Source organism: Sphaerodactylus townsendi, linkage group LG01 (genome assembly GCF_021028975.2).
Source record: "Sphaerodactylus townsendi isolate TG3544 linkage group LG01, MPM_Stown_v2.3, whole genome shotgun sequence".
Lineage (NCBI taxonomy): Eukaryota > Metazoa > Chordata > Lepidosauria > Squamata > Sphaerodactylidae > Sphaerodactylus > Sphaerodactylus townsendi.
In genome coordinates this window covers 22,167,279-22,578,595 of record NC_059425.1, presented here as the reverse complement: position 1 = coordinate 22,578,595, position 411,317 = coordinate 22,167,279, and the positions used below count along the sequence as shown (strand labels likewise).

The following is a 411,317-nucleotide window of genomic DNA, read 5'->3' as shown; positions in this document are numbered from 1 at the left end:
CTAAGCTGATTTGTTCCTCCGGATCTGAGAAAACACTTCTGCTGAAGCGACAGGAGTGTAATATCGCTCAAGTTCAAACCACAACTATGCCATGGCTAAGAACTTGCTGTTCTCCTTCCGCCAAAACATGGCATCCATTACAATTGCACGTATTGTGTAGAAAGAAAAATGTGTACCATGGTTTTATTTCCTGTTTTAGCTACGTTGCTGGATTTCCCCTGTGCTTCTTTTGTCATGCGATTGGGTTAGTGAAAGGTGGCCCAGAAAATGAATTTGTAGTAAAACAGTCCATTATGCATTTGATAAAGTGTGTAATATTAGCAACATAACTTTTTATCCTTGTTGTAAGAACACCACAAACAGACACATCTCAGGTCGATTAGGAAATATCTATTTACACACAAAAAAAATATCTGGAAGACCCGGGATAAAATTAGACTGTGCAAAGAAATAGCAAAACATACATTTCCAGCTTTTCATTCCAGTGGCCATAATTCTTCCTGAAGGCTTCATGAAATAGCAGGAACTGGCAGCTAACCCAAAAAGAAGATTATGGGAACACAGTCAAACTGTTTCTGGGAATTTGGGTGGGGGCAGTGATAGGATTCAGCCGGTTCGCACCACTTCGGCAGAACTGGTTGTTAAAATGGTGTTTGTAAACAACCAGTTGTTAAATTATTTGAATTCCACCACCAGAACCGGTTATTAAATTATTTGAAACCTACCACTGAGCTGGGGTCAGGGGCTAAGTTATCTCTAGGAAGGTTGCCAAACTCCAGGTAGCGATCTTGCTATTACAACTGATATCTAAGCAACAGAGATCAATTCACCTGGAGAAAACAGCTGCTTTGGAAGGTGAGTGCTATGGCATTGACATTCCACCTTCCCTAAACTCTGCCTTTTTCAGGCTCCACCCCCAAATCTCCAGGTATTTTCCAAACCAGAGCTGATAACTCTACCTCCAGGTCCCACCTGGAACTTGGCAACCCTACAAAGAGATTCCTTTGGGAAAGAGGGCATTACCAATAGGACAGGAATGCTTTTTATGTCTGGAATGCAAGAGTGCTTTTGATCCCAAGTATTTAAGGGCCAGGAATGTAATGGTTCCTAAATTAGTAAGCTTGATCTCAGTGAAATCAAGGGCAAGGGGTTTTTTTGGGGGGAGGGGTCTCAAACATATTAGGTGATGGGGCTACCTGGCTTCAAGGCACAGCTGTTCCAGTTCTTTCAACCCCACCTTTTCTTCACATGTGATGGAGTGCATAGGTTGTGTGTGTGTGGTTGCTCCGTTGTCAGATGTAACACGACCAAACATGAGTTGTAGCCGGTTCTCCTCATTTTCTGCAAGCGATGTCCGAATGGAATCAGGACAATGGTGTACAAGGAGAAGGAATTCAGCCTCCCCCTTCCCCCCATTAGCATGAAATAGGAATTCCAGGAGGCCTCACTCTGTTCTTGACCCCCACAAGTACTGTCTGCATTGTGATGTCATTTTTTGGATAAAGCTGAGAGCGACGTCTGGTTAGGATGGTCTCACAAGGCCTGGAAACTGGCAGGAGATGGGAGTGGCAGGTACTTAATGCAGCAGAAGTGATTGTCCCCACCATATGATGACATCAGTTTTGGCACGACCCAGAAGTGCAGGCATCTCAATGGGGCATAGGAATGCCAGCCTCCAGGTGGGACCTGGTGACCCCTCAGGATTCCAGCTCCTCTCCAGACTACAGAGACCAGTTCTCCTAGAGCAGGGGTCAATTGGCCATGCTGGCAGGGGCTGATGGGAATTGTAGTCCATGAACATCTGGAGAGCCGTCGGTTGCAGACCCCTGTCCTAGAGGAAATGGATGCTTGGGAGGGTGGACTGCATGGAATTATACCCCATTGATTTCCCTGTCCTCCAAAGCTCTGTTCCCAAATTCCCAGGAGTTTCCCAACCTGGATCTGGCAGGTGGGTTCCCAGATGCCCACTAATGGCGGGCAATCTCCCACTTCCTGCCGATGCCCGCAACACTCAGGATGTAAAAAGCACAGAACTTATGCCACTTCTGCACAGGGGTATAAAATGTGCTGCTGCCACCATAGCAGACTGCAGTCTGCAAGGGAGCAGCCGGAAACAGCACCCACGCACTCCGCCCCCAGACCGTTCACTGCTGCTCACTCCTTCACCCAGGCCCCTTTCCCTCTATCATATCTGTATAACAGAAGAGACAACAGAAATTGTGCCTGGCCCCACTGTGGCTCAGGAAAAAAACCCTCCCCCTTCCTTTCCCCCCCCCCCTCTAAGGGCATTTCCCCACTCTCCATCAGAGACATCCCCCCCTATGCTGCGCGCTAGGTGTCCTAACTATCGACCCCGCAAGCAAGCATCAAAAGGCGCTTGTTTACAAGAGCTGCCTAGGGATGCCAGTGGCATGCTGAGGGGGGGGGCGCGAGAGCGGCAGCGTCAGGGTGGCTGCGGTGTCGCCACCCCTGTCGTGGGGAGTGCCGGGGGACCCCGCGCTACTTGAGGAGAGTAGCGCGGGGCTTAAGGTAAGTGGGGAAAGGCCCTAAGTCACAGTGTGGTTCAGCTTGGGAGCAGAAGAAAGCCTGAAGTAAGAGAGATGCGGATCTTAGTGATGGCATTTTGAAGGCAGATGCCTGCCCCCTAATGGCAGCTGGAGGTAAAACAGCTACTTGGACTCTCCATCCACAGCGATCCCTGCAGCTCACCCTTTGAGCCCAATCAAATGAGGTTCTTCTTGGTTCCGGTCTGAAGGGGAATGCCTCAGGAGGCTCACGCGCCACACTCAGAAAAACAAGCATGATGTCAGCTGGACATTCTCATTTAAATCGGGGGCTTCCTGCAGTCTGTGGATGGGGGAACGTTCCTGAGTAGAAATGCTTAGGTACCCCTAGTCTAAAATAGTTAACATCTGTGCCTGTAGCAGCCACAGGACTCTGGTTGGCCATGCCTCAAGGGAAATGCCTCCTCTGAGGGCCACAGGTTCAATCCCTGACAGGGACACTTAAAACATTTCAGTTGACAGGAAGCCCTTTCGTTGCCTCAGACCTTGGATAGCGCTTACCAGCCAGACTAGGCCATACTTTTTTTAAAAAAAAATTATTGTATCATTTGAATTTTACAGTTTATAGTAATTTCCTTCTTCATACATTTTCAAACGATACTTTCCCCCCCTTTTCTCCCTCCCCCATTACTTCTTCTTCATAGTTTTGTCACACAAACAGCAGTAAGTTCATTCTCTGTTGCCTCTTCTCCCATATTTCTTCATTGACTCGAGCTCCTTTCATCCAGTTCATGTATATTATCCATCTCTTCAAAATTTCATTCTGTTTATCTTGCCACGTCTTATTTTTGGATAATATATCGAAAATATCAAGTGTCACTTGTTCCCAGATATATTCTAACCATTTCTGAAGTGTCCATTTTTTCTTTTCTTTCCAGCTCAAGGCTATTGTTGCATGGGCTGCTTTAATCATTATTTTATACATATAGCTATATTGTTTATCCACCCTTCTGTCTTCCATTACACCCATGAACATTAAGTCATTATTTAAATCAATATTTATCTTCACCAGTTTCTCAATATATAACAATACAATTGTCCAAAATTTTTTTACTTCTGCACATTTTATCCACATATGGCTATAATATCCCTCTTGGTCTCCACAGTGTCAGCATTTAGAACTAAGTCCTTTTATCATAGACTAGGCAATACTAAGCTACATGGACTGATGTTTTAGCTTCATAGAGGGAAGTTTCTTATATCCAAATAGCCTCAGATAGTGTTCTAAGCTCTGGGGTGGCCCTAAGCATTACCTCTACAAACCCATGCTCTTGACCAAACGTAGGTATGTATTTAAATAAATACTTAATTGGCAGAGTTACAGAAGCAGCATGTAACAGAGCCAGAGATACTTTGAGTTGCTTTATATAAAAGTCTACCAACTTAAAGAGTATGGTTACTTGGAATAAAAACAAATAAATGCTGTACTGCTCTGTTACTTATTTACAGTACCAAGTGTACGCTTAAGACTACATCTCGCTCTATTCTCTGCTGTCTCACATGCTGTCATCTGCTCAAACAAACAAAACAAATTAACTTTGTAACTTCTGGAGTATGTGCTCACTAACATGTAAGCAAAGGCTACCTGACTGACCAGTAGCTAATCAACAGGTCAGCTCATTACAATATCACCTCAGCATCCTGTTTACACACAAACAGATGTTAACCCTTTCATAACTGGTTGTGACACAGACATTTGCAAATACTGACACCAAAGCTATACAATGGAAGAATTAAGAGAGAAACAGCAACTTGGCAGAAGGCATGGTTTTTGGCCCTTTGTGCAGCTCTCCTTCTCCTACCCCTCCTTAGCAGTTTTGCCTTCAGCCTGGCTTATGTCCAGTTCTGAAAGTAGGATGTGCATGTGAAAATATGGCTGGAGTTGGGAATTTGGGAAGAGTAAGTGGGCAAGGAAGTATTTCTGCCGCGGTCTCCTCTTGCAAGCCAATGTTCCCTTGCCAGTGGTGATGCAGCCATTGCCTCACAGAGAAAAAAACCCCACAAGAGCAGGGATCTTTTATTTTCTTTGCAACACTGAGTTCTGGGTTCAAGCTCCGCCATGTAGTAGCGTGCTAGCATGCCAAGCAGCAGCAGAGCATTTTGCCCAGAGACTTTATATACTTTGGAGTGGCTCTTCTGCATTCCTAACCATCATGGGAAGGTGTTCTGGTTGTGCGATCCTGAGTGTTTCGAACGCCCTCTGCTGGCAACATAGAGTAACCATTGTCCACTCTGTGGAATACGTAACATCAGTTGTGCATATTTTGATCACCCTTAAGAACATAAGAACAAGCCAGCTGAATCAGACCAGAGTCCATCTAGTCCAGCTCTCTGCTACTCGCAGTGGCCCACCAGGTGCCTTTGGGAGCTCCCATGCAGGATGTGAAAGCAATGGCCTTCTGCGGCTGTTGCTCCTGATCACCTGGTCTGTTAAGGCATTTGCAATCTCAGATCAAAGAGGATCAAGATTGGTAGCCATAAATCAACTTCTCCTCCATAAATCTGTCCAAGCCCCTTTTAAAGCTATCCAGGTTAGTGGCCATCACCACCTCCTGTGGCAGCATATTCCAAACACCAATCACACGTTGCGTGAAGAAGTGTTTCCTTTTATTAGTCCTAATTCTTCCCCCCAGCATTTTCAATGAATGCCCGCTGGTTCTAGTATTGTGAGAAAGAGAGAAAATTTTCTCTCTGTCAACATTTTCTACCCCATGCATAATTTTATAGACTTCAATCATATCCCCCCTCAGCCGTCTCCTCTCCAAACTAAAGAGTCCCAAACGCTGCAGCCTCTCCTCATAGGGAAGGTGCTCCAGTCCCTCAATCATCCTCGTTGCCCTTCTCTGCACTTTTTCTATCTCTTCAATATCCTTTTTGAGATGCGGCGACCAGAACTGGACACAGTACTCCAAGTGCGGTCGCACCACTGCTTTATATAAGGGCATGACAATCTTTAACCCTTAAACTAGACGTGAAAAAGCTGTTATGTCACCACTTATCCATTATTGATTACTGGGTGGGGGTGTCGATAGGATGTAAGCTTCCTTCTAGGGAATTCCATCTCATGAACCAGCTGTGACTATTGTCCTTTTAATTGACAGTACAATCTATAATCACTTGCAAAACAGACTCATCTGTGATAAAAAATAAACTGGAGTCCTGTGGCTCCTTAAAACTTGATGAATTTTTACTCTAACATGAATTGGTTCTGGCATTCATTTGATAGTCTTCAAGGTGTCACAAGATTCATGTTTATTTTTTTCTGCAAGAAGTTTAAGGACAATTTTAATATTATAAAGGTCTACATGTCCACCAATATAGCACACATACTCACGCCACTTCCTTTTGATCAGATAGGCACCGGGAGTTCTATGCTTGGAACTTAATTCCCAGGTGTGCATCGCCCCAATTCAAATCTGAACCACAGCACAGGTAGCTAGCTACTCAAGTATTGGCAACTGATTGGAATTGTAGGGAATATGGGAACATGTACAGTCGATGTTGCGGCAATGCTACAATATCACTTCCAGTGCAAACTCAGCGTGACATCAGTGCATAAGTGTGACACTCTAGGATTCCACCCAATTCTATGTATTTACTGTTGGTTTTACCATAGATTAATGGATTCCTAGACCATTGTGCTGAGATCACTTCTGGGATCATGCCTGAAGATGTCACCACAACACCTATTTCCCTCACCACTCTGTAGAACAGTGGTGAATACCTGGGATTCTGGCAGGAAATTTCCTCATAGGCCATGCTATCACATGGGGAGAGAGGGCTTAAACCTCTACCTATTTTCCCAACCCAAAATAGGGATGCTAGGCTTCCTGCTACAGTGTGAGACTTCCAGTATCCTTGAAAATGGAGCTAACACTGCTGTACTGATATCATTTCCAGTAGAAACCAGAAGTGACATAGTGAACACTCTAGAATTTACAAAAACTCTATAGTAATACCACACAGTTGTAAATTCTACACTATCTAAAGACATCACTGACTTATGGAATGGTATAGTATAGTATAACCTGACCGTCAGATCTCAGAAGCTAAACTGGATTGATATGTGGAAGGGAGACCTCTAAGGAAGACTCTGCAAAGGAAGGCAATGGAAAACCACTGCTGCTTAATCACTCACCTTGAAAACACCACCAGGGGCGACTATGGTTGTTTCTGCACAGTCCAAATATCCCAGGTTGAGCAAGGGAAATATCCCAGTTTGGACAAGAAGTTCGCACGATTCCCAGTCTTACAGTGGATTTGTCCCATGATATTTCCCTCATACTGGGATTTTTAAAAATCACCAAACTGGCGATTCTTTTCAAAAATCCTACAGTGAACCCACTACCGTGCAAACACCACGGGAGCAAAAACAGTTTATTTTTCCCGCCCAGCTGCCTGATCTCCCCATCCCGCTGCCTGCCCCTCTGATCTCCCCACCTGACGTCATGTCAGTTTTCAACTCTGCTGAGTCGCCGACTGTTGCAGCCTGCCCTTCCCGAAACATTCCCCCAAGCACATTTTCTGTTCATGGTATCGATTGAGAGCCATTTCACCTCGGTCAATCAGGAGTGGAGTCCCCAAATATCCTGTACTGGTTGCTTGGAGTGTATAGCTAGGGAGATGTGCATTTTGGGGCGAATATTAGTGGGTGCGTCACCGGAGGGGGGGTGGAGTCTCTTGTTTTCCACAAAAATATGAGAATGTGAGTGGGAATGTGATGTGATGCTGTGCCCGCATTGTTTTTTGCTGGCACTTGCCGTATTGAGGCCTGTGCTGGGCCCTATTCAGAACTGGAAAGGGGGTGTTCATTTCCTCCCACTCACAGTGGGTTGACCAATCAGAAGCGCAGCCTTTTTCTGGGGGTGGCAACGGCCCAAAACGGACCTTGGGCAGGAAACGGCCAGTTTGAGTTAAGGAGGGGTCGGCAGCAACAGCCGGTGTGCTTTTGAGCGATTGGTGTGCACGAACAACAATGGCTGGAACAAGTGACGATGCTGTTGTTGGGGTCTACAGCGGGAGCTCTGCCAAGGGATCAGGGAGAGGTGTCACCTCAATAGGTTCAGATCTTCGGGCTCACAAAACATGCTCTTACCTGAAAACTGCAGAACAGATATAAAGGCAGATGCCAGCAATTCCAAAGGCAGGGCGGAGACGTTCATTCAAGCTGCCTCCCAAAAACAACAGCCAATCAAAATGCGGGTCACCGGGGACGTTTGCACATGCGCGGGTACGCTTGCAGTGTAAATACAAAAGACCCAGGCTTGTGAGGAACAAACAGGAGTATTTCCTCCCGATCTTCACTCGATTCCTTCACAGAAATGGGCAGCCATGCGAAGGGAGAAACTGGGATAAAATAGACCTGGATTGAAAGATACTGATTGTAACCTGGTATAATTGTGCCATGCGGAAATGGCCTACAAGTCGGCTGCAACTTGACAGCACTTTACACACACACGCTTGAAACCTGGCAATCCTACCCTAAAATGACCCTGGTGATCCACCAAAATGACCCTGGTGATCCACCATTTGCCCTGTTAACGAGGCAAATAGTTTCCAAAAATTGGGGAATGGCAACTCCAGAGCACATTCAGATCAGAATAGCAATGTGTATGGGGAATTAAGCCCTCCCTCCATGAACTCTGGGTTCCTAATTTAGACTCCCATACATCTGGGAATTACGTTCTGAGCACATAACTCTCAGGGTACCTCTGACTTGAAGAACTGCGGAGGATTCGCAAGGGACATGAGGGGTTTATAATGTGCCAATCAGCCCTAACATGGCTACTCCTGTGGAATTAATACCATGATTTATTCTAGAGTCAGAAAAAATACTCACCAGCACGGCAGAGTAGCTAAGCAAATGAGCTGTGATCAGAGAGGCTATTTGTTCAAAATTAACCTCAACCATGAACTTGCTAGGTGACCTCAGGCACAGTAAGCCGTGCTTCCTCAGCTAACTCCCCAACATGAATAATAACAAGTGTCCTACCTTACTAGGGCAGTTGTTACTGACTCCTGTGAATCATGAACATAAACATGCCAATTAGGTATGATTAGTCCCTCACGGCCTACTGAACATTGATAACTGCCTTTGACACGATTCCCCAAAAGCTGTGCAGTGTCATTCTAGGTCTTCACAACTCTATGGTTAAAGCCTTTTGTATTGTGGACGTTAGAAATGGTTCTGTTTTGGACCAGAAATGTAAGGAAGGAATTTGTAAGGATTGTACCCTTTTGGGCTTGGCTGCGAACCAGCAAAGCTCCATCGGCTGCTTTTATGGGGACTGAAGAAGGCCTGGGGCTTTTTAAAATAGTTGACAGGTGGGAATTCCGCAGTGGCGTAGTGGCTAAGAGCAGTGGCTAAGAGCAGGTGCACTCTGATCTGGAGGAACCGGGTTTGATTCCCAGCTCTGCCGCTTGAGTTGTGGAGGCTTATCTGGGGAATTCAGATTAGCCTGTACACTCCCACACACACCAGCTGGGTGACCTTGGGCTAGTCACAGCTCTAAGAAGCTCTCTCAGCCCCACCCACCTCACAGGGTGTTTGTTGTGAGGGGGGAAGGGAAAGAAAATTGTAAGGCCCTTTGGGTCTCCTACAGGAGAGAAAGGGGGGATATAAATCCAAACAACAACAACTCCTCCTCCTCCTCCTCCTCCTCCTCTTCTTCTTCTTCTTCTTCTTCTTCTTCTTCTTCTTCTTCTTCTTCTTCTTCTAGAATTACCAGAACTCCGTGTGGAATCTGGAGATATCCTGGAATTACAATTCATCTGCATACTATAGAGATTAATTCCCCTGAAAATGGGTTCTTTGGTTATCCCCACCCACCCCACCCCCGTAACAATCCCTGCCCTCCTCAGGGTGCATCCCCCAAATGTTCAGATATTTCTAACCTAGAATTAGCAACCCTATTAAATCCTCTAGCAACTCTGTAAACAAACATTGCATTTGGGCTACAATTTATACTCCAAGCCAAATTCCAGTGCATCATCGGGGAGATAGAAAGAGTCCTCCCACAAAGCTATTTTTGCTTGTGGTACTAGAAATCATTGTGTTTGAACCTAAAATACTGGACAACGACTATAAACATAGAATCTTGTGGGTTTTCCAGTCCTGGAACACAGCCGTACAACCCGTAAAACCTACAACATCCTACTGATTCTGGCCATAAAACCTTAGACTATATAAACATACATGGATTTTAAAGAAAATTAAAAAACTCCTAACAATAGTATTTCCTAACTTTTTTTTTCCATGTGATTTTTTCCTACCTACAAATATATCTCTGTCAGTGGTGAGGTACCGTAAATATTCTCCAGGTTGTCAAGAAGGACTGTATCTCTCCGGGGTAATTAAAAATGGTTTCCTTGGTAAGTGTTTTCTTGAGGATTTATGGGATGTTTTTCTAATACCATTATATCAGTTTGCGGTGGAGAAACCCTATGATAAAATGCATGGATTTCTATAGTCGTTTTTTCCAAGGTGCTTTTTTTGTTTACAGAAAGCAAACTGAGAGTAGTATGTGGCTATACTTTGGAGATATTGTTTACTACTGGGTAAGTTATGACGTCCTAAAAGAAAAACGTTCTAGAGTTTAGAGTTTTTGCATTCTGGCAAAAAAGGACAAGTAGAACAAATGCTTTTGGGGAAAGGTCAGGATGACTGATGTACAATATAATCAGTTACCAGAAGTATACGTACACAGATCACACCCATTCCTGGTCTCAAGCTGCAATAAAAGATGCAAGAAGAGATTCTTTCTCAGATCAGTTAACAAATCTACGATGCTTCCTCTGTTCAGAAGTGTTATGTAAGTTAAATGGTTGGCTGCTGAGATTGCAACTTTTCCCATCAGCCTCTGCTCCTCTGCTTTTAACAGCCGCTTCATCTGCAGAAATTCAATAGATGAGGATACCAATCTCTAGGCCAAGAGAACCATTACCTGCTGCTTTCTGCAGATCAGTTTACTATTAAAGGCACAGGAACGGGCCACGCTGGTCCGTTTGGCAACCTTCTTTACCCGCTAGCTGGAGCGTAATCTCATTGACTCATTCAAGAACAAAGAGTGAGTCAGAGACTTAACAAGGAAGAGGACCCACAGTTCTTGAATCCCAGGTCAGTGATTTCACGCCCAAGGAAACACTTGGGGTTGTTCACGTACCACACTCCGCAAGTCACAAGATGATGCCTGCAGTCACCCACCCCATGGCTGGATTCACTGGCCAACATGAGTAGTTCACAGGTGTTCCCCCATTATTAAGCCGGCATGCCACATGAATAGGTCATTCAGACCACAGACTGGAGAAGTGCTTTACACATTGCAGGTATTAATTTTCCTGAAAGCCCAAGAACTCCAAAAAACAACAGGGCCTTCCAGGAAGTGCTGGGCAAGATTGCTAACAACTGGCCCAGCTCTCGTGTGTGAGTCTGCAAGAGACAGATTTCAACAAGGAAATGCATCTTTTAAAATAAGGTCAACCTGACCGAGATTTGGGAGATCCGTGTTGGATAAGCAAGCTTGTGTGTGCACATTGCTTGATGGATTTGGGAGCAAGGGCATAAAGCAATTGCACACTGGACCTGCATGCACACAACTCCCTCTGTGCACTGTGAAAACAACTGCATGTTAATGCCAGCATGGTGTAATGGCTAAGAGCAGGTGGATTCCAATCTGGAGAACTGGGTTTGATTCCCCACTCCTCCACCTGTGGAGGCTTATCTGGGGAACTTGATGTGTTTCTGCAATCCTACACTCTTGTTGGGTTACCTTGAGCTAGTCATAGCTAATTCAGAACTCTCTCAGCCCCACCTACCTCACAAGGTGTCTGTTGTAGGGAGAGGAAGGGAAAGGAACTTGTAAGGAGTATCCTTACAGGAGAGGAAGATGGGGTGTAAATCCAAACTCTTCTTCTTCACAAGTTATAATCCAAGGACAGTAATCACGCGTGGGGCAAACATTACAGTAGAATTCATTCATTTATTATAAGAGAATCACATACATGATACAGGCCACAGTGTCCTCTCTTCACAAACATCAGTTCTTAAGCAAAACCATTTATAACTCTGTAACCTCCGTAGTATCCTGATTAGTAAATAAATGTTCTTTTCCACACATGACACTTATCCCATTTTGAGCGTATTTTCGATCACATCGTTCACCTCCATGTTTGCCCACACTCCCCACCTCAAAACGTTTTCTGGTGGCTGTAATTTTTTTCCAGTTTTTCCACACATGGACTGCAGTGATGCTACATAGCTTTGCTGATTCGATGGTCCATAAAAATTTAGAACATAAGAACATAAGAACAAGCCAGCTGGATCAGACAAGAGTCCATCTAGTCCAGCTCTCTGCTACTCGCAGTGGCCCACCAGGTGCCTTTGGGAGCTCACATGCAAGATGTGAAAGCAATGGCCTTCTGCGGCTGTTGCTCCCGATCACCTGGTCTGTTAAGGCATTTGCAATCTCAGATCAAAGAGGATCAAGATTGATAGCCATAAATCTACTTCTCCTCCATAAATCTGTCCAAGCCCCTTTTAAAGCTATCCAGGTTAGTGGCCATCACCACCTCCTGTGGCAGCATATTCCATACACCAATCACACGTTGCATGAAGAAGTGTTTCCTTTTATTAGTCCTAATTCTTCCCCCCAGCATTTTCAACGAATGCCCCCTGGTTCTAGTATTGTGAGAAAGAGAGAACATTTGTCTGCAGGGGGAAAGGAAAAATTTGTCTGCGGGGGGAAAGGAAATGCATGAAAATGGGGAAATTTAAGAGAATAGTGAGGTTAAAAACAACAAAAATGGCAAAACAAGGGCCAAAGGGGAGGTTTGGTTACCTCAAAGGGGTGTGGAAAATTGCCCGCCATTTTGGCAGGAAAGAATGTTTCAGTATGATCACACTGTGAAGGAAGCCAGCTTGGAAATGTTTCAAGTGAGAAACATTGCTGTAAAGGTGTTTTCAGAAACTACAGAGAAACAGGTGGCTGGAAACCAAACAGGATGGTGGTTGTGGGGGGGAGGGGGGGAACAGTGTGGAATTCCATAGAGGAAATGTTTCATTTGCAGGCTGGGAACAACGTAAATGGCTTGTGCGGGAAAGGCCTTCTATCTACCAATCTGGAGTGACTTTTTCCTTGGAAATTCTTTCGGTACCAAAGGATGCTCAGGTCACACAGACTTGACATGGCACCCCCATTGGAGGATGTTTGGCTTCTCTCCCCTGAAGTCTCCTCGACATATTTTCTTAGTGTGTGCCAACAGGACTCATATGGTGCTCTTTGACCAGAACAAGAGCAATAATTTCTGAATGCCAAATGTGACAATTATTTGGATTGCCAGTTCTGTATTTCTGGACTTTGTTGACTAATGAAGACAACATTTTGCTTCTTCAACTGTTAAACACCGGTGGATGAGAAAAGACCTACAAGAACACATTTCTAGGGTTCCTGGACACCTGGGAGGCCAAGCTGAAGGATAATAGCAGCACTATATCTGTTTTCATGAAATATCTTGCATGTGTTCTTCTGACTGTGAGGATGAATGAGAGGGAATCTTTGCCTGAGGGCCTGGGGTCGTTTGCTACATGTTGAATTCTGCTTTAAGGTACCTGCCGGATAAAGGAACCTCACCAATCTCTTTCCCAAGAGGAGTATACAACCTGAGAAGCCTTGTATTGAAATGAACTGTGGGGGGTGCTACACTTTCACAGCTGGGGGACTAGACCAGTAATAAGAGCATTTCATGATAACATGAGATCGCCAAAACTAGAAAAACAAAGGCAAATGTCAGGAGGGAGCTGTACTTTCGCGGCCTTTTCCTCCTGCTGAGAAAAAAACGAGAACATTCATGCAAAGGCACAGTTGCATATTACTGAATTCCTCAAACTGGTTGCTACTATTGCCCTCTAGTGGAACATGTCTAATAAGCAAAGGGATCTGGAAGTAGAAATGACTGTACACGGGAATTCCAGTATGATTACAGCACACGTATGACACACGTACTTTCCCTCTTTTTGAATCCATCTTTGGATTCTCTGACGCTGTCCCTGGGGCCAAGGAGCAGAAAGCGGGGAGGCTGACATATGACTGCACCTGGAACAGTGAAGGACCCACTCTAGTGGGGTGGGGGAGTGGAGGGCAAGAAGCACAGAAGTAATACTCTCATTGACAGCCGGCAGGAGTTTATGAATGAAGCTCAGGAAGTTTAATGAACATTCCAATTTTGGCTTGGAGGGTGTCTTGTGAAAAGCCTTAGCGCAGCTTCTTCGACCTCTTCTTCCCCTCCAAATCTCTGAGGGCGGAAAAGATGCATCTTGTCTCCGATGCACATTATTTCCATCATCAGCATCCTGCCTTTCTCCCCAGTGAGGACACAAAGCATTTGCATCATTCGTCTCCTCCATTTGATCTTCATAACACTGTGAGATACGTGAAGCTGTGCGTTTGCGATGGGCCCAAGGTGACCCAGCAAGTGGGGGTTGGCACCTGGGTCTCTGAGGAGCAGCAGTGGCGTAGCAGCACCTGAGGAGCAGCAGTGGCGTAGGAGGTTATCTAATCTGGAGGAACCGGGTTTGATTCTCCGCTCTGCCGCCTGAGCTGTGGAGGCTTATCTGGAGAATTCAGATTAGCCTGTACACTCCCACACACGCCAGCTGGGTGACCTTGGGCTAGTTACAGCTTCTTGGAGCTCTCTCAGCCCCACCTACCTCACAGGGTGTATGTTGTGAGGGGGGAAGGGCAAGGAGCTTGTAAGCCCCTTTGAGTCTCCTGCAGGAGAGAAAGGGGGGATATAAATCCAAACTCTTCTTCTTCTCTTCTTCTCAGATTCAGAGGCATATCTAGGGAAAATGGAGCCTGAGGCAAAATCTGAGTCCCCCCGCCCCTGGGTTCCATCTTCCCTAGATACCGAGGGTGAGGGGGAGAAGATCAAGCCATCTGCTAATCTCACAGAGGAACGTCAGATTGGCAACGGTGCCCAAGTCTACCGCCCAAAGCCAGCGAGGCGCCTAGGTCTACCGCCCAAACCCAGTGGCCAGGTCCACCACCTGGAACTGACGACAGCACCCAGATCTACTGCCCGGAGCCGGTGACAGCACCCAGCTCTACTGCCGGGACAGCAACGCGCCCAGGTCTACCACCCGGAGCTGGAGGGGTCAGCTTGGGCCTGGCACCCCACCACCACCACGTGATTAGATGGTGTACAGTACACCCAGGGACATGTGACACCATATGTCCCCATTGGCGGTATGCCCCTCCCCAGATCCCTAGGTCAGACTCTCACACCACTAAATCACAAGGGACCCTGCAGCTCCAGGGTGAAATTTGGGGAAAGGAGGGGTTTCAGAGGGCCGTAATACCATTGGCTCTGCCTTCCAAAGCAGCCATTTTCTCCAGGTGAACTAACCTCTGATGCCTGGAGAGAAGTTGTCATTCTGGGAGACCTCCAGCCTCCACCTGGAAGTTGGCAACTTTGTTCTTTGGTATTATGCGAGGGTTCCAATTTTCATATGTGACATGTTGAAAGGTACGCTACAGGAAGGAGTCCTTTGCTGGGGGTGTCAGAAACCATAAGAACATAAGAACATAAGAACAAGCCAGCTGGATCAGACCAGAGTCCATCTAGTCCAGCTCTCTGCTACTCGCAGTGGCCCACCAGGTGCCTTTGGGAGCTCAAATGCAGGATGTAAAAGCAATGGCCTTCTGCGGCTGTTGCTCCCGAGCACCTGGTCTGTTAAGGCATTTGCAATCTCAGATCAAAGAGGATCAAAGAGGATCAAAAAACCCTGGCACTGGCTCTTCACTGGGGAAAAATATTACATGGATCAACTGCACAACAGTCACTTGGCTGACACAAGATCACAAGAAAGAGAGAGGCATGTCGGCAGACTCCCTGGAGTCTTGTAGGCAATGTCCTTTGAACTGCTGTTGTCGAATGAATTCTGAAGGAGAAGGTGGAAAATAGGTGGGGGTGGAAAGAGGAAAAAGTACTCTGAGACACTGAGGAAAGAGTGTTGGTCAGAAGACCAAGTGGAACGAGAGGGAACGTCAGACATCTCAACCAGACGAAGCTGACCCATTCCGATGCAGTCGGGGCGGATCAACCACTTGCCACATTGGAGCCATTAGGAGAGGAACTCCTGGGGACAGCGCAAATGTGGAACACGCCTGGAAAGAGAATGGGAGAGCTTGTAAGGAAGAGAGGGGAGGAAATTGGAAGACGGTGGGCTGGCAGGATACACTGAGCAGTGGACAGACAATAATTTATAGGGAGGAGAGTACGGGGGTGGTAACTATAGCCAGGGGTGGCACTCCAGATGTTCATGGACTGCAATTCCCATCAGCCCCAGCCAGCATGGCCAATTGGAAAGGTTGACCACCCTGCATAGGCCCTTAGTTGAGGAAGATATGCATGCTCCCTTTTATAAGATGTTGGGCTTTCTGGGCCCAAGAGATAATTTGGCCAGGTGGCCTACACAGGTGACTGTGCCCTGTCTGAGGTATTCTAAAACCAGAAAAGAGCAACTCACATGAACACACGAAGCTGCCTTATACCCAGTGGTGGGATCCAAAAATTTTAGTAACAGGTTCCCATGGTGGTGGGATTCAAACAGTGGCATAGCACCAATGGGGCTGGGCGGGGCATGACGGGGGTGTGGCCAGGCATTCCAGGGGTGGGGCATTGTTAGGCGGGGCTGTGGCAAGGATGCAGCCGCTGCGCCAGTCCTTGGGCGGGAAACGAATGCAGGCTGCCACGCACGCCGGTGCACCTCCTGCTATACTGCTTCATGTTCTGCGCGCTACTGCTGAGGAGTGAAGGAGGGGCATAACTAAGGCAAAAATCACATGGCAAAAACACCAATTAGTAACCCTCTCTCAGCACACACAAATAATTAGTAACCTACTCTCGGGAACCTGTGAGAACCTGCTGGATACCACCTCTGCTTATACCGAATCTCATAGTCAGTATTGTCTACTACAACAGGCAGTGGTTGTCCAAGTTTCACATCACTTACTGCCTGGTCCTTCTAAATGAAGGTGTTGGGGATTGAGCTTGGGAACTTCTGCATCCAAAGCAGATGCTGTTCGCTGAGTCCCACCTCTCCCAATTCCAGGGTGGTGCCAAGAGAATCACAAACACTGAGCGGTAATAGTACCTGCGGAGATGGTAAGAATGACCGCGATCCAACCCAGAATGTAGGACCAAGAGAAACGCCAATCAGGATAGCGTTTTCCATAGAAATTCACTGTCACTCCTGTATAGACCGATACACCCAGCAAGGCAAAGAGACCTGAAGTGAGATGGGAAGCACAGAATAAAGAACCTTTGGCCACTTGCAGTATGGTGGACACACAAAAGAATCCGTTCCTCAGATCCGGTCCAATCATTCCCTTTGTTATGGATGTTTTGACATTCTGGAACTGAGCTCTCAAAAAATAATTCCTATGAACTAAGGCTGAAATGAACCCTTGGCGACTCTCATGGGCTCCAAAGTACAGTTCCCAATACCATATCAGCAAATGCCAGAAAATTTGCAAGGGAAGTGCCAGGGGAGGGCAGAGTTTGAGCAGGATGTGATGTCACATCTTGGCTGTGCTATAAACAACCACCCTCAGTCTTAATAGCCTTTACCACAGAGATAAAGGGAAATTCCTAGAGTACCACTTTGTGGCAGCCATTTTTGCTCTCATTCCTAATTCCTCAGGGGTAGGAAACGGGAGATTGGGGAAGGTAATACTCTATTCTAAGTGGGAAAATGGGAAGCCCTGAAGTCTAGACTGTGGCAGATTTTCCCATGAAAGCAGGTAAATCACATATTCTTGTTCTCCTCGTGGTGGTGGCAACATCTAGCGATATCTTCCATGAGGAAATGGACCATCCCATACCTGACAGCCAGAACTGAAATTTTCTGTCACCTCAGATACCATACCTTTTTGCACATTCATCTGCCAGAACAGAACACAGAGATTGTTTACTTCTCAGGAAGGCCCATAGGTCCCCTTCAAAAGATAAGGGTACCTCTTTCCTCTTACAATCCATAGAGAACAATCCAGCACGTTCCCTTCCCCGTCCCTGATCTCTCCTGCCAACCTGGCACTCTTACCTGCAATCAAAAGTGTGATTCCTGCTCCACGGGTCCGAGTGGACCGCAGGCTGCTGGAGAAGGCAGTCAGCCCCAAAATGATCCCAGCGAAGGAAGAGAGGATGGAGAGCAACATGAATGCCCGAGTGGCGTCCCAGAAGGCTGTGGGGGAAAGACAAGGCACAGATGAGAGGCATTGCGGAGAACGTGACTCTTGGTCGTGTTAGCCAGTCTCAGGACCAGGCCTGAGTTTTAGGCTTTTAGCCTCCTCATCAAAATCTCTGGAGGAAAGAGAATAACAATAAAACTTGTGATAAAGGGCTGGATCGAAGGCCCTGGACTATTTTCCTGCTTGGTGTAAAGGCTTTTGCTGTCAAACTTGTTCGCTAAAGCTCCTTCTCTGAGGCACCAGGCAAGTCAGCCTCCTCCCCTGATCCAATGGCACCATATTTACTCCACCAGCTGCTGCTATAGGTTGCCAAACTCCAGGTGGTGACTGGAGATCTCCCACTATTACTGTTGATCTCCAGGTGATAGAGACTAGTTCACCTGGAGAAAATGGCTGCCATGGAACATGGACTCTATGGCACTATGGCTGCCGTGGAACATGGACTCTATAGCACTATGGCTGCCATGGAACATGGACTCTATGGTACTATACCACAATGAAGGCCCTCCACTCCCCAAAACACCCTCCTCAGGGTCCACTCCCAAAATCTACAGGTATTTCTCTTTGAGGAATAGTGGGATAAAAATTTGACAGAGAGCTTGAAGCTCATAAACAGAATCATTTTCATCTTTAAAATGTAGTAAGCTGGGCCTGGATAGAGCCAAGCCTCTCTAAGCTACTAGGCCAGACTTGGTCTGCATTGCTACTATACTGTGTTCTGCATTCAGTTACTTCACCTGTGCTATAATTGTACTCCTTCACAACAGCCCGTAAAGGTAGGTTAATATTATCATCATCATCCATATTGTGGACAGAAGACCTGAGGCTTAGCTTGCTTGGACCCACTATAGAGATGTCAACCTCCAGATGGGACTTGGGGATCCCCTAGAATTACAGCTCATCTCCAGACTAGAGAGATCAGTCTCCCTGGAGACAGTGGATGCTTCAGAGGATGGACTGTAAGACATTGTAACCTGCTGAGGTCCCTGCCTCCTCAGGCTCCAACCCCAAATCTCCAAGAGTTTCCCAACCTAGAGCTGGCAACCATATCCCCCCTTCCCCCACCAGTTTCCAGGGGCTACCTGGCCATCCTACCATTACACCATCTTTCTCTACATCGCACCCCTCTTGATGGTATACATCTCTGGTTCCACCATAGTGACATCTGCTGAGGAATTCGATGGCCATCTCTGATGGGTTTTTGAGTCCGAACCTGGGGGTGCCTCTTACCAAGGGTGATGGTATGTGGGTGACATTTGCTTCCCACGCAGAACCGCCAGAGGCCTTGGTTGCTCATGCCGCCCGAGTAGCGATACTGCATCCAGAAATCTGTCGACGTGGCAACTATGAGGAGAATTAGGCCGGAGACTGCGCACAGCAGTCCACCTCCCATCAAGCTGAACATCCCTGGCCACTTGCTGGTCTGAAGCTCTGGAAGGGGCCCTTCTTCCTGCAAAAGGACCAGAGGAGAAGGATCTGCCTGGGGAGGGACCACAAAAAAGGGAGGGGTGTAAATTAGTACCATGGCTGCAAGGTTTGCCATTCTCCCAGTGGAGGCAAGGGAGGAATGTACCACCCAAGGTCCAGTTATCTGCTGCCTCTCAGGGGCAACCTCCGCCATAGAGTTTCCAGTGGTTCCTAGAGGAACCCTACATCACTTTCAGGTTTGCTCTAAGTAGAGCACAGGTGTCAAACTTGCGGCCCTCCAGATGTTATGGACTACAGTTCCCATCATCCCTTGCTAGCATCATGCTGGCAGGGGATGGTGGGAATTGTAGTCCATAACATCTGGAGGGCCACGAGTTTGACACCTATGATGTAGAGGGTGTTGCAACCCACATTTCCCACCCACAACGTTCCTGCTGATGAATCTCCCAACTTGTGGTTTTGCTGATGCAGGGCAAATTCTAAAAGAGATGATGAGATCATCCTGAATTCTGTCATTTGGTTAGAAATTATGTACATTTCCAGCTTTTGCTAGTTGTTTGATGGACAAAGATGTACGTATGTACTCGTCATATTCCTCATCATATTCAGCCCCGCTTCTCCAGGCTTCCCCAAGCATTGCCCTCACATTTTGAAGATCAGCACAGCCACAGAGGACTAGAAACTTGCTTTTTATTTTTAACAGCACCCAAGATCTTCAAGAAACTGGATTTTATTCCACATTAATAGCTTCCTGGTAAACCAGATGTGTTTCCGCACTCCTACATTCCTGCTGGGTGACGTTGGGCTAGTCACAGTTCTTCGGGGCTCTCTCAGCCCCACCAACCTGTCTGTTGTAGGGAGAGAAAGGGAAAGGAGCTTGTAGGCCACCTTGAGTCTCCTTACAGGAGAGAAAGGTGGGGTATAAATCCAAACTCTTCTTCTTCTTCCTCCACTACACTGTGTATAGAATGCAGACAGGCTTGATTAACACTGACTATAAAGGGACATTTGTTTCTCCCCTGGCAAAAAGTCCCCCAAAATTGCCCCATTAGATGGAATTTCAAAAAGTGGTAGGGTCAGCATCTGAATGCAAATATCCAGTAACAGTCTATGATGCTCATTCTCAAGTCATACAACAATCTAACAATCTAATTAAAGCTAACCTGGATAGCTTTAAAAGGGGCTTGGACAGATTTATGGAGGAGAAGTCGATTTATGGCTACCAATCTTGATCCTCTTTGATCTGAGATTGCAAATGCCTTAACAGACCAGGTGATCGGGAGCAACAGCCGCAGAAGGCCATTGCGTTCACATCCTACATGTGAGCTCCCAAAGGCACCTGGTGGGCCACTGCGAGTAGCAGAGAGCTGGACTAGATGGACTTTGGTCTGATCCAGCTGGCTTGTTCTTATGTTCTTATGTTCTTAATCACAGTAGAAATAAGTACATAAGCACTGTAATTCTCCCTACGCTTCAGGAACATCATTTCTGGGGAGATGAAAACTTTATCCGCCTGAATTCAAGGAATGGGGGAAATATAATATCCTCCCAGCCCAAGTGAGAAAAGGTGTGTGGAAAGAGCACACCCAACTGGAAGGCCTTTCCTGTATGCAGGAAGGCATATAACAAATAGGATTTCACTGTTTTCATTCATGCCCACCACTTTCTGTACAACGCCCCCCCCCTCCCCATCCCCCTCATCCATCGTTTTACATAAGACCGGACAAACATATGAATAAATATATAGAAAAAGAGTTTGGATTTATATCCCCCCTTTCTCTCCTATAGGAGACTCAAAGGGGTTTACAATCTCCTTTCCCTTCCCCCCTCACAACAAACACCCTGGGAGGTAGGTGGGGCTGAGAGAGCTCCGAAGAACTGTGACTAGCCCCAGGTCACCCAGCTGGCGTGTGTGGGAGTGCACAGGCTAATCTGAATTCTCCAGATAAGCCTCCACAGCTCAGGCAGCAGAGCTGGGAATCAAACCCGGTTCCTCCAGATTAGAATGCACCTGCTCATAACCACTATGCCACTGCTGCTCCTTTTCTCACTTGGGCTATGAGGATATTATATACAGATCTCCTCTCTCATCATACCTAGTTTAGACTCTCAGGGCCCAGAATCAAGACTGAAATGCACAAGAAGTTAAAGAGGTGAAGTGTAGCCAGTCAGGCTAGAGTTGTGGAGACCTGGGTTGAGATCTCCACTGTGCCAAGAAGTTCCATGAATGGCTCTGAGCCAGTCTGCCTAACCTACCTACAGGGTTGTTGTGAAAAAAATGGGAAGGGCACAATGTACATCATCCTGAACTCCTTGGGGGGGAAAGTAATCTGCAAAATTAACATCCAGACATGTGGACATCTGATGGCCCCCTCTGTCACTCAGATCCATTTTTAGCCCAGGATGAAGATAACAAACATCTGCCTTTCAGCACTGGAAACAACTCCTGGGGCTCATAATCTCTGGTCCAAATCAAGAAGAAGAGTTTGGATTTATATCCCCCCCTTTCTCTCCTGTAGGAGACTCAAAGGGGCTGACAATCTCCTCGCCCTTCCCCCCTCACAACAAACACTGTGAGGTAGGAGGGGCTCAGAGAGCTCAGAGAAGCTGTGACTAGCCCAAGGTCACCCAGCTGGCGTGTGTGGGAGTGCACAGGCTAATCTGAATTCCCCAGATAAGCCTATGCAGCTCAAGTGGCAGAGCAGGGAATCAAACCCGGTTCCTCCAGATTAGAATGCACCTGCTCTTAACCACTACGCTACTGTTAAGCTTACCTTCAGCGTTCAGTCTCCAGATGGTCCATCACTCAACAAGGAGACAGAAACCCCCCACCAGCAGTCCAGAAATTGTTGCCTGGGCTCACTCTCTTCCCCCTCTTCCCTGCTTGTGTTTCTCTTTCTCCCATTGAAGTGAACAAACATTCCGAGCTGAAAAGCAGGGATTTATATAGAGGCTCAGTCTCTCATGCTTTGTCTGACAGATGAGGAAGCATACAATGGCATGGAAACATCTCGCACCCACTGGCTGTCCTGGGCCGCACCTCCCATCTCCTGGTTTTGCTGATGCAGGAAGCAGCAGGGGGTTAAAGCCCTTTCTCTTGTGATGGGAATAAGCAAAGCAGATTGGTCCTGTGACCCTCTCCCCCGGCCATAACCCCACAGGGATCAGTGACTATTGTTTAGAGCAGCATTTCTCCAACCCCATATTGCTCCAGCACGGTTTTTGTTTGAAGTTACATTTAGAGGCTAAATCCCCTCTTGCATCCCATGAATCAGATCACTGGTCCATCGGGGTCACTACGGGCTACTCAGAGTGGCAGTGGCTCTTCGGAGGCCGGGCTTTTCAGTACCAGCACCTCACTTGTGGAATGGCCTTCTTTGAAACTAACCTGGCATCTACAACGCTTGACCAAAGAATTCAGCCAGACTTTTAATTAAGGGCTTGACAGTTTAACAACATTGTAATTGGAAATTCTCATTGTAAGCTGTCAATGGTTTGCTGGGATGATCTATGTTCTTGTGCTGAGCTGGAGTTTCTTTAAGGCTGGATTTTAATTAGTGTCATTATTTTTAAAAATTGTATTTTTATTTTATAAGCCATGTTGGGCAGGTTCCTGGAGAGGCACTACAGCATTTCCATAAATAACTAACTAATGAATTACCAAAAAAACAAGCAAATAAACCAAAACAAACCACGACTCCAATAAATAACTGCCAAATTTATTCAAGCGATGACATTTGGATTTCTTGGGCAAAAGTGCAAACAGTCCCACCCAAAACGTGGCGTCCAGTCGCTTTGCTTATGATGCTGCAACCACCCCAAGTAGCCACACACGGGTGCTTCTAGATGGGATCTGGGGTTGTCAGCCAAATGTCCCCTATGAAGAAGGGTCGCTTAGCAAGAGTTCTTGATGGGGACGGCGGCACCCAACCAAGTCATTCAATCTCTTCTCGCTCTCTTTTCAGTCCTCCAGGTTGCGGAATGCATTCTGCATTTCCTCACCAAGCTGGGCGTAATAAGCTTTGATCTTAGCCTCTCCGTCCTTTACTGGATCCTTGGTAAAGAAACGAAGGAAGATTTATGAGTAGCAGGCTCATCAAAGAAAGGTAAACTAGACAATGGATTGGTATTATAGCCCACTGAGGCCCCTGGGTGGCGGAGGCTTATCTGGTGACCAGATGTGTTTCTGCACTTCTACATTCCTGTTGGGTGACCTTGGGCTAGTCCCAGTTCTTCAGAACTCTGTCAGCCCCACCTACCTCACAAGGTGTCTGTTGTGGGGAGAGGAAGGGAAAGGAGCTTGTAAACCACCTTGAGTCTCCTTACAGGAGGGAAAGGTGGGGTATAAATCCAAACTCCTCCTCCTCCTCCTCCTCCTCCTCCTCCTCCTCCTCCTTCTTCTTCTTCTTCTTCTTCTTCTTCTTCTTCTTCTTCTTCTTCTTCTTCCCTCCCTAAATCCCACTCTCCCACACTCAAATCCTCCAGTTGGCAACCCTACCGCAGCCTCACCTTGAACTTCATGGAGCTCAGTTTGTACATGATGTCATTCAGGTTCTCACGGATTATGCCCCAAGTGATCTTGTTCTCGGACTGGGCTGTGGACTCCACGGCGTGGCGGGCCAGGTCGTAGAAGGCAATCATATTTTGGAGCATGCCTACCGTCTTATAGAAAGGACAAAATCTGGAATGGGATACAGTGGAGGAAAGGGGAGAGATCACACCTGAGTCTGAACAGCAAGAGCATCAAACACACACACACCTGTCAAGGACAGGAGAGCAGCTTGGAAAACACCTTCTCTCTGATCCATTGTCCAGCATATATAACCATGGATATTAAGTCGAAGCAATGACCTGGTTAGCCCAGATTAGCCTGATTTCATCAACTCTCAGGAGCTAAGCAGGGCTGACCCTGGCAAGTATTTGCATGGGAGACCTCCAAGAAATACCAGAATTGTGTTGCTGAGGCAGGCAGACCATCTCTGAACGACTCTTGCCCCAAGTCAGATGTGACTTGACAGCAAAAAACAACAACATTAAGTCAAAACCTGACCCTTTCTTTTGACCGGTGAAAGATTTCTTGGAAATGCTTGCTCAAATGCATGCATTTTCGTGGCTAGTGGGCCACACAGGATGGCATCCATCCAGACATAAGGTACCTCTTTAGGAGATAGGGTTGCCAGCTTTGAGCTGGGACCTAGGGATCCCCTAGATCCGTGGTGGCGAACCTATGGCACAATTGGCCATGCTGGCAGGGGCTGATGGGAATTGCAGTCCATGAACATCTGGAGTGCCGTAGGTTTGCCACCACTGCCCTAGATTATAGCTCATCCTTGGAGTACAGAGATCAGTTTCTCTGGAGAAAGCGGCTGCTTTGGATGGCAAAATTATGGTCAGTGGTGCTGTCCTGGCCCCTTTGGAACATTAAACCATTATCCAGTGAGGATATCTCCGGCTCTGAGAACAAGCAAAACGGGCAGCACTTCTGATCAGTGCCCTGAGGGGGTGTGATTCTGCAGGCTGCTCTAAATGGAGAAGGCTGTGGGACGGCCAGTGGATGCGATGGTCTGCTGAGTGCAAAGGGGAACATGCAGTGTGGGCAGCTGCAATGCTTCTTGGGGCCTTGAGAAGAACCATCCAAACCAGGGGTCTGCAACCTGCAGCTCTCCAGATGTTCATGGACTACAATTCCCATCAGCCCCTGCTAGCATGGCCAACTGGATTCCAAACAGAGATTCTAAGTGGAAGTAGGAAAATCTGACAAACTGGACAGGCAGTGTGAAAACCTGCTCATTTCAGCTGGGGTAGCTTATGTCTCTGTTGCCTGTGGTACTGCACTCCACGGAGGTCCCTGTCCTCCCTAAGCTCCACCCCCTTCCCCCAAATCTCCAGGAGTTTCCACCCTGGGTCTGTCAACCCAACCCCCTCCACTCCTTGCTGGGGACCAGGGAGGACCTGGCAACCCTATTATGAGGAGACGGAAAGCAGCAGTTTCGCAGTTGGAAGGCAGAGCCACAAAAGGAGACAGAAGTCTCTGGTTTGTCCCTGACTACAGAGGAGGAACCACAGATGTCAACAGGCCATCTCCCTGCTGGATCTGAGCCATCTTACTAAACATTTCACTTATTCACTGAGGTATCTGACTGAATTTAATTGGAGAAGTTTTCTGTTAAAGGTCTGTTCCATTTCCTCCATAGATAATGACCTTTTTTTTTGCCTGAGGTTCTACTGCCTAACATTCTGTAGCAGGAAGGCCATCAAGTTTCATACACTTCTTAAGCTCAGTTTTAAAGGTATGCCAGTGGTTAAACTTGTCCGCCAGGCTCCTGTGTTACCCACGCAATGTAAGATGAATACCGTGTTTCACAACACTATAGAGAATGCCTGCAGGCTGAAACGAAGTCTGGACCAGCCTCTGACCTGTCATAGGAAGAGTAGCCGTTCTGCTGAAGAAAGTCATCCTTGATCAGTTTGGCCACCTCGAGGGTGATCTTGTCAGCTTCAGCAAGAGAGGCCTGGGTGTTAAAAAGAAGGCAGAACCAGAAGAAAAGGGAGCAGGGGGAAGGAGAAAACCATCAGGGATCTGTAACATGCACTGATCTGACCTTGCAGGCCACACACTTGATATCCAGTGTCATTCACTTAATAATTTCTGTTCATGTCTGCTGTCTCTTTCGGTGGCCTATTATGCATGGAACCCACTCAAGAACTTTGTCTCCTCAAGAGGGCTTGTAGTGCTTCCTTTCTCACATTTCTCTGTTTACACATGAGGAGGCACTCACTCCTGCCATGGAGGTTTTCTAAAGAGAACTCTCCAGGGCCTGGTTCCCTTAACTCCATCCCAGGTTTCCGAGCTCATAACTCCTATCAGTTTCGTCAGCATGGCCAATTGGCCATGCTGGTAGGGGCTGATGGGAATTGTAGTTCCTGAACATCTGGAGAGCCGCAGGTTCCCTACCCCTGCCTTAACTCCTCCCATCAAGTAATCCTTAAAGGCACAGATCTCATAACACCCAATATTCAAGATTGCTGATTTAGCCCTTTAAACTGCACTTATATCAATATCACTATTCCAAAAATAATCCCCCCACCCCAAATGGAAGAGGCAAAACAATTCCCTGGACAACAGGCTGCTAAAGAAGGGGACCATGTGTAGAGCTGATATCCCCCCCTCCCCTCCCCTCCACACACACACACTTTCTGCTGCTGCTACTACCGCCGCCGCCAAAGAAGAGGCTTGTTATTTCCAAGCACTCTCTGTTATTATTGTATCAATATATATAAATATGAGAATTAGAGGTCGGTGTGTTTTGACTGAGTGAGTGAGTTTCTTTTCTATGGCTCGAAGCAGCCAGCAACGTAGAAGGGGTGTGTGAGAGGAAAGGCGTGAATGGCAGTGTGAGGGAGTGGGAAGGCTGGTTGCAGGCGGAGGAAAGATGTCCAAGGCAAAGTTGTGCTCACTCTGGCAGCAAAGCAAATTAAAATCGTGCTAGAAGTGAACTTGCTTGCCACGGAGAGAATGGAAAGTGAAAGCGGGGCTTGAGGAAATACATCCATACAAGAAATATTGCCGCAACTAACATCCACCCCATTGCACAGCAGACACCATGCGCATAATTGGCCAGTATTGCAGGTAAAGGGATTTTCAAGTATTTAGATTTCAGAATGGAAAGAACAAGGGTCTGCAAGGGAACCAAAGAGCATCCCTCAAGTCTCACCCTGAGCCATGTGCTCCTTCCCCATAACTTCTCTCACCCCCAGTGCCCCTTTTCTGCTTCCCTTTCCCTCACCTTCCCAACCAGCTGGACAATCTCGGCCAAGTCTTCCTCCTCCTGCAGGATCTCTTTGGCTTTGGTGCGCAAGGCAACAAACTCAGGATAATGCCGTTCATAGTGTTCATCCAACGCCCGCATGTACTTGCTGTAGCTGATGAGCCAGTTCACAGACGGGAAGTGCTTCCGTTGGGCAAGTTTCTTGTCCAGGCCCCAGAAGACCTGGATTGGGGACCACAAAAAAAGTGAGAGGTTGGCTTGACCATGCAAGGCAATGCGCAACGGAAGAATTGGCAGTGATAATGGAGTCTTACCTGGACAATCCCCAGTGTTGCTGAGGTCACTGGGTCAGAGAAGTCACCGCCAGGAGGGGACACCCTAAGAGCACATGGAAAAAAGCAGAAGATCAGCCAAATCTCAGCTGAAGATCTGTCACCAGTGTATACCCAGATTACAAATAAGGCTGTCATAAACTGAGGCCCCGTCCGTACATGCAGAACGATGCACTTTCAATCCACTTTCACAATTTTTTGCAAATAGATTTCACTATTCTGCACAGTAAAATCCAGCTGCAAAGTGCATTGAAAGTGGGTTGAAAGTGCATGATTCTGCACATGCGGAATGAGCCTGAGAACTATCAAGGAACATACTGTCTCAGCGGCTCTCCGTTCTCAGGCGCCTTTCACATTACCTCCTACTTTGGCCTTCTAACTGGAGATGCCACGAATTGCAATTGGGACCTTCTGCAGCACAGGGAGATGCTCTATCACCGAGCCACTAATCAAAAATGCACACGCCTCTCAGAAGTCTGAAATGAATGCATGGGTAACATTTTGCATATCTTCACCTGAAGCTGGCCCATCCACCTGTGACCAGCAGCAGATCTCGAAGGCATAGAGCAGATCTCCACGATGGTGGCCTTTTCCTTGCCTTTAAAATAAGGTTCGCCAGGGATTCAACTTGGGATGAAGTCTTCTGAGCAAAATGTACACTCTCCCACTAAGCTATGGCCTCTACCTTTCTTTGCTTAGAGATGCCTGGCATGGAACACGGGACCTCCTGCATGCAAAGCCTGGCCTCATTCAGCAAGATGCAGTCTCACCTCAACAATAAACAGCAGCATCCTGGGGCACTTTAAAGGCTAACGTAAACTTTTGTTTCAGTTCAACATTTATGTTTGTTGGCTACACCCTGCTTCGTCAAATATAATGCAGAAGGTCCCATGTACAATCCCTAGCATGTCCAGTTAAAAGGATCAGGTAATAAATGAAATGAAAGACCTCCACTACGCAGAGTCAGAAGGCCACAACTGCTCGGGCAAGCGCATTTTATATTTTTCTGCCCGCCTCCGCGGCGCCTCTTCTTCTCCTTCTCATTCTTACTAGTTAGTGTTCTTTGAGTTAGGTTGCCAGTTTCAAGGCCTGTTCTCTGTAAAAACGACCTGATGGGAACTATACTTCCTAGGAGACCTTGTGAGCCCCAAGGTCTCCTGGGAACTGTAGTTCCTCAGGGCGTTTTTACTGCGAACAGGCCTTTTGCAGCCTGAAAAAGTTCTCAAAAAGGAAAGGAACTAAGGTAAGGGGGGAAAGGGGGGTGCCGCGGAGGGGGGAGGGGGAAAGGGGGAGGGACCTAAGGGCGATTTTCCACGCCCCCAGGTGTGCGCCCGGTGCATGGCGCACCCCCTTTCCCTTGTAGCTTCGCCACTGCTGCTACAGCCATGAAATACAGGAAGAGCTTTGAGAACTGTAATTATATCCAATTTAAGATTAACCAAGAAACATACAGAGACCATTCACAACAGCAAACATTGGCGGTTTCCCTCGTTTTGCTAAGCTAAGTAACACTAGAAATAGGTGTGGTGTCCCAGACTTTAACAAGACGCTTAAAACCTGTAAAGACTGAAAGGAATCCCAGGTCTCAGAACACAGGGAGATGCTCACTTTCAAGTGCTACAAAGGACCATGTGCAGAATTTCACACACATTCTCCTTTCACATCTGATGAAAGTCATGTGCATTTTGTACTTGGGAATTGATAGCGGCATATGAATCAACCTCTGACCCCATTCACCTGCTTCTTATCCATTATTTCAAAACAAAACAAAAGATCCCCAGCTTTCAGGAGCCATCTAAAGAAGAGTTTCCTTTCTTTAGGCAAAGGGACGGCTCAGATTATAAGAAGATTGCTCCTCTAAATGTGGTGGGGTGGGGTGGGGTGGGGTGGGGTGGGAGGCAAGAGAGTGCCTGACTTCCCTGTAATCTTAAAATGCATGAAATAATTATTCAGTGGATACCAGCTCAAAGTATATGGTTGTTTCCAATCCAATTCAGCAGCAGTGGTTCAGAGCAGGTGTACGCTAATCTGGAGGAACCGGGTTTGATTCCCCACTCTGCCGCTTGAGCTGTGGAGGTTTATATGGGGGATTCAGATTAGCCTGTGCACTCCAACACACACCTTGGGCTAGTCACAGCTCTACGGAGCTCTATCTCAGCCCCACCTACCTCACAGAGTTTCTGTTGTGAGGGGGGAAGGGAAAGGAGTTTGTAAGCCCCTTTGAGACTCCTTACAGGAGAGAAAGGGGGGAGGATATAAATCCAACTCTTCTTCTTCTTCATCTAAGGTTGTTTCCTGGATTTTATCTAGAAAGGCAACCATATGAAATTGGCTTGTGCACACTAGGCTGCAAGCATTTAGCCCCTCTTTGAATGTCACTCCCCTGCAAGGACATCCAATGATGCCAGATATAGTCCAGGAAGACCTGGAGGTAAGGTGTGCTCCTGCCCCAATCTCCACCGTGCCAAAGAAAGCATTTTCTGCAGAGATATCCTTTCATCTGGCCCAAGAGCTTTTTTTTTTTTTTTTTTAAAGTCAGGTTCTCTTTACTTCATAGAAACCTACCTGTCATCTTCATCCAACTTTTTTTTTTGATTGAGATGTTGAAACAGACCCATGTAATCAATTACTTGCATAATAGCCAGACGGTTAATCTGCTGAAAGATCTTTGCTGGCTTAGCACCTTCGCTGGAATCGCTTTGATTCCCATGCTCCCTCTTTTTTCCCAGTCAGACGACAGAGAGAGATGAGAACAGGAGCAGACAAGGAAACTTACGCTCCAACAATGCTGACGCTCCCCTCCCGCTCGGGGCTGCCTAAGCACTTGACACGCCCAGCTCGCTCATAGAAAGATGCCAAACGGGCACCTAGATAGGCTGGGTAGCCGCTGTCTGAAATCAAAATGGAACAATGTTTGTGTCAGGAATTTCAGGGAGGCCAGTCAGAAAAGCTTTCTCTGGACTAAAACTTTGGCCCATAATGCATGGAGTGTTTTCCTCAGGGTTCTCTGCTCCACAGTGGGGCCTCCTCGCATTTCGCTGTTTACACACGAGGAGGCACACTACTGCCTGCTGTGCAGCTTGCCTGCCCTCACTTCCAGGTCGCTTTTTGTGGGAAACTTACTGTCAGTGTAGCAAACAGTCTGGGAGGGAAGGCAGCCTGGTATAGCCAGGTCTGATCAAATCTAAGTTGGGTTGATGCTTGGAAGGGAGACCACTAAGGAACACTTGCAAAGGAAGACCATGGCAGACTGCCTTGGTTTCTCACATGCCTTGAAAACCCCTTGGTGAGCTTGCCGTAAGTTGGCTATGACGTAAGAACATAAGAACATAAGAACTAACCTGCTGGATCAGACCAGAGTCCATCTAGTCCAGCACTCTGCTACTCGCTTTGGCCCACCAGGTGCCTTTGGGAGCTCACATGCAGGAGGTGAAAGCAATGGCTTTCTGCTGCTGCTGCTCCTGAGCACCTGGTCTGCTAAGGCATTTGCAATCTCAGATCAAGGAGGATCAAGATTGGTAGCCATAGATCGACTTCTCCTCCATAAATCTGTTCAAGCCCTTTTTAAAGCTATCCAGGTTAGTGGCCATCACCACCTCCTGTGGCAGCACATTCCAAACACCAATCACATGTTGCATGAAGAAGTGTTTCCTTTTATTAGTCCTAATTCTTCCCCCCAGCGTTTTCAATGAATGCCCCCTGGTTCTAGCATTGTGAGAAAGAGAGAAAAATTTCTCTGTCAACATTTTCTACTCCATGCATAATTTTATAGACTTCAATCATATCCCCCCTCAGATGTCTCCTCTCCAAACTAAAGAGTCCCAAACGCTGCAGCCTCTCCTCATAAGGAAGGTGCTCCAATCCTTCAATCATCCTCGTTGCCCTTCTCTGCACTTTTTCTATCTCTTCGATATCCTTTTGAGATGTGGCAACCAGAACTGAACACAGTACTCCAAGTGCGGTCGCACCACGGCTTTATATAAGGGCATGACAATCCTTGCAGTTTTATTCTCAATTCCTTTCCTAATGATCCCCAGCATAGAGTTTGCCTTTTTCACAGCTGCCATGCATTGAGTTGACATTCCCTTGGAACTATCAACTAAGACTTGGAAGCACTTTAGACACACATATACCCACATACAGCATAAAGTCTGGGGTGGACTGGCCCTTTAACTTCCTGGAAATGTCCCTCATGGGGCATTGCCAGAATCATCTCTTTGTACACTGCTAACAGTTGGTCTGATTCAAGTGATTTGGGACCTCCGTGCATGGACCCCACTGGCGGTGGCACAGGAAGAGGTGATCCTGCCATCATTTACCCTGCCATCATTACCGCCACTGGCCAGGTGTGAACCAAATGGCCTCTATGGCTCTGCCAAGCCCAAGCTAGTTCCTGTGCCATTTCAAGCCACCCCTACATACAATCAGCTAAAAGCCTTCAGTTGAGAAATGGAATGTTATAACACCTTAGATCTGTCATGAACTGAAAAAAGATGGTATAGAAGTGTTTTAATTAACAAGGGGGTCAATGACATAGGTATAGATTTTTTATGGGTGGGTTTGGTGCCCCCAGTAGTCATTAGGAGGGGTGTGGCTTGGGGAGGCATGGTCACACCCCCAGGGGCAGGTGGGGGCATGGCCCTGCCTCCTGAGCCCAGCCCCCCAGGCTCAGTGCTTATAAAATCAGCTCTCTGAGGCTGGGGACAGCAGTCTCTTCTGGCCTCCCTGGAGGTTGGGGGCAGCAGGGGGGCGGAACCCTGTCTCCAGGCGGGGGCCAGCGGGGGTCCGGGCACCATTTACCCCCGGTATGCCTCTGCTTTCAAGCATGCCGGACATGTAAGGGGGGGGGTTTAAACCCGTGAACCCACCTTATCTATGTCCTTGCTGGGGGTTATGCTTCAGCTTACATAAATCCTCTGGTTTTTCAGGCTCAGGGGGATAAAGACTTGTACAATAAAGATGTTTTATAATTATTAATGTGCCATCAAGACGCAACAAAGTTATGGTGACCCCTCGGGGGGGTTTCAAGACAAAGGATGAACAAGTGTGATCTACCATTGCGTTCTTCTTTATGGCAACCCTGGTCTTCCTTGATAGTCTCACCTCCCAAGAACTAACCATGGTCAACTCTATGGTGCTTAAAACTTCTGACAAGCTCGGGCTAGTCTAAGATATTCAGGTTGCTGAAGGTGTTTACCGGCAGGCATTTCAGCTAAACGCCCAGAGATTTCGCGAAGTGCCTCGGCCCAGCGGGAGGTGGAATCAGCCATCATGCTGACATGATATCCCATGTCACGGAAGTACTCCGAGAGGGTGATTCCTGCAGGGGGGCGCGGGAGGACAGAGCTGAGAACAACGAAGGAAGATACATTGCAAGAGAACGTTTAAAGAGGAAACTACTTGAAGATGAGAATCAAGCTGTATTGGGAAGAAAGAAACCCACTGCTATTGTGTTGCCCAATTCTACCAAGGGGGAAACCTTCTTCTTACCTCCAACATAAGAAAGTAAAACCCTTTCTAGATCAGACTACCAGATTTGTTTGTCACGTCTTACCCTTCCTCTGTCTAGCAGCGTTCGGGGAGCTGTTCAGCATCCCATCTTCGGTAGTAACCAAAACAAATGCTTTCTAAAGGGCATGTCATCATTTTCCATTAAAATGCTAACAGCAAGAAAAGAGAAGCTATTTTGAGGAACAAAACTGAGTGGAGGAAAGCTCCTCTGGTTTAGGTTTCCCAAACCTGGCTTGCATTTTATGGGCAGAAAAAGAGGCATGATCTTCACCTGGAGCCCATTACTGCTTAGGACTGGACAAGGAAAGAGCAGCTGCACCTGTGTATATGGAGGCCTCTCTGGCAGCCACAGGCATGTTGGATGTATTGGCGACAAGCGAGGTACGTTTCATGATGGTCTCCGTCTTGCCGTCCACTTCCATAGTCAGCTGGGAGAGAGGAGAAAGCCAGGTGCTTGGAGAAAAGAAGATACGGCAGAGGCAAAAAACAGACCATGGGAGGGAAATAGGTGAAAGTGGAGTACAGGGGCACACCGCCCAGGGAGACATATGTCCCTGGGCTGCAGCCAATTAGTCACGTGGGCCAATTAGTCAACCCCTCCATAAAAATACAATTTTGAATTTGATTCCTCCCCCCACCCCCTCTTCTCCTCAGGAAAAAACTTCTGCTTCTCTGGACAATTTTAAAGTGCAAAAAAAGTTGTTTGATCGTGGTGGGAGAGGGCAGCCGCCCGTACGGGGGAGGGGGCGGAAAACACAGATTTTGCATCGAGCTACATTTTCCCTATATACGCCTCTGGCGGAGTAAGAGACAGGGGAGAGAGCCATATATTCTTCAGAGTTCAGGCTGACAAACAGCTTTGACTCTTGAAAGCCTATGCCCTGGACATGTTGCTGATCGACAAGGTGCTCCTGGACTTGAATTGTGCTCATGGGCCAAAGCTGTGTGAGTTGTGCCTGTTCAAGCAGAATGGCAATTGAAAATACTGGGAGCACTGCAGTTAGTAAAAGCTCCTGATAGTACAACTGCTGAATTCCCAGTATGCATGGATGTAGTGTCTGGGGAAAAAAACAAATGAGAGTCTTGCCCCAGGGCCACCAAATTGGATTCTTGGCCAAGAAGGATCTCCCCCATCATAACCCACCATTTTACCAGTTACACTACAGTATCTCTCTTGATCCCAGCATCAAGTACTGACATTCCAGCCCAAGGACCTTGTTGAATTACTGCAGTTCGGAGTAGAAAGCACTAGGCTGGATGGACCAATGTTCTCGGTCAGTATCAACCCTCAAGACAAATGCGACGCTAGGTAGACATGTCTGTGTTGGCCTTAGGCAACGTGGAGACCCTTCACCCACTTCCCTGTGAAGAGTCGGGATCTCACCTCGGGGAAGTCCCTCAGAACCTCTGACATCTCGTTGCCCCGTTCCCCACAGCCCACGTAGATGATGACATCACTGTTGGAGTACTTGGACAATGACTGGGAAATGACTGTCTTGCCACAACCAAAGGCTCCAGGAATGGCTGTGGTTCCACCCTGAACACACCTGTGAGAAAATGGAGGAGAGGGATTCTGCATCTCTGCTATTCCGATGGGAATGAGAATCAGGAGGACACTTGGAGACGGCAGCCCCGGTTGCTGTTCCCCAGTTCTTGTTCTAGAACAGGGGTAGGGAACCTGCGGCTCTCCAGATGTTCAGGAACTACAATTCCCATCAGCCCCTACCAGCATGGCCAATTGGCCATGCTGACAGAGGCTGATGGGAATTGTAGTTCCTGAACATCTGGAGAGCCGCAGGTTCCCTACCCCTGTTCTAGAAGGTCATCAGTGTAACAAGGGAGTCCTCTCCCATTTGTCTACCTTTCATTCGAGTCAGGAAAGGATGGCTTACGGGAAGAGGGCATCCAGGACTCTCTGTCCAGTCAGCAGTGGGTGATTGGCTGGTAGTTTCTCTGCAACAGGCCGGATTTGCCTCACGGGCCAAACTTGCACCATTGTCAGTTTCTCTTTCTCGCCCTCAAAGTCCAGCTCCAACACCACATCCTTGGGAAGGGGTGGGAAAGGGGAAGAGACAAAGTTGGTGTGACATGGCGGTGAAGCAAATGAGTCCAGGAGGTTGGTGATCCATCCATCCATCCATCCATCCATCCATCCATCCATCCATCCATCCATCCATCCATCCATCCATCCATCCATCCATCCATCCATCCATCCATCCATCCATCCATCCATCCATCCATCCATCCATCCATCCATCCATCCATCCATCCATCCATCCATCCATCCATCCATCCATCCATCCATCCATCCATCCATCCATCCATCCATCCATCCATCCATCCATCCATCCATCCATCCATCCATCCATCCATCCATCCATCCATCCATCCATCCCTCCCTCCCTCCCTCCCTCCCTCCCTCCCTCCCTCCCTCCCTTCCTTTTATTTGGATTTATATCCTACACTCTCCCCGAAGGGCTTTAATTTGAACATTCATACCCTGCTTTCTTCCACCACTTTCATTTTTTAAAAAAACAACTTTATTTGGCTTTTTGAGCAAACCTGTTCACCCAGGTTTGCCCAATTACCCCCCCTTTTCTATATTTGACTCCAGTGTGCAGAATTAATGATCCTCCCGCAGAGGTTTCCAGTTCAGAATATGATGTATGATTCTGCCGTCCGCGGACAGAACACCCTACCGAGATATCGTAGCTTCCAGCTGGCGCAATGTGAGTCACCGTGCCCCGGCACCGGGGTGGCACCATAATCTTATGTTTGATGAGGGAGTTTTCTTGCACAGATCCATAAATATCCCCACCTGTTAAATGGCTGCCGACCTAAAGATGAGAAGAAGAGAGGGCAGGAATATTAAGAGCCGGAGTTTTTAGTCTTCGTGTCTGTGCTAATGTTATTATGTAAGCAAATCTAGGTCAAGTCAAATATTTACATAAAGCTTCATTGGACATGTTAAGTTCTGGTCTCAGAATTAGAGATTTTCAGTAATAGCACAGGTGATTTGATTCTGTGCAACAGGGAAAAAAAAGAGATGGCTCTTCAGGTGCTGAAACCTGGCTGCCACCAGCTCAGTTAGATTTGAGTCTCTTACCCGGATGTTTGAGCTCGGGACGAAGTCCCATTTGGGATCCCGGGACAAAGCTGAGATATTGATGCCCCGGGGGATGTAGATGCTCTTGGTGAGCTCTGTGATGTCCTTCAGGGGGCGCTGGATCCCGTCAAAGATGGACCCCATGATGCCAGGGCCAAGCTCCACTGACAGCGGCTTCCCGGTCCGTAGTACTGGATCCCCCACGCAGACCCCCGCTATAGTAAATGCTCAGGAAAAGCCTTTGATTGACAACAGAGGGGGGAGGGAGGGAAGTGAGGAGAGGCTACTCAGGAGGCTGCCTTACACTGAGTCAGACCCTCAGCCTATCAAGATCAGTAGTATTGTCGAAGGCTTTCATGGCCGGAATCACTGGGGTGCTGTGTGGTTTCCGGGCTGTATGGCCATGTTCTAGCAGCATTCTCTCCTGACGTTTCACCTGCATCTGTGGCTGGCATCTTCAGATGCCAGCCACAGATGCAGGTGAAACGTCAGGAGAGAATGCTGCTAGAACACGGCCATACAGCCCGGAAACCACGCAGCACCCAAAGATCAGTAGTGTTGGTAGCTTTCTGGTAGAGAACTTTCACATAATTCACTACCTGGTTCCAGAGAGGTGCCAGGAATTGAACCTGGGACCTTCTGTATCCAGCGCAAGTTGCTCTGCCATTGAGTTATGTCCAGGGGTGGGATTCAAACAATTTAACCGCCGGTTCCAGTGGTGGGATTCAAATAATTCAAGAACTGGTTGTTTACAAGCACCATTTTAACAACCGAAGTGGCGCGAACCGGCTGAATCTCACCACTGGTTACTTCCCATTCCCACATAAAAGGACTTCATATGTTGTGGTATTAGGAAGGAAGCCCTTCTTTTCTAGATAGAAAGTGTGGTTGACTGAACCAGTAGAGAAACCCAAAACAGATGCTCCAGTGCTTACACCTATCATGCATGCGCTTACGTGTTTGTTTTGTTTAAACTGTGCCTTTCTCCCCAATGGGGACCTAAAGTGGGACCTTGGCGAGTTCCGCAGGGCCTGTAAGACTGTGTTGTTCCAACGGGCCTTTGGAGTGCCCAGCCGCTGGTGGTGGTGCCCCCTCTTCGCTCCCTGTGTTGTTTTACATCAGGGTAACCCTCATATTGAGGGGCCCGCTGTCCTCCCTCTTTGGGGAAGGTTTTAAATGTGGATTTTCTGGACGCCTCTTATTTAATTATTTAACTGTTTAATTATTTAATTGTATTAATCGCTGTCTATATGGGGTTTTAGTGAGTTTTATTGATTAGTAGTAGTGTTTATCTGATACTGTATGGTTTTTTATATTGTACTAATCACTTCCAGAACCTTCGGGATGGGGTATGAAATTCTAAGGGAATAAATAAATAAATAAATGAATGAATGAATGAATGAATGAATGAATGAATGAATGAATGAATGAATGAATGAATGAATTACTTTGTTCCTTTCTCCTCCATTCTATCCTCACATGGGGGTAGGTTGGGCTGAGAGCTTGTGACTAGCCCAAGGTTACCCAGCAAGTTTCCGAGGCAGCATGGGGATTCTAACCTGGGTCTCTCAGATGCTAGTATCATATACTAACCACTACGCCATGCTGGCAAGAGAAGACCAAGAGAACACCTTAGGGTTGTCAACCTCCAGCTGGGGCCTGAAGATCCCCAGGAATTATAGCTGATTTCCAGATTACACAGATCAGTTTTCCTGGAGAAAACAGTTGCTTTGGAGAGTGGACTCTATGTGTTGGGATTTGCCAGTGTCTGTCACAATTCAGATATTAAGGGGTTAACTATGTGCATCCTAATTAGTTACTGAGGTCAGAGTTTCATGACCAGCTCATTGATCAAGCTATTGGTTAAGGCTATGTGTCTTTGTCTCACACACGAGGAGTCACACCCGAGGTATCTTCCTTGTTGAGATGACCTTAAGAGGTGAATCTCTGCCTTCCTACATAGGCACCACGTGGGCTCACATGGTCCTAGGCCAGTGATGGTGAACCTTTTTCAAGAGCGAGTGCCCAAATTGCAACCCCAAACCCACTTATATATCGCAAAGTGCCAACACGGCAATTTAACCTGAATACTGAGGTTTTAGTTTAGAAAAAACGGTTGGTTCCAAGGCATGTTTTACTCAGGAGTAAGCTTGATGGTAATCGGTGGCTTGGCTTTGAAGCAACTGAGCAACTCTTCCAATGGGTGAATCACGACCCTAGGAGGGTTTACTCAGAAGCAAGCCCCATTGCCAGCAACTGAGCTTACTCCCGGGTAAAGGATTGCGCTTTAGTTCTTTGCATGAAAATCAGTGGGGTTTAATAGCGCTTAACAGGGTTACCTACACTGCTTCCCCAAAACTAGGTCTTAGGTTTAATGCTAATAATCGAGGCCAGGCCAGCCTAGATGGGGGGGCACTCTGTTTGCGCTGGTCCACATAGAGGGCTCTGAGTGCCACCTCTGGCACCTGTGCCATAGGTTCGCCACCACTGTCCTAGGCAATGTAACCAACCCCACCCACCTCGCAGGGTGTTTGTTGTGAGGGGGGAAGGGAAAGGAGATTGTTGGTAAAATGTAGGGGAAAGGGTAGTATCTGGGCAGATAGGGAAGAAAACGAACAGCCAACACAGTTGAAGAAAGTCAGGAAGGATACAGGTTTCCTCGTACACTTGGACGGTGGCCAGATCACCCTCCAGACGGATTATCTCGCCTACCAGCTCAGCGTGGCCAACACGAACCAGCTCATACATGGCAGCCCCAGACATCTTACAGGCGATCACCACTGGCAGTGGGAGAGAATGACAGATCTTATGACAAGGAGCAGCAGTGGTGTAGTGGTTAAGAGCAGGTGCATTCTAATCTGGAGGAACCGGGTTTGATTCCCCGCTCTGCCACTTGAGCTGTGGAGGCTTATCTGGGGAATTCAGATTAGCCTGTGAACTCCCACACATGGCAGCTGGGTGACCTTGGGCTAGTCACAGCTCTAAGAAGCTCTCTCAGCCCCACCCACCTCACAGGGTGTTTGTTGTGAGGGGGGAAGGGCAAGGAGATTGTAAGCCCCTTTGAGTCTCCTTACAGGAGATAAAGGGGGATATAACTCCAACTCCAACTTCTCCTCTTCTTCTCCTTCTCCTTCTCCTTCTCCTTCTCCTTCTCCTTCTCCTTCTCCTCCTCCTCCTCCTTCTTCTTCAGTTAGTGCCAGCCAATGAATGGACTGGCCCTCCTGCCATCCTAGTTTACCCCACCTCATATTCATTAAATCCTCCAGCTCATGAACACACACACACACTCCCCTGAATTTTCCATGCACAAGAGAGCCAGGATCAACAGGGTGGATCCCCTTGTTGATGATAGGTAGTTTGTCTATGGGAGTAAAAATCCCATTACAGAGACTGGAAAGTAAATCCTTTTAAACAGCCAGATCCTGTTGGCTCTTGACAAAGCTTGGTGCAAAGTAGAAACCAGGGGTGGAGTGAGGGGGAACTGTGCCTGGGGCTGGAAATGAGCCCCTAGTCCAGCCTGCCAGGAATCCACCTCTGCAAAAGTGGGGAAAGGGACCTCTGCCCAAAGGGGCTGTATCTCATTGCAGTTAGGCCGTTTCATTGCGGTTAGGTCTGTCCCTGCCACCGCAAAGCTAGGCTGGGTGGGCATGTCCCACCCCTTGTGAAGCGAAGCTGGGTGGGCCCATCTTGTCCTTCACTGGCTTGTGGCAAAGCTGGGAAGGGCAGCTGTAGGCCAAAAGAGTGCACCACTCACCATGAAAAGCCCTCTTTCTCTGCACCAATCTTTGGGCTGTGGTGACCCTGAAGGGAAAATGCCTCTGGATTCTGGTAGCCCCAGGGGGGAGGCCACCCCCCATAAGAACATAAGAACATAAGAACTAGCCTGCTGGATCAGACCAGAGTCCATCTAGTCCAGCACTCTGCTACTCGCAGTGGCCCACCAGGTGCCTTTGGGAGCTCACACGCAGGATGTGAAAGCAATGGCCTTCTGCGGCTGCTGCTCCTGAGCACCTGGACTGTTAAGGCATTTGCAATCTGAGATCAAGGAGGATCAAGATTGGTAGCCATAGATGGACTTCTCCTCCATAAATCTGTCCAAGCCCTTTTTAAAGCTATCCAGGTTAGTGGCCATCACCACCTCCTGTGGCAGCATATTCCAAACATCAATCACACGTTGCATGAAGAAGTGTTTCCTTTTATTAGTCCTAATTCTTCCCCCCAGAGTATCAGCCCACCATGAGCTGTAATGGCTACTCCATCTCTGCTTTCCTACCTCTAGGGATTACTGTTGCCCAGAGGCGTAGCTAGGGAAAATAGAGCCCAGGACAAAAATCTGAGTTTTGCGCCCCCCACCCCATATGGGCGGCCACCCTCCCCCACCATGACCAAACAACATTTTTTGCATCAGGTCATCTCAAAGTCACCATCACATTATAGAACATGCCCCAACACACAAATCTGAACACACCCAGGGCTCCCTAGTTTAAACAACATTGAAAGTTATTCTATTTTTGAAGGGAGGGAAATCCATTCTGAAACAGCATCACTATTTATGTTGTTTACACTAGAGAGCCCAGATTCTCCTTTTAAATCCACCTTAAAGGGAGACTCTGGGCTCCCTAGTTTAAACAACATTGAAAGTGATGCTTTTTCAGGGTAGATTCCCCACCCAATCCCCAAACAGCATCATTTTCAATGTTGGTTGTTGTGGGTTTTCTGGGCTGCATGGCCGTGGTCTGGTAGATCTTGTTCCTAATGTTTCACCTGCATCTGTGGCTGGTATCTTCAGAGGTGTATCACAAAGAGAAGTCTGTTATACACTGTGTCCAGACTTCTCTTTTTTCAGTCATAAATTGTTCCCAAAATTGTTATAAAAACCGAAAACCTGAAACTGACCATAGCCCAATTCATGGACTGCGCCCTAGAACTCACCATAACACTAAGGCAGGTTCAAGACCCTGCTCTTATCTTAACCCTAACCCTAATCTATTATTTTTATTTAATGTATTCAGTCATAAATTGTTCCCAAAATTGTAACAAAAAATAAATTAAATAAAAATAATAGGTTAGGGCAGTGGTGGTGAACCTTTGGCACTCCAGATGTTACGGACTACAATTCCCATCAGCCCCTACAATTGGCCATGCTGGCAGGGGCTGATGGGAATTGTAGTCCATAACATCTGGAGTGCCAAAGGTTCGCCACCACGGGGTTAGGGTTAGGGTTAAGGCAGGGGCAGTCACATGTCATCAGCACAGCACAGATATCACAATGACTGTTTGACATGAAGCAAACCAGGGAGAAAGTACCATGCAGTGTGGCCCAAAGGCCCTTTCCGCACACGCATGGAAACACACCTCCACCATCATGAATTATGCCGGTGGAGGCTCTGGGACCGTTCGCACGCTATCGTGTAAGCAGCCCCGACTTTCCCCTCAGCCAAAGAGGTGGCTCCATACAGAGCTGCCTCCGGTTGCCCCCTTCCATTCACCATCCCGTCCAGCATCGCTCTGGAGGGTTACAGGGACCTGCCCACACTGCCCTCCGACCTCCAGGGTTAAAAGTGGCACCTTCACGCTGCTCTGGGGCGCACAGAACAGCACTGCTGCTGCCCAGGGATGGCGTTTTTGCCATTTCTTGGGCGCTCTATTTTGCCTGTGCAGAAAGGGTCTAAGACTGAGAAATAGTGCTGACAGGCCTCCCACTTTAAACAGGAAATCTCCTGGTCTGCCAACACAGTACCCACCTGGTCCAGAGACACCATGTACAAATCCCAGCAAACTCTCGTTCTCTGCATCCCCAATTTTGGGAAGTTTGGAAAATTCCATAGCTTCAGGAGGTACAATCACAGTGGAAGTAATATCTGCATCAAAAAGAAATATGAAACAAAAATAAAAGAGCAAATGAGAGGGGGAGCTATATCTAGTGTAGTGACTGGACTAGGATTTGGGAGACCCGAGTTCCAATCTCCACTCTACCAAAGAAGTTTGTTGGGTGGCCTTAGGCCAGTCATGCATTCTCAATCTAGCCTACCTCACAGGACTGCTGTGAGGAGAAAATGGAGATGAGAATTATGTAAGTTGCTCTTGGGAGACAGGTGGGTCATTAATGAAGTAAATAGATTAAAAAATTATAAATGCCCTGATTTAGTTGGAGGAAGGGTGGGGTAAAAATGTGTAGGAAGATAGATTGCCACAGAGGCAGCTGACCAATAAACTGCTTATCAGTTTGTAGAATTCAGCTTGTGGGTTGCAAAGGATAACTAGGCCTTTCACATTTTTCTGTCATATTTTTATCCAATTCATCCTCCAAGCACCTCAGAAGCAAACATGGTTTTTTGTCAGTCCGTTTATTCTCACAACTGTAAATGCCAATAAAGGCTTGTTGTTGTTGCAGAGGCGACTGTGGCCAAACAGCACCCGGAGACAGAACAAACTCCAGTTGGTGCCCCCAGCCCACACGCGTCCCTGCTGCTGGGCCAAGGGAGAGGCTCCATGCCTCGTCAGACTTCCGCCTCCCTCAGCCCCGCATGTCGTGGGCGGGGCCAAGGGAGGATGAAGCCTGACAAAGCACATAGCCTCTCCCTCAGCCCAGCAGCAGGTACACGTGGGGGTGGAGTCGAGGGAGGCGGAAGACTGATAAGGCACGGAGCCTCCTCAGACTTCATTCTGCCTGCCTTGGCTTCTGGGAGTAATGTGGGCAGGGCTGGAGGGAGGGGCTAAAGTCTGAGTAGGCTCCATGCTTCATCAAACTTCATCCTCCCTCGGCTCAACCCCACATGTCGTAGGCGGGGCCATGGGAGGTGGAAGTCTGACAAGGCACAGAGCTTCCTCAGACTTCATCCTCCCTGCCTCGGCCCTCGAGATGATGTGTGGGCGGGCTTTAGGGAGGGGCTGATGTTCGATGAGGAGGCACTGAGGCCTGTCAGGACTTATCCTCCTTGGCCCTTCAATGACATGGGGCCCGGGGGGCCAAGGGAGGGACAAAGACCAGGCTCCGCGGTCTTCATCAGACTTCCTCGGCTTCCCTTGGTTCCTCACCCACATCATCAAAAGATGATTGACATGGGCAGGGCTGGGGCGCCAAAAATCTGGATGAGGTCTCCATGTCTCATCAGATTTCCCACCTTCCCTCGGCCTTTGGACTCCTGGGTCAATGGAGGGGCCAATTTATCAGCCCGTCCCACGCGACCAGAATGAGCTATAGCTCGGGGAACATGGGGTACCCCATGTCCCTAGGCAGATACACCACTGTGTTGTATCTCAGAACTGCCCTATGAAACAGGTTAGACTAGGGGTCAGCAAACTTTTATAATTAAAGAGCTACTACATAAACGCTTACCCTGACAACAGCCCTGGCTTACCCAGATCTCAGAAGCTAAGCAAGGTCAGCCCTGGTTAGCATTTGGATGGGAGATCACCAAGGAACGTCAGGTTTGTTGTGCAGAGGCAGACAATGGTAAAACCACCCCCCCCGTCTGCCTCTACCATGGAAACCCCTACCAAGTCACTCATAAAGTCCCAGCTGGAATGAAGATAAGCTGCTTTCACCACCCACATCAACATTCAGAGCAAGAGACTAACGAAGAACCAGTATGAAAAAGTCCTTTTGTATAACTAAAAATATACAGCTTTACATCGTCATCATTATTATTACTTCAATTTAATAGGCCACCTCTCCCCTTTTGGGCTTAAGGCGACTTACAACATACTTTAAATACAATAAATAAGCATCTATACACATTAGAAACAATCAACATTAAAACACCATCCTTAAAACTTCCACAAATTCAACTATTTCAGTAGATTCAAATGGCAATTACTGCATCTTGGGGTGTGACACATCTAAATCCCAACTAGTGGGGGCAAAAAATGATAAACAGGAAGGGAGGGCAATACAGAGGAAAGGAGACAAGTGGAAAACGAAGGCAAGGGGAGGAGAGGGAAGGGAAGAGAAGAGGAGGAAGAGGCCAGCTGGTACCACAGTTGCCTCAACCATAAGCCAAGTGGAACAATTCTGTCTTACTGGCCCTATGGAATTAGAAGAGATCCCGCAGGGTCCTGGTCTCTCTAGACAGAGCGTTCCACCCTTCTGAGGCCAGGGCTGAGAAAGCCCTAGTCCTGGTCAAGGCTAATCACACTTCTCTGGGACCAGGGGCCACCAGTCAGTTGTTATTTCCTGATCTCAATGTTCACTGGGGAACATACCAGGCAAAATGGTCCCTAAGGAACGCAGACCCCAGACTGTTAAGGGCCTTGTACCTAAACTAAGTACAAGCACCTTGAACCTGATCTTGTGCTCTACCTGGAGCCAGTGCAGCTGGCAGAGCACTGGTTGGATGTGTGATCACCATGGTATTGTCCCAGTCAAGACCCTCGCTGCTGCATTCTGGACCAGCTGGAGTTTCCAGAACTGACCCAAGGGTAGCCCTTTGCAGAGCGCATTGCAGAAATCTAATCTGGAGGTGACTGTTGCGGGGATTACTGTGGCAAGATCAGACTTGGGAACAGCATGCAAATAAAACATTTTGAGGCAGGAAATGAAATGTTTGAGGCTAAGAGCCATGCAGAGCTCAATGGAAGAAATATTTTATTTCCTGCCTGAAAACGTTTTATTTGGCTTGTGCGGAAGAACCACAGGTGGCAGATACCTGGGAGGGCCCAAGGTCAGCCAGCAAGCTTCTGAGTGGGATTTGATCCTAGTTAAGTTGGTTGCTCTAACTGCTACTGCATGCTGGCTTTGAAAACAGATCATGTGTTGTAGTAGAGTCACACACACGCACAAGCACACACATTCCATAGACAGATTCACATTCTAAACTCTGAGTTACTTCATCTCAGGTGGACCGTACAGGATTCCTGTATCTTATGGTTGCCAGCCTTCTTTTTTTAGGGTTCATATCAGTGGTGGGATTCAAATAATTTAACAACCGGTTCCAGTGGTGGGATTCAAATAATTTAACAACTGGTTATTTACAAGCACCATTTTAACAACCGGTTCCGCCAAAGTGGTGCAAACCTGCTGAATCCCACCACTCGTTCATATACCTTCAAAGAGAGCCAGCGTAGTGGTTAAGATATTGGATTCAAACCTGGGAAACCCAGGTTAAAATCCCCACTTGTGCCATGGAAGCTGGCCTGGGTGACCTTGGGCCAGTCACACACTCTCAGCCTCTGACTCTGGCTAGTATTGGATGTGGGATCTCCAAGGAATACCAGGGTCTTGGAGGCAATGACAAACCACCTCACAAAGTCTCTTGCCTTGAAAACCCTAGTTCCAATGCATCAGCTGTGACTTGATGGCAAAAACAAAACACACACACACCTTTAAAAGTGCAAGCAAAGATGTTCCTGTCAGGGCATGGACATGAGGAAAACTTTATGGGTTGAATTTCTGCAGTTATTAAAGCCAGGAAAAAAAATATTGGCAATCGTCTTCCAAATGTGCACATATAACCTCTCCCTCCCCTCCTTCCTGCATGCCAAGCCCCGGCCTTACCCTTTGGAAGTGCAGCGCCTGAAAGTAGAAGAAAGACCTCCCTGCAAGCTGGTCTTCAGCTCAGTTTGTCCCTCTGTTTCTGCCCTGGAGAGTTTGGCAGACAGGCTTGGTAGGGTGATGACTCTGGAGGGGGGAAAGGTTGTCATACAGTGGCAGACAAAACAGGTACCGCTTAGTTAGTTTCTGCCCTGGAACTAGTTCCAGCCTGATGGTGCCACAGGGAACTCAGCAGAAGCTGGAGGTCATTGGAAAAGCAAAACTTGCAGAAGGTACAGCAAACAGCCCATCTATTTACTGTCAACAACTAGACCTCCTTGTGTTTTGGAGCAGAGAACCTGGTACCATAAACAGTTTGTTCAAAAGGCAGAAATTCTGCTTCTACAGCTTCACATTCTGCTCTCCCTATTAGGGATGATTTCTAATTTATAGACATGTTCTTTGACAGTAAATGTCCCTATTTTGTCTGAAAATTTTGTCTTTTAAAGATGCCTTGGTAAACGTTGCAAGGTCAACTCCTAGCATGAGTTGCTAGTCTTGTCATTCTTCAGGATTTGCCATCCTTCAGGGTTTAGTATTCTTCCCCACAGACTTAGAGGGGTCATCCCTGAGTACAGGATCTTCATTCAGGCACATAATATATACTTATATTTATATCTTTTCAGCCTACCTTTTGAACCACACATGGCACTATCTAGGACAGTGGTGGCGAACCTATGGCACGGGTGCCAGAGGTGGCACTCAGAGCCCTCTCTGTGGGCACGCGCACAGAGTTCATCATGTGGGAGGGGCGTGGAAAATCACCCCCCCACACACACACATCTAGGCTGGCCTGGGCATGATCCTTTACCTGCGAGTAAGCTCGGTTGCTGGCAATGGGGCTTGCTTCTGAGTAAACCCTCCTAGGATCGTGATTCACCCATTTGAAGCGTTGCATGGTTGCTTCACCAAGCTTACTCCTGAGTAACGCATGCCTTGGAGCCAATCATTTATTCTAAACTAAAACCTCAGTATTCAGGTTAAATTGCCGTGTTGGCACTTTGGGATATATAAGTGGGTTTTGGGTTGCAATTTGGGCACTCGGTCTCGAAAAGGTTCGCCATCATTGATCTAAGATATTAATCACTGAGCCTGAAAGGGAAAGGGTGGCCAGAAGCCCGGTAAATGAATGAATAAATAAAATGATAAAACAGGAAAATAGTGATGTTTCCTTTAAATCTTATTATATAATGGTGTTTAAACTGAGATTTTAAGATAACTAATTAAAACAGTGAACCAAAAACAAGTCAAAATTATCAGGTAAGGAAAATGTCTCCTAATGAATTTCCTCCAGTCACACTTCAAGTTCAAGACCTAAATCAGTGTCTAAAAGCAGTTCAGAGTATAAATTACTGCATTTATCAATCATCTATGAATTATTGCAAATTATAAATCAAATTATAAATTATAAATAAAATCTTGCCTGGTCTGTTTGGGGCCTATTTGCAGCTGACAAGAATTTTATCCTGTAGTAGGCCAACCAACAGAAGAGAAAGATGGAAAAATCTGCAAAGGAGATGCGTATAAGTCTATATTCATGGGTTTTTTTAAAAAAAAACCATTATAAAGTCTTTATTAAATTCTTCAGAAAAATACATACAACAAAAATCACACTTAACATAGTACAGATATTCCGACCGACACTGCATCTCTCTAATATATCTTGTATGCATATCTAATTCATATGGTGCCCCTCTCCGCTCCCTGTGCTGTTTTACATCAGGGTAACCCTCATATTGAGGGGCCCGCTGTTCTCCCTTTCTGGGGAAGGTTTTAAATGTGAGTTTTTCTGGACGCCTCTAATTCTTTAATTATTTAACTGTATTAACCACTGTTTATATGGAGTTTTAGTGAGTTTTTATTGATTATTAACTGGATGGAGCTATGTTATTTGTTTACTGTGTTTTGTATGATTTGCTCCTTTATCTGATACTGTATGAATTTTATGCTGTACACCGCCCAGAGCCCTTCGGGGATGGGGCGGTACAACAAACAAACAAACAAACAAACAAACAAACAAACAAACATAATAGAGAGGATTAAGGGGAAAAGAAAAAAGAAAAAAACCTAACACAATATTTTTTAAAAAGAGAAGAAAATTAATCAATGTCCACACTTCATTCTAAAACTTAAACCCAGCTGAGAATACATCTGAGCCATAAGTGTGAGGGACACATTCCCTCACACTTGTATATTCTCTGTTTTTAGAAGTTCTTTAGTAGTTGTAATGCCTGCCAAGGAGAACACATGCTTAAGGGCACTTTTTGCCCTAACATCAATGTTTCTATGTTTTAATTCTTCCCTCTCAGAAGTGGAAGGGACTCTGTACAAGCTCAGGGACACCATTTGTGGTGCAAGTTTTTACAAAGAGAACCAACCCCACCCGCTGCTTGCTATTATAACTTCCATCTGCCACCCCTCTTCAGTCTCTGGTATTGCCGTTTATTATTCCTCTGCCTGCTTCAAATGCATTCTGGACTCTGCATGATGCTACTATGCTGGCCATCATCCAGCCCTCCACCCATGGGTTATTTTTGTTCCTGTAGTGTAAACTTTACCACACTAGGCAAATGCTTTCTGGCAGGGCCGGCATTTGTAGCTGCAGAATCCGTTGTCAAGACACATCAGTGTGGTTGCTATGGGTTCCCGGTTGCCGAGTAACCAGGTTCTGCTGTGGTTTCCTCGGGTAAGGTAGGCCTCATTTAATGTTTTGTATTTTTATAACACAAAAATATCCACACCCTGTTCTGATTGAAGGCAGTATTTCCACAACACATTGGGGGGGGGGGGGGGGATGACAGCACTGCCTCCATGCAGGTTTGTAGATATGCAGTCAGTGCAGGCAGGCAGGCAGGCTGGCTGAGAGCCCAGCCTAGAATACATCACTCTTGCAGGGGAAATGACCCTTTAAAAACCAGAAATAGATAAATGAAAGCCTAAGATTCAGTGGCAGTGTAGTTCCAAATGTAAGATACTCAGGGAGGAGTTAAGGAGGAGAGGAAGGCCTGGCATGGGGGAATCCCAGAGGATGGGGGCTTGAGAGGCAACCTCCTGCTATCAACCTATGTTCCCCAGCATTGCTGGATAGGGTGGTGAAAGTAAAATGGGAGGGATAAAATGGCGTCCCACAGCTCCGCAACGTCACTTGAAACTGAATTACTAAAAATGATGTCACTGTGTTGTGGGATGCTCTACGCTACGGCATAGGTGTCAAACTCGCGGCCCTCCAGATGTTATGGACTACAGTTCCCATAATCCCCTGCCAGCATCATGCTGACACCTGTGCTCTACGGTTTTCCAGAAACTCTACTATTCCAGGAGAATCCTAGAGCAGCCTGTGAAATGGTGACGTCACTTCCAGTTACGCAGCCAGAAGTGGCATTGCAGTAATGTGGGATGCTGCATGGGTAACATTCATCTCCTCACTTCAGTCTCCCGAAAGTGTGGCCACCGTCAAGAACAGATGGTCTGATTGTGTTAGCACAGCTCTAAGGATTTATAATAAGCAATAGAATTATTTAAGGTTTTCGAATTAAGGTAAAATCATATAGGCCTCAAGCAAGCTCTCTGAAAAAGATTTTAGTTAAAGCTTAAAGTCATTGCACAGAATCATAAAAAAGTGTCTTTGTTAAGAGAAAGCATTCAGTGTTCCTGCATTCCAGAAAATGATACTTGTTGCACTAGCTGTAATACTCAGCTAACTTATGCTTGTATGCAAGTCAAATCTCATGAAAATAATATCTTCAAATAAAGCATATCTAAAAGCACAAACCTAGAAATTAGAAAATAGAAATAAAGCATTTAAACATTTCAGCTAAAGCATGCTGATATGTAATTTAAGCAAGTCTTCTTGAAGGCATTTTAGTATTAAGAATCATTGCTCAGAAATATAGCAAAGGCACTTTGCTTTCTAAACAGCCTCTATTGTTTCTTCCCACATTCCAAAGAAAAGATACTTTCACTTAGCAACTAGCTTAAGGTGACCAGATGGTCACCTTTGTAAACCGGGATGGGCGGGAAACGGGGCCGCCCCTGGGTCGGGGTCAGCAGGTGTGGTGCGGGGATGAGGCTTCCCATAGGGCCCCACTTAGTTGTGGGGTCCCTCAGGGGGCCTTGCTCTCCCCGCTTTTATTTAACATCTACATGTGACCCCTTGCTCAGCTGGTGCGGAGTTTGGGGCTGGTTTGTCACCAATATGCGGATGACACCCAGCTCATTCTGTTGATGGAGAGGGGGGCGGCCCTGTTTGGAGCACTGTTTGGAGTCGGTCGCTGGTTGGAGTCAGTCGCTGGTTGGTTGAGGCAGAGTAGGTTAAAACTTAATCCAACAAAGACGGAGGTCCTCTGGCTGGGCCGGGGGGAGAGACCGAGGGAATTCCAGCCACTGTTTTGGAGGGGGGGTTGGTTCCCCGATGTCCCTGGCTTGTAGCCTGGGGTCCGCCTGACCTCTTCATTATCAATGGAGGCCCAGGTACCCACGCAATTCGGTTGCATTTTTTCATCTTCGCCAGACACGGCTGGCTCCCCTATCTCTCCCAGTCCGACCTGGCCACTGTGATCCATGCGACGGTCACCTCGAGGTTGGATTACTGTAACCTCGCTTCCACGCAGGCCTTCCCTTGAGACTGATCCGAAGGCTGAAGCTGATCCAGAATGCGGCGTCCGTTGACTGATTATCTAGAGGGTAGGGAACCTGCGACTCCAGATGTTCAGGAACTACAATTCCCATCAGCCCCTACCTGCATGGCCAATTGGCCATGCTGACAGAGGCTGATGGGAAATGTAGTTCCTGAACATCTGGAGAGCCGCAGGTTCCCTACCCCTGATCTAGATCATATCACCCCTGTGCTATGCCGCCTGCACTGGCTCCCAGTGGAGTTCCGGATCGTTTTCAAGGTGTTGGTATTGACCTTTAAGGCCTTACGCGGCATGGGGCCCTCATACCTACGGGACCGCATCACCCCTTATATCCCACATAGGCCGCTGCGGTCAACTGCAGCAGAACTGCTGGTGATCCCTGGCCCTGCGACGATGTGGCTGGCCTCGACCCGGGCCAGGGCCTTTACGGCTCTGGCCCCTGCCTGGTGGAATGCTCTACCTCCAGCTGTCCGGGCCCTGCAGGACCTTGGTGAATTCCGCAGGGCCTGTAAGACGGAGCTATTCCACCGGGCTTTTGGAGGGGCTGGCTGCAGTTCTATTGCCCCCCACTGAAACCGGAACTAAGCTGCCTTTTCCATCCTGGTAGGGCCCTGATTCCATCCTGGGCCCTGCCTCTCCTCCCTTCTCCTTTGGCCTTTAGACCGGGCACCTGTGTGTGTGTTTTTACACAACCTTATTGTTTAATCTGTATTTCTTGTTTTAATTGCTGCTGAATTTTAGTGAGGTAGATTTTTATGTTATATTGATTTACTGTTCTGGAAACAGTTATGTTGTGAGCCGCCTCGAGCTCTTCGGGGATGAGGCGGCCTATAAATTAAATAAATAAATAAATAAATAAATAAATAAATAAATAAATAAATAAATAAATAAATAAATAAATAAATAAATAAATAAATAAAGCCGTGCTCCTAGGTACAAGTCAAGCCATGTGAGAAACTATATTCTTAAGAATGCTATTTAACAATGTATCGCCATAATTAACAATGATGAGAATATTGAAACGTCATGTATTGACAGGGTTTGGCTTTGCAACATTTATGGTGTATCAGCTGTTTCTACCTTATAAGATCTGTGACATTTGTATGATCGGCGCGGCTCCTTTGAGGCAGGCAGAGATGCTGCCAGATTTAATAAAATTAAATCATTAATTATACCCCATTGTGGTAGTAAGCTTTATTATACGGAACGGCCAGAGGCAGTGCCAACAATTGTAGTAGATATATTCAAATTCACTATGGTGGATTCCACACAGCAGGTGTATAATGGTTTGCAGTCGTTATAAAGGAACCCATTGTCCTTTTTCCCGTTTGCATGTGTTGGGTTGCTTTTGTGCTTTTGCACAGAGACGCTTCTCTTTTTAAAAATTCCCTGCAACACATGCTTGGCTGCGCAGGCATACAGGAATGGACCCCCACAGCCATGCTTATTGTCCCACAATTCGATCAGCTGCGCCTGCGCAGCTGCGAATGTGCAACACATACACACACAAAGAAAAAGGGACCTCCCTGCAATGGCTGGGCAATAAGGAATGTGTTGCTATAGATCTAAATGGCGGTCTTACTCGCTACCGCAGGGAGAAAACGTGCTTGGGAGACTTTGTACAATGTCAGGTGCTTAGAGAATCTGCCCCTAACGTGCTGGGCAACCTGCACAGAATGGTGAGTGGGCGGATTCTCCCTGACAGCGAATGGTGCAGTGAATGGGTGGAAGGGAGGGAGTGACTCCTGCCAGTTATGTCCGCATGCGAGCGCCTCCAACTCATGAATATGCAAAAGGATCTCTGGTTTAGCAATTTTCAAAAATCCTGGGGAGAGGGAAATGAAAACAGGCCAAACTCATTTTGGGAACGGGACCTGTGCAAAGTCCCACCTCCAAACCAGAGGGGGGATCCAGGAGGTTCTCACAGGTTCCCAAGAGTAGGTTACTAATTATTTGTGTGTGCCGAGAGGGGGTTACTAATTGGTGATTTTGCCACGTGATTTTTGCCTTAGTTACACCCCTCCTCTCAGCAGTAGCGTGCAGAACTTGAAGCAGTCTAGCAGGAGGTCACTGGCGTGTGTGGCAGCCTGCGCCTGCATGCATTTGTTTCCCGCCTAAGGACCGGCGCAGCAACTGCGTCCTTGCCACAGCCCCGACCAGGAATGCCCCGCCCCTGGAATGCCCGGCCACACCCCCGTCGTGCCACACCCAGCCCCATTGGCACTACGCCACAGTTTGAATCCCACCACCATGGGAACCTGTTACTAAAATTTTTGGATCCCACCACTGCTCCAAATGGTTTATATAACAGCCTGGAAAACCCACCACAACCGGTTTATATAACATCCTACACCCATTCAGTGGTGGGATTCAGCAGGTTCGCACCACTTCAGCAGAACCGGTTCCCACCACCAGAATCGGTTGTTAAGTTATTTGAATCCCACCACTGCACCCATTATATTTGGCCTGTGTGGAATCTACCTATATAATAATTCCTGAACAGCAATCAATACCAACAGTGGAACATCAAAGCTGCTTCATTCCGAGTCACACCCTTGGCCCATCAAGGGCAGTATTCTTCTCTGACTGTCAGCTGCTACACTCCAGGATCCTTTGTGTCATCTATTACCTGATCCATATAATGGAGATGCTGGGGATTGAACCTGCGACCTTCTTGCTCTACCACTGTTTGAACTGATGGTAGAGGGGAACTTGTCTTCTGTGCCTGTAACAACTGTATAGAGGTTTCTGAAAGATGCAGGCTGTCATGACCCTCTGCAGAAAATGGGGAGCAATGGTAGAAACCAAAAGTCCCTCTTCTACATAGTTATGAAGGGGAGAGGAGCTCTGTCTTCTATGTTTCATTAGACCAGTGATAGCGAACCTTTTTGAGACCGAGTGCCCGAATTGCAACCCAAAACACACTTATTTATCGCAAAGTGCCAATATGGCAATGTAACCTGAATATTGAGGTTTCAATTTAGAAAAAAATGTTGGCTCAGACGTGTGTGTTACTCGAGAGTAAGCTTGGTGGTAGTTGGTGGCTTTGCTTTGAAGCAACTGTGCAACTTCCAACTGGTGAATCGTGACCCTAGGAGGGTTTTCTTAGAAGCAAGCCCCATTGCCAGCAACTGAGCTTACTCCCAGGTAAAGGATCGCACTTTAGTTCTTCGCAGGAAAATCAGTGGGCTTTAACAGCGCTTAACAGGGTTACCTACACTGCTTCCCCAAAACTAGGTCTTAGGTTTAATGCTAATAATCGAGCCCAGCGGCCCAGGCCAGCCTAGATGTGGGGGGGAGGGTGACTCTGCATGTGCCCACAGAGAGGGCTCTGAGTGCCACCTCTGGCACCCGTGCCATAGGTTCGCCATCACTGCATTAGACTATTGTATTTCCCTCTTACAGGCTGAGGTTGAAAGGAAAGGAGAGCAGGGATGGTTGCTGCAGGGTTGCCAGTTCTGGGTTGGAAGATGTCTGGAGATTTGGGTGGGATTTGGGAAGGGAAGGGTCTCAGTGGGGTATGATACCATACAACTCACTCACCAAAATAGCCATATCCTCCAGGGAAAGTGATCTCTATAGTCTAGAGATCAGATGTAATTCCCCAGGACTCAGCTGGAGGTGCCAGCCATATGGCTGTTGTAGAAAGAGGACATTTTTGGGGACCTTAAATAGTCAGTTTGTGCCCACAGAGGCTGTTTATTAAGACAGAGGTAGGCCGACTTTCATTAGAACGCTGGGGAAATGTTGAGCAAAACGACAAATGGCAGGAGGGGAAGTGTTGGTATTTGGCAAGTGCCAGTCACACAATCCAGTATTGAAGGAGTTAATGTTGTGCATGCTAATTAGTCAGTGAGGTCAGAAGTCAGTTGACCAGGTAATTGACCCCTGTTGGTCAAGCAGACCGGCATGAGATACATGCAGGTTTGCATGTAGGCAGTAGGTATATATCCTTTGTTCTCTCTCTGCACATGCTCTCTAGTAGCTTATTAGCCGTGTGATAGCCAAGCAGAAGCTAGCTAATGGAGCTAGCCAGTTAGAAAAATATTTTCTTGTTTTGTATCCAAGTTTACCCTTCCCTTCTTTTATAGTTAGTAAACTTTATTTTACAGTAAGCAACTGCCTCTGCCTCTTCATTGCGCAAACTCTGCATTTATAAGAAGTGCGATATGATTATCACAACTAAGATTCACTTCAAAAAGGCTTTTCTGGATGTGATGGAATGGATTTGCAGTAGTCTCATCTGCTGCAAGGGTGGCACGAGAGATCGCAGTCTGCTAAACCCTCCAGCATTTCCTAGATGAAAGTACCCCCTGATTTTCATAGCAAGGTTCACTTTTCAAACCTTCTCCACCCCATTACCCAGCTATTACACCTTATGGAATGTTCTACGAGAAGATGCGGGGGTGGGGGATAAATGAAAGCAATTTGTAAAGCAGAGGGCGCTCAGGCCGTGGTCGTTGGTATGAGAACAGAAGTATTACAAACTGGCCTGGGCTTCATTTGTGAAACTAACAATGAAGGCTCGACATTTAACAAACAGCCCAATGAATCTTTCTAGTGAATTTGAAATCTTGCTCACACTTTTGTGAATGCCTTACCCTGAGAAAAGTAAGTATTTCTGCTTCTGTACTTTCTCCTTTGTTGGTCAATTTCAGTCCACTGTTTGCAATCTAACATGGTACCTCTGCCTCCTGCAGGTCAGATCTGGTATGACGGCTGCCAGCAGCAACTGGAAGTGGAATCCAGTTGCCTGCAGTAACCTCGTGGCGCGGGGTTTCCATTCATGCAATGTGGTGCAAGGAAAGCTCTTGATCTTTGGAGGACTGAAGTCACTAGACAGCCAGGAGTCACCCCTGGGAGATGTAGTGGCCTTTGACCCATCTCTCCAGACAGTTCAAACAATTGTTCCTGAATGCGGATACCACCGCAGTCACCATGAGGCTGTGGTCCTAGCTGATCGCTGGCTCTGCGTGGTGGGAGGCTGGGATGGCTCCCGAAGAGTGTCAGATGTGTGCGGCTTTGATGCTGAGCAGGCGCAGTGGGAACGCTGGACCGAGGGATCCTCCAACGACCCCCCTGTGGGGTTGAGCAGCCACACCTGTACCAAGCTGTCGGACCATGAGGTGCGAGTGGTGGGCCGTGAAGGCGGGCTGCGCACACAGAGGCGCTACTCCAGCATCTACACATTGCGCATGAACCCTGACACCAAGACCTACTCGTATGTAATGTGCTTATAAGCAGTTTATCCCGTTACTCGGTAAAACACATCCAAGGCTGCTTCTGACGTGAATTATAATAGTGTGAACAAAACCAATAAAATCGCCTCCCCAAGTTATAAACCTGCCGCTGGTGAGGGGAGGGGGGACATGGCAGCTGATGGGGCTTACACTGAGGAATCTTTGTATGTCACTCTACTTGCTAGATACAGGGAAGAAGCATCTCGCACATCTTCACGGGCTGGCCACTCTGCAATGCTACTACACGAGACCAGCTCTGGAGGAAAGAGCAGAGGCTACAAACTCGTGGTGTTTGGCGGACGCGACTCTGCTGACTTTGATGTGGCTGGACAGTGGGGGAAAGGGAAAATCCATGTGAGTGTATGTGTGTGTTCAAGGGGAGGGGGGTTCCTGGATAAATCTAGTGCTTAGATTTGGCTTGAATAGACAAATTCAGGTGCATATGGGGAACCGGAGGTGGTTCCCCCTTTAAGTTTTCCTTTTCCACTCCAAAGGAGTCTTGCCAGTTGCTTGCTGGCTGTAGCACTCTGAGGAGAAAAGAGCTACAGGGTAGCAGCCATTACCCCCGCAGTCTTGGCTGGAGGTGAGGGTGGAAGTTGTCTTGATGATAACAGTTGAATTTGGACCTTGAAATGAGAGAGCTAAAGCTACATTCCTGGCTGGTAGTATACCCTCAAACATAGGAAAAGACTTTCTCGCAAGATCTCTGTTCTCATGCCAACCATCACTATGCTTTCTGTTTGCCATATTCATTTATTCTCCAGTTAACATTTTTCACTGGAGCTGGGAAGGTTTGTTTAAAGAAATACTGTCATTGTTGCTGTACAAGACAGGATCTGTTTTCAAAACAGACCTTAGCAGTTGTGTAGTGTGCGTTGGCAGCCTGTGCGCTGCAGGGCATCTTCCTGCTCATGTGCATGCCTAGGAGCAGCAGTGGTGTAGTGGTTAAGAGCAGGTGCATTCTAATCTGGAGGAACCGGGTTTGATTCCCTGCTCTGCCACTTGAGCTGTGGAGGCTTATCTGGGGAATTCAGATTAGCCTGTGCATTCCCTCAGATGCCAGCTGGGTGACCTTGGGCTAGTCACAGTTCTTCTGAGCTCTCTCAGCCCCACCCACCTCACAGGGTGTTTGTTGTGGGGGGGGGGAGAGAAGGGAAAGAAGATTATAAGCCCCTTTGAGTCTCGTTACAGGAGAGAAAGGGGGGTTTAAATCCAAATTATTATTATTCTAGATGTCAGAAATGGTGAATCCACTCCACACTCCCAAGAGCCAGAGATTCTAGAGGAAGAAGAAGAGTTTGGATTTATACCAGTGGTGGGATTCAGCAGATTTACACCACTTTGGCAGAACTGGTTGTTTAAATGGTACTTGTAAACAACCAATTGTTAAATTATTTGAATCCCACCACTGATTTATACCCCAACTTTCTCTCCTGTTAGGAGACTCAAGGTGGCTTACAAGCTCCTTTCCCTTCCTCTCCCCGCAACAGACACCTTGTGAGGCAGGTGGGGCTGAGAGAGTTTTGAGGAACTGTGACTAGCCCAAGATCACCCAGCAGGAATGTAGGAGTGGGGAAACACATCTGGTTCACCAGATCAGCCTCTGCTACTCAGGTGGAGGAGTGGGGAATCAAACCCGGTTCTCCAGATTAGAATCCACTTGCTCTTAACCACTATGCCACACTGGCTCTAGCTGGGTCCTGAAGAATGACCAAGCTAGTAATGCATTCCACCCTGAAGAGAGAAACAAGGGCAAAAAGGACTGTCCCTTAACAAGGACAAATGCCAGAAGTCATGGACCGTCACTCATCAAGAGAAAGAGTTGGAGCATAAATAACAGTTCAAATGAATATGTGAAGTTTAGGTCCATGTGTTTTAGGTCCATGCCTGCCCCACGGCATCCCACTTAAAGACTTTCTCTAGCAACTCCTCCCATCCTGTTCCTTTCAGTGTGGTGCAGTGGTTAAGATGGCAGACTGTAGTCTGGAAAACCAGGTATGATTCCCCACTTCTCCACATGAGCAGCAGACTCTAATCTGGTGAACCAGGTTTGATTCTCCTCTCCTCCACATGAAGCCTGCTGGGTGACCTTGGGCCAGCCACAGTGGTCTCAGCCCCACCTATCTCACAAGGCGTCTGTTGTGGGGAGGGGGAGGGAAGGCGATTGTAAGCCACTCGGAAACTCCTTAAGGTAGAGAAAAGTAGGGTATAAAAACCAACTCTTCTTCTTAACCCATTTGGCTTCTCTTTCCACTACCACACCTGTTAGAGGCCTTTAGGGCTGTGAGTGAGTTTAGAATTAAAAGTATATGACAGTGGTGGCGAACCTATGGCACGGGTGCCAGAGGTGGCACTCAGAGCCCTCTCTGTGGGCACGCGCAAACAGAGTCCTCCCCCACACATCGAGGCTGGCCTGGGCTGCTGGGCTCGATTATTAGCATTAAACCTAAGACCTAGTTGTGGGAAAGCAGTGTAGGTAACCCTGTTAAGCACTGTTAAACCCCTCTGATTTTCATGCGAAGAACTAAAGCACGATCCTTTACCTGGGAGTAAGCTCGGTTGCTGGCAATGGGGCTTGCTTCTGAGTAAACCCTCCTAGGATCATGATTCACCCGTTTGAAGAGTTGCAAAGCAAAGCAAAGCCAATGACTACCACCAAGCTTACTCCCGAGTAACGCACGCCTTGAAGCCAACTGTTTTTTCTAAACTAAAACCTCAGTATTCAGGCTAAATTTCCGTGTTGGCACTTCGTGATAAATAAGTGGGTTTTGGGTTGCAATTTGGGCACTCGGTCTCGAAAACGTTCGCCACCACTGGTATATGATCATACAGACCTCTGAAGCTGCTTCCTCATAGGTTTCCCACCCCTTTTTCTTCCTCAGGTTGATTCGGTCCACGCTCCTGAGCTGACAGAACAGATTGGTCGCTTGGTCAGCACCGAAAAGGGAACCCGGCAGGCACCCAAAGGCTTGCGGCACCAGTCCTGCACTGTGGTGGGGCCTTTTGCCATCATCTTCGGAGGGGAGACCTTATCCAAAGGCAGGGATGCTGTTTGCAATGACCTCTATGTCCATGATACACGTAAGAGAGGGTTTGTTCTTTCAAAGCATCTCACACAAAGCTGTTTTACAGTCCAATCCAGAGTGAGTGAGAGAGAGAGAGTGTGTGTGTGAGAGAGAGAGAGAGAGTGTGTGTGAGAGTGAGAGAGTAAACGAAGCATGATCTGTAAACGGTGCGAGCTCGCACTGGCGTGTTTGCCAACCCTTCTGGCATAAGTGCCTGCCCCAGAGCCACACCTGCGTAACTGAGCAGGCCAGCGCAGCTGAGGGTGAGCTAGCGGAGTCCTTAGTTGGCTTCCACCACGTTTTCTGGCCAGGAATGCCCTTGGTGCAGGCCTTTGACTTATGCCACCCAAAAGGGTGGTGCAAGTCTATTTTTGCCAGTGGGGGCTTTTCAGGTGGCCAGGGATTCTCCACTTTTTTGCTGTCTTCCCACACTGCTTGGAAGGCCTCTGGTACAGCAGCAGTGCCATCCCCAGATTCTGCAGCCCCTAGATTGGGCTGTTATATACTGAAACAAACCATCGGTCCTTCTGGGTCGGTATTGTCTTCTCAGTCTCGTAGTGGCTGTCCAGGGTCTCATTCAGAGATCTTTTCCATCAGATAACTTCCTGATTCCTTTTTAACTGGAGATGCTGGGGACTGAACCAGGGATCTTCTGCTACAACAGAGGAGGCACATTCAGTGCCTGTGGCCACAGGGTGTCCCAAGTGCCTCTCATAATTCCCAAAAAGGTGATTGCAAAATCCCTGACAAGGAATGAATGCTGCTAATTTATTTTTCCCAGTAGGTACTTTTCTCACGGGTCTGTCACCACAGACGCTGTAGAAACATAGCAGATTCTGTAGCAGGCAGGCTCCGAACAGCATGGTCCAACGGGATGCGAGGCCTTCCCTCACACTCAACAACAGTCCATGTGCCTCCATATTGCGAACAGTTTCTCAGATTCCAGTTTCAAAAGAGATTCTCCACGCATCCCCAACTTAACAGCTGCCCATTGTTTTTAAGAGCCAAATGAGAATGACAGTCCCTCAAATAGACTGAGAGCCAGCGTGGTGTAGTGGTGAAGAGCAGACGGATTCTAATCTGGAGAACTGGGTTTGACTCCCCACCCCTCCACCTGAGTGGCGGATGCTTATCTGCTGAACCAGATGTTTCTGCACTCCTACATTCCTGCTGGGTGACCTTGGGCTAGTCACAGTTCTCTCCGATCTCTCTCAGCCACACTTGCCTCACAAGGTGTCTGTTGTGGGGAGAGGAAGGGAAAGGAGCTTGTAAGCCACCCTGAGTCTCCTTACAGGAGAGAAAGGTGAGGTATACATTCCCCCCAAATCCACCTCTGTGGGTTGCTTTCTGCATAGAGGCACAAACAACTGGATATGCCAACATAGTTTCGATCGCCCCTCCCCACACTTCTAGCGTCTTCACCCAGAAGTTGCTTTTAAAGCCAGCTAGGCAGGGAAATAAGAGTAGGAACGGTGGTACTCATTCATGAATCCCAAAGGTGCCACTGCACGCCAGCATGGTATATCAGTTAAGAGGGGCAGACTCTAGAAAACCAGATTGGATTCCCCACTCCTCCACATGAAGCCTACTTGGTGACTGCACAGGTGTCAAACTCATGGCCCTCCAGATGTTATGGACTACAGTTCCCATCATCCCCTGTCAGCATCATGCTGGCAGGGGATGATGGGAACTGTAGTCCACAACATCTGGAGGGCCACGAGTTTGACACCTATGCTTTAGGGCAATCAGTTTTCTCAAAATTCTCTCAGCCCTACCTATTTCACAAGGTGTCTATTGTGGGGAGGGGAAAGAGATTGTAAACCACTTTGAGACTCCTTAAGGTTGAGAAAAGCGGGGCATGAAAACCAACTCTTCCTTTTATTGTCTACACATCTAGGGTCTTCACCAGCAACCTGGTACCACTTCCCCAGTTCCAATCGAGCCCAGAAGAGAGTTGGCCATCGCACCTGCCTTTGGAATGACAAGCTCTACCTCGTTGGGGGTTTTGGGGCTGATGGCAGGACACCCTGCCCAGAGATCTGCACTTTAGAGATTTCTGCATGAAGACAAGGAGCTTCCTGTGGTGTTCAAACGAGCCTCCGGTATAGTCTGCCAAAGAGTTTCCCATCTCAGAGCAGGAAGGTTGCCCTTTTGTTTACTTGAAATAAAGGTTCCTGCCCCCAGCTTGTTGGTCAAACAAACTTCTCTGGTCTTTCCACATGGAACTGGGCTGATCCAACTGGATGACTGATTCTAGAAGAAAAATGCCCCAGCTTGGAGGGAAAAACTATTTCAAATTTAGAAATAAAGTTTCATCTAGATGAAGGCTGGCTCTCAGCCGCTTCATAAAATCTAGAAGTAATCCAAGTAGGAGACACATATGAACTGCCTCGATGGTGGAGCTTGGAGATGACAGAAAACTGCGTGCCCAGCTAACACACGCTCCACAACGAAAGAAGCTGAATTTTTCAACCTGTATTATATATGCTTGTTTGATTCTCAGGACACTTCCCCTTTAAAAGAAATGAACAGGCTTTAATCGATTAACCGTATGTGAACAACCTGAATGAAAAAAGAGCACCATTTCCTATTTCTAGGAAACATATCTGATAGCAAACGTCACAGAAGAAACATTCCATCCTGAGAGAAAAGGGAGAATGTCTCTAAAGTAGGCTTCATTAGTAAAGATCACCTTTAAAAAATGTACACTAACAGCCCAACCCAGATGACAGGGGAGAGTTCCAGGGCGGCTGGGGACGGCACGATGAAGGTGGCACCACGCCGCCTTCAAAGGGGTTTGGGGCAGCGGGGAAAGGAGGCAAAAAACGCAGGTCTCCTTCTGTGCCAAAAAGCCCCATTGCATAAAAACTTAGCCATTTTCTAGAGAAGTTGACTAAAGTCTGCTCCACTGCTTGGGAATGCCCCCAGCTGTGCTATCATGCTCTTGGACACCAGCATAACTCCTGGGTTTGGGTGCTGCGGAGCTGTGCAGCGCCCACATGCAGGCGTCTTTGCTCTCTCTGCCAGCATAGGTGCCCTCTATGCTGGCGTGGCGGGCAAACGTGCTGGCACAGGCTTCTGCGGCTCCCACAAGCTGTTTCACACAAACCCCCACACACACCTGGATTTTGGCCCTAAATGTACTGTCCAATTCACTGGCGACACCTTTTTTAAAAGTCTATCAAACTTTGGCCAACGACCAATCGTCAAAACCCTTATTTTGTTCAATTTCATGGAGAAATTTAAATCTCAAGGATTAAATCTCAATCAAACTATTTCACATGATTCCACCTTGATTTTAAAAGCCATGCTGCATAACTAGTCACGGCAAGTGACAAGGAACTGAATGACACAAGAAACTCTGTCATTCATATACAGCAATTCCCTTTGCCATAATATAGCCTAGAAACAATTTTTTGGTAATATAGCTGAGCTTTAGAGCACGGAAAAGCAAAGTTGCTCCAATTCTGTTCTCATGAAAAAAATGGCAACCTACACAAAGTCTTCCTTGCAGAGAACAAGCCAATCATCCCCCTAGCTTGGTGTTCACACCTTTTCCTGCCTCCCACAGAGGTTTCTCAGACCAGACATCCTTTGAATCCAGAGTTGCCATAGGTTCAACTTGGGACTTTTATGAATACAGGCCTTCTGCTCTACCACTGCATGGTCCAGGAGAGGAGGGGATCCGGTACCACTGCCCACTGTCACATGGGTCCAAAACAAGTGATGCACAAAAAAACCTGTTTATTTTAACAAAAATATTGTAAAGAGAGAACACCAAAATAATAATAATAATAATATTAGTTAAGCTTTTGAGATCAAGAACTGCAACTATGGGGCAGGAGGTGGAAAGTCCTTAGCGAGCAAGCCCCTCATCTCTCTAGGAGACCAAGACCCCAGCTGAGCTGGCTTTGGTGCCTGCCCCCTCAGCGTTTTCCTTGGAAGGAGCTTTCTGGTCATCCTCGCCCATTAAGCGGATATTGTGCTTTTCCCGGAATTCGTTCAACTCCCGGCCTTTCGTTTGCAGCTGCTGGCTCAGCGTCTCTATGATCTTGCTGATCTGTGGGGCCGAAGAAGAACAAGGAAGAAGAGTCAGGATGAGCACATGGGCAGGCTACAAGCTCTCTAAAGAAATGGCAGAGGGGGGCTCCCCGCTTCCCATGTCCTCCACCTACGAGAAACACCAGGGGCACCTCATACATTTCACTCCCAGGTAGCATGGCAGCCTTTAATTTTGCCAGATTTGAGCACTAAGCCTTGTGTGATTATTGATGATCCCATGGGGGGCAGACAGTGGCGTATCTGCCAGAGGAACATGGGGGGTCAATTGACCCAGGGCACCAACGTGGGGGTGCAAAATCACCCCCACACATCTCCCGCGGAGAGGCACCCCGCCCAGCACACCCCCCCTCGCCAGCCAGGACCGCCACCATCCTCCTCCAACAGCTGAAGGAGCTTGCCGCAGGCCTGCCAGGCACCCCTTGGCCTGGCCCCACCAGGCTGCCTAGGATTGCCGCCGCCCTCTTCCGCCTAACAACTTCCACCTAACAAGACTAACAACTTCTTAACCCAAGGCAGATCCAGGAAGTCTGAAACCTGCCCACTCGGAACAGAGAGATTACCTGCTCTTTGTTGCTTTCTAAGGCGGGAAGAACCTCCTTGACAGTGCGTTCCACTAACACTCCACCCACCATCCGGTAGCACTTCCGAGTAGGGTCAACTTCCCGGAGAGTTTCAATAACCAATCTGTGAGGAGGAAGACATGTGGACTGTCAGTGCATCCTGCAACAGCCTGTGATAAAGGCATCCCTCACGTGGCTAAAAGCCATGGCCGCCAGGAGCCCTCCAGGCTCAGTGGAAAGCATTTCTTAATGCCCTGAGGCCAAAAGAAGGTGGCATCACTCACAGCTTTTGTATTACACAGTAAAGGCTGAAAGTGGCACCTGAGACAACTGTTTGGGTCACTAGGAGTGTTTTGAGAAGTTACTGCAACCGAGGCCTAATCCACATTTTTATTTCTGGGATTTATGGCCTGCCTTTGCAAAATAAAATTTCAAACAAGATTTTTAAGAAATGTTAAAAACATCACCACTGTTTGTGACAAAGGGAGATCTGACTCTTGAAAACATACCCTGAAACTCTTCTTGGTCTGTAAGGTACTACTGGCCTTGAAACCTAACTATTAAAAACATCACTATCCAGAGACATGGTGAAATGAAAAAAATGTGAATTACTGGCAAAAGTCTATACCTTCCCTCCTCCTAGAGACTGATGTCCAAAAGCTAACAGCAAAAGAAAGGCTTTCCCCTTCTGCTGCAAAGAGATCCCTACCTACACAACCAGGCGAGGCATGTGAAAGCAGCAAGAGAACAGGTGCTGTTCTTTGCAGAGGTCAATCTGGCCTCTAAGCATGTTGATACTTGAAGAGTGACCTTTCTTGGTGACCTCTGACCACGTATCTATGTTAGAATCACAGAATCATAGAGTTGGAAGAGACCCCAAGGGCCATCAAGTCCAAACCCCTGCAACGCACTTTCAAAGCACTCCTATCAGATGGCCATCCAGCCTCTCTAAAAACCTCCAAGGAAGGAGACTTCACCACACCCCGAGGTAGTGCATTCCACTGTTGAACAGTTTTGTACAAGAGTCAGCATCCCCTGAGATACACAGGACCCAGTCTAACATGCAGCAGGATGAAATTGAAGCAAAGCCCTGAGGGAGGTGGAATAGAGAATATAATCTTAGACAATCGGTGCGGAGTTGTATTTTTGAAAGTCTGTAAATGACACGTCTCCCTGCTAAGAGAAATCTAGCAAGGCAGGAATCTGGGACACAATCCTTCTTCTGAATGTGCTGAAGGGTGGGGCTTGCTCCCGCACATCATCTCCTCTCCCACTGCAATACTACTGCCCACTCGACCACCTCACTACCACCACATTCTGATACACCAGAAGTTCAGTGTTCACAGGATTGCGACGATACAATGAACCATACAGCACAACTATACATTTAAAATCCCTGCCCAATGCATACTTGTGTTCATTCAGCTCCATCTCCAGCTCAGCTGCCTTGGAGGCCAGGCCCCGCTGTTCCTGACGCAAGCGGTTAAATCCAGCCACCACCTGAAGGGAGAAAATTATCAGATTTAGGCCACTGGATTGAAACACTCCCTTCCATCCTCATCAGCCACTCGATTTAATCATGCTAGAGCCATTTTTTGACATTGGTCTTGTCTATCCCTCTCGTTGTTCTCTTTCTACCACCAAACTTCTCGATCTCTGTGGGCTGGGCTTAATTTTACTAATATTGCTGACTGGCTTGCTTGACACTGGTGTGAGTCCTCATCAGTCAAAAAGAATAAGATTAGTGGGTCCTTGGAACAACTATTCACCCCCTGGTCCCTCGCAGATCCTTCAGAGTCCCCACAGAGTCGAAACACTGGGCATCTGACTGTTTCAAACACCGGCTGTATCCACACAGACATTTGTTTCCACCTCTGTAAACTGCTGCAGTTTTTGGACTGTTCACACAATGTCATCCTCTTTCCAAGCATTCCCCATCCTCAGCACTTTCTCTCTCAAAGGGCACTTCCACACATGCAGAATAATGCACTTTCAATCCACTTTCATAATTGGTTGTAAGTGGATTTTGCTATTCCGCACAGTAAAATCCAGCTGCAAAGTGCATTGAAAGTGAATTGAAAGTGCATTATTCTGCGTGTGTGAAAGTGCTCAAACTTGACTGGTATGTTCCGCAAAACACATTACCAAGCAATGTGAATGGGAAGTTGTGCATTTTCAAAACTCCTGGACACATGAGTGCCATTTTCCTTCCACTTGTGACCACCATTTTTCCTGCTGTGCCACCAAAGGGCACCAGGCAGTTACTATTTCACTACAGTGAAATAACATTATGATGACTTAGCGTCACAGTTGTTCTGAATTACTTTAATCTTTTTTTTAAATGAAAATGGGAATTCAGAGAAACTAGCTGCTTGTGGCAACAGACAGCTGTAATATAACTAATTTTTTTTTAAGTAGTATGGCCGGGGGCAGGGGAAATGCAGGGGAAATGGCAGCTGGTTATGAAAAGCACAAAGCCCTCATGTGGATGTTCCATCCAGGGAACAGAATTCTCACTGGGTGGCTGCAGCTCTTGCCAACCAAACAGTTAACAGATCACTTCAACTGCATCAAAATATTCCAAAAAATCAGAAAGGTGGCCAGTTCCTCTTATTGTTTCATTATGATCTAATCATGGAACTCAAACGTAAACCCAAAGCCTTTCAAATTTACTTCAAGGTGCTTTCACCCCAGTCTTCCTCATCTGCTTAAGACTTTATGTAGCCTCAGTTTTGCTACTGGACTTAATTTCACTGGACAGTTAGATCTAATTTAGTTGACATTTGAAGATGGTTGTAGAGGCCAGAGAACCTCATTACTTTTCCATAGCCTCAAAAAGCTTCAGTCGGTGACTGTTATTTACAAGTCATTTTGACTTACATGGGAAAAAAATCTAATCTTTGCCCATGCCCAGAGGCCCTCTTTTTTTGCATTCAAATTACCGCAATAAATAACTGGCAAAACGTGCAGACGAAATGTTAACTTGGCACACATCCAAAGATATTTTCACTTCAGTGCAACCTCATGCCTTCAAGAATAATCCAAAATGGATTCAGGTTTACATGACATCGTACACTCCGGCCCCACTCCTTTTCTCATATGGCGATCCCAAACAAGTCTTTCCACACCATTCGTACAGCCCTGCTGTCAAAGACACAACGATCGCGATCACATTAGACCCCGCACTTTGTACATGGCCAAGGGCACTCTCGTCGTCCCCTGATTTCACAGCTATAGGAGAGCTTGGGTGATACAGGACACATAGAGGGAGGGAGCGAGGCAGGACTTATGCCAAGCCCCGCATTCCGCTCAAGCCCCCGTCCCTCATGACTGCCCCACGCCGGCCACCCCGCTCGACTTCTTACTCTGCCTCGCCCCCCCTATCCAGCACCTGTTCGGCTGTCAGAGGCTTGGAGGCCCCGCCGGCCGCAGAGCCACCTCCTCCGCCCGAAGGAGCCGCCGGACCGCTTTTGCTCTTGCCGCTCTCCGCCATCTTCCCCCACCCCCCAGGCCAAGAGAGGAAGAAACAAACAGCGCGAGCCTAACTGCACTCCAACTTCCGGCGGTCGGCGACTTAAAAGACCCCACGTGACCGGAAGCCTTTTTTCTGCGTCCATCACTTCCTAACCGTTACCTCCGGCCTATCAATTTTTATATTTTATATGGATATTTATATAAATATTATATTCTTTTATATGTTGATTTAACATACATTTTATATAGTTGTGTTATTTTATATCCCTAGGCTAGACGGTTAATAGTGACATTATTAATTAAAAATATATTTACGAAGTTCTAATCCCCCTCCCCACATACACACATAAACTTCGTCCTGTCAAGGTTCCCATCAACTCATCTTTGTTAAGGGCGGCCAACAAAGAATTACACTGTGTTTGTTGCCTAGAGCGGCGAAATATGTAAAATAAAATTATCAGAAAGACACCAACGAAGCCGGTGTAGACGCTGACGATTTCCCCTCGCATTAAAATTTAAAGTCACCGTTTTTGTTGAGGGCATAGCGTCGTCCGTCCGACGGCCATCTTTGTCCCGGGCTTCGGTCGCCTTGCTTCGCCAATTTCCCTGACTCCCCATTTATTCTATAGCGCGCTGTCAGCCATCTTTGTTACGGGCGCTTGTGACTGGGAAGCGCCATCTTTGTTAGAGGCATTGATGGCCTTCCTACTCTGACCCTTGATCCTGGTCACCGCTGTCCTTTTTCTACTCATGTATGAGGGGGTGAGGGGCGAGAGCAGGGTCGGCTTGTGGGCATAGGGAGGGCTTTGCTCGGTTTGAATAAGATAGCGTTTGGGGTGGGGGGTGAAGCGCAGGAGGGGGAGGTTTGAGGATAAATTTCTGGTTGACAGGAGAGACTCAGCATGACGATGGGAGAAAGCAAAGCCTAATGTGGGGTCTTGGGAGGGGGGGCGCAATGATAAGAGAACCAGAGTTCTGTGGAATTCCTTGTTAGTGAATGCTGAATAGGCTACTGCTTTAGTTGCCCCCTTTAAATTATGTATTTGTTTCCCCCTTTGGCACAGCAGTCTGATGCACAGGGATGCAATCGGTAATGTTTCTCCCTAAATTACTCTGACTCCGTTCCCAGCATTTCCCTTTCCTGGAATACTTCGAGAAACTGGTGGCTTCAACAAAGGTCGAATTCCCACTACCGTCTTAGCCAGGTTTCAGAACACAAACTAGCCAGGTTTGAGGTTGTTTGTGTTCTGAAACCTGGCTAAGACGGTAGTGGGGATTCGACTGGGGAGGTCGTCCCTCAAACCTGGTTTGTTTGTGTTCTGAAACCTGGCTAAGACGATAGTGGGAATTCGACCAAAGTCACATTTGCTTGTGTCCCCTCACTGGATGGGTGAGGGACTAGATCAGGGGTGGGGGACCTTCTTTCTGCGAAGAGCCATTTGGATATTTATAACGTCATTCGTGGGCCATACAAAATTATCAACTTAAAATTAGTCTGCTATATTTGGTCAAATGTTTAATTAACTTCTTATTGCACAACCAGAGATTGGTGCATGATATGCCATAGATTTCATTGTCCATAGATCTGTTCCAACAGTTTAACTCTCCGTTACATTTGTTTCATGACACTGCAGATAAACACGAATTTTAGCTTTGGCTTTAATTGAACTGCACAGCCACTCAGTTGATTTATAACTTGGGTTTACTGAACAAGGCTATGCATTTGTGGTTCCCCCTCCCTGGTTCCTAAGTCAGTAAAATGCCTATTTACTATACTCTTCCATACCATTCCTAGGGATTATCACTTGAAAACATTAATTATGGCTATGAGACCGCTCAGCCGGTATTGTCTTGGCCACGGCACCTGTTACTTGGGGCTTGTTTTAGGAAAGAGTGGATCTTTAGAATTAGAAAATGTTCCATAGAAAAATTAAGTGCTGTAAAACTTTCCACTTTGCAACAGTTTCCACTCCACTCCACTCCAGTTTCCACTCCACAGCCCTGCTGTTTGCCCATGCAGTGTCTTGGATCCATTCGAGACCTCAGGCTGTTAGTCCCAGAAGACTTGAAAGATCATCAGACTTCTCATCTTGTCTTTTTTAGGCTGAGAAGAGCGATCCAGAAACCTGTGCAGACCTTTCTCGAGGGCTTCTTCCTTCCCAGGTGGTGGCAGCAATTTTGGCAGATTAAAAGTCGAACCCCAGGCCTCAAGTAATTAGCCATTGATAAGTTCTGGGCCTAGAGATGCAATAGCTATGAAGACTGATCAGTAGCTCAGCTTCCAGCCCTTCTGTCTGCAAAATGCTCCTGTAAGACTGAAAGTGATTTGTGAGTGTCAGATTAGGGTCCCTTCCGCGCATGTACTTTCAATGCACTTTGCAGTTGGATTTTACTGTGCGGAATAGCAAGATCAACTTGCAAACAATTGTGAAAGTGGATTGAAAGTGCATTATTCCGCATGTGTGGAAGGGGCCTAGGATTTGGGAGGCTTCAGGCTCAAATCCCCATTCTGTTGTGGAAACTAGCTAGGTGACTCTGGGCAAGTTACATGTAAAGATAAAATAGAGGAGAGGAGAATGCTTTGAAGTCTGTTGGGGTCCCCATTAGGGAAAAAGAGGAGGTGTGAATGAAGTAATTAAATAAGATCACTGTGTACCTATACCACATAACTAGTTTGTAAATAAATAAGATCACTGTGTACCTACACCACATAACTAGTTTGTAAGTAAATAAGATCACTGTGTACCTACACCACATAACTAGTTTGTACTTCAGATTAGACATTATTTTCTGGAAAAGGAGGTTTTTTTAAACAGCACAGCTGACTATTGTAAATAAATATAGTATTGTATTAAAAGTTTGTACGTTTGAAATATAGCTATTTTGAGATTATACAAAATCTTAGCCACCAATTAGGGGTGTGGGTTGGGGTCTTAGGAATGTATTTCTCACAACAACAGAAAATTGCTCCACTTGTAATAGATGGAAGATCAGTTTTTAGAAATCTGATTTAACCATTTTTTCTGGAGCAGTGCCCTTTGAACCACATGATTTATTAGTTAAAAAACACTGACAGTGACCTTCTCACTTTCTCAGACTCTCTGCTGCCCCCTGTGGATTCAAAGCCATGTCTGCTGATGCCAGACCCCTAAAGCCTCTCATTGCAGTCTGCCAGACGACCTCGATCCCCAACAAAGACCATAACATGGAATGCTGTTCACGCCTCATCCGGGAGGCAGCCCAGCGGGGCGCCTGCATTGTCTTCCTCCCTGAAGCCTTTGACTTCATTGGCAGCAACACAGAAGAGACCCTCAGCTTGGCTGAGCCCCTGGAAGGTGATCATGTCCAGCATTATGCTGGCCTAGCCAGGTAGGGCTCATGGGGTTCCCCACTGAGAAAAGAGCTGTGGAGGATCATATCTGTGCCATGTTCTATAAGTGCAGAAGTGGTGGGAAGGAAAGAAAGTGGCTGGATGAGGGCATGCAAGGTAGTCTGCTTAGAGTTTTGCCCAGTATCTTGCTGCTGATGGTTGGAGGGGCAGCTGCCACTCCTGGCAACAGACTGCTCTTTCTGTGGCCAGACTTGTAAAATACAGTTCGTTTTTTTTAATCTACTCTTCCTCCAAGGAGCATAAGGCATAGTTACAAACAACTCTGCAAGGTATGCTTGGCTCAGGGAGCATGAGTAGTCCAAGGTCCGCTGCCCAGTTTCACGGCAGTGTGAGAATTCAAACTTAGATCTTCCGGAGCAGCGTCCAGTATCCTAACTGCGTCTGTGCATTGGAATGAAATCAGGGAAAGCTGACCTCTGCTCCAGAGATATCCAGGTTCTGTATTCTAAAGGCTCCATGAGCCCAGAAGTGCATTTGTGCACACAGTCCCAAAACTTCTCTGGGAACATCTGAGATCTGGGGGAGGGGCTGTGGCTCAGCGGCAGAGCCCTTGCTTAGCATGCAGAAGGTCCTGGGTTCAATCCTCGGCATCTCCAGTTCAGGATCGGATAATAGCTGATGCGAGAGACCTCAGCCTGAGATCCTGGGGAGCTGCTGCCAGTCAAAGCAGACGAGACAGAACTTAATGGGCCGATGGTCTGATTCGCAATAAGGCAGCTTCATGTGACTTGAATTGAGTAGATATTCCTATCTGTCTTTAAGAGTACTATGGAGGCACGGCATTAACTGCCTTGCCCCAAGTCAGACCACAGGTCTGTCCAGCTCAATGGACTCTCTTCTGCCTGGGAATAATTCTGCACTTGTCAGGTGGAGCTTGGGGGCAGAGCCAACAGTATAAATCTGGAGCCAGTCAGCCCAGCTGCTCAGTTTGATGCTGGCCTTAGTGAGGCTTGGGTCAAGTTTTAAACTGCAAGATCAAAGCCTACAGTTTAAAGCTGGACCCAGATAAGCTGAGGCCAGCATCATATGGGCCTGCGCCACTCCCAAACTGAACATGGCGTTCAGGGGTAGGGGGTGGGGGGTCAGCGTTTAGCTCTGCCCCTGCCCTGCACTCCCATGAGGGCAGGGTGGCCCTGCAATGTAACCCCCCCCACATGACTTTGGGAAGTGGCATCTGGGGTTCTAGCCCCCTGCACTCCCCTTGTTATGCCACCGGCTGATGGGACTTGAAGAAGGGTGTTGCGTTCAGTGGCTTCCTTGGGCGCCATTCTCAGTTGAAAAGGGAAGATTTCCCCAGAAGCCCCCGTGACACAGATGAGGCTGAAAGATGTCAGAGGAACCACATTCCCCAGCTTCCCCATGGCCAGCTCACAGTCTCCTTCCTGCACTGTCACACAAAGGACCCATGCTCAACTGGTGTATCACAGGGCCCTTGGAAAGGCATCCCCCATTTCCAACCAAGGGAGAGTCTCGGGGGAAACAGTAAAGCATTTGCACCTTTCAAGGCTCTCCACTCCCCAGTTGGTCAGGGATTGATGCTCGAGCCTTCTGTGCCAGTAATCAAGTAGGCAGAGTGCCCTGGCAGCTGTCCAGCTGTGCCCATCTGAGAGTCCTTCAACAGGAGATATACACTTGGATCCAGACTAGTTTTTCTCAAGCATAAGGCTCTGGAAAGCTTCCAGGGGATCCCCCAGGAATTTCAGGGGGCTTTTTGGGCTGCAGGAGGAAAGGGGGAAAATACAATCTTGTAACACTTAGTGTGGGTTCAAGTTATACCTTTGGTTCATTTAAGTTGGTATTTTCTTCTCTGCTGACTGACATCAATCTCAGCTCAGGTACTTTTCGTGCCAGCCATTGGCCAATTACGCACAGTGTGCTTGCTGCATAATTAATGGAGGTGACTGTCGCAGCAAGATTTCTTGTACAGGCCTGTTTCCTCAAGCTCTGCTTTCACTTTCTATTCTCTCCACAGCAAGTGATACCACTTTTAGCACTACTTTTAATTCACTTTGCTGCCAGAAGGGGGAGATTTGCCAGTGGGCACAGCTTCGCCCCAGAGATTTTCCCTCTGCCCACGGCCAGCCTTCCCTCTCCCCCTCCCCTCCTCTTCCATGTTGCCGGCTACTTTAAGTCACAGAAAAGAAAAAAACAGAGAAATGCGAGGAGACCCCTTTGCAAACCCACTGTGCAAAGAAGATTCCTGATGGGCCACTGAGTCTCTTTTTACACTTTAAGGCCTGCAGTGAGACAGCACATGTTCCAATCATTTCTTCCCTACGGTTTCTTCTGTTTCTCATTCCCTCTGCCAGAGATTGTGGGGTCTGGTTGTCCCTCGGAGGTTTCCATGAGAGAGGCAGTGATTGGGAAAGCACACACCGAATCTACAATTGCCACCTCCTTCTGGATCCCAAAGGTGAGAAAGCTTCCTTGGTACTTGATCCTTTCTCCCCAAGTTGGTCCATGTTTCTTGAACGCTTGGGATCGGTGTTCCCTGTCCAGTCTTCCATGGCCTTTTTTGCAGTCTTCTCCCACTGCACATTCACAGCCTTCTGGTTTGTACCTAAGGAACGAGGCCTTGGGGAACTTGTTCAGTACTGGTGTTCGAGGAAAACCAGAGTAGGGCATAAGAATCCCTCCTTATAACCAGTCAGGCAAGGAGGCAGCCACAGCACTCAAAAGCTCCTTTATTCCACGGTGTGCATCTTTGTTTCACATTGCAGAACTAGCCAGGTTTTGTGGCAGTAAAAACAAGTCTTGTGACGCTTTAAGAGATTCACCAAATTGTATTGGTAGACAAGGAAGAAGTTCTGGCAGCCATTGATAAACTAAATGTTACCAAATCCCCTGGCCCAGATTGCATTCACCCAAGAGTTCTTAAAGAGCTCAAGCATGAAATTGCTGATCTTCTCACTTTAATTTGCAACTTATCCCTGGAATCAGGCTCCATCCCTGAAGACTGGAAGATGGCCAATGTCACACCAATCTTTAAGAAAGGATCTAGGGGGGACCCGGGAAATTACAGGCCAGTCAGTTTGACATCTGTTCCTGGTAAATTAGTAGAATCTATCATTAAAGATAAAATTATAAAACATGTAGAAGAAGCAAGACCTGCTGAGAAAGAGTCAGCATGGCGAAAACTTTTGCAGGAGGCAAAATCCTGTCTTACAAAACTTACTAGAGTTCTTTGAGGGTGTTAGCCAAACAGGCATGTGGACAGAGGGAGTGAACAGGTGGACATTGTCTCACTTGGATTTCCAAAAGGCTTTTGACAAAGTTCCTCACCGAGAGACTGTTGAGAAAACTCAGCAATGAAGGGAATAAGAGGGGAAGTCCTCCTGTATGGATTAAAAACTGGTTGAGAAACAGGAAACAAAGAGTGGGTGTAAATGGGAAGTTCTCACAATGGAGAGTATAGCCGAGTGAATTGTCCCCAAGGATCCACGTTTGGGACCAGTGCTCTTTAACCTATTCATAAATGACCTGGAAGTAAGGTGGTGGAGTAGCGTGGTGTGCCAAGTTTGCAGATGATACCAAATTGCTTATGTAGGGTGGTGAGAACCACAAAGGATTGCGAAGAGCTCCAGCGGACCTTGATAAATTAGGTGAAGTGGAGCTCAGGGAAATGGCCAAAATGCAGTTCAATGTAGCAAAATGTAAGAAGTGATGATGCACACAGGGGCAAAAATCCAAACTTCACATACACGCTACGAGAGGGGTCAGTGCTATCAGTCACAGACCAGGAAGGGATTTAAACGTCTTAGTTGATAGTTCCATGGGAATGTCAACTCAATGCATAAGCAGCTGTGAAAAAGGCAAGAGATCTATGCTGGGGATCATTAGGAAAGGAATTGTTAATAAAACTGCAATTATTGTCATGCCCTTATATAAAGCCGTGGTCGCGTGACCGCGCTTGGAGTACTGTGTCCAGTTCTGGTAAGCCCACATCGCTCAAAAAAGGATATTGAGGAGATAGAAAAAAAGTGCAGAGAAAGGGCTAACAAAGGATGATTGAGGGACTGGAGCACCTTCCTATGAGGGAGGAGAGGCTGCAGCGTTTGGGACTCTTTAGTTTGGAAGGGAGGCTGGCTAAGGGGGGATATGATTGAAGTCTATAAGAATTATGCATGGGGTAGAAAATGTTGACAGAGAGAAATTTTTCTCTCTTTCTCACAATACTAGAACCAGGGGGCATTCACTGAAAATGCTGGGGGGAAGAATTAGGACTAATAAAAGGAAACACTTCTTCACGCAACGTGTGATTGGTGTTTGGAATATGCTGCCACAGGAGGTGGTGATGGCCACTAACCTGGATAGCTTTAAAGGGGCTTGGACCAAAGATTTATGGAGGGAGAAGTCGATTTATGGCTACCAATCTTGATCCTCTTTGATCTGAGAGTTGCAAATGCCTTAACAGACCAGGTGATCGGGAGCAACAGCCGCAGAAGGCCATTGCGTTCACATCCTACATGTGAGCTCCCAAAGGCACCTGGTGGGCCACTGCGAGTAGCAGAGAGCTGGACTAGATGGACTTTGGTCTGAACCAGCTGGCTTGTTCTTATGTTCTTATGTATTTTAACCTGCTTTTCAGCCAGAATTTCTCCAAGGGTTTTTTTTAAAAAAAAAACCAGCACAATACAAGAGATATTAAAATTTCAGCACAACTGTTCCTAGAGAGGGGGGAATGCCCCTCTGAGCTGACTCCAGACATGATGGAAGGCAGTTTGGTTACTTCCTGCCCTTCCTCTGATGGTCTCAATATGCACTTGACTCTTGGAACCTTCTCTCCTGATATCTGGGTTAGGCATGAAGGTGCCATAGGGTTCTCTGTATATAGTAAATTTTGTGATTTATTCATTTATAGCCCACCTTTCTTTCCAAGGAGGGCCCAAACCAGTTTACGTTGTTCTCCTTGCCATTATTTTATTCTCACAACAACCCTGTGAAGTAGGTTAGGATGTGGCTGGACCAAGATCATCCAACAAGCTTCCGTGGCAAGAGAGGAGATTTGAACCTGGGTCTTCCAGATACTAGCCCAACACTCAAACCGCTGTGCCAAACTGGCTGATTGAAATGCTCACTATCTGCTGAAGGAAAGTGCTCCAGGTTTCTACTAGAGTCTTTGAACTTTCCCCTTCCATTTTCCCAGGAGATCTTTCTCCACAAAACCCTTGAGCAGATGGTTTTCTTTTGTCCAGAAGTACAGCAGCCATGAGCTTCCTTTCCCCACCTTTTTGATGGCACTATGCCTTTAGTATGACAATGCTTTATTTCATTGTGGTCCTTGGTCGGCATTAAGGGGGCATCTTTTACACCCCTAAAGCTTACCCGCCCACAACTTTACCACCTTGACATTTACCACTGATGGTTTTAGGAAACCTGGCAGCAGCCTATAGAAAGACTCACCTGTGCGATGTGGAGCTGGAGGGACGGGTGTCCATGAAGGAAAGTGCCTTCACCAATCCGGGTTTGGAGATTGTATCCCCTGTCAATACCCCAGCTGGAAAGGTATATGCAATATCCTGCCAACGTATTTGTTTTCCTTTGTGAAATCTTTGAGTTTGAGATGTAGAAACCATCTCTGCTGGAAGTCAATACACTTCAAAATGCATCCAGATTTTAAAGAATATATTCTTTATTCCAGAAATCTGTCCAGACTGAGTATTTAGGGAGAGTTCAGGAGCCCAAGTTGATAGACCTCCTGAACATGGGGACCAAGCTGATAGACCTCCTGAACATGGGGACTTCAGGAGCCCAAGCTGATAGACCTCCTGAACATGGGGACTTCAGGAGCCCAAGCTGATAGACCTCCTGAACATGGGGACCAAGCTGATAGACCTACTGAACATTGGGACCAAGCTGGTAGACCTCCTGAACATGGGGACCAAGCTGGTAGACCTCCTGAACATGGGGACCAAGCTGATAGACCTCCTGAACATGGGGACCAAGCTAATAGACCTCCTGGACATGGGGACTTTATGTATGACTTCATAACCAGATGTTGAGCACAGTGGGAGATCAGGGGCAGATTGCCTGCCCCACTAACCACCTTCTAGCTCAAGAAAAGAGTGGGACCTCCTGGCAGGAAGGTATCTTCGACTTGGTCTGTCAAGGCCAGTCTTGTCTACTCTGGCTGGCTAGCAGCTTTTCCAAGTGTTCAGGCGGAAGCCTTCCACTCCTGAGATCCTTTTCAGCTGGGGATGCCAGAGCCAACATCTGAGAACAAGCAAAGCCGATTTTCTACCACTCAGCCACGCCCCCTGTGATTCTGCTCAGAGCCAGAAGAATGGAGTTGAGGGTCATCATGTTTACCAGAATAAGGGTCAATGTGGCAGGCAAATCCATGGATTCTCCCCACCCCCATAGATATGATAGTATTGTCCCCTCAAGTGACCAAGGGACAGATGAGAATAATGAGGGGGTGTCAGATCTGAACTGGTAATTTATCAGCTTACAGCTTGGATATGTAGCCACTGCACTGTGTTAAAACCTCTCCCCCAAGATGACCCTACACTTGCTCTAAAATGACATTCATTCACAGATTTCTATCACTGACATTGGCATCCTAAGCAGATGTACATCTTTCTCTCTTCATCGAAGCAGGTGTAACTCTGCTTAGGATACCAGTGCCAGAGATGAAAACCACTCGCAGACTTTTCCACCTCGATCTAGGAATGGCCCAAGGCGGTTTGCAAAGTACGTTGCTGGAGAAGATCCAGACCGTCGGCGCAAGAAAGCGACATTTTTGTGCCAACCTCTGGTTCTCAGATTTGGGCCCAGCCCGGTGAATTAAATCCAGGAGCTCTATTCTCTCAGGGAGCCCAGCCAGCCTCCTACTTATCCTTCTTCCCTTTCAGGTTGGCCTGGCAATCTGTTACGACCTACGTTTCCCGGAAATGTCACTCGCTCTGGCCCAGGAAGGGGCGGAGATTCTGACCTATCCCTCCGCCTTCACAGTGACCACAGGCTCTGCCCACTGGGAGGTAAGAAGCTCTGGGGCCAAGGCAGGGGATTCTCTGACCCCCCCCCCCCATATCATATTTTGGGAAATACTTTAATCTGTAGTGGTGGGCAGGGGGGTTCCCCAGTTCCAACTGTTTGTTCTCCACAGGTGCTGCTGCGAGCTCGTGCCATTGAGACCCAATCCTACGTGGTAGCAGCTGCTCAGACAGGCAAGAACCACGAAAAACGCACCTCCTACGGCCATGCCATGATAGTAGACCCCTGGGGCAGTGTCATCGCCCAGTGCCAAGAGGGACCAGGGGTCTGCTACGCCGAGATTGACCTGGCTTACTTGCGCCGCATCCGGCAGGAGATACCCGTCTTCCACCACCGTCGGACTGACCTCTATGGCCGGGTAGCCCCTCTGAAGAGCCCTGTGACATCATGACTGGGCAGCGTGCCTGCTGCACCCAGAACTCCCAGCTGCTGTTGGACTGGCCTCCAGAATCAGGGGGTATTACTCACATAATCGTGAGGAAAGGAGCAGCCTGTTTTTTCCTGGACCTAATCGATTGGCACGGTTAATTTGCGCACTGCCAAAGAGCTGTGGTTCTTGTGGGAGTGGGTATAAAGTGGGACTGACAAACTGGGGACCCGTATATGCCAGATTTAAGAACGCTGCTGCTAGAAAACCAACTCCTGCCCACTCCTGCCGTCACTGGAAATATCATCTTGGTCACAGATTCCTTCTATGCCTCTGCACTTCAGCAGTTTCCAGTAGATCACCTTTCACCTAAATAAACCTTTATTGTCACTTAATACTCCGTCACGACCGTGATCCATCCCTTTGTCTCGATTTTTAGTCCCTGTTTATAATTGAGGTGGGGAGGGGCCGTGGCTCAGTGGTACAGCCTCTGCTTGGCCCAGGTTCGATCCCCGGCATCTCCAGTTAAAAGGATCAGGTAGAAGGTAGAGCCACTGCCAGCATGAGTAGACAAGGCTGGCCTCGGCGATCTGATTTAATTCAAGGCAGCTTCATGCATTCATGCGTGCTTTGAACTCAAGCCAGGTTGGAGGCAGAAGGCTGGAAGAAACTGCAGTTGTCATCCATAGGTATTGGGTAACTGGCACAAGACAACATTACAGTTCTGCCTCCAGGTAGCCGAATTCTGCCACCTATCTCTCTTTGCCCGATTGCTACTTAGCAAGTTGTAGGGGAGGGGGCGAGCATTGAAGCCCCTCCTCCACCCTCTGGAACTCACATTCAGCAACATGTGTTGGTGTTCGAGATTTTGCCAGGCAATGTGCCCGTTTTAAGACAACCAGTCCATAAGAAACCCGTCCCCTAACGAAAACAAAAAGCGTGCAAGAGATTCTTAAGCATCTTCGGCTTTTTCAGAGTTCCTGCACAATCAAGGTATATTATTTACCCAGAACTATTAAATGCACAAGGTGTTTTACAAGAGTTTGCAGTCTAAGAAGTAGCAGGCAGTAAGATGAGGGCAGTGGCAAAGCCACAAGGGGACAGGGGGCATCGTGCACCGGGCACACACCTGGGGGGCGCAAAAATCGCCCCCAGGCCACTCCCCCTTCCCCCTGCAGTGCCCCCCATGGCGCCCCCACCCCCCTTCCCATACTTACCTTAGTTCCCTTTTCAGAACTTTTTCAGGCTTCAAAAGTTCTCAGTAAAAACGGCCTGAGGAACTACAGTTCCCAGGAGACCTTGGGGCTCACAAGGTCTCCTGGGAAGTATAGTTCCCATCAGGCCTTTTGGCCATGCTGGCAGGGGCTGGTGGGAATTGTAGTCCATGAACATCTGGAGTGCCATAGGTTCGCCACCGCTGGCCTAAAGCCAGTCCACTCTCATCAGATCTTGGAAGCTAAGCCGTGTCAGCCCTGGTTGGTGGCTAGGGAACCACCAAGAGAAATCTAGGGTTGCCACGCAGAGGCAGGCAATGGCAAACCATCGCCAAATTCCTCTTGCCGTGAAAACCACACAAGCATGCCACATGTTGGCTGTGTTTGATGGCAAAAGAATCATCAAAAGAAACGTGGACTGGGAAGAACATCCGAAATGGAACGATCAGCGAAGCAGCACGGAGGAAAAGCCCATGACATGCAAAGGCAACAAGGCAAGAGGTTAGCAGAAAAGCAGACTGCGGAGCTGAGATCTCTGCTGGTTTGAATGGGGTTGAGCTTCCCTCCAGAAGCCAGGTTCACAGCTTGGGGGCGCTGCTGGACACAGGGGTCACCTTCTGAAGCCAATCGGCTGTAGCGTTTCAGGAAGCTTTTGCCCAGCTTCGGCTGGAGTGTTAGCTGTGCCTGTTCCTGGACTAGTGAGATCTAGCCACAGTGACACATACCTTAGTTACATCTAGCCTGGACTACTGCAATGTGCTCTACTTAGGACTGACCCTGAAGACTGTTCAGAAGCTGCAGGTAAGTGTAGCTTGCTGTGGCTACACTGCTGGTCAGAGGTAACTATTGGGAGCACATGGCTCTGACACTACAATTACTGGTCAGAGAAAAGTCTGTGTCCACTGCAACCTTTAACACCAGTGAAGTTTTATTGTGGGTATAAGCTTTCGTGTGCATGCAAGCTTATAATAAGACTCTTGTCCGTCTTGAAGAGACCACCGGACTCAAACTTCTTTCTGCTGCTTCAGTCCAACATGGCTATCCAACTGAATCTGCACTCTTCAGAGACCACAGTCCTGCTGACACCAAGGCAACAGCTCCCAGAAGTCAAGCAAGATGCAGACCACCAGCAATAAAAGGCAGAGTTGTTGTTTTTTTTTATTTTGAGAAAACAAAGCTACACTGGGATTATGACCAGTTATACTGGAAGTTCCTTTTTTTAAAAAAATACAGAAGCCATGGATTTTTTTCCCCCCCACAAAGTTGTGCCAGAATTGACAGGAGTAATTGTGTGTACGCGTGTGTGCCCGTGTGCACACGGGGGGCGCTTTTGCACACTTGGCTGAAATACCCTCGAGAACGCTAAGAGTCGCCAGGTGCTTCCACAAAGGTCACGATTTGACCCAAAGCCAGGAGGCGGCTGCCTCTTTGCTTTTTTTTTTTCCAGCTTGCTGGGAGAAAGGTGGTATGGGGCTAGGTGTATGCGGCCAGCAATGCAGTAACGCTTTCCCTGGATTTTACCAATCTGAGCGGCAGGGGCTGGGGTTGGCCTGGTTTGAATGCTTGCCACACAAATGCCTGGCCTGGCAAGGAGATGGGTAACCTGGAACCTTTGCCGTAAGTCCACTTTTTTAGCCTTAAAAAAATTAAAAAGATATGCCTGATAGGTTCACAGTAAACATGACCCAGAGGGGGGAGGGGAGTAGAATCACAAAGCACAAGAAACTAAAGTGCCCCTGTTCTTTTTTGCGTGCAAGGAGCTTTTCATGGGGGAAACAATTAAGTGCTTGATTCTCCCCCTGCAGGGGTGTGGTGTGGAAATGGTACTGTCCAGGGAAATGTGCCGTTTGCCCCCCCTTTACCATGTAAACTGGCCCTCAGTTGGAATCCCCATTCGGTGCCACGCTTAGGTGGAACTCGCCTACTCATTAACCAGGAAGTAGAAAACTACCCATTTGTACCAAATGGAAGAAGGCTTTGGTGGCACGGTGGGGAGAGGAGGGGGGGAAGAGACCCACAGAAGATCTTTGCCCAGTGACAGCACGTTTAGAACAGATGCTGGACATCCCAGCAACTCTCTCTCGAGTAGCCTCCCAAACAGAAGGTCGCTTCAGCTGTTTCCGGATTAATGTGATCCAGAAAAAAACCAACGCAAGAGACACACAGACGACAAACAGAAAGGAACGTTCCGAAACAAAGCTGATTTTAAAATCAAACATCCCACATCGAGATGGACTCAGATTCTCATTCTTGCTCCCTTCCCACCGCCACAACTTCACGTTATTTTTGTTAAGCGTTGGCATCCCCCTTCTCTGGGACTGGAGTCCGAAGCAATTCTCTCCCGAAACTAGCAGGAAAGGAGTCTCAGCGTACCAGCAGGAAGTGAGAAAGAGATAATATATTTGTATATTTTGGACAGGGAAGAGGTAAGCCCAACACATCAGCATTACCGAAACATAAAAGTGCCCTTTAGTTCTCCCAAAACGGTCTGTGCAGGGGACCCAATAGCTCCGTTGAGCTTTTACCACCCTGACGTGTCGGCCCTGCCCAGGACGCAGTCTGCCTTTATCTTTCCCCTCTCTCACCTCAGCACTCGGCTGAGGGGGCTTATCCTGAGGCTCTTCCCGCTCCTCCTGGGGGAAGCTCCAACAGCCTTTTAAAAAATTTCAGCGTGAAACATAAGCAGGATGGGAAGCGGCTGACGTGGTGCTCAGCAGCACCAACAGGATAGAAGTTGGGAAACGAAGAGCCACCTGTTTCCCCTTGTTTCCCCCCACAACCCCCACCCCAAACAGAACTTTTTGATTTGCTCCCAAAGCCCTTCAGAGAGAGCCAGGCCACTGCCCAATCCAGGCGTGGAAAGTGGCTGACGGGACTCTTCTGGGGGAAAGGGGGAGTGAAAGAGCACGGAGAAGACCGGATGATCCAGCTGCGGGGATTTTCAGACCGGGATTTCTTGCCTTCCTGCCTTTGGTCTGACAGGACCATTCGCAAATGGCACACACCCCTTCTTTCCCCTGTTCTCGTAAGCCCAGCTGCCTCTTGGAGGCAGGGGACAGCTGAGATGGTCCATGAGGTTCCGGAGGGGAGAGGAAGAAGATCCCAGGGAGCATTCCTTTCTCTGTCATCTTTGGAGGCAGATGCTCCCTCTGACCAAAAAGGGTCGAGGGAAAGGCACACACAGTGGATCAGAGAGGGGCCCGACAGATCTCCCCGCTCGGGACACCTGGTCAAAGGTAAGTGCTAGGTGCAGGGGGTGTGAAGGGAGAATACCTGGGGCCCTTTTCAATTTAGTTCAGCTAGCCAGGTTTGGAGGGACTGCAGGAGCACAACCCCAAATAAGCATCCTTGTCTCAAATATGGACATCCCTCTGCCAGTAGAGCCGATTTCAAAGATGACAAGACCCGAGATCGAAAGGTCTCTTCACCGTCTTGCACAACTGACCCTCATGCATTCCACGAATGAGCTACTTCCTTCCCAGAGACGACATCCCCCCAAACGCAACTGCATAATTGTTCATGAATCCAACCGGCAGAGCCCTCCGCCGTCTTAAACACAATGCTACACTGTGGAGAGGGGTGGACAGATTTGGTTTAAATTAAGAGCGTCTTTCCGGTTCCTGGACTCCCAAGACACCAAATTCCTCACCCTCTCTGCATCCCGCCCCCACCCCCCTCCCCGCAAACTCACAGCTTCGAAACAAAACACTGGCATGAGATGCTCCCCTGACAAGAACAGCTATGTTGGGGTTCAATTCTTTTTAAATATAAAGAGACGGGTTGTCTCGTTTTCTGGGTTAGGCTACACCCACTTAAATTTTTCTGGGCAATGGCTAAGTGCGCCGAAAGGGTTGGAGACAGACAATACTCCCCAAAAGAAAAAAAATAGTAGAAGTAGACAGCACAAGAGAGGACATGATAAGGAAGGACAACAGACTGGGGAGCTTCCAGGCAGCAGTCAGAAATGCTTTCCTGGGCTGTAGGTAATGGCCGCCTCCAAGAGAGGCCCGGGACCAACTTCTCAGAACGTTTCCTGCCTCCCGTTTTGGTTCCCAACCAGAGGGAGGGAGGAGATCAACTGTATCCATTTCCACATTGGCAGGTCTCAGAGTTGCTCAGGATCAGATTCCTTAATAGAATACCCCCCCCTTTTTTTTTAGGGAAAAAAACCCTCCGATTCCATTTCAAAGAAGAGGCAGATCAGAAAAAAAAGGGGAAGGCGGGTTCAAGGAGCCATCTGGAGCATCAAGTTCCTCAGGAGTTTCTGGCGGCCCACCTCATAATCCTCTTCGTCCACGTTGACCAGGAGCTTGATGGCCTCGTGGCCCACCGCTTGCTTGAGCGAGTCCGTGATAAAGACGCCTTTCAGGGCCTCCAGCAGCGAGCCGTTGATGTAGTCGCGCCAGAAGGCGTCGAGGTAAGTGAGCTCCGAGAACTTTATGTCACAGATGATCGAGCCCAGGTCCCGGGATTTCAAGATGGTGTTGGCCTGGCTAAAGCGCTCAAACTGCCGCTCGAGGGGGTCCTGCTTGTTGGAGAAGATGTTCCCCTCCAGGGCTGTCTCGTGCTGGCAGTACTCCGCTCGCACCCGGAGGCGGATGTCTGGAAAGGACACACCGGATGACAGGAGGCATGTTAAGGACATCACTGTTGCGGGAATCAGACCCAAACTTTATCGGGCCCAGTAGCCAAGTCAGATCATGAAGCCAACAGCCTCCCACTCTCATTGGTTAACTGGCTCCGCCCCCCGCCCCCCGGGGTACACTGTTCCTGAACAGGGCTCCATTTTGTTATCATGGCTACCATCCGTGACGGGACTGGGGGAAGGCTCTTGTCAATGTCCTTCCTGATTGACCTTTGGAACAGGGAGATGACCCAGGTAAGAGGCACAATCACACCTAGGCATCGCTTCTCAGGTCTAACAGTCCAGGCAGCCCCAGGTTGCCTGATAAGCTGCAGATGGTGACAAGACAGGAGCACCAGTGGAGAGGGCTCGGGACAGATAAGAGAAGGCACAGGTTAGAACTCACTTGAAAGCCTACTCAGATGGCAGCAAAGAAACAGTATTTCTCTACCAGCATCACATTTGCACAGGGTAGACCTGCAGAACTCTTGCAGGGTGGCCTATAGGGTTCTGGTGGAAGAGAAGAGGTGGTCTGTCGCAGTCCACCGGGATCCTTTTCCTAAGCATCCGTTCCAACTCGAACTCTACAGCAGCAGCAACAGGATCAGATGGTCCCAGGGTGCCAATTGGTCCAGTTGCATGGGATACCTTTCAGCTTATGCATGTGGACTCCTGGAAGTCTGAGACCAGCTACCTGCTTCTACAATCCTGGCTGCTTCTACAACCCTGCTGGTGGCTGGATAACAATGAAATGGTCAAGCTACAAAGATGACACAAAGGAGGGAGCAGAGTTCTGGGGGCTGAAAACCAAGAGAGGCCATTTCCTGGAGATTTCAGGAAAAGCTTCTTTGACCAGCCCACAAGGAAGAGAGTCTCCTTCGTGCGGATTCCAACAAGGCAGATGAAGCTCAGGCCTGGGGCCTGATGCAAGCAGCCAGCCCCATGTGGATGTTTGAGGCCTGACAGAAGTTTGAGGCAATGAGATCCCCTTTAGAACCACTGTAACTCCCAAATTTAAGGAGTCTGCCTTAGGTTACCATCAGCTAAGGTGCAGTCAGAAGGTGGGACAGAGGAACTGCATGTTTATGTTTTTCCTTTTAAATCCTTGCTGAATTTTTTCCCAGCTTTATTTTTATTAAGACTTATTAAATGACACAATAAGATACCAATATCCTAAAAACAAAAGGAAAGTCGCTTTACAAAAAAAAAGGGAGAAAACGTACACAAGGACTCCAGATTTCCTCTGTGCCGAATATAGTCTCGCTTCAATGTTTACGGCTTGCTCCCTACTTCCGGTCAAAATAAAAATTAACTCTTAATTGACATCATTTTTTAAAAATCACACTTTTTTCTCTTCTATTTTTCCCCTTGATCTTCTACTTGTCCACAGAAATTGTGAAGGTTCAATGTTATCAACTATGGTACACAGAGGAACTACAGGTTTATGCCTTTCTTTTGGATTCTTTGCTCCATCTGTTGCTGTGCTGGGAGCATGAAACTGAGTATTTCATTTTTAACAAAATGTTGTATAACTTTCAACGTTGGTAGCTGGTCTCCGGACCACACAGGCCTCCACTATTTGAACATGCTATTCAGAAAAGGGCACCAAGAAAAGGAGGCAGTCAAGAAGGAGAAGAAGAATCTGGATTTAAGGAGACTCAAGGTGGCTTACGAGCTCCTTTCCCTTCCTCTCCCCACAACAGACACCTTGTGAGGTGGGCGGGGCTGAGAGAGCTCCGAAGAACTGTGACTACCCCAAGGTCACTCAGCAGGAATGCAGGAGTGCGGAGACATATCTGGTTCACCAGATAAGCCTCTGCCACTCAGATGGAAGAGTGGAGAATCAAGCCTGGTTCTCCAGATTAGCATCCACCTGCTTTTAACCACCACACCACGCTGGCTACCCCCTAACAAGAGCACGAGTGCAGCAAAGCTGTCCCTGTGGTAACTGGTTGCTGGGCAGCAGGAGATGCAGCCTCCAAGCAAGGTCTTAAAGTGGCAACACAAGGAAGGGAGGATGAGAGGACCTGGTCCTCTCAGCACGTAATTCCTACAAAAGCCAGGTGGTGGCAGTGCGTGAACTGAAAGAGGGAGAGAAGAGTTTGATTGAGAAGAGATTTATACCCTGCTTTCCTCAACAGCAAGGAGTCCAAAAGCAGCTTCAAAACCCTTTCCCCTTCCTGTCCCCATAACAGAAATCTTGTGTGGTAGATGGGGCTGAAAGAGTTCAGAGACTGACTGGCCCAGGCTGCAGGCTTCATGTGGAGGAGAGGGGAACCAAACCCAGTTCTCCAGATTAGTGTCCACCCCTCTTAGCCACTACGTCACACTGGCTCCACCTCAGGGGGAGGATGGAACAGGGCTCGGAAGTCAGTAGAGCTGTTCTGTCACAGAAGGCAACAGGAAAATCTCCCGAAGGAAGGAATTCCATATTTTTTGCTGTTGTGACTGAAAAACCCCTTTCCCTCAGGTAGGAGGAGCATCCAAGCAATGCCGCTGAACATGAGACAGCGGTTGGTGGGGTGGGTTTGTATGGGAGTGAGGTGGTCATGGAACTATCCGCATTTGGAGTGGAAATATTGCCAACTTACCACACGTCTGTTTGTCTTTAGGGTCTGGTGTCACCGACTTCCTCCTTTTCCGCTGGCTACCCAGGAGCGCTCTTCCCCGGCCAGACCTCTTTGCACAAATCTGGGGACCTGAAGAGGAGCAGCAGACCAGCGGGTGCTGGGGAGGCACTGGAAAGCACAAGAGAGCAGGCCAACATGTTGTCAGTCCTTCACACAACGCCATCACAGTTGATCTCTCTGCAGAGTCCAGAGGGCTTTTCCTGGGGTTGGTCACATTTTAACCTCCTCTTCTTCCTCCAGGTCAATTCCTCTTCTAGCACACAAGCAGTAACTGTGCAGAGAACGGAGCGTTGTGGGGTCTCCGGGCTGTATGGCTGTGTTCCAGTAGCATTTTCTCCTGACGTTTCGCCTGCATCTGTGGCTGGCATCTTCAGAGGATCCTCGAAATGTCAGGGGAAAATGCTACTGCCACAAGACCATACAGTCCGGAAACCCCACAACATTCCAGTGATTCTGGCCACGAAAGCCTCCAACAATACATTGTGCCAAGAATGCTGTGCACGAAGAAGGCCCCGCCGCGTACACGGCAACTTCAGTGGAAAGGGCATCTCGGGCAGAAAAGGCCTCTCTCTGCCAAAGACCTTGGAGAACGGAGTGTGCTGAACTAGGTGGGCCAGCAGCCTAAGTGTAAAGCAGGCTCATAGGTAGGGACCATCTCTCAGTGGTCCGACACAAGCTTTTATGCAGAAAGCCTCAATGAGCAGATGTATAGACGTGTTCTTTGTACAGAACTTTAGAAGGCCCCCCAGATGTCTCCCCTGCCCCACCCCGAAACAAATGCAGCTGAAGAGTTCACTACTTCTTCCTCAGCCCATTAAGGTGGTCCGCCCCTTGTGCCAGGTGGATTTCAAAGACTTCCTATCAGCACATGGAGATTTTCCTACCTCGGCCACTGACAACTCTGCCAAAACCCTGCGCACTCTCTGGAATAGGGAAATGGCCCGGGCTGTTGACCCAGTCACCCCTGAGCACCCTCCCCACATACAGCCAAGAGGTCTCTGTAATTTATCAGAGAACTGACGGCACCAAAACAGGAGGGACGACAGCTGGAAATTCAGGCAGAAAATTCAGGCTGAGACTGCTCAAACATGGCACAGAGCCCATATTAGCGCCTGTTCCGTTGTAATGACGATGGCGAAAAGGCAATATTTCTCCACCACCGTTACGTCTGCATGTAATTGAGGTGTTTATACAATAGCCCCAGGGAACTGAATTCTGCCCACGCAACAGCCCGCTGTGATCAATTAGCTACTCTGCAGACAAAATGACCCAGATCCACTCTGGGTTAGATGTCGTGCACTCTGGGTTAGATGCATGTTCAGACAATGTACCTTTGGCATCGGTTTATGTGGATATCTTTCAGCTTGTGGAGCCCAAAATCCTTGGAGAGGTGAGGCCTATTACCTGTATTCTCAACCTTTGCCCTCCCTTTCCTGATAAAAGCAGCCAGAGGGAGTCTGGGGGAGTGAGTAGGGGGAGTGGTAAAGGCTTCCTTGAGGGCGGGGATTATACCGCCCATGCTCAAGGAGGATTGGACATCTGGGGGGGGGGGGGGAACCCTCCACAAGCCCTACTACGTTAGAGAATTTCCAGCCAGTCTTCATTCTTGAGCAAGGTGCTTGAATCAGTGGCTGCTTCTCAGCTCCAGGGCTCTTGAAAGAGACTGCTTTTCTGGCTTCAGGCCTTGATGTGGAACAGTGACGGTTTTGGATGCCTTGGCTGATGACCTCTACCATGAACTAGACAGGGAAAAGGTTAATACTTGAGTTCTGCTGGATCTTTCAGTAGCCTTCCATACTGTCAATCGCAGTATCATATTGAGTTGCCTCTTGGCATTAGGACTGGGGGCATGATGCTATGGTGGTTCGAATCTGGAGGGCCTGTCTCCAAGGGTGGTGGTGGAGGATTCCTACTACGTCCCTTGGCTATTCAGTCAGACCTGTGAGGTTGCGAAGGGTTCGATCTGATCTCCCATGCTATTTAACACCTACGTGAAGTCACTGGGAAAGGCCATCAGGAGGTTTGGGCCAGCTCTACATCTTTCCCACATAAGTCCGAGGATGCTCTGAACTGGTGCTTGGAGTCAGTAACGGGCTGGATGAGTGTGAACAAGCTGAAACCTATTCCAGACACAACAGAGGTTCGCTGGGTTAGCTGAAAGGCAGACCTGGGGCCTGAGATCTCTGCTGACTTGGATGGGGTTACATTTCCCTTGAAAAGCCAGGTTCACAGGTTTGGAGGGCTACTCAATACAGCAGTCACATTAGAAAACCAGGCGGCCGCAGTGGTTCGGAGTGCTTTTCCTCAACTTTGGTTGGTGCATCTGCTGCATTCACTCCCGATTCAATCAGATCTAGCCACAGTGATTTGTACCTTAGTTACATGTAGACTGGACTACTGCAATGCACTCAGCTTGGGGTTACCCTTGAAGAGTGTTCATAAACCACAGGTAGTGTTAGAATGCTGCAGCTAGATTGCTGAACAGGGTCAGCTATTGGGAGCATGTGACCCCAATTACGAAGGGGAATCCATTCCCAAGCCTGATTCAAAGTATTGATTTTGAGCACTTAGCCCCCTCACTTTCAATCTGCAGGAGGCAGCCAAAGTCAGTTTTATTTAGGATTGCATTTCATTAAAGCAGCCTTATATTGTGACTTTAAAATTTTGGTTTTTATGTTAATAGGTTGCTTTTTAATATATTTTATGTAGCCTGCAATCCGCCTTGAGCTCCATGAGGGAAAAAGGCTGCTAATAAATAAAATAAGTGTGAGCAGCTCTTGTTAAAAAAAAAGCCACTTGACAGGTTGCCTGTGGTAAGCAATGGCTTCCTCCAGATCAGGGGTCTGCAACCTGCGGCTCTCCAGATGTCCATTTGTAGTCCATGAACATCTGGAGAGCCGCAGGTTGCAGACCCCTGCTCCAGATCCAGAAACTATTTTTAAGCAGGGTGTTGTGAGTTTTCCGGGTTGTATGGCCGTGTTCCAGTAGCACTTTCTCCTGACGTTTCGCCTGCATCTGTGACTGGCATCTTCAGATCACATTTGAGGTAATCCTCTGAAGATGCCAACCACAGATGCAGGCGAAACGTCAGGAGAAAATGCTACTGGAACACGGCCATACAACCTGGAAAACCCACCATACCCTAGCGATTCCAGTCATGAAAGCCTTCGACAATATATTTTTAAGGAGATTCTTGATTTCTTTTAAAACTAGAAATGCCAAGACTGGATCCCATGGGGCAGAAAGGCCCACAGCAAGACCATCTAAAGACACAGGACAGCTCAGGGAAGCTGAGTGGGCAAAACCCAGACTTCCACTTGTGACGTCTCACCTGATTTGTGTTGGTGAGCAGGAGTATGTTCCACACTAGTCTGCGCACGTGGCGTCACATAGCGAATGGAAGTCTCTTCGAGGTACTTGTCTACGAGATCTGGACACACTGTGGAAGAGGAGGAGGTGAATGAGAATGTGAAGGGCTATCCACTACCAACAAGCAGAAAATATTTGGTATGCATATGGATCACCCTTGCCAGAGATCAATTCATGTCTGAAGTTGAGGATAGAGGATGAGAAGAATACCGGAAAGGTGTCCTTAAAACACATACACAGAGAGGATTTAAAAGTTCTGCATGCCAGACCACTTCAAAAATCTCTTTTGGAAGCTCCTGAAAGAACAGGGCCAGTTTCTCCTAATGAGAAATACAAACGGGAAACCATCTCCAAATGCCTTTTTTTAGTCACACCGAGGACAGTCTAAGTACACCCGGGCACCTTGGGTGGAAGCAGGTCTTTCAAGAAGTGCCTAATGCTGAAAGGAACCTGCCTTCTCCTTAGCATCACAAAACAATCCGGGGAGGGATTTTAACGGGAGGTCGTTGACTAACCACACTGGCTGACTAATTACATCAGGGAGTGGGCAGAAAGCAGCCAGGTACCACTGTGCCTAGATCCAGGTCCACTTGAGCCCTGTCCCTCCATCACTGGCTATTCTCCTGGCTCTAAGGCATAGGTGTCAAACTCACGCCCCTCCAGATGTTATGGACCACAGTTTCCATCATCCCCTAACAGCATCATGCTGGCAGGGGATGATGGGGTCCATAACATCCGGAGGGACGTGAGTTTGACACCTGTGCTCTAAGGAGACCTTATTAGAGGAAGCCAGGAGGCAGCCAGGTACCCATCTACCCTAGCCAGCTCACACATGGAATCCCCTCCCAACAGAACTTTTGGATTGAATGTCAGTGTCATTTGTCTGTCCATTAATAATTTTTGTGGGCTGCTTTGGAGCCAATTTTGGCAGAAAATTAGGATGAGCAGGTTTTCACTCATTAGCATTATTTATTTATAATTAAATTTATATCCCACCCTCCCCTGCAGGGCGGAAAACAGCCAGGAGTAAAACAACTATAACAATAATACAATAAAACAACCAGCAGTAATAACATCAGATAGCGAAAAACCCAGCCCCTTCCAAACCCACAGGAGGCCAAGATGGTAATATGGGGATCAAATACAGCAATCAGCCCGGCTGGCCAGATGAAAATGCCTGGTGGAATAGCTCCGTCTTGCAGGTCCTGCGGAAGAAGCCCTAGGGAGCTTCTTCCACCAGGTAGGAGCCAGGGCCGTAAAAGCCCTGGCCCTCATAGAGGCCAGCCGGATGTCTTTTGGGCCTGGGATCTCCAGCAGGTTTTCCTCCGAAGAATGGAGTGACCTGACAGGGCTGCATGAGGAAAGGCGGTCCCTCAGTAAGTACAGCCTTACTTTCCATTATTTTTTAAAAAAAGAATTAAAAGTCTACTAAGCATGCAAATTAAAAAAGGGAACTGGTTGTGGTGGGTTCTCTGGGCTGTGTGGCCGTGGTCTGGTAGATCTTGTTCCTAACGTTTCGCATGCATCTGAGGCTGGCACCTTGCTTCAAGTAAACATACATCTGAGTACCAGATACTGGAGGCAAGACCACATTGTGCCTGACTTATAAGCACGCCAGGTCCACACAGCGAAGGTATCCTTGTTCCTATCATTTTAATAAAATCAAAGGAGGGTCCAAGAACTCATCGCCAGCCCCGTGAAAGGCCGAGCGAGAGGAAACTTACCGGCCCTCCTCCTCTTCAAAGTGACGTAGGGCAACAAGTCGTGGCGGGTGATGATTCTCAGCAGCTGCAACACCTGGCGGAAGTTGGTCTCATCGCAGCGGCCCTGCCTCTCCAGTGCCAGCAGAAAGTCCCGGCCGCTGCGGATCATCCCCCGTTCGTAGTCGTCGATCACGTCCACGAAGAGGAACGACAGGACCCGCACGTCCCGGTGGGTCAGGTGGGTGCCCACAATGTCGAACATGCGGTGCAAGCTGTAGAGACCGTGCTCCCGGTCGCCCTCTTCCTCCGGCCAGGCTTGCTCCCGGTTCCGTTTCAAGGCGGCCATCTTGCGTGACTGCCGGGCCCAGGTTGGGCCACCCAGCTTCCTTGAGAATTGGGGCGGGAATGGCTCCTAGAACGGAGACACAGAAGAGAAGGTTTCATTGGTGTGCTATTGAAGTAACACCTTGGCAATGACATTTAAATTTTAAAAACATCCAACGGCATTTTGTTGGTTTATGGACAATGTAGAATCATATAGTTGGAAGAGACCCCAAAGGTCATCAAGTCCAACCCCCTGCAATGCAGGAACACACCATCACTCCTGTCAGATGGCCATCCAGGTTCTCTTTAAAAACCTCCAAAGAAGGAGACTCCACCACACTCCAAAGTAGTGCATTCCACTGTCGAACAGCCCTTACTGTCAGGAAGCTTTCCCTGATGTTTAGGTGGAATCTCTTTTCCTTCACCTTGAACCCATTGCTCCTGGTCCTAGTCTCTGGAGTAGCAGAAAACAAGCTTGCTCCCACACTAACATGACATCCCTACAAATATTTAAACACGGCTTTCATGTCACCTCTTAACTTTCTCTTCACCAAACTAAACATCCCCAGCTCCCTAAGTCTCCCCTCATAGGGCATGGATTCCAGACCTTTTACCATTTTGGTCACCCTCGTCTGGACCCGTTCCAGTCAATATCCTTCTTAAATTGTGGATACGTACATCTTCCAATAAAAATCAGCAGCAGGGGAAAACCGTTGCAATGAACAAACTGTACAGAACGCTTATAGCAATAGAACAAATCAACTGAAGGCACACCAATCGACTCCCCCAGCGACATGTCCCAGAGATGCAGACTCACAACTAAAACAAGACTCCTCCCAATCACCAGCCACCTCACCCCAGGGGGACCAGAGGAAGACCTTCAAGGAGGATCACAGAGAACTGAATGACCCATACAGGAGCAACACAGAACTTCAGATACTCAGATACCCAAACTGTTTAAGGCTTCATCAGAATTACGCAGCGGAGTCGCATATCAAGTGTTCAAAATGCTTCACATTCAACTTTTTTCCCCAGCCCTTCCACAGCCACTGAAAGATAGACCAGTACCGCCAACCACACAGTGCAGACAAGGGGCTGAGAATGGCTTGCCTAAGGCCACTTTGTCATGCAGGATTCAAACCAATGACTTCCCGATCTGTAACCTGGGCCAATCAACACATTTCTGTTTTTAAAGAATCCAATCCGAGTTCCCTGGGTATCCGTGCATGCGCAGGGGATAAAACTCTTCCTCTGCCATGCGGATCATCTGGGAAAATGGCTGGGATGGAGGTGGAAGTCCTTCCACCCCACACAGTGCTGTTTCCAGCCCATTTGGGGTCTCCTCTTTTTTCACTCCTTTTTTTGGGTAAAGGAGCTATTCCCTGTAGCTGCTGTATGGCCAAGGGGAACACAAGTTAGGTCTGGAAAACTCAGACCCAACCAGGGGTGCATCCATCTAAAATGGCTCCCCCACAACTGCATCCCACCCCGCTGCCACCAGGCAGGGCACAGTTGAAGGCCAGCGAGCGGAGCTCAGCCCCGTTCACAATCTCCACATTGAGGTTGCAATGTTCCCCAGCTCCACATGGAGGTCGGCACGGGGCCTTTCCCACATCGGACCTCCATGTGGACAGGGCGGAGCAAGCTGGGGAGCCCCGCCCCTATCTCCTTTTCTATGAAACCTATGCTTGGAGAAACTGAGAGAAGCCAGCTCTTTTATTAACCCTCCACAGAACATTTAACACTTTTCTTTTTCAGACAGGATGTGGCTGAAAATCTTGCTTCGTACTGCCAGGCTGACGTGGTTCCCTACTGGGACATGCGGGTATCGTAAATATATATGGTCCTGTTTCGATGCTCTATTAATGGTTGTCATTTGTATGTTGTCTTGAACTTTGGGGAAGGAAGCAGACTTTTGAAAAAAAACTGATGCAAATAAGCTACTTATTCAATCCTTGGTTTGTGGTCGTCTGCAAAGGTTCCCCACTTCCTTCTGAACATTCAGCCATGCATCACACCAGAGGCACCCCCTTTTCCTTTTTGGTGCCTGCTCTAGTTCCCATGGGCTGCTATAACAGGGAATGACATGAAATGGCCTTTTGGCAGCTGACAGTGAGTCACAGACCTCAGTTATCAGTTAGCTAACTGGAAGAGTGTTTCATTGTTTATTACGTGTGGATGCCCTCCAACAAGCTCAGGGAAGTCTGCATGCAATTACCCTGTTTCATTAGACCAAACTTGTGAGACAGGCTAGGCTAAGAGGCATTGTCTCACCTGATGTCACTGCAGAGCACCGAGTAAAGATTCGAACCCAGGTCTTTCTACCCCTTTATCCCCTGAAGATAACTGGAAAGCCTCTTTTTCTCAGCTTGCAAGCTATGAACAAAGACATGTCATTGGAAGTTTAAATTTGGTCGAGGACACTTTATTGGCTAGCGTGGATTTGAATTCCTCACTCCGGGAAGACTCTCCAGGAGGTGACTCCAATTCCAAACCCACGGCCCCACTGTTGCCAGAGGTTCTATAGACCACCTGCCAGAACAAAACCCCATTCCAAAAGGCTGTCAGATTTCTGCTGCATCTCCAAAAGGAACCCGGGCTGACTCGGGAGCCAGAACCAAAACCTAATCCTTTTCCTGTCTAACCCCTCCAAACCGAATGACAACAACCATACATTCTCGATCCACACGCACTGCTCTGATCCACTGAACGACTATGAATTAGACCTACGTTCTGAGAAGGTTCTTAATTGAAACACTGTTAGCACCTCAGTTGGAAAGTCACGGGCTGAAGAGCTAGAGGACCTTAATGGCTCAGAGTTAGGTGCGGCAAAAGCAATGAAAAATACCCCATCTTTACCGTTATTTGCTGGAGAAGTCTACTTGAAAAGCAAGAAAATCCCAGTCTTGGAAAATGGCTGCGTTTTTCTGTACCTTGTTATCCAAGACATCACACTGATTCTCCTGTATCTGTATTCAAAGGACTGGCCTTTGACAAGGGGGCTGAGGCTTGGCCTTCAAAGGCAGAAATAGAGAAGGAATGAGGGCATAACTGCCCTACAAGTCCACGTGTCGGACTATCATTCAGCTTTATTTACAATACTTCCCACCTTCCTGCCCTTACAAGGGCCCCCAAGGTGGCTAATAACATACATGATAAAATCACATTATGAAACAACTAACTATTCTCCCAAATGAACATTATTAAAACAATTTTTAAAAGTTAAAAACAGAACTAAAATATATACAAAGCAGTTTACAACGTACAGATCATAAAGGCATCGGTTAGGAAGGAGAGATTATTGAAGAAATGCCAAATGACCCCTAAAAAAGTATTTACGCACTGATGGAAGATGGCAACGGAAGGCGACAGACAAACTTCCCTGGGCAGAGAGACTAGGCTCCGGAAGATCCAGGTTCAAATCTCTGTGCTATTATGAAGTTTGCCTCATGACCTCTGGGCTAGTCACATGAACACTCAGCCTAACTCTACCTCACAGGGTTGCTGTGAGAATAAAATAGGGCAGAACTACATATGCCAACCTGAGTGCTTTGGTGGAAGGATGGGATTAAAACATACTAGACAGACATGTGCTACAAACATAGGCCCCTTCCACACATGCAGAATAATGCATTTTCAATCCACTTTCACAATTGTTTGCAAGTGGATTTTGCTATTCCGCACAGTAAAATCCAGCTGCAAAGTGCATTGAAAATGAATTGAAAGTGCATTATTCTGCACGCACGGAAGGTGCCAAAGAGCAGTTCTATACGCACTGTACTATCATGGTATCCCCTCTTGCAAACCTTAGGAATTACAGTTTTGTGCAAGTGATGAAAATTCTCTTAATAGACCCCCCCCCCCCCCCCCACGCCCGACCCCGAACTACAATCCCCTGGATTCCCTAGGAAGGAGTGAATGTTTCATCCATACACTGTTACATAGATAAAAAACCTGGGAAAGACAAAAGTAATCGACTGGATGAAACCATGGTCCATTTAGCCCAGCATACTGCTTCCCTGTTATTACTGTAAGTTACTTTAAACCATGAAGAAGGTGGGATATGTTTCAATAAATAAATGACAACAGTAGTCCCACCTCCTGCCAGCCTTCACAAAGCCCACTAGAATTTTCTGCCCACTTCACAGCCGTGCTGCCTTCATTCAAACCTCATGGCCAATGGTCACCAACAGGTACCTTCTCCTCCACAAACCCATTATGTCACTTTTTAAAGCCATTTTAAGCCAGTGGCCATTTTCACATCCTGCGACAGGGCATTCCTTAAGTTAATTATGCACTGTGTACAGAAGTATTTAAGTATTCCTGTCCTGAATTTACTGCCAGGATAGGGAGGAGGGGGGAAAAGAGGGGTATGCATGTCTTTTAGTTAAAACCAAGTCTCCTTCTTCAGATGGGGAGCCTAAAAAAGCCGAACTCGGCTTACCCCAAAAAATCTTCCCCCAAACGTATGTCAATGTCTCAGAAAGGAACCATCAGTGACAGCTGGTCATAAACAGACCTTTATGTTTAATCCACCAATTAAAAAGGTCCATCTGAAGTGGGATGTGCAGCAGTCTTGTTGTGAATGAGGAGATTCTCAGAGCCTCACCTAACCACGGGTGGCTCTTGCACGTGCCTGACCTAGACAGACCTTCTCAATGAACGGGGCGGTATCACGGCCAGAGATATTTATAGCTGGCAGGAACTCCTAAGCAGGGGCCGACAGAAGCTCTGCTCAAGAGAGTTTCAGGTCATACCCGGTTCAGTGTTAATCTCTTACCATAAAATGGCTGGGAGAAGCCTGTTCTCTATCTCACCTCTCTTTACAGAAGAGCCATCGCCCATCATGAACGAGAATAGCAACTAACACACTGTTTTCGTATAGCAGTGCAATACTGGATTATCCAAAGATGGGAGGGAGTGAGGGGTGGCATGCAAGGGAGGGAGGGGGAGGGCCCCGGCATCTGGACATGGCCCACCCACCCTAGCGGTGGGGGAGGGAGGAGTGCCATGCAAGGGAAGGGGGGAGGGGAGTGAGTAAGTGAGTGGTGGCGTGCAAGGGAGGGGACCCAGCATCTGGACATGGCCCACCCATCCTAGCAGAGGGAGGGGAGCAAGGGGTGGCATGCAAGGCAGGGAGAGGGGATTATCCAAAGTGGCGAACCTGACTGAAACTTTAGAGTTTACTTGTGCCTAATTGGTATTTTCTCATGGACAGTTGATTTGTTTTGGTTTCATGGTCCAAGAAGAGGAGGAAGCTAATATAATTGGACTACACAAACTGATGAGTTAAGGGCTAACACCCCCCAACCTCTCTGTTCTTAATGGTTTCTTGTATGTTTGTGTATTTAATTGTATGTTATGGGTAAGAGTTGTATGTTTGGTAATAAGTATTTGTTGTGCGTTAGAACTAGGCGTAAGTAAATAGTGGTAAACTGTTAGGTTTAGGGATATGTGGATGTTTAGAAATCACACTAGCACAATAAACACACTGTGCACTTTATGTTGAGGCTTGCGTATTAGCAGGATATATCTTTGTGTTTTGGAACATATCCGCTATGCACTATTGGATACCGGCTGAAAGTTAAAGCTCACCTGACTCGGGTCAGTTCCCTAGAAGAAAAATCTAAAATACGTGACTCGCTTACTAATAAGGATAAGGTCCATTGAGAAATTCCCCTTGTGCATGTTTTGGAGCAGCAGTGACATAGTGGTTAAGAGCAGGTGCACTCTAATCTGGAGACCTGGGTTTGATTCCCTGCCGCTTGAGCTGTGGAGGCTTATCTGGGGACCTAGATTAGCCTGTGCACTCCAACACACGCCAGATGGGTGAGCTTGGGCTAGTCACAGCTCTGCGGAGCTCTCTCAGCCCCACCCACCTCACAGGGTGTTTGTTGTGGGGGGGGAGGGAAAGGAGATTGTCAGCCCCTTTGAGAAAGGGGGGGGGGTATAAATCCAAACTCTTCTTCTTCTTCATTGGGAAGGGATGGGAAGTGACCTGAGAACATGCGTTCTTGCACAGTTCCTGGGAGCATCGTGCACAGCAGAACCTTCTAGAATGAGACTGCTTCCGACATGCTCAACACCTGGCTTGCTTCTCAACTCTAGTTCAGTGTCTGGGAGGCTGGAGTAAAATTCCAGACACAAGACTCCTGTCCATAAAATTGCCAGCCACCAGGACAAGACCCAGCACAGAAAGGTGCCCCCCTCCCCGCTGACCCCACTGTTGATACACCACTGCAAATGAGCAGAGACCTCACCTCTCCCCTTCCACATTCAGTGGAGGAAAGAGGGCTGGTGACAACTGCCTCGTAAGCTGAGCCAATATTTGAAGAGCCACGACCCTGCCAAGAGTCCACGTGGCTCGAATCCAGATTTATTCTTCTGCGACAACCACCACCAACTGGTCCTCATGATTATGGTCTCCAGAGTGAATCAGAATCTTCACTTCGCACATCTCAAAACAGTGAGGTGGGAAATCCACTTCGATTCCTGCTGACCTCAGCCCCAACTACAGAAGGCAATTTGACTGGGTCGTAGCACCATGAGCGATCCCATCCCCAGACTATTTGCTGGGGGCCACTCTCCTTTGCTCCTGAAGTAGTCTCTGAATCCTACCCTCCTTTACTTTCAGTGCCACTTCCTGATTCCGATCAGGATCCCAGATTAACCGCATCAACTGCCACAAGTTCTCTGCCTCAAGTCCCACAAGGTTATTGACTTTATTCACACCTTTCCTTCAGCTCAACCCATTACCTGTCGAGTCATGTCGTTGTTGGGGGACTCCTGAAGACTCCCCTCTCAAAACTCTGATACCAGAGTAGCCCAGAAGCATGCAACATGCTTGTGCATGTTTTGGAACAGGAAATTTAAAACCTGTATCTGAAGCTGCTACCTGGAAACCTCTGCAAGAAGGAAACAAGGACCACGAAAGAAGCTGGACTTTTCTCTGTGATACACCTCTGAAGATGCCAGCCACAGCTGCAGGCAAAACGTTAGGAACAAGATCTACCAGACCACGGCCACGCAACCAGGAAGACCCACCACAACCAGTTGAATCCGGCCGTGAAAGCTTTCAACAATACATTAAAACACATTAAACCGTATCAATCAACATTTAAAACCACAAATTTGTACTGCTTGTAAACTTAACCAAATGCATCCCTCAATAAAAATGTATTCAACTGCCTCTTAGAGATCAAATGTGTGTGTGAAAAAAGGAACAGCTATACATCCATGGGGAGCTTGTCCCATAACCACGGGGCTGCCACAGAAAAGGCTCTTCTCTCATATACCCACCAAATAACCTTCTTTGGCTGGTGTGGCAGTCAGGAGGGCCTCTTCCTGTGATATACATTCCTAGGAAGGAATGTATGGGACAAGACAATCCTGCAGCTGCCCCAATCCCAAGCCTCTAGAGGTCAAAACAACACTTTGAATTGGGCTCAGAAGTGGACTGGTAGCCAGTGTCATTGTTGCAACATCAGGGTCACAGGGTCCCAACAGCTGCCCCAAGCAAGAACTCTAACCACAGTGTCCTGCACTAGCTGCAGCTTCTGAACACTCTTCAATGTTAGCCACGAGTAGAGCACGTTGCAACAGTCCAGTCTAGACTAAGGAATGAATCACTGTGGCTGGATCTGACTGAACCCAGAAAAGATACACCAGTGCTTTTGAATGGTGGCCACTTCGTTCAGAGTTCTGCACAGAGAACTGCCAGATGCTGCCACTCAAGAGTTACGTGCCAAACATCACAACATTTGGAGGAAAAACTCAAGAAACCAAAGACTCATGTCTAGAAAAGAGGGCATTTCAAAAGTCCAAACCATGTCAGTCAAGAACAGAGACTTTTCACTCCCAGAGCAACCAAGAAATGGCAAGCTATAAACTGCAAATGAATGTGGGACTATTTACTTGATTAATTTAAAAAAGTTGTACCCTTGCAAGGGCCACTAAAGTGGCCAACGTTTTAAAAGACTCCCAATAAAGTTGCATTTTAAGAACACTGGAGTCAACCCACTCCCCAAACGCATATCGTTTAAACTAAAGCTAAACACTAAGAAGGCCCTCTCCCAGGTTATCCCCAAGGAAGGAAGGAAGGAGGGAGGGAGGGAGGGAGGGAGGGAGGGAGGGAGGGAGGGAGGGAGGGAGGGGAGGAGGGAGGGAGAGGAAGGGAAGGGAAAGGGAAGGAAGGAAGGAAGGAAGGAAGGAAGGAAGGAAGGAAGGAAGGAAGGAAGGAAGGAAGGAAGGAAGGAAGGAAGGAAGGGAAAAGAGGGGAAGGAAAGAAGGAAAGAGGAAGAAGGGAAGGAAGGAAGGAAGGAAGGAAGGAAGGAAGGAAGGAAGGAAGGAAGGAAGGAAGGAAGGAAGGAAGGAAGGAAGGAAGGAAGGAAGGAGCACCTGAAACAGGGCCTTCAAAGATCACCATAGAGGTCAGGCAGGTTTGCAAGGGAATAGGTGGTTCTTCAGGAATGTCAGTCCCAAACCATATAGAGCTTTGAAGGCCAAGTACCTTGAATTGTGCCTGGAAACTAATTGGGCGTGGTTAGAGATGGACCAAAACTGGAATGATATGATCTCTGTGGCCCACTTCAGTCAACATGCTGGCTACAGCGTTCAGTACCAACCTAAAGTTTCCCAACATTTCAAGGTCAGCCCCACATAGCGGAGGAGGAGGAGGAGTTTGGATTTATATCCCCCCTTTCTCTCCTGTAGGAGACTCAAAGGGGCTTACAATCTCCTTCCCCCTCTCCCCACAACGAACACCCTGTGAGGTGGGTGGGGCTGAGAAAGCTCCAAAGAACTGTGACTAACCCAGAGGTCTGCAACCTGCGTGTGTTGGGAGTGCACAGGCTAATCTGAATTCCCCAGATAAGCCTCCACAGCTCAAGAAGCAGAGCGGGGAATCAAACCTGGTTCCTCCAGATTAGAATACACCTGCTCTTAACCACTACGCCACTGCTGCTCCAAAACATGCACAAGGGGAATTTCTCAATGGACCACATCCATATTAGTAAACGAGTCACGTACTTTAGATTTTCCTTCTAGGGAACTGACCCGAGTCAGGTGAACTTTAACTTTCAGCCGGTATCCAATAGTGCATAGCGGATATGTTCCAAAACACAAAGATATAGAGCACACTGCAGTCGTCTAACACACTGGGTGTTACCAGGACATGCACCACAGAGACCAGGAAAAGCTGCAGCTGGCTAACCAGTCAAAGTTGGTAAAAGGCACTCCTGGCCATAGCTACTCCCTGCTTAGCCAGCTGTAGGCCTGGGTCCAAAAGCACCTGACTCTGGACCGGTTCCTTCAAAGGGAGTGCAACACCATTCAGAACAGGTGACACCTTAAATCCCAGGTTTGAACCTCTACCCACGGGTAGCATTTCTGCCTTGTCAGGATTCAGCTTTACTTTATTAGCTCACATCCACTTGGAACCTGCCTGCAGGCACCAGTTCAAGGTTTCTATGGCCGCCCTGGGATCATCTGGAGATCCATAGCTGACCACTGGAACCAACACGTCAGAGTCTGATAAATTAAATCAAACAGTGTGTGCATCCACCCATCTTGGACTCGTGCATGTGCTCTCTGATGTGAGAGCTCTGATTTTGGGATGAAAGGTACGCTTTTAAAAGCTTGCAGATATGTATCTCAAGAACACACTCCAGGGTTTCATTAAGTCAAATGTCACTGCAATTAAGTGGCCCAAGGCAAGCGGCCGTCTCTCTCCCTCAGCCACTCCATCTGCAACAGGGGATAACAATGTTCACCTGCCTTATACCTGCAGCCATACTGGCAATACATCAACACCAGCCCAGCTATCCAAAAGCTGTTTAGCTGGAGACATTAAGAGACTTAACTGTTTCACAAAGTACATACTCTGCCACTGAGCTCCAGCCTCTTACAAGCCTTCTGGCTGAGTTGACTGCAGCCCTTGGTGAACACTCATCCCAACCACACAGAAGCTAGGAAACCAACACATTTGCCAAAAGCCATCATGAGGCAACAGGCTCAACAACCACTTGCACAGCTCTCAGCCCCACTTCAAAAACAACCTCTAAGGACAGCATGTGAATTTGAGAGGCTCACACAAGAAGTCCCAAACATGAAGCAGGGCGTGGTGACAAGCTGTGCTCCAATCTCATGCATCCATCACAGTGTGCGCAAATAGGAAGAAGCAAACTCCGCGCTCTGTTTTACTGAGTTGACCAAAGTTTCCTATTCCTCTTACGAGGATAGCCAAGAACTGCTTTCAGGAAGGAGGTTATTTCCAGCCACGGATTCCTGGAGAGCACCAGGAACTAGGTCACGCTCTGCTCCAAAAGGGCAGGCTGGTCACCAAAGGGCAGCCAGCCGCAACCTTGCTCTCCTTATACTAATGAGCAACAGGAAGAACAAGGAAAGGGGGATGAATCATCAAGCACGTTATGGCAGAGTTTGACACAAAGCAGCGTACAACAACAATGGTAAAGCAAAGCAAAATGGTAAAACCAACCTTAGATCCTCTTGAACTTCCAAGTGTCCCTCTTGGCCAGGCTTAGATCCAATCTCGCACAGGCAGCAGCACCCAGAGGGCCAAATGTAAAGGTATAAAGTCTCTAGCCCACTTCGCTTTACTTTTTAGAATTAAAAAGAGCAAAAGAAAATGTTGGCAAGTGGGCTTGAAGGGCAGGGTTACTTCTCTTCAAAAGGAAGATTTTCAATGCACAATTCTAGAAAAATCCCAAACACTTCATCTCTCTTTTGTCTTAAAAAGAAATCTCACACAGGATGGCTGCAGAAGCTCCAAACTACCCATAATAAAATCTGGAAAAGCTGCAAAGGTTTTAAACCTCCTCTCTCTTTTTCCTTACCACCAGCAAGTGTGCCCTTATTGATACTCAAATACAGGAAACAGTCTCCCATGAGATTGCTTAATACCTCAATTATTTTTAGATGAAAATCCATAAAAGTCCAGTGGGAAAGTAATCACAAATATTTGAAGTGCAAACTTTTTAGCTTCCCCTTCGCTTGGGATTATTTTAAAAAATATTTGCAATTCATGTTTTTTGGGCTGTCCTTTATTTCCCAATATCTTTGTATAACATCGTTTTTATCCCCAGGATTGGTGAGTAGACTTTCCTCCCTTGCATTCCCCCAGAAACAAACTTTAAGCAAACTGATTGAATCCAAAGCAAACCAGACTTAGAACTTCCTTTTGGTTGAAAGTTATATACCTTTGTACATCCTTTTTATGCATTCAAAATGTTTAAACGAAAAGTCCAACAGGCATTCTATCCCCTTCAAAGTATGCACAAAACCCCCAAATGATTCTTATTCTGATATATGTCCCCTAAAATACATACCCTATTTTCTTCATCTCCCATTCCGTTGCAAGGAAAACTTAGGCTGCAATCTTATGTACACTTACCAGGGCGCAATCGCCACTAATAAAGTGGGATTCACTTCCGAGTAAGCATGCACATGAGTGGGATGTTAGGCTTGTTTATTTGAAACACCGAGAGGAACAGGCAGATTTCAAAAGGCGGCATTTTAAGGCCTGTAATTATCACCTATAGTGCCCTCGCAATGCCACCTCCACCTTCTCTTTTCCTGCCTTTGCCCTCCCTTCTGTCTAATAAGAAAAAATTCAAGACCAACAAGATTAATTATCACAAGCGTGGGGAAAACCACACAAACACAGAGTGCAGTGTTTCCTAGGGCTTGGCCCAGATTCTACAATCTGCCTGCTCAGCGCTTACAAGCCCTTCTACCCTAATGCTGTCCCCAAGGAGGGTCCAGGGCAATCAGCACCATCCATCCACCTACCCTCACTAGCGCCTACTCCTTTTCCAAACAGAGATCCTTCTGTTTGTCAGCCTCCCCTCCACAAAGCAAACAGAAGAGATGGGGGATAACTTTTAAAGTGAAGGTGGCTGTCTTTCCTCTCCCCCTCCAATGGTATCTCCTCTTCTGTTAACCTCACTTCCTTGGATGCTGGCCCAAGTGGATGGGAAAGTGACAGCAGTGACAAGGTAGGGGGGCTGCTTCTCCTTCCCCCTACTAGCTGCGAATTCTCTCTCTAGAGCCCCAAGAATCTCCTGAAGCAAGCTGAAGAGAAGATGGTTAACTTTTCGAGGGGTATCCCCCCCCCCCAGTTCAGAATTCTCTTCTGCGCCCTCCACCCCCTTCTTCAGGGAGGAGAGGGTGGCCTGGCCAAGCCGGGGGGTGGGTGGGTGGGTGGGCTGTCTCCTCCCTTTCCCTTAGCCGTCTGCCCCCCTTTCCTTCTACACGCCCTCCCCAAGACAGACCTCAAGCCCACCTCCCCGCCTTCCCCCTCCTGCTCAGGGCCGGGCTTTGCCGTCTAGGCCTGTCTCACTCTCTCCTGAGGGCCATCAGGGCAGCCATATTGGATCCATCAGCTTCGCTCGCCCCGGTTCTGACCGAGCCTCAGCCGCTGCTGGAGCGAGAGGAACATCCGGGCAACCGGCGCCTCCCTCCTACTAAGGCAGGGCTGCCCACATCCGGGCACCCGTCGACCCAGCAACCTACTTCCTTGACTTCCGTCCCTCCTTGCTCCCTTCCGGCTAGGTTGAAGCCGCCGATGTTGCCATCTTTGGTGTTGGCAAAACCAAAAACCAAGCAGAGCATATCAGTGAAGCCATATTTGTTGAGGGCAGGCCTGGCTGACTTCAGTGCTATTGGATATGATGGATATTAACCACCTTGGGCTAGAAGTGACAGAGGCGAGGAAATCAACAAATTCCAACTCTGCGGGCGTGGCTTAGGTTGAAAGGTAAGGTCCCTCCCATTTCCTTTTTCAGTAACCCCACTTCTTTATTTTTTTTCCAGTGTCACAGCTGTAAGCCTTAGAATCAGCAATGGGATCAAATGTTTCTGAGCATATGCAAAGTGCCAACTAAAGTATAACATATCATCGAAGGCTTTCACGGCCGGATTCAACTGGTTCTGGTGGGTTTTCCGGGCTGTGTGGCTAGGAACAAAATCCACCAGACCACGGCCACACAGCCTGGAAAACCCACCAGAACCAAAGTATAAGATACTTGAAGGATAGTAATCTCTTTGTTTTTGCATATTTACCATTCGATATGAGGCTTTCACATGCTCAAAGATCACCCATTACTTTGCTACAAACAAGTCCCAGATGAAAATAGGACATCTGTGTACTGTAACAATCTTATTTAGGTGAAGGAGCACTTCACAAATTACACATAGCTGAAGTGTGTATTTTGTCATTGTTTGCATTTATTCTGCAATAACCTGGCCTATACATAGGAGACAACAGGGTGCTAGTTTTAAAGTCACTGACATATTTGGAAAACATAATTGTCTGAATTATAGCTCTAGCAGTTCACCAACTGCTTGTACAACAGGAAGCACGGTACTTGCTTATTTACAAAATGTATATCTTGTCTTTTTGCTTTCACAAGAGCCATCAAGGCAGCTAACAACTAAAACACACATAAAATCACATTTGCAATCAACCCTCCAACGCACATCATTAAAACAAAAAGAGAGTATATGAAATGGATAGATTGTCAGTCTACGATTAAGAAGCCAAACTTCAGCCTCCACTCTGCCATGACTCTTATTGGGTGTCTCCAGGTTGGGAAATATTATTAATTAATTAATTGATTGATTAATTGATTGATTGATCTATTTATTTATTTATACTTGGAGATTTTGGGGGTGGGACATGAGGAGGGTAGGGTTTGGGGAACAACTTCTGTTGGGGTATAACGTCACAGAGACCACCTTCCCAAGCGGCCGTGTTGTCCAACAACATTAAGGCATGAAGTTTCTCCGCTGATTAACAGAAGCCGGAACTCTTATTCTCGTCTAAAGCTTCAGGTGGACGACTTTTGTACCTCGACCGGACGTTCAGAGCTTGATCCGGAAGAGAAGGCGCGGTAACTAGGAAGTGCAGCCGATTTCGCTCCTAGTTGTGCCGCGTCGCCATTTTCTCGGCGCCTCATCAAAAGCTCAGGGCAGATGCGATGGGTCCCTCAGAAACAGGCACCAGGAGCAGACCGAGAACTCCGAGGAGGCATGGAACCTCCCGCACTGACCCCAAACTCTAGTGGGGGTGGCACTGCCCCCGCGTCGTCCTCTTCCCGCCACCGCGAGCACAAGAAGCACAAGCACCGGAGCAGCGGCGAGAGTGGCCGGGGAGACAGACAGGCCAGCAAGCGCACCCGCAGCCAGGGCGAGCGCAGCAGACATGCCAGAGCAGTGAACAGACGATGTCGTCGTCTCAGGCAAGCCGCAGGGGTGCCACTTAATGGCAGCGCTTCGTGAGACCCGAAGGGACAGGCTCAGGGGGAGGCGAGTCAAGAGGGAGAAGCGCGACGAGGGATATGAAGCTGGTCAGAACTCAGGTAAGAGGCCCAAGGAAGGAAGGAAGGAGGAGGAGTTTGGATTCATACCCCACCTTTTTCATCCTGTCATGAGAACTCAAGGTGGCCAAGCAAACTCCTTGCCCTTCCTCCTGGCGTGAACTGACACCTGGTAGAGGCAGATGGGGCTGAGGGAGTTCAGGCATGACCCCTTGGAGGAATACAACCTGCTTTCCTCCTCCAGTCATTTGTGGACCTAAATCCCACTCGGCAGTGGCCATGCTGTGAGGCTGATGAGATTATAGAATCCTGACTGTCAGCTTCCTCATTCCCTAAGAACTCTCGGACTAGCCCAGGGTAACCCAACAGGAATGCAGGAGTGCAGAGGCACATCTGGTTCACCAGATAAGCCTCTGCCACTCAAATGGAGGAGTGGGGAATCAAACCCGGTTCTCCAGATTAGGATCCACCAGTTTTTAACCACTACACCACTCTGGCTCTGTCTCAGGAAAAAGATGGACCATTGTGGGTTTTCTGGACTGTGTGCCCTGAGTCTGGTGGTTTTCACTCCCAAGGTGTCACCACATCTAGGGGTGGTGCCTTCAGAGGAACATTGTGGTGAGACATGAACCTATCCACAGTGCAGTGTGGAGTGTGGCCATAGGGATGCATGTTTTGTTCCCCTTGGTGACTTCATCCAGGCCACATGCCAAATAATTCCTCACCCCTCCCTCCTCCTCAGGGCGATGGCACATAATATGTAACCCGGGACAGAATCACTCCACACTGTGGCATAGAGACAAACACATATCACCGGGCTCTGAAGACATCACCCATAGAGGCAAGTGAAACATTAGGAGCAAAAGCTACCAAACCGTGACCACACACCCTGGCAAACCCACAACAACCAGTTGACTCTGGCTGTGAAGGCCTTTGACAATATGATAGACACGTTTTCCTGGCACCCTCAAACCTATATACTTAGCCCTGGTATAAGGATTGGTAGTCAGTGTGTACCTGAGTGTGAACAAATGTTCACACATCCAGAGTGTGAACAAATGAACCTCACTTTTTATTTGTGTGCTGTCCTTCTTGTGGAAGCAGCTCAGGGTGACCAGCATGGTGAGAGCCAGTGTAATGTGGTGGTTACAAGTGGTGGACTAGGTTTGATTCACTGCTCATCCACAGGAGTGGCTAACTCTTATCTGGTGAACTGGGTTTGTTTCCCTGCTCCTATACTTGAAGCCTGTAGGGTGACCTTGGGCTAGTCACAGTTTGGTCAGAATTCTCTCAGCCCTCCCTGCCTCACAAGTTGCCTGATGTGGGGAGAGAAAAAGAAGGCTATAGTAAGCGGCTTTGTAGAGTCAAACTCTTCTTTTTCAACATTGTTCCATTTTGTTGTCAACATCAGCTGTGTGAGGTAGATTAGACTGGATGTGACTGATTCAAAGTCGCCCACTGAACTTCATGGCAGAATAGCACTCGACACTGGGTCTCCCAGATTTCAGTCTGATACTCAAATCACTATATCCTGTTTTCTCAAAAGCGATGTGCATCAGCTATCCATGTTTTCTGTTTCTGGCTAATCATTTTTCCTATTTTTCCCACTATTGAAGCTTCTTGGAGTGGGGGATTGTTTTTGTATTGCCTGTCTGTGAAAATGTATGCCTGTGAATGCTAGTTAGCAGGGGCAGCAGTGGGATAGTGGTTAAGAGCAGGTGCATTCTAATCTGGAGGAACCAGGTTTGATTCCCCGCTCTGCCGCTTGAGCTGTGGAGGCTTATCTGGGGAATTCAGATTAGCCTGTGCACTCCCACACACGCCGGCTGGGTGATCTTGGGCTAGTCACAGCTTTTCAGAGCTCTCTCAGCCCACCCACCTCACAGGGTGTTTGTTATGAGGGGGGAAGGGCAAGGAGATTGTCAGCCCCTTTGAGTCTCCTACAGGAGAGAAAGGGGGGATATAAATCCAAACTCTTCTCCTCCTCCTCCTCCTCCTCCTCCTTGTCTTTCAGAAATAATTATTATGGCTGGAAATGTTTTGTTATTCTCTGGGATTTCTTAGAGTCTGGTATGAAATTTCCAAGCAAGGAATAGTTTTGTATTATTGCTTGTGCGTGTTCGTGCAAGCACACACTTTCTAAAATACTGCAAAGTGCATGGCCTGCCACTCTACACGCTGTGTCTACTGATAATATATTGAGAAACAACTCTCTCTTTTTAAAACCAAAAACACCACTTGGATTTTTAAAAAATGCCCAGCTTTTTACGAACTTAATGTGTACAGAATGCAACTGGCAGAGAAAAGAATCTTCAGTGATGAACTAAAGTGGGGACAGGCCTTACAGCCTTGTCCAAGTGGCCGGCCACGACACTGCAGCCACCCTGCCACTCCCAGAGAGGGTTCCAAGTGGCAAAGAGAAAAAGCCTGCCTGCTTCTGTGAAGCCTCTAGGGAGCTCTCTAGACTTACGCCGTGTTTTTTTTTTGAGAGGCAATTTTGAAATACGATAGTGTTAGTGCCAAATGCTATGGTTTTATTATCAGGGGTTAGGAGGCAGATGGATACTATTTTCATTCCGCAGGTTTTCCACTGGCTACCTATCTGTTTCCAGACTCAATATCCAAAGCCCTTCAGTGGCCTTGAACCCTCATATCTGCAAGACCATCTCTCCCCCTGTGCTCCACTGTATCAGCTTTTCACATCCAAGTAGGACTTTCTGCAGGTGCCACCTTGCAAATGGGCAAAAACCCTCTCCAACCCCCACCCCCAATGTTGTGGAATGGTCTACCTGAGAAGTCAGGAAGGCATCCTCTCTCCCGACTTTCCGCGAATTAGGCTAAACAGAATTATCCAAGAGGGTTTTTCAACATCGACAATAAGGTATAAAAAGATTCACAAAGTTACTTGGATAAATTATTAGGCGCCGTGGTCTATGCTACTGTTTCACTTACTGAAACCAGGATCCTACTGTGTGATTTTGCTCCATTTTATGCGCTGTGCTAACAGTTTGTTTCCCTTCAGTTCTGTTTTTATATTTCTGCTTTGTCCTACAACAGAAATCCTGTTTCATTGTTTATTGACGATCCAGTCCTCTCGATTATACTCTATGTAACCTGTTCCCAGTGTGAAAGGCAGGCTATAAATCATGTTAATAAATAAATGTTTGCATGAAGTAACAACCATCTCCTTGTCTCCAAATAGCTGTTGTCACCAAGTCCAGCTCAGGAGATGGTTCTTCCCTCAGCATTGAGGAGACAAAGTAAGTGGTAGAGGGGTTTTTTTCCACTGTTTTGAAAATGCTTCTTGCTGTTGCTTATATTGAGTCTCGTTCTATGCAGAAGGAGATGCACCTAAGCCCAACGAAACTGACAGGCTTTTTGAAAAGTATATATTATGCTTGTATTACATTCTCATTGTCTCTTTTTCTCTCCCCATGGTCTTCCAATTCCATGATTTGATCAGAACCACGCAATCGCCTTCAGCCATACCCTCTCAAATTGAGCTGAGACTAGGCAGCAAACTTGCAGGCCTTTGCAATCAGTGCTAGAAAGCGGGGCATTCTCATACGTAGGACTGCAGACCAGCAAGGTGCACCTTGTACTACGGTGGCCCTGCTGGATCAATCCATCTAGTCCAGCATCCTGTTACCAACAGTGGCCAGGCAGAGGCAGAATATAGAAACAGTTACAAAGGAAACAGTCTTTTTGTGCTGTTTGCCTCACACCAACTCATGCCTCACGCTTTGGAATGTGGAAGTTTTGTTTAACGTGTCATGCTTATTCTTAGACCTCCTCCTCCTTGGATCTATTTGATCCTCCTTTAAAGTTATCTAAGCCAAAGTCCATAAATTGTATCTTGTGGCAGTGAATTCTGATTCGGCACAGTAGGAAGCATTCTTTTCTAGTGTTTCTCCAGATTCTGTTGCTCATCGACTTCATTGGGTAATCCCCAATTTTTAGTATTATGAGAGAGGGAGAAATAATTTCTCCTCTGTCCATATAATTTTATAAACCTCTAGTATGTGTCTTTCTCCCCGTGCTCTCTTAGTTCTAGTATTCCTATACTAAATTTCACCCAGAAAATCTGTTTAGAATATCTGCTTCAGATTCAGTGGATTTGTCCACCCTGTAGTCCTGAATAGCCTCTCTGCTACCTCACATAAACCTTTTCTTTTTCTCTCCACAGCAAACTCAGGGCTAAACTCGGGCTGAAGCCTCTGGAGGTAAATACTATCAAAAAGGGTAAGTTGGATACCCATGTGGCCTTTTTATGCCCCTTGATTGGATAGCCTCTGAGACACCAGCGGGAGGAGATCTTTTGAGGTTTCTCTGCCGCTATGACATCTGGGATTCCCACTTTCTCTGGCAGCCTTTAAGACAAGCTGCGTGTAAAAAACTTAGGCCAGACAATCAGAATCTCCACAGAAGAATGGGATCTTTATTGAAAGGCCTAGAATCCATCCAAAGGCTTGCAAGCAATGAGATAAAAACTTCAGGAAAGTATCCAAGAGAGCTCTGGCCCAACCCCCACAGAAACCTTCACACGCCGGACCAGGCCAGTCTGGGAAAGGCGCCAAAACAATACAGATAACAGACAGCAAAACTCCACAGCAGGTGCTGGTCAGTAACTGAACAGCATTCCAATCCCCTCTTCACACCGTGCATCACCTCAACAAAAATTCAGCCCTAGAAATAGAGACAGCCTTGTGAGCTCCTGGTTAAAGCGTGGCATTAGACCACCTGCGCTTTAAAGGCGTGTGTAAGCTCAGCTTGGCTAGTCAGCAGTTAATTGGGTAGCATGGGAGAGGTGGAGAGGGTTTTTTCTCCCCTGGCTGCCTTTCCCCCTTGCTAAGATGTAAGATGGGCTTCTCCAAAAGCAAAACAATGTGAAAAGTTTATTCTCTAGGGCTTGTGGGACAGGGACCATTCTTTGGAGGCCTTGTTTCTGATAGGGGACCTCGTTCTCACTGAGATGACAGAAATGCAGGGCTGTAACACTTGAGACTGAAAGTTAGGAGAGATTCATGTCATGGATCAGTAGGAAAGCACTCGTGGCATGAGGGTCACTCGCTGGCATCTCTCATCAGAAAGATGCTGGCAAGTAAATACTTTTTTTGTATTTTTGAGATTGAAGAGAGGTGCTGCCAGTCAGAGCAGACAGTACGGAGCTGGGTGAACTACAGCAAAAGACCATAGAATGTAAAAGTAGCCGTATCAGATCAGATTAATGGTCTCTCTAGTCCAGCATCATCTTACCAACAGCAGCCAGTCAGATGCTACAAGAAGGTCTGCTGTCAGGAACCCTCACCTGCTGGCTACTTCCCAGCCTCTGTCAGTTGCAGGCATTTTGCCTCCGCACCTGAACATCCCAGGGATATCCGGCTGGCTTCAACGAGAGCCAGGGCTTTTACGGTCCTGGCTCCGGCCTGGTGGAACAAATTGCCTGGTAGTGTCAGGGCCCTGCGGGAACTATGTCAATTCCGCAGGGCCTGCAAGACATGGCTGTTCCACCAGGCCTTTCCCAACTAGCCAGATGGATTGTCTGAACTTATTATAACATCTTTTCATTCTCAGGGGCGAGAAGGGATGGCGGGAAGGATAAACCATCTTACTACCATCTTAGCGTTATTTTAAATTATTTGAAATGTTAATTGGTTGATTTTAGATGTGGATTTATATTTTCAACATTTATGCAATGTTTGAATTGTGTTGTAACCCGCCCAGAGCCCTTCGGGAATAGGGTGGGATATAAACCCATAGTAAATAAAATAAACAAATATTTAGCGATCATGGCTGACCTGTTCTCCGTAAATTTGTCCACCAGTTCCCTTTCAATTAGTCTGAGTCAGTAATCATCACCACATAGTGCTTGATTTTTTTAAAAAAAATCGATTTCTGTCCTATCCTTGCCTGATATAACCAGTCTCATGCCAGCTAACAACCATGTTTTAAGCATCCTGTACGTCGAAGAAGAGAGATCAGGCAAAGAAGAACTGTAACTAGGCCTTGTCTCTGAAGTGCCAGCTTTCTGTGTTTGTTTGGTGTGGATGAACCTCTGTTGTGTTGAAATAGTTAACTTCAGTGGAGAGTTGGGTCACCAGGGCTTAGAACCCTTGAATCCCAGTTCTTGTGTCCGCATCCTGTGCTGTTGGCCCCAAACTGGCATTATGGGTGTGGGCAGTGAATTCCATGCCACTTCCTGGCAGGATCTTCTGCAGAAGTGGAACTTGCTCTGATTCCCGCAAGAAATGCTGGCCGTTCTGTCCTTGGGCCACAATTCTAAGTGCCTCTTCTTTCAGTGTGCCTGGACTCACCAGTGTTGTACAGCTAAATGCTGTTGGGCCATGAGTCTACTCTGACAGGGGCAATTCCCCAGAGCCTCTGGTACGGAGATTCTTTCCTAGCTGCACTGTCTTAGACTTCTCTAACTGCAGGTGTTGGGAATTGAACTGTCTGCACGGAGAGCGGGCATTCTGAGGATGGGCCATAGCATATGAGCCAGATACAGCAGCGGTGACCTAGCGGTTGATGCTGTTATATCCTGCTTCGCTTCACTCCTTGCTCAGTCCAGCATCTGTCCCCCTCCCACTGTAACGATGTCCTCCATCTTTAAGCCTTCAAACGGTAACCAGTACCTTTTCCCCCTCCTCCCCAACCACAGAAACGGGCAGCAAGGAAGATCCCGTGGCAGCCGAGGTCATCAACCCGATCGTGCTCAAGCAGCGTGAGGAGATCAGGGAGAAGCTTGCAGCTGCCAAAGAGAAAAGGCTGCTCAACCAGAAACTCGGGTACTGTTCGCAGCCATTCTGCCTGAGCCCGCCCTTGGGCTCTACTAATGCAGAGGAAAGGAATCTCTTTGTGTCAGTAGGGCAGGTTCAAGATGGAGTTCAGCTATGATAGCCGGATGTCCTTTTTTGACATGCTGGCAGTTGTGTCTTTCTGTCTTGGTTGGTTTCTTATGGCAGCCTAAATGAGAGAGCGCTGGAGTTGCATAACAGCCGAGACGCAAGCTATGACTTGGAAAGTCCCTCATTTAAATCCAGCCTTTGCTACGAACTTCCAAGCTGGCCTCAGGCGAGCCGTTTTCTCTGATCCTCACTTTTCCCACCTGCAATATGGGGATAATAATTAGAGCCTGCCTTTCTCACTGACAGTTCAAGGTGGATTGCAAAATAAAGCCAATGTACCCGCACAGTGAACTGTTGTGATTGCTTTAATTGAGACTCAAGGCAGATTACAAAGCACAAAATACAATCCAGTCTGATAGACAATACCGCTAGTAAACAACGCCACAGGACTAGGATTCCAGAACTGGAAAGCAGTGCAAACAAACAGTCTGAGGCAGGAGGAACCGTCTGAGGTATGACCTGCTGTAATGTTGAGAGAGATTCCCTGCGAAATCTCTTTGAATATGCAGAAGCACTCTTGAATTGAACCCGTCTGCTCCGCTGATGGTAGCGCTTGTACTTGGGATGAGGCACTTTCACCCAACACACAAGGGCAAGTGCTACTGTTAGTGGAGTGGTGCAACAGGATCCCTTTTCTATCTGCATCTAAATGTTAGATTGAAGCAACGTTTCTGAGTAGCTGGATGGACTTCTGTCCCGCATGAAGCCTCTTGCTTCATTTAGAGCACAGGTGTCAAACTCGCGCCCCTCCAGATGTTATGGACTACAGTTCCCATTATCCCCTGCCAGCATCATGCTGGCAGGGGATGATGGTAACTGTAGTCCATAATATCTGGAGGGCCATGAGTTTGACACCTGTGGTTTAGAGGGTTTCAACCTGTTGACTTTTTCTGCTTCCTTTTTTACTGAACTTGTCTCACACACACACAGAGTCTTTTTCCTTTTTTACATTCCGTTTGGCTCCAAATAACTTTGACATTTCTGCTGTGTTGATTCCTCAGTCTTTTCTACTTGCTTACTCCATGGAGGTGACTTGGAGGGCACCAGGCTCTACGAAGTTGCCTTCTGCAGGGAATATGGGCCAGGGTGGGGGTGCAGGTGTCCAATCATCTCTGCAGTAGGGCTTGTTGTCACCCCCTCCGCTTTCTTGCCCCTAGGAAGATCAAGTCGCTCGGCGAAGATGATCCCTGGCTGGACGACACAGCTGCCTGGATCGAGAAAAGCCGGAAGCTGCAGGTGGAAAAGGAGATGGCAGAGAAGAGGGTTGGTACAGTGGTTTCTTCTAGTGCTGGGCCGGGACTCTGAAAGCGAGGCTGCATCGTCATCTTGTTTTTAAATGTATATGTCGCTTTGTCCAGAAAATTGTCAAAGTGGTATACAAAAGTAAAAAAACAGATCATGACAAAAATTCAGGTTTTTGACAGATCAGAACAGCAGTTGCCGAGCAGGCACCAAGGGGAAGGGGAAGAAAAGTGTTCTAAACACGTCTCAAGAGAACTGCAAGGAAGGGACAGATAATTGGCATGTGCTTTTTGTGTTGTACCGGCGGACAATGCTGTTTTTTTCCAGTATTCCTCTCCATTCCCTCAGCGCCTTCATATCCCCAGAGAGATCATTCTGGGAGTTGTGGGACCTGCATTCTGTGAGTTATGGGACCCGCTGCTTCAGTCGGGGGGCCATGGGTCAAACCCCTCCCGTTTCCTCCCTCAAGGAAGCCATGCTGCGGCTTCAGCCCTCCTCCTGCAGCACCCAGACCACCCATAGCTGTTCCTGAGCATCTTCCTGCAGCGAAAGGAATCATCTTTCCAGAGGTCTGAAGGGACTGCAAGGAAAAAAGGGTGTGGAAGAACTCCATGTGCCTTTTGTGTCCAGATGTTCAGATGCAGGCCAGAGGTTTGCTTCCTGAAAGATTGAGGTGGCAGAAAGCGTGCAAACACGCTTGCCGCTCAGCATAGGGCAAGGTCATCTCTCTCTCAAAGCCAGTTGCCTCTCTGCTCCTGTTTCCTTTCTCTCCCCCCATCTCAATGCGCCTCAGTTATGGGAGGGTAGATTTCAGTGGAAGATGAGGAGAAATTTTGTACCAGCAAGAATCATTCCAGAACTATTCCACCAGGCTTTTGGTGGGGGAGTCTAGCCGCAGTAAGGGTGCCATCCCCTGTACAAATCATACACCGATAAGTTATATCGACCACCCTCACGATACGAAATGCCATCTTTGCCTTCTGATTTTTCTGTATTTGTATGTTATTTAGTGTTCTGGTTTTATGCTTTGTCATTGTTTTTATCTGTATATTTTAACATATATTGTCCAGAGCCCTTCAGGGGTGGGCAGCCTATCAAATTTAAATGATAAATAAATAAATGTAAGGATGTGGCCAGTAAGCCAAGGGACTGGGAGGCTCTCCTTCTCGGGGAGATCATAAAGCAAAGGCTGGACACCTCTAGGCGCGCTCTGCTTTTGGTCCTTGAGGCCCATCCCAACTGTGGCTCCTCTGCTCCCTCCTCTTCTCCTTCGCCCCAGGGTGTGTTTCTCTGTGTATCTTGTTGAGCCACACTCAGTCTCAGCTTCTTCTTCTTCCTCTCTTATCAGGCCAAGCTGTTGGAGGAGATGGACCAGGAGTTTGGCATCAGCAGCCTCGTGGAAGAGGAGTTTGGGCAAAACAAGAAGGTGAGAGCGGAGGCCCCTGGAGTGATGGCACTGATGGCCTTTCCTTGCTTTTATGCCACCGTTAAGTGCAGGTGGACTGTCTTGGGCAGAGATGTTGATAGATAGCCAGACAAAGGGAGTTGCAACCACAGGTCCACTGAACTTTTTTGCTGACCTCTCCCACTGATGCCTCACTTGAGGATCCATTGCGGGAGTAGCAGGGGAAGACTTTTGGAGTCTGCGGTTGCGTTCCAGGAAGAGGGGTGGGTTTGGCTGAGCCTGCTTTGTTTGTATTTGGAGGGAAGGGGAGGGGTTGGCTGGACTTCCTGAGCAAAGCCTGGTGTAATGGTTGCTGGCCATCCTGAAACCATGCCAAGCAGGATCTAAGTGTTCGGAATAACTGAAAAATCATGAGCTGGGTGCCGTGAATCCAGTCTGCTGTTGGTGGCACTTTCCCCTGGCACAAGAAGCCTCTTACATTGGAGTAAGGTTCCTTGCCAGCGTGGCGTAGTGGTTAAGAGCAGGTGCACTCTAATCTGGAGAACCGGGTTTGATTCCCCACTCTGCCACTTAAGCTGTGGAGGCTTATCTGGGGAACTAGATTAACCTGTGCACTCCAACACATGTCATCTGGATGACTTTGGGCTAGTCACAGTTCTTTGGAGCTCTCTCAGCCCCGCCCACCTCACAGGATGTTTGTTGTGGGGGGGAGGGAAAGGAGATTGTAAACCCCTTTGAGTCTCCTTCCAGGAGAGAAAGGGAGGATATAAATCCAAACTCTTCTTGCATGAGTGGAAATCTTCAGAACTTGGCCCGTGGCCTAGTGTGAGTGGCTGGGACAGGAATTCTTCATAGCAAAAGACAGTATCATTTTAGTAATTCTTTTTCCATTTCAACAATTTCCATCTGTGCGTTCTGCTGGTTGCTCTGCAGCATATGGGGATTTGTGTCTTCTGCATTTAACAAGGGCCAAACCCAGCTGGGGCTTCTTCCTTGAAAGTTCCAGCTGACAGGAAGGCTTAAGGCAGCCGTTTTCTTATTTGGAACACTTTGTATGTTCTCTAGCTCTTTTGCTGAATCATTTCTGACTCTAACTTTGTTCCGTGGTGTGTGTATGTGTGTATGGTTAGGGTTAGGGGTGTGCACGGACGCACACGCATGTGTGAAATGCTGTCAAATCACACTCCCAAGTCATCCCAGTTAATATAATTCCATGTCATTCCACAAACCGTGAAATAGCCCAAAACAGAAATATGTCCTGGTCACCAGTGGTCTTCTTCGACAAAGTATGCACAAACCCACCTGACCTCTTGTGTGTGTGTGTGTAAAGTGCTATGAAGTCACAGCTGATTTACGGCAACTCCATATGGTTTTCCAGAAAAGAGACAGAGATGGTTTGTGTGGCCTGCCTCTGCATAATGACTCTGGATTTCTCTGGTGGCACTCCCATCCAAAACCCACCTGGTTAGCTTCCGAGATCTGACAAGATCAGGCTAGCCAATGAGATCAGTACAACTCGAGAGGGGAGCTACTTTCCAGATCCTGGTCTGGACCTCCTAAGTTACAATCCCCACCAAAGCTGTGCATGCTGGCCCCTGAGTATTGCCATTGTTATATTTCATAGAATCATAGAGTTGGAAGAGACCCCAAGGGCCATCAAGTCCAATCCCTGCAATACAGGAATATACAGTCAAAGCACTCCTGACAGATGGCCATCCAGCCTCTCTTTCAAAACCTCCAAAGAAGGAGACTCCACCACACTCCGAGGCAGTGCATTCCACTGTCAAACAGGCCTTACTATCAGGAAGTTTTTTCTGATGTTTAGGTGGAATCCCTTTTCCTTCACCTTGAACCCCATTACTCTTGGTCCTAGTCTCTGAACCAGGAATAATGGGTTCACGATGAAGGAACAGAGATTCCACCATTTGCACCTTGCTTTTCCAAAAATACTCTTAGAGGCGATTACTCTCAAATAACCATAATGCAATTCACAGTATAATCCCAAGAAATAAGTTGTTCCAGCTTCTTAATGTGGCACTTCTCACCACAATCCATAGCAACAAGTTTGAATCCAGTGGCACCTTTCAGACCAACCAAGTTTAATTCTTGGTTTAAGTTGTCACATGCATGCACACTCGTAAGTGTGTGTGCACACTCAAACTTATACCAAGGATAAAACTCTGTTGCTCATCTGTTCCTGATTCCCTCTTAATGCTGTTCTCCTCAGGTCGGCTACAGTTCGCGAGACCTGAAGGGCCTGACCGTGGAGCACACGATCGATTCCTTCCAGGATGGGGAGACAGTCATCTTGACACTCAAAGACAAAGGTGGGATGGGGACTGACCTCGGGGTACTGCTCATGGGAAACTTGCAGGACCCCTCTCTTCCATACATGACACTGATCGTTAGCCTGTCAGATCATTGTCTACTCTGACTACCAGAGGCTGTCTAGGGACTCAAGCAGAAGCTTTTCCAGGGACTCAAGCAGAAGCTTTTCATATCACACAGTCTCTGAGCTTTTTAATTGGAGGTGCCTGCAGTGGAACCTGGGAATATTCCGCTTGCTAAGCAGATGCTCTGGCACCGAGCTGTGTCACATCCCACAAAATAAACACACACACACACACACACGGCTGCCTTATACTGAGACAGGTGGTTACTCCTTCAAGGTCATCCTTGTCTACTCTGACAGACAGCAGCTGTCACTGGACACATGGAGCTGCCTTGTACCAGATCAGACTATTGGACCATCAGGGTCAGTATTGGCTGCTCAGACGAGCAGCAGCTCTCCAGGATCTTGACTTGAGGCCGTGGTGGCGAACCTATGGCACTCCAGATGTTTGTGGACTACAATTCCCATCAGCCCCTGCCAACATGGCCAATTGGCCATGTTGGCAGGAAAACTGAAGAGTATGAATCCCTAAACATCTGGAGTGCCATGGAACCGCTCCTGTCGCACCTCCTACTGCCTGACCCTTTTAACTCCAGATGCTGGGGACTGGCCAGGGGCCCTCCTGCACACTAATCAGATGCTCTGCAGTTGAACCCCAGTCACTCCCCTTTGCAGTGACATAGTGGTTAAGAGCCGGTGCACTCTAATCTGGAGAACCGGGTTTGATTCCCTGCTCTGCCAGTTGAGCTGTGGAGACTTATCTGGGGAACTAAATTAGCCTGTGCACAACACATACAGCTGGGTGACTTTGCACTAGTGACTAGTCAGTTCTTCAGAGCTCTCTCAGCCCCACCTACCTCACAGGATGTTTGTTGTGGGAGTGGGGGAAGGGAAAGGAGATTGTAAGCTCCTTTAAGTCTCCTTACAGGAGAGAAAGGGGGATATTCTTTTCCCTCTTATGGTGCTCCTCCCCCCACACTGATTGCTTGCCACCTTTGTGCCACCCAAATTCTATTTAAAAGAGAGTTTTATGTTGTGAGATTTCTCACCTCGGGCTATGTGCTGCTATCTGCCTCCCTAGGTGTTTTGGACGAGGAGGGGGGTGATGTCCTAGTGAATGTCAACATGGTGGACAAAGAAAAGGCGAAGAAAAACGTGGAGTTAGCATGAAAGAAGCCCAGTACAGAACCCCTCTGTAGCGAGGGTGAGGGAGAGTGTGGACGACATGGTGATAGTAAGGAACTTTCTGAGGCTCTCGTGTTTGTCAATGGTTTAGAGCGACTCTGTACATTTTCCCAGCAGGGCCCTTTCCTGTTGCAAGAGATTGACTTCTCAGAATAGCGCTGCATACCTTAGGGCCCACCTTTCCCCAGACTGCCCAATCGGGTCCCTCCGTTCCTCAGAAGAGAACCTACTGGTAATCCCTGGCCCAAAAAATATCTGGCTGGCCTCGACTAGGGCCAGGGCCTATTCTATCCTGGCACCTACCTGGTGGATTATGTCCCCGCATGAGATCAGGGCCCTGTGAGACTTGAGTGGCTTTCGCAGGGCCTGTAAGACAGAGCTATCCTACCGGGTCTTTCCTGGAGGCCAGCCGGGCTGACTTCTATCTCTATTGACCTCCCAGGGGTTATTTGTGATTTTAAGTCACCATCCTGTCTCTTATTAGTAGTAGTTATGCTGTATTAATATTGTATTAGTGTTTTTATAATTTTGGGTGCTGTGTGGTTTCCGGGCTGTATGGCCGTGTTCTAGCAGCATTCTCTCCTGACGTTTCGCCTGCATCTGTGGCTGGCATCTTCAGAGGATGCCAGCCACAGATACTAGCCCGTCAGGAGAAAATGCTGCTAGAACATTGCCATACTCAGCACAAGTATTCGGCCGTGAAAGCCTTCGACAATACATTGTTTTTATAATGTTGTTTAGGATTTTACCATTGCTTTCAGTGAAATTTATAGTGTTATGTTGCCGCCCTGAGCCCTTTGGGGTTGGGCAGGGTAAATTTTTAAAAAATAAGTTAAAAATATAAGAACATAAGAACAAGCCAGCTGGATCAGACCAGAGTCCATCTAGTCCAGCACTCTGCTACTCGCAGTGGCCCACCAGATGCCTTTGGGAGCTCACAGGCAGGATGTGAAAGCAGTGGCCTTCTGCGGCTGTTGCTCCCGAGGCACCTGGTCTGCTAAGGCATTTGCAATCTCAGATCAAGGAGGATCAAGATTGGTAGCCATAGATCGACTTCTCCTCCATAAATATGATTCGCTGCTTGCCAACTGTTGGCTACCAAAGGTTCCTGTTGGTTCTTGGGATGGAGTACTAGGGAAGCAGGGGCCGAATGTTTTGGGGCCTGCAGTTACAGGCAGAATGTTTGTATGCTCATGACAGAATTCCGAAGTTGCTGGTCCAGCAGACGCAGCAGTGAGGGCGAGAGGCTTCCTTTGCACTGGGATGACTCCTGGAAGATGGTTGGATCGTATGGATCTGTTCTGTTGCTGGCAGCTTTTGTTTTTATGGCAGCTGCCGGTGTTTTTGATGTCGGTTGCCTGAGTTCTCCTGTTGGTTGCTTGTGTTATTAATTGTAAGCTGCCTTCGGGAGAACTCTAAAAAAGCGTAGACATGTTCTAAATAAATAAGGGGATGAAAGGGGCTGCCATTGTTAGCAGAACAGATCCACATGATTCAACTCGTGTGTAGTGTTAGACTAGCTCTGAGCCTATACGGAACATTTGACTACGGCCTTTCGCTTCCCTTATTTGGCAATAGGGGACAGGACTTTTCCATTGCTGGCAGGGCTCTTCCTAGACTGTCACTTTTTGCTAAGATTTTGCCCATGCTGGCAATGCTCCCTTGGCTGTTTTGTCCTCCCTCTTGTCTCCTTTGCTCTTCAGCCAATTTGTTTGTAATTATTATTCCCCCCCTCCCCACCCCGTTTCCTTCTCCAGTACAAGCATAAAAACATCCTCTCCAAGTATGACGAGGAAATCGAAGGGGAGAAGAAGAAGTCCTTCAAGCTGGACTCCGTCGGGATGGCCGACGGGTCTCGGGAGCGGGAGCTGCAGCAAATCCGGGACAGCCTGCGCAATCAGGCTCAGACCCTGGACATGCCCAATATCTCCCTGGCGTCGGAATACTTCACCCCGGAAGAGATGGTAGGGGAGCAACCGTCTTTTCCCCAAATCGTGGTCTGGGGTTGTCTTTGGTGGTTCTGTGCCACCTTGAAAGATGTGGTCCTTGATTCTTAAGCAGACTTGAAACTTTTTCCCCAACCATTTATTTATTTTGGGAGACATGGCAACGTAGAGGTGGAAGGGACCTCAGGAGACATCTAGTCTAGCCTCCTCCACAATGCAGGAAATTCCCAGCCACCCCCTCTTCTCTGGTGACCTCTGCTCTGTGCCCAAGGGAATGCAGAAAATCTCCAGTCTCCCTGGCCAATCTGGCCTAGAGGAAAATTCCTTTCTGACACCAAAGTGTTGAAGGACATTAATCCGGGCACGTAAGAAGGGGCCTTGAGAGCTGATTTCTGACTCACCCCTTCTTGCCCTCCCTCTCATGATCTAGTTCGCTTACATCTGGCCTTTCTCCCTGCTGGGATCTCAGAGCAACTTGCATTGTTCTCCTGTCCTCCACTTTGTCCTCACAACAACCCTAGGAGGTAGGTTAAAGTGAGAGTTCCCAAGGTCCCTCAGGGAGCTTCCATGGCAGAGTGACTATTTCAGCCTGGGCCTCCCCAGAGCCTGATCCAACACTCTGACCACTACAGCACACTTGCTCTCAGTCATGGCTCAGGAAGCTTGATGATTTGCTGCGGTGGCTGAATTGGCCCACTGTCATTCACAACCTGAATCCCAAACTGTCACCTGGTACGAGCATGCCTGGATGTTGCTCTTCCTGCAGAGGCAGCTGTGCCTGGAGACAGGCACGTGGAGCACTCTGATTGGCTGTTCCACTGGCCCTGTATATTCGGAGGCTCTGAAGCTGCTGCTGGCTCACACATCCAGGTTGATTTCAGGCTGTCTTAAAACGGCGGACCACTCCTGATCCCAGCGGGAGAAGCAGAAGCCTGGATGCTGGAGCTGGGTTCCTAATGTGGGAAGCAAGCAGGAAGTTCCTTCCTGTGGCTGGAGGGGGAGGGGTAGCCAGAGCATGATGGTCCTGCAACAACAGACCTTATGGTGGGTCTCTCACAGTTTGTGAACTGTGAAGGCTTCCCACTGCAAAGGGCTCAGGGAGACATGATTCCCAAGGCAAGGATTGGGTCCCCAGGCATAGAGACTTTGCCTTTCCTAATTACCTCAGGGAAGGTGAGGCTGGCTGTTAGGCATTTCAATGACTGACAGGGAGATTTGCTCAGGCAGGTTTTTCCCTATTGGTACTACTGAGCTGAGATGGCATCTTTGGCCTGGACTGCTAGGATGCTCTACAGGAGAGATGTGAAGAAGAAGAAGACTTGGGTTTATATCCTTCCTTTCTCTCCTGTAGGAGACTCAAAAGGGGCTGACAATCTCCTTTCCCTTCCCCCCTCACAACAAACACCCTGTGAGGTAGGTGGGGCTGAGAGAGCTCCGTAGAGCTGTGACTAGCCCAAGGTCACACAGCTGGCGTGTGTGGGAGTGCACAGGCTAATCTGAATTTCCCAGATAAGCCTCCACAGCTCAAGCGTCAGAGCGGGGAATCAAACTCGGTTCCTCCAGATTAGAGTACATCTGCTCTTAACCACTCCGCCACTGCTGCTCCGATAGAGATAAGAGACACTGTTTCCAGGAAACAGCAACACCCCCCTACCCCCATTCCACCTCAGGTCTGGCTGGTAACTACCATGTAAAATGGAGTACTGTCATAAATAAATGTAAGGAAGTCCTTAAAAGACACCTTATGTAAGGAAGTCCTTAAAAGAACCTTCGGGGCTGGGCGGTTCCTAAATCTAACAAATAAATAAATAAGAACAGAAGAACTAGCCTGCTGGATCAGACCAGAGTCCATCTAGTCCAGCACTCTGCTACTCGCAGTGGCCCACCAGGTGCCTTTGGGAGCTCACATGCAGGATGTGAAAGCAATGGCCTGCTTCTGCTGCTGCTCCTGAGCACCTGGTCTGCTAAGGCATTTGCAATCTGAGATCAAGGAGGATCAAGATTGGTAGCCGTAGATCGACTTCTCCATAAATCTGTCCAAGCCCCTTTTAAAGCTATCCAGGTGAGTGGCCATCACCACCTCCTGTGGCAGCATATTCCAAACACCCATCACGCATTGCATGAAGAAGTGTTTCCTTTTATCAGTCCTAATTCTTCCCCCCAGCATTTTCAATGAATGCCCCCTGGTTATAGTATTGTGAGAAAGAGAGAAAATTTCTCTCTGTCAACATTTTCTACCTCATGCATAATTTTATAGACTTCAATCATATCCACAGCATAATTTTTGAACATAATATAAAGAACATGGCGTTAAAGTGAATTTTCCACCATCAGAAGGAAGGCAGTGTCCTGTAAGTCGCAGCCAACTTAGGGCAACCTCCTTTGTCTTTCAAAACAAGAGATGAGTGGAGGTGGTTTGCCATTGCCTGCTTGGACTTCCTTGCAGGTCTCCCATTCAAGACCTAGCCATGACTGACCGTTCAGAGATTCCCAGCTCTTGACTAGCCCAGGCTAATCTGCCCTATTCAGGCAGTTGGGAAATGCCCTGGTGGGTAGCAAAGGGAGGGGAGCACGCTGAGGCATTATGTCGGCCTTCGCTCTGACCTTTGGCAGAAGGTGTGTTCCTGGGAGCGCATGAAGGATGGTCCGCGGCATGTTCTTGATGCTTCCGCTTCTCACTGCAGAACGTGACCTTTAAGAAGACAAAGCGGCGGGTGAAGAAGATACGCAAGAAGGAGAAGCTGGTGAAGGCTGCCGATCTCCTGCCGCTGGGCAACGAGACCAGCGAGAGGGATTTCGGCTCCAGGTAATGACCCCGTGGCTCAAACCATTAACCCAGGAGGGGGTTGCCCCTGAAAAGGTTTGCATCCATGACTCTGAATGTCATACCTTTGGCTCCCCTTCCCCAATTCTCAGCCTCTGGGGATGTGGGGATACACAGAAACCATAGGTGTCAAACTCAGGCCCTCCAGGTGTTCATGGACTACGATTCCCATCAGCCCATGCCAGCAGGGCCAATTGGACATTCCAGCAGGGGCTGCTGGGAATTGTGGGCCATGAACATCTGGAGGGCCTGAGTTTGACACCTATGTGTCCCTTCACCCCATCTATGCCAGGGAGCCCATTTTCACCTCCTGTTGAATTTGGCATATGTCATAGCGAGCATTGCTTCTTCCCGTGCTTCACGGATCCTTTGCATGGGCTCTGTCTAGGAGCCGCGGCCGAGGGAGGAGGGTTGCAGAGGAGGAGGAGGAGGATGAAGAGGGGTACGCAGAGGAAGATGAAAACGAAGACGCGGAGCAGCCGCTTCAGTCGGATGACCTCCGGGTGGAGAGGATGGACATAAGCAGTGAAGACGGTGAGTCTGCTTATTTGTTGGCTTTCGTCCTTACTCTGCCTTTCTCGCTGGCACTCGAGGTGGATGACAAATGCGATAGAACTCGTCAGTCAGTCAAAATGTGGTAATACTTGAATGATAATACTTGAATAGGACAGCAAGGATCCCTAGCGAAAGGAAGCAACCCAGTCAGCATGCGGGTTACAAAACATGGTGTGGCTTAGAGTCCCTATTAACCGAAGTTTCCTGAATAAAGCAGCATAATACGCAAATTGGGATATGGAACTGGAAGAAACGAATTAATCACCACAGGAATGAGGTGACTTCCTGTGCTGCTCTGTGACATCACAGCTCTTGTGTGTGTATTTTGCTGTCAAGTCACAGCTGACTTAGGGTGACTCCGTGGTGGGGTTTTCAAGGCAAGAGATGTTCAGAGGTGGTTTGCAATTGCCTGCCTCATGGTCATTCATGCCCCTAGTACAGGGGTGGCCAACCTGTGGCACTCCAGATGTTCATGGACTGCAATTCCCATCAGCCCCTGCCAGCATGGCTAATTGGCCCCTCCCCCAGTATTCCTTGGAGATCTTCCACCAAATACTTGCCAGGGTTGAGGCAAAGAGTGTATAACTGGCCATGGTCCCCCTGCAAGTTTCCCTGGCAGCATGGGGATTTGAATCTGGGTTTCCCAAATTCTAGCCTGACATCTTAACCACTATACCATGGTGGCACACAGCTGTACTCCTCTACAAGAACACTGTCTCAAAAAGTTAAGTTTCACGATTATCCTTATACATAAGTCCCTAGATGGAATGTCTGACAATGAACCTCCCAGCCAATGGGCGCTCCAGACTCATGAAGTGAGTCCTGTGCACCCACTGGTTGGAAGTGTGTCTCTCGCATTCAACCAGCACCCCCAGCGGGGAGAGCAACATGAAACTGCTCTGCAGGCCGGCCTCACCAACAGCATCCCCCTTCTCCACCCAGCCTCCACCCACCCCAACACCCAAGCCCAGGCAGGACCTGCCGGAAGCCCCGCCCCCATTCCCCTGCCCATCTCTCCCCCCCCCCAACCAAGCCGACCCCTCAACAAGCCCTCCCTATTCTCCAATGAACCCTCAACCCACCAAAAACCCAAGGTGCGCTGCTGGAATAGCGGTGGTAGGCTGCTCTCCCACCCAACTCGCCAGACCCCTACCCATTCACATGTGCACCCTCCCCCCAAAACCCAAGCCCCACAGGCCTCAGCTTAAGCACCCAACATCCCCCTGCCTGCGCCTCCTCACCCCAAAGCTGGCTTTTCCATGAGCTTTTCCTATTCCCCCACCACTGGGACAGGGGCGGCAAGCCTCTTTCCTGCTGTGCCCACCAGAACCCCTTCCCATTCACTCGTCCACACTCCCCCTATCCCAAGCACCCGACCCCTCAGTAGCCTGGCCTGTCTGGAGCAGTGCATGGTGAGTTGCGGGCGGGCTATGACAGGCGGTGGAGTCCTGGGAGATGGTGGATGTGGGACTCGGCCAGCACTTTCCCTCCTCCCCTTCTTAGAGCCCATTTTATGGCCTCCTAAAACGTTCTTTCACTGCTCATTTCGCATATTAGTAGAGGGGGAAAATTCAGTGGTGCAGGGGAAAATACTTCTCTTATTCAGATATGCTGCCCCTTCATGTTTTGCCTGTGCTTCTCCATAAGAACATAAGAAAGAACCTGCTGGATCAGACCAGAGTCCATCTAGTCCAGCTCTCTGCTACTCGCAGTGGCCCACCAGGTGCCTTTGGGAGCTCACATGCAGTATGTGAAAGCAATGGCCTGCTGCTGCTGCTGCTCTGAGTACCTGGTCTGCTAAGGCATCTGCAATCTCAGATCAAGGAGGATCAAGATTGGTAGCCATAGATCGACTTCCCCTCCATAAATCTGTCCAAGCCCCTTTTAAAGCTATCCAGGTTAGTGGCCATCACCACCTCCTGTGGCAGCATAGTCCAAACACCAATCACACATTGCATGAATGATAGTAATCAAGTCAGTTGTGCAACAGGTACAGACAAAAGTAGTAACACCAATGCATACTTAAACTCACAAAGTGAGTAATATCTTAACCAATGATACATAAAATATGATTCTGTCTTTGTCTTTGAACTATTTTGTCTTTGTCTTTGAACTATTTTGAAAACATCTGGAGTTGTTCCTGGGAAACAGAATCATATTTTATGTATCACTGGTTAAGATATTATTCACTTTGTGAGTTTAAGTACTCATTGGTGTTACTACTTTTGTCTGTGCCTCTCCATGAGCATCTGTATAATTGTGTCAAGTAGTTTCCACAGCAACAGAGTTTTAAAAATAAAGTTTCATTCTAGCAAGAATGTTGCATATATTTCCATTTCCCCCGAAGCTTCATGATTTTTGCTGGGGGAACAGGGGACTCATCTTGGGCAGCTGGTTTGATTTTCTGGAAGGAAATTCTCAACGCTCAGCTGGTGCTCTCCTTGTGATTCCATGTCCCGAATTGATGGATCTCATTCTTTCTTCTCCTGTCCCACCAGAGGACGTTGGAAGGGGTCCAGATTCTCCCACTGCCTTGGAGGAGGACGAGGCTGAACTGGAACTACAGAAACAGCTGGAGAAAGGGCGGAGACTGAGACAGATCCAGCAGTTGAAAGACAGCGGGGAAAAGGTGGGGAACAGAGAATGATCAAACCACAGGGTGGACCTTTTATGGACGTAAGACGGATCTGTTCTTGATGGCAGGGGCGGGTGCCCCACTGCTGTCTTCTGAAGGGCCCTGACTCTATAGTTCCTGAGCTGGAGGCGCACCATCGCGAAGCTTTGGCTCTTATTGACCTCATCTTCCTCGCTCGTTTTTACCTCCAGGTCATAGAAATAGTGAAAAAGTTGAAGACTGGCCGTAACCAGGAAGACGACGATGAGCTGGAGAAGAAGGGGGCCATCGTCTTCAATGCCACCTCCGAATTCTGTCGCACCCTGGGAGAGATCCCTACCTACGGGCTGGCTGGCAACCGTGAAGATCAGGAGGAGCTCATGGTAGGTCTCCCAGTGAGAACTGGGCGGGGCTGAGCAAGCTCTCGCAAGACCGAATCCCCTCCCACCGGGTGGTGTCTTGAGCATGAGCGAGCTCTTGTGTTTCAGAGGGACATGATTGTGCTGCGTGTGATGGAAAGCTCCAGTCTGCAGACTGTATTAGCAGTGAGGATACTTAACTGTGGTACTGTCAGATGCTGCGAGCAGTGGTGTATCTGCCAGAGGGACATGAGGGATCAATTGACCCTGGGTGCCCCCCCATTAGATCATGTTCTGGGGGTGCCCGGCAGCCCCACCAGGCTGCTCCATGGGCGCCCAGAGCAGGTGTTGCCCCAGGCGCCATTTTCCCGTAGTACGCCTCTGTCTGCGAGCACTTGCATGTATGTTATCTTTCTGTATACCTTACAAACCAACTTTTAAAGAAGGTGAGTCATATCTATCACCCCCCTAGTGCAACTGTGGATGGGAGGGAATCTTGCTTATCAGCAACTGGTAAATTCCTGGGGGGAAGGGGGGTGAGATTTTAAACTAAGGACCTTCCTAATTTAACAGTTCTGTCTTTGAGCTCTTGTGACATATACCTGTGTAGAGAGGGTAATCTTAAAGAGGAGCGAAGGGGGTGTTATGTAACTACCACATATACCCCCAGAAGGATCCTGAAATACTTTAGGCTTCCCCAGAGGCTCCTGGCACAAAAGGCAGTGCAGTGCGGCTTGCTGTCCTCTGTGAAAATACAAAAACCACAGTACTTCAAATTTGTCTCCAGTGCCAAGGAAAACACCTGGTTCTGCTGTACCAGGATAAAAGGAAAAGAGAGTGGTTTTGTCTGTACACACGCAAATGCTAGAGAATTGCATTGGGCAGTGTGGTGACCTCTTGTTGCCAAGTAAAGGATGCACTGACGTAATGCCCATTGGGCAAGGTGGGCAGCTGCCCAGGGCATCACCTTGTGGGGGGCATCAAAATGCTGGGTTCGTTTTTGGGCATTTTAGCTGTTTTCCATTTTTGGCCTGCAGGGAGCGCAGTTTTTAGGCTAGCGCAGGGGTAGGGAACCTGCGGCTCTCCAGATGTTCAGGAACTACAATTCCCATCAGCCTCTGTCAGCATGGCCAATTGGCTAGCGGCACCAAAATTTCAGCGTATCGTCAGAAGACTGTCCCTATGTTACCCCCCAAGTTTGGTGAGGTTTGGTTCAGGGAGTCCAAAGTTATGGACTCCCAAAGGGGGTGCCCCTATCCCATTGTTTCCAATGGGAGCTAATAAGAGATGGGGGCTACAGTTTTGAGAGTCCATAACTTTGGCCCCCCTGAACAAAACTGCACCAATCATGGTGGGTATCATTAGGGCAGTCTCCTGATGAGACCCTGAAAGTTTTGAGACTGTGCCTTCAGAAATGTGCCCCCCACAGCCTGCAACCCCCATTGACAGCAATTCAGAAAACTCAATGCAGAACAAAGATTCTTGGGCAAATTTCTAGGATGTTCCTGCAGGGAGTGCATTTTTGGATGTATCGGCACCAAAATTTCAGGGTATCATCTGGAGATGATGGCACCCCCCAAGTTTGGTGCAGTTTTGTTCAGGGGGGCCAAAGTTATGGACCCTCAAAACTGTAGCCCCCATCTCCTATTAGCTCCCATTGGAAACAATGGGGGATGGGGCACCCCCTTTGGGAGTCCATAACATTGGACTCCTTGAACCAAACCTCACCAAACTTGGGGAGTAGCATAAGGACAGTCTCCTGATGATATGCTGAAATTTTGGTGCTGATATGTCTAAAAATGCACCCCCTGCAGGCACCAATGTCCTGGTGCAAAAAAATTTTTGGTCGTGGTGGAGTGGCCTCCCATGGGGGGGGGGGGGCATCCAACTCAGGTTTTGCCCAGGGCTACAGTTTGCCCAGAGCTGCCTCGTTACGCCCCTGAAAGGATGCATGGTTGTTTGGAATGGCTGAAGCCAAAGGTCTCTGAGCACTTAAAGCATCCTGAGGTTGGGGGCTGGCAGAGCTGGAGGGCTGCCAAAAAGAAAAACCAGTGGATTCTAGATCCAGTCTTTCTAGAACTCTACCTAGAAGCTAGAATGACCAAACTGAGGCTATTGTACTCTGGTCACAAGACTCACTGGAAAAGGCACTACTACTAGGAAAAGCGCAAGGTAGTCGGAAAAGAGGAAGGCCCAACATGAGATGGATTGATTCTATAAAGGAAGCCTGGGCCCTTTTCCAGCAGGACCTGTAGCTTAACAAAAGGACATCTGAGAGGTCATTAGTTCATATTTCATCATCATTTGGAAGCGACTTGGTGGCCTATAATACTCACTGTCAAGAGGGTGTTTATCTGAGTGCAAGTGATGCACTCTTGAATCCATGTAACCAATCATACGTAACAGTCGAGTGCCTCTTTTGATAACTGTAATATGTAACCACTGCCACCTGTGTATTCTTTCCTTGACCTGTGCTTTATGGCTTCGCATGCTTTGTGGTGAAGTAGGCCTCCCCTGCCTCGTCTGTCCTGTGAGAAAAGAGTTACGACTTAGCTTGCTGAGGGAAGGAGACCAGGTGGCTCCTTTGCTGTCTGCTGCTGACCTTGGGGGTAGTCTCAGTTCCAGAGGCTGCCTCTGGGAAGTTGGGGGGGGGGAACTTTGGGGAATATATGGGACCTCAAATGCCAGCTTCGTTAGAACTGGCTTTGCCAAGTATGATGCTTGAACACCTCATCAATAAATGCTGATGGTGATCATTTTGGAGTCCGTTTATTGGATTAAGGTTCTGAGACCTAACACACACACACGCAGCTGGAGGGAACCCCTCAGGCAAGTTGGAGGGAGCTCAGCTAGAAAATGGCAGGGGTCTAAACAACCGGCTTCCTCCTTCCGCCTTTCAGGACTTCGAGCGAGACGATGAACGGTCAGCCAACGGGGGTTCGGACTCGGATGGTGAGGAGAACATCGGATGGAGTACTGTCAACCTGGATGAGGAGAAGCAGCAGCAAGACGTGAGTGTGTGGGCGTGGCCTAAATTGGGGTGGCTTGAGACTGTCGAGGCCTATGATGCAACTGCAGCAGGAGTTCCTCTTCCTGTCTTGCTGGTGGAAGGGAACTGTGGTTGATTGAGAACAGGAAGTGGCCCCTGGATCATTCACTCTCTCTTCTCTTCCGCTGCGGCGTGTAGTTCTCGGCCTCTTCCACCACCATCTTGGATGAGGAGCCCATTGTCAACCGGGGCCTGGCAGCCGCCCTGATGCTCTGCCAAAACAAAGGTAAGGGTTGGCGATGCTGTGGCTCGGCGGGTTCTTCTGATTTGGCCCGGGTGTTTCTTCACGGGGCGTGGGCTCTCCTTTCACCCCTGCGCCCTGGCTGCTGTGGGTTCAGGATTAATTTTCTTCTCCCCCCACCCCCAGGCCTGTTGGAGACAACGGTGCAGAAGGTGGCCAGAGTGAAGGCCCCCAATAAGTCTCTGCCGTCCGCTGTCTATTGCATCGAGGATAAGATGTGAGTAGCCCTGTGGGTAGGTAGGAGCATCCTTGCATCCCTGAAAGCAGAAAGAGATATTGGGGCCACGAGCAAATAAGAATCAGGTGATTGGCCCAGCTATCCAGTGTTGACATGCCCTGATTGGCCAGTGTCCATGGCCTGTACTGTCAGATCATTGGTCCATGTAACCCTGAGATTCTGTTAGCTGGTGATGCCAGTGATGGAACCTTTGATGGCCTGCATGCAAAATAGGTGTCCTCCAACAATTTCCCTTCCTGGTGAGATGTAGAAGCCGTACTCAAGATTTTAAAAACAATTCTCTACCCCCATCCTCCTTTCCCCCCCACCTCTCCCAGACTCAGTTGCATTCAGAACGAGACCTCCAGCTCTCTCCAAGGTGCTGGCTTTCTTGCAAGCTGACGAGAGGCCACAGTCTTCCATACTTGGTACTCGCTCGGATACTGCCAGCTTGGTGTACTAAGAGCGGTGGACTCAAATCTGGAGAACTGGGTTTGATTCCTTACTCCTCCACATGAGGTGCGGACTTCAGTTCGGTGAATCAGGAGCTCTCCCCACCAGTTGGGCTCAGAGCAGCTAACAACCTGCATAAATCTAAACCGAATTTGTTTCCCTACTGTTACACATGAAGCCTGCTGGGCGGCCTTGGGCCAGTCACAGTTCTCTCAGAACTCTCTCAACCCCACCTACCTCACAAGGCATCTTTTGTAGGGAGAGGAAGGGAACATCCGATGGAGTACTGTCAACATTCAATAATGTTGCATTTTTATTGATTTTCAAATGAAATGAAATAACAGTACAAGCTTGCATAATAATGTTTCACTTGCTACACAGCGTATTAAATTGGTACATCACTTACTGTGTCGATTAATTCATAATCTTCCATTATATACCTCCATATAGTAATCTTTTTAAGAAAGTAAGCTTCTGTCTGTCTAGACATACCTTAAGAATTAGTAAGGAAAAAACCAAAAACATAAGCTACAACAACATACAGAAACAAAACTCACATATACAACAAAAGAAAAAAATGTATATATTGTGGCTTCCAGTTAAAGCTATATTGTCCTCATATAATCCAGACGTATAACCATTATTAAATTAGTTAAGCTTATCAAGAGAGGCAAAATCAGTGAGTAGAAACATCCAGTCTTTTATCAGCGGGAGTGTTTGTAATCCACTCTGAGACTCCTCACAGTAGGAAAAAGTGGCATATAAATCCAACTCTTCTTCTTCTCCCACAGGGCCATTGATGACAAATACAGCCGACGTGAAGAGTATCGGGGCTTCACCCAGGACTTCAAGGAGAAAGATGGTTACAAGCCAGATGTCAAAATCGAATACGTGGATGAGACAGGACGCAAGCTCACGCCCAAGGAGGTACCAAGCTGGGCTCGCCAGTGGGTGATCCCAAAGCCTTCCTCCCCACAGGGGAATAATGGCCTTCTGGGAGAGCAGAAGCTTAAAGAGTCACCATTTGATCAAGAGCCAGCGTGGTGTAGCGGTTAAGAGCTACAGGCTCTAATTTGGTTGGAGAACTGGGTTCAATTCCCCACTCCTCCGCCTGAAGCCTGCTGGATGACCTTGGGCCAGTCACAGCTCTCTCAGAACTCTCTCGGCCCAGGTGGAGACAAGGCAGTGGCAAACCATTCTCCCCTGAGCTAGAGGACATCTTGTGGGTGGTTCCATCGTCCCGTTGGGGAGGCAGGAAATGAAATTTCTTCCTCTTCCTGTGGAGAGAGACCGCCCCCTTTGCTCCAGTTTGGAGACTCTGAGAAGCTGTAGCCTAAAATGATTAAGACTAACCAAAAAGTGAACTTGAACTGAACTTAACTTTTGCTTAAGTTGGTCCTGTTATAATTGTGGACCTGAAGAACAACAACATTAACTAACTGCATGGATTATCTGCGAGGTCTTGACCTGTTAGTAGCCATGGAATGAAGAAAGAGAAAAATAGACGATGACTTGGGAGGGCAAGATGTTTATTATACCCCGCTTTACACTGACATCCCAGGGTGGCTTACATAATGGGGCTAAAAGCCCCGTTAAAACACAAAACATTAAAAACCATCATTAAAAAATACCGCCCACCCTTCAGCTGGCATCAATACGAAGGGGCCCTGGGGGTCACACATTGAAGGCCTGGGTAAAGAGGAAGGTTTTAACCAGGCACCGAAATCCATGAAGTGTAGGCACCTGGTGAATTTCGGCAGGGGGGGCAGTTCCACAGCTTGGGGCCTGCCACAGAAAAAGCCCTCCCATATACCCCCTCCTGCCACACCTTGGCATCAGAGGGGATCACCAGGAGGGCCCTCCCCACTTGACCTCAGTGCACGGGCTAGGTCATATGGGCGAATGCGCTTCTTTAGGTAGGTGCGACCCAAGCCATTTAGGGCTTTAACTACAATTGTCCATACCTTGAATAGCGAATAGGGAGTCAGTGCAATTCTTTTGAAGCTGCCGTTATATGCAACAGGCCAGGTTGGCCCACCAGCAGCCTAGCTGCTGCATTTTGCACCAGCTTTCGGACAACTTGTCTCCGGACCCCTGCCTTCTGCTCAGCCCACCTGCCTTGCTCACTTCTTCCCCCTTCTGCGTTTCAACTCCAGGCATTCCGGCAGCTCTCCCACCGGTTCCACGGCAAAGGTTCTGGCAAGATGAAGACGGAGCGGCGTATGAAGAAATTGGACGAGGAGGCGGTGAGTGAGCCGGGGAGAGAGAGAGTGCAGTGCCCAGCTAGTTAGAGCCCACCTGGACCACAGAATGAAACCCTGAGATATTAGGAGGAATGCTGTTCCCTTGGGAAGCTGATGGGTGTCCCTCCTGTTAGGGTTCCTCTGGTGTTCACTAGAGAGAAGGATCAAGTATAAGCAAGAGTCTGGGGAAGGGGCGATGCTGATCTTGTTTGTCTCCTGCCCCGCCCCCCTCCAGCTCTTGAAGAAGATGAGCTCCAGCGACACCCCTCTGGGCACTGTGGCTTTGCTGCAGGAGAAGCAGAAGGCCCAGAAGACGCCATACATTGTGCTGAGTGGCAGCGGCAAGAGCATGAACGCGTAAGGATGGGCTCAGGGGGGTTATCTGGGGCTGTGTGGTCCAAATGGGACTTGCTGTTTGTGGAGGAACCCAAAATGATAAAAGGTCTGGAATCCATGCCCTACAAGGAGAGACTTAGGGAGCTGGGGATGTTCAGTTTGGTGAAGAGAAGGTCAAAAGGTGACATGATAGCCGTGTTTAGATATCTGAAGAGATGTCATGTTGGTGAGGGAGCAAGCTTATTTTCTGCTTCTCCAAAGACTAGGACCAGGAGTAATGGGTTCAAGGGGAAGGAAAAGAGATTCCACCTAACATCAGAAAACACTTCCTGACAGTAAAGGCTGTTCGACAGTGGAATGCACTGCCTCGGAGTGTGGTGGAGTTTCCTTCTTTGGAGGTTTCCAAAGAGAGGCTGGATGGCCATCTGTCAGGAGTGCTTTGGTTATGTGTTCCTGCATGGCAGGGCGTTGGATTTGATGACCCTTGGGGTCTCTTCCAACTCTATGATTGTGTGATTCTACCTCAGCTGGTGCCTCTTGCCATTCTGATTCAGCGGCTGTTTCGCTACCGTGCTTTAAGTGAGTCCAGGGGCAGCTTCTCTGTGAAATGCAGCTGTGAAGCAGCTGTTCTCGCTTGGCTCTGTCTCCAAGGAACTCCAAGTATCATCTATGGCTTTCTCTTTTCCCTTGTCTCATCCTCCTTTGAGGTAGAGTAGGCCTCCTAGCTCAGTGGGGACTTCAGTCCAGACTTGATCCACTAGAACACACTGGCTCCAGAGCAGGTGATGTCACGTCTGTGGGGGATGTGTTGTGGAGTAGGGGAGCTGACCTTTTCACAAGTCTATAAAGATTTGTGTTGTGTGTCATCGCCGTCGTCCCCACACACCCACCTGGCTCCATCATGTGCTGGAACAGCCAGCCTGACTTCACACAGCCTCACATTTCTTGCACTACACCAAAAGTATGCATGACAGAAGCACAGTTCGAATACTAGGTGTTTACATTCATGGCCATCCATATGACAACCCTGTAAGGCACAGGTGTCAAACTCGCAGCCCTCCAGATGTTATGGACTACAATTCCCATCATCCCCTGCCAGCATGGTGCTGCTCACTGAACAATGATGGAGAGCTTTTAGGGAAGACTTCCTGGCACTTAGATCACCCCACTTGCTACTTCCTCAGGACTCCTAGACATTCCCCTTCCAGATCATTGCTCTGGTCTAAATTACCTCTCTTGTGAGCTGTTGCACCACCTGCTGTTTCCAGATCGCTCACTCCCCCAATGCCTTCCCATTTTTCCTCTTAACCTCTGTCTGCCCAAGGCAGAAACTTGACCAGATTACCTTTTTCCCCAGCTTCTCTGGGTTCAGTGCTCTGGGAATGAGGGTTCTTGGCTTGTCATGAGGGCCATTTAGATACTAACTGTTTCCTCTCCTTTTCTCCACAGAAACACCATCACCAAGTGAGACTCTGACGTCCACATCTATTTGGAGTTGGGCCTTAGATCTTGCTCTCTCACTGACCCTTTGCAGAGCAGGTCTGTGCCTGGGACACAATACAGAACACTTGGATCTTTGGAGACGGTTGGAATCTGGACAGCAAGATGTATTGCCTGCACACAACAGACACTTGAGCAAACTGATCAGCTGTTTCCTTCCAGATGTGCAGAAGGGAGGGCGGTATCTTTGTATATACTTGTGGAGCTGAGTTTCTGACGACGCCCTTTGGTGTTAGTTTATTTTATGTGAAACCAAAATAGAATAAAAGTAGCTACTTCTCGTTTGTAGTCAAGGCTCTTCCTTATGTTGCCCGTGAGGTGAAATAATGTTCTGATTTCCCCCCCCCCCCTTTTTTTTTAAAAAGGGCACTGTTTTCCCTAAATTTTTGATCTTGGATTGGCATTCATCTCACAGGGAACACATGTGCATTAAAAGACCAGGCTGAAAACAGATCTGTTAGATGAGCCAGCTCTCACCCTCACTGGCTGTGGGAGGGGAGGGTAGAGCTGTTCAGACTCTGCTCCTATAGGCTGGCAGTATTTGAACAGTTACGGTAGAGCAGAACCGGGGCAGAGATAAAGGAAGATGGCAAAAGTTTTTACAGACTAAGTAGAGAATAGCAGATATGATAGCAGGTCACTGCACGCAAAGGAAAATTAAATGCATTCTAATACATGTATTCTGGTAAAATGTATTGGAATATTCACTGGTTATTGAGGATGTCTATGTACTGTAGTATTGATGGCTTTCTTGGCCAGAATCAACTGGGTGTTGTGGGTTTTCCGGGCTGTGATCTGGCAAAAACTGATGTTTTGATAGCGTCTGTGGCTGGCATCTCACTGGGACATGCCTCCGAAAATGCCAGCCATACATGCAGATGAAACATTAGGAGCAAAAACTACCGGACTACAGCCACACACCCTGGAAAACCCACAACGCCCAGATGTCTAGGTAGTTTAAACAGCCAGCGTGCAATAGTGGTTAAGAGCAGTGGACTCTGATTTGGAGAACCGGGTTTGATTTTCCATTCCTCGCCATGAAGCCTGCTAGGAGACTTTGGGCCAGCCACAGTTCTCTCAGAACTCGCTCAGTCCACATCTAGGCTGGGGATGGCACATCATCTCTGAAATCTCTTGCCTTGAAAACTCTGCAGGGTCAACGGAAGTCATGTGTGACTTGATGGCGCTTTCTATCTCCACGTGTACTTTTGAACTTATTTACCTGTCTCTTGGATTCTGTGTGCTAAAAGACTCCTATTACAACACTGGAAATATATAAAGCCAACCTCCAGTATATCAGTGGATTGAGGACTTGAGAACTCTCAGTATTTGAACACATGGCTTATAGATAGCAATCGTGCACAGACTTATTTTTAGATATTTGGGAACCATTTTTGGAAACGTATAGTTCTTCCACCACTATTATATTTTTGTCTTTATGAATTTTTTTTCCTTTTTGGGTGGGGGGAACTTTTGAAAAAAGAAAATTACCTGCACTGTGATAACTAGCTGGGCTGGAAATTGTCACTCTGATATGTTAATTTTCTAGATGCAGGAATTTACTTTGTTGGTATAGAACAGTGATGGCGAACCTATGGCACGGGTGCCAGAGGTGGCACACGGAGCCCTCTCTGTGGGCACGCGCACACAGAGTTCATCATGTGGGGGGTGGAAAATCACCCCCACACACACACACACATCTAGGTTGGCCTGGGCCACTGAGCACAATGTGCGTGCACCGCAGTGAAGCAGGAAGGACTGGGATGGCGAGACTGACCTGGTGCCTGTGCTCCAGGTGGCTGCTGCCCGGGGCGGGGGGGGGGGGGGCACAGAAGAGGCAGAAATGCTACAGAGGCACAGAGCGGTGCACGTGGGACTTGCTGCAGGCTAGAGCAGGCTGGCCTGCTTTCGGCCGGGTGAGGGCGGAGGAAGGGGGGGGGGGGGAGCCAACCGGGTTTTTTCTAAACTCAAACCTCAGCATTCAGGTTAAATTGCCGGGTTGGCACTTTGCAATAAATAAGTGGGGTTTGGGTTGCAATTTGGGCACTCGGTCTCAAAAAGGTTCGCCATCACTGGTATAGAAGAACATTGCAGCAGGTTAGCCCATGTTGGCTTGCTTAGTGGCATTTAAGGATGAGGGAAGGGTTCTTGCCACTGGTGGCAGAAGAGTAGGGAACAGATGTGTTCTAATTCCCAATGCCAAATAAGAACATAAGAAAGAGCCTTGCTGGATCAGACCAGAGTCCATCTAGTCCAGCACTCTGCCACTCGCAGTAGCCCATCAGGTGTCTTTGGGAGCTCACGTGCAGGATGTGAAAGCAATGGCCTGCTGCTGCTGCTCCCGAGCACCTGGTCTGCTAAGGCATTTGCAATCTGAGATCAAGGAGGATCAAAATTGGTAGCCATAGATCGACTTCTCCTCCATAAATCTGTCCAAGCCCCTTTTACAGTTATCCAGGTTGGTGTGTATGTGCGTTTTTAACAGTTAAAGAGGTTATAGCGAGTACAGCCATCCTTTAATGACTTTTGGCCACCTCTGGTTTTAAAGAGTAATGCATGTCCTACTGTAATTCATTATAATTTAGTTATCAGGTTCTACAGCTCTGCAATTGATATCACTAGTAGCTCCCATCTGTGCTGTAGAATCCCAAAATCCCAACTGTTGCTAAGAGTATACTTAAAAACTTCACATACGAAAGGTAAGGATAGAACTGCAGATTGATTTTTAAAAGAAAAAGCCCTACTACTTTTTTTAAGTACTCTCTCTCTTGTCCCCTTGCTCAATGTCCTCAAACGTAAAATACTGGGTGAGTTCACTCCCTTTTACCAAAATCTTATATAATCTTGAAATCTCCTGTTGTAAGGGATGGCTGAGTAATTAGGAGTTGCTGTTTGAAAGCAATTAGTACTGCTTTAAGGCTATGATCATTTCAATCAAGTCTGGGGTTGGCCCCATTTTATTAAATAAGGCAAAAAAGGAGGCAGGAAATAAACTGGAATAATAGCAGAAGCATCCAGTCGAGATGAGATCAAAGCACTCTTGAAGGAGGGAGCTTTTGCTATTGAGAATGCTGCTCAGCACGGAAGAGCACACACTATGTCCACAACAACTGTTCAAAATTCCAATGCTATTTGGCCTCCCCGGAGGAATGCCAGAAAGACGGTCGGCCCACAGGAAGAAGCGGGGACATTCAAAGCTCTGCCCAGGTCTCTGCCACCAGGGTCTAGCCCGGTTACTTCTCATCCACCTCTGAGTCACTGCTGTCCTCGCTCTCTGTGTAGCCATAATTCACGCGGTTTGTGTTCACAAACAAGTCACTGTCGTTGTCCTCGGAGTCTTCTTCCCCTGCAGAACGTGGGGGGCTTGGCACACCGTTCCTGTGGGTGACATTGTGTGTAAGAGCAGCTTCTGCTAAGATGGCAGAGGCTTTTAAAGACCAACTTGTTTAGAAAAACCCCAATGGAAAACCATAGCTTTAACTGGGGCTGCTGGCCGCCGAGCCCCCTGCTTCTATTGCCTGCAGCCTCCCAACTCCTCAACCCGTCCCCTTCATGTCAAATGCAATAGTGTCAAAAGATCTGCTCAACTTGTATCCTTAACAGGTTACGTTTGCTCCCCTTTGGAAGCTGTGACGTTATCCCAAATTTCTGGTCATCACACAGGCTTAGAGACATCTCCTTCCCCCAACCCAACCCAGCCCCCAAATTCACCTGTCTTTTGCGTTGCTCTGAGTTCCTGAAGCATCAGATAAGAAGGCAGAAGGCCTGCAGAAATTTAAAAAAATGGAAAGGCAGTGGGGAATTTAAGTTCAGTCGCACCTTAAAGACCAACTTGATCGCTAGGGTTGACTCTTTTGTCAAAGCTCCTTTTGGCAGATACCAATAGAAACCGAGACCCCCTTATATCCCTCAGAAGGTGGGAGGGTGTTGCAAAGAAGAGCGTCAGGATGCAAAGGTACGAGACGTCATCAGCTCCGTTTCAGAAAAGCAGCAAAGTGCTTGGGACCATACAGGGAAACACTGGCAAAGTTTGAATGATCTGCCAAGGCTAACATCCAGACAGGTCAGAGTTGGGAAAGGGAAGCCTCTGTACGAGATGGGTTGCTCACGCTTTAAAGAAGACAATTCACAGCAGTTGGGGAGGAAGACCAGTCAGCCAACAAAGGCAGATGCTGACAGAAGCTCTTTTTCAGCTCTGCTACAGCAACAGCCCCAGGATGGGAGGGCTCCAAATTTGATTTGAAACACAGGCAAGGTGTTTCTGCCTGATTTAAATTTCCCTTCCTTCAAATTATAGGTTAGCCCTAGAGGGGATACAGATGAGTCCCCACTTACCAGTACCCTTCTTTCTTCAGATAGGAAATGTGGTCCTTGTACAGCACAAAGCTGATTTCCGCTTTTACTTTCTCCCCTTCTTCTATGGGATCCACCAGCAGGAAGTCACCTGAGAAGGGGCGGGGGAGAGAGGTGACTGGAGCAGACTATTTGGGCAGAGGCAGGGGGCAAGGTAAAAGGCTGAGAAGTCTTCATTCCCCCCACCCCACCCGCCCCGTGCAGCAGAAGCCCAGACCAACCTCTCTTGATCCAAATGTTCTTGCGGAATTTGGTGGGCATGCTCACAAGGAACTTTGCCCCTTCTGGCGTCTCCACCTCATGAAGGTTATTGCCAGGAGTCCCCAGCACCTGGAGGGGGGGGGGAGAGACAGAAGAAACCATATATAAGAGCTGAGCCAGAATAGTAGCTCAAAGACTGAGCTGTCAAATCAGAGAAGCCCTGGTTTGAACCCTCTGCCAGGAGCTCCCAAAAGGTGACCTTCGGCAAGCTGTGTTCTCTCAGCCTGTATCCCCCACCTGGAGTAAAAGATAGCAACCTACCTTAAAGGGCTGTTGTACAAGGTAATGTACAGGGAGGGCTGTGAACACTAAAAAGGGCCTCCCGCTACATCCAGTCAAAGCTCACTTAGGGTAACCCCGAAGGGTTTTTAATACAATAGGCGGTTTGCCATCATTGCCTCTGTGTCAGGAACCTGGTATTCCTCGGAGTTCATCCATCCAAATACTAGCCAGAGTCAACTCCGCTTAACTTCTGAGAACTGACAAGATCAAGCTATTCTGGTCTATTTTGTAATGCTGGGTCCAATACAGGTTGCACAGAAGGGTACCTGCAGATAGGGCTGTTTTCCTAGTTGCCCCCTTTCGCCAAGCCTTGAAATCTCCATTAACGATCGTGGAAAATTAATGGACAAAAAGCAATGTAGGCGGGGGTGTGTGTGTGTGTGAGTACCATCATACCCTCTGTGTTCTTGCGTCACCAGAGCTTCTTGCTCCGAAGGAATAATTGCAGGCAGAAGAAAAACAGCTTTTTATCCACACAGGTCCTATGACCCTCACCCTCAGCTTTTGGAAAGTCTTGAGGATTTGCTGGGGTGGGGCAGGAATCTATTCATACGTGTGCTCTTCATTTGACCCAATCCCTAATATACAACAAGTGGGAACTTGCAAGGACATGTGGCAGGTGTCTCATTTCCCCCTCCCCCACTATTTCTTCTTCCCCTTCCCTGAAAGCCCCCATAGTCTCTCCCCTTTTCAGGCATATTTTTCTTTCTCTTCTTCCTCAGCTACTGCCCGACACACAGGTACCTGCCTAGGAAAACTATACCAAAGTTGTGTGGTAGCAATATTTTTTTGCGGGGAAGGGGGGGCCTCACTTTCCTTTGTATCCTTTCCCCACTCTGTTTCTCCTTCACTCCTCCTGGCATCCCTCACCCATATCCTCTCCATATCTTTCTGGCTCCTTATCTGCGAATTTAAGCATCTGCAGGCAGGAGCACCCTTCAGAATTAGATATATAGAGCACATTTAAATCATTCTTTGCATCTAAAGGAGGGAGCTGTGACCCACAAGAGGCAGTATCCTGGAAAAATGTCCTGGTCTCTTGTCAAGCCATTATCGCCGAAACAACATGCACAACTTCAGCTCGCGATATAAGCATGAAGTAGGCCGTGATATGATACAGAATTGTCTTAATGTCAAACTCCCAGTTCATAGAACAACTCACTTGATGGGTTGAAGGACAGCAGAGTAACAGCAAAAGACAGTTCTGGCGAGATGGTGCCAAAACTGTAGATAATATGTTGAAGGAATCCATCCACCCCCCTCCCACCACCCCACCCCCCCGCATGTGAACCAAAGATACAGGAAAGTCCAGCCTGGGAGTCTGTCCCAACCACAGAGCTTCAAGGGCAGGAATCAGATAAACACCTGCAAAGCAAAGGCAAAGCTCATCCCCACAGCTCCCCTCCCCCCATAGGAATGTCATCCTGACATCTCTTAAGGTGCTACTGGACCTTACTTTTGGTTTGCTTCCACAGACCAACACACTGTGCATCTGAAAAACCTTGCCTTAGAACAGACCTGGGCATTATATGGCCCGGGGGCCACATCCGGCCCGCCGGATGACCCTGACTGGCCCCCCTGCAGTGCTGGGGAGCGAGGCGCCTTTGAAGCCGCGAAGCGGTTGCAGCCAGCTTGCCGGCTCGCGAGAGCGCCGCCTTGCTGGGGAGCAAAGCGCCTTTAGAAAGCCCGCATGAAGCCGGTTTAACGCCTTGGCTGCCCGGCTTCCTGCGAGAGGAGACCCCACCCCACCCGCTTGCTGGGGAGCAAAGGTATTATTTGAAAAAACCCGCTTGAAGCCCGGTTGCGCCAGCGCCGGCTTCTGCAAGTCAAGCGCCTCGCCCCCCTGCCTTTTGGCCCGGCCCTCCACAATATTTTCTGTTTCTTATGTGGCCCCATGGAAAAAATAATTGCCCACCCCTGCCTTAGAAGGTTCCTAAGCATGTCTACAAACACCAGAAGTATCACAGGTCTCTGTCTTGGGCCCAGCTATGTTCACTGGCTCAATATATTTTTTTTGTGCAACCTTTAATCTGCTACCAAGAGAGGTAGACCAAAAACCATTGAACGACCCTATGGCCCACTACATGTGCAGCCAGGGCCCAGAACACAAGAGATACCAATCTGAATCCAGCTCAATACGGAAAGCACAGAGAGCCATAACCATCCCAGATGGCACAGTGCAGGCCCCCTTTTCTCACCCGGACAATCTGCTGCCGCTCTGAAGGAATCACGAACTCCTCTAGGACTTCTTTCACCACATGCTTACGCTTTGTGGCTTGGGACATGCTGCTCCGTTAGCCTTAGCCCTGGGGAATGAAGACACTGCTGGCTGGGTGAGGTGAGAAAGAGCTCGCCGGATGTGCTTGTGCTTTGGGAGGCTGCGAGGAGCAAGTCAGAAGAATTAAGGGAGCAGCAACAGAGACACTTTTGAAGTCCAAATGGCAACTGGCAAGAAAGGAATGCTGCCCAGGAGTTAGGACCCCCCCCTCCCCCCCCCCGCTGCCACATCGTATTACCACATAATGATGCCAGGATCTCTGATTATTGGACACTAGATACTAGAGTCCAGCCCTGGTTCCTAGGACACAATCCTATCCCCCCCACTATCCAACCTCCATGAAAAGCCCTAAGGGCAAATCATTAGCAGTTTTGGCATTGGCTGTCATCACAAAACCATAGAGCTGAAAGGTTCCACAACAGTCACCTAGTCCAGCCCTCTGTACGTCACAGGATATTCACAGCTTTGCCCCCTGACTTCCTCAACGGATATCTGCTCCATGCTCAGAGAAAAGCCAAAAACCCTCCAGGATCCCTTGACATCTGGCCTAAAAGGAAACATGCTAATACGACCCAACTCTGCATCTCCTTATCCAAATCTTCTGGTGATATTGTAGAGGTCCCCAATTGCTGCCTGTCTGCTGTGGTTAAATGGATAAGAGTAAACAAATCAAAACCAAATCATGACAAGATAGGCACTACTGGTTAGGAAGGCAGAGATCGTGAAGGATACTGTGCTTTCCACCTTCAGTGGAGTTCAGCTGACACTCACTGACCCAAGTAAATGCTTTATTATTAATAGACATCATTTGTGCAGCTTTCTGCTGAGTTTCTGCAATCCTATTGCATTGCTTATTGGATGTCCCATCTTGTTGATTGAGTGGGAAAAGTGGACTATAAATAATGTAAATAAAATAACAAGGGCAAAGTAAGAGAAAATTGGTTGCTTCTTTCCTTGAAGAGAAAAGAGTCCATGGTCTCCATAGTAGTAACTGGAAAGAGCTCTCTGCCCACTTGATCTTACGAAGTGAAAAAGAATCAGGTAATTCTGATTTGTTCTCATGCAAGAAATGGGCAAAATGCTCCACAACCCCGAGGGTTCAGGAAGACAAACCTGTTTCCAGGGACAGCCAACGTCATCCAAGTTCAAGGGCTGTGGATCCAGTGTTGATTTCACCCTCTGGGACATTCACAAGTTGGAAAGAGCTGAAAGATTAGGAAGTGGGGTGAGAAAGGAAGCATGTGATTTAGAAAATCTCACCACAGCAGCGTCTCTCTCTCTCTTCTGGTAAAGAAAAATCTGCAAGTTTTTTGCCTTTCCTAGTAACTTTCCTATAACTTATAACTTTAGGACAATTTGCTGGACTAGGCCAAGGACTCTAGGTGAGCCCAGCATTCCACTTCTGTGGATTGCCAGTCACCTCTGGGAAGCTCACAGAATCATAAGGCACCTTAGTCCAATGCCCTGCTCAATGCAGGATCAGCCTAAAGCATCCTTGACATCTTTTCATCCAGCCACTGCTTGAAGACTGCCAAGGAGGGGGAGCGCATTACCTCCCAAGGCAGCTAATTCCATTGCTGAACTACTCTTACTGTTAAAAAAAGCCAGTACCTTTCTAGCTGTAATTTATACCCATTCATGTGAGTCCTATCCTCTGCTGCCAACAGGAACAGCTCCCTGCCCTCCTTTAAGAGAGAGCCCTTCAAATACTTAAAGAGAGCAATTACGTCTCCCCTCAACCTCTTCCTTTCCACACCAATCATTCCCAACTCTATCAACCTTTTCTTGTAGGGCTTGTTCTCCAGGCCCCTGATCATCCTGATTGCTCTTCTCTGAACCCACATCATTCTGTCCACATACTTTTTGTAATGAGATCCACAGAACTGCACATAATACTCCAGCTATGGCCTGAGTAATGCCGCATATTATATAGTGGACAATAATATCTTGCAATCTGGATGTTTATACGCTCCCAAGATCGCATCAGCCTTTTTTGCTGCAGCATCACATCAACTGCTTATACTAAGCTTACAGTCCACCCATACCACAAGATCTTGCACACACACACACAGCTACCCAGAGCATCCCCAACCCACTATGCTACCCAGTTGTAGAGCTCCTAAACAAGGACTGAGTATCCTGTATTGTTTGCCCATATGATGATGAACGTGGAAGTTTCATTTAGTTTTCAAAGCTAACAGTCCCTGTTAGTATCGCAATAGTTGCCAACATCCGCGTGGGGCTTGCAGTTCTCCCAGAATTGCGCCTGATCTCCAGATTACGGAGATCAGCGCCCCTAGAGAACGAAGCAACTCTGAAGGCTGGATTGTATAGCATACTCTGGTTTCTCTTCAGATCGACTGTATGGCATCCTGCTGAACTCCTTCCCTCTCTCCGGTTCGGTCCCCAAATCTCCAGGAAATTCCCAACCCGGAACAAGCAACTCTATTCCCACCATTGCAGATTTTGCAAAAGGAACTCAGGAATGATGCACTGTCTGTACATTTTTAAATTCCATTTGCCAGTTCAGCCCCTTCCCGCGCCAGCACCTTTTCGGGAACTTGCACCGTCCTCTTCTCCCTGAAGCATGAGAAGCAGGCACTTCCTGCTTCCGCCCCCATGAATTTAACGTTCGGGTGCTCCACTCTAATAGTTCCCCAACGCCTCAGGGCGCGTGCTAGAATCGTTCCGGCCTTATTGCGGTCCTACTCTTGATGCGAAGTGCAGTGGCTTAATCATAATTTGCTTGAGTCGCAGTTGTTATGGATAGTTGACTGATGTTTCTGATAGTGTACTATTTTTTAGAAGTGATTTATTCAACAGCCATTGCTGGAATGTTCATGTCTGCTCAGCAATACTATAATATTTTTCTTTTCAGCTTATGGGTACATGTGTGGAGGTTCTGGGGCTCATATCTGTAGGATATTTGTGTTGTGGGGGTGAGGAGAAAAGGGTGTTTCTGGGAAATATCTGGAAAAGGTATATTTTGAGATTGTCGTTTTGAGGGCAGTGCTGCTTCTACTGGACATTGTATTTATAGGAGTCTTTTTTAAAAAGTAAGTATCTCAACTGGTTTTCAAAATGCTGATTTTGAAGTGGCTTTCTCCTGAGACAAACCATTTGGGCTATTAGTCACCGACTAGTAGGGGCTCTCCGGGTTCCCACGTCTATCCCATCATCTAAAGAACCTCTTGACTGGAATTGCTGAGAATTGATGCTGCAGTTAGGGTTGCTAAACTTCAGGCGGGCCTGAGGATCGCCTTGAATTATGGCTGAGCTCCTGCTGACACAGATAATTTGCCCTTCAGAAAATGGCTGCTTTGAAGAGTGGAATCTACTATGGCGTTATACCTTGCTGAAATCCCTACCCTCACCAAACCCCATCCGTCCTAGGCCCCATCCCCAAAATCTCCAGAAATTTCCCAACCCAGAGCTGGAATACCTTTTGCCTGCAGATTGTCTACCACGGAGGATAGTCCCTCGCCTTGTGAGGAAAAGAAATTACAGTGTGTGTGTTTAATTAGCAGTGTTGCGAGCCTTGACCACTCTGTGATAGCTTTTCTATGTCTCATTTGTTACCGCTGCTGCTCGGGTAACATTAAGTGATTTCAGCTCAGGCAACGTAGTGAGGCGCAGGAAGCAGGGGTTCTTCAAAGCACCTCGGTTCTGCAACCTCAGTTCTGCAACAAAAGAAAGTTCAATCTGTCCTTGATCTCAGATTGCAATCAATGATGCGGCTGGCCTCCACTTGGGCCAGGGCCTTTACAGCTCTGGCCCCTGCCTGGTGGAACACTCTCCCTCCAACTGTCCGGGCCCTGCGGGACCTTGGGGATTTCCGCAGAGCCTGTAAGACCGAGTTGTTCCACCGGGCTTTTGGAGAAACCAGCTGCTGAGTGCCCCCCCTCCCTCCCCCACCAGGTTGGAATCCCAATTTTAATGGGATCCATTATTAAAATCGACGGGTCCCTATACCATTGGAACCATTACCCCCCCTGTTGAAAGGATTAGGTTTAGGTGGGACGCCATTTTGATATATTATAACTGCTGTTTTTATTATAACTTATAGATGCCTATTATGTTTTTATGTGATTTTATGTTGTACACCGCCCAGAGCCCTTCGGGTATTGGGCGGTATATTAAATAAAATAAATAAATAAATAAATAAATAAATAAATAAATAAAATAAAATAAAATAAAATAAAATAAAATAAAATAAAATAAAATAAAAGCAAAGTATTTTATTCGGAAGTGGTGGTGACAGCTCGGGCAGGAGAATCGCGCTCTCGTAGCCAAGCGCAAAAACTTTTATACACACATCAAAAGGGGCAAAGGAGCAGGTAAAGGGGGCAGGTACGGGGGCAGGTCCAATAGAGAAACATTAATACAAAAGAAAGATACAGTTACAACTTTTGTGAATGGGACCACGAAATCTCGCTGTCAAGTGTCTTCCCGCGAGACTTTACAATGGTGCTGAAATGGAGAGCGGAGAAGGTCCATTCATAGAACTGGATGGGCCTGCTACCGCACCCAGTTTTCTCTGTTATCAGACGGGCTATTTCCTTGAGTTATGACCTGAGGCTCCCGCACCTCAGTTCTGCAACAAAAGAAAGTTCAAACTGTCCTTGATCTCAGATTGCAAATGCCTTAGCAGACCAGGTGCTCAGGAGCAGCAGCAGCAGCAGGCCATTGCTTTCACATCCTGCACGTGAGCTCCCAAAAGCACCTGGTGGGCCATTGCGACTAGCAGAGTACTGGACTAGATGGACTCTGGTCTGATCCAGCTGGTGTGTTCTTATGTTCTTAAGTAATTACTAAGTTCATCTTAATGATAACAGATATTAATGGCCAAAGACAACCTTGGTTTCCCTTGTAAATTACACTGAGGGGCTTCTGCACATAACCTTGGCAGGGATCTAATGAGTTGCTTCCTTTCTGCCACTGCCATGGTTATCCTTAACATGGTGTGCAGTTTTCAAAATGGCTGGCTTTATTTTCTGGCAAGCTGTGCCTTTCAGAGATGAACTCTTCCAATGCCAAAAGTGAGAAGATTTTCTAACCGTGACATGAGTCAGAATGTTTTGATTCCCCCTCAGATTCATCACATCCTATTACCTTCTTGAAGCAGGCGTCCAATTTTGAGGGACCCCGTTTCATTTTGAGAGGAGTTATGCCTGCCACAAGTACCCTTGGCTTGTACTCAAAACAGCATCAGGGGATGTTTGTGTCAAATCACAGCTGACTTATGGAGACCCCATAAGGTTTTCAAGGCAGGAAACGTTCAGAGGTGGTTTGCTGTTGCCTGCCTCTGCTTGAGCTGAGAGACTGTGACTGGCCCAAGGTCACCCAGCGGGCTTTGTGTGGAGGAATGGGGGATCAAAACTAGTTTTTCAGATGAGAGTTTGCCACTCTTAACCACTATGCCAGTGATGGCGAACCCTTTCGAGACCGACTGCCCAAATTGCAACGCAAAACCCACTTATTTATCGCAAAGTGCCAACACGGCAATTTAACCTGCATACTGAGGTTTTAGTTTAGAAAAAAGCAGTTGGCTCTGAGGCGTGCATTACTCGGGAGTAAGATTCGTGGTAGTCAGTGGCTCTGCTTTGAAGCAACCGTGCAACTCTTCCAACGGGTGAATCACGACCCTAGGAGGGTTTACTCAGAAGCAAGCCTCATTGCCAGCAACTGAGCTTACTCCCAGGTGGAGGATCGCGCGTTAGTTCTTAGCATGAAAATCAGTGGGGTTTAACAGCGTTTATCCGGGTTACCTACACTGCTTCCTCAAAACTAGGTCTTAGGTTTAATGGTAATAATCGAGCTCAGCGGCCCAGGCCAGCCTCAATGTGCCCCCCCCCCCCCACATCGAGGCTGGCCTGGGCCGCTGGGCTCGATTATTACCATTAAACCTAAGACCTAGTTTTGAGGAAGCAGTGTAGGTAACCCGGAACGCAACTCTGTTTGCACGTGCCCACAGAGAGGGCTCTGCGTGCCACCTCTGGCACCCGTGCCATAGGTTCGCCACCACTGCACTATGCCATACTGGTGTACAGTCTCCCAATGCCTTCATTTTTGGCCCTGCAACTCACATCATTATACTGAACAGGGTTTGTCCGAATTCCTCATGCCTGGTGTCATGACCCTTGCCACGTTAGCTCAGTTCTAGCCATTTTGCAAGGCTCTTTTTGAGTTGGGCCTTCAAGATACAACTTCCGAAGCAAAAAGCAGAATGTTTGTGGCAATTCCACAGACCAGGTTGGGTGTATCCCCTTCACATTTGGCACTGCCACAACCATGACTGAAGCCCGTGGCCAATGTTAAGTCTCCTAGCATAATTTTCTAAGGAATGACATGTTCCACAGACAAACAACTCTTATTATTATAGGTTTAGTGTATTAGAGTTCCATAATTACTGCTAATTTTACGTAAACATTTCATTTGATGTAAAGCTGTGAGCTAAACAAGAACGGAAACAATTTTTTAAGTGTATAGATTATGCAGCGGCATACCTGGGGGGAACACGAGGGAGCTGTAGCCCCAGGCACCATCATTTGCCTGGGTGATATGGGGGTGCTTTTGGCCAAATGCCCCCTCTCTTCCCTCACAAGCCAGGAAGGCAGCCGAAGCTTGCTCATCCGTCCACCCGACATGAGAGAAGCCAAGGTGCACTTCCTTGTGCTCAAGGCTGGCTAAACTCGGCACCAGATTGCTGTGCCCAGCTCAAGGCTCCGGCCAGCTTGCATGCCCTGGCCCAGCCCCACAGCAAACTCACCCCATCTCTTGGCACTCCTCTCCTGGCAGCAGTGCAGGCAGCAACACCATATTGCCTGGAGGAGCCTCCCTACTGCCAAGTGCCCACTTCGCACTTGCCTCTGGAGAAGTGGAACAGGCAGCTGGGGCAAGCAACACACACTGGGGCAGGCACTTGGTGGGGGGGGGGGTGCACCCTCTGCTCTGCCCTTCAGGAGTCCCCTCTGGCAAAGCGCCGCATCCACCGCCTCTGCATGGCAGAGTTGCCAGCCAAGTGAGTTGCACATGGTGACAGCTCTGGTGAACCAGGGAGGTTCAGGTGGCTTACCTGCACACTTGCTGCCTCGTTCACCCAATCCGCTTGCTCGTTCTTCCACCCACCCATGAAGGTAGGGGTGCAATTTTGGAGGGCTTGCTGGAGGGTATTGCTCCAGGCACCATTTTCTGGCAACACGCCACTGGGATTATGCAATACATCATTGTTTAAGTTTCTGCAACCGGAGCCTGGCAGCTGGCTTAATTCAGAACCATCTTCCCCTGCTCCATTAACTGGATCCAAGGTAAACACCTTAAGTATTTAAACTGCTGACCTGGATGGCCCAGGCTAACCCGATTTCATCACGGCTCAGAAGCAGGGTCAGCCCAGGTGAGTACTTGGATGGGAGACCTCCAAGGAATCCCAGGGTCTGTCTGCAGAGGCAGGCAATGGACAAACCACCTCTCTTCATCTGTTGCCTTGAAAACCCCATGGGGTTGCTGTAACCTTGATGGCACTTTACATATGCAAGGTAAACACATTTACCAAGTGACTTCAGCTGCCTGCTGAAAGGATGAAAAGATCCACTGGGAAGCACGACAGACAAAGCTCCATCATGAATCAGATTATCCAGCAGGTGAGTTGGAGTATAAACACCCACAACATTATACAATAGCCACTCAGTGTACAAAACATACCATAGCAGCTGGCTAACTGAAGATCACAGGAAGGTCACGTTCAATGTTTTGAGACAGTCATAGCACAGACGCCTCCCCTGCCCCCTCCCCCAATACTCATGAGGCCATGAATTATGTTACACCAGACACATGAAAACAACAAAGCACAAGCTCATGACACTGACCTTTATTAAAGTGGAATGATACAATACCAAGCGCCACGACTCTAAACAGACTAGATCCACAGTGTCAGGCAGTGAGTCTATTAAATAGTCCTCTTCTAGTTCAGAATCACAGCCATTTCAGCACCAAGATCCAACAGAGATTCTAAAAAAGTAACAGGCTTCGACCTTTGAAGGGGTGTCAGATGAAGCAGATGGGTCTTTCTATACCCAAGCAAAGGTTGAGGCAGGAAACACTTTACACCCACCCTTTGTAACATGTAGCTTTCATAATACTTTTTAACAGGGAAAAGAGTGCAGCCCCTTTTAAAAAAACCCTCCAGTCTAATGGAGCCATTTTTATTATTTAAAGAAAGATGCTAATCTTGGGGCAGTGAGACAAGCATCCACTGCTGCAGCAGAAGTACTGATCAGGGTGGCCATGAAGAAGACCTAACCAGGTATGAGTGAGGAAACTCCTGGCTCTAAAGCTCATCTGACCTGCCCACCGAACTCCTACTGCCAACATCACGCTAATACTGGGCTCGCAGAGCACATGTACAAACAATCATAATCAAGGGTCAAAGGACAAGGAAGACATTGGATTCTAATACATAGAGGCATTATTTTCCAGTGCATTAGGAGGAGGAGCCAACAAGGGAAGCACAGTCTCTGTGGCTCCACTGTTTCTATGACCTTTTCATCTTTGGAAAGACCATACTGGCCTAACCTAACGGAAACAGGAGCACCCTCTTAAGATCAGTAGAGGAGGCGCTGCTTTTTCAGTGCTGCGATCCAGAAGAAAAGGAAACAGTCCGGGGGGGCGGGGCGGTGTAACAGGCGCTTTGCCTTCCTTGGACAGAGTAACGTTTGAGACAATGTGAAGCAATGCTAGAACCTGTCCCCTCCACCCCACCCCGGTAATGCCATAAATGAGGGAAGATTCACTTCCGTGCTTATTTACCCAACGAGAAAGGGGAACCTACCAAGTTGGGTGGTACCAAAAGGCCAGGTGAGGTTCTCAGCAAAGCTAGATTTTATGACGCGTGCTGGATAAGGCTCTGTCATGCAGAGTCATATTTTTAACCCATCTGGCCCAGAGTTGCCCACCAAGAGACTCTCCAAAGGCTCAGGAAGAAGTCCTTCCGAGCCCTGATATCCCAAATCCTTGGGAGTGGAGATGCCTGGGGCCAGCTGCATGCCAAGAATGAGCTCTGCCGCCAGGCCTTCCAGGTGTCAAGAAACAATAGTAAGGAAAGTTGTTCCCGTGGGAACACAGCCTAACTGAACTGGATCTCTTCTGTCAGTTATTTGTTTTTCTACTGTTGAGTAAATAAACAAACATGGGGAGGGCATGGGAGGGGCAGAACGTGGGTGAGTTGAAGGCCTGTTACTTCCAAGGAGAAGAGTTTGGATTTATACCCCACTTTTCTCTCCTGTAAGGAGTCTCAAAGCAGCTTACAAACGCCTTCCCTTCCTCTCCCCACAACAAAATAGGTGGGGCTGAGAGAGTTCTGTGGGAACCGTGACTAGCCCAAGGTCATCCAGCAGGCTTCATGTGGAGGAGTGGGGAATCAAACCCAGTTCTCCAGATTAAAGTCCACAGCTCTTCACCACTACACCATCCTGGAGAAAGTCCCATTCACCACCAAATATGCAGAAAACCGTCGCCCATCACATGTACACCAGAAAGGAACCTGATCCTGCAGAGAGTGGGGAGGGGAAGCTAATTTATCTAACACCAATGTTGCCAGGATCCTCCCAGGAGGGGTTAAGGCTCTACCTCATAAGGAATGAAACCCCATCTCTGCAAGTGAACTGCGGCTGGCACATCTTAAAGGGGAGGGGGCAAGATCTTCCCAGTGTGCATTTGGCCAGACTTTAGGCCCGTTGAGAAAGAAAATGGGAAATCAGTTGCTGCAGTAACTGGATCATGCCCTAGTGCCCGTGAGAAGATGCCCTGGTGCCTGTAGGAAGAGCCAGCAAGGAAACGGTTCTGACGTGGAGGAGGCAGAGAGACCTCAGGCGCCTAATGTACCACAGCGGAGGTGCACATCGTATTCACGCCGCAGGCTCGGCTACCCCGGTATAAGTAATAATAGCCCTGGAGGAGACACAAAAAGCAAATCAATTAGCAGCACGGACTTTTTGTTCTCTGCTAGTGTGTGAGAAAGAAGAGGATGTGTATGCACAGACACCGTGTTGAATCACATCAGCATTCTGCCATGTTTGCCACCTCTCTTCGTTTAGCGTTGGCGTGGTCCCGATTTAGGTATCCACATGGGGGCGCAAGTCACTATAAGATATTTAGATGAGGTTATGATTTTATTGTATGTGCAGATTTCCTTTTGAATGTTGCTGGCTGTTGATTGTTAGTGCTGATCTAAGAGCGTCATAAAATTAAGCAAGTACTCTGACTTGCAGGACCTCTTCAGCAGAGAAAAGGGGATTTTTTCCCCATCACTTTTTAAACTAGAGCTCCCAGGAACTGAACCTGGGACCTTTTGCAGGTGAAGGAGGTGTTCTACCACTGAGCCACAATCTCTTTCCTCTCTTTGCAGGAGCTTTGACCGAACCCCCTAGTTCAGGGGTAGGGAACCTGCGGCTCTCCAGATGTTCAGGAACTACAATTCCCATCAGCCTCTGTCAGCATGGCCAATTGGCCATGCTGGTAAAGAGAACTGATAATGGAAGAAGCACTGAGTATCTACCCTGCCCTAGTTACTGCTTCATGAGGTGCGGGTTTTTCCTCTTCCCTCTATTTCTACTTGCGGGTCATCTGGGAACTGAGGTTGGGAACAAGGAACAGCTGCCCAGACTTGCCTTTTCCCCCCATTCCTTGCCCCAGCTGTTCTTGATAGCCCAGTATGGAAGACGGCCGCCTGCAAAACAAAACAAACAAAAACAGGGGAACACATGGTCAGGAACGGGCAAGCCTCTTGCCAGATACTTTGTCACAAAGCAGAACAGTGCAGTCTCTCTGAATGAGAGAATGGGGAAGGCAGCCAGCTGATGGACTCCAACAGACCTTACTTCTAGTAACAGACTCTAAACTGATGCGCACGTGCAGATACGCACGTTCAAAATGAAAGAAACAGATCCAGGAGAGCAGCAAGAAGACTTGGGGGGCGGGGGACACAAATGATAGAACAAGAAGGTCTCTCTTTAGGATCTTCCCACTCATTACTTCGAAACAATCCCCCGCCCCACACACTCAAAACAGCAGCTTACGTGTGCCGTAGCCCACCAGCAGGACCGCGTGGTCAATCATCCAGGGATTGCAGAACAGTATGAAAGGGTGGGAGACGCCTTTCCTGTAAAACTGGAGAGAGAACAGAGATCCAGAGATAACTGTGTAACCCTGTCCCAAATGTTATACATTCTCCATGGTTCACACTCCTAAAAAAGGTGACCCAACGACAGCATCAGTTCCACATCACTCCTAGTCTCTGATTTTCTGGTCCAGTCCCATATGGTGTTCCACAGGACCCAACCTGCCTTCCTGTAATTTATGACGAAAGTGGGAAGGAGAATCCCCCAGTTTGTGAAGAATGAATCTGGAGTTAGAATAAGATATGCCCCCCAAATATGTAAACACACCAATTAGCACCATTTATTCCATTATCAGAATGAGACTAAAGCAGAAGCAGCATCAGGGCCCTACGGGATAAAAATCAATTCTGCAGGGCCTGTAAGAACAAAATATTTGGCTGGGCTTACAACGGAAAGTGCCAAATTCACGACAGAAAAAGAGGAGTTTGGATTTATATCCTACCCTTTCTCTCTTGTAAGGAGACTCACAGGGGCTTACAAGCTCTTTTCCCTTCCTCTCTCCACAACAGATACCTTTGACATCTGTTCCTGGTAAATTAGTAGAATCTATCATTAAAGATAAAATTATTAAACATGTAGAAAAGCAAGACCTGCTGAGGAAGAGTCAGCATGGCTTTTGTAGAGGCAAGTCCTGTCTTACAAACTTACTAGAGTTCTTTGAGGGTGTAAACAGACATGTGGATAAAGGGGAACCAGTGGACATTGTCTACTTGGATTTCCAAAAGGCTTTTGACAAAGTTCCTCACCAGAGACTGTTGAGAAAACTCAGCAATGAAGGAATAAGAGGGGAAGTCCTCCTATGGATTAAAAACTGGTTGAGGAACAGGAAACAAAGGGTGGGTATAAATGGGAAGTTCTCACAATGGAGAGATGTAAGGAGTGGTGTCCCCCAAGGATCCGTTTTGGGACCAGTGCTCTTTAACCTATTCATAAATGACCTGGAAGTAGGGGTGGGTAGTGTGGTGGCTAAGTTTGCAGATGATTCCAAATTATGTAGGGTGGTAACAACCACAAAGGATTGCGAAGAGCTCCAAGCGGACCTTGATAAATTAGGTGAGTGGGCTAAGAAATGGCAAATGCAGTTCAATGTAGCTAAATGTAAAGTGATGCACATAGGGGCAAAAAATCCAAACTTCACATACACGCTACAGGGGTCAGTGCTATCAGTCACAGACCAGGAAAGGGATTTGGGCGTCTTAGTTGATAGTTCCATGGGAATGTCAACTCAATGCATGGCAGCTGTGAAAAAGGCAAACTCTATGCTGGGGATCATTAGGAAAGGAGTTGATAATAAAACTGCAAGGATTGTCATGCCCTTATATAAAGCAGTGGTGCGACCGCACTTGGAGTACTGTGTTCAGTTCTGGTCACCACATCTCAAAAAGGATATCGAAGAGATAGAAAAAGTGCAGAGAAGGGCAACGAGGATGATTGAAGGATTGGAGCACCTTCCTTATGAGGAGAGGCTGCAGCGTTTGGACTCTTTAGTTTGGAGAGGAGATGTCTGAGGGGGGATATGATTGAAGTCTATAAAATTATGCATGGGGTAGAAAATGTTGACAGAGAGAAATTTTTCTCTCTTTCTCACAATACTAGAACCAGGGGGCATTCATTGAAAATGCTGGGGGGGAAGAATTAGGACTAATAAAAGGAAACACTTCTTCACGCAACGTGTGATTGGTGTTTGGAATATGCTGCCACAGGAGGTGGTGATGGCCACTAACCTGGATAGCTTTAAAAAGGGCTTGGACAGATTTATGGAGGAGAAGTTGATTTATGGCTACCAATCTTGATCCTCCTTGATCTCAGATTGCAAATGCCTTAGCAGACCAGGTGCTCAGGAGCAGCAGCAGCAGAAGGCCATTGCTTTCACATCCTGCATGTGAGCTCCCAAAGGCACCTGGTGGGCCACTGCGAGTAGCAGAATGCTGGACTAGATGGACTCTGGTCTGATCCAGCAGGCTAGTTCTTATGTTCTTATATGTTCTTATGTTCTTGTGAGGTAGGTGGGGCTGAGAGAGTTCCGAAGAACTGTGACTAGCCCAAGGTCACCCAGGAGGAATGTGCGAGTGCAGAAACACATCTGGCTCACCAGATAAGCCTCCGCCACTCAGGTGGAAGAGTGGGGAATCAAACCCAGTTCTCCAGATTAGAGTCCACCTGCTCTTAAAACCACTACAGCTTGGGCCCCACGCTCATGCCCCCTCCACACTCACTTATAATATTTATCATAACTAAGGTGAGAGTTGGGACTGATATGCGGCCAAGGTGTTCCAATCGCCATCTGTGAAACTGATTTACTTGGAACAGTTTAATTATCACTTTATTAATATAATGTTCTTAAGACTGTATTTAAAATAATGATAGCTGCCCTGAGTCCGGCCCTGGCCAGATTCAATTCAATACAAATAAATAAACAGAAGCCACCAGATGGTGCTGGACCCTTTTATAACCTGTACACTAGAAGGGCAAAGACTGCTGTTCACAACAGAGGAGCTCGCATCCTTGGGATCTCTTACCTGCATGCCAAAAGCATTCAGCGCAATGGAGATGGGGCCATTCTTTGCCAGCCAGGCAGCAATGTCTGTAATGAACCAGGGTGGAGGAGAAGTTAGGCCTTACAAGGGCTGTTTGTATGAAGCACAGACATGAGAACAGGAAGAAGGGTTAAATCTAGACCAGGGGTCTGCAACCTGCGGCTCTCCAGATATTCATGGACTACAATTCCCATCAGCCCCTGCCAGCATGGCCAATTGTGATTTGTAGTCCATGGACATCTGGAGAGCCACAGGTTGCAGATCCCTGGTCTAGACGTTGTACTGGAGGCTGCAGTCCCACAAAATAGTTTTGTTGCTATTGCTAGTTCCAAGTTGCACCTTTTGCATGTACATATGTATACTTGCATTCATTACACCTGCGCGCTGGCTTTCTCCCTGACCTTATTAGATCTGTGTGCCTCTTAGCGCACTCACCCTTCCCAGCCCTTGTCACATTGGTGACTTGTTGATTTGAAGATTCCAAGATGCCTTTCAGTACAAAATGCCCCCCTTCAGACTACTTTAGCCTTTTATGGAAAGGGTGTCTATTGGACCCAGAGGACACCCAGCCAGCTGCCTCCCCATTCCACAGCACAGTCTTCCAACCCCCTTTCAATATGCAAAGGATCCCAATGTTTGGGGTACTCCCTCCCCAACATGAGCACCCCAGGCACACACCGTTCTCGTCCCGGGAGATCTCCAGTGAGCTATTGATGTAAACGGCCACCTTGTCCTTTGAGAAATCACACTTCTGTGCAAATCCCTCGTAGCTGTAGTCACGTTCTGTTTCTAGGCCACCTGGAAGATTGGGGTGGGTGGGGAGAGGAATGCCACAAAAGTATTTATTTTGTAAGGTAACTGGAGAAAAAGAAGACAGGTCAGGCCCGAGGTCTCCAACGTTTAAGAAACTGAGTTGTTTGAACTTGTGTGTGTGTTAAGTGCCATCAAGTGGCTTCCAATTTACCGTGACTCTATGAATGAATGACCTTGAACCATCCTACTATGAATAGCCTTGCTCAGCCTTGCAAACTGAAGGTCGCAGCTTCCTTGATACCGTCCATTTCATGTTAGGTCTTCTTTTCTTCCTGCTACTTTCAGCTTTTCCTGGTGTTGTTGTCTTTTCTAATGAATCTTCTCTTATAACATGACCAAAGTATGATAGCTTCAGTTTGAACTCATAGATGGGCTTTTTTTAAAAAAAGAAGCTGAACTTTGAACCAGCCAAACAAACATTCAGTGTTACTGCTTCCAAAGATCACCAAAAGCAAAGCCAGGCTGGCTGTCAGATGGACAGCTAATAGCAGCACCACAACCTTCCACACGGCGTATGACACACCACAGGCACTAACGTAGAAATACTTAACTGTGACCAGACTTACCCAGTGACTCAATGGCCTCGTAAGCATTGGACGGCAGCCCTCCTCCGCAGGCTTCGTCCAAAGAATCGCAGTCCACCAGCTCTTTGGAAAGAGAACAGCAGCTTATCAAACCAGGCAGAAATTGAAGCCAGAAATTGAAGCCAGAGTCAGGCATACCATTCTTACTCAACCCATTCCCCCCACCAATACTCATGTCTAACTGGGCTCTCAACTATGCAGAGCACAGAACAAGCCTCCATTATTCATGACGTTTATATACATGATACACCCTGAGGAGCTCCTCATAGGGCAAAGGCCTCAAGCGGGTCACACAAGTTTCTCCTTCCCCAACCAGCATTGGATCCATGCTGCAGGAGCTGTACCAGCTCCAGATCTGGTGTGGGATGGCTCAGCCTCCAGAAACTCTGGCAACTAATAAGGTCATCCTGACAGTGTGGATGGACCAGAAGACATGCTTTCAAGCCAAGGCAAATGCCCCCCCTCGAAAGGGCCGTTATGTCGCTCTGCAGCCTGGGCAATGGTCCAGACTCCCCAAGGTGCCTACCTTGCTCAGAGAGAGAAACCAGGGAGCCCTTGTGGAGGAACCACTGGCCTTCCACGTTGCCAGTCACAGAAAAAGCCCAGCAGGATCCACAGTCACCCTGAGGTCAGGAAAAGAGAGGAGAGGAGGGAAATGACTCCAGACAGTTTCACTTGCACCCCAGGAAGAGGAGTGTGTGTACGAGAGGAGTTTGAGACAGCTGAAAAAGCTAGCCCTGAGAGGGTTAGGCCCAGAATCTCTCAGGACCACCTCCTCTTGACTCTTATCTTCTTAACTAAAGATCACGGGTCCTTTCTCTGCTGCTGTGCCCTACATAATAGCCTGGCGCCATCCAGTTCTCTTGTGCAGCCCAGTAGAATCCTGTTTTGTTTGCCTAGTTAGACCTTTCATTTTCATTTATCTTTATGATGAACAGACAAGGCAGCTGACATTTTGGTGAGGTGGTTTACATTAGCTAGCTGGAACTCATCTTTTTTTGCCAACAAATAAAGAAATTAGGACAGCTTTACGTGCAGGAGAAACTTCTGAGGATGCTGCTCCACCTCAGGTGGGTGACTGATGTACTGATGTTTCCACTGGCCTGAGCATTATGTCTTGGTGGAATGAGCTACCCGTGTACCATGTTCAAACAGAGGCCACCTGCTGGCTGCTCCGAGTCTCAAACTCCAGCCACTGCCTGACCCAGAAGCTGCTCCTGCTACGAGGAAAAAGGGACACAGACCTGGTTCTTCACATCAGTGACAGCCCCATGATCCCGCCAGTCCCAGGAGCCAGGGGCTGCATCGGTGGGGATGGCGGCCAGCTTCATCGGGCGACGCGGCAGTTTGGCCAGTAAGGGGTTCAAGTAGACAGTGTGGAATTCCTCCTCTGGGAAGAGACAGGAAAACATACATTGTGGACTAGAGACAGATAAAAGTTTCCATCTTTTTCACATCATGCCCCACAAAAGTGACCCTCCTCCAAATCATCAAGTTGACAAAGTAGCTCAGTGGTTGACTGCACAAAAAGAGAAGAGGGGTGGGTATAGTAGTGGCATAGTAGTTAAGAGCAGGTGGACTCTAATCTGGAGAACTGGGTTTGATTCCCCACTCTGCCACTTGAGCTGTGGAGATTAATCTGGTGAACTAGATTAGCTTGTGCACTCCAGCACACGCCAGCTGGGTGACCAGTTCTTCGGAGCTCTCTCAGCCCCACCCACCTCACAGGGTGTTTGTTGTGGGGAGGGGAAGGGAAAGGAGATTGTAAGGGCCTTTGAGTCTTCTTACAGGAGAGAGGGTGTGTGTGTAAATCCAAACTCTTGTTATTCTTCCTTTGAATACAGAAGACAGATGAAAATAAAGCTTGCAGAGCTGCTAAAGTCCTGGGATGACCGCTGTATCCTGATGCTAGCTGGCTGCTCTGGAAGTTTTCAACGTGCAGTTCAGACCGTGCAACTTCTAGTCTTAATGAAAGGAGGGCCAGGAGCTGGTATACGTGAAAGCAACCTTATTTCTGAAATGGGATATTGGTGTCTATCTACTTTGACAGATTCTCAGTGGTCTCAAGAAACAGCCATTTTCTCAGTCCCCCAGCCTGATATTTTAATTGCCTAATCAACATGAAAAAATCCCAACTCACACATCACTGAGATATGGGCCTTCAAAACAGGGAACATGGGAAGAACTCCATTGCCCAAAAGAAACCTCATCTCCTCAGTTCTGCCTTCTCCCACATAATGCACCCTAAGCCTTTGGAGTCATGTTCCTTTCTACCGCTCTTTTCTTGAACTTTTAATAGCTTGGCTGTTCTCAGGCAGACAAGAACTGGCAACAGAGTCCGTACGTGTACATAGCTTGTCTTTATGGAGTGCAGCGGGATTAGAAAATTATGTTCTTCGGGAATTCTGCCCTGCCAAAGAACTGTGCTGGATTCTGCAGCATATTCATTCCACTAAGCAGTGTGACTGCCCCAGCTTAGCCTGCGGCCATTTCAGCTTGGGAGATACGAAGAGTCAGCCACAGTCAGTACTCAGATGGGAAACCACCAAGGAAGAAGAGAGTTGCTATGCAGAGGAAAGCAATAGTAATCCAACTCTGCTCAACTCTTGCCTGGAACCAGAGGCGTAGTTGGGCCAAACTGTGCCCGGGGCGGACTCTGCATTTTCCGCCCCCCCTCTGCCCCCACCATGGGCCCTGCTCCGGCCCCCCACCCCGCTTACCTTAGTTATTAGTTTTAGGCTTAGTTTCAGGCTGAAAAGCAGCCTGTTCAGTTCAGGCTGAAAAAAGCCCAGGTGGGAACTACACTACCTAGAAGCCCTCAGGGCTCGCAAGGTCTCCTGGGTAGTGTAGTTCCCACAAGGGCTCATTTCAGCTTGAACGGAACAAGCCGCTTTTCAGCCTGAAACTAAACCTGAAACTAAGAACTAAGGTAAGTGGGGGGGGCTGCAAAGAGGGGGTCACGGGAGGGGGTTGGGGGGCAATTTTTCGGGGGGGGGCAGGCATGCACTCGGTGCAAGGCGCACACCCCCCCGCTCCCTTGTAGCTTGCCTATGCCTGGAACACATCTGTGGATGGGGTTGCCATGAGTCAGTTGTGACTCAACAGCATGTTCTTCTTCTTCCTTATTCCATTTAGGCAAAAATCCTCACAGAGCTATCTTGTTAGCTTAGGTTCACTGAAGGCTATGTGGCGGCTTCTGCTAGTGGAAGAATACAGGCTGCCTGCTGAAAGCAACATTTAGGATCTAAAGCGGGGGTAGGGAATGGCAGCCTGTTCTCGCCTACCTGTCAAGTCACTAAATTTGGTGACTCCATACTCTGCTGTGCCCTGATCCAGCTCTTGAATAACCTGGGCCTTCTTCAGGTTCTCGGCGAAGATCTTGAAGCGCCTTTCAGTTTCTGCAATGAAGAAGCCCCATGGAATTGTTGAAAACAATTATGATCATTAATAATTACCTTAGCCTACAGCATGCAGGGTGCCTCAGCAATCTCTGTCAGCAGGAGGGTTAGGGTGGTACATGTCAAGGGGCACAGCAAGTTAAAGCAAGTCAAGCCACTATGCTGGGGAGTGGCAGAAAGCAGCATTCTTCTGTCATGCAGGCTACAGGAGCACATCTAACACCAACACTGCTAGACAAGTTCCATGGACTGAGATAGCCTATGAGAAAGCAGTTCAGGGGAGAAGGGAGCCCTCGGGTCCTCCCAACAGCCTCCTTGTCTATTAATTTGAGCCTCCTTATCTAAGCATTCACCTCTTTGGTTCTCGTAACTCTTCTTGTAGGTGGTCAGGAAGTCTTTGAAGAGGGAAACCAGCTGGCTGGAGGCATTCTAGGAAATTAAGAATGCAGAACTGAGAAGCTGCCAGATTGTAAGTAAATGACAGAACTGTGTGGAAATGTCAACAATCCAATAGCTCCAATACAAAGCTCCCTTCACATTGCCATATGAAACTTCCTACAGAGAGATTTTGGGGAAATCAAGGCTCTGGAGAATGAACAAACGTGCCCTTCCCCACCTTTGCTAAGGAAGAGGGTGATCCCAACCTAAATTGGATTGAGGAAGAAGGAGACATGCCTAAGGAAAGTATGCCAGTCTTTAGAATGCCCAGCAATTAGGCAAATTAAATACCTTTAGAAGCATTAGGGCAAAAGGATTCATTTTGTTTAACAACCACAATTAGGAAGGAAAATTATCAGTTAAGCCTGACAAGGAGAAAAGGATGTTAAGCCACCTGACCAGTCACTTCCACAGATTGTAAACAAACTTTTTGGGTCACATGCAAGAAAAGGGACTTCACAAAGTGATAAAAACGATTAGCCAGCAACCTACGTGCCAGTCAAAAGCAGCAACTCAGATACTATCAAAACCCCTGTGGGTCAGATCACAGTCCAGTAGCCCATTTGGCACAGAAGCCAGCCAGATGCTTCCACAGTGAAAGGAATACAAAGGCAAAGATGCCGATCCATCAATGGGATCAGCCTGTTGTATCTTACTAAGGGCTTTAACTTCAAAAAGGAAAACCATCACCCACCTGCAGTAACCTCTTCTCTTGGAATGGCTCCTCAGTTTCCAGAACAGGTACCTTGGGATGAAACGTCTCCCAATGTTCTAGTCTTACCATCTGGACTACCTCAGATGGCTCTGTAGGGACAGCAAGAGAAAGAGCAATACTTTTCAAAATAAGCAGATGCTTCAGGTACAAATTCCAGGAAGCCATGGATAACACCTTGATCCTTTCCATTCCAATGGCATTCTTTGAGCCCCACCAATATCAAGGCTTGTCTAGATCTGAAATGCAGAAGGATCTTTCCACTTGACAATCTGCATGCTATTGTCGAAGGCTTTCATGACCAGAAACACTGGGGTGCTGTGTGGTTTCCAGGCTGTATGGCCGTGTTCTAGCAGCATTCTCTCCTGATGTTTTGCCTGCATCTGTGGCTGGCATCTTCAGAGGATCCTCTGAAGATGCCAGCAACAGATGCAGGCAAAATGTCAGGAGAGAATGCTGCTAGAACATGGCCAAACAGCCCAGAAACCACACAGCACCCCAATCTACATGTTGTTATTCCTGCCAAGTCCCAGTGCCCCAGGGTTAACCTGTATAGGCAGTGGGAACCAGGCACAGCATTTGATTCTGTCCCATGGCCAAACTCACCATAGCTTCTAAGCCTACAGGACAATTCCTAGCTCCATCCCTTCCCCAAATTATTCTTAATTGGGAGAGATGACAAAGTTCCAGATCTTTTTCTTTTAACTTGTGGGTTTTATTTCAGTTCTCAGGATTCAATTATATATACCATACAGAAAAATGAAATACAATTGTGATGTACAACTTAACATCTTAATCCCACAAATTTTAACTGTATTTCCTTAATCACTTAACTACTTGAACTGCAACTGTTTAATTTCTTTGAAAAGTTGTAAGTTTTATAATAAGGCAAAACCTCTTTTATTTTGTCCAACCATCTGCTGACTTCAAGTATCTTATTTGACTTCCAATACTGTGCAAATGTTAAACAAATTCAATACTGTATTATTAAAGGCTGAATCAACTGGCTGTTGTGAGTTTTCCAGGCTGCATGACCGTGGTCTGGTAGTTTTTGCTCCTAATGTTTCATCTGCATCTATGGCACCAGCGGGTGGAAATGTTAGGAGCAAAACTACCAGACCATGGCCACATAGCCCAGAAAATCCACAACAGCCAGTAAAATCTACTATACGTAATTTCTTTCACATTTCTAGAATATAATTTAACAACATACATTCGGGAGTATTTACTACCCTTCTTCCCAAAACAGCACTCAATAAAACAGCTTCCAATATTGGATCCCTCTTAGGCAGAACAACCACATGTGGATATGAACAGTTAATTATCCATTGCAAAACCAACATGAACCAGAACAATAATCATCAATTTTTGCCTCTGATTTGGGAGTTAAATACAACTGATGTATCATTTTCCATTTTCTCTCTAAAATTCAACCCCAGAGCCTGGTGAAAATGCCAACTTCAGTTGCAACTTCACACCCCAAAACTGAATCCCATTTTGTATCACTGTTGATTCTTGTGTTACTATCTGCTCAGAGTCTCTAAAACATAAACATTTTGGATGCTGTTATGCTTTCTTGCAAAGTGTTATAACAATCTTATTTATGGGTTTTCCATTTGGTCCCACTACGGCTCTCTACTCCCCTCCCCCAGTCCCACACTGAACATGAGGGTCCCCCCCCCGCCCCCCGCGAGCAGAATTTCAAGATGCTCAGCAGTATGCAGTAGTAAGAAGGGATGAAATAATGTTCTGGTCTACAAGCCTTGCTCTTCCCTTCGTCCTAGTAATCCAACACTCTTTTGGGGCCAGGAAGCTTCTGTTTTTCCTCACAACTTTTCCTCACAAGCTTCTGTTTTTCCTCACAACCTGAGGGTGGAAAGGTTTTGACCCCTGTCAGCTTTATTATATTTATATTCCAGACAACCTGCCCAGACCTGACATACCAGCAGTATGGCACTCTTGCCTCACAAGTTTCTTCTTGCTTGCCCAGGGCTGACTCCAAACCTCAAAGTAACACGTCTAAAGGGATAGAACAAAGAAAAATAATGACTGCCACAGAAAGCCCATAAACACAGCAGAAACCAGGCAGAGACGATATGTGCAGTAGATGGGAGAGATGGTGGTAATTGGAAATCTTGGTTTGCCACCTGTTCTGAAGGGGGACCTCTGTTGGCTTAGGAGGAGGTAGTCAGGTAAATTTTGGAGTTTCCAGAGAAAGAGAATCTGGCAAGGGTGGGTCTCTGCCTTCCAGCACTCTTAAAAGATTCCTGCCTCTGAGCTTCATAGAGGATTAGCTGTCAGCTGACCATAAGCAGCTGAGCTGTCCCTGTTTGAGGAGAAGTTCGTGCAAAGCAATTTGGCAGACACCGTGTCACAAGATAACTCATGAGGAAACTGGCTAGGACTTGGATCTCCAGTGAGTGGAGACTGAGGTCTTAGAAATTAAAATGCAAGTCTTAATAAGCAGAAATTAAGATTAAAAGTAAATAATAGGACGTTGAAAATTAGCAAAGCGTGGCTCCCAGTACTTAAAAAATGGACTGATAACCCCACCCGCAATACAATGCACTCAACCACACCTTTGCATAGCAAGTTCCACCCAAAACACTTAATGATTGGTTCCCCACATGGGACATGGACAATATATCACACTAAACTTTCCCTTCTCACTTAGACACAGTGTGTAACAGACTTCCCTCTGTGATACACCTCTGAAGATGCCAGCCACAGATACAGGTGAAACATTAGGAACAAGATCCACCAGACCACGGCCACACAGCCTGGAAAACCCACCAGAACCAATTAAAAGTAAAGTTTGTTTGCGTGAATGGTGACACACTTCCCACAGTGTCTTCTCAGGATGGGGCATCAAACACACTGTAGCTTGTTCAGATACAATCTGCTTTTTTGTAAAGATTTGGGGGAAATAATAGGAGCAGCCAAGCTAGCCGGATCTCAGCAGATCTCAGCAGCAAAGCAGTGTTAGCCTTGGTAAGTACTTGGAGACGTCTGAGAAATACCAGGTTTATTTTGCAGGGGAAGGCAGTGGCAAACTTGGAGTCTTTTGCCTTTGCCTCCATCTATCAGCTGTGACTTGACTGCACATTCCACAAACACATAACAGCTGGTTTCTGGATATCTGGGAGAAGAATCTGATAAGATACAATTTATCTAGAAACCTGCAAAGGTGACAGAGATGCCACATTGCCCCTGCTTCTTAAAAGGGAGGCCATGCTTTCCGATCTGCGGTACTCATAAAATGGAGTCTGCTCCAGATGCCCTGAAGTACAAATGTTCTGCTACCTATTCACAGGACAATCCTATCTGCTCATCTGAGGGATGACAGATCCGAACATGCCTCAAAACAGACTCTGCTCAGATTGCAATAAACCAAATTAATGGAAACTGGAAGTACCAGCTAACCCCATCTGCTGTGACTCAGTACTCTTTAAAATGGCTTTCCCTCCTCCATCAGAACCTGGACTACAAAGTTGTCAGCTGTGGCAAGTCTCTATTCAAAGCCACTGGGAGATCTATGTTGACGTTATGTGGTCTACACACAGACACTTTGCACAGCCGGTGCATTTGCATATCAGAAAGGAAGTAGAATTATAACAATTAGCAAATTGTTATAATAATAATAGCAAATAATTAACAATTATAACAATTAGCAAATTCCATCAGAACATTAGAAGTTTTCATTAGAAGCCTTCAGTGAGGGCGTTATCTAACATATTTTCATCCTGCCCTTCCTCCAAAGAACCCAGGACAACAAACATTGCTCAATCAGCCCTTACATTTTACTCTGTGAGGCAAGGTAAGCTGAGAGATACAGACTGGTCTGAGGTCGCATTTTAATTATGTGTTTCTGCATTGCAGGGGGTTGGACTTGGTGGCCCTTGGGGTCTCTTCCAACTCTATGATTCTATTATATGATTCTATAAATTGAGCAGAGATTTTCACCTGGGCGGCCTCGATCCTAGTACAATACTCTCATCACTACGCTACACCAACCTTCTAATTTACATCATAAACTGGCTGCATCCCGTTCTTTGTTCAACCTGACTATACAAGCCAGACACTTTCTGAACTAGTTTTGGTAGAATCGGTCAATCTGCCACTTTTTCCCTAGGCGCCAATCAGGGGACTTCAAATGCCCACTATGTGAGACGCTTTGCAACAAACTACAAACTGAAATCAGAGTCAAAAGCACAAGCAGAATCTGGATCCTTACAATTTGTTCAAGCTTGCCCGGAGCGACACAACCGGAAGCATCTTGAGCCTCGGCCAGAGTCCCACCACACAGACTCTTCAGCAAGGTCACGTCCAGGTAGTATTTGATGCCATTCACAACCTAGAAATGGGAAAGAGCTCTCAGTCAGAAGCTTGGGAAATTGCCAGATGATGTTGACTGCAGGAAACCTGACAGGTCCAGTAGCAGCTAGAAGAGGCAGGAAGGTTCTTGTTTTGTTAACAGAGGCCTAAAAAAAACCCAGGACTGAGCAGGACGGGAGGGTACTTTATTTGGAGTGTTTGTTCCCAAATAATTACAAGTTGGACTTCACAGTTGTGAGCTCCCACCGTAAAACAAAAGCAAGTTTTAGGAATTCAACCAGAACGCGCAGTCAGCACTTGGCATACTGCTGACACCATGAAATGTTTAGTAGGGTCAAAGGGAGGACATTGCATTGTTTTTAAAGTTCATCAATCTTGACGCTTGGAAGATTTGGGGTGGGTGGAATAACTGGGTACAAGAGGTGACAATTAGGGAGAAGTGTGATGAGAATTCCTGCAGGGTCAATCTGTCAGATTTAGAAACTCAGTAAAATGACAAGAGCAAGAAATAAGCAAAGCAGGTTGCCTCCTGGGTGGAACTGTTATAAGTGCACACCACTGTGTTTTGGATAACTAGATCCAGTCACTTGCATGAAAGGAAAGAGTAGGGAAGTATCAGTCTGGAATCTTGCCTTGATTTTCCTGTTGCTTGCCAGCCCTAGGCTATCCTTCTGGATTGTCATGGAGCCACTGACCTAGTTCTATTGTAAAAGTAGTAATTCAGGCACACAATGAACCCTGTGGTTTGAAGGCCAGTCTCATTATTGTTCAGTAGTTATCCTGTTGCAGATAAGTTAATAGGAGGCAGGAAGCCTCTTGAAAGGTTCAATTTTCAACACACCTTTTGAAGCACTCTGATTCAATTGAAACAACCCACAGGTGCTTCAGACTAAGTTTATATTATACATTACACTGCATTATATATTACCACCATACCACAAATCAGACGGTGTGTGTGAGAGAGAGAGGGAAAGTCCATCTAGGTCAGGCAAAAAGCTCTCTTCCGTCCCTGCAGTGATGATCCATCTCCGTTTGCTGTACCCAAAATTAGCCCACATTTCTCCCCCTCCATATCTCTCACACTACTTTCTTACTTGCACCTTTCCCTATACTTTCCTAGTATAAGTAACCTCAGCCTCCCACCTGCCAAGCAAAGCTACATCCCTTCAATTCCCTGTACTCTGCTACATCCCTAAACTAATTAGTGTGTGTATGCTGGTCATTTTAATATGGTTCAATAAAATGGTTATCAGGATGTTATCTGACTTGGATAATAAATAATAATTATGTGTGTAGCATATATATGCATGCACACATCTCTAATGTATGTGTGTTTATGTAATGTGACTTTTGGTGGGTGGTTCTTCTCGTGAGCATATCACCCCCGTGTTGCGCCACCTGCACTGGCTCCCAGTGGAATTCCGGGTCACTTTCAAGGTGTTGGTATTAACCTTCAAGGCCCTTCGCGGTCTGGGACCCTCATACCTTCGTGACCGTCTCACCCCATATGTCCCAAGTAGGCCTCTACGGTCGGCAGAGGCCAATTTACTAGTGGTCCCTGGCCCCTCCATGATGTGACTGGCCTCTACCCGGGCCAGGGCTTTTACGGCCCTGGCCCCTGCCTGGTGGAACACCCTTCCATCAGATGTGCGGGCCCTGCGGGCCCTTGGAGAAAACAGTTTTGTTCCACCGGGCTTTTGGTGAGGCCGGCCGCGGACCTCCCCTCTGGGATACCCCTATGTTGCGTGCCATTTCATCATCGGCACACCCAATATAACATCTTTGACACTGCTACACCCACTCGGCCTTGGGATCGGACGCCACACAATTTTATAATCTTATTGTTATGTATATTGTACTGATGCTGCTAGTTTGATGAATTTTGTAAATTGTTTTCACTTGCTCTAATTTATTTTAGTTGGTGTATTGTTGGTTTGGCCATTGTATGTTTGGCCCAGTGTACACCGCCCAGAGCCCTTTGGGGGTGGGCGGTTTGTTTGTTTGTTTGTTTGTTTATAAATTTAATATGTATTAATACATTAATAAATGTGTGTATATATGTATACACACACACATATATGTGTGTATATAAATATATGTGTGTATATATAAACACACACATAAACTATATTATATGTGTATATATAAATACATGTGTGTGTATGTATATGTATATACACACACACACACATTTATAAACACACACACATTATATATAATATATATAGCCCATTATATAATTCATATAAAATACACACACATACCGGTATATATATTCACTTAACCCCTGGTGTGCCACCCTCCTTCAGGATCCCAGTTCTTCCCCCCTCCCCATTAAACGACTCCCAGATCCCAATCTTCTTTTTGTCTTTCCCAACAAACTGAGGGGGGGGGTTAATTCCTCTCCCAATCCATCCCCTCCCAAGCCCCCCCTCCCCCCATACCCCCCCCCCCATGAACCTTCCCCAAACAGCCTCTTCTATCTCTGAGCCCCTCAAACTGCGCCATGGCCCACCCCCGAACCGTCGCCATTTCCTACCCCCCCCCCCCCCACACACACACATTCCTCAAAGAACACCCCGTGTCAGCCCCTCTCCCCTCCCCCCGTCCGACCTGGGTCTTGGCTCCTGTCAGCGTCCAGACGCGACCCGTCTGAGAAGCTTCGGCCAAGGCGAAGCGCGCCGCCTCGCGAGCGGCCGCGTCTCCCACGTCCACCCCCGCCGTGCTGCCTGGCCCGGCCGAGGCGAGGCAAAACAGCAAGAACGGGCAGAAGAAGCGGAGCGGAGCAGCCGGCGACATCCTCATCGCCGCTGAGGAGAACATTGTGTTGACGTTCGCCCGGCTGAGGAGAGGGAAAGGGGGCGGGGCGGGAGAGGCCATGGGAGGATCCTCGCCGCAAGGCCCGCCCACGCGGTGACGTCACCGTCCCATCTGCCTTTCCCTGCGGCTTTGCCGGTCCTCGGATTGCCGGGCGCGCAATCCGCCAAGTGACTTATGTAGCGAAGGGAAACCGGGCCTGTTTCATTTTCCTCGGACGGGTCGCACGTAGAACGTCATCAAAAGTCTCGGACCGTTTCTAACCACTTTATTAGAAGGGATGCGGCTCCAAATGAAATCTTGCTCTTCCTCTTTGGAGGAAGGCTATCCTAACCAATAAAGGGTTAAGGCATAGGTGTCAAACTCGCGGCTCTCCAGATGTTATGGACTACAGTTCCCATCATCCCCTGCCAGCATGATGGGAACTGTAGTCCATAACATCTGGAGGGCCGCGAGTTTGACACCTGTGGGTTAAGGGATGGAATGTCCGGACGACTAACCCTCCACCAATCAGGACTAGTGAGTCGTGCTCGTCCACTGGTGAATGACGTTCCATCCGCCTCCTCTACCCACCTTACAGCAAGCCCCAGCAGCTCATCCCAGCAATGTAGCTTTCCTGCCTCCCCCACCCCACCCAGCATGCCCAGACTGGCAGAACAGCAGCCCCTTGGCACCCACAGAACCTTAGCCCAGGAGCTCTCCCACTTCCCCCTCCACCCCAGCTGGGTGTCCAGGCTGGCAGAACAACAACCTAGGCACTACCACACCTTTACACAATGAAACTTCCATAAGAACTGGAGCAGAAACACTTCTGAGGTTTGGAGAATGATTTCAGAAGAAGTCCTCAAAGAAGCCAGACTGGTGGGGTTTGGGGAGAGGATGTTGTGCATGTGCATATAACTTGCCAATATACACCACTTCAGACCACAGGTGGCCAGTTTCTGCTTTGAATGTCTTTGCATAGAAAGCTCCATGCAAGGAGAAAGCTAGCACAGCAAGGCAAAACAAATCTACCTCTTCACTAGCTAATTTGGTTTCCCATTTGCTGGATTTTTTAAACACAGGAGAAAATTTCAAAAGACCACACCAAAGTACACCCACAGCTCTGTTCATTTTACTGCCTTGTTCTTTTGTGTTTGTGTAGCCAGCATTACACCATGAAGTTGCTGGTCAGAAGTGTACTAAAGCGTCTGGCAAGTATTTACGTGAAAGTACTTACGCAAGTTGTTTGCAGGCAAAATCTTGTCACTCCACCACGATCTCCCTGCCAACCTTGATATGATGTGCTGGAGGCTCCTTGGCCATCATCCAGTCCTATTTTGGACCATTTTTGAGTTGGCTCTTGGGGGCCGATGTTGACATATCCTGGCTGCAGTGAAGCCAACTACTTGTCTCTTGGATCCATCCCCCTCTTGGCTGATGAAACACAGCTGGGTGAAGGTGTGAACATCCCTTGGAAGCTATTAATGTCCTTCAGGGGTTTTCCTGGGATCACTGAACGAGGAAGTAGAAACCTTTCCCCTGCTCAAGAAACCATTGCTGGATCCAATTGATCTAATTCTAGGCAACCTATTGCTCCATTTTAAATTTACCTTTTCTGAGTAAGGTAGTTGAAAGAGAAGCAGCTAAGAAGCTTCAGGCTAGTTAAGAAGCTTCAGTTAAGAAGCTTCAGGCTAGAAGCAGCTAAGAAGCTTCAGGCTAGGTAGTTGAAAGAGAAGCAGCTAAGAAACTTCAAATGAGAAGTCAGTCCTTGACTCATTCCAATCCAGAGACTGTGCTAACCACCCTCACAGATGACCTCTGATGCCAGTTGCACTGAGGTGTCAGTGCTGCAGCTCCTGCTCCATCTATCAGAAGCATTCCATATGGTCGATTACCATCTTTTGACCCACAGCCTCACCAACGTTGGTCTTCATGGGACAGTCTCTTTTCTCCATGGTCAGTGACAAGAGGGTGGCACTAGCGGAGAGGACCTCCTCCTGGCATCCTCAAATGCGTGGTTTATCCCAAGGAGTGATCCTCTCCCCAATGTTTTTAATATCGCTATGCACCCCCTGGTTCAGCTTGACTGGAGTTTTTGGCTGGAGTGCCACCAGTATGCAGATGACACCTAGCACTCCCTGTTGATGGACAGCTGGCTGCATGTCATCCCAGATGTACTGGCCAAATGATTGGGGGCTGTGGTACGTTGGCTTAAACAGAGTTGTCTAAAATTAAATCCACTGAAGACCGAGATTCTGTGGCTGGGCCCGATTGGATCTGGCAAACTTTTAATGAACTTGACAGAGTTCAATTAACACTTTCTGTACCAGGAGCCTAGAGGTGAACCTCGATGCCTCCCTTTCCTTGGAGGCCCAGGTCACTAATGTTGCTAGGTCCGTCTTTTTCCATCTCCACCAGACCCAGTAACTTTTGCCTTACCAGTCCTCCTCTGACCTAGCCCCAGTGATCCATGCAATGGCCACCTCTAGATTTTAGCTACACAGGACTACACTTGAAACAGCTTTGGAAACTACAATTGGTCCAGAATGCAGCTGTGCATTGCCAACTGCTTTGGATCAAGTCCAAGGCATTGGAGCCTCCTTTAAAGCCCTAAACAGTCTGGGACTCTTTAATCTATTCACTATACTCAAGGAGCTGTGCACTCTTCTTCTGACAATCTCCTGGTTCTCCCTGCCTCAAAGACCATCAGGCTACCCTCAAGCAGTTCCATGGCTTTTTCACTAGTGGTGTGGTCTGGTGGAACCCTCTGTCCAAGGAGAAATAGGCCCTAAAGGATCTTCCCAGTTTTGGAGGGCCTGTAAGTCAGGGATGTTTCACCAGGCCTACAGTAACAGGCTTACACCAGTGGCAATTTACAGTTAACATTCACTCTGTTACTTTGGGTAGGTACTGCGTATTGGACATTCGCAGAATATGGGCACAGTTTGGACCCTGCCCAATCCCATTCTCCGTTCAGAGAAGGCAACCCATTAAGTACACCCTTCCCCCCACAAGCAATTGCCTCAATTCATGTTCAAAAAAGGCTGGACGTCAACACAGCTCATTTTTATTGTTTAAAAACTTTACAGTGATTTTTGTTCCGAACATTTAAACAAGTGGATTAAAAGTTAGAGGGGAGGATCAAATACTGTTTGCAAATGATGTTGTTTCTCTTTTAAATCCACACAGTACTTCACAAAACAGTTAATCCTCGGACCAATTATAGATGAAAAAGTGCCTCCCTTTAATCAACAGGCAGATAAGGCTTCAATGGTTAGCTGGCCTGATAGCAAAAGGGAATTTATCGAAGCCACGCAAAGGAGATCCAATTCTACAAAGCCTTAAAACAGAACATTCCCCCCCTCCGCCCCCCCCTTTTAAACTCCCTCTCTGGAGGAAAAGATGTTTGATTAAAAGACTGTGGTAACAAAAATAATTCTCTGGCATTAGGAGTGACCGTCCCAGGGATACATTTTAGATGCTGGCAGTTTCACAAGGAAGAAACAGTGGGGAAGGGAAAAAGATTCAACCTCTAGCTAACTACAAAAGCCCCAACAGCATCCACTGAGGTTCTGAGCAAGAGCATTCACAAGAAGGCATCGCACCATTCCCTCAGGCAGCCGTAACAGTCTCTGGATTGCTTGGCGTTGGCACCACATGTATCTTTCAGCCACTCACGGAAGAGGTCTTCATCCTTTTTCAGCACCAGGAACTGCCCAAGCACCACATAAGCCTAGGTTCAGAAAGGATAAAATATGTAGAGTAAGCAGCGGGGATGGAGAGCCCCCGGGGGCTGTAAATCCACCTGCCAAGCTGGTCACTGCAAGATTTCTTTCTGTTCTAGTACATGTAAACCACCTGTACTGGCACCAACTGAGGCCAAACATGCAGGTTTCCTTCCCAGCTGCTCTTCTCCTGCATCAGCCAGGGCTCAGTGCATAAACTGCTTCTGTCAGCTTCTTCCAGCCCAATAGGGCAAGGAGCAGCAGTTTGTGTGCTGAACACAGGGAGGGGCCAGGGGTGTGTGTGCATGTTGAAGACACAATGGAGGCAAATTACGCCGGCTGCTTGGAAGCTAAAGAGAGCCATAGAGATAGATACATTGAGAAATACTAGAAGACGATTCACCGCAGGATCAGATGGAGCAGGGGATCTTCTGAGGTTTTGCACTTTGGAGTATGCCTCGAATAATCCATCTCTTCAAGCATGCTGAGATACTGTTGAACTTAACACTTTGATTCAAACCCTAGACTCCACCTCTGCAGGGCAGAGTCATTGCAAGAACAAATTGTGAGTGGAGAAAGCTGGTTCTTGACACGTGACTATGTCAAAAAACCCATCGAACAAATCTCCATTCTGTAACCACCGATATTTGTAAATCTCGACTCAGCGTTTGGCAACACTTATGCAACCAATTCCGTAGCTGTGTTTGCTTCAGTAGCATGGCTGGGGAAAATCACAGAGTGCACTCACTGAGAAGCCCAGGGCTCAAAGTCATACCCGAGAGCACCTGGGGCTATTGATTTACCTCAGCATTGTCTGTCATACCAGATTACTGGGAGTGTGTAGAGGGTGGAGAGATCTGCACAGCTAAAATGCAACAATATGCACCACATCACTGGCTGTCAGTTTTTATAAGTCAGCACAAGATTCCTCTGTGAAAGGGTTTGGCGTGAAAGATTTTCAGAAGGGATCTCAACATTCTTCATTCACAAGCACTTTGTGTGGTAAGAGAACGAGCTATAACATTTGCTTATCATGCCGCCTGTTTTTTCCACAGGCAGTATACAAGGAGGCATCCTATCCTGTCCCCCCATGGACTTAGCTTCAGGAAGGCTGCTGCATCTTGCCCCTTCCAATTATGCCCTAAACCAAGAGTCAAGAGGCTCTGGAAAAGCAAGCTGTAGAAAGTAGGCTGGCTTTCCTGACAGCTGACAGGCCTGGCAAAGGCTTTATGCCAGTCAATCGGCAGCCACCTCTCAAGAACAGCAGCAAATTACCGAATGGGTTAAACCACAATCTCCCAGCTAGGTTCATCCCCCATCCCGCTAACCTCCCATAACCAATGGCCCAGAAGATACCTTATCAAAGCCTTTGTCTTCCAGCTTCTTGCCAAGCACCTCTCCGATGCCAGCCAGAGTGCCGACAGACTTCTCACCCATAGGCTCCGCCACAAAGTCCCGGTGCTTCTGGCTGGTGGTCATTTTGGCTGCTGCTCAGCCTGCAGGCAAGAAGAAAACTAGGGATCAATCAGGTATCAGAAATAGAGCCGGACAGAACCTTAATAACCCACTACAGTCACACATCAGTCAATGACTATAGACCCAGTAGGCCAGCTGCTATTAAAAATCTCACAGCGGACATGATGCCTGTCCCAAGAAAGAAAAGATTAATAGGTGCACATGGAAGGAAGCTTTAGGCATCTACATTCCCCACCCTGGATTAAGCCAGGCAGCTATGATGCTGTCAGGTCTCCTTGAACTGGCAGTCTCCTCTGGATTGCAAGAGTCCTGCAGGTAACTGCACTCAAAATGCCTATCTATGACTCAGATGGGGTGTTTCAGAAAACAGAAGAATGTATGGCAGAGAGTATAGGCAGCCCTATTGCTGTTCTCAAATAAAAACTTTGCTCCTTAGGCAGGAATACATCTAGGTTGCTAAGGTATCACCAGCTAATTGTGTGCATTCAAGATCTCACGTGGTGGGTCCTTTAAATCCATTGCGCTAATGGTGGTGCCTTCCCCAGATGAAAAATCATTTTTTAAAAGCTGCACTGAGTTTTAAAGGGGATGATCAAAAGACATAACAGAACCATTTTAAAGAAAACAGATGAAGGGGTTTTCAAGCTGTAATTTTAACAATGCTCTTTAAGGACCCAGCTTCTGAAGAACTGGTCTCTGATCACACCCTAGCCCATTGTTAAGTGGCTGTGACTTCTCCAAACATCACGCCTCAAAGACAAAGGGGGTCTGTGTGCTACGGCTGGGCACTGATTCTGACGCATCAATGCTGCCGCCTCCAGATAAGGCAATGACTTTAAGGTGGCAACGGCTGGCATTGCTTACAGTACTGCTAAATAAGGCAACATGTAGTATTGGAGCAATTCAACAGGGCAACAGCACCCCCTGCTGATCAGTGACCACTGTAAAACAACATGTATCCAACATGTATGTATTCACAATCCTTTTGTTTTAGAAATTGCAAAGACACCAAGAGCATTTACATTCTTCTTCCTTCATCTGCAGACCTTGCATTACAGGTGCAGGTTTCTCTACGACGCGACGCATCGCGACGCACGCACGCATCGCGACGCCACACAATAATACACACACACAAAATCAGTGCTGGACACCAGATCCCAAGTCATCCTGTTTGGCCCAAAATCTTTATGCTTTAGCAGCCAGCCAGACACATTTATAGATAGGTTTATAAATTTGAAATGTCTATGAACATATTTCAGGTATGGCTATGCCCCAAAACAGCATGTAAGAAGCAGGGGGGTGGGAACTTCAATTTCAAGAATGAAGGGGTCATGTAGGTAAAGGATGTTACTGGCAAACGGCTCACCCTCTTCACAGTCCCACCTTCAAGTTAATTGTATACATGAATTCATAGTCTAACTCTCTGGCATATAAGTCACAAAAATAGTATTTTTTTAAAAATGACAACCAAAAAAGATAAAATGGCAATGTAGTAAAAAGCAGCAAAGAGGTGACAAAACTTTTTTAAAAGCACTGAAGGTTAATATCAAATTCTATCCTGTCTACTGCGCTCTGGATGAAGGGAAAATACCCAAAGAGGAATCAGTGATATGGAATGGTGTGTTTTTCAAAAGTTCACACTACAATGCTATATTCCCATTTCCTGCCGCATGTGCCAATGTTCAGTTGTTATGGCTGTTGTGTTGCAAATCAGTCCTATTTGATAGGCTAAACATGGAACAGTCCATTGCTTCTACATGATGCATTTGCCTTCTTTTGCTAATACCAGGCAATTAAACTGTTTAACTTTGAATCAAAGTTTTCTAGAAAATGTTCTAGTTCAAAAATTTTCAGATAGCCCAAATCACTGCATGGGGCAGTGTCAGGAATGGCACCTGCCTTTACTGGCATCAGTCATGGAGGTGCCATGGGCCGATGGTTTTCACACCTGCGATGGGGTAATGGATGCTTGAAAAGGTAGATAACTCGGGAGGGGGAAGGAGGAAGAAGCGATATCCAACAGGAGATTATCTGACTATCTTTGCCTCAGCCACTTTCAAAAACATTCCTGTTCACATTCTACTTTTACACATTCTAAGGGAAAATGAAGGGGGGCTTACAGTGAGCAAACTCAGGGGATAAATAAGGATGTAGAAGCCAGCTCATCAAAACTTGCTTCTTGCAGTTTAGAGTGCTTGTTGCCAACTCAATAAAGACTACTGATCCTGCATCTACAGTCCACTTATTGAACTTTGAGCCAAGACCTAACACAGGGATGCCTTCTACACTGCTCACCATTTTGCTGTTCAATTATGCATGGAACACCATGCAATTGTACACCAACCTGCCTCCAAACAGAGCAACCAGCTGCTACTGTAACTAATTCGGCTCTGAGCCTCCCAACAGAAATTTTTCACATTCCTCTGTCCAGCAACTGGCTGTTGTCACTCAACACATTTCCTCGCCGGCAAGCACTGACACACTATCCTGGCAACTCAAGAGCCTAGGCAACATACACTATTCTAATTGCTTTCCAGAACCTCACCTTGGGATGCCTCCTGACTAGAGGGATGCTTGGAGAGAAACATGGGCAGTCAGTCACGAAAGCATATACACACACTATGGGAGAAGAAATGGCAGAATTGAGCATACTTCTGCAATTTCCTTTATGCTGTATTATGCTCAATCCAAGTCTGTCTGCAAAGGCATCACAAAATCCTTTGAACTTACTTCATTTATACTCTGCTTTCCTCCTCAATGAAGATCCAAAGCAGCTTACCAATCATCTCCCCTCTATCCCAACAACCACCCTGTGAGGTAGTGTAGGTTGAGAGGGTGAAACTGGCCCAAGGTTACTAAGCATGCTTCCATAGCAGTTTAGGGATTCAAACCTAAGTGTTTCAGATTCTAGTCTGACATTCACTTCTATACTACTACTCTGGCTCTGGTTTTAGTGTGTAAGAGTCTATGCTACCCCACCCTTTGTTCAACCTTCCTACTTTTACTGGCATGGATCCCAAGGGCAAAGAGAATTTGCCACACCCATAATATTCCCATATGATTTGTACATATGAGGCTGCAAATGCCACATGCTCTAGGCCGGAGCCTGTTGAACAGGGGAGGATTTTATGAGAAAGAGAAGTGAACCAAACATAGACAGGTTAATGAAGCCCAGCACCTGAGAATTAGATGACAACACCTCATAATTCAGAATATTTTCCAATCCCCAGGGGAGAGATTCAATGCAGCTTGACATATTTCTGCTTTGGATCCTTCACCATATGCTTGTTATACCTGAACCCTGCTTTTGGGGTATTAAAAAGGAAATTGAAAAGCGCTGGTATTCATATTCAAGGCTGTGGATCTCCACCAATTTCCTCTCCTTGGACTTGAAAGTGCCTTGCTGGCAAAAGTACAGTACCAATACTAAGCACCAGTGAGAACCACTACAAAGAATACACCCTGCAATCAAGACAGAGCCAAAAGAGAACCATCCACTAAGGTGCAGGACCAGACCTAGGGTCCACTTAGAGCAGCACCCTAATTCTGAAAGATCTCTCATGGAAAGCCACAAAGGCCTCCAAACTGCCTTCTGATACACCCTCTTTCACCTGTGATCTTTTTACAGAACCCCATACAAATGAACATCCCCAAACAGATGAAGCCAACTAACAACAAGAAATTGGACAACTATAAAAGAACTATCTACGTAATGTTTCTTGTGGTGAGGACAACACACACTAGAAGCCAGCAACATACAGTTGGCGATTCTTAACATCAATGCCAAGCTCTTTGGAAAAGAAGCATCTTACAAGGCCTCCCAACATTGAGCAAAGGTTGTTGAACTGGTGTACATTCATTGAACAGGTGTAAAAAAAAGATCAATATCAGGCAGAGATTATGTGAACAAAACAGAGGCTGCTGGAGCCACAGCTGAGCCTGCTTGGAAAATCTGTAGGCGGTATGCTTACTTTGAAGAAAAAAATACACTTCAAGATTTGCCAGGCAGACACCACAATTGGCTGGGGCCTTTATGCAGTGTGCATACAATGCCTCAAGTGCCACATCTACAAGGATCTGCCCTGTTACTATTAGCAAGGATAGGATGGCCAGCAGGAGCTCAGAATCATTTGTTTGCTATGTGTGCTGTGTCTCCTCAACGTTATCCGTTTCAAGAAAGAGAAGGCCCCAAGTAGCGTTTTCATTTTTCCAGCAATTTCCACAATGTCAATTAAAAATACAAAATGATTTTTTTCCTATCCTTTTATTTAAAGAAACTTTTGCCCCGCCATTTCACCCATTACCAAGCAGCAACCAAGTCCACCCCTAAATAAATTAATTAAACGAAATAAAAAGGATTATTAGAAGCCAAGATGATAAGACTTTCTTTAAAAAATCACCTCGGAGAAACTTGGGTTCAAATCCCTGTCCAGCCACGAAACTTACTAACGAAGTGCCTCTCTGCCTAGACTGGGGTTGCTGGAAGTACTAGAAAGGGAAGAACTCTGAGCTCTCCTGGAGGAAGTGAAGGACAAAACTGCCATCAAACAGACACCACCCGCGCACCTGCAGCGTTACAAGAATTAGTTAGCAGCCATCTTTTTAAAAATACGGAAAGGAAATGCAGAAGCAAGTATCCTTTTAATAACAAATTTGGGTTTTATCGGCCTTCTTGTGGTTATCAATGAGAAAACGGGTAATATTGAAGCCATAAACCCGCCCCGCAAGGTAGGCCAGGACGTTCGCGAATGTGGGAGGCGAGGCTACCTGGCGGTATCACGATGACTAAGGCTCGGCTGGGACCGGTCAGAGCCGGCTGCGGAGCCCATTACGGCCCTTCACACTCGGCCTGCCCCGCCCCCTCTCCCGCCGCCCGGGAAGCAGGCTAGGCCACGTCACCTGCCCCCGCCGCCCACTTTTTTTTTTTGCTGGGCCCCCCCCCGCTGCTTCACCGCTCAGCCCGTCTTCCAACCGTCACTCCCGCCCAATCTACGCGGCACTTACTGCGCCTGCGCCCTCGCGCAGTCCCACTTCCGGACGCTTAGCCAATCACCTTCTTAGGGATAGATTGGCTCTTCTTTCCTGGAACGTCCAATAGAAGGGAGACTCTAGGCTTCCCGGAGGTTCTCTATGGTTGTGCGCGTCTGGACGCCTCTCTCCAGCGGGCTTTTAAGTTCTGTTAGAGACTATTCATTAGAGCTTTCGCAAATATTCCTCAGAAGAGATTTTCATATGCCTCCTTGAGTGTGGCGGGGTGGTGGTGTTGAAACTACTCTGTTTCTATCCTGAGTGTCCAACTCTGGCGCTTCAGATGTTCATGGTCCCATCCAGAGACTGTCCAGATCACACCACCTGAGTTTAGTGAAGTTTTGTTCAGGAGGGCCAAAGTTATGGACCCTCAAAAGGGTAGCCCCATCTTCTGTTAGTTCCCATTGGAAACAATGGGGGATGGGGCACCAAACTTTACCAGACTCAGGGTGGACACATCGACAGGGAGTCTCCCAGGATGATACCTGCTGTAAATGTTTGGTGCCACTTCAGCTTTAAAAGTGTTCCCTTTGTAGGCCATATCCAGATTTCTGCCAGGCCCCTGGCACCCTCCTCTTGCATGCCACCCTCCCTCCTTTTCCCCTTGCATGGCCCCTCCCTTGCTAGGGGTGAGTGGGCCATGTCCTGATGTCGAAGCCCCTCCCCTCCCTTTTGCATGCCACCCCTCCCCCTCACTCCCTTCCCCTTGAATGGGCACGCGCCTCCCTCCCTCCCTCCCTCCGGCGGCTAGGGGTGGGTGGGGCCATGTCCAGATGCTGGCCCCCTCCCTACCCTTGGTTCTCTGCTTCTCGTCCACTAGCGAACTTCCCCATAATCACCGCCCCTCCATCCCCCATAAGAGGCACCTTGTAAGGTAGGTGAGGCTGAGAGAATTGTGAGAGAACTGGGACTAACCATGGTTTAGAGTTGTCAGGCTGTGATCATTTTCCACTAGTTAAATTCCCCCACTTCTATGCTGCAGAGGCCTCCAGAAGTGGACCAATGACCACAGCTCTGTTCAGCCATCACAACAAACCAGAGTCAGAATTCCCTCTGTGACTCCACTCTGGCCAAGCCTCCTTCCAGTGTTGTCTTGCAGTTGCCACCAGTGTATACGTTATTATTAATAATAGCTAATAATACTAATATTTTCATTCGTAGCCTGCCGTTCTCACGAGGAGCATAGACGGTTATAAGAGACAAGAATTTTTCTAGAAGAGACTAGGAAATCGCTTTTCGGTGACTTCCTTATTGAAAACCTATTTGTCGCCCTCTGTGGTGGTCTTTTGCCACTATGTGAAAGCTTTTGGAGGTTTTTAAGCAGAGGCTGGATGAACATATGTCAGGAGTGCTTTGATTGTGTCTCTTCCTGCAATGCACAGGGGTTGGACTGGATGGTCTCCTTGTGGTCTCTTCCAACTCCTATGATTCTATGGTTCTCTATTAATGGAAATGAGAAAGGGCTAGACGATGTGCATAAGGCTCTTCCCCTTCTGCTGCTTTCAAATCAATGCTTTCTTCTTCAGTCTGAAATGTCCAGCCTTCTTGAGCAATGGATTCTCGGTTTCGGAAGACAAGGCAGGAGAATGCAGGAAAAGGGAAATCCTTCTGGCATCAGCCCTGTTACCTGGAACTGCAGGGCAGATCATGGGAAAAAATAGGGTGGAGAAATGGAGATTAGCAGTGCCAATGCCTGTCAGGAGCCCTGGCAATCAAAAATCAATGAAAGTGATGGAAACAAAACGGAGAGGAATTTCCCAGTGATGGTGACTCAAACCGTCTGTCTTCAGGAACTGAAACAGACTATTCGCAAGGCAGCAAGATTGCCGTAATTTTGGGGAAGGGACGGGTGGTTCATATGGCCTCGGCTGGGCTGGCTGTGGTGTTGGGCCCCTCCGGCTCTGGCGTTGCTCCCCGATCCCACAAAGTAGTTCCAGTGGATCGAGAAGGCCCTTTTGGCCAAAAAGTTATCATAACTTCTTATATATATTTTTCAGGTTCTCAACAGTGTTGACAGCCATCCTGGTTGTTTCTTGCTTTTTAAGTGATGCTACTGGAGATGTGCTAGCAGGGCCGTGTGTGGATGTTGTGTCAAAATCGATATCATTTTTTTTTATCCTCCACTTCTTTTCTTCCTCAATCCATCCCTCGATGATTTGATACCGAGCTTCGGAATTTTGCCGATCTTAATGAAATTATGATGTAAACTTTGTTCTGATGTCTCTCGAACATCTTATGTAAACGCCCTCCTGGAAAATCGGTTCGCACTTTTATACATTGTGGAAGTTTCTGCTCAACATATAGGCCCGATACATATTTGATCATTCTGCGGAAAGGCAGTGATATTTATGCGTGCCAAGTTAGTATGCCAAGATTTATCATGTAGAAATTCATACCTTCTGGCGAAAGCATCACTTCCCGAGCCAGGTACAACAACGCTGGTCGGTGGTACTAAAGTAGATTTTTGTACCAAATCAAGGAGAGAATGTGTTGCGGCGTTATCGATTAAGGATACAACAGTGATGATAGTTAACAGTGATTGGTCTCACCATTCTGAGACAACGATGAAACCGTACTACAGACGGGAGGTTGAACAAGCTAGCCTCGTGGGGTGCCACTCGGAACAATCTAGAACTGAACACACTTAAAACCAGGTGAGAAATGGTGGTAGATTCTCAGGAGAAACCACTCCCGATCCTACCTCCTCTCACAATACTAGACAACACAGTATCCAACAGTAGTAGACCTTTAAATTTCTAGGCTCCATCATATCCTCTTCATGACCTAAAATGGACACCTAATATCAAAAATGCTTCATTAAAAAAGCACAACAAAGAATGCCCTTTCTCGTACTTCAACTCAGGAAGCTCAAACTGCCCAAAGGAGCTGCTTGATACAGTTCCTACAGAGGAATCATTGGAGTCTGTTATCTGCACCTCTATAACTGTGTGTGGTTTGGTTCTTGCAACCCAACAAGATCGACACAGACTTCAGAGAATAATCAGAACTGCCAGAAAAAAAACAATTGCTGCTAACCTGCCTTCCATTGAGGACACCAGCCTGTATACCGTATCGGGTCAAAAAAAGGGCTGTGGAAAATATTTGCAGCCAATAATGACCTACGCATCCTGGACATAAACTGTTTCTTAACTCTTACCCTCTAAACGCGTTAAGCTACAGAGCACTGCACACACCAAGACAACTAGACATAAGAACAGTTTTTTTCCCCCTATGTCGCCATCACTCTGTTAAACAAATAATCCCTCGATAATGTCAAACTATTTATTATGGCGCATATTTATTATATAATTACTGCACTACTTTTTTTCATCATTCCTATTACCCATCTCCTCCCTAATTATGACTGGTATGGACTATAGCCTGTGCTGACATTTCATTTTATTTTATGATTTTACATTTTATGTTTTTATTACTATTGATTGTTTCCTGATTGCTTACTAGACCTATATGACAATCATTAAGTGCTGTACCTTATGATTCTTGACAAATGTATTTTCTTTTATGTACACTGAGAGCATATGCACCGGAGACAAATTCCTTGTGTGTCCAATCACACTTGGCCAATAAAGATTCTATTCTATTCTATTCTATCTTAAAGGATTACTTATTGAAAACATAACATATTGAAAAGAGAGAAACAAAGGCAGGATTCGAGATTTAAATGAAAATAAATGAAAACAGCGTATTGAATTAAGACAACTTTATAAGTTTTGTACCAAACTTAAAATTATATCATGATGTTAATGCTTTAATTTGGATAAGAGAATGGATGACATTGAAAAATGAATCGCTGGTAACATTAGAAGGATTTGGTATGCCAGATGAAACAATGGCAGGATTCAAGACTTAAATGAAAACAGCGTATTGGATTAAGACAAGAAGCTTGAGCTATTGTGTATGCTCAGTTCTGACAACAGAAAACTGAATGCTCACTTCCTGATGTTGCTTTATAATAAAGTGTTCTTAATGAACTGAGTCTTACTGAGTCTTTCATTTGGGGTGGGTTGTGCAGGATCCGATTGTTTCTGATGCACGCGGATGGGGGTGGGGAAGGGAGGTGGAAGTCAAACTGCAGCCGCAGCCCTGCCCCAATAGCTCTGGGCGGATCATCCTCCCTCCACTCTGGTCGAGTATTCTTCCGATGTTGTCTTGCAGTTACCACCACCATATACGTTATTATTAATAATACTAATATTTTCATTCATAATCCGCCTTTCTCATGAGGACCATAGATGGTTATAAGAGACAAGAATACAGACAATTTCCTGAAAGATCAGAAATCCTTCGCGGACTTCTTACTGAAAACAAAACATATACAAACAGAGAAACAACGGCAGGATTTGAGACTCAAATGAAAGCGAAAGCCGTGATTGAAAAAAAAAGCATATTACGAGGAGTTAGATTTCATGCTTGGATCCTTAGTGGAAGTCGCCCTCCCTCTCTTTGCATGCCACCCCCCTCACTCACTCCCTCCCTTTGCATGGTAATTCCTCCCTCCTCCTCTCCATCTAGGGTGGGTGGGTCATGTCCAGGCGCCAGCCCCTCCCTCCCCTCCCTTGCATGCCGCCCTATCCCTTCCTTCCCTCCCCTTCACTTGCATGCCACCCCTCCCTCCTTCCCCCTCCCTTGCATGCTGCCCTTCACTCACTGCCACCCTCCCCTTCACTTGCATGCCTCCCCTCCCTCCCCTTCACTTGCATGCCAACCCTCCCTCCTGGCCTTCCCCTCCCTCTCTCTTCACTAAGGTAGGTGGCTCATGTCCAGGCTCCCTCCCCTCCCCTTGCATGTCACCCTCTCCCTACCACCCCTCCCTCACTTCCCTTCACTTGTATGCCACCTCTCACTCACTCCCCTCCCTTGCATGCCACTCCTCATACCAGATTCTGAAAAGGCAGCAAATGGCCAGAAGGAAGTCAACTAAAGTCAGATCCTCCCCTGACCCATTCCCACGACAGTGACAGCAGCAGGTTTGTGTATGTGTTCTTTTTCTCTTCATTTAGTGTTGTTATGGGGGAGGGGGGGACTAGATTAGGATTTATTATTTATCTTTCTATGTATGTGTTATCTAGAAGTGTAAAATACATTTTAAAATTCTCATTAAAAATAAATATGATTTTGTTTGGGGAGATAACTTTCAGACAGTGCCCAGACGATTGGGCTTGCAGGCCTGCTCGGAAAGTTGACCCCCAATGGATACTGCTCGATCCAGGGACCCGGAGAGGTCCTCGTTACTCTGCTTTTCCCTCTAGGAGTTTTCAAGGCAGCTTGAGTCCGTGGAGTGAAGCTCGCAGCAAAAACCGAGCCGTTGGCTTGGCTGGCAGAGTCCTACTCGAGAGGAAAGATCCCGGCCGTGCAACAATGCGCCACTGCCCGCACACCGTCCCGGGACCCTGCCAACTGCGCTTCCTCCCAGAACTGTTGGCAATCACATGACATAGTTCTGGCACAGGCCGGCTTCCGCCCTCACTATGTCGTCATAAACAGGCGGCAGGGTAGTGGAGCCCGCCGAGCCTTTCGCGGTTGTTCATTGGCTCAGCAGCAAAGTAAGCCGCAGCGGAGAGGTCTTTCAGCGGGCGGTGAGCATCTTTCATGGTGTCCCCTGCGCCCCCCCCCCTCCCTTTATCATGATCCCATTTTCCTTCTGCACAGCTAGGATCTCCCAAGTGTCTCCATAGAGATCCTGTTGCATTCTTCCATGCAACCGATTTAGGGCCCCTGAAGCATTCCCTGGGTAACTCCCCCCTTTCCTATAATGGAGATAGGAGCCTCCCTTGCTAATTCCTTCCCGGGTGCGGTTGGATTTGCCCTCCCACTATGTGATTCCATTTTTTGCAAGATCCATTTCATATTTTAAATTGGCTTTGGGACTACTCATGTGCTAGGAAAGGGTGGGTGGATTTGGATTAATAGGCACTGGAGGAGGGTGTTCAATAACACTGCTGCAATTCAGCCTAAAGTGAGATACTCGGGGTGGTCAGATAGATCGTGAAGACTGTGTGGAAACTTCAGTTTTGGGTCATAGAGACCATAATACTACAGTCTTGTTCCATTTGTGCAGGCTTCCAGTTTCCTGTTGATATTAACCTGTAAAGCCATATGTGGATTGTGGCCAGCATATTTTGAGAACTATCTGCTCGCACCTTCAGGGGTGGGCGGTCTATTAAATTTATTATTATTATTATTATTATTATTATTATTATTATTATTATTATTATTATTATTATTATTATTATTATTATTATTATAATATAATGATGATGATAATAATGATAATGATGATCATAATAATGATAATAATAATAATAACAACAACAACAACAACAATAATAATAATACACATAACAGCACAGCACAAGTGTCTGGAATTCATCTCTGAATATCGAGTCCTTCCCAAGGACCCGAGTCCTTCCCAAGGATATTAGAGGTATTTGCGTAGAATATGATATTAGAGGTATTTTATGTAGAGAATATGATATTACATTAGAGGTATTTTAGCTTAGAATAATGTGCAGTTCCTAGAAGTAGTTGCTTTCTGCAGCATGTGGGACTGGATGTTCCTCTTATCCAAGTTTTTTTAGGCTTTCCAGGATGTTTTTTTTCAAGATTTCTTGGGATTCACTCCCTAGAGCAACTCCACTACTTCAGTGGGATTACTGTTGTTCTTTTTGCCACAATTGCACCAACTTCAATCTTGTGGTGGTCCTAGTATTTTGTGGTCTTTTCCAGCTCTTTGTCCTCTACCCTGCTGTCAACTGGCCCAGCAACATCTATGATCCAAACATGTTTTTTCTCTATCACTCTCTATCTCTATCATTATTCTCTATCATCATCATCATCATCATCATCATCATCATCATCATCATCATCATCATCATCATTATTATTGTTGTTGTTGTTGTTGTTGTTGTTATTTCTCTATCATTTCTCTATTATTATTATTAATAATAATAATAATAATATAATATAATAATATACTATAATATAAATGTAGCCAACCACAGCTGTCATTTTCCGAGGTCCTCCTTTGGGTACTCCCACCATCTGAGCCTTGAGAGGCAATGATCAAGGAAGGGTTTCTTGGTCATGGTGCCAATACTTTGGACCCATAGGTTAATTTGTCTCCCTCTATGGTGATCTTTTGCCAGTAGTATGTGAAAGCTTGGGGGGGGGGAGGGGATTGTTGTATGCATGTGTTCTTACCAACTATGTATATAAATATATATACTTTTAAATGCTGTTTTAAATTTCATAATGTTTGAAATGTTTTAATGTCCAGTGCTTTGGGGACCCTGAGTTATGAGGAAAATAGCTGTAGAAAAGTTCTAAATAAATAATTGTAATAAAGAATATGTCATACTAGCTACTAGTAGTAGTCTTGTTTCTATTCCGAGAAGAGGAGAAGCCTAGCCATGATTTTTGACTAAATGGAACCTCCATGTTCAGTGGGAGTATATAATCTGAATCTTAGACACTGTAGGAGGGCTATTGTCCTCATGTTCTGTTTGTGGATGTTTGCTTGGCCACAGTTAGGAACAGATATTGATCTTGTTGGACCTTAGGTCTGATTTGCTCTTGTATGTTCCTAATACATATACAGAGTAAGGCTGCAAGTGGTTGTGCATGTGTCAGTCTTCCACACCACTGTGGCCACCATGTCGGGAGTTGTGAGGAACGCTTCGCTTTCTGTGGAGATTCCACAGAATCGGGTTCGACTTTTAAGGTGAGAGGAGGCACTGGCGTTGGAGCTGACGGATGAGGTGGCCTGCCCCTGTTGGTCGTGAGGACGCTTGTTACCGCTTCATGGTGAAGCGTACACCGGGTGAGGGAGGAGCTCCATAAGAGCATCTTAAGGGAGGGCAGGGAATAGAGGAATCATTCCTGCACCTCCCCCTGAATGTCTGCTGCTGCTGACTAGCTCCTCATCCTGGGGTGTCCAAAAGAACATCCTTTTCCTAGAACGTAGCCTCAGTTCTGGGGACTATTGTTTTTTCAAGCATAAAAGACAAAATTAAACTTTTGATAATGCTAAACTAATCATTAGAGCAGAGATGTCCAACTTTGGCGCTTCAGATGTTCATGGACTACAATTCCCATCAGCCATTTCCATCAGGCTAATGGGAATTGTAGTCCATGAACCTCTGAAGTGTCAGAGTTGGACACCCCTGCATTAGAGTGTGAGGCTAGGAATTGGGAGAGTCAAAGATTGAACTCCCACTCTGCCACGGAAGCCTGCTGGGTGACTTCGGGCCAGTCTCAGACTCTCAGCTCAACCTACCTCACAAGGTTGTTGTGTGGATAAAATGGAGGAGCTGAGTATGATATAAGCTGCTTTGGGTCCCCATTGGGTAGAACAGCAGGGTATAAATGAAGTAAATACATAAATAAAATAATATGCTGAAAAACAAATACATGACCAAAAGCAAGGAATGAGATAAGCTAATGAAAATACCATTATTTTACTGACCTTCAGACGCACTTTATGATCTTTGAATTGCCACTTGAAGGTGGCTGCTGGTGGGCAGAAAAGGCCATTTGAGAATATAAGCAAACAGATGTTGGTCATGAAAATAGTAATAATTCTAAGCACTTCTGTCTCATTTTCCCAAGAGCATCATTTTCAAAGAATTGTCACTGTCCAGGTTGACTCCTGGAATGATTGAAGGTTCACTGGCTGGTCTGATCCAAGTGTCTGGAGAGATGCAGGACGAGGCAGAAAGATAAACAGGGCTGTTCCTGGTTACATACATTAAAAACTTCCAGGAGCGACTGTGCCTAGAAGACATCAGGAAGGCCATGCAGGTTCTGACCAAGGGCACTCCTGGTGGCAGGACATGGAATGCTGCATTCTGGGAAGGGCTATGAATACAGGTCTAGGATTGGGGGGAGCCCAAGGCTCCCCCCGCCACTCCTTAATAGCAGATTGGTTGCTTTGGAGCACAGAAGGCCAATCGTAGAGTTCCTGCTTGGAGTGCAGAATTTCCTCGACTGTGTTCTTAGCATCTCCAATTCAAAAGGATCCACAATAAGGGATCTGGGTAGAATCTAGGAAAGATCCAGGGTGAAACCCTGGAGATCTGCTGCCAGACAGAGTAGGCAGTGGTGGGCCAAATGACGAGTGACATCTTCATGTGATCGTGGCTCAGAGGTGGGGCACCTGTGCTGCATGCAGAAGGTAACAGGTTCTGTTCCTGCTATTGTTGAAGCAGCGGATTTACTCGGAGTAGACCACCTTGCAGGACGCAATGTAGACAAGAACTGACAGACACACAGTCACCAGTGCAGTTCTATTTATTGCTATCTACTGACAAAGTGCTTCGCCAGACCACAGGTGTTTTCAGGCACATATCACTCTGTTGTCTGTGCTATCTATATACAAATGTGGTCCTTCCAGTTTGAAGGATCTCAGATTTCCAGTCCTCAGAAATAGTGAGTGCCTGAGACTTTGGCACACTTGTTAGAATAGATGGTGCAGGATTAGAAGCACCCATAATGTGATGTGATTATAAGTCAGCGTCAGATATTCTATCTGAGAGAGCTGGTGAAGATTGTTGGTCATGATGATGAAGTGAAGGTGAGGACAAAGTTGGTCTGGTGAAATAAGATGAAGCGCATCTGTCAATGACTTAAACAGCTTCACTGATTATCACTTTGTTTCAAGGGACTACTTAGAGTCCTGTTTTTTTGCATTTAAAGAGCTGGAACTAGGATATTTGAACGACCAGCATTTCTCCACACAGAGCTCTTTCATTGTTTAAGATCAGAGGCCTTGTTGCATGAGTCTCCAACTTCAGAGGCCATGTTGGTGCCTTCCAGAAATGGGGTCTTCTCTGTTGTGGCACCATCTCTTTACTGAATTCCCTCTGCAGACTCATTTGCACAGATGTCTACATTGCTGAGTTTTAGATGCTAGTTGGAAACTTTTTTTAAATTAAGTTTTGTTTTTCTTTCAACCTTTACTGATTTTAACTGCTGGGTTTTTACGGTTTTGCGGTTTACCCAATTAGATTTTAATTGTTTCAAAAGGATATTGTTTCTTTCCTGGCCCTCAGAACAGTTCCCAGTTCATGAAGCACACCAAACGGCGGAAGCTGACAGTGGAGGACTTCAACCGAGCACTACGCTGGAGCAACGTGGAGGTGGGCTTGAGAATTTTAACTGATGATTTTTAATGTGACGTTTCTCTTCCGTTTCATTTTGTAAGCCTTCTCAGGCAGGGCAGGTTCCTTATGGAGCATATTTTTTTTAAAAAAATAAACAAGTGTTTAATTATTTTAGTTAGTTTAGTTACTTTAGGGCGAGCATGGTGTAGTGGTTAACAGCAGGTGGATTCTAATCTGGAGAGCCAGGTTTGATTCCCCACTCCTCCACCTGAGTAGCAGAGGCTTATCTGGTGAAATTCAGAACGGGATGCTCAAGACTCAGACATTCCCTGCTGGGTGACCTTTGGGCCAGTCACAGTTCTTCGAACTTCTCAGCCCCACCTGCCTCACAAGGTGTCTGTTGTGGGGAGAGGAAGGGAAAGGAGTTTGTAAACCACGTTGAGTTTCCTTACAGGAGAGAAAGGTGGGGTATAAATCCAAACTCTTCTTATAATCTGTCTTATTGGGACTCCAGGTGGATCACAGCTAAAAAAAACAACCCAGTAAGAAAAGTACAGTGTATATAGTCAAGAATTACTCCTTACAGTGCAACCCAGAAGGAGCTGTGCTGAGTTCAGAGACAGCACAGTGAAGTCGGGTGTCATGTCAGCCTCCAAGCAATTTGAGTGTGCAGGCAGTAGGGAAATTCAGAATCCCTCCTGCCACTTGAAGAGCCCCATAGTTGAAACAGACTTATGCCACTGTTTTTGTGGTGTAAGTCTGAGAGCAGCACTGAGGGTGTTATTGGCGTGAATGGTGACTCTACTGGGGGATTGGCCCCCAGCCATGCTGGCATCCTCCTGGACACCAATGCAGCCCTAGGAACCAGGCTCTGTTCTGGGTCAGATGTTGCTGAGCTCTGTGGTTCTTACCCATAATCCTATTGGTGCTTACCCCTAATCCCTGGTGGCATAAGTGCCCCTTACACCACTGGGGTGGGTACCCATGCTGACGTGACCCTACACCAGCTCCAAAAGCACTTTTACCCACCCACTTCTGGATTGGGCTGCTAGTAATTTGTAAACAAAATTAGAAAGGGAACATTGACTGAAAACACAGCATGAGACAAGCCTCAAATGATTCCTCTTTGACCATCTTCCGACTTAGCTGCAGCTGAGGCGTCTTGTAATGATGTGGACTTTGTGGCAGGCCTCAAAACTCTGGTGTGATTCACCCAGAGACGATGGCTAGGAACTGAAGCAGAATGGTTCACTCTGGCAGCTTTTGGAAAGGTTGAGATTCACATAGATGTTCTTGCGGATTTCCAAGGTGTGTCTGCAGCCATGTAGCTGCCTTGTGTGATCCTTACTTCTGTGGAATTAGGAGGAGGAGAGGAGACCTCTTTCTGGATGTAGAATTGCCAAGACAGCCTTCACTCCCAGAAGTGTGTTAAGAATAAATTGAGGTATGAGAAGGCAATCTTGTGGGGAGGAAGCTCAGTCTGAGACCACTGGAAGCTAGTGGGCTTAGACTGCAGGAACTGTGCATAGGATTGTCAGTGAGGTGTTGCAATTTTAATATGTAACCCCTTGCTTCTTTCAGTGCTGGCAGCTGGTGGGAATTTGTGGTGGGAGAGAGACTTGACTAAGAAAAAACTCTTTGTTGTTTTTAATTATTTACCGTATATATTCATGTATAAGTCGACCATTCAGCATAAGTCAATGCAAAACCTAATTTTACTCACAAAAAAAACTGGGAAAACTTATTGACTTATGTGATAAGTCACTGGAAAGGGTGGGAATGCAAGCAGCTACTGGTAAATTTCAAAATAAAAAAAAAAATAGATACTCAATAAAAAAAATGTACATTAATTGAGGTAATCAGTAGGTTAAATAAGTTTTGAATATTTATTTCAAAGAAAAACAGCAAACTAGCTCTGTAAGTGGAAGCAAGGGGGTCAAGAAAAACAATATGGTCTCAAACAATAACTTGGTAAAAAGCTACAAAACCTTAGCTCAACCAGCAACCAAGCCTTAAACACAAGAGTTAAAATCCTTCAAAACTGGATTCTTGGTCAGGGAGGAACAAATGCTTCTATGTTAGCAGTACCAACATTTCAGAGTATTTTTAGGAGACCCTCCTGATGATACCACTCAGGTTTGGTGAAGTTTGGTTCAGGGGGGTTCAAAGTTATGGACCCTCAAAATGTAGCCCCATCTACTATTAGCTCCCATTGGAAACAGTGGGGGATGGGGCACTCCCTTTGAACCAAACTTTCAAACCAAAGTTTGAACCAAACTTTACCAAACTTGGGTGATATCATCAGAAGAGTCTCTTGAAAAATCCCTGAAATTTTAAAAGAACAAGCGGTTGAAAACTGTCAGCCTCCTTAGTGGCTCTTGCATAAAGTAAAACCTCTTAAAAAATATTTTAAAATACAACTGACTCCTCAAGGCATAAGTTGAGGGGGGCTTTTTCATCTCAAAAAATGTGCTGAAAAATTCGACTTATATGCAAGTATATACGGTACTTCATTTATAGACCATTTTTCTCATCAGTGGGGACCTAAAGTGGCTCACAACAGAGCCAGTGTGGTGTAGTGGTTAAGAGCAGGTGGATTCTAATCTGGAGAATTGGGTTTGATTCCCCACTTTGCCTGAGTGGCAAAGGCTTATCTGGTGAACCAGATGTGTTTCTGCACTCCTGCATTCCTGCTGGGTGACCTTGGGCTAGTCACAGTTCTCTCTGAACTCTCTCAGCCCCACAACCTCACAAGGTGTCTGTTGTGGGGAGAGGAAGGGAAAGGAGCTTGTAAGCCACCTTGAGTCTCCTTACAGGAGAGAAGGGTGGGGTATAAATCCAAACTCCTCCTCCTCCTCTTTTATATTTTCTCCTCATAACAACCTTGAGAAGCAGGTTAGGTTGAGAATGCATGACTGGCTCAGATCCCCCAGCAAGTTTCCAAATCTGGGACTTCAAGATCCTAGTCCAGCACTCTACGTCATCCTGTCTGTTTGAGGTACATACTCATCTTAGCAGACAACATCAGGGGTTGCCACTTCTAAGACAGCACATTTTGTTCATAATGGAAATCTGAGGTCTGTTTAATCTGAACCCGTTGCTGTTCAAAAGCAGTTAAATGAATAAATCTAACCAACAGGGTATACTTTTTCATTCTGAACTGAAGTCAATGAATAAGTCAAAAGGTAGATAATAAACGGCCTTTTCATTTTCGTCGGTCGGCTGTTCCATTAGAATGCAAAACAGCTCCGCGGCTATGCTTGGCAGTAGCGCAGCTGACGGGTAAGTCTTGTAATGTGCATGTGTGCTGCCACGTTTCGTGGGAGGCCCTTCCTTTCCGTGCCATCAAGGAGGGAGAACTTTATTTCCAGGAGGATCACGAAGTCAACTTGGTGGAGCTGGCTCTGGCAACCAACATCCCCAAGGGCTGTGCTGAGACAGCTGTGAGGGGTACGTCTCTTGCAGGATGGGGCTGAAATGCACAAACACAGGGTGTGTCCCACATCCTATTGCTAACAGTCTTACTTAGGTCTTGTTAACTGAGGGCTATGAGTTCCTTTATATAATCCATCAATCTCATGTTGGGACTTTCTTTTTTTGCTGTCTTCAGTTTTTCCTAGCTTTATTGTCTTTTCCAGTGACTCTTTGTCTTCTCAGAGCTGTTCTGCCAGGCCTATGGTTGATGACAGCAATGGGACTTAAGTAACTTGGCCACCACTTTCCATTTTTTCCTTTTTCTTTTGCCTTCCTGGTTGTTGTCCCTTTCCCCCTTTTCTTTCCTTATGAAGGTATGAGTGATAGACCTGGGTGTGGGAATAGTATTTTAATATGAATATGTTATCCCTTGAGGGGATATGTGGCGCTATACTATATATAGTATACTATGTGGTACTATTGTGTTAACATTGTTTTGTTGTAAGATGCCCTAAGCCCATTAGGGAAGGACAGCCTAAAAGTCAAGTCAATTAGCCAATCATAATGGGACAAAGTATGACAGCCTCAGTCATTTTAGCTTCTGGGGACAGTTCAGGCTTGATTTGATCTAGAACCCATTGATTTATCTTATTGGCGGTCTATGGTATCTGTAAAATTCTCCTCCAACACCACATTTTAAAGAATCCACTTTCTTCCTGTCATGTTTGTTTACTGTCCAACTTTCACACTTACACATACTAATAGGTCATACTATGGCATGAATTTGATCTTGGTTGCCAGTGACATATCCTTATCTTTTCTAGCTCCTTCATGGCTGGCCGTCCCAGCCTCAGTCCTTTTTTGATGTTTTGGTTGCAACCTCCCATTTGGTTGATGATGGAGCCGAGGAACAGAAAGTCTTGAACAACTGCAGTTTCCTCATTGCCCACTTTAAAGTCAAGTAATTCCACAGTAGCCATTACGTTTGTATTTTTATCCACCCTCTCACCTAAATCGAATCCAGCTTTCCTTATGATACGTTCTACGTTTAGGGAGATAAAATACATCCTTGTCTGATACCTTTGCCAACTGGAAACCGTTCTGTTTCTCCTAATAGTAATGCCTTGTCCAGAGTTTAGGTTGCACATCAAAACAATCAGATGATATGACACTCCTCTTTCCTTTAAAACCAGCCACATGGTTTTCATGATCTGCAATAGTCAAAAGCTCTTCTGTGAAACAAGCGGATTTTTTTTCTGTAGTTCTCTTGGATGCTTCAGTAACTAACATAAATTTGCTGTTAGCTTCGATGAATGTATGTAGAATATTTCCATACCTCTTCTTCAGAGTCCTGCTCAAGGTGAACTACAATTAAAAATAAGTATAAAAACAAGCCTCCACATTCAGTGGTTTGCTGTGGGTAAAGCAATTGCTGTGGATAAAGCAACAGAATGGATGGCTTCTTGGCTTACTTGTGGGATCCCTGGAAAACATTTGTTTGGTTGCAGCTGGAAACAGGCTGTGTTAGAAGGCCCTCTGGTGTTCTCCCAGGGCTGTTCTCATGTTTTGAAATTTAAATGAAGCTCAGTTTAAAAACAAAGAACAGCATCCTCTTTTCAGCAAAAGTCAGTCTTGCAAGAAGCATGGAGATAAATCTCCATTAGCTTGAAGAAGAAATACTTTCCCCCTTGTAAGGGATTCTGGTTTAATTAGTATAGATCTCTGTGGACAAATGGTGAATTCTTGCAGACTGAAAGTGTGATGTGGGGAACCGGACAATGAACCGGTTGATCAACTTGATTGCTGACGTGGGCTTATTTCTCTGTTTGTAGTTCACGTCTCTTACCTGGATGGAAAAGGGAACCTGGAGCCTCAAGGATCTGGTAAGAGGGTGTGCAAGTCCATTGTATGAATGGCTGCCTCTATATTAGTGCTATAACAAGGATGGGCTGCTTGTAAATGGGGGTCTGGATCCATGTGTTGTAGACTTTCCTAACTGTGACAGAGAAGTCTGAAAATTGTTGGGCTGCTCTGGTGCAGTTTAGAAAAGGATATTGCCAGTCCCTTGTTGGGAGTGCTCAAAACTCTGGGAGGAATGAAGGACGACTTACCTGCAAAAGGTGGCTACTGCCTCCTAGCCGGCTGGATTGATAGACCTGTGCTTCCCTGTATGGCTATATTTAGTAGATCTTGCATAAATGTTTAGTGTACCTTTAAGAATAGATGTTGAGTGTTGACAGTTGCAGCAGATTGCCATGTGACCATTTTTCTTCCTTGTCATTGGGTGGTTCCATTTCCCACTCTGTTATTGCTTCATTTGTATCCTGCTAAATCCTAATTGTTTTACTGTTTCTAATCCACAAGTACAGCACAAGAACTGTGCGTTTGTGTGAACACGTGAGATTTTTATCACACAGTGAATAAAGCCTCTTATGAGGAAGAGCCATTTTGAATGTCTTGCAAAGGAAGTCGTACTTTGGGGCCAATAATAAGACTCCTCACACTAGCCCTGCAATGTCCTTCTCTAAGCATCAGCACAGGAGTTATCAATATGAGATTTGGTTAGATTTAGGTTTTAGTTCTCCCTGTATCATGAACCTTGTTGGATGTCTTTGACCTAGTTGCTCTCTCTCAGACTAACCTACCCCACAGGGTTGTTGTGAGGATAAAATGGTGGGAGAATAATGTGTGCCTCCTCCATAGAGGAAGGGCAGGATAAAGATGGAGCAGCTTGATAGCCCTGCATCGACCAATCTTGTCAGAGCTTGGAAGCTAAGTGGGATCAGCCCTGGTTGGTACTTGGATGGGAGACCACCGAGGAAGACCAGGATTGCTGCTTGGAGGAAGGCAACGGCAAACCACCTCTGTTTATTCCTTGCCTTGAAAATCCCGTGGACTTGGAGTCACCTTGAGTTGGTTGCAATTTGACAACACACACACACAAAGGGGAAATAAAGTAACCTTGTATGATCAAGGGATGAAAGGGCCAGTGCTTGTCCATCTCTTCCTTATGAGGCTGTTCCTCCAGACAGAGACGCATTGAGATAAAATAGGGCCTGGATGGCCAAATTGGTTCCTCCAGGCTCTCACTGCGCTTGGGGCGCGGGGCTCCTCCCCCCCTCGCTTTCCTCAGCTGGGAGAAGTCCCTTCTGCCCTCTGGGGAGAACAGAAACAACTGCTGTCCCCCATCCTCCAAAAGCTGCTTTTATAAGCACTGAGGTCAAGAGGGCAGGGCTCAGGGGGCAGGGCCATGCCTCTCCAAACCCCGCCCCTGGCCTCAGTGCTTATAAAAGCAGTTCTCGGAGGACGGGGGATGGCAGTCGTTTCTGCTCTCCCCAGAGGGGAGGGCAGAAGGGACTGCCGGCTGGGAACTTTGGGGGGGCAAGGCTGGGGGGGTAGTGTCCTAGGGCACCCAAAGATGACGAGGCAGCAGGAACTGTCTTCCTGGTCACGTGGGGAGCCGATTTAATGCCCCCACGTGACCAGATTAGTGATGCCTGGGGACAGAGGGTACCCCTCGTCCCTAGGGAAATATGCCACTGCCTCCAGAACATCTACCAACTACACCTTCTTCCTTTTCTTCCAGTGCCTAGTGCTGTCTCGGCATTGACTGATGACCTGCAAAAATATTACCAGCACATGACCCGGGCGGTGTTGGGGGATGATCCCCAGCTGATGAAGGTGGGTAGTGGGGAGCTTTGGATGAGGCACAGCTGATGTTGGGTGGCTGAATTGTGAAACTGCATTGTGGGACATGGAAAAAGGGTTGGGAGGTGTTGATGATTTCACAGTCGTGAGGAACTCCTGACTGGGAAAGTCGTGAGTTGTTTGGAATCCAGATCAGGCTGTCCATGAGTGGCCTTGATAAATCTTCAATATTTTTGCTCTTTGGGGCTGTGGCGCTTCCCCTCCCCACGCAGGGTTCTCGGGCTGTGGTTCCTTCCCTCCCTCCCTTTCCTGGGGTTTTTCCTCCCCAGAGGTGTCTTTTTCCAATTGGCCCGAGGGGCCAAGAAATAGTTTAGCCCACAGGGCGCCTGATGTAGGAGGCAGCCCGTCCCTGGTTTCCCCGTCCTTCCCTTCCCCAAACCCTCTGCGTGCCAGCCAAGGTCCTGCCCAGTTGCCTCACTGGGCTCCAGCTAGTTCCCCTGCCTGAGCTACTTGTAGCCTGCCCATGCGGCTTAGCCCTCTCACGCCCTTGCTCCTTTCTCTGTCTCCCAGAATCACCCTCCCGTCACCCGGCTGCAGCGGCAGCTCCTGAGCCTCGGAGTTTCCCTCCTTAAATTCTTTTCCGGCTCTCAAAAGCCTCCCCCTCCCCAGCTGGCGTGACTCTGAGCCATACCGACCGGGCTCAGCTGTGCTTCAGGCGCCGCCCAGGCTGTGGTCCTGCGCCGTTTCCTTCCACCCGGCTGCCCCCTCGCCTGGTTTCCCCGTCGTTCCCTTGACGCGACCCCACCTTGCCCGGCCGGCCATTCCTCCCAGTGACGCAACGCCCCTGCGACCGATCGCCTGGTCGGCCGATTCTCCCAGGGTCACGGCGCCCCGTCGACTGGCCGGCGCGGTTTCCTCCGGCCCGCCCGCCCCAGTCCGGGTGCGGGAGTGGCCGGCGTCCCGGCCCCCGGAGCTCCGCCCACGCCCGGACAGGGGCTGTGAAAGATATTGGCTGCTGTTCTCAAGAGCCTGGCAGGCATCACGTTGAAGCCAAGGGGCCTTCTGGAATGCCCTTTGGGGAACACTTTTGCCTCCTTGTAGACAGCACTGGGTGACTGATTGGGCCAGAAGTAAACACAACTGGGCTAGAACTATGCTAATGCCTGAACGCTTCATTGCTTCCCCTGTTAAAAGTGTCACCACAGTTGGGAAAAGGTGTGTGTGGAGGAGGGAGTGAGGCACCAGAAAATCCCAAGCTTCAGGAATGACAAATCTCAGCTCATGAAATGATTAAAATAAGACCCAGTTCATAAAACAATTAAAAGAGTGCAATTCTTAACAGCTATATAGCTATACAACTAAAAACAATTAATTTTAAAAATTAATCAACTAAAATGAGAGCCAGTTAAAATAAAACCCAGTCAAAAACAAAGGCCAATTAAGATGAGACCAGCTCAACGGCTCATAAAATACTTAAAATATCTAAGATAGAGCTCAGTTTGTTAAATAAGGCAGATAAGATATGGTTATAGAACTATGCAACTAAAAACAGTCAGTTAAGAGAATAAAAAGGCCTTAATGAGCCTGAATGCCAGGGGTAACGCTATAACCTTGGAGGAGAAATAACTCAAGCTGCTAACCTGACATCCAGCAGGGATGTTTGAGAGATAGTGTGGCATAATGGCTAGAGAGTCTGGTTAGCATTTCGGTAGCCTTGAATGAAACACACTGGGTGACCTTGGGCTAGCCACATTCCCAACCTGATCTCCCTCACATGGTCTTGGGAGGCAATTAACAACTTTCAATGTTTGATGTCTTTACTCATGTTTTATTTTCTGAGCCACCTTGGGAAGACTCTCTGGAGAAAATGTTTTCTAAATAAATAAATAAAAATAGGGAAGGGAGAAGCAGCTATGCTACCCCAGGGGAAAGGCGGGATAAAAAACAAAGTAGCTAAATAAGCAGGGAGGAGGAAACTGGCGGTGAAGAAGTGGGTCTGTGGCACTGCCTGGTCAAGGAGAAGGGGCAGGTCTCTGAGTGCCCAAGGAGTGGCCATTGAGTCAGAATTACATCTTGAGACTCTTACAGTGCAATCTGAAGTAGATTTACACTCTTTGGATTCCACTGAAGTTAATGGGTTGGAAAGGAAGTAACTCTGCTTAGGAGGACATGGTTAGTAGGACGCAGTGCCTCCCTGGTCACAGGAACCATGAATGGATAAGGAGGGGAAATGATCTCTTGGGCCCCAACCCTTGAGGTGGGCCAGGCTGTCATAGTCTGGCTGGCAATTGGCCAGGCAGCAGGTAAGTTCCAAGCAGAGTAGTCCAATGGTCCGGGGTCCAAACATGATAAGGCAAACAGAGTCCGAGCAGGGTCCAGAAGAGTGATCCAAGAATCAGTCTAAAGGCAAGGTTACGAGAGTTCCTACGGCAGAACAGGCCTGGAGCAGAGCAACAGCAAGACCAACATCACGCCTCGCTTCTGCGGGGACGCAGCCCTTGTCTTCACACGCCACTGGGACAGGTGGCTGTAATCAGCCAAGTAGCTGGTGCTGATCCTGTGGGTGACTTACAGCCACTGAGTGACCAATCTAGCAGACTTCCTGCGCTCTGTTAGTGCCTCTGCTCTGGCTGAGGAGAGGAGGTTGGGGGTTTGTATGCCCCTGGTGCCAGCGGAGCCCTCAGAGCTGTCTCAGGATCTCAACGACTGACTTGGGACCTGATTTTCAGCGTTGTTACTTCCGGGTCTGTTTGCGGTGTAGGCCCATAATACCAAGTCCTCTATTGGCAGAGCCGTTGTGCTCGCCTCATACTGCCCACTGACTGCTCATCCTCCTCGTCACTCTCGTATTTGTGCTCCTCATCACTTCTGTCCGTGCTGGTCTTGGTGGAGCGTGAGGGGCAAGCCACGACACAAGCTGAAGGAAGGTCTGGCCCGGAAGAGCGGGACTGCGGAATGCCACATCTGATTTTCATGTTCCTTCTCATGCAGGTTGCCCTTCAGGACTTGCAGACCAACTCAAAAATTGCAGCCCTTCTGCCTTACTTTGTCTACGTTGTGAGTGGAGTGAGTAGAGAATCTTTAGCCCTACCTCCTATGCCTCTCTCCTGTATGGGGAAATCACCTCACTCTTCCTCCTTGACAATTACAGGAGACATTCCACTTGATTAGCTTTCAAAAGTGCCCAGTTCTCGTGTGGTGTAGTGGTTAAGAGCGGGTGCAATCTAATCTGGAGAACCAGATTTGATTCCCCGCTCTGGGTTTGATTCCCCGCTCTGCCACTTGAGCTGTGGAGGCTTATCTGGGGAACTAGATTAGCCTGTGCACTCCAACACATGCCAGCTTGGGCTAGTCACAGCTCTTTGGCGCTCTCTCAGCCCCACCCACCTCACAGGATGTTTGTTGTTGGGGGCGGGGGGAAGGGAAAGGAGATTGTAAGCCATCTTGAGTCTCCATACAGGAGAGAAAGGGGAGATATAGATCCAAACTCCTGCTCCTCCTCCTTCTAGTGATCATACATACAAATGTGTTACATCTGTTTGTGTTCTGTTTACAATGTATTCTGTTTACGAACAAAACTGTTTACAAACAAAACTGGGGACCAGTGCCTGACAGCATGGCTTGGCCTGAGCTCGGCTGGGTTTGGAAGCTAAGCAGGGTTGGCCAATCTCAATACTTGGGTGGGTGACCACCAGGAAAGGCTAAGGTTGCTATATGGAGGAAGGCAATGTTAAACTTACCCTGAGGCTCAGTGAGTGTGATACTGCTTGGAGGGGTTAGGATCTGGGACTGCATTCCGGGGGTCTGGTTTCCGTCCCTTCCTGCTGTACCTTTTCCGTCTCTGGCTCTGTTGGCAGGTCAAATCGGTGAGCCATGACTTGGAGCAGCTGAACCGCCTCCTGCACGTGGCCAAGAGCCTCATCCAGAACCCCTATCTGTGCCTGGGCTCCTATGTCAAGAGCCTCATCGCCAGCGTGATGTACTGTGTCCTGGAGCCCCTGGCAGCCTCGATCAACCCCCTCAATGACCACTGGACTCTTCGTGACTACGCTGCAATGCTCCTTGGTCATATTTTCTGGTACGTGCCCAGTGATCCAGCCTGTTGGGACGGGGACGATCCTCCTTCTCGCTGGATAATCACGCATGACCTTGGCCAGAGGCGGGACCCTGCTTGGCTTGGTGCAGCACCTGGTAATATCTTTTGTGTGGCTGCTGAGAGTAGCCATGAACGTCCAGATTCCTTTGGGGGCCACTTGTGACATCATTGAGATCCCAATTCAAAGTATCACATGGAAATAAATCACATGACTTTAATCTGCTTTGTGGGCCCGCCAGAGTGACCTCCCCGCTTCCAGAATTTTGTCCCTCCAATCCTGTCTCCCCTGGGCTGGAGGACATCTTGCAGGTGGTTCCCACTGTCCCATCGGGAAGCAGGAAATGAAACTTTTCCCCCTTCCTGTTGGTCAGGACCTCCCCCTTTTCCTCAGTTCCTGCCTCCATGGGGAGCAAATAGCTTTGATAGTGGCATAAAACCTCTGTGTGCTAAGGCAGTGTACCTCTGAATGCCAGTTGTATGTCTGGACACGGAAGTGGGCAGAACTCATATTAGATGGACCCCTCTGTCTGATCCCTGTAGTGCTCCTCTTAAGATAGCTCATCCTTGCATGTGAGCAGCAAGAATGGTCTGGGGAGGGGCTGTGGCTCCAGGTTCAATTCCTAACATCTCCAGTTAAAAAGGACTGGGTAGGAAGTGATGTGAAAGACCTCTTCCTGAGACCTTGGAGAGCCATTTCCAGATTGAGTAGACAAGACTGACCTTGCTAGATCAGTGGTCTGATTCATCATAAGGCAGCTTCATGTGCGAGTAGATCTTTTTCCCTGCATGATTAATACAAGCAAGAGGGTCGGTACCATACCTTTCTTGTAGGCTTTCCAGAAACATTGTGGCTGGCCATTGTTGGGAATAGGACATTGAATTAGATGGACACATGAAAATGTAAAGCTGCCGTATGCTGAAGGGCACTGTTGTCTAATGTACGGGTTCCCAGTGTGGTGCATTCAGACACCTTCCCTGGCACCTATAAAGTGGGAGGGGTCAGATGCAGCTTTTGCCCAGAAATGGCCACCATAGCTTACCTTCAGTCACACAGTGAAGCTCCTTAGGCTGTGGTGACAGTAGCTGCCAAAGTAATTTTTTTTAAAAAACAACAACATTACTTTGGCAGCTACTGTTACCACAGCCTAAGGAGCTTCACTGTGTGACTGAAGGTAAGCTACGGCGGTTGTTTTGTGACTGGCTTCACCCCATGCGGCAGCCATTTTGTGGCTGCACCTATCACACTGTGTCAGAATTCCAGAGGTGACAAAAAAGAAGACAGGAAAACTCTGAATGATAAAACAAGGGGTACTAAGTACCAGAGGTCTAAAAACGATTAAAGAAAAATCTCAGTACCAAAAAATGTATATATATATAATTCAAGAACTCTGAACTGTGATGGAAAACACAATGATTATTATGATTAAAAATATAGGATTCTATCATAATAAATCCACAAGTCAAAATGGCAACGATCAGAAACATTATCAAAAGATTAACAAGCTGAATGTTAGAAATAACAATTTCAGTGCAGATGTCACATACAATTTCAACATGGTAATTTTGTTACACAGTTTTACAAGCTGGAGAAGAGCAGACAACAAAGATTTCAGTGTGTTAATTCCATAAAAATGCTTATAACAGGCGTCCAAATTAATGAATGCAAGGCATTCATGACTGATGAAGCTGGCTAAATTCCTGTTTTGATGTACAAATCTTCATCAGTCATGAATGCCTTGCATTCATTAATTTGGACATCTGTTATAAGTAATAAATTATAACCCAAATAAAGCAATCCCTTAGATTCAAACCAATGATATTACAGATATGTAAATACCAGAAAATCAAAAACAACTTCATAACATGTAGTGCAGCGTAACTTCAAAAGGCAATCCTGTATGAAGAATTACGGACATAACAAACGTCCAATTAAATGAAACCAATTCAAAAGAAAGCAGCAGCATTTAAAAGAAAAAGATAAAAAAACTTGTACTAAGGCTCCTACCTTTGTGAGTATTGTGAGTTGTGAGTATTGTATGGGTGTAAATGAGAATGCTACTTAAAAAGAGGAATGGGAAAGGAGAGGGCATACCTATCTTTAATTAACAAAGCTCTAATGGAATGATGAAAGCAATAAATGATTATGGAAAAGGCTGCAAATGTTAAAGGGAAACTCATTTTACTATCCAAAAAATAACTGTTGAGAAAAGCCACCAAGTCTAAATAAACATGTAAGGTATTTCTGCCAGGAAGAATATACCTATTAAATATAAGTTGATAACTTGTCATTAAGACATGTAGGATGTATGGATCCTAATGTAAAGATCTGAAAAGCCTCTCCCCGTCAAGGCATGTTTTTCCAAGTTGTAATTAGAAAAAGGGTTTGAATCCAGTTTTTCAATCACAAAGAATTAGAAATCGATCGGCTTGTGCTTTAAAGATAAACAATGTGACTGAACAAAGGAGCATCCATGTTTTGATCTTTAATCTTACCACAATGCTCTTGACAGTCTGTTTTAAAGGATATGCACATAAAGTAAATTGCAAGGACATTGCAACACATAAATAACATAAGCTGAATTGCGATTAGTAAAATGATTGAGTGTAAAGGTACTTTGACTGGGTGGATGGATAAAAATTTGAGTGAGCTGGCTGCTTGAGGTCACCCTGTTGTCACATCTATAACGTCCCTTTAAGTTCAACTGGAAAAACTTTTATTTCATATCAGGAAGTACCACCTTATCTCGTAAGGGAGTTAGCCTTATGATTACAGAAGCTGCAATACGCAGAGGCGTAGCTGGATCATACTGCGCCCAGTGCGCACTCTGCGTTTTCTGACCCCCCACCCCCCCGTGGCATGCGGTGCCCCACCCCCACACTCCACACACACACTCTTACCTTAGTTCAATCTGAAAGTGGAGGCTGGAAAAAGTGGCCTGTTCACTTGAGGCTGAAAACGGCCTGGTGGGAACTACACTTCCTGGGAGACCTTGGGGCTTGCAAGGTCTCTTGGGAAGAGTAGTTCCCACCAGGTCATTTTCAGCCTCAAGTGTACAGGCCACTTTTTCCAGCCTGCATTTTCAGGCTGAACTAAGGTAAGAGTGTGTGGGGAGGCACTGCAGGGGGGGTACAATCCCCCCCCCGGCCTGCGCCTGGTGCAATCTCCCCACAGTAGCTCCTCCTCTGGCAATACGCGCATATTTGTGTTGTAGCTTTTCAGACATCCCCTTAAAACAACAATAAAAAGGAAGAAGACGTGCATGGGATCACTAGGCAAAACAAAAATTATTCATCTACTTTTTACACAGAAATCACTCATGGATGAGCTGCAAGCAGAGAAGACCTCTGTGGAAAACCTTCACCAAATGGTGGAGGCAGCAGAATCTCTGCAGCAGCACACAAAATGGTGGGCGCAAATTGACCAGAGCTCGGTTGGCCAGAAGGCGGGAAAAAAAGAACAGTTTTGGCTGACAACACTTGGGTTCTCTGTACTGTGGGAGCACAAAATGCCAAAACGGAACTTTTAAAAATGTTTGCGGGATGTTTTGTCTCTGCTGTGGGAAAAGGACCCCTATGCAAGCATTGGCTAGATATAAGGTTTTCATCATGACCTAGAAAAAATTAACTTCTCACCAGAGAGGTCCGAAGACCGATATGTATACTAAGTGATCCCTGAAGAGACTGCTAATTCTTCATACATCATTCTGTTTTAGCAGTTAATGCATTTCTTTAAAACAATCACAGAGACTTGTGGTTTCCATGCACACGTTTTAAGTAATGCTACCCCAAACAAGTGAAGTAACTGCATCACTGTGCTGTATCTTCTGTGATTGGTGCATCGTATTGCAAGCCTGTTTGGAGCATGGCTCTCTTCTGCAAGTTTGTGCCCATTTTGTACCAACTGTATAAACAGGTAAACCTTCCATTTCTTCAGGACTCACGGTGACCTGGTGAGTGGCTTGTACCACCAAATCCTGCTTTCTCTGCAGAAGGTGCTGGCCGACCCCGTCCGCCCCCTTTGTTCCCACTATGGGGCAGTGGTGGGGCTGCACGCCTTGGGCTGGAAGGTAAGTAAATCTTCGCTGTCCTCTCTGGCTACTGCCCCGACTTAAACCACTGGTCCATCTTCTGCTTCTCTTCTTCTCACCCAGGCTGTGGAGAGGGTTCTGTACCCCCACCTTTCCACCTATTGGTCCAACTTGCAAGCTGTGCTGGATGATTACTCCGTGTCCAATGCTCAGGTGAAGGCAGATGGGCACAAGGTCTATGGGGCCATTCTGGTGAGTCTTTGTCTCTTCCTGGGTGGAGTTGGCTTTGGGGGTAATGAATTCTGCAAACTGGGGCCTGCTACTTTTAAAAAGGGTGCCCTCCAATTAACATTAAAATTATGCTGCCTGTTCATTTTCATAAATACTAATAAAAATGGCAGCTGGCAGTCACCAGCTTGGGAGAGTCATTCCCTTGACTCCTGCTCAGGAAGGAATGTCTCTTCTGAGGCAGATTCTGTATGGGCAAAATACAGCAGTGTGAAAATGGCCCTGCATATCTAAGGGACCGTCTCTCCCTATATCGCCCTTCTAGGCCCCTCCGTTCATCGGAGGCGGACCTACTGGTGATCCCTGGCCCCGGCAATGCTACATCCCGCTGGCTCCCTACAAGGGCCAGGGCTTTTATGGCTCTGGCCCCTACCTGGTGGAACAGGCTTCCAGGTGAGATCAGGGCCCTGCGGGATTTACAAAGTTTCTGCAGGGCCTGTAAAACGGACCTGTTCCGCCAGGCGTTTGGCCAGCCGGGATGATATCAACTGCAATAAAAAGCAAACATCTGGCCTCCCGTGGGTTCATAAAAGGGGGAATAGAATAGCTGAAGCCATCTCTAGTTTAATATTTTATGTATTTTAATTAACTTATATATATGATGTTTTAAATTTTATTTTGTTGGAAACTGCCCTGAGCCTTCGGGGAGGGCGGTATACAAATACAATAAATAATAATAATAATAATAAAATGGTGTAAAATTGTCTTAAATGGTGTAAAAGGGTTTATACCATTTTCACACCGCTGTTTTGGCCCATGTGGAATCCGCCTGAGATCCCCCCCACACACACTATTCTGCCTTTCTACTTAAAAAGCACTCGGATGACTGATTAAAAAGAGTGCTCCCCCCGCCCCCGATTTAATGTTAAAATGATGCCCATTTGTTTTTATAAATACTGATAAAAATGGCAGGGGCCAATCACCGACTAAGAAAAAGAAGAAGAGTTTGGAGACTCAAAGGGAATTACAATCTCCTTTCCCTTCCCCCCTCACAACAAACATCCTGTGAGGTGGGTGGGGCTGAGAGAGCTCCGAGAAGCTGTGACTAGCCCAAGGTCACCCAGCTGGCGTGTGTGGGAGTGCACAGGCTAATCTGAATTCCCCAGATAAGCCTCCACAGCTCAAGTGGCAGAGCAGGGAATCAAACCCGGTTCCTCCAGATTAGAATGCACCTGCTCTTAACCACTGCGCCACTGCTGCTCCTAAGAAGAGGCATTCCCTCCTCTCTTGCACGGGAAGGAACGCCTCTTATGAGAATGCACATATTGATCAATCTTCCGCTCGCCCATCCCTGCTTCTTAAAGAGTACTTGAGTTTGAGCAGATACCCCAGGGTGCACCATCTTTATCTAAGAAGAAATTACCATGTTGTTTCTTTGAATTATTACTCTCTTCGTATGGAGGAGATTTAGCTAACTGATTTAAGCTTCTCATGTGATTAATGTACTAATAGCATGCAAAGCAGAGTTAACACCCATTGCAGGTCTGCCCTGTATCTTTCCATAATCTTGTGACCACCTAACTGAAAAGAAGTCATTATTATTCTCACTCAGAATTTGTGACTACTTCGTAATTCTACCCAGCATTCTTAGCTGCTTGAACCAGTCCTCTGTTTGCAGCCAGATTCCAGTGACAGCCAGGAATGTACCTATAGCCTGTGGAAACTGAACTTCGTTAAAGAGCATCTCTGTTCTCTGTCCCATGCGGGATTGTTGATTCCCCTGTAACCATTGGGTCTCAACATATTAGCAAATCAAAAGATTTGAGTTAAGGGCCCATAACTCTTACGTACGGATTGACAAGAACCACCACAATATTTAATTTTTAAAAGTTTTTCATATTCAAAAATTTGACATGCTTGCTGGTTCTTATTTAATCATTTATTTGTGACTATATTTGTGACTATATTTTCAGTAAGAAGTTCTCGTTAACTTAACCTGTGTACGTCATCTCTGACCTATTAATGGCCTGATTAAATCCCTGTACATTTGACTGCCTACTTTTTAGTTTACGCCCACATTTTTCATTGAGACTCAAGGTTAGATTACACAGTGCAAGGCGGCATGGTCAACAGGATGAGACAGTGCAACACGCTTTGGGTTGCAGATATCTGAGAGCTGAAACAAAGCAAACAGAGCAATAATCGAAGACTTTCACGGCTGTAATTCGATTTCAGGGTTAGGTTTCCTGATAGCGGTCAGTGTTCCAATAGTATTTTCTCCTGACTTTTCACTTGCATCTGTGGCTGGCATCTTCAGAGGATCTAAAGCCACAGATGCAGGTGAAACATCAGGAGAAAATACTACTGGAACACGGCCATACAATCCGGAAAACCCACAACACCCTAGAACAGCCGTTCCCAACCAGGGTTCCGTGGTACCCTGGGATGCCGTGATCATGTCCCAGGGGTACCGCAGCCCCCCTCATTTTTGTGGTGTCTCCCGCCACTGCCAGCAAAGACATGGAGCTGGCCCAGGGGCAGGGCCTGCCGCAAGGTCAGCAGCCACTCCCCCCACCCCAGTGCATCCCTTCACCCTCGGAAGGGAAGGGGGTGGCTAGCAGGGGCATTGGGAGGGGAAGGTGGGGGGATGGCAGGGGTACCGTGAGATATGAAGAGTGAGGTCAAGGGTACCCTGACCTCGAAAAGGTTGGGAAACACTGCCCTAGAACAATAAGCTTGAAACTGACTTCCCTATTAGCCGTGTAGAAAAGCCCTCCTGAATAATTCATTTTTGCATAGTTTGCAGAATGCCAGGAGCGTGAACCTCATCAGATAGCCCATTCCATAATGTGGGGACCACAACTGAGAATACATGCATATGGGCAGTTATTGATTCCTTACTCCCTGCCTGGTCGCCTGGAAAAACGTCTGACTCACCTGAGGCAACTCAAATTTCTGCTTGCAGTTCTGCTGTCTGCCAATAAACCTCCCATTAAATTTTGTCTCTGCTCCCTCTCCAGGTAGCTGTGGAGCGTCTGTTGAAGATGAAGGCACAGGCTGTTTCAGCACCGGTCCAGGCAGAGGGTGCAGGTGGGGAGGGACGGGCACGGGAAGGCTATCCCTGGCTCAGCCCCCTCCAAGACCCCCAAGTGGAGTTCGGCTTTGGCATCGCCAGCCACCTGTTGCAGCTGGGTAGCGGAGGCCCCCAGGCGGGCGTGGGCATCTCTGCCAACCCGCCTGCCGTCTCTCTGAACGAGATTTACCAGGAACTGTACTATTTCTTTGGGGACAGCTTGGCCACCCGCTTTGGCACGGGCTCCGGGCTGTGTCCCACAGAACTTGTGCCCACGAGCGCTCCCAAGGTGGTGGACACTAAGAAAGAACAGCCAGCCTTTGGGACAGGGGACGCAGTTCGAAAGATGCCCCAGCTGACCGCGAACGCCACCGTCAGCCCTCAGGAGGAGGAGAGCCCTCGAGGAGATTTTGCAACCAGCCGGCCAGCCTTGCACCGTTCAGCCAGCCTGGCCCGGTCCCGGAGCGCCTCCCGCCAGCAGGGGCACCGGCCCGGCATCCGGGAAGTCTTCCAGAAGTGCCGCTTCTCCCCGCAAGGAGCTCCTCGTTTCAGTTTTGTGATTGCCGGGCGCCAGGTGGAGAGACGGTGCCAGGGCCGCCTCTTCCAGACCTGTTTTCTCCAGCACCACGGGCCCAGTCCCGTGTCCCGTTACGCCCAGAAGCTGCCCATGATCGGCAGGACCACCAAGCCTGTGAAGAAGTGGGCCCACTCCGAGTATTCGCTGTACCTGCCTCTTTGAGGAGTATCCTGTGTGCGCGCACCTCTGAACCAAGAGACTACCGCAGGCACTGAATTTGGTCTTGATCGTGCACTGTCATGCCGTGATCTCGCCACAATCACCCACAAGGCAGTACTGTGGCATCTGTTCCCGGGGATTTTGAGGGATTCTGTGTTATTAGCGCTGCATCTCCTGTTCTGGAATTCCAAAGTAATGTTGGCTTCTTCTTCCAAGGGACATCCAAACTCCTTTTCCAAGCCCCTTCAAACATGCCAGGTGGGATTCTGCACTACCCACCTCCAGCTAAACTGTTTAACATAAACTTTATTGGGGGGGGATGGGGATCATAGAGGTGGCTTGACCCACTACCAGTCCTTTGCCTTCTTCCTTATTTATTGGTTTACTGAACACAGGTACCTCCACTGATGCTAATATCCCAAGTGTCGGTTACCTGTGACTCCCAAACCCAAAAGTTCTCCTTTCAGCATCAAACTGCCCACTACATTCCTGACTCTCTTTGCTGGTTAGTCGTGTGCCTATGGGAAATCAAGATATTTTGCCACAATTTGCATCGCTTATTTATAGTCTGCCTTTCTGACTTGCACCCCATCCATGAGCTGGGCGCCTGCCTGCCTGCGGTGCCATGGCTGCACCTAGCCGCCACACCCACCCCCCCGCCCCCAAAGAGGCTTCCTGGGGACGTGGGGAAGCCAAAAAGCCTCCTTGCTACCATGGAGCCTCACTGGGCCGCAACAGACTTACCCCAGCCAAAAGGCTGGCTTAAGTGTTGACTGTGGCCCGCTGGCAAAGGCCAGAAGGGAGTTGACTAAAGTTCAGCTCCAGCCCACCCCCACTACACCAGTGGTAAGGATGCTGGGACAGCAGTCAGCGCCACGTTTCAGCGCTGGTGTGGGGGAGTAGCAACAGTGGCTGCACGCCAGTGGGATCACCCCTCCACGCCAGTGGGATCACCACTCAGGAAGGGCAAATCCACTGGCTTGCCACTCCCTGCTTTGGATGGGGCTTTGAGACTCAGATGGATTTACAGTGTCAATCTTTACTCCAGCAAGCAAAAAGGGGTGGTAGAGTGAACTACAGCCTGCAGGTAGAGGAATCTAACAGCTTTCAGCACACTAAAACTGCCTGTAAATAGAAAGCTAGCAAGGCAGCCAGGGTTGGCAGGTATCACCATTCTCACTGTGCTGCTTTTCTATCTACAGAGAGTTGTTAACATAGGATGGATCCCTAATGTGCTCCTTTCAGTATCAAGAAACTGGTTTTCTTGATTCCTTCGAGCTGACGTTTTTTGTGAGATTCCTTCCAACTATAGACCCTTCGGGCATTTGTTTGTCTGAACGTGCCCTTTCGGAGTTTGAAGGCACTCCCATGAAAACTGGGGAGGAATTCCGCATTGGTTTTTTGTTGTTTTTTTTTCTTTCTGGTGCTCATCTTCTGACACTGTTTGTTGCCAGAGCAGGTGAACCGTTTCTTTTTTTTTTTTTGGCTCTTTTCAGTCTTGCAGGGTTTCTTTAACCATTTAAGACCTTGCTCACAGGTTGCCCTGCATGCATTCCCTCCCCACCTGCCAAAAACCTCATCTTTACATGCCCTGGGTAAAGCCTGATTTTCAGTTCCTGGAATTGTCCTGTAAAGCCAGGTCTAAGCCTGAGATGTTTGTTAATTTTGGGAACCTGTTGAATTCCTTAGTAAACGGAGGTGGGCCAAGGATGCAAAGAAGTTAGAAGTTGATTGTCGGAGGGGAGGCTAGCAGGCTGCATATTTCAACAGGGCTAGGAGCCTTTAATAAAAATATTCTCTTTTTATTTTGTTCACTGGGAGCAATTTAATTAAAAAATATTTCTTATCCACCTTCAATTGTTTGCTGCCCCCAGCTCTGAAGCTGTTGCCTTTCTTTCCCCACCTGACCATTCCCAGTAGCACCAGGTAAAACCTCTAACACCCCTCCCCACGCCTGCTTTGTGGGCAGAGAACTAAAACCAGCCTTTCCTGCTTCAAAACAGTTGTTTCTGCACAGTCCAAATATCCCAGGTTGAGCAATGAAAATATCCTGATTTGGCCAAGAAGTTCATTCGGTTCCTGGTCCTAAAGCAGGTTTGTCCTGCGATATTTCCCTCATCCCGGGATTTTCAAAAATCGCCAATTTGCTGATTCTTTTCAAAAATCCCATATGAACCCACTTCTGTGCAAACATCATGGGAGCAGAACCAGTTTATTTTTCCTGCCCATCTACCTGATCTCCCCACCTGATGTCATGTCAGTTTTCAACTCTGTTGATCCACCAACTGTTGCAGCCTCCCCTTCCCAAAACGCTCCCCCAAACACGTTTTCTGCTCATGGTATCGACCGGGTGCCATTTCGCCTGGGTTAATCAGGAATGGAGTCCCAAAATGTCCCCATTTTCTTTTTTGTACATGTACTGGCTAGGGCAGGGGTAGGGAACCTGCGGCTCGAGAGCCGCATGCGGCTCTTCTGTCCTTGCACTGCGGCTCCATGAGCCGAGCTGCCGGCTTCATCCTTGCCTGCCCTTGCAGGCAGCAGGGTGCGGCGCATCCAACTGCCCGCTGGGTAAATAAGGCTGGGCTGCGCCATCGTGCCTCTCCTCTCGCCCGCCTCCCCATTGGGACAGGGCGGCGCTTTCCCAGCTGACAGCGCAGGTCCCGTGGTGCCACCGGTTACCTCCTTTTGCCCCACCCTCCTGCAGGCAGCAGGGCGGGAGCGCACTAAGTGCCTCCGCTGCGGGTCATGGGCTGCGCTGCTCACAGGCTTTTCCTCTCGCCCACCTCCGCTCGAAATGGGTGGGCGCTTTCCCGGCGGGCCGGGTGGGCAAGGTTGCTAAGCCGCTGGTCTTCATCTCTGTGCCCGCTTCTAGCAGGCAGGCAGGGCGGGCGATCCATGCGCTTTCTCAGAATGAGTGGGAGAGTAAAAAAGGTCAAAACCCAATATATACAGTGTTATCTTTATTTTAAATGTCAAAAATTATTTGCGGCTCCAAGTGTTTTCTTTTCCCGTGGAAAACGGGTCCAAATGGCTCTTTGAGTGTTAAAGGTTCCCTACCCCTGGGCTAGGGAGATGTGCACTTTGGGCTGAATGTTAGTGGGCATATCGCGGGGGGCGGGGTGTCTCTCATTTCCACAAAAATATGAGGATGTGATGTGATGTGTAAAGCAGGTGTAAAGGTGGGCGCCAGCAATTCAAAAGGCAGGGCGGAGATGTTCATTCAGGCTGCCACCCCAAAACAACAGTCAATCAGAACATGGGACATCTGGGATGTTTACGCATTCTTAAATACACATGCGGTATAAATGCAAAACACTTGGGCTCGTGCGAAACAAACTGGAGTATTTCTTACTGGTCTTCACTTGATTCCTTCACAGAAACGAGCAGCCACACGAAGGGAGAAACCGGGATAAAATAGACCCGGATTGTAAGATACCGAATGTAACCCAGTATAATTGTGCTGTGCGGAAACGGCCAAGCAGGGCTCTTGATCCCACAATAGGGCAGGTGTTTGAGATGAGGCGGGGCAAAAGAGCAGGGCAAAATATTCAGGACTTGCCATTTAAATAGTGCTTTCAGTCTTTGAAGGCCTTCCCTTCTACCTTCTCAGATATCAATACTGTGAAGATCACTGTTATTATCCCCAAGTTGGAATGGGGGAACAGAAGAGAAAGTGGAACAAGAGAGATTTGAACCAACAACTTCCACAAAATATGACTTGCTTAGTTACTGAACTAACACCACATCTGCCTTTCTTGCTGTTCGCCCTAAGTATGGCTGACTATTGCTAGAAGGAGAATCTGCAGCCCAGAAGAGTGCTAGCGTTCCCAGTGAGGCATGCTGTTGATTATTTTTCATTCTCAGATATACTGCTACTTGATATGGAGGATCTATTTTGCCACCATGGCTGATTGACCTGACTGTCCACCTTGAATTTATCTCATGTTTTATTTTGCTTTGCATTCCCTCGGTGATCCCTCCCTCCTGCCCAGGGTTTTAATTGGGTTTTTTTTTTTGGGGGGGGGGGGGATATGTGTGTGTGTTTTGGTTCTGGTTTTAATTGTTTTAACAATGCATTTTTGGTGGTTTTAATGGGTTTTTAATGTGATTTTATTGTGTATGTTTTAACTTGTTAGCTGCCTAGGTGGCCTTTATGAAGGCAGACAGACATGATTTAAGTTTTGTAAAATAAATGACCTGTATAAGGACATAATGGCCACCCCAAAATGGCTATTCAAAACCAGACTGTCTCTGAACTTGGAGGTTGCTATCATGTGTCACAGCTGCTGACAGTCCTTTTGCCTGGATTTGTTCAGTCCCCTTCTAAAGTCATCATGACAATTGCCTCTTACTGTACATCTATTATTTATTTATTTATTTATTTGATATCCCGCCCTATCCTCGGAGGGCTCAGGGCGGTGTATAACATAAAAGCATCCTATATAAAATCATCATAATACTATTATCATAAATACAGTTAAAAACAGCAGTTATTTCCTAACACAGCGTCCCACAAAACCCTTACTTAAACCCTCCCAAGAAAATGAGGGGGGAAGGCAGTGGGTCCCGATGATGTTAGGGACCCATATGGAGCAGAGGGGAGGGGCACTCTCAGCAGCTGGTCTCTCCAAAGGCCCGGTGGAACAACTCAGTCTTACAGGCCCTGCGGAAATCCCCAAGGGCCCGCAGGGCCCAGACAGCTGGAGGGAGAGTGTTCCACCAGGCCGGCGCCAGAGCCGTAAAGGCCCTGGCCCGAGTGGAGGCCAGCCGCATCATTGAGGGGCCAGGGACCTCCAGTAAATTGGCCTCTGCCGAACGCAGAGGTCGGACCGGGACATATGGGGTAATGTGGTTCCGAAGGTACGAGGGCTATCTAGTGGCTATGAGTTCCATTTGTTCATTCTGCTTTATGTGAAGAAATATTTTATTTCCTTTAAATTTCATTGGGCGTTCCTGAGTTCTGGTGTGATACAAGAGGCAGCATATTTTCTCTCAGTTGCTTTCACCATCCCATTCATCATTTAAATGCATTTAATGCATTCAAAAGAGAGGTGCCTTGTACCCATCACAAGTGGCCAATCCGCAACCTTATTTTCCTAACATCAACTTCCCCAATGCAGGACAAGATAGATGTTTTCATGGCTGGCTCTTCATTGTCTGGTATCTAAATATTACAGAATGAGGGCAAAATATTTTTATTTTATTCATTTGCACCCTGCCTTTGTCCCCAAGAGTAAGTCAAAGTGGCTTACAACATTCTCTTCTCCCTTACATCAACCCTGTAAGGTAGATTAGGCTGAGAGAATGTGACTGGTTCAAGGTCAGCCAATGAGCTTCCATCACATGCAGGGAGATTCAAACCAAGGCCTCCCAGATACTAGTCGAACGCTTGTAACCACTACAATATAAGGCTGCAGTCTAGTGACATTACCTTGAGAGTAAGCCCTAGTAAATAGAATAAGATGAGCTTTTGACCAGATGCGTGAAGGATTTGCAAAATGTCCCAATTCATTCACTATGCCTTCTGTGTGGCCCAATCTTCAAGTCCATGTAAGATGTCCACAGTTAAGACAGTATCACAGATAGCCCAGTGCATTAGTAGACATTTTCACTGAGCTATTATGTCCCTAGCATTGTCTTGCTGGTCAGTCGCTTGCCTATGGGAAATCTAGATGTTTTGTCTCAATGTGCGTCACTCTTATTTATTCATAATCTGCCTTTCTGCGGTAGATTATACAGCGTCCAACTTTACACACAGCCCCTGATTTATGCATGCAGGAAAAAGGGGTGGTAAAATGAACTACATCCTTCTGCCAAGGAGGTCAGGCCTCTGTGCTGGGTTCTCTCTCCAGGTTACTTTCACAACAACCCTGAGAGGTAGGTTAGGCTTAGCATGAGTGACTTGATTCCAAGTCACCAGCGAGCTGTGTGGCTCGCTGGCAATTTAAACTCAGATCTTCCAGGTTCTAAGATCCAGCATGGTGTAGCGCTCTTAGACTGTTGGACCAGGATCTGGGAGAGCCGAGTTCCACTCTCCACCGTGCCATGGAAATGTGCCGGGTGACTTTGGGCCAGTACCACACTCTCAGCCTAACCCACCTAATAGGAGGAAAAAAATGGAGGGGAACCAAACCTACCTCACAGAATTGCTGTGAGGAGTGTATTATGTAAGTCTCCCCTATAGGGCAGAAAAGGGAAGGTATAAACAAAAAAGTTTAAAACCAAAACGAAGGCATATGCTCTAACCACTACCTCGCACTACCGTCCCAAAGAGCCAACTCCTCACAACTGACTAAAGAACATTTAAAGTCATAGCTGCGTGAAAGGAAGGCGCCCCAAGGCTGCGAGGGAAAGCTACCCCTGTTGGACTGCTGCCTGCCTGTCGTCTTACCGCCGGCACCTCCTCCCAGTCCGACGGGGCGGGGACGGCCAGCTCGGCGGCCCTTCCTGGCTTCTGGGCTGGAAGATGGCGCAGCTGCCGGGGCTGCTGCTGCTGGAGCTGGCCCTGCACGCCGCAGCCTTCCTGTGCGGGATCATCTGCGCCTCGGCCCTCACCGTCGCCCAGGTAGGTCGGCAGCCGCAGGAAAGAGGCGCACCTGGGCGGAGGGCACTCAGGTGTAGCCCCCTCGGCCGCGCCCCGGTTGGGACCGCGGCAGCGAACATGTGCAGAGTGCTTTTGCGTGCAAACGAGGGAAGCAGCAGGGCGCGCGGCATGGCCCTGGAGTGGAAGGAAAAGCGGGTGCCCCAGAGCAGCTGCTTGGCTCCGGGGGAGCCGTCCAGCCCTCGTTTATGACAGCGGCTCCTGAGCGCGTGCAGAGGGCGTTTCAGTCCCACTGATCCCCAACCTTCCTTGGGAAAAACAAAACAGGAGCGCCGTTCTCCGTTCCGCCCACCGGGCGACCCCCAAACCTTTCTCTGCTGTGGGAAGGAAGGGAGGGAGGAAGGGAGCCTCAGAGGGTGGGACTCCTGACCACAGACTTTGAATTTTAAATTTAATTTTTAAAAATCCCATTGCAAAAACAAGCCCTTCGGGGAAGAGGCGGCCTATAAATCTAAAATATAAATAAATAAATATAAATAAAAACCGGAGCCGGGGGTTGCACGGGACCGCGCCGTGCCCGGGTGGGAAAGTTTCGGCCCGGCGGGAAGTTTCTCCGGCGCCGTTCCCAGTTGCGCTTTTACGCTCCAAACAGTTTCGAAGGTGACAAAACCCCGCGGCGCTCGGCGGGCAGCGCCTTCCCCTCCCGTGCAACCAAGAGAGAGTCCGGAAAGCTTGAAGCGCTTCGGAGGACTTGAGAAGCCAGCTCTGTCCGTCCCTTGCAAAACCAGTGGAAGCGAACAGGCTCCTGCTCGCGCCCCTTCTGCAGAGGGGCCGGGTCATGTGAGTTGGCGCGTTGCACATAATGCTAGTCAGCTGAGGGCTCCCGGGGGAGTTTGGCAAGGCCTTGGCCGTTGCTGCTTCCTTCCCGTTTGCATGAGCGGCCACGCTCTTGAGTGCCCTGGCAGGAAACACTTTCTCTGTTTACTCCCCACCTCACCCCCACGCCTGGCTTCTGCTCTCTGTTCTATTGGCACCTGGAGCGGTCAGGAGTAGTGGTTAAAGCAGAGTTCCAATTGCAGGGCCCATCGTGCCAATGACTCCGTCTCTGGCGCCCACCAAGTGTTTTTAGAAAGCGGTCTTTTGCCCCACAAGGTTCCTGATTGGCTGTGCGGATGTTTAAAAGTGTTGGTTTGGCAACACCTGCTGCCTCCCCACAAGGATTGGCACAGTGTGACTGAAGCAGAGAAGGAGAAGAGTTGGGTTTGTATCCCCCTTTCTCTCCTGTAAGGAGACTCAAAGGGCCTGACAATCTCCTTTCCCTTCCCCTCCCCGCAACAGATACCATGCGAGGTGGGTGGGGTTGAGAGTGCTCTGAAGAACAGTGACTAGCCCAAGGTCACCCAGCTGGCATGTGTTGGAGTTCACAGGCTAATCTGGTTCCCCAGATAAGCCTCCTCAGCTCATGTGGCAGAGCGGAGAATCAAACCCGGTTCCTCCAGATTAGAGTGCATCACTACACCACACTCTCAGAGCTGAAGGAGCCATTTATTTCTGTGTCTGTGCCCACGACATTGTATCAGTATTTCAAAGGTGCCATCAAGCTCAAAAGGGTTGGGGTCTCCTGGTAAGAGAAGAGGAGTTTGGATTTATATCCTTCTTTTCTCAACTGCAAGGAGTCTCAGAACGGCTACAAACTCTTTCCCTTCCTCTCCCCACAACAGGCACCTTGTGAGGTAGGTGAGGCTGAGAGAGTTCGGAGAGAACTGTGAGTGGCCCAAGGTCACCCAGCAGGCTTCATGTAGACTGGAGGAATCAAACTTGGTTCACAAGAGTAGAGTTCACTGCTTATGTGGAGGAGTGGGGAATCAAACCCAGCTCTCCAAATTAAAACCCACCTGCTCTTAACCACTACATCCCACTGGCTGGACTTGGCATTTGGAAGAACCGAGTTGTTTTCCCTTCTCTGCTGGGTTAGGTTGCACACTCACAGGCTAGCCTACCTCACAGGATTGGTTTTCAGAACGAGTTAAGACCACAGATCTTGCTGTGAGTTGCTTGGAAGAAGGGTGAGATAAAAATATACTAGCCAGACAGGAGTTTATTGCAGCGGCTTCTGTCCTTCACAGGTACCAAGTTCAGAAACACCACGAGGATGAAAGATGCTTGCGAGAATTAAAGGCCTCCTTGGGGGTAGATTCAGCATTAAATTACAACGGAACCTAAACAAAGTAACAATTAGGGCGAGCAGCCAAAAGGATACAGAGGAAAGCAGAGGAGATAACTGCGGCTTTATGTTGTGGTTGGAACCGTTTTTTCAAAAAGCCGACATTCTTCCCCCACCTGGAACTGCCAATAGTATGAAAGCAAAATTCAGGTTCAAACTTCCGTACTGATCATTCATCTCCCCTCCCTGCAATAAACTTAACGGAATTAAATGCATTCACTTGCTAAAAAATTTAATTACAAAAAGAAAAATTTAAGGACATTTATTACTTTTTAAACAAAACAACTATATTTTATCATCATCATCATCATATTTATTTATTTATTTTATATACTGCCTCTCCCCCGAAGGGCTCATGTAAAATATAAGTATGTATAAAATATTTAAACAAGTCAATAAAACATAACTCCACATAACAAGGGGGGAGGGAGGGGTGGCATGCAAGGGAAAGGGAGGGAGGGGTGGTATGCAAGAGAGGGGAGGGACTCGGCATCTGGACATGACCTACCCACCCTAGTGGAGGGAGAGGGAGGGGTGGCATGCAAGGGAGGGTAGGGTTTCTTGATAACTGTAGGACTCCCAAATCCAGGTTGGGAAAATCCTGAGTGGGTGGAGCTTGGGGAAGGTGATGTTTGGGGAGAGGAGGAACTTCAATTGAGTTAAATGCCATAGGGTTTTTGAGGTGAGGGTTGGTCAGAAGTGGTTTACCGTTGCCTTCTAAGTACTACCTAGGGTTACCTGTGGTGTCCTTGCTATTGTCTATGAAAGATCCTCCGTCACCTTCCATTACTGCTGCTGCCCAGACCAGTAGCAGGCCTTCAGGGATTCCTCTGTCCCCATTGCCATTGGAGCTGTCTGTTTTCTTCTGCTGATGTGTCCATCAATCCCTGAAGGGGGTGGTCCCATTTTAGGCCCCTTCCGTACATGCAGAATAATGCACTTTCAATCCACTTTGCAGCTGCTGGATTTTACTGTTGGGAATAGCAAAATCTGTTTGCAAGCAGTTGTGAAAGTGGATTGAAAGTGAATTATTCTGCATGTGCGGGAGGGGCCTAAGTCTGGTGTTTCGGCTAAGACCATCCCATCTTGAGTGACTCTGCTAGGAGCGAAGCCTCTTGATAGAGTCTAGACTCACTTCACTATTGCTCCCAGCTTCGCTGACACACATAAACCCCCTCGCTGCATTAAAGTGTGTGTCCAAAAGGTTGTTATCATTTAGATGTTTTAGAGGATATTGATTCATGGGGTCGCTATAAGTTGGAAGGGACTTGACTGCACTTGACACACAGTGCCGTAGATTCTACTTACAGAACAGTCAATTCAGGGACATAATTGCAACGGGAGGTTGGAAACCCTAATAGCAACATCATCAGTCACAGACAAAAAGTTCTAAGACTCCTAAAAACAGGTTGTGTTGCTGCGCTGCCTGGGTAACTTTTATTCTCCCAGATTCGCCAGCTCTCAGCAGCGCAGAGGAACAGAAACAGGACCCGACACAGCAAGAATAGTGAGAATAAAAATGAGTTTATTGAGATGCTGACCTACGTCTCAGCACCTCCACACCACGGCAACTGTGGCTGCCTAGCAGCTTTACAACAACTTTTATACCCAGTCTACCGCCCGGGAATCCGGGAGGGTACAGGACAACCTACAATCATTCATTCACAAATACATAGGAACCAATTAGAGAGTCCAGAGGGCAGTCCCTTCTCGAATTTCGCGGCAGAAGCAGGGCGAGGCTATGATGTAGGCACAGGTGGGAAAAACACAAAAGAGTCCTTTGGGTGCTTGGGGCCAGGAAACTAAACCTAATGGCACCCTTATCTGCCTGCTGGTGGGATTAAGGCAGATGGATGTGCTTCTTCCGGGGTCCCTTTTGTCAAACGTCCATCCATGGTTTTTGCAAATGAAAGGGACATGCCCAGGTGGAGCAGGGGTGGATTCCCTCGCCTTGGAGCAAAGGAGGTTCCGTGCAGATACGAATACAAGATACACCTGCAATTCCTATTTTCTACCTAATACAACTTGTTCCTATCTAACTTATAAAGAAATAAGACATAATTTCACCTTTATTAAACAGTAAGATCAGAAATGGAATAATTCATTTCTGACTCCACTATCATTTGTAAACCTGTAAAAGGGAGGATATGACCATTTATATGCCTGGTAGCTTTCTAAATGTTGGTTCATGGCCTGGCACCACTTTGATTTCTTTGGTTGTTCATTAAGGCTTTAAAAGGCAACAGCAGCTAAACCCAAGCTTTTTTTCTCTACCGACTTTGCATTTTCACAGCGGCTTGTGGAAATGGCTGCTCCTTACAGGTAGCGGTTCAGTTCCACTGAGCCCCTCTGTAGGAGTGCAAAGTCCCTCCAGAAAACACTTGGGGTTCAGTCCTCATCAAAGCCTAAGAAGGAGACAGAAAATGTGAAGGAAAAAGAAGAATGGGAGGGAACAAGGAAACACCAGCCGGTTACAGAGCAAAACAGAAATCGATCCCGTTTTGCAAGACGTAGCTGATATCACTGTGGGACAAGGGCGGCTCTGCCCAGTGCAGAGTAAATGAGTCAGAAATAGGGTGGCTAATCGGGCTTCCAGGTGTCCCCCCGCCCCACCCCCGGCCACCTGTGAGTTGCCACCTGCAAGTTGGGAAACTCCTGGAGGTTTGGGGGTGGAGCCTAGGGAGGACAGGTGCATCAGTGGGGTACAATGCGACAGAGTCCACCCTCCTCCAAAGCAGCGTTTTCTTCCAGAGGAACTGATGTAGTCTGGAGATGAGTTGTCATTCTGGAGGTAGCTGGTAACTAGGTCAGGGGTGTCCAACAATTCCTATCAGCCCCTGCCAGCAGGGGCTGATGGGAATTGTAGTCCATTAACATCTGAAGCACCAAAGTTGGACACCCCTGCTTTTGGTGCTAACCTCCACAATGGCAAAAAAATGCAAAAAAAAAAAAGTAAAGTAAAATTATGTCTTCATATATCCCTAACTTTTTGTTTCCCCCCAGGGAGAATTTGGTGGCCAGTGTATCTTGTATGGGTCTGTGGTTTATAATGGGACATTGAATCTCACCAGTTCCAGCCCCGTCTCCCTCTGCTACTTCGTCACGGCCATTTCTACACTAGCAGCCATTTTCTGCTTCTTGGCTCTTCTCTACGGCATCTACACCGGTTGCTTTGGCGAAGGAGAACCGTGAGTAGGAAGGCCTATGGGCAAAATTAGAGAGCCAGCCCTTATTTCTTGCTCCTGACCATCTCTGTTCTCTGTCCCACATTAGGGAACGTGTCTGGCTCAGGGGGTCGTTGGCACTGGTGGCCGTGGTCCTCTTCTTCTTGCTCATCTCGGCCTGCATCCTCCGAGTCGGGATGGATGCCCTCTGTGGGTCTATTCTGAAGTCTGCAGCTGCACCAAGGTAGGTGGGAGTGTCAAGAAAATAGAACTCATCCCTTCTCACAGAGTAGGAGAATCAAACCTGGCACTAAATCGGCTTAATAGGATTGGGAGGGTAGCTTGGTAGAAGAGCTAGATTCAAATCCAGTAGTACCTTAGAGACCGACAAGAATAAGAAGAGTTCGAATTTATATGCCACTTTTCTCTCCTGTAAGGAGACCCAAGGTGGCTTACAAGCTGCGTTCCCTTCCTCTCCCCACAACAGACACCTTGTGAGGTAGGTGGGGCTGAGAGAGTCCTGAGAGAACTGTGGTTAGCCCAAGATCACCAGCAGGAATGTAGGAGTGAGGAAACACATCTGGTTCACCAGACAAGCCTCTGCTCAGGTGGAGGAGTGGGGAATCAAACCCGGTTCTCCAGATGAGAATCCACCTGCTCTTAACCACTACAGCATGCTGGTCTCCAGCGTATGAACTTTTGATAATGAAAGCTCTGATTGCATCTGGATGATAATAAGTAGCAGTTCCATCCTGCACTGCCAGCTGTCAGCCCTCGTCAGGAATACCATGGCCAGTTTTGGGCTCCATATTTTCATAAAGCCGTTGAACAACTGGAAGGGAGTCTCAATGAAGGTGACCAAAATGGCCAGAGGTCATCTGGAAATCAAGATCTGAGAGGAAGGGCCGAAAGAGCTGAGCGTTTTTGGCCTGGAGAAGAAACCGTCGCAGTCTTCCAACAACTGAAGGGCCAATATGTGGAAGATAAGGGCTCTCTTTTGTTCTGGAGGATGCGGCTGGAACCGATGGGTGGAAGTGGCAAAGAAACAGTTCAGAACTGGAGCAGCCAGCTGCAGGAGGCAATGGCCCCTCCTCTCGCTCACTGGTTGTCTTTGGGCAGAGACTTGGATGGTCAGGGATGCAGTCCTGTATTACAGCATTGAAAGCTCTCTCTCTCTCTCTGTGTATGTTAGATGGCCTTCAAGATTCCTCCCAACTCTATGGCCCTAGTCAAGGTCTCTGCTGTTCAGCAACTGCTTGTCCATTGAGGCTTCCTCATATATAAGCAAGGCAGCTGAGGCTATGCAAGGATTTCTGTCTTCACCAAAAGCTTTGTGAGGGTTTTTTAAAATTTAAACTAAGTGGCTTAGATTGATTGTGCAACCTGCACTGAAAGAACAGTGAACTCTAATCTGGAAAACTGGGTTTGAATCCCCACTCCTCCACATGAGTGGTGGGCTCTAATCTGGTGAATTGGGTTTGTTTCCAGGCTCCTCCACATGAAGCCTGCTGGGTGACCTTGGGCCAGCCACCGTTCTCTCTGAACTCTCACAGCCCCACCTGCCTCACAAGGTGCCTGTTGAGAGGGGGAGGAAGGAAAGGAGTGTTGAAGCAGCGGATTTACTCAGAGTAGACCACCTTGTAGGATGCAATGTAGACAAGAACTGATAGACACACAGTCACCAGTGCAGTTCTATTTATTGCTACTAACAAAGTGCTTGTAGGTGTTTGTAGGCACACATCACACTGCTGTCTGTGCTAACTATATACAAAAGTGGTACCAATCAGGTGCCCTCACCTTATCAGGTTTGCACACGGTACAAGCTGTGCACTTGGTACTAATCTGCACACGGCACCTGTTAGAAGGAGGGTCCAGCTGTCATTTAGATTTTGCTCATCTAAACATTTACACATGTTCTGACAAGGAGTTTGTAGCCACTTCGAGAGTTCTTTTGGTTAAGAAAAACAGGGTATAAATCCAAACTCCTTCTAAGTGAGATACTCCAGGGTCAAGGCCCCTTTCCTTCATAAAGCAACAGAAGACAGGGGTCTGTAGATCCCTCAGTGATATGGTCCTACACAGAGGTTTGTCTGTGGCACGCTTAGGAAACAGCTAGGGATTAATCCCCCTTTAAAACCAACTTGGAAAGGTTCAGTGTGGGTTGAATGCCTCTGACTCTGCCCTTCTTGACTCATACCTAGCTGCCAAGAAGCCCAGCATCGACCCTGGGTCCCCCAGTACCATGCCGAAAAGTTCTACGACAATCTCTACACGGCTGAGGTGAGCGATGCTTCAGGTTTGGTCTGCTTGTTTCCACTCACGTTAATGCTTTGACTTGTCTCCGAATGGTGCTGAAATCTTACTGGGCCATGGAAAGAATCATGTTTGCAGCCACAGATAATCCTGTCATATGAATAAGGACAGCCAATAACAAGCCCTGCCTGACAGTAGTCCCACACATTGTCTGAAAAAGCTCTGCAGATGCCAAGGGAAACACTGGCAAGCACCATTCTGGGAAACCTGGTTGTACATGATTATGGTATTGTAGCAGAGGCGTGTGGGTGGGTGGGGGAATGGCTGCTCTGGGTGCCCCCCACGCCCTACTTACCTGGCTGGTAAACAACCACCGGCTGAAGGGAGCAATATTACTAGCCATAACCTAGTTCAGTGATGGCAAACCTATGGCACAGGTGCCAGAGGTGGCACTCAGAGCCCTTTCTGTGGGCACGCATGCAGAGTTCATCATGTGGGGGGGGGGGCGAAAAATCACCCCCACACACACCCCTAACCTGGGCATGATCCTTTACCCAGGAGTAAGCTCGGTTGCTGGCAATGGGGCTTCCTTCTGAGTAAACCCTCCTAGGGTCATGATTCACCCATTCGAAGCATCGCACGATTGCTTCATCAAGCTTACTCCCGAGTAACATGTGCCTCGGAGTCAACCGTTTTTTCTAAACTAAAACCTCAGTATTCAGGTTAAATTGCTGTGTTGGCACTTTGCAATAAATAAGTGGGTTTTGGGTTGCAATTTGGGCACTCGGCCTCGAAAAGGTTCACCATCACTGACCTAGTTCGTTGTCCACTAACACCCTCCCCCTCATGACAATTTGTAGACTGTCATCATTAGGTTTCTCCCCTACTTTTTAGCCAAAATAAGCAGTTTATATCCTAAGCAGTTTATATCTATTAAAATCCAACACAAGATGTTGGCACCTTTGTGGGACGGACTCTTTTGGGCTGCCGTTTCCTTGAGAAGCTGAGGCCGGAAGAAATTGCTCCTGAAATCTGGGAGTAAAGATGCCAACCCACAAGCATGACCTCCCTCATAAGAATGTTAGCTGTTTCTTCACAGTACTAAGCAGCTAAAATTTAAAGCATTTATTAGCTGCCTTTCTACCTTGGGAAACTCAAGACAGCTTGCAATGTGAATGGAACAATTATAATTCCAAAAAGTTGGAGACCCCTTTCCTATGGAAACATGGGGACTAAACTGGGCTAAAATGTGGAGAATTTTTCCCTGTCCTGGCACTTGACTCATAACCCCTGAGGATACACATGCTGGGGATAAGGGGGAGGGGATGACTGTTCTATACTTCATGAGTTGTCAAACAACCGCGTTCTTCTTCTAGGGATAGGCTTCATGATATCCACAATTCCCATCAGCCCTTGCCAGTATAGCCAATGCTCATGTTGGGAGGGACTGATGGGAATTGTAGTTCATGAACATCTGGAGCACCACAAGTTTGACACCCCTGGTCTACACCATAGGTGTCAAACTCAGGCCCTCCAGATGTTCATGGACTACCATTCTCAGCAGCCCCTGCTAGCATGGCCAATTGGCCCTGTTGGCATGGGCTAATGGGAAACATAGTCCATGAACACCTGGAAGGTCTGAGTTTGACACCTATGGTCTACGACACTATGCCTTCTCCAGCTGATCTCCCCTTTCTGTCTTCAGGCAGCTGCTTGGGTGAACTTCTTTTTCTGGTGCATGTTGCTGCTGCGCTTGTTCGTTGAGTGCGTGAGCAAAACCTCTTCCCGGCTGTCACTGCAAAGAGATCTGACACGGAACAGCGAGAGAACACCCATCGTTGGGGATGCATCACCCATGCCTTGATGAAGGAGAACTGGGCACCCCTGGAAACCATTACTGCTCTGGTGCATGGGCCGACTCAGGAATCCTCTTCTCCACCTTATGTTTTGCTGCACAGTGGGAAGGAACTGGTTGTTTTTCTTCCTAAGTGTGTTAAAGGGGAACATCTGCTGATTGTCGGTGGACAGTATGTCCTTCATCCAGAAGTTCTGGGACTTTAAGTCTGCCAGAAAGAAATGGGGAGGGGAGGGGAACAGATGGAGCAGCCCTCGGCATGTTCCAACCCTGCTTCTTTTCTGTCATAACCTTTCTGTCTCCGTATCACCTTCATCGTCACGCTGAGATTCCACAGAAAACGACCAGTTTCCACTGTATAAAGCAGCGCAGTCCAACAGGACTTGAAAGATGGGAGTGTGTCTCAAGCCATGGTGGCGAACCTATGGCACTCCAGATGTTCATGGACTACAATTCCCATCAACCTGGACTACAGGTTCCCATCATCATGGACTACAGTTCCATCCAGAACATCTGGAGTGCCATAGGTTCACCACCATGGGCTTAGGCTGATCCTCTAGCTTCATACCCTGACAGCAGCCTGCAGGAACCACCTCTCCTGGAAGTAAGCCCCAAGTCAGAGGCGTAGCAAGGGGGGAAAAGTGCCTCCAAGCTGTGGAACCGTCTTCCACCCGCCCCGGAAAGCCACACCACGCTCCCACAGGGGTGCATGCCTGGTGCGTTGCGCCCCCCTGTCCCCTTGGAGCTACGCCTCTGCCCCAAGTAATCCTACCGTTGTGGGTTCTCCTTGCAGAAAGCCCAGGATCCACATCACCAACATGAAAGAACGGCCCTGCTGGATTTAACCCGCATTAATTTAGTGCAACCTCTTATTTCCCAGCATGGCCACCCTCCTCTATTGGAAATTCAGACTTCAGGTATTAAGGCGTGGCCTTATCAGGTAAACTTTTCTCTACTCCATGGCCAGTTTCTCTGAATCCAGGAAGGAAACTGGTCCTGCCAATGTGACACTGCTAACGTTCTGCCTACTTTATTTCTTGTCGACAAGGATGCCTCTGCATTTAAAGTAATACAAGAGACTCTTTTTCCTCATTTGGTCTAATGTCACTTTATTAAGTGTGATGAAGAGATACAGAAAAAGGAGGAGGGTTGCATAAACGCATAGACGTTTTGAGACATTTCGATATTTTGCTCCAGCACAATGCGCAAAAGGCCTCTTTTTATAAGACAGTCTTCTGTGGGTTCCTGTTCTCGAAAGCCCTCCGAAGTCGTGTTGCGATTCCAGTTCCGATCTCTGAGCAGTGTGGGTTTCTGGCCGCATATTATTTATTCTTTTAGAACTAATGGGCAGAATGGGTGGATGAGGAAGTGGAGACCTTGACCAGGTTCTGATCAGACCTCCAGTCCTGCTACTGATCTGAAACTCCACGACACTAACACTCAGGTTTGCCACTGAACTGCTCCACTAGAACAGGGGTCTGCAACCTGTGGCTCTCCAGATGTCCATGGACTACAATTCACATCAGCCCCTGCCATGCTGGCAGGGGCTGATGGAATTTGTAGTCCATGGACATCTGGAGAGCCACAGGTTGCAGTCCCCTGCACTAGAGCAATGTGTGTGTGTGGGGGGGGGGATCATCAGGGCTTTGGGAGAGAGTACGGTAGTAGAGATGGAAATACAAAAAAATTAACATCAGCTACGGGGAAGAACTTAAAGAAAAGCGATGACAGCTCCTCAAGTCAAAAACATCACTTCAGCGGAACTGCAGAGGGCTGATTCTCAAGCCAATGACGTCTTTGCCAATCTCCGTTACCTACGTGAGCAAAAGGGACTGACGTTAGAGCACTCCTTAGGAGTTTCAAACCTGGGGGAGAGGGTCCCTTATTGCACAAATGAATCTGGCATCAAATAATGCGTCTCTTAATCTGGGGATACAGCCTGCCCTCCTCTTCTGGATACTGGACAAAAGTAAAATTTTCCCCAGTAATTTGTGTTGAGCTTGGAAGCGCTAAGAACACGCCCTGGTCACTTAAGAACGTAAGTACATAAGAACGAGCCTGCTGGATCAGACCAGAGTCCATCTAGTCCAGCACTCTGCTACTTGCAGTGGCCCACCAGTTGCCTTTGGGATCTCGCATGCAGAATGTGAAAGCAATGGCCTTCTGCTGCTGCTGCTGCTCCTGAGCACCTGGTCTGCTAAGGCATTTGCAATCTGAGATCAAGGAGGATCAAGATTGGTAGCCATAGATCGACTTCTCCATAAATCTGTCCGAGCCCCTTTTAAAGCTATCCAGGTTAGTGGCCATCACCACCTCCTGTGGCAGCATATTCCAAACACCAATCATGCTTTGCGTAAAGAAATGTTTCCTTTTATTAGTCCTAATTCTCCCCCCCCCACCCAGCATTTTCAATGTATACCCCCTGCTTTTAGTATTGTGAGAGAGAAAATGCACAATTTTATAGACTTCAATCATATCCCCCCTCAGACGTCTCTCCAAACTAGAGTCCCAAACTTGCTGCTTTGAGCCCCTCCCCAAAAGTGGCAATCTAGGAATTGGCTCCCCACAGTCAGTCATGCTGGCTCTGGAGGCACTGAGTCTACTTCCAATGCTGAAGCAAAAACTCAGGCAGAGGGAGAAGCAGCAGCAGTGTTTGGATTTATACCCCACCTTTCTCTCCTGTAAGGAGACTCAAGTTCCTTTCTCTTCCTCTCCCCACAACAGACACCTTGTGAGGCAGGTGGGGCTGAGAGAGTGCTGAAGAACTGTGACTAGCCCCAGGTTCCCCAGCACTACACCACGCTGGCTCTCAAAAGTGATTTCCTCCACTGAAATCAGTATGAAAACTGAAGGAGGGAAACTGGGCAGGTTCTGCAGATCTTTCTCAATTCCTACCCAATTCAGCAACACCAGCACAGATGATGCCAGATGGGAGAATACGATGGGTAATCCCAGACAGTGGCGTGCTTTGGAGAATCGAGGTGCCTCTGCATTTCAAGAGCAGCAGCGTTGGCTTCTACATCATTGCTCCTTCCATAAACACGCTCAGCCTGGAGAATTGCTGAGGGGCCACTCAAAACTGCTCCGCTGCAAAGCAGGACTCGGGTCTCACCTTCCTCACTAACATCTCGTAATAAGAGGCTAAAACCTGATACCGGACAAGACAGCTGAACGAGGCATTAAGAGTCCTGAATGACAGGACTGCATGGGTTCCAAAATGGCATGATTGAAGGAAGAACAGTGTTAGCAGCTACTTTGGGTCACCACTGGGGAGTAAAGCGGGGTATACATTCAAAATAAATATTTTCCCTCCTGCAGATGGAACGAGTCCTTGCAGGGAATGGATCTCACTGCGAAAACAGCTCATCAGAAATGGTGTCCCCAACTCCAGGGAAGTGACACAGCTCACTTCTATTTCCTGCCTCTGCAGACACTCTTGAAACACCTTGTCAAGTCACACCACATGGGCATCCTCTTTGGCTGGGGTTCATAGATGCCACGAGATGGAATGCCAAGTGGGCAACATGGTATAGTGGTTAAGAGCAGGTGCACTCTAATCTGGAGAACTGGGTTTGATTCCCGGCTCTGCCACTTGAGCTGTGGAGGCTTATCTGGGGAACCAGATTAGCTTGTGCACTCCGACACATGCCAGCTGGATGACCTTGGGCTAGTCACAGTTCTTCAGAGCACTCTCAGCCCCACCCACCTCGCAGGGTGTTTGTTATTGGGGGAGGGGGGAAGGAAAAGGAGATTGTAAGCCCCTTTGAGTCTCCTTACAGGAGAGAAAGGGCGGATATAAATCCAAACTCTTCTCTTCCTTTACCAAGGGTGAGAGCTGCTTCGAGGAGGAGGGTCCAGATGGTACTTACGGTTGTGACTCTGCAAATTTGACCACGGAACTCGGGACAGTAGCAAGCCCCGCTCAGTGGGCACTTCTCCACTGGTTTGCCCCGGTAGATGGGCCGGTAGGAGATGGCACATATATCAAAGGGGTTGTGCATGTCGTAGTTGAGCTGGTAGGCATCCGTGGGGTTCTTCTCGCAAGCGGTTAGGATTTTGCGGGTCTGGGAAGAGAGAAGAAAAGGGAAACTGAGCAACTGCAGGGAAGGAGGACAGGACAGGTGAGATGTGAATAAGTTGGAAGGTGGGTTGTTCCTTGAACTCTTTTGCACTGATGGCGGGAACAAGGCTGTCTGCTCTGCCTCCCACAGATTCAAACGAGATAACACCCTCTTTGCTTTTTGGTCTCTGTTCCCTCCATCTGGAGTCTGTTTGTCTCTGTCTGGAGTTTTTGTGAGGATTTCCAGTTCGGGAACACAGAACCTGACATAACATGATCGACTATTGAGATTCTTTCTCCTGTGTAGGAACCTGAAGAAAGTGAGAGACGTCTCCCCGCAACTGTCAGAAGCACAATCTGCCTCTGAATAAGGAAGCTCCATTTTACCTACTGCAGCTAAAAGACTCTGGTAAAAGCCATCTGCTCGTGATGGTGCAAAGCGCTTCCTTTGGCTGTCCTGCTGGCTGTGGAGACTGGTTGCAAAGAATGCTAGATGAGACCTTATCCTCCAAGCCAGGGGTCTGCAACCTGCGGCTCTCCGGATGTCCATGGACTACAATTCCCATCAACCCCTGCCAGCATGGCCAATAGGGAATTGTAGTCCATGAACATCTGGAGAGCCGCAGGTTGCAGACCTCTGCTCCAAGCTAACGCAGGCTTGCCCGGGGGTGAAGACTGCAGCTTGCACTGCAGGCTGGTGTTCCCAAGGGTGGTCCACTGCCCAAGCAGGCTGTCAAACTGGCACAGGGCAGTGGCGCAGCAGGAGGTGATGTGCAGGGCATGGGCCCATGTCTCCCAGATCTATGCTGCTCATGCCAGGCCTGAGGCAGGTTCGGTGAGAGTCTGCTAGGCAATACGCTCTGGTTATGATGGCAGAGGAGGACGCTTAGGGAAGCAAAATGCCTTGAAGCTGGCCCTGCTTGCACTTGGCGCCCTATTTCTCAATCTCCCTGAATGGATTTCTTGATACGTTTGATGGCAGAATGCTCCACTGTCACGAATGGGATTCCTACATCTTCAGCTACCACCCTCTCATCTTCAGCTACCACCTTGAGAGCCAGTCTGGTGTAGTGGTTAACAGCAGGTGCACTCTAATCTGGAGAACTGGGTTTGACGCCCCGCTCTGCCACTTGAGCTGTGGAGGCTTATCTGGTGAACCAGATTAGCTTGTACACTCCAACACATGCCAGCTGGGTGACCTTGGGCTAATCACAGTTCTTTGGCACTCTCTCAGCCCCACCCACCTCACAGGGTGTTTGCTGTAAGGGGGGAAGGGAAAGGAGTCTGTAAGCCCCTTTGAGACTCCTTACAGGAGAGAAAGGGGGAATATACATCTAAACTCTTCTTCATAGCAAGAGGGTTTTCAGGCAGTGCTCTAAGCATCGTTCTCTTCCCTTGGATGCTCACCTGCTGTGCTACCTCAGGCTTGGGACCAAGCTCCAGAAGTCGGCGGGCGAAGGTGGCTGCTGTCTTGAAGTTCTTGAGCTTGAAGAAGAGGTTCAGGGCGGTCCGCAGGACCAGGATCATGTGGACGGGTTGCAGGTTGGAGTGCGTAAAATAGGCGGCCATCTGTCAAGGGAAATAAAAGGAACACGATTCCAGGGAGGAGTTTACTTTGGACTGGCGAGTTGCACCATAGAGAAAGGAGGCGCTCACAAGGATTTCTCCCGAGTCAAACACTTGGAACGAGGTGGGGGACTTGGGGGTCCCACGGGCTATTATCAGTCTGTCATTGGTGCTGCAATCCCAGCTGTCCCAGGTCCCTTTGTGCAGAAGAAGGAAGAAGGTAATCCGTAGTCCTACACATGAACCACTGGCCAATTACTTGGAGGCCACCTGCTGACTGCAGGAGTTTTGGCAAGGGATATCAGACTGGATGGCCTTTGGGCTGGTTCACCAATGCTCTTAAAGCAACAACCCATCACCTGACCCACATTTTAACTGCTTTGTAAGTATGGCACATGTTTGGTGAACCACTGAGATTCGAGATCTTGAAAACTTGGTAACGCAAGAATGAGTCGGCTCAATGCTGCCTGAGGAGACCAGTGCATGCTCATGTCCATGGGCCACAAAGGGACAAAATGAAACTAGAGAATCAACAGAATTCCCCTTCGCCCCTTTCAGTCAGTTACTAAAGATCTAAATCTAGACTCAGCCCCCCCCCCCCCCCCAATCCTTTGCGGCTGGGCCAAGAGGTTACATGTCACTTCAAAAAGGATGTGAACAGACTGGAGCGAATGCAGGGGAGAGCAACGGGGATCATCGGAAACCTGGAGACCGAGTCCTAGAAGGAAAGGCTGAGGGACTTGGGAATGTTTCGTCCGGAGGAGAGGAGATTGAGGAGGGACATGATTGCTCTTTCTAAATATGTGAACAGCTGTCACTCAGAGGAGGCCAGGGAGCTGTTCCTATTGGCAGCAGGGGATAGGACTCGCAATCATGGGCCTACAAGTGGAAAGGTACCAGCAGGAAATTAGGAAAAAACTTTTTGCAATAGGAGTAGTTCAGCAGTGGAATTGGCTGCTGTGGGAGGTGCTTCCTCTTTTGTTAAACATTACAGGCTGGATTCCTGGGCAGCATCTCAGAAGGAATTTGGTACCAGGATACTGGACCTAGCCAAGGAGGACTGAATTCCCACCCGAGGGCAGGAGGGACACTGCTTTGGAAGGTCCCATCCGAGATGCCCCCCACCTACAGGAGAATGGTCCATTGGGCACTTACCGTGAAGGGACTTTCTCCTGATAGGTGGCGGGCATCTCGACCCTCCCTTGATCAGTCTTCCAAATTGTGCAGTTCCGGGTATCAAACCAGACACTAAGAATTAGTATGTTAGGTTACCGTTATGTAGTTCAAGTCGTTATCTAGTTATTGCAGTGTTATTGCAGCATAGTGGTTTGCACTGTTATTTTCTTTGAGTGTTGTCTGTCTCTACTATGTGGTCAGAACGTAACTGGAGAGAGAGGGAGGCGGAGGACGGTACAGGAAGTGATGTAATTCAAGTTCCTGACTCCTAGTAATAGAGTGAAGGAAAACCCATGGGAGGTGGAGGTGGTGAGCTCCCCCTCACTGTCAGTCTTGAAGCAGCAGCTGGACAAACACTGGTCACAAGATGCTTCAAAGTGATCCTCCTTTGAGCAGGGGATTGGGCTAGGTGGCCTATCTGGCTCCTTCCAACTCGATGGTTCAAGGATCCTAGAGGATAATGGCTCACCTCACAGATGCGCTTCTGCTGCTCCAGCGTCTCCTTGGGCAGTTTCTTCCTCTCGATTTCCATCGACAGCCCCACAATGTATTCTCGGCAGATGGCTATCAGCTGCTGGGCCTGCAATTAACAGGAACAGCAGCAACAAAAGGTCAGATTTGTGAGAGATGGTAAATTGCTAAAGCAAATTTGTAGTCCTTATGACGAGAGAGATGGCTCACACCCCTTTTTCTCCTCAGTGAATACACAAAGCGGCCTACAACATTCTCCCCTTATCCATTTTATCCTCGCATCAGTGCAGTGAGGGTGATGAGGCTTGTTTCTGTGACTGTCCCAAGATCGCCCAGCAAGTGGTGTAGTGGTTAAGAGCAGGTGTACTCTAATCTGGAGGAACTGGGTTTGATTCCGCACTCTGCTGCCTGAGCTGTGGAGGCTCATCAGGGGAATTCAGATTAGCTAGCCTGTGCACTCCAACAAATGCCAGCTGGGTGACCTTGGACTAGTCACAGTTCTTCTGAGCTCTCTCAGCCCCACCTACCTCACAGGGTGTTTGTTGTGAGGGGGGAAGGCGTTTGTAAGCCCCTTTGAGTCTCCTTACAGGAAAGAAAGGGGGGATATAAATCCAACTCTTCTTCTTCAAGTTTTCATGAGGGATTTGGATTTTTAAATTTTTATTTTACATATGTAAACAACATATACAGAAAAAAATAGAAGAAAAAACCCTCCTAAATCTAACCCCCCCCCCCCCCCGGCACTATAATAACAGTAAAAAAAAAACACATTTCAAGACATCACTACATATATGTGTACATATATATGGTGACTTCTGGCTACCTCACTTTGGATCCGAACTCAAATCTTGTTTTGTGCTTACAGTTGGTATCTGCATTTCTCCACTTCTGGCCCTTCTTATAAAACTATTTTAGTCTAGTCTGCTGTTTTCATTTTAATCTCAAATCCTGTCATTATTTCTCTATGAGGGGTTTGAACCAGGGTCTCCTAGATCCTGGTCCAGAACTCTAACCACTTTACATCCAGGCTTAACAAATTCTGAGCTTAGTGAAATTTCAGAAATTACTTTGCCAGGACGGAGGTCAGCAAGAGCATGAATAGTGATAAGGTAAGACCAGGCTAGACGGTACAGCAAATGCAGGTTGAGACTTTCAGCTCCTCTCACGAAAGGCTTTCAGCCCCAAATGTCCGAGGAGATCTGTCTGTACGTAAACGAGGTGCTACTCACTAAAAACATTCCCTTCTCACTGGACACAGTGTGCAACAGACTTCCCTCTGTGATACACCTCTGAAGATGCCAGCCGCAGATGCAGGCGAAACGTTAGGAACAAGATCCACCAGACCACGGCCACACAGCCCAGAAACCCACCAGAACCAGTTGAATCCGGCCATGAAAGCCTTCGACAATACTTTCAAAAGCGGCTTCAGTCCCACCTCGGTTAAGAGCTCAGAGATGCGGAGCTCACCTCGGCAATCTCTTGCTTGTTGTCCACCACGAGCAATGGCACGCTCAAGAGAATGGAGCGGAACTTCTCAACCGCCTCCTCAAACTTGCCGGCCGTGGTGAGCTGGTAGCACAGCTGCAGGCGCTGGATCAAGTCGTTCAGCTTCAGCCCGACGGCTGGGAGGGCGTTCTTCAACCCGGCATCCTTCCTAGGGAGGGGAGAGAGTGCCGAGAGGCAACGTGAGAACTGACTCACAGCCCATGGTCAAGGCTCAGCTCTTCTCAGGAGATGGCCCTGCAAATCCTTCCCATCACCAGCCAGGCTGGAGGAAACAGCCTCAGACAATTCCACAAGGAGACGATTCCACTTTCTCAGTCAAGACTTAGCAACAGACGTCATTGGCACAAAACTGCTATTCATTAATTAAAGAAAATAATTTATTTAAGGTTTTGGAGAACTGGGTAATTGGGAAACCCTTGAGAGATCGGAGTCTTGTGGGTTTTCCGGGTTGTATGGCTATGTTCTAGCAGCATTTCCTCCTGACATTTCACCTGCATCTGTGGCTGGCATCTTCTGAGGAGAAAATGCTACTGGAACATGGCCATACAGCCCGGAAAACCCACAACACTCCAGTGATTCTGGCCGTGAAAGCATTCAACAATACCTTGAGAGATTGTTTGACTAAAACAGAAAAAAATTGATTATTAGGGATTCTGAAGGCTAGAGATTGATAAACTAAGATTTAACAAAGAAAAGGGTGACATCTATTAGTTTTAAATTTCTGGGCGTTATGATTAAAGAGGACTTGACCTGGGGCGTACAGACTGCTGCGGTGGTTAAGAAAGCCCAGCAAAGACTGTACTTTCTGAGACTTTTAAGGAAGCAACAACTGGATGAAAAACTTCTGGTGTCCTTTTACCGCTGTGCTATAGAGAGTGTCCTAACCTACTGCATCTGTGTATGGTTCTCCAGTTGCACAGTGGCGAATAGGAAGGCGCTCCAAAGGGTAATCACTACTGCACAAAGGATTATCGGCTGCCCTCTTCCCTCCTTGGAAGAAATCTATAATTCCCGAAGCCTAAATAAAGCCCAAAATATTCTGAGGGACCCGTCTCATCCAGCACACTCTCTTTTTAAACTGTTACCATCTGGCAGACGATACAGGGCCCTCAGAACTAGGACAAAGAGGCTTAGAGACAGCTTCTACTCTAGAGCTGTGGCTATGCTAAACTCCGCTGCTTCATATTGATGTATTTGGGGCTGTGTAGGGATGGGTGGAGGAAGGGGAAAGTGAGGATGATGTATGAGTCTGAAATTGTGTGCATCGAGGAATGCTGCTGTTAATTTCGTTGTGCGTGCACAATGACAATAAAAAAATGCTTATGCTTATGCTTAGTTGCAGCTCTAAAGATACAATTTTACTTAGGTTGTTAAAAAGTGATTGGTAAAAAATTATTTGTGTTAATACTCAGTGCAGATGAAACTGGGAGTCCTCACGGAAAATGTACTCTTGTTTTTCTCAGTTTATAGCCCTTCTGATTAGGTTTTTTCTCTGAAAAGTACATGGTAAATGCACTCACTGGATACACTGCTAGACTGGAACCCCACGGAGATTTACAAGCAGGTTAGCCTGACCTGGAAGATTTGTGGGAACTCTCCTCCAGCTGTAACCACAGTATTTATTTATTTATTTATTTCCTTAAGCTTTTATACCGCCCCATCCCCGAGGGGCTCTGTTAGCTGTGCTACCAGCTCACCACGGCCGGCAAGTTTGAGGAGGCGGTTGAGAGTACGGATGTTAGTAAGCCATGTTGCCAAAAACTATTCCAAAAATGTCAGAAGAACTGCTTCAAAATTTGATAACGGCAGCCGGAGCAGCACTCATAACAAAATAAAAGGTAGAAGAACATCCAAGTGGAGATAGTTGGGAAAATAAACTAGCGAAATATGCAACAATGGCAAAATTAATGAACTCTGTGAATAAGCAACCAATTAAAGAATTAAAAGATAAATGGAAATCATAATATTTGTATTAAAAATGGGGAAAAGTGAAAGATGTTGAAATGATGCAGATAAAATGTTAGCTTTGGTGATACATAGTTTCTTTCTCTGTTAAATTCTGTCCATAAAAATATTATCTCAACAAACAAGTTTTTAAAATACTATCTCAATGAACAAGAACAAGTGGCATAGCGGTTAAGAGCAGGTGCACTCTAATCTGGAGAACCGGGTTTGATTCCCCACTCAGCCACTTGAGCTGTGGAGGATTATCTGGGGAACCAGATTAGCCTGTGCACTCCAACACATGCCAGCTGGAAACTTGAGCTGGAAAAGAACTCTGGGCGAGGTGCTGCAAGCCAGAGAAGAACCCATCAGGCTAGATGGTCCAGAAGTCTGACTGTAGAAAGTAGCTCCATTGGATTCTAATTGTGGCCTGCTGGATTTCTGGCCAAGCAAGAACTCAAGATGCAGAGCCACAAGGCCACGGTGACCTTTCCTCTTTTCAGATCACATGACAGCACCAGGCAAGTCACGGCAAGGTCAGGGTCAGCCACTGCAGACGAAGCAACAGGATTCTTGCTTGCCACTTACCAGTTGCGGTGAGGGTATCCGTACATGGAAGGGAGGCTGGGCAAGGCCTGGTACGTGGTGCGGCCCCGAGCGTAGGTCTGCAGGAAAAGCTGCTTGTAAGGGGCAAAGGTGGTCACTCCCACCTGGTCGTGGAGAAGCTGGACAGGAAAAGGGAGGCAGTGAAAGGAAGCTGGATGAGACGCAGAAGGAGGAACTACCCACCCATTTGCTGTTTTGCAGGTGCATCCCTTCCTTAGCCCCTGGTGCTCCCAAAATATCCATTAACCTGTTAGTGTCCGGGGTGTAGCTGTATTGGTCCGCAGTAGAAGAGGTAGATTTGGCAGCGAGTCCCGCAAGATTTTCAGGGGATAAAGCTTGTGGGAATCAAAGCTTCCTTCGTGATAAAGGGAATTTTGACTCTTAAAAACTTATACTTTGGAAATCTTATGGTCTCTAAGGTCTAAGGTACTGTCGGACTTAAATCTAGATCTGTTAGCCTATGGTATTTTTTAAAGTCCTCTTAACTTGCCCTTATTTAACTTTATTAAAAAAAAGGAATACTCCCACCATTTTTCAAATGTGATGGTGCTCAGGTACATACAATTGGACAGATCTTGTAGCTCAGACCCAAGCAAGATGCTTTTTATCCCTGAAGGAAAGGCAACATCTTTACGAGATGGGAACAGCAAATCTTTCATGATGGCTTGAAGTTGAACAATCTCTTCCTTGGAACTGACCTCCCACACACCCCCAGTGAAGAGCACCCTCTGCTGGCAACTTACCCTCATGGCCGTCTCAAAAGAGCCAGCGAGGATGTGGTCGACGGGCAGCTGGGAATTGTTACACCAAACCTAAAGAAAGAGGAGGCGGCTCTGTTAGAACGGGAGAATCCGAAGATGTGCGATGCTTCTCTAATGCCACCTTGATCTGCAGTGAGACATGACTCCGGCCACAGCAGAGGTATCCATGTTGCTCAAGAGTGATAAAGAATCTACCTATGAAACTTTTAAACAGGCAACAGGCAGTTTGTCAACCTGGCAAGGAGTCCCCCATTGGGCTTTGGAAACACAGTCAGTAGGGCTGATTGTTAAGCAAGGCAAATTATGATGTTAATTCCCTGCTACTGGCTGTTAGCTATTTCAAGCACTTGGTGTGGCACATGCATGTTGGAAATCAATTCACAGGGGCTTAAAGCATTTGCCTCTAATCTCTTTCCCCTCCCACCTCCCCTTTTCAGATCTTTGCACAGCTAGCTAAAGCCCCCATTTTTGTTCTCCAAGTTCTGTTCTGAAGATACCATACCGATGTAAGTCTCCTCCTACCTGGGCAGGGCTGGTGCCTTTGGTGGGGGGTACAAAGAAGCCATTCTCTGATCCTCCTGCAGGACCAGCAGGAACATCCTAGGAGGGGAAGATACCACAAAAAGGGCACCTGTTAGGCAAAGGGAGGGTCAGAACAAATTGCAACAGGTCTGCAATGCTTAACTGGCTTCATACCTTTGGTCCTACTGCAAGGATGGATAAGGATCAAATCCCCCCCCCACTTCTTCCCCCCAAGGTGCATTTAAGATAGTCTGCCTCAGCCCATGGAGGTTCCATTTAGCTATAACAGCTGATAGTCATTGACATTCCATTTAGCTATAACAGCTGATAGTCATTGAGATTGCAAATGCCTTAACAGTCCAGGTGCTCAGGAGCACCAGCCGCAGAAGGCCATTGCTTTCACATCCTGCATGTGAGCTCCCAATGGCACCTGGTGGGCCACTGCAAGTAGCAGAGAGCTGGACTAGATGGACTCTGGTCTGATCCAGCTGGCTTGTTCTTATGTTCTTATGTTCTTATGACAGAGACCACAGCTCAGGTGGCGTGAACATGACTGGCATACAGAGGAACTTGGGATGTGTTCATTGTGGCTTCCAGTAAGTACCAGCTCAGGTGGCAGATCCAGGTCCTCTTCGACTTCCCATCCGCCGCCTTCTTCTTGACCTTTAGCCGTGGCCTCATCTCCAAAGCCTTCCCCAGCATCCACAAAGCCATCTGAAAAATGAGCGAAGCCAGACTGAATGGAAGCCCAAGCTGGGGAAACACACATACACACCAGCAGAACTGATGGCTTTCCACTTCTCGAGCACTACAGTGGGACAAGCTCAAACTATGTATTGTTGAAGGCTTTCACAGCCAGATTCAACTGGTTGTGGTGGGTTTTCCGGGCTGTGTGGCCGTGGTCTGGTGAATCTTGTTCCTAATGTTTTGCCTGCATCTGTGGCTGGCATCTTCAGAGGTCTATCACAGAGTGTAACAGACTTCCCTCTGTGATATACCTCTGAAGATGCCAGCCAAAGATGCAGGCAAAACATTAGGAACAAGATCCACCAGACCATGGCCACACAGCCCGGAAAACCCACCACAACAAGCTCAAACTAGTTTTAAAAGGCCTTTCAATCACAGCTTCTTTGGCCATACGCCAAAGTATGGATGATTTACTACAAATAAAAAAAGATTAATCTGCCCCCCTCTATCGTTGTCTTCCACCAGAGGATGAAGACTTTCTTCAGGATACACCCAGTAATGATTACTGGTCCTCCTCCCTAGCCCTGGTGTCGTATCTTTTTATGTATTGACTAAATCGTTTCATAATTTTAAAAGTTGTTTTTAATTATTGAAATGTTCGCACATTCATTGCCTTGGGGACTCTGATCAGGTGAAAAGGCAGAATAGAAATGTTTAAAATAAAGAACAAAAACCTGGGACGGTTTGAATGTTTGTGAACATTCCATGCCATCATGCCTGCCTTTCACTGTCACAATGCAATACCGACATCTACTTAAATTTTCTGCTTGTAACAAAATATGCAAGCTTGAAGAATTTACAAACATGAAGAATCAATAATTTTTGTTCTCTTTAAGGAGACTGCAGAAGTTAATTTCTGAAACCGCAGGGGGTGGGGTGGGGGGGTGGACACCATACCTAATACCTAAAAGGTATTACCTAAAAGGAAGTCTACTTCAAAGCCACGTCCTCTGAAGGAGAAAACGTTCCTTTCAAGACACTAGACGTGTATGTGGAGCTGGACGGAAATTAACTCAGTATATGCACCCTGCTTGATGGCATGCTTTCTGCTTTTTCTTAAGAAGGGAGACCTGATTGTTGGAAACTGATTCCCAGCAAAGATCTATTTACTGGTGTCAAGAACCACCAAAACACTGAACAGGTGTTTGGCTCTCACCTTCGTCCAGCTGCAGCTCGGCATCTTCTCCCCAGCCTTCGGTGCCCACAGTGTCAATATCTATATCAGCCGCCAAAGCACCTCCTTTACCTGCGGGGGAGGGAGAAAGTCACTGTTTTTTCCCCCCTGAGAATCGCTGAAGGCCTCTGGGTTTGGAATTCTGCAGCTTGGAGGAGTAAACGGGGGCCTGACCAGCAACTGTATGTTATCATGCCACAGGGACAGTGCTGGTCTCCTTGGCGCTCCATGGGGAAGGGGCTGAAGCAAAGAGGGGGAACATATACTTGGTGTGCAAAAGACCCCAGCATCTCTGGTTAAAAGATCATAAAGGGGAGGGCTAGAGAGGCTTCAGACCAGGACACCCAGGAAGAGCCAACACTATAGATCAGATGGACTGATGTCCTAAAGCCGTTTTGACACATCTTGGGGTGGCACTGCAGACCAGCGGTGGAAGACATGTTTTGCAAGCTGAAGGTCCAGGTTTGAGGCCTAGCAGGAATCTTGTGTGAAACAGCTGGGGAAAGCATCCCAAACTACATGGAGAAAATCTCTGCATGTCAGAGAAAGTCAATGGGTCAAAAATATAAAGGATGGATTCCATCTCCCCATTAAATCAGAGGCCGTTGCTACTCCCGTCTCTTTCTCCTCCTCCTCCCAATTATACACCAATGCCCTCCCACTAGCCCTGTTCCTGCAGCCGTCAGCTTTCTGGGGGGAGGCAGACCCTCCAAACCCCACCCTTCTGCCCTGTCCCCTCCAACAGCCCCACGGAAGAAGACAGTCAGTTGTGGAAACGGCTGCCTCCTTACCTTTGCTGGCAATTGTGCCTTCGAAGAAACCCTTGGAGACAGTGAGCAGGGGCCAGTTGGTGTCCAGAGGCATGATGGGAGCTGGTGGCTGGAGCAACTTGGCATGGGGGTCGATGTCTGGAATCTGAGGATGAGGGAAGGAAAAGCTTTCAAACACTTCGCCTTCGGGTGTTAAGCAGGTTGGAACGAAACCCCTCGCGTGGGCACGGGATGCCCCTTGCCTTCCTTCCCTGCCCCCCCTGCCAGCAAGGGCAGCTATATTGGAGAGCGAGGCACAATTTTCCCGCCATTTCTTTCACTTTCATGCCTATGTTTATGTATTTTATTTATTTATTATTTCAATTTCTATACCGCCCGATCCCCGAAGGGCTCCGGGCGGTGAACAACGTAATATAAAACATGAAGCATTAAACAGGAGCGAATCCAGTACACAATACATAAGCTCCATCAATAAAACGTCTTAAAATACTTAAAACCAGCGGTTAATAATTAACATTTAAACAAGGCGTCCCACCTCAATTTCAACCCACCCCAAAAGAGGGGGGGACGGCAGGCCCCTCAATATGAGGGCTCTGATGTACCAGTGCCAAGGTAGGAGCAAGGAGGGGGCACCGTATCAGTGGCTAGACACTCCAAAGGCTCACAGCTGGGAAAGCTTCACAGGTGTGATTCTTTCACATGCTGGTTCTGGCAGTTTAAAGAGGAGAATGAATGAGCGGGAGCTCTGCTATTTCTGCTGTGGAAGACTGAACCAGGGGCCTCTTCTGATTCCACCAGGGCTTCCGGAGGGCTCTCCCTTTTCTTGAACATGGCAGTGAGTGTGGGAGAAAGGGGAGGGGACACAGTGTAGGATTCTCCTATGCTGTGCACCTCTGCCACTGTTGCCAGGCAAAACTGATGGACTCTCAAATGAGGTCGTATCGGGGGGTGGGGGGGGGGAATGAGGGCCTGGGGAGGACAGAAGCCAACCTGCAGGGAGCCCGGGAGGGGTGCTGCAGTGGGTGGCTTGGGTGCACACCGTTTCATCACAGGGGGGCGTCCGGCATCCCCCCACATGACTGAAAGGTGTGCACCCAGGGACATGAGGTACGCCCCTGGATTACCTCTACTATGCCACTGGTGACTGAGCAGGCCAGCCCTTATAACTGATCCCCCCACCCCCACCCCCATAAGTGGCCAGTCTTTCTTAAAACAAGTAGCACAAACTGTACAAAAAAGGAATGTCAACCATAAGTTGTCTGTCTGCAGCTCTTTTCCACTAACCGTTTCCTTTTCCGGGTCAAAGGTCTCCTTCAGGCTCTCTGCTTCCTCTTCCAAGCCGTGGGTTGCAGCTGTGAGATAGGCCAAGGATTCTAATAGAAGCGATAGAGAGGGAGAGAAAAGCAAGGTGAGGACGGCAAAGGCTCTCTGGGCCGTGCTGCCACAACAGGAGGACAAGCAGCCAGGATGGGCTGCTCCACCCTTCTGTCGGCTGGGAAGAACAGAAGGAAATCTGAGAACGGGACTGGGGAGGGAGATGGAGATACAGATACTTGCGGGGAAAACAGAACCCGGGATGGTCCGTTACTCACTCTGTCCACAGTTCTTCAGGATCCTCACCCTCTCCGCGACATCCCCAAGGTACAGAGCATTCTGGTAATGGCCGCTCATGTCTTTCCTGATCTCAGCTGCAAAAGAAGATAAGGAAAGAACAGTCAACCTCCAAATTAGTATTAGGAGCTGCTGCCCCATCCCCAATTTAAACTATCTAAATCCAGCCTTATCTTTTTGGGGGAGGGCTGCCAAGTTGCAGCCAACTTATGATAACCACACAGGGTTGATCAGAGGGCTGGGTGTGTTCCATCAGGAGGAGAGACATGATGGATCTCTTGAAGTATTTGGAGGAGTGTCACCTGGAGAAGGGGAGGGAACTGTTCCTGTGGGCAGCAGAGGATAGGGACTGGCAATCACGGATCCAAATGACTGGTGGAAAGGAAGTGGCTAGATATTAAGAAACAGTTTTTACAACAAGAGTACTTCAGCAACAGAACTGGCTGCCTGGAGGGTGATAAGCTCCCCCTCTCTGTCAGTCTTCAAGCAGCACCTGGAGGAATGCTTGTCTGGGATGCTCTTGGCTGATTCGGTGTTAAGCAGGAGTCAGACTAAATGGCCTGTACGGCCCCTTCCAACTCTATGATTCTATGTGGAATCCATGCATTCTGAGACTTCTGCTGTAAGACAGCAGCTTTGCTTAAGGTGAGACCCACCTATCTTCATCATCTTGCGCAGCTTCTCCAGGTTGCCAGTGATCAGGTACAGGAAGGAGAGCTTGTCAAAGTTCTTGGTGCGCTGGTAGCACATCTCCACGATCTGGTGGTTGCCCTGCAGCAAGGCCACTTCCCCCAGCTTCTCCCAGCAGTTCTTATCATCCAGGGCTTTGGCGGCCTCCAGCGCTATCTAACGGGACACAGGGAACAGGTTAGGGAAAAAATGGCCTTCTGCTGGCTTAGGGCCAGTGGTCCATCAGGCCTGGCATTACCTCCTCTCCCTGGGAGTTGCTCTTGGGGGACTTGGGAAAGGAGTCTTTGCAGAGCCCTCCTGCCCAGGGGCCTTTTAGATGAAGGTGGTAGGGACTAAACTTGGGATGTTCTGTATGCCAAAAACAAGTGCTCTGCGGCCCACCCAGGCAGAGGAGTCTCTGGCCGTTCAAGACAAGATCGTATGTTTATTGCCCAACCATCCCACGAATGCAGGACAGCCTCCTGGTATTTCACTTCCTTGGGCTGGATCCTGCATTCCTTCATGGCTAGATATGGCCCCATCTCCCAATGCCAGTATGCTTCCCCCGATGCAAGAGGCATTTCACCCCATTGAGTACTGTGCTTAGCAGACAACTCTCCAGAGAAAACTGGATTACATCGGTTTTCTTGTTTCGATACGACTGGGAAACAGTGAAAACTGGGCATATATAAGCATAGTCTGCTAGCTGCAGACGAGCGGCGTAAGAACCCCAGAAGCAGACCCCGAGACTTCCTAGCTCCCAAGTTCTGCAGCGGGGTCATCCTGGGAGGAAGGGCCGATGCTGAACGCAGCACCTCACCTCGATGTTGCCACATTCCAGGGCCAAGCTGAAGCGAGTCTTCTCGTCTTTCACAAAATGCAGAGCAACTTCGGGGTAGCCCTTCTTCTGGAGGTAAGCGATGATAGACTGGCCCACAAGCTTGGCGTTGCGCACCATGTGAAGGACCTGGGTGGGGCAAACAAGGAAGAAGGCAACATAGTCAAGAATTATTCTTAGATGAGTGCAATGCCTGTCATGTGCAGATCAGAGCCAACTGACAGTGGGTGTTTCTCCAAGAGGGGGGTTGGAAAGAGGTCTCTCCTGGCTGATATTGGACAACTGCAGGGTATTATGTCTGCCAAGGTGCCACTATGATCACCTATATGGCTCAAGCCAAGTGATCCAAGAGCTCTGTGCTCCCAGATGACCCCTCCTAAAGTCCATCAATGGCCACCAGTCATGGGGACCACAGTTGCTGAACTAGATGGACCATGGGTTTGATCCAGCAGGGCTCTTCTTAGCTTCTTAAGATGACCTTGTCAGGGCCCTTACTTCTAGAGCAGTAGTGGCACAGTGGTTAAAAGCAGGGGTACTCTAATCTGGAGGAACCGGGTTTGATTCCCTGCTTTGCCGCTTGAGCTGTGGAGGTTTATCTGGGGAATTCAGATTAGCCTGTGCACTCCAACACACGCCAGCTGGGTAACCTTGGGCTAGTCACAGTTCTTCTGAGCTCTCTCAGCCCCACCTATCTCTCAGGGTGTTTGTTGTGAGGGGGGAAGGGAAAGGAGATTGTGAGCCCCTTTAAGTCTCCTACAGGAGAGAAAGGGGGGATATAAATCCAACTCTTCTTCTTCTTCTAGAAGTGGCTACTCGAAAGTGGAAAATTCTTCTACCACCTCAGGGAAAAATGAGGGGTCTTTCCCACAGGAAATGCAAAGAAACTGAGGGGTTTCTGATGAGAAAAAAAATGATAAGGTCTAGACCAGGGGTAGGGAACCTGCGGCTCTCCAGATGTTCAGGAACTACAATTCCCATCAGCCTCTGTCAGCATGGCCAATTGGCCATGCTGGTAGGGGCTGATGGGAATTGTAGTTCCTGAACATCTGGAGAGCCGCAGGTTCCCTACCCCTGATCTAGACTGCCAAAGGCCTTCCTTTCATGCTAAGGGACGAAAATATCTGGGAACGGTGGATCATCCATTTTCTTTGGGCATCAGGAAGTTTTAAGCTCCCCCTTCTGATATAAGAAGAAAGGAAATGATTACTTCTGATTGTTGCTCCTCACTGCCTGAGAATGAGAATGTGGTTAAGGGCAGTAGGCAGATGAACCAGGTTTGTTTCCCTGTTCCTCCACATGAAGGCTGCTGGGTGACCTCAGGCTAATCACAGCTCTCTCACCCCCACCTACTTTACAAGGAGCGTTGCCGGGGGTGGGTGGGGAGGTAAGACTTAATAAGCCATTCTGAGATTCCTTATGGGTAAAGTAAAGCAGAATATAAAGATGAACTCTTCTTCTAAATAGCTAGCACCATCATGCCTGTTACACGAACTGATGGAGCAGGCCACATTGGGAATATTAATGGCGGTTCTGGGTGACTTTGGGACAGAATCTCCCTCAGTCTAAATTACCTCACAGGGTTGCTGCGAGGAGAAAATGAAATACAGCAGGACCAATAGCTTGCTGCCTTTGGAAGAAAGGAGAGATAAATATGTTCTATTCTAGGTTATATCAAGGTCCAGGTGGCCACGCTCTGATTCAGCATGGCAGTTCTTCAGTGCCAGGGGTTGGGGAGCCCCCAGGGTGTCTGTTCTTTTCCTTCTCACAGCAGATGGCAAGGAGGTGTGATAGAAAATGGCTCTCACCCCTCCCAGGTACAAAGAAGGGGAGACACTACTAAAACAACTGAAAAGTCACCTTTCACTTCCCCACCAACTCTCCCAAATTATAGCAACGCACAATTATCAGAAGCCCAACCTCTGCAGCCGCTGCCTCACCTCGTCATATTTCCGGTTGATGAGCGCCAGCTTGAACTTGAACTCGGTCGGGTCGATGGTCAGGACGCGAGGCCGGCATTCCCGGTCCAGGCAGTAGACGTTGTTCCCCTTCACCCGGGTCACGTAGATCGGCAAGTCCAGGGTGCGGATGATCCCGTGATCGCTAGAGTGAGGATGTGGAACAGCGAGGTAAGGGAGGGGATGAAGGAACTGGACTATGTGGGCCCTTCAAATTCCAAGGCTTTTGGTGTCTACGAAGAACCTTCCTGGCATAGTTAAAGGTCCATTGAGCTCAGCCGTCTGGACCCTCATGGTGGCCTATCCTGTGCTTCCTTCTTTTCCTCCCTCCAGCTCACATTGAGATACGCTGCCCCTGCACATGGAGGCTCCAACCAAGCCACCTTCCCTAATTTTCTTTCTTTCTTTCTTTCTTTCTTTCTTTCTTTCTTTCTTTCTTTCTTTCTTTCTTTCTTTCTTTCTTTCTTTCTTTCTTTCTTTCTTTCTATTAAACTTCTAAACCGTCCTTCCCCTAAGGGCTCAGGGCGGTGAATAACAATAAAGAACAATAAAACATATAAAATAAGTATTTAAAAAGTAACAATTCAGTAATCCACTTAAGAGAACCAATAAAACATTAAAACAGATGGCATCAAATCCCCCCCCCCGCCCCCGTGCCCACGGGGGCCAGGTGGAATGGGCATCGTTGGTTCTAGTCCGGCTGGCCAAATGCCTGGCAGAACAGGTCCGTTTTACAGGCTCTGCAGAAACTCTGTAAGTCCCGCAGGGCCCTAATCTCCTCGGGAAGCCTGTTCTACCAGATAGGGGCCAGGGCTGTAAAAGCCCTGGCCCTCGTAAAGGCCAGTCAGATCCTTTTTGGGTCAGAGATCTCCAGTAGGTTCTCCTCCAAGGAGCGGAGGGACCTAACGGGGCAATACGGGGAGAGGGGGTCTCTCAGGTAACGTCCTTTGACAAATCATGATCTAGTCCCCTTCTAAGCTGTTCTTGAGCCAGTTCATTCCACGTGTTCAACAAGGGTGGTGTAGAATGGCACTCTTCACTGAGGCTTATTCACGCAATGCCAGACAACAGCTTGCCATTGGCTGGCCCAAAGCTGTGCCCCCTAAAGACACACAGACCTGACTAAGGCCTGAACTGTGTTTTGTCAGATGCCTCAAAAATTGTGCATTCAGTCCACAACACCCTTTATGCCTGAATAAATCAGTGAGTCTTGTAAATGCCACCAAACTCAGGTGCTTCCCTTGCGTGGGTGCCACATTTAGCCGGATGTCTGTAAAGGCTAGGCTATAATAGAGAGACACAATCTCCATCCACGCTGCTCACTCACCCGGTGGTGACAGCATATTTGATGTGGTTGCTGGTTGTGTAGATGAAGACCCCGCTCTCGTCCCAGGCACCGCTCTTGACCCGGATGTTCTCGTGGATGTTGCACAGGGAGTCCAGCTTCCGGTTGCAAATCATGATGGCTGCAGAGAAGAGGAGACAAGAGAGGGGAAGCGGTTTTACAGGAGGGAGCTTCCCCTAGCTATCCCTTCGTTGTTTGGAGGGGTTTGTTTACACTTGCAGGGCAAAAGGCCCCCCCAAAAAGAAAGAGGAATATAGAGGTACACCAAACACAGGAAAAGAAAGTAAAGGCGGCCCGTTCGCAGAGGACGTAGCTTCTCCCCCTTACCATGCTTGGCCAGGAGTGCCACGTGCGACATGTCAGCTGACCAGATGACGTACTTCACCTTGGAGATCTTCACTGAGGACAGAGTCCTGCAACAACAAAGTGCCCGCCCATGAAGGCCTCTCTTTTTCCCCCCACATAATTTTTTATTTATTAAATCTCAGCAAAGAACACAACAGAACAAACATCGAAAATGATAGTGATATTACAGAAAAAGAGAGAAAGAGAAACAAAACTCTCCCCCTCTGTCTACATATACACAGAGACATATGCACACACACACACACATACTTACATACACATACACACACACGTATGTGTGTGTGTCTGTATACATGCATGTGTGTGTATATGTGTATATATATGTATATATGTTTATATAATAAACAATAAAAGGGCTCCTGTGCTGAATAAAGTCACACTTAAATGTTTACTATATGCTCCCTGCTTACAGTCAAAATAAAAATCAATTCTTAATTGATGTTAATATAACTCAAACCACAAATCGTCATTTGTTCTTACACAAAAAAAGTCTTGACTCGGACCAGGAGACATAGTAACTTAAGGGGTGGGTTTCTGCCTCACTGCTTTCCTTGAAACCAACTAGAGCCCCTTCCAACTGGCCCACCAAACCTGTTCTCATAACCCCGGTGGATGATGGCACTTGAAAGCATACAAGAACCTGACACCTATTGGTCCACCTAGCACAGTATTGTTTATTCTTCTGGATAAAGATAGGTGTATTTCAGCATCCGGTACCTGATATCCCTTTGCAGGCAGCAATGTGGGGGTACTGAACAAGGATACTAACAAGCTGTTTGGCTTTGCCGTGTGCTCACGTGGCCTTCTCAAAGTCACCTCTGCCCAGCAAAACCATATATTGATCAGTCTGGAGGACTGCTCCACAACTGGGCAAGACAGAGTAATGCCTCCAGCAACGGTAACCCACCCCCGTACCGTTTCTGCTGCACGTCAAAGAGAGTGATGGAATCTGCATCTCTCAGCAGTAGGTTCCCGGTGCCGGCGTAGAAAATCTCATCACAGTTGGGGACCTGGACCTTCTTGGTGATCTCATTTTTCAGGTTCTTGATCAGAATCTTCCATTTCGGTGGAGGACAGGAAAGGCACAAGAAGAAAACACAGAAAACATAACACTCCAGTCCTGTACCATCTTCATTGGCTGTCGATCGAATTCCGGGTCATGTTCAAGGTGCTGGTTTTAGCCTTTAAGGCTACACAAGGCCTTGGGCATACATACTTGAGGGACCGCATCTCCCCGTATTGCCCCGTTAGAACCCTCCGATCCTCGGAAAAGTTCCTATTAGAGGTCCCTGGCCCAAAATATGTCCGGCTGGCCGCCACTAGGGCCAGGACTTTCCCAGTCCTGGCCCCCTTCTGGTGGAACAGGCTCTCCAAAGAAATCAGGGCCCTGCGAGACTTGATGAATTTCCGCAGGGCCTGCAAAACCACCAGGCATTTGGCCAGCCGGGCTGAAGTATGATCAATCATCCTGGCATCCAGTGGGGTCCGGGGGGAGGGTTTTTATCGCCATCTATATTTGTATTTATTTTAAACTATTGTAAAGCAAGTTTTTAATTACGATTTATATTTTAAAATGTTGTTCGTCACCCTGAACCCTTTGGGGGAGGGCGACTAATAAGTCAAATAAATAAATAAATAAATAAATAAATAAATAAATAAATAAATAAATAAATAAATAAATAAATAAATAAATAAATAAATAAATAAGGCTGGCATGACAAATGTCTTAATGTTACAAGGACGAGGTTCCCGGCTTTTCAGCTACACGAGACCTCCCCATGGCAAGGAAAAGGGGACCAGGGAATCCCTGGCCTAGGGAGCAACCCCTTTCCTTTTGCTCAGATTGCAAAATCTACTGTGTTTCCCCAAAAATAAGCCCTATCATGATTTTTCAGGATTTTTGGAGGAGACTTAAGCCCTACTCCAAAAATAAGCCCTACCGGTAGTTACAGATCAGGATGGTGAGATCCAGAAGGTGCTCCCTGCCAATGAGGATGCAGCTTGCATCACACATGAAGGGGAAGCAACGGGGCTGCCGGGAGCCCACCTTAATTAATTGTGGAGGTACCGTATTTCCCCTAAAATAAGCCCTACCCCGAAAATAAGCCCTAATGCATCTTTTGGTGCAAAAATTAATATAAGACCCTGTCTTATTTTCAGGGAAACGTGGTATATAAGTACAGAATTTATAACCCAATAAGTCAGTAGTTTAGCATGACCTGATTTATGTGCTTTGTTATGCTGATAACTATGCCAATAATAATGAATCATGACCGTTTCTATTAACGTACTTTGACCTTCCTCACTAGGATCTTACAAGGTGGGTTAGTACAGCTGTATCCCTCCCCACTCTTGAACTCCCCACAACTTTGAAGCATTGTAGGGCCCATAAGATGTTCCACCAGGCCTTTGGTTGAGGCCATCCAATAGTTGTGGTCTTGCCGGCCTCCCAATTTCCACCTGATCGTCATTTTGCTCATCTGGGCACTCCCTGTTCCTCTCTTTCCCCCCAGCCCAGATTATAGAATCGGAGCAACCAGAATGGGAGTTGAAATAAATTATTAGGCTTGAGGTTTTGGATTGCTACTGGATTGCCATTACCATGTATTTTAGATTTTTGGGGAATAATTCGTATTTTATTGGTTTTAACGTTTTTAATTTTTACGTAAGCTGCCCCGAGCCCAGCTTTGGCCGAGAAGGGCGAGGTGTAAATATAATAAAATAAAATAATTTATTTCCCCACCCCAAAAATTCCTGCAAGAGTTTCAATCTAATTCAGGGCTGGATCGGTTTTGCAAATGGCAACATTGCTCCCCGCCAAGAGAAAACACTGCACTTATCTGCTAATTCTTCATTCTCCTTGAAGTTTGGGCAGCGCAAGCAGATAAGTTGGGGAGAAACCTTTCTGTGTTCCCAAAGAGGAAACTCAATGGCCACAGAGGCGGGAGCAGAGAAAGAAACCTTTTCCTTTTTAAGTCTCACCGAGTGCATCCGATCCAAGACTGCGAAGCGATTCCGAGCCACCCACACAGCTGTCAGCCCAGAAGAACGTTTTCCTTCGGGAGCTGGAAGGGGGAAAAATAAATTGAGAGTTGGCTGGCTGAACTCCAACTGTGTTCCAGTGGATCAGCTGCTTCCCTCCCCTCCTCCGCCAGCTAATTCACAATTAACCTCAGGCTACTCATTTCAGATCCAGGCCCCCTTTTTGGATTCTCAGAGTGGCCCAGTGCAGAAGCCAAGTGGTTGCCCGGGGAACCAATGCCGCTGCTGGCTGGCGCAGGAGTGCACGGCCATCCCAGATGACACGCTACTTTGTCACGCTAACGAGCGGTGCCCTCGCAGCCAAGTCGAGTGAGCTCCGAGGGTCCCGTCTCCAACACAAGCCTCTCCCCGGCGCTGCATTTCAACAGCTGTTACCTAACATTAAAGACACAATGCCTACGGAGAAAGGATTGCACAGTTCTGGCAGCATTTAGTGCATGGAGGGGGCTTGCAAGACGCAGACCTTAGAGCTTCTCGGGGCCACAGCAATCTGAGGACCCCCAATCTCCAGCCCACCGGAATGATCTGGTCACATCACAAGACAAAGACAGTGATGAGAAACTTGTTCTGGGAAGCTCCGTTCCATGGTGGTTGTCCAGTGCAGAAGCCGCCCCGTTCTGACGTTCTAACTACACCGCTGCAATGATAGTGCCACATTTCTCTCCCCCCCACCTCCTTAAAAAAAGTGTGAAGCTCTTTTTATTTCCCTGCTGGTATGGGCTGATGGGAATCGTAGTCCATGAACCCCTGGAGGGCCTGAGTCTGACACCTATGCCTAGAGCGTCAGCAATGAGTTGTAGGAAGGGGGACATATCAAGCCCCGCTCAGCCAGGGAGTCTTGTTTGCCAAGTTTGGGCGCCCTGCTAGGAACTTTCTTCTCCAGCCATGGTCCAGCCGCATCACATCTGTTGCAGGGCGGCCTGGTGGAACTCAGCAAGTGATGTCGAAGGCTTTCACGGCCGCATTCAACTGGTTGTGGGTGGGTTTTCCAGGCTGTGGTCTGGTGGATCTTGTACCTAACGTTTCGCCTGCATCTGTGGCCGGCACCTTCAGAGGGGTATCGCAGAGGGAAATCACACTGGAAGTCTGTCAGTGTGTAACAGACTTCTCTCTGTGATACACCTCTGAAGATGCCAGCCACAGATGCAGGCGAAACGTTAGGAAGGAGATCCACCAGACCACGGCCACACAGCCCGGAAAACCCATCACACCACTCAGCAAGTGAGTTAGCAATGGTTTGCCAAAGGAGGAAAAGGCATATTCAGCAGCGTAGCGGGCAAGTAGATGGACGAGGGAGGGAGGGCTTGCCACTAAGAGCTACCTCTTCCTTTTCCCCCTCCCGTCCGCTCTCCTCTCCCTTGCTCCCAGGCTCATCTGCGCAATTGCTTTTTTTGGACGAGAGAGAAAGCGGGGGAACCTACAGTCAGCATGATGTGTCAGAAGGGAGGGAGGAGAGGTATGCAGGAGGGTGAATGGAAATCTCCAAGTGTCTGTGCTGAGGATTTCTTTCTGTAAAAAAAAAAACCCTCTGCAAACCATTAAAGTTTGCCATAAAAACTGACACCAAGGGATGTCCATGGCCCAGGGGCATTCTGACCATGAGAGTCCCATGATTCCCAGCACCAGCTTTTCAGAGATCTCCTGGGGCTGTGGGAGAAGCAGGGAACAGACAACCTGAAGAACAAACCCAAAAGTCACATGACAATGACCATTCATTGATCCATCACCCATCATGTCGGACGTTGTCTATTTAACTGGGGGCTCTGGCGAGTAGCCAGAGGGGCTTCCCAGTCTTGTTTGCCTTGTATTGGGGGATGTTGGGCACTGAACCTGGGACTCGGCGCATGCAGAACGCTACTAAGCTGTGGTCTTCCTTCAATAACACTGGTCTATCCACACCAGCACTGATGGAGAGAGGCTCTCCGGAAGGGCGGGATCAGGTGCAGAAAGGTATTTCTCACTGTAAGGTTCAGGGCCAGAGCATCTGCTTGCCATGAAGGAAGTCCCAGGACCAGTCCTTAGCACCTCCACTAAGAAACAGGCCGTATGCAAAGAAGAACAACAATTTGGATTTATACCCCCCCTTTCTCTCCTGTAAGGAGACTCAAAGGGGCTTACAATCTCCTTTCCCTTCCCCCCTCACAACAAACACCCTGCGAGGTGGGTGGCACTGAGAAAGCGCCAAAGATCACCCAGCTGGCATGTGTTGGAGTGCACAAGCTAATCAAGTTCCCCAGACAAGCCTCCACAGCTCAAGTGGCAGAGCGGGGAATCAAACCCAGTTCTCCAGATTAGAGTGCACCTGCTCTTAACCGCTACACCACACTGGCTCAAAACAACATACCTCAGGCTGAGAGCCTGGAGAGCAGCTGCCAATCTGAGTAGACAACTCTGGCCATGATGGACCAGCTGTCTGACTCGGTAAAAGGCAGCTTCATGTGGCCCTCTCCTTCCTGACAGCCTTTAACCAGAGATACCAAGGACTGAGCTGGGACCTTCCACATGTACACCATGTGCTCTACGGAGTCACAGTTCCCGCTAACGCTATCCCCTTTATGGCAAAAACCCACCAACAAAACCCTTCCGGCACTAGAGAACCCCATAAATCTCCCGTTGTGAGTAGAGGAGAGACGGATGCCAGCCCGCTCCACGCGCCACCAGAACTCATCCACCGATCGTATTGCTGTGACATCAGAGACAAGGGGGGACCCAGCTGGAATTTCCACTCCCCAGTGGAATGAGGAGCGCGGAAGGCAGGAATTACGACACGCTTTTAATTCGCTGAAAGGCACAGGTTTGATTTGGGATTCTCTGGGACGGAGGAGGAAGGCTGGGCACGTTTACAGCCGCTTCGGAAGCGTCCAGGACTGCTCGGGATGCAGGAGATCCATCAATGACAGGCGAGCCAGCCTGCTGGGCGAGGAGGCAGGCCGGCGAGTTTCTAATAACTGATTTATAAAATATATATTGGAAGCCATAAAAACCAGGAGGGGACGAACATGAATTTTTCAAGTCAGAAGACCTGCCAAAGGCGCGCGGCGTATGTGTGAGCTCTGCGGGAACCAGTGGAAGCGAACCCAGCAGTCAAAGAATGAAAGGGGAGGTGGGTGGGAGAAACAGATGCAGCCACTTTGAGAAGCTTACCATCAGGATTCTGGGAATCTGCATCCTTCGGGATGGTGTACAGGTCGTAGGTGCTGTTCTCCAGATTACTGGCTCTCTGCAAAGAGGGGGAAAGTCAGTTAGTCCATAAGCTATCTGGAATCCTTGCAACTAGGATTTCTTCCCATAGAAACTGTTTGCTTCCATCAGTTCCTTGCCCGAGGAGGTGGATTCAGCAACCCACCGCTTCCTAAATTAAAATACTAAACGTCGCTGATCTAACCCCCAAAGATCACATCCCTATTTCAGATTGCTGAAGGTCCTTCTAAGATGCTATCCAGAAATAGACTCTTATTACCAGTAAACTAAGCCTAATGGTTTTCTGGTCATTATTATTATTTACTTTCAACATGTACTTCGGACTGCAAGAGGATTCACACATTTTGCTTTAAAACACCTAAATGCGTGGTATGGTTGTTAAGATCGGTGACTCTAGTCTGGAGAACGGAGTTGGATTCCCCATTCCTCCACATGAGTGGCAGACTCTTGTATGGTGAACTGGATTTGTTTCCCCACTCCTACACATGCAGCCTGCCGGGTGACTTTGGAATAGTCACAGTTCTCTCCAAACTCTCTCAGCCCCATCTACCTCACAAAGTGTCTGTTGTGGGGAGAGGAAGGGAAGGAATTTGTAAGCCGCTTTGAGACCCCTTATATTTGTAAGAAGCAGGGTATAAATCCAAACTCCTCTTCTTCTATTTATTACAAAAAGCTGCCATGTAAACACCTTCAGCAACCTTTACTACCTGAGAGGCGATTTAGAGGGTGGAAAAGGCCTCCCACGAAACTATTAAAAACTCCTATTGTGATGAAGCCACTGAGCTACCCCAAGCTGAAGAAGAAGAGTTTGGACTTATAACCCCCTTTCTCTCCTGTAAGGAGACTCAAAGGGCTTACAATCTCCTTTCCCTCCCCCCCCCCATAAACACCCTGTGAGGTAGGTGGGGCTGAGAAAGTTCTGAAGAACTGTGACTAGCCCAAGGTCACCCAGCTGGCATGTGGGAGTGCACAAGCTAGTCTGATTCCCCAGATAAGCCTCCACAGCTCAAGTGGCAGAGCGGGGAATCAAACCTGGTTCTCCAGATTAGAGTGCACCTGCTCTTAACCACTACACCACTAATGACCCACTGGGTTGCTTTATATACCCCAGGACAGATTGTGACTTACAGTGCAGAGGAGGACGGTATTCTCAGCTGGGTTGTACGACATGTTGAACACGGGGAACTTGGACCCACTGAGAAGGACAGAAAGCAGGAAGAAAGTGAACTGGGGCTATCATGTCATTTACTTCTGGCTGGTAGAGAGCATTGTGGGAGGAGCCACAGACTGGCTTCAAACCATGAGAATGAGAACGTCCACCAAGTGTGGCTCTGCCTTCATGTAACAATACTTCCCAGTTTGTAGTATCTCCAAGTGCTCAAGGCCCTTCACTTACACTGCCGTAAGATCCTTAGGGCCTTTATTTAAAACATGTTTAGCTGCCTTTCTACTTTGTGGAGCTCAAGATCACTTACAATGTAAATAAAATCACACTTGTAAAAAAAAGAAAAGAAGTAAAGGCGACAGTTTAAACTCTCAGTTAGGAGCCAGAATGGTATAGTGGTTAAGGTGTTAGAATAGGACCTGGGGAACCAAGGTTCAAATTCCCACTTGTCCCATAGATGCTTGCTGGATGACTTTGAGTTGTTCACACATTCTCAGCCCCGGACCCTGGCTGGTATTCGGATGGTGGACCTCCAAGGAATACCAGGGGCATGATGCAGAGGTAGGCAATGGCAAACCAACTCTGAACATCTCTTGCCTTGAAAAACTCACCAGGGGGTCACCCTAAGTCAGCTGTGACATGGTGGCAAAATAATAATAGTAGGAACCCTGGGCGCCTTTCTGAAAACACAAGGGCGGCACTTAAAACATCTTCAAATCTACAAAATCAAGAACTGTCAGATTCAGAAGGCAGCCCTGCTAGGATCCGCCCAAATACTACACCGATACATTACAACATCCTAGCCCTTTGGGTGAGGCTCGATTGTAATGAAAAGTCAACAAGCTAAAGAGCTGGCAGCTGTGATATTAAACACAATTAAATAATACATGAGTCAAATGCAGCCCGAAATAAGAACATAAGAACATAAGAACAAGCCAGCTGGATCAGACCAGAGTCCATCTAGTCCAGCTCTCTGCTACTCGCAGTGGCCCACCAGATACCTTTGGGAGTACACATGTAGGATGTGAAAGCAATGGCCTTCTGCGGCTGTTGCTCCCGAGCACCTGGACTGTTAAGGCATTTGCAATCTCAGATCAAGGAGGATCAAGATTGGTAGCCATAAATTGACTTCTCCTCCATAAATCTGTCCAAGCCCCTTTTAAAGCTATCCAGGTTAGTGGCCATCACCACCTCCTGTGGCAGCATATTCCAAACACCAATCACACGTTGCGTGAAGAACTGTTCCCTTTTATTCTTTCTAATTCTTTCCCCCAGCATTTTCAATGAATGCCCCCTGGTTCTAGTGGATTTGTTAGAAAGAGAGAAAAATTTCTCTCTGTCAACATTTTCTACCCCATGCATAATTTTATAGACTTCAATCATGTCCCCCCTCAGGCGTCTCCTCTCCAAACTAAAGAGTCCTAAATGCTGCAGCCTCTCCTCATAAGGAAGGTGCTCCAATCCTTCAATCATCCTCGTTGCCCTTCTCTGCACTTTTCTATCTCTTCGGATATCCTTTTTTGAGATGTGGCGACCAGAACTGAACACAGTACTCCAAGTCGCGGTCGCACCACTGCTTTATATAAGGGCATGAAGCAATCTTTTGCAGTTTTATTATCAACTCCTTTCCTAATTATCCCACACATCTAGTTTGCCTTTTTCACAGCTGCCATGCATTGAGTTGACATTCCCATGGAACTATCAACTAAGACGCCCAAATCCCTTTCCTGGTCTGTGACTGATAGCACTGACCCTGTAGCGTGTATGTGAAGTTTGGATTTTTTGCTATGTGCATCAACTTTACATTTTGCTACATTGAACTGCATTTGCCATTTCTGGGCTCACTCGCCTAATTTATCAAGGTACACTTGGAGCTCTTCGCAATCCTTTGAGGTTATCACCACCCTACATAATTTGTTATCATCTGCAAACTTGGCCACCACACTACCCACCCTACTTCCAGGTCATTTATGAATAGGTTAAAGAGCACTGGTCCCAAAACGGATCCTTGGGGACACCACTCACGACATCTCTCCATTGTGAGAACTTCCCATTTATACCCACCCTTTGTTTCCTGTTCCTCAACCAGCTTTTAATCCATAGGAGGACTTCCCCTCTTATTCCTTCATTGCTGAGTTTTCTCAATCGTCTCTGGTGAGGAACTTTGTCAAAAGCCTTTTGGAAATCCAAGTAGACAATGTCCACTGGTTCCCCCTTATCCACATATCTGTTTACACCCTCAAAGAACTCTAGTAAGTTTGTAAGACAGGACTTGCCTCTACAAAAGCCATGCTGACTCTTCCTCAGCAGGTCTTGCTTTTCTACATGTTTAATAATTTTATCTTTAATGATAGATTCTACTAATTTACCAGGAACAGATGTCAAACTGACTGGCCTGCTGTAATTTCCTGGAGTCCCCCCTAGACCCTTTCTTAAAGATTGGTGTGACATGGGCCATTTTCCAGTCTTCAGGGATGGAGCCTGATTTCAGGGATAAGTTGCATATTAATGTGAGAACATCAGCAATTTCATGCTTGAGCTCTTTAAGAACTCTTGGATGAATGCAATCTGGGGCCAGGGGATTTGGTAGCATTTTAGTTTATCAATGGCTGCCAGAACTTCTTCCTTGTCTACCACTAGCCGGCTTAGTTCCTCGGATTCACCTCCTAAGAAGCTTGGTTCAGGTGCAGGAATGTTCCTCACCTCCTCTTGGGTGAAGACAGATGACAAAGGAATTCATTCAGCTTCTCTGCAATCTCCCTGTCATCTTTTAGCACACCTTTTGTTCCTTTTATCATCCTAACTTGAGATTTTCGCTTCCCTAGCTGGCTTCCCTTGCTTTTTGATGTACTTGAAGAAGAACTGTTTGTTGCTAGTCTTGATGTTTGCAGCCATCGTTCCTCATAATCCTTTTGCCTCCCTTACAGCTAACTTGCTTCTCTTTTGCCACCATTTGTGTTCTCTCTGGTATTCTTCATCAGTTAAGTTGGACTTCCATTTTCTAGTAAAAGACATCTTTTTTTTTCCCCTAATAATTTCCTCAACCTCCCCTTGTTAACCATGGTGGCTTTCTTTTTGACTGGGGGCTGCCTTTTCCTAACCTCGCGGAACACATTCCAGCTGAGCTTTTAAGACTGTGTTTTTTAAATAACCTCCAAGCACCTTGGACATTTTGACTCTCTTGATTTTTCCCTTTCAGCTTCCTGCATGCTATCCCCTCATCTTTGAGAATTTCCCTTTCTGAAGGCAAATGTAACATTAGTAGTTGTCACTTGTTAAATGCAGAGATACTGAATCTGACAGCATTGTGGTGGCTGTTCCCTATGACTCAACAACACTGACTTGCGGCACCAGGTCCTGGGTCCCACATAGAATTAGATCTAGGATCACATCTCCCCTGGTTGGTTCTACAACCATCTGCTCTAAGCCACAGTCATTTAGCATATCCAGGAATGTTCTCTCCTTACTATGACCTGAACATGCATTTTCCAGTTTATATGGGGATAGTTAAAATGGCCCATTACCACGACATTTTGCTTTTGTTGGCCTCTCTAATTTCTTTTTTCCATCTCAGAATCCTCTTGTCTTTTGGTCGGGGGGCGATAATATATTCCTAATGTTAAACTATGCTTCACCCCTGGTATTGATATCCACAGTGCTTCTGTAGAGGAATCAGCTCCCCTGCATCGTCTATTTTATATGACACTATGCTCTCTTTGCTTTGATGTAGAGGCCACCCCACCCAATGCAGCCGGTCCTATCCTTCCTGTAGAGCCTGTAACCTGGGATAACAGCATCCCACTGGTTCTCCTCATTCCACCATGTCTCTGTGATGCCCACTATATCAATGTCCTCCTTCAAAACTCTGTACTCCAGCTCCCCCATTTTAGGTCGAAGGCTTCTACTATTAGCATAGAGACACTTGTATACTCTGTCTCTGTCCCTAACCTGGGATTTATGTGTTTTGCCCTCTAGCCTTTTGTAGACACTATCACTTATCACATTGCTATGTTCCTCACTTGTATGTGGTTGATTTAAAAAAACCTCCTTCTCTGTCTGCATCCCCATGGACTCTGTATTCCGAACCGAAGTCACCTCAGCTCCTTTCGGCTTTCCGATTGCCTACTGAAGATGGAAAGGGAGGTGCCAAGTGCAACTCCCTTGGAAAGGTGTAAGGAAGGGTGATTTTATGCAAATGGGGAATGAGGCCACAGCAAAGGCGAGATTCAACGGGAGCACCCCCACCTCCTCAACTGCATCACGGCCACGTCTTTGGAGCTGTTGAAATCCAGCTGACGGAGGAAGCGGTCCTTCACGTAGTAGAGCATGTTGCCGTGCACGGCGTAGGCAGGCCGTTCGCGTTCCAGCTTGTACACGATCATGCCGCCGTCATGTCCTGGTAGCAGAAAAGGGGAGAAATGTCAGAGGGCTGGGAGCGGCACCCGCATCTATAGCTGGCATCTTCAGGGGCATCTTACCATAACGTGCCTCTGAGGATTAAGGGCAGATACTGTAGGCAACGGGATATGTGGAATGGAAGCGGAAACTTTTGCTGCTATTGGCTTTTATCTCTATCTAAATACAGTCTATATGAAATACTGTATACATCCTAAATCCATCACCTCTAGTGCAGTATATACAAGCAATTGCTGAAATATAATAAATACAGTGCTACAAAAATGACATTCTGACATATCAATTGTCCAATCATAGAGGACTATAACTGCTAAAGACCTCCGATACAGTCACGGATTGGTATAGCGTGACAATTATGATTGGTATGTCAGAATGTCATTTTTGTAGCATTGTATTTATTATATTTATTATATTTAAGCAATTGCTTGTATATACTGCACTACAGGTGATGGATTTAGGGTGTATATAGTATTTCATATAGACTATATTTAGACTGAGTTTTTTCCTCTTTTCCTTCCATGCCTCTGAGGATGCCAGCCACAGATGTGGACAAAACATTATGACCAAAAACTACCAGAGCACAGCTACACTGCTTGAAAAAAACACAACAGCTAATGTGGGGAAAAAATCTAGAAACTGAACAGTGAACAAGCCAGAGTTTACATCTCTTTATTGGAAGGGTTCAGCCTGCAAGGTGAAAGGGTACAAGCAAGGTGAAAAAGCAGGAGAAACCAAGCTCTAGGTCCTAGGCTGCTTTCGCAGTGTTTATTGGGAATCTGACAGCACAATCCAACAGAAAGTGACTCCAATCTAAGCCTACTACAATCAAGAGCAGAAATCTGCCTCAGGTTGCACTGTACAATGATGCGCTGTGAGCTTCCTGGAAGCATGGCAGGGAAACTGAACCGATAAGAAACACATAGAGTCGAATCAAGCTTGTGTAGCCAAAAACCGACAAGAGTCGAACCGAGCTTGGGCAGCCAAAAACCGACAAGAGTCGAACCGAGCTTGGGCAGCCAAAAACCGATAAGAAACGCATAGAGTCGAACCGAGCTTGAGCAGCCAAAAACCGACAAGAGTCGAACCGAGCTTGGGCAGCCAAAAACCGATAAGAAACGCATAGAGTCGAACCGAGCTTGAGCAGCCAAAAACATTTTCACCTGCAGCAAAGAGGTTGAGGTTGGGGTGAGCTGCCAACACCCAGAAGCGATCGTGATCCCTGCGGAAAGTCTGGACGCCCGTGCTAGGGTTGAGAAGTGAGAGACAGATGCATTAACACACAAACCACTACACTTTTTTGGGGCATAAAATCCATTTAGAAAATGTGTATACCACCCCTTTCCTGCTCGACCGGTTCTGCACAACAATCCCTCTCATGGTCAAAACAACATGTTGCAGCTGCCACACTCAAGAGACCCTGGCCCACATTCTGCCATGAAGTCCTAAAATATTTAGCACCTTCACCATCAGTCCACATATGTCAGGATACTTGAGCGCTCGAGAAGAAGCCAGCATGTAACGCTTACCGTTTGGACATGTCCCAGACACGGATGCTCTTGTCCTCGGAGTTACTGAGGATGAGTTCCTGGCGAGGATGGAACACTGCGCAGGAGACGTTGTTGTAGTGCCCGCGGCACGTGTCCACTTCCCAAGCTTTTGATTCTGATGGGGAGATGAACAGAAGGAAGAGCAGCGTGATCAAGAACCACCCTCTCACAAGAAACTCCCCTCAACTGTTTAATTTATTTTCTGTGGTTCCCAAATATGGATCCCACCCCGGTGGCACCCTCCCACCCAAGCTGGCTCTTCCACAGCTGATGGCCTCACCTTATACCAAGCACTCTGAACGCTTGCGAGAACTGCCTGGCTATAACCAAAATGGAACAGTTACCAAACTGAACTTTTCTACAGAGGTCGAAAAGCCAAGGCTCAACCGGCATGCGGACTTACCGTTCATCCTCCAGATTTTGACTTGCCGGTCGTCAGCTCCCGACACTATAAGGGGCATGGTGGGGTGGAAAGCAGCCCAGTTCACTCCGCGGTCATGTCCCTGGAGGAAAGGGACATGCTCAGACCTTAGCTGCCTTGTAAAGGAATCATTATAGGGAATGAAAGAATGTGGATCCTGGCAAATTGGAGCAAAGAACATAAGAACAAGCCAGCTGGATCAGACCAGAGTCCATCTAGTCCAGATCTCTGTAACTTGCAGTGGCCCACCAGATACCTTTGGGAGCTCACATGCAGGATGTGAAAGCAATGGCCTTCTGCTGCTGCTGCTCCTCCTGAGCACCTAGTCTGCTAAGGCATTTGCAATCTCAGATCAAGGAGGATCAAGATTGGTAGCCATAGATCGACTTCTCCTCCGTAAATCTGTCCAAGCTCCTTTTAAAGCCATCCAGGTTAGTGGCCATCGCCACCTCCTGGGGCAGCATATTCCAAACACCAATCAAGCGTTGCATGAAGAAGTGTTTCCTTTTATTAGTCCTCATTCTTCCCCCCAGCATTTTCAATAGATCCTGCTCAATGGAAAATTCCCCCCAGCATTTTCAAATGGAAACCCGTTCTTCCCCCCAGCATTTTCAATGGAAACCCGTTCTCCCTCCCCCGGAGGCTGAAAGAAGATGACATTATAGTTTAATCTGGCTGGCTAGGTGGAACAGCCATGTCTTACAGGCCCTGTGGAACTGAGGTAACTCCCGTAGGGGTCTGATACCGTGTAGGCCCTGGCTCTCGTTGAGGCCAGCCAGATATCTCTTGGGCCGGGGACCAATAGAAGGTTCCCCTCCGATGAACAGAGGAGCCTTTCAAAGCAATATGGGGAGATGCAGTCTTGAGGAACATGATGACTTTAACAGCAGGTATGCGCGGATCCATACACAAGCCCAACGGTACCTCCAGGACGTGCTTCACTACTGCATCAGTTGTGCCAAAAAGGTCTACGCCCGTGATCCCGCGGACATCGGACTCCACAGCTCCAGGAGAAAGATTCTTCTTCCTTAGGCCTTCCAGGCGAGAAGAAAACGGTACGGGAGGAGCAAACACAAGGTTATCAAAAAGCCCTGCACCTTTCTGGGAAGGTGGTTTGTCGAAATGTAAAATATACTGATGAACAAGATCAAAGTAGTAAAGAAGGAACAAAAGGGAAGACAGATCTGATTATTTGCCCACAACCCTCTGCTAAAAACACAGGGCTGTTTCTAGAATTCCCATCATTCACTGGGACAATCAACAGTCCTTTGCAACCAAGCAGGCAACAGAGTCACACGAAGGTGAAGAACAACTGCCAAGCGTATTACGCTGCATCATGAAACACTTGGCCTGGGGATTCTGTCCATGGGTTAAGATTTTAAATATGGATTTGGCCATTAACAGGAGCACTCAGGTTAACGTAACAGACCGGGATCAAGATACTGGAAGGACCATATTCTTCTGTCCAAACATATCTGCTCATCAACATCAGTTCTGGAGACCCGCCTCTGGGTGCCTGCCTCGGGCAGTGGTGACTGGCAGAACAGCCTCCTTGGCTGCGGAAACACAACTTTGCCCCACTCCCTGCAGTGAGATGAGCTAGACAGGGTTGGATCCTGCTGTCGCTTATATTGGGGAAGGCTTTTCCCACTAGGAAAACGCTATCAGTGGACTGCTTCTCACATTTCATTCTGTCGACATTTCCCAGCTGATCTTTCCACTGCCATTTTTCATTGCCTGTTATCGTTTTTATCGTTAAAACGTTAACACGTAAATTTACAATGGTTTTTTGTGTTTTAAACACTCTCTACTAATCTTGCCAGTCCTTCTAGTCAGTCACCCGGGGCCATAAACTAAGAGGCAGTATGGTCTAGGGGTGAGAGTGTCAGGAACAGGACTAGGAGGTCCTGGTTTGAATTCCTGCTCAGCTAAGGAAGTTTGCTGGGTGACCTCGGACCAGTCACAAACCCTCAGCCTACTCCAGGGGTCTCTGAATTTTTTCAGCCTTTGGGGACCTTTGGGATTCTAACATTGGAATGGTGGGCCCAGCAACAAAATGGCTGCCGTAAGAGACACAGCCAGCCACAAAAACTTCAGAGTGCAGTCATGCATAACTCTAATGGTAACTCTTCAACATTTCAGCCTGAAGCTATGTAACAGGTTGCCTTTTCAAATCAAACAGATGGGTTTAAAAATCTTTTCCTGCATCCACACAGTTCGTTTTCAGTCAGACAAAGACGATCCTTTGGTTGTGGCAGCAGTTGCTGCTGAAGCAACTTCTTAAAATCTACGCAGTCGATCAAAAGCCCTGCTGGGCAAAAGCCCCACCAGGTCCTGCAACACCTGACAAGTGCCCTGGATCCTTGGCCAGCATGTTGGGGAACTCTGGCCTAATGACCCTCTCAGCGTTGTTGTGAGGATAAAACAGAGAAGAATGAAGCTATCCACAGGGTCAAAAGATGGGGTACAAATTAAATAAACCTATTTAGAAATGGGAATATTAAACCACCAACTACTTTGCACTTCAGAGGATGAAAAACAGAAACCTCACACTGTGGGGCAGAAGGAGAACACCTTTGGGGTGCTGTGTGGTTTCCGGGCTGTATGGTCATGTTCTAGCAGCATTCTTTCCTGACGTTTCAGATCCTCTGAAGAAGCCAGCCACAGATGCAGGCGAAACGTCAGGAGAGAATGTTGCTAGAACACAGCCATACAGCCCGGAAACCACACAGCACCCCAGTGATTCCGGCCGTGAAAGCCTTCCACAATACAGAGAACACCTTTTTTTGGCAAGTTCTACAACAAGACCTTTTTTGGCTTCAGATCCCTGGGAGTTATTGCCAGTCCAAAACTAAGTGGGATGGGCCAACAGCCCATTGGTATAAGGTAGTTCTGCCTGTTCAATACGCACGTCTGGTCCAGGGCAAACATCCGAGGCTTTAAGGAGTCAGCGAGGGGCACTGAACGACAGATGGAATATTTCTGGAGCAGCTACACAAATCCAGAGAGGAGGGGAGGAGGACACTTACAGAATGAACCAGCTATAGTAGGAGTTTGCGGGGAGGGGGAATGGGCCGGAGAGAGGAGGAACAATTAAGGGGCTGACCGGAACCGAGGGCAGAGGCCAGACCCATCATGCGCAAGCAGTGTCCGATTAAAAGGCATGGAGGGAGGGTTAAAAAGGACCCGAGTAGCTCAGGCAAGAACCGAAGGAGAAACGAGCAGTGCATCTGGAGGGCAAAGGCAGTGCTCTGCCAAGCTGAGATGGTCAGTGACACGGGTCTGTTAGAGCAGGAGTGTCCAACGCTGGCGCTTCAGATGTTCATGGACTACAATTCCCATCAGTCTCTGCTGGCATAGCCAGGGCTGATGGGAATTGAAGTCCATGAACACCTGAAGGGCCAGAGTTGGACACCACTGTGTTAGAGTCTCATGCTTGCTCTTCCCCTGTGCTCCCAGGGGCAGACTGTTTCCATAAGACCTCCAGCGGTTTTGCAAAACCCCGTCGCCCCCATTCTTCCAAGCCTTGCATCACCTGAAACCTCATTAGTGTCCCACGCTTGAACACAAGGATAATCCCTTTCTCAGGAATCAGCTGGCAGTTCAAGCAAGAAAGGCTGGCTTTTACACCACACATTTCTCTACCTTCAAGGAGTGTCAAAGCAGCTTACAATCACCATTCCTTCCCCGCCTCAACGGGCATCTTGTGAGTAGGTGGGGCTGAGAGAGTTGAGAGAACTGTGACGGGCCCAAGGTCACCCAGCAGGCTTCACGTGGAGGAGAAGGGAATCAAACCTGGTTCACCAGATTGAGTCCGCTGCTGTTAACCACTACACCACACTGGATCTCGAAAGGAAACTGATCCATTGTGCTTTGAAATGTGACCAAATCCTCCCTCCCAAAACCCTCTTTGAGAACGGCTTCACTTTCCCACCTGGATTAGGCAGTGCATTAGGGTGGGGGGGAAAAGGAGTTATTTTGCAAACCATCAGACAAATCACCATTAGTATGACAAGCAAAGAAAGGTCACTCAGTTAGGATGCGGCTTTTCATGCATTTTAATCCAGCAACCAGACCCAAACTTGCTCCATTCAACCTATCGCATGGCAGAAACAAGGTGGGCCATTGTAATCCTGGGCTCTCAAAAGGGCCATCTCGGAAGTGACAAGATAGGGTACCCTCTGCATGGCTAACTGGCCCACTGGTGACTGGGACTGGCCCCCACCCACAGATATAAAGAAGCCCATGATCCTTGTAACGCTGGGGAGCTCAGAATACGGCAGAAAGTCATTATGAACCAAACAGAACCACGATATTGTTTTAGGAATGAAGTGGCCAGAGGAACAACTGAGGGCTGGTGTCACGTAGCTGTTTCATTCCTAAATAAATTCCTTAGGCCAGCTACTAGCAACCTTGCTCCCTTATGAAGTCAATCCTACCTGAGCTTACAGGGTCACTATAAGGATGATCTTGAGTTTGATCTCTGACTAACACATGAGGAAGAAGAAGAGAGTGGATTTATACCCCCCTTTTCTCTCCTGTAAGGAAATTCAAAGGGGCTTACAATCTCCTTTTCTTCCCCCCTTACCCCACCCACAACAAACACCCTGTGAGGTGGGTGGGGCTGAGCAAGCTCTGAAGAGCTGTGACTAGCCCAAGGTCATCCAGGTGGCATGTATTAAGAGTATACAAGCTAATCTGGTTCACCAGATAAGCCTCCACAGCTAAAATGGTAGAGCAGGGAATCAAACCCAGTTCTCCAAATTAGAGTGCATCTGCTCTTAACCACTATGCCACTGCTGCTCCGACCTAGGGGGTAGTGTCCTTGACAGACAATTCAGCTTCTCCAAGCAAAGACAAATTTGAGTGCTAGAACTCTGCTAAGAGGTCCTGAATTGGATGGCCCCAAGCTATCACGATCTCTTCAGATGTTGGAAGCTAAGGAGGGTCAGCCCTGGTTAACATTTGGATGGGAGACCTCCAAGGAATCCCAGCCTGGCTATGCAGAGGAAGACAGTGGCAAACCACTTCTCTCTTGCCCAGAAATCCCCATAAGGGATTGCCATAAGTCGGCTGCAGCTTGACAGCACTTTGCACACCCCCACACACCTTCTGCCAAGAGAGACAGCATGAATGGAACAGTGAGGAAGCTGGAAGAAGAAAGCTCCCCCATTAGTAGCCAAGGAGCACGTCTCCTCCCATTCCCGCCCTCCCATTACAGCTGGTCACATCTGAATGTGTTGCTGAAACTCCAACAACCCACCCAGCTGAGAACTGCAATCGAGAAAGCAACAACATACAACCATTTATGTAAAAATGGAACCCACACAGACAGGGCTCCTGCTTCCTTCTTTTTCTCTCTCACAACCACAGCATGTCTTGCCTCTTCTATTAGCTCCAGCCCTGATAATTCTGCTGTACTTTATAACTCTGATTTTCATGCAAAAGAAGAAGAAACTTTTTTGAGGACACGCTTCAAAGCCACCAGTTTAGCTGGAACAAGCTCCCTTCTGCAAGGGAACTCAGGAATTCCAGCTCCTCTGCTCTGCACCCACTCAATCCCCTTCTCTAACCAAGATCTGAATGGTTGCCACTCTCCTCATAAAGCCTGCCTTAAGAGAAGAAGAGCTGGATTTATACCCCCCTTTCCCTCCTGTAGGAGACTCAGGGGCTTACAATCTCCAAAGAACTGTGACAAGTTCAAGGTCACCCAGCTAACATATGTTGGAGTGCACTATCTAATCTGATTCACCAGATAAGGCTCCACAGCTCAAATGGCAGAGCGGGGAATGAAACCCCATTCCGAAGATTAGAGTGCATCTGCTCTTAACCACTACACCATGTCTTGGCTATATGCAGTGATCAAAGACAGATTCTCTGAACGTAGAAAAGGAGACCACGAAACTGTAGATACATCACAGCGTTCAAGGGCTTTGTTCTTTGTGGTTCTCTGTTGTCCCCTTCTTTACATATTATGGCTATTTCTGGCTGTCGGTTTACATCAACTGTTACAATACGGCGAGTAAGAATATTAGCTGTGATTCAAGATGCCCCAGTTCAAGCCTCGATTTTTCTTGCAACTCACTGGGTCACCCGAGACAATTCACTCTCTCCCAAGCTCTGGTTCTGTTCCTGTCATATGGGGACAATATCTACCTCCCAGGGCTATTGGAAGTCATGCATTTGCAGCATTTCTCAATGCTGAACATAGTAACAGAATGCAGAGTACTATGACATCTGCACAAGGGTTCCCTAATATCCTACTGGCCATCTGCACTGGCAGGTGGCAATCCACACATAACCACAAAGAGGACCTGGTGATGAAAAAGCCCACATTACCAACCTACCCATCTCTGCCCATCCTACCACAACCAGGCCCTTCTTTTTTGAGGGCACCACACATTAAGCCAGCCTCCTACCTCTTCCCCTGTTATTACACTAACCTGCCCAGGAAACACAGTTAACACTGGTTCTCCTGTCTGCTTAGCTGCCTGGCCCACTTTCAACAATTGCAGTTTCCAGCAGGGCATGTCAGTCAGAAACACTCCCCCCACCACCACACACACACACCCTTGACCTGGGCAGCTCACCAGAAATATCCCAAACGCGCACAGTTTGATCCAAGCTGGCCGATACCACCAGATCTTCAGAAGGGTGGAACTGGGCGCACATGACGTAATGGTTGTGTCCGGTCAGTACACTAGAAGCAAAGAAGGAAACGTCACTGATTCTCTCGCACATGTTCACAGACGGTGATTTGTATTTTATCGCCACCCCCTCTGAGAGTGCAGTCAAAGGTGGGGAATAAATGTAAATAAGTGGAAATAGAATTTGGGATAGCAGTGGAGAACCCGGCAAAGTGAAACGTCTGCAGGGGATTCAGGAGCGAGAAAGGTTACCCTCAACTCGATCAAGGTACAACCCAAAGATCAAATGCTAAATACAAAAGTTGGCTGATCTAATAACATACATTAATTAAGTTTAATTCTTCCGCATTGATACCTATAGGTAGGGACTAAAAAAAATACACAGACCCAAACAAGACAAGATTGGGCAGTATTCTACAATTAATTGTCAGAAGGCCCACAGAGATTTCCCACATTCCTTTTCTCCAGCTCTTTCTGACCCCCAGAATGACTGAGGCTGGAACTGAGGGACTTGTGTGCAAAAAAATTATAATGAATGTGCATAAAAATTAAATGTGCCTAATAAAATTAAAACGTGCATAAAAAATGAAAATTTGAAGTATTGATCAAGTGGCATACAGAGCTTGTGACCAGACCTAGATTACAAATAAAAAAGTAAATTGCAGTATCTGTCTATACAAATTTCCTTACAAGGCAATGTGGTATAAGCAGTTAGTTTGAGTGTACAAATTCCTTTACAGTTCAATTACGTTCACTGACATTTCTTTAACATACACCCCCATTTTAGTATACCAGTACACCATTCTTTTTATAAAACACGTAGGTGAGCAACAGCTCAATCCAGAATTATTCCAGTCTGTAACTATTCTACTTTAAAGGACTTCTACATTTCAGAGATTTTTTAATCTAAAACAATCCAGACCCCTAAAATGCTATTGTTAAAGACAGCTTAATTTCACCTACAGACTAAGATACACATTTGGGAATCACAAAGGGGCAAAAAGCTGAAGAGCCAAAAGGGGAAATGTTGTGTTACCAAACACAAGTTCTGGACTGCCAGTTCCAAACCCGAATCGTCTGATCATCAGATGCACTCAAGATCCAGGGATATTCCTACCGACAAAAGACAAAATAAGACATAAAACCCTTTGTGTATGTTTGTTTTTATAGACAACATGGTGTTCTGGTACAACCAGACAGCAGAAATACCGTGCAGTGCAGTTTTTAAAGCTCTTCCTTACATTTAGATTAAATTGATCTCAATAGCTACAAAAGCTAAGGCCTAGACAGAATCCACCATGAAACCATTCGATTGAGAGGTAGGTGTTCACCCTTTAAACCAATTAGTAAAAAAAATCAATTCCTAAGCTCACATGGTGGAAGAAGGTGGTGCGGATGTAATCCAGGTGCCCCAACAGAGTGAAGAGACAGCGTCGCAGTTTGTAATTCCAGACCTGAAGAAGAACAAAACAGAAACCATGTGGTAAGCTGCTCTCACCCCATTAAAGAGGGTGACTCAAAACTACCTGCATTCTATAGTTACACTGCCTTAGAACAGCTCTTCTTCTACCCACAAGACCCCAGCAACACACCTGTCCTAATTCTCCCAGCAGCTGGCTCCGAACTCTTTATGTGAAAGAATTCAAGATACCCCATACTAGACTAGGCCAAGCAGTCATCTAGCCTAGTACCCTGTCCCCAATGATAAGTTAGCCAGATGTTTCTTGAAGTTTGGAAGCAATGCATGAAGGCACCAGCCCTCCTTAGTTGTTTGCTTGGTACTGACAGGTAACTCAGCCTGTAAACAGGGAGACTCCACTTAGCAACCACAACAGCCATTGATAAAACAAACCACTTTTAAATTTCTATCCAGCAGCCATCTTCATAGGCCATCTTCATCTTCAATTATTCTGCTAATTGCATGTTTATACAAATTCTGTATTGTAATCTTCTTGCCACCCCCTCTCATATCCACTCCATGCCCGTTCACCCTGCCACAAGTCTGTTGCTTCTTGAGTGTTGAGGGGAAACCCCCCCCCCTTAATACCTTAATTTTGTAGTCATCTCCTCCAGACACAAAGAGCGGCTGCTGTTTGTGGAAATCAATACCTCTAACGGGACCTGAAACGTCACAAGAGATCCTGGTTAGTTAAGGGGATACCCAACTGCCTTTTGAAACCAATCCAGTGACCCAGGAACAATTTAGGTACCACTTAAATGGACAGTTAGTACCACTCCCTCTGAAATGAAACAGATTATGAGACAGCAAATTCTTTGTCAGGCGTGCTGCCTTATGAAAGGAGAGTCACTGGAGAAAGTGACAAGAAGCTTACAAAATAAGGAGAATTGGGGATATGGAGGACTACCAGTGGCAGAATGCAGAACTGGAAAAACTTCATCCTCATACTTACGATCACTTGGCTTACACACAATTGAACTCTGATCCAATGAGATTTATACAACCCCTAGAAATTTGCTACAGGCAAATACAACACGCCTTCTTTTACAGAAGGAGATGGAGTTCTTGAGTTCAAAATATACAAATAAATAGTTTTCAATACACAATCAGAACTACTTTCCAGAGAGTTTCAGATGGCTACTACATTTCTTACTAAAGCCAGGTATTTCTTTAATGTTCTCTGTGGTTGTCAAGGAATCTACTCCATAAAAGTCCATAAGTGCCTTCTAGAAAAGTATGGGATTTGTAATTCAGTTTGTGATAACTCATTACATATACATATTTTCAAAAGTATTTATGCTTAACTGCAGTAGCTCATCACAATACAGCTCCAAATTCATATTATATAACCAAGGAAGGGGGGGCAGTTAATTCAAATTATGACACTACCTGTCTTCTGATGTAACAAGCACGAGCCACTTACACCATTCTACACAAGTTCTTTACTTTAATAAGGAATATCTATTGGAAAATTACAGTCGGAACATTAAACTTTGAAATTAAGCTCGTGCTTTGCTACAGCACACCTCACACCAGAAACCCTTTCCCTAGGCCACGCAACTCCTCACACCCATCCAAATCTGCTGAATCTACTTCTTCTTACGCTTTAACATGTACAAAACCACTGTGACTTGCAGCCATCTGGAGGTCACAGGTGCTGAGACAATCGCCTCCATATCCGTGAGCCCACTCACCATCGTGTTCATCAAATTTGTCAATGAGCGTACACATCCGATAGTCCCAAAGCTGGATCACTCCATTGTGCAGGCTTGTTAGGATCCAGGGCCGCTTGGGGTGAAAGCTAAGCCCTGCCAAAAAATGCAGAAAATGATTATTTCCAAGCAACAGCTTTTCTCAAGTTCTTTTTATATAGGAAGACATACTTGCATCTAAAATGGGTGTAGACCAATACACACAACAAGAAATACCCCTTTTCAGGTAGAAGCCTTTTAAGCTACCAGCAATATTCTTAGTGCCATCAGTCCTCAAAGTTCTTCACATAGTCATAGTACCTGTTACAACAGCTTAATAAAGTAAGACAGCATTTTTATTCTGTTATTTCACTTAAGGATTGACAATGCAATCCTAAAAATACTTTCATAGTTCAACCTCCTGTTGTGCAACATTATGCAGCTACTCCAGTTTATGCTCACAATCAGTGACCTCCTGGTTCACAGTTCAATCCCACACACAATTATTCCAGCCTAACCCACATAAATGAACAGTCTTGTGTGATGTAGTGGCTAAGAGCAGGTGGACTCTAATCTAAGCCCAGTGGTGGGATCCAAAAATTTTAGTAACAGGTTCCCATGGTGGTGGGATTCAAACTGTGACGTAGCACCAATGGGGCTGGGCGGGGCACAACGGGGACATGGCCAGGCGTTCCAGGGGTGGGGCATTCCTGGGCGGGGCTGTGGCAAAGACGCAGCCGCTGCGCTGGTCCTTGGGCAGGAAACGAATGCACGCAGGCGCAGGCTGTCACGCACGCTAGTGCACCTCCTGCTAGACTGCTTCAAGTTCTGCACGCTACTGCTGAGAGGAGGGGCGTAACCAAGGCAAAAATCACGCGGCAAAATCACCAATTAGTAACCCCCTTTCGGCACACACAAATAATTAGTAACCTACTCTCGGGAACCTGTGAGAACCTGCTGGATCCCACATCTGTCTAAGTCCCACCTTCCTCACAAGGTACCTGTTGGAGGGAGAGGAAGGAAAGGAGTTTATAAGCCCCTTTGCATCTTCTTACAGGGAAGAAAGTAGAGAGTACAAATCCAAATTTTTCTACTCCAGTTCAGACTAGCTCCACACAGGACTGCAGTACCACATCAGTTCTCAGACTACGTCAACAGATACACAAGACATAGCATACAGACAAACACAGATTTACTTGCCCATAACTTTTAAGTATGCAATACCTATCCATTGAAGCATTTTTTGGGCTGTCAAGTCACAGCTAACTTTTGGCAACCCTGTACAGTTTTCAAGGCAAGAGACGTTAGGAGGTCCTTTGCCAATGCCTGTCTCCACATCACAACCCTGGTATTCCTTGAAGGTTGCCCTTCCATATTCTAACCAGGGCTGACCCTGCTTAGCTTCTGAGATTTGACAATATCAGGCTAGTTTGGGGCTACCCAGGTCAGACATAAAGCTGTAAAAATCCAATCGCTATAGAAAAGAAGTGAGCATATCCCTTCTTCCATACTGACAGATTCACCTCTTGCATACATACACAAACTCTTTTTATATATTAGCAGATATGTACAAATCAGATTTTAAAATTGTGCACTAAGCTTTCGCATATCCCTTAATTATACTTCTGAAATATTTAGCATTCTATACATTTAACAGTACTTATTTATGTTTTTGATTCATTGACCGATCTTCCTTGTCAACAGAATCAGCTTACGATAGTCACATAAACTATATACAAACCAACCATATAATAAAACAACCATTATCAACAAAATACCAGCAAGATTTTATTACACTTTAATGGTACAGATCATCAGGGAGGATTACAGAAAAATAGGTGCTTGGATTTATACCCCCTTTCTCTCTTGGAAAGAGACTCAAAGGGGCTTACAAACTCCTTTCCTTTCCTCTCCCCACAACAGATATCTTGTGAGGTAGATGGGGCTTAGAGAGTTCGGAGAGAACTATGACTAGCAGCTAGTCCTAGGTCACCCAGCTGGAATGTAGGAGTGAGGAAACAAATCTGTATGATATCTTGTATATCTGTTGATGTAGTTTGAGAACTGATGTGGTACTGCAGTCCTCTGTGGAGCTAGTCTGACCTAGAGTAGAAGAAACTTTATACTCCCCACCTTTCTCTCCTGTAAGGAGACTCGAGGGGGCTTACAAACTCTTTTCCCTCCCCACAAAAAGCATTTTGTGAGGTAGGTGGGGCTGAAAAAGTTCTGAGAGAACTGTGACAAGCCCAAGGTCACCCAGCAGCCTTAATGTGGAGGAGCGAGGAAACAAATCCAGTCCACCAGATAAAAGTCTGCCACTCATGTGGAGGAGTGAAGGAATCAAACCCTTTCCCCCAGATTTGAATCTACCTTCTCTTAACCACACACCCCAAGAAAGCAAAAGCGAGGAGGTGGGGAAACTACATCACATATTTAAAGATGCAGAGGAGTGCAGCAAGGAGCTATTCACGCACATATAAAAGGGATGCTATACATCTTCGTTGAGGTATGTATACTTTCCCCAAGTCCTTCTAATGTTTCAATTGACAGCTACCACGCACTTCATCTGGCCCTTGCATGGATTTGTATGGGGGCTGCGTGCTGGTCCGACTGTTTCCCTAGCCATGTCGACGAAGAACGTGGGGTCCCATGGGAGGCCTTTTCCGTACCTTTCACGCGAGCCGATTTGGTCTCGAATTTGGTGAGCATCGCGGCCCAACGTCTCTCAACGCCTCCTCAGGCCCGGTAGCCCCCTTCGCTGAAGCAGCAGCGCCTACCTCCACGTCATCGCCGCTAGGGCTAGGGCTCCTCCGACAAAGCACTTCCGCTCTCGACAGGAATACCATAGAGAAGCCAGAGCGCATTCGCATACCAAAGAGAACAGGCGCGATACTTTTGATCTCCCACAGCGCCCCCTAGAGGAGGAGGAGCCGAGTACAAAGGCTTGTGCCTTTGTGGATGGACAAAGTAGCCGAGGACAAAGGCCGAATGGGAAGGCAGTCACGGCCCCTGCGATCACAAAGATCAGCGGCTAGAGCGCCTCATTTCTGGTGTGCTCAACCACAGAGTACCGGCCGGAGCGTCGCCTAATGCTTTGTGAAGGTATCGACGGGGAAGAGGAAGCGGAAGCCGCCGGCAAAATGGCGGCTGTCGAGGAGGAAGAAATGGGGAGCAGCTGGAGAAGGAGGGGAGTTGCTGAATGGTTGTTTCGAGGGGTTCTCCTCTGCGCTTTGGCGGCAGGTGAGAAAAACTCCTCCCCAATCGGGTCAGGCCTCGCCCGCAAATATTGGTGGGAGAGGAGAAAAGGGGCGAGGTCTTGGGTGGTGAAAGGCTGCCCTTTAAATGGAGCTCCATTGATCTCTGAAGTTGCGCCAGGGCCCTGCCCTAAAGAGGAACAGGTGGCTGACTGGCGGCTCTTGAACTTTGAATAATGGGTTTTTTAATATATATAAAAGGCATGGAGCCTTGCCCCTGCAATGGAAGAAAGTTCAGCTACATGGTGGTTAGGAATGCATCACGTGGTTTTCTTCTACCGCCTTTGGGGTAGCCGAGGATTTGTATTGCCTGCTTATCTGTTAATGAAGATTGGGTGGTGTCCCCTTTTGCTTTGTTCAGATCAGAAGGGGGCAATAGGGGAAGAGGAAAACCCAGAGATTTGAAGAGTACAGAATGTTGACCTGGGGTAGATTCCCATTTGGACTAGCAGGGTGACCTTGAGTTGCTTATGCTCTGACTCAACTTGATTTACCGTAAGCACACGAGAGAGCCTTGGGCTTTTTGAAAAGCAGATGAGATAAAAACGGGTAGACAGTTGCTGTGTGCTTCTCTGTTAACTGTTAAGCAAAATACCAGGAAGAAATTCAGCAACTGCTTGTACTATCAGTGGTTATTTTACTGCTGATTGTATTTTGTCCTGTTGTTCCTTCAAAGAGATCAAGGGGAGATGGCTTAGGTTATTCTGTCTCCCTCAGAGGTCAGTAAGCAAAAAAAAAAGCTAGTATATGGATGGATTAAAATTCAACAGGTAGATAAATTATCAGTGAATCTGATTGTTCACAAAGTTACTTGGATAAATTACTAGAGACTATGGTCTATACTATTGTGTATTGTTTGCAGTAAGTTGGATCCTACCATGTAAATTTGCATAATTTAATATGTCATGGTAACACGTATGCTTTGCTTCAGTTCTGTTGTTTTTTTAAATTTCTGACTGATTTTATAACCCAAATCCTATTTAGTTGTTTGTTGAATGTCCTATCCTGTGGATCGTATTGACTCACTCAGTGTAATCTGCTGAGTTCCAGTGGCAAAGACAGATAAATAACGTTAATAAAATACTAACTGCATTTTGGGAGGAAGAATAAAAAGGAGAAAAGGGAGAGGAAGGCCACTTTTAACCTAAGGTTTGGCATAATGTTTCTTTATTTGATTTGTAAACTGCTCTTCCTGAACAAATTGGGCTCAGAGCAGCATACATCATAGAAACCATAATTAAAACATGCTTCACAATTTAAAACCATACAGAATATACAGTAGTGCCATAAATTCCCAATCTGAGGTCCTGTTAGAGCAGAAGAGATGGAACAAGGGATAGCTGAAAACCGAATTGCAAAGGAATAACAGTAATCTCAATAATTAAGGAAAAGGAAGGAAGGAAGGAAGGAAGGAAGGAAGGAAGGAAGCCAGTAGGTGACAACCATTGCTGTCCTCAACCATAGACCTTCAGTTCATTCACTGTGTCAATATTGGCAGGAAGGTTCCAGGGGAGCAACAAGAGTCTATCTGTAAAAGAAATTGCAAAATCCTCACAGCTATTAACTGAATTACTTTTATTTTGGGAATTGGGAAATTAGAATCGGAATTACTCTTAATCGATTATGCTGGGTGAGAGCTTGGACACACAATGGAAGCCATATAATACTCCTTTTTAGCAACCTTCACTGCTATCTCATAGACTCTCATAAACATCCTATAAGATGTTCTTTTAGTTCCATCACAGATATGCTGCCAAACATGCTCCAGCCATCTAAACTCCTGTTTTCTCCTCTGCAGCTCCATGGTGTACCATGGAACTAGCTTGGATCGGGGCTATCACATTGATGGCTTTGCCAGTCCTCTACATCCTCATCCAATGAGTCTCTGGGAGCATTGGATCCCGCAGAGCATTCTGGAATCCAGTGGAATCCATCAGCCTCTGTGGGCAAGTGCAAATTTACTTATCGCCTATATAGGTTGCTGCTGGAATATCCAAATGGGCCTTCAGGGCAAAGTGGTCTTATTATTATTATTTATTAAATTTCATATGCCACCCAACCCCCAAAGGACTCTGGCCGGTGTACAATGACCCACAGGCAAGTAACAATAAAACACAAGGTATAAATATAAAATACAGTATAATATTTAAAAAAATTAAAGACAATAGCAGCATCCCACATATATTGGCAGCGCCCGATCCCATGCTTAATCCCATGCATAGGAGGGGACCGGCAAATTGCCAAAGATGACAGAATAGATTATATATGGGGCATCAAGAAGGGGCAGGCAGACTATGGCCGTAGAGACTAGACTCACACCCACTCCCATATGAAAGATCAGATGTTCATTAAATGTGTGTTGCTAATCACTCTGTTGGTTATATTAAAAGTGATAGTTGTAGCCGGATTGCCTTCTGAAAAGGTCAACTTGATTGTACCTGGAGTTTGTTTTCACAACAGCCATTCTAAGCCTGGGCTGTGCAGCACGGTATTAACTGACCCAAGGTCAAGCAGTGAGCATCATGTCTGGATGGTATTTAGACCCCCGTCTCCCCATTCCAAGTTAAGCATTCTGTCTGTCGCATTGCTCTGGCTTCTAGTGCAGAAATACACACGGGGATGAGGTGATGGGAGGTCAGTTATTTAAATGTCTATTGTGTCACACACCTACTGAAAGTAGAATAGCACAGCGTGGAATCAAGGTGGCAAACCTACTATGAGCAACGTCAGATGGGGAGCTGTGGGTGAAAAGTTGGCCAGGGAAGGGGATACGAAAACAAACTTGATCTCTGTTGTGATAGGGATTTTCCCGTCTCCATAGGATTTTGCCAAAACCAAACCCTCATGACTCTGGGAAACATCCCAGAGGGAGAAAATTAGCTTTGTGGCAGGCAGAAACTCAACTAGCAGTTTTTATGATGTGTCAAATGCTCTCAGACCTGAAGGAAAATCATAATAAATTAGCAAGCAGGTAGTGGATGAAGCAATCTATTTGGAAATTCATAATCACAGACTTTCCACGAGGGTAGGTTTGCTGTCATGTTTCAAAGCTTTTGCCGCATGGCTTAACAGCAGAGAAAGTTTGAAATCAGGAGAGCTCTTTCCTTGTGTGTTCAGTTCCTTGTTTATTACGGGTGGCAGGCTGAGCAAGATGGCGAAAGAGAGGTTGCAAAACACCTCTTCCTGACTTTGATGTTGTTGCATCAACTGCATGTTCTGATTCATGACTGAAATTAAGCCGTCGCTTTGAAGCAAATTGGCTTTCGGAACTGTCAGTTGTTTTTCTGGCTGAACTCGTAGGTGGGAGAGTGAGGCCAAAGGCGGAGTTTATAGAAGCTGTCCAGAAATTGCCACCTTTGACATCAGACAGGGCCCTTCTGACCTATCACGTTGCTTCTTGATAGGAAGTGACCTCTGCTGAAATCCTCTCTTCCTCTGCAGGCTCCGGGTGGTGCAACTCTGTGGAGAAGAAAATCTACATCCCGCTGAACAGGACAGCTATGTGTGTTCGCTTGATGAATGCCACACATCAGATAGGCTGCCAGTGTGAGTATATGTTGGTGGAGAGCCCAAGGGGTTGCTTGGGAAGTCTTGTAATTAATTAATTAATTAATTAATTAATTTTATTATTATTATTCATTCGACTTAATAAACCGCTCTCCCCAAAAGGGCTCAAAGCGGTGTACAGGCAATACATATCAGAATACGAAAACATTGGATAATATCATTAAAATACATAAAACCAATAAAATCAGTAGCAGCGATACAACCCACCCACAATTTGGTGGATGGCATCCGGTCCTAACCCCGGGAGGTTAGGAAGAGAAACCGATGGTATATGGGCATCAGGAAGGGGCGGCAGCTCAGTGCCCCCCCCAAAAAAAAGCCCGGTGGAACTGCTCAGTTTTGCAGGCCCTGTGGAACTCCCCATCTAGAGAAAAAAAAATTACATATTAATATTAAACATATTTTGCCTTTAACTTGTGGCTGAAGGCATTTTACGACCCTAAATAAAATCAGAAGTTATATAGCGAGACCCCATTAATGCTCCATCCAAAGAGTACGGCAGTGGCTGTGATCCCGTTAAAAGCACTAGCGTGTGAAACCGTGTTCTAGTGGCTCCTAAAAGCTTCCACAGACGGAGCTCTCCTCACCTGCTAAGAAAGCCTGTTCCCATGAGGTGGGAGTCACAGCTGAAAAGGACTGGAACTGTGGTGGAGGCCAAGAAAGCAGCTGTAAGCACAGGAACAGCCAGAAAATGGCAACCGCAGACCACAACTGATGAAGGGAAGAGAAGGTCCTTCAGATCTCTGAGTCCTATTGTATCAAGCAACATCTGGTTTTTCTTGTCATTGCAGCCTCCATGAATGGAGACACGGGAGTTATCCACGTGGTGGAGAAGCAGGAAGACGTCCAGTGGGTGCTGTCTGACGGCCCTCATCCCCCATACATAGTGCTGCTAGATGGAGACCTTTTTACCAGGTAACGAGATGTCTGCTTCCAAGGATATCAGTTAGGACAGGGGCTGAGGCCCAGTGGTAGAGCATCCACTTTCACACGGAAGGTTCCAGGTTCAATCCAGTGTCTCCAGTTGAAAGGATCAGGTCGTGAGTAATATGGAAAAGGTCCTGAGGCCCACCAAAAAAGATGACACTGGGACACATGGAAGAAATGCCAAGAACAGAGGGAACTGGGCAGAGGTGTAGCGAGGGAAAATGGCACCCACCCCATGGTAGCTACACCCTCTCCCGCGCCCCACTTTCTTGAGCCAGTGGTGGGCCTGGAGAGCTGGGCCAAGGGGTGCTCTGCGGTGGTCCCGCTAGGCTGCTCCTTCAGCCTCTGCCGACTGAAGGAGCAGCCTGGTTGAAATTGAAAATGCTGGGGGGAAGAATTAGGACTAATAAAAGGAAACACTTCTTCACGCAACGTGTGATTGGTGTTTGGAATATGCAGCCACAGGAGGTGGCGAAGGCCACTAACCTGGATAGCTTTAAAAAGGGCTTGGACAGATTTATGGAGGAGAAGTCGATGTATGGCTACCAATCTTGATCCTCCTTGATCTGAGATTGCAAATGCCTTAGCAAACCAGGTGCTCTCAGGAGCAGTAGCAGCAGAAGGCCATTGCTTTCACATCCTGCACGTGAGCTCCCAAAGGCACCTGGTGGGCCACTGCGAGTAGCAGAGAGCTGGACTAGATGGACTCTGGTCTGATCCAGCAGGCTAGTTCTTATGTTCTGGTGGGGGAGGGGAGAGGGTGACAAGCCGAGTCGGCGCAGGGGAGAAGGTGTGTGTGGGGCGATTTTGATTCCCCCACCCGTGGGCGCCATCCCCCCCTTCCCTACACCAACTCAGCTCGTCCAAGTCGGTGTGGGGGGGTGTGTGCAATGTCCCTGTGGGCGCTCCGCCCCTGGAACTGGGTGACTCTTCCCCCAGGCCGTCTGCAACAGGAAGAGCAAGGAGAGGCTCTGCTGCCCAGTTTCTCCCTCTTCGCTGCAGCTGGTGCCCGTTAGCATTCTCACCATGAGGGTCCCATGATTCCCAGCACCAGCTTTTCAGTGATCTCCTGGGACTGCGGGAGAAGCAGGGAATAGTCAACCCAAAGAGCAAACTCAAAAATGACGTGACAGCGATCGCTCCTTGATCCATCCAATCCAATGTTGCCTGTTCAACTGGGGACGCTTGAAGGTAGCCAGGGGGCTTCTCAGCCTTGCTCCCCTCGAGATGGAAGATGCTGGGAACTGAACCTGGGGCTCTGTGCTTGCAGAACACACAGCATACCACTGAGCAACGGTTCTTCAGTAACCCTGGTAGACTACTTGTCCTTCTAGATCAGCATCGATGGGCAGTGGCTCTCTGGAAAGAGCAGGGAGATCAGGCACAGAACGGTATTTCTCAATGTAGGGGAGTCCCCTTGGCATCTGCTTGGCATGAACAAAGTCCCAGGATCAACCTTTGGCACCTCCAGTAAGAAGCAGGTCATGGGTGAAGTATAAGACCTCTGCCCGAGAGAGGCGAAGCGAAAGGCTTCTGCCGGAGAGCTGCTGCCGTTCAAGAGTAGACAGTGCTGACCTTTGATGCACCAGTGGCTTGATTTAGTGCAGGGGTCTTCAAACTATGGCCCTCCAGATGTTCATGGACTACAATTCCCATCAGCCCCTGCCAGCATGGCCAAGTGGTAGGGCTCATGGGAATTGTAGTCTATGAACATCTGGAGGGCCATAGTTTGAAGACCCATGATTTAGTGTATGGCAGCTTCATGGGTGTGCTCAGTTCATTCTGCACACAAAGCAGAGACCCCAACTGATCCCCTAACTGGCTTAGTCTTGAGCCCAGCTATGCAGGGTGACTGGCACTTGTGCTGCAGTCAGTGATGTTTTGCGGGAGCTGTAGCTGTATTGGTTTCCTGTGTTTTTGTAGCTGGGTCCAAGCCAGACTGAAGGGCTGTTGATTGGCGATAGTGCCGGTTGGGGGAAGTGGAGGGACCGATTCAGTCTGTTCTGGACTGGGTTGCTCCTAGCTTGACAGAGCACACTGGTCTATTAGTTGCCTGTCTTAAGAAGGAGGCTCAAATTTGCCCAGTTTTGTGTGTGAGCTGCGGCTTTTATCCATGTTTTCGTTAACCAGCTGCATTCAGTTCGACCGTTGCAGTGCGCCCTTCTTTGTTTAACTGATAGGTGTATACGTCAGTTCCGTTGATTGATTTTATGTCTCGTTTATCATTACAGTCGAATCCTCTCTTCGCTGTTCACTTCCATGCATTGCTTCCGTCATTTGCTTTTGTGTTGCTAAAAAGTTTTAGGGGATACTACCAAGCTATTTTTGTTGGAAGCTGCCTTGGAAGTCCATTGACGAAGAGCTGTAGAGTTTGAATAAGTGTAGGGTTGAATCTGAGGTTCTGTTCACCTTCCCTGGCACAAAAGGCTCAGATGGCAGAAAGGGCTTATCAGAACACAAGATCCAACCCATGGTGAATCAGGTCGTAGTACTGAGAGCCGTGGATCCCCACGGGTAACAGTATTGAGCTTTGAACAAGATGTGGTTGGTTATGGACTGTGTAGCATTTTCCCCTGATGTTTTGCCTGCATCTGTGGCCGGATCCTCTGAAGATGCCAGCCACAGATGCAGGCAAAACGTCAGGAGAAAATGCTACTGGAACACGGCCATACAGCCCAGAAAACCCACAATATCCTGGTTTTTGTTTTGCTTATGTTTAAAATACTGTTTGCAAAAGTGATTGAGAATGGTTATATATCTGTTACCAATAGCTAGAATCCCACTCCTCCCTCCCTTCTTTCCCCCGCATAAGAAAAAAGTAAGCAAATATTTTACTACAGTTGGAACGTGAAGAATTTGGGAGGCAGTGTTTAGGGTTAAAATTTGTTGCTTGAGGCACAGAAGGAAGAAAAGCAGAAAGCCCAGATGCATTTTTGTTTTGAAACAATAAACCAGAAGACAGCATCTAACCATATGCGCTGTTGAAATCCCTCTAACGAGTTGTTTGGCTGCTTCTGTGTGTGTGATCCTGTGACTTTATTTTAAGAAATCATAAGACAGTAACAGCATTGTGTGCCCTCTGGCTGTTTGCTGGGTGCCTGGCAGAGTTGACCTTGTACAGCCAGATGTGGCTTCAGAGAGACGGCCCAAGGCCTGATAAATATTTCTGCATTGCTGTTTTAAAACAATGGTCTGTTTCCCGTTTTCTCGCTGCTCCATCTGTGGCTCAGTCGTTCTTGCCTTTCTTCGGCTTCTGTTATACTTCGTTACTTATTCGTCCCTTATTGCATCCTGCAATCAGGCGCCAATGTAGAAGGCGCCCGAGCGCTGTAAGCGATTGATGCGTGTCAAATATGTTAAATGATCCTGCACGTACAGTAGGGTCACCTTCTCTGCATTCCTGCGCCATTGGAATTGCAGCACATGGCTATGATCGACAGGACTTTTTCAGTCATGGCACCAGGTTGCAGAGTTTCCTTTGTAGGGAGACAGCTTTGCTCCACCTTTCATTTTTCTCAGGAACAAGCTAAAGCGTTTTTTATTTCAGAGGGTTTTTAGTGGGGGATGGCGGTTTTTTATTTTATTTATTTATTTAATTTAATATACCGCCCTATCCTTGAGGGACTCAGGGCAGTGCACAATATAAAACTTCATATAAAATCATATACATACAGTTTAAAGCAACAATTAAATCCTAAAACAGCGTCCCACAAAACCCTTACCTATCCCTCCCAAAACAGAATAATGGGTCCCGATGGCATTAGGGACCCATATGGAGCCAGTGGGGAAGGGGGTTTGGGACACCCTCAGCGGCTGATCTCTCCAAAGGCCCGGTGGAACAGCTCGGTCTTACAGGCCCTGCGGAATTCTCCAAGGTCCCGCAGGGCCCGGACGGTAGGTGGTAGAGTGTTCCACCAGGCCGGTGCCAGAGCCGTGAAGGCCCTGGCCCGAGTGGAGGCCAGCCGCGTCATCGTTTGATGACTGGGGTTGAATTTTGATCTTCTGGATTTTGGCTTTTGAGTTTGTGAAGGTTTGTCTTTATTATTATTACTTATTTGATTGATTGATACACCGCTCTACCCCCGAAGGGCTCTGAGCAGTGTACAACAAACCAACAAGAATAGACAGACAATATAGCATAAACAACATAATCAGATAATGCATTAAATAATACATTAAAATCATTAAAATCCATTTAAAATAGTTGCAACAACGTCAGCCGGACTGAGTGTGGTTACTTTGTCCCGGCCTCCAGTGAGCTTGGGGTGGGGCTGGGAGTGGGATTTTATCGCCATCCAAACTGTTGTGGATCTTACTCTGGTTTTAGATTATTTCCTTGTCTGATTTTAATAATAATGATTTTATTTTGTTGTAAGCTGCCCTGAGCCCTTCGGGGGAGGGTGGCCAATAAATCTAAAATATAACTAACTAACTAACCTGCCCATGTTTATTGATGGCGTAAGGTCCTAATACTCCAGAAAGGGGACCAGCAATTGCTGGGGTCAGGTGGTGTATGGGGGCATCACGAAGTTTGTTAAGGTTTGTTCCACTGCATTATCAGCCATGGCAATATACAGGTGTGAGTTTATGTGCACAACCACACCCGTGAGTGCTCACATCAAAACTTTTTTACTGGAAGGAAGGAAAAAGATATAAGTATTTGTCTTCGTTTTCTGTTTGGTTAAATTTTCCTTGTTCTCATGTATTTCTCTGTGAAAGGCGTTTGAGCTCTGTAACGTACACTGCCACTTAAGCTCATTCTGGCCTTAAGCTGTTGCGAGCCTAAAGGGTTAATGGAGACCGCAGCCTGATTGGCTAGAGAGAACAGCTGGGCATTCTTAATCCGAAGGCAATTGGTGCGGGGGGGGGGGGGGGGGGGGGGGGAGACTATTGGGAATGTCAGAGTGAGAGGGTCAACCTGATATAAATCTGTTCTCTGGAGGCTGAGGACCAGTTCTGTGAATGCTGAGCCCCTCAGAGTAAGAGTCATTAAGGGCAGATTTTTGTGAAGGAAACTGCTCCAAGGTCCTGTAGGTAATCATTACACAGAAACCCTAATTAGCCACACTGGTGACTTGGTTGAGTTGCTCTGAGGAGAGCTCACCCAGATGTGGGGCAGTGAAACTCCTGAGGGTGGTGGAAGTATAAATAGAGGAAAGGTTAGGTTTTCTGGAGGAAAACCACAAGTCCTCCTCTGGTATGCATCATGTGAAACATATCTCAGATAAGGGAGGTAGTCTTGGAATATGTCGTTTAGGACCTGGGTCAGTTACACTTAAATGAAGTGAGGAATTAAGTCTTGGAGATCTGCAGACGGTAAAAGAAACACCTCCTGAAGATTAGGCTAGTTTTTTTGAAGTGTGTAATGAACTTGAAGACACTGGTGTGAGGGACCAGTTCTGCCCTTGTATCAGCAATTTGAAGATACTGAAACATCTTATAAACAAGCATCTTCTCTGAACCAGTATCTTCTTGTATTACCTATTATTGTGATTCTTGGCTTAAAACCCTTCTTGATTTAGTTTCCTTGTAAATTCAGTTTCCTTGTAAATAAATAAACATCAAAATCTTTGTTTGAACTCTACCTGCCCCTGGTGCCAATTTACTGTTTCTCTGACAGGAATAGATTACTGAGCGTCCTCCCAGAGCTAGAGCTACCCATCTTCCAGAATGTAAAGTGCCGGGGGGGGTGGGGGGGGGATCTATCATAAGCTCCTTATTTTGCTCAGCTCCCACTCAATTATTTTTTGGACTACAATTCCCATCAGCCCCTGCCAAAATGCTGATAGGAATTGTAATATACGAACATCTGGAGGGCCAGAGTGGGACACTCCTGATTTAAATGGAAAAACAGGGTAGTGGAAAGTGCCATCATTCTCTTGCTTCTCTCCATACAGGGATATGATGGATCAACTCAAAAAAAGCTCACGGATCTCCGGGGTGGCCGTGGCCATTGCCAAACCCAGCCCTGTAGGAGGATTCTCTCCTGGCTCCAAATGCCCAAATGATGGCTTTGGTAAGGGAACAATGTTACTTACTCGTGGGTCACAGAACCAGAAACAAGAAGAACTGATTTTTATACCCTGCTTTTCTCTACCTTTAAGGTGTCTCAAAGCAGCTTACAAACGCCTTCTCTTTCTCTCCCTGCAACAACAATTAAAACTTTGAGTGGGAAAGAGGGATCACTGAGGCTCATTCCACACATGCAGAATAATGCATTTTCAAACTGCTTTCAGTGCTCTTTGAAGCTGTGCGGAATGACAAAATCCACTTGCAAACAGTTGTGAAAGTGGTTTGAAAACGCATTATTTTGTGTGTGCGGAAGGGGCCTGAGAGAATGCCAAACAAAACAGTCTTTGCTGTCTAGGGGAAGATGGCAGCAGAAAGGGACAGATGAGTCTCCCTGGGGAGAGAGTTCCAGAGTTTTGGTGCCACAACTGAGAAGGCCCTCTCCTAGGTTGCCCCCTGCCTGATCTCAGAAGCGGGGACACCTGAAGCAGAGCCTCCGAAGATCTGCAGTGGTTGGGTGGGTTCTTAAGGAGATAGGCAGCAGAAAGGTAGGCTGATCTCAGTCCATGGTAGAGCTTTAAAGGTCGCCAGGGCCTCATATTGTGCCCAGAATCCAATCGGCTGCCAATATAGATGGGCCAAGGCTGGAGCGAGATGATCCTTACGATTTATTCCTGCCAGCTTCCTGGCTACAGCATTCTGCATCATTTGAAGCTTCCAAACACTTTTCAAGGGCCGTCAGTCCTATGTCGAGCACTATGCCATCAACCAGTGTGCTTTGCAAAATGCAGGACCTTACATAGAAGAAGAGTTTGGATTTATATCCACCCTTTCCCTTCCCCCCCCCCCACACCCTGTGAGATGGGTGGGGCTGAGAGACCTCCGAAGAGAGCTCCCAGCTGGTATGTGTTAGAGTGCACAAGCTAATCTGGTTCACCAGATAAGCCTCCCCAGCTCAAGTGGCAGAGCGGGGAATCAAACCCAATCCTCCAGATTAGAGTGCACCTGCTCTTAACCCCCCTGAGGAGTTGGGGGAAGGTTCAGCCAGGGAATGATGCCTGTAAGGTTCCTAAAGGCTTGATGGATGAAGGAGGAATTTAAAAGAAAAGAGAAAGCACCCAGTGTGCTCTGGGAGGCAGTTCCAGACCTAGAGGGGCTGGTAAGGAGATCAAACTGAAAAGGTTGAAGGTGCAGGAGAAGTGAAGGTCCCATGTGGGGATGGACTGGGATATGAGAGCGGAGTGGTGATGTGGAGCAGGAACAAGCACATAGTGATAAGAAATTTGTAGCATATCTGGGAGGAGTCTGGAAGCACCCCCCTTTTTTTGTCTTGCCTCCTCCCCTTCCTACTGGATCACTCCCAATTCTCCTTCTGCCGTTTCCATAGCCTCTTATCTGTTTGTTTTCGCCTGTTCCTTCATCTTGGAGCAGCTCAGCCAATGGCAGGAAGACAACTTTCTGCCCCCCCGCTCCATCCTACAGTACCAAACTTCCCCACCTCCTATTTCTCAACCACATTAGGATACAGCTGGGCCTCTGCTCATCAGCTTGCAACGGGGAGGTCTTTCCTTGGTAGCATTCTGCATCCTTCAAGTGACCCTCACTCGCCTTGTGTTTCTTTCTTCCCTCCTCATTCTTCAGGTGTCTACTCCAGCAAATATGGCAGTCAGTACGCTCACTGCAATCGTATGGAGTGGAATCCCCTGGGCAATGGCCTTTTCTATGAGGACTTCAGTTTCCCCATCTTCCTCCTTCACGATGAGAACGAGACTCAGGTTATTAAACAGGTACTGCTGATGATACATTTGGTCAAAATGTTTGCTCATTTGAGAACTGCAACAGATGGGTGGATGGTGGGTGGAGAGATAGGTAACATATATCTATATGGTTTTCAACTGAATATAATGCTTGCTTGTACATCTTTCACACATTTGTTTGCTGGTATGTCAACGTCTTGACAGGTAAGTATATTTTTTCCAGCACTGCAGCCCAGAAGTTCCCACCCACACGACTTAGAAGGACCAGAAGTACACTGCCTAAAGCCCCCTGGGGAGAGGGCGGTATATAAAACTAAATAGTAATAATAATTAGTAGTAGTAGTAATGGAAAATGAGAAGGTCAAGATCCTGTGGGACTTTTGAATCCAATCGGACAAAGTGTTGAAACACAATACACCAGACATCATTGTGATTGAGGACAAGAAAGTGAGCATTGTTGACATAGCAGTCCCCGGTGACAGGAGGGTCATTGAAAAAGAACACGAGAAGGTCACTAGATACCACGATTTGAAAATCGAGCTTCAGCGTCTATGGCACAAACCAGCTGAGGTCGTCCCAGTGGTAATCGGCACGCTGGGCGCCATCCCGAAAACACTAGGACAGCACTTGAAACATCTTCAAATTGACAAGATTAACATCTGTCAAATTCAGAAGGCAGCCCTGCTGGGATCCGCACGAATACTACGCCGATACATTACAACTTCCTAGGCTTCTGGGTGTGGCTCGAATTGTTTTGAAAGCCAACAACCAGCTAAAGATCTGGCAGCTGTGAAATCTATAATAATAATAATAATAATAATAATAATAATAATAATAATAATAATAATAATAATAATAATACAACTTGGTAGGCAGTTTAATCTGATAAATGACAGACTATTTTGCCCAATCAAACAATGTCTTCTCAAGAGCTGCAGGAATCCTTATTTTTCTGCAATAGATGAACTTGCAGATCTCTTTAGATTGAGGAAAGCTGGCCTCTTTCATTCTTCTCTTCTTTCCTCTCTTGCTTCCAACCCCGTAGTGCTACCAAACCTACAACCTCCCTCGCAACGGCTCAGTCCCGCAGTACCCGCTGTGTGCCATGCAGATGTTCTCCCACATGCACGCCGTGACCAGCACGGTGACTTGCATGCGGCGCACCCACCTCCAGACCACTTTCAGCATCAATCCGGGTAAGAAGTTGGGTCGGGACCTGAGCTCCGGGGCACCTCTTGATCAATGGTCAGAGGCAGCATTTCTGTTACACGACTAACACTTTGCAATGAAAAGAGGCAAAAGCAAGTGGGTAGTTAACTTACGAAATTCTGTGCTGCAGATGTGACGATGTGTGCTTTGATTGGGCCCTTGTGGTCTCTTCCAACTCTATGATTCTACCGTGTTTCCCCGAAAATAAGACAGGATCCTATATTAATTTTTGCACCAAAAGATGCATTAGGACTTATTTAGGGGTAGGGCTTATTTTAGGGGAAATACAGTACCTTCACTGCTTCCTTGTCATGTGTGATGCAAGCTGCATTCTCATTGGCAGGGAGCACCCTGCTGGATTACACCATCCTGATCTGTAACTACCGGTAGGGCTTATTTTTGGAGTAGGGCTTATATTTCAAGCATCCTCCAAAAATCATGATAGGGCTTATTTTCGGAGTAGGTCTTATTTTTGGGGAAACACGATATATTAGGTGGTCTTGCAGTGAATTAGAGAAAAATGGGGGATGATGGGCCCGTGAACAAGATGTGGGGGCTAAATGGGAATCTGTGTATGAAGGAAGCTGCGAGCAAACAATGTGGGAAGGACTCCTGGCTTCAAGACCTGCACTTCGGCTTCCAGGAGGCATCTGCTTGGAGGTGACCGGAAGTAAAAGCTGGACTAGGTAGACCTCGGTTGGATCCAGCAGGACTCTTAGATTCACTTGTGAAATTTAAAGCCCCAAACCTGCTAATGTGATCTTGAAGCCATGACCTTACACTATTAAGGATTGTATCCGGGGACTCTGTCTGCTTGCAGTGATTCCTCCCCTCTTCTAAGTGCTTATCACCTGGAAGAAGCAAGCCACTGTTATCCGAATGGTGACATAGGATCCAGCCCTATATTGTCTTGCAATGAGTAACTGGATTGGATCCAGTATGGCACTGATGGCTGTGTATCTTTCTCGCTTTTCCCAGAACCAGGAAAAATTGTGTGGAATAATAGCTACGCAGGTCAGGGATTTTGCCATCTTTCCTCGCCTTGCAACCACTCGACTGACAGACCTCTTTATGAGTGTCAGAAGGGACTGTCAGGGGTGGGAGTGAGGGGCTGAGACCTCCACAGATCAGATGGCTGAATCCAGCCCATAACCATCTTAAGCATCTGATTTCAAGAGATGGGAGGGTGGATCCTGGCTTTGGGCCCTTTTTGCTCAAGCAGAATAATGCACTTTCAATCCTTTCCCACAATTTGCTTGCAAGTGGATTTTGCCACTCTGCACAGTAAAATCCAGCTGCAAAGTGCATTCAAAGTGAATTGAAAGTGCATTATTCTGCATGTGCGGAAGAGGCCTTTGGTTCTGGAACCCCTTTTGTTCATCTTCTGAACCAAAATCAGGTTCACTGTTTTGCAGTCATTCTGACCTGCCACAAAGGCAGAAGATCTAACTTTAATGCTTGCCCAGTACAATAAAGCTTATTACTGACCAGCAGTACAAATTGAACTGGATGCAGGTAGGATCATTTGTTAGGTGGGCAGCACTTCCCCTCCAGCTTAGAAATGGCAGCTTTCACTCCTGGGAGCTTGCCCTAACTGTTCTTTTTCCTGTCCCCAGAAGTTATCTGTGACCCACTCTCTGATTACAACGTGTGGAGCACACTGAAGCCCATCAACGTTTCTGCGAGTCTGAACTCCACCGAGAAAGTCATCATGGTTGCGACTCGAGTAGGTGACACGTTAGCACAGCCTAGGGCAGTGGTGGCAAACCTATGGCACTCCAGATGTTCATGGACTACAATTCCCACCAGCCCCTGCCAGCATGGTCAATTGACCATGCTGGCAGGGACTGATGAGAATTGTAGTCCATGAACATCTGGAGTGCCATAAGTTTGCCACCACGGGCCTAGGGTTCTGTCTCTGTTGAATCTTCCTTATAAAGTCTGCTTGGTGAATCTGACGCGCTCTCATCTTTTCTTTGTAATTCAATCTACCTCTTGTATGTTCGGCATGATTTCTCCTGGTTTTCCTGGCTGCGGGGTAATAAGAAGCGGTTTGGGTTCTGCAGCAAACTGAAGCTTTGCTGCCTGCTGGAAGCTGACTTTTGAGGGATCAGTTCAGATACCACTCCAAGAAGGAAGCTTAACCACGGTTTGCTATGATATCAGGATGGAGAAACACTGGCTTGCACTTGTCTGGCAAACCAGAAATCATGCTTTGAAACACTGAGTGCAAACTATTGTTCAGTATACTATCCAAACCAATGTTGTTATGGCCATCGCATTTGAGCAGATGCCTGTAGGTGAAATAGACCCATGACTTTAAACCACAGTTTGATAGTATGTTTGGAAAACTCACGTTTTCATTTTAAGCTACATTTGGCGCAGATGATAATTGGGCATGCTGTTGAACTGAGCTTGATTCCTCAAACCATAAATAAGATAGGTTAACCTTGGGAACTATGTCTGAGTTGATGAGCTGGCTGGCAACTGGAATTAGAAATCCTGGTTGGAAGTGAGCGTGCAAACCTAAGTTTGTGCTTATTGTGGCTTGCAGTGATGTCTTCAGTGACATACTGTAGTCATGGCTGTTGCTCTGTTTCTGGACTCCATTGTCCCTGGGGATTGGAAAAGATGGGAAGCAAAAAGACATTCAGCTGCGAATCCTTATTTGCCGTGGGTTCTAAACTGTGGTTAGCAGAAATGCTGACTTGGCATGGTGCCCAATTTGAACCTCAGGATTTCAGCAGTGTTTCCCTTTCTGGTTTTCCTTGTCAACCAGGGAAGCTGTTGCTTTCCCTACTAGATCCAAGAGCATTCTACACTCTGGGCTCTGTAGAACTTTGGCCTTTCAGAGGCCAAAGACCCCCACACCTAATGCTTGGAGGGGGCCCATAACTGATGTCGTTAAAATGATACGTTAAGCTCTAACACTTCAGTGTGAAGGCCTGGTTTTCAATGTTGACCTGGGTGCAATAAATATGCTGTCCTATGGTACTTTCCTCTTGCAAAGTAACTTATGCAACAGAACAATTTCTGTAAGTGTAAAGTCATACAGATGAGTTCTTTTGGCCTCTCTATGTATCATGTTGAGAATGAATTCCAAAGCAGAATGACTCAGGGCTCCCCCAAAAGGGAACAAACCGGCCCTGCAGCAGAGCTGGGAAAGCTTGAAAGTGCCTATTAAGAAGAAGAGTTTGGATTTATATCCCCCTTTTCTCTCCTGTAAGGAGATTCAAAGGGGCTTACAAACTCCTTTCCCTTCCCCCCTCACAACAAACACCCTGTGAGAGAGCTCCGAAGAACTGTGACTAGCCAAAGGTCACCCAGCTGGCATGGAGTGCCCAGGCTAATCTGGTTCCCCAGATAAAGCCTCCACAACTCAAGTGGCAGAGTGGGGAATCAAACCCGGTTCCCCAGATTAGAGTGCACGTGCTCTTAACCACTACGCCACGCTGGCTCTCTATTAGAGATACAGCCCACATTTCCCGAGCTTTTTCACTGAAGCAACTGCATAGACTTGTCAATCTAGAGACTGCACGAAGCCACAGTTAAGTTTCCTTAGCTACCTTGTGACAGAACCGACGAATTGAGGCTACGTGGAGCTTGGAAACATGATCATGAAGTCGTTGGCTGGTTCTCAGCCACTTTCAGGTCTCTGTGTATTGATGCTGGGCTGTCTTCTGGCAGATTGACAGCCATTCCATGTTCTGGAACGTGGCTCCCGGGGCAGCGAGCGCCGTCACGTCTTTCGTCACCCACTTGGCCGCAGCCGAAGCCATCCACAAAGTGCCGGACGTTCAGACGTTGCCGAAAAACATCATGTTCACCTTCTTCCAGGGGGTAAGTCCTTTTCTGCCCTCTTGTGTGGAAGCAAGACTTCCTAGGGAGGCATTTTGGTGTTTCCTTCGAGCCGAGAGCATGCTTTGCTTCGTCATTTGAAATAAGGAATTGCATCAGCAGCAGGCTTTTCTGTCAGGTCTGAGGATTTGGAGGATACCTCTGAATGCCCTGAGCTGGAAAATGTGCTGTTGAGTCAGGCAAGACAATTTATCTCCCTTTGGGGAAACAAACAGGCAAGAGAGGCAGATGTACTCACCTCCTGCTCCTCCTGGGAATGGCACGTTAACGTCCCTGGAGTTGCACCATTCCACGCAGCATGTTTATTCAGTAGCTTGGTGAAGACCTGCAGCCAGACTTGAGTTTAGCACTGTGCATATGAGTGCTGACGGTCTCTTGGAGTTGGTCACTTTGTCTCCCCTTCTTTCCCGTGTGTGCTGCATGAACGATTTCTGAATTTTCCACATACCACAGCTTGGCTTCCCAGCTGAATCAAGAAACTAAAGTTTGCTCTCTTGCAAGCTGGGATTCCAAACTGATAACAAACTCAGAATGGTGGCTTGCGGGGAAACCAGAAAGCCATAATTCTGGGAATTAACTTTACATTACCCTGCGGCACATGAAGGGAGAGAGAAGGAAGGATAGCACGAGCAAATGAATCCAAGGCGTGTTCGTATAGCTCTGCATCAACTTGAGAGCACTTTCTTGCCCGTTAAAGCGAATTGACATTTTTAAAATTAATAAAAGATAAGTAGGCGTAGTCATAACGTTCCCTTCCAAAACGTAGCATTGCACACAGCCCGCCCCCCCCCCCCCCAAGGATCGCGCAGGTGGTGGACAGCTTGGGCCTCTGAGGACTGTTTACTCCGAAGGGCCAAATCACCTTCTAGAGCGATTTTGACTATAGAATAACCGCATTGAGCAGGACTGGCGAGTGGCAGGGCTTGTGGACCCATCTGCGGTATTGCATCTGCTTGGTAGCAATGGAGAGGGAAAAGAGGACCCCCTGCGATGTTGCATCTGGATCTGCAAACTTATTATTCAAGAAAGAACAAACACACGTACCTTTTCCCTGATGCTAATGTTACAGCACAAATTAGCCTGCTGGAGTTTTTATATGCACTGAACAGCAAATAAATGCTCCCAAAATAATGCCAGCATTAAGATTTACAAGAAAGCTGGTGAAGGGGTTAAAGAGCCTGCGAAATGAGAATTATTTGTGAGCGACCAAGGATCTCGTTGTCCAGGCCTTTGAATTGGGCTCTATAGTTTACTGAGTGTGATACTGTTTGACACAGATGGACCAGACCTTAGCATTCCATATCCTTTTGTATTTCCCGTCTCTTAACCATTGGGAATAGTGCAAGTGTATTTGTTTGCAGCTGCACACGAGAGTGTTGTTTTTGCAACGCCCATGGTGTTGCAATTTGTGTATGAAAATGTGCAAGTCTGTATTCCATGTCTGGTTCGTTGTCCTTTTTTGTTGTAGGGTTTTGTGGTTAACATTTGAACCTGCATGTTATTACTTGGTTTTAATTTATTTATCGTCTTGTGACCTTGGGCTAGTCACAGTTCCCTCTGAACTCTCTTAGCCCCACCTACCTCATGAGGTGTCTGTGGGGGGAGGAAGGGAAAGGAGCTTGTAAGCCACCTTGAGTCTCCTTACAGGAGAGAAAGGTGGGGTATAAATCGAACTCCTCCTCCTCCTCCTCCTCTATTCCGGCAGCTGGTGTTCAGAGATAAACTGCCTCTGAACTGGGAGGTTCCGTTCTTCTGTATCACGATTCATAGCTGTGGCTAGATTTGTCCATTGTGAGTTTATCTAGCCTTTTATAAAGAACTGGGTTAGGCTAAAGCTCACATCTGGTCCAGAATCCCGTTTCCAGCAGCAGTTGATCCGATTTTCTACTCGGAGTCCCGCATCCAGGGATGAGGGCAAGAGCCTTTCTCTTGTTCTTCTTCCTCCCCCTGCCCCCCATGATATCCTGCAACTGGTATTTAGAGGTTCGATGCCTCGAACATAAAACATTGCACAATTAAAAATATATGTATGCTCTGGAGCAAAATGCAGTTAATTCTAGGGAGCTGGCAGCTGTGCAAAGCCAAGAGGATCTTTGGAGGGGGGGGGGTGGAAAAGAGGGGGAGGGAATGGATGGTTAACAGCTGATGTTCCCCTCAGGCATCGGCGCCGAAGAGCCTCATTTGCGCAACGCTGTCAACTTAGTGGTGGTTTCCAAAGTCCTGTGAGGAGCCCATGTGACTGCCACCCCCACCCTCAAACAGGGAATCAGCCGTTGTGGCTTTTCTTACGAGGACTGCAGAATTGGCCTTTATGTGTGTGCAGCTCCGAATTTCTCAGTAATTAACAGGCAGCGTTTATATAGTAGTAGAGGGTGTTGGTCACGCAAGTGGGATCCTTACAACAGCCCTGTAAGGTAGGCTCTGTTAGGTAGATTTTTAATAATTGGGGCAAACACTTTCATCCTTCTACCATCTGTTGGCTCCTGAAACAGCTGGACGTTTAAAATGATATTGCCCAGTAATCTAGCAATCCTTGGGGATGGGTTCAGGGTTGGGGTTGGGTTCAGGGTTGGGTTCAGACAGGATGGAACGTGGTGCACCTGGCATCTGCCTCCTCCAGCTTTGATGACCCCCCCCCCTTGTTATTGCAGTTGTACATTGCAGTTGCTCTCTTTGAAGTTGTGAGAAGCATGCCTTGCCGCAGACTAGCTATCTTTGCAAAGTGTTTGAAGACATCATCCTAAACTCATTTGGGTGGATTTAAGTCCCATTCCACATGGCTTGATTCTTGGGTCCGTGGCTCAGCGGAAGAGCACCTGCTTCAACTGCAGAAGGCCCCAGGTTCAATCCCTCTTAGGTCCGTTTACAAGACCCAAGACTCTGGAGATCACATGTAGGGTGCTTAGAGGGTCAGCATGGTGTAGTGGTTAAGAGCAGTGGACTCTCATGTGGTGAACTGGATTTGTTTCCCTGCTCTTACCCATGAAACCTGCTGGGGGCTATCACAGTTCTTGGAGAACTCTCTCAGCCCCCACCTACTTCACAAGGTGCCTATTCAGGGGAGGGGGAAGGGGTTTGTGAACTGCTTTGAGACTCCTTAAAGGTACAGAATATAGGAGCTGTGTGGCGTAGTGCTTAAGTGCTTGCACTGCCACTCACACGGTCAGGAGTTTGAGCTCCCTGTGGGTCAGCTGGCTCATGATCAGCTCAGCCATCCATGCATTTCTTGGTTGGTAAATGAGTACTTAGCTCATAGCTAGGGGGTAAAGAATAGCCGGGGAAAGCAATGGCAAACTAACCCACAAAACAGGCTTGCCTATGAAATCACTGCTCGCAGTGGTACCCCAGGGTCGGACACGACTGAAGGGGAAACTTTACCTTTTAAAGGTACAGAAAAGCAGGGTATAAACATCAACTCTACTTCTAATGATCTAAGGTGGCTTTCTATGTTTAGATATGGATCTCAGGTAAGATTGCTGCCTAAAAGACTAACCTGTGAATCAGGAAGTGCCAGGTTAAAACCTCACCTCCAGCAAGGTGACCTTGGCAGCTCTCTCCGCTTTGACCCTTTCCCCGGTAATAACAATGCTGCGATCTACTTTTACCACATTGTCATTGGGATTGCGAGAGAACGTAGGTGAAATACTTTGAACACTCAGCAAATGGTAAGGTGAGAATCCGGTTCGTCTCTCAATTTCTCTTTCCCCTCCACCCAGGAAAGCTTTGATTACATCGGCAGCTCCCACATGGCCTACGAAATGCAGAAAGAGACGTTTCCAGTCAGGCTGGAGAATATCGATTGCTTCCTGGAGCTGGGCGAGGTAGGTGGCTGGCCATCTTGCGGTCCCTTCCTTGCTTTGCGAACTCGGGTGCTGTTTCTCTTGCGGACCACTCTGCTTTGTCTGTGCCTACCCATGCCCATTAACCACGTATTTAAAAATATGAACTTGCAGCAGGTTATTAAAGCTTATAGAAGAGGCCCAGTGATCCATCTAAAGCAGGGGTCGGCAACCTTTACCACCCAAAGAGCCATTTGGACCTGTTTTCCATGGCCCCAAAGATCTACTGAGCCGGAGATCCGGTTCGGCCCCTCCACTCACCTTTCCTTCCAGCACTGGGAGGCAGAGGCACTGGTCAGGAAAAACCCCTCTGCCCAATGGAACGGGCAGCTGCCTGCTCTGTGTGGCAGAGGGGGATGGCATAGGGGGGATGGCGGCTGCTCTGGAGGGACATGCCCACGCTACCCTTCGACCTCCAGGGGTCGGAGGGCAGCATGGGCGTGTCCCTGCAGCCCTCCACAGCAGCGCTGGAAGGAGAGGTGAGTGGAGGGGATGCGAAAAGCTGCACCCTCACACACAGAGCCGCCTCCGGTTTGGCCCCTTCGCTCACCTTTCCTTCCAGCGCTGCTCTGGAGGGCTGGAGGGACATGCCCACGCTACCCTCCGACCTCCAGGCCACACAGAGCTGCATTATAAGGTTGAAAGAGCCGCATGTGGCTCCGGAGCCGCTGGTTGCACGCCCCAAATTTAAAGGTATGCTTTTGGCACATAAACATATCAAGTTGGATCCTGCGGAAAAGATGCATGCGCAAGGGAGGTTATTTCTCCCCACCCCTGGAACAGTTCTCTAATTCTTCCCTCTATTCTTCCTGAGGGTCCTCCATGATCCATCCCCCAAGAGCAGCAGTGGCGTAGTGGTTAAGAGCAGGTGTACTCTAATCTGGAAGAACCGGGTTTGATTCCCCGCTGCTGCCTGAGCTGTGGAGGCTTATCTGGGGAATTCAGATTAGCCTGTACATTCCAACACACGCCAGCTGGGTGACCTTGGGCTAGTCACAGTTCAGCTGAGCTCTCTCAGCCCCACCTACCTCATAGGGTGTTTGTTGTGAGGGGGGAAGGGAAAGGAGTTTGTAAGCCCCTTTGAGACTCCTATAGGAGAGAAAGGGGGGATATAAATCCAACTCTTCCTCTTCATTTTAGGAGACAGTTTAGCCAGCTTTGGGCTAGGGGATGTGCTTATGTGCACAGAATTTAGATGGGGTCCAACTCATCATACACTAGCTAAATATCAGACTGTTCAAGTAAGACCTGTGGGTCTTTCAGGCAGCATGGCTGTGTTCCAATAGCATTTTCTTCGGACGTTTCACCTGCATCTGTGGCTGGCATCTTCAGAGGATCCTCTGAAGGTGCCAGCCACAGATACAGGCGAAACGACAGGAGAAAATGCTACTGGAACATGGCCATACAGCCCAGAAGACCCACAACACCTCTGTGATTCCGGCCATGAAAGCCCTCAACAGTACATGTTCAAGTAATGTTGGTATTGGGCAATCTTATCCATAAGCCACTGCAATAAATAGGCTTCCTTCATTTTTAAAAAAGTCCTCTTCAATAAAGGTTTCCAGGCTTTCCTATGAACGAGGAGGGAAAGAAATAGCTGGTTAACTTCCTCCAAAAGGCCACTGTGAACGCTTGGGGCTATTAATGAGCTTGTGATTGGATTGAAGCACATCTGACTGTCCGAATGGCTCACATGATAAGGATGTTGTAGAAAGTAGCATCGCTGTCCCAGGAACTCTTACTGGTCCCTTGAGGGTTTGCCCCCCAGATTATGAAAGTGTTTATAGGTCACATCCAGTCCCTTGAACGGAACCCAAGAAAATATTTAAACGTATTATTAGAAGGCCAGATCCCAATGGATGCTCCTACAATATAAATCCCAAGCTGCCAAGTCCACTGTGACATCACTTTGAGTACAACCGGGCAGAGGGAACTGAAATCACAGGTTGCCTGCTCTCAATGGGGAATCTAAATGTGGCCTACTGTGACAAAAGGCCACAGACAAGCCAAACAGGACCGAAAGAGATACATTACCCTTAAGAACATAAGAAAGAGCCTTGCTGGATCAGACCAGAGTCCATCTAGTCCAGGACTCTGCTACTCACAGTGGCCCACCAGGTGCCTTTGGGAGCTCACATGCAGGATGTGAAAGCAATGGCCTTCTGCTGCTGCTCCCGAGCACCTGGTCTGCATTTGCAATCTCAGATCAAGGAGGCTCAAGATTGGTAGCCACAAATCGAGCCATAGGCCCTTAACTGTTCATAACACAGAGATCATCCACCAGACCTGCTAAGGCTGTTGGCCAAACACAGGCCAGAAGCCAGATTGAAATGGATCAAGGAAAAATGGTTGCGATCTGTCAGACCTAAACAACGCAGTGTTTTCACAGCCCACTTTTGAAAAAGAAATTAGAACCGTCATGGTCAACTCTCCAGTTTGCAAAGTAAAAGGTGTGTGCTCAGAATCTCCGTAGCGGTTAGGGAAAAATTAGGGTGCTGTGGGTTTTCCAGGTTGTATGGCCGTGTTCCAGTAGCATTTTCTTCTGACGTTTAACCTGCATCTGTGGCTGGCATCTTCAGATCCTCTGAAGATGCCAGTCACTGATGCAGGTGAAACGTCAGGAGAAAATGCTACTGGAACATGGCCATATAACCCAGACAACCCATAACACCCTTGTGATTCCAGCCGTAAAACCTTCAACAATACATAGGGTAAAACTGTTTGAAAAAAGGCTGCGTCTTGCTATAGAGTGGATCACATGCATCGGACTGCAGTTTGCCGCTTGCGCCATTCTTTGCAAACAAGTCAACAGCCAGCAAAGTCTGAAATGCTAGGATCACATGCAGCCTGAACTTCCAGTATTAAGACGAGATCGGGCGTGTTCAGGGTGGTATGGCCGTAGGCAACTTCCAGGATTAAGAAGCAAGCCAGTTAGTGACAATTGTCTGAACAGAGTGGCATTGCTCTGTCCCTTGACGCAAGTCTTGCTTTGGAACGGAACTCTTACTGAGCTCTGCTAGGGAGGAGTGGAATCGGGCTGCTTTGGGACTCCCCTCCTTAATGGTCTGCAGGTGTCTGTCCAGCAGGTGGCTTCTTGGTCCATCAGAAGATTATTTGTTCTCCATCCCTATTTTAAAAGACAACTAACCTTTCCTAATCCCACCCGTTTCCCCCTGGGATAGCCTCTTACCCATATTTCCGTGGCTTTTGTGCAGCGTCTCTTTCACCAGTGGGGAAGGACTTGGTGTGTCTACAGCAGAGTTCCTGGACTGCAGCCGGAGTGCTGTGACTGGGTTGACGGGTATGCTTTGTACTTTGCAGATCATGGGAAGGAATTCCTCTGTTCTCTGGATGCACACAGATCCTGTATCCCAGAAGAACTTGTCTTCTGAGGTAATGAGTTTTTCTGTCTTCATCCTTGTCGCGCTCCACAAAGAGACGCCAGGGTCTCCAAGTGGCTGATGCGTGCCACTCGGTTTTCCTTCCTGGAGAATCACCTACGGTCTCAACGGTGTCACTGTTGGAGAGACGACGAGTTCAGATTCCCTGGCTTAGGCCCTTTCCGCACATGCAGAATAATGCACTTTCAATCCACTTTCACAATTGTTTGCAAGTGGATTTTGCCATTCCGCACAGTAGAATCCAGCTGCAAAGTGCATTGATGAGGGCAAGGGGCAGGTTCCAAGGCAGAGCTGCTGCGGGCTGACCAGATGTGGTGTGAGGGTCTACATGCATTTATTCACATGACCATCTATCTATACCAGGGGTGGCCAAGCTATGGTGCTCCAGATGTTCATGGACTACAATTCCCATCAGCCCCTGCCAACATGGCCAAATGTCAGAGAGTGAGGTTATACACAACTCTAATAGAAACGCTTCAACGTTTCAGGCAGAAGCTTTGTTTAACTTTTAAAACGAACATATGTTTTATTCAATTTGCGGGAGGGGGCAGACACGTAGCTGAAAAGGTCTGTGTGTTTATGGTGCAGCCGCTACCAAAAGCAGCTGTTTTTAAAAATCTGCACAGCCAATTACCTCTCATCAAATCAGAAGCCTTGTTATACAAAAACTCCATTTGACCCCACCTTCTTTCTAAAAACATAGGAGAAGGGGATGAGCAGATAAGGTAAGTAAGGTGGGGCAGATATTGTGAAAGGCTTTGGGGCTGTCCAGGCAGTTCCACCTTTCCTGGGGCATCAGGAGCGCTGCCCTTGGCCTCACAAGTGAAAGGCCTTTCCGTAGAATCTCTGCTAGGAATTGAGTGACCCGACGCTGCAAGACCGGCATTTGGCTTTCTAGCTCTGGCCTCTATTTGGGCTTGGTAATGTCTCGGTTGGGGGACTTTGGGGGACGGTCTTGCACAGTTGGAGAGGGAGAGCTGTACTAGGGTAATGGCCATACCTTTGGATCCCAGAGTTTAGCTTAGCTCCTGAGCCCCTGTCCACAGGAGATGCTGGTGCTAGCAGTGAGGTTTTCTTCCACGGCTGAAACACTGGGGAATGGGACGGAGACATCAAGATTCGGCCTCCTTGTCCTCTTAAGATGTCCCTTCCGAGTCAGGCTCCAGAGTATGAAGGCTCTCTCTTTCCTTGGGAAGCATTGATTGAGGGGCACATGTAGAGATAGTGAAAAAAACCCCCACCACTTGAGTTGAGAATGTTCTCCCTTGAGCTAGAGAAGTGTTTTCCAGATGTTCAGAACTACATTCTATCAGCTTACCAGTGCAGCTTTCACTACAAGGATAGAGGCTGATGGAATTGTAGTTCCTGAACATCTGGAGAGCCGCAGTGTTCCCACTCTGAGCTGCACCGGCAGGAGTGGGAACCTGCGGCTCTCCAGATGTTCAGGAACTGGTCCCATCAGCCCCTACCAGCATGGCCAGTGGCCATGCTGACAAGCGACTGATGGAGGTATGGACCCTGGGCTATCTGGGCTCTGAAACTAAGAGCAGGGGGTAGGGAACCTGCGGCTCTCAGATGTTCAAGACTACAATTCCCATCAGCTACCAGCATGGCCAATTGGCCATGCTGACAGAAACTGATAGATTATGGACCCTGTCTGGAAGAAACGTTCTCAAATCAACCTCAGAGCCTGTGCCCAGAGACAGGAGAGCACCCTCACAGCAGCCGTTTCATTCCTGCAACACCCTTTCCCAGATTTCGCCAGGACTCCAAAAAGCCATCCTGGAACCATTCCCACCAACAAAATTGTAAGGGCCTTTGGCAGGAGGTTCACCCACAAGGCAGACAAACCCGATCCCGATAACAAAGCTGGGCATTTGAGGCTACGGGGCATGGCCCTGGTCTTATCCCACAAGATGTCCTCATTATGCTCAGAGGAGAAGGACCCTTCACAGTTAAGTACCAATGGTCGTCCTCAGGTGCATGCATGTATTCCTAGGGAACTGTCCAATATTCCCTGCCGCCACTGGTTAAATGCAGCCTGTGTTAATTGCCCAGTTGGTTGTGATCTTCTAGTCCAGTGGTGGCGAACCTATGGCATGGGTGCCAGAGGTGGCACTCAGAGCCCTCCCTGCGGGCACGTGCAAACAGAGTCACCCCCCCCCCCCTTATCTAGGCTGGCCTGGGCCACTGGGCTCGATTATTAGCATTAAACCTAAGACCTAGTTTTGGGGAAGCAGTGTAGGTAACCCTGATAAGCACTGTTAAACCCCACTGATTTTCATGCGAAGAACTAAAGCGCGATCCTTTACCTGGGAGCAAGCTCGGTTGCTGGCAGTGGGGCTTGCTTTCTGAGTAAACCTCCCTAAAGGTTGTGATTCACCCGTTGGAAGTTGAGCTGCACAGTTGCTTCCAAAGCAGAGCCACTGAGAGAAGCTACCACACATAAAGCTTTTATTCTGAGTGCTAACGGCTACGCATACTTACCCGAGGAGCCAACCATTCTTCCTTCTTCCTTCTTTAAAACTAAAACCTCAGTATTCAGGTTAAATTGCCGTGTCGGCACTTTGCGATAAACAAGTGGGTTTTGGGTTGCAATTTGGGCACCCAGTCTCAAAAAGGTTCGCTATCACTGTTTTAGTCTCATCCATGTATATATTTAACATAACGAACGCTCACAGTCTTTCACGAAAGGGCTTGTTCGCAAACCTTCACTGACACCAGCGTCCTCCTTTGCTTCTCAGATCAGCAGCATGACGGCAGCGTTGAAGAACAGCGTCGCTGCCACCAAGGTGGACGTGCGCGAGATTGGCTCGTCCCAGGCTCTCCCGCCGTCATCCTTCCAGAGATTCCTGAGGCTCAGGGAGATCCCCGGCTTGGTGCTAGCTGACCATAGTGCCTCTTTCCAAAACAAGTAATGTCCTGGGCTGTGCATGCTTTGGCAGTGGTGTGGAGAATGTGTTACAGTGAAGTTACTGCCTATATTGTGAGGGAAGGACATCTCCAGTCTTTAGCTTTTTCCTTTTGTGGAGCTCTCTCCCCCCCCCTCTCTCTTTCTCTCTTCCCCTCTCCCTCTCCCTCTTTCTCTCCCCCTCCCTCCCCCTCTCTCCTTCTCTCTCTCTCTCCCTCTCCCTCTTTCTCTCCCCCTCTCCCCCCTCTCTCTCTCCCTCTCCCCCTCTCCCCCTCTCTCCCTCTTTCTCTCCCTCTCTCTCCCACTCTCTCTCCCTCTCTCTCTCTCTCTCCCTCCCTCCCCTCCCGGTTTTTGTCGGCACTTGGGTTTAGAATCCCATTGGCGTGTTTTGGTTTGCAGCCTTTCAGACGGCCCCCCTGCCTTTCCACACAGGCCACCTCGCCAACAATCAGAGGTGGCCTGATGAACACATGCTCATGAGCCAGTGCGGTGTCGTGGTTAAGAGCGGCAGACTCTAATCTGGAGTACTGGGTTTGATTGCCCGCTCCTCCACATGAAGCCTGCTGGATGACCTTGGGCTAGTCACAGTTCTCTCAGAATTCTCTGAACCACACTTAACCTCACAAGGTGTCTGTTGTGGTGAGGGGAAGAGAAGGGGGTTGTAAACCTCTTTAAGACTAAGGTACAGAAAAGCAGGGTATGAAAACCAACTCCTCTTCTTCTATGGGATTCTACTGCTGTGGGCGCTGCTGGCTTGCTATCTGCTTCAGTGGGGAGGCTGATGTATGCCCAGGGGCCGTTCAGCTATGTAAGTCTGCATGGGAAAGCTCTCCTTAACTTCTATCTTGGAACCATTTAGGGCTATAACTGTGTGTGTGTGTGTGTGCGCCCAAGCACACATTTTGCACAAGCAATGATGGGCCTTGGGGCAAAACTATTTATTTTTATATTTCTACCCCACCCATCCCCGAAGGGCTCAGGGCGGTGTACAACATGATAAAAGAAATACAATTTAAAACAGCGATAAATAATAACCAGACCATTACATGCAAAATCTGAACAGACACATGGCGTCAAAGTAGGGAATGTGTCTCAAAACGTTTTGTTTATTTCCCTCTTGCAAGTGAAAATGTGGATTGGCTTTTTCTTTTTAAAAAATGGATTGAATCCTATGTCTTTGGTCTGCCAACAATGGCCCTGTCTGGCAGTGTAAGAAGCCTTCAGACAAAACAGATCCACAGGATCAAAGCCTCCCTCCCCCTTAGAGCGATTAAAATGTCATAGGGTTGTCACCGATGAAAGAGTTTTGGGACAGGTCCCTACCTGAAGGCTGCTAGTTACACTCTGCGCTCTCCGCCTTCTCCCTCTTGCACCACAAAACTCGGAAACTCCCAAACAGTTTCACGGAGTCTTCTGAGAGGTTCCTTTTGGAGGTAGCCAGTAGAGGGGGTTGCAATTGCCGTTTTGCATGCATGGGTGGGGGGGGGAGGGATGGAGGGGAAAGGCACTGCAGGGAATTGGCAGCGGTGGGCTTGGGGGCGGGGGAAGGCGGAGGGGAGCAGACGCGCGCTCTGTAATTAAAGAGGCGCAGCGTAATTGTTCTGACAGCCGCGAGAAATTCAGTTTTCGTACCGAAAACATTCCCCACAGCTGGCTGGCAGCCAGAGGTTAGCAAATGGCAACTGAGCGTGCACGGGGGACTCATCTGTTCTTGAAGGACTGCTTTAAAACAAAAATAAAAGAGGGGGGGAAAAGAGCGTGTTTTGCCACGACCAAGAGAGCTCCAGGTGTCAGAGCCACGGGGATCCGGCCTCTCACCCCATTTCCCTCCTCCCCCCGTCACCCCACGGGGTACAGTCGAATGTTCCTGGCTGACCCACCGCTAGAGATTGGGAATGGAGACGGAAGGTCTCGGGTGACTTCTCACCCATCCCTCTGTTTGCGGGGAAATTCAGACCTGACCCAATAATGCCTGCAGCCTAGTCAAGCCGGACTTTTTTTGCTGCTCGTGGATATTGCGAGGGAGTTCGCAGGCGGAATTTTTGTTGCTGCAGGCAGAGGCTACATTTCAGATGGCAAGGGGAAGACTTCCCAGTGTGAGAACAAAACAGCATCTTAAACAGAGGTTTAGCCATATGAGATAGAATCATAGAGTTGGAAGAGACCCCAAGGGCCATCCAGTCCAACCCCCTGCCATGCAGGAACACACAATCAAAGCACTCCTGACAGAGGGCCATCCCGCCTCTCTTTAAAAACCTCCAAAGAAGGAGACTCCACCACACTCCGAGGTAGTGCATTCCACCATCGAGCAGCTTTTACTGTCAGGAAGTTTTTCCTGATGTTTAGGTGGCATCTCTTTTCCTTCACCTTGAACCCATCACTCCTGGTCCTAGCCTCTGGAGCCGCAGAAAACAAGCTTGCTCCCTCACCAACACGACATCCCTTCGAATATCTACACGTGGCTATCATGTTTAGAGGAGCTGCTGAATGCCTGGTGTGTGAACCTACAAAGCTGCCGTAGATCATTGGTGCGTCTAGTTCACCATCGTTTGGTTTGACTGGCAGCAGCTCTTCAGGGTCTGTTGTCCTGGAAGATCGGTCCTAACAGCTGCTGCCTGAGCTCCTGTCAGTGGGTCATGCCAGGGATCAGGTATGTAGCTCTCTCCCTCAGAGCAGGCGGTCTACCCTGATCTGTCGCCCTATCCCTGTGGTGGCGAACCTTTGGCAGTCCAGATGTTATGGACTACAATTCCCATCAGCCCCTGCCAGCATGGCCAATTGGCCCTGTTGGCAGGGGCTGATGGGAATTGTAGTCCGTAACATCTGGAGTGCCAAAGGTTCGCCACCACTGCCCTATCCTGTAGGAAGGTGCCTTATATTTATTTATTTATTTCATTTCATTTCATTTCATTTATATATCAAATTTCTAAACCGCCCACCCCCGAAGGGCTCTGGGCAGTGTACACCAGGCCAGAAACAGTATTGCATACAATAGGCCAAAACAACAGTACACAGAACAAAATAAATTAAATCAAGTTAAAACAATTTACAAGATTCATAAAACTAGCAGCATCAATACAGTGCAATACGGTACAACAAGATTATAACAAAATTATAAAAGTGTGGTGCCCGTACCCAAGGCCGGGCGGGGGGGCAGTGTAGATTAGATGGAGCAGCAGGGCCGTAGGAGGTTAAGACCTCGTGTATCTAATCTGGAGGAACCGGGTTTGATTCCCCGCTCTGCTGCCTGAGCTGTGGAGGCTTATCTGGGGAATTCAGATTAGCCTGTACACTCCCACACATGCCAGCTGGGTGACCTTGAGCTAGTCACAGCTTCTCGGAGTTCTCTCAGCCCCACCTACCTCACAGGGTGTTTGTTGTGAGGGGGGAAGGGCAAGGAGATTGTAAACCCCTTTGAGTCTCCTGCAGGAGAGAAAGGGGGGATATAAATCCAAACTCTTCTTCTTCTTATATTGGGCGTGCCCAATATTATACTGAATATTCTGTACTCAGACTGGCAGTGGTTCTCCATGGTCTCAGGCTGAGGTCTTTCACCTCACCTACTGGCTGAATGACAGCACATGATTGGCAGAGCACAGGGAAGTATTGAAACGGCTGCCGATTGAAGTTAAAGCAGAAAGGGCCGAAGCAGAATGACGGCTAAACATCAGGAAGATGAAAGTGATTATTGCACATCTTACCTTCTGCTGCCAAAGGAACAGCTCCCTGCCCTCCTCCAAGTGACCGTCTTTCAAATACTTAAAGGGGGCGTTCATGTCTTCCCTCAAGCTCCTATTGCCCAGTCAGAAAGAAAGAGGATCCCTTTCAAATGTGATGTTGGAGGAGATTTTTATGGATACTGTGGGCCCCCCAAAAGACAACTCGGTGGGTTGTCTCTTCCTAGAATCTAAGATGACTAAACTGAGGCTGTAATACTTTGATCACATTATGAAAAGACAAGAGTCACTGGGAAAGACAGTAATGCTAGGAAGGCCCAAAGTGAGATGAACAGCTTCTGTAAAGGAAGCTACAGCTTTCAGTTTGCAAGTCCTGAGCACGGCCTGATCCAGCATGGTGTAGTGGTTCAGAGCAGGTGCACTCTAATCTGGAGAACTGGGTTTGATTCCCCGCTCTGCCACTTGAGCTGTGGAGGCTTATTTGGTGAACCAGTTTCGCATGTGCATGTCCACACACGCCAAATGGGTGACAGCTTGGGCTAGACACAGTTCTTTGGAGCTCTCTCAGCCCCACCTACCTCATGGGGTGTTTGTTGTGTGGGGGGAAGGGAGGGCAAAGAGATTGTCAGCCCCTTTGAGTCTCCTTACAGGAGAGAAGGGGGGATATAAATCCAAACTCTTCTTCTTTAACTGGAGATTACATGCAGAAGTTCCGAGGCTCCACCACTGAGCCATAGCCTGCCCCATAAAGAGACATGGGAGAGACGTGCTGTGCCAGGAATTGTTCCACGGTCTCCGACTCCAGTCTCCAGCAGCCACAGTTAAAAGCAAACCAGAAGGGCACTGTGGCTGTGCCTTGGACCTCTGAACAGAGTGGCTTTCCAGTGGGGTCAGATCTTTGGTCTATCAGGGTCGATATTATCTACTCTGTATTGTCGCAGGCTTTCACGGCCTGACTCAGCTGGCTGTTGTAGGTTTTCCAGACTATGTGGCCTCGACTTGGTAGTTTTTGCCTCATCGATGGCTGGCACCTTCAGAGGCATAAAAGGGAGAGAAAAGTGGAGCGTAAGAACCAACTCCTCCTCTTCTTCAAACTCTCTCCGTCCACTCGCAGTGTGCGTGCATATTGAACGCTTGTTAAACTTACAGCTGCGCTTCTCTGTGGCTGGCTGTTTTGTCACAAGTGTCGCTTGCCTCTTGGGAACAGAGTGCCCCACAGTGGCTTGCCCAAGGTGGAAAGAGGTTGTGCCTACATAGCATTTTCTTTCCTGGCAGAAGGGAGAGCAGGTAGAAATAGAACAAAAAATGGAATGACGGGGTGGCTGGCTTTCTCCAAAGGCAAAAGAAGAAGTAGAGTTTATTTATTTATTAAACTTGTAAACCGCCCTCCCCCGAAGGACTTGGGGCCGTGAACAACAGAATAAAACAATAAAATTCTAAGAAATACATACAACAATAAAACCAGAATACAACCATACTCAGAATAAGATATCATAAAATAGGAGCAATACCGTCACAGATGGCGACAAAAAGCCCCCGCCCTCCTCTGTGCCCACTAGATGGAATGGGGCTTACAACAATCAGCCCGGCTGGCCAAACGCCTGGCGGGACAGGTCCATTTTGCAGGCCCTGTGGAAACTTTGTAAGCCCGGATTTATATCCTATCTTTCTCTCCTGAAAGGAGACTCAAGATGGCCTACAAGCTCCTTTCCTTTCCTCTCCCCACAACAGACACCTTGTGAGGTAGGTGGGGCTGAGGGAGTTTTGAAGGACTGTGACCGGCCCAAGGTCACCTAGCAGGAATATAGAAGTGCAGAAACACATCTGGTTCACCGGATAAGCCTCTGCCACTTGGATGGAGGAGTGGGGGATCAAACCGGGTTCTCCAGGTTAGAATCCACCTGCTCTTAACCACTGCACCATGCTGGCACCACACCCTCCTCTCATTCTCAGATGAATGGTCGTGGGACATTTATTAGGAGGAATAGGTGGTAGCGGTGGGATAGCTTGTCTATGAGGAACACAGTGTCGTGGTCGAAGTGTCGAAGTAGGATCTGGGAAGACCCAGGTGCAAACCCCAACTCTGCCGTGGAAGCTTGCTGGGTGGCCTTGGGCCAGTCACACATTCTAAACCTAGCCTACCTCACAGGATTGTTGTGAGGATAAAATGGAAGAGAGGAGAATAATGTAAGTGGGCCCCCAGTGGCGAGGAAGTTGGGGTGGAAGTGATGTAAATACATAAGCTATAGCATGATCAGCATTGTTTCATAACATGCAATGGCCACACAACAGGAATACAATACTGTTGACTTCGTTTTTTAAATGCATACATCTCCATGCATACCCTCAGGTAGGTGAGAATGACCTTGGTTTGCTGAACCAGTGTGATGGAGTGGTTAGAGCAGGGGTGGCCAACCTGTGGCACTCCAGATGCTCCAGTTGGCCATGCTGGCAGGGGCTGATGGGAATTGTAGTCTATGAACATCTGGCGCGCCATAGGTTCAACAGAAAAGCCTCCACAGCTCAAGTGGCAAAGTGGGGAATCAAACCAGACTCTCCAGATTAGAGTGCACCTGCTCTTAACCACTATGCCATGCCGGAAGGGAAAGGAAGGGGAGTAAAAGAGGGGAGAAGGGCAGGGGGGAGGGGAGGCCAGATAAGATGTCAAGCTCCACCTGCCCCCACCAGAGGCTTGGTGGAACATTTTCGTTTTCAAGGCCCTGTGGGACATAACCGTATCCCACTGGGCTTTAATCTCACATGGTCAAGGCCAAAAAGGCCAGCCAGGTCTCCTTCGGACTGGGGATTTCCAGGAGATTACTATTTGAGGAACGAAGATCCCCTCTGGGGGTGATACTGGGAGATTTGGCCCTGAAGTTATGAGGGCCCCAGTCCACTCAGGGCTTTAAAGGTCAACACCAACACCTCGAACCCGATCTGGAACTCAGCCGGCGACCAGTGCAGCTGGCAAAGCACAGGAGATCTGTGCAATTGTATTGAGTCCCGGTGAGGACCCTCGCCACTGCGTTCTAGACCGCCTGTGATCTCTGTAGCAACTTCAAGGGAAGTCCAGCCTAGAGTGAATTACAGTAATGTACTCTGAAGGTGATGATTGAATGGATGATTGTGGCTAGGTCAGTGCTAGGAGGCAGCATTGGGGAAGACCTTGGTCTCTATTGTGTACTGTTTATTGGCTCGGCAGGGCAACTAGTTGGCTACTATGTAAAACCAGGTGATGAAACCACTCATTTGATCCAGCAGGGCTCTTCTTATGGCTGTATCTAGTAAGCTTCATGGACAAGTGCGATTTGAACCGGGTCTCTGCCTCCCAGCTGGATGACTTAACTTCCCTGCCCCAATGGTGCCTTTATTTTTCACCTCTCCTTGTTCTTGACTGTGGCCCTTCATTGGCTCTAGCGTAGCCATTTAGAGCACGCTGCATTCCTGAGCTATAATTTTTCTCGGGAATCAACTGGAATCGTGTCCAAGGAACTGAGGCTTAGGATTTGAGGGTTGCAAGGATGTCTGTTTATCAACTCTTCTCCCACCCTCTTCCAAACAGGCTTGAGCTCACCAAACAAGCAAATCTGCAGAAGGGCCAAGTTAATTACAAAGCCTCATTAAACGCTTTGTAGAGCGGGGGGGAGCAGGAGGCTAGATTCCTGGCTGGAGCCCAGGACACCCCCCCCCCTTCCCCGCGGAGCTCTCTGAGCACCTGCTCCAGCCTGTTTTTTGACTGCCTTGCCACACCCTGACCAGCCTAACCTCCTCCTCCCTTTCTTCTAGGTACTACCAGAGCATCTACGACACAGCGGAGAACGTCCAGCTGGAGTATCCTGAGTGGATGAGCCCCGAAGATGCCTTGGATCATGTGACAGAGACGGCCAAGGTTGAGTGTATTGACATGATGCAGTGGGGGGGCATCTTCCATCTGTCCTTCTCTGAGGCTTGGGGTGGGGAGCACCTTGTATTGTCTTGCGTGCTTGGTTGCCATAGAGACACGCCGGCAGCCAGCGTGCAGGGCAGGCACGGGAGGGCTGTTGGCCTGCTCTCTCCATGCGCCGGGCCTGCCTGTCTTGATTAACACCGAGCCCTCTTCGCTTTTCCCGCAGTCCCTGGCAGAAGTGGCCACTGTGGTTGCCCGCGCTCTCTACCAGCTTGCGGGGGGAAGTGGCAACGCCTCAGCTATTCAGGCAGATCCAAGGACGGTACGAGCAGATGGGATCCGGGGGGCCTGGCATGTGGCCTGAGCCCTTGTGTATTTCCCGTCTGTCTGTCTTTCTCTCTTTTCTCTCTGCCTGTCTCCTTGTGTTGACACAACATGTTGTCTTGAGTCCTCTCCCAAAACAAGCCTTCTCCTTTTTTTTGCTCCGATTTGTGCTTGTTGGGGTGGGGAGAACAAACAGCCACTCAATCCGGAGCAATTCCGGTCTGGGGAAGTGGTGTAGCGAAGGGATCCTTCTGTTTTGCTTCTTAGAATGTTGTTTTTGGGGGGGGGGGCGGGGGGGAGAAGAAAGGCTCGAACCCATCAAAGATCTAGCCTGACAATCCAAGGGTGTTATTGTGCTCCATGAAAGCAGTGGTTCTTCCTGGGTAGAGGACTAGGGCAGTGGTGGCGAACCTATGGCACGGGTGCCAGAGGTGGCACTCAGAGCCCTCTCTGTGGGCACGCGCAAACAGAGTTCCCCCCACCCCACACATCTAGGCTGGCCTGGGCCGCTGGGCTCAATTATTAGCATTAAACCTAAGACCTAGTTTTGGGGAAGCAGTGTAGGTAAACCTGTTAAGCGCTGTTAAACTCCACTGATTTTCATGCGAAGAACTAAAGCGTGATCCTTTACCCGGGAGTAAGCTCAGTTGCTGGCAATGGTGCTTGCTTCTTAGTAAACCCTCCTAGGGTCATGATTCACCTGTTGGAAGAGTTGCACAGTTGCTTCAAAGCAAAGCCTCTGACTACCACCAAGCTTACTCCGGAGTAACGCACGCCTTGGAGCCAACCGTTTTTTCTGAACAAAAACCTCAGTATTCAGGTTAAATTGCCGTGTATCGCAAAGTGTTTTGGGTTGCAATATGGGCACTCAGTCTCGAAAAGGTTTGCCATCACTGGATTAGGGTAAGCCCGTGAACTGGGCATTGTCTTCTTGCCTAGCTGTGCTGAATTCCGACCCTTTTCTTCTTCTCTTTCTCCCTCTTTCTTTTTTCTTCTTTCTTTTATTCCAAAGAGCTGCAGGTAACTATAACTTCTGTCATTTTTAGGCAGGTGTCTCGTGGTTTTTCCACTCACTATTTTACTGCCCCCCCCTCCCCCTTTGGGACTGCATGTTATCGTTGTAATTAACTGTGCTGCCTTTTTGAGAATGTTCTGCATTCAGAGAGGGCTTATCTGTCTCCTAAACAGGACATTTATAATTTATGTCCATCAAACGTTTTAGCACATAATTACTTGGCAGAATTTATTCTTGTTAGACAGTTGGAGGGGCAAGAAGCGGAGCTCCTGCATGTCCCGGAAAACCTTTCTTTGGAAAACAAATGTTTATTCACTAAACCTTTTTCTTGCTCTCTTTTTTTTTTAAATTTCCAAGCCACAGCCTTCATGAGGTCTAGTAACTTGCCTCGGGAGGTGGGGGGATAAACATGAAGGTGGAATTTCTCAGGGTGCTCAGTTCTGCACCTGGAATATCTTCCTGTTCCAACATGGAATCATAGACTTTGAAAGCACAGGTCAAAAGCAGTGTTGCCCCAGGTCTCTAGGTGTGTTTTGTGGCCAAGCAGAGAACCCTGATGTGTGACAGGCCGCCCCGGGCTGGCTTTGTGGTCCTGACTCCACATTTCCATGTCATTGTCAGGTCACACGTATGTTGTACGGCTTCCTGGTTAGGACAAACAACAGCTGGTTCCAGTCAATTGTTAAGTCAGAAATGAAAGGATTTCTAGGTAAGACTGGCTTGAATTTGGGGGGGAGGGGATCTTCCTGGGACCGCATCCTGACTGTGTTGCCTCTGCTTAAGCAGCTGATCTTAAAAGTTCACTCTTGCTGCCTCTTCCTCCAGAAAATGAACCCCCTCCATACTACATCGCTGTTTCCAAACCTGTGAATGCAACCCTCCTCGTGCAATACGTCTTGGCCAATCTGACCGGCACCGTGATCAACCAGACCAAAGAGCAGTGCTTGAAATCTAGCGGAGACGTGAGTTTGCTTGTCCTGTTCCTTTGGATTTGCCGTGCGTTCGAGCTTTTTCTTCCTCACCGCTCATTTTGCCTCCTTGCTCCAAAGACCCTCAGCTCACATGACAGCCCACCACCCAGCCCCTGCCTCCTTTCAGAAGACTTGTAAGAACATAAGAACATAAGAACAAGCCAACTGGATCAGACCAAAGTCCATCTAGTCCAGCTCTCTGCTACTCGCAGTGGCCCACCAGGTGCCTTGGGGAGCTCACATGTAGGATGTGAACGCAATGGCCTTCTGCGGCTGTTGCTCCCGATCACCTGGTCTGTTAAGGCATTTGCAATCTCAGATCAAGGAGGATCAAGATTGGTAGCCATAAATCGACTTCTCCTCCATAAATCTGTCCAAGGCCCTTTTAAAGCTATCCAGGTTAGTGGCCATCACCACCTCCTGTGGCAGCATATTCCAAACACCAATCACACGTTGCGTGAAGAAGTGTTTCCTTTTATTAGTCCTAATTCTTCCCCCCAGCATTTTCAATGTATGCCCCCTGGTTCTAGTATTGTGAGAAAGAGAGAAAAATTTCTCTCTGTCAACATTTTCTACCCCATGCATAATTTTGTAGACTTCAATCATATCCCCTCAGCCGCCTCCTCTCCAAACTAAAGAGTCCCAAACGCTGCAGCCTCTCCTCATAGGGAAGGTGCTCCAGTCCCTCATTCATCCTTGTTGCCCTTCTCTGCACTTTTTCTATCTCCTCAATATCCTTTTTGAGATGCGGCGACCAGAACTGGACACAGTACTCCAAGTGCGGTCGCATCACTGCTTTATATAAGGGCATGACAATCTTTGCAGTTTTATTATCAATTCCTTTTCTAATGATCCCCAGCATAGAGTTTGCCTTTTTTACAGCTGCCATGCATTGAGTTGACATTCCCATGGAACTATCAACTAAGACGCCTAAATCCCTTTCCTGGTCTGTGACTGATAGCACTGACCCCTGTAGCGTGTATGTGAAGTTTGGATTTTTTGCCCCTATGTGCATCACTTTACATTTTGCTACATTGAACTGCATTTGCCATTTCTGAGATGGGGAAGGCTAAAACTATTACTCCTCTCCCACCAGTCCATACATGTGTAAGTCAGCTATCTCTGTAATGCAGGACTATTGAAGAAGAAGAGTTGGATTTCTATTCCCCCTTTCTCTCCTGTAAGGAGACTCAAAGGGGCTGACAAACTGCATCATCATCAAATATCATGAAAGCTCCAAAGTTTTTTATATTCAGCAGTCAAAGAAAATGGGAGTATCCATAGGTAGTAGAAATAGCTCAACATCTCCAGCTTTTTAGCCTGTTGCCTGAAAGGCAGCCCTGTAGGCATAATATAAATGCCTTTGGGGGAGGTGTCCCATAATTGGAGTGGCCCCATAGAGAAGGCATTCTTGGCTGCTCCCATATAATTTCAAGAGGTGGTGTTTCCTGAAATAGTTCCACTGTTGCAGATCCTAAGGTTCAGGCAGGTGGAGAAGGCCTTCTATCCGGTACCTCAATCCCATGCTGTATAGGACTGTATAGATCAAAGCCAGAAGTTTGACTTGTGCCAGGGAACATCAGGAACCACTGAGGTTCATACATCCTCACCGACGCCTGCTTGAATCTGTTGAAGGTTTTTTTTAACAGTCTTTGAGGGCAGGTCCACATTTGTTGAATTGCAGCAGTCTCATTGTTTGTAAATCAGTATTGATAAAGAGGAAGACCGTGGATTTATACCCAGCTTTTCTCAACTATGTCTCAAAGCGGCTTGCAAGCTCCTTCCCTTCCTCTCCCCACAACCAACAACTTTATTTATTTATTTATTGGATTTCTTATACCGCCACCCCCCAAAGGACTCTGTGAGATAGGTAGGGCTGAGAGAGTTCAGAGAGAACTGTGACTAGCCCAAGGTCATCCAACAGGCTTCATGTGGAGGAGTGGGGAATCAAACTGGGTTCTCAAGATCAGAGTCCACCTGCTCTTATCCACTACACCTGTGGTGGCAAACCTTTGGCACCCCAGATGTTATGGACTACAATTCCCATCAACCCCTGCCAGCATGGCCAATTAGCCATGCTGGCAGGGGCTGATGGGAATTGTAGTCCATAACATCTGGAGTGCCAAAGGTTCGCCACCACTGCACTACACCATCCAGGTTACACGCTGTGGAAGTCTGTTACACACTGGACACAGTGTGTAACAGACTTCCCTCTGTGATACACCTCTGAAGATGCCAGCCACAGATGCAGGCGCAACGTTAAAAACAAGATCCACCAGACCACAGCCACACAGCCCGGAAAACCCACAACAGCCAACATAATTAAGAATATTTGTTGTGCAAAACCATGGTTGTCCCCCTGAAAAGCCCCAGGTGATTCCAGTGCTGCCAGATGACACACGGATACTGAAAGCCATAGTGTTCTACGGAGAGCAGACTCCACAGTGGCCGAAACTGTTTTTCACAAAATCTCCATCTTGGTAGCCAATATCCTAGGACTCCTCTAACAAAGGATCCAAAACACGAGGTCTTTGACAAGAAGCCACATGCAGGTTCCCCCCTCCCCCCGCCCCCAATTTCAGGAATGCTTCTCACTAATTCAGGAGTCCCTGAACTCAGTTTCCTCAGAGATCTTAAGTTAACTTCCATAGTATCTGTTTTGCAAGACTGACCTCTGGTGAACCAGCCAGAATCGGAATCAAGCGCAGCGTCTCACTTCCTTTGCTTCCTCTGCAGCTGTACGAGTACGCGTGGGTGCAGGGATCCCTGGATCACAACTCTACATCCAGCCGCGTTCCGTTCTGCGTCAGATCGACAGCCCGGCGCACTCAGGCCATCTCCCCGGCCTTTGAGCTCCAAGAGTGGGGCTCCACCGAGTACTCCACCTGGACGGAGAGCCGCTGGAAAGAGCTTCACGCCCGGATCTTTCTCGTAGCCAGCAAGCAGCTCGAGGTAAGCATTTGTGCATCTGGAAGTGTTAACACGGCACACAGCTCAGTAGTAGGGCAGATGAAGTGTGCCTGGGTCCTGAAAGCAGAATCCCAATCAGTGTTCCCTGCACTTTTTTGAAGCACAGTCCTGCAAATGGTAGGGCTCATCAGGAAGAAGAATAAGAGTTTGGAGTTATACCCCACCTTTCTCTTCTGTAAGGAGACTCAAGGTGGCTTTCAAACTCCTTTCCCTTCCTCTCCCCGCAACAGACACCTTGTGAGGTAGTTGGGGCTGAGAGAGTTCCAAAGAACTGTGACTAGCCCAGGGTCACCCAGCAGGAATGTAGGAGTGTGGAAACACATCTGGTTCACCAGATAAGCCTCTGCCACTCAGGTGAAGGAGTGGTGAATCAAACCCGTTTCTCCAGATTAGAATCCACCTGCTCTGAACCACTACACCACACTAGTGACTAAAATTGTTAAATATAATAAATAAATACATTGACCTGACCAGATCACGCATTCCCAAGGTACTGTGTCATTTGGCCCATATTCAGCAATAGTTTGCCTTCTGTGACTTCAGATCTTTGTTCCTGTGTTTGTCTGTGTATTCAGTTTGTGTCTGACGAGGTCAGCCTCCACTTTCAAAGATGCTTCTCTGCAAAGATTGCAGGTGGGAGAAGGTGGATTGTGTGGACCAGGTTGTTTGAACATGTGCTGTTTGCATCTCTTAGGAGTGCTTTGATTGTGTGTGATTGCAGGGGGTTGGACTTGATGGCCCTTGGGGTCTCTTCCAACTCTATGATTTTATGACTAGGGCAGTGGTAGCGAACCTATGGCACGGGTGCCAGAGGTGGCACTCAGAGCCCTCTCTGTGGGCACGTCCCCCCCCCCCACACACACACTTCTAGGCTGGCCTGGGCCACTGGGCTCGATTATTAACATTAAGCCTAAGAACTACTTTTGGGGAAGCAGTGTAGGTAACCCTGTTAAACCCCACTGATTTTCACGCAAAGAATTAAAGCATGATCTTTTACCTGGGAGTAAGCTCAGTTGCTGGCAATGGGGCTTGCTTCTGAGTAAACCCTCCTAGGGTCATGATTCACCCGTTGGAAAAGTTGCACGGTTGCTTCAAAGCAAAGCCAGCGACTACCACCAAGCACACTGCCGAGTAACGCACGCCTCAGAGCCAAACGTTTTTTTCTAAACTAAAACCTCAGTATTCAGGTTAAATGGCTGTGTTGGCACTTTGTGATAAACAAGTGGGTTTTGGGTTGCAATTTGGGCACTTGGTCTCAAAAAGGTTCGCCATCACTGGACTAGGGTCTCAACCTCTTGAGGCTTCAGTAGTATTATCGCGTTCTTTTATTAATTTATTTCCCCCATCGTTTTGGTTCCTCTTGTGCTCCTTTGCTAGATCGTCACGCTCATCGTGGGCATAGTCATCCTGATAGTCTCGTTCGTCGCCACCTACTTCATCAACGCCAAAGCGGATGTGCTCTTTGCAACCTTGCAGGACTCTGGAGCTCCGGCGTATTGAAACTACCCCACGGGGGGTTCCCCGGGAGGCCTTGCAAAGCCGGACAAGAGTTGACGGACAGGTAGATGACTTGTCACAGCTGGTAGAGCGACACTGGAGTCTCTTCCCTGGGTTGATGTGCACAGTGGAATTGAAAAGAGTCCCCTCCCTGAATCTTGACTGGACGAAGACAGTGGCGCTCCGTGGACACCCCTGCACTGTCTCTTTGACGATCCTCTCCATACAGCCACACGAAAAAGAAGAGTCAGTTATCTTGAGAACGATGTCCATGCAGGCATCCCGGTGAGGCTGTGAGTGGGATACCGAATCTTCATCTCCAGGGGTCAGCATGGGTAGGGGGGCTTTTTTGCAGTTTCTTCAGACCTCTGGCCCTTCCTCCGCTATTCTCCCCTTCAAAGACGCTGATTATCTGGAGAGCTCCTCCAATCCTTGAATTATCAAGATGCAAATAAAGAAGGACCTGGACTTTTGGGGTGAGATGGGGTGGGAAACGGGGAGTTAGGTGTAAAATATCATTTTTTTAAAATTTAGAATTTTTTTGTACATATGATATAAATAGCTTGGTTTAATTAAAAAAAATCACCCAACTTATTAATCAAATCCTTTGACCCCATTGCTTTTCTCTCTTCGTTCTGTGGGTGGCCCAAGGGATCCAGGTGTTTTGTGTTTATGGAGTTGGGGACAGCTTTGCTTTTTTTTTGTCTTGCTGCATGAACTGCAGAGCCCATTTTGTTTCATGCATGGTTACAGTGAGGGCCAAGAAAAAAATTCTGAGACTACCACAATACATCTAGGTTGATGGTATCTATGAGCCTGGCAGCGTGGGGGAAAGCAGGCAGAGGAGACCCAACAGGTGATGGGGTGTGTTCAAATTCGGTTTCCTGAATAATTGTGAATTTTTGTTTAGAAAGCAAGTTTTTAAGTACTCAGAGCTTTGCAGATTAACTTAGAGAATCTGGTAGCACCTGGTATAGTCAACAAAGACTGCAAGGTATATGGGGCAGACAGGCGGAGCTACCAGGGGGCGGGGGTACGCGTTACACCGGGCACGTGCCTGGGCCGAAAAATTGCCGCCACCCCCCCCCCCCCCTGCGCTTACCTTAGGGAAACAGTGCAGGCTGGAGAAGCGGCCTGTTCTCTTCAGGCTGAAAATGGCCTGGTGGGAACTACACTTCCCAGGAGTCCTTGTGAGCCCCAGGGTCTCATGGGAGGTGTAGTTCGCACCCGGCCATTTTTAGCCTGAAGGGAACAGGCTGCTTTTCCAGGCTGAACTAAGGTAAGGGAGGGCGGGCGAAGGGGCAGGGCGTCTCAGGGGAGTGTGTGTAGAAAGCACAGAGTGCACACTGGGCGCACTCTGGCCCAGCTACGCCTCTGGAGGCAGAGAACTATCAGGGCAGCATCTCCCATATCTCTTTGCTACATCCTCTGTACAGACCCACACCCAATCTGAGTTTGAGTCCACAACGGTTTCACTTTTCGTTCTGGACAGACTAAGCTTTCTGTCTTCAACATTCTGTTTGCATGTTCACACAAGACACTCAGGAGCCAGGCGAACATATAAAGATTTTGGATAAATAAAAGCATCATGATTCAAGAAAGTTGTGCATCAAAGTTACACTTGCAGCCTGAGTAAAAAAATGCACAGTTCCGTTATTGTTGCAGGCGCCTGGTCAGACATTGATGGCAACAGATCTATTGAAGAAGAAAATTCTAGAAGGGTGAAGGAAGTAAACACACCATGCCACACTTTCTTCCCCCAAGTACTTTTCAGCTCAACAAAGGTCTGATACGTTAACATGGTGCTCAGCAGCCTGAAAGGCATTTGTGGCTTTTTGGAGGGTGAATCCATAGATAGTGGGGGTGGGGGGGTGTTATGCAACGCCCTTCACCCCCTGGCCTGCTCTGCTGTATCTTCCACCCCATTTGATACATGACTAGGAGCAAAGGCCAAGCTTTAACAGCTCTATTTGCTAAGTCTGGTATTGGGGGATACACTGCCTCTGAACATGGAGGTTCCATGCCCTCCTGTCATCCCTGTCGGAGAGTCTTCTCCATTGATTTGTCTAATCCCCCTTGAAAGTCATTGAAGCCAGTGGCCCTCATCTCTGGCTATCTGGTTCTGTAACGTATTCTGTGAAGGGCTTTGTTCTTAATGTATATATCCCCTCAAGGAAACCCTAGGATAGTGATAGCGAACCTTTTCGAGACTGGGTGCCCAAATTTGAACCCGAAACCCACTTGTTTATCGCAAAGTGCCGACATGGCAATTTAACCTGAATACTGAGGTTTTAGTTTTAAAAAACGGTTGGCTCCGAGGCATACGTTACTCGGGAATAAGCTTCGTGGTAGTCAGTGGCTCTGCTTCGAAGCAACCATGCAGCTCTTCCAACGGGTGAATCACGACCCTAGGAGGGTGTACTCAGAAGCAAGCCCCATTGCCAGCAACCAAGCTTACTCCCAGGTAAAGGATCGCGCTTTAGTTCTTTGCATGAAAATCAGTGGGGTTTAACAGCGCTTATCAGGGTTGCCTACACTGTTTCCCCAAAATGAGGTCTTAGGTTTAATGCTAATAATCGAGCCCAGTGGCCCAGGCCAGCCTAGATGTGTGTGGGGGGTGTGACTCTGTTTGCACGTGCCCAGAGGGAGGGCTCTGAGTGCCACCTCTGGCACCCATGCCATAGGTTCGCCACCACTGCCCTAGGATCATGCAAGAAAAATCCCCCCTGCTGCTTTCTCCATAGCCTACGTGTGATTTTTAAAAACGCTATAACATATCCCCTTGTTTGCCTCCTTTTTCCTAAACTGAAAAGCCCGTCAAGCTTTTCCATTTGCTCATAAAAAGGATAGTCCAAATTTTTGATCAGTTCGGTGGCCCCTGTTTCCAAACCTTTTCCCAGAGTTCAGGATAACCAGAACATCCTGTTCCAAATGGGTCCCCACATGTAGCTCATCGGGCCTTGAACAGGTTCTGCAGAGGATTTTATCTCCTTTTATTTTTCCCTTCAGAATGAGGCAGATACCCTTTATCCGTTCTCATTTTCCCCACCCCCCCAAACCAGCCCTTGGAGCTGACGGCTGGCAAAGCAGAGCAGCAGCTGCCTTTGTTGTCTATGCCGCTGCCACTCTGCGGACAGCCAACAGGTCTCCCTGCGGACAGCGCAGTCAGCTCTCCCCACCCCCAGTTTGCTGGCTGCCGAAAGTCGAGTAGCAGCGGGACGGGCTGCGACCCAAAGCAGTCCAGCCAGAGCTGCCGCCGATTCTGGAAAACACCAGAGCCAAACGTTTGCCTCGCGCACCGGCCTCCTTTCATAAACCTTCCTTCTACCCATCTCCTAAATGTGTGTTTCCCAACCTCTGCATCACAGGCTTGTGCAGTTCTAATAATTTGTGAGGTTTTTTTCAGTGGGTCCTGAAAAATCTAGACTTGTGGGTCACCATTTCCCAACAGGTTGAGGGGACTGCTCTCCTAAATCAGAGATCTGAAAGCCTACAGAGCGTACTAAGCTGACAGTAGCTCAATTTTGGGTGGGCAGACTGAAAGCCCCGAAGTTTGATTCCTGCCTACTAGCTCCCAGGCTCAATAATAAAATGTCACATTTATAGAGCGCTTTCAGGGTTCAAAACGGTTTGCGTACGTTGGGTTGGATTCAGTGCAAAATTTCTGTTTGTGCCGGAGCTCTTCCATATGTGAAAATGCCAACAAAGGAGGTCACGGTAGCTGCTTTATGGTAAGTGAGACATGATGCAACCAACTTCTAGGCACTGTTAATTGGATTTGATTGCTACTGCTATCCTGTCCATAAATATATAACATTTGGGGGAAGAATTAGGACTAATAAAAGGAAAAATTTCTTCCCGCAACGCATGATTGGTGTTTAGAATATGCTGCCACAGGAGGTGGTGATGGCCACTAAGCTGAAGGGTCTTGGACAGATTTATGGAGGAGAAGTCGATCTACGGCTACCAATCTTGATCCTCATTGATCTGAGGTTGCAAATGCCTTAGCAGACCAGGTGCTCGGGAGCAGCAGCAGAAGGCCATTGCTTTCACATCCTGCATGTGAGCTCCCAAAGACATCTGGTGGGCCACTGCGAGTAGCAGAGTGCTGGACTAGATGGGACTCTGGTCTGATCCAGCAGGCTTGTTCTTATTAATATCACATTAAAATGACTTTAACGTAATCCTAAAAATTCCAGGATGGCAAATAATCAGTCCCCCCATTGGGGCGAGAAGACCCATTCATGCTAGCACTAGGCTGATGCTATCATTGTTGGGGGAGGGGGGATGTGGATTGACACCCCCCTCCCATCCCACCAAATTTTTAATTTCTCTGCCATTAGGATTAAATTTTTAGCAGAGACTGGTGAGGTCTTTGAATATTGTTTTTATCCTATTGTATTGTTTTCTAATGGAAGCCGCCCAGGGGGGAGGGGGGGCAGCCTGCAAATGAAAATAAGTAAATAAAAATAGCAGGATCCCTGCCCAGAACTGGCATGTGCTTGAGCAATGCTAGTTTGGGCAAACCGTAACGGGCTCACTGCAACACGGGGAAAATCCTCCCAGGGCGCAGCTGGGGCGCTTGATGTCTCCTATTCCCAAGACTTCCTACATGAATTAGAGCATCCCTAATGCTACTAAACAGTGGTGGGTGAAGCCTTACTTTAAAACCTTCTCTGTTTGCATGGCTGTTCCCTGTTTAGCTGTGTCTTCTGCCTTTGGTAAGAGATGGGTGCCTATCAAAAAGTCAGAAGAAACCCACCAAATCAGACCGTCTTAACCTGGCATCCTTTTCTCAATTGGGACATGTTATGCACTATTGGAAACTCTGAAGCAGACCATAAAGGCAGTAGCACCCTCTCATTGCTTGCACCCAGTAGTATAAGAGTCTGAGGTAGACTGCCTCCAAACAGGGAGGATTCATTTAGCTATTGTGGATGTGTCCATTGCTATGAGTTGCAATAGCTAAATGAAATTGTCTGTTTCAATATATATATATATATTTGGGGGGCGGGGGGGTTTGCTGGAAGTTCACATGTATCCTGTTTACCTGCAAAGAAGACTAGGGTTTCTTTTTTCACCTGTGCAATCATGAAAAAGTAGCCTGTCCAATTTATATGCAAGTTACAGGTCTGTATTGTAATTTTTAATTTTTTAAAAATATTCTGGGTTGTCTTCCTTACGAGTAAATCCACAATTTTGGCACAGTCATTCACCACTGTTCATCTCCCAGCCAGGAAGTAGTAATCAGAGATATAATGTATTGTCGAAGGCTTATGATATATAATATAATATGGAACACGGAGGCTCCATTTCAGAAGCCATTGATATATCTTCCTCAAAGATTTCTGAGTAACTCAAAAGCTGGAGATCCAGCATGGTGCAGCGGTTAAGAAGAGCAGACTCTGATCTGGAGAACCAGGTTTGTTTCCGCTCTCCTCCACATGAAGCCTGCTGGGTGATTTTGGGCGAGTCACAGTTCTCTCAGAACTCTCTCTCAAGCATCGGTTGGTGGGGGAGGTGATTGTAAGCCACTTTGAGACCCACCCACCCCATGGTAGAGAAAAGGGGCGTATAAAACCAACTCTTCTTTCTTTTAGTGTTCCAGACATAACTTCTCTAAATCACCTGCTTTGCGTTTTGAACGTTGGGCTGTGGGATCACTTTTAACACCTCGGAGAATGGAGAGGAGAGTTGCTAAATTCTGTTAAGCGCGCACATGGAGCTGTGACTGATTAATTTGCAAAGCATTTTCCACACGCACAGGAACCAATTTAGCATCCTTCTCTGAGAGATGCGGCTCTTCTCCTCGTCTTGCCATCTCTTATGATCTGTGACCTGGTATTCGGGCTCAGGGGAGAATTCCCTTCATCCAAGCTATCTTTGCTTTGGTAATTAGCGACAGCAGCAGGGGAAATTATACAAAAGCAGACAGAAAGTCAACAATTTTCTTTGCAATGGAGCTGCTGCCTCGGAAGCTTTTTTATTTTAATGGCTTGTAAAAGATGTGCCTGTTCTGGGTTGGTGGGGAACACAATCCCAATTGTTTATATAGGGGAACGAGGTGGGCCACTTTAGCCATAGGGGAAGGAGAGAAGATACCTGTTCACTTTATATAAGCTCACTCTCTTTTTAGAACATCCAACCAGTGGTGGGATCCGAAAATTTTAATAGCAGGTTCCGATGGTGGTGGGATTCAAACAGTGGCGCCGCCGCACACACGCACCTCCAGTCCCTATTGGGCAGGGAGGTTGCTTTAGTAACCCCTTCTCGGCACTCAGAAAAAATTAGTAACCACTTCTAGAGAAGTGGTGAGAACCGGTTGGATCCCACCTCTGCATCCAACCATTTCTCACAGATTTCATTGAAATGTAGTGCTATGTTGGTGAGCATTTAAAACAACAATTTCTCCCATTTGAAATGGAAGACGTTTCCACACGTTAGAACTCCCCCACCTTTAGAAGATAAGCATGATTGTGTTTGTAAATCTGGTGGAAATGTTTTCAAGTGCGGATATGAAGGTGCCTCCCAACTTGGAGGGAGGGCAACATTTTGGGGAGGGGCATTTGCTTCAGTGGAAATGCTGCTTATATGCCTACTTTTTTACTGGCAAATTATCGCCTTAGCTTACCTTTAGGACACAAAATATAGGCATGTCTTTCTCTTCCTAGAGCAGTGGTGGCGAATCTATGGCACGGGTGCCAGAGGTGGCATCCAGAGCCCTCTCTGTGGGCACGCGAGCACAGAGTTTGTCAAGTGAAAATAGTGTAATTATTTCAGGGAGATTATTAGCATTGAACCTAAGACCTAGTTTTGGGGAAGAATCCTACTGATTTTCATGGGAAGAATGAAAGGATGATCTTTTACCTGGGAGTAAGCTCGGTTGCTGGCAATGGGGTTTGCTTCTGAGTAAACCCTCCTAAGGTCGTGATTCACCCATTCAAAGCATTGCACAGTTGCTTCAAAGCAAAGCCACCGACTACTACCAAGCTTACTCCCGAGTAACGCATGCCTTGGAGCTAACCGTTTTTTCTATACTAAAACCTCAGTATTCAGGCTAAATTGCCGTGTTGGCACTTTGTGATAAATGAGTGGGTTTTGGGTTGCAGTTTGGGCACTCAGTCTCAAAAAGGTTCGCCATCACTGTCCTAGAGGAAGTAGCTGGGTTTTTTTTTTAATGTTAAGGATGAACTACAAATTACATTGGAGATCTTACACGTCTGACCTTTTAAAAAACAGTCAGGATGGGGCCCCTCATTTGGAGCAGGTGAGCCTTCCATACTATTTCCCAAATGAAATTCTTCTCCAAGCTGCTATATTAGGCAGAGTAGATAGAATCATAGAGTTGGAAGAGACCACAAGGGCCATCAAGTCCAACCCCTTGCAATGCAGGAACACACAATCAAAACACTCCTGACATATGTTCATCCAGCCTCTGTTTAAAAACCTCCAAAGAAGAAGACTCCACCACTTGCCGAGGCAGTGAATTCCACTGTCGAACAGCCCTGACAGTCAGGAAGTTCTTCCTAATAATACTGTAATATTCTTGTAATACACTTAACAGTTGTTTTCCCCCACCCCCTCCCCATCAGCTTGGGATGGCTGATTTCTATTGGAATATAGCACACAGGGAGGAAAAGGTTAACTTTTTGAGCCCCACAGTTCCAACTACTCAAATTTTGCCCCACCAGCAGCTGCTTGAGGTTAAATTAAATCTCAGGAAGCTGAAAATGGAAAGCCAGCATGATGTAGCGTAGATGTAAGACTGCAATCTGGGAATCCCAGATTTGAATCCCCATTCGGCTACGAAAACCTGCTGGGTGACCTTGGGTCACTCACTCACTCAAGCCCTGACCTTGGCAAGTACTTGGCCCTCCAAGGAATACCAGGAGTGTGATGCAGAGGCAGGCAATGGCAACCTCCCTCTGATTGTTTCTTGCCTTGAAAACCCGACAGGGTCGCCAAAAGTCAGCTGTGACTTGATGGCACTCAACACACACAAGTTTCAAAAAATCTAGTGACATTTCCAGTGTATTATTGTTTGCACATTTTAACAAGGTTTTTTGCACAGTTATGTGGCATCATTTCAGCTGTGGCTGCCGATGAAGAAGAAGGAGGAGGGGTTTGGATTTATATCCCCCTTTCTCCCCTGTAGGAGACTCAAAGGGGCTTACAATCTCCTTGCCCTTCCCCCCTCACAACAACAAAACAACACCTCCTATAGTGAGGTGGGTGGAAGGCTGAGAGAGCCTCTAGAAAGAACTGGGTAGACTAGCCTCCGAAGGTCACCCAGCTGGCATGTGTGGGAGTGTACAGGCTAATCTGAATTCCCCAGATAAGCCTCCACAGCTCACGCGGCAGAGCAGGGAATCAAACCCAGTTCCTCCAGTTTAGAGTACACCTGCTCTTAACCACTACGCCACTGCTCCTCCTCCTGAAGATGTGTCAACTACCATAGCCCTAACATAGGCTAGCCGGTTCCTCCAGATTAGATACACGAGCTCTTAACCTCCTACGCCACTGCTGCTCCTAAGGGTCTTAGGCAACCCCTGTGAAAGGGTCGTTCAACCGACCCCCAGGTTGAGAACCGCTGGTATAGCTCAATCTCATCAGATCTTATAAGCTTAGCAGGGTCAATACTTAGAAGGAAGACCGCCATGGAAAAGGGTCTGCAGAAGAAGACAGTGGCAAACCACCTCACATCCCTTTAAAGCCCCTTGCTGGGGTAATCAGCTGTGACTTGACAACTTTACATGTATACACATATATGTGTAAGAGAAAACCCCTATCTCCACAATGGAAGCGACACAATCATGTTTCAATTTGTTTCTACATTTTATATTAGAGTACTCTGTTGTGGGAACCAGAGGGAAGGCAGCATAGGACAGCCAGACCCCTTCAGAGTTCAGAAGCTAAGCAGGGCCAGAACTTGGATGAGAAACCACCAAGAAAGACTCTGCAGAGGACGGCACTGGAAAACCACCTCAGCTTCCAACTTGCCTTGAAAGCTCCTTGCTGGGGTTACCATAAGTTGGTTGTGACCTGATGGCATTTAAGTGGTATTTTATGGATAAAATCTCTCATAAGACCCATACATAAAATCTACTAAGACCCTTGATGCATTTCCTGCTGGGTACTTTTCTGGATCTCGATTCCTCCTTCATCAACGTCCTTAATGAACTGACTCTGTCACTAAGGGAATTGCAGCTGGTTTCCAGTAAAGGGATAATATCAGCAAACTCTCAACATGCTGCTGGAATAATCTATGAGAAATTTCTTCCACCTACTAACTGGATCGACCCTCTCTCTTGCACCACTCCTTGTAAGGAACAATGGCCAACTCAGGAATTAACAGAAGAGACCCTACAGCAAGTTAAAGACTGAACCATTTGCACTGCAATCCTAAGGAGCTAAGCCTTCATTTCAGTGAGTTTGGAGTGGAGTAACCCTGTATAGCAGTGGTGGCGAACCTATGGCATGGGTGCCAGAGGTGGCACTCAGAGCCCTCTCTGTGGGCACACGCAAACAGAGTCGCCCCCCCACCCCACACACATTTAGGCTGGCCTGGGCTGCTGGGCTCAATTATTAGCATTAAACCTAAGACCTAGTTTTGGGGAAGCAGTGTAGGTAGCCCTGTTAAGCGCTGTTAAACCCCACTGATTTTCATGTGAAGAAGTAAAGCACGATCCTTTACCTGGGAGTAAGCTCGGTTGCTGTCAATGGGGCTTGCTTCTGAGTAAACCCTCCTAGGGTTGTGATTCACCCATTGGAAGAGTTGCAGGGTTGCTTCAAAGCAAAGCCACCGACTACCACCAAGCTTACTCCCAAGTAACACATGCCTTGGAGCCAACCGTTTTTTCTAAACTAAAACCTCAGTATTCAGGTTAAATGGCTGTGTTGGCACTTTGCGATAAATAAGTGGGTTTTGGGTTGCAATTTGGGCACTCGGTCTCGAAAAGGTTCGCCATCACTGCTGTATAGGATTCCCCTTCCAGCCCTCCCTTTTGTTTATGTTGCGTTCGCCCAGCAGCTACCCCTCTGGAGTTTGCATTGGAGAAATAATGAAGTCAGACTTGTGAAGGAGAAATTAGTGAGGAGGGGAACGGAGGGAGGGAGGAAATGGAGGGAAACCCCCTGAGAGGAAGATATTTCAAAGCCCGCACAGAAGGGCGTTTGGCAATGATGCAATCTTTAGCAAAGGTTACTTGGGCCCTTTTTGAAAATAAACAGGTGTGTGCTCACCTGTGGGGTTGAGGGCGGAGAAGAGGGGCTGTCTGGCCCTAGACTTATTTATTTATTTTGCTTTGTCAGACAGAGAGGACCCTTGCCAACATTTCACAAAAACAAGTATAATTTGCTTTTTTCGAAAGCACCGTGTCTCCCTTTATTAGGCTCGTAGGGAGACTGTGGCTGTCGAAATTTGAACCCAGAACTTCCTGCATCTCTCTCAACCCCTCACCTGCTATTCTTTGGACAGCTAATTAAATAGAGGCGTTCTGTGGCGGCTCCTCGAGTTTTGAGAGATTTTTCCGCCTCCCTCTCTCCTTTTCCCTTTCCCACAAACCCATTGTGACCACAAGCCCTGCAAATAATGGCACCGAATTTGTCAACCTTTGAACCCCACTGTTTCCCTAGAGAGGCAAAGGAAAGGTGGAGCTGGGGGTGGGGAAGGACCGCAGCTGCCCCCTCCCTCTGCCCTGAGGGGAAACATATGGGAATGAGTCGTGAAGAGAGCAGTTAATAAATGGGCCATCTTTGTAGCCCAGTCTGGCTTCATAGACTGGGAACTTTCTGGCTTTGGAAGGGGGAAATATTAGGGAGAGAGTTAATTAGGGCCCAGTGCGAAAGCCAAGTCGGTTTTCGGCTGCTCCCTTCATATTCGGAAGTGACAGCTCCCCTCCCTCCCTTCCCAAATTTATTATTTGCTTATTAAATTTTAAAAGCTGCTAAGTGGGGAGAGAGGCTAGGCTCCAAGGGGGAGAAGAGGTTGGCTCGCTTCGGAGCCGTGCACTGTTGCTGGGTTTGGAGCGGGCTGGAGCATGCGGCACCTTTTAATTCTGAGGAGAAGAGGCAAGGCGGCCGGAGTCCAGTCCTGTCAAGAGCAGGCACTGAAAGCGTTGCCTGTTCAAATGCCGTGGAGTGGGATGACGTCCCAGTCATTTTAGCACCTCGGAGACATCCAGAGTACTGTTGAAGAAGTGGACTTTTGAAAGCAAAGTGCCTATTTTTTGAACTGTGAGGAGGGTCGGATATTTTAACTTGTCTGAAATGTAGTACCGTAGGAGAAGCTTTATTATTTTAACTCGTCAGAGTTAAAAACATAAGAAGGCCTGATGGGTCTGACAAATGGTCCATGTTCCCCACAATTTCTCAAAAGTTCCAACTATTTCTAATGTATAAACTATCGTGGCTCATCGTCATGACCTACATTCTGTGAATTTGTCAAGCTTGTATCATTTAGGACATGTAATATTGTCGCTGCTCCAGAGTCCTGCTTGAAGTGGCTTAAAAATAAAAAAAAACAATGTCATCAAGTCAGAAAACTTTGTGCATTATCAATATAAAACCAGAACAAACCATTAAACACAATCCAGAGTCACGAAATCAGCATCCAACAGTCACTGGACATAATTCACCCTACATCAAAGCTATTGCTTACTGTTACATACTGTGACAGTGAATTCCAGCGACTACACTGGTTAAAGAACTAAGGATAAAGAAGCTGAAATGGACAGAGGTAACACTAGTTAGCAAGGCTGAGGTATAGACGGACATGTGCTTCCCACATTTGATGGGGTTCAGCTGACCCTTGCTTTCTAGGTTAAGAGCCATGGGGTCATTACTGCTGGTTAAACAAGCTAACACTTTGTATTGTGAAAGGCTTTCATGGCTGTTGTGAGTCTTCCAAGCTGTGATTTGGTAGTTTTAGCACCTAACGTTTTGCTCAGCATGTTGTAGTGGTTACGAGCAGGTGGATTCTGATCTGCAGAAACGGGTTTGATTCCCCACTCCTCCACCTGAGTGGCAGAGGCTTAACTGGTGAACCAGATGTTCTTCCGCACTCCTGCATTCCTGCTGGGTGACCTTGGGCTAGTCACAGTTCTCTCTCTCTCAGCCTCACTTGCCTCACAAGGTGTCTGCTGTGGGGAGAGGAAGGGAAAGGAGTTTGAAAGCCACCTTGAGTCTCCTTACGGGAGAGAAAGGTGGGGTATGAATCCAAACTCCGGCACCCTGATTACAGCTTTCATTTGGGTGGATACGTTTTTGGGACAATTACTTTCAGGAACTCTTGACAGATTGTTTAATAAAACTTTTAAATGGATTGCTCTTGCCCCCCCCCCCCCACCCAAAAGGCTGAAAACAGACTATATTTTAAAAAGGAAAACAAGATAAGAAATGTATTACAGGAAAATCTGTATAATTTCATTTTTAAAAAATAACAAAATCCACCTGAATGTATATGTATATGTTTAAAAACATCCGTTAACCCCCCCCCCGTATTCTATTTATTATATTTTAAAATTGCCTTCTACATTTGCAAGAAAACAGCTCCTTATGGGTGACTTTATTCTTTTTAGTTGTTGAGAAGCAATCAATTCGCTTTATTACCCACCCACCCCCTCTGGAAACAGATACAACGGCACTTCAAAGATGTGAATCCTCATATCTGCAGGACTGACCGCCTCTCCTGCTTTGTTCTGCGGCAAAGCCATGCCATCTGAAAGTACCACATGCCAATGGATAAGACCAAGAGCTATCAGTATGCATGCTTTCTCCAGTGTAGTTCCTTCCTGGTGGAATGGCTTGAAGGAGGAAACATTCTTTGAGGCCCCAGTACTGCCCACAGGGAGTTCAAAATCTTTGCAGCTGTGCCTGGTGATCCCCTTCACCTCTACCCACTTGGTATTTCTGCTGTCGCCACCCAATCATAAGAGACTCCTTCTCACTGGGAAATTGAGACTCCAGCACTTTCTTTCATGTTCTCAGGAAAGGAAGGTTCAACCAACCGCCTTTCCTTACTTTTCCTTTGGTAAACATGATTTAATTCAGGTGTGGTATAGGTACAGAAATCAGACTTTCAGCCTTCAAATCATACAGGTTTAAATAAAAGAATAAGCACATAATTTCTCTACGCAGTAGAACTGAGCAAAGATTAAATGAAAAGTGAATAAATGCAGACTCCTTCTGATCCTGCTCCAAATTTGTCCCGAATAGATATTAAGATAAGGACAGACACTTTCTTGCAAGACCTCCGAACAGTTCAATTAACATCAGGTTTCGGAGCTGGAACTTCTTCCACTGTCTCTCGGTACATTGTCAAAATGGCTAAGAACAACTAACTCCTTCTTTGTGGTCAGGAAATACATAACCTCCCTTTGCCCACCCTTTTGTCAGTCACCCTTCTCGTCCTGTTCAAAGGGAAAGGCTACGCTCTACCCTTTGTTCATTTAAACTCTATCTTCCTAGGTATGGTCTTCTGGCTGGGGTGTGTGCTGATATCTCTTTGTTCTCACCAGCATGAGTTATTTCCATTTTTGAATAGAATAGAATAGAATCTTTATTGGCCAAGTGTGATTGGACACACAAGGAATTTGTCTCCGGTGCATATGCTCTCAGTGTACATAAAAGAAAATACATTTGTCAAGAATCATAAGGTACAGCACTTAATGATTGTCATATAGGTCTAGTAAGCAATCAGGAAACAATCAATAGTATAAAAACATAAAATGTAAAATCATAAAATAAAATGAAATGTCAGTACAGGCTATAACAAGGCTGTAGTCATAATTGGGATAGATGGGTAATAGGAATGATGGAAAAGGTAGGGCAGAAATTATATAATAATAAAATATATAATAAAATAGTTTGACATTATCGAGGGAATTATTTGTTTAACAGGAGTGATGGCATTCTGGAAAAACTGTTCTTATGTCTTAGTTGTCTTGGTGCAGTGCTCTTGTAGCTTAACGCTAGAGGGTAAGAGTTGGAAACAGTTTATGTCCAGGGATGAGGGGTCAGTAACATTTTCACAGCCCTTTTTTTTTTGACCCGGTGCAGTAATACAGGTGGTCCCTCAATGGAAGGTAGTAGAGCAGCAGCAATTGTTTTTCTGCAAAGTTCCTGATTATTCTCTGGAAGTCTGTACGATCTTGTTGGGTTGTGGCAGAACCAAACCACACAGTTATAGAGGGTGCAGATGACAGACCTAATGATTCTCTCTAGAACTGTATCAGTAGCTCCTTGGCAGTTTGAGCTTCCTGAGTTGGCTTACGAGAGCACATTCCTTTGTTGTATGCTTTTTTTTTAATGACATTTTTGATATTAGGTGTCCATTTTAGGTCATGAGATATGATGGAGCCTAGAAATTTAAAGGTCTCTACTGTTGATACTGTGTTGTCTAGTATTGTGAGAGGAGGTAGGATGGGAGGGTTTCTCCATTTTTGTAAGGCACGGAATTGCTCTGAGCCTTTGATAAGAGTCAAGTCTGCTTTTCCCTGGTGTATCAACTAACCATGACAGAAGTCAGTTGTTTTCCTAGCACCAACCTTTTAGTGTAGACCCAATTACAGTGAATTTTGAGTGGAAATTCTGGGGTACAAGGCATTTCTTCACAGAAGGTCAGAAAGGCTCCCACACCTGTGTCTTTTCACAAACTGAACAGAAGTGTTCAGGAGGATATTTTTAGAAAGGGAGCAGGGCTGTAGTCTAATGGAATGGTTCAGGGGGGTACTTTTATAAAGGGAACCCGACTGTAAATTAGTCCACTGTTTATTATATGAATTGTCTTGCTTTCACTGCATTGTTTTCTGCTTTGGTAATTCCATTTTTGCATTATTTATGACACATCATGACGGATCCTTTTTTTTTTTTTTGCTCCTTTCTAAATTTTGTAATCCGACACCTATCCCATTGTTTACAGGATATCTCAAGCTATGTGAACGAACTATTAGAAAATCAGCTTGTATTTCACTGATTACAGCAAAGCTTTTGACTGTGTGGAGCATGGAAAGCTATGCCTGGTTTTAAAGGCAATGGATGTACCACAGCATCTGATTGTTTTGATGTGCAACTTCCACTCTGGACAAGAGGCTACTGTTAGGACAGAATATAGAGAAACAGAATGATTTCCAGTTGGCAAAGGTCTTAGACAATGATGTATTTTATCTCCCTCCCTCTTCAACCTATATGCAGAACATATTATAAGGAAAACTGGATTAGATTTAGATGAAGGTGTCTGTTGTGGGCAGTGGCAGATGCGTGGACAGTGGGGGTGCGCTATGACTGTCACGCCCAGGGGCTTCTAAAATCGTCCCTTCCCTCGTCCCTTCCCCTTTTCCTCATGCGAATCTCCCCATGTATTGTTCGCCCCCTTCGTCCATTTCATTAGTTTTTGTTCTTTTTTCTAGTGTTTTGTTCAGGCTGAAAAAGGCAGACTATTTACTGTTCAGGCTCAAAAACGGCCTGAGGAACTACAGTTCCCAGGAGACCTTGGGGCTCACAAGGTCTCCTGGGAAGTATAGTTCCTCAGGCTGTTTTTGAGCCTGAACTGTGAAGAGGCCGCTTTTTTCAGCCTGAGAAAGTACTAGAAAAAGAAAAGGAACTAAGGTAAGTGCGGGAAGGGGGGGCAGGGCGTGTGTGCCATGGGATGTGTGTGCTGTAGGGGGCTGCGGGGGGCATGGAGGGCAGAAAAAACAAACTGCGCACTGGGCATAGTTTGGCCCAGCTACACCTCTGGTTGTGGGGAGAGGAAGGGAAAGGAGTTTGTTAGCCACCTTGAGTCTCCTTACAGGAGAGAAAAGTGAGGTATAAATCCAAACTCCTTTTCTTCTTCTATTCCTTGGCTCCATCATCAGCCTTAAGAAAGCGGAAGGAAATTGAGACTGGGAAAGACAGCCATGAAGGAGCTAGAAAAAATTCTTAAACACAAGCATATGTCACTGCCAACCAAGGACAAGTTAATTCATGCCATAGTATTCCCCGTTAGTATGTATGGGTGAGAGTTAGACCAGTGGTTCTCAACCTTCCTAATGCCGTGAACCTTTAATACAGTTCCTCATGTTGTGGTGACCCCCAACCCTAACATTTATCCATTTTACAGATGGAGAACACTGATGCAGAGAGTCTTAGGCGACCCCTGTGAAAGGGTCGTCCCGACCCCCAGGTTGAGAACCACTGAGTTAGACAATGAAGAAAGCTGACAGGAAGAAAGTAAATTCCTTTGAAATGTGGTGTTGGAGGACAGTGTTACAAATATCATAGACTGCCAAAAAGACAAATCAGGGGTTCTAGATCCAATCAAGCCTGAACTCTCCCTAGAAGCTAAAATGACTTAACTGAGGGGATCATACCTTAGCCCCACCCAGTGACAAGAGTCCCTGGAAAAGTCAATAAGGGTTCGAGAAGCTGAAGGGAGCAGGAAAAGAGGAAGACTCAACATGAGATGGATTGACTCTATAAAAGAAGCCTCGACCCACACTTTGCCACACCTGAGCAAGGCTGTTAACGACAGAATGTTTCGGAGGACATTAATTTATAGTATCGCCATGAGGCAGAAGCGAGTGGACAGCACTTCACACACAAAGAAAGAAAGGAGAGGAAGGGCTGTGGCTATAAATAATACAAATCAATAGGTTTTATTTGTTGATTGAAAGCCTTACAAAGCTAGATCACAATCTTCTCCAATGCAGCTAGGGTTGCCAATCTCCAGGTGGTAACTGGAGGCCTCTTGGGATTACAACTGATCTCTAGGTGACAGAGATCACTTCACCTGGAGAAAACGGGAAATTTGGAAAGTGGGCTCTGTTGCATTATACCACACTGAGGCAGCTCCCTTCCCCAAACCCCATCCTTCTCTGGCTACATCTCCAACATCTCCAAGTATTTCCCATCCCAGAACTGGCAACCTGATATATAGTTACTTCGGCAACAAGTAGGTTCAAATGCCCAGTCTGCTGTGAAGCTTAATCCTTGGATCCATTACTCAGTAACAATCTAATCTATTGTACAGGAATGGCATCAACACAGCGAGGACTCTCCCTTTAATAGTCATTGCCACCTAGGGTTGCCCACCTCCTAATGAGGCCTAGAAGTCTCCCTGAATTACTACTGCTCTCCAGACCTCAGAAATCAGTTAGAATCATACAGTTGGAAGAGACCCCATCAAGTCCAACCCCCTGCAATGCAGGAACCCATAATCAAAGTTCTTCTGAGGAAAATGGCAGCTTTGGTGAAGAAGCAATGTTGTGATTTATAACCACTTTTTTCAACTGCAAGGAGTCTCAAACATATTTTCCACTTCCTCTATCTGCTATCCCTAGTGGGTAGTTTTATGCTATTTTATGTATTTATATGTCAATAAAAGGTGTTGTTGTTGTTGTGTCTAGATTTATACCCCATTTTTCTCTCCTGTAAGGAGTCTCAAGGTGGCTTACAAACTCCTTTCTTGATGTCTCCCCACAACAGACACCTTGTGAGGCAGGTGGGGATGAGAGTGTTCTGAGAGAACTGTGACTAGTCCAAGGTCACCCAGAAGGCTTCATGTGTAGGAGCGGGGAAACAAATCCAGTTTACCAGATAAGAGTTTGCTGTTCATGTGTAGGAGTTGGGAATCAACCCCTGTTCTCCAGATTAGAGTCCTCCTGCTCTTAACCACTACACCATACCGGCTGTCAGCATATTGTATCTATTATTGTATTGTAACTATTATGGAAAGACTTCTCCTTCTTTGGAGGTTTTAAAGAGAGGCTGGATGGCCATCTGTCAGGAGTGCTTTGATTATGTGTTCCTGCGTTGCAGGGGGTTGGACTTGATGGCCCTTGGGGCAGTGGTGGGATCCAAAAATTTTAGTAACAGTGCCCTCGCCAGCCCCCCCTCAGCAAAGCGGGGAGAGGCGTACCTAGGCAAACCTGAGCCCTGGACAAAACTTGAGTTGGATGCCCCCCCATGGGCAGCCACCCCACCACGACCCCAAAAATTTTTTTTGCACCAGGTCATTTCTGCAAACTCATCACTCACATTATAGAAAAATGCCCCCCAACCTGGGCACAAATCTGAACACAGCAATGGTGAAACACACAGGTTCTTTGATAGAGACTGGTGAGATAAAAAGTATGAAAGGCTGAGAATCAATGAATTGCAGTACCTGAAAGGGATTAACCCAGTTCAGCGAGTTACATTATTAGTCGCAATTGCTATATGGAACCTTCACGTTCAAAGGCAGTATGCCTCTCGGGGAGGCGAGGGCGTGGAGATGGAAAAGCGGACCCAATTAGTAACCCCCTCTCAGCACACACAAATAATTAGTAACCCACTCTCTGGAACTGGTGAGAACCTGCTGGATCCCACCTCTGCCTTGGGGTCTCTTCCAACTCTATGATTCTATGGCTGGAAATCCAAAAATAAGCAAACAAAGGATGGGATAGTATTACAGGCGTAGGGGGGAAGCTACCTCATTCAAAATTTCCTCACAAGTGAGATGAAACTGTGGTGGGCTTCTCCCTCCACGTTTGGCGGTGTTTTGCCAATACAAGTTGGCAGTGCTGGCTGGATTCAGATTCAGTGTGGGCAAAGCTAGCAAAAAAAAATTGGCTGATGTGCGACCGGAGTCACTCAATGGCCTGCCAGTGACCTTTCCCCCCCTCAGCCTTCGTGGATCTCTGTGGCACCTTACATGGGGAGCTGTCCCTTGTTGACAGAGAGAGCCTAACTGAGAGGAAACAAGCCGGAGAAAAGGAGCAGATGGGCGAAGGAGGAAGAGGCCCAGCTAAATGGATTGATGGAAAGGCTTTCGAGAGACAGAGAGGGAGCCTGAGCCACTCGTGGGCCAATGAGAGGCAAAGGACTAGACTGGAAGGGGCCGAGGCTGAGGCAGAGGTGGTGGTGGAGGTCTGCCTCCGACAGATGGGTGGACACAAAGGCTGGGCCGGGAGTACAGATGGACGGGCAATAGAGTCCGTCAAAGAGAAGGGATCGGAGCGTAATTAGGTTGGATCCGATTATGACAGACTCGATTAGGGCGATATTACGATCGGGGAGCTTCTGCCGCTCGTTGGCTTTTGCGGGAACAAAGCGGAGAGGCTAGGGGCAAACGGGGACATGAAAAAGGGAGGGCAGGAGGGGCCCTTTTTTTTAATACACACAGATCTGACAGCAACAGATTGCGGCGATATCGAGTAGCAAGGCCTTCTGTCGGGGGCTGCGCACAAACTCCAGGGAAATAAAGGGAAGCAGGCGGAAGGCCTAGTGGGGAGAAGGCGGCCTGCTGAGCTGGCTGGGGGAGAAGCATGTCGGAGCAGGGTGCAGACAGGACCTTGTGCGCACGCGCACACACACACACAGGCGCAACGGTGAACCCTGACAGCATGCAAAGGTACACGAGCTTTGCACGCTCAAAACATCGCCCTGCTACACAATCTTATGTGCGCACCTTTTTCAACAGATGCAGTTAAAGATATACAGATTGTCCCCTAATTCTGCTTTCAGGAACATGAATGGCAACTTTGTGTGTATACACTGGCATATATTGCTCACTGCCTGCAAGAGACAGCATGGGGAAGTTAGTACCTTTTCTAGTGAGACCCTAACTTCTCCAAGCTCCGACTGGGACTAGAGCCCTTCTTGATTTAGATTATTACCTGGGCTCGGATGTCGATTGCGCCTGCTGTTTCCAGTACGCCTTGGGACATAACCTGGCGATTGCTACTGTGGCTGATAAAGTTGGTAAATTAGTTATTTGTGTAATTTCTACCAACCCCCGAACACCCATCCCACTCTTAAGGTAGTTTAAAACCGGACAAACTTGACTTTTTCATCCTGTCCTCTATACAGTTTGCAATTCCCATTTTTGTGATCCTCTAAACATTCTGACAAACATCATCCTCCAGTCCTTCCATCAAGTAATTAATGAAGATGTTGGACGGTGCTGGAACTATGACAGGCCCCTGTCAAATCCCACAGCACGACTCTGATTAATTACTATATTTGGGGGCTGGCTCGCTGAGCAACTGTGGATTTGTCTTAAGGCAGTAACTTACATTTCCCCTCCCGTTGAAATCTCTCACCCTTATCAGCTACTTTGCCACAGGAAGAATTTGTACCGCTTTGACTCCTAGCAAACTCTCTGAGCAGTGAGGAATTCTAACATTTTCTTCCGGAAGCTTCCGAACCCCTGTTGTTATTGTTTTAAAGTTAAAAAAAAAACCTCCAGGAATTGAAGTGGAGCCAATGCCTCAGGGTGATCAGGGCCAGAATTTCCATTCCCACATTTTTGGATGATAGCAAATATGGGGGTGATAGCACTAATAACCACAATGATGGCTACAACATTTATCTCTTTTATTCCGTATTTCCTTCTGCTCCTTGTTTTTTTTTTTTAAAGAAGAGAAAGCTGTGGAGAGCGAGGAGTGAGGAGCCAAGCCAGTCCCTCAAGGGTTAAGGCCGTCTGCTCTTCCTGACAAGAACAGGCCAGCGAAAGGTCCCTAGTGGGATTGTACAATATGTCACAACACCTCTTGCCAAATGTTGCCTCTCCTTGTGGCTTTCATGGCTCCCCCCCCATTGCTGACCCCCCCCCTCGTAAATGCTCAAAGCATCGCTGATGCCCATGGCAACTCAGCCCCAGTTCAATGTGAACACTTTGCCTTTCAGGCCTGGGTTTGCAAAGATTTCCTTCTTTCCCTGGAATGGGAATTTTTTGCTGCAACACGCAAATGGTTACTAGATGCTTTGGGCTGCAGAGAAGGGTAGGGGCGACTAATTCTTTAGCTGGAGGACCATTAATGGAGGTGGCTTTTTTTTTACTGCGTAACATAGCCCAAGGAAAAACACATGGGCCTTTGCCTTTGCCCCCCACCCTGGGAATGGCACATCTAAATTTAACACAGAAGGTTGAAATGATACGCAGCGTGTTTATTCTGAAGTGAGCAGCATGGAATTCAATGGCATTCACTCCGAGGGAAAACATCATAGACGGTTTCAGACACATGCAGAATAATGCACTTTCCATCCACTTTCAACCCACTTTGCAGCTGGATTTAACCGTGGGGAATAGCAAAATCCACTTGCAGTTTTGCAAATAATTGTGAAAGTGGATCGACAGTGCATTATTCTGCAAGTGCGGAAGGGGCCAACAGGCCCGAACGAAAGCGAAACCAAACAGCCTTCTTTAACGCCAACTGGTTCTAAATTATACTCACAAGCAACTCATTATTTTATTTCTGATTTTTACAATGTAATAATGTTAAAAAAACCACTTGGAATTCATTCTTTTGGTGCCACTCCAGAAGGGGACCCATATTCGTCTGCTGCAGGAGCATCAACATTTAGCAACTTTGAGCTTCAGTGTATCCAATGAAGTGAGCTGAAAAGCTAGAAGAGGCCTATAGTGGAATAAATGTTACCCTTTAAGGTGTTGCAGGTTTCCGGTTTAACCTTTATTTCAGCGTGCTTCCATTTCTCTGCTCAAAATCTTATGTGTTTATTTGTACCCTGCTTTTATCCTTGGTGGAACAAAAATGCAGTTTGCAACGTAATTTCCCTCTCTTCCAGTTTATCCTCAGAACAACCACCCTGTCCAGGTAGGTTAAGTTGAGCAGGAGTGATTGACCCAACATCACCCAGTCAGCTTCTATGTCAGAGCGGGGGTTTGAATCTTGGCCTCCCATACCGTGTGGCGAACCTATGGCACTCCAGATGTGCATGGAGTACAATTCCCATCAGCCCCTGCCAACATGACAGGGGCTGATGGGAATTGTAGTCTATGAACATCTGGGGCGCCATAGGTTTGCCACCATGCTTAGTCCAACACTATAAACTCTGTACCACACTGGTTATTCCATTCTCCCCGCATGGCTGGGGGTTGGACTTGGTGGCCCTTGTGGTCTCTTCCAACTCTATGATTCTAGGCTGGGGTGGCCAACTTTAGAATCTGCCTATGTAGCTATGCAATTAATAGCTGCTCAACCTGCCACAATTCTGCTTCTTCCATTTCATGGGAATCGTCACCTGCTGATTTCTGCCCCTGGAGATGCAGTCGTCATGGGCAATTGGACAGGTTGGGCTGTTGTTGTTTTCTGGTCCGCTGGCCATCCTATCAGCCTTTTCACGAAATTTGATTATGTTCATGTCACACTCCCCAATCCTAATCAGAATTCCACCTTTCTAAATTCAGTGTGTCTGGAAGGGTGTGATCCTGTTTAGGATTACATTTTAAATTGCCTTGATAAGTGGCTGAGTCGAAAAATCTCCCCTTTGACTCTATGATTGCCAGCTATAGGTTCAGAAATACCTACAGATTTTTTTGGGGTGGGGGGGTGAGGTGGATCCTGGGAGGGTGAGACTTGGGCTGCAGAGAAGGGTAAGATTTGGGCTGCAGAGAAGGACTAAAATGCATACAGGATACCTTCCAAACCAGCCATTTTTTTCAGATGTGGAATAAACGTTTTACAGATACATAGGCAGATGGATAGATATTAGAATAATAAAATCATAGGGTTGGAAAAGACCACAAGGGCCATCCAGTCCAATCCCCTGCCAAACAGGAAGCCACAATGAAAGCACTCCTGACAGATGGCCATACAGCCTCTGTTTACAAAGCTCCAAAGGAGGAGACTCCACCACCCTTGGAGGCAGCGTATTCCACTGTCGAACAGCCCTGACAGTCAGGAAGTTCTTCCTAATGCTTAGGTGGGAATCTCTTTTCCTGCACCTGATCCCAGTCTCTGGAGCAGCAGAAAACAAGCTCGCTCCCTCTTCAACACGACATCCCTTCAAATAGTTAAACGTAGCTATCTCGTCACCCCTTCACCTTCTGTTAAGCAATCTATGCAGTCTGGAGATCAGCTGCACTTCCAGGAGATCTCCAGGCCCCGCCTGGAAGCTGGCAACCCTATCTGAATCCGAGCAATCTGAACTGGGCCGGTTGCTCTACCTTGCGGGGTTGTTGTGAAGAGCTACAGGAAAGGGACGTAAGGGAAGCGCGTGGAAACGCGGAGCGTGACCTCTTCTTAAGATCCCAATCCGGGAGGGGGGAACCCTTCTGGGCACTCCGCAAGCTCCATTAAACACGCCCGGGGGTGGGGGTGGGGATGGGGGTATGGGGTCGCACCGCATCAGAATTTATGGTAGAGTCAGGCTGAACATCTACTATAGGGTGGGGGGGGGGGATGTTCAATCAGCTTGAATGATCCCTCTTCTACATAGTCTGTTTGCTTCTCTCCCCCTCTCTCGATTTCTTCTTTATGAAATATGTATGCCGAACAGATGTCTCGAACTCCCCCCAGGGCCCACACCCCGTCCCCCTCCCCGCTGCCTCTCCCTCCACCCCCATTCAGTCCCCCTCCCCTGCTGTCCCAGGGGCTCTCCTCTCCTTCCCAGCCAATGGCATCCTTACTCCGGGCTTTTAATATTGATGAGGGGGGGCTCCGGAGTGGCCAATGGGAAGCCCGCGGCTGGACACAGCATGGTGCCCGGGTGGGTATATATAGGGGCCGGGACAGGCGCGTCCAGGTGTACCCCTGATGTCACCAGGAAGGGAGCTCGGTGCGGGGGGCGCATCAGGGGCCACCCATGTGGCTGCTGCCTCTTGGGGAGCCCCCCAGATGGACGCGGGGTCCGGAAGCGCAGGGCGCAAACTTTTCGGCCAGCGGACCCTCGAATGAATGGAGCGATCTGGCTGCCCTGGATTTCCACTCGGGGTTTACCTTTGAAAGGAGGGAGAAGGGTCCCCAGGAAAATCCGGAGGAGCAGAGGAGCTTGCTTTCTCAGGGGTAAGATTTTAAGGGAACGTAGCTATTTATTTTATGTTTTGGAAGGCATCCAGTATTTATTTTGGAAAGGGCTTGCGTGGATTCTTGTACTTGTGCTACCTGCTTTCCCGATTCTTTCACAGTAGTTCTGTGCCTCTGGGAGGTTTGAAAGAAAGTGACGGAGAGAAAGTGGGAGAGAGAAAAAGTAGTTTCTAGTCTGGATAAAAAACTGCAGGTAGTTGTGTCTGGGGTGGAGGGCGGAGACCCAAAGCCCTGAAATACTTTAAGGTATTTTCATCATCCAGTGAAACACTCAGTTCCGATCACATCTTAAACATATCAAGCAACCACTCTGTAGAGGAGTTCTTCGGAAGCTTATGCATAACTCTGTGACGCCTTAGCCCTCCTAAAAGGTACCATGCTATAATCGAGGCTTTGGGACTGGTTCATGGACCTTTCCAGTGGTGGGATTCAAATACTTTAACAACTGGTTCCAGTGGTGGGATTCAAAAACTTTAACAACTGGTTGTTTACAAGCACCATTTTAACAACTGGTTCTGCCGAAGTGGCGCGAACCTGCTGAATCCCACCACTGCGCCCTTTCCTTCATTTGATATAAAATATCCCTGGTTTGCCAACTGATGGGGGAAACCTCAGCCTGGCCTGCTCTTGTGCCGCTGGCAGCAACTTGGTGTGCAGAAATCACCTGGAAAAGCTTTTTGGAGCGTGCAACTGTGCACGGTTGTTCACTCATATTCGTGGGTCGTGTTGCTCGCTATGGCAACAGCACAGGAGCGGATGCTGTTAGAAAAAGTTAGCGGTTGTTCCGCAGCCTGGCCCGAGCAAGCAAAACCTTGCTGGCAGCATTCAAGAGAGGGTTGGGTTCAATGACTTGACATCTGTCAGGAATTTATCCCCAAGTCTTGTGAGAGGCTTGATATAAACTTAGACCACCGATCCATTTTGCTCAACCCTGGAACGGCTGCATTCTCTGAGTTCTCTGGAAGAGGGTCTTTCCCAGCCCCAGGGATCCTTTTAACTGGAAATGCTGGGGACTGAATTGGTGATTGCTGTGTGCAAAGCATATGCTCTGCCACTGAGAAACGAAGTGGAACAAGGGACAGTGAGTGTTGAACCGGACTCTCCCTTGGATAGAGCAGGGAGGAGTAAACCAGTGAGGGGGTGTGGTCCCTGGCTCCTGCCCATCAATAATTCAGAGTGAAGAAATGAATTGAACAAAGATCTGTGTAAACAGTTTCAACCACCTGTCCACTTAAGTCCTTAAGACCAGCTTGGATGGCTGAGAGTGTTTCTGGAAGATGCTGCGGTTCAAACAGAAGGTCGGGTTTCCTAATGGAAGTTAAGGGGCTGTCTCTCTGTGTTTCCTCAATGATCAAACTGTGATATGTCGATAGTGGTGTTAAGAGAACACCCTTGGCTGATTTGGGAGTTCTCAGTGGAAAACAGCAACCCCTGAAATGCCTAAAGTGAGAAAAAGACAATACAATTCTAAAATGTATTTATTAAGAAGAAAAATCAAACAAGAGTCCAGTAGCACCTTAAAGATGATTGAAGAATGTACAGCTTTTTGGAGCTCTCTCAGCCCCACCCACCTCACAGGGTGTTTGTTAGGAGGGGGAAAGGGTAAGGAGATTGTAAGCCCCTTTGAGTCTCCGGCAGGAGAGAAAGGGGGGATAAAAATCCAAACTCTTCTTCTTCCAAACTATTCCTGGATATGCTTTTGTGAGTCAGACCTCACTTTATCCCATACATGGGTGTATAAGCGATTTGGAGTCCCTATGGATAAATATACACCATGTATCTGATGAAGTGCTTCTACTGACAACTGATGCTGAAAGAAATTTTGTTAAGTTTTTCAGGTAACTCTGGGATTCTGTTTAATTTCTATCACAGCTTCTCCTCTGGATTTATTAGCAGGTATGCCCCATTAAACCAGCGTGTTACTTCTGAGTAAGCAGGCTTGGGATCACACTATACATTCAAGGTTTGGCCAGCTCTGGTGTGGACCAGCACATAAATATATGGAAGAATAGAATGTCTCAGTTTTGACATTTGCATCTGACTATATGATAAACTAGGGCTGAGTTTGACTTAAGTTTTAAGCTCGTGTGAAGCTGGTTTTAGATACCAATTTTGAGGTGTCTCATGGCCCAGAAATAACACATTGCGGTGACATAAGCTCTCTAAGAGCATTCTGCAAAGGGAACTTTTGACGCTCCCAGAACCTTCTGTTGCAATACATTTGTTAGCTTTCTAAGATGCCACAGGGCTCTTCATTGTTGTGCGGCTGCAACAGAACAATCGGGCTACCCGTCTGAACCAGGCAGCTTCGACAATCCCTCTCAGTCCCAACAGGGATCGGGAGTGGCTGCTTCACTAGGGAAAACCATTGTCTTTCTCACAGGCTTATTCGGCTTGCTTTGCCAGTTTTTCATTACTCCTCTTCATAGTAATGCCAACACACCAATCTTTGGGATCAGGTGCCTTCTGGTTTCAGGCTGTTGCTGCCTTCTTCTGTAAACTTTAGACCTACAGGTGTATGTATGCCCACCAACTGAGGGTAACACTTCATGTTGTTGATGACACAGGCACTGGCTTGTCAGAGTTCGGGCACAATAAATTAATTTTGAAAGTGCCACAAAATCTGTGTTTTCTGTGCCCCCCCCCCCCAACCAAACCACTCTCTCTCGACCAAACAATGTTTTTTTGTACCAGGTCTTGAAGTCGGTGTATGGACCTGGGGGGGAAGGAGGAGGGGTATAGGGGATGATTTTCTGCCCCCATGTGACTAAATGACCACTACCTGGGGACATTTGACCCTATGTGTCCCCCTGGGCAGTACGCCCCTGGGCCTGCAAGGGACCGACACACCTACCTGTTGGTCATTGTCGGCTGAGATGCTCTGGAGTGTGCTTGGAAGCGTCTGGATTGCTTAACCTTTCTGATGTGTAGAATTTTTTAGAAATTAGGTGTTAGACACAGCCCCTGGAGTTTGTCACGGTCTCTCAGGGCAGAGATATTGTGCCTTCTGATATCGTCCATGTCCACAGATCATATCTTTGAAACTTCATGAGAAAGGGAACTTCTGAGAAAGGGAAGGCCGGGCTCCTACCAGCTAGACCTTTGGACTGCAAACCTTCTAATGGTTTGTATGTCTTGTCAGAGCCCCGCCATAATGCCGGAAGCTTCTGTCATAGATTGAGGGAAGCTGCAGCTAAAGATGCCCTCTGCATATTATCAGAGGTTTTTCTTCCTTCCTCATTCACCCAGTCCCAACACATCAGCAACTAGCAAGAGAGGTGCGAAAATTGCTTGGAGAAATTGAACACTGAAAGCTAGAGAGTTGTTCCAACGGGAAGCATTTGTTCCCCAAATACCATGGTAGTTTTTGCTTCCTAACATCACTGCTCAGTTCCATTTGTGTTACGGCCTCAAAAGGGCTCACTGTGGCCCAGGTTCAGCCTAGCACGCTCAGTCCCAACAGCTGTCTTCAGTTCCAGGAAGAAAAAAGGACTTCTGGGTATATAGAGTGAGCACAATTCAGAAACCTGAGTTATAGAAGCAGAGCGTTCAGGTCAGCAGGTATATCTTCCAGGTCATTTTGGACCCCAGTGCCTCTCATTAGAAATCAAGCGTTGCTATGCCCGCCCTCTCTCCCTCTTGGCACTGTTCTCCTGATATATACACCTGCTGCAGGTAAACAACTCTAGCCACCAGAAACAGTCCTCTTTTCTAGGATTGGCTCTGCACAAATAAGCTATTATGAGCTAGCCACCAGAGAGTCAATTGGAGGAGTCTGAGGGAAGCAAAACAGGATTAATCATACTCTTCAATTGTCCTTATTTACCAGGAACAGTCCCTGTTTTCCACTCACTATTTCTGCCACCTTGGAATGTCAGTGTGAGTTGCTAGCAAGAACAGCCTTCAAGATTCATTCCCTTCTCTAGAAGTTAAATCTCTGAGCAAGCATTAATGCTTCTTGTCCCTAGTGGACATCCATGTTAATGTCTTTGCACGAACGCTAAGAGCGCTGCCATTTCCCACCCCAGGGAAGCTGCCAATCAATCAATTTATTACTTTGTTTTGACCAAAAACCCACATTAAATTGCCACACAATTATAGCTGTCAAAACTGCGAGCAGTGTACAAACCATGGTTAGGAGTCAATGGGACTGAACAGCCTTAATACTTTACTCAGTCACTAGTGTGAACAGAGTCTACATGTACGTGGAGCGTTAGTTGTCCAAAAGCCCTGCCGAATAATGCACTTTCAATCCACTTTCAACGCACTTCGAAGGTAGATTTTACTGGGTGGGATTGCAAAATCTGCTTTCAAACAATTGCGAAAGTGGATTGAATGCACATTATTTTGCATGTGTGGAAAGGGCCTCTCTTCACACTCGTGATTGAGTAAAATGTGAAGCTATTCAGTTCTACTGACTGCTAGCCATTGTGTGTGCATTGCTCAGAGTTTTGACTGCTAGTGCACAACCCCACCCCACCTTTGTATTCTCCACAAAATTATAGCTGAACAACACAGGTTAGGCAAACTTTGGGAATTTTAAAACTTATATAAAACCATAACATCAGTTTCTTGGTAATGAGTCATCATCACTGGAATAGGTGGTAGAGCGAACGCTTGCGCAAAACTTCGCCACTCGGCCGGACACTTGCTGATACTCATCTGAGGGGATCCTTCTAAGTCGCACTTTTCCCAGAACGGCCTGGAATTTTATCTAGCAGCGGGAAGACAAGTTTTGAGTAAACCTTGTCATAAAATGGGCATCAAAATATATCGTGCTCCAGGGATTCTGTTTCTCTCATAACACATGGGCAGTGGTGTCTCTCTGAGCTGGCGATCCTCTCATATCTGCCTTCTAAAACTGATGAGGGTACTACGAAAACTGTCTGTGTATTTGGGTGCTGTGTGGTTTCCGGGCTGTATGGCTGTGCTCTAGCAGCATTCTCTCCTGACGTTTTGCCTGCATCTGTGGCTGGCATCTTCAGAGGATCATGTATGAGAGTCATGTCTGTGTATTTCATGTATGAGGATCATGTCTGCGTATTTCTTAACCACTGGTCACAGCTTGTAAGATGGTTAGGTCCATATTTACCAAAATCATCCTCTTGACTTAAATTAGAGTCATAGAGGGGATGACAGCCAGATCAGACTTGCAGAAGGTTTGGGGAGGCCCGGTTCCTTCTCCCTTTCTGATCATTTGAACCCTGGCGCAGAACTTTCAGGAATGTAGAAGGAATGGAATTCAGCATGTTTTGGTGTGAGATTAGAGGTGGTGTTATAAACATTTCTGTTGACACCTGAAAAATATTGGGATGGATTTAAAAAGTGGCTCATGGCTATTCTGGAGTGTCACAGGTCCATCTGAAGTTCGGGTAATGGAGAAATTTGATATCACCAGCAAAGCAGGGTGAGGGACAAGCACTCCTTAAAATGCTCTTCAGAAACAAATCTCTTGATTCTGTAAGCTTCAAAATGACTGGCAGCTCCTTACGGTGAGCCAGTGTCTGAGCTTCTAGGACAGAATGGGACTCAATATTTTTCAGGCTCGTCCCTGATTCACATGCCTTTGAGCATGTGCAGAGTGCCTTTGTCTTCCAGGACAAAGGGTGCGGCTTCAGGCAAGCATAACTGCCAGTGACTCTCATGCTACAAATTAAGTGTTGAGGACTAGCGGACGAAGAGCTCCCTCCTCCGTCTCTCCCATTTCACTTTGCCAAATTGAGCTGCATTCCATATGTCCAGGGGGCAACAGAACTAGGCACAGAAGGCCTCATTTAATACTTAGGCAGGCTCCTTGTGTTCTTCCTTCTGCCTTTCCCCCTCACTCATTTCCCACCTGTCATCTCTCTGGAGAGTTTGGTTAAGGAGCTTCCAAAGTCTGGGCCCCGTCCTCCTACTGTGGGTCTTGGCTGACAGATTTGGCCTTCTCTCAGTCACAGACTAGGGTGGGCAGCTGAGGAGGCCTCGTTTAGTTCTTTGTTTCCCCCCTTGTGTTTTTCTTTCCTCACACCTCTTTTGAATCCTTTTCCCTCCCAGTTCTATTTATTCTTTTTCCCACCTATTATCTGCTGCTATTTAATTTTCTGATTTAAGCCTTTGATTTGCTTTTTAAGCCTCTCTCTTATATTATGTTTTATCCTGCCCGCCTTCCAAGGAGTTCAGGATGCCACACATCCCCCCTGCCCATTTTGTGCAAAAACAGGCCTGTGAGGTGTGGTTAGGCCAAAAGATGATAACAGGCCACAAGCCGTCTTTATTAGGGCTAGCATTGGTGAGGATTGTTTCTGTGTTTATTCATTGAGATGTTCCCACCACCTCAACATCCAGAACTATGTTTTCTGCCTCTGTATTTTGACAGGACATACAGAAGAAATTCCTGGTAACGGATAGCTGAAACGAAGGATAGACACATCCATATTCCAGCAACCTGTCTGGAGGATCAAGGGTCAACGGGAAGATTGGCTTGAGTTAGTTCTTCATCGGATGACAGCTGAAGAAATTGTCTGGGAAGACCCTTCAAATGGTGGAACTTTGATGTGGGATCTTACCGTAGCCCTGTGTCTGTTGGTAGGGTTTTCCGAACATCCTCCAGCCTCATTTCTATTCTGCCTTCCTTCTTCCAGTCGACCTTTTTCTTCCAGTCGGTCTCCCAGCCGATCTTTTTCTTTCCATATAGGACCAATTTTCATCTCGTCCATCCATCTTGCCTTCCTTCCACTCCTCCCCATTTCACCCTCCTTCCATTGCAGAAAGCCATGATGCTAAATTCAGACCAGACAGAGATTGATCTCCAGCCAACACATTCGGAGACAGAGTCGGTCTTTAGCGACTGTGGGGGTGGAGGGGGCCGTGGGGTTGGGGTGGAAGAGGCCGGTGCTCTTGGCCTCTGCAGCCAGTCCAGGGTAGTTGAATCTGGGGAGACCATGAAAAAAGACCTCCAGCACCTGACCCGGGAGGAGCGCCGACGGCGGCGCCGTGCCACAGCCAAGTACCGGACAGCCCATGCCACACGGGAGCGGATCCGGGTCGAGGCCTTCAACATGGCTTTTGCCGAACTTCGCAAGCTCCTGCCGACGCTTCCCCCGGATAAGAAGCTCTCCAAGATTGAAATCCTACGACTAGCAATCTGCTATATCTCGTACCTCAACCATGTGCTGGATGTCTGAATAGCAAGGGCTGCAGCGGTCTTCCAGGGTCAAACACCCCTGACCCCTTCCCTATTCTGGAACTGTTAACACTGAGCCCAGCTCTGTTCAACTTCAAGCTGAATCTGCTATTTGAACCACATTTTAGCCATCTCTGAGTTCACATCCTAAGTGGAACATACGATAGGTATCTGAGTTGTCCGTAGCCACCCACCTGCTCCACCTCCTGTGCAACAGAGGTGCTGCTGCCACACTAGGGTTGCCCACTCCTGGCTGGGAAACTCCTGGAGATTGGGGGTGGAGCTTGGGGAGGCCTGGGGTTAGGGAGAGAAGGGACCTCGGCGGAGTATAATGCCATAGAGTCCCCCCCTCCAAAGTAACTATGTCATCCAGGGGAACGGATCTCTGTAGTCTGGAAATCAGACATTATTCCCAGAGTAGAATTTGCCACGTGTTTGCATTTGGAATCTCCCACGGAATCCTCAGAGGCACCAGGTGACTGAAATGATGTCTGAGCTGCAGTCATTTCCAAGGACAGGGAAACAAACAACTGCAGCGATGGAATGAGAGGCAGCGTGGCATAGTGGTTAAGAGTAGATAGATTCTAATCTAGAGAACCGGGTTTGATTCCCCACTCCTCCACCTGAGTGGCGGAGGCTTATCTGGTGAACCAGATGTGTTTCCGCACTCCTACATTCCTGCTGGGTGACCTTGGGCTAGTCACAGTTCGTTCAGAACTCTCTCAGCCCCAGCTACCTCACAAGGTTGTGGGGAAAGGAAGGGAAAGGAGCTTGTAAGCCACCTTGAGTCTCCTTACAGGAGAGAAAGGGGGATATAAATCCAAACTCTTCTTCTTCCATCTGTCTCTTCCTTGGCCACTGAGGATGTTTTGCTGCTGGGGTCCTTGCCAATCATTTCACTCCAAGCTAGTCATTTATTTCCAACCCACCAATTGACTTTCTTCTTCTTTTTGCTTAAATTCTGTCTTGATAGTCATATATACAGTGACTGTATTGATGGTGTGTTAGACACTACTGCACGTGCTGTGGCTCAGTGGTAGAGCATGTGGTTTCCATGTAGAAAGTCCCAGGTTCAAACCCAAACATCGCCAGTTAAAAGGTTCAAATAGCAGGTCACGGGCAAGTCCTCTGCCAGAAACCTTGGAGAGCAGCTGCCAGACTGAGCAGGCAATACTGGCTTTGACCAGAGGGGTAGCTTGGCCATACTGTGCCCGGTGCTCACTCTGCATTTTCCGCCCTCCCCCCTCCCCCCTCACTTACCTTAGTTCAGCCTGAAAGTGCAGGGTGGAAAAAGGCCTGAGGCTGAAAACTTGAGTCTGAAAACGGCTTGGTGGGGACTACACTTCCCAGGAGACCTTGGGGCTTGCAAGGTCTCCTGGGAAGTGTAGTTCTCACCAGGTTGTTTTCAGCCTCAAGTAAACAATCCACTTTTCCAGCCTCCGCTTTCAGGCTGAACTAAGGTAAGTGTGGGGAGGCGCTGCAATTTTCCGCACCCCCCAGGCGTGCACCCGGTGCAATGCACCCCCCACAATCCCCTGGTAGCTCCACCTCTGGCTTTGACAGACCAAGGCTCTGATTCAGCATACGGCAGCTTCATGTGTTTACCAGGCACAAGGAACAGCCACCCAGAGCAAAGAACAAACATCAGTCAGTGCATCCAGTACGTTTTTATCCCACACTTCCTCTGAGGAGGCAGCTTTTCCTTTCCCTGTTTTATCCTCACAATAATCTCGCAAGTTAGGTCAGGCTGAGTCAGTGTGGTTGGCCCAAGTTCACCCAGTGAGCATCACTGGCAGTGACGAGATCAGGACTCCCAAATCCTAGTCCAGCAATCCAACCATTTCCTCACACTAGCTTTCTCACTGCCCCCTCCCCCCGATGATTAGTCTTCGTTCCTCCCGCTACATCTTTGAGCTGCAGCAACTCACGTACTACTGAAAGATGGCCTTGCAGGTAATTTCTTGTACAAATGACTGAGAACACCATGCGTGTTGAAATTCGCCACGTGTACAGAAATGCCCAACTCCGGCTGATTGCATGTAGACCACCATTCCCTAAGCTTGCCGTAGTGTAGGCGGCTCTTCTTTTCAAGCCCTTTTGCACCATCCTGCCACGTTTCTCCATTGGATTGGAGAAATCCAAGCTGGTGAGGGAACGTGTAACCCATGTGAAAGATACGCGGCTGAGAGTATAAGAAATCGGAGCTGTCTTGCTGGATGACGCTCAAGGTCCGTCTATTCCAGCATTCTCTGGAGACGAGCTGGATTTGAGTCCACGATCTCGTCAGATCTCAGACGCCAAGCAGGGTAAAAACCTGGCAAGCATTTGGGTGGGAGACCTCCAAGGAATGCCAGCGTTGTGACACAGAGGCAGTCGAGGGCAAACTTATATCTGAACATCTCTTACCTTGAAAATCCCACCAGGGTCACCATAGATAACTCGATGGGAAAAAAGCATCGTAGAGATCCATAGGATTTTAGGGGATTAGAGGTTTCAAGGACCAGAGCTCCCTTGGATGTCTGATGAGGGGAGTTTTGACTTGCAAAACCTCTCGCAACCCCCCACCCCCCAATCTTGTTGGTTAGGACCAACCCTGTACTCAACCCTGTACACACATCTAGCTGTTTTCCTGCAAATCTGCATAGCTTTATCTGTGTTCAGAGCCAGTGTATGAAGCTGCGACTCTTTTCCTACATTGTTGGATAACGTGCTCTCAATGCACCACAGCAATTGCTTGTGACTGGATTTTCCTGCATGAGACCGCAAAATCTACTTGCAAACAATGGCAGAAGTGCCTTAAGGGTGCATTATCCAGAAAGGGAGAGGATTTGGCTTGATATCAGTTCACTTCCTTTGTCCGTCCCAGATTCAGTCCTTGCTATTTGCAACTTAAAGATGTCAGGTAGAAGATACTGAGAAAGATCTTTCTGTGTCCGAGACCCTGGAGAGCTACTTTCTGATTGTCTAATAGAAGAAAGCCCAGTGGTCTGACTTGGCGCAACAAAACAACAGATTCTCTCCTCTGGTTGGTCCCCAGTGTGGGGCATTCAGAGGTAGACTGCCTCTGGCCATAGAAGTTCCATTTTGCTAACATGGCTGTCGATATACCTGTCCTCCATACAAACCCTAAGTACGTCTTGCTGAATATGACCAAAGGCCCTCATAGTCTTGCATCCTGTTTGTGAAAGGGGCTGGCCAGATGCTTCCGAGCAGCCTGCAAAGGGCACAAAGGCAACAGCTCCCATTGATTGTGCACTCCTAGCAATTAGAATGCAATGGTAGATAGTCCATGAACATGAAGGTTCCATTTAACTATTCTAACGGTGATTGGAAGGGATGCTGCAAAGCCGAGCACTGCCTTGCTGGACCAGACCCATGCTCTTCTGCTCTAGCATCCTGTTTCCCTCAGCTTGAAGTCTGTCGGAAGCTCGCAAACAAGGCTTAAAGCCCTCAGATGCCTCCCCCGTTGTTTGTTTCTAGCATCTGACACTAATTGTAAGTATGTTGTTGTCTCTGCGCATAGGAAGTTTCTTTTGGCCGTATACCCACCTCCTTTGCACACACTCCAGAAGCAAGGGTCCCTTGATACAACTGGGGTATTATTTTGTTTTGCTGCTTCGTAGACAAGTGAGGCAGCTCTTAGATCAGAAGGAGATACAAAAGAGCCGGGGGAGGAGGGGTCAGGATGAACCCCCCCTCCCGCTTCGACGTCTTGAACAACGTCTCTGTGCCACAAAACTGTATTTATTTATGTATTTATTTATTTATTTTGGAGGGGGAAAATGTTATTTATTTGCAGTGTTCATGCACTTTTTTTAAGCGAAAAGATCTTGGAAAGAAAACGAAAAAGCCCTTTGTTTATGGCGCATCTATACGTGTGTGTGTATATCTTCGTGTGTCTGTATGTTTCCGTTCTCTGTTTTAGAACAAACCAGAGTTTATAATAATTATGACGGTTATTTATGGTTTTTTGTAAGCAAAAGGGAAACAGAAATTAAACTCCTTCCCCCACAAATGAGGGTGATGTAGTGGGGAATATAACAAGCGTGATGTGTCTATTTTTTTGCTTGCTTTTTTCCCTCAGGTTTTTTTTTTTTAATTCTTGCGTGGTGCGGAGAACAGCAGCTGGGTAATTTCACAAATGGTAATTGATGGTCATGGGTGCAGGCAGTTAGGATCAGGGTAATCAAATCTTATGCTCCAAAGCATGAAATGATCACAGCAGGGCGGGAGGGCAGAAGGAGCAATGGTAAGGCACAAAGTCTTTGCCCAAATGTAGCATGGGAATTCACTGGGCCCTGCTGTTAGGACCAGTCCGGACCCACTGAAGGGTTTAGGGTTATCCACTCCAGATTGGGAAATTCTGGGAGATTGATGGGTGGAACTGGAAAGGTGAGGTTTGAGGAGGCAAAAACTGGAATATATTCACCTGGAACTACAGTTCTGGGCACCGCAACTCAAGATGTTGACAAGCTGGAACGGGTTCAGAGGAGGGCAACCAAAATGGTGAAAGGTCTGGAATCTATGCCCCATGAAGAGAGATTTAGGGAACTGGGGATGTTTAGTCTGGTGAAGAGAAGGTTAAGAGGTGACATGATAGCCATGTTTAGATATCTGAGGGGATGTCCTGTTGGTGAGGGAGCAAGCTTGTTTTCTGCGGCTCCAGAGACTAGGACCAGGAATAATGGGTTCAAGGTGAAGGAAAAGTGATTACACCTAAACATTAGGAAAAGCTTCCTGACAGTAAGGGCTGTTGACAGTGGAATGCACTTCCTCGAAGTGTGATGGAGTCTCCTTCTTCAGGGGTTTTTAAAGAGAGGCTGGATGGCCATCTGTCAGGAGTGCTTTGACAGTGTGTTCCTGCATTGCAGGGTGTTGGACTTCATAGCTATTGGGGTCTTTTCCAACTCTATGATTCTATGAACTCCCACCATGGCATAATTAGCATTGCCAACTTCCAGATGGCACATGGAGATCTCCCAGAAATACAGTTGATCGCCAAGTGACCAAGATCCCCTCCTGTGGAGAAAATGGCTGCTTTTGAGGGTGGGCTGTATAGTATTATTCTCTGCTGAGGGCCCCCTCCTCCCCAGTCCCTGCTCTCCCTAGGCCCCACCCTCAAAATCTCTGGGTATTTTCTAACTCAGAACTGGCAACCCTGGGTATAATGCCATCCACCAAGCAACCATTTTCTCTAAGGGAACCAATCTCTGTTATAGGAGATGTCGTAATTTTGGGAGATCTCCAGGCCCCACCTGGGGGTTGGCAACCCTAAAGTGTCTCCCCTCAGATGGACGTGCTGGGAGGTGGTGGAATGCTGTAACCGGAAGGTTGCCAACCTCCATGTGTTGGCTGGAGATCTCCTGGAATTACAGTTGGTCTCCAGAGAAGATCAATTCCCCTGGAGAAAATGGCTGTTGTGACATTATACCTCACTGAAGTCCCTGCCCTCTCCATACGGCACCATCTCCTTAAGCTTCACCCACAAAATCTCCACATAGGGCGATTCCGCACACGAGTAAAATAGGTTCGACCCAGTTCCCTGAGAAGGGTACTAATCTAGGTCGAAGCCATTGTTGTTCCCCACTGCAACCAGCTTGATCCCAGCTCGGAGGGCTGAAATCATCCTGTAGCCTCTTTGCCTCTCCGTTCCGCATCATGGCTACTGTTCTAACTTGGCCATGTCTGGCTCTATCCCTCATACACGCGCTATAAAAAAAAAACTGCCACAGGAATGGAGGGACGAAGGTGGCGTTTTTTGATTGGCCAGCTGTACGCATGCCCGAAACACTCAGCTGTGATTGGCTGAATGGGGGACTCCTGGCACCAGAGATTCCGCACTTTACTGGAATCGAGCTGAGTTCGAGCGTGGTTCCCTGAAAAAGTAGTAGTTCCCAACTAGAGTCGGAAATTTGACTGTTACGTGGGGCAAAGCTGGTACAAAACCACGTCGATCCGAGTGGTTGTGTGGAGCACTTAGGTCAAACGCAGCTCGAACTTAGGTTGATAACCCAAGTGCGGAATCAACCATAGTTCCTAATTCAAACCAGGCAGCTCTACATAAAGGGCAGCAAAATGGGCACATTTTGACATTCATGTGTCTGCCACTGTCCTGGGGGTGGGTGGAAGCAGATTCACTGGAAAGCTGTTTGGGTTCTGGTCACGAAGCACCCCGGACTGCGAAAAGCCACAGAAGTCTCGAAAGAACACAGAAATATTCATACAACATAGAAATAACAATGTAAACATTTAAAGGGCTTTCAAAACAAAGCTGGCAATCTCGCAACAACAGAGAGCGACCGAGAAGTTGGGGTCAGCAGCTGTGCAGCCCTTCCTTGTATTTAAACAGAGAAATGTGAGGAAACTGGAGCACCTCTTCCAGAAAAATATGAGGAGGTTCAATTATGACCCGACTGCAGAGCAAAGAGCTTCAAGAAAAGCACTCCATGCTTTATCCTGATGGTTGCAAACCTTGTTGATAAGTCAGTGAATAAGGGCTGTTTTGCTTGCTGAAGGTTCCTAGGTCTGTCCCAAGCATTTCCAGTTATCAGCATCTCAGTACCAGAGGTAAAAACTGGAATATATTCACCTGGAATATTGTGTACAGTTCTGGGCACTGCAACTCAAGGAGGATATTGACAAGCTGGAACAGGTTCAGAGGAGCGCAACCAAAATGGTGAAAGGTCTGGAATCTACACTCTACGAAGAGAGACTTAGGGAGCTGGGTATGTTGAGTTTGGTGAAGAGAAGGTTAAGAGGTGACATGATATCAATGAAAATTTAGAGTTTTGAGGACATACGTTCACACACACACAAGCTGTATTCATATGGATTAATGCACAGGTGTCAAACTCGCGGCCCTCCAGATGTTATGGACTACAGTTCCCATCATCCCCTGCCAGCGTTACCCAAATGGTGACTGTGCACATCAAGAGGATCATGGGTAGCATGTACTCCTGTTATGCATGCTTGATGCGCCATGTTGCAAGCTTTGGTTATGTCCCCATTTGAATGTTAAACCAAGTGGTAAAGTTTGCAGCCCTCACCAATCTCTCTCTCTCTAGCTGTTATGCTTCTGAGCCCAGTCAGAATTCCCCCTTCCCTTCCCTTCCCCCACCCCAACGCCTTCCAGGTGAAGTAAACAAAGGGTTTGGCGATAGCCCTTTGCTTCTCTTCAGCCTCGAAACACAGGACTTTCCCCCAAGGACCGGCCGTGAGGATGGTTGCAGGTGTTTGCAGAATGGCTCCAAATTTCTTCAGACCATCAATTGGATTCGGCTGACTCTCGGTCCACCGGGGATGCATTTACAGGGGAATGGGCTAAACAAAGAAAAGAACAGCAGGGAGGATGAAGACAGCTCTGTCCAAATTGGGAAAGGCACGCTGAATCTGATTTGGGGTAACTTTCTTTCTAAGGGTCATAGAAACGAGAAGATTGACGGGCCTGTTTGGCCTGCCTAGTCAAGAGAGGCAGTGCGCACTGACTTGTGGTTTGGCAAGAAGAAAGGTAGAGTTCCAGGGCTTAATTGGTACCTAGATTCAGTCTCTGAATCCTTGCATATCAAGAGTATGCATGCAGAGGGTTCCGTGTTCAATCTTGGCTATTCTCAGGTGCTGGGGGAGAACATTCCTGAGTCCCCCGAGAGAGCTACTGCTCACTGGAGCACACAGATTTTGGGTACATGCAGTTTCCATATAGAGAGGAAGGCCGCTGGTCCATCAGGGTCAACATTCCACTTCGGCTGCTACTTGAATCTTTTAACTGGAGATTCCCAAGATGTTTCTGTCTTGTTATTTGTTATTTATTTATTTTATTTATTTATTATTTCAATTTCTATACTGCCCCATCCCCAAGGGGCTCCAGGTGGTGTACAACAAAATTAATGCAAACAAATTAGAAGGCAAACCATACAATTAAAACAACAACAACCTATAAAAGCTCCAACATTAAAACATACTAAATTACGTTAAAACAGCGGTAATATCATAATAAAAGGCACCTGGTGAATCCTTTCCTTTAAAATCCTCCCCTAGGGAGCGACCGGACTCCTCCATAGGAGGATGTAATCTTGATGTAATCGAACAGGGGCGCCATACTCAGCGGCTGGTTGCTCCAAAGGCCTGGCGGAACAACTCGGTCTTACAGTTATAATGCTGCATGGATGTTCAAAGATCAAGGAAAGGCTACCAGAGGAGTAGGTGCTATTTTCAGAGGGCCTGGAAAATCTCTGGGGGGGGGGGGGTTACCTGTTACCTGCTTTGGTCCAAACCAATCATTTGGTTTGTTCAGCATCCAACTTCACGGAAGATGCTTGTGGAAGATCTACAGTGAGGTCAATGCTCCTCCTCTGGTGCAACCTAACACTGGTATTCAGAGCTTTATTGCCCTGTTGTCATTGTGGCTAGCAGTGTCCAATTCTCTTTTAAACCTTTCCTAGTGGCCGTTGACACATCCAGCTACAGAAGATTCCACAAGCCAGTCACTGGTTGATTCCACACAGCAAATATATAATGGGTTGCAATCGTTATAAAGGAACCCGTTTTCCTTTTTCCCGTTCACATGCAGGCCGTGCAGGCAGCAACTAGAGCCCATGAAAACAATCCAGCCCGCTTTCGCGCCTTCGCATGGAGACACTTCTCTTTGTAAAAAAAAATTCCTGCAACACATGCATAGCTATGCAGGCAGGCAGACATGAGCCCCCACAGCCATGCCGATCGTCCCACAATACAATTGGCTGCACCTGCGTAGCTGCGCATGTGCAACACACAAAAATTTGAAAAAGAAGAAAAAGGCGCTGCCCTGCAAGGGCAAGGCAAGGGCAGGCAGATTCTCCCTGACTGTAGACTGTGTGGTGGGAGGGAGGGAAATAAAGCGGCTACTGCCTGGCCGTTCGAGTGGGAATGGCTCTGACCTGGGATTTTTCAAAAGGATCGCTGGTTTAGCAGTTTTTGGAAATCCGAGGTTGAGGGAAATACAACAGGGCAGACTCATTTTGGGAGTGGGACCTGTGCAAAGCCCCCCCCCCCAAAAGAGCAGGTTATATAGTGTCCTACACCCATTAGATTTGCCCTGTGGAGAATCCACCCCTGTTTGAATGAAGAAGTACTTCCTTCCGTCTGGACTAATGTGGCCATCAACTGTGTGGAGGGACTTTGAATTCTACCTTTATGGGTGTGAAACGCTCTGTCTGTCCACCCACACGTACTTTTATAAACCTTTGAGAGGGCTGCCAGCTTCCAGGTGGGACTTGAAGTCCTCCTGGAATTAACAACTGAACTCCAGACTATGTCAATCAATTCACCTGGTGATACTGGCAGTTCTGCATTCTGAACTCTATGATCTTAAAGCCGGCTGAAGTCCTTCCTCTCCAAGTCTTTCCTGTCCAAGTCCTCCCCAGCCTCTATCCCCAAATCTCCAGGAAATTCCCAACCCAAAGTTGGCAAGTGTAAGACCTTAGTTCCAGAATAAAGCGATCCGTAGATTTATCTTAAAGACTTTATTGGTGATCAAGGCATAACGAGAGATAGACGATTTCTGAGAAAGTACAGTAAGAACAAGAACTTATCTCTGCTGCCCTGGGCCTGCCCCTTGCCGGGCCCAAGGTGTTGCAGCTGCAACAAGGTAACAAAGGAAACAATATAGCGATTCAATTACAAAACATTAACACAAAAGGCAGGAACCATTACACCTAGGAGGGCCGTGGCCCTTCCTGGTTATCAGTCTAATGCTAAGGAAGGGAGGGGGGAGCTGGCGCCTAGCCCAGGCAGATAGCTCTCTGAATGGAGGGTGGGTCCCCCTCCCCCAGACACTGGTCAGGCTCCATCTTGACAACAACATACTTTATCATGTTGTCTTATTTTCCTTAAATAGTTATTTTCTTCAGGACATCCATATTTTTGAATGGCAGTATATCTGATCTCCAGGTGACAGATTAATTCATCTGGAGAAAATGGCTGCTTGGGAAGGCGGGGCCTGTGGCATTATATGTCACTGAAATCTTTCCCCCTAAACTCCACCCTTCTTAGACCCCCCCCCCCCGATCTTGGGGTATTTCACAAGCCATAGTTGGTAGCCCTAGCATTACAGAGACCATGGGCATTATGTTGAAGTCCCCTGTCTTAGGTGTGGTCCCTGGCGGATTCTGGTAGATTCCATTCTGGTTTATTATATTCTTTTCAAACTGTTCTCTCCACATCCCTAAGCAAAATAATTAGTGGGTAAAAGGGTAAAGGGTACCTTACCATGGAAAGAACACCTACAATGGCTTTAAACCATTTTATACATTTTATTCAATATGAAATTAAATGTCAGGCATGTAAAATTTTAGAAGGATTTTCTTTTGGATTGCAAAAAAAAGTTTGTGACTTTCCCCCAGTGTGAGTCAGAAATCAAAGGTGTTCATGCCCGCATGTATGCCCCAGAATTTCTCTTCTTTAAAATGAGACATTTCATTCTATTTCAGTAAGCTTGGAAGCTTAATATACTGCACCCAGTCTTGGAGATGGAACTTAATTGAATGCAACAGGGCTGACTTCTGGGTAAACATGCTTAGAATTACCCCATAAAGCTTAGACTGGGGGTGATATTCTGATATTACTGCTAACTTTTAGGCCGGTTCCATACTCCCCAGCTTTTCATAGATTATCCCACTAATACCCCAGGTCTCACAGTAATGGGTCTTTGCTTTAGCCCACCCACCACCTACACTTGTAATAAGCCTTTTATGCACGCACTACTTACCCTGAGGCTGTTTGCTTCACAGTGGGGTTTTTTGTTTACATCTGAGAATCTTCTCCTGCAAAGTGTCCCTAGGTGAGCCAGTCCACCATTTTGCCCACCCATTTCTTCTTCATTCTCTCCAAGCAACCTCACTTTGGGGAGGTTGCCTACTGGGGTGTGTGTGTGTGTTTGCTAGCATTAATTTCCTAGACCATGTAAGTTTTATGTCAGTTTCAGGATCTATCACTCCAACAATAGATCCTCAGGGTAAAAATAAAAATAAACAAAAAGCCCTTTTGATCCTTCTGAAATGGTGACCAGTAGAGCAGGAAAAACTGTTGTATGGATGGAAGAACGTGGGGAGGAGTGAAAAAACCCAAAGGAAGCAAAATGCATGCTGATTCCCTTTGCTTTCCCCGCAAAGGGAGAGGGAAAGTCACACTTTCAGAGCTTTTGGAAACTGCTGAGATTCTCTAATTTGAGAGAGTGGTGAGTTCTAAAGATGGGAAACGTGTGCATAAATGAGAATCCAACTCAAAGGGAATGCATATTCAGTGTGAAGACCACAAGTACGTAAATGGCCATAGAATCGTTTACTTGGTAATAGCCTGCCTGCTATTGTTTTCAAAGCTCAAAGGGTGTTGGTGCTTTGTGATGAAAGTCATATCTGGAAAAACTAATAATAATAATAATAAGCCTTTATTTGGCATAACAATAATCATAACACAATAAAAAACCTGAGATAAAAGGTATACAAATACAAAGGTTTAAGATAAAAAGTATACAAATACAAAGGTTTAAGATAAAATATAAATTATTGATTGTGCATCACCTCCAGTAAAAATTGTGCAACCAATTCACAAGTTTCATTGTCAGAATTGTCCAGAAGGAAAGGAAGTCTACTTGATTCTTCCATTTCACTAGGTATCCTAGAAACACTGTTGGAATATTTTGATCTGATATTACCAGATTTAGGGCAGCAAAAGCAGTTGATGTGCCAATGTTTCAATTCTTGTTGTTCACTTCATAAGAGCATAAATTACCATTTCCAAGAAAGCAACCCTACCACGCAACAAAGCGGAGAGGGAAAACATTGAAGGAAGTGCGTGAGGGCCTTCTCTGCATTGATTAGTCAAAAAATACAAATAGGGAGCCATCCTGTTTTGATATAGGGTATTGAAAAGATGTAAGGGTGAACAAGTTTTCATAGCATTCAACAAATTAATCCATTCGGGCTTCCAACAATTTTGTTTTAACAAGTTGTGGTGATTCTCTGAACTAGATAGCGGAAAAGCGCAGTCAAGAGATATACCAAGGATTCAATCTTCTTCGATCAGAGAGAACCATGGATTAGCCTGGAGTATCAGACAAAAAGTAGGTGAATCAGTCATGTTCATCATGAGAAAGCATGGCCGTAAAATTTAAAAGCTCTCAACCAAGCTCCCATAAACTAATGAATTTCTGCCCAGTTCTAAACAGAGGGCTGGCATTAATGGTACAATAATTTGGCAGGCCCATACCTTACGGAAAATTTGATTGACAGCATTCAAGGAGTCATTAACTGCTTGGAGCCAGATAGGTAATTCATAAAGTAACTGCTTCTATCTTAGAGTTAAAGATTTTAGTGCTGCTGGGACAAGGGAGTGGCCCTTTCCTATGCCAGCCGCAATGGCAGAATAACTGATGGTAGCACCTGCAATAGCAGCTTTTTTTTGTGGCAACCAGGAGAGGTTATAAGAAATGTAATTCCAAGATATTTGTATTGGTTAACCTGCTCCACTGGCACTTTATTAACGCCCAGTTATGTTTTTTGTATTGTTTCAGCAAAGATCAAAATCTTGGTCTTTTGATAATTGATGACTAGTCTATCTGTACAGTACTGCCCACATCTATTCAGAAGCAGTCACCAAGTCCAACTTTGAGCTGCAGATAGAAGGATGGTATCATCAGCATATAGAAGTATAATATGCCTTGAGCCTAATTCTAGGGCATGGTTATTAATTTCCAATAAGGCCGATGGAAGGTCATCAAAAAATAAATTGAAAGGGCTATGCTAACACACAGTAGCCTTGCCTCACACCCTTTAAAGGTAGAAATAGAATCAGTCATGACCTTCTAATGGAGCACTTAACTCTGCAGTTTGTGTTGGTATAAAGTTGCCTGATTAGAAAGAAGTTTATTTGTCTATTCCTTTGTATAGCCACCGATTCCAAAAGATGTTCTCTAGAGATTGTAGTCAAAGCTGCCTTCAAATCAATGAAGGCAGGCATGTTTGCTTCTTGACTTTGGCATTTATTAAACCAAATGCGAAGAAGCATAGCATGGTCTAACGTGGGATTTCCCTCAAGGAAGCTCTATTTGCTCTGGGCCAATGATGTTCTGATGAATCGCCCAGGCCTGTAGTTTGGGTAGAAGTGTCTTAGCATACATTTTCCCAATGACTGATGTCAAACTAATTGGGCGGAAGTTGGCAGGATCCATGGGTCACCTTTTATAAATAGGTACAATGACTGCAGATAGCCAAGGCTTAGAAAATGAGGCCTGAGTCATTGATTTGGGTGAATAGATTGCCAAAAGGGTGCCCACCACTTCATATGCTGGTGCATCATATCTCTGGGAAATTATATCTGGGCCAGAGGCTTTATCAAGCTCAAATTCAGTTATTAGATCCATGATTTCCTGAGTTGTAACAGGAGGCCATTTGGAATCATCTAATGATGGAGATGCATGATAAATGTTACTGGTCTCTCTTCCTTTGAACAGCTTCAAAATGATCTATCCAAACCCTTGGTAGGGAGAATAATAGAAGAAAACTTCTGGTTTTATTTGGAGTCAAGTCTGTTTGTCAAGGCCCAAAACTGTCTTTGAGTCATTGAGATTACAGCTTGATATAAGTTTATCCTAATTGATTCTGCGATACTGAACTCCGTTTCTTCATTAAAGAATGAAGAGTAGTTTTATATTGAACTAGCTGGATTGCGCCACATTGGTAAGATTTCTAAATCTCTTGAATTGTTGGTAAGATGCACGAATTAGTTTGTTTAATTCACGCACTCTTTGTTCAAACCAGGGCACCTCTAGTGCCTGTATGGAGGTTTCTGCTTAACGGACTTTACAAGATAGTCTGTGATATACTCTTGATTAATGTTTCAAAATTGCTAATTGCCACACAAGCTTAATCTGCCTTATAAAAGTACCTAAGAGGATTACCTGATGCTGAGAATTAATTAGCTCATTGGCTGTATGGCCAAAATGGGATGTCCAGAAAAGCTGAGGTAAATACTCTTGGATGTATCCCACAGGAACGTCCACCCTCTTCCTGATGGAGAACAAGGTTAAGTGAGAGGTGATCTCCTAGTAGAAGGTCTCCTATCTTAAAAGACTGGACTGAAGTTCTTAATTTTGGTGACATAAAACAATAATCTATAACACTGTTCCCCAGCATACTAACAAATGTGAAATTATTAGAACAGTCATAGCATTTTAGACCATTGAGCCATAACATGTTATGTTTGATAGCGAATTCGATCAGATTCCTAGCAGTGTAATTGGTCTGGGTATCCTATCTGGAAAAACTGTCTCTTACCACCTGCAGTTCAAAAGAGACCCCACCCATCCAAAGTGTGGAATGATTGCCCGTGCAAAGTGTAGCACAACGGGCCCCAAAGGAACCATTCACCATGGGACACAGCTGGTGAAACACTGAAAGGGTGGAATGTGCTGACCCACGGCAGTCAGCAAGCGGAAGAGGCAGCTTTGGAAGGTTTCCTGAGAGTACAATTAAAAAAAATGCAGCACCTCATTGTTACCGCCCAGGAAAATAGCTAAAATATTTTCCTGAGTCAAGTTACCCAACTGCACTGGCTCCGTGTCAGGACGCAGAGACCTGTGTGGCTCAGAAGCCCCCATAAGACTTGCAAAGGACGTAAATATGTGATTGTGCCAATATTACATGGTTTCCTTCTTGCCTCTGCCCTTGTAAGATGTAATGAAAGCCCCTTTAGAGTTGAATTTATGATTTGCCCGCTGTTTATGATTTTAGCTTGACTAGGTTCCCCAGTTAGCTTAAGGTTTTGTTATTGTTAAGTTAGGAGATTCTTATGTGCTTGTATTGTATTGTTTCCCCTAATGTTTAGGTTTAGAAAAGTTATTTTGATATTTGTGCTATTAGTAAAAGCAGTAGAAGCTGATATTAAGGAACAAGGAAGTCAGCCCTGGAATGTAGCTTAGACCAAAACCCAGTCAACTCCTTAGCGACGACAAAGACCCCCTTTGGATTTGCAAATTAAAATCTGCTGGCAGCACCCAGAGGTCCCAGCCGTTGGAAGATGTGCAGGGACCACCATTGGACAATTTGAACTCTCTTTTGTTGCGGAGCTGAGGCCCGGAAGCCTCAGGACATAACTGAAGGAAACAGCCATCTGATAAAGGAGATAGCTGGGTGCGGTAGTGAGCCCACCCAGATTCTCTGAATGGACCTTATCTGCTCTCCCTTCAGCACCATTGCGAGATCTCGCGGGAAGACATTTGACAGCGGGATTTCGTGACCCCTTTCAAAAGTTGTAATTGTATCTTCTTTTTGGATTGTTGTTTTCTTATTGGTGTTTGGTCTTGCCCCCTTACCTCCCCTTTCTACCTGCCCCCTTGCCCCCTTTGATGTTTGTGAATAAAAGTTCTTGACTTGTTTGCAAGGCACGCTTCTCCTGCCCGAGCTGTGACCATCACCTCCAAATAAAATATTTTGCTTTGAAGAACCCCGGCTTCCTGCGCCTCATTACGTTGCTGAGCTGAAATCACTTATTGTTACCTGAGCAACAGTGGTAACATCATGAAGAAAAGTTCGAGTCCAGCCTGTGGTGCTACGTTCCTCCTTGCAGGGAATCTTTCATGGAAGGGAAATGTGTATGTTGAGAAATGTAGTGTAAAATGTAGCCTAAAATGGGATGTTCCAGTGGGGACACTGATTTCTCTAGGAACAGCCACCAGAAAACAGGGACTGTCTCTAGTTACTATGGACAGTTGGCATATACTCCGAACCCAACAGTGCCTTCTTATTATAATCAAATGCCACCCCAAGTGCATATTCTTATTCCACCAACCCACTTCTGGAAACTCTGCCCCATCTCCTGCCTGTAAGGTTTCTGATTCACAGCCACAGAAGCAGCTGCTCCCCTGTTTATTACAGAGTCAAGCAGTTTTCTTTGGGGAGGGCAGAGCCTGTTCCCCAGAGGGGGAAGGGGAGAGGAAGCATGCCTGGACATGTGTTAATAAAAAGGGAGATAAAACAGCTTGTGTGCAGGCAGGCGGCTGTTTTATCAGAAGGAAGGATCTAGACCCACGGTGCAATTAATAATAATTGCCCCACTAGGGTTGCCATCCTCCAGGTGGTGGCTGGGGATCTCCTGGGGTTACAGGTGAAGGAGATCAGTTCAACCTGGAGAAAGTGGCTGCTTGGAGGAGGAAGAGGAAGAGGAAGGGGAAGGAGAAGACAAAGGCGAAGGTGAAGACAAAGGCGAAGAGGAGTACTACTACTACTACTACTACTACTACTACTACTACTAGTAGTAGTAGTAGTAGTAGTAGTTTGGATTTATATCACACCTTTCTTTCCTGTAAGGAGACTCAAGGTGGCTTACAAGCTCCTTTCCCTTCCTCTCCCCACAACAGACACCTTGTGAGGTAGGTGGGGCTGAGAGAGTTCAGTGACCAGTCAAGGTCACCCAGCAGCAATGTAGGAGTGTGGAAACACAGCTGGTTCACCAGATAAGCCTCTGCCACTCAGGTGGAGGAGTGGAGAATCAAACCTGGTTCTCCAGATTAGAACCCACCTGCTCTTAACCACTACACCACACTGGCTCTCAGTTGCTCCCTTTTATTACAGAGAAGCAGTTTTCTTTGGGGAGGGCAGAGCCTGTTCCCCAGAGGGAGAGTGTGCAGGTAGGCAACTGTTTTGGGAAAGTGGACTGCATGGTATTATTTATTTAGTTAAATTAATTTTGTTACATTTATATCCCGTCCTTTCCTCCTCAGATCCACTCTCAACATCTTCAGGTGTTTCCCAACTCGGAGCTGGCAAGACTTGGTGTTTACAGAGTTCACAGACAGGTCTCTGTCTCCAAGGTGTGTACAGGCAACATCTTGATGGTGGGAAACAGACAGAAGGAGAACAAGAAATGGAGATACAAATGGCGAAAGGGTTCAGCTACCCTTACACATGCCCTTATAGTCCAATCCTGTGCATGTTTTTGTAGCGATGTCCTACCGAGTTTGGTGGGGATTAATCTCAGGGTGTTGTGTTGCTGGGTGTTGAAAACATCCACAAAGGCCTTTGACAATACATAGTAATTTTTGTTCTGGATTATTTCTATTTGGGATGCTGTAGCTCTGAAAGGATACAATTCATTGTGATGATTCTGTATGGATAGCCTCCATCCCAAATTGCTTTGTCCAAGTCTAAGCGCCCCCTGGCAGATTTTAAAATTCAGTTTGCTTCATTTACATGTTCAATGTTCATTAAGAAAATTGATCTCCTCCATCTCATGTTACACATGATCAGATACATGTAGGTTTGGCCCATCATGTAGGTTTGGCCCTTAATAATTCAATCTGTTTGTTTATAGCTGCCGTTTGATTTTATTATGTGATGCGGAAGGACCGAAAATGCATACCCTCCAACTTTTTACATATGGAAACAGGGAGCTTTTTACCGTAAGCACTTCGGTTATCAAACCAAAGCAAATCCATTGCTCTATGATGCATTACCAGAGGTTTTTTATCTCCTACATGAATGCTGCATTTGTTTACTTAGCAATCGCCGCTCATCGAATTATGAAAAAGCCAAGAGACTGCTTAACGCTTTGATTGAAATAAGGTATCCTTGGAAAAAACACGCCTCTTCACCATGTTCAGAAGATAGAACTGCAGCAGCAGCGTCGAAAAATAGCAGACTCTTAATCCTCATTCAGGGACATGAACATGCACCAGAGAGAGCAGAACCCTGAAGTATACAAATTTGCACAGCTTATACTAGTCAAATAAACATCCCCCTAAGAGGCAAAAAAGATAGACTGCTGCTATCCTTGATGACAACTTGAAAGCTTCAATTAGTACAAAATACAGCGGACAGGGCTGAGACATTCTGAAGGCATCTCAACCTATCTTAAATTCTCGGCTCAGGGTCAAGTTCAGGTTCATATTTTTAAATCCATGAACAAAACCGAAATCCATATAATGCCTTTTCCTCAGACCAATCAAATTGACGCAGAATATTGCGCTAGCTTTTGAGATCACCAGAACTCTTCATGAAAAGATTTCCCACTGGCGATTAATCCTGGGATAGTCACCCGAAATATCCAGGTTTCCTCACAATCTCCCCACTGCTGAACCGTGGAACACAGATCAGTCCCATTTCTGGTGCTCCCCCCCCCCCCACTTATCACGGGATTTTCCTGGACCTGCTTCACTGGCGAAGCTACCAGAGGGTGGGGGGGTGTGCCGTGCACCGGGCACACAGTTTTCGGTCACGTGGGGGCAGGAAAATTCTCCCCAAACCCCTCCCCCTTCCCCTGTGCCGCTTTCCCCCACGGCGACCCCCAAACTTACATTACAAACCGAGCAGACTGGAGAACAGGCTTCAAAGGCCCTGGTGGCAACTACAATTCCCAGGGTCTCCTGGGCAATGTAGTTCCCACCAGGGTCTTTGAAGCCTGGAAGGGAACAGGCTTGTTCTCCAGCTTGCACAATTTCTAAAATAGGGGGGGGGTGTGCTGCGGGGGAGGGGGCGCCACGGCCCCCCCCCCCCGAAAAAGCCAGAGTGCACACTGGGCGCACTCTGGCCCAGCTACGCCTCTGACCTGCTTGTATATGCACCTTTTTGAAAAAACACTCCAATGAGAGCTAATAGGCGATGGGGCTACACATTTGAGGGTCCATAACGTTGGTCCCCATGAACCAAATGTCACCAAACCTGGGTGGTATTATCAGCAGGGTCTCCTACTGATACCACCCAGGTTTTGTAAAGTTTGGTTCAGGGGGTCCAAAACTATGGACTCCCAAAGGGGGTGCCCCATCCCCCATTGTTTCCAATGAGAGCTGATAGGAGATGGGGGCTACACATTTGAGGGTCCCGAACTTCACCAAACCTGGATTGCATCATCAGGAGGGTCTCCTAAAAATACTCTGAAATTTTGGTGCTGCTAGCTTAACAATTGCACCCCTGCACCCTGGGCCTAGACATCTTCACTAGAAATATGCTGCAGTGAGGATGTTGGAACCTGGATGAAAAGGTGCCGATTCTCTTGAAACTTGGTTGTATCTAGATTAAATTTTCAGTGGGAATTCAGCCTTAGAGAGGATGCTTGTAAGATCAGGTCAAAGCATCATAGCCAGAAAAATCTGATTGGCATCTCTCAATCCTTTCAAAACATGTAACATCCAAATATTTGGTTAGCTTGCAAGCTTGCACAATATTTTATGCCAGTTTGGTTGGCCTTGATGAAAAGTGTTACATGGGTTTTGTTCTGTTTTGGACTGTGCATGGCCCAAAAGATTGTTTATAACCTGTCCATACCTTTGGAGCCTTTTACATCTATGGTACCATGTACTTGAAGGACTCATCTCCCCAGCATGGTGTAGTGGTTATGAGCTGGGGGACTCTTAATCGGGAGAACTGACTTTGATTCCACACATCTTCACATGAATGGCGGATTTTTATCTGGTGAACTGGATTGGCTTCCCCTCTCCTCCACAGGAAGCCTGCTGGGTGACATTGGGCTAGTTCACAGTTCTCTCAGAGCTCTCTCAGCCCCACCTACCTCACAAGGTATCTGTTGTGGGGAGAGGAAGGGAAGGAGTTTATAAGCCACTTTGAGACTCTCCTTATAGGAGAGAAAGGCAGGGTATAAGTCTAAACTATTCTGCTTCTTGTAAGCCTGTGCACCAGTTATGTTCCTGACAGGTGAATATGCCATCTAGAACAGGCATGCATTCTTTCTATTTACATGTGGTGTTTCTGGTCCTAATGCCAATTTTATTGAATAGCCTGCTGGATGGAGTCAAGAGACAGCCATCTTAATAATTGTTTAGGGAGGCTTCAGAAAGGTTTAGTGTGTGTGTGTGTGGACTATTTGTTAAGGAATTTCATTTTAATTCAGCAGCAAGGATCAATATTCAAATTGACAGCCAGTGTAGTATAGAGTATCAAACTAGGATTTTGGAGACACAGGTTCAAATCCATGGAACAGAAGCTTGCCGGAGGACCTTGAACTAGTCACACACTCTTAGGTTAACTCATCTCACAGGGTTGTTGGGAAGATAAAATGAAGACGAGAACTATGTCGAACACTTGAGGTCCCCATCTGGGATGGAAGTCGGGGGAGACAGGGCACAAACAAAATAAATAAACAATAGTTTCGTGAAATCTTAAATCAATTGTAATTAAAATGTTTTAGATCAGTCAAACACTTGAGGTCCCCATCTGGGGTGGAAGTGGGGGGGAGACAGGGCATAAACGAGATAAACAAACAATAGTTTCGTGAAATCTTAAATCAATTGTAATTGAAATGTTTTAGATCAGCTCATCACGTCTATTTTTCATATGCCCGATGTCTGCTATTATTGATATGCCTGTTGACAGGTAGACTGCAAGATGCGCTGCGTCATTGATGAGGAAGGCAGGGTGGACGTGTTTTAATAAATAAAAACAAATAAATCCCTTTTTAAAAAAGGGATCAAATCGGGTGATGTTCCTGAGATTTCAGGAAGGGAACAGAAAGAACACATGAACATAAACGCCCCTCCCACATTACACAGGAAGATTTGATATTTATTTTGTTAGCTGCTGTCAGTGTCGCAGGACAGGCAGGTGGGATACAAATATTGCAAATATTACACCAATAATCAAACAAACAAACAATTCGGGCACACGGGGTCTTTTCGGACGGCTGCTGGAGAGCTGCCATGGCTCTGAGGCATGCACGCGGCTGTCTCTTGTCATAGCGGCCTTTTTCTCTTTCCTCCCTCTGCTCCCCCTGGACGGTGGGCCACAGTCTGGGTGTATCTGCATGCGTCCTTGGGGGTCGGAGGAGGCTGAGGCAGCCTGACGGGAGCCGAGACAGATTAATCACGTTAAGAAAGTGTGAACATTCTGTCGCTTTTCCCAACCCGTCTGTGGCGCCCATTGTTACCCGCCTGCCAGGCAATCCCGCGACATATGGGCTCCATTGTTGCCTCACACGAGGCAACAACACAATTCCCGCTAGCCGAGGCCTGGCTCCGGCCTCACTGTCGCCCCTGACAGATTGGGTTTCCTCCTTGCCTAATCTCTCCCTCGCTCGCTCTCTGCCTCTTTTGTGTCCAACTTCAGGTGGATTTGAAGGACAAGGTTGCCTTCGTCAGTTGTTAGCAAACTTCTTAGTACAGGTTTTCGTTTCTTTCTCAAGTGCATACACACACGTATGGTTGGCACAAGACAATTGGTTTGCTGGGCTTGCAGAAATGAGTCTTGTGGCATCTTAAAGACTGATTTATTCTTGGAAGCTTCATGAAAAGGGTGGTTGTTCAGTGGTAAAGCACTGACTGCGGGAAATCCTGGGTTTAATTTCTGGCATTTCCAGTTTGAGGTAGGAGAGCTGGCAAACAGTCTAACCTATAGTCCTGGAGAGCCACAACTGAACAGAACTGAAAATACTTGATGAAATGGACCAATAATGTCCCTTGATATAATTTTCATATGCTTGTAGACTACCGGTAGTACCCACTATCTTTGAGACCCACTCCGCTATGGAATCCTCACTCCGCTATGGAAGCTTGCTGATGGTGAGCCATTCACCCCTTCTTAGTCTACCTCACAGGGTTATTGTGAGGATTAAAGAGAGGAGGGCAGAATGTTTGGGATTAATCAATAAGATAAATGACAGGTACCGTGTTTCCCCGAATATAAGACAGTGTCTTATATTAATTTTTGCTCCCAAAGATGTGCTATGTCTTATTTTCAGGGGATGTCTTATTTTTCCTGTGTTCTGTTTGTCGGGCATGCTTCCAAACAAAAACTTTGCTATGTCTTACTTTCGGGGGATGCCTTATATTTCGCACTTCAGCAAAACCTCTACTATGTCTTATTTTTCGGGGATGTCTTATATTAGGGGAAACAGGGTATGTGTATCCAGAAAAACAATTGTAAACAGCAGGCTGCCTCCATGGGCTTTTCCCTTCAGGATTTTTGCTGTCAAATCCTGTCATAATTGCTAGAAGTAAGAATTACGGAGTTTGCAGTGACTGAGCCCCAAGTAAGTATACTGAGGACTGTAGCTTTAAATACTTTCCTGCTTAGAATAGGTAGAGCACACCTCAATTTGAGAAGCACAGGAGGGTTTGTGAGTGGGTGAGAAATGGTTGTTAGGTAAGGTAACCAGATGGTCACCTTTGTAAACCGGGACGGGTGGGTAGGTGGGTGGCCGTGCGCGCGCACAGCCACAGGAGCACATTGCCTTCTGGGGCGCTCCCATTTCCCGCCCTGTGACAGGGCAGGAAACAGGAGCGCCCCAGAAGGCAGTGCTCCTGCCGGCGCGGGAGGCTGCCGCATTGCCTTGCGCCCCAGAAGGCAGTGCGGCAGCCTTCCAAAAATCGGGACACTTCAAAAAACCCACGGGATGTGGGACAAATTGTTTTAAGGCGGGACTGTCCCGCCAAAAGCAGGACGTCTGGTCAGCCTATTGTTAGGTCTCTAACTACATACGCTTGTTCCGGCTATGACCTTCCTGAACCTGCATGAGTTGCCTGCCCAGGCCATAGTTTGGAAATTGGTGGTTTGGGAGTTGTTCCTTTAAGACCCCAGAAAAGGTTGCCAACTCCAGGTTGAGAAATTCCTGCAGATATGGGGATGGATCTGGTGTGGGTAGGTAGGTGGGGCTTGGACAGGGGAAGGACCTAAGCAATGGTTACATCATAGAGTCCACTATCCAAAGATCAGTTATAATTCTAGGAAATCTGCAGTGCCTACCTGGAGGTTGGCTTCACTTCCAGGCATTTTTTTTGGTAGGATCCCACAGAGTTTTGGTGTCTCCCATTCCATGCAGCCTGAGTGATATAATGGGGAGTTTCTATCCCCTTTTTGGCTGGGTTGATTCACATGGGGGGAGAGCACACGTAGATACACTTGGAATAGTGTATTTATTGGCACCAATTAAGATGTTTTTGGCCCTGACCTGGATGGCCTAGGCTAGCCGGATCTCGTCAGATCTCAGAAACCCATCCATCCATCCATCCATCCATCCATCCATCCATCCATCCATCCATCCATCCATCCATCCATCCATCCATCCATCCATCCATCCATCCATCCATCCATCCATCCATCCATCCATCCATCCATCCATCCATCCATCCATCCATCCATCCATCCATCCATCCATCCATCCATCCATCCATCCATCCATCCATCCATCCATCCATCCATCCATCCATCCATCCATCCATCCATCCATCCATCCATCCATCCATCCATCCATCCATCCATCCATCCATCCATCCATCCATCCATCCAGGGAATGGTGGGGGGCGGCGACACATCAACAACCATCCTTCCCAAAAGCCCGATGGAACAGCTAAGTTTTACAGGCCCTGCAGAACTGTCCAAGGTCCTGCAGGGCTCTGATGGCTGAAGGAAGAGTGTTCCACCAGGCAAGGGGCCAAGGCAGTGAAGGCCCTGGCCCGGGTGGAGGCCAGTCGTATAATTGAGTGGCCGGGGAACTCTGCAGATCACAGAGGCCGAGTAGGAACATAAGGGCAGAGACGGTCCCTAAGGTGTGAGGATCCCAGGCCACATAGGGCCTTAAAGGTCAAATCCCACACCTTGAAGGTGATCCAGTGTTTCCCTGGAAGCCAGTGCAAGTGGCACAGCACAGGAAAGATGTGGTCCCTGATAGAGCCACTTGTGAGTAGCCATGCCACTGCATGCTGGACAAGTTTCAATTTCAGGATCAGCCGCAAGGGAAGGCCCGTGTAGAACGAGTCACAGTAGTCTAAGCTAGCTCAGTCCTGGTTAGTAATTGGATGGGAGACCAACCAAGGAAGCCCAGGGTTGTTGTACAGAGGCAGGCAATGGCAAACCAGTCTCTTGCCTTGAAAACCCGACAGGGTCACCACAAGTCGGCTGCAACTTGATGGCACTTTACACATACACATCAGAAGCAGTTGAGCTAATGAAAACTCTTCATCAGGCTGTACCAGAAACTGAAAAATGCAGGGGGCAGGGACCATGGATGCGATGAAAAAGCTTTAATCTGCAATTTTATTTATTTATTTATTTATTTATTTATTTATTTATTTATTTATTTATTTATTTATTTATTTATTTATTAATTAAACTTTTATACCGCCCCATCCTCTAGGGGCTCTGGGCTTTTAAAAAAGTCTTTAAAAGGGGCTTTTAAAAAAGTCTTTATAAGTAAGTGATTAAATCATGCATTTGGCATTGGAGAAAAGAAAACAGGCTTGGAGAAAAATGCCCTGCCTCTTTAATAAAGACTTAATGGAATATTTGCCAGGGGATGTTATTTACCTCTGTACCCTAAAAAAGCCCATCTGTCAGGAGTGCTTCGATTGTGTGCTCCTGCATGGTAGGAGGTTGGACCGGATAGCCTTTGTGGTGTCTTCTGGTTCTATGAGTCTATGAAAACCTCAAACTGCCCATTCTCACACATTAAACTTATATAAAAGGCACAGGACCCATTTTCCAGGCCTGCTGGCAGCTCAAGATGTGATTAAAAAAATATTCTCAGGCTGTACCCATAAGGTTATATGGGGAAAAATGCATCGTTGCTGTCCCTTTGAAAATATAAACATTAGCAGTAATTTGTGCATGGGGACAAGTAAATAGGGAAATCATGGCAGACCGTAGCAAAGCCAGACAACTGGTTTTCAATGGTACACTAAGTGCAGTGTCAACAGAAGTCAAATTGGGAAGTATGACATTGTGTTATGGTTGTAGTATTAAGCCACAATCCCCTCTTTTCACATGTTCTGGACCAAACTCTCATCCCAGCTCAGATTGGACTCCACATCAGTATATCCGATGAATCAGAGGACCAGTTCTTGATGCAGGGTACATCACCCTTGCTGCATTTTCCAATACTACTCTTTACGGCACCTTTACGGCAGTGTTGCAAAACCATGATCCCACACGAGATGAACTGCTTTTCAGTTGGCCACTAGCTGGCTGTTGTCACAGAAAGAACACAAGAAGAGTTAGGTCCAAAAAGAAGATGGAGCCAGAAAAATGTTTATAAAAGTTGTGGGTACTCTGAGTTTTGACCTGAGCGCTCCAGAGTTTTGTAAATCAACAGTTTCTAGTTAAGAACCTGAGTCTCTTTGTTCTGTTGTGATCTTCTGCCAACATAATAACCCACTCCACTGAACTAACCCAGAGAAGGAATATGCCCCCATGATACACAGGGTCTATTTTGTGCTGCCTCATTGGTAGCTCCATTTTCTTTTCTTCTTCTTGGGCTATTTTCCCCTTAAGGGGGTTAGCACTGACATTTTCTTCGCCAAATAGCTCGATTTTGGGCATTATTTGTGATGCCTACCCTGCATTCCAAATAACATTTTCTCTTCTGTTCCCAGTCCTTCGTAGAACCATCCCAGTAGACCTCGCCCCAAGGGGAACGGTTTATGATTTTCTAAGGTCCCTGCCTAACAGCTGTGACTAGGGGCAGCTGTTCTTCCCGGTCTCCATTTCGGCAGCATCTGAGTTAGTACTGCCCTCTGCCAGTTGCTCATAAGACTGCACAGCCGGAATTCTTCGAGCAAAGAGATGTTTGGGGGTATTCAAACACTGCAGGTAGTGGATCCTCCTCAATTTATAGGATAGCATTTATACAGATTTTGACTCAGGCAAGCATCTGAGGGAAAAATTAAATTCCTTGATTCAGACTTCAGATAACTGCTTGATCATGAAAGATATCCTGGCTCTACCCTTTCCCTGCCTACTATGAAATACTGGGCTCATAGCACCAACTTACATTGCAGGGTATTTGTTTATTTTCTGAATGTACTCTAATGCAAGACTAGGATTTTTTCCCCCCAAGTATGCCATTAAATATGAGGTAGTTGTCTTATGCGTGCATAGTCAGAATTATATAATGTAATATAAACTTTCGTATGTAACATTTTTAAGGGGTGGGGGTCATGTTACATTCAGGGTCATCTTCCTTTGGAGTAAATATAGTACTTACTACCTTCATTTATAACCTGCCTGTCTCCTCAGAAGGGATCCAAAATGGCTGACAAGCTTCTCCTCTCACCTTTGTTTTATCCCCATTTTATCCTGTGACGTAGGTTTGGCTGAGATTGTGTGGCCCAGGGTCACCCAGCAAGCGACCAGGGCACAGTGGATAGTCAAACCTGGATCTCCCAGATTGCCGTCTGAGACTCTAACCCAGGGGTGGGCAACTATGGCCCTCCAGATGTTTGTGGACTACAATTCCCATCAGCCACTGCCAAAATAGCCAATTGGCCATGTTGGCAGGGGCTGATGGGAATTGTAGTCCACGAACATCTGGAGGGCCATAGTTGCCCACCCCTGCTCTAACCAGTACACCACACTATGTACCAACATGAAGAAGAGTTAGTTTGTACCCCCCCCTTTGTTCTCTACCTTAAGGCACAGATGTCAAATTCGCGCCCCTCCAGATGTTATGGACTACAGTTCCCATCATCCCCTGCCAGCATGATGCTGGCAGGGGATGATGGGAACTGTAGTCCATAATATCTGGAGGGCCGCGAATTTGACACCTATGCCTTAAGGAGTCTCAAAGCAGCTTACAATCACAATCCCTTCCTCTCCTCACAACAGGCACCTGTAAGAGGTGAGGCTGAGAGAGTTCTCAGAGAACTCTGACTGACCCAAGGTCACCCAGCAGGCTTCATGTGGAGAAGTGCGGCGCCAAACCCATTTCTCCAGATTAGACGCCGTTGCTAGTAACCACTTCACCACGCTGGCTCTCTGAAAAAGAGAACGTTGTGGGTCGTCACAAAGATGGGCAGCAACAATAATAGACTTGCTAAGCTAAATTAATACCTGTGATGTGAAAAAAAAAACCCCTCCTCATGATTGAGGCCTAGTCAGATGGTATCACACTTCCTGATGAATTCAGATTAAGCAAATACACACTGGCGTCTCTCCTCAAGAACCTTTCTGTGAATAAGAGTCAGACTGAGGTCAAACCGCATCCAATGGAGTGGGCTCTATAAGGCTTATGCTAATATATCTTATGGGATCCTCTAGTTATAGACAGTTATGCCCCTATTTCACACCCCCAGGTATACATCCTGCTTAACACTAGACTCTTCCACCATGAAATGGGAAATCATGCTAGGGCTAAAGAGACACTGAATTATCTACTTTGATGAAGCGAGCTTTAACCTACGAATGCTTTACACTTTGGAAAACATTTTTTGGTCTTTAAAGTGCTACTGGACTCAGATCCCCCCCCCCCCCCGGATTCTCTCTGGCTCCCTTTAACCCTGCTGGCACCAACCCTACAGTGAAAAGGGCAGTCACTGCGTGGGGCAGAAGGGAAGATGTTGTAGCGGCAGTATATGGGAGGACAATGTACCAGCTGGAGCATCAAATTCCCCGCTCTTTTCAGATCCCCACTTCGTCATGGAAGCTCAGCAAAGGATTATTGGTCCAGTGAGTCTCCCTCAGCCTAATCTACCTCATAAGGCTGGAACTAAAATGGAAGAAGGGGAAATGCTGTTGTAAGCCACTTCAGGCTTTCCAGTTGGGGAGAAAAATGAGCTAAAAATATGTAAGTAAATAAACAAATCTTGGCTCATGCTTACCAAAACCTGGAGTCGACTGTGAATATTAATGCATCCAGCTAAGCCCCATTGCTGTCCTGTCCACTCCAGTTTGGTTTGTTGTTGTTGTTGTTTTGCTGTCAAATAACATCTGACTTATGGCAACCCATGATGGGGTTTACAAGCCAAGAGATGTTCAGAGGTGGTTTGCCATTGCCTGCCTCCATATCGTGCTCCTGGTATACTTTGGAGGCGGTGGTGGGATCCAAAAATTTTAGTAACAGGTTCCCTCGCCAGCCCCCCCTCAGGAAAGGGGGCAGAGGTGTACCTAGGCTCAGCCCTGGGCAAAACCTGAGTTGGATGCCTCCCCCCCATGGGCAGCCACCCCACCACGACCCCCCAATTTTTTTTTGCACCAGGTCATTTCTAAATCATCATCCCATTATAGAAAATGCCCCAACTCACAAATCTGAACACAGCAATGGTGAAACACACAGGTTCTTCGATAGAGACTGGTGAGATAAAAGGTACGAAAGGCTGAGAATCAATGAATTGCAGTACCTGAAAGGGATTAACCCAGTTCAGGGAGTTACATTATTAGTCGCAATTGCTATATGGAACCTTCACGTTCAAAGGCAGTATGCCTCTCGGGGAGGGAGGACGAGGAGATGGAAAAGCGGACCCAATTAGTAACCCCCTCTCAGCACACACAAATAATTAGTAACCCACTCTCTGGAACTGGTGAGAACCTGCTGGATCCCACCTCTGCTTGGAGGTCTCCCATCCAAAGACTGGCCAGAAGGTATGTGTGGTTTGCTCAAGGTCAACCAGCATGTTTCCATAGCAGAGTAGGAATATGAACCTGGGTTTCCCAGCTCCTAGTCCAACACTTTAACCACACTACCACACTGGCTCTCATTGGGACTTAGGCCCCTTCCGCACATGCAGAATAATGCACTTTCAATCCACTGTCAATGCACTTTGCAGCTGGATTTTACTGTGCAGAGTAGCAAAATCCACTTTCAAACAACTGTGAAAGTGGATTGAAAGTGCATTATTCTGCACGTGCAGAGGGGGCCTTAGTGTCAAGTAAAAAGTTCTGCAGTTTATCAGCCCCTCTAAACACACAAAAGAGCTTTGCTGGTTCAAACCGACAGTCCATCGAGTCCAGCATCCTGTTTCCAACAGTTCTGGGAAGCCCCAATGGGGCCTTTCTGACTCTGAAACTAGGCTGCCCGCTTGCCCATTAACCTTTAGCCAAGAGTCCTTGGGTGTTTATAGGCCACGTCTTTAATGAAGTCAGATGGTGGACGCAGAGGGAGGCTGGTCCCTTCAGGGCCTCTTGCCCCCTTGCTTCTTTTCCTCAAGGTTTCTTTCCTTTCCTCTTGACGACTTGCTTGGCGTGGTTACGGCTGGGGTTGGAGAACGACTTGATGAGGAGAGAAGTGAACTTGCGGTAGCTGGCGGCTAGAGGAGAAAGGTGAAGAAGAAGAAGAAGAAGAAGAAGAAGAAGAAGAAGAAGAAGAAGAAGAAGAGGAGGAGGAGGAGTTTGGATTTATATCCCCCCTTTCTCTCCTGTAGGAGACTCAAAGAGGCTTACAATCTCCTTGCCCTTCCCCCCTCACAACAAACATCCTGTGAGGTAGGTGGGGCTGAGAGAGCTCCAAGAAGCTGTGACTAGCCCAAGGTCACCCAGCTGGCGTGTGTGGGAGTGTACAGGCTCATCTGAATTCCCTCCACAGCTCAAGCGGCAGAGCTGGGAATCAAACCCGGTTCCTCCAGATTAGATACACGAGCTCTTAACCTCCTACGCCACTGCTGCACCCCTCTTCCTCCCCTCTTGAATTCACATCTACAGGATGATTTTCATGACATTGGGATATCCTAAGAATTTTTACCCATTGCTACGAACTAACTTACATACCCTTCAGTTCACGAGGGACTGTCCTCAATTTTGCCCCCAACCATAAGTCACTGTCCCTATTTTGTCTCCTGTGTTAACTTTTACCCTATTTGTCCCCCTCCTTTTACCTATTTGCTATTTTGAGTTGCTAGAGTAGATGCAATATGTCAGTGGGATGGACCCAGGCAATTTTAATGCTTGCGCATAACCACTAAGGTGCCCTCCAGTGCGCAGTCTGCCATTTCTCACAAAGCTCAGGCATATTTTGAATTGCTGATTATATGTGTCAAAGAAATGAGCTACTTTTGAGGAAAATTCTACTTGTAAGATACTCTATTTGCCCTGTGCAGTCAATGACAGCTGCCAGCTACCCTCCCATACAGAGACCTTACTTATCAAGGGTCACTCCACAATCCACAAGGCCTGTTAATTAAGTTCAGTGGTTTCAGCTGGAATTGGTTGAGCGAGGGGGAAATTTGCTCATTCTCTGGAAGATTCCTCAGAGATAGAATAATCGAGTTGGAAGAGACCACAAGGGCCATCCAGTCCAACCCCATGCAATGCAGGAACACATAATCAAAGCACTCCTGACAGATGGCCATCCAGCCTCTGTTAAAAAACCTGCCAACAAGACACTCCGAGGTCGTGAATTCCACTGTCAAACAGCCTTTACACCCTAAAGGACTTTGGCCCCTAATAGCCCAAGACTCTTTCCAACCTAGATGGATGTGTGAAGTTAGGGAAGGCCTGCTCAAGAGAGGCATATCACCTAGTGCTCTCTTGACACAAGACTTGTCCTCAGCTAAGACTACAGTCAAGCTGAGAGTTCAAGATATGGCTCGTCAACAAGATGTAACAGCATTCCCCAAATTTAATCTCAAACCATCCATTAAATACACTTTGGGCCCTTCCCCCTATCTATATAACTTGGACAGCCAGTCACTTAGGAGGGCTTTCACACTCACTAGATGTGATGCTCTTCCCTCAGCAATGCTTGAGGGCAGATATAAAAAAATTCCATATATCGACAGGCTTTGTCCATGTGATATGGGGGAAATAGAGACCCTGACGCATATTTTTTTACGATGCCCCACTCACAAAGAAATGAGGGCAAAACTGTATGACTCTCTTCCAACATCAATTTTTCTTGGCCCTGAGGATTGTGCCATGGAAAGACTATTAGAAGATGCCAATCGAATATAACCAGAGAGGTGGCAAAATTCAGTGCTTATGTGGTTAAAAGGTGTGGACAAGTAGGGCAATAAAAATAGGAACTTTGCATCAATGATTTTATCTTTTATTCAAATTTTATTCTAGTTTTAACTTGAACTTATAATATGGTTTATACAACCAGTCTTTGGAAACTGGTTACCTCAATTTTATTTTGTATCTGGTCTGGAAATGTACTATCTGGATTTTATATTTTATATCTGATATTTTCTGGTCTTTGACAGAAATAAAATATTGATTGAACAGCCTTTACTGTCAGGACGTTTTTCCTCATGTTTAGGCAGAATCTCTTTTCCTTCACCTTGAACCCTTGCCTCCTGGTCCTAGTCTCTGGAACTGCAGAAAACAAGCTTGCTCCTTTACCAACATGACATCCCTTCAAATATCTAAACATGGCTGCCTCTTAACCTTCTTTTCACCAAACTAAACATCCCCAGCTCCCTAAGATGTCACAATGATTTGGGGTTTCCAGCACTGGGTTGGGAAATTCTAGGAGATTTATGGGCAAAGCCTAAGGAGACCATAGCTTGTGTTATGTGCAGTCAAGTTGCTCAGGTCTGAAAGCCATGGCTTCTTTTATAGAGTCAGTCCATCTCATCTTGGGCCTTCCGCTTTTCCTAGCATTATTGTCTTTTCCAGTGACTCTTGTCTTCCTATAATGTGATCAAAGTATGACAGCCACAATTTTGTCATTTTAACTTCTAGGGCAGGGGTCTGCAACTTGTGGCTCTCCAGATGTCCATGGACTACAAATCCTGTCAGCCCCTGCCAGAATGGCCAATTGGGCCAATGCTGGCAGGGGCTGATGAGAATTGTAGTCCATGAACATCTGGAGAGCCGCAGGTTGCAGACCCCTGTTCTAGGGAGAGTTCAGGATTGATTTGATCTAGAACCTACCGATTTGTCTTTTTGGCAGCCTACGGTGTCCATAAAACCCTCCACCGACGCAGCATTTCAAAGGTATCCACTCTTTTCGTTTCAGCTTTCTTCAATGGCCAGCTTTCACACTCATATATAGTAATGGGGAATACTATGTTATGAATTAACTTCTCTAGCACTGTGGGATATAGTCGAGGCTGCCTGCCCGTTTCCTCATTTGTGCCTCATTCCATCCATCAATCCAGGGATCCCAGATAACAGTGACACAAATCAAGGGCCTATGGGAGTCAGGGCCTTCGATGAACAGAGAACAAAATCAATCCCATGTCTCTGACAACTGGATAAAAGAAATAACACATATCAGCGTCTCTTATCCCTCAGCTGATCCTCACAGGACAGCTTTGACATGCAGCAGCTATTGGAAAAATCCCACACGTGATTGTCTGCCGGCTGGTTCATGTACTGTAGGTGTAACTTTTGACATGTCCATGCAAACTAGCGGGGAAAGGAAGGAGGCTGTAGACATGTGTGGCATCCGAACATAACATTTAATGGCAATAAGGTAATGAGCCAATGGTCTAACTCAGTGGATCTCAACCTTCCTAATGCCACAACCTTTTAATACATGTTGTGGTGACCCCCAACCCTAACATTTATCCATTTTACAGATGGAGAACACTGATGCAGAGAATCTTAGGCGACCCCTGTGAAAGGATTGTTCGCCCCCCAAAGGGGTCCCAACCCCCAAGTTGAGAACCACTGGTCTAACTCAGTAGCCCTCTACATGACAAGTGTGGAACCTTAAACCCAACAGAGAGTTTAAACCCATGAAGAGAGTTTTGACTCTCAGGGGCTCCTCCACAGAATAATGCACTTTCAATCTACTTTCATAATAGTTTGCAAGTGGATTTTGCTATTCTGCACAGTAAAACCCAGCTGCAAAGTGCACTGACAGTGGATTGAAAATGCATTATTCCGCATGTGTGGAAGGGGCCAACATTTTGTACCCTGGAAATCTTGTTGGTCTTGGCCTCCAGACTGGGCTCAGTTCTTGCTACTGGGTGCTACTGGGCTCAACTCTACACATAATGTCTGGGACAGCTCCTACCTCTCTCAGAAGAGCGGCTTCTATGCGACCTACTCGTCCTGGTGGTTTTCCTGAAACACAAACAGCTGCCATCAGAACAGCCTAAATGACCCTTCCCTTCTCTGCTCCTCTCTTGCCCTCCTATGGCTATTGCCCGATCTATGGATACCAATCTTGATCCTCCTTGATCTGAGATTGCAAATGCCTTAGCAGACCAGGTGCTCAGGAGCAGCAGCAGCAGCAGCAGAAGGCCACTGCTTTCACATCCTGCATGTGAGCTCCCAAAGGCACCTGGTGGGCCACTGCGAGTAGCAGAGTGCTGGACTAGATGGACTCTGGTCTGATCCAGCAGGCTAGTTCTTATGTTCTTACCATACAGGCAACTGACTACTGACTCTGGTGTGCCCGTGGATGGACAGGTTTGCCTCCTCCAGATTTATTCCTGGGTCTACCTGCCCCACCATGTACTATTTTGTACAAGGGCTCTCAACATGTGCTTCCTTCAGTCATCATAAGAAAGCTATTTTTTGAATTTGTGGGGCTTCCTTTCAGATGTCTCGCTTAGGAACTGAGCTGCTTGAGACTTGTGGTATTTATCACAAAAGGCTGATTTATTACAAAAATGCTGATGAATATGTCAGTGGAAATAAAGGGTCCAGATAGAAGCAGGTAACTAGGGGGTGTATGTGTATAACTGCACAAGGGTGGTAGGGAAGTAAATAAGAAGACACCGTGGCTCAGTGGTACAGCATTTGCTTTACGTGCAGAAGGTTCTACGATCAATTCCTGGCATTTCCAGGCAGCATGTGAAGTGAAAGGCCTCCAGCTAAGGCCCTGAAGAGCCCCTGCTAGTCTAGGTCAGGGGTAGGGAACCTGCGGCTTGAGAGCCGCATGCGGCTCTTCTACCCTTGTACTGTGGCTCTACGAGCCAAGCCACCGGCTTCATCCTTGCCCACCCTGCAGGCAGCAGGGCGGGCGCATCCATGCACTTCTCAGAATGAGCGGAGTAAAAGGTTAAAAAACCCCCAATATATATATAGTGTTATCTTTATTTTAAATGTCAAAAATTATTTGTGGCTCCAAGTGTTTTCTTTTCCCGTGGAAAACGGGTCCAAATGGCTCTTTGAGTGTTAAAGGTTCCCTACCCCTGGTATGTTTTGTATATTGTTGTTTATATGCGTGCTTTCATTTCTAACGGGGTAGTGTCTAAACTTTGCACAGTAGTTTCCAGATCCTTGCTCCTTGCTCCCTGTGCTGAAACCTGACACGTGATTTCTGCAGCACAGGATTCTGCAACCTCTTTGAGGGCCCATCTGAAATTCTAACACACTGAGGTAGGCACAGTCACAAAATGGCTGCTGCTGGAGGGGGACCCACTCAGTGGTCGTGGCAGCTTACCTTCAGGCACTGTGTAAAGATCCTTGTGCTGTTGTAACCCATGCCATTTTAGTCTTTTTGTTTTGTTTGGATCTTAGGGCCCAGGGGATAAGAGCTCACTGAGCATGTGCAATTGGTAAGCTTGCTTGCTTATTACCAATTGCAAGAGCTCCACCCTCTTCAGTTGATCTTGCCTGCAGTAGAAGGAAGGCCTACAGCTCAATTGAGGGAATTACTTATTTTTTTTACAGGCCCAAACTAAAGAAAGACCTGCAGCAGCTACATCAGATACAGAAGGCCAGATGAGAGAAAGAAGCCCTGCTTGATTAATAGTTTGGACTTTCTTGCTATTCTTTCATTATTGGACATTGTTAGTGGTGGCAACTGTTCTGAGTGTTTTTTTCTTTAAAAGCACTGAAGATTTTGTTCAATTGAGTTGTGCTGCATATAAATATATATACATATGTTCACTATATGTTCACTATTATTTATCCTTAAATGATAGAAAGTTGTGTTAAAGATTAAAGGTTTGTTGATTTGTTCAAGCAATTTCATATTTGTTTGTTAAGCCACAGGGTGCTGTCATATATTATTTCCTAGGTCTCCAATGGAGATTGATGTGGCCAAGGATAAGTAGGTTACACTGTGGTGGCAGCTGCTGCCAAAGCAATGTTTTTAAACATCTGTACAATCAATCAAATCTCCAGCTGTCAACTAGAAGTCTTGCTGGGCAACATCTCCACCTTCCCTTTCTAAATACACTTGGGCACCAAGAAGGAGGTTGGCAGGCTCCATGGCACCCATGGGCAACCTCTGGTTGGGGACCACTGATGTAGTACCTGCTTGCAAAAGGTGTGGTCTTAGGTCTCCGCTGCCTTCTTCCCTCTGAAGTTTCCGTGAGCTGCTCCTCAGGATCCTGGTCCTCTGCGAGCGGAGACCATTTTTCTTCATTTGTGGCTTCATTTGTCTCGCCTTGGCTGGGAGGTGAGGTGGAGGAGCTGGTGACTTCTGGGTTCTGCTGATTTTGGGAGGGATCCTGGGAGGGCTCAACGGGGTCCTCCTCCTTAGTCCGTTCTTGCAAGGTATTTTCTACTTCAGGGTTCTCTTGCTCCACAAGGCCCAAGGGCTCCTCTGATTGCTGGGCAGACAAAACCAAAAGTGGGAGAATTGGTTCTTCCAGAAATGTTAAGACACTTGGAACTCTTTCTCTTCCCAAAGGAGGCTTTCTGTTGTGTCTCTGTAAGAGCCACCACTCTGGCTTGGCCCCCTCTTAAACAGAAGACAGACAGCGAAGTCAGTGTCTCCAGTAGAAACACAAGGGCATTCCTCTAAGGCTAGTTAATGATTGTAATCCAGCTGCTCTCATTGATTTGGAACAGTTCTTATTTTCCCAAATAGAGGCAGAGAACCAGTAGGGCATAGTGATTCAGAGCAGTGGACTCTAATCTGGAGAACAAGGTTCGATTTCCCTCCTCCTCCACCTGAAGCCTGCTGGGTAGCCTTAGACCACAGGTGTCAAACTCGCGGCCCTTCAGATGTTATGGACTGCAGTTCCCATCATCCCCTGCCATCACACTGCTGGCAGGGGATGATGGGAACGGCGGTCCATTACATCTGGAGAGCCATGAGTTTGACATCTATGCATTAGAGTTAGACCAATCAGAACCACCTCATCCCATGTGGAGGCCGGCAATGGCAAACAAAACGTTATTTGCCTTAAAAATTCTACGGGGTCACCATAAGTCAGATGTGTCTCGATGTCACTTTCTGCCACTAGGTCCCCCCCCCAAAGGGCCAAACTAGATGTGACTCATGATCACCATGAATACGCTGCTACCATTTTAAGGTGATTTTAAAATGCTGTGCGGGGCTGAGGTCTTCTTGGTCCTCAGGAGCCAAAATGGCTGTCTCCCTCTCAGCGGCTGTTTTGGCACATGTTGTTTGAGGGGGAAAGCAAGAGCACCGTGCTCTGTGGCCAATCAGCATCAGGGCCTAATGGGATTTTAAAATCACTCTAAGATGGGGGCGTCAGCGCCCTCATGATGGCCAGAATAAAGCTGTCCCGCCTAGTTTGGCCCGAAATCCCTGTTTGGTCCCTCTTTTTGCCAGACTGCCTTTCTTTGGGTCTCCCATGGATGTGACCTCCTCAAAGCACTGTTTCCCTCAACTGGAAATGTGGCAGCTCAGCTAGTGAGGAAAGACGCTTCCTTCTCTCTTGAGGAACTCCTTTCCCATCACCTGGAAGCACTTGTAACCCCTGTGTAAGAATGGGATGACCCAGAAAGGGGTGGAGTCTGAAAAGAAGCAGAAGGCTGCAGAACTCGTGAGGTTGGAAGAAGCAAGGCTACCAGGCTGGGACCTTGATTGATTCTATCAAGCCCTTAACACCTTGTTTAAGGTAACTGCAATGTTGTGGGGAACTAGTGGGAAGGGAGTTTAATTTTTTTGCTATATTGTAAATGTTAGAATTTATTGTTTCAGGGTTTTTGTGTATGTAAATGGTGAGAGTTTTCTGGGAACCTTCATCCTCTTGAAGCCCGTTCACCAAGCCTCTGAAGTCTTCAAAACCAACCACCAGCAAAGAAGAATTGGACTTGGCAATATCAGTAGACTGTAAATACAAGGACTTGAAAATGCAAACTTAACAGGACTGCAAAGTGTAAATGTTAAATGTTTTAAAAGTGTTATTTGTTAAGAGAAGTGAACTGTTTTGTTTAAATTTGGTTCTTTGCAACTCCTTCCAAGTACTGCCCCACAGAACCCACAGAAAGAGGTTACACGCTCACATTGTCAAGCTGTGGGGGAGCTTCCTGCCCCTGCTCTGGTTCTGTGGGCTGCTCCTGCAGTAAATGCCTGGGTTTGGCGGGGGGTCTCAGCAGGTGCACGACCTTGACCCAGGACTCAAAGATGTCCTCCTGCACGTCCTGCTGGGGGCTTAGCTGCAAGTAGAAGGTGCGCCCACTGACCAGCTTGAAACGGAGCTGCTGTTTCTCCCAGTCATGAATGGAGATCTTTACAAAGCATAAGGGGAGAAGCCTGGTTTGGAGAGAGAGAAAGGAAGATTTCTTTGTGCGTGAGGGATGAGCAGAGTCCTCTTCCCTCACTCGCCCCTTTTTATTCTTAAAGTCTGCAAGTGCTGAGTTCAGTTCATCCTTACTTAACCGTAGACTGGGATTTTCTGCATTCTCAGTTTCCTTCCTTGCTCCTGTTTCAGTTCTGCATGTGATCTGCTCCCTCTAGTGGTTGATTTGATATCAAACAAGTTTATATGCGGCATATGAAACTGATGTTTAAAATATGCAGGGAGGTATCCTGGATATAACCTTGTTTGATGTTGAAACAACCACTAGGGCAGGGGTCGGGAACCTTTTCCCCTCAAAGAGCCATTTGGCTCACCACCAAATTTGGCTCACCACCAAAGAGCCATTTGGCTCACCCCCACCCCCCCACCCACTCGCTCGCCCCCCCTCCGCCCCCCACCCACTCGCTCGCCCCGTCTGCAGGGCGGGCGAAGAGGGGCCCGGCGGCTCGGCCTGCCTGGCCGCCGGGAGAGCGCCCGCCCTGCAAGCAACGGGGCGGGCAGGAGCCAAAGCCCGCGCGCGAGGCCTTGCTGGCCGCGGGCTGGAGATGTGCCCGCCCTGCTTCCTGCAGGCGCTGCAGAGGGGCCCGCTCGGCCTCGCCCTGCCGCTGAGAGTGCCCGCCTTTGTGTTAAAGCGCGGCAGAGCCAAAGCTTCCCTGCCGGCCTCGGCTGGAGATGTGCCCGCCTTCTGCTTCCTGCGGTGGCGGGCGAAGAGGGGCCCGGGCGGCTCTCGCTCATGGAGCCGCGAGAACAGCGGCGTCGGAAGATTTGCATGCGGCTTCCGCGGAAAGCCAGCGGAGTTCCCCGAATTCCCGTGCACTAGGGGGAGCAAAACATACGTGGAACTGAACCCCCCACTCCCAAAGAAACAGAAACTTACAAGCAAGGAAGCTGAGAATGCAGAAAAGTCCATTTTTTCAGAGGGTAGTTGTGTTGGGTGGCAGTAGAAGTTTATGCTCTGAAACTGTTATTGGTCTCTAAGATGCAACGAAACTTGAATTTAACTGTCCTTATTTCCAGTTTAACTAGGATTCATTCCTTGAATTGGATAGGGTTGCCAGTCTGGGCTGGGAAATCCCTAGAGATTTTGGGGTTTGGGGAAGGGAGATACATCAATGGGGTCTAATGTCATAGAGCCCACCTTCCAAAGAAGCCTTTTTCTCCAGGTAAACTGATCTCTGTTGCTTGGAGATCAATTGTAATCCCAAAAGATCCTGAGCCACTACCTGGAGGTTGGCCACCCTAGAACTGGAGCATGCCAATTGTATTCAGTTCCTTCAGTTTGTGTTTAAGAATCTCCCTTAGTCTTGGAATCATTTAATAAATCAATAGGGACAATGAAACCTACAAAATTTGTTTATAAATATTTGATGCTGATCAGTAAATAGGATATGCAAAGTCTCAGAAATGAATGGAATAAATAACAATGGGAGATGGCCCTAAATTTTGTACCTGTTGTTTCTATGGTTATTAAGCTGCAACGTATTCAGCACAAAATTATATGTAGGATATACTGGATAATTACAGTACCTTTTAAGAAAAGCACTGTCTAATTGTTGACATTGCAACTTACAAGACTTGCCTGTTAAACCTATGCTCTGGGTGTGTCTTGTCATTTTTTTTTCAGGGAAGAAGGAATTATTCATATCAATTTTGTAATAAAATATTCATAGATCTTTTGAGGATGCTTATATACTTTGAAACTATTTGCCTGTCTCTTTGGAGTCTGACTGTCTTTGTTCAAGTCAAGACAACCTTTATTGGCATATCAGCAGAAAGACAGACAAGGGGGAAAAAGTCATACATAATATAACAGGAGTTTGAGAATTGGCTGCAGCGCTATAGAACTCCTACTCTGTGTTTGAAAACACATCATGATGGTGAGATGTAGAAATGTGGCTGTTGGTTATATTAGCAACACCATTATTCAACAGGTATAAGATTTTTTTGTTGATCTGACAAACTTTTTTTCTTTGCCAGAACCTGCTGCCAAAGATTTAATCTGGTCGTCTCACAAGAGAGCACAGTACAAAATCACATGTTTGAGCGATTCTACACAATTCATGGTGCATATGAAAACTCTCTCATGATGGGGAATTTCCAACTGTCTGCCTGGCAACAAAGCTGACGGAAGTACGTTACATCTTGCACAAGTAAAGGCTCGGCACTGATTGAGCTCCGTTAGTTGTATTAAATACTTTGCCATACAAGCTACCTTGGGGTAGATTCCAAAGTAGAGCAGGGAACAGAATTTATTGGCTTCTCTGATTAGATTCTGGTACTCTCGGTCAATCGGCCTCCTTTTCAAGCTCTGAAGGATTTCGTTGGCTGGTAACATTACCAGCGCCTCGAGTGATCAACCTAGAGCAAGTATTTTGGCCTCTATGCAAGCCCACCACTCAGATATTTGGAGGGCTGGCAAAGCTTCATACATTAAGCTCGGGTCCTCCAGGTTGAAGAATAAACGGTTGTAGAATACTCAGCCTGGGTCCTAGTGCCTACCTGAACCTGCTCTCCCCCCCCCCCCCCCCACTCCGTTTGAAAGTAAAAATACATTTTGGCATTCAGTTTAGTTATACAGGAGCTGTGTTGCATAGTGGTTAAGTGCTTGCACTGCCACTCACGCGGTCAGAAGTTCGAGCCCCTGTGGGTCAGATATCCTGGCAGCTGGCTCATGGTCAACTCAAGACCATCCATCCATTCCTTGGTTGGTAAATGAGTACCTAGCTCATAGCTAAGGGGTAAAGAATAGCCGGGAAAAGCAATGGCAAACTATCCCACAAAAGCGGCTTGCCTATGAAATCACTGCTCGCAGTGGTACCCCAGGGTCGGACACAACCGAAGAGGAAACTTTACCTTAGTTATACAACGTTGCCGTCCAACTCAGTTACATACCTCTACTACTGGCTGGCCTTCCCATCACTTAAAAATGAATAATTCTCATATTTGTTTGGGATTATATTCCAGTGTGGAAGTTTATGGTTTTTTCTACCACTGCCCCTCAACTGACTGTACTAACATCTTTTTCTGAGCCTCCACAGCTCAAGTGGCAGAGCGGGGAATCAAACCTGATTCCTTCAGATTAGAGTATACCTGCTCTTAACCAGTACGCCACTGCTGCTCCTTATGGAAGGGCCAGAGACAACCAAGGTTCAGATCAGGAATGAAGGAGCCTTAAAATCAACGACGCTTATAAGCCTGGTCTCACCTGGTGAGCTCGAATCTTGTACGAGGACTGTGGTGGGTTCTGGTATGGGATGCCAGATGCCGCTCTCTGGAACGGAGGACAGGCCGGGCCAAGAGAAGCACATTGGGGATTCGTAGGGTTGGGCTGGTGGCAGCAATAGCAACCCTGACCAGCTGCACCTGGTTGTGCACATCAACTGCACCCCCTTTCTTGCTGACCTGCAGCCAAAAAGAAAACAAAGTCCAGATGCATTCAATTAGGAAAGTCTATCAGTCCCAGAATAATGGAGAAAAGACTCTTGAACTTGAAAGAGCCACCTAGAGAATTCTACCAAGTCCAACTTTTTCCGTCTTGCAGTGATAGGACAAACAATGTGGAAAATGCTGTTGTGGCCAAATTATGGCAGCTCCAGAGGGTTTTCAAAGCAAGAAACATTCATAGGCATTTTTCTATGGCCTGTCTCCATGTGGCAACTCTGGACTTCTTTGGTTGTCTCCCATCAAAGTACTAAACGCTTCGCTTCCAAGATCAGATGAGATTGGGCTAGCCTGGTCATACTGGTCAAGGTTATTGGGTTTTTGTGGGAGGTCATAGAGTTAGGTTAGCTGGTTGGTCTCCTTGTGGGGGCAGTAAGAATTAGACTGCTCATAGTTTCCTGGTAGTTTGGATAAGGTTTTGTAGTGTTAGGTCATCCCGGTTATGGAACCTCAGGAAGTCGCCATCTTTTGTTGTCTTGGCTATCAGGATAATTAATTCTGAGGCTTGTTAGTTGTAATGGTTAGGTTTTCATGTACTATGGATTGATATTTTTGGTAGTTGTTAGAATGTTGTGCTATTTGACGTTACCTTATTATTATGCTGTGAAATCAGAGGTGGGATCCAGCAGGTTCTCACAGGTTCCCGAGAGTAGGTTACTAATGATTTGTGTGTGCCAGAGGGGGTTACTAATTGGTGATTTTGCCACGTGATTTTTGCCTTAGTTATGCCCCTCCTCTCAGCAGTAGCGCACAGAACTTGAAGCAGTCTAGCAGGAGGTGCACCGGCGCGCATGGCAGCCTGTGCCTGCGTGCATCTCGTTTTTCTCCACCTGGCGATCAAGGACCGGCGCATGGGCTGGCGCCCTGCCACAGCCCCGCCTAGGGAATGCCCTTGCGCACCCTGGAATGCTCCGGCCACGCTCAAGCCATGCCCCGTCGCCCAGCCCCATTGGCGCTTACTGGTCATTGTTTGAATCCCACCACCATAACCCGGTGCAGCGCCAATGCTGGATAGAAGTAACCTTGAGTGTATCTCCATGGTTCGGCGATGGGCTAGGATGTACTCCAGCGGAGACTTTATCTTTTATGCTGAGATGAAGCCCCGCCTCTAGCGGGGATGGGGTAGAATGGCATTATAACCCAGTGCTTCTGGCGAAGTGTCATCTCTGTCACTCGCGGTACTTGAGCTTAAGACAGTTCAATAAAATGGACTTTTACTACCGTGCCTTTTATTTTCAAGGCGCTCTGCAATTCCTTACATTGTGGCAGAATCTAATTCATCTGCGCAGTGGACCTCTTTGTTCGCATGGAGAGGTTGAATTTTGACGCGGAAGCTGCGCGGTAGTCTCAAAGAGGGGTTCTTCTCCTGTTCCTTTCCCTTCTGGATCTGGAGGAACCGGCAGGAGAACGGGCCCGCTGGTGGTTCTTTCCCCGGGCCTCCTCGTATCAGCAGTCTCTCCTTTTTTACCCCGCTGGAGTTCGGTGGACGGACGAGCCACCATGACCGCGGAGTCGCTGAAGCTTGCCTGGCGGATCGAGCCTGTGGATCTGATCTCACCCGCCCTTTGCATTGCCCCGATGCAACCTGTCAGTGGAGGAGACGGGTTTATCTACCTTCATAGCAACCCAGGAATCCATTGAATCATTCCCGGACGATTTTGCATGTTCTAAAGAACCAATACCGCGGTACAGCATCAGTTCATCCCCAGCGACACCGGGATCTAACCTGAATTGGGGAGGTATCCGCACGCCTCTAATCAATCTCCCCCATCCTGTCCGGGCGATCTTCCACTCTGAGGGTGCCTCTGGCTACCGTATACATGCTGCCGTGTTCCGAGGGCTCGCCTGATGACGTAAGAGTCTGAAGCAGCCTCGCCCCAGTTGACTGCTTCTCTCCCATCGAAGACTGGGATGAGGGTAAGCAGGGCGAATTTCGAGATGCCTGCAAGCGTATGGAACCGTGAACGCAAAGCTATGGAGGGAGGAACGGGTACAGTTGCAGCAGAGCGCTAAACCCTGTAGAGGGACCGGGAACAAGTAAACGCGAAAGAAGTCCAGCTCGAAAGCTGACCGCAAGCAAAGACGCCCAACGGCAATATATGCTCAAATCTAATAAATAGTCCTTATGATAAACCGGAACAGTCCAGACTAATTTTAATAACGGGTAACGCTGGAAGTTGCCGCGCGCACGCGAAAGGAACTCATCAGCCTCCTAAACGGATTCTTAACCCGGCTTAAAATTAGGGCTAGAAAAGCTGCTTTGTACGCGCACGCGATGCTTTGACTCGCGGTTGGTGGTTTGGCTGCTTGAGGAACGGCGAGGCGTGCGACCAGGGGCCGTAAGTCGAACTTAGCGTTGTTACTGATCGCCGCGCCGAAATGCACGGGTCCTGCTACTCCAAACGCCAGCTGCACTTCCGATTCTCCAGCCTCTGTACAATAGAAGCCGCCTGCCCAACCTTGCTCAGCTAGGCCAGAATCCACCGGTTTGCCGAATCAGCTACTTCCGCCCTCGATATCCGTTCGTTTTGATGGGACCGCTTTCCAAACTTCTACTTCATCTTGCAACTCCAATGCCTTCAATGGAAGACTATGATGATCTAGTACCGGGTCTGTACGCCGTAGTTACGTGGACATCGGCTCAGTCCGATAAAGGCGCAGCTGACTGGTTCGTGACTGTTTTGGATTTGCGGTGGCGGAGAGACTCTCGCATAGTGCCCGATTCTCCAAGCTTACGCCAAGATCTGTGCATTGAATGAAGCGTCCGGCATCTGACTGCAAACCATCCAGCGGCAACCGCCTTCGCTTGCAGAATTTAATCAGACTTCGCGGCGCGGCGCTGCTCTACTTCCTCTGATGTGGGCTCAACGCATTTTGAAATGCTAATACTTCTCGATGCTGTGGATAGCAAGCTACGCGAAACAACGTGGTGTTTTAAATTCGCCTCGCATCTACTGGGTGATTGATCCAGTTAATTCCCAAGTAAGCCTTCGCCAATACGTCATTAAGGAGGCGTCATTTTACCTCAAAACTACCTACCAGGTCCAAATTAAGTCGCCCAGCCGCTTCCTTGCATCGCGAAACGTTCTGAACGCCATTTAAATAGGTTCTTTTATCGCGAGGCCGGCCATCTTAGCCTAACTGGTCCCAAAGAAGCAAAACTAACCGCCCAGCCCCAGATTCGCCTGCCAAAACCACACGCAGGTCAGGGTCATTCCCACACTGGCTCCATATCTAAAGCGTGACCGGCGCGTACCTTATAGAGGAGGGGGGGAAGCAGGCTTTGTCTGTCTTTCGAGCCCTCATGGACAGTGGGCCCGTAATTTTACGTGATGCATTCCCATTACTGTTCAAGCATTTCTGGCTAACCCCGCTTAAACATTATTCCCTTCGCATTATCGGATTCCGCGTTCCCCACTGCTTAATGCGCCCCAGGTGCAGAGGAGCCAGGTCTGGACCGGAATCCCCGGCTTAAGCCCATACCATTCAATCTAAATGGATGCAGCCCCTGAAACCAAGACCGCCCATTACAAAACACAGCCGGTTCTCCCCTCCCGCCATACCACCATGGGAGAAAATTAGTTTCATCGGCACAGTGTAGCCAAACACTCCATAGTTTTTGGGCATGCCTTGCTAGTTGTTATATGAACCAAAATCTATCGGAAGCAAAGGATCCCGAATCTACCGACCTCCTGCGGAACACATGAATTGGGAAGAAAAACCTAACGCCTTCCTGACTTCCTCTGCTCTTCCTAGTTATCGCTCCGGATTCTACTGGACATCCCACCTGCATATCAGGATCCAGCCAGAGTTTCAGAGCAGGAATGATCACCTGCCCCCCACAGACGACAATAATTGATCGTAAAATTGTCATAAACCAGGGCTTAACTGCCTAAGGGTAGGAATTCACCGCGATGAGTCCCAATGTAGGCTGGGAACTTCGTATTTTGTGACGTTGAACCTTGTCGGGTTTCATAATGGCGGGCTACTAAACACATTGCCACACGTCTCCAGCTTGTTTAATAAAAAAGAAAAGATGTGGGTCTTGACGGCTTTACCGACGCACGAATTCCCGAAGGCGCCCCGTCCAATAACTTTGCCTTTGATCGGTGGACCTTTAGATGTACCGTAAGCATTTGCGATTTTACTAAAATTGTATCGGCGGTGCTTCAATACAGAGTTTCGAATTGCTGAAGGATATGAACACCTGATCAGCGCGAAATACAAAGTTTGATAGCTTCGAAATGATTTAATAATGCCATTCGGTTAAGCGGTCCTTCGAGCTTCTTTACGTATCTCTTATCGTTCCTAAGCTCTCCATGATTTACCGGTACAAGGGTTGTTTCATATTTAGATGACGTTCTATCTTCCGCAAACTATACGGTACGATGGTCCGAGAGGTATTGTTCGCTGACAACTCTTTGCCAAACCAAACGCTGCCTTTACTGACTCCCATTGATCTATTTGGTTACCGGATCCTACCGAAGCAAAAAAAATGGACTCGTTAAAATTGACGCGAGTCCTCCAATGGCCTGCCCCACCAACCCGCAGAAAGAACTCCAGTCGCCTTCGCTAATTTCTATCGATTTATACCCTAATTTGGTTGAATCCGACTTCTCCTCACAGCACCTTTACGCATTAAGGCGTAAAGATCACCTGTCCGCAAGCCCGTAGCCCCTTGTTCAATATCTGAGGAATGTCAAACAGCCTTTCATAACTGTTAAAACGCGCTACCACCGAATCAACCCAAAAGCAACTTCAACCCAGATCTCCCCTGGTTGTGTTCACGGGACGATGCCACCAAGTCCTGCTGTGAAAAAATATGATGGTATCTAACCCGCAGCTTATCGCATTAAAAAACCCCCAGTCAACCTAACTGGATCAGGTATACCGCGCCACTGCAAAGAAAGACTTCCCTACCTATTTACTCGGTTGAAAGGGCAACTTTTCAAAGCTCGGATCGGCAAAACTCTGAGCCTTCCACCCCTCTAAGATGTCCGGCAAACAACTTCTGCTAAATATTTCTTTTCTCGCTTCTTTTTATAAACCATTTTTCCCTGAAAACCAATGAACTGGCTTGATGGCCTCTTCTCTTACTCCCAGAGGTGAGCTGCCTTTATGCATATCTCCCATCGCATTTGTTCTTTTCCAGTGCCAGTTGGTTGTCACCTCCTATCTCAACAAGCGCCCCACTTCTCCTCCACCCCCTGCCTCAAAGTCTCTGTCATTCCCTCCTTTTCCTATGGGAATTGAGGAAGTGGGTCGTAAGGGGAGCTTCCAGCCACCGAAGGAATTCCACCTGGTGCTGGAGAATGGAGCTGGCTAGGGGAACAGCTGCACGGGCAAGTGTTCCTTAAGCTGCCACTGGCCCTGCCTGCTGGGATATTTTCGGGCTTTTTGAAATCTGCACCTGGCTCCATTGGTAGTCTTAGTGTGATGCAATGCTGGCAAAGATACTGAGGGCTTTGATGGTTGCTCTGCCTCAGGCAGCCAAACTATCCCTGAAAGCCCCATGGACTCTGTGCTTGAACTTCTCCCTGCAGAAGCTTCCCACTTTGGGAAGCGTCATTCCATGGATTTCATTTGATAGAGCTCGGCCCGAAAGTCGCAACACGGCTTGGTGGTGGTAGACTTTATTCTTGGGCGCCTCCACTTTATTCCATGCTTCCCATCCCCCGGCCCTCCTAAGTTGGTAATTTTGTTTTTATCAACATGTTTATCGCCTCCATTCCGCCATCTCTAAGGCATTCCCCACCCCAAGGGCCCCATCCATCCTGTGCTGCCAGCATCAGCTTCCTGCCACGCCACTCTGCCTGCAAGTGATTAAGCAGACTGAGAGAATCCATTAGGTCCATAGGAGGCATTTATTGTTACACCCCAATCATCACCAAGAATTGGAAAGGCAGCTGATTCCTCGCTTCTATGGTACCAACAATGTGGGTTCCTATAGAGCAATGCAAAGTTAGGTAAAACCCCTTTGAAACTTCAGGTCACCGCTCCTCACGCATATTAACTACAATACCTCGCAGCAGCCTTCGCGGAATTCCCCTGTGAATTTTACCAATGGATTTCATCCCAGCCAGGATGGGAAGCTCTGTCCAGACCACTTTATGCGAAGGACTCCCTAAACTGTGCTTTGATAAACACCGCTTCTGATTTCCTCTGTGCCCTGGAAAAATTTATTCACAAAAAAATCCTTCAGAGACGCGTACAAATTCTCCCAACCTGGCAAGAGATTTCAGGGTAATCTTTTCTAGATTACGCGCAGATTAATGATGTCACGTCGCCCAGCTGATTTGCAGTCAACCTTCATGGGTAACATCCATCCTATTCTCCATTCAGCTTGTTTGGCGGAGGCTCCTGCCCGCTGGGATGCCTGAGAGCATCACCCTGCCTGAGAGAGGCCTCCCACTATTATTGATGGCCACAAAAAAATGGAATTCCATAGACGGTAAAAGGCCAGTAAAAGTCCATCGCTATTGCGATTCTGAGCAAAGCTCAAGTATGTACTGGCGCGGTGAACTATAATTTCCGGCCAGAAGCTATTATGTTATAATGCTATCTTACCCCATCCCTTCCTGTTTCCCTGGAACGAGATCACCCCCGCGTTAAAGATAGCTCCCACTGGCTTTTATCTGGCCCGACTCTCGCATTGTGAATGTAATTCTGCCATTTCCAATTCATCAACATTCATTAACCTTTACACCTGTTACTAAATTTTTTGGATCCCACCACTGGTTGTCTCCCATCCAAGTACTAAACACTTCACTTCCAAGATCAGATGAGATTGGGCTAGCCTGGTCATACTGGTCAAGGTTATTGGGTTTTTGTGGGAGGTCATAGAGTTAGGTTAGCTGGTTGGTCTCCTTGTGGGGGCAGTAAGAATTAGACTGCTCATAGTTTCCTGGTAGTTTGGATAGGGTTTTGTAGTGTTAGGCCATCCCGGTTATGGAACCTCGGGAAGTCGCCATCTTTTGTTGTCTTGGCTATCAGGATAATTAATTCTGAGGCTTGTTAGTTGTAATGGTTAGGTTTTCATGTACTACGGATTAATATTTTTGGTAGTTGTTAGAATGTTGTGTTCTTTGACGTTACCTTATTATTATGCTGTGAAATGTACGATACTATTATACTGTTACAAATTATTACGATGCTATTATGCTGATATGTGTTCGTTGTTAACCTGAGATGCAGGACATGTGTCAGGATTTGTTGTAATTGATGTTGTTTTATGCCTATTGTATTGATACGCTGTTGTTATTTACTATGTTGTACACCGCCCTGAGCCCTTCGGGGGAGGGCAGCATATAAATTAAAAGTCAAACCCAAAAAATCAAAGGTGGAAGAAGCAATATCAGTTTTATTTTGATATACTTTGTTTAATTCTTTGTCGTTGTATTATTATTTAATGCACTGTTTCCTAGGTCTGTAGTCAGCTTTGAGTCTCATCAAGAAAGAACTACATGCAAAGCAGATAAATAAATAGGGGTTGGTATGCTCAGTGGTTGATTCTCTGCCCCTGCCCTCTCCCCTCAGCCTTGAAAGCTTACCTGGACAAAGTCACTCTCGAACATGGGGGAAAATTTCAGTAAGTTGTATTCCCCCGAGTGAAGCTGGCGCTGGAGTGGCCCCATGGCTGTGTTGAAGAGTCCTTGCCTTCGGCCGTGTTCATTAGGCCACCGAAACGGCAAGCTGGATTCATCCGACATCCTTTTTTTGTTACAGGGCTACATATGGTAGGACTAGTGGTTAGTACAAGGGCGGGGGTAACTGGGAACTAAGATTTCAGAACATTTCAAGGTGCAACTTTCATACTAAGGACAAGCTTTGACAGCCAGAGTGGTGTAGTGGTTAAGAGCAGGTGCACTCTAATCTGGGAGCAGGTGCACTCTAAACTGGAGAACCAGGTTTGATTCCCCGCTCTGCCACTTAAGCTGTGGAGGCTTATCTGGGGAGCCAGACGTGTTTCCACACTCCTACATTCCTGCTGGGTGATCTTAGGCTAGTCACAGTTCTTTGTAGCTCTCCCAGCCCCACCCCACAGGGTGTTTGTTGTGGGGAAGGGGAAGGGAAAGGAGATTGTAAGCCCCTTTGAGTCTCCTTGCAGTAGAGAAAGGGGGGATATAAATCCAAACTCTTCTTCTTCTTTGGAGCTCTCTCAGCTCCACCTACTCCCAGGGGGTTTGTTGTGAGGGGGGAAGGGAAAGTAGTTTGTAAGCCCTATGAGTCTCTTTACAGGAGAGAAAGGGGGGCTATAAATCCAACTCTTCTTCTTCTTCTTTATCTGCTGAACTGAAAAAGTGGCTTTATCTGCTGAACTGAAAAAGTGGCAAGCAACTCTACCTGGGAGGCCAGCTTATTTCCCAGCCCTCTGCTCCTGTACCCTTAGCTGCATCTAGAATCTAGAAATGAGGTTTCAAAAAACTCTGGCTGCTGTTTTCTGCAAACTGAGTTGATGCAAAAGGTGTAACTAGAAATGTAACGTAGAGAAAGGCACAGATAACAGGAAGCAAATGTACATACAGAACAGCACAACTGTGTCTATGTTGTACGCTCAGGAAAGTATAAGAACAATCTTATTTAAGTTATAAACTATAAAGTATTAAATTAACTCAGCTATGGCGTATTATATTTATTATCCTCCATGAACTAAAGAAAATCTTACTTCAACCAAAAATTATCAGAAAGTTCTGACCAGAACTATTTATTAGAGAGCAAACATTAAAGTCCATGGTTCTCTCAAAATACCAGTGTGTGGCTGTATGAGTCTATGTTTTCCGATAACAGGTCCGCACCTCATCAGTTTTCGTCAGCATGGCCAATTACTACGCTGGTAGGCTGATGGAATTGTAGTTCCTGAACATCTGGAGAGCCGCAGGTTCCCTACCCCTGATCTAGTGAAAGTAGTCTACAGATTATAGTAAACTAGAAATAAAGCTCGTTGTGCAAAACAATACAACAAGCTCTTGAAAAATGTTGTTAGCAGGCATAGCAGGGAACCAATATTGTTTTTAAAAAAGAAAAAGATATCTAAAAAGCCAAAGGTAACTTAATGCACTACAATTCCCAGCAGGCCCTGGGACTGGAAGAACCAAGTGTTGCAGTTGCACATACTCAGCTGCATCTCCCAAAGCGAGGGCTGATGGGAAGTGTAGTCCATGAGCATCCAAGAGACATGGACTACACTTCCCATCAGACCTCACTGTAAAAAAGTGAGTGGTCTGAAACACACTGGGCTTTCATATAGTAGGATGAATCCACATGAGTCTTTAAGTCCTGTTTTAAACCCTTCTGACTTCATCGATGATACACTCTGTATGACTTATCATCCAAAACGGCAGGTAGGTTACTGAGACTTGGTTTTTAATTTTATCCAGCCAAGCTGCAAGTCTCTAGATTAAACACTTGCTTCCCGTACTTTCAGAGGCTTGGTGGATATCATTCTGCCACTGGCATTTAACTTTCCTTTCTTGGACCCCAATGCTTAACCCTGAATTTCTCTGGGTTTCATCAGTTCTTGCCTTGTGTTGTGGTAGCTATGGTTGCCGGCTCTGGGCTGGGAAATACTTGAAGGTTTTTTTTTGGGGGGGGGGGGGGGGGGCCCAAAGAGGGTGGGGTCTGGGAGAGGGGTTTCAATGGTGTTTAATGCCACAGAGTCCACCAAAGCGGCCCTTTTCTCCACATGAACTGAACCACATCGCCTGGAGATCAATTGTAACAGCAAGAGCTCTCCAGCCACCATCGGGAGGCTGGGAACCCTACTGGCAATGCTGTTGATTCTAAAAGTCCTGGAGATTTGGAGGAGCAGCCTTGAAAAGGGGGCGGGATTGGGGAGTTTCCCTTTTGAAGCAGCCATTGTGTCCAGGGAAAGTGTCCTGTGTAGCCTGGAGATGATTTGTGATTACAGATCACCAGGCCTCACCTAGAGGTTGGCAACCTTATGGGACTTTGAGATTACCTATGGGCTACAGAGGATGCTGCTTGCCCAGTTGTGGAAATAGACAGGTACCCATATACATGCATAAGTACTGATTTAATACCCTTCCCTCTAAAGTTTTAGTAGGAAGATATCAAGGAATTCCAGCAGCAGTGTGGTATATTGCCCACGTTCCAATGAATCACGTGACACAACCCAGCATATTTTACCGGAGCGCCATTTTCACACTAATTCACATAGATTACATCCCCAACTCCTCTTAAAATCAAGGAACTATACTGACTCCCTTTCTAAGCAACACAGGCCATCTTTCAATATCTTTGCCTGCAATAAATGAACCCTGCTGCCTGGGTCCTTTTTACCCTTGTAAGTTGTTAACAGATTAGATCACCTAATCATTCTGAATGTTCTATGAGATTTCAATATTTTATGAAATTTATTGCTATTTCTATATGGAATGGCTTTGGAAGCATTCTATCGTGACAGACGCTATTGCCTGATAACCGTGAACTGTGATTGTGGAATGCCTGATAAAGATGTGTGTTTATTTGCATAAGTGCTGCCATGTGGCAACCAGCTTAGGGTGAGCCCAAGTGGCTGTCAAGGGAAGTGAGATGCCACCACCTTCACCTGCTGTCTCCCAGCCAAGATGTACCAATATGAGCTAATAGCAATTCCTTGAGGTAATAGCAAACTGGAACATGAGGAAGAGTAGTGTTGCTAGTTTCCAGGTGGATCCTGGAGATCTCCCAGAGTTACTACTCATCTCCAGACAACAGGAAATGGGAACATGTCTGTGTGTGTGTGGAGGGACGATTCTATGGCATTATACTTGTCTGAGGCCCCTCCCCTCCAGAAACCCCACCCTCCACAGGCTCCACCCCCAAGCCACAGCTGGAAAGCCTAAGGTCGTGCTGGCAGGGGCTGATGGGAATTGTAGTCCATAAATTGGCCGTGCTGGCAGGGGCTGATGGGAATTGTAGTCCATGAATTGGCCATGCTGGCAGGGGCTGATGGGAATTGTAGTCCATGAACATCTGGAGTGCCATAGGTTCACCACCACTGGCCTAGGGGATGCAGAGGAAGGCTTCAATCTCCCCTTTCTTTGTGCTGCAATTCTGATGAGAATCAGATCCTTTGTGCCTGATTAAATTTTTTTTTAAACTCCCAAGAGCTCTGACTGTGGATTTCCCACCATCTCGACTGGTTAGCTCCTGCCTATTTTGGAATCTGTAGTCTTCCTTACGGGGGCAACTCCGGCTGCACATATTGCAAGGACAGCTCCCTTAGAAAGTCGGTTCTGTGCTTCCCTTTTAACTATTTATTTGCAAACAAATAACAAAACACTTATTAGTGGCTTCCTTGGGCCTCCTACATTGTCGAAGCCACTGTCTACACTGTGAAAAGCAATACCGTTCTTGCAGAAAAAGAGCACGCCAAAACAGCCATAGAGCTGTCATAAAGCATTTGGCAGGGTTAACAATCTTTCACTCACCTGTGATCTTTTGTGGTCCGTCCTGCCTGCCTTATGTAGTCCCTTTTCCCCTACATTCCTTAGATGTTACTCTTCTCCCCTCCCCCAGCTTGTGATAGAAGCAGGTTGGTGATGTCATCACCCCCTCTATGACCTTTTATTCCATCACCACGGATCTGTTTGCAGACCTCACCAAGGCAGGCAATCTTGGAGTCGCCAACTCTTTCCTAGATTGGGCTCTTGTACACCCAAGAAAGAGAAAGAACGTGAACGTATCCTTGGCATGCAGACGAAATGGTTTAACAAAACAAAAAGTAAAACATCAATCTGCTGAATTTCAACTTTGTCACACTGGGGTTAAAGGCACAAGAGCCCTGCCAGGAAAGAAGTTTGCAACAGGCCTGCTGTGTACGAGAATAATGTGCCAGAGCTCGTGCATTCTTAACGTGCCAAAGTGTCTGTCTGGTCCAGCCTTCAGAGCCAAAGAGTTGATACCCACATCTTCCCATGAAGCTGGCAAGAAGGCAACAGTCCTCCCCTATTTGTTCTCTGCAGCTGATACTAAATGGTATACTGCTTCTGAGGCTGGAGTCTTCATTTACCTATCTTAGACAATAGCTGTTTGATAGACCTTTCCTCCACCATTTGTTTGGAGAGGAGACGTCTGAGGGGGGATATGATTGAAGTCTATATACCATACGGGCAGAAAATGTAGGACAGAGAGACATATTTCTCTCTTTCTCATAATATTGTGAAAACTTTGGGCATCTATTTGAAAATGCTGGGGGGTAGAATGAGGACTAATGAAATGGCAACACTCTCTTCACTTAACATGCAGACCTGTGTTTGGAATATGCTGCCATGGAGGGGCGGATGGCCACTAACCTGGATAGCTTTGTAAGGTGCTGGGTCAGCCAGATTTATGGAGGAGGAAGCCGATTTGTGGTCTCTAAATCTTGATCCTCCTTGATCTGAGATTTCCGCCTCACGTACCTCGACCAAGTGCTCGGGAGCAGCATGGTGCAGCAGAAGGCTGTTGCTTGCTATCCTCGCACATGTGAGCTCTTAAAGTTGACCTTGGTGGGGCCACCGCAAAGTAGCAGAGTGCTGGACTAGATGGACTCTGGTCCGATCCAGCTGGCTCTTTCTTATGTTCTTATTAATTTATCTAACACTCTTTGAAAGACATATTTGCCAGTGGTCACCAGTATGTCTTGTGGTAAGGAGTTCCACAAGCTGATTGGATGAAGGCGTGCTTCCTTTTATTTCACTTTAATCCTCTACCATAGATTTCATTCTGGCCCTCTAAGTTGTAACGTTATGAGAAAAAGAAATTCTCTTTTGCTGGCTCTCTCTCTGGCATAATTTTCTAAACCTCTGCCTTGTTTCTGTTTGTTGGAAACCCTGTGGATCACCTGACTGGGTAGACTTCATCTCGTTCCCTCCTGCCCATTTGCTCTTCTAGTTAATTTTTAATAATTAGTGGCAATCAGAGTTGCTGTATAATATTTATGATATAAACGTTGCTTCCTAATAGCCATGTATATGTGCATATGTTTAAAAGATATGTGTGTTTTTGCTACAAATGTGGTTTTGCTACAAACTGACCTCATCCAGGCTATCTTTTGCAATATACAGGCAATAAAACTTGCCTACACCACAGGGCTGTACTGTATGAAGTTGTTTTAACACTCTATGGCTCTGTCTGGCACATTTGCCATTTCTCTCTTCCCCTGACTCCTAGGTTTCTTGAACTGTATGGGCCACACCCTGTCTAGATTCCTCTCTAGATCAAGGATCTCCAACATGGTGGCAGCCAAGTATTTTTAGAAAATGGCTAGGTGGGGCTACTGTCCAGTAGACCTTCTGATTGGTTTTGGGTACCTGTTTGGCTGTGCAAATTAAAATAACATTGCCCAAGCTGCCAAGGTAGTGTTTATTTTATTCTCTCTCTTCTTCTTGTCCCCTGCATTTGAAGTAGGTAGAGGTGTGTATTTGAGTCCATTTTGTAGATGTGTGCACCACCCTGTGTCAAAATTCCCAAGGTGTCCACAGGCTAAAAAAGGTTGGGGACCCCTCCTCTAAACAATTAGAAATTCGTTTTCAGTATCACAAGGCCAAGGGTTTCTGTGGTGTGGAGGCTGGCTCCCTCTAGTGGTAGAAAACTCCCATTTGTTTGGAACCTTAACGTTGACTTCACATTCAATTTTTTTTAAAGTTTATTTTTTCCTTACCTCATTGGGTTGCAGCTCTCAGCTTCCCATCTATAAGAATGGTAAACATTTATAATATTTATGCCTAAATAAATGGATTGCGGGTGTAAGGCCACCCTGTAGTATATTGCTAGCATTGCCTTCCAGATCTTGTGTCTGTGTAACCCATGCCATGCAAACCTGGGAACAAAACCTGATGACTGATCCTACCATGTTTCCCTGAAAATAAGACAGTGTCTTATATTAATTTTTGCACTCAAAGATGCGCTATGTCTTATTTTCAGGGGATGTCTTATTTTTCTGTGTTCTGTTCATCAGACATGCTTCCAAACAAAAACTTTGCTACGTCTTACTTTTGGGGGATGCCTTATATTTCACACTTCAGCAAAACCTCTACTACGTCTTATTTTCCGGGGATGTCTTATATTTGGGGAAACAGGGTATGCACATTTACATAGGAGTAAATCCCATTGAATTCATTGGCAGTCTCTAAAACTTGAGCTGCCTTTGACTGGATAATTTTCAAGCGAGCTGAAAGGTTCACAACAGAGTTATGATTAATTGTGATGTGCCCCAGGATTTCTTTTGTCCCACTGTCATTTCTGGTCAAGCTGGTTTCTGGTCTTCTTTGCATCCTGCTTATGAGAGGTATCCAACTGGCCCCGGACAAAGAAGATACTTGGTTCATTTGGAGATCTGTCAACAGCTACAGGAGTTAAATAGAACTTCTGCTTTCAAAGGCAGAACACCTTTGAATATCGAGTGCTTTGTTTTCTGCTGCCTCAGAGACGAGGATACAGAGTAATGGATTCCAGGTGCAGGAAAAGAGATTCTACCTAAACATTAGGAAGATCTTTCTGACTGTCAGGGCTGTTTGACAGTGCAATTCACTGCCTCGGAGAGTGGTGGAGTCTCCTTCTTTGGAGGTTTTTAAACAGAGGCTGGATGAACCTAGGTCAGGAGTACTTTGATTGTGTGTTCCTGCATGGCAGGGGGTTGGACTTGATGGCCCTTGGGGTCTCTTCCAACTCTATGATTCTATGCTGCGGGACAAATAGCAGGGGAGGGTAGTTATTATGCCTTCCCTAGGGGTTTTCCAGAGCGTCATCTGGCTGGCCACCATTGGAAACAGCATACTGGGTTAGGCACTCTTCAATGTGATGTTCTTATCAAGGGCATAGGGGGAGAAAATGGTGCCGGGGCGCGGCCCCGCCCCGCCCCCCACTTACCTTTTTTTGTCGGCTGAAAACAGCTTCCTGTCTGCTGAAAACGGGCCAGGAGAGTGGGGCGGGGTCAGGCCTGATGAGGCGGGGCTAAGGGAAGGGGCGATTTTCCGCCTCCACTGGCACGTGCCCAGTGCACGGCACACCCCTGTCCCCTTATAGCTACGCCTCTGGTTCTTATGCAGATTTTAGAACACCCTATAAAACTTGTTTTGGAAGGTCCTGAAAGGGGAACTGAGCACAGCACAAGTGGCGATCTGAGGTCTAAATTGACTTTGGTACTCTAAAAAGAAAAACAGAAACAACAAGTGAACTTCATCGAAATCACCAAACCAATCTCTTATGACAGTGCTGGGTGAAAGCCAAAAGGAAGTCCAGTGCTTGAGAGCCAAAATGACTACAAGAATCAGAGCTCCTATCTGCTGCTTCTTCTGTAGAATATTTTCAGTGATAAAGCAAGCTGCCAAATTGAGCAAACTAGCTACATCCACTCCTCCCATCAGCCTCTATTCCCAAAGCTCTTAGTGTAGTTCATTTTGTTTGTTTTGGCCCAGCTCTGTGGGACAGATTAGAGAGCTGGGCCAAAACAAACAAAACGAATTTCAGCAGAGATAAATACTACACTTAGGCTGAAAAAATGAAACGCACAGATATAGGATGCATGACACCTGGCTTGACAACACTACATGCAAAAAGGATCAAACTGAACATAAGTCAGCAGTGTGATGTGGCAGCCAAGAAAGCCAATGCGATTCTGGGCTGCATCAATAGGAGTATAGTGTTTAGATCGAGGGATGTAATTGTATCTCTCTATTCTGCACTGGTTAGACCTCACCTGGAATACTGTGTACCGTTCTGGGCATTGCAATTCAAGAAGGATATTGACAAGCTGGAACGGGTCCAAAGGAGGGCAGCCAAAATGGTAAAAGGTCTGGATTCCATGCCCTACAAACAGAGGCGTAGCAAGGAGGAAAAGCGCCCAGTGCATAGGTGCATCCTCTGCCCCCCTTGCCCCCTGGAACGCCCCTGCCCTGGAACGCCCTCGCCACACCCCCACAGGGGCGCATGCCCAGTGTGTTGTGCCCCCTGCACCCTTGGAGCTATCCCTCTGCCTACAAGGAGACTTAAGGAGCTGGGTATGTTCAGTTTGGTGAAGAGAAGGTTAAGAGGTGACATGATAGCCATGTTTAGACATGACATGACATGACATGAAGGGATGCCATGTTGGTGAGGGAGCAAGCTTGTTTTCTGCTGCCCAAGAGACTAGGACCAGGAGAAATGGGTTCAAGGTGAAGGAAAAGAGATTCCACCTAAACATCAGAAAAAGCTTCCTGACAGTAAGGGCTGTTCGATGGTAGAATGCACTACTTTGGAGTGTGGTGGAGTCTCCTTCTTTGGAGGTTTTTAAAGAGAGGCTGGATGGCTATCTGACAGGAGTGTTTTAATTGTGTGTTCCTGCATGGCAGCGGGTTAGACTTAATGGCCCTTGGGGTCTCTTCCAACTCTATGATTCTATGATTTAAGAAACAGAACGTGGAATGTGTGGACATTGTACCAGTGTGGGACACTAATGCAACTGCTCAATGAGTTTGACAACTACCGAACAGACATCCTCAGCATCAGTGAAATGCACGAATGTGAGGTAGACCACAGAAGACATGGCACTAGACCTTCAAAGAAGAGCTAGACAAGGCCCGCATCTCATGGGACTAAGTTGAACCTGTCGCAGCCGACCGAAATAATTGGAGAGTGCTTGTTGCCCAATGTGCCCAGTTGCACAGGCGGAACTAAGTCTAAGTAAGTCAGCTAGTGGCAGGGGGCTACATCCAGGGTCCAAGACATCATGGCATTTATCCTGCATGATTCAGAGAAGAAAGCTCTACATTTTGAAAGATCTCTCCTCCTCCCCCCGCCCCTTTTTAACATCTAGCCTGATGAAGATCCTGACCTGGAGGGGTTAGGCTAGCCTGATTGTATTAAGAGACGCAGCGTGGTGTAGTGAGAGCCAGCGTGGTGTAGTGGTTAAGAGCAGATGGATTCTAGTCTGGAGAACTGGGGTTGATTCCCCACTCCTCCACCTGAATGGCAGGTGAACCAGATGTGTTTCTGCACTCCTACATTCCTGCTGGGTGACCTTGGGCTAGTCACAGTTCTTCGGCACTCTCTCAGCCCCACCTCACAAGATGTCTGTTGTGGGGAGAGGAAGGAAAAGGTGGTTGTAAGCCACCTTGAGTCTCCTTACAGGAGAGAAAGGTGGGATATAAACAAAGCCATAGCGAGGAGGAACTGCGTCCGGGGCACCTGTGTGCCCTGCCACACCCCCGCCCGCCCGTCCACCCTGCATGTCATGCCCCGGAATGCCCCAGAACACCCCCACCCCCGTACAGGCGCGTGCCCGGTGCAAGACGCCCCCCGGCCCCCTAGGTGCTACGCCACTGGATGTAAATCCAAACTCTTCTTCTTCTTCCAGGGTCACTCTGCTGAGGCAGCCAATGAAAACCCTACTGGCTCTCCCTAAGTCAGCTGCATTTTGATGGCATTTTCTACCATCACCAGTTGAATGAAAAGTTCTGGAGAACTTGAATACTTGCATGCTTTGGCTTGGGTCCAATGCAGTGTTCCCACAGGTGGAACGGTTCCTTTTCTTGCCGTGGGACTTCCTGCCTGTCCCCTTGGCAACCCTATTTGACAATAGCCAGCCATAGATTTAAAAGTTTTGAGGGGGATTCCATGTTGGGTTCAAGATATGTTAGAAAAACCTAATTGCCCTGCTATAGGTTCCCACCCCGCTGTTCAAAACATTCCCCAGTAGCTGCAGGTGTGCACAGGTAACCTGAACCCACAGCATCCATACAGATACATGATGCACATTTGTGATCAGATGCATCCTTTTACCCACTCTGAGATTAAACTTCTAGGGACTCAGGGAAGAAACTAAACCCCAAAGGGCAAAATCTCATCCCCCCCCCCCCCCCCCCCCCCCCCGGCAAGCTTGAAAACGTGTCCAGTGATTTCTAAAGGAGAAGGACCAGAAAACAGGAATGGTCCTTGTTAAATAGAGACAGTGTGTACATCGCTTGCTCCTCTCCTGGAACAGAAAGCCATTCGTTTCACACCTCACCAATGGAGCCTGCTCTCCCTCTGGATTGGGTGGTTTGGAAAGGCTGACTCCGCCTCCCTCTGATGCTTCCTCCCCCCCCCCCCCACTCCTGGGACTGCCATTTGAATGGAAGGGTGGGAGGGGGAAGCAGCCGACTTTAATTCAGGCTGACGGATGAATAGAGAGGGGGGAGGAGAGGATGAGTTAAAAAAGGACCCCTTTGTGAGGCTGTCTTCCCACTGAGAATTCAAACAGAGGGAGAAAAGCTCTTCCAGGCGTCAGTCTCACCTCCCAGCCGGGACCCCCCCACCTCAGAAACCAAGAAAACAGGCCAAGCATCCCGCTGTCTCCTACAACTAAAGTTTGCTGGCTTTCAAGTTCTGAGATGAAGTTTTGGACGGCAGTCCTAGGCGCAGCAGCATAGGCCTGGAAGCTGTGGGGTTTAGTGGGATTGACTTCTGAGTAAATACATACAAGATTAGGTTGCATTCCTCCATCTCAGAGTCTTCAGAGGGAAGAGGAAGTCAAAAACATGGGCGGAAGCTATTTTAGGCAGATCCCATCCCCCACCGCCCTCCATTCTTCAGTGTTAACCATCACTTTCCCCTAACCTATAAGCTGTATCCTTTATGCATTTGCTAAATGATCACAGTGCAGTCCTAAAGGAGTTACTCCAGTTTAAGCCTATTCATTTCAAAGGGCATAGGTTGGAGTAACTCTGTAATAGGATTGCCCTGCAACTCTGACAGTTGCTCAGGGTGTGTAGCCTAATTTTTCCCCCTTCTGGCAGGGCTTTCCACACGTACAGCATAATGCACTTTCAATCCACTTTCAATGCACTTTGCAGCTGGATTTTACTGGTTGGAATAGCAAAATCCACTTGCAAACAACTGTGAAAGTGCACTGAAAGTGGATTATTCTGCATGTGTGGCATATCTGTCTTGAATCCACTTGGGAACCATTCTGGAGGGATCCCTGTATTAGTTGCAGGAAAAATAACCACTTGGGGCATCTTAAAGCTGGACTAACTTTCATTTCAGCATAAACGTTTGAGACTTCGACCCACCCTCTGCTTGAAATTTCGGTTTTAAAGAAGTCCAGCAAAATGATTCTACGCTCCAGGGCTTTTGATGAAATGGGGTTGGACTCAGGAAAACTTGCGCTGAAATAGAATTGAAAGTTGCTACCAGATTCCAACTTGGAGTAAGACTGAGATCCCAGCAGACGGGGAAAAGAAGGCTCTTTCTGCCTCTAGTAGCAAAGTGAATCTACGGGATCCACAAGATAAGAGAATAAAGACACTGCTGATTTCTACATTACTACAAGCTCTGCTCTTACAATGGCATCATTTTTTCTCTTTAGCCCTTTTCTAATGTGAAAGCATTTATTTGTCTACTCTAATGTGAAACCATTTATTTGGGTTAAAGTTATATATAAATATATATATTTAAAAGCCCCATAATATCATCAGTTCAACTTTATTTTTTTACTTATTTGAAACATATTTACAGCTCTGCCTTTCGTCCAACGATTTGGGACCCAAGGCAAGGTCTGAAAACAATAAAAATCAATTCTAACTTGATTTACTGGCATGCTGAACATGTGGACGCAGAGCCAAATGGCTGAGATAACTACTTACTCAAACACTGAGAAACATTGTGGAATCTGTCCAGGGGCACCAGCTGCTTCTCTCCTAAAGCTTTCTGTCTCCAATTATCCTTTAAGATTCTTCTTTGAAAAACCATGAGCCAGCAAATTGACATGACTTTCGACAGTGGAATATTCCAAGATGTGTCTTCTCTGGATTGTCTGCAGTTTCCATAAGTCTTGACAATATGGCAGGCTAGGGAGACCCTCTTTAGAGAGGCCCTGAAATATACTGGGGGTGTGTGTGTCCTTGTTTTTGTTTTGTGGACTAGTTTGAGTGGTGGGGCTAAGGTGTTGATGGGCAGGTTACATGGCACCTTGATGCCCTTTTATTTGCCTGGTTGTGCTCACGATGCATGCCTCATGCCACTCAACTTTATAGAGCATTCAGGGAGAATGAGCACCAACCTGATAAATAAACGGAGCTACTTGCATTAGCAGTATGCATTCCCCAAAGGTCAAAAAACAGGCCAGTTATCTTTATTTACCACGTACAGCGCCCAGACAATGTGCCTGGTAAACAGGAACACTGTAGGAACATTCTTCATCTGATCCAGCAATTTGTTTTCCCACAGGAAGAAGCCTGCAAACATACCATGAAGGCAGCAGCCTTTCCTTACATTCTGCCTTCCACGCCTGATATTCAGAGGTATACTGTCTCTGAACATGGAGGTTCCATTTAGTCTCCACGACTAATAAGTGTGGCGAGATCTTGCCTCCATGGATTTCTGTAATCCTCCTTTCAAGGGTACTTAGGAGCTGAGTCGTGGTGCCCAACCCAAGAACACTGGAAATGAGATCCAGTCAAAAGAATAAAGCATCCACTCAGTGTGAGTGTGTGGGCTACTCCCAACTGCCAATGAAATTGGCAAAATAGGTCGAATTAGAACAGTGTGCATAAGCCTGTAAGAAAAGATCGTTACTTTCCATAGTGAACTAATTGCACCTACCTGGATGGCCCTGATCTCAGGTAGGGACCAGAAAGGGAAGGGCAGCAAAACCAGCCGTGCTGCCCACCTGAAGGTGTTTATATCATTCTCTTCCATTTTTATCTTGACAACAACCCTGCAAAGCAGGTTAGGCCAAGAGCATATGACTGGCCCCGAGTCACCTGGCAAGACCAGTGCAGACATTAAAGCACAATAAAACTACAGTATGACAGCATTAGTCACAACAAAACGGAACAGAACAGGGGACAGAGTTCCTATTTGGTGGTTGACTCGTCAGCCTTTTAACCAATGATCAGATCCATTGAACAACGATCGTTAATATTAAACGTATCTGTGAGTCATGTACAGAGCCAGACACAAGAAATGAGGAACAAGACCTGCCCGTCAGCATGCAGCCCATGCTTGTAAATGTGCGAAGATGAAATCCCCTTAGTTATTTATTTTATTTAATGGGTGTTGCATTGCTTTGAATTAAATTCATGACCAAATTGCCTGGAGGCTTCAAATCTAAAAACAATGTCCGATGACAGAATCTGTAAGGAGCTGGACAAAAGATTCAGCGACGGGCTTCAAATCCTGTCCTCGAATACAGAACTTCTGACAACAGGGAGCAGGGTTGTCACCCTCCAGGTGGTAGCTGGAGATCTCCTGGGATTACAACTGATTCCCAGGTGACAGAGATCAGTTTATCTGGGGAAAATGGCTGCTTTTTAAAAACTGGTTTTAAATTGTTTCAACTAAAGGATTGTTTTAAAAGGGCACTCATTTAGAACATTTTGAGGTGGCAAATACAATTTTTGGGAGTAAAAATAATACATGATTCCATGGAGGAAAGGTTTTAGTTCCTGTCTATGCAGAAAGGGCCAAGATGTAGGAGACTGGATTCCCATGCCACCCTTGTCACTTGAGGCCTTGAGGGTCCAGCTGTTTCCCTAACTGATTATACCCATGCATGAAAACAGTTTTGTTCTATGATCACTCAATCAACAAGCCTTTATTGGCATAGGGGCAGCAGCAACGTAGTGGTTAAAAGCAGGCACATTCTAATCTGGAGGAACTGGGTTTGATTCCCCACTCTGCCGCTTGAGCTGCAGAGGCTTATCTGGGGAATTCAGATTAGCTAGTGCACTCCCACACACGCCAGCTGGGACAAAATTAGGAAAGAGAGTTGATGGGGACAAAATTAGGAAAGAGAGTTGATGGGGAGAGAGCCATATATGTTTTGCTGGGGGTGGGGGTGGGGTGATCTGTGAGAGATATTGCTGACATTTGTTTGGTAAATCTTCTGATGGGGGTGATTTGTGAGAGATTTACATGCTTAAAAGTTAATTTCCCCTTGAACTGGCTTGGAGCTGTTTCTCAGGCCAACCTACCTCACAGGGTTGGTGTAAGGACAACATTAGGAAAGAGAGTTGGTGGGGAGAGACCCATGTATGTTTTGCTGGAGGTGGGGGGCGTTTTGTGAGGTGGTGCAAAAAATCATTGTTTGGTCGTGGAAGGGAAGGGTGGCCGCCCATACCGGGGCGCCCCCCCCCCCCCCCCCGCCAAATTCAGGTTTTGTTCCCGGGCTCCAGTTTGCATAGATACACCTCTGCCTACAGGGGAGAAAGGGGGGATATAAATCTAAACACCTCCTCCTCTTCTTCTTTTTCTTCTTCTGTACATAAAACAGATAAATATAAAAACAGGATTTTTTAAAAAAAATCTTAAAATCAGATACTGTACAGCATACCAGAAATAAATTATCAGTTTGTTTCCATTATTACCTATAAAAACGTGGCCACTGCTTCACACTGAGTCTATGGCGTTATACCCCATTCAAGTCCCTCCCCTCCCCAAAACCCATCACCCTCAAGCTCCACCCACAAAATCTTCAAGTATTTCCCAACCTGGAGCTGGCAACCCAATTAGAGAACAGAAGATTTTTCATACTTGCAGGAGAACACTTGCCCTTTAATTTAATAAGAAAGTTCTTGGTAGGTACAGATCTGGAGGGCTGTAGGCAGCCAGGAGCACGCTGAAGTGAGTCCCAGGGATGCAGGCATGGGATGGAGAGAGTGGAAATTAACAGCTTTTTCTGCCTCTCCCATAAGCCCGGAACTGAGCACCCAACACAGACAAATGGAAGCATAACTTCCTTCAAACCATGACTACATTGCACAGTTCACCGCCAATGGATGTCGTGACAGCCGTGAGCACAGATGGCCTTAAAAAGGGATTGGACAGATTCATGGAGGAGAGATCCATCAGCGGCTACCAGCCATTGTGGCTGTGTGCCTCCAGATGTCGAGGCATTAAAACCTCTGAATACTGGGGCCAGGAAGCAACCTCAGGGGCAGGTCTTAGCCCCTCTGCCCTGGCTCTTCAGGGCAATATTGCCCACTGTGTGACATAGGAGGCTGGACTAGATGGACCACTGGTCTGATCTGGCAGCTCCAGGTTGGAAATTCCTGGAGATTTGGAGGTGAAGAGGACAAAGAGAAGAAGAGTTTGGATTTATACCCCACCTTTCTCTTCTGTAAAGAGACTCGAGGTGGCTTACAAGCTCCTTTCTCTTCCTCTCCCTACAACAGACACCTTGTGAGGAAGGTGGAGCTGAGAGAGTTCTGAAGAACTGTGACTAACCCCAAGGTCACCCAGCAAGAATGTAGGAGTGCGGAAACACATCTGTTTCACCAGATAAGCCTTTGCCAGTCTGGTGGAAGAGCGTGAAATCAAACCTGGTTTTCCAGATTAGACTCCACCTGCTCTTAACCACTACATCACACTGGCAGGAATCTGTCCAATCCCTTTTTAAGGCCATCTGTGCTCACGGCTGACACGACATCCATTGGGTATAATGCCATAGAGTCCACCCTCCAAAAACAGCCACCTTCTCTGGGAATATTAATCTCTGTATGCGGGAGATCACTTGTAATTCCAGGAGATATCCAGGCCTCACCTGGGGATTGGCAACCCTAGACTCTCCAGGTAGTTTTTTTTTTTTTAAGGTTTGGCGTTGTTAGTATCTTCAGCTTAGCCTCCTCGGCCTGCATGTGTAAGTTCTTAGCTAATTTTATTTTCCGGCATCTATTTGAAGGTAAAATAATGGATTGGCTCTTGGAAACTATTATTTAAAAAACAAATAATAGTTTCTAGCCAATATTGGTTTTACCTTCAAATGAGATGCAGGAAGTACAAAGAATTCCCCCTGTTCAACCTTCATGGGCACGGCTTCCATGGCAGACTAGTATAGAGGTTAGAGTAATGGACTTAGATCTGAGAGACCCAGGTCCAAATCCCAAATCCTCCCTCTGCCATGGGAACTTGCTGGGTGATTGTCAAGTCAGCCTGTCACTTTCTCAGTCTTTCCTCCCTCACAGGGTTGTTGTGAGGATGAAAAGAATGAATATGGTGTTATAAGCAGCTTTGGTTCTCCACTGGGGAGAAAAGCAGGATATAACTATCTAGATAAATCAGTACAGAAAGCAGATTTTTTGTGACAGGCTGCAATCTCTTACTCCACGGTAGCAACCCTGAAGTCGGTGACCAGAAGGTGTTTTTTTTCGTACTAATGCCTTTGGGGCATTTTTAATAACAAGACAAAAGGCAAAGAGCCTACTAGGACCGGAAGCTCCCAGAGCAAGTGATCCCCACCCAAACTGTCTCGAAAGCTGAGTCATTATCTGGAGTGAAAAAACGTGTTTCTGTCTTGCCCCCACCCCAGTTTGCCCCATTATTCTAATCGAGGTTGAATTTACGCCGCGCACAGCCCAATGAGATAATGACCAGGTTAAAATCTGTGGTCATGACGGCACTCCTGGTCAGGCCGGGCGGCCTAGAACTGCCACCATTCATTACTTAGCCTCCTCCCTTGAGGCAAGATCAGTCACCCCCCTGTCCCCTTCTGTGGGGCCTTGGGTGGAGGGGGGAGAGGGAAGCAGTTTCTGAGGAGATTAGTCAAAAATAATGAGAAGGTTGGGTGAAATGGAGCAAATTGGAAACCGTCTGGGTTGAGGAAGAAGGTCTGTGAGACAACATGGGGGCC

At 47.3% G+C, this 411,317-nt stretch overlaps 16 protein-coding genes across 24 annotated transcripts; 7 read left to right on the top strand and 9 right to left on the bottom strand.

Annotated features, from left to right (window-relative positions):
• Positions 1 to 15,346: 15,346 nt before the first annotated feature.
• LOC125442220 (lens fiber membrane intrinsic protein-like) lies at positions 15,347 to 22,166 on the bottom strand. 2 transcript variants are annotated; one of them, XM_048513459.1, is made up of 5 exons: positions 22,015 to 22,166; positions 19,043 to 19,262; positions 17,665 to 17,805; positions 16,717 to 16,851; positions 15,347 to 15,727 (listed from the first exon to the last, which is right to left on the bottom strand). In XM_048513459.1, exons 2-5 carry the CDS (start codon positions 19,215 to 19,217, stop codon positions 15,660 to 15,662), a joined length of 519 nt encoding a protein of 172 aa, XP_048369416.1. In that variant the 5' UTR covers positions 19,218 to 19,262; positions 22,015 to 22,166; the 3' UTR covers positions 15,347 to 15,659. The 2 variants fall into 2 exon arrangements, with proteins under 2 accessions (XP_048369416.1, XP_048369408.1); XM_048513451.1 differs by having other exon boundaries at positions 19,043 to 19,292; positions 22,015 to 22,165.
• A 783-nt stretch (positions 22,167 to 22,949) lies between these two features.
• Positions 22,950 to 46,344, bottom strand: LOC125442213 (V-type proton ATPase catalytic subunit A-like). The gene is made up of 16 exons (XM_048513439.1): positions 46,302 to 46,344; positions 45,455 to 45,577; positions 41,703 to 41,819; positions 38,610 to 38,738; positions 35,959 to 36,173; positions 35,552 to 35,689; positions 34,745 to 34,896; positions 34,237 to 34,399; positions 33,172 to 33,280; positions 32,539 to 32,661; positions 30,118 to 30,232; positions 27,324 to 27,387; positions 27,028 to 27,231; positions 25,658 to 25,752; positions 23,750 to 23,921; positions 22,950 to 23,294 (listed from the first exon to the last, which is right to left on the bottom strand). Exons 3-16 carry the CDS (start codon positions 41,782 to 41,784, stop codon positions 23,202 to 23,204), a joined length of 1,854 nt encoding a protein of 617 aa, XP_048369396.1. The 5' UTR covers positions 41,785 to 41,819; positions 45,455 to 45,577; positions 46,302 to 46,344; the 3' UTR covers positions 22,950 to 23,201.
• A 1,628-nt stretch (positions 46,345 to 47,972) lies between these two features.
• Positions 47,973 to 62,080, top strand: KLHDC9 (kelch domain containing 9). 2 transcript variants are annotated; one of them, XM_048513404.1, is made up of 5 exons: positions 47,973 to 48,176; positions 54,828 to 55,348; positions 55,553 to 55,721; positions 58,250 to 58,448; positions 60,330 to 62,080. In XM_048513404.1, exons 1-5 carry the CDS (start codon positions 48,129 to 48,131, stop codon positions 60,494 to 60,496), a joined length of 1,104 nt encoding a protein of 367 aa, XP_048369361.1. In that variant the 5' UTR covers positions 47,973 to 48,128; the 3' UTR covers positions 60,497 to 62,080. The 2 variants fall into 2 exon arrangements, with proteins under 2 accessions (XP_048369361.1, XP_048369369.1); XM_048513412.1 differs by having other exon boundaries at positions 47,973 to 48,181.
• Positions 62,081 to 62,159: 79 nt separating this feature from the next.
• On the bottom strand, positions 62,160 to 66,613 carry PFDN2 (prefoldin subunit 2). Its single transcript, XM_048513424.1, has 4 exons — positions 66,446 to 66,613; positions 64,466 to 64,554; positions 63,055 to 63,178; positions 62,160 to 62,492 (listed from the first exon to the last, which is right to left on the bottom strand). The coding sequence occupies exons 1-4, from the start codon at positions 66,545 to 66,547 to the stop codon at positions 62,313 to 62,315; spliced, it is 495 nt and encodes a 164-aa protein (XP_048369381.1). The 5' UTR covers positions 66,548 to 66,613; the 3' UTR covers positions 62,160 to 62,312.
• A 603-nt stretch (positions 66,614 to 67,216) lies between these two features.
• Positions 67,217 to 77,677, top strand: NIT1 (nitrilase 1). Of its 4 annotated transcripts, none has more exons than XM_048487165.1 (7): positions 67,217 to 67,280; positions 68,632 to 68,739; positions 69,625 to 69,897; positions 72,229 to 72,332; positions 75,291 to 75,424; positions 76,774 to 76,899; positions 77,028 to 77,677. In XM_048487165.1, coding segments are annotated over exons 1-7 (1,026 nt in total). In that variant the 5' UTR covers positions 67,217 to 67,278; the 3' UTR covers positions 77,307 to 77,677. The 4 variants fall into 4 exon arrangements, with proteins under 4 accessions (XP_048343122.1, XP_048343080.1, XP_048343198.1 ...); XM_048487123.1 differs by having other exon boundaries at positions 67,238 to 67,290; XM_048487241.1 differs by having other exon boundaries at positions 67,256 to 67,280; positions 68,632 to 68,691.
• Positions 77,678 to 79,629: 1,952 nt separating this feature from the next.
• DEDD (death effector domain containing) lies at positions 79,630 to 103,651 on the bottom strand. The gene is made up of 6 exons (XM_048513390.1): positions 102,492 to 103,651; positions 101,642 to 101,762; positions 90,844 to 91,234; positions 89,082 to 89,189; positions 85,712 to 85,858; positions 79,630 to 83,098 (listed from the first exon to the last, which is right to left on the bottom strand). Exons 3-6 carry the CDS (start codon positions 91,166 to 91,168, stop codon positions 82,722 to 82,724), a joined length of 957 nt encoding a protein of 318 aa, XP_048369347.1. The 5' UTR covers positions 91,169 to 91,234; positions 101,642 to 101,762; positions 102,492 to 103,651; the 3' UTR covers positions 79,630 to 82,721.
• Positions 103,652 to 103,829: 178 nt separating this feature from the next.
• On the top strand, positions 103,830 to 135,232 carry SART1 (spliceosome associated factor 1, recruiter of U4/U6.U5 tri-snRNP). The gene is given in 22 exon segments (XM_048513367.1): positions 103,830 to 103,921; positions 104,992 to 105,524; positions 108,685 to 108,742; positions 109,669 to 109,724; positions 112,144 to 112,270; positions 113,548 to 113,653; positions 114,981 to 115,058; positions 117,265 to 117,364; positions 118,511 to 118,638; positions 118,640 to 118,663; positions 120,372 to 120,578; positions 123,245 to 123,366; positions 123,773 to 123,918; positions 126,438 to 126,568; positions 126,766 to 126,936; positions 129,813 to 129,923; positions 130,100 to 130,187; positions 130,329 to 130,419; positions 131,664 to 131,799; positions 133,029 to 133,118; positions 133,351 to 133,472; positions 134,901 to 135,232. Coding segments are annotated over 21 exon segments (2,208 nt in total). The 5' UTR covers positions 103,830 to 103,921; positions 104,992 to 105,427; the 3' UTR covers positions 134,920 to 135,232.
• Positions 135,233 to 137,876: 2,644 nt separating this feature from the next.
• EIF1AD (eukaryotic translation initiation factor 1A domain containing) lies at positions 137,877 to 144,762 on the bottom strand. Its single transcript, XM_048513377.1, has 7 exons — positions 144,675 to 144,762; positions 143,239 to 143,330; positions 142,046 to 142,225; positions 139,526 to 139,634; positions 139,287 to 139,395; positions 138,663 to 138,716; positions 137,877 to 138,329 (listed from the first exon to the last, which is right to left on the bottom strand). The coding sequence occupies exons 3-7, from the start codon at positions 142,130 to 142,132 to the stop codon at positions 138,185 to 138,187; spliced, it is 504 nt and encodes a 167-aa protein (XP_048369334.1). The 5' UTR covers positions 142,133 to 142,225; positions 143,239 to 143,330; positions 144,675 to 144,762; the 3' UTR covers positions 137,877 to 138,184.
• Positions 144,763 to 149,977: 5,215 nt separating this feature from the next.
• On the bottom strand, positions 149,978 to 168,988 carry CTSF (cathepsin F). Its single transcript, XM_048513340.1, has 14 exons — positions 168,730 to 168,988; positions 166,016 to 166,135; positions 163,725 to 163,800; positions 161,764 to 161,873; positions 160,985 to 161,060; positions 160,518 to 160,631; positions 158,478 to 158,623; positions 157,760 to 157,856; positions 157,216 to 157,296; positions 156,515 to 156,634; positions 155,819 to 155,883; positions 153,198 to 153,288; positions 152,790 to 152,848; positions 149,978 to 152,070 (listed from the first exon to the last, which is right to left on the bottom strand). The coding sequence occupies exons 1-14, from the start codon at positions 168,937 to 168,939 to the stop codon at positions 151,996 to 151,998; spliced, it is 1,440 nt and encodes a 479-aa protein (XP_048369297.1). The 5' UTR covers positions 168,940 to 168,988; the 3' UTR covers positions 149,978 to 151,995.
• A 2,978-nt stretch (positions 168,989 to 171,966) lies between these two features.
• BANF1 (BAF nuclear assembly factor 1) lies at positions 171,967 to 179,167 on the bottom strand. Of its 2 annotated transcripts, none has more exons than XM_048501064.1 (3): positions 179,069 to 179,167; positions 173,997 to 174,136; positions 171,967 to 172,648 (listed from the first exon to the last, which is right to left on the bottom strand). In XM_048501064.1, exons 2-3 carry the CDS (start codon positions 174,117 to 174,119, stop codon positions 172,502 to 172,504), a joined length of 270 nt encoding a protein of 89 aa, XP_048357021.1. In that variant the 5' UTR covers positions 174,120 to 174,136; positions 179,069 to 179,167; the 3' UTR covers positions 171,967 to 172,501. The 2 variants fall into 2 exon arrangements, with proteins under 2 accessions (XP_048357021.1, XP_048356930.1); XM_048500973.1 differs by lacking the exon at positions 179,069 to 179,167 and adding an exon at positions 179,048 to 179,064.
• On the top strand, positions 176,033 to 210,293 carry TAF6L (TATA-box binding protein associated factor 6 like). Its single transcript, XM_048504344.1, has 11 exons — positions 176,033 to 176,074; positions 177,745 to 177,840; positions 189,215 to 189,301; positions 192,553 to 192,715; positions 194,512 to 194,562; positions 196,266 to 196,360; positions 199,319 to 199,393; positions 200,185 to 200,405; positions 204,358 to 204,490; positions 204,575 to 204,703; positions 207,700 to 210,293. Exons 1-11 carry the CDS (start codon positions 176,033 to 176,035, stop codon positions 208,489 to 208,491), a joined length of 1,884 nt encoding a protein of 627 aa, XP_048360301.1. The 3' UTR covers positions 208,492 to 210,293.
• Positions 210,294 to 214,926: 4,633 nt separating this feature from the next.
• Positions 214,927 to 225,617, top strand: TMEM179B (transmembrane protein 179B). The gene is made up of 5 exons (XM_048513316.1): positions 214,927 to 215,053; positions 220,257 to 220,441; positions 220,527 to 220,661; positions 222,619 to 222,697; positions 224,376 to 225,617. The coding sequence occupies exons 1-5, from the start codon at positions 214,955 to 214,957 to the stop codon at positions 224,532 to 224,534; spliced, it is 657 nt and encodes a 218-aa protein (XP_048369273.1). The 5' UTR covers positions 214,927 to 214,954; the 3' UTR covers positions 224,535 to 225,617.
• On the bottom strand, positions 225,618 to 273,028 carry COPA (COPI coat complex subunit alpha). 2 transcript variants are annotated; one of them, XR_007245946.1, is made up of 34 exons: positions 272,871 to 273,028; positions 270,205 to 270,318; positions 269,099 to 269,172; positions 268,425 to 268,505; positions 268,088 to 268,164; positions 266,995 to 267,104; positions 261,329 to 261,438; positions 260,387 to 260,486; positions 259,963 to 260,098; positions 259,597 to 259,679; positions 258,266 to 258,416; positions 253,984 to 254,050; positions 252,799 to 252,874; positions 249,595 to 249,677; positions 247,528 to 247,667; positions 246,574 to 246,659; positions 246,229 to 246,367; positions 244,884 to 245,046; positions 242,929 to 243,075; positions 242,096 to 242,285; positions 241,421 to 241,516; positions 241,113 to 241,201; positions 239,850 to 239,973; positions 239,041 to 239,130; positions 237,742 to 237,851; positions 237,138 to 237,215; positions 236,598 to 236,666; positions 235,837 to 235,973; positions 233,266 to 233,452; positions 231,797 to 231,907; positions 229,993 to 230,154; positions 228,395 to 228,589; positions 226,131 to 226,339; positions 225,618 to 226,016 (listed from the first exon to the last, which is right to left on the bottom strand). XR_007245946.1 is itself a non-coding variant. In XM_048513278.1 (33 exons), the coding sequence occupies exons 1-33, from the start codon at positions 272,908 to 272,910 to the stop codon at positions 226,280 to 226,282; spliced, it is 3,675 nt and encodes a 1,224-aa protein (XP_048369235.1). In that variant the 5' UTR covers positions 272,911 to 273,028; the 3' UTR covers positions 225,618 to 226,279. The 2 variants fall into 2 exon arrangements, 1 of the variants encoding a protein (XP_048369235.1); XM_048513278.1 differs by having other exon boundaries at positions 225,618 to 226,339.
• Positions 273,029 to 273,160: 132 nt separating this feature from the next.
• Positions 273,161 to 315,876, top strand: NCSTN (nicastrin). Of its 2 annotated transcripts, none has more exons than XM_048513305.1 (17): positions 273,161 to 273,441; positions 276,897 to 277,001; positions 277,814 to 277,937; positions 283,847 to 283,965; positions 285,600 to 285,745; positions 286,761 to 286,911; positions 288,544 to 288,650; positions 290,612 to 290,764; positions 294,499 to 294,603; positions 297,943 to 298,014; positions 300,767 to 300,936; positions 308,397 to 308,499; positions 308,723 to 308,818; positions 310,457 to 310,544; positions 310,661 to 310,797; positions 313,543 to 313,758; positions 315,154 to 315,876. In XM_048513305.1, exons 1-17 carry the CDS (start codon positions 273,291 to 273,293, stop codon positions 315,274 to 315,276), a joined length of 2,166 nt encoding a protein of 721 aa, XP_048369262.1. In that variant the 5' UTR covers positions 273,161 to 273,290; the 3' UTR covers positions 315,277 to 315,876. The 2 variants fall into 2 exon arrangements, with proteins under 2 accessions (XP_048369262.1, XP_048369253.1); XM_048513296.1 differs by having other exon boundaries at positions 273,162 to 273,441; positions 288,541 to 288,650.
• Positions 315,877 to 338,790: 22,914 nt separating this feature from the next.
• Positions 338,791 to 346,900, top strand: NHLH1 (nescient helix-loop-helix 1). The gene is made up of 2 exons (XM_048516588.1): positions 338,791 to 339,038; positions 345,418 to 346,900. The coding sequence occupies exon 2, from the start codon at positions 345,815 to 345,817 to the stop codon at positions 346,223 to 346,225; it is 411 nt and encodes a 136-aa protein (XP_048372545.1). The 5' UTR covers positions 338,791 to 339,038; positions 345,418 to 345,814; the 3' UTR covers positions 346,226 to 346,900.
• Positions 346,901 to 375,110: 28,210 nt separating this feature from the next.
• Positions 375,111 to 398,259, bottom strand: LOC125436951 (protein FAM71B-like). The gene is made up of 6 exons (XM_048504337.1): positions 398,179 to 398,259; positions 394,297 to 394,473; positions 386,511 to 386,707; positions 383,010 to 383,259; positions 381,063 to 381,361; positions 375,111 to 375,159 (listed from the first exon to the last, which is right to left on the bottom strand). The coding sequence occupies exons 2-6, from the start codon at positions 394,453 to 394,455 to the stop codon at positions 375,111 to 375,113; spliced, it is 954 nt and encodes a 317-aa protein (XP_048360294.1). The 5' UTR covers positions 394,456 to 394,473; positions 398,179 to 398,259.
• Between the last annotated feature and the right edge of the window lie 13,058 nt (positions 398,260 to 411,317).

Bases quoted from the DNA above. Each gene is read 5' to 3' on its own strand.
- LOC125442220 (XM_048513459.1), bottom strand. From the start codon at position 19,217: ATGTTCAGCTTGATGGGAGGTGGACTGCTGTGCGCAGTCTCCGGCCTA. The intron at 17,806-19,042 runs GTAAGAGGCACC...TTTCCCCCACAG, and splicing joins CCCACATACCATCACCCTTG to CCTTCTGGGACGCCACTCGG. The intron at 16,852-17,664 runs GTAAGAGTGCCA...ATCTCACTTCAG, and splicing joins AATCACACTTTTGATTGCAG to GTCTCTTTGCCTTGCTGGGT.
- COPA (XM_048513278.1), bottom strand. From the start codon at position 272,910: ATGCTCACCAAATTCGAGACCAAATCGGCTCGCGTGAAAG. The intron at 268,506-269,098 runs GTATTAAGGGGG...GTTCTTCTTCAG, and splicing joins GAGATGACTACAAAATTAAG to GTCTGGAATTACAAACTGCG. The intron at 239,974-241,112 runs GTTAGTGGAAAA...CCTCATCCTCAG, and splicing joins TTGACCCGGAAAAGGAAACG to ATTCCAGACATCGACCCCCA.
- NIT1 (XM_048487044.1), top strand. From the start codon at position 67,566: ATGTATTTGTTTCCCCCTTTGGCACAGCAGTCTGATGCACAGGGATGC. The intron at 72,333-75,290 runs GTGAGAAAGCTT...TGATGGTTTTAG, and splicing joins CCTCCTTCTGGATCCCAAAG to GAAACCTGGCAGCAGCCTAT. The intron at 76,900-77,027 runs GTAAGAAGCTCT...TGTTCTCCACAG, and splicing joins CAGGCTCTGCCCACTGGGAG to GTGCTGCTGCGAGCTCGTGC.
- BANF1 (XM_048501064.1), bottom strand. From the start codon at position 174,119: ATGACCACCAGCCAGAAGCACCGGGACTTTGTGGCGGAGCCTATGGGT. The intron at 172,649-173,996 runs GTATCTTCTGGG...TTCTGAACCTAG, and splicing joins AAGACAAAGGCTTTGATAAG to GCTTATGTGGTGCTTGGGCA.
- CTSF (XM_048513340.1), bottom strand. From the start codon at position 168,939: ATGTTCTCCTCAGCGGCGATGAGGATGTCGCCGGCTGCTCCGCTCCGC. The intron at 161,874-163,724 runs GTATGTCAGGTC...CTGTCCCTACAG, and splicing joins GCAAGAGTGCCATACTGCTG to AGCCATCTGAGGTAGTCCAG. The intron at 157,297-157,759 runs GTAGGCACCTTG...CTCTTTCCAAAG, and splicing joins GGTTTCTCTCTCTGAGCAAG to AGCTGGTGGACTGCGATTCT.
- TAF6L (XM_048504344.1), top strand. From the start codon at position 176,033: ATGGAGGTGCCATGGGCCGATGGTTTTCACACCTGCGATGGG. The intron at 192,716-194,511 runs GTACGTCTCTTG...CTCTGTTTGTAG, and splicing joins TGCTGAGACAGCTGTGAGGG to TTCACGTCTCTTACCTGGAT. The intron at 199,394-200,184 runs GTGAGTAGAGAA...CTCTGTTGGCAG, and splicing joins TTGTCTACGTTGTGAGTGGA to GTCAAATCGGTGAGCCATGA.
- DEDD (XM_048513390.1), bottom strand. From the start codon at position 91,168: ATGGCCGCCTTGAAACGGAACCGGGAGCAAGCCTGGCCGGAGGAAGAG. The intron at 85,859-89,081 runs GTGAGACGTCAC...TGTGCTTTCCAG, and splicing joins TGCTCACCAACACAAATCAG to TGCCTCCCCAGCACCCGCTG. The intron at 83,099-85,711 runs GTAAGTTGGCAA...TGTCCTTTCCAG, and splicing joins TAAAGACAAACAGACGTGTG to ACATCCGCCTCCGGGTGCGA.
- PFDN2 (XM_048513424.1), bottom strand. From the start codon at position 66,547: ATGGCGGAGAGCGGCAAGAGCAAAAGCGGTCCGGCGGCTCCTTCGGGC. The intron at 63,179-64,465 runs GTATGCATTGGG...TCCTCCTCACAG, and splicing joins ATGGAGCTGAATGAACACAA to ATTGGTTATTGAAACTCTCC. The intron at 62,493-63,054 runs GTAATCTCTCTG...TCGGCCCCACAG, and splicing joins TAGAAAGCAACAAAGAGCAG to ATCAGCAAGATCATAGAGAC.
- NCSTN (XM_048513296.1), top strand. From the start codon at position 273,291: ATGCTTTGTGAAGGTATCGACGGGGAAGAGGAAGCGGAAGCCGCCGGC. The intron at 286,912-288,540 runs GTAAGAAGTTGG...TCCTGTCCCCAG, and splicing joins CACTTTCAGCATCAATCCGG to AAGTTATCTGTGACCCACTC. The intron at 290,765-294,498 runs GTAAGTCCTTTT...CCCTCCACCCAG, and splicing joins TGTTCACCTTCTTCCAGGGG to GAAAGCTTTGATTACATCGG.
- KLHDC9 (XM_048513404.1), top strand. From the start codon at position 48,129: ATGGGTTCCCGGTTGCCGAGTAACCAGGTTCTGCTGTGGTTTCCTCGG. The intron at 55,349-55,552 runs GTATGTAATGTG...TCTACTTGCTAG, and splicing joins CCTGACACCAAGACCTACTC to ATACAGGGAAGAAGCATCTC. The intron at 58,449-60,329 runs GTAAGAGAGGGT...CTACACATCTAG, and splicing joins CCTCTATGTCCATGATACAC to GGTCTTCACCAGCAACCTGG.
- TMEM179B (XM_048513316.1), top strand. From the start codon at position 214,955: ATGGCGCAGCTGCCGGGGCTGCTGCTGCTGGAGCTGGCCCTGCACGCC. The intron at 215,054-220,256 runs GTAGGTCGGCAG...GTTTCCCCCCAG, and splicing joins CGGCCCTCACCGTCGCCCAG to GGAGAATTTGGTGGCCAGTG. The intron at 222,698-224,375 runs GTGAGCGATGCT...TTCTGTCTTCAG, and splicing joins ACAATCTCTACACGGCTGAG to GCAGCTGCTTGGGTGAACTT.
- EIF1AD (XM_048513377.1), bottom strand. From the start codon at position 142,132: ATGTCCCAAGCCACAAAGCGTAAGCATGTGGTGAAAGAAGTCCTAGAG. The intron at 139,635-142,045 runs GTGAGAAAAGGG...CCCCCCCTCCAG, and splicing joins AGCGGCAGCAGATTGTCCGG to GTGCTGGGGACTCCTGGCAA. The intron at 138,717-139,286 runs GTAAGTGGGGAC...AAATTTCTGCAG, and splicing joins CTGAAGAAAGAAGGGTACTG to GCCTTCTGCCTTCTTATCTG.
- LOC125442213 (XM_048513439.1), bottom strand. From the start codon at position 41,784: ATGGAATTTTCCAAACTTCCCAAAATTGGGGATGCAGAGAACGAGAGT. The intron at 34,897-35,551 runs GTAGGGTGTTCT...CCCCTTCCCAAG, and splicing joins CTGGAAGCTACGATATCTCG to GATGTGGTGTTGGAGCTGGA. The intron at 23,922-25,657 runs GTCAGAGGCTGG...ATCCCATTCCAG, and splicing joins GGCTACTCTTCCTATGACAG to ATTTTGTCCTTTCTATAAGA.
- NHLH1 (XM_048516588.1), top strand. From the start codon at position 345,815: ATGATGCTAAATTCAGACCAGACAGAGATTGATCTCCAGCCAACACAT.
- LOC125436951 (XM_048504337.1), bottom strand. From the start codon at position 394,455: ATGTCGGATGAATCCAGCTTGCCGTTTCGGTGGCCTAATGAACACGGC. The intron at 386,708-394,296 runs GTAAGCTTTCAA...TTTTGGCTGCAG, and splicing joins TCGAGAGTGACTTTGTCCAG to GTCAGCAAGAAAGGGGGTGC. The intron at 375,160-381,062 runs GTACTACATCAG...CTCCAACCCCAG, and splicing joins ACCACACCTTTTGCAAGCAG to CCGTAACCACGCCAAGCAAG.